This window comes from Athene noctua, chromosome 2 (assembly GCF_965140245.1).
Source record: "Athene noctua chromosome 2, bAthNoc1.hap1.1, whole genome shotgun sequence".
NCBI classification, from domain to species: domain Eukaryota; kingdom Metazoa; phylum Chordata; class Aves; order Strigiformes; family Strigidae; genus Athene; species Athene noctua.
Genome location: NC_134038.1, coordinates 159974234 through 160550949, shown reverse-complemented (window position 1 = coordinate 160550949; position 576716 = coordinate 159974234). Strand labels below are relative to the sequence as shown.

Genomic DNA, 576716 nt, shown 5'->3' with positions numbered 1-576716 from the left:
ACAGACCAGGTTGTGTTGCCCCAAGCAGGCACTTGGGAGAACGATGTGGTCCTGAATCTGGAGCATTGTTCCTTCCCCAGGCAATGTAGAATCACCAAAAGGGTCACATTTTTGTAGCCCACACCTCTTGCCACTTCCTGAACAGATAAGCCTGTTAAAGAGAAATACATATTTATCATCAGAGCAATGCAAGCACGCATCTAAAAGGTCAGAGGGTAGATCTGTTGACAAAAATCAAGTTATCATTACTAACTAAATTTTCAAAGCAGAACCACAAAGATTCTGTATCGTACAGCTAACCTTCCCATATCATGGAGGGTAGGGGATGGTGGGAAGAGAGAAAAATATTTTCCAGTCTTGAAATTAATGCTACTGCATATTGCTTCTTATAGTTTCCCCCAGCTGAAGAGGCATAAACCAATCCATATACACTTGGATTCATGCAGAGAAACATCAGAGAAGGGGAAAGAAAAAATTCCCATGCTCCCGTTGCCTGATTTTCACTATGCAGAACACAGATCTGCAATTGTGATATTACATATTCCTCAAATAGGGGTAGGTCTGAAAACATCTGGCCTGGTCACATCACACTTGGCATGTATGAAAATTCATATATAAACTCTAATAACCAAGATTTACTGATAAGCAAAAAATGCTGAGATTTTGTTGTGTATACTTTGGAAGAAGTAATTACATTTAGTTATATAATCAGTTAAACAACACAGATTCTGCTCAAAGTAAATGGTAGCTCCATCCATGAAGACTTTTGATGTGTGTTCCAAGAATTTATAATAAATGAAGGCATAAATGGGCTTTTCGGTGGCACAGGTTGGAAATCTTGAAAGCAAACAAAGTTTCTTTTAAAAAAAAATTGCTTTTAAACAAACACTTTGTTTTTACCGAACTTTTACTGAATCCAATACTTTGGGCTGCACATGGGTCCTTGAAGAGTTTGTCTGAGGCCAATGGTCCTCAGATCCTGGAAGCCCTTGGCCTCAGAGCAGCTCACACGTGCATCTGCTCCACAGCCGCATCCCCAGCCCGAGAGCAGACAGGCCTGAGGGTTACCATCCCTCTGCCAGAGCTGTTAAAACCTGAGTGCTCCTGACTCCAAGGCTCATGCGCTCAACAGCTCTGCCTTAAGAAAGGGGGCTCTGGAAGCTGCTTGCAACCACCCTGAGAAATTAACGTTTTTGAATACTGGTGAAGCCAGGAGAGCTTCCAGCTTGACTGCAGAAAATTAAATAAAAGTTGGTTTCTCATCAGAATCCAAACAAGCTGAATTAAAATAAATTATCCTGCAAGATTCTCCCTGGTGTGTGGCACTTTCAGTATCAAATATCTTGGTTTCCTCCAGAGCTGGAACAGGGCATGACTATCACCTGGTGCCCATTCAAGTCAGAGGGGACTATGGCTAAGGAAATCACTCAAGGGTATAACAGAAAACTCATTTTTGGGTCAATTAGTGTCATGTAACTTTCCCCTGTCACCTCTGAGAAGTTTTGACATATTTACCATGGTCGACACTCAAGATCTCATGTTCCAGAGCTACAATGCAAAAACAAGCACCGTAAGAAAGAGATACCAAATCCTCCTGTTTCAATCAAAAAAATCTTGTGTTTTACCTAAAACAAAATTATAAATAATGAATGACAAAAGTTGAACTATTCAAAAGAGAGTGTGAAGAAGGAAAAGAAAGGGGGGGCCACGTCTAAACTCTTGTACAAGTAGCTCCAGTATTAACAGAAAGACTGTGAGGGACAAAAAGTACCACAGATCCGTCTTGTGCTATGTGTCTGCAGGAGCTGGCCTGCAATAGTATTAATACTTGGTCCTGAAGGCCGTCAGCCAGTCAGTAGCTTGTAACATTATGCAGAGCAATTGGTGGGGAGATTTCAGCCCTCTGACATGATCCCTCAAACTCATGCACAAGATTTTAATTATTTTTATTTGGGTTATCCTGAAATTCTGTTTCTTTCATTACGATGGCCTGAAGTCAGTAATACACTTGAAAGTACATATCTTTAACATAACTTTGAACACTTGAGTAGCCCCATTATCTTCAGTGAACACGTGCAAGTATATTCCTGGGGCCTGGGTGCTTTCTTACTCACTGACTCAGCAGCGCTGGCCAAAAGAAGAGCCTCACTTTCTTTTTTTTTTTTTTTTTTTAATTAAGTAGAGCATGACAATAAAGATTCTCTAAGTTATGTCCCTCATTAACCAATAGAGGCATTCATTTTGATGCAGTCATTATTTCTACTTCATGGCTCCAAATTGAAACAATGCTGTTCCTGCAAGAAAGGTTTAAAAACACTGTCAGTGTTTTACATACCTCCTCGTGGTGACCCAATATATCTGGAGCTGTAATGCAGAGATGTATGTAAGAAATTGCCTTGTTTTGGTTATTTAATACATCATTGCATAAGTCCAGAAGGCCTTCTATCAGGACATCTTCCTGCACAGGCTAAGGTCCATGGTAGTCTGTCAGGACTTGGTAGGACTGAAAATTTTGCTTGCGGTTATCATGCAGATTTCTCCTGGTGCCTTTCATGTTTCTTTCTTAGGCCACGTTTTATGAGCTATCTCCCGCAGTTTGGCCACCTTCAGATAAATGTATGAAAACCCTATTGTCAGCTCAAAGTTTGGAGCCTTATAAATTAATGCAGCAATCCCAAATGATGTGAAAATACCTAATTCAGGAGACACATTTGTAAACAGGACGTTCTTCTTTCCTACCAATTAATAACAAATGCATTTTATTGCTGAATGACCACCACAAGATGGGCTGCATCTATTTATGCAAAGTTAGTTAGGTCTTAACATTTACTTCTCCTGTTCACAGATGAACAACTTCTTATAAATCAATATTGAAGCTTTTTCTCATTTCCAGTATGTGATTTCTGAAATACTTCTGGTGAATATCATACTTCTTTTTTATTCTGAGATTTTATTTTTAAGACAGTATTGGCAACAGGAAATTTAATCAATTAAATCAGCTTGTAGCTCTTTAGGCATCACACTTTTCCTCATGGCAGGTCTCCACTCCTTATCATGCTGAAACACAAACTTGAATTTTTATTGAACATACGTTAGAGCTTTTTGAAGGACCAAACTCACCAATTTCTAAGTACGCATAATGAAGGTAATTTCATATTATTGACTTTCATTCGAATGTAAATATATTCAGTCATTCAGTGGATTTGAAGTCCACAATGAAAGGACACTTCAACGGTCAGAGATGAATTCCCTGTTTCTGTAAAAATAGTATAGTATAATCTTATATATAAAATTATCCAGCCTTGTTATAAATATGTTTGTTCTAACTACTGGAAGCCTATGCAAGAAAATAAATACTTTCTAATTTATGTGTTAAATGTATTCACAGATATGTACATATTTATATATATATGCATGTACATGCATGTATATGCATGTATGTATATAGCACTGAATAACATTTGAAAAAGTGCCAGTTTATATGGCGCTGCTCTTGGTGCCAAGAAAATAATTAATGGACAGTTGTAATAATTTTCTCAATTATACTTATAATAATAATATATGGGCTTAAAAAGGGGCCACGGTAATATTTTTTTGACACGGTGTGAACCTATTCTTTTCTCTTTATAGCTCTGTAACAAAGTTATTAAGCACATGCATAAATCCCCAATAACCTGAATTAAACTTCAAAATATGTTTAAAGGCTTCGCGTAATGGGCCTGGGACTTCAGAGGTCAGAAAAGGCACACTTCTACTCCCCAGAAAATAGTGATATTTTGACATTTTTCCAATGTGAAGGGGAGAAAAAAGATGAAAGTATTTTGCAAAATGAACACTCCAGAATTAATTCTTATAGGCAAAGCTATCAATTTCAAAGACACTTGACAGATAGACCTCTATGAAGTACTAATATGTAAATTAAAATTAATCTCTGTAAGATCAATAGAAATAGAAAGAACAGAACTAAATATATTGATGCCATCCAAGTAAAAAAAAAATAAAAATTCTCCTTTTAAACATTTTCTCTTCTCAACCGTATAAAATTAAGATAATCCCCACAAACACTTTCACTTTCAAAAAAGTACAGATTCCAATGACATTTCTTCTTGAGCTTTTTTTAAACCAGCCAGGCAGTATTATTTGTAGGTTTAATCATGCAAAACAAATCTTGACATCTATCCTACCTTCAACATTCCCACTGAGTTTCTACAATGCTGTGGAAGTTGATCTGTGTGTTTCCTTACACAATAACTAGAACCCGGGATGCACTTTTCATGGCTGCAGGTTATGAATCAGTGGCTGGGTATCCTTTACAATGTAGTTCAGGTGAAACCATGCCTAGAAATAAATACTGCATATCATTTTGGGAGTAACTGAATACTTGAAATGTATCAACACTTTGCAGAGAAAAACAAGGAAAAGATGCACTGTTTGAAGTTGGGGAACTACATGCACTGAAACTTATGTATTAAAAAAATATGATTCACCTAACTCCTATAAAAGACCTAATATAAAACAAACCAGGCTTGCTCACACCAAGGTACTCATCCTCCTGTTATTATTTATGCTGCAGCAGTCCCTAGAAGCCCTGGGTCCTCATTGTGCCACATGCTGCACAAATATGGAGTGATCATACATTTATTTATTTATAGGGCATTAGATTTCCCCTGCTCCTGAGTGAACAGGTAAAGCAGTGATTACCCAGGACGCCACATATACCAAGGCAGCCAGCCACAGAAAGTAATTTCAGCCTCAGCCTTTGTTTTAAATAAACACCTGCATTTTCATATGGAGAAATGCATTTGTTTCACAATGAGCTGTCACAGCATGTTTGCCTGCTAATGAACCAAATTCTCTTTGAATTCTGTCTCCCATCCTTCCCACACTGCAATTTTGCCAGCCCTGACTATCCCTTTTAATGCTTTTTCTGGTTTTTTTTTTTTTTTGGTTGTTTTTTTTTTTTTTTTGGTGTTGGGGTTTTGTTTTTGTTGTGTTTTCTTTTTTTTTTTTTTTAACAAAATATTCTTACTTAGCCCTGCAGTTACTTTGTAATTTCCGTATCATTTACTGCAGTGAGAGGCCATGTCTCCATCCACAGGAGAAAGCAGCTGATCGCTATCACTGCTATGTGCCTACAGGTAAGTCCTTATTTTATGGTATTTCAGTGGGAAAATATATTTGATGTCCAGGACAGGGAGCTCGAGACATGGCTGCTCATCTCACCCAGGAACATGGCATAGGATACCATGCTCCCGAGAGTCCACATACAACCCAGTCTCGTGCTGCCAGTGCCTGTACACTCCAGACTATTAAATCCCCAAAGACGCCCATGGATGAGGCCCTCCTCTGATGTAAGAGACTCTGGCACACAGCAAAGCACTCCCTGCTCCCCAGGCCAGCCAACCCTTGCTTTTAGCATCGTAAAGCACAGAGTCAGCCTTTGCCTTTCTGTATCGTCTTCAGCAGCACTCCAGAGGAGTTTTACACACGAAAGTCTGTTTTCTTTGGGCTACTCAATCAAGGCAAGTCCTTTGCCAATTGTGGCATTTAACCTTTCTGCTCCCTGGGTTGCTCACTGGGGAGAAGCACATATTGCAAAAGTGATGTTATGCAAGCGCAAGGTTTTGTTAACCTAGGAAATTTCTCATGGGGCCTATTATATCCTATGAGGAAGAACAACTGAGTCATTCTTAAGTATAGGAATTAAAGCATAAAAATAGCCAAGAAATCCTTAACTTGAGTGCCTGCCCCAAACTCATCCCTCCTCCCTTCCCTTCTGCCTTCCCATCATGCGTGGGCTTTCCCTGTGCTCATTAAGAGTGTTTTCTTTGCCTACATTGTACTACTGCACGTATCTCACCTAAACCTTGCTTCGTGGCAATGTGAAAGGGACTCCACTGGCTCGTCCTTCTTCCTCCAGCTTAACAGAGGAGCTGGGTCTGCCTGGCCCCCAGCAGAGCGCTGGGGGTGTGGGGATGAAGGGGGCCTCTTGTAGCCAGGGCTGGGGTATGGGGGTGAGTGACCAGCCTGGGGTGGGGTGGAGCTGCTGTGGAGGCTCTCTGCTGCCTAATGTGTGGGCACACGTGGGCACAGGGGTGTCAGTGCCATCATGGGGCATCATCACAGGGCACCCCCAGTCATGTTAAGCACTTTGCAATAGGAAAAGTCTCTTTTAAGCTCCTGTTTGCCTTCCAAATCCTCCTTCCCTGATCATCAGACTCCACAAACCACACATTTTTTGGCGGTACATGCAATGGGGAAATAAAAAGTTCAACAACAGCATGGCACCTTTTCCAAAACAGGTTCTGAGAGCAGGTAAAGGCGGGAGATGGGATGGCTCACCAGCCTCCCCGCTCTCCCTCTTCCTGCTCTTTGGAGGAGCCAGCCAGGCTGTCCTTGGGGGTCTGGCATGCACGTCCTGGGTACATTAGCACCCAGAAAAACTCCCCCAGAGATTGTGCAGGGTCGCAGCCCTGCCCTACCTTGCAGGGCTAGACCGGGCAGGCAAAGGGCATGCTACCTGCTGCCAAAATCCTCGTGCTGGCATGGTGGTGCTTCCCGAGGCAGCACGTCTGCCTCCAGCGTAGGGCTGCCACAGCATCACCTCTCCAGAGCATCGCTCCCCAAGCAGCCCTCCATGGGTCAGCTCACAAAGTCAAATGTGTTTAAGCTGACACTGTAGTAAGCATGGGATTTGCTCCTGTAGCAAAGGATTCCTTTCAGCAGTTACCCTCCATGCTGTCAGCTGCTCCTTGAAAAGAAAAGCACTTCATAAAAAAAATAGTATGGAAGAACATAGCAAGCAAGAAACGCCTAAGTGCTGCACATCACGTTCCCTCTGAGGCTGGACTGCTGTTCTACTGTGCTGACTGAGGGATCAGAAAAAAATCCCACATTAATGTTAAAAAGAGGGGGAGAGAAGTACTGTGGGCTGGGAGGCAGAGGATGGCAGGGCTGTGACTCAGTCCTCCCACTGCCCTGCTGCCAGCCTGGCCAACGATTTACCCCTGGCCCGCACTCCTCAGGGTCCGCTCTCTGCCTTCCCTTCCAAGTCTTTCAGACAGACCCAACACACGGGGATGCCAAGTGCCGCTGAGGCTTTGAAACTCCTCCTCTGCATAGGTAAGAAATTAAGTGGAACATTTCCCTTAATCCTCACCATAACCCAAACAGAATTATGCCAGTTTACAACAGACTACTTTTAACATGGAAGAAAATAAAACAAAACAGAGATATATCTGATGAAAGTTCTCAGCTGGAGGTCTTTTAGACACTTACTGCCATTTTTACTCTACCACACACCCAGTTTTACACTTCCAGGGATACCACACAGCTGATACTAACAGCAAATATTGTACCATTCCCACAGCAGAGTTTAACCAAGAAATTGAAAAAGAACCTGTCTTGCTTTGACTTGTGGCTGAATTTAACTCTTGGATGTCCATGTCAGATTAAATTTTAAAAAAAGGAAAATTCTTCATTTGCAACTAGATATACTGAGGCTCACTGGGATTGAAAGGACTGAGATGGTTTTCTTGCTACTGGATGAAAGAGAATCAGTAGGCCAAAAGACCATTTTTAAGCTGTTTTGAAAGACAAACTTAAAAGAAATACTCTATAACCAGAGGGGAAAGTGGTAGGGTGGGATAGGATTTTCTTCTCCTGTTTATTAAAAACACACCTTGGGCACCGTTCTAATCTGATTTAAGCATCACGTGAGGTGTATTTATTACATGGGAAAATTGCCTCAGTGCTTTCACTGACACAGCTTGGTCCCAGGCTGCAGAAGTTACTCTGCATGCAGAGTACTCTCCGGAACAGAGAGATGAAGTGCAAGGGAGGGAAGAGCAGCCAAGAAGTAAAAAAAGACAAGCTCAGGGAAAGCCATCCAAAAAACAGCAGAAGGTGGCTTGAGGCTTAGTGAGCAAGGATGTCCTGCTCCTGAAAGCTGCAGAGCCGTGGCAGCCAAGAAGGGTGGGACACTAGTAGAGAGGAAGGGAGAGGATGAGGAGAAACCAGTGGGGTCTGAACTGAGGAAATCATAGTCGGCAAAATAATGTGTGAAACATCCAGCCATTCCTGAACGTGCCGAATTGTGCTACTGCAGCCTTTCAAGGCTTATAGCCTGGGGGCACAGAAACCCCAGAACAAGGGATAGGCAGCAAGACTCTGGTCTCCCAGCTAGAGCAAGCAGCATCTGGGGGTCCCCAGAGCTACAGAACATCCACCTCACGATAAAGGCAACTGGAAAACAAGTCACGGGAGCAGACAGTGAATAAAAGCACCTGGCAATGTCAGCAATGGGGAGTAGCCAGCTGAAGCACCTCACGGAGGGTGCAGCGAGCGGAGGAGAGCAGCCTCATGCCACAGGGTCAAGAGTCACTTGGCGAGGGCTCCCTCCACACAGCTGAGTCCAGGCTGCACCATGATAGAGCTATGGGACTTGATATGAACACACTGTATGTGTGGGATGGGGGAGGCAGTGCGAGAGAAATAGCCAGGGTCTCATGTAATCAGTAATCTCTGCTTCAAAAGGAGGACTTATTATTTAAAAATAGCCAGTTTTCTGGGCAACAGCCCAGGGCAGTACTTTGCTAGAGGTCTGTAGAAACCAAATCCAGCCTTTTCCCTTTGCTGCCAGCCAAAGCCATTGCAATAGGCTCCCCATAGCACAGTTACTTCTCTCTCCAACTAACCAGTTTGTGAAATCATCCCAGATGTCTCTAGAGGTTAAATCCCAAACTCTCAGAATAGATCAGTCTTCTGTGGGTCCAGGATAGCACTACAGCCTTAGCAAGTCTAGAATTACTGTCTTGAAATCGAAGTGTACTCCAGGTCCTTATAAAGAGACATTTCCTCTGGAAAACTCTCACTACAAACATCTGTGCTGCACGCAAAAGCATGTTTAGCCCAGTCTCATCCTTACTTGTAGCTGGAATGAGCCTTCCACAGTTTCAGAGACCCATTGTATGGAAGCTAGAGGTGGAGAGGCTGTGGTTATGCCTACAGCAGACAATGAAGGAGGGGCATGATACATGTGTGGGGAAAAAAAATATCACAGAAGTGTCATTAATTATTAATATTCACCAGAACTCCTGGGGGGCCAGTGGGAGTCTGGACCCCAGAGTGCTGAGCATCACACAAGGCTTTGTCCTTGCAAGGCGATAGGGCGCTATGTAGAAATCCCTGAGGCAACAGAAACCAGACATGCTTTCAAAGCAGCATCATCCTCTCAGTCAATCACTGAACAGCTTAATTACCTTCATCAAGGTACACTGCTAATTCAGGATCCTGCAGCTCTCTCTGCCACACCACCTCCTGAAGCCCTTGCCAGGGTGCCCAGCCTGGAAAACAGCTGGCAGGAGCAATGTCTTAGACTGCAACATTTGGATTTTTCTCCAGGTTCACTCCTTCTGCCCAAGCCTAGAGTCCTGTAGCACAGCTGTCAAAGAAGGACCTGGATAGCCTGAGCTAGAACTGCTCAGGTGAGGACACAATTTCTGCTCTCTGCTGTTGTATTATACCACAGAATTAAGATCAGACAAGGTGCAATGAGGCCCCTTTTGACATGACATCTATAAGAATTCATACTAAAATTGGCCAAGTCATTATGGTTATGAACTATAGACTGTGTTGGATTGATTATTAGGCTTGCTACACCATTATTGTAAATTTTTCTGGGTCAAAATGGATAATCTACAATATGGTACAGAAATCCCTCATCCCGGACCATGGAAAGCAATTTCAGTAGGTGCGAGTATAATGGTAGCAGTATTTTATGTCAGTCACTGTCATAAAAAAAACAACTGCTCCCTACTACCTCCTCAAAGCGATCCTCTGTTTTCCTTAAATTACATGTAAAATGTTTAGTCCATGCCACATTTGGACCTGTGGGCTTCCTACTTCAGGGATAGAAATGTACAGTCAAGTCTACAGATGACCAAAGAACCACCTAAACATTGGCAAGCAGCTGCATATGCAGAAGATACCAATGATTGTATCTGTTGACAAGTTCTAGTCCTGTAGATACCTTCTAAAGGTGAATTCAGGGCAATTATTTATGTTAAAAAAATTGTTCTCACTTCAGAAGTCATATATAGACAGAGGAAATCACAGAAAAAACAGTTAGAAATGGGCTGCAAGAAGATTTCTGCGTTTCCTCCTATGCTGAGGAAGAAATATATATACCTAGCTCTCCTGGTTGTTGGCTCTGTGACCAAGACAAATGTATATTAGTGTGAAAGAAACCACATATTTACTTTTTATGTTTCCAGTTTATTTCATATAAAGCTACATGGCCCAGAAGGGTAGATTGTGGTTGCAGCAGCTGGGTTTATTATTAATTAGATCTTTGGCTGCAGCTTAAAGGGTGCATTGTATCTCACAGGTCAGACTTTCCTGCTGCCAGTGCCATCAAAGAATTTGCAATTGACTCCATAATTCACTTAAATTTTTCTGGCAAAACACTGCATTGAGAACTACCTGACACTTCTTCCTACATAAATTCCTTACAGTGTACATGGTAATAATGACTTATAATCCTTGCATACATGTATTTTTCTTTTCTGTACATAGAACATCCATTGAAATCCAGACTAGTTTTTTATCCATAGAAAACAACTTATATTTCACATGGACTTCACTGTGACTGTGAAAAGATCCTGGAAGAAAGCAGCAATGCAGAGACACTTGCAATTCAACGTTCCTTCTTTCTTGCAACATGAAATTAATGATTTTATTATGAAACTGGTTCTGGCTCAGCTAATCTGACTGTCAAGGGAAGAACAGTGCCTTCCAGTCTGCCCCATTCCATCCCTGTTTAGGTACTCCAAATAGATGAATTTCACAGGGAAGGACTTACGGTTTCAGCAGCCACTGTAGAAAACTCGCTCATGACCTGTTTACTGCTCCACCAGGCAGCTGGTGGTATGCATTGTGGTACAAATTCTATGAATTAATGTCTGAACACTTAATGGCAACTGCATGAAAAAAGAAATTTAAGAAAAATAAATACAAGAAATAATAATTTAAAAAATCCATACATGGTAGTCCAAACACATATTACTGTTCTTTTCAAAGGCAAATAGATTTTCTTCTGATTCTTCTCAGACGAAAACGAGTATTCCCCTTCTGATCAGAATCCCAATAGCAGGGCTTTACTTTTTTTCAGAGAAGGTTACATGACTATATAAATAGAAAATATGGCTCCACTATGGAAGTGCTCATTCTCAAGGCTACCGTCGCCTCTTCAAAACATTGCAGTGGTCATGCAGGGGAAGATAAACTTGCAAACACTATGTCAGATATGGCTCTGACAAAACATTAACCCATTTCTGCCAATTTCATTCACTATCTTAGCCTCAGCTACTCTATCAGCTTCTGGAATGACAACATGGATCATGAAGAATTGTCAGTCACCATTATCTCTAATATAAGGAATATTTAGGAGAGATCTATGGTTCATCCCACTCTGTGGGATAAGTGCTTCATAAGACTGGTTTCCTGAGCTGGAGGATGAAAGAAGTCTGTTTTGAGGTGACCCTGCTCCACAATATCTCTACGTATTATTTCTGTTTTATAGGGAAGAAATCAAAGCTTGTTAAAAGAAGGTGACTTGCCTGAAATTACACAGTGATAAAAATAAAATCCAGGTGTACCAAATCCTGGTCCAGCAGGAGCCTTTGCATAGGACCAACTCATTTCATCTCCATTTCAACAATTCCAGCAGCAAGACACTGTACTTGGGCTTTATGAGATACTGGCTCCTTACATTTACTTTAGAAGAGAAAAAATGCCATGGTCTATCACTGAAAAAACTCGACCCTCCCCACCACCTGCTACCCTCCTACAAACGTACATTAGCACAGAATATACTAGGTTAACGATTTTCAGCTAAATTGATTTGCAGCCTCCTAACATTTTTTTGGTGGTGGTTTAGCCTTCTGAAGAGTGAAATTTCACTTTATTGACAGTACGTTACTTTCTTCTCTACCTGTCATCGATCTCTTCAGCAGTAGGCTCATGGGCCGTGAGGGGTCTGCCAAATGAAGACTGAAAACACTTCTCTGGAGAACTGTCTGTTGAGTGATTTTATGCCCCAGTCTTTTACACTGCAACATAAATCCTACAAAAAATGTAAACAAAATTTTATATACAAGCAGACCAGCTTACTTCCAGAATTTATTACTTCCTATCTTATCATATCTTCACTACCTTTGATTTATGTAGGTCTTGTCATCAATAAGGTTTTTAGGCTCTAATTCCACAATGCTTTGGGTCTGCTGCAGATGTGCCTGTTCACTCAGGACAAAAACCAGAACAATCCTCTCAACTCAAACCCTACCACACAGAGAAAAAGAATATTGCTCTCTACTAAGGTCATTGATTACAAAACTGTACATCAGAATCACAAACACTATAGCCAAATTGTATCTGTTAAAGGCTCATATGAACTACAAAGTAGTAGCCAGCAAGCAAGTTTTCTGTGCTAATACCTTAAACGTCTTAAACAAAGGCCTTTCTCTCCCTAACAAAGACTGCTCAGAAGGATGTCTCTGCAGGACTTTCCTCAGAGAGGCAGCAAATCTCCTCTGCTTTCTCCCACTGCTGAAACACAGCAGCCACTTTTGGGAAGAACTGAACTCCTGGACATGGTTTACATGACCATCATTCTCAGTCCTGCACAAACTCCTTGAGCAACCCCGAGCGAAAAAAAAACAAACAACAAAACCCAACAAAAATAGACCCTTCTTGTGCCACTGTCTGTATTTCCTCTGGAAGATGAAGAAAACAGTAACTTTTTATCAGTATAAAATATCTGAAAGTCAACAAGGAGACCTGCAACACTACAGATGTTACCACAGGATGCTGAACAGACATCACTGGGTACCGACAGTAAAGCATAATTACTCTGGGAGAAGCAGCAAAAATAACAGTAACAATTAAAAGCATATATATCAGTATAAATATACTATGTATGCATGAATTTTATAAAATATAATTTAAATGAAAGCAAATTGTAACTATTTGATGTTTGGATTTTGCTCAAGAAATGAGGAAAAATTCATTTTGTTGGTTTTCCTCCTCTAAAAACACGTATATTTTGGAAAAGAACAATAAAACTGAGAAATTACCGAGTGCTGATCACGAGTCTCATCCCTTTGACATTTCATCTTCTATAGTGGCACTTCTTCTTGTGATAAAATATCATAGTGTCTCTCCAGCTTTGAGATCCTACGTGTCACGTCTGGCGGAGCAGCTGCCAGTTTCCCAGACACCCCTGGCACGTGGTGACCTCCAGTGAGGGCATGGAACTTCCCATAACGGAATAGCACGTGCCTTCGAGCAAGGCTCCTCCTAGGGCAAAGCACTGCGAGGAGGCCCGTGCTCCCAATGGCAGGTCCAGCTGGTGGCCCTTCCACCACAGCAGGGCCTTGGGAGCTCCTCCCACGGGCAGACAGGGAGAGGTGCCTTCCCTCCCTCTCAGAAGTCACTTGTGACATCTGGCATGGAAGAGGAAAAAAGAAAACAAGTCTTAAAAACGTAACTCAAGTCTGAAGTGCAACTGAATGCCTAGGTCTACCCAAACTATCCAGATCTCTTGGGTTTGTGGCAAATGGGCTGTGAACTTTCCAAGACAGTTGCCTGTTATGAGGTTATCCTACTACAGGGAGCGTAAGAAGCAACCCAAAGTTGTTTTTTCCTGAATCCCTACATGCATAGAAGTTCAGGAGGCAGTTACTATTTGGAACACTGACTGCCATTAAAAAAATAAAAAAAGTCTGCCTCTTTTCTTTTTCCCCCTCCTTCCACTTTTTTTTTTTTTTTTTCTACCCTCAGTTTGGTGCCTTATGTTGACATTTGAACTCCTGTGCTGTGAGCGTAAATGTGCCCCTGCAATCTGGTAGCACTGTATATCCACTTCACACAGCATAAATTATTTAACAGGGTTCCAGGCAGCAGCAATCAGGCCAAACCATCCACCCTCTCACAAAGATGTTGCTTTTTGCTCTTGTCTTGTTCGCTTAATCTGAAAGGTCACTGCAACTGGAAGCATATGTTTATTCTTTTATATGGAAAACATAATAGCACTTATTTCCTTCCTGGGAAGCCAGAAATGCTGGAACAACCATTTCTTTCACAGAATTACTGCACTTCTGTTTCTCGTCCTGTATGGAACCTAGAATTTCAAAAGGATATAAAAGAATGGAAAAGTTATGATGAACATTTCTGGAAATTGAAAAAAGAAAATATCGATTTGATTTGTCTCTAAAAGTAAAAATTATTATATATTTAAAATCAGTTCATCCACCTTCCCTGACTTTGAGGTCCCAGAGGCTCTTATTCAGAGCAATCTCCAGGGCTTCATAATCAGCTCTTTTGAAAGGATGTATTTTTTTGATCAGCTTTGACTTATCACTGAGAAGCGGTGAAGAAATAAATACATATTAATGGTATATACCAATACAGCTAATCCATCCTTTTCATTTAAGCTGTCAGAGCTTTGTGGCAGAGCTGTAATCAGTTCTATAAATTCTGTATTTCTGCAGCTCTTCCCTGTGGATCCATCTAGTTCCTTTGCCAGAACTGAAACCAAGCTCAGCTGCTAAGGGAGCAATTGCATAGGTCTGTGGAGCAAAATTTCCTGGTGTGTGACAAGAAAACAATGTTTGATTCATTAGTGAGGTGAAAAAGCAGAAAAAACAGACTTTGTCCCAGAACTGCAGTTCTGCAAACTCTGATGTGAATTTCTGGAATCTGTTCTGCATAGTTTGAGCTTTAACTTATTTTAGCTCCAAGTCTCCCATGGGCCATTTCTGGTTATTTTTAGGATTCCTGATGGGTAACAGCCTTGGCATTACCCTGATTTCTATATTACTCTGTGAACAAGAGCCTCACTATTGGAAGGTTTTTTGCTTCCACAAAAACAGAAGAAGTATTTGATGCATGTGATACCTGGAGACCAAGGGTGAAACTCAGCACTCGTTGGTCTTCATGGAGTTTTGCTCTCGGTCTTATCCATGCGATCAACAACATTCCGATCAGAAGTGATGGGTGAAAAGAATGAAAGGCATGAGGAAAAGTCTTTATAAAGACTAAAACAAATAGGCCAAGTTTTGCTCTTGCATGTGACTTCTAGCATGCCAGAAAAAAAAAAAAAAAAAAAGGCTTCTCCAGACAAACTCAGACTAGTGTAATGAAGATAAATGAAAAAGCTTTATTTAGCCTTTCATCTTTGGGTTTTTTGTTTTGGTTTTTTTTTTTTTTTTCAATTGAAAGCTTAAAAAGATAAATTCTTCCAGACAAAAAAATAAAGATTCCTCATTAAAATGTGATAGATTTCTTGCAGTAGTACCTCAGGTATGCCTGATGTATTCTCACAAAACAGATTCCTCTCTTTTTCTTGTAAGCATTTTATTCCACAAGCTACGCACTGAAAATGAGCATGAAATGAAGAGCTGGATGCTAGCTGGGTGAATGGCAATACCAGAACTAGAACAAGAAGCTCAGGCAACTACATGTGCATTGTAAGCAGGATTTTTTTTTAACCTATGGCAAGAGCTTGCAGAGCTAGTACCTAAATTCAGTCTGAAGAGGAGTGGCAATGTAGTTAACCACCAAGTCAGAAACCACTAGATAGATCAGTATATTGTAAAGATATTGTCAGTGGTGACTGAGGCTTTCTTATTCCTTTTTTTTTTTAAAAAAAAAAAAACAACTGTGGATGCCATTATGGGAGAAAGGTTTTTTCCTCCACTGGAATCATATAAAAAATAAAATCTGTCTTCAGTCATTATTTTTACATTTTTCTTAATAAAGAGGTAATCTACAATTTCTTCTTTTATATTCTTCATCCAAAGAAAATCACTTACAAGCCACGAAGAAATGACCTTCGAGCTCCATAAATCAATATGACAGGTGATTCAATCAGCCACATGCCTTCTCTGATTTAAGCAGCTGCTGACTCCCATAGAGCACGCTGAGTGCAGGTCCCAGTGGCCCTGCAAGTGATGAAGAAAGCAGCAGGTTTGCACTTTTAAAACCACTGAAGCCTGGCTGAGGAAATCACTGACACAAGTGAAATAAAAGGGACTGAATATTTAATTTGCATGAGCCGCTGGCACCGCGCACACCTCCGCATCACATTTTCTCACCCTGCATGTCGCCCGAGAAGCTGCAAGCTCAATGTGGATTTTGTTCCTATGAAGTGACACTCGAGTCCATGCCTGCAATTTTTGTGTACTTTCCAGGCATGCACTTCATGAACTTTAAAAGAAGAACTACAACGAGGGTAGGGGAAATACGGTTTAATCTCAAGTGGGAGAAGTAAAACTGGACAGGCTGCTGAATGCCAAAAGGAGACCATCACCTGGTGTTTCTCCTTAAATTCAGAGTGATTCATTATATCAGAATGAACCTGCTGAATTTTTATGGCATTGCTTTGGATTTATTCAGATATAACAACAGAATTGCTGGGACAAGATACAGTTTATACCTGCAACCAAAGATATGTACTTCATCTGCTCAGATAGTCCATATTTTCTTCCCCATTTAAACTTTATTTGCACATTGCTATCTCAAAATACCCTGCAAATCCAACAGTTCACAGTGCTTTCCCGGGACTGAAACCTGGCTTCTTAACTTTAATGCTTCTGGCCACCAAATGAAGCACAAAGAAAAATTCGTGAAGATTTCCTATGAAAGATGAAAAGTCCCATCTTTGATAGCAACTTACCAGTATGCTCCTAACTTTGCAAAGACTACTTTGAACAAGTGTTTAACAAGCCTTGGGGATTGACAGGTTTCATGCAATTACTTAGAATCAAGTCTCTGAGCCTCAGTACTGCTTTTTTAATAAAGGATGTTCCGCAGATTAATTCACTGAAAGGAAACAAAAAAGTGGAAGAAAAAACAGAAGACTGTCAGCTTTAATTTCATAAAACTAGTAAAATTCTCTGTCTTTCTTGGGGGAAAAGTAGTGGAAAGGCTCTGAAACGCATATGGAGTAATTCCCCTAGATCCTGGATCATAAATTCTGGCATACTGCCTCAGCCAAAAGACCAGCCTGGCCCAGTGTCCTCTTTTAAAAGCACAAACAGGGGAAACTCAGGGTAAAAGATTCATGAAATATAACAGATATTTATATAAAGTATTTACCACAAATTAATTGTGATCACAATGCCCTCCTAGCTACTAGCAAATTAGTTCTTCAGGGGGCATCTGTAGATTGTATTCTGGTCCACAACATTTGGTAATCACTAATAAGCCTACCCTTCATAGGCTTGTTAAATAATTTTTAAAAAAAAAACATTCACAGTTCTAGACTCCAATACATTCTACAGTAATAAGTTACAGGAATGCTATCATAAGTTTTGTGGAAGAAAAAAAAATTTTAATTATTCACTTTTGTCTAAAGCTGCTGCACCATAATTTCACTACAAGCTTTTTAGTTTAATACAGAAATACTAAACTATGTAAATGCTCGAGGTATCCACCATTTGTTCTCTCTGCACCATACACGAGTTCACAGACCTCCTTCCTCACATCATCCCTTTTATCAAGTCTGGGAAGTCCTAGTCTATTTATCTTCTTGCGCTGAAGACATCTCATACCTGGGATAACCCTTGTTATGCTTGGTGATACTTATTCCAGTTCTGGTGCCTGTTTGAGTTGGGTTGGCCCAGAACCTACAGCCTCCAAGATTTAAACACAGCATGGTTTTATCTATACAATGACATAATTTTATGCCTTCCTCTTGTTAACAGAAAGTAAACAGACCTATGCACACACACACAGAAGAAGGGGCAACCCTGACTCAGGTGGCTGCAGCCCAGCCAACCCTCCCTTACCTTGCCACGTCCCATCTCACTGCCTCAGCACACAGCCACCATCCTCACTGAGAGGTAGCTCCCCTGCCAGAGCTCTGCAGTTGCACCAAATTAAAGAAGAAAAATCTAGAAGAAACAGCTGATTTTTCACTGTATGGCTCCTTTTGCCCTCTCCTCCACACATGGTTTTGATCAAGGCTTAATTAGGGGAAGTTTTGCGTCTAATGCTACAAAGGAAATCAGACTGATTTACTGCAATGGTCCTTTTTGGCCTTGAAATGGAAAAAACCTGTGCTGCACAGAAAATTTGAGGGACACACTCCTGCACCCTCAGGGGGGAAAAAGAGAAAAGAAAGGAAAGGTCTCTAATACCTTTCTCTTGCGAATTGCTTTCCTTTCACTCACCATGTTTTCCATCATCATGATTTTTCCATGGATCTGCTCTTTCTTATAGTCACCTTTCCTCCCTCAAATAAGCCCATTAGGCGTGTATAACTTCAGAAGTTAACTGCTAGAGGTGCAAAAAAACCCACCACTGACATAGACATGATCATTAATAATGAGCAATGGTGAGCATGGTTTTATGTTTTTCCTCTTCAATGCTGGTGCATCAGCTGTAGTAATATATGTTGTTCAAACTCTATCCCACAAAATGATCCAGACTTTAGAGGAACAGCAAGACAGCCCTGATGGGTTTAGGCAAACTTCTGGTCTCCTACAAAGTTGTGGCTTTCTACTGAATCCTCAACAGGCAATGGGGAACATGCAGGTATGAAGAGCAAAATATTGAAATGAAGATTGGTCCTTCATTTGGGATAAAAGATTCTCACCTGCAGTACATGGTTTGCCCAATAAATCCCCGAAAGTATTTTAACCTCAGACAGGTTGCACAATTACATTGTTTCATGTTATTTTCACTTGGACAAAATGAGTATAAAGCACACACCAAAAAACATGGAAAATGTTTAAGAAGAGAACATGGAACATGCCTCCCAGCTGAAAAGCCAGCTTCCTTGTCAACCCTAATCTGCAAAGACAAGGTGAGTTTAAAGCTTGAAAGGATAGAGACTGCTCACTGGTTTGTTGTGGTTTGGTGGTGTTTTTTTGTTTTTTGGATTTGTTTTTTTTTTTTGTTAAAAAAAAAAAAGAGAAAGGGTTTATGGTACATTTGCACTTAAGTCTATCTGAAACTAAGGCAATAAATAATTCTTGATTTTTCCATTTCAGTAGTTGGACAATGGATTAAATGCTACATTCTTAGTTGGAGCAAATTAGTTTAGTTTTATGAATGTGAATAGAGGCTTGCATAAGGCAAGGGCTGGAGCTTTATATTTTCCTAGGTGCATAGTGGATTTGCTTATTTTCATTTTAAGCCAAAGAATGGAATAACTGGGGGGGTGGTGGAGGAGGGGATGGATCATGAATGGATTAAAGGAAAAATAACACAGGAGCTTGTGCCAATGCTCCAGCTGCTTTGAAATGACAAGTTCTCTAGGCTGAAGCTACAGTGAAACTTTTCTGTCTATCACTTCATCTGCTTCAAGGATTCGCAAAGAAATACATTGCTACATTCCAAAAACTCAGTCATTTGTCCTGTATTGCTTCATTTCTTGGAATATTTTTGAAAACTCTCTCTCTCATAAAGGAAGACTGAGGAAATGAGCAGATGAAAAAGATATTGCCAAGGGCTTAAATCACTAAATTATTCTTAGAGCCACGGAGTTGACAAAGACTTTGGTTTTTCCATAAAATCTGTAAAATGTTAGTCACACAAAAATTCTAGTAACTTTAATGGCATAATGAACTGTCCAGGCATGGTACTTTCTCTTTCTCTCTCTTCTTTCTCTCTTTTTTTCTTTTTTTTTTTTTTTTTTTTTAAACTAGCAAGATCCCCAGTAAGGAAGTAGATACACACAAAAGGACATAAGCTTGTGTCTCCAAGACCTCTGCTATGCATTGTATTCAGATGCCTCTTCCTTATACAATAATTAGGTGTTTCATAACTTATCACAGATTTGCAATTCATTTGAGTGTTGCAAATGGGAAGCTGAGACACAGCTAAAGCCTGGAAAAGGTATTTAGGAGCTTAAATCCCCTTGAAATGAGTTATTTCATTGTGAAATCTTTCTGTTGATCCCTGACTGGCAGTAGCAGGAGACAAATTCAAAAGTTAGGAGTCACTAATAACCGTTGGCTCCAGCATCTTCCTACAAACCTGGGAAAAATAAACCGTTCAGTGTGCAGACAAGGTAATCTTTCTTACTTGCAAAGGATATATTGGGCAGCTGTACAAAGGATGCTTTAAGAAACAACAGAAAAGGACAAGAGGAAGATAAACAGATAACGTGCAATACCAGCTGCTCCTTTTCCAAAGTATAGCAATAAACATGTGAACATCCCTCTCTGATTTTCTGCTGAGGACTGGTTAGGACAGCTGGCTATTTGCCCTCATGCAGGAACATCTCACTCACAGCTGCAGGGTGTTAAGCCCCAGGGCACTGTCATGTCACATCATGGGACCTCAGCCCCAGCCCACCCTATAAGCTGCTCCTCCTTTACTGATCCCTCAAGCTAATCTCCCGCTCCTCTTCTCTTCTTGCTCTTCAGGAGATGTAGAACAAAGACTAACGATAACCATTTTGAAGAAGTAATATTTTTCAAAAACCTTCTCCCCTTTTCTTAGGCTCTGATTTTTGCACTCCAAAGGTGCAAATTATTACCCTTCTTTAAGATGACTTCAGCACTTGACTCTCATTTTTACACTTGATAAAATTGCTCTACTTCAGAATGTGCTATTTATAACCGAAATGCTCCCAAATATGATAACACAAATACAAACCAGACATTTAAGGCCTATCCATTACCTTTATTCATGCCCACTCCTTTTGACAAGACATCACTGAACTGCTTCCCCACTCCAGGGCCAAACATTGGACTACTTACCTGAAACGTGTCTTTCACCAAAGCAAAGGCAGCAGATGGAAGTGTGAGATGTGAGCTACATATTCCCTTCCTCTGCAAGTGTAAACAGCTTGTTCTGCTGCCTGGTAAGTCAGGTAGATCTTTTTTCTGCTAAGCAAAAAAAAGAATTCTCTCTTTCATTATTTGAAAGAAAAATATCTTTGTTTCATTGTGAAAAGTAAATACTTCCAGAGACTTGATCATGAGTGTTATGTGCATTTGTGCAGAAAACAGGAATGATCTTGCAGTCTTATATTTCTCGGGCACCTTGAGGGTTATGTTTTCCATTCTTGGTCTCAGCCCACAAGTACAAGCACAGCTTAATCAGCTGATAAACAGTGTAATAAGGACGAAAAAGAGAAAATAGTCTCACAAATTAATCCAACCACACATTGATAAGAAGAAACAACTGAGGTTCTAACCTGACTTGGATTTAATCTTCATTAATATCTTTATTTGGCTTGGACGCAGTAAGAAGCAGGAGCATGGGAACAAGAAGAGTGCTGGGGCAATTCTGATCAGTATTCTCATTAGAAAACGAAAAGTTCTCTATTGAAGGTGGATATTTTGGGCATCAATAGATAGCATATACAAAGCATGCTTTTCAGAGTTGGATGAAAGGTGTTAACAGTAATTACACTCCTTTGCATGGCATGCCAACATCTTTGTATCTCTCTGAAATTTTAAATACATTATGCTAATCCACTTTAAGGAGGCTTATATTTCTCTGTTTAAAAGCTTTTCTTTCACCTCTTCAAACACGGGACAAACAGTGGCAGTAAATACCATCCGTGAAAGCTCATATGGTCAGGAAATGTAGGGTTTTCCAATCATGTCCAGGCTTCTGAAAGTGAACATAAATCCATTTATTTCAATACAATTACTGTCAAACATGCTACACTTCTAAAATTCTGAGTCTTATTTTGGGACTCTTTAGACCCAAGTCAATTTTTAAAGCCTAGCATCAGTTTGAGAAATCATGGCCTGAAGCAGTATTAGCTATTTAATCCTCCACACATCTCTAAGAGATGGATGGTCACGTGCAAGGTCTTCTGGATTTAGGGAGGGGGTAAGTAGGGACAGAACATAAGACGACCTGCCCACAACTAGGTGGTAATTCAGAGTACCAGTCCATGGGCCTTGTCCTGTGGAGTTGGTGCCAGCTAAGGAAGTTCCCAGCCTTGCTCCATACTGTCATTCTTCCCAACTCAAGTATGCATGGGTTGGGATCAGGAACCACATGCAAAAGAATAAAAGGGGTTTATTCTAGCCTCTGAATTGCAAGTGGTTTATAACTGAGAAAACAAATGCGTGCATGTTAGGGAAGTAAGGTTAATATGGGAAGAAGGAGCTGGGATCAACAATGACAGAAGGCAACAGTTTAGATTGACAAACAAAAGGTTTGAGCTGGCAGAGCTGAGAGAAGAACATGTAACTTCCTGACATTTAATCCCAGAGGCTTGGACGATGTAAGTCACTTCTTGTTTCTCCCAGTTTATCACCTGGATTTCCTACTTAGTTCTTAAGAGCACCCTCAAACATTAAAATTTCTCTTCTAGCTTTCCTGCACACAATTCTCCTCATTTTCCTCAATGACAACCAGAGGAGGTCTAAAAAAAAAAAAGCAGCCCAGAGCTCAGGAAAGAACAACTTCATGGAGGGAAGAAAAAAATTGCCCTTTCATGTGGCAACTTATACGTGGATAATAGTACACAGTGTTTGCCAGCCACAATTTGAACCAGGTCTCCAGAATTGGTGAACCAACCAAGTAAACTGGGGCTGGGACCTGACCAAATCTGAGCTGAATTTCCAATGGTCTCACTCCCTTTCCATGGGCTCCTCAACAAGGTTTATGCATTATTTCAGTATGGTCTGGCTAGATACAGTGAAGTTAGAAGTAAGTAGTGTCAGCAGATGGATTTTATTTTGGTTTTAAGTTAGGGAATATCTTAAGGCATTAAAATTACAAATTTTCCAAGGTGCCTGCCACCCCATGAGCCTCAAACTCAGGTTTTTACATAAGAAATTCTGCAACATGAATTACTACGATATGTGGATGGCCTGTTTTCTCATGCTATAACACAAAATTATCAGATGGGTGTGCAGTATTGCTTGGGGGGGGGGGGGGGAAGGTGTATATATATGTATATAACTCAGCTAAATGATGCGTAAGAAAGTAATTGGTCTATAGGAAGAGTCAGAAAACATTAAAAAATAGGCTACAAATAACAGCAGATAAAGATAAAATGTTGCCTAAAAGGAGGAAGGAATAACACGTCTCAGATCATAAGAGTCTCTGGAAGATGACAGTGGATGGTCTTCCATACTACTAAGGTGGTAATCACTAAAAGGTCCATGTTTACTAATGGTCATAAGGGTTACCACGAGTGCTTTCTACCTGAATAAATACAAGATGATGACATGTAAGATACACATACCTTGTAACTGCCATAGGCAGACTGGACTGCTTGGGCAAGAACCCAGCTAGATAATATAGCATAATAACGTTTTCACTTTTCTAATAGTTTCAAGAGCAGAAACTGCAATAATGCATCAAATGCATTCCAAGGGAGGACACAGTACAGCTATCTTCAGATGGCACACATCTCCTATAACCCCAACTTAACACAGCCTAACTACTGATAATTAACACAGGGTGTGAACCTAGGACAGGGCCAAAAATTGTTCATCTGCTGGGCATCAGTCAGTGTCTTCTCAACTAATCCTGTGACTGAATGTGAAGGGAATGGTGACTATTTTCATATTGTTTTGAATCCATCTATTTTTATCCTTTAGCTTAAAAAGCTCCCAAACCTAAACACTCTGCAAGCCTGTCATCTGAAAGATGGCATGCCTATCTACTGAGGTTTTTGGATATCTAACACATCAGTAGTCCTACTGCAAAACTACATCACTGCATTCTTCTTCTTGTTTTTCTCCATTTTCTTTGGTCCAATAAATGTTTAACCTTCCAGTAGGGACAGGACCAGTTGCGGGATCCGAGAGAAATGAGGGGAGGGTGCAACAGGGAGTGTAACAATGTGCCTGGGATTTTTCTGGCTGAGCTATTTGGACACTGCAGAGATGGGGCCACTGACACGAGTGAGACAAGCTGCAAATCCTACCCATGCAAAAAAGATTCACGGTGCTGCTCTCGATTCTCCGGATAAACAAACAACTCTGCTTCCTAGGACTACCAGGCTGCAGTTGCCAAGCTTGCTGTTTCTGCAAGGGCAGCCATGGTTTGGGGGACTCCCTCTGACCCTGTATGCTTTGGCAAATCTCCTAGTTTTCTTGGAGGCTTTTGTGGGCTCAACAAGTGAGGCAGAGAAGATACACCAAACCTCAAAACAGCCTTCAAGTAACAGCTGGGAAATTGGAGCAGGGACCCAAATCAAACACATTGAGAGATCTGGGAATGAAAGCCACTCCTTCAACAGCTGACAAGGAGAAAGTAGAGGAGACCACAACACGGAGAGGAAGTGAACCTGCAAATTTCCCATTCAAAAAATCATCCAGAATGCACTTAAGCCCTTCGAACTGCACTCCTTTGATGGTCACAAACACACTGCTGCACCTCAGTTTTCTATCACATCCCGCAAGGTTTTTGAAAAAATTATTTGTATAGAAAACCATTTATTTAATCCTTTTAAGCTCTTCAAGTATATTTTCTGTGTTTGTTAGGTCTAGTCTTTAGATCTATGGGATTAAATTTGTATCGTAGGAGTCTGGAGTGTTACTTTTCAGTTGTATTTGGCAGGGGAGGGGCAGGGGGAACCCCAGGTTTAAATACTAAAATAAATATCAAATGACCAAAGCAGCAGTTCATCAAGTTCACACCACTACAAGTTAGAACAAGCTATGGATTTAAAAAGCATGAACACTGAGAACAATTGCAACATAGATCTAGCGAAAACTCCACCAAGTCCCTAAAGAATTGCACAGCTGTTTTAGGCGGTTTACATCTCTCTTCCCTGGGTGCATGCTTTGATCATTTTCCCACAATGACATTTCATTTCAGATTTTGTGACCTCCTCCCTAATTCTTTGTTGCCTCACTCCTTGAATGCCTGGTTTCTTCTTCTGCTCTATGCAAAGTGAAGCTGGGGTGGTTGTAAAAAGTCACTGGATTGAAACAACTCTACTGCCCATGGGACTTTCACTTTGTATAGGAGTATTGAAGTCTCCCTGTAGTCCCAGGAGGCAAAAAATTAGTGAATTTTGCTAGGTGATTTTCTGCTCTCCCCCACCCCACTCTCCTGTCTTTTATAAAAATCAATTTATAATATGGTCATGGCCCAGCCTCACAAATATCTTCACTATTGCAACTCAGGGAGCAGCATGGGGGAAGCTGTGGCCTTAGCAGTTAAAGTACAGAGCAGAGGAAGCTGGGATCTGCTGTGGCACATGAAATTCCTTTTTAAACTATGGGAAATAAAAAAATCACTGTCCTACTTTAGCATGAGTATATTCTGTAGGTTCAGATTTATAGACTGTATATATTATATTGGCAAGAATTTTAAAAAAATCCCAAATTCAAAAAATTAATTCCTTAACCTGAGAGAAGAGTAATTTCTCTGTACAAAACATCAATTTTCATGAAGCTACATGGAAGTGAGACTCATTTCTGTATTCATCTGTGAGAAAGTTTAGAATAACCCACAGAAAGTGTGAGAGGAAAAATGCTTGGTGAAATTTATTCTCAGTTTTCTGTCTTGGCAGTGGGCACTTCCCTCTTGGCAAAGCGAAGAGATACAAGGTCATCCATTTTACCCCGTATTTCTCAGGTAATCAGTTACCAGCCCAGCTGACACAAGGTAACTCATTTAACCACGAAAACCACCTCAGCTGCCTCACCCCAGTGCCTGATGTCACCAACTAACACCTTGCTCACATCCCATCAAGACCTAACACCCTCACATCCCTCCCTCTCATGACTAAGCAGAGCTAGAGGCAAAAGAGGGCATGGTGGGAGTGGTAGTGATGTTCCCAGTCCCTTCTCAAGCAGTAATTCAAGAATCAGAGAATTTGCCTGTCCTGTGAGAGAACCATGTTCAGTTCCTTCTTCATCAGAAAAGTTGTGAGGCTGTACCTCCCTTGACACAGGGAAATATTTTAAATAAGATCAGAAGGCTGGGGGGGGGGGGGCGATGTCCCTCACTCCTCTTTGCTGGAGAGAAAGATGGACAGATGAAATAACTATTGCAATTATTAAGAAAAATATAACCAAATATATCTGAAACCACAATTACTGCAGTTCTTAGGAAGAAATACACAACTCTCAGCCTCACAATGAAATAACACAAGGATACCTGCTGTAACTGGAACAGTGGGCTCCAAGGCATGCACTTGTTCAGCAATCATGCTGCTTTTTGCTGTAAGGGCTTAGCTATTTGCTCTGAAGCTCAGCATGGAGCTGAGGGGAACAGTTACCACTAACCACTGCATGGTCATGTACTCTTTTCTCATTTTCTCTAGATCCTTCTTATAAAATATTCCATCCTCTTGTAAGCTGCTCCTCCAGTAAGCTGCAGCAAGGTTTTGTGTGAATGTGTGCTGCGCTTTGAATACAGAATCAGCAGTTAGGCTACTGTGTCAATGTTTGCCTCATGTGAGACAGCTCTTACTGCATTTTTAGAGTTTGCTTGATTTATTTTCAAAACCCTAATAACTATGCTAACAAGTTGGTTTTTTTTTTTTTTTTTTTTTTTTTTAAGATGCCATGAGTAAACAACAAAGTAGTAGTGTCATGAAAAGGAACTTCTGAGCTGTACAAAGTTTAGTCTAACTACTCAGTTTAACTTGTTATCCATCACAGGCTCTGTGAGGGGCATTATTAATCAGCAGTGTTTTCATCTAGGAGTCTGAATGTGTGTTGAAATTATCCCTGGCAGCTTGACTTGAAGAAGAGGCCTTTTAAAAACTGCACTAAAGACATAAGATACTCAGTAAACACAGATGTGTGTTTTGACAATTGTAGAGTTACATGATTTAACTTCAAACACTAACATTACTTCAACGAGCTCCCCCTTTCTCTTTTCCCCTCAAAAGTACAAGGATGTTCAGCAGCAATTATTAAAATCACAGCGCCTCAAGACACAGTAAAACAGCCCTGGTCTTCTTAAAATCCAGCCATTCCAGATAACACAGAACAAAACTCATCCTCATCAACAGTAAGGATAGATGGAGAGTAAGTCAGAAGCAGGGGAGAGCAGAAACAGCTTTCAGCTGAATTTAAGCCTCACACTTAAAGTCTGAAAGCCCCACCAGTGCTAACAGCCTCCCTGGGAAGGAAACGAGGCTGGCAGCAGCAGAGGACACCTCACAAATGCCAAAATGGGCAGCTTCAGCAGTGGCAGGCTGAGCACAGTCTTTCAGATGGATCCCAGCTCACAGCCAGCCTGAAAGTCCTGAAATGATGCCTGCAGAGATGGGCAGTGTGAGAACAAGGATATTTGCCTCTGAAAGATACAGCCTCTTTCTTGACCCAGCTGCCATTTACCAAGAGATACAGGGAGCTGCTACTGCTGTCTTGGCTGCCCAGGAAGGAGAGAGAGAAATAGCAGGACACTGAGATTAGGAACCATCCTGGAAAATGGTAAAGAGCTTATATTTTGGGTGACAAACCCTCTGCTGCACCACCCCCCCTCCCGAAACATCTCTCAGCCTCACAAGGCAATACCTTTCAGAGTGGGATCTGTGCTGTCTTCCAGCTCCTGTGTCCTTGACAGCACTATTTGCCCAGCTGGTGACAGTTACACCTGGGGATATTCAGGGCCACTCCAGCTGGAAGCTTGTCTGCTGCCCTCTCTTATCACTGCACAAGCCCTTGAAGGACAGTGAAGCCAGTCATCACATTGACAGCAGTTCAGAAGAGGTTGGGAAACCACTGCCCCCAACGCTGCTGCTGCAAGCACACAGGAGGCCACCAGAGAACCTGGCTTTCTATTAAATGCACGTGGCTCCATAAACCCAACAACAAGCCAAGACTTCATGATGCATCTGTCAATCCCCTAAACAGGCCTAAGTAGATATTCTCTGTCTTTAGGCACAGGGCAGGGAGCTGGAGCAGGAATGGTGGAAGAGATGCAAAACTTGCAAACCTGGAAGAGCGTGTAAGTGCAGGGAGAAACACAGATCCTCAAACACCACTGACTTGCTATATACTGTCCATCCTCAGTGAAGCTCTCTCTAGAAACCAGTAATGCTATGGTGAAATGAGATGCAGTAGAAAAAATTATGTTTTAGAGATTTTATATATTTTTTAGAGTGGATTGAAGAAGCAACCATAGTTCCCAGAGAAATTGTTCAGTCTTCTTTTGGTCAGAACGTGACTTGGAGATGTTTAGTTGAATTAGGGCTGTGGGATCTGCCTTTCAGTGCTGCTCTGAAAAAAGCTTATCAAGAACCGAACCTTAGCATTTGTACTGGCCCAGCTCCTCCTGCTTTTCAGAAAGCAGTAATTACACACAGCTTGTTTAACTTAGCTTCAGATCTCCCCCCTGGGAACCAATACTTCTCGTTTCAGTGAGCAGAGCTGAAGCTGAGAAAATGAAGCCTATTGTTACTTAAGCTCAAGAGGCAAAAGATGTTTGGAAGTTTTGAAAGTTTGGCTTAGAAAATGAGAATTTTTCCTACCCTCACCATCCACTGGGACCAGCTGAGCTACAGGCTTATACTTTGATAATATAGAGAAATATTTCCTTCACAACTGTGAGGGCATCACCCTTCTTCAAACGCCTCTGTCCATTGAGCAGAGCTCCTTGGCAGCTCCATCGGTGCAATTACAGTCCATCTCAAGCATTGAACATACCACGTGTCCTGAATTTCCCCTAGATGTTCAGTTCAGACTGAGTCTAAATGAGCCATAGCTACATCTCATCTGGGAAATAAGGTTTCCAACCAGCTGAGCAGAGAGGACCTGAAACAGTCATGCCACTGGGAGGAGTGAATGCAAAAGGTTTAATTATTTTTGAGACTGAGCTTGATCTAGCATTCCCTAGGATTAGAGAGAATAGCTGCCCACACAACCATGAGGTTGCTGTTCGTGACATCACATCTAGCCCCATGATATGCTAAAGAATTTGCACAAAGCTAGGGACAAATGTAAGCCCCTAGGCTAATAGAACAGGCTAATACACAGAACTAATTTGCACTCACTACAGCTATATCTTCATTTCTTAACAACCAGCTTTGCACTTATTGAAGAGTTGGAATATATAAACCTTCTTAATCCAGTGGGAAGATCACATGCATCTCAGGGAGTGCAGGATTCCACAAGATATATTGCTCAAGTCCATCTTCTGTTTGCCAGAGAGGCATCAGACATCTTTTGCTGCAGACCTTTTAATAAGCTGAGCTACTATGAAACTGTGGGACACCCTCCATAGCTCAGGGACCTGCCTGGAGGAAGTAGTGGTGATGGAGCAGCACTCCTTCATTGCCAGATTCTTCCTCCTGTTCCTATGTTATCATGCCTCTTTTCTTCCTCTTTAAAAGGTATCGGCCAAGCCTTTTACAACAAAACTACTCTTTTTACAAAGGTACTCTTTGTAGTCCCTGCTCTGGTCTGCATACAGCTGGTTGCGATCCTGTGAGACTTATGTCAGGTGAAGGGAAGCGTGGGTTAACCATCTTCAGAGACCAGGTCTGGCCACACTGTATCTAAGTGCAGGTTTGGGGTGGGCTGGAACTTCTTAAATCCAGTCTCTCTCTTCCACAACCCTCCCCTACTTGGGAAACTGCCATAAGGAGTTCAGAAAAAGCACAATCAGACCAAAGGTGTTTGTCATTCATGTTCTGGATTCAGTTAAAGCAAGTCTCTAATCAGCAGTTGATTTAAGACACAGGGTTGGGTTTGAAGTATTCTTAGTGCTTGATACTTATCTTCCTGGCTTGAGCTGAACCTACCACACAAATAAATTGTATTAGCAAAACCTGAAGGTGTCTTCGATATGCTTGAATATAGAGCCTTGAAACCTGTAACTGTTTTCTCACACCAGTGTATGTCAGTCACCACTCCCGTTAGCCTACTATACTGAATAACTAGCACTGGTGATCCACCTCTTTAGCAATCAGTCTAGCATGGCCTTCCACCAAAGGTTTCAGGTGTTATATACTACCTTCTAAATACTCATTATTTTTGACACACAAAAGTGTTTAGGAGTTCACATACTGTAGTTGAACCAAAAGGATACATGCCTTTATTAGCTCTAGAAATGGCAATGAAATAGTGATTATACCAGCGCAAGAAAAATGTTGAAAATAAGCCCTAGCATGGCATTTCACAGAATCACAGAATGATCTCAGTTGGAAAAGACCTTGAAGATCATCCAGTCCAACCATTAACCTCACACTGACAGTTCCCAACTCCACCAGATCCCTCAGCGCTGGGTCAACCCGACTCTTCAACCCCTCCAGGGATGGGGACTCCACCCCTGCCCTGGGCAGCCCATTCCAACCCCCAACAACCCCTTCTGCAAAGAAATGCTTCCTAATATCCAGTCTAAACCTTCCCTGGTACAATTTGAGGCCATTCCCTCTTGTCCTATCGCCTGTTCCTTGGTTCAAGAGACTCATCCCCAGCTCTCTGCACCCTCCTTTCAGGGAGCTGTAGAGGGCGATGAGGTCTCCCCTCAGCCTCCTCTTCTCCAGACTAAACCCCCCCAGTTCCCTCAGCCGCTCCCCATCAGACCTGTGCTCCAGACCCTGCCCCAGCTCCGTTGCCCTTCTCTGGACATGCTCGAGTCATTCAATGTCCTTTTTGTAGTAAGGGGCCCAAAACTGAACCCAGTCATCGAGGGGCGGCCTCACCAGTGCCGAGTACAGGGGTCAGATCCCTTCCCTGTCCCTGCTGGCCACGCTATTGCTGACACAAGCCAGGATGCCATTGGCCTTCTTGGCCACCTGGGCACACTGCTGGCTCCTGTTCAGCCGGCTGTCAATCAACACCCCCAGGTCCCTCTCTGACTGGCAGCTCTCCAGCCACTCCTCCCCAAGCCTGTAGCGCTGCTGGGGGTTGTTGTGGCCCAAGGGCAGCCCCCGGCATTTGGCCTTATTGAAACTCCTCCAGTTGGCCTCAGCCCATGGCTCCAGCCTGTCCAGGTCTCTCTGCAGAGCCTCCCTACCCTCAAGCAGGTCAACACTCCAACCCAACTTGGTGCCATCTGCAAACTGACTGAGGGTGCACTCGATCCCCTCGTCTAGATCATCAATAAAGATGTTAAACAGGAGTGGCCCCAACACCCAGCCCTGGGGGACACCACTCATGACCGGCTGCCAACTGGATTTAACTCCGTTCACCACAATCCTTTGGGCCTGGCCATCCAGCCAGGTTTTTACCCAGTGAAGCATGTGCCCATCCAAGCCACGAGAAGCCAGTTTCACCAGGAGAATGCTGTGGGAAACGGTGTCAAAGGCCTTACTAAAGTCAAGTTAGACAACATCCACAGCCTTTTCCTCACCTAGTAAGCAGGTCATCCTGTCATAGAAGGAGATCAGGTTTGTTAGGAAGGACCTGCCTTTCATAAACCCATGCTGACTGGGCCTGATCCCCTGGTTGTCCATTATATGACTTTTAATGGCACCCGAGATGACCTGCTCTATGACCTTCCCTGGGCACCAAGGTCAGACTGACAGGTCTATAGTTTCCTGGACCTTCCTTTCTGCCTTTCTTGTAAATGGGTGTCACATTTGCCACCCTCCAGTCCAATGTGACCTCCCCAGTTAGCCATGATTTCAGGTAAATCATAGACAGCGGCTTGGTGAGCACATCTGCCAACTCGCTCAGCACCCTTGGGTGTAACCCATCCGGTCCCACAGATTTGTGTGCATCCAAGTGGTGCAGCAGGTCTCTGACCACCTCCTCTTCAACTGTGCTGACCTCAGTCTGCTTCCCCTCCCCATCTCCCAGCTCCTGAGGCTGGGTGTCCAGGGAACAGCCAGTTCCACTGCTAAAGGCTGAGGCAAAGCAGGCGTTGAGCACCTCGGCCTTTTCCTCATCCTTAGTTACCATGTTTCCCTCTGCATCCAGTAAAGGAGGGAGATCTTCCCTAATCCTCCTTTTGCTGTTAACGAATTTGTAGAAACGTTTTTTGTTATCCTTAACAGCTGTAGCCAAGCTGAGGTCTAGCTGTGCTTTGGCTCTCCTAACATTCTCCCTGCATAACTTCACTACATCTTTATAGTCTTCATGAGAGACCCGGCCCCTCTTCTAAAGGCAATAGATTCTCCTTTTGTTCTTGAGATCCAGCCAAAGGTCCCTGTTTAGCCAGGCCGGTCTCCTTCCCCTGCTTGGTTTTTGGCACACAGGAACAGCCTGCTCCTGTGCCTTAAAGACTTCACTCTCGAAGTATGTCCAGCCTTCCTGGACTCCCATTTCCTTCAAGGCAGCCTCCCAAGAGATTTTGTTAATCAGTCTTTTAAACAGGTCAAAGTTAGCCCTGCGGCAGTCTAAGGTGGCAGTTTACTAACCCCTCTCTTTGTTTCTCCAAGGATCAAAAATTCGATCATCTCATGATCACTCCACCCTAGACGGCCTCCAACCTTCACCTCCCTGTTCGCAAGCAGCAGGTCCAGGAGGCACCTTCCCTGGTCGGCTCACTCACCAGCTGTGTGAGGAAGTTATCCTCCACTCATTCCAGGAACCTCCTAGATTGCTCCCTCTCTGCTGTGTTGTGCTCCCAGCAGATATCTGGGAGGTTAAAGTCCCCCACAAGAACAACGGCAAGTGACCGCGAGATTTCTCCCAACTGTTTATAGAAAGCTTCATCCACCTCACCGCTTTGGCTGGGGGGTCTATAGCAGACTCCCACAGCAAGATCTGCTTTATTGGCCCTTAACCTACTCCAAACACTCTCAGCCCCGTTATCACTATACTGATTTCTGAGCTCTCATGGCATTCTCTAACATACAGGGCCACTCCACCACCTCTCCTTCCCTGTCTGTCCCTCCTGAAGAGCTTGTAGCCATCGACTGCAGCACTCCAGTCGTGTGAGGCATCCCACCACGTTTCTGGGATAGCTACTATGTCACAGTTCTCGTGCTGCATCACGGCCTCAAGCTCCCCCTGTTTGTTGCTCACACTGCGTGCATTGCTATAGATGCACTTGAGATGAGCTACTGAATCCAACACCTTTGTGTGAGTGTGGGCCCCATTCCCTACCAGACCCTTCTCAGGTGCTTCCACAATTCCTAAACATCTTTCCCTTCTCTCAAATGAGTGGCAGAGGGAGACCCCTCACCAGTCCACCATCCTTCAAGCTTTGGCACCCTTCCCTTTAAGCTTGTTCCTAACATGCCCAGTTATCTCCCTTTTCCCTTTTTACCTCTACTATTTCTACTTCGACTGCAGAAAGGCACAATTTTGAAAGCTTTTTACAATTGTAAGCAATGAAAATTTTCAAAATGCTGCTCAGGAAATACATCCTGCCAAGAAAGCCCTAACTTAGGGAATTTGCAAAACATTTCTCTGCACATGGTGAGCTTTGGATTTCTGACAGCTCATACATCAGGCAATTCAAAGCTTAGAGGTCCACCTTGTAAGAACTGGTTTTGTTCCCTTTTTTGGCTTTATTATCTGGCTTCTCATATGAGATTTGTGATTTTAAACAAGCCTTTCTTTCAAAACAAGATATTTTTCCTGCTGGAATTCAAACAACAGTCTTACAGCACTACATGAATTATCCCCTTAGACAAACGTCAAAATTTATAGCAACACAAAACCAAATAGTGTCTACTGTATTCAGTTCAGGCTTACAAGCAATAAAAATCAAGGAGCTTATGTAAAAAAACTTGATTCTCTATTTTATATGGGATAATAGAAACACTTACGTACCAGAACACTATTGTACAGCATAAAAGTGTATTTTATAGAGATCAGGCAAATGGGGACATGTGAATGAGAGCATAATGTTCGTTTGCTATGAAGAATTCAGCAAAATTAGAATAATTTTCTTTTAGAGCTTTTAAAATTAAATATCTTTAAAACATATATATGTTTTTTGTCAAAAGGTAAAATGTTTAGGTTTTTGAAAGGAAGGTCCTTCCCGAAGAAACAAGAAGTAAATCCTTAGCAAAACAATCACTCACTAAACTTTTTGTTTTCTTCTTTTTTATCGTTTTTTCTGAGGACACCCATGAGAAAAGTCAAACTTCAGTATTTGGTGTTTTGCATTGTTTTTCAAGGTTTCCCATAGCTTCAAGAGGAGCAGGAGCTACAGGATTAGAATTATCTGTCACCGAGCAAGCACATGCCCCCTGAAACCACTGAGATTTAAGTTGAAGTTGAGGAAAATGTCTTTCAGTATATAAATCAGAGGTGTGTACACGAAGAAGCAAAAGTACTAAACTCCTTCACCGACTTCAGTGAGTGGCTCAGCATTTTTGTAAGTCTGGCTTCTGTTTTATGATCCTGATTTTTGATATCCAGTTTTGAATACCCACTCTTTAATTTCCATGGCTATATAATGTAAGTTTGTACATTTGATTTTTGTTGTGAAGGTTTTGTATAGCTTTATGTATGCATCCAGAAAAGGATATCTTCAATGTGACCACAGAGTATTGTAGAAATTGGAGTTACATTTACCTTTTTCAGACAGTGTAACCTCAGAGTATCATCACTGAAGATAAAGCTCTTCACAGTTCATTTCAGTGTAGCTACAAGCACAGCTTGGCCCACTCTCTCTTAAGGGGTTTGCAAAATGGCCCTGTGCTACATCTTCCCTGTAACACACTTGTAATTACTTTCTGGCCCTGATTTGGTCCTTTGAAACCAAGCAGATGGTCCTGCCACCCCACTGTCCCCTTTTCCATGAAACACTTGTGTTGGCAAGCGAATCCTTTGTAGATGGAGCCCAGGGCAGGGCACTCACAGTGACAGCTGTGGGACCAGCTAACCCTTGACTAATGGGGCATTTGTGATGGCTCTGGTTTCTAAAGACATTGACAGGCTTGGAACCATGCTGACAACCCTAGAGGGAGGTCTGGTATTTCACACACACTGTCCAGTACATCATTTTTACATTTGAGGGATATGCATGGATACACATGAGCTGGGCTCTTCCCAACCATATTTTGAGCCTTCCTAGTGCTTGGCAGTGCAGGTGCATTCTCTCTCTACGCCTTAAAAAGAAACAAAACCACAACACCAGGCTTGGTAATGGAGGCCAGAAGCAACAAAGCCACAGTGTTGAAAAGCGACTGTTAAAATAATGTTCTGGGATACTGTAATTCTGAGACAACAAAGTTTGCAAGCAGAACTCTTTCTTCGTGCTGCCAGGGCTCTGAACTGCCATCCAAGAGCCAGGTCCTTCTGTCTGGCCACCTGTCACGAGGTGCTGCAGACTGAGTGTTGGCCTCAGAAGAACTTGTGCACCACCACTGGTTTTACAGATTTGCCACATGGAGCTGGTTAGAGTTTGGTTGTCAGTGGTTTGTAAGAGAGCTGCCGACTGTCAGTAGCAGGAAAAATGCATTTCTCATCAGCAGAGTCAGCAGATAGGACAGAAAGCAGCTCTGTCAAATTGTAAGATACTATTTTAAAATAGGCAATATCCATTCTCTAGGCCTTTTTTTAAACGTCGCTTTGACAAATGTGGTGGAGAGACAACCTGGAGGTCTCTCACCTTTAAGTAACCTGTTCCAGCTGAGCCTCATTTCCTGATCTCAGGTACCTAACATTTGACATCTACTAGACCATTTGCTTTAAGCATTGTACTAGAAATTGAGATAATGGCCTCCTTCTAATGCGGAGTATGACCTCTGAAATTCTGCCCATTTGTAGACACCCATCTTGATCAAGTTTCTACAGTTGAAAAGGCACATCTGTGCACAGCAGCCAAATAAAACGTTGTCCATTTCAAATACTATTACTGTGCAGAGTCACTCTGTAGTTGAGGGCAGGCCTGTCTCATCTCTCTCACCTGCCAGCCACTTGTCTTGGGATGTTAGTCAAGTGAGCTCTCCTAATTCATCAGATGTCAAATCATCTAATTAATCCCTTTCTTAACATGGGCTAAACTTAAATTCATATTTTGCAAGTTATTCATCAATGCATTATGTCAGTTATTTATCAAATGTTTTTCTGTTGTTTTTGGTTTTTTTTTTTCATCTTTTTCTGCTGCCCACCCATAACTTTTTGGCACTTCTAAAATTAGCACCTCCCACACTTCTCAAAAAAAAAAAAGAGTGAGTTTTCTAAACGAGTGTCCAGTTAATCATCTTTCCAGTGCTGTTCTTTCATTTTCTACCCTTCCACACAGACCAGTATGAAGCCTATCCAACTACTATGTAACGTTCATGTGAGCAGGGGTAGGGAATTGAAGGGTTTTACTCAGACTTACTGGAAAATAAGAGAGACATTTTTTTGGCTTATGTGATGCAATTTTCTGGCAATTATAATAAGTCCTAGTTTGGTGATATTCAGAGGTGCTTTTCTAACAGCTCTGAAAACTAGTTATCCAGAGTGTCCTGAAACCTCCTTTACCTTCTAGGGTGATAGGGATGAGAGGTGTATGCTGAGTGATTTGTTTTTGTGGTCTTTGAGCCAAATATGCATATAGCTTCCCTCTCCCCAAAACAAAGAGATTTCTTTAAGGTTTTTAGATTTGAACTGACCTTTCTGAGATCAAACCACAGCTCTGAACTTGTTCAGACAGTTCTAATGGCTTGACACCCCTTCCCAAACTTGCCACGTGCTTTCCTTTTGGTGAAACAAAGCTGATAAGGACAATTAACTGAAGAGTTTATAATAAAGAACCCAGAGCATAGCTCCCTAAACAGGTATCTGCTCAACACTCACAAAACAGATGGATTACCTGACACAGGCACAAACTGCACTGTTAATGTTTATCCTGCCAGTTTTGCACATGAGCTGGTACTTCAAGGGGACACGTACAACCTCCTGAACCCGACCTACACCCAACTTGTATTGCTCCAGATCTCACTCTTTTCAGGAAGTAGAACAAACAAACAAATTTAAAAAGCACAGTGTTGTCACCTGCTTAATTTTATTTGGAAAAATATGGTCTGACTGACACAAAAGCCAGAAGTTTTTCAAGCCATTAAAAGATAAATAAAGTAGATATATGGATATTTGCTGGAAGGGGCAGGAGATCCAAGTACATGGGAGTCAAGAAAGGATTTGGGAGAGCAGATGAGTGAAGAAGACAGAATGGGTGAGATGATCAAGTCAGGGGTACAGATTATGAGAGATGAGGTTTTTCCTGAATATTAACACGCTGAGTAACAAGGCCACTGAGGTCCCCAGATGGACAAGGGCCATGGCCCAGTAGCTCAGAGCATAGCAGGGGACAGATGCCTAGGCCTGGAAAACTGCTCATTTTGGGCTACCTATAAAAAGATGTGTCATCGCTTGGGCTTGCAGTAAAGACACTAAGACATCAAGAAGACATCAACAGCATCTCACTTGTGAACAACTTAGATGGGTCAAGAGGAGGGTAACTGGAAATGGTAGCTGATGGAGAAGGAAAGACACATATCTCCCATGTTTTTGGTTTCTGTAACCTAGAAACTCTAGACTAATTTTAGACTAAAACTGCCAGGGCTTCAGGACACAGCCTAGGACTGTAGTTCATCTTGGTTGATGAGTTACGAGGGACACACACTGAATGCTTCAAAGCACAACTGTAATCTCCATTTGATGTGGAAGAGCAGGGGGTAGAGAAGGAGAAGCAGATGAAGGAAGCAATGCAATTTCTAACTATAGTAGTGTCTTAGCCAGGTACACTCATTTCTTATCTTGCTGCAACCATTTCCCCATGGCAAGAAGTTTGCTGTCAGCTGCCACAGCCACCACCACCACCACCTCTGTTCTGCAGAACAGTGAGGAGGCATGCCGGCGCTTCTTCACAGGCACCCAGGGCTATTTATTTATTCATACATGGCCAGGTGAGACAGCAGGGCTCTCCCATCTGGCACAGAAACATGGCCCAGTCACATATTTTCTTACTGTATCTAAACTGTGCTTCCTTAGAAGTACAGCTCTCTTCTGACTAATCCCATGGCTACCAGCTAGTCCAATGAATGTAGCCAGAAAGCTGTCACTGGCTACTGCTGGCTCCAGGGAAAGGGCAGCCATAGACTTCAAAATAATGGACATGTGCTACAGTTTTGTTATCTCGGGTTTTAAAAGATTTCAGATTCTGAAATACCTAACTCTTCCACCCCTCCAGAGGTGAGAGGTTTCCTGAACGGGCTGTTTCAGAAGGCAGAGAGACACCATAGGATAACTTTCACTCACTGGTAATGAAGTTAACTGCTAAGGAGAAAAGCTCTGAGCTTGCAAGCCCAAGTCGCAATGGCAGCTGTACTCCTCGAGCCCCCAGAGGAGATACTGCCCCTGCCAGCTCTTCCCTGGCTTCTACTATTCCAGAGGCCTCACTTTATTAGCAGAAAATCACATCTACTTTGCCAGTTTCCAGAGTCAGAGAGCCAGTTGGTTATTTTTCTCTACTGCAGCAGCCATATCCTCCATGACAAGTGAAAGTTAGCTTCTATTTTTCCTGACGTTTATAGATGGTGTATAAATACAATGCAAAAATAAGCACTGTATAGGGGAGCATTGATTGAACCCCAAAATGGTGTCTCATTTGCATGCGCATGTGACTGCAGATTGGCTCATACTGAAGGCTGCTCGTGGTAATTCGTTCCATCGTATTGTTTACAGCTCCGTTTCTGCATTTTGCGTAATAGGCTGCATTAGCAACTACTGCTTGGGATTCTCAACATGTGTCTGATTTAAGGAGACAGATACCAACACAAAAGAAGCCAGAAGTGGCAACAGAAACTGTTGGCACTACTTATATGTACTGAGAGTGAGAACCACTGTTGCTGCTTCTGCTGCGTGGAAGAAAATTCACATAGGTAAACCAAGTGTTAATCAAAGAACAAGGAGAAACTGGATTTTCTTCTGGTCTGATCAGGAACTATTGGCCAAAACTAAAACTTCCCACTCCCTTTCCCCCTACAGCTGTAATAGTCCAATCGGCCCATTAAAAACATTTTATGGGAATGCTCAGAGCTTGGCCACATTCAAGTGCTACATGAAGTCTTAGACCAGTTTATCATTTGCCCATATGTTCTTTATTAGGGGGCTGGCACTGAAATGCTTGTGCTCCCCGGTTTCTCATTTCTACTCCACTTCAAAGCTTCTTAATTACAAAATTCTCCTGGTCTGAAGATTTGAATTTTGCTGCATTTTAAAATAATGAAAAATAATTATGTATGAAGTAATGAAGGATTGCTCCTTAGATTCTTGCCCCCTACAGAAGTACATGGTATTCATTCTGTCATTGAGTCTAAAGTATTTTATATTGTTTTGAGCTTGGTGTGTCTATCTTAGAAATCCCAGTGGGAAGAACTAATAAGTGAGGCAGTCAGCACGAGATGCTGTCGATGAAACCAGCATTACCAGAGGAGCCCCTGAAGCTGAAGATCAGAACTATGCACTGTCAGCTTGGTCCCACTGCCTTCTGGCCAGCTGACCCCAAACCCACAGGAGGTAAAAATGTTTGCAGAAGGGGGCTTCTCTATAGATTGGGCTTCTCCTGCTTGGTTCCTGCTAGGGGCATGCCTCATAGCCATTTTCATCAGCTGTGGCTCCCGTCTGCTGTCAGTGCAAAGAAAGAGACATCTCCCAGGTGGGTAATACATAGATGAAGATTGCAATTTCTTTCTTATACATCCACATATTTCTGGTGACAAAGGCAGAAGGCAGCAATGATTCGAAGAGGGAGGTTCATTAACAGTCAGTAGACAAAAGACAAAACTAATTGTTCCTACTTTAACGGCTGTGTTAGAAAAATTAGACCCACCGAATAATTGCTTGTTCCAGAGTGGAAAGCTGAGAAACCTCTTGGATGACCATTTTTTCCCCCCTCAAACAAAAGGTAGGATTTGAAACCCAAAACTGTGATATGCTTACATTTACTGTAAAGACTTTTCTGGGCTTTTCAGAGAGCTCTGTCTTGCAATTGTCTCCTTCACAGTAAGAAATTTAACAATTCCCAGGATTATGAAAACAGAAGGAATTTACTGAGTTATATCATATCCAAATGATAATGGAATAATTTCAAATCAAGGGCGTATATTTTTCCATTTTAGCGTCCTCCCCCATAAGAGACCCCACCCTTTTCTACAGACTTGCCAAAATCTCATTCCTTCCGTCTGAGCTGCTCCAAGAAAAAAATGGAAGTAACTAATTCCCTCTGTAAAAGCTGACTCGGGAGAAAACATTATCCTTTTGAACACAGCATGCAGCACGCTATCTTATCAGGACCCAGACAAAAAAAAAAAAAAAAAAGGTCTTGGACACATTTCCTTTGTTCAGTAGCGTCACAGGGAGCTTTAAGACAGCTCAAATCCAATCACTAACAGACTGTTTTTTTTCAGAGGGGTCTCACTGTCTGCCTTCCATTTGATCCCACACTACTTGATACACAAGTATTTCTGCACATCCAATCAACAGAGCGAGATATAGAAGGCCCTGTCTCTAGGAGCTGTGGTAGTGAGGAGATGAAGGACTGCTCATGAATTTTGTTACAACCGTGTGTGCAATTCAATGCATAAAGCAGGACCCTCTGTGAAAGTACTCTTAAAACTGCAGTTAGTTCTAGCATCTTCTTAAGAAACATATCTGGCTATTAAGCCTCAGGTCTCTTCCTTCCAGGGAAGCTGATGTGGCCACTACAAGGAAAGATACACATTTCTGGAGGAAGTAATTTCCTTATCATTATGTATAACCAGATCTCTGGAAACAAATTTTATATGTGGGGCCTTTCCCTCCCCTTCTGTCTTCTGCAGGCCCTGCAGAAGCAACACAGGCAGAGCCTGGCTGTGAACACTTGTGCAGTCCAAGGCACGGTGCCTCCATCTCCATCTTCTCCTCCAAGATGGATATCAAATTATGGAGCCTCGCTGTCTGCACAGTCACCTTGCTTTTCACACATTGCCATAACAGCCTTTATTGTCTTTCCAAGGACAAAGTTGGTGGTGGCCAGGCAGCTAGGTCACCAGCTGCCTTGGATGTCTAAAATGTGTTAAACAAATTAGCTCATCTGATATCTGCTGCTGTAGAAATGGGTGCCTGAATGTTATATTTCTCAGAATTACAAAGCATTGCACACCTGCTCTCAGCATCGGCTGGAGCCTTGGGGCGTAGGGGCCTCAGAAAATTAGGGCATTTATGGGGACTTAGAAGGCAGCAATAAAATACTTGTGAACAGTAGCCAAGACTCTAACGCTTACCCAGTATATGGGCAATGTTGAGGCTTGCTCAGCTTCCTATAAACATAACACTGCTGAAAAATGCCTAGAAGGGCTTTTGACTTGGTTTGTTTTCAGAAAAAAGGAGAAAGAGAGAAGAAGGAGGAGTGAAGAGCATGAATACTTGCTGTAGCTTGTTTTCAGAGTACTAACTGAACCAAATTTAGTGAAATTCCTTGTTATCTCAGAACAAGTGAGGCTAGAGACACTGGCAACTCACACAATTTGTCAGGACCCAACTTAAAAATGGCGAGTGTTCGATTAAGCCTATTACTGAAGTGCCTTAAACGTATATTCTGCAGTTTGTGAATATTTATTAATCTAAATATATGTACCATTCTGAAATGGAACATGTTTATTCAAATTTCATTGATAGCTAAAGAGAGATTACTGTTTCTATGCAAGATGTTTGTACCCAGGTATGGGAACATGTCTGCCTTGGATTGCCACTCTGTCCCCCACTGCGGCATGTGATCAGAGTCACTCACACATTAAATGTTTCTCGAGCCAGCCCTTACCCACATAAATACACAAACACTTTATAATGCTACAATATCAAGCCACACTCTACATAAAAACAATAGGAAAATTGATTAGTCACAGTATTGCCACATTAGCTCTTGAGCTTCCACTTCCATGAATCTCAGTAAAACAGACTAATAAGACCTTAACTTGGCCAGGTTGTCTTCAATCATTCCTGCCTGCCCCTCTGCTCCTCTGTTGCAGTTTGGCGACCATCTCCGTCCCCTAGCCAAAACCAGTAATACAGATTCCTTTTGGGAGTGACGGTCATCTGTTCTTCTTCTCCCAGCTTCTGAAATCTCCTCTCAGTTCTAAAGCCATGACAAATTCAGGCTGCCCTACATGGTCTGTGATTTTGTGATTTACATATCGTATGGCTGCTCTTCACACATGGATGACTTTCATTTTACATTCAGCAAAATTCATAGGCTAAAACTTTGCCCTTTTCTTCCATGAAGGGGGAAAGCAGATCGAAGTACTCTGCAACTGGGGGAAACAGGGAAAGGGGGCAGAGAGGATGGAGAGAGGAGGGGGAAAGGAAGGGGAAAGAGGAAAGGCTTTACCCTTCTTCAGTCACACTGAGGTATCTGTCTGATGTGGGGAAGTATCCAGCCATGTAAAAAATTATGAGAGAGTTAATGAACTTTATTCCATTTTTGAAAATTGTGTATGCAATTTAACTAATGCATAAAGCAGGGCTCACTATGGAAATTACTCTTAAAACTGTCATTAGATCTCGTATCTTATTTAGAAACATGTCTGGCTATTAAGCTTCAGGCCTGTTCCTTTCAGGGAAGCCAAGGTAGCCACTACAAGGAAGAATGCACATTTTTGGAAGGAGGCGTTTTCTTGGCCATAGTCTGATGACTGCGGTTATCTGGTCTTGTCATTCACTGGGCATCAGAAGTGCTTAGAATGGGTATAAAAAACCCTTTTTCATTTTTCAATAAAGTAGGTGACTATCTTGTGGTCATTAGCACAGCCTAAAGGCAGAAAAGGACGTTTTACAGCCTGGTACCTTCCTTTCAGTCAGTGCGGGCTGAAGTCGGGCATCCCTTTGGGATTTTCCCAGCTGATGATGTACACATTTTGACAAGCCCTGCTCTTCCAGCTCCCCTCAGCCATCTCCAGTTACCCTGCTCACAGGCCTTCCCAAGTCTGAAGTAGAAACATTAGATGTGCACTTGGTTTACTTCTGCTGGTGTTTGGAAGAGGAAAGAAAAAACATGGCATGAACTAGCCACAAGCCAGAATTCATTCGGTTATTTCAGCTATTTATTTGTTTTTAATCAAAGCTGGTGCTTCATTTCAGAAAAGCATCTGGAAACATTTGTTTTCAAATAAATTGCTTTTAGACTAAACTTTGAATGACAAGCTTCTGAATGAAGAGAGATTTTCTAGAAATTTGTGAGAGAACTGCCAGCAGATGTTAAAATACATTGTTCTGCTATAATTAGAGCAACATAGACTCAAACAATGAAGTTAGAGGCCTTTGGGCTGTACCTTGTTTTAGTCTGGAAGGACCCTCGTATCTGAAAAAGCTGTGGGGCTGAGTGAGGGAGTACTGATAAACCCGCACTACCTTCAGAGTCTGACAGTATCTACACAGTTTTGCTAAACAGAAAATTCAACCCAAAATGGAAATATATTAGGAACCTGCAGACTACTAGGGACTGTCTTAGTGCTAGTGAGGTTAAACCAGACAGACAGACGCTAAAGAGATGAGCAGCAGTATCTAAAACCCCAAGGTACAGTTGGAAACAGCCTTGAGTCAATCTGATCCACACAGCTATTTCTAAAACGCCATCAACTCAGTATTGGGATACCAGTGCCATCTTGATGCACAACAAAGAGAACCATTATAAAAAATTCATAGACCAAAGTAAAATCGATAATGTATAAAAGGAATATAGTTACTAATGTTGCTGTGGAGGTTAATCTAAGTCTTGCGTGTGGTAAGGCTCTGCATCTTTCTAAATCAAGATGCTACTCATGACTTTTCTTTCCAAGTAGTTCATCTTTATGCACCATCTCTGATGAGTGTGCTCGCTTGCTCACTCATGTGCTCTCTCTCCTACAGTGACTTTTGCTGACTGATTTTAAAAGGAAATGCTTTTCAGGGACGCAGCGTTCAGTGTTTTGGGGCTGCCCGGGCCTGCCAGCTCTGTGCAACCCTCGATCCCCACTGTCTGTTTCGTTGGCTGGAGGCAGACGGTGGCGGGGCTCTTGGGCAGCCAGCGAGCAGATGACACACTGTCTGCCCCAGCATGCCGCACAGGAGCCAAACTGAGTTCCTCAGAGTCAATCCTCCCGTGGCATTTTGAGGCTTGCTCTAAATCTGGGAAGGAGGTAATTGGACCATAGCTGGCTGTGATGTGTCTGTAGCCTTAGAAAGCTGATTAATATCTTCTTCAGGAGTAAGACCTTGATGTAGTTACTCTCAGCAACCTAAGGAGCATCCAGCTCTTTTCAAAATGCTCCAGCGTAAGATATCAACATCATCCAATCTTATGTTAACAAAATGATGTTATCAGGTCTTTTAATATTCACAGAAGCACTGAAATTCAAAGCTACCATCTGCACATCAAATTGTAAAAGGCACCAAGCCATGAACTGTATTTTGTGCTGGTTAATATCCCAAACTATGTGAAATCACAAGACCTTTAGATATGCAAGAGCAGGGATGACCCCACTCTGGAGAGGCATGGGAGCTGGTTGCAACAGAGAAATTTTAAATTTGAGTTTCCCAGAAGTCTGGGGGTTGTGAAGATTAAATTTTGCTTTGGAGCCATGCTTCCCCTGTCTGAGGCGTTCAGTCCAACGCCCTGCCCAGACACCGCATGCTGTTCATTCCCTGTGGCAGACCTTTCACACTCAGCTAGTTCGGAGAAAAATCAGAATGTATTTGCTGGAACTTTCCACATACATTAATTCTTGGCCAGAGTTAAAGCAGGAGGAACAGTATAATCAAAACAGTCCTTTCAGGGAAAAACCTTAAACCACTGAAAAGGGGGACTTCTAATAAAAATGATGATTTAATCCGTAACAGCAAGTTGCCTATAGCTGGGCTGTAAAAGTGTCACGGCAAATAGCCCAGTGTGAACATTTTAGTCTCTGGGTCAAAAACATGGGTGTTTTACATCACCTTCAGAATCATAATGCATAGTTCAGAGTCCATGTCAATAGAAGGATCTCTCACTTTCAGGTGAGGGCATAAAGCATCCTCAGCCTGTCTTCCAGAGGGGAAAGGGAGCCAGAGCCCACTCAAAAACGACTGCCAGTGAAGAATGCAGTCTAGGATGCCCTGCTGTGAAAGTGGTTTGTTTTGCACAATAGTCTTATGAAAGATGGCATACTATATAGCTGTTGGGATTTCATCCTGGTCTTCTACTGCCAGTGGGAGATTTAACCTTTAGGTCCTCAGCTGCTCCTTGGTGCAGCAATCTTTGTCCTCAGTAACCTCACCAACCATCGCTCTTCATCCCACAAACATTTGGAAATTCCAGCCTGATTTCTTAAGATCTGCTAAAAAGTGACAGAAGCAATATCCCCAAGTTAGAGATAATCACAAACGCCTTTCTGCCTGCAGAAGGGATTTTTTAAACTTAGTCACACAATAGTTCATGTAACTTGGCTACTGGTGGAAGCAACAGGAAGGATAAACCAACCTATGTAGCAGTTTAACATGGAAAGGAGGAGAAGCTGTTGGAGAAACTGCTGGAATCTATCCCAGAACGACTACGCTGCCTGAGAGGGGTCCTATGCACAAACACAGCTCTGGAACAACATGCACTTTAACCCTGGGCAGACAGGTGAGAAGTGCAAGACTGGCCCTATCTGCCTGTTGGTCTCTTCAGTGAGAAGCTACACTATGCTAGCTGAGGAATGTGTCCAGCTTGGCTCCCCTGGAATATATCGAGCAGAGATGAATCTGCACTGTAAACCTTAGTTCATCCCAGCCAAGATGATTTAATTCCTTTAGAGCTTGTTGATGTTTCTGGTTTTTGTCTACCAGAGAACGTCACCTTTTCAAGTCCCAAGCAGAAGCTTCCCAGAATCTTAGCAACATTTCCTCCCTCTCACTGGTAAATTCAAACAAAAATATCTTCCCATATGTCTGGTGCAAAAACCAAGATTAGGTTGCTCATCCTTTCAGCTCTGCTCTTACACAGCTGAACATGTGTTGTCATTGCAAATCCAAACACTGCTTCAACACATACTGCTTCCCAGATTCAAAAGCCATTCATAGTGGGGCTCAGGACAGGTCCGTGGATGCTTGCCAATGCTCAGGTAAAAGTTAAATGAATTGAATAATGTTTCTTTCGGGTGCTTTGACTGGTTTTGATTAGAACTGCTTAAGCTAAAAGGATCTTTCCTTTACCTCTTGGGCACTGCTACTTCCTCAGCAGAGATTTAGAACATATTTTCCACATATACATGCCTGTGCTTAAATTGGAGAGTTACATATCTTCCGTGTGTCTAAGAGAAGCAGATGTAGCTGGCATTGTCTTCATTCTCCAAGCTGTCAAATACATCAGGCTCTAGACAAACAAAGATTGGTACTTTGCAACACGTGTGTAAAATTAATCAGACGTCATATTCATGAGAAAGAAGTCAAGGTCACATCCAAGTTTGGATTCATGCTGCAAATTATACCTGAAACTTAATGGTGTTGAGATCCCCATGATGAGTTAATTACTGCTAGGCAAATGGCTGACTGCAAAGGTCATTTGTGCCAGGATTTGACAAAACTCCCAAATGGCTTTGCCGAGCAGCTTGGAGGAACAAAACTACACTGAGTGAAAAGTGGGGGAGACAGGGAAGGATAGCTGGTGTGGGGGAGCAGCTAAGCAGCAAACCACAAAACTGCCAAATCCAAACAGCCAAAGTGGCAGAATCTGTGCAAAATGACATTGATTTAGGGCTGTGAAGGGAGGTAAGTGCAATGTCATTCTCCTCTTCACAATTTGGGGGTTCTTAATTCTGTGTTTCCTAGTGCTGTGCTTAACAACATTTTGTGTTTTAGACACTGTTAAATGAATTATTACTTTTTGCTAAGTACTTACTTTTGTCTAAGTAACATGTACGTAAGGCCCACTAATTTATGGAAAAGCTTTATCTGTGCATCCAGTCTATAATTCAGATATCATTTTAAGATGTAAAAAGAGGTGTCTTCTCACCATCCAGAAATATTTTGCCCAGTCCAGGAAATCCCATTACACAACACTTAGGAGATGGATGTCAGCTTGACCTTTTGGAAGCAGATTTAACATAAGTCATATCAGTAGAGGCATTTTAAAGCAAAATTAGTATCATAGAATCCTGTGGAATGACCTCACAGAGCAACATGTGTTTTATTTTACAGCCTGACCTTCCGCCACGGGAAGTTTAAACAAGTTCAGACATTTTCACTGGCCTTGGTACTCAGCTTCTCTTATCTTATGCCACTTCTCTACAAACTGTGCAAAATATTTTCATACAATGGAAAATTGCAATTTTTCTTCCCTGTGACTTTTTCCCATAATATAAATCTGCTATTTGTCTAAAAACCAATAGGGAGCAAAAGTTATTTAAATTCTAGGGTTTTTTTTTCTGTTCAGAACAAATTAATCATCAAACAGAAATAAAAGCTTATTAAGTGAGCTTCTCCTGAACTTGTTTTTACTGTAATCACACATGGGATGGTAGGGAATTGCTGAAACTAGACAGGGTAAGTAAATGCACAGAGCTTTCAGAAGACAGCACAAAGCTGAGGCATTGAGACAGCCCAATTGTGAGACAGCACAAAGAAAGAGGAGGACAGGGACACTGTACCCAACAGCTCTCCCAGGAGAGGATCACTAATGAAGGAGAAAGGATTAGAAAGGAGAAGACCAAGTGTCTTGAAGTTTATTTTCCACCCTCCCTCTCCCCCAGACTTCCCCAGACAGAGGTTTCTGAAAGTCTGAACACACTCAGACCTAAGGGGACAGGATTAGGAATCTGAGTTGGCATCCTGTTCCAGGGACTATCTATGATCTATGGAGCTGACATGAGTGGTCCCACACATTACAACTTACAGTAATGTTATTGCAGCTGTGAAGAAATCTCAGCATCTGTATTTGTGTATGACTACAGATGGACATCATGCCCTGGATATAACCTTCTGGTATGGTATGTAGTAAACTGTAAATCTACCACGACACTTAGGAACAGAATTTCAAATCAAGAAGTGTTGGTTTTAATTGCTCAACACCCATTGATACTGATAGGAATGTGGCATTTAAAGCAGAATATAAAACACTGAAAACATGCCAGTCCTCAAGTCCTCACCATGTCAAAATCATCACATTAGATTGAATTTGTTATTGGCATGGATGACCAAAGCCATTTGGGCACACACGCTTAACTGCAATCTAATCTGAGCGATGACTGCAGTCTAACCCATAGGCTTTCCATTAAAACATATTCAATAGATACAGATGTTATCTCTTCGTCTGACATGTCTAGCAGCAAAGCTAGACCTGGCAATTGAAAATATGCATTTGTTTCACTAAAATATTCCTAGATACAGTTATAACTCAGTTTCCTAGACTATACAATGAGCTGGAAGAAAATTGTCTTTATTTTTACCATTATCTTTGGACCTTCTCTGGACACCACATTTATCACAAAAGCTATTCTAAATGAGGCAGAGAGACTGTTAGCATACTTCTGATGAATAGTTAATAGCATACCAAGAACTCGCAGTCACAGGTTGTTTTTTTTTTTCCGCCCGTTACCTCACAGATTGATTTTCTTGTGCTGCTTTTCTTTCTTCCGTTAATAAACATTAACAATTTTGAGCCACTGGAAAAGCTGATTGGAAAAAAAAAATAATCAGTATCCCCTAATGACTGTTTTGTTAGAACTGATAACCTGTTGGAGATCAATTAGGCAAACTGCAGACATGTAATGAATAACCAGGAAAACTGAGAAGACATTTTTTCCCTCAAACTGTTCACACACACACACAAACACACACACATAGAGTAGAAAGCTCATTGCTTGTCCCTGCTGCATTTCTCAGAAACTAATTAAATTTTTCCCTCATTTGTCCCTGAGAATGATTACCTACTCAGGCAAGAACAGCACAGAAGAAAAGCACGGCTGCACTCTTATCTCTTTTAAATGCCTGTCATGAGAGCAGCTTAAAAAGTACTATCTAGAAAGGTTTGGGGTTTTTTTATCATACTTCTGGCACCATCACCCTGGTGCGTCATTTCCACTCATCTGCTGAAACAGAAACACGGTGTGCTGTGTCTGAAACGGAGGGGTTCACAAGGCAACCAGGACACAGGACAGCCATCACATCTATCCCACACTCTCACTTTCTCCCAGGAGAGGACAAATGATACAACTAATTTTCTAGACTTGGAGATCTAATTTCATCACTCACTAGTGACAATGCAGAGTTACTCCCTATTGTGTCTAGTATCATTGAATTACAGTAATAGTTCCCAATCCTACCCTCCATGCCTTTTTTTTTTTTTTTTTTTTTTTTTACAATTAAAGAGTCTACCTATCAGAAGTTCCAGGTTTCATTATTATTCAAAGTGAAGCTTGGCACATAAGATAGAAGGCTATTTTTCTTTTTTGCACTAAACCTGGCTGACATTTGCTTAGCCGTTTCTCAGCTCTACAAGTAAAACAAGAGAAGTAGCTTTGTTATTTCAGTCTGGTTTTATCATTTTTCAAGGCCAGCTTGAATTAAAAAACAAAACAGGGAGCCCATATGCTGGGCTTCACAAAAAAGAAGCCCTTTGAAGAGCTGAAACGGTAGGCCAAATTCAGAGGTTATATGTCAAATGGTTCAAGGTTTTCATCAGAAATAGTTAATGAACGTCTAAAGCTAAAATCCCAGCTCTGCTTAAATCAAAATCAAAGCCTCCCAATGACTTCAGCACAAAATCATGTAAACCAGTTAGCAGGAAGGAGGAGCTCAGCTGAAAGTTAAGTGGGAAGGAGTTGAAATTAAACATCCTTGCATGACCCTTCATTGTGAAAGACTGCTCCAGAAGGTGGCAAACAACCTCAAATGAAGCTAGGGCATTAGAGACATCAAATGTCTACAAATTAAATAGATAACAATACTTTTTCTATAAAATCCTAAATGTATTTCTAGGGCACACTGACAATTGCACCCTGTTACAATAACCTACAGATGGATTTAAAATTAATGGAAAGATGGAATTTTCTATTACATGTCGTAATTCTTCCACAACACTGTTGCTGTTATCTAAGTCTGAGTGACTCACAAACACTGGGAGTGACTCATGCCTTCCGCTGAGATCACCATTAGGACAGGTAAGTCCTGAAGAAAGGTGCTGCCAGCAGTTATGCAGAGACAGTGATTCACACATGAAGCCAGGAGACAGACATTTTCCTAGCTGAATGCTTCTGATCATTTTGGCTACATCAAAACAAGGTAATTGCAGCAATCACAGTACAGAGACCATACAGGCAAGGCTCAAATCTGGTAGAGGAGGGCAGGGGAGAGGAAGGGTTCCTCATTTTTGCTGTTGTGAAATAGCATCCAACATCACTTTTACTGTTTTGTACCTACACAGAATCAATGGCCACTAATGATCTTGCTCTAGGCATCAAAATTTTTTACTAGAGAAAAATGGTTGGGATTGCCTCCTGAGGACAGTAGTAGTCACAGAAAGAAGAAGGAGACTTTCCACTACCACACTGCTTGCCCAGGCATCATACTGAAAACTCACTGAGGCTAGCTCACAGTGAGAAAGATGCCCTCCTTTCTCCTTCTCCCGGAAGCTAACACAGAAGGAGGAAAATCATGACATGGATCATGATGAGTCCTAATGAGTTAAAATATGGACTTTATGGACTTTATGGCACAGTGTAGATGATCAATAAATTGAGACACCTGTCCCAGCCAGAAAAAAACCCTGCCATCTATGTTAGGTGGCAAAAAAAAAAACAACTGTAAAACTATGTTGGTTGCTGGAACATGTATGAGAAGTTAGGTACTTTCCTATGGTGTTAAACAGGTACTGCCAGCACCTATCTTGGATTCCCAAACTGTAGTAACTTGATTGAGTTGCACCAGTGGTACACCACATACAGACTTGGCATGGGAAACCATATAGTTTTCTTACTCTACCACTGGCTCATGGGCAGTAGAATGCAGTTAAAATATGTTAAAACCACAGTGAAAATATGCTCATATAGCAACTGAGAAAGGGATTCAGGGGAGAAAGAGCAAGACACATGGAAAACATATTTCCTGCATGAAGTAACTGTTCTCACTGCTTAAAAAAGTCTTTGGGGTTCAGTGAGGAATTTCAATAGAAATCCCAAATGTTTGATTTCCCTTGAGCATGTTCATTAAGCATGTACAGGCAGATTTTCAAATATATTCGTTTCTCAACAACTCCTATTAAGAATAATGAGACTTGCTGTATGCTAAACAAATTAAAGATGTAGCAAGAACTGGATAAGGAAGGAAAGTCTTCATAAACATAGCAGTGCCAGGGATCTGCCAGTGAGCTCAGTGCTGCCACTTCTCTGCCCGTTCTCTTATGTCGATGCTACTGGAAACATTTGTTAGAGATGAGGCAGACAATGTGAGCTGGTTTCTCATCGCAGTCATCCAGCACCTAATCCTGAGAAACTGCAGAAAACCATGTCATTAGTTGGCTTCATCATATTTATATTGATCTGACATGTACATAGAGAAATGGGAACCTGGCCCTGAAATTCCACATGCCATGTCGAAGGAAAGTCACTTGTTCAGCACCAACAGCATGTTCAGAAAGTGCCAAGAATCACAATATATTAATAATATTTTCTTTGTGGCGTGAAGAAGCTTGGAACTAGATCCAAAACAGCAAAGAAGTGGCTTGGAAAAAATGTCTTGCACTTTCACTGCCATCGTATGTCACCCTGCCAGCATGATTGATCCTACAGAAGGTGAGCCAAAATAAACAGAGTGGGTGATTTCCTTTGCAATGAGGACAATAAAATATATTTGCTATTAGAAGCAAGCAATAAAGATGGAAAGAAATGGTGAAATTAAAAAAAAAATTTAAAAAAATGTGTATTTCTTGCAAAGACTTGAAAACAGAATGAAATAATTAATCTCTATGATTAAGATTATCTCAATAAATGGTGGGTAAGGTAATCTGCTGACAGCAACTGTTGTTCCTAACTGACAGAGCTAAATCAATAGATGCCTCATTTAAGTCAAGACAGTGCCCACCAAAAATTTTGCATTATCTTAATTAAGCCTGGTATAAGGGGTGAAGGGAGGAGAAGAAAAAAAAGAAGAAAGATAATCACAGTTTAATTAAATTGACACAATTATGCTTTTAGAAACCCCCTGAGGTCCTGGATTTAACAATCATGCCTTTTGTCCCTGTTTAGAAGAATACCTCCATTTATCCCACCCAATACACAGGCACAGGTGTTGCTGAAGTGCTTTAACAGGCAATCTCTCCCTCAGAGCATTACTCAGTACATGCTCCAAAGAGTACTTCAGCTGAAGCCAAGTTTAAACTGGGTAATAAAACCTGGAAATAGGAAAAGGAGGAAGAGAGTAAACAATAGGAATACACGATTAAAGGGAACAACCAAGAAGATTTCAGATTAAATACAGATGTAAATAAGTAACAGAGGGTCCAACAGTGACAATGAATGGCAGCAATAAGATCTTCTCTGTGACTCTAGTCAGTGTGTCATATCTCCTTGTCGTTAGGGAGATGGGAATATAAAAATCTCTTCACATCACAAGGTGGCTGTGAAGAGAAGAATACTGCAAACTGCAAGGCACTTGAGTACAAGGATGATGGAGGCCATATTAACCTGTAACACAGGTAGATAGGACAAAAACTCATACAAAGGACAAAGTGTGGTAACCTAGAAAAAAACCCAAAACAATAAAAGACAACAGATTTTTGGTTACAGCTGGTATGGAGCCTCCTCTGTAGCTACAACTTTCCATACAAATCATATGTCTGATAGTGCCATCAGCTAATGCTTGCAGATGTCTGCTCTGTCCTTTAGAGATACAGATGATTATGAGAAACCAAGTTACAGCAGTATTACCAGTTACCATTTGTTCTTAGCTAGGCTCTACAGCTAACATAAAACATGTTAGTGCAGAGCTGCTTCAACAGACCGTGATACGTGTGGTAGAAATCCTTTTGCCCCTGGTGTTACAGGTACTGTTATTTTCCTGCTGGTTTAAGTTCCTGGATCCCACCTTGCAGTGGTAAACTGAGGGTGGTTTAACAGAAGCACTGAATCCATCTTATTGACTGAGCTGTTGAATGTGCACAAACTTCCTGCCAGGTTTTCCTGGAATCATATAGGCTTATAAAGGCCGGTATATACACCATATATATGTAAATGTATATATGTATACCCACAGAAGGATCCATTTATGGGATTTGAATTTAACCTGCAGATCCAATCAGCTAGGAGAGGTTCTTTGGTTTTGCCATTGTCCTTTTTTTATTGCTTGTTTGTGAGGGACATCCAGGGTTATATATTGGTTTCAGCCTTCCTCTATTAATTCTTATTTTTTATCTCAGTCGTCCTCCCTGCTGCATAATAAATGAAGTACAAACATGTTAATAGCATCAGGAGTTACTGAACGGATATTTAAAATGATTAACAGTCATGCACACCTGGGCCCTCACATTAACCTATATCAGTGTGTTCCATAAGGTTCCATTATACGACGTGCTATAAAATAAGGTTACCAGGCCAGAAACTAAATTACTAAGTATTTAGATCAGATACCCAGCTGTAATTCATATCAAGTCAAAACTCATTGTAGTAAGTTGAAGCAGGGGAAGGAAAAAGGAAAGACAAACAATTCAGAAGAGGCACTAATTACCGTTTGCACTTCAAGAAGGGGAGATGCATAAGAAGGGAACTATCTCAGGTTACATTCAGATAGAGTTTGAACTACAACCTTTTAATAAAAGGCCATAAGCTACTGCGCAGAAAAATCAAGAAAAGCAAAGCTCCATAATGAAGCCATAGTGCTATTCTGGTTTAACTTGGGCAGGGAAAGGGGAAGAAATTGTTCACGGGAAGTTTTGGCATTTGGCACAAAAAATGTATTTAAAACCAAGATGAGTTTCAGCTGCAAACATGAACCTGGAGTTCCCCAAAGCTCACAGATGTTTTATTCCAAGGTTTGGTTCAAGCTCATCTATATGTAAAGAGTTGAATTAACCCATTAAGATTCATTCTAGCTGTTATTTTAAACCTGTTTAGAAAAGTAAAAGGGAAAAAAAAAAAGAATTTGAGCATCTACAGTTTGAGACAAAAGGTTGATCTCTAAATCTAATTGAGATGCCTCCAGTCAGGCCTAAATATTCACAAAAAATTCCACCCCTACCTCCTACAAGTCCCTTCTGGTCAAATAATTTAGTATAGAGTCACGGATTATTTTACTTTACACCTTAAGCTTTCCACAGTTGCTTTGCACAGTGACAGTTCCCACGGAGTTTGATTCTCTTTCCACGCTATACTCTTCATGCTTTTGTTTCCTGTATCCAGTCTTCTGCATGTATTCAGCCCACTATCCGATTCGTCTTATTTATACCTTTCTTTGATGCAAAGCAGGAGGAAAAAGCAAGCTACCACAAACATGGTTGATATACTGAAGAACAGAAGGTTACACCTAGAAATAATTGGACAGGAATAAGAAGAGGATGCAGCAGGAAATAATCAGATCAGTATTTCTTTTCACCATATACTCAACCAAGCAGTTGTCAGAGGGAGTCACAAGATCAGGAGGTTGTAAGCAGTTGATGGTGACCAAAACCAAAGCCATTCAGAATCGCAGGTCCATCCAAGCTGCTACAGAGGTGAGTGGGATTGCTTGCTGCTGCCCTCAGCAAAAACACTGTGTACTCTGTATTCAGAGACAAGAAATATTTTGAATAAAGCAACTGCTGCTTGTTCAGTGATGTGGAATTAAAATCTCTGTTCAGGTTACCATATAAACAGCCTATGGTTTATCCTTCAAGCAATGGAGCACAGGTCCATTTATGCTCTGAGCTGGTTTGAGTCACAAAGGCCTAGAGCCAAGGATTTCTTTTCCATTAGCCATATCATAGACATAGGTCAAAAGCCCTGCTCCAAACATGAGGCACACATGTGAGTCAGACAATGCTTCCACATCCTCCCATGGTATGAGTAGAAGATTTTTCTGTAGCTGACATCAGTTAATAGTCAGCTGTGGTTTGCCATTCCTTTCTCATCTTGCGATTTTTTGCCTTTATTTTGACCCAGTTCTGACCTTAGATATTCCCAGGGCTGTCATATGTAGCAAAGCATGTGGCCTAGTCCTCCTGCTGCTACCTACATGCTGTGAAAACCCCATGATGGCATTTCACTCCTGCACCTGGTGCCATATGTTCCTATGAATATCAGAACTGAACACCTGTGGCCCATCTGCTGGTGGCCTTTGACTCTGCAGATTTCTAAACCCAGAAAATATCACCTAAACAACTTGCTACTTAAAGAGTTATTAAGAAAACATCATGGCCTTTGTGGCCACAACTGCTCAAGTTCAAGAGAGATGATAAGATCATTGAATAAATGAAGTTAGAAGGAGCATGGCAGCCTATCATTCAGTTTTCAGTGGACTAATCCCATCTCAGCATTGGAATACTCAACATCTCTTATCAGGAACTGGCACAAAGTATTCAGGTAGCACACCAGTGCATATATACCAGCTCCTGCAGATAAAAGCTTTTCTCTTGCACTCAGGCTCTGGTGAGTATTGTAAGGATCTTGTGTATTACCCCATACCTTCTCCTATGTGACAACAGGGGTAGGTCTCAGTCCTAGCACTGTAAGCCATACTAAGAAGTCAATGAAACAGAAAATGAAGTCCTGGACACTGATACAACCCTGGTGGCATGCTGAAAGCCATACAGGCACTTAACCTCATTACCAAAGAGGATGGCGCTGAAGCTGTTAGCTCATACTTCTCTCACACCACCAGTCTCAGTGCAGTAGCTTTGATTTGTCACAAGCAAATAAGCTTTGGAGAACTGGGGTATGGCCAGATATGAGGCTGCAATTCCTACTTGTTCAAGGCTACAGTTGGCTAATAACCTCACCAAGGTGTGCATGGCAGCTTTTTCTGCACAGCACTGCTCTGCTTGATGACTATTTGCTATTTTCTCACCCCAGCCCTCAAGGTCTGCCTAAGTTACTTCCACTAGCAAGGGACATTATCTTGACACCTGACTGATTTTTTCAGTTTCTTTATCCAATACTAGGCAGTCAGAGGTATTTAGGAACAGCACTCAATCAGTAGAACTGTGTCAAGCTCAATTTTTTCATAAAAGCCTTTATAACTCACCTCTTGCTAATAATGAGCATGGCATACTGCCTGAAGTACTCTGGAGAATGAATAGAGATGTGGATCATCTCCTGGAGGTAGAAAAGATGGCTAGTTACCAGTAACTTGAATTCTTGGAGGTATGATATCTACACGTTTGTTCATTTTCCGCCACCCTCACCTTACTCTTGACTATTTCTGCTTAGATCACACGTTCAGAAGAGCTGAAGCTTGCCTTTCTTTCCTGGCCACACACATACACATAAGGGGGACAGAGCCTCAATCCACAACCACTATTGCTAAGGAACATGAACAACTAAAGTGCTACGTCCTCTTGACTTACAATCACACAAACACCAGACACAGACCGCAGATCTTAAAGAACTCTGATTATAGAAAAGTGGCACAACTTGAGCGCATTCAGTGGACTTTTTTTGTGATTTACTACACACAAGGTTGCTTAGATATTCTCAAGTTTAATTAAATACATTGATTCCTATCCTACAAGAAGGAGAAGCTATGTAAGGTTGCCATATCACCAGTCTTTCTAACTTTGTCCAGTGTTGCTCAAAATTACAGAGATGTTTGGTAAGATAGCTAAGCTCCACTAGATATTCCTGGCTTACATACCTATGTAAGTACAGATTTTGAAGTGAGTGAGTTACATTTGAAGTCACTTCAAGACTTTTTTGCAATGGACCAGTAATTTCTGGGAGAAGGAAGTAAAACAGAAGAGTACAAAGCTGGCAGCATTGCTGCCCTGTGATAAATATGCTTTCAATTCTTGCACCTTTACATTACAAATATTTTTAAGTGCTCCTGTTGAAATCCTGTGTTTTGGAAACATCAGGAAATCTTTAAATTTTGAGTGAAAACAGAATCCCACTTTTTGATTACTGAATAAATAATGGAATTACAGGAAAACAATCCTCCATATGTCTCCTTCACCTTACTAGAGCATTGGTCTGTCATTTGTCAGACTTCCAACTTCTCCTACTGACATGAATTACACTTTGGGAAGTATAATTAGGAACATGCTCCTGTGGAATCACCTTGGGGTATAGCAGCCTACTGAAAAACCACCTCGAGTTTCTAAAATATCAGAACAAAATGGCATTTTTGAACATGAACAACATGGTGAGACAGGCCCTTATGATTACCTTTACTTAGGTATTATCTAGCCATGCTTTCCTCCTTTCCAACTGTCCTTGGCAAGATAGCACAGTTAATCCAGGCCTACAGCAAATCTTGAGAACCTCAGACATTTTCCCAGAGGAACGACACTGCAATCTGGCTGAGGCACATAAAATTTTGGGTACTTTTAGGGTTTCTGCATTCCAAGATAAATAAAGCAGCGAACTCGTACACACACCTGCTGCACTCAAGTGCTGGCAAATTATCAGGTCCCTCTTTCTGCAGGGAGACTTGGATAAATAGCAGTCTTCCTTGGGCTCCGGTTCTTCTGCAGGGAGAGGGTAAAGACCTCTTCAACTGCTGTACCCAGCTGCCAGCCCAGGAGCTGCAACCTCCAGCTCCATCCTGGAAGCCTGCATAGATAGGTTTTACTGCCTGGGTAAAGTTTAGTCAGCATCTTATTTATACCGTTGATAAGTAAATGGATTTTGTTTATATCAGAGATATCTCCCTTGCTATAAGCAGTAACAACACACACCTATTGGAAAATATGGACATACATTTCCTCGGGAGGAAAAAAAATAGCTTGCTGTTGACACCTCCTTATAATGTTGGTTACTTCATTGTAAATACCACACCCAATAATATTTGCAACAGATTTTGCCAGTTGCTGATCTTCAGGTTCTTGTAGGGTATAATCTCTACTCAGAAGGCAACTCCAGCTAAAGCTATGTAAATAAATGGAGTCTTCATTTTCATGCCTACTTTCAGTGCTTTGCCTCATGCTAAAATTATAAAAGAAATTCCTGCATTAGGGTGTGAGTTAGAAGGAAATATTTTGTTTCTTTTCTGGGTAACTTTTAGATCTCCTTTCTGAAATTGCTTTCTTTGAAACAAATGATTCAACATTTTAATTTTGAAAATAACTGAAAACGCATTTTGACATTTCAGATTTTAATTTTCTTTCTTTTTTTAGTAACAAGTTGGGGTTTCTTTAATGAATAGCAAGAATCCTGTCTGAAACAGCAAATTTGTTTTGAAATATAATTAATTGGAGAACAGTTGCCTCTGTGTAAACTTGCTCAGTGCAGGCTTTTATGCAATAGCAGCCTCCCAGCGGACCATACTGATTGATTCTTCCCAGTTCACATGGTGCTCACTGACTCAGGAGCCTTTTAGTCTTTTGTTCTGGAAGGTTGTTTAATTCCTTTGCTGATCATGTGGTTACTTTTGATGCATTCAGCAGGGTTCTGGCATTTTCTTCCTCTCAATCTTCTAGACCAAACATAACCAAACAACTCGCTGCTGAGTAGTGCCCAATACTCTCTGTACACTTCAGACAAGTCTCCTTGCTAAAGAAGTTAAATTCTGTTTTCTCCCCTTACAATAAATATAATCACCTCTTGCGAACTACAGCTTTTACTTCTTTCCACCCTCATGGGCTTGTACACAAAGTCAAAGAGGGGCCTACACTTCAGGGTATCCAACCAAGAGGGGCCAACCTTCTGATCTGAAGTTAACTCACTGCTGGTAAAATCAAACACACGCCACAAAGTATGAATTGATCATCCTTTAAAACTAATTACACCAGAAACATGCCAATTTTTGTAAAGGACAAGAACAGTTGTTAAGAACCATCGGCAAGCTAGTGTAGACACTTCACCATATTTCTTTCTTATGAAGAAATAGATATACCATAAAATCTTCTGTATGCTTCACTGGAAAGTTTCTTGGCAGAATAAGTAACAAACATGAGTTATGAGATTAAATAGAGACTGGCACCATCATCTACTTTCCTTTACAGCACAGCCAAATTAAATTTTGTGCTGTTGACCCTTGCAGCCAAAATAAATGTACAGCTGGGCCAAAGTTGGCTCCAGTTTGCTTAGCTTTGCTGGGGTTAAGGATGCTTGGAGTACTGCAGAGGCGTTGCCTTCAAGTCTCCAGGGCAAATGCCTTTTGCAGAGGCATGCTTGAGTGACACAGTACACTGAGCATCAAAGTAAACAATGCAAAATAACTATAAAAGAGACATCTAGAAGAAGGGGAACAGATCTGGATCTGAGAAGAGACACCCTTTTCTCCTGTTGTCTTCCAGTGTCTGTGGTGTTCTCTTCCTCCAGTGACCCAAAGCTAGTGTAGTAAAGTTAAAATTATAGATAGTACAATATCTGATAACGTCCTCAGTGAGCTTTTTGCTTTTCTTAGACCACCTTCTACATTAAAGGAAAGAAGCTACCTGACAGAACCTGATGCTTGCCTATAGTCTCCTGATTTCAACTCTACAACAGAGCTTGTGTCCCCACAGCACTGCCTCTTACTTCTTGGGAATATATGCCCCACCTTGGTCCATGCAGCTTTCATGTATCATATTGCATCGCTTTCATGTGCCTCTTCTCTGAAGGCAGATGGGCATGAGCCCCAAACCAAACTCAATTTTCAAGCAAGCCATTTAAATTCACGAGAAGCAGCTTGCTTAATTGTTCTGCCTCATGCATATTCCAACCATTTCTGGAGAGCATCAAAAAGCTGGAGCCACCTGTGTTTTAGGTAGCCAAATAATAAAAACTCTCTATTACTTTTCAGTGTTGAGAGTGCCAAAAAGAGAATCAGACAAAGACCAGGCAGATTTCATGATGCTGTGTCCCTCTGTGGGCTAGTTTAATTCCTCACTTCCACTCCAGCCCATGAGCTAACCTGTCCTCTTAGGTTATAATGCTCTGCCAGTCTGATACTGCAGTCACAGATACAGCATTCTTCCTCCTTCTCCCCAGCAATTTTACAATGGTAATTCCCATTCAGCTGTGAGTATGGTGAGTATATGAAAAATACTTGATGCTACAGGTTCTTTAGGGTGGGTGATTAGAAGTACAGTTGAGGCTATTGGGGTGCCCTGAGAATCACTGTCTTATTTTCTTTTCTTCTGTGCAATTACAAGATAGGCAAAACACATAATGGGCAGCGGTACTGCACACAGCTATAACTCATTTAGAGAGCACTCTTCCTTTCCCTGGAGCTAACGTTGTGGAGAAGCTGTTCCATCACTCTTTTGGATTGGTTTATTGTAATGCCTTTTTCTGTTTTGATCAGGTTTATTGCCATAAAGGTAAATTATTGTCTGAGTTATTTCACTAATGCCTAGTTTATACAGCACATGTTGAACCACGTCTTTGTTAGTGCTCCAGCATGCAGAAGCTTAGATACAGCCCTGAGTGTTACATCAGTTGTCCCTAGGAGTTCTTTTGATCAAAAAGAGCTCACATCTTGTCTTGTACACGTGTGTTTATCTTGAATAACCATGTTGCTGAAATTGGATAAAGAAGGGTAATGTGTGTTGCTCTTCCTCCCTCTTTTCTCTGCTTGGTGCTTTATTTTGAAGGGGTACAGTTATTCCTTTATATGGCCCTCGGTAGAGACTGAAATGTGTCATTATTCCACCTGCTCCTCCTGATGATAGAAATCAAACTCCCTACACCCAACAAACCCAGTGGAGAAGCAGAGCTCTCAAATATCTGTTTTTGTTAGAAAGCATGGGGTAGAATGGGGCAGATTTGGCTTTGAACAGGTCAGTTAGTAACAATGAAATCAGATCTAGTTGTCTTCTTCCCCCTTCCTATGACACCTATCTATTCCCCTTGCTCTGGCAGGGCGCGTGGGAGAGCCAGGATGCTATTTCCTGAGCACGTTACTTTTGGCCTCCCTACCATCACTGGCAATGGCACAGCAAGATTTTCTACTAGTTCTGAACACAAAAAGTGAGCATCCAGCACAGGACCAAAAGGATTTTTAGCCCTATAAATGTAGCAACATTATGAATGTCTTCATAAGGTCTATGTACCGTTGGTGAATATTCACACCAGGTTTAAGCTGGTTGTAGACTGAAGCAAGTAATCATGCATGCAGGTACAGGAGTTCCTGGAGCCTTTGCAGTGAAGAACATGCATTTCCCTTTTGCAGCCAGCAAAGCTCCCCTGAATAATTGTATTCACATTATCACTGTACCTATTACTGAGTTATTAGAGTCACTGAGTTTAACAGTCATCTGCAAGGAAAGACAAGCTGTTAAGGCAAGGAGCTCAATATTAAGCACCTTACAGCAATCCTTTGAAGGCTGTCATTGGACAAGGCAGAGCCTGGCTTAAGGTCCTGCTGAACTGGTTTCAAGGAGCAGGGCAAAAATCCAAGAAAGCACAAAAACAAAGGACTCTATTGCTTCACTGAGGACATCAGGCTTTTGGCCAAGTGCAGGGACTGTGCTTATGCTTTGTACTATGCTAACTTAGACACAAGCCCTCGCCCCTGTTTTTCTTGACCAGAAACACTGCAGCAAGAAGACATCAGTAGGAGGTCTGACAGATGGAGAGGAAAGGACATGCCCCAACATAAAATACAAGAGCAGATGATGGAGACTGAGCTCGACAGAGAGGTTAGCAGCATAGGATTCTGGAGAAGAGGACCTGGACTCAATTTCTTGGTCCTCTCTTTGGTCCCTGTGTGATCTTGGACTAGTCAGACATTCTGCCTCCCCTTTGAAAGAGGCAGCAGGCAGTGCTTCCCTGCCTCACTACACGTTTGTGGGGATGTTCTCAGGCACGACACTACGTAAGACCACACGGACGGATGCCAGCTTGTGGGGAAAAGGTATCCGTAGCGCAGTGGACCTGAGTATCGCACAGCACCAGCAAGCTGCAGCTCCAATGCTCCCTTCTCCTTCTCCACTCTCCAAGGTACTTATTAAACTGAAGATACAAATACCCCCTCTCTTGTAGGTAGAGGTGTACTGATTGCTTTAGGAGCTTACAAAGGATTCAGCCAGCAGACCTTTAAAACTAGAACATAAAACTCTATTATCTGTCACCCACTAAAAATCAATAAATGAAGTTTTAAGACACATTTTTTAATTAGCTAGAAAAACCAAGTCATTTGGTGGCAATCACAATATAGCTTATGGTAAATAAATGTCTTTTAACAACTGATGTCTCTTTACATTGGAACTTGGTATATTAGTGGGACAATAATTCTGGAAATAGCCAGATACAGGATAATCACAAAAGGCCACTGTGACACACGAGATTTAAGCAAGTACCAAGAGTTGTGCCTCACTCCTAGATTACATGTGCACTTGCTGATTTCAATAGTGAAAGTGTCACCAAGTGTAACGGCAACGGACTGGATTCCCATGAAGGCCTGACAATCATTTGCTAGTTAGTTGTGAGTCAGTTCCCTGAGGGCCACAGCTACAGAAATCCCAGCTTTCTGTGGAGTTCTTGCTCTTCATTCTGAACATGGCACAACAGGAATGGTAAAAAACCACACACCCTAATTTTGCTGCCAAAGATCACTGGTGGAGACCAAGAGCACTGTACTCATCAAGTAATGAAAGCAACTTGCCAGGTAGAATCCATGGAGTATGTTTGTGTAGGCAACATTTTTAATGCAGATTAAAATGGATACATGTCACTCAGATCTGAAATTAAAAAGCAACACAGAAATCCAGTCTATCATTATATTGGTTTGTTACTTCTGATAATGTATTCCTATTCATAAAAAGTTCTTCAGCATGCATAAATATCGTGTAAGACTCTCAAGAGGAAGATCCTGTCTTCTCAGAAACTGGTTGAAGTACTTAAAGATGCAGAAAAGGAATAACTTCACAATAAAAATCTCTTTCCGCAGTTGTCTATGTATTAGCCTGCAGTAAAGAAGCAGGCATTGGATATTTGAAGCAATTCATTCTGGTGAGGCAGAAAGAATTAACTCATGCTGAGCATGTGTTCACATGTCAGTCACTTTCAGAAGTACATGATGGTCAACCCCCTCAGCAAGGTCTTCTGTACACTGAGGAAGATATCAGGAGTGCAAATGTGAGGTATATAGATCAAAAAATACAGCCATTATAGTACCTGAGGAAGTCTTGAAAACAAGTCTTTGCTTGGACATAATTTTTTTCCTACGTATTTGTTTCAACCACAGTTGGTCACTGGCTGGCCAACTTTGCCTGCATGTCATCTGGGCCCTCAAATTAGATGTTGTGGTCCTTGGCAATATGACTGGGTAGGGAAATAAATTCACCAAAGGGGAGACTCTCATCTTTACCATCTGAGAAATACCCAAACTTCAATGCTGGGGTTGTCTGGATGCAGGACATGGGCACAGGCAGCGACAGACTATCGAGTACCTTAGCTGAGCAACCATGGCCAGCTTTCAGAAAAGAAACAGCAAGGCAATTTGCAGCTGGGGGGCTGATTTATTGGGGGTACAAAAGCCATATGCCCTCTGTTTCACAGGCATGGCTGTCCTCTGCCCTTCTCTTTCAGTGACCCCTTGCACACATCTGCATCTTGTACGTCCTCTGCCAAGCAGCAGGGCTGCAGGGGGGGAGGGAGCCAGCTCTCCCACCCCCTTGCAGCTTTGGTCCAGAGATGCCAGTACAGAAACTCCTATGCAGCTTGGGCTATTCACAGCCCTCTAAGACTGCTTTTATATACAAAGCTGTATGTTGGAAACTGGTTAGCCAGCTTTAACTATGAATCAGTTTTATGTTGTTGTGTTTCCTCCAGAGCATTCACCTTTGGGGCAAGAGTGCCGAACAGGTGTTTCGACTTTCAATCCACACATTTGATAAGAGATGTAGTATGAAAGCAGGCTTCCCTTGGGATAATACCACCTTTTCACCCCTTCCCCAGGGCAGCTAGGCTCATGGTGAAAGCTAATGCTCATCCTGCAAGTGTATCAGCATTCTGCGATGAAAGAGAAAACATAACTTTAGTTTTCTCATTTCACAAACACAGAAGCTCTCATCTGCACACACCAAAGGAAGACAAGAATAATTTTCTCCCAGCCTGCACCACACAAGATTTGTTATCTCCTAACAAATATTTGGGCCCAAGCAATTCAACCACAGCTGATTTCCAGAGCCGCAGGTGCAGCACCAGTCTGCCAGTACAACTAAAACAGGGCAGTAGAAGACTCTTAAACATACAATTAATGTCGCTAAGCTCTTCCAAATAGCAACGTGTTGTTTAAGTAACTTCTGGCTAAGCCCTTGGCTGCTACCTTGTGTGAAACATTAAACGAACCTTTTATTAAAGAAGAAAAAAATCTTTTGGTCTAAATTGCTTTTTTTTTTTTTTTTTTTTTTTTTTTTTTTCCCCAAGACGCTTCAGTTCATTGTGTTTGACCTAGCTACTCAACAAATCCTTGTATTTTAACTTTAATAGTCTGACCTTTCTTACTGTCAGTTGCTTGCTTGTTAACACTGACTGCACTACCCAAAAGTCTCTCAGGAAACATAATATCAAATTAAACTCTGAAGGACTACAGGGAAGAGATACTTTGGCTTACATTGTATGAATCTCTATCATACCGTCAAAGGGTGCAACACATTAGTTCCCTCACCTCTCCTCAGTTTTTCTGCATCAAAATCCATAGGTAGAAACCATTTATCCCTGCCTACATCTGTCATATTGTTTCTTCATGTCAAAGCAGTTCTTGCATGAAATAAACTTGATATTTATCCTGTGCAAGAAGAAAGGAAAGATTGGGAAGTCTGCTATTGATTGTTGGGCTTCATGGGGACAGCATGATCTCCTGCCTGGGCCAGAACACTTGGATTTTATTTATTTATTTATCTGTCTATCTATTTATTTATTTATGTAGGACGCATTCTTATTATCCTATCTAATATGTGACTGCACAGACGGGAAATAATTTTGCTCAGTACGCATCATATTGGAGTACCGAGTAGGATTCATCTGATCTCTTGCCCTTTATAGTCAGTGGAGAGAAACAGGCACTTCTAGGGCACAACTTGCCTCATCTTAAGGTATATATCTGCAACAGGTCAGAAGAATTGCTTTTTAACGGACCCATTTTTCTCCAGTGAATACAAAAGGAGTTCAGACTGGCTTAGATGCAGATGCCTACACTGATATCACAACACAAATGAAGAAATTATTTGAAGAACAAAAAATGTGAATGGATGCAAGATGATAGACACAAATCAAGGAACATCCCTTAGAGGGATGAGCAAAGTTATTTTCACACCCTTTTGGAGTTCCAGTACTATCTGTACTATATAGTGTGCAAGTCTATGGCCTGGAAGGTAATTTGGATTTATGCAGTCTGCTAAAATCTTGCAGTGGGCGTCACCCCTACATTTAAACTACACTCATATGTTCTTACCTCTTAAGTAAGGGCTGAATCTGTTGTGTTGCTCACCCAGTGCCTGCCTCTGTCTGTAGCCAGAAACAAATCGCTGGTGGCTTTAGTGTAGAGGCATGCAGAGGCTGTGCTTCAGTTTTTGAGAGAAACAGTTGGGAAAAGACAGTATCTGTTACCCAAGCAAATACAGCTATTTCAATATAATACATAAAGAATAGTCACTTACAATACTGTGGGCACTTTGGAATCCATAACATAAAAAGAGGAAAGAAAGTGCTTGCTGGTTAGGAGTAGTACGCACCATTTGACTTTCTGACACTCTTGTAGGTACAACTGAATCTTTTAGTATAAATACATGCAAATGTATACAAGCAAACACTGCTAGATTTTTTTCCTGAAATACTCTATTGGCTCACTAAAAAGAGTTTGAGAGCAAAGAGATAGGGAGGAAATAATTTTCCAGCAAATTAAAGTGGGAGTAATATGAAATATTGATCTGAAATCATAAGCCCATGAGAGTCTTATTTAAAATCTTCCTGAACTAGACAGCACATCCTTTCACATAAAGCAGCAGCATCTTCTATATGATACCTGGTCTCATCAGCTCCAGACTGGTTTTATCATCAATTAGTTCTTGCAGCAGTAGCTGGGAAAGCTAAATGGGGTGGTATATCTGGTAGATTTTTCCTTCATATTAATCCCTTTTATGTCTCAATTAAAGCCAGAGGCTATGGAAGTTAATTCTATGCTGGCCATGCTAGAACTATAATAACCTGTGAAAACTGCAACCTTGACAGAGAGAATTAATCACTTCTTGCATGTATGGGCTTGTGAAACCAAGCAAAGGTTTACATCAGTAGGAAATGCATTTTTCTCATGCTGATTGAAGGACGTGAATCTACGTGCTCACTCGTCCTCTTGGCACCATGAAATAGGGATAAAAAAAAATAAACCTTTTTATCACCTTTCCAGAAGAAATTAGGCTTGCCAAGCCATTTGAAATACAAAGTTGAAAGATTTATTTGTGGAAGATTAAATTAAGGAAGGGAATTTCATAAAGTTAGGCTGTTACTGAGGCACTGCAGAGAAAGTGAAGGCTGGCATCAAGGCCGGCAGTGTAGTTACCTCCAACATGCAGCTACGTTCCTGCCCGAAACAGTGCCATTAAATTCAACGCAGAGACAGAGTCAGAGAAGCTTGGTGGTGGTCCAGGAAGATCACAGTATGTCCTGTGAGCTGGTTATTAAATACCTCTTCAGCTAGGTCAGGATTGACATCTCTCTGGCACGTAGGGTCCTCCCTACAATCCCAGCACGAAGCCCATCTTGGTAAGCACCTGTCTGAGCAACAAAAGAGCCACTCAGCATTACTTATAGATCCTGGTGGTTAGAGTACCCAGCAGGGCACCCGCATTCAGCTCTTTCTGCTACAGATTCAAACGACTCTCCCATTTCCTAGGCAGATGCATTCATCCACCTACCCACTGAACAATCCCTTTTTAGGCTGCGGGATGAAATCAGGTTGTTGTGTAGCTGGCAGGAGCCCCAGGGCAAAGGAAGCTGAACAAAAAAGGACACTGGTGCTAGCCCGGCAGGGACAGCACTTAGCTGGAGCAAAGTCCTAGGGAGTCTGATCTGAGATGTCATTCCTCATACAGGTATATGTGTTTCACTTGTTTTATCCTAGACAAACATTGTAGGAGAACAGTTCCAGGCAGCAAGCACCACATTGCTTTGCACCTATGGTCTTTGCTTGTGTCCCTCTCCTTCCAGCACACTGTTTACATCCCTCACTCTACGCTGGCAAAAAGCAATCTGGAGGTTGCGGTGCTCTTTCAGGATCCATGGGATGCAGGACTAAATATATCCCTTTGCCCTGAGATAGGAAGTGATGCAGATCACTCCGTTCTTACGTAAATACTCCACTATTTGACAATTATACAAAAGGAAATAGAGCTCCCAGCCATTTTGTAGTCAAGCAGCTGTGGTTGCCCAGCTTTGCTCTCAATTACTTTCTGCCTGCAAACACATGAAGTGTATTCAGAGACTTCAGCATTAGACCAGACCCCATTCTGTCTCATTTCTAAACTGCCGTTGTGCTACCTAAGGTGCTAATCAGGCAGACCCTAAATTCTTGAGAGTGAGGGTTGCCTGTTGCTCTGTATTTGGGCTGCATCCACACAGAGATATTTAAATACCCTTGAGGATCTGGATCTAAGTGCCTATTCAATATCACAGAATAATTCTCCAGTAGAGGAAAGAACCAAGCAGAGGAATTTCCAGTCTTCAGTCAATTAATAATCTGTAAGAACATCTACACCTAAAAGTACTGGTCTCATACTACACCCAGGTTCATATCTTTAATAATTTACTTTGGACTAAAGAACCCTAAATTATTAAGATGAGACCCACTTCTAGTTCTCTGTGTATCTATTGAGAGTTGATTATTTTCACTATGTCTTTTAATTACTTTCCACTTGTTTTCCTTTAGCAATGCAATAAGTTAAATGGTTTATATAACCTTGACCTTTACACTTACATTTCCATTCAAATTCTGCCAAACATTCCCCAGACTCAAAAAACAAGCAAGTACATGTTTTGAGTTGGGTTTTTTTGTGTTTGGTTTGTTGGTTTTGTTGTTGTGGTGGTGGTTTTTTTGTGTTTGGTTTTTTTTTTTTTTTTTTTTAACTAGGAACACAGGAAGAAATACAGTCTCTACAAGAAATTATTTTTCTATGACAGCACTTCATAGATCTTCTTTTTACTCATTACAGACAGTGTAAAACCTATGTTGGTTATTCCTGCAGCGAGAGATCCATATTCTTAGCTATCTAGAAGAAGAGACAGAAAACATGATAGCTCAAATCCTCAGCGACAGGCCTGTAAATTGCCACAATATACACCAAGATCCACGAGTTGAGACCCTATTTATTTTAAAGAAAAATAAAGGAAAAAGAAAAGTGACAAAACTCCTCTTTCAGGGAACATCCCTCACAGCTCTCCTGCTGCCTCTGGGTTTTACTGACAGCAGGCTTTCCCTGTTCTCTTGTGGTGCATTAGATTGCACAAGAATTTGCCTACGGGTCGTGAGAGCATGTGCCATTCTGCAACACGATGATCATTACAGTCAGGTCTCAGTACGAGCAACACAGGGAGGAGGACTGCAGTTCCTCTCAGGTTATACTGGCAAACGCCTGTCTGTGGGCTCAGACTCAAGGTAAGTAAAGCAGCTCAGACCTCAGCAACTTTGATTCATAGGCACTTTCATGAGCTATTTTTTTGTGTTGTTGTTATGCCTGTGGCTTCCAATGCCAGCCCACAAACACACACCATACCAGTCACAAGGGAGAAAGTTCAGTGGAGGGGGTTTACTCATCCTCCCAGGGCTGTCTGCCCTTTCCACAGCCCCCGGAATAGCTTCATTTCTGGACAAGTGACTGAGGTGTGAGTCACAGGTAAAGCACTGCCAGCTTGTGAGTAGCCACTAAATGTTCAGGATGAGTAACGGTGTGGACAACGAGATTAAAGATGGAGAGGGGTTGAAATGAACAGACCTGCTCCCAGACTGAACTAAGTGGGCAATTATATGAGACACCAAAAATTCCCAAGATTTTTACAGCCTTTTCGATAAATTAACACTTAGCTTCCTTTGCAACTCAGAGTAAGGCATAGAAATCACAGAACTGCAAAGCAGAGAGGGTCTTCTAATGTAGTCTTCAGGCACGAAGTGGCCAATGCCACATCATTCAGAGAAAGACGCAACAAAATCTCTTTTCACATTCTTATGGGAACGCCCACATTAAAAAAATAAAAACAAACAAAACCAGTTCCTTTTCAATCTCTAAGTGATGGCAGCTGCCTCATGCCACAACAAATGAGAGCTTATCCTCTTTCTATAAATAAGGAGTAAAATGATGGGTACTCTCATTATCCATATAAACACCCCATCCTCTTCTGATTCCCACTACAGCCTTTGCTTTGCTTCAGGCTCAAGGCTTCCACTGTTTAGCTAAGCTCCACGTTGCACTTCACCTGTAACACGTTCGTGCCCTACCAGGGAGATTTTATATGGGATGGGCACGTTGTGGCCATGCCGAGGCAACATTGAGGCTTTGCATACACTGAATGATAATACCCACATTCAGGCACAGCAGCAGGTGTCAAACCTGACAAAATGCAGAGATGATGCTGCATGACCACATCTCTTACTGTAACTACACATTCAGTTTTGCTGAGTGTTGAAAACCTTCATTAGATTCTCTAGGGTCTGTTTACACAGTGTCTGTAACTTAAGAACAACCAGACTCATAAAAACCAGACCTTTGATGTGACAAGTCAATCAAATAACAAAAGTTATCTGAGGGATTACTAAGGAGGATCACAAAGCATTTTTCAAATACTCAGCACTTATTTGGAGAGGGTGATTTACTGGAACTACCCTTTCTTTACCTCTCCTGCAATGGAGCCACGGCTTTTCTGATTTAATAATTTATACATTTGTAGGTCTTTCCTAATGCTTATTCTCTGCAGGCTGATCTAGCAGAAGAGGATGAGTCAGTGGTTAGAATGCTGCCTGAGACTCAAGACTCACAGGGTGCCCACTTTGTGATGGATTTGCTCCGGGTTTTAAGCAAATCACTGAATCTCTATATTTTCCTTCAATGCATCATGATGACAATGTGCCTAGTTGACAGGGGTGTTACAAAGACATATTCTCTGGATCAGTGTAGCAGCTGCAGTCAAGTAAACCTGTAAATTACACTGAGGGTAGAGAAGGAAAGAGGTAGTCAGTACTGCAGAGAAACCCTTCAGTTTTTCCGACCCTGGTGGGGTGTGCTGCTTACGGGATATTCAGAAGAAGCCTCAAGAGAAAAGTCCTATCCATCTGAAATCCACAATGCAACTGAGCTCGCTGGGATTAGGATTTACTTTTCTGTATTTAAAATAGGAGCAGAACAGTCTGAAGCAGATTTTGAAATCTCATCCTGGGGACACGGCTATCAACTGGTGTAGGATAAACCTGTCCAGTCCCGAATGATCTTACACCACTACAAACATTATAAAACATATTTGCCTTTCCACTCCAGAGCACAGAGTTAAACAAGAACCCTTCCCCCATTGCCAAGGCATTGCATAGCCCTGCCTGCAGTTATTAACTGGGATCATCTTTCTGTTATGTGTCCAGGCTTTTCCTTTCTGATGTGGACTGGTTTGATTCCCACAAACGAGCCTGCAAGCAAATGATTACACTCTTTGCTTTTTGTGCAGAGGTATGGAAACCAGCCTGCTCTGTCCAAAAGGCTGGATGCTGCCTGGGGAGACTGTGGGAACTGAGCAAAGGGGACTCTTTTCATCCTTTACAAAAGTTTGGTGCTGGGTACAGTATTAAACCCCTGGAGGAAATATGCCAGTAAAAACCTCCCAGGCCTGAGCTTGATTAGAGTCTGTTTTTTTAACATCTTTATCATCTTTTAAACCAAAGAGAATGGATTTATTTACCTTTTTTAATTTTTTTTTTTTTTTTTTATAAACAAAGCTTTATGGCACTTGGGAGAAAGCTAGAGCTTGAGTAATGACCACAGAAAATTAACTTTCAAAAATGTCAGAGCACAGCGCAGAAGTGCACTCCATGACATTATCTCTGACCAGAAGTGCTAGTTAGTTGGGGTTTTATTTAAGGAGTATGGGGTCCAGCCTTCCCAGATTTCTGATGATTTACATATACTTGGATCATCTTTATCCAAAGATGGGAGATATGCACTCCCTTTACCCTAAATATCCCACCTGCATAACCTCCTGATAACCTTCCAGATATTTCACTAGCCCCAAGGCCTTTCTTGGAAGAGAAAACTATATCACTATCAAAAGAAAGAGCTGACCAATGCTTTGTTAGGTATAGCAGCACTAACTGCTTAGCTCTCCAGTTGCAGAGCTAATTCCTTTCCCAGATCCTGTTATCAAAATATGGAGTGAAAAGTGCAGAATGAGTGGAGTAATTTCCTTCCTACAGAAAGGTTGAAGCTGGGAAAACATTGGCTACAGTGATGTGCAAAGGTAATTGTTACAAACACAGCTTGCTAATTAGAGATGTGGGGCTTCTCATCACATCTAGGGAACAACTCCATTGACACTGGGAGGAGTCAGGTTCATAAGACAATCTCTCTATTAATGGGCAAGCAGTCCTAGGAAAAAAATAAACAGTAAAGGGAAGCCTTACTGTACAGAAGATGAAAGTAGTGTAGAAAGCTTGTAGGTCTCTAGACTTAAAGGTGGAAGTGGGAGACCTCTACCCTACCCCAAGGCAGTACCAATGTCTGTGCTGATCTTCTTGAAATATGCCGTAAGGAATTCAGTCTTTTGGATATAAGAATATTGACATTTTTTGCAGGCTTTTTTTTTTTTTTTTTTTTCCCCAGGAGCGCATGGACTTTTAATGTTTCTCTTAAAGCCTCAGCTCCAGGAAGCAAGTGATTATGATTATGTGACAAGCTTGGCCTTCATTTGAAATGACAGTGTTTCATAGCTATGGAGAGAAAAAAACGGGAAGGAAAAAAAGAATCCCTAAGCTTCAAAATCAGTAGGGCAAAAAGGTCCAATCCCAAAACTAAGCCTGACACTTCAGTTCTTTACATCTGGGAGCAACAAACACTAGTGACATAAAATTACAGTAAGCCAGCTAACAATCAAGAACTGTATGATACTTTTGTCAAGACAAAGGTATTAACACAGCTGCCCTGGCACATTTTCCAGCTTTCATCCTCCCAGTCCTTCAGCATTTAAATGCTTTCCATTAGAAGCAGGCTTTGTCTTCCTTCTGCCAACAGAGACTGGAAGCTGACTTGGCAGAGCACAGCACCCACCATGTTCTCCCTTTTGGCTATAGGTGAAGAGAGCTCTTTATAAGCAGAGCCATTCACTTGATTCTCCGCGGGTTTAAGTTACCCTGCACTCTTCCTGGTGAAAGAGCAGATATTGGCACGCGGCTGTGAAATACTTTGCAACTCTTCAACATAAAAGATACTGCTAAAGAGGAGGTGTAATTATTAACCCGTGAGCTAGAAGAGACTGTCTGAGAACTTGGAAGCAAACCTAAAACTTGTAAACAAGATCAAACTAGTCACCTGAGGGAGGGTGGAGGGGGACAATAAAACTGTATTTCACAGGGCAGAAAGTCAACAGCAGTCTTGTTAGTGCATGCTAGCAAATGTACCCATTTCTCTCATTTTCCATCAGAAAATTAAGGTTATTATGAGGCACGTATTTCCTTTGTCATACTCCATGAAAACATCTGGAGCCAGGCTCCACTAAATGATACTCAGCATCTCACAGCTTGTGCTTGTAGGTATCCTGTTAAAATTGGTCTCACATTCATTGGTTTACACTCGTTGCGGTGTGAACAGCATGTTCGCACACATCTGACTAACAACTGATAAACAATGTGAACAGAGCAAGCCTTTGTGGAGGAAGACGATTTGTTATTTATCAGGTACATTTATCTCCTGCCTTTGCTAGAGCTCAGTCGTTCTCCCCCAGGGCTCAGAAACAGTGGTTGGGTGCTTCAAGGCTGGACCAGTCCCTCTCCGAAGCCGCTGTCCTGCACACGAGTTTCTCCATCTGCCTCATGTGTTTCAGCAACATCCCAGTGTCCCAAAACAGGATCAGCATCAGCTTGCACCTTACATAAATTAAAAGGTATTCTCCAGCTTGAATAACTGAGAAACAAGTACACATTTTCCTCTTCCTCTGCTGCCATTTATCTGCCTCACAGCTCTCCACCCTCCCTCGAGCTCCGGGAAGCAGAGCAGTGGGCTTTCCCGTGTCTACTGGTCCCAGCTGCATTCGTACGCCTCCTCCCCTGTATTTCTGCTACTTGACTGCACACACCCCTGCTGCTTCTCTGACGGAGAAAAATGGCCACACCACTAGAAAACCACAGGCTCTACGTGACTGATGACCTGTCCAGCCTCCTTGCCGTAACCCACGGGGAAGGATGCATATTCCCAGCAGGGCTATGTGGGACAATGAAACAGGGATTTGTAAACAGCCCCCCCACCCTTTTTTTAGAGCTTAATTTCTGACATCCAAAAGGAATATTTCATTTCCCATCAGACCGATGCTCGCCTGTGCCTGCATGGTGACCTGTGGGACCTGCAGCAGGGACGCCACATCCCTTGATGCAGCATAATCAGCACCAGGACCGCAGCTACTGGGAAAGGCCACGGTCATCCAGGTTGATGCAGACTAACTTCAAGTAAAAGCATGTCAAAAGCCAAATAAAAGGAGTATATACTTTGAATCAGAACATAAATAAATGTCAGAACAGGAGAATTTTTTGTCATTTAACCTGCTGTAGTAACATGGCAGACTGGCTACATCTTCTAAAGTAGCTGCATGGGTGAGTCAGAAGAAAAAAAAAAAAAAAAAAGGTGAAGTAAACCACAAGTCACATTGTTCAAATTTTACCTCAGGCAAAACCGTACAGGAATCTGACCTGTTTCATCCCCTAGTGTTTATCCCATGCTTCCTAACAAATGGGAACCAGACCCATTTCTTTTGCAACAAGGCTCTGATCTAGGATGAATTATACTTTCAGCTCTGTCACCGGCCTCATCAACTACACTGGTGGCAAATTATTCAGCCACTGTGTGCTTCAGTCTCATGGTCTGGCCACTGATGGCAGTTTTGCCAATGTCCTTTGAACAAGCTCCCCATGATATCTGTACAAGAAGGCTCGTTTCAACATGAAGTAGAACCTTCTCCTGCAGTTGCAAGTGGCGTGCTGAAAGTTCCACATGCTGGTTGGGTAGCATCGTTGTAAAAGGGCACTGCAGACCTCTGAGGTTAACCTATTTTAGACCTGCCATTATAGGGAAAACAGGCAGTTGAGTGTGGTACAAGTATCAAACAACAGCGAGATCTCCCTTTCCAGCAGCAGAGATCTGCCCTTTCTGCCCTGCACCCGGGAGCAGGAATATCTCCTACCGTTACACTGACACAGACCAAATTAAATAGTAGCCCTCACTGTTCTCCATAATTAATATTCTTTCCTCACACTGCCTCTGCCTCCTTTGATGACTTAAACACCAGCTGTAATGAGCTGTCTTCTGTGCTTAAGCTTCTTTCTTAGTCATAGCTTAAAAAAACCCCAAACATTTAGTTTGTTCCATAACTTTCAACCATATTTTCCCCCTTCCACAAAGTACAAATCAGTCAGCAACCATGACCTACTCCCTTTTGAACAGAAATCCTGCATCTTGACACAGTTACAACACACTTGAATGTCTTTTTTTACTCACTCATTGGATTTAAATAACATTTAAATGTGGCACATAAGGGAGCAGATCACCAAAGGTGATGCTTCAGCTGTGTTTTCAGTTATCATCCACCGCAATGAAAGTACAGTCAACAACACACAGGCACAGGGAGGGAGGGGGGGGGGAGATGTTAAACTTTTATCCCCACCAGATATGCTTTCTCCAGCAGGGTGTTTTGGAATGAAGTCACTGTTGTGTCCCTACCACCAATGCAGCGTTATTAAAAAATTAAAATAAAAATCCCACCCACCGGATGAACTCCCTTAATGGGAACCTCTGTCCATCTGGATGAAAATGCCTCCCAGCACAAGCGGCTTTTGTTTCATGGAGGCTGCCAGGTATTGTAAAGCTGAAATTCCTGTTTGGACTTATTTGGACCACAAGTTGCAGGACAGCAGGGCAAAGAAAAAAAAAATAACAAAAAAATAAATACTCTGAGGGGAAAGTAACAACTACCTCATCATTATAGCATAACCATGCACTTCTTTGATTACTGCTTATTAATAAACAAACAAATAAAAATAAAAAATTACTTCAATTGTTTTTCTTCAGATAAAAAATGCTATTCCATTGCTTAAGGCAAGATATTATTGCTAAGTCTTCTTCTATTGTAAGACGCTGTTAGCTTTCTATATCTCTTATTTGTTTACACCTTTTGAAAATTGTTTCATGAATACTTATTGAAAAATCTTACAACGGCTGTAAAGTGAAAGAAGAAAACAGGCAGGAAATATGCATTAAAAGGGTGTTTTGATAAGTAGAGGTGATTTGCTGAAAAATAAATGAGGTTGGGTATTAGCAACGTGGTATTCTGATGCTCAGATAAAAGGGGTGCAAACATCTTGGCATAGGAAAAGGTACAATTCCTAGGAGCTGTACAGGACAGGGGAAAAGCATAAAAAGAAATTCCAGGCCAAAAAGAAGTTAATCTCACTTGCCTTTCCAGACTAGCTTCCTGCCTCACCAGAAGTCTTCTGCTTTTTTTTTATCCCTGTTTTCATTAACTTTATCTGCCCTCTTACTATCCAACACCTATGTTGCCCTTCACACTTTCACACCTGTTGAGTCTGTCTGTAAAAGCATAGATTAACTGGTCAAAGAGAACAGGAGATTGAGGACATTTTTCTCTGCTACAAAAGATACTTACATTTTTTAAAAATTAATTGTTCAGGAACATAATTTTATCTTTTTTTTTTTTTTTTCCTTCCCCTGAAGTAAAGAAGGGGTAGCTTCTTGTCAGATAGGTACCTATGTCCAAATGTCACAGAAACAATGAAAACACCATCAACATGTGTTCAATGTGTTCAATGTTTCAAAACATCATCAACATCTGTTCACCCAGACATGAAAAAGGGTACACTGGCACGTTCTACAGGTTTGCAGTGGGGAAGAACGCTGTTCTGTTTATCATAGAATGGTTTGAGTTGGAAGGACCTTAAAGACCATCTAGTTCCAACCCCCTGCCATGGGCAGGGACACCTTCCACCAGCCCAGGTTGCCCAAAGCCCCGTCCAACCTGGCCTTGAACCCTGCCAGGGAGGGGGCAGCCACAGCTGCTCTGGACAACTGTGCCATTGTCTCACCACCCTCACAGGGAAGAATTTTTTCCTTATATCTCACCAAAATCTCCCCTCTTTCTGTTGAAAACCATTACCTTGCATCCTATCCCTACACCCCCTGATCAAGTGTCCCTCCCCATCTTTCCTGTAGCCTCTTTAAGTCCTGGGAGGCCCCTATAAGGTCTCCCCGGAGCCTTCTCTTCTCCAGGCTGAACACCCCCAACTCTCTCAGCCTGTCCTCACAGGGGGGTGCTCCAGCCCCTGATCATCTTTGTGGCCTCCTCTGGACCCGCTCAAGCAGGTCCTTGTCCTTCTGATGTTGGTGCCCCCAGAGCTGGACACAGCACTGCAGGGGGGGTCTCATGAGAACAAAGTAGATGTGGAGAATCCCCTCCCTCGACCTGCTGCCCATACTGCTCTTGATGCAGCCCAGGGTACTGTCAACTTTCTGGGCTGCAAGTGCACATTGCCAGGTCATACTGAGCTTCCCGTCAACGAACATCCCCAAGTCCTTCTCCGCAGGGCTGCTCTCAATCCATTCTCAGCCCAGCCTGTATTTGTGTTTGGGATTGCCCCAATCCAGGTGCAGGACCTGGAACCTCCTCTAGTTTTTCCAGACAAAGAGCTTTTCCCCACTCATGAATGCCTAAAATACTTCTCTCCCTTTTCCTACAAGCAAAGGTAGATTTAATATAGACAGCTGTCATGAAAACATGCGTTTCCTTTGACCTTTCCTAAAAGTGAAGGAAGAAATATTTTCAGGTGTTGCATACAATAACACCTAATTAAGTAGTAGTACCTCTTTTGTTTGGAATACCAGTAAATGGTATGTATGTTTTAAAAAAAATTTTAAGGCGGTCAAGTGTGCTTTTCATTAACAAAGTGATAGAAAAAAAAAATTGTAATTGGACATTTTTTTTTCTTAAAACATGCCATTCCTCTCATGTGCTACTCAAATCTGATTGCTTAATGACATATCTTGTCATATATCATTTAGTATCTACAGTTACATGCCCAAACCATGTGGCAGATACTGTCTGTATATCTATTACAGAGATCATCACATCCTGACATAGCTGCCTTTAATATTCCAAATTTGTCAAGACTGCCATTAAAAATTAACAAAGCCCTCAGCAACAGTTAGGAGAAACAAACAGATCAACAACGGTGTTATCTAACATTTTTCAGAGCTGGAATTTCTTCTCTCTAACTTATGCTTGTACATCAAGAAAAGGTTTATCCCAGATCAGTAAAGAGGTATATTGCTCCGTGTCTTGCAAACCGCACTCAGGGCTACTCAAGAGGTGAGATGGTTTTCAGATTTCAAAACCAGGCTGTTCCCAAACAGTGTTTTGGAACATCTTTCCAATGGTATTCTTTTAATGAAAGATGTATTTCTCAAATCAAAATATCTTGCTGGAAGAGTTTAGTGGAGACAAACCACAGTCCATTTCTACCTCAGTGAAGGTAGACACCTCCAGCTGTACATCTTCAGGAGGGAAGTTCTCCAGAGCTGCAGTGCAGCAAAAATGGGCCAGGGTTTATCTCTGCTGAGGCTGTGTATCGAGGTGGCCATCTTCAGCATGTTATTCTCATATCAAAGTGGACTCGTAGCACATATAGGCTGAGAAAAGCACCTCAGATCTTGCCGACATGGTGTTTCTCCCAAGAATTTCTGTTCCATGAGATGATGAAAATGAAGCTTGAGCTGTGCCCATATCCTTCACTTTGATGACAAATAAAATAACGTGCTGCCAACCATATGCCTGCTGCCCTGCCAGAAAAATCCACACACAGCAGTGAACTGGATTTGAGGAAACTCTGTGCATCTAGATGGACACAAAACTAGAGGAACAGTGGAGAAAGCAAAGAGGGATGTTACCCAGAAATCTGATGCCATTAGAAGGATGGGACACAATATATGCCAGTTGCCTTGGTAGGATCTGGCCATCAGATATTAAAAATCACTGTTCTGTACATAAGCAAAGAATGATTTCTGGGATTGTTAAAACCTTCAAATATGCATTGCTGCTCATTTTTTCTTACTTCAGGGTTCAGGTAATAGTCCCATCCTGGCAGTTCTCTACAGTTCAACAAGTCTAAATTAATTTTTATTTGTTTGGTAAATGACCCTTAATAAAAGGGCTATAAACAAGATGAATGAATATGGCTGAGGAAACTGCAAATCACACACAATGCACTGTCAAACAAATGCACCATAACAGACTTAGCAAAGCAAAGCAAGCCTAGAACAGCCTGTATGTTTTGTGCAGGACACTTAGCATGGGGTCACTTGTACTGGACTAAAGAAATGTGCTAAAATACCTTAATCTGTGGACTGCTCACTTGCTCAACGTGAGCATAGTAAAAAGTTGTTGTTATCAAAGAGGGGCCAAAGACACACAGGCTGTTTTCTATTAGCATTTCAAAAAGAAACTTACTGCACTTCCTGTCCTGCAGGCTGACATAGGATCTGTAGTCACAGCTCACAGAAATTACTACAGAATTTCTCTGTCGTCGTCTCCAGAGACAGATCCTCTGCCAGCATTACCTGGAAAGATGAGGTCATAGCTGGTGGTACTGAACTCAGAGAGTTATCTAGCATCATGAATCATGCTCAAATAAATCCTTTTTGTCTGGTCTTTAGCTGAGGTAAGACGTTCAATGGGGGCACGAATCAAAGTTAACGTCCGCAGTACAGTAGTAAAACAGAGTTAGAAATCCTTACCGGCCTCTGGGCAGAGTAAGGATTCGTTTTCCCAACACCATCCACGGGCAGCTAAGGCAGAGCTGAGTTTTGTTAGCTATGGCTGCATTTGATTCTGCTTACACGCTCTGAATCAAGATGGTGTTTTGAATATCACACCTCCCCTTCACCCCACCGCTCACTTCTGGGGTATGTTTATTGCAGCAGTAGGTGTTTTGCTGCCACTGTAATTACAGGCGCTGTGTGAAGGGCAGCAGTCCTCTCAGAGGCAAGTAGATCAGCACTTCAGACTGCTTGAAGATCATCACTTCAGGGTATAAACAGAGGGTGACTGCTGAATCGCTTCAAATGATATTGCCCTGCAGATGGAGGTGACCGTGTCAATCTTTTCCTTGGCACCTGCAGCCACGATCCAACAAGTGAGAGAGAAGCAGCAGCCAGATCTGTCCTGGTAGCACAGAAAGTGGGGGACTTGGTGTGCCAACAGGACAAATCTCAAAGCCTGATGCAGAAACCCACGTTTTGTTTTATGTTGTCTGCTGAAGCACATGGAAAGGTATTTGTTGCATTAATCAGGAATTCCTGGATGATTTTTTCACTTTGTCAATAAAAACTAATTTAGCTTCTTCAACAGACTGCGGTCTGGTAATTTTTTTTATTGAGAATTAGTAACTCACTCTGTTGATAGAAGGATGAAAACACAGAAACCTAGTTTGACTGAAAACTTGATCTTTATAATTTTTATAACTGTATCCAGTAGCATGAATCAGCACTGCTCAGCCACCCTATGAAGTGAGGGAAGGAAAACCCCCCCCAAACAAACCAACAGACACTAACACTTCCCCCATCTCCCTTACCCCCCCCTCAACACATTAACCTTTGACAGAACCTCAGTCTAGGCATCAAAACAGCTCTCAGTTGTGGAAGCATTCACACTGCTATGCTATATATATAGTATAAAATATTAATATATTAATAATGCAACAAAATATTAATATATTAATAGAATATATTAAATTATATATATAAATTAAATACATATATAGCATTAACACTGCAGTACCTTCGGTTATGTGCCATATATATATAAAAAAATTAAAATCATGTCTGTGTGTATATATATAAATAAATTTTAAAAAATATACAACTTTGCCAGGGGAATTTCACAACTTGCAATTTGATCTGTAGGTCTCACACTGGACTGAGCTTTTCCAAGTGCCTAGGGCCATGCAGTTATGTGTGTAGCCTGGGGATCTACTCCAGCAACACATAAAGGCAAATCTCTATGTCACCAGAAACCAACGGACGTAGCTCAATCCTGATTTGCCTAAAGCTCATGAATGAATGCTGGAAAAGATGCCTTTAGAAAAGGCTTCTGTGCCTGTGGCCTGTTATCATGGCCAGTAAAATACTTAATTTTATTCAAAACTATGTGAAAACTAGAAGCCCACATTTCCCAACTTTGGACACACAGATTATAGCAGCACTTCTGGAAAAATCCCAGAACTGGGGAACTCAGTGTTCCTTTCCCATTTCAGCTTAAATTTTTGTTTTATGTTTCGGGAAAGTTAGGAGCCTTCTTACTGATAGCTGGCAAGTGCTGGTACCAAACAGCAGTACCAGTGGTGGAGAGGAGGGAAATAAAAATAACTGGGGAAGCCTTCCTGGATCTATTCAAAATCATTTCAGAATGAACAACAGATGTCTTGAGAAAGAAAAAAAATGAAAATCAAATTTCAAACTCTGGTAAATTCTTAAAGGAAAATTAAACTTCCTCAATATTAGTTATTCTTTTCACTATATACAACTTCCCATTTGCAATTTTTATTTTAATAATCTTCACAGGGTCAATGGAAGGGGAGAGTTACGTAAAACCCCCAACTCTTTGTTGTCATACTGAGGGTATGACATTTTTATATTTAAGGATCAGGAGGAAAGGGTTGTGTCCTCATGCTAAAGAAGCTAATGAGGCCCATGGGAATACAGCTCTGCTAACTTTCAGTGCTATTTACATTGGAGTCACTCTTAATTTCCTGGTCTTAGCAAGGTTTGAAAAGAAAAACATTGCTGATCAACAAAATTTTATCTGCACTCAGAGATAACATACACATTAGGACATATTAGAATTTGACACACAACATAGTAAAACCACACATGTTCATGTATATATATTTTCTTACAGCATTTGATAAATAACTTTGTTGTTTCACAGAATGCTAAACAGCTACATGCTTTTGACAAATCTCCATAAATATTTTTAGATATTTTTGTATTTAACACTGGTTACATAAAACTGAGATTAAACAAAGAAGTAGTTTGCAGAGGGTTTGATTTTTCCTTGTTAGAAGGCAACTGAGCAGGATTTCTGTTTTTTAAATACTAACATTAAGCTAGGCATGGATAAACTTTCCACTGAGATAAGAGGAGCCTGAAGTCTAATTTCCATAGGGGAGTGAAAACAACAAAAAACCCCTATGAACCTCAGTAAATAATGATTGATGAGAACAATCCTGTTTGGGCAGAAAAAGCTGGGTGTGTGTGTGGGGGTATTAGGACCTCAAAAGTGACCAAATGTGAGACATAACAGGTTTGAGGGAAACTCCTGACTACACAGACAAGAATGGACGACACAGTAGGGACTGCTGGTTTTAAAACTTTTTATAAAGAGCACCTCTTCTAGGGAAGAACAATACAGCAATAAAACACTCGCTGTAGCCAAGGACAACCTTGTATTATACATGCACCTCACAACACAGACACACCGTCTCAGAACCTGCTCCACCTGATCTTTATGACTCTGAACAACAGCCTGTCTTATCATAGTTTTTACTCTGCCAGACACGTATCTTCATCTGACCTTTTTTGGGAAATTCATGCTAAGGCTATGTACCGCAAAAATGGGATTTCACAGTTTGAGATCTGCTTGTCTCATCACTCAAAGAAAGACATGGAGCAGGTAGGTGTGGGACAACAGCCGCCTGATCTCCAAGGTTGGGTGGCTTTGGCTTTAGGTGGAACATGGGACCAAAATGAAGCCAAGATACACATCTTAAAGGCACGAGTGAGCATATTCTGGGCTCAAAACCCAAAGGCTGATCCACATATCGGAATCTAGGTACGCACCAAGTTTGCAGAGGTTTAGAATAACATAGGACATTGCTGAAATACTTCAAAGGGCTCTGCAGTGCTTGAGCAGAATATCAATGGCATGACACAGCTGTGACCACAGGGACTTTTCCAGACACTAATATGAGACTTGCTCTTTAAAAAACATAAAACAGAAGGCAGACAATATTTGGCAGGGATTCATATGCTCTCAGAAGAAGAAATACTTATTGGTGCACAGGCTTTAGAGAAAGGTAAAATTTAAACATTTAGTAATGTTTGTCATTTACAAAATGGTTTGTTTAGGTATTAGCATGAAAATTATATATATATATATATATATAATGAATACGTTACCATGAGCCTAGGGTTTGGACTTCAATATAATTTAATATCATGCCGTGATTTACAGTAGGAGACAAACAGTCAGAGAAATGGTTAAGCAAAACAGATCAATGCTTTTTATGAGGCCTGGGAATTTAATAAGCCACAGGATAAATATTGACAAGCTGCAGACAGGTGGAACAGGTTTGTAAAAAGACATAAAGTGACTGTTCTAAGGTTCAAGAAACCTTGAAGCTTACTAACGGGTTGTACAAGATAAGTTCTTGGCACGTTCCCCTCCTGCTAAGTAAGGTCAATCAGGCTCAATCCGTGCAGAACTGGGATGACTTTTAATATTCTTCTGAAGTAATACTGCCATCTAGATGTAACCTCCTTGCCTATGCCCACTGCTGCTGATCACTCCTGATTTAGGAGCTGCTGCCAATCTGATTAGAGCATAACAAAAGCAAAGCATTAAATATATCTGTAACTGAAGGTCTGAGTCCAGCCTCAGGCATGTGCTATACTTCAGAGGGGAACCAGATTGACGTAAACTCCTCAGTCTGGTGAGGCAGGGGAAGGATGAGGTACCAAACTGCAGTGGATATCAGAGGGGAGTTTCAAGGCAATTATATCAGTGGACTGAATCCCATTTCATACTACATATATGTGAGGAAAGATTAGACGCTGCTATGTGGCCACCATGAGTGGTTGTAGGCCCCCACCTCGGTCTATATGCGTAGAGACTGACATGCTTAGAGTGTTGGGATCAGCAAGCTTTTTTGTGAATCAGGCAAGTACTGCTGCTCCTGCGGCCCAGCTGGGAAACTGAGGGCAAGGCGGTCTGTGGTGCAGCTTGTGGAAAAAACATTCAGACAAAAAAACCTCCTATACAGCTATGTGAGAATTAGACACCAACACATTTCTAAAGATTTGGGACCAATTTGACTCACAGGGTCTGTACAAGAGCAGAGATTATGCATATCCACTTGGGAGCTGAAACACCTGCCAATGGGACATTTTCCTATTTACATAAGCTGTCGTGCTTTTACTGGCAAGCTGCAAGTTTGGTGGATCCTGGGAAACTGCAGATTTGATTCAAGTCTGAATTTTTAAGATTTCTTAGAGTCTTTCTAACATCACAGTTTTAACAACATGCTCTTCTAGAAGTAAACTGTTTTCATTCCAGGCACGCGCACGCTCCCTAAATAGTCACAGATCTAGATCTATATGGGAGGAGGAAAAGGTTACGTTGATTTTTATAGCCCTTACCCTTTATCTAAAGGGCACGTAAGATGACAGAGCAAACCACCAAGAACTTCTATTATGAAGCTCTGACACTGAATCTCTTAATGCATGTTTGCATTTTCTCACTTGTAATATGGAAATAGCATTTAATCTTTTAATGCCTGCAGAAGCAGTTCCAATTTGCATTGCCTAGCAGAGGGAATAGGGCGCTGGCCCATCTACAGAGTCCCACGCTGCTTGCGTGCAGAAGACAGACTGGAAATGGGGCACCCTTTTCACATAACACTTCTGATTCATGTACATAAATAAGCAACATAACTGGCTATTCAATTATGTTTATTCATTGTAGCTCATAAAAGTAGGGCTGAACCAATACAGCTACAAAATAGTCTGCTAGACTTTAGAAAATTAGCTAATCGAGCTCCAAATGTATGACTTGCACTGCCCTAAACCAGCAACAAAGTGTATCAATCAGCAAATCCCAGACTTAGCTTGAGTGGGTAACAGTCAGGAAAACCATCCTGGTATGGGTTTGACGTGGAAATTAAATCAAAAGCATAACCGGGTAGATAGACTCTCCACAGAAAGCAAGATCTTTCTTAAACTCTGTTTGGAGGCATACCCCTTTGGATGCACAGCACAGTACAAAGTTGGAAAAAAGGTAGGAAATACAAAAGCAGAGTTTCACTAACGTTGAAAAAAACACAAAAAAAGGGATGTTAGTCTTTTACAGAGCCTGGGTCTTCAGTACTTCACAGCACTGTTGAAAATATGAATGCGAAAATGTTATAGCCACCCTGAGTGAATTATTCAGGATCCTACAGAACCTGCAAATAACATCGGAGCTGTTGGATGAAGCGGAATAAACACACAGGGCACCAGGAAATCAAAGAAATTGTTGAATCTATTTTTTAGTGCCTGCAGCACTGTGTAGTTCCATGAATAAAAAAGAAATCCCCTGTTCCCAAGAAAAGGCCAGTCAGCTTTGCTACAATTATTTTTGGCATTCAGTAGAAAGAGCCCACCAAAGGGCACGATCCCTTTGGAGAGCCAACGTGTAATGTTTGCCCCCTCTGCTGCGAATAGGGCTGTGCCTCCCTCCCCGTTCAGGCACTGGGTTTATTCCTCAGCCGCGGCAGGAGCAGCCTCACAAGCAGATTTCCTGCCAGTGTGGTCACACTCAGTGTGGGAACATCAGACGCAGACAATGAGTGTTTAATAAAAGCTAACAAGGTTGGGTTGTTTTTTTTTTTTGAACTTGGGCTCGTTTCATTGCTAATGCAAGAATTGATTACAGTTCAAGTCAAATGCGGTCAAAATTCAAATAAACCTATAAAAGCCCTTTCTGGGAAGTTAAAAGGCATCGGAGCAGCCAAAAATTGAAAGAAATAATCCCCTGTGTTTCTTAAGACAAACAAGTGGCTAGCCCAAGGGTTGCTAAAGAATTCAGGACAAGGCAGAGCAGAGCAGAAGCGTCTCAGGGCTGTGTTGAAACAGCGAGTGGTTGTCTGTCTGCTCCTGAACAATACTCTGCCCCCAGCCAGCTCATTGCTGTTATCTCCCATCTGCTGTGACTACCTCCGGTAGAGTAAAGCATCTAGAGGACAGTCTTCCATATTTCAGGATCGAGAGGTTAGGGAGCGAATTAACGATAGCACAGGAATAGCATCCATCGTCTCTCAGCGTTCACTGAGGCAAGTGCCACGTGGAATATCCCAAGCATGGCACCACATGAGGCAGTTTGGACAAAGGACATGGGCAAAGGCAGTTTTCATGGTTTATTGGGATTTCTTTCTCAAACTCTCTGGATGGTTTCAGTGGAACTTTCAAGATTTTTCTCCTTATTTGTGATCATTTCTCTCTTCTGTTTTAATTGCACCCAGCAAAGTCATGTAATAATCTAGTTTCCACCCCACACATAGAAATATGAAATCATGCTGGACACAGTAAATACGCATCTTTTTCACAGGTTTTAAAATGAACAAATTTCCCATAAAGAGCGAGGGAGTATCAGTATAAATCTTGCAATGCTCTTTCTTGTGGTTATTTGAATGTATTCAGCTATTTTAAGAATGTGTCTTCTGAGAGAGCTCGTCTCCCAGGTTTTCCTGTCACCACTTCTTGTTTTGGCAGCTTATATTTTTCCTCAAGTAAGTTCAGTGACCACTGTTAAATGAACTAAGGATTGCAATTCCCCACGGGCAAACGTCAGCATGACTCAAGCCACTGCTCTGACTGGTATTGACCGATCAGCTGGAAACTCTGCACATAAAACAAGTAGTAATGCATGACAGAAAAAACAACATGGTCTGTCCAGAAAATGGTTAAAAAAAACAAGGCAGTGTAGAGAAGCCTGTATTTTTACTGTCATGATGCATCTCTTCTTTGGATAAATAAAAAGGACAAAAACTCTAAGCCCAGCAGCCCCTAGGTAAACTGACTTCCATTGACAAAAACATAATACAAGTATGGAAAAATCTTGTATGAAATGGTACGTGTGTGGCAGGAGGGTATATTTTCCATCAGTTGATTTGCCAGATACATTCTTTACCTTAATATGAAGGTAATGCTGCTCAAGGCAGCAAGTCCCTGCTAGTTCCCGATGCAAACCTCCTGAGCCCTAACAAAGGCTTTGTTTCCGTTTATGGCAATGGGGTTATTTTCCCACCTGCCCATCTGCATGATGAGATGTTTTCTTAATTTTCACCTCCCTTACATTTTCTGTTAGCTCCTGTGGTGAGGTCAAATTCCTGTGACTTGTGACCAGTTACCGAGGGCTGGATCTGCAGGCAGCATCCTATTGAACCTGACACAGTGCCAGTGTCAGGGGGGGTTCACACATCCAGTAAGGATTTAATTTATATACTCTTACCAAAGATTCAAGTATTAGGCAAAGGTGAACCAGGGCAAACGGCCAAACCAGAAAATTTCTTTGTGAAAGAAATTTTCACAATAGAATCAGAACTGAAGCCAGTAATTTTGTCCTTTGATTGCCTTCTCTTTTGAAAGACCATGAAGAAATCTTTTGCTGGCATTCACCTACACACTCCACACCACTGAAACTACCTGCTGCTACCTCTCCTCAAGCAGGATTCTCTCAAATTCCACCCTTCTGGATGTTCCTGTGTTCTGCAACACCCGCCTCTTTCATCAGGATTTTGTCATGGACTCATGAATTTCTAGCAAAATGATACTCAGTGTAGAAAGCTTAGTAGATGCCCAGAATCTATCTAAACATTCATTTATCTCCAATTAAGAGTATCTCAAGTGCTGCTGTGGTATAACCAGCACACTCTTTGAGGGGGTTTGCAACAAAGCCACCACAGTCATTGCTGGTTTCCTCAGAAGCCACCAGTGCCTCGAGCACAGTTTCCACATCACTAGCTGGTCATGTTGGCACAGGAGGTGCTGGAGTTTCTGCACTTCCCAGCCATAGGAGGGAAGGCACCAGTGTAACCCCACAGCCTCTTGTCCCCAGTAGCAGGGCAGGATCCCCGGGGAACCCCTGCAACTTGCCTGTGGGTATCTCCCAGCTGATCTTTTCCTTCAGCTCGACGAGGGATGCTGTGTACCAGGGCAACTGGTGTCTCACCCTCAGGGCTGTAAAGGCTTGCTGTTGCAAAGGCCGTGCAAGACGATGCACACACATTTTACATAATAGATTGTCCTTGCCTGTGACATTTTTGCTATACCCAAACCGCCAAACAACAGATGGTAATGATAAAACCTTGTGCAAAATGAAGAAATCAGCTGATGTGGTAAAAGCACTGGTCCATAAGAGGACCTGGGATAATGAGACCATGAAGAGAGAGCGCTTGGGTCACCCCATCGGATTACATCATACTCGGTGCATCATTACACCTGACACTTCATTTAACCTGTTTAATACTTCTACCAATAGCATGTAGGCCACACTGTTCAGGATCAATTTCTCCTATTATTAAGCATTTTTTCCCCTTATAGTTTAATCCAAAGCCTGTCTCACTCTGGTCACTACAATGATTAAAAACCTCACCGCTATTGGAACACCAATTCCTTTGTCCTACTTCAGTTATAGTTTAGAAATTAGAATGTTCTACCTACATAACGTTCCCTTCTGCTTTCAAGAGAATACAGCAGTTTTGTCCTAGGTTGTGACACAGACTTGTATCGTGTTGCTTGATACAGAGATGCTGCCTTCTAAAGTTAAATAGAGCTATATAAATAATTCAGCATGAAGAATCATATAGAATCATAGAACGGTTTGGGTTGGAAGGGACCTTAAAGCTCATCCAGTTCCCACCCCCCTGCCACGGGCAGGGACACCTTCCACTACCCAGGTTGCCCAAAGCCCCGTCCAACCTGTCCTGAACCCTGCCAGGGAGGGGGCAGCCACAGCTGCTCTGGGCAACATGTGCCAGGGCCTCACCACCCTCACAGGGAAGAATTTATCCCTTATACATAATCTGAATCTACCTTATTTCAGTTTAAAACTGTTACCCCTCATCCTATCCCTACACCCCCTGATCAGGAGTCCCTCCCCATCTTTCCTGTATCCCCTTTAAGTACTGGGAGGCTGCTCTAAGGTCTCCCCGGAGCCTTCTCTTCTCCAGGCTGAACACCCCCAACTCTCTCAGCCTGTCCTCACAGGGGGGTGCTCCAGCCCCTGATCATCTTTGTGGCCTCCTCTGGACCTGCTCAAGCAGGTCTGTGTCCTTCTGATGTTGGGGGTCCCAGAACTGAACGCAGTACTCCAGGTGGGGTCTCAGGAGAGCAGAGCAGAGGTGGAGAATCCCCTCCCTCGACATGGTGCCCACACTTCTGCAGCCCAGGACATAGTTGGCTCTCTGGGCTGCAAGCATGTTGCTGGGTCACAAGTCAGTTTTCCATCCACTACTACTCCCAAGTCCTTCTCCACAAAATGCCCTGAAATCTTTCATATATTATAGTTATCACTGTCTGGAACAAAAATTTAAAAATCTGCAGAACAACTGCTAGCTGGGAAACACATGCCATGATCCACCAACCTTAACACAGAAATTTCCAAAGAATTATATGGTCTGAATTAAAAATCAATTAATTTTTCTTCACATAAAATCCTTTAGATTTAAGAAAACTTTCCTTTTTCATTATCTAGAGGAACCCCCAAGTTAGACATGGGCTCTACTCAATTTTCCTTTAATGTGGCACTCTAGTCCTCCATCCTCCCTGGTACAAATGGATGGGGAGTGGGCTGAAAGCCCAGAAAAAGAGGAAGGGGAAAACAAGTTTCTCCAAGAAGTAGCAGGAAACTGCTGTCTGATGATCCTGCAAAGAAGCATGAAGAGTCTTTCCTTCTGCTCAGTTTTTCATAGATTCTCCACTTAAAATAATATTCTTACTTACAGCACATGGAATAGGTACTAGGAGGGAAGAGGTACTAGGAGGGAAGGACAAGCATTTGGCATGTCAAGAGTCTCTGCATAAAATCTGAGATACCTCATGGAAGAAAAACCCACCTGGTGTGCTCTTTCTCTTGGACTCTCATCCTCGTGTGAGTAAATAACTCAAATGTCTGTGGCTGAAGAAACTGGCTCAATAATTCGTTTGTGCCCAAGTCAAAAAGTCAGAAGCATTCTAGATTTGTTCTAAACTGAGTAGAATTAAAATTCATTATTGTTTATATTTTAATCTACCCCAGTTTTTATGGTCTTGGTACAGAAAGGTGATAGAAGACATCAAATCACATGGACAAGAACATCAGAAGAAATGATACTTTGGAATCTGAAAGTTATTTCCCCTCTCTTGTGGTAAGGAAAGATTATTTGCATTCAGTATTTCAACTGCTGAGAGTGTTGACAGAGAGAGTCAATAATTCAGATTTACTTCAACGGTGTGTACAAGTCATGACTTCTTGGTGATGTCCTACTTCTTATATTGACAGTATCTGTTTATATTTTCAGTGGTCAGTTGGTTTCTGATGCAGCTTTCTCACTCATAATATGAGCTATTATCCAGCAAGGCAGACAAAATTGAATTGTTTCCATGATAAATCCCGCCCACATCTGAGATTATACATCACAGCTGGAACCCTGATTTTATAACTACTAAACAGCAGAGTCAGCCAAAACGGTTAGAAGTTCAGCAGTGTGGTTTCTGTTCTCACAGTACTATCTGTGCTGAGCCCCAGGCTTTGCAGTGGCATGGGAGAGATGCTGGCCAGGCATCCTGCAGACCATCCACAAAAGTCGACCCTGCCAAGGAGCGCAGCTGGTTTAAAAGAGCCCCTCCACCACCTTAGCAAGATTAGGGGATAATCCTTTTCCTCAGGGGTCACAGTTCATTTTTCCATCACAGACACATTACTGTCAGCCTAAGATGTTGGATTACTGACTGCCTGCATCATGCAGCCCACAAGACTGGACAAAGCATGTATCAGAAATCATAACAACCCCCAGAACAAAGCCATAACATAAAAAGGGGCAGTTTATCCAGATCACCTTCCTGGCAGTTCAGTTTAACAGCCCCCAGGCTTGCAAAACCACTACTCCATTGGTAAGATTGGCTGCAGCTGGTTTATTTGACCCTGAAAGGCTGGAGAAATAAATTCCATTTGATTCACTGCAAATCCACACATGTGGAAAGCTGTGGTCTTTATCAATGAGGGGTTTTCCCCAAGATGAACTGTTAGCAATGGCAGGAGTTAGATAGAAGCAGAAACGGGAGTGAAGAAAGGAGAAACTTTCTTAGTAAGCCTCAGGTGTAAGCTGTACGAGAGTATGGCTAATATTACCAGGTCTATGAAAGTAACAGTAGTCTTTAAAACATGCTCTGGCTAACTTGTTCCTCAGATTTTGCCCTCAGTTAGGCAGGGCATTCTGGTTCACTGATTGTGCAGGGTGTGGTGGGATCCTACAGGCCACTTGATAAAATGAACACACTGCAGCCTCCCAAGATGTGCATCTCCAAGAGAATTGGGGTTTTTTTCCCCCTAAAGGAAGAAGCAGCCAGAGAGACCATTCTCTCCACTCTTCACACCAGTGTAACAGCAATCCAGATTGAAGCCAAAGAACCTCATACAGTCTGACAAATTCCTGTGATCATCATAACTATTCTATTATTAGTCTAAATAATAATTCTAAATTACTGTCCTCTATGCAACAGCTACTACTGCAGTATTACTCCCATAGCCATCTTGCTTTTCCCTTTCCTTCCATACAAAATGTCTAACTCCACACTGCTCCAGCCCTTCTAATTTCCTCTCCCGAGAGAGGCGTAGTATCAGAACGACCAAAAGCAAAATCAAAAGTGGTGCCTTACTGTGTTAGTAATGATGACTTGGCAGTGAATATTACACACTCTTCCTTCTCCTTTTTAGTCAGACCACAACAGGTTTCATCACAGGATGCCAGTAATCCAAATTTCTACCCAAACCCAAAAAGTACTTTTGAGTTTTTCTCTCTGAAGGTGGTCTTTCTTGGGGGCTAAGTCCATCTGTGTGTCCCACACAGCCACATCACTGAATTTGGCATCCTGACTAACAATGAGTAACATAAAGGCACCCACAGTATTTTTTGGAACAACTCTACGATACCGTCGCCTCACAGCCACCTTGGCAGCAGCACATCACTGTGCTGCAGTGACACTCCAGAGCATCACCCCACATGCCCTGCCCTGGCCTCTGCTCCCATGCATGGGCACATCTGTACCCTTGCCCTGGCTGCAGGCAAAGCTGCTTCTGCTGCTCATGGTCTCCCTCCTCCCACCGAGCCAGCACCTAAGCTTCAGTATGCAAAATGTTAACCCTCACACTGGGAGTAGGCAGCAAGGAAGATAACTCTCCTTCACGATACATGTCCTTAGCCAGGTATCTGCTTTCTCCAGTCCTTTTTAAATTATAAAATGTCAGCCAGCATCTATTACTAAATACAAGGAGAAAAATAAACAGCTTCTGCTACATACTAGACTGATTATAGACCACAGGCTGTTAAGAGATGATGATTCATTGCCTTGAAATCATTGTCTAGGAAATCCAAACATGGGGGGTTACTCTGTGGCCCTGAGCACCAAACTTGTTCGTCTTGCTTTCCACTAAATTGCCCAGGCTAAACCCTAGGCACCTCATCCAAACCCCAAAACCCAGTACCCTCAGCTAAAAGGTGCTTTCAAAATGTATATTGCCTTACAAGGTACTGGCACATTTAACAGCAACAAGGAATGCGGAGGAGAGAGTGCATCAGTTGCCTTGGAGGCAGGATACGGGAAAGATGTCCCCTTCTGAGAGCAGGTACCAAAACTCCTGGCAGATGTTACTAAAATCAGCTACTTCCAGCATGTTGTGGTGTTGTGGAGGATCCTCTTTTGCCTTCTTATTCAAAAGAGTATCTAGGGAGCTGAGCCCAAGGTTTATAAAATACCTCAGTACTCGGAATACCTTTGTCTCCCTCTTTGCCTTTTTCCCCCTCTCTCACACATATGTGCACAGATTTTTCAGTACATGCCCCCTGTGCTAAGACAAACTCCTGTTTCCATTTTCTTCTCCTGACCATATAACTCTTTATTCCTTTCTTGACATCACCTCACCTCAAAAAAAAAAAAAAAAAAGAGAGGAGAAAGCACACTTACAAAAATAGCCTGACACTAGGTCCTTCCTCACTGTAAATAGCCCCGAGCTACTCCGTAAAAGGAGATCAACCCCCCTTTTGAAAAGATGAGACCACAAAGGCAACAACAGTTACAGCCAAGCCACATTACAGTTATTATTTCTTTTAAACCCTAGCCTTTATTCTAAATTGATTTTTGCCTCTGCCCAGGAAGTGCCCGATCTCCCCACCTCTGAACGAGGACCAGCTCTAACCTCTACCATTATAATGGGCACATGATGGGCAGGAGAGAGACAGTACCCAACAACACCCATTTCCTAACATGGTTTTCCTCAGCGCTGGTTTTGAAATGCCATTATAACACCAAACAACTAACACATTCAAAACACAAGAGCAGACCATGCTCAAGAACTCATAGGAGTAATTTATCAGGCACAAGGGTGAGACAGAAACAAGCCTGCTTAGCATTATTCTTATGCATTTTATATGTCTCCATATTTTTAGGAAACCCTCCACCCCCTTTCTTACTGAGGCATAAAAAGATATAAAAAGGGTAGCTTTATGTACAAACACAAGACCCACTCTAAATAAGCTACTTACCACTCATAAATACAGATGAAAACAACTCAGGTGAGAGTTCCTCCAACATTACCCCTGAATAAAAGCAACAGTAGTACTTTACCCAATTACTCCAGTAGCTCCTATCCACTCCTTCAGCAAAGAGCTTCAGAAACGTCACTCCAGCCCAAGTCCCTCTAATTCCTCTCTCCACTTGGAAACACCCAGCAGTTCCTCTCTCTTCAAAGCCCCCTCCTGCTAATAAACACCACCTGAACAAGCCTCCTGCCACAATGAAGCAGCAACTGTAGCAGATACACCAGGGCTTCTGCTCTCATATGTCCATTTTTGGGTCTGAATATTTCCTTTTTACTTTGGGCTGCTGCATATAATATGCACCCCAAATTATTTTCAGCCAACTTTTACAATATTTGGAGTTTATCATATACTTTTAATCCCTTGAATCAAGTGATTAAAAAAATAATCCTCCAAATAAATTAAGGTAGATGCTTCCAGAACTCACAGTTGCAAAGTTTGAAAACAAGAGGCATTTTGACTAAAAGCTCAGAATTTAAATAAATGAAGACAGCCAAAAAGTTCAAAACACTTGCAATTTAATTATTTTACAACTATCCCACGATTTTATTTTATTTTACTCTAAAGGCTCAAATCCTGTTGTTTAGTTTTTTTAATGGCTGCGGGCCTCAACAACTGATTACACAACAGACATTTTAAGAAACAAATCTAGAGTTTGAGTGGCAAGCCTCCGACATAATATGCATACCCCAGGTGGCTGAAAGCCAGTGCTTGTAAAGGGACTTGGTGACATCAGGATGTCTCCCCCTGCGGTGAGCGGCTTGGACAGGCGGGATTCCTTTTGAGACCTCAAGCAATTCAGATGTTGATCCCGTCAAGCTACCATATGTCAGGAGCAATACACCATTTAATTTTGTCTCCATGCCACGAATTCACTCTGTCATTTTCAACTCCCTGTTAAATGCCCGCTCCTTCTCCTCAGCAGTGATTCCCACCATTTGTTTAACCCCTATGTCCCTCATTCTCCTGGGTAAGGAATCATTAAGAGCGTCAAATACGTACACAGATAGAAAGAAATTGAACCTCTACGAGAATTGAACCTCAACAACTGGGACTCTTTCTGGAGGGCCATGTGAGCTTGTATGTGGGTTAAAACACGGTATGGGAAACACTTCAAATATTTACTTAAAAAAATACAGCTAAAAGAAGTACTAATTCTGTGTGTCTGCTTTTGAAATTTTACTTTAAAGGAAAGAGCACTCGCAGATGGCTCCAAATTGAGCTCAGCTCTCCAGCATACGTTTTTCCCTTGGTTTGTCATTGGGTCACACAACAAATCACACCTCTGAGAACCACTGTGATTCAGAGGAGTCCCAAATGGGCTTTGCGGGTGGCCTCAGTGAACTTTCTGGTTGGTCTGTACTTCCTCCAGAACAGTTTTCAGACACACACTCTGTTCTGCTTTTTTCTCCCAGTTTTTCCTCTGTTGCAAAGAAGACATTGCTTGTTCTTTCAAGTCATTCCTCTGAGTTATTTCCAGTTCTCCAGAAAATATTTTGCAGACTAGCCCAGAATCTTCAGCATTCTTCTGAAATCGCACCTCTTCCTCAGGAAGATATTTTTCATCTCTTTCCCACTGCACAAGGACTTTCTCCTTGAAGTTCCCTCGCTTCCCAACACACTGCTCCTAAGATCTCTCCAGGGTTTTCTGAGCCCTCCCCTCTTCCTCCAGAGCTTTCTTCTGAGCTTTCTTTTGCTCACACAGGAGTTCTTTCCGAGCTCCCTTAAGTTCTTCTAGGGCCTTTTTTTGTTTGTTTTGTTTTCACTGGTTCTTCCAAGATTTTATTAGCTTTGTGTTGTTCATTCTTAGCCCTCTCCTGCTCCTCTAAGGCTTGTTCTTTCAGGATTTCCTGCGCTCTCTCTTGTTCTCTGACAGCCCTTATTTGAGCTGCCCCCTGCTCCTCCACAGCTTTTCTTGTGATAGCTAGACAGCTCCTCTGGAGCTTTCTGAGCTCTCTTCTGTTCTTCTAATGCAGGCCTCTGAGCTCTTTCTTGCTCTCATAGTGCCTTTCTATGAGCTTTCTCTAGTTCCTCCAGAGCATTTTTCTGAGCCATCTCAATTTCTTCCAGGGTCTTTTTCTGAGCCTTTGCTAGTTCCTCTAGGGCATTTTCAGCTGCTTCCTTTTCTTCTAGGAGTTTCTTCTGAGCTCTCTCATGTTCTTCCTTGGCTTCCTTCTGGTTTATTATCAGTCCTACCAAAGCCTGCTGTTGAGCTTCCTCTAGTTCCTGTAGAGTCTTCAACTGGTTTCTCTCTTCATCTCCCGACAACTTCTGTGCATTCTCCTGTTTCTCCAGAACTTTCCCTGGGTTTTCCCCTGTTCCTCAAGCCCCATTTGTTGAGTATTAAATGGCTCTTCTGACTCCATCTGCAAAGCAATCAACTGTTGCTCAAGTTCCAGGTACCACACAGCCTCCTGCAATGCTTTGTGTTCTAGACTCTCCTGTTGCTCTGTCACCTCCTGTGGTGTGTTCTCCTGCTCAGCTAACATCTTCTGCTTGACTTGTATCTGTTCTTTCTTCATGGCCTCTTCCCAAGATTTGTCCCTCTCCTGGGAGCTGTCTTGTTCCTGCAAAGTTTCTTTCTTAATCTTTCCATATCATTGGGGGCTTTGTTAGTTCTTAATCCTGGCTCCTTTGGTTTCTTCCTCATTCTCTCTGCTACATCCACAAAGTCATCTTCCCTTTGCTTTCTTTCCTGGACTATTCTCTGAATTTCTGCTAACATGGAATTGGTATCTTCATCATAATCCAGCTGGCAGACTGGTGCAAGGTCCTTGGCCGCCTGCTGGCAGTGACCCAGGAGCCTAAATTCTGCACCTGTATGGCTGTGCAGAATTCAGGTCGATTTTCATGGCTTTGTTGCAGTCTCTTGGCTTTTGCAACTCCACAAAGACACTGGCTCGGTTGACATACAAATTACTAAGCTGTGGGTTCAGTTTGATGGCATCAGTGAAGAGCTGAACAGATTCACCTCTTCCCACTGCATCAAAAGCCACCTTTTTTTTTTTTTTCTTTTCTTTTTTTTTTTTTTTTTTTTAATCAGCCTGCTTCATCGGATTGCTGGTTACCTCCAAATTCTCAAGTCCCATCTCTGGGGGCTCATCCTCTTCTTGCTCAATCTCTCCTTTGTTGTCTGTCTCCATCTCACTCTCATCCCTCCCCAGCTCTTCACTGGACTTTTTCTCCCTCTCAAACTTTGCCTGAGCCTCAGAATCTAATTTATAAGCCAAGGAAATGTTACAGGTAGCCTCTTTTGAAAGCCCCAAAAGCTGGAGAGACTTTCCTCAGAATTTATAGGCCTGTACTGAACTAGGATTGAGTTTAATAGCTCTGTCACAGTCACTAATGACCATAGTTGGCTCTTAGAGCTGCAGAAAACCTGGTTCTGTTAATGCATGAGCTGGCAAGGTGTGGATTCAGCTTGATGACACTGGACAGCATATCAACTGCTTTCTGATTTTCACCTTTAGTTAGGAAATCAAAGCCATCTCTTGTCTTTTCAATAATCTGCTTCACCACCTCCTCTGATAACCCTAAATTTTGTCACTCTTTTTTTGGTGGATTATCTGTTTGTGGATCAGTTGTCTTTAGCATTTTCCAAACCATGCTGCAAAGGTCACTGGAGAGAATATTTACCTGCATCCAGAAAAGCCAAGAAATCTTGACACACAGGAAAATCTTAGACTTACTGAAAAGATCCTCCTTGACCATCTTTCCTTAATTTTCATACTAATTGGGGCTGATGAGCCTCTTTTTCAGTTGGAGTCCCTGGTCAATGTTTGCTCTTAGAGTAGATTTGGCTCTAAGGCATCCAACAGGTTCTATCAGGCTGGGCTGACACTGCAGCAGCCTGCAAAGGCAGGCAACTACTCTGCTCTCATATAGCTCACAAAGTTTTTGAATGCTTCTTTTCAGATAAAAACTTTGGGGTTTTTTGCTTCACATTGTTCCTAAAACCCACCGTTTTATTAACTTCAGTAGCTTATTATCTTGTCCATGCTATGAACACCCAGGTCTCAATTGTTGTTTATATCCTTTCACCATTGTTTCTGATCTTCTTGATGTGCTTCTTCCCTTTTCTGAAACACCAAGTTCTGGAATCCTATTTCTTAACCCATGCTTTTCTTCACACACAACTGGCTTGTATATTAAGTCCATATATCTTACAGACTTGAAAAAAAAACCACGTGGATTTGAGGCTACATTGCTTTTGTGTATTCCAGTCCTTGAACTACTGTTTCTAATTTTGCTAACAAGTCAGTTTAGGATTATGTTTGCGGAATCTCTGCATTATTGATCAGTGTATGGATAGCAAAAACGAGCAACCCCAGAGCAAAAATGAACACTCCAGACAGGCTCAAGAATTAACACTGATGCAACAGAAATTTCTTTAACCTTCCACATCTGCAGAAGCCAGACAAAATACAGTTAACATAAATAATCTAAATCTACTCTTCTGTACATCTCTTTTGCTGAAAAAAGCAGTCTGTGGCTGTCACTGTTTTGAGGATAATAATGCCATCTAGTGAGAGGAAAGGCTCACTGTACTATTTACATTCTCTTACAGGTACAATATGGAATATTTTAGATTAATCTATTGAAATGGCTGCATGAAAAGTGCACTACAGGAAATAAAGTGTCGCCTCACAAGGCCTCTTTTTTAATTTTTTTGTTTTATTTTAAAGGCAAGACATTAAGAGATTTTTCAGTAACACTTGAATATTCATTTGTATGGAAAGATTTGATTATCTCTTCTGGACTTGCCTACTATACATATATGCTAAAAAATTAATTTTTTTTTTTTTTGTATGAAGTATTTTTCCATAAACACTAATTTTGTCACTGGTTTGTCTTAAAAAAGCTATCTGACAACTGATTACAATGACAACTGATCAGATAAAAACAGGTTTCACAGTTGATTTTGTTTCTGTTGTTTTGTTGACTCCAAGAAAGCCTGGCAGACACTCTGTCTGCCTGCTAAGTAGTTTTTTTTTTAAACTCACCTCATGATCTAAGAAATATAAGAAAATATGAAATACACATTTACGTATGTAGCAAACATTCCTGGACTGACACATCCAAAGAAATCTGAGACCATGGTTGAAAGTCCTCAACTTCCACACAAACAAAAATGTCCAGGCAAAAGAAGAGAATATGTCTGCAAGAAGAATGGATGTAGAAATGTCTTAATTATCTGTAAAGACCTCAAATAAGTCAGATGCTTCTCTTATATATAACCCCTTTGTGATGCTGCATCTTGTAGCACAAGGAGCACAACCGTCCGTGCAGGGAGGAGAGGAGCTGGCACCTTGCTAACGCATAGGGCCAGTACAGTTGCGACACAGGTGTGTTCCTTTGCTTTTTTCACTTTTGAAACCCAGTCTTCTCCAAAAGCTCAGACTGGTAAGCTTATGCCTACGTTAGGCTGAAAAAAATCCAAATTACTGTAAGTGGAGTACTCACAGAGGAGGGATGTAAACATGAGAGGTTAAAGATGTGTTGAGACTCTGTCTCTGACCCCAGTGGCAGCGAAACACAGTTTGAGGCTCACCTCCCTCCTCAGCCCTGGGGGAGCCTGCACACATCCCTCTGGGCAACATGGCCCAGGTAACAACAGTGATAAGGCAGGAATGTGAATATAAACCATGGGGGGAAATAAAATGCCTGTAACTTTCTGGGAGAAAACTGGTAATACTAAGAGCAAGTTAACAGTGCCAAAACTTGACTAAGAAAATCATCAGGCGGATTAAAAACTAACTGGGAAACTTTAGGAAAAAGGCGTCGGCTTGAAAAGAAGCATAAAAAAAGCTTGGCTGTTTGGCAGCTGTGAGAATCGGGGTGGGAGCAGCAGTTCAGGGGTGTTGGCACAGCCAGAAGCTGTCCCGTGTAGGCACCGCCACCCCCACGAGCTGCCCCCACAGCACCGTGAGCATCCCGCCTCCAGCACCCATCCCGCCGGGGATGCAGGGTGCGCACCCGCAACCCACACTGCCACAGGGGGGTGTGGAACCACCCATATATGTTCATGTATGTGTTTGGGATGAGCTGCAGAAAAGCACTTAGAAATCCATAGGCATTTATTAGCGTCTTGTGTCTGGTATTAGGGTTTACCTATTGCCTTGCTCATCCTGATCCCAAACGTTTAGTTCATTGATTGCTGGTTACTTGTCCTTAACAAATCAATAGACCCCTCTGAGTCTGATTTAAAACTTGTGAGTTGACCAGTATTTCTCTGAGACAGCAGTACCCTGTTCACCACGATAGATCTGTGAAGTTCATTCGAACACTTGACTCTTCTCACGCAAGGCCTGATGCATTTTCTCAGATGTATGAATTGCTCTGGGTGTTAGGACACCTTCAAGTTCATTGTGGCAGCATCTACACCCCATGATACTTAGCTCCATGAAAGCAGTGGGTACCCAGCAAAGTCTGGAATAAACTCCTGACAAATACATATATATTTGTCACTCAAGATTTGCTCTTTTAGTTCAACAAACTGTAAGAAGGATCCCCTGACAGAATTCTGACTTCACAACTCACAGCTGTTATTTAAGCTTGCAAAATGTCATCAACATCTGCTACCACAGCTAAATGCAGTGTACAAATGCAATTGTAAGCTCAGATGTAAACAAACAAAAATTGTTTCCAAACAATGGCATAAAAGGCAATAAAGCTGAAATAACCCTGAGTATTTTAAAATCTAAAAGGGTTGAATCAGTTGACTTTCTAAAGGATGAGATGCATACAAGACCAGAAAATTTCAGTTTTCCAAGTGTAATTATTTTGTGTCTGAACAAATTCAAGGTTTTCAAGTGTTGTTTGTATTTTTCATCTATTTCTGTCATGTCGGCATTCCTGGTCTTCATGTTTAATATCAACAGAAAGACAGGTGCCCCTTCACACAGTGCCTTAGGATCTGTCATCTCTGTCACTTCAGAAGTGCCACAGGCACAATGACAGGCACATCCAGAAAGGGATGTCCTGGGACCCCAAGACAGACCTGCAGGCATCTCCTCTGCAGGCTCATGTCACATAGCACTCAGGCTAGCAGCCACCCTGCCCTGGCTGGCAAGAGGAACATACACACTTGCCTTGGGGCAGCCAGATGACTCCAACTGTTCTTTCCAGAAAGAGTTTTGATCAGTGAAAAAAAATCAGTTCTTGCAACGCAAACACTTAAAACTTAGAAACTCCTTGTGAAACACTTTGAGAAATGTAATCACTGCCACAAGGGATGCTAACTCAAATGTGCATTTCCAAATACACAGTCTGATTCTTACAGCCTGCAGTGGATCTCCACTCCTCACCTTTTGTTTCCTTCTGTACCAAGAAGTAACTCCTCTAACAAGGCTCACCTAGAGCAAAAGAACTGCCCTGGTGTCCTAAATTCCAGTAAGAACTTCAATTCTTGTTTTTTTCTGAAAAGAGTTTCCTGAAAAAAACAAAAAACGAAAACCAGAAAGGGACACTGGAGAAAGCACTGGAAGGCCAAAAACTGGATGGTCAAACCCTGGGCCACTGTATCCACTCATTGGGGCATACTGACAGCCAGTTTTCTAGAAGGAAACTTTACAGGGACAGGCAATGATGAGAACTTTTTCCAAATGTGCTGTTCTATCCATATACCTCGAAGGTGTGGGCTGGTGCTAGAAAACCCAGGGTCCAGAGGTCAGTAGCTGTCAGAATAGCCCTGTTAGTTCTGGTGTCATGTGAACACTGAGTTATATAGGATGGAGATGGTGCCAAATGTCATTGAGATATTGCTAGTGCTAAATAAGATCAATGAGAAGGTTTTCTCCACCTCTGGCAGATGGAAAAACTCCTGAGTGGAGGGTAGCCAGGGAACCTTGCATAGAATATGAATGCTAATTAACTTTCTACTCCAAAACAGACCCTCCTCCACTGATATTTGGAGATGCCAAAAGACTGCAACTACAAAACTTCCCCAGCACCACAGTTTTAGTTTGGCACAGGCAACCTACCAGCAGAATCAAGGAAGTCACCATTGCTAGATGACCTTTAAAAAGCAATGTCTTGTAAACTCTAAATTTTTGGAGAAAAATCCTCAGAGAAAGATAGCTACAGATGGCTTACTACCCTGAGGACCCATTTGGAGAAGCACAATCTGAAAGTGCCCAGGAGCTGATAAATTAACCTCTAGATAGCCTATGTGTTCACAAACCTTGGAGCTGTCAGATACTCTTAGACTGTCTGTCCCTTTCCCAGGCCAGTACTGTACCAAACAGTTCTCACTGAAGATAGCCAGAAGAAGATGGATTTTGTCAAAAGGCAGTAGCTGTGGCTAGCAGGGTGGCATTTTTAAGTAAAGTTTGGGATTAAGGAATGAAATAATGTATCTTCCATTCCATGAACCGTCCTGAGGACTTGAGGGGGATGTTTCATGAGGGTGAGAGCATTTCAAACAGCTCCAAGAAATCTCAGGAGTCTAAGGATGGGCAAGTAAAGATGATCCTGCAAAACAACTTGCGGAGGTAATTAAGAGCCAGAGAAGACAGAAGAACCTCTACATTCAAGTGTTGGCAGAGAGTTTGAAACTAATACAGATAATACTAACAATATCTATCTGATAAGCAAAATCTACAGATACACAATGCAGCACTTGAGGACTACAAGTAAGGCAGGCCAAAGCCACATGAGGAATTGACTGCAGACATGACTGCAGACAAGAGAGTGAGCCAAGATCTAATGCCTAGAAACAAGGTAGAGTCCTGGGAGCTCCAAGAAAAGAAAGTAAAAATGCTCCAAAAAGCAGAGGAACTGACAGAGAAGTGCAACGCCATTGCCCTCCATTTTAGCTGCATGGAGGGTGGGTGGGTGCACGTTTCAGACCTAAAGGACTGACCTCATTAGTACGGCCAAAAAAAAGATTACCTGGCTTCAATGCTTGTACATAGATACCCCTATAGTGCAACTGTACTTTTAGACAAAGCACTTGAAGTAGAATTATGAATGTTTTAAAATTACATAAAGGAGATTCGCCTCACAAAAAAGGTGGGAGTTATGTATAAAACCTTTTACAATCCGAAAGAAATCCCGGACCAACTCATATTACAATTTGTCAGTGGTTGCTTCTTAACAGTTGTAAGACTGCAGCAAACAGGTGTTTGCCATTTATTTCCAGAGTAGATCCTTACCCATGTGAAATCTGGAAGTGACTCCAGCTGTGGTTCCTTATCCCTCCCGTAAGAGAGGACTTGAAGCCTAAGACTTCTATAGGAGATCCCATATTACCCAAGTCCTCTCAAGCCCTCAGGACCTATTCAAGTCTTGCCCATCTCAAAAACCTTCACGGAGATTATTTATTTGATAATTCATATCCACTGGCCCCCCTCTCAGCCTGCAATCCTGGGAAGTGAGGCACTCACTACTCTAGGTGAAAGAACAGAAAAAAAGTATCTTGGATACTTTTGTGTACCATATTTTGCAATTATAGTAAAACTCAGAAGTCTTTTTAGCACCACTTCTCTCAGTCCATGACAAGCTACAGACTGCCTGTAAGATTAGAATTAAAAAGCTGTTGATGTGATAAAAGATCCTAATTTATGTAATTGAAGCTGTATATTTTAAAGGGCAAGGGTATCAATAATGCTGAACTGACAATAACAAAGATTTGTCAGCCCTTAAAAGCCTTAAATCTACACAGCAGACAGCAGCCTTAGATTTCGCAGCATTTAATATCTTTTTAATAGCTAATGACAATTCACAATTAATTACATTATGTTTGGTGGCCATTATGTTTGTTGGGTTCATGTCTATAAACAATTTGTAGGAGTCTAAATACTGGTCTATCTACACTTCAAGCCCAAAGGCATAATGAGAACCTCCACAAACAGACAGACCAGTCACCACAGATACCGAAGTCAAAGCTGGGATCCTAACCACCGGGCATCTTTATCCTGCACCCAGGGAAGACTAGGCTCCCGTGAGGATCTACCACTTCCTTCAGCTGAGCTGTCCAAATAACCCGGAGAGATAGTTTGATAGAGACAAATCACACTGCTGCACCTTGAGTCAAAGGATGTTTTGCTTTGCAATTTAATTGCCAAATGGACTTAACACAGAAGTACAGCAAGAAGAACTGTTAGAAGAAGATGAAACAAAGAGAGTTTCTGTACTTCTGTAACCAGTCCTTCACTGCTTTACCTTGCATTTTCTCTGGCTCCTCAGCATATAATTTCCCCCAGCTGAGACCTCTCACGTCACAAGGTCACATAAAATTTCATTTTTTCTGCTTACATGACATGCCATATCTGAATGTTCCCTGGCCCCATCACTACAGGGAAACAGAGAGTAACACCTCCTTATTTCACTCCTACAGGTGGGATATACTAAGTAAGTTTTTTTCTGTAAGAACTTGACATCTTCCCAGAAGCTAACTAAGAGTAGTTAAGGGCAGGCTATTTTTTTATAATGAAAATCAGACTTAGGGGTGAGTGGGGACTGAGCAGGCTAAAGGAATGGTTGCAGAAAGGACGCTTGAAGTGAGCTGAAGTTGAACAGTCACGACCATAGTGTGTTTGTGCCTGGCGTGGGTAAAAATGTGAAGAAACTACACATAGCCTCCTTAGCCCAGGAAAATCTCTCTGGCAGTGTTTATCAGCGACACTGTTATAGTACATATGGATTATTATTTTACAGTATTAGGTCCTTACATATATATTTTTAAGCAAGAAGAGTGAAATATTAAATTCAACATAGAACTCCAAAGACAAGGACAATAATACTTTGTGATATCAATTTCACAGCTTGACTGAGCATTAGGTTCTAATCAGGATTACAGCTCTTACAGGCCCAGAGCAGGTATCTTTACTCCAGCTGTATAAACCCAGAATAATGAAAATTAACGATTTATACTTATGAAACACATATGAGATCAAGTTCTCTGTTGCAGGTAATAAGGAAAAGTGCTGTTGACTACACTTGAGAACTGTAATATAAATGCCAGTACCAAACAGCTGCCAAGCGCTTTTAAAATGAATTTTATAAAGATACGCCAGTTTTCTTTCAGATTATGCACCATGAATTCGCTAGAAGCAAGATACACAATCCAGTTAATAGCGTTATCAGGATAGCAGTGTGTCCACACATTAAGACAGATGCAAGGTTCAAAGTGCAATTTGCAGATAATCATTTGGGCAAGATTATTTCATACTTCACTAATTTAGCTAACAATTTCAAAAAGGTGCTAATTAAAAAACGCCTAGGGCCGTCACTTGCTGCCAAAATTGCAGAGATGCTGCCATTGAAATGTTTCCATCTAATTATTAAAGAAAGCATTTGGACCAGTTCAGGAGTTGGAGAACAGACACAAACTTACCAAAGTGTTAGCAAAACTCACTTTTGAAACTTCCGAAAACTGATTACTCCAACATTTTGGACAGTTTTACAACACTAACTCCATGATTAAGAGGAAATGACATCTGGGTAATAAAGGCATTGGAAAGTGCTAGATCTCAGGTATTCATTTTTAAAATCAACACCACCTTGCAGACTTCTGTTCTTTTCTCCAGTGATGCAAGTAATTGATTTTTATCTTACTGGGAAAGGGAGTGAGAGAAATGAGATTTGCAAATATTTCATTGCCTGCTTCAATTGCAACTATTACTGATGGGGCTAAGGAACTACTGGCAGTTTTGTGCTGTAAAACTGCTGCATACATTTGTACCAGTTGAACAGAAGATTCCCCAAATCCTTAGCAATAAAGACTTGGAGCATTACTGGTGACATGAATAAGCAGAGTAATCCAGTGAACCATATTATTTCCAGTGCAGGATCAAATAAAACTCACCAAGAATGCTGCAGATCTGGACAACAGTGAAAAAAGTCTACAGCTTCTTCATGCTGTGAAAAGCAGCTTCTCCCTCAGTGCTCCTGTTTGCATGTGAGGAGGATCATGCACTCAACTACTAATCGCAAAACTGCTTCTCTAATGACCGACATTTTCAGGTTGTTCTCAAGGCATCTTTAAAGGGCTTACAGTTCAGAGACACTCTATCTCTGCTCCCTGAACCATAGGTCCCATCAAGGTTCCTCAGACTGAGCACCTAGAAACTGAAACAGTCAAAAATCCCAGACCCATCCAAATTTCTTTTTAGGTAACACATGGAGTGAAGATTTGTGAAGGTGGAAAGGGAGGCATTTAAAAATAGCTTCAAAAGAGTAGAAAAAAAAAGAAACTTTGCAATTCTAGTTTTCTTAAGTTTAAGAACAATCCCCACCTCTGTAAAACCCTCCAAAGCTGATTTTCAGTTCTGACATATCCAAACTTCTCTGGATCCTTTCATACCCAAGTTATTACATATTTAGTGTGTTTCCAAGGTGCCGTTTGTGAAAGCCCATGCTGCAAGCGTGCCTGAAGCACACAGATCCTGCGCAAATCAGTGACATGTCTGCTTTGGCACAGGCACTTGGCAAAATTCAAGAGGCCTCAACAGTATTGCAAACGCTTAATCTGAGCCAAGGGCAAATGTCCTGTTTAATCTGAAAGCAGGAACAAAGACAGGCAGCCAACCAACTTTATATAGATCAGCAGGAAAAAAGATGTTAAAAAACCCTAGGGGCAAGTAAGTTATTGCTCTTTTCAGTCGTAAGAAGTATTATTTTTCTGTTTGTCCACCTCTGTCCTTTCAGTTGCTCACTCCGCCCTACCCATCAGATGGTTCCCACCCTCATAAAGTGGTGGCTCTCAACTTCTTTCATATTTTTACAGTTCTACAGCAGGAAAAAGCTGAAGGAACACCTTTTACCTCCAGAGAACGAGATGGCATTCTGGCCCACGCTCCTAGCCAGCGTGCTTTTGGGGCTTTTGGACCTCACCAGAGCTGACATGTAATGAAATAACTTTTATACCAAAACACATATCATGACAGCAGAACTGGGGTCCAGCTCAGCTGACCCTGTTACCAGGATGGAACAGACATCCTGAGCAGCTACTCCTGAGCCATGAACTGAGTAAAAGGTGCACTGAAACATCACAGAAAGAAAATTTGGTTTACTACATGTATAAAATAACAGAAAGGAGCATGGGGCATGCTTCACGAATTGAAATCAGTACAGGTTTGCCTAAACACAGTAAAACAAGATCTCATCTTAAAAGTGGGACTTTTAATTAATGTTTTGACACTATAGCCATGCAACAATGAACGGCTTGTTTATGGTTACTGAAGGCATTGGTTGCTCTGTCATTTTGGTTTGAAGCAGATGGGGGCCATGTTCAATATACCTGAAAATATGCTTTGCTTGCACTTTTTGCTGCTACTTCTGTATCCACTATATGATTGAGTCTTATGTATAATACATGCAACCACTGCATCTTTTTGAAAGCCATTTTTAAATGTCTGAACACACACAAAGCACTTGAAAAATGTTTCTGCTGACATAAAATACTCTTCTGCTACAAAAAAAACCCCTATCACTTCATTTTTAATCCCTTTGTCCTCAGGAGAAAAAAAAAAAATCACCTTACATTTAAGAATATTTGCAATTTTAATTTAGCTTTTTTTTAATCTGAGGTGGCAATTAGTATTTCCGCAACTACTATTAGTGTTATGAAGGATTGAGCAATTTGTTTCTTATTATACATAAAAATCTTCAGGTGGAAATTGCAAAGACAGGGACAAAGCCTGCATAATCAGCTGCTATTTACCAGAGACCAAGACTTAAAGGAAGCATTTTCTGGCCCATTGTTTCTCAAAGTAACTTTTCTTTACATTTTATTTTTGTTGGATGAGCCCAGAAACAATGTGAGAGTGACACTGACTGGTACAAAAAAACAAACCATAAACTTTAAAAGTGGCACACCTCAAGGAAAGAATTGACAAGTGGCTAAAAAGAAAGAGAAATTACAGCCATCAGTGGCGGCTGTGCTAAAACAAAACTATTACAAGCATTCCATCAGAGAAGCTAATATTTGATTTTTCTTTACCTCTCAGACCTGAACAGCTGATGGAGGCACACCTATTCCTCTGCTAACTTCCTTGTATTGTTTTTGCTATCTGGAAACCTTACCTTCAGATCTTTTTAGTCTGAAGTATTTTAGTGATGCCATTTTAGTATACTACCCTTGTTTCTCTCACATTGCGTCTATCATTAATACAGACACAAATCTTCCAAGTGCTCTCACTCTTCAGGTCTTTCAAATGAAATTGAACACAGACTTTATTTAAAAGGTCATCTTTAAAATTATACACAATAAATCTAACACTGGTAGAAATCTATTTTAACAGCACTCCTCCCTCATCCCCACATTTCATCTCCACTGAATATTAAGCAGCACAAATCAAAGGATGGGGCTTGTTGACTGCTTCAGACTAGCGACATTCCCTTTCACAGCCGTGGCATTAAATCCTGATCTAGTGGCATTTCTATAATTAATGAGGCTAACCCAAAGACACGGACCACAAGCACTTCATCATCTCCTTCTGAACCCCAAATCGGAGCTATCATTTCCTCCCTAACATTAATTCCTCATTTATGCTCTGCCCCTGCATCTGTACAGCTACTGAGGAGGGAAATCATCTTTCTTCCCATCGTAAATCATGCAGATGTGCTTATCAAGTCCAAACAGAGACTCAGTATCGTTTAGGAGAATAAAAAGCTAAAAATAATTTTTAAATGTCAGAAGCACATAGATATTCCAAAGGTTCCTCGAGATATAAATTAATCAAACATATTTACGATAATGTAAAATTAAGAAATAAAAGGTCCCATATATCTTAGCAATTTCTAAAGACTGAATTTAATAGTCATTTAGTCATCCAACAACACTGACTGTCAAGTGATGGATCATTAGCATGACTTCAGTCAATGGGGCTACTGTGCTGCTGCCTTTGATATTCTGAGGAGGCATCTACCCGCAGCGCTGTTTGTGGGCTGCTCTGTCCACGGAGGTCCCTTTACACCTTTCCCACACCACCACCTTGCCTTCTCTCTCTCTTCCTTGTCTGCACTTTTACCCTGTTGGGGCTGTAAATCTTACGTTGCTGTGTGGTCACTGTTTTCTGTCCCAGAGTATACTCCGACCTTCACTTTCCTCATTAGCCTGTATTCCTTGCATATGCAAGTCCACAAGCTTCCACCTTCCCAGTTTTCTTAGTCTTTTCCTTGACATTCACTACCTCGCAGGATAACCATTTTCCCCTCAAATCCATGAAAGCAAGTCACATTCTGTCCCCAAAGGCTACTCTGCTCAAAAAATCCATCCCTCTCAAAAACTCTGCCAGGGAAGTGACCAGTTTTTTGCCTTTCCTCCTTCCAGTTCAGATGCTGCCTCATGCCTTGCCACAAGGAAGGCCTGTGGAGACCTTGGCCACAGCGTTGGTTGTGCCTCCTGCCCACCTGCTCACCCCTCTGGCCCTTCCTACTGGGGAGCAGCTCGATTCCTGCTGCCCATCATGGGATGGGTTGGGATGGGAAGGAGATAGCTCAGCAAGACCCCAAATCCCAAATCTATTGCTTTTTCTGCAGCCACAGGAGACCTGCTGGGTTCACTGCATCCAAGTATTTTCTTCCAGGACATGGGCATCACTCCTTAAAACAAGAAAACCAGGCTGCCAGGCCTCTCCCGTGTGCCCCTACCACCTTGCTGCCATGGAGACCCAACAGCACCCGCCTCACAGAAGCCTGAGCAGGACCAGGCACTTTGCTCTTCCCATCTGCAAGGAAACAGGGAAGCTGGGAGGCCCACCCTGACAGAGCTACTGCTCTATATCCCCCACGCCACTCTGAGATTACACACGTGCTGCGTAGAGGCTGAGCTTCCTCTCATACACAAGATGGTGTCTGCCCCTCTCCAGCTGATCCCCCACCACATTCACCACAAGTGCCAGCAGCTCTCTGGCTCCCAGCCACCCTGCCGTGCTCATGGGCTGCAAGTGGGAGCTGTCACGGGGCAGGCTGGCAGCGTGGAAATGGGAGAAGAGGAAGCTCTCGCTCTCCCTTCTAAGCATGGGCTTAAGCATCCAGGTCTGGGGGAGGGGGGGGGGGGAATGGATGTCATACAAAAGTCTAATGTGCCAATGGTTAAAAGCAGATATTTTTCTTTCACGCCCTCCAAAGGACAAGAAACAAACGTGTAAAAATGGAGAGTAAAACTATCATCAAAAGAATTCTCTCATCCTTGGAGCACACATAGGATGAAAAAAAAATGACATGGCTCCAGTTTATGCAAAATGAATACCCAGAAGCAAATCAGCATTAGCACACAGTCTAGGATAACAACTGTTTTTTGTTTTTTTTTTTTTTTTTTTGTGTGTGTGTGTGTTTTTTTTTTTTCTGTTGAGAGAATGGTTATTTACTGCTAAGATATTCTCATAAAAGCTGACTTGTAAAACTGGCCTGAAAATTCACATGTGCAAGCACACCACTTTCTTCCCCAAGCTTGCAAGAACCATAGAGAAGTAGAAACAAAACACCCTAGTCATAGTCTAGTTTTCAATGAAAAAAATACACATGCCTGGGAGATGTAAACTTTTTCCTATCTTCTGTAAATGCAGATGACTCTTTGTAAATATTTAGAGAACAGTAACATAGTTACCCTGAAGACCAATTCTAAGTAACAATATATTAGTTCAAGAACACTAAAAAAAAAGAAAAATGTTGGAAAAGAGTTTCAGGAAGAACTAAAAATACACTCTGTGCACAAACCAGGACTTTGCATCTCCTCTGAGCTGCTGACGCCCAGACTCGCAGCCTGGCAGGGAAAGGACAACTCATCATGGGAGAGCGAGGGACAGCTGAGAGAGAGGGCAATCCTCTTTCTACCCCATCACAGAGAACCCCTGGTAACAAACCCATGGTTGTTAAGCTAGGCAGGATCAGCTCTGACTCTCCAGAACCCCATGAATATCAGTATAAAAGAGAGAATTGCCGAGGGTACCAAGGCTTTATTTTCAGCAAATGCATTTTAAAATCAAAATCTAATCCCACCAGAAGTTTATGTCATTAATTGTTTCAAACATATGTGTCTTCTCGTTTCAGGTTGATTTTTTTTTTTTTCCCCCCCTCCCAATCACTGCTGTTTGGTTACAGGAACCTAGTGCTGTGGAAACCATTCTTCTGCAACTATGGTTTACAACAAGGCTCATCACGCAGCACAGCTGGAAATGTGAGTTTCCTCTGCTGGTAAAGCCTCTAGCATTTACCTGTGACACTGAAGGGAAAAACCAAACAAAAACCCACCAAAGTTCTGACTCCTCATGCAGAGGACCAGCAGCCTGCTCTGCCCCACCAGGCCCTCCCCTGCTTTCCTTACGGACCTTTCTCCCCTTGAAAGGTGAGACTGCTTATCCTTTCAGATCGCAAACCGGCCTCAAAAACAAGACACAAATAATACATGGATCTGTTGTGGAGGCCTAACTGGCTCTGTGATCTTTCCATGCTGTTGTGCCAATGGAAAAGGTCCAGCAGAATTTGGCCATCAAAATCACAGCCCCATCTGAGCCATAGAATCAAAGCAAAATCCAATTCAAAGCCTGGCTTTTGGAGGAAAGTTGTAGAGAAGCCCAAGGCAGTAACTCTCCAAAGGAAAAGAGAAAGCTCATTTTTGAAGGAGATCAGTAGTACTGGGGGACCTGACCTGTGAGCAAAGACAAGGAAGGCACCTGCCAAAAAATCCACAAAATATCCAACAACCCCCTGCTGTGATGTGATGTTATTTATCTGTCATGAAGGCCGTCAGCAAAAAGTTAAAAGATTTTGTACACGCTTAAATCCAATAGTGAGTTAAGATCAACAGAGCATTTGCCTCATCTGGCTGCAAAAGCCCTGTAGCCTGACTGAATAATTAATAAGCTTTGGGTACTCAGTATGGCAGCCAACTAGGAAGAGTTCTAGACCAAAATTAGTAATATCAAAAGCAAATTAAGGATAAAAATCAATAAATGTTATCTTTGTTCTTCCTTTACCTGTTACACGATCTGATTTTCCTTTCTGAAACAGCAAAGATGGACTCACTTTAGGCAGTGAAAGCCTCTTTTACCCCCTCCTGAAAGGAAGTGTTTTGCACTGAATCTGAGGTGCCAAAATGTAAAAAGCTTTCCCATTTTTAAGTGCTGTGCTGCACACTCCTCTACAAAAAAAAGCCACAGGAGTTGATGCTTTCATAGGTGATGAACTCCTACCTCACAACAGTTTCAGCACTGGTACAAATCAATAGATGTCTGACTTACGGGCAATCACTGTCTGAACAAGTTTTTCATGTTTTTTTCCCCACCCTTCATCGAACAGCATTTGTCACTGGTGTATCGGCACCATCTTCCCTTTGTTTCCCACCACAGGGCTCATGGATCCTATGGCTACAACCGCCACAGCCTGTGCTCGCCCCCGGGCCGGGGCCTACCGACAGCCTCCCCCCCCTCCCCAATCCCGCTGGCTACCCGCCCCGAGGTGCCGGCGACTCGCCCCCGTGGGGCTGGGGGGGCTCCCCTGCCCCTGGCAACAGGCCCTGGCCAGCCACGGGGCCGTGTGGCTGCCTCGCCAGTGAGGAGGGGGGTGCCTGGGAACCAGAAAGGAAGGGGAAAAAAAGGGAGAAAGAAAACAACAAACCACCCCACCACCAACATCCCCCTTTTTCTTAAAACAAGGCCGCTCCGCCCCACCCCGCCCGGAAGCGGCGCGGCTGCGCGTACGCCGTGCGTGGTGACGTCACCTCCCCCAGCCGCTGTGCGACGTGGCCTTCGCCCGGCGGCGCAACTGGTAAGAGCCGTGCGGGCACCCCCGGCCTGTCCCCTGCCCTGCCCTGTCGTGCCCTGCCCTGCCCAGGGGCGCCCCGCGGCCGGAGAGCCCCGTCAGGGAGCCGTTGGGGGCGCTGGGCCGGCCTCCCCCGGCGGGCTGCGGGAGTCCCTTGGAGCGAGGCCGGCGGGATTTGGGGAGCTGGGTCAGGCGGGGCGGCCCGGCCTCGGCCGCAGTGGTGAGGCGGGGGGAGTGGCAGGGAGACCTGAGGGGGCTGATGTTGGGGACGCTCTTCTCAGAGAGCCCCTGCTGATAAACGGCGGCAGGTCCCGCAGGCCGCATGTCCCGCGTGGGGTGGGCGCGCTGGCAGGGGCTGCTTTTGAGGGAGATTAGGCCGTGGTATTTTTGGAAGGCTGCCAGTCAGAGAGGGACCTGGGGGGGTTGATTGACAGCCGGCTGAACAGGAGCCAGCAGTGTGCCCAGGTGGCCAAGGAGGCCAACGGCATCCTGGCTTGTGTCAGCAATAGCGTGGCCAGCAGGGACAGGGAAGGGATCTGACCCCTGTACTCGGCACTGGTGAGGCCGCCCCTCGATGACTGGGTTCAGTTTTGGGCCCCTCACTCCAAAAAGGCCATTGAATGACTCGAGCGTGTCCAGAGAAGGGCAACGGAGCTGGTGCAGGGTCTGGAGCACAGGTCTGATGGGGAGTGGCTGAGGGAACTGGGGGGTTTAGTCTGGAGAAGAGGAGGCTGAGGGGAGACCTCATCGCCCTCTGCAGCTCCCTGAGAGGAGGGTGCAGAGAGGGGGGATGAGTCTCTTGAACCAAGGAACAGGCGATAGGACAAGAGGGAATGGCCTCAAGTTGCACCAGGGAAGATTTAGACTGACTATTAGGAAGTATTTCTTTCCAGAAGGGGTTGTTGGGTGTTGGAATGGGCTGCCCAGGGCAGGGGTGGAGTCCCCATCCCTGGAGGGGTTGAAGAGTCGGGTTGACCCAGCGCTGAGGGATCTGGTGGAGTTGGGAACTGTCAGTGTGAGGTTAATGGTTGGACTGGGTGATCTTCAAGGTCCTTTCCAACCTAGACAATTCAGTGATTTCCCTTGGTGCTCGCCAGCCCTCCAGCAGCCTCTGGCTTGGGGTTTCTTGAAACGGGTGACTTTTGCCTGTTCAGATGCTTTCAGTAGCGCTCTCAGAAACACAGTGTAGGACAGAAGCTGAAAGCAGGCTGTGTTGGAGGTGTTGCTTTCCTCTTCTGTGCTGAAAGGCAAAACTTCATATTTTTTGCAGGCAGTGGTGGGCCTTCATGTTCATGTATTGATACAGTGTCTTTATTTTCTGCAAAGTGGAAGTATCCTCTAAAGTCTACTTATGTTGGAACATTATATTTTAATTTATATTAAGTCTTTACAAATTCTGTAAGTAACTGCTCCTTATGCTTCTATAATTAAAAATTTCTCCTTTTCGGTATATATGTGGCACCACTAATACTAAATCCATTCATCTTCACAGGTAGTCATGGATCAGGTAATGCAATTTGTGGAACCCAGCCGTCAGTTTGTAAAAGACTCTATACGACTTGTTAAAAGATGCACCAAGCCTGACAGGAAAGGTAAAACACACAATAAACCAGAACACAATCCTTATTTCATCTTATATCTTACCATGTATCTTTCCATGTGTCACTTCTGTTGTTTTGTTTGTTGTCAAGGTTTCTCAGCTTCCAATGTGAGGTCTTAACTTGAGCAATTGTCCAAATGTTATTTGGTTTATGGTTCTGGATATAATAAACTTGAATGCATCCTTTTATGGTGTGTACGGAGGTGTGTGAGTGGAACTAAAACACATGAAACAGGCAAAGTAGTTAAAATTAGCAATTTTAAGACAGGCAAGTAATAATTTTCACGTGTTAGGTAAACTAATCTCTGAAAAACTTGGGTGCACTTTTCAAAGACATGCAGCAGTCAAAGTTTGACTGATTGCAGTTAACCTGAGGGAAATTCTGGAGAAAACTTTTTGTTATGTGACCTTGGAGGAAATGCATCATTTTTGGAGACTGGAAAGGAGCTTGGATTGCTTTTTGCAGTGCCTGTTCAGTACTTTGTAGCTGTCAGTGACTGCCTGATTGGGACAGGAAGAACTTTGTTGCTGAAAGTATAGAAGAGGTTTCTGAACTGTCTCAAAGACATTAGAGAGAAGCTATAACTACAACCAGGGTCCAACTGGTTGTCCTTAATGGTAGTAGTTACGATGCTTTATTCACATGTGCAGGGTGAAGTTCACTGACGTCTTTTGAGATCAGTAAGGAACTTCATTCACTGACTGGCAGGGTTATGAGGGGTTGTTGACTTAGTCCACTTCAGGTTGCTTCTTAACATAATTGAGACTATCACTTAAGTGCTTGACTTTTGAGGGAACTTAAGATGATGTCTTCCTGTGACAAACATTAATTCAGCTTTTCAGTTTCTGATATTGTATTGGTGATTATTTTCAGGGCTTGTAGGGATATGAAGGAAAGCTAATGGAATACATGTTCCATGAATTGTTATGGACTGTGGGTATTTTTGATTCTGCTTATTATTTAAAAAACCTTAGATCTGCCATGCTTTGTGGAAAACAGCATCTTCTCTCTTAGTCTCATCTGTTTTCTGAAAAGGTGGATTTGTTTCTCAGTGTCAATGCAGTTTGCTTTTGAACTTCTTCCTGTGTTAACATTACCATTTTCTAAAGAGAGCTCTCTCCTATGGTCACTGTAGTGCACATCTCCTGTATGGCATACATGAGGCTTCCTAGACTAAATTTTTTTTTCTTTTTGCAGAGTTCCAGAAGATAGCCATGGCAACAGCAATAGGCTTTGCGATAATGGGATTTATTGGTTTCTTTGTCAAATTGATCCATATCCCAATCAACAATATCATTGTGTAAGTAAATACGACCTTCAATTTCATTAAATTCTACATTCATTTTTACCTGCTCAGTTTGAGACAGAGGATGTTAGTGAGCCCTGTGGGATCCATGTTGCTTCTGTATCTGTGCATTTCACATGTTAGTGTAATATGGCAGGTATTGCTTGATTCAGAGGACTTGATCGAGAAGTAGGTTATTAATTTAGCATGCCACAAAATATTAGGAGCGTACTTCAGGGTTTTTTTGCGTATTCTGCTTCAAAACTGAATGTCAAAGACTTTGATTTCCAGTTCTGCGGTGTGTGTTTGACCACAGAACACTTAAGTTATTTGCATCTTACTTACTGTTTCCAGTTTATCATTGGTTATCCAAAGTAAATGCATGGGTGGTAAGGTAGAGAAAAGTGAGTGATTGTGCTGGAAGATGACAGGGCTCAGAACAAAGTTGGTCTCGTTTCATTTATGGAGTGCTAGATATGCTTGAAACTTTATGTGTAAAGTTTCTGTAAAATACCTATTGGAGTGGACGTTGCAGCTTGAAAAACTTGCCCATTAAGTTGACTGGCAGCCATGGTACTGTCCGATTAACACTACCAATTAAAACTCTTGATTGCCCAGAGCTGATGCAATCCCTGTCCTAGCACTTGAGCAGGTTAAATACTGTCCCATGACTGTGACATGTGGCTTGCTTATACCTCTAAGAGTGGTCCTCTAGGACCTAGAGAAATGTTTGAAAATAGGGGATAAGCTGTAACTGTAGTAATGTTTGTCCTAACAAGGCACTGGTGGGAGGATGAATTAGACTTCAGATGGGATCTGATCACACTTGATTAGCTGAAACTGATTACTTTGCTCTCTCAACAGAGGCGGCTGAATATTCATCATGAAGAACAAGACGTTGTGACACTTGCTGCAAAGACTTCACAGCTTTAACTTGTTTGCTATTAAACAAGCTCAGTTTGGGTTTTCAGACATTCTTGTCATCTGATTCCTTTTTATTCCTCTGTATGTGATCATACTTGTCTACATGACAGGCTTTTTTTTTTTTAGTAGTAGTAGAGTGGGTGTTTTGTTTTGTTTTGTTACTACTTTCAACTGTAACAGAATTGGGTAGGATGGGACCTTGGGAGGAGGTCTCTAGTCCAGCCTCCAAGGGTAACAACTGTACAGCCTCTCCAGAAGCTGTTCCAATGCTTAATTTACTGCTAGTAAATTAATTCACTGCTTGGTAAACAGCATTGTTCCAGCAAAAGTAGGCAGCAAGAAAACAGCATTACTGTGTCCTCCACAGTGGTAATTTAAAAGTCTATCAACTGGAATTCTTGTCATGAATTTCCAGAATCACTGTTATTATCCCAAAATCCTTTCTGCATTTGGAAGTCCTGTTAGGTTATTTTATGTAAATGACTGGAAAAACAACTCCATTAAATGAAGAACTTGCATTGCCTGTCCTGATCCCGATGGCATAGTTAAGAAAGCCAAACTTAGTTAGTTACTAAGATGTACAGTTTGAGGTTAATTTAGTTGCCAGAGATAGTAAGCAGTCCTTCAGTGAATCAACAACTTGCTCCCACTGTTGAACAGGGTATACAACTGATTTGGATACTGGTTCTGTAAGACAACTGCACATTGAATTATGAAGGGCTCTGAATTTGTTGACCTGGAAGCTTCCATTATTAAATGACTGAATGTTTTAATTTTAAAAAATAAGCTTGCAAAAACTGGTAGGTGCAATGCTCTTCCTCAGATAGAGATTAAGAAATTTATATTTCACTCCAAAAAGCTTGCAGAAGTTACAGTGCTACTTCTATTACAGACTTAAAAGCACTGGGAAATCTGATATTGGTATTACAGCAAAACTGAAGCTTCTTCAGCATACAAACTTGCTTTGTAAGTAGAAAAGTTCAATTATTACTCTTTTGAGAAACCTTCACCAGCACCTACATATGCTACAAACTAGGACAGAAAAATGAGATTAACTGCTCTTAGTGCTATCACCTTTTAATGTAGTTATGCTATGTGCAACTGTGTACTGTATTTCCTTCTGGCAAAAGGAGAAAAAATAGTTCAGTATTGGAATAAAATGCTTCTGAAAAATAGTCTGAACTAACCAGATAAGCAGTAGCAGTTTCTTTATATTCACTTCTGTTGTGATTGTATTGGGTGGTAGCTCATGTGTCTTCTGATTAAGTAGAGTGAGGTACTAGAATGAAGTACTCAGTTATTGCTACTAATCTTGATTTGATCTCAACCAACTTTTTATTTCAGACCTGTTTTCCATTCAGTACATAAAATCAATGCCTGCTTATATCTTTTGGAACAGCTTTACTGTCTGAATTCAGCAGATTGGAGTTGAGTCAGATCAGAATGGCAGCTGTAGCTGATGTTATCTTTTGATAGCCATTGTCCACAGCAAAGGCTTGTCTGTCTCAATGGTCACAATGCCAGAGCCATCATAGGTGTTGGAGGTACTGACGAGTGCCCCAAACTTCAGCAGCTGGTTACCTAGGAAAAATAAGTAAAGAGATTTAGTGGTACTCTTGAAACAAATGCAGTGATGTACATTTATTGTTGTAAGGACTGCTGCTCCTGCAAAGAGGAAAAAACCCAGCTGAGTAAATCTAACCCAGATAAACAATATCTAAAATAGCTATGCTAAATATTAATTAGAAGGCTTGTATGAGACTATACAATGACCTGTAGAGGGAATAAATTAATACATAATCCCCAATTAGCATTTTGAGTTTACAGCAGATTATTACAAAAGCAGATTGTCAAATGTTACCCAGAGTGAGTTTCACATCTGGAATCTTGTATTTTTTAGCATCAGCTTAAGTACCAGTGCTACATGAGGTACTAAAAGTAAAACGAAGCAGAGGATCTTGCTGTGGTTCCAAATGTGGGATTTGCTTTAGCTCAGCAACAAGCCTATAATCTCTTTAAATGTGAACAGTTCTGGAGCAAAGGCCAGCGCTTAAAAGTGATGATATTTAACAACTTCCGAAATAAGTGACTTTTCTTCTATTGCATACCTAGTGAGGTAGGTGTCCATGTGCCTTAGAAACCAAGTGCCATTACTCTAACAAACAGCTAATGTCAATTTTATGAGAGTTTAACACAGCTAACAGCGCAATTGTAATGACAATTTTGAAATATTCTTGGAAGTTTTAAACAACCATTCTGTATTGGTTTAGCTGACATGTTTTAAGGGTTACAAAGACTTCCTACAAGCTGAGACCAAAGATACAAGCTGCCCTTAAACCAAAAAATGCAGTTTCTAACTTATTTTCCATTTTCTCCCTTTTGGAGATAGCATTGCTTCTATTTTGCAAACATATAAACTTCCCCAAAGGTGCTTTAACACTAGTCAGTTCTGTGTCAGTCCTTACTCATATAAAGGTCCTGAGTAAGAACTCTAAGACTATCCTTTGTTTTAGTCCGTAAAACCAGCCAACTGACAGCTCTTATTCACTGGTGCCAGGGAGTTACATTCCCATGGAGGATACAAGGAAAGCTGCAGCTGGGGAGAACTGTTCAGGCAGATTTGCAAGTGTGCGGCCTGTCAGAATTTCCAAATAGTGCAATAATAGTGAAGGAAGAATCGTCTGGATTTTCTATCAAGCAGCCCACTGCAAATGGAGGTCTCCCTGTGATCAGGAAGTGTGCAAAACAACATACTAAACTCTTAATTTTTGTGATTTGCACAGGACGCAAATACTCAGATCATGGATGTGAACACGGGCTACAGTAAACGGGTATGGTAATATATTATTACAATGCATGTTACACTGTCCACCCATTGTTGAAGGCTGCACAGGAGGAATTGATCTTGCCAGGCTGTATGGCTTGAAAGTGAGAGATGAGAGTCTGACAAAAGGCAAGACATACACTGTGGTTCAGTGTCTTTTCTGCCAAATCTGTACTTGCTGCTACTTGTTCCTGCTCCCACTCTTGTTAGCCTGCAATGAACTGAAGAGAAGGTTTTAGCTGCTATCTGGTTGAAGTAACTGCCGAGTTTCACTACTGCTTTAAACTGAAGAGTCCTGCCACTTGAATCTCTCAGGGGGTTGGAGCATAACTGCAATGCAGTACAGAAGTTCAGAAAAGAGGAAGAAAAATTACTGTACTAAATCAATTATGTACCTAAAATAAGGATGCTAGATTCTATCAGGATGATTTTTAGACACACAGCAGTGCTAGGCAGGCTCCTAGACAAATGCCAGGAGGGAGTTTTGTGTTTGCCTTTGGAAGAGACTGCAGAGGCTGATGCACTGGACTGAGTTGCCAGAGAACGCAGATTTCACCCTTTGCAGGTAAACAGGTCATTTAATGAAGATGAGGTAAAACACAGGCAGAGCTCCCTTTGTAAAAATACTCCCAAAATACTGTGTTAAGTGTTGTGGTCAAGTTACGAATGTTTCCAGTCAGTTTTAAGCAGGAAAGAACCTTAAATTGTTTAAATTATTTGTTGACACAAAAATGATCCATTTTTGGTTACTATATATTGAAGCTTGAAGGTGGAGGGAGGAAGAGCTTTGTGGATCGACTCTTCTGTATAAACCCACTCATTTAGTATCATTTATTGCTTCTTGTGAAGACTGTCAGAATAATTCTTAATGTTTCAGCTTTGCATATGAAAAAACGGCTCTGTAGAAGGCAAGAATTAACAACAACATGGCAGCTTAATGAAACAAAATCTAAAGCAGTATTTCTTCATGCATAAAACTAAGTGAAAATCTTGCCTTTTTTTTTTTACATAAAAAGTTCTTGCCCACTAGATGGAGCCTTTTATCTTTACCAGATTTTCTGCTGCACAAGGATCACAGTTTGAAATGTTGAAGTGAAAAAACAAAAAAAAATCCCTATAAAACAGTACTGCTGATTCACGTGGCTCAAATGGACCAATTCCAAGTACTTGGTTTCACAACCAGCCAACATTTCAACTAAATTAAAAATGCATGCTATCCATTCAATAAGTGAACAGTAATAAATGTGAAAAACTAGGTTTAAGACAGTAAAGGAAGTAAGAGGATGTATATACCTACTGCTTCTAGGAAAACATCTGCTGTGTCATGCATTATGATGTGAAGTTTACAAGGTCAAAGAAGTGGGAAGTTTTATCAATTCACACCTGATCCATTCCCTTTTTTTAAATGGCTCTTATTCTTGTTAACAAGAGCTTATGTCTTGGGAAAAAACACTTATAAAAAAAATCCCCGTTCTTGCTGTTGAGATTTCTTTTATGAAGTGCATTCCTTTTTATTTTCTAATATTTAGCATGTATAGTTTTGATGGATACCAAAAATTATTTTAATAAAGGATTTCACATTGTGATTTTTTTTAAAAAAATCTAAATTACAAAAACCCTAGGATTTCTAGAATGCTCTAATTAAATTTTATTTTGAATCACTGAAATAATTCTTTTAGACAAATCTTTTGTTTTTAATGAGAACCTTCAAGAGCTGATTTATCTGGTTGGATAAAACCAGAAGTGATTCATTGAAAACAACCCCCCTCTTCCAGCAGTGCTAGACATTTTTTATCCCTGAAGTTTTTCTTAGTGCTTTGGTTCCAGTCAAACTGTGTTTAGTGATAATAGGCTGTTGATGAGAAAACTACCCAGCTCCTCCAATGTAGCTATTTCATTATTCCTCATCTGTAAAGTCATCCTGTCTCAGGGGCCCTGAGCCTAGGTGGCCATGCCTTCAAGAAAACCCATGGGGGCCATGAGTGATTACATGAGAAGGCTGCAAAGTAGTAGTTCTATGGTGTCGTTTTGAAGTCTGACAACTGTGGACTTCAAATGCTACTCTTGCCTTTTTTTGGGAAAAAAACCCCCAAACCCAACAAAATAAATAAATCTATTATGAGACAGGTTTTTATGGTGTGCTCAGCGTTCTGATCAGTAACGAAAGATTGTCATTTCTGTCTGATGAATTGCAACATATCACTAACTCAGACATAAACATGGTCATGGGCAGGGCTTATTTTGATGTGGTAGTGGAATCTTCTCCTAGTTTTTATTTTGTTTAGCAGGTGGTTGAATCTGTCAGGGTTTGAGAGTGTTGGAAATAATTTAGAGAAGATATCTGAGGGCTCACATGTGAGCTTCCCAAAGGAGCATAATCACAGAGATCATTATTTCTTAGACATCTCTTTTGCTGAACAAATTATATGATAAAGGAGGTCTCATTAATGCCAAGACTGCCCATTTCCACTATTTTATTGCTTTTATTGCTCATCTTTTGATACTTTTTTTTTTTTAAACACACAATTGTAAGGATGCCATGTGGAAAATTTTAATCTCAGATGTAAGCTTTTGAAAACTGATGAATCTTATGGCTGCCAGAACACTTGGAAATGCTAACAAAATGCACCCTTGTAAGTAATCAAGCTATATAAAAAACCAAACAAAACCCCCCAAATCTGAAAATGTATTTTAAAAATTGTTATCATATTTATACCTCTACTGTGGTTGGGAGTTTTATTTTTTACTTAATGGTACAGAAAATGAGACCTCAGCTTTGCTTGCAATGTGTTCACTGTCGTGCTGCAGGCTTTCAGCCTGGAAACGGAGAAATAGTGTGGAGTAATTGTAACTAGATTGGGTCTCATCATGTTAGGTGCTGCAAAAACATTAACTCTCAGTATCAGGTTATTCCTCTTAATAACGGTATTCATGATCTAGTAGACTTACAAACATTATTTCTATGACTTCATTGTACTATTTAGGATACTTAAAGTTCAGTCCAGCAGAAGAGAGCTTATATCAAGGTCTCATGCACATCTTGTAAACTGCACTTAAGCAGGACTTGAGGGAGGCACATACAGAGAAAAAGCTGCTTCTTAAACATATCATATATGGCAAAAGCAAATTATGCCATTAATTTGAAAGGCTTAATTGAACAAGCAGGCCCTCTGGTTATTCCTACATCTGTCCCAAAGCCACAGCGAAATCTGGACAGCTGAGAGAGAGGCTTTTAACCACAGTATCTAATGGTCATGCTGGAAGAGGAGTTCACGAGGTGCAAGTCCTTCCTTAGCAAGGCGCAGATTTAGTGAAGGAAGTGATTTTGGTGTGAGAATGGCCCAACGCTCACGCCTCATGTCTGTTATCCGAAGACACGGAGGCAAATGGAAACATTTTGGAAAGCCCATGAATGCAGCGGTGTAGCACAAATGTCCCCACCTCATGGGATTTCACCAGCAAGTCAGGGTCTTACTAGTATTACCAGCAATGACTGAGAACAAAACACTGTCACGATAAGTATGTCCTACATAGATACTGTGATGTCTATACTATGATTACTTTTCTCAGCTGTGTGTCTCAATTACTTCCTGAAATAGGTAAAGTTACACCTTGCTGGTTTCCACCACTGAAAATAGAAATAGCTACAGGAATACAAGCTGATTGCCACTGCTGGCATGGATGTTTGGAATATCAAAATAATTAATTATTAATTAAAAGCCTTATTATAGTGAATGTAATCCTCTTCCCCCTAGGCAAATGCTGCATCAAAATGATAGAAAATTAAGATCAATAAGCTGAAACACAAGTTAAAGTGAAATATTGAATTACCATTTGGTATCCTATTACGGTTTATCTGGAGAGGATTTCCCTGAAGTTCTGTGTTAGGAGCAAAATCTGCATTTAAATGGAGATGCATTAGTAACGCATGAGCTAGTACTTTGCAGGTCACCCTGTGTCTGCAGAACAGCAGCATTAATTTTGCTATTTAAAAATAAAAACCAAATGGTTTATAGACTGATTTTCCTTTCCTTCTTCCTAGTTTTACACTTGTGGTTAGACTGACTTCACTGGAGTTAATCTTGATTTACACTGATGGATACAAAGGAAAAATTGGGTCCTTGATCTCTGTGCAGTGGGAACTGCAAAACTGGAAGTCGCAAATAACAGTAATTTACAATAAAACACGCACTATTTTCAATACTGACACAACACAGAAGTACCATAAAGACTTGCCGAGTCTGCTGGGAGGGGACAGGCTAGCCTATCATGGCACAGATCCCCTCAGGGCCGAAAGAAGTTTTGAATAAGCAGAGACTGCACTGAGCAATTTTCATTGTAAACTATTGTAACTTTTAATATCTGTTTTTGTAGCACAGAACAATGGTTTTGTAATCTCAACAGATTCGTATGAACGGGCTCACAAAAGCATTGAGAGGATACGGGGTGAAGGGGGCCCAGCAGGCAGGACCAAGTTGTTATTCCACTGGATCAGATGCTGGCAAAGACTCCGGGCAGGGGCTCTGCAGCACAGGCTGCCTGGCCTCACATCGGTGGGAACGCAGGAGGTGACAACAAAAGCACTGGCTGGCAAGGTTTAATGATTTAGTTTAAAAAGAGAGAAAAATATGTTAACAGAACTGTGTGTTCTACCCTGGCTAGAAACCACCCATGTTGGGTGAGCCTTCAGAAATGCAAATGGCTGTCAGAAGTTTACACATTTATTTCCAGTACACATATTTTTTCTACATATTTTTTCCAGCTTTGTAATCATGGTAGTACTGTAAGAATAGCTTGAACTCCTCCTGTCATATCACCTGCTTGGTGGCAATTTAAAATGATAAGCCGATAAAAATGATGCCAAGAAGTTGAGCACTTCCTACACTAATGTCTCTGCTGCTACTGCTCCTTCACCAAAACCAACAAGAAACATTAACTGCAGGAAGTTCTACGGCTATTAGCAGCATTTTAGTACTACTAACAAGATACGCTCCAGTGTCTGTTCAAAATCACTTTAGCCTCTTAATTAAAGTGGCCTGGAAAGTCTGACACGGAAACTGTATATACTATTTTCAGTAGTGCCTCTCCCATCTAGGTATGATAAAGCTGTACTAATACTACAATAGTAGAAGTGATTTACCAAAAATGTAAGTATAAAAAAAGAAAGTCAGTGAACTAGCTGGTCTGGAAGATTTTTTCACTAAGCTAAAGGCAAAGCCAGGCCATGAAGCAATTTAGAGAATTTAGTTTAGCCAGTAAGAAGCAGTGTGTTTACTTCATTTTTGATGCTTTCCAGTAAGTTTGTATAATGTTTATCAAACTACCTACAACTCTGAGGGGATGTACAAGTGACAGGTACTATTAATAATAGTGGTAGGGCACTGAAGAAACAGCTGCAGAAATAAAATACAGCTTCAGTTTGACAGTCACTACTGTAGAGATCTTGCATATAATCTAGACAAAATAACTTGTTGCTATTTTGGTCTATCTCTGCTTTGTGTTGTGAGATAGAGAACGTTATTCTCATGGGAAAAAGGGGCAAGAGTAATGCTGAGCTGCATCAGCTAATGAATTGTCTTAGTTATAAACATCCATAAGACACCTCATAGTGCACATCATCCTATTACGCTGCCATGCTTTAGAGACATCAGCTAGTCACACAAAGCTGAGAATGCCAATCTGTTACAACACAGAAACCCAAGATTAGCTAAAAACAATGGCGTTCTGTCTTGGTATGTAGGTCTGAAGCTCTGGTTTGACATGACGGCAAATAACCTAAAAGTACTTGCTATTTTGAAAGCCGCTACACCGCCAAGTTGATATGATTCATCTAATGGTGAAAACCACTGAATTTGTTAAAGGAAGATAGCCGAATGATCCTAGCAAATAACCACACGCAGGGCTGCAGAAAGGAGTGAAATTCCCCCTACATTCCTCATGACTGGGTCGTTGGAGACAGGGAAGAGAGATGGGAGAAGATGGAAGAGAGGCAATCTTTTTCTGACACAAACCTCAGGGCTAGTAGACTATGTCCATGTGCTCAGGCTTTGAACAGCTTGGCACCAGAAAGCTTTTCAACGCAACCAGATCCAGGACTGACCTTGATCAACATCTTGCCTCTAGCTACAGTCATTTTCCCACACTTCATATGAAGATGAAAAAAACCGCCCTCCCACAGAAACCTATCTATCCTTCAATGAGTTTTTGAGTGCGATATTAGTTAACCAGAACACATAGTTAATTATTTTTCTCTTCTGTTCTTTGGAATTCTGATAAATCCTGTCACATTTAGATTCATAAACTCACAAGAGGCGGCAGTAAGAGAGGATTTTTAAAACACATGCATAATATAAGTCTTACAGCTTCTGTGTGGTACCATTGTTCCCATTGTTTGCAAAAATGTGCAGATAAAATGATTATTCTTGTAACGTCCAAACAGGGCCTGTAGCTGAAAATATGGGTATATGGATATTTGCTCATTTGGGTTAAAGGATTTTGTTCATCTGCTCCACGGAGAAGAAGAGCAGCACTGCCATAAACACTGCACAACGGTCTCAGCCAACCTCTTCTACTGCCTACCAGTGCGTAGGAAGAGTCCCCAATGTCAAGTCTGCCATCAAATTTAGCACTGCTCTGCTTTCCTTTCTCTGTGGTGGGGATGTGATTTTCCTAAGGGAGTTGATCTAAAGCCAGTCCCTAGCCAGCCCTGGAAAACAACTTTAAGCAGGCTAGATTCTTCTCATCACTGCTGCCAGCACTAGCTCAGTTCCATATCCAGAGTCCTGTTCTGCTGCACAAGTTGCTCTGTCACTGGGCTACAGTGCCAAAATTAAATTAAATATAATTTGACAAAGCTCCGTAAAGGCTCAGTCCTTAACTCCAGCTTCTGCCGTGTTTTGTAGGGGCGGGAAGCAGAGCAGCCGGACGGGAGCGGCCTGGAAGCAGTGTCTGCGGCAGAACAAAGGTGGCTGTACACAACGTGCAATGTTAGGATAGTGAAGATCAAAGCAGATCTTCTGAACTCTGGGATGGTTTCAACATATTGCAGATTTAAAACCTTCCCCCCCAAGTCCAGCCCCCACCAGATCTGACCCAGACCATGGCTGCTCCGTTCCGACTCGTAGGTGGCCCCAGGAGCCAAACATGTGCCGCAGACTCCCTCCACCACCAGCTGCAGAGCTTCCTGCCCCCAGACCTCATGGCAATGAAGCTGCCAGACCAGACAGGCCATTAAACTGTGCCAGAACAGTGGATCTGGTGCTCGCAGAGCTCCTCCGACCACAAGGAAGCAAACAGTTGCCTCCACCGCTGAGCGCTGGTCAGGGTGCAAAGCAAGCTGATCCCTTCCGTGTGCCCTGCCACACCGCACCCCAGGGCAGCTGGCTGCACAGGCCTGCAGAGGGCAAGGGCATCACCAGGCTGGAATCCAAGCAGCAGCCCCTCTTAGCTATTAGCACTTTATTACAAATAAGTGACTTTGATCAAATTAAATCCCTGGCAAATAATTTTACTATGCAAGCTTTAATAGCGAACGGCACCATTTCCTAAGAGTTTTATGGAAATAGGATATTACATTTACATGGAAAATGAAAAGAACAAACTAGAATATTCATCCTTATGCACAAAAGGCATCATCAATAAAGCAGCTGTGCTTTTGTCTAAAACGTTTCTCTGGAAGTGGGTAATTATTATTTAAAAAACCCACACTGATCTGCTCCTGACAGCTCACAAGGTACATGTTCATCTACTTGCTCTCCCTGACAGCTGATCTATTCTGAGCACAGGTGACTAACTAATAAAATCTATTATACTTCTAATAGAAAAGTAATTCCATTTATCTTCACCCTTCCTAGCAGCACTGCTTCCTTTCACTGTGTTGGGGTGGGATGCTGTAAGAAATTTCTAAAATGTGGTTATTTTCACCCCTACAATTGCTATGCATTACTTATAATTTTAGATTGCTTTGCTTTCTTCAGGAAAAACAATTAGACACAGATAATATCACCCTGAGGATGAAGCAAAAGCAATTATTTCTGTTACAAAATGTCCCCCTAGATCTGCATGTGAACAACTAAGCTTTTTGATTTTTAATTTTATTACTTTGTCTTTCTGTTAACAAATAATTAATATGATTACTAGCACCCTATGTACCTCTAATGTCTATACTATTTCAATTATAAAGCTATTACTGATACTTACTAATTCTATTCCATTTATCTTCAAACTTGCATGGTAAACTTACAACATTTGTTGACACTCATGGAGCTATAGCTCCTCCAAACTCGCTTACAGGAATCAAGCAAAGTTTATCTGCTGCCACCCGTGAGACAGAACATGAAATTCAACAGGAGGCTGCAAACCACACTGGTTTTAGTTCAAAGTCATTCAATTGGATTAGATGTCTCTCCATGTACTCCAACAAATAAAGGATTTTTTTGAAATAGCGTTGCCCACTGTGTCTTTGCAATCTTCCTTCTTTCTAAGCTATAAAGTCAGCTTATTCTTTTTTTTTTTTTTTAAATTTCCAACAAAAATATAACTGATGACATAGCAAAGTCTGTTTTAGCCAGTAATACCGTTTGTTCCACTTCATCCACCATGAGAGCACTTTGCTTCAGAAAGAACATGGGAGTGATATCTGCCTCATACATAAATCAGTAAGTCAGTGAATATGGCTCATTTAAAGTTTTTCTCTGTTTGCTTTTACAGTCTTTTTTTTTTTGGATGCAAGATTCAGATTGGTTGTCGATGCTGCTGAATACAAACAGCTTCTATATAGTGTTTGTCCCCAAAATTAAAAAAGGGAGATTCATCATTAAAGACAAGTCCTATCTCATTGACTGTCAAAAGACTTTATTCGAGTGGAAAACTAGCTACTGAGGATCCTTTAGTTACTGATGCACTCTGGAAAAGTCTGATTGATTTCAAGTAATGATTTCCAATACGAACAATGCTCTTTGTGTTGGTGTGCTTCCTCCTCCTGACCTTTGAAAAGCCTTACCCTCCACACACACACACTTTTTGCAAACTGGCTAGCGATTCATCCTCCACATTCAGAAAGATGCCATGCACTTCCAGGCCCTGTGATTGTTAAGGATTCAATGGTTTGGGGGATATTTTCTCCTACTGCTTCTCCTCTAGTGAATACTGCCTTAGCAGGGCTATACCATGCTTTCTGCCCGGGCTCTGTGGAATTCAAGGCTTCTGCATTAATCATGCAGTGCCATGCCAGGTACTGCCCAGGCCAGGTGATGTAAGCTCTTGACCCTCAAATGCAGGGGCCGAATGCACTGCTAAATTAATGTAGTGCTACACAGTGCAGTCAAAGACATTAAAGTTTTAAGAGTGCAATTGATTATATGTAGTTCAACTTTCAAACACATTGGTCAAGATGGATTGCAACAGTCATGCTGTGGCACAGTGATGCATGTCAGCAGGCTCTCAGTTTTACAGTATGGAATGCTTGACATTGGCTTTTAACCTACCAATAAACCACCCCTAACACACTGCAAGAAGTAGGAAGAAAAAGGAATTACAAATCCAGAAGTCACATGTAAAATGAAAGACTAAGCCAAGTACATTACAGCTTGTCTACTTCTGCCAACACCAACTAATTTCTAGCACTTGGAGTTGAAAGACCATGATGGCTGCAATTACCAAGTAAGGAAAAACATCCTCAAACAGCACCTTTTTTTAGGCTGTAGGGAGCTTCCATAAAGTAAATCCAATTTATAGCCTGGGATGTTCCTTATCTCACCTGAAATTACTGTCATCTTCAAACACTTGTCATACCTCGCTAATTATCAGTGTCTGAACGGTATTGTAGGAGAAACTTTCCTATCAACAGCTAAGGAAGCCACCTTTCTGAATTGTATTTTGAACTCAAACTTATTAAATATGATTGGAACTTATTTGACATTGCTTTGCCCATCCTGGCCATTTGGCGTACCCAATGTTGTCTACTCTTCCTGGTTTGTAGTCACTTCACAAAACGTATGATACCTAGCAGAATTTCACAGACATTAACTATCTGACCTATTGTTTAAGATCATGCGATGTGAAATACTTTTTTATTTTGCAAACAGGGAAAATTTTACTGAAAATAAAATTATCTCAGAGGAAAAGCAAACTTTGCTAAAAATTACTATTAAAACATTTCTGTTAGTTCTAGAAACAATGATAGCAGCTAAAACTCCAATCTTTCTTAAAAGTATCTGAAGGATAAAAAATAGCACTGTAAAAGGTTTCTGATTAACCTGCCATCTACAGCAGACTAATATAACTTTTTAGAGGTGTGATGTAAGTTTTAGAAAAGGAAACAAGTACAGTTAAAAAAGATACGAGTGTGAGTATCTCTTAATTATTTCCTTTGTTGCTTCTAAATTTATTTTAACTAGGTATATTTGCTTAAAACTGTTGAAAATCCCAACAACATGAGTTTCTACTTTCAATAAGGCAGATCAATAATAAAACGCACAGTATTTCCAAATTTTAAATATTCCTTTAACTACTGCTATGGGGTTTCCTACCAGCAGTTTCAAGAAATCTGCTGCATAGTGCATTAAAAGATGGATGTATCTATGACTAATGCTCATAGGAAAAAATTAATATAGCTATGATGCTTTCATTTGAATTCTTCTATGCTCTACTATGTTCTACAACATCCAAGTGAAAAAAAAAAAAATAAATCTGTGATTACTATGTGCTTACAAAACAAGCAAAAGTACCTGAAAATATATTGACACATCTAAGGATTAGTCCTGGGATATTCCGATCAGAGTAGACACTTCTCATAATTAACCAAATGCAGAAGTCTCAAAGCAAGCGAAAGCTACAACTCTATTTCACCTCTTGGAGGAATGTGGAAATAGGCTCATATTCCTCCTACTATGCTAATTTTAGGAGTCTCTTGCTACGTATCACTACAAGACATCCAGTGATATGGAAGAGGCCAGTGTATCTCTGAGGTAATGCTCACAACCTAGAGATGTCTCATGCAAGCTTTGGACTCAACACTGAGCTTGGTGATCACTGAACTATTGTATCTATTTTATAATTTAAGGCATAGTCACCTATTAAAAGGTGTGTCTGTTATGGAATAGCAGCACTGCTCTTCTAGAAACTGGCAGTCTTGTTTTATGACCAGCAGAATAATATCATGTGCATGCCCACCACAATGCAGACTTCATGAGACCAAGGGGAAGTACTTTGCAGTGATCCTCAAAATTAGCCAGGAAGAAGGTCTGTAAGAGCTTAAACCTTACTGGAAGGTGGGTTTAGAAGACACCAAGTAAAACATGCACACTTCCAGGAAGAGCTGAAGAACTTTGCAAGGTCTTTACAGAACTGATATAGATGAGCCCTGCAGCAATGAGGTCAGTACATGGCAAGAGGTTTGTCATGTCATGTGCAAGAGTGAAACCTGGATGATACAGATTTCGAAGTACAGGGCTCATTTACAGGTACATAAGCAGAAAAGAGAGCAATAAAGTGTCAAGCCTAAAAGCCATGAGCCAAAATGTAGTTCTGTGACTTCTAACATCATTGTCAGCCAGGCAGATAAATCTCTGCATGCTGCTTTGAAAGGGTACCCATAAATAGTCATAGGATTCTCTGGCAAAGCCCAGGACCTTTAAGGAAGGCCAGAATACTGAAGAAGCTCTTACTCAAATATACCTGAAGTCAGTCAGCCATAAAGGATGCCTCACAGATGTCACACACACAAACCATACTAGAATTGGACTCAGGGGCTTGAAAACAATGCTGCAGAACAGAAAAAGTCCCTCAAATCTATCATTTCGGGAGAGGGAAAGAACACTACCGAAGATTTAACAGTAGGAAAAAAAAAACATTCCTTGGGAAGCTTGCCTTGCTACAGTACTCTAAGCTCACTAAATGCCGTTTTCTGGCTAACCTCTGTTGCCCACAGGTAAACACCCCTGTTAAGAAGTTTTGTTCCCTCTCTTGGGTCATGGACTTCAAAAGTCAGGGGATGCTGAACGCAACACTGAGACAACTCCTGTAATTTGTAGAAGACAGAATGGACAATATCATTGATGTAGTGTAATGAGCCGGCTCCCTTCTCCCTACTGTGATTAATGGTGTGGATAGGAGGTCTGCTCGCGGAGCTGATAGACGTGATTCTGGCCCTGGAGGCATGCCCTATATATAGCGCTATGTGAATACATGCATGAGAGATTGGCAGGCAGAAGCAGCTCTGGAAGCCTTTGTTATTGTCCAGTTTACTCTTTCCTGAGCTCCTCCAGCTTGCACAATCTGTGTAGCCTCTGGGAAGGCAGCTTTAGAATTGGCTTACTTGATGGAAAAAGCAGGTCTTCTTGATGCATATGATGCAAAGTAATGTGACAGTGATTGACAGCTAGTGGGGAAGAGGAAAAGAAAAATTAGTTAAGTCAGGGTATTGTGTGAAGGAGCAGAAGGGAGAAGGAAAAAAAAAAGGAAAACTCCTCATTACCACAGCACGTGTGCAGCGGTAGAGATAAGAGTTGCTGGTTTTTATAATAATAATCATTATTAAAATCAGCTAAGTTGACACAAGTTTATGATGATATAAATAGCACCCCAGTGATTACTGGATGTTTTTCTTCAAAACTTAATCTTCCCCAAATAGAAAATAGTTAATAAGTTTAGGAGTCTGCTAGTCTACCCCCCCTTCACATTTTGTGAACAGGTAAAGTAATGAGAATATAACCCCCAGGGCCTAGTCCTACCTACACTTCCATTGATACACTGCACACCTCATGCATACATTTAAGGTGAGCCAGAACTTGCCTGCCAGCTTCTCATTCTCTTCTCCCTTAGACTGCAAAGCCAATTGTAATTTTTATCGAACGATGCAATTACATTGCAATGTACTAGGCAAAAGTGCACTGCTGCTTTTGTGCTTTCTTAGTTCAGGTCTGAAAACAGAAGAAAAAGCAGTAATTGATTCCACCAGCCTTTTTTGCATTGAAAGAAAAGGTAACAGCCAGAGAAACTTCCACTAGAAATACAAGGAACTCAAATTTTGGAGTCTCTCATGTTTTTACTTCAGGAGATGGTACATGCCCAACAGAGACGTTCCCTTTTAGTTTATCTTCAGCAGACTGTTAGGTTCTGGACCACTAGCATGGAAAGCTGGTCTTGAAAAAAAAAACCCAACGACCAACCCAAACCAAAAGGGGAAATGACACCAACTTGAAGACACTTGTGGTAAAACCAGAGATATTAAAATACATCAAGGAGGAAAGAGCATATTTGAACAAATACTGACCAGCTCTTATTCTTAGTGCTGAGTAAAATGCCCCTTTCCAGAGCTCCAGAAGACATGCTGGAAACCACTACTCATTGCTGCTATTTGGAAGTAAAGTTTTACAAGCATCTCATAAGAATATGAGATTCTTGCATTCAGCCTAAAGGAACTACCATCATTAGTAAAAAGGTTATGCTGTAGTTTTCCTTCTGTTGCATATGTGCATGCAGCTCTGTATAACAAAGTCACAGGAGACAAGGTTAGGAAATGACATGCACATTAGTCGTCTGTCGGTACAGAAACTTTTCCTTCCAGAACAGGCACCAAATGTTGGATAATTTTAATTAAATTCTGATTTTCTACAGGTACTAATATCAGACCATACATGACAGCACGCTCAGTTTAACGTAGAATTAACACCTTAACAAGTCCTGCATGGAAACATGATGGTCTAAAACACCAAACTCTCCCCTCAAACCCCCTTAATTGCTAATGGGACTAATTTCAGTGTATGCCCCTCTGAAAATCCTGGAACTCAAACCCCTCACACTTTATGGAAGGCTGTAATCCAGTTGTCTTTGCAAAGCATCTGCAAGTCAAGATGGGTCATGACGGGTTAAACTTTGAATATATTTCCCACTCTGAAAACACCTAGTAGGTCTTACTATCATTCCTTAGGGAGATTGGGTTCAAACAGTACAAACCTTCGGGCCATTTGAGTATTTTGACTATCATCTTTAGTGACAACTGCAATTCCAAGACATACGCATGCTCATGTTTAGGGTAAATTCATACCTCATTTGGTCCTTATCTGGTCGGTCTAGTTCACTTCATTTTTCTACAGGCTACAGTTCAAAGAGGTACTAAATCACGTGCTTAAGCTAAGTCCACACAGACATGTCACTGATATCATAAAAACCTCAGTACCCAGCCTGTGTCGTGCTGAACTGAAATCCAAAGGATTCCTTTTAAAACCTCTGACCATGTAACATGATGGAAAAAGGTCAGAGAAATTTGTGACCTCTCACAACAACATCTAGACTCACCAGTCTTTAATTTTTGATTTAAAAAGCAAGCAAAACAAGACAAAACTTAGCCTAGCAAAGCCCTTCTACTTTAAAATTAATCTCTTTATTTATAACCTTAATGACAGTAAGTCACATCAACAACAACATGGTATGAAAACTCCTCTCTTTTCCCCTCGAAGCAGTTTTTCTTACAACTATTATGGTAATTGCAGCTTGCTTCACTTGGATATGCCTTGCCTGAGCCAAGCTGGCTTTACATTTTGGCACACACACAGAACTCCAAAACTATAAAAAACTTTGCTAAGAAAGATCTAGCATTCAAAAACTACTCAGTCTTGACACGGTGTAGTCTCTTCCATTTTCATTGCAGTTTGGTTATGGATGAGGAACGTTTTTTAACTTGTCACATTAAACCAAAATTGGGTTAATGTGACCCTAGTGACAATGAACTGATTTCAGGAACATGCCAAAGTCCTGCACTACTTTTCAAGAAATGGTACACGTAGGAGTCCTCTTCCCCCAATCTCTCACGTACCCCTTTCCCACCCCCCACTACCAAAACTAGAGATGTATGTTAAGAAATTCATCCTATGAAGTGATCTAGACATTCTGACGGCTGCAATTTATCAACATAAATTACTGCACTTCACAGCAAAGCTTCTGTCATAAGAAAACACTGTGTGCCCTAAATTGCCTGCTGCCCTCTTCAATAATCAGCCTAGTTTTTAAGATCTAGAGATCTGATAAAGGACACCTCGGTGCATACAGCGACAAAAAAAATTGAGTTTCATACACATCACTGGAAACGTCCCCGCACTGCTCTATTAATCTTTAGATTGGGGTCATTTTTCTCTTGAGATGTGGTAATAGATTATTTTGAGAGAAAATGGGGAAGAGCACCCAGACAGGGGCCCGCTTAATACCAAGCAAGCTTGCCTCCTTCCTTCTTGGTTTAATCTGAAAAAGTATCTAATGGCCAAAGCTGCTGTTAACGCTGTGCTGACCAACACTGATGAAGAAGGAGAGCACAATAAGTTATGTTATGTTACAATACAATATTTTTATAATATATTGTAATAATAATGTTAGTAACATCAGTCTGCCCCTACGTTTTCTCATGCACTCTACACTGTAAGACCCACACTGGCACTGCTCCTCTTCTTTCCCTGAAGCCTCTCCGCCATCATCACACACCTGCCCAAGAGCTCCTCAAATCTCCTGCCCAACCTCCTTTGCATTTCTCTTTTTGTTTTCTCTGGGAATCAAAATCTACTCACTTCTGGAAAGGCACAGGAGAAAGTGGGCAGGCTCTGACCCTTTGTCTTTTCTCCCATGGAGATTCAGACTCTAGGTTACCACAGATATACAAGACCTTCTCTCCACTCATTCCTCAGTCCCTCTGGATGAGCCTCAGCATGGTCCCAGACCTTCAGTTCCATATTTTAAGTTTCTTTTGGTTGAGGACCTTTAAAACTACATGAGGGAAAACATACCTGAAAGTGCCTTGGAGGGACTTATGGAGGGAAGCAGCTTCACATTCTTCAGTACCTTTGCCAGTCCTGATTTTTATAGTATTTCTTCCCATGTGGACTCTCACAACTGCGATTACCAGCAGCACAGGGAATGCCCACCACTGCGTTTAGGGGAACACTTCTTCACCCACAGAGCAGGAATCAGGACTAGGAACTGAAATCAGTGGAGTTCCCTTGCTGTAAATGACCAAGAACAAGGCAGTGCCCTGCCTTTGCTCATTAGGCTACAGTCCCTTGTCTTTGGAGGATCCCTGCTGGGTTCCTCCTCTTTCACCATATGTCTTTCATTCTGCAGCCAAGGAGATGGTCTGTCAGGGTGGAAGAAAAGCACACTCTGCTTCACCACTCCTACCTCAGCTGAACTGCCTGTGAGGGCCACATCTAGAGGCATAAACTAAAGTAGTTCCAAGCTGCTGCATGGTATGCCAGCATCCAACCTGCCTCCTGGATGCCTTAGGAACACCAGCACATAGAAGGACAATTCAGTGGTTTAATGACATCGCTGCATTGCATCTCTGCAGCTCTCTGGTGCTCTTACACCTCTGGCGAGCCTCAAAATTATGCTTTTCAGATGTACTTCTCTCTGTTCACAGTAACCTCAAAACACCTCTTCCCGTACAACACAGTACACACTGCAATGCTGAGGTTAAAGGGTTCTGTTAGGATTTTCACTGCATCTTCCTCCTTCCAAGATATCAGTGTAAGCTTTTTCCATATTATTTCCCATACAAGTTTCTCAGGACACACTCAACTTTTAAATGATGATTTAATGTCTTCAAAGTTGTAGGCTTTTCATTATCAGTTAGGAAAATCTATGAAGAGGGTGGCCGCATTTTGAATTTTTTGGGACAACACAGACTGGACTTGACTGAGAGAGAAGAAAGGTATTTATATGAGGAATAAAGTATTACCAGATAGTCCCATATATAATGGGACAGTATAATACTAACCAATTCTAATATATTCTCTAATGGTCCTGTTCTATTTCTCATTTATTTCAGCCTTGAATCCCTAAATGTCACTTGTCCTGTGGGAGACTATTACAGACCCTCATTGATATTAATGGCATCTGCTTCACAGAGCCAGCAACAGCCAGCCTGCCCACCCCCCTGCCCCAGCATCAGATATTTGGAGCTTTAGAACGGGAGGCTCTTCCATTATACTTTATCATAGACAATGTGAAATTCTGCCTCTCCACACTGAGAACATCACCTCAGTTTCACAGCAGGGATGACTGGCTCATTGTGCTGTTTCTTGCCATTTAGATGATACCTTGTTTTGCAGAACCTTCCTCCTCCTTTTCAGGGCTTGTGTCAGTCTCACAATTTCATGGAGGGAAAAGAACTTACTCTGCTTCTTGGGAGAAGCTGCACAAATGAATGATAAAAGTCTGTACTGGAAGCACCTTGCAAAAAAAGACACTGAGAAAGAGCTGCCACCTGGACACTAAACCATAGACAAAGCAGTTTTTGACTGCCAGCAATGGTGTTGAGTATCTGCACACAACCCTTTGAGCACCAACTTTGAAAGTTTTTCTTACGCTAACCAGGTAATAATTTTTTTCCCAGTGTTTGCCCGGAGAGGAAGAAAAAGCAGCTGGGGCACCCAGTGACATTATAGGGGATGGGATGAAGGTAAGATGACAGTGTTTACTTCTTCATTAAAGCAAAGCATCAGCCACTTTGTTAACACTTCAGTATGCCCTGCTCTCAGAGAACCGTGAAGGTGGCAACGATTAAAGCCAGTTCTGACTGGGGAAAATGCATGTTACACTGACCTCAAAAGTGTAATTCAAAATTTATGCTGCTACACCCGCCAGCCGAGTGGTCCACGCTCTAATCTGAGGAACCATCTGTGTAGATGTACGTACAGCACATACACAGTCTCAGGAGAGGCAAGACTTATCATCAGCACAACAAGGAACGGAAGATGGTCTGCTGTCAATCACCCCTGCCTAAAAAAAAATAATTTCAAGTGAAGCTTATGACCTAGGAGGTACAAAGTTACTGAACCTAGTCCTTAGAGAGGCCCCTGCACTGACCCAATCAGCTGTAATAGCTCAAAGAAGCCACCACAGGCTGCTCAGGGCAGTTTTCCTGTAAATAGACAGCTGTGAACATAGGAGACTACAGTGGCTTCCTGCCAAAAATCTGCATTTTAATAACTTTGTAATTGCATATTTTTGCAATCTGTTGACTCTGACTTATTTTAAGAACATCCAAGGAGTAAAACAGTATCACCACCAGATTTTCTGGTACTTTAAATTTCATAATGAAGTTTGCAAAAACTCAGTAATTACTGTGAATAATTCATAATAAGGGTTATAATGATGTGACACATTTTAGTGAATCCCTGAAATTTAGGATGTTTAAGTGATAAAAACAAAATCAAATTCAATAGTAAATATTAGAAGAAAATTAATTAAATTCCATAATTAAAAAAACAGATCGCAAATCCAGTCTGGGTGGTGGTGTTGCTATCAAGCTCATGTAATTTCATTAGAAGTGATTTGCTCTAAAGAAGAAGCATAATTTTAATAAAAACGGCTCCGCAAATGCCAGCATCCATAGGCAAAGACATGCATATGAGTAGCCTCACTGCACAGTGGGACAACTTACGTGCAACTATTTGCAAGACTGTGCCCCAATCACAGTTTGCACAACAAAACAATTCACTTCCATAAAAATAATAAGGAATTAAATCCAGTTTTACTTGGTCATTCTTTTTACATCAGTGCTATGAACAATATATTGGGTGAGGGATGCAGACCAAGTTTCAAATGATCAAAGTCCCTTTGCTTAAAGAAATGGAGTCAGGCATGCCTTGGCTCACTGTACCCTTTTCATTGTCCAATTATTCTGAAACTGTGATCCCTAAAGCACGTTTCCAGGGACAGCCACAAGACACCTAACTGCAGTATTTCTTTCATGTACTAATATGGTTTGGGATATCTTGAAAATATTGTTTCACTTGAAATTGAAATAATAGGCTTTTTACATCTTCACTCTACACAGATACACCCACTGACCATTCAAAGTCATCCACTTGAATTCCAGTGCTTCATTTGAATTTCAGAATTCATTTGAATTCCAGAAGTTCAGTTTTGTATTCGTAATGCCTTTTTACAATTTTAAGTCAAAATTTTAACATGGAAAGGCTTGTTGTTGCATTTCATCAGTGGAAGAATGAAAGCCCAGTTCTCTTACCCCTTTTTCCAAGGAGGCAGCAGGCTGAAGTGAAAATCAAGTCTCTAGCTTCCAAGCCTGACGTCTAAGGAATTGGCTCATAATAAAGCAGATAAATGCTTATAACCTAAAATGTACGTGTCCAAAGGTTGACCAGTCTGAACGGGCAGTGAGTGACTGCTTTTCTTTCCCCTTTCTGAAGAGCAATGACGAAAGCCCTTTGTGGGCAGGTGAATTCGCCAGCCCCAGTATACACTGGGAGGGACAGTGAAACACTACCATAGGTATGCTTTAACGTACAGCTGTACAAGAGGGGAAGGGATTTCTGTCACACACACTCCCCTGCTGCTGAGTTGTCATTCCTTGCCATTAGAGTTTGTTTTCTCAGTAAGGCATATGTGTTTGCTAGCAAGAGAGGGAAAGTACTGTGTGACAGGTCCTGGTGACACATATAACAATACACAGATGTGATTTTCATTTTGCTTTGCAAAAGAAAACAGTGTTTTCACCTAATTCTGAAGAATGTAAAAAATGCAAGGAGGGTGAGGTTTTCCTTCTTTTTTTTTTTTTTTTTTAAACCTGAAGATTTAGCAATGACCTTCTTGACAGCTTTTTGCAATTATTTTTTTGCTATCTCTTTTTTTTTTTTTTTTTTTTTTTTGCTATCTCATTAATCTCTTAATTGTTCTCCTCAGTAGCCCTCCAGTTTGAAACAGTATCACTTGGCCCCAGTGAAGCCTCTAATGTACCAATTTTTACCAACAATGAATGAAATATTGAGAGAAAATAAACTAGAGTTGCAACTATTTAATACCGGTCACTAAATACAAAAGAAATATAAATATAAGATGCTAGAAGGATGGCAGCCATGGCAGATAAGATAGATTTGTGATATATGTGGAATGCAAACTCCCACCATCTTCCTAATGCCACAACTTTTCTAGTGGCAAGGGAAACATAGCAGTCTTTTCATCTCCTTGTCAGCTCCAAGAAGCAAACTGAAAAGTTTTATTCACTAACAAATGTAAAGTAATAGACAGTGAAAGACCATTCTTGAAAGGTTCTCCATCACTCATCCACTAAGAAACCTTCATTGCTACGGCAGCAACTGCAACACTTTCTAGCAGGGTCTTCCGGCAGCTGCTTCAAGGCTCAGCGATGCCATAGGAGGAAAGTAACATTTAATTTTACTTCTTTATTGGTGGGTGGGAGGGATGAGAATGTAACAAATGACCCCTGACATAAGGCATTTCATGGAGAATTGACCAGTCGGGATTAATGGCCCTTGGCTGCATTTGGGCTATAAAAATTTTTCAGCCAGCCATTAATTTTCAAGAAATGCTGTATGCCTCAGTCATTATTACTTAAATAAAAACATATATTGTATATATGGTCAAATCAAATTATGGCTAGAATTTTGTCAAGCACAGATAAGGGTGTAAATTTACTGTGTTATTAAAGCTTTTCCTTTTACATTCAGATAACTGTAGTTTGGTAGTGGAAATGACTGTTATATATGCCTGAGGAAAACACCCTTGCTTTGCCCTTGTGTAGAGCAATCACAGGATTAGAAACCAGGATAACTATTTTCAAAAAAAATCATCATCAATTACCTTAATTTTTCTGTTATGATCATAAGGAAAGTAGTGCATATATATGCACAGGTGTTCACTCTAATTATACCTAACAATATGTATACATATCACACAAAAATATATACAGTGTATTAAACACAGAGAGTGTTGTGACTTATTTGCAATGAATTTGGGCTGACTGTATTAATTATGTGCGCCAAAGCTGTAAGTGCATAGTGCAGATCATCCTAAAGAAAGGCTAATAAAACTTTCCTATCACACTTACGTTCCCTGGTTTTTGCTGCACACTGCAGGAGCACCGATTTATAAAAGGTGTTTAACAAAATTTTATTGAAGCTATGGCTTGCGAGCCTGAGTCTGTAAAGCCTGGTACTTCAGCTGCCATGAGTGAGACCATACAGTGATTTGAGAAAGAGAAAGACTATAACCAATAAAATTTTAGAAGCCTCTATAAATGACTTAAAATAGATTTTCTATACAAGTGCCTTGACTTGAAAATCTAATGGTAAGGTCTGGACCCATGATAGGTATATGGTCCAGTATAGTTAGTATTAATGTAAGCTTTTTACCAGTAGAGAGAGGGAGTTTATAAGCTTACCAGAGAGCATGTACGTAGAGCCAAGGATGATCCACAGATATCTGACTTCAAAATCTTGAACACTTTCCATGTATACCTTTGTGAGACACACTGTTTTTCTCCCACCCAGCCCCACAGCACAACAACTCCTTAGTGCAGTCCCACTGGGGATGCAGCAGAGCATACACTGGTTTTGAGGTGACAAAGCTAAGAAAGGCATGGTGAAGCTTCACCTCACCCCTGCAGCAGCCTGGTCCCCAGCAGCAACAGGGCACTAATGCCTTTCCCTATCTCTGAAGGGAGGCAGGGCTGGAGATCAAGCTCCATGCTGCCCCTCAGCACTTGAGGCTGACAGAACATCTGCAGTGTGTGCCAGGTCACCCTAGCACCCCTGAGGGGTGATACTGGGTTTTACGCTATTTTTACAATACCACTTGTAGAAAACGAAGGACATTCTAAATCCGTGTCAACACCACCCATTTATTGCAGGGCAAATACCAACGTTATTTGTGTTTCAATGCACTTCATTTCAATTCATCTCTCTTTCACCTCCCTGTGTCGGTCCTGGACTCCCTCGAATCCTCACTGTGGTGCCCCCGGTGATGCTCTGACCACTCCTTCTCCCTCTCATATCCACCTTTTGGTCTTCCCCTCATCTCCAGCATGGGCAGGATGCTCCTTCATCCAGTTTTGCATTCATTCCTCTCACACTCCCTCCCCCACACCAAAAAGAACCTTCTCCCATAGCGAAATAACAACCTGAGTTTTCCAAGCTACTCAGCACCTGCAGTTTGTCAAGTGAGAAGGGAGTTTGCCCCAAACACGTGAAAGGAGACCTGTTTTAGAAAGAGTTTCAGTTTCCCAAATCATTGGCCTTTCCTAACATCTTTGACAACAGTCAACCTCATGCCTTAGCTCTGTAGATCACACACAGACTTTAAAGCAGCGTGATATTAAATGTTCTAAAAGATGACAAAACCAGGACAGGGCCCAGTGTTATGTGAGTTTTATACTAATACAAACCAGTGAATAATGACTTCCTACCGCCACACTTCACAGACACAACTGAAATAAAGGAATTAAGATTGAATGTTCTGATTCACCTTGGACTTGTACTTAATGTAGTCACCGGTATGCAGACCAATTATATCAAGTCTTGAGATAATTTTGGCTGGTACTAATGACTGAACAAAAAAACCCAGGTTTGATCATGCTCTGATGCTGAATAGCTGCCTATTCAGCTCTAAATGTGCCTTTCCTGTCAACTGCCCTTTTACTTTGGGCACACAGAGCTGGCAAGAAAGTGTTTTGTAAGGACACAACACTAGACAAAATTTATTCTCAAATCTTAGCCCATGTCCACTTCAGGAATTCAATGCACCACAACTGAGAAAGCAGCCAAAATTTTCTTTCCTTTTTCATTCTTTGTACAGAAATGCATCTCTTTCTATGAAGTGTGTTAAACCATAAAAGAATCAGAAAGCAAATATTAATTTCTGCCATAAAAACGATGAGCAAACGTAGCAAATATTTTATATTGCAATTTCTGTAATTGGTACTGTAAAAGTTGGTGAAAAATGCATATCCACCTTAAAAGGCAGTGAAACCCTGTAATGAAGGTTAATAGTAATTATTACATTTAATTCACCAAACAGATGGAGCATAAGAGATCATATAGTGTGAAAGATACAATTCAAACAGGCTTACTGTCCTGGAAACATACCAAAACAATAGAGAATAAAGATATATTCCTATGCCATGGACTGAAATTCTTTTCTGAGTAGAGAAAAGGCAGGAAGACACCATTAGGTGATATTGCCATTTACCTTATGCGCACAAACATGCTTGAGAAACAGGTAAGAAGAATCATACTGTAGGTATACAGATGCATCTAATGCTCAAAACCACAGTCATCACAAACCAGTATGTCTTACCAACATTTCAAAGAAATGTATCAGCTGGCAGATGGAAAAAACAGCAGTATTGTTAAAAAATTAAAATTGATTTAAAAAAAGTTTTTAAAATTAATTTTGATTTTTTTTTTTTAAAAAGAAGGAAGATGCTTTCCCTAACAGCATGGTTATAGGGAGATAATGGCACTAGCTGTGGCCACCGGTTAATGCAAATACACTTGCCTCTATTGCAACATCCTCCTTGCTTTATTTTCCTCTGTTCATCAAGGTATTCAATTATTTTTGTAACCATTTTTGCAAGATTGAGACCCTTTTGAGACAGGGATTGTATGTATACTATATGTTCATACACTGCTTCTTTAAGCCTTGGCTATATCTTCTAGACATCACAATAATGACTGAAAAATGAAATTTCATCAGGTTAGAAAAATAACTGTGGTGGGCTGACCCTGGCTGGACACCGGGTGCCCACTAAAGCTGCTCTATCACTCCCCTCCTCAGCTGGACGGGGAAGAGAAAATATAACAAGGCTTGTGGGTCAGGATAAGGACAGGGAGAGATCACTCACCAGTGACTGTTATGGGCAAAACCGACTTGACTTGGGGAAATTAGTTTAATTCATTACCAATCAAATCAGAGTAGGATAATGAGAAATAAACTCAAATCTTAAAAACATGTTTTCCCCACCCCTCCCTTCTTCCCGGGCTTAACTTTACTCTTGATTTCTCCACGTCCTCCCGGCCAGCAGCAGGGGGACGGGGAATGGGGGTTGTGGTCAGTTCATCAGACGTTGTCCCTGCTGCTCCTGCCTCCTCAGGGGAGGACTCCTCACACTCGTCCCCTGCCCCAGCGTGGGGTCCCTCCCACAGGAGACAGTTCTCCATCATCTTCTTCCCTTGGGCTGCAGCTGTTCACGGCCTGCTCCAGCGTGGGTCCCCGCCGCGGGGTGCAGCCCCTCAGGCACAGCCTGCTCCAGCGTGGGTGCCCCACGGGGTCACAAGTCCTGACAGAAACCTGCCCCAGCGGGGGCTCCTCTCTCCGCGGGGCCACAGCTCCTGCCAGGAGCCTGCTCCAGCGCGGGCTGCCCACGGGGGCGCAGCCTCCTTCGGGCGCCCGCCTGCTCCGGCGTGGGGCCCTCCCCGGGCTGCAGGTGGGTCTCTGCCCCCCCGTGGGCCCCCCTGGGTGCAGGGCACCGCTGCCTCCCCATGGGCTGCCCCACGGGCTGCGGGGGAACCTCTGCTCCGGGCCTGGAGCACCCCCTGCCCCTCCTGCGGCACCGACCCTGGGCTCTGCAGAGCGGTTTCTCTCACATGTTCTCACCCATCTCCTGGATGCTGTTCCACAGTGGGGTTTTTCCCCCTTTCTTAAATACATTATCCCAGAGGCGCTCCCACTGTCGCTGATGGGCTCGGCCCTGGCCAGCGGTGGGTCCCTCTTGGGGCGGGCTGGCTTTGGGCTTTGGCTCTGTCGGACATGGGGGAAGCTGCTGGCAGCTTCTCACAGAAGCCACCCCGTAGCCCCCCACTACCAAAACCTTGCCACGCAAACCCGATACAACAACCCATGAGATGTAACATGGATAGATACATAAGTATATAGCTTGATTTTAGAAGTATGAATCCAAATAATTCCAAAAACATTAGCAGTGCTACACCTAAGAAAACTAAGGATGGATTGATGTGTGAAAGAAGTAGTCTTTATTTCCAAGACTTCTGGAGATTTTTATCTGTAATAGCTATTAAACATGGTTATCAGAGGGAATTCGTTCAATATCTCTGAAAAATGAGGTTGCTTAATAGAGGGGTTAATTTTTGGGTGTAAACATTTTGGTCATAGTAGCATGAAAAGTGCATAGTCAGAGAAAAATACCTAATACCTTTTGCAGCTTAAAACTGTACTGTACTATCATTTTCCACATCAGATAAAACTCCTTCAACTTCTTTTTGCACATGAAAAATCTGTCAGATATGAGAAGCAATTATCAGTTCCTGTGTAATGAATCCCTTATGCTTGTAATTAATGAATTTTAGCTTTAAAACAAAACAAATATGAAATTAGTAAGTATTTCACTACACTTTGTTTGTTCTACAAAAAAACCATGACCAGGCAGCCAAAGAAGAGCTGTATCAGTATATCTTCTGATAGTTTTCAAAGTTTTTTGGCCTTGGTTATAAAATAATTGAGGATGGTGGAGGAAAAAAATTTGCTCAGACAGCTTTGAATGATATCATGATGTTACCAGCTTGAAACAATTAGCTACTCATAATTCTGAAGTATTTTTTTCTACATGTCAGTCCTCATATACATGGATTTTGCATACATACGTAGAATATATGCATGTATTTCACAAAAAAACCCAAAACCAAAAGCACTGTCAACAGCATCATGTACTCACTTTCAACTGATGCTGACAATGAACATGAGAATTATTTGCCTTCTTTGTGCTCAACCGCTAAGATAATTTTAAACACTTGTTCGGCAGATCTTTTTTCCTCTGCTTCATGCCTCTTTGATACTGAGGTATTTTGAATCAGACTCTTGAATTACGATTCTGTGAGTGGTTTTGCCAGTGGAATATTCTGAACTTGACTTGGCACTGTGTTTATTCCAGCAGTGCTGAAAGGTTTCTGTCCAATGCACAGAAGTTGTGGCAATGTTGAATTCAGCCCTGATATCTGAGAAGCTCTGAAATTTCACAAGGTGAGAAACAGCGTGAGCTTGCTTGATCTTGCTATTCAGGCCTTTTGTTCACTCCTGACTGAACAGGCACTATGGGTGAGGACTTTGATTGGGAAAGAGAAATTTCAGACGAAAACCCTACAGTGAGATGTGGTCTCCAAAAAGGTTAACACGTTCTTCAGAACAGCAAAGACAGATTGCTGCTTGCAAGTAGCACTGTGATCCACTTAGCTGAGGCATACAAAAAAATTTTGCTCCTTCTGCTTTCTGATGCCTTTCATCACTCTTTATGTAGGAAAGTAAATAGTTGATGCTGGCCCAGCACCTGGCCAGTCATTGCCCTGTTCATAAATCAGAATAAAGCAAACATCACTTTCTCCACAGTGTAATCAGGACACAAGTTCCCAGCTGATGGTGTTTTCAGCTGTCAGGTTTCCATATTTATCTTGTCTTTTGGAAATCAATCCTATACAATGTGAATGTGGAGAGGGTGGAAATGAAGACGAGAGAGATTTGCACAATATCACTCCTCAAGTTTACTTATCTTGTAAATCCATAAGGCACCTCTCAAGCTCATGTAATGAGCATGTTATAAATAAAAAAAGAGACAGAAATCATCCCTGCAAAATAAAATCAACAAATCTAACCCTTTCACCCTACTAGATGCTAAAAAAATGCATGGAAAAGAGATCCCCTGTCTTAAATAATTTAAGGCAATATCTTTATATCAGTATAACATATCTGATATGCTTTCAGCATTAAAGGGAAAAAAGTTTTCCTTAAGACTCAAGCTATACTGGAAAAGAAACAATAAAAAAGCCATTTATAGTTGAACAAAGGCTCTCTCACATGGAATCTGACCTGTATACATAGTGTTTACAGATGTGAATAAATAAGTCTATTATATGAGGCCAGCATTAACTCACTTGCAACTTCTGCTGTTATTGACATATAATTGATAGAGCAATCTATTTTCAAAGATGGTTTGCATCGGTCATGACAGGCTACTTAGCCGAGACTCATGATTCAGGTTCCTTTTAAGTGACCCAAGGAAGATTTGGAGATAAGCAAAGTAAGGGCCTCAGTACTTCAATCAGTGTCAACAGACAAAGATCAATATACTTTTTTTAAAAGTTTGATAAACTCTTTAATACTGCTTTAGCTGTCTTATTTGCATTACCTGTTATCACCCCACAAAAAAGCACAATGCAAACATATTTGAATCACGAAACTTCCTCTAATAGTCCCAAAAGTATTAATAAAATCTTCTTTAGATATTTAATTTGATGTCTAAATAAGATTAACTCCAGAATTGCACAGAATAACCCCACCATTGCCTTCCACCACAGAGGAACTGAGTTGCCTGACTCTGAGCCTTTATATCATACCTAAACTAGAAGCATGAAGTGATCCAAAATAGGTGGTGGAGATGCTCCTAAGAGGTTTCTGGAGGACACTTCTAAGCCACTTCTGATTCATTCCTGATGATCTTCTTGGAGATTGTGGATCATGAGCCTATGGAAGTGGAAGGCCCAACAGCAGTGACACAAAGAGGTGTAAATAATTGTAGTGTTCACCTCAAAAGTAATTCTCTTCATGTCCTGGATGCACTGAGTCCTAGCAAGCCTTTTAAACAGACCTGAAACCAGTATTCCCCAGAAAGTGAGGCCAAGAGAGAAGAGGGGGATATTTTCTTCTCTATTGCAGGTCACTCTTATCATGTTCAAGAGAATTCAGTTTGGTGTCATCTACAGAGGCAAATTTCTAGGGGAAACAGACGACTAAATAGCTTTTGGTAAGAAATACAAGCCGATAGTCATTCTTGCTACCTCACTTGCAGATGCTGTGGAGTGGAAAAATCAAGAGACAGCCAAAACACAAGCGAAGTTTAAATGAGACTGGTGTGAATCATGACTGTAATAACCAGTTCACCTGGGGCATGTCTCCTATGTGTAGACAGGAGCTCAATCAAAGCAGTCTGGTATAAATGGTGTGATTTTATAGGGAATGACTTAAGCTAACTCAGCCTGGTATGTGAACATTTTGTGTTGATCAAAACCTGAAAAAAAAATCAATACAAAAAGAAAATTCAGCTGGTCAGGCTTTGAGTAGTGGCAGACCCTGACATTTAGATCTGAGCTCCACAGGCTGACATCTCCTTTCAGGTACAGGCATGTCTCCGAATCAGACCACTTATTTCACCTGCTTGGCACAGCAGGTCTTTATATTGACTGTCCCTTACTTCCTTCGGACACAAAAGTGAACCAGGTTAGTTCAGCCCAGCAACTGAAACTGTTAAAGCTAACCTGGCCTGAAGGAAATCAGGAACCGTACAGGTGCTCTGCTCCGATAGCAGACTGAGTAGCAAGTCTGGCAGAGGATGAGGTAGTGGTGATGCACCTTGCTCATCAGGCTCAATCAGGACCACACACAGGCCACGGTCTCAGGGGAAGATGCAAGGGTTTACATTAAGGACCTGCCATGCTAATCCGCTATGCTGGGACAGCCACAAGACTCCTCCTTCCTTGTCTGCATTTGGTGCCTTTGTAAAACAGATCAGGCTCAATTCCCATGCACGCATTCCAGTTAATGTAAGTGCTTAAAGCATATATGTAGCCCTTAGTGAAAACCTTTTCTTTTTCAACAAAGCACAGAAGTACATAAGCAAGAAGCTGCAACTCAAATCAGTAGACTGCTCCATATGATGTGTAATAGACAAGCCCCACGTTATGTATGTGAATCTCTTAACTAACTCTAGTATGTATGGTACTAATTAAGTACAGACGATTTTAGGCAATAAAGCTCAAGAGATAAAAAAAGTCCTTGTTGACAAGATGACTAGCATACTTCCAACAATAAAGGGGGTCTTTCAAGACTCTTCAGGTTCACATCAGGCTATCCTTGCTGCTCACAGTCTTTCCATCTGCTTTTCTCTCTCACCCTCACCTACAGTGCACAGAGCATTGGCTCTGCTTGGGTTAATGGGCTCCATTTTAGCCATCTTCTCACTTGTTTGCAGGACTGAGCTACATCTTGGGGACAACTATAAAATGCAAATGAAGTGAACAAAAACTGAACAGCTTTCCTTTGCTTGCAAAAACCTTACATAGGATGGTACAACAGATATTATATTAAAACCCAAAATAAATAAACGTAAGCTGTTCCTAGCGTAGTAAATATGACATTACCCTCAGTGTAACCCAAGGATCCAAAAGAGAAGAAAAAACGCCCCCAAACATAAAAAAGGTGATAGAAGAAAATGGTCACCACCTGGTAAAAATGAAGGTACTTGCACTAAGAACCTAAAGCAATATTTGTACCCTTTCTCCTGGGTGATCAACAAGCAGTAATTATTTGTTCATTAGTTGCTCAGATCACTGTAAGTTGGTGATGGGCTCAGAAATGGCTGGGGAGTAGACAAAGAAATATTTCTCCCAAGAAATCAATTCGGCTGCTTCAGGGAAACATGATTAATGTTTTCTTGGGATGCTGCCTGCACTGGAAGGGCAGCTATGTCTTTAGACATTATTAATATAGAGTGCACTCCTGCTATAAAACTCTCTCAAGTAAAGCCACCTATGACAGAATTACCGACCTGTCAAACCTCACCAATTTCCCTTCTAATACCACGACCATCCAAACCATGCGAGTGCTTACCAAAGCTGCTATTTCTCACTACTCCTGCCTTGCAAGGCCACGTGCCCACTAGTAGGCATCAGGTGGTGGATGTGACTTTTCTTCCTTCTGCATATGTGCATAAATGTGTGGAAACTTGGAGAACAATGTAACAAACCAGAGTCAATTAGGTGGTGAACACTCTCACATTAAACACTTAAACTGCTCCAGGCTGGGGGAGCTGCTTCAGTCTTCCTCTTCAAGGTGAGAAACATGGATCACTGCTTTTTCATATAGATTTACTACTTTGGAAATGGGCTGTTGAATAGTCTTCTATGTTTTTTTGCACATTATTACAGGCCTCATCTCACTGAATGTCTACCTGATGGCACGATGACGGTGGCTAAGAATGTGTAAACATACACTAAGACTTACATGTACACTATACCTAGAGATGTGTACACCTGAATGTGCATTTCTATGTATGCAAATATCCACTTATATAATGTAAATGATCCTAAAACATAGCATTGTGCAAGTGCTTTTTGTTGTTAAACCAGAAAAAAACCCCAAAATATAGACCTCACAGCTTTTAACTTTTTCCCCATGAGAAAAGACATTGCAGATTCATATGGAAAAGTTTCTTATTACTACAAAATAAGACAATTTATTCTCAAGATGTCAATTGAGCAATAAAGCACAAGTAACCATTAAGTATTTGGCAACTTTTCTGCAGTTTGCTGTATTTCGTATCCAAGATATTTTTATGTGTGTGCGAATGAGCACATATATTATTTGACTTGTCATTAGCTTATCTAAAACTTGTCATGGAGTATAAATTGTTAATGATGTGCAAATAATATTGCAAGCACTGAGAACTGTCAAAAGTATATAGTAGGACCAAAAGTCAGCATAAAAACGTAAACGTAGGAACTTTCAGTGGCATCTTCTTTCCTGCTATGAAAGTGTAGTTCACTTTAATACCAGTCGAACAATCTTTACATGGCACTGAACAGGTGAAAGAGTAGAAAAATTCTTCTTTCACGACAGTACTGACAGGGAAATAACTAAGATTCCTCGAATGAATCCTGGAATAGTCAGTCCTAGCCCCTCCTTCATGACAGAAATTTTCAGATTCCCATGTCTTTGAGCACTACTGTAGACAACTGATCTCTAAGCAGGATATTGTACTCCAGCGTCATCCTTGATTTCACACTGCATTTACAGTTGCATACACTGGCTCATGTAAACAACAGGTTTCTACAGTGTTTTTCTTTAGTTAACTGCATGAGGAAGGGTCTAATTCATAAGCACCATTATATATTTGCATGTCAAGATTTGAAGAACAGCTGTTATAGGCCTAGAGTTTGACAAGGATTACACCTCTAATGAGAGAGTAAGAAAACTGCACTCTATAATGAAAAGTTATATCCCAGGGAAGAAGGAGGGAGGGCGGGAGGGATATTGCTTAGTTGCTTCCTTGTAACCCGTTCAGATGTCACAGTTTCCGAGATAAACAGGAAGATGTTGGTTTTCACTTTGTATAATGATGTATAAGCAGGAGAGTGTTGTTCTTTCCATCTAAAGAAGAGAAGGAACAGCAAACATCTCCCCACATCAGACTCACATGGGTATACAAGACAGCACGACTACTCTTGAGATGTTGCAGTTTAAACACTACCTCTTGCTCAAAAGCGCATAAAATCAATGTCAAGCTCATCCTGGTTTCTTATAGTTACAACATAAATCAGAAGGTAACCTACTGAAGCTAATTGACTAATTTATACCAGTTTAAAGCAAAGTAAATCAAAATACATTAACCTCTGTAGCCCATAGCTTGCATACTCCTTGAGAATATGTGTGACTGAAAGTTTATCCAGCCTCCTTGTCTGAGGAAATATTTACTTTGTAAATGGCATGTTTCAAAGTCACTTTTCACATCCAGCACATGTTCATACTGAAGTACATCGTATTAGCAACTCTTGGCACACCGGTCGTCTCCTACATGCAGGATCGATTCTCCAGCTAGCAAAGCTGACCGGCTTCCTTGAGACTTTTAGGCTTTGCATCAATTTTATATCCCAGTGCTCTTTGACTAATGTTTAACATACTCTAGAAGCTCATGCAGAACATAGCTACTTTTCAACCAAGAAAGACATATATAGTTCACATGAATAATTTTTATTCAGGTTGCAGGAATGCTGATTTGTAAACTGCACTGAAAATTCAGTGTTCTTACGTGTTGTCTCCTAAACTATGGGCCATTATTATTACTAATTGAAGAAGTTGTTCATGAATACTTTTTGAAAAAAACTCTTTTACTTGTACGCGGTTTCATGAGTACCAGAGCACTCTATTGGAGAAGCATGAAAGTGAAAACAGAGAATGGGGAGGAACAGCTATACTAGGTGGCTTCAGGCCATGATAAGTATATGTGGAAAATTAAAATAGTAACAGAAACAGAGACTTTCAAGTGTCAAAGCTTGATGTCCTGCAGGTTAAATTAATTTTAAACTAAATTTCTGCATTAAGGGAAACCAAGTCATCGAGAAATTTGTCCAAAATGCTGTCTTTTGGAAAACTGCTGCTTCAGCAAGTTAGGATCTGTCAAGTAATTGCTACACATAAAGTTAGCAATTAACCTCTGAATTCTAAACTTTCTTTTTGTATTTGCTGCCATTCATATGCAGAAACACACAGTGCATTGTTTCTATTGCCTCCATGGAAGTGGACACGCTCAAGAAACTAGATTTAGTCAAGAGACAGGTGTAGGGCACAACATTAAATTTTTGTTTAAAACTAGACACGTGGATCTTGAAATCTTAAGGACCTAGATTTGTCAATTAAGCATTTAAGGAAAGGAACCTTCCAAGGTATCATGTAATGAACAGAGAAAAAAGTTACATGTTGAAAATACCATGACATCTATTAATCCTGACTAGAAATCACAACCATCCTATCACACATCCTATCCAAGGCTCCTGAAGATCTTAAGGATGTGCCAAGGCATGGAATGCAACAGGACTCAAATACTTTTCTGTCATGCCTTTAAAATCTCTCCAAAATACTCCAGTTAATACAAGTGATCTTTCCAAAACGTGACTGAGACTAGGTTGCTCTCAGGAGGGAGAGGAGCTGACACTATCAGGACTACAGATAGTTTGGAAATAGGGAGGTTTGTTTAATATCCAGGATATGATGCCTTACATCAGCTTTTACATTTTGAATAATAAAGTTGCTAGAGACCAAGTTTCAGGGAAGAAGAACAAATTACTTCCTTTAACTTTTAACTAACATTGAGGACCATTCCTCACCTCCCTAAGGAGGTGAAGCAGGACACCAAATGATGTCATTATTTTCCAGCAAAGCTGAAAATGAGGAAGGTGCTATCAGTCAGATACTGAGTTAATTCTTAATTCCCTGATCTAGTGCTCATTCTTGTTATGCCCTGTATTAAAACAACACAACAAAAGAACCTACCAAAAATAGATGAAAAATTACAACAAAGAGCAGCAATACACAGTAAAGAAGAAAAGGGGGGTTAAAAGAACTTGGGAAAAACAATGACCACTACCCTCCACACTTTTAATGTAAGTTGTATTTTTTCAACATTTATCACAGATTTCACGGTGTGCAAGTCTCCTGAATTCAGAAATGGATTTCACAAAGATTGACAGCTTTACTAACTATTCAAAACAACAAACCGCAGCGCTGATTTTGGAACAGAGGGGAGTCCAAGCAGGGCTGCTATTAAGCTTGGGCAATTAATTGGCCTTCTGTTCCAGAAAAAAAAACACAAAACAACAAACAAAACAACAAAACCAGAGGAATAAAGTCCACATTATCTTGTTGGCTATTTTTTTGCTTTTGCAAAAGTGACCTTTAAAATTTACTATAAAGGCTATTGAATAAATCTTCTGATTTATAGCCAGTAAAAAAGAAAAGTAAAAAAGAAAAGTAAGTGCTGTATCTTCGCTAGTATGAAAATGCCACAACTGCCCTCATTTTTTCAGTTTTCTGAGTTGCACCAATTATTAATAAAACACTTCAGAAAAAAAAAAAAAAGTCAATCGCATTAAGAAAACATTAAGGAAGTGTTTGTCAGCACAGAAATGGTCATTTTTAGAGATCATCAGAGGTGTGAGATGGCAACCATTCCCCACACAGCCAATTTCAAATTCTGCAGGGGACACGAGGATGAAGCATTTTGCCCTTAGAGGTTTTTCCTCTCTAACATACAAGTAAAGTATGGACTTACAAACGCACTCATTTGTTCCCACAGTGAAAATCCTCTGAAAATATACAGAACTAAGAATGATGCTAATTCATAGAGTACTACTTCTGAAAAATATTTCACTTGGGAGAGGAGACGGGAGTGAGATTCACTGAGTAAATGCAAACACCTACAATGCCCTAAGGCTGTAGCTGTATAGAGGGTGTGACTCATCTTAAGGTAAACATCTGAAGTAAATCAAGTAAACGATACTCTCAAACTGCCCACTCATCTAACTGAGCATAAAAGGTGCAACTGTGAATAGCTAGCTGTAGACCTCTAACGTTTGGCAAGATGAATCACAGCACGGTTACCTACGTTTTCCTAACAGCACTACTGCGGACAGGCAATTTATCCCTTAATCCCTTGTCCCTTCACTCCTTGTAAGTGTTATATTTTCCTAGTTATAATTTGAGAGAAATACTATAACTGTTTATAAGTCTGAAGTACCTACATCAAAGCGGTCTGTAATGAATTATGTGTGCATGTATGGATCCTGGGATCCCTTGCTGCGAAGGCAAGGATGCAGTGGTATTCCATCTGATTACACTCACATCATGAAAATGTCTAAAATATTGTCAAAACCAGCCTGCAATACTCTGAGTAACATAAACTACAGCTGCTGATTTACATCCATCCAAAGAGCTTCTGATGGTTTATGAGCTGTATATTGATGGACTCCTAATAAAGAGTGACCTTAGTTCCCAGAGAGCCCTTTGGTTTCTTCTGCACTAGGAATCACAGGCTTCTCCAGTGGAACCATCATTTCCATTTGCTCACTCCATTGCCCACCTTGAACAAGTCCACAAGAAGTGATGTGAGATCAGTGCTAGGCAAAGGAAGATGTAAATCAAACCCCCAACTCTGGTGTTGCACTGGCAATTCATCTAAAGTGCAACAGGAGGAGGAGTTAAAAGTCAGATTAACATCACACAAGTGAAAGGAGAGTTATTACACTAAATGTGACATTTGACAAATTGTACGCTAAACAAATAGAGAAGGAAACAGAAGGCAACCCAAGCTGTTTTGCTGACTCTCACATGCACATATATTAAACACTCAACAAAACATTTTAATCATAATTCTGCAGTAAAACTGGCAAGCAATTCTCAGACTCCCTCCCCTCCCTTTCCCAACCTTCTCTGGTGGCACAAGCACTTCTGCAGCTGGCCAGCTGTTCACCGCTTTGTGTTGTCGTCAGGAAAGAAGTACAATAAAATGCACAGATCAATAAAAAACAGTGTCAGTGATGCTGAACATGTTGGAAAAGAGCAAGTTCCCCTGCTTCTGTCCAGGAGGGCAATAATAATTACTTGAGAAAATGATAATAGTATAAGTAGAAAAAGGCTAGTGCAATGACCACTGAGTTGCCAAACTGCTGGTTGGTGTTTCTCACGGTGATATGGAGTCCCATCTCTCATTAAGCTGGGGCATTAGCTTCACAGAACGTCACAGTGCTACACAGGATGGTGTGTACTTCTGTGGTCAAAACCTGCATCAGGAACTTATGGCAGGACTTTCTGCATTTGCCAGGATGCACCCACAGCTGCACAATCCTTTCCTCTTCCTTGCTCCCCTCTCTAGTCATCACAGTTATGAAGACAGCCTTGAAGAAGTCCATGGAGTGAGACAAAGTAAATGCTACCTGAACAGCTTTGAGATTCAACAGCCATCTCATCTGTCACAGTGACTTGTTAAAGTATTGAACCTAAAAGGTGACAATTAAATATCAGCACAATCATTTACCTGCTGATCATTTAGCAGAAATATCAAGCCTGTCCCACAATCCAAACTGCCTCCCACACAGTGCCAGGCAGAGAATTGAATATTGCAATAACACGAAGGGTAGGATGGCCTTTTCTAGTCTGTACTCTCACCTTCCCCCTTTTAAAAGATTAAATTAAAAACTTCCTTTCTTTAATGACTTGTTAATGTGAAAAAAGTATACAGATTTAAATAGAATATGAATTTAAACTGGGACAGTTATTCTTGTGTAATTCCCTGTATTAGCTGAGAGTACCTTCTCATAGTGCAAGTCTACCTGGGCAAGGATGTAAGATTAGCTTAAAAAGCTGCAGCTTCTAGGAATAAAAGCACCCAAAGCAGTGTTACAGGAGCAGTTTGACTGCAGTGATGTGAGCAGGGAACATGAAGGTTGGAGGGATATGAAGTGAGAAGCTATGTTTTACAGAAAGTGGACAGCAACACAAGCAAGAGAGATGATGTATCTCCTCTCTATGGTATATTATATGAAATGGGCAGCTGGAGATACAAAAGGGCAGGATGATTCTTTTAAAAATGTGAGGCTGGGTTTTCTCCTCAGGAGTAAACTGAAGACAAGCAACAGTCAGGGCCTTTCAGGACCACTCACCTGGCAGTCAGAAGGCAGGAGTTCCCCCAGTGTCTCCCCTCTCCCACCTCCAACGACCCTGATCTCCACAGCACAGGTCCTTGCCAGCTCTGCACAGACCATCATCTTTCTCCCAAACTTTTGTCAAGACCATACTCTCTACCCTGTCCATACTGGCAGCTTATCACCCCTTCTTTCGCTGACTGCATTTTCTCCTTGTGAGAAGCTGGGACCCATGTCAGGAGCTGCGCTAGGACCAACTTCTCTTGGGGGCAGGAGTGACAAGGATGGGTGGGAACAAAGCATAGACTACAAAGGCTTCGGTATGATGAGGACTAAAACATAAGATCTATTCTTTTTTTAATATGATTTAACAGTTATCAAACGTTTCACATTCTTTGATATTAAAAACAAATTTGATGCCTGGAGAGCTGATAACAGTCAGGCACAACAAACTCCCAATACAGAAACCTAGGACTGTCCTCTGAGATTATTAATAGTGCTTTTTCTATCATGCTCACTAAGAATACAGTGTCTTTGATGCTTTGGCAAGGCTTCTGTAAGTACCAGACACCTTATTTAATAACAATGATGGAGCAGTCTTAAGAAGTGTTCAACAGAAGGAAAACCAGGGCTGTATTGTTTGTATCTGCAGCTGCAAATGAAGATCCACCTGTGATCTGAGACAGCTGAGAGAATAAACAACCCTGAAAAGTCAGGTTCGTAACCTTGCAACCTTCATAACTCTGTTAAAGTCCTTTATGTTTCTTTTTTAATGACATTTTTCCTATGTATTTTTTGACTTTCAAATGAAACAACACCCTCTGCACCACCATGTTCAGAGTTGTCATTGAAAAACTGTGTTACAGCTGTTGCATCTCACTGAATTCAAAACAGTCTGGGTAGAAGCAGTGAGAAAGAATTTCTTTTTTTAATGCTCTGATACAACCCACTGATTGTGCCATCTGTCCAACACATGATGAAGAATCTCTAAACAGAGAATAGCTGTAGGGGACATAGTACAGTATTTGTAGATCTATGCTCGGTAAGAGATAAGAGCTTGTATTAAAAAAAGCAAATTCGGCTTCTTTGTACACAACATATTAGATATGCAGTATGTTTCTGGCACGAAGTGAGGAAAAAAACCCAGCAGATCTGCCCAGATGGAGGGGGGAAGTACCGCCAAAGGCAGGACAAGAAGAAGGTGCTTGCTCCTGTGTGAAGACCATGTCAACGCAATCTGCCTATCATGAGCATAAAGGAAGATGCTGGGAGTTTTAAAGATGTCTTTCTGCAATGCAGGAAGTCACACAAAGGATAAAAAATACACAGCTCAAATTACCATGGAAAGAGTGTGCAAAACTGTGCTAATAAAAGTGACAGAGCTAAGTGCTTCAGCTAAGTATTTAATAGGATTGTAACAGTTACCTCCATAAATCTGTCCATACCAAATATCAATTATGCAGGGATCTATCTCACTGCAATAATTTCTCTAAATTGGCTCCTCACTGGCGCCTCTCCAATTATTTTTAGTAGTAAGGATAGTATGTCTTTATCCTTTTGACTGACGTAGGACAACATATCTTCAAAGAGTCTGATATATTTATAGCTCATTTCACCTCAGAAAAACCTATGGGTATTGCAGGAATTTTAAAGACTCGGGGAAAAACAGCAGAGAGAGGCAACGCCTCTACCCGTTCAGCAGCTCTGTTTGGATCCCTCTTTGAAATACCTCAGGTTGCCCTCAGCACTGACTGCTGCTGCAGTGAAATGGCCAGGGCAGTGCCTGAGCACCAAGACTCCCTGGGCAGGCAGGGCCAGGCGAGAACTGCCTAGCTGGCTCCTTCACATGCCCTGTAGGTGTGAAGCTGGCCAAAGGCCAGAGAGGTAGCTTTTAGGCTGTGGACACTGATGGTCTGAACAGATATTTACTGCCTGCAGATCTCATGGGCTTAATCTTCTCCCCTCTAAAAAAGCATTGCTGAAATTCCAATCCCTAGAGCTAGCAAGAGCCTTTCAGCAGCACTACCGTTAAATCTGATGAGAACTGAGGCATTTTAAAGTCATTATATGTTTAAGTACTTGCTTAAACAGAGTGAACAGAAACATTCTTTCCTATACATCTAAAGCCGAAACTACAACCTAAAATATTCATTGGCATTTTTTTTCCCCCACAGAATTTAAATTATACAGAATTGGAAGTATAGCCCATGCAAACACTATAGATTATATAAAGAACAAGTTAGCTGTCTGCGGTTTGATTACAAGACATTAAGACTTTCACTTGAAAAGAGTTTCGCTTGTAAATTTAGCAAGACAGAGAAACAAGTACCTAAAACCAGCTTTGTGAAACTAATGGAGCCAATATACTTCAAAAAATGACCAATGGCTACTGTGTTTTCTCTCAAAGTATCCCAACTTGCCTAAAAATCAAGTTTGCATTCTACATAGTGAGAAAACTTGCAAGATGAAAATGCTGCAAGTACAAGAATTCAACAAGTTAAGAATGATCCAGTGCAGGAGGGATTTACAGACTATTAATGTTACCATCCCATCAACTTACTAAGTTGACTTTTAATTACCAGTGCAATAGCAGTCACTGCCTTTAGACTTCACTGTGCTAGGCACGTGATGTCCCAGTCCTGAAAAAAATACCAGTCAAAGGAACTAAGAGAGTGAGAAGACGGGAAGAGAAGCAAACCAATGGAGGGTGCAGCCTTCTGCTGCAGTTACACAACGCATGCAGGGGCCCGGTCAAGAATAACTCTATCACTATCAGCTTCTGTACAGAAATTTTCATCAGTAGATCTCACAGCACTTAAAGGATGTCAGTGGCATTACTTCTATTTTTGGAGCAGGGAAAATGAAGTGCAGAGAAGTGTTGGGAGTAGGTCTGGGTTACTCACCAAAACCTGAGAAAATGCCCAAGTCTAACAATTCCTAGCACAGTTCCCCATCAGCTGCACTATGATGTTTCCAATCTAAAAGATAATTGAAACCTTTAATGGAGTATAATAAAAACCCCTTTTTCTTATGAGGTCAAATCCAGAACGAATAACAGAACAACTATCCAGAACATAGGCAGTGGATACTCACGGCAATAGATATTCATGTTGACTTCAGACCATAAAAATCACAGAAGTGCTAAACACTTTGTACATAATGAAGCCCGTGTCTTCCTCCATTTCATAACTCTGCAAGAGGCCTGGGAAAAAGCCAGTGTTGAAGAGAGTGCTGCTTAAAAGCGAAGGGCCCACCATAATTTGTAATAAGTATTAAGAATCATTAGAGCTTTTCCTGAGGTGACAGAGCCACCCAGCAAGTCCCAAGCCTTCAGTTGGCTAATTCTGAAGATAAGCCCTTCCTCCTACCTTGGACTGTAGATCTGTGACATAAATTACTCATCAATATCATTAGTTATGGGAGTTATTTCTTTGAAGATGCGTACATGAAACTGTGTAGTGGCAATAATAATAAATCCAGATTAAAAGGTAGAGATGTCAGTTTAAAAAGAAAAGTAGGGCTGATTTAATTTACGAAATAACCTTCAATATAACCTAATCCAGATACTGACTTTTTTCCAGTGTAGCTATAAAGAAGGGAGAAATAAAAATACATTTAGATACCTTAAAAAGGTTTTTCTGGGTTTAAAAATATTTTGCCACAAATGCGTACCCAAAGAAAAATGAGCATCTATCCAACACAAGTGAAAATACACTTGTCTACTTGTGGGCCAGCCTGTCTGATATCTCTGCTCCTCTCCCCTACATACAGAAAAAGGCTTTAGATTCTCTAGTTAACTAAAGATGTGGTCTAATTTCAGAACGGATTCGTAACTTTATCTTTAAAACACTTAAGGAACCAGTTGTGAGGTCATCCTTTCCGGAGACCCTTCTCAGTCCCCAAATCTCCATTCGCACTGAAGACTGAGGCTCAGCAGCTGTTTGTTTGCTTATTTTTCCTGTAAAACTTCCTTTCGAAAAACAACATGCTGATGAACTCATTTGCTGTAATGAGGAAATATAAACTACTGAGACCTATCACAAGACTTTTAACAGTCTTCCCACTAGTTAAGAAGTTGCCCTGAATACTATACTGCATAGTTTGAGTTTATGTAATACTGTCACTGAGATTGGCTATAAGTTATTTAAGCACTTCTGACTTATGACTGACGATTCTGAAGGAAATTAAAACCAAAAAAGTTTAAAGAAGAAATGGTATTTACCTAACATTAAAAGTTGCTTTAAATACATATTTTGGGTTTTAGGCGAACAACAGCCCTAAGTGTTGATTCTAGGAGGAGTAAAATCTTAGGAGAACAACGAGAAGCTAACTTAATGTGAACGTAAAATTATGATGGAATGCTAAAGCGCATTCTGGATCTCTGGAAGTACCAGGTTTTTCTCAAAATTGCTCATAAAACAACAGCAACAATACAATGTACTTGGAGTTTATTCTCATTTTAGGATTTCAGTGTGCTTTTATAAATGCTAATTAATTAAACTTCAAAAGGCTCCTGTGAGATACAGTAGGTAAGTATTATTATACCTATTAAACACATATAAACCAGAGTTACGATGTTTAATTATATTCAGAGTTGTTTCTTTTAAAATTGATTTTCCTCTATAAAAGAAGATGCTGATTGTCTATTACTTTTAGAACAGGTTTTTACGAGTTCAGTTTTTAATAGGCAACATTTCACTACACCTATGTTTTCACACGCATTTACTCATTTAGGGCTTAAAAATACACAGCCAACCAAAAGCTGGTAACATTCTGTACAAACGGTTTGAGAGACAAACCAGCTTTAAACCAGAAGTAGGAGTAATAACAGGATAGGGGACACCAATCTCACCAGAAGTCTCTTTTTCCTGGTTTGTAATTTTGGTAACTTCCCAACTTCAAAGGTAAGAACTAATCTAGGCATTTCTGACATAGCTAGAATATTTCCCCAGGGAAATGCTGTCCTAACCCCCTAAAGACTGACTGCATGCATGGAAACACCAAATAAGTTCCGAGAAGCATTTGTGTCTTTTCTATTTGAACTATGGATGGTTCATTACTCAAATAAATTATCCACTCTTACGGATCTTCCACCGTCCTCACATCAGGAGCATTCGTGATGGTTTGCATCTGTTGTGGAGATTGTATGCTGTATTTTATTATGTTATAAGCAGCCAAGGACAAGGCAATCAGATAGAATTACATGCTGCTGCCCAGACACTCTCATCGAAGGAACACAGCGTCATCACACACAACCAGTGCTGAACAAAACCCCACACCATCTCAGCTCAGTGTTCTCCAAAGTGAAATTGTGCATTGCAGAAAGCAGTACTTTCTCATCAGTTTTTGATTTAGCACAGTTCAGTTTTGCTGAGTATTCCCTGCTGGCTCCCAAGCCTGCATTTCATCCAAGTTCAGCAGAACAGGATGTATTTAGTAATTATCTAACTGTAATAACCAATTGCTAAGTCTTTCAAGAGCAGACAGAATAATGAATATGTATGTGTTCCAAAACTAAAACATGCAGGGCAATACAATTCTACTAATAATTAGCTTTGCTTTGATACAAAATGTCATCCAATTGTATCAGGCGACCTGCATCAGTTAGACACAGGAGGATTTGATTTGTCGCTTTTAGTTGTTGAAGAAGCACATTCTCTGTGGAGAAGAATCTGCTTTGTTTTGCCTCTGAGACTCTGGAGTTCCCATGTAATTATCACTGTGATTGTCATTCCCAGCCAGATTAGCGACAGTAGAGACTAAAATGTCATCTCCGGGCTACAGCAGAAACTATATATTTGAATCAGCCTCCATGAGCTCCAGCAAACCTTGATCTGACAAGGCAGAAGGTCTAAAATACTAAGTACCATAATTTAATGCATTTTTCTTTCCAAGACAAAACACTGCATTTTCAAGCAATGGGATGATTTTTCTTCTGAAGCAATACAATCAGCAGCTTGGAAATTTCCTACTAGTCCCGTATGTTAGCTGAACCACTGATTAGAGGGCAGGAGCTTCTGCATCATCTCTTACCATCAGTTTCTTTTCAATTTATCACATGGGAAAATTCACTTATTTCATGTCACTCATTACATATCATTCTTCTAACAGGGGCTCAATTCCTGAAATTCAAGACTTTTCACTATCCTGCTGAGCACAGCACTGCTACTCCTTGCCACAAAGGACCACCCCCTGTTTCCCTACCTTTCTGTAAGGTCCAGGACACGAGACTGAGAACCATTCACCTTTGTAACTTTCAAGTCATGGGCTATTTCTCTTCCAATATTTGATTATACCTAAATAGTGAGGAGACAGAGTAATTTAGGCTACAGAAGCATAAAGCACGGTCAGATATGGGATGTGGATGGTTCAACTCATGCAACATGCAATAACACTGCAAAAAGGCAAAGTTACATCAGAAGCACCACTTTTGGATTAGAGACCGTACCTGCTCAAGGTCAATCACTGCTCTGCTGGTCACCTGGGATGATTAGGTATTTACCCTCAGGGGCTTAGTTTTAGGGAATAAGCTTTCTACCAGTTAGGCGGTATGAGGAAAAAGAAAGGCATGAGCTACTTCAAAACAAAATTTTATTGATTCCCTGAAGGTAGATTCCTCTGATTACTATATAATGAAGTGCCCCTGATAATCTGCATCTTCTACCCCATGTATTACGTATATATACACACAAACACATATATAAGTCCTGTCTACATTTACAGACATGCCTCCATCCACAGGAGACCTTTGTTTGTTTCTTTTCCTTTTTCTTTTTGTCTTTTCCTGTAGAGAACAGGCTGCACAGGTTTAGACCCAAGGGAAAAAAAAAAAAAAAAGTGCAAAACTAATGTCCATAATACTTCTTTTTTGCATATGGAAAAAATTCACAACACTTTGCTGGACATTACCTCAATTACTTTATACATTAGTTCTGTAATGCTTTAGTCAAAGCATCTGATTGAAGAATCAGACTGAAGAGAGGAGGTTTTCTTTTGCATGGTAATGACTAAATATATGGGTGTGAAGGATATCATCCACCTGATGTTCCTTGGAAGCAAGGTGCTAAAATACCAGGATCTTTTGCAAAGATGTGAAAAATAACACATTTCGCTTCTTATTGCATACTTCAATTACCTTTCTAAATTTGAAATAGAAATATTTTAGATGTAAACTCATGACAAGACAGCTCAAGACAAACAGGTTATTGAAATTTTAGTTATTACACAACAGGCCAATGATCACAAGAACGACCAATCAAGCTGCAAATTATGACATCAGATGAAACCCCAAAGTGGCATTTCTTCCAGAATAAAATATAACTTGTCAATGTTGGATTTTGTTACTACAACGTGCAAATACATTTCACTCACCTTCCTTTCCCAGCATCCAGTATATAAATGTTATGTAGTAGCATAAAAGCCACAGAATTATAAAGGCTGCGGTAAGAATTCTGCAACCTTATGCTCCTGCCAGCTGCTTCTATATCTGCAGCAAAATAAAGAGACATTACAGTCTTTAGAAAGCACCATCAAGTGGCTATTATACTGTAGTTTTACCTTTCAAGTCAGTGATGTAACATGCCAAGAAGGTACCCATGGAACATCTAATCTGCAGTTTCAGTCCTAAAACTGATTTACATAAAAACTACAGCTCTAAAAGCAACACGAGCTAGACAGAAGCCTTGTTCAAGTCTATATTCTGCCCAAAGTGTTCCCTCTAAGCAAGTAAAGATTATATACATCAGAGAAGATGCAAACAGGATGAATTTGAAGAGAACTCAAAGTCAATTCAATTATTTCTCAAAGAGGGCTTAAGGAAAGTAGTAAAGAGTTTCCACCTGTCAGGTCAGCTGTTAGGAATGCACTTGTGGTCAGCAACCACAGCTTAAAGAGAGTATTTAATGAAAGATCACCTTCCTAAGGCATAATACGGCTATTGCTTTCAGTTACCTGTACCTCTACTCTTACAGCTCAAGATTTTAGGCACTCGTAGCTGCATACCCTGTTGCACCATGTGTATTTACTTCACAGCCTCTGGAAGGGAAACTACAATAACACCAGCTTTCTGTTATAACAAACCAACCAACCCAAACTGCCTTCTCTGTTAAAAATTCTGACAACTCAAGAAGGTAAGAAGGGAAGTCAACTCCTTCTCTGCTTGAGACTCCACGCTTTAGGCCCATAAACTCACTTCCATTGACGACTCCTCATCTACAATGCCAACTTCAGAAACCCCAATTAGAAAGCAGGTTTTCAGGTAAATGAGCAAAAGTCCTCCTCTAAAACCTTTGCAGACCAAGACCATTAAAATGCTGAGGCAGACTCTCAATTGTCAATCGAGTTTGACAATTTAGCAACCAAAGGCTGCAATTTTATGCCCAATACTAGCAGAAAGAGCCTAGAGATGTTTAAAAAAATGTGGCAGGTTAGAGGTTTTCAACAGAGATAAATGCATATTATTGCCACAGTACAGGCAGTCCCTTGTACGAGGGAATGATTTCTGAAGAAGGGTATATAATTCTAGTCCTCTGTCCAAGAAAGGGCAAATAAAACTGAAACGAGTCCCTAATCTGGACAGAGGACAAAACAGCTTGCAAGACAAGCCCAAAGGAAGACTATAACTGCTTTCTCAGGAGGAAAAAGAGCTATAGACTCACTCTAAGGGTCAAAAGACCACTAAAGCAGCCACTGCTGTCCTTGCAAGGATTCCTGTAGGGCACTGACACAGGAGCCTCAGTGCAATGGTCCATAATGGGTATTTAGGAAAGAACTTCAAAGGCAGGACAATATGGAGAGCTATTTCCCCTCTGCATTCCCCTCCTCAAAGGACCTGTAAATTTATGGATTTCTTGAGGTGGAGACTGTATCACTGTGTTTATTAGATCGTTCTTCATTATTTTGTTTTGTCCTGAATCTATTTAAATCTGTGGTCCACACAGTATCCCGTGGCAATGAGTTCCACAGCCCAGCTCTGCCTTGCATGATGGAGTCTGGCTGCGCACTGTATGGCATGCTTGTCTGGGGGAGTAAAGACCTGAATCAAACGAGTCATATCACTAAAATTACCTCTAGTAATCTCCAACACGAGATAATATCAGTTCTTGAGCAATGAGTAATCTCAAAGGTTACCTGAGTATACACAGGCTCTTTTTTCACACTGACAACTGATGGTTAAAGGGCTGTTAAAACAGAGACCAAATGTTACTCTTGAGTTTTTAAGAAACTGAATTTAACTCCATTTTCACACTGACACAACTCCTTTTCATTCAGGGCTGGACACACATAAAATGTCCAGTGGTTGACCATATGTTCTAAGAGAAAGGCAGTATTTCTAAATACGATTTCATTAGATACACTTTGGAAAGAGTAATTATGCATGATAATATTAAATACAGCCTAATACTAAATATCAAACAATGTCCTCTGGCCTAATTTGATTCTATCAGGATAAAAAACAATCCCAAAGCCCAGGATACTAGAATTCCTACCTTTTGATTAGCTGCACTTACAGTCTCAGGCCAGACAAGTTCTCTGTGTGACTCAGTTTCCTCAATGAAGAGATTGAGAATAAAGCAGTTTCTCACAACAAAAATGTTTTCTAGATAAGGTAATGCTCTTACTTTTTGTAAAGTGCCTGTGTAGATTGCTGATGGCAGGTGCTATGTAAGTGCAATGAATTATTTCCTTATGTTTCTCCACTTCCTCCTCTGCAAAGGAGGGAACTTGTCATTCTTCCTTTTATTAGCAAATGCAGCTGGGAGCTAAATACGCTGGTGGCTCCGACTGACTGATTTGGTAGTGTTTATGCAAGTAAGCAGCAAGAAACAGTAAATCAGAGCATAAACAAATCTTAGGCTAAATGTGCAGATGAAAACCTAACATATACTAAAGATTGTAAGTTCCTGAAATTAGTATTCAGTTGGTAAAGATTCCAATTTTATTTTCCGGTTTAATTTTCAAATAATTTCAGTACTAAAGCATAACTGCAGACAGCACAGGGAAAAAATACTGAAATGGTTATTTTCCCCAAATTTAGAAACCATCTGTTTTGAAGTTTTGTTTGGCTAAGCAAATTACAGGACTCACAGACCAGCTAAGTAGTTAAACACATACAGAATACCTTTTCTTCAGTGCAGTTGAAAAATGTCTTCAGCTGAGCTGTTTTGCATGGTCCCTCCAATTTATCCCTTCTCAATTCTCTCTGGCATCTGTGTTGCTGGTGAGGGTAACAATCACATCAGGGTGCTCCACAAAGGTTAATGCAGACAATAGCCTGGCAGCATTTGAAGAGTAAGCAAAGAGGACTACCATTTCCCTTGCATCTAAAAGGTCAACAGCACAGAACCTAATTCACTTCTTTTATACAAGCCCATGGGCAGGTACACGCCAGAAAAGCTGGCAAGTTCATCGTCAGTTCTATAGTGCCATAGAAAAAATAACAGACAGATTTCAGCACTGCAGGTGAAGTAAACAGAGCACAGAGCAGAGGCTGCTAATAATCTGGGGCTTTTCTTTGGTAATATCCTGCTTATTTTTTCCTCAGTGAATAGAAAAATTTATGTAGAATGAAGACTTAGCCTGTAATTTAATTACCATGGGTTACTTTTTGCTTTGTATGATACACAAAGGGCTGATATTAAAATCAAGCTGCTTCAATAAAAATCCCTTTAAATTAATCTAACTACAAAATGTTGTTACTGTGATTAATGATTAGCAAATGGTAGGTGACAAATCAAACAGAATTATACTGTCATTCAGATTATACAACCTCTTATCCGACCCTGATTTTCTAGGGACATGCTTGTTTGTCTCCTTGTTCCCATCAATTTCCAATTATCCAAACATACCTGTTCTGTCCCAAATGGGTCTTACAATGAGGGTGTACACATTAACTCCTGTGGCTGTCAAATACTGCACTATAAATATCTTATAGACCTTAATGATCTGCAGGGCACACAAAATTCACAAAGGTTGACTTTAACTTGAGGTAACAGGACACTGGAAAGTTGAGAAGGCAGGAGCTGTGAGAAGCAATGGAAGAATGAAGAGAAATGGCATCTCATCTTCTTTTGATCAGTAGATCTTCCCCACCCAAAACCATCATTCAACAGTGCTCAACTTCCTCATTTGCACTTCCAAGCTCTCTCCTATTAACACACCTTCCCAGCTGCATTTGTATTCAGGCCCTGAACATCAGCTGGAAGAAGTTTGGTGTTCAGCCTGTTGATATCAATAGCAAAGTTCACCAGCTGCTCAGGTAACAGCTTTGTGGTTATCCTACCCTACAATATTGGCCCTGTATATTCTTTAAAATATTACAGTTTAAATTCATATTTGATACATCGTCATTTTGTCTACAGGGTCCATCCTTGCTGAGGAGGAAAGTGTTTACAATGGTATATAATGATAAACATATAAAGCCATCATCAATCATTCATCAGTTACAATTACCATTTGCATCCATTTATCTAATCACAGTCTGCAGTAACTGCTGCACTTAAGCAGTTCAAAACCACTTTAAAGATGGAAATGTTGAGGATAACTACTACATAATTACCTTCACATTTTGTAGCACTCTGCTAAGTCATATTTCTGTCTCTTTTCATGTTTAATGTATATTAAATAAAGAGGAATTATTATTTACATACACCCCCACTCACCTACACACTCACATGTACTGATTGTGACAGTGCAGGTGAGAAATGGCAGAGGAGTCTCATAAACTCTATTTAATGCACAACTTCAGCTGTCTCAGACACTCAGCCTCCTAGTCTATCTCTCCTGCTACCTTAAATACATTGAATTTCACATTGAACTATAAAAAAAAACTCACACAAAACCCCCTCTCTTTTCCTTCCTCCTTCTCCTCTGCATGATCCCCTGCCAGAAAATTTTTTTGTATCTGCCCTGGATGTCAGAATTCATTCTCAGCCCTTCCTTCCCATTTCTCTTTTCCAACCCCACTAATTTGAAGATGCCGAACAGTGGGTCCTGAGCTAGTAACTGCTTAAAGATCAGATAACTTCTAATGTTCAGAAGCTAGACAAAAGAAGACAGACAACAGTTTTGTTCTGCAGTGACTACAATAACTTAATTTGCTATATTACACAGATTTCTGAGAGCGAAAAGAGTGATATCTGTTCTTTCATCTCTTCTGTCTTTTAAAAACATATTATCATATTCAGCTTTCTGCACTAAAATTAACGTTTGTCTGAAGAGCACTCTAAAGATTTGGGGGATATAATTCAGGTCTCTCTTCAATGCCAGTACTGCCATTCCAACCAGTGAACCATGCAAACACAACCACTACTAAACAGTTTTCTCTAAAGATTGTGCTCAGGTAACTACAGGAGGACGCCTTCCTCTTCTCCCTCACATTTAAACAGAGGGGACAGCTGACAGGGTGGTTTACCGTACCTAATGTTCACAACACGATCCCAGATGGACTTTTTCGGTTTTGGTCCCTTCCCTCCTTTTTCCACCTCTGTGCCTGTCAGGCTGCTGTAGTAGGTCATGTGCTTGCTAGGAAAGTTAGCTGCAGTTGCATTTCTAGAAATAGTTATATTAAAAAAACAAACTCAGCAACCCCCAAATATTTAGGTTGCTAAGAGAAAGTTAATAATGGATGTTGTTGATGAAGCCTGGCCTATGGACATTGCAGATTACAGCTGAAGTGGGTGAGCACACAGCCCACCTTCCATTTGGGTATCCTGAGTGACAGAATCAAGTTTCCAAGCAGCAGTAGCTGAGAGTGAGAACTGCAGACCAGCACTTCAGCAAGAGCTCAGCCACGACCCAGGGCCCTTGAACTCTCATCCGTATCCTCCAGTTCTGCACGCATCCAGTAAAAACTTCTAATACATTCTCTAGCCATGAATGTCAACTGTGCTGTGACAAAAAAGAAACAAACCAACCAAAACACCCCATAAAATGTAGGCACTGCAGGCTGCACAACCTATTCTCTAGATGGCACTGTATGTTAAACAATGATTTTCTTCTCTTCCCACAGTGCAATTTCTGAAGATAATAATCCAGATGCAGACTCTAACACACACAGAATATGCATTTATGTAAAATCAGGAATCATTCCATAGTATTAACTTTCACCTGTAACTCCAGAAGTCATCTCCCAGTTGCATTTAATTATGTTTATCCCCGTAGGACGTGACTACCAGGCAGGACAGGGTGCATTGTACAGATGCAGTGTAGCAGACAGTCCCTGCCTTAAAGAGTTAAGGAGGAGAAGAGAGAAAGTATACTTCTGAGAGCTAATGATGTGTTCCAGCCCTACTGCTGGATTCCCAGCCTGGTGTGCTACCCACTGAGCCAGCAAGTGGTGCTGTGCCATGATGACTATTAAGTTTTTTTGTTGGTGTTTTTTATTTAAAGACTGTCTTCATTATTAGTAACTTCTGAAGGTTTTGTTGTAAATGGCATCAGAGGCAGTAGACTGCAAAATTGGAAGAGAAATTCAGGAAACACGGGTGCAAAACCAAGACTGACAAACATCTAGGGAATCATTACCGTGGGAAGTTAGGGAATGGCATAAACTGGAAAAAGTGAATTTCACAACATGGAGTGAAATTCTTCTGAGGTGATTTCAGCTGGGACAGTGATGTAATTGTGAAGGCATTAAAAGGAACACAAGCTAATCTAAAGATTCACTGACAACAATATTTGCTTGAGATATTTGGGATGTAAAATTAATTACCAGCAGGAGTAATTAATCCCACAAATCCAAAACAAATCTTAAACGGTCCAGGTCTGTTCTAGAACTACACTAACATAAACACACAGGGTAACAAAAGGCAGCAGCAAAGAGAAAGTGGCATGCACAAGCTCTGAAGAACCAACCAACCTTCCTACCGTACATTGCAAATGAGCAATATAAATCTCTACATAAGCTCACAACAGAAAGCTGTCTTGCAGAGTATTGCCAGCATTTGTTGATATGCACTTGCCAAAAATCAGTTTGCAGGCTTTTGGAATGTTAAAAAGTAAACACAGCAACCCTTCATATTTTAAAATAAAAGCCAAACAATACTTAATTATTCTAGTACAGAGAAGATTTATGTTGATGTTAGTATTTCACACATTCCAGCCCATAATATGATGTGGAAAATTTTCCCTGTTCCCTAGTGAATGCCTTGCATTGGCTGCATGCACGGTTTTAATGTCGATTGAAAATCTTACTTTACATATGGCAGACAAAGCCACAAAAGTGTGTCAAATTTTTAGCACTATAAAAAAAAAAAATAAATCAGATCCACTGTGGTTGATTCACTCTATCCAGGGTATTTTGTTCTCTTACAACTATGCAGATATGTACCATATTCTACTGCTTTTGGCTATTTTAATGAAAGCTTTATGATTGTTTAAAAATTCTGGTAGGTATCCAGAAGCCTTTTTTCCAGAATCCTCATATGAAAAATTTACTTGATGCATGGACCTGACAGCTGTATTGGTAGGAAACCACATCTGTTGAACTACAGGTAAGGAAGCCAGATGCGAGAAATATTTGAAAGTCATTTGTCTTACCATCTCTTCATACTTTGCCCAGACATTCAACAGTAAAATCAGGAGGAATTTATGTAAATTATTACAGCCAACCAGCAATACATAAAAAAAGTGCAGAGCTAGAAAAGGGAACTTTATAGCGTTGGTGAGTGAGAAGAGATATTCTAACAGGAACCAGCACTGACAGCTAACCCCGGAGACTGAGATTAAAGTCACTACCACCTTATTTTACATACAGAAAAGCCATTTCAGGCATTTTTGAAGGTTATATCCCCCACTGCAAAGTTTGACTTGCAGCAAGTACTTCTGCACGTGTTTAACTTTACCCACTGAATAATCCCTTTATATTCCATGGAACTAGTCACATGTATGAAAATACGTGGATGCCTACATGTTCTGATGATTTGGGGGCTTAAGTTACCCTAGTTCAGTGAAGGAAGGGACAGAGGCACCTCCAGATTAACATACTAATCTGAAAGTCAATCTGCAATTACCCATTAACTCCACGACTTTTGTATTAAGCTCTTACGCTTTCATAAAGCATGAATTCTTAAACATACATTGAATATTCAGACCACAGGATGGCAAGGTGTGTCTACAAGTGTTTTACAATAAATATTTGGGGATAAATTTGGAATAGGTACTTTATTTGTGTGTACCAAAGCTATTTATAAATTGTGCAGGTCACCTGAAGCTCATCTTGTTAAATCATCTTAAGTCATATAATGAATGTTTCCATGCCGGACATGCTTGACCCAGTTTACATGTGTTTTAGATGACATTTTTAAAATTAAAGCTATTCTGTCCGTTACAGAACAAAAGAATGACATAGATAGGAAAAAGGGAAGGAAAAATGAATTATGCTTTGAGTGGGAGAGGGGGTGGGCTAAATTTATTGGGATGAAAATTGAGGTTTGACATGTGAAATGAATGGAAGACTGACCATGCTTCAGCTTCAACTGACTAGAGCCAACAGACTACAATAGCAAATCACAGAATTATTATTAAACGATGATTGGAAATATAATACCTGATAAACCCCAGAATGTTAACATTTAAGCTATCATCATCCAGTTTCAAAATACACAAAGGAAATACCCTGAACAATACTGACTCATTCATGCCACAGCTTTTAATTTTACATTGAGCTTTTAAATCCAGATTCATGATATCAAAGCTTTCTATAACTGTGTTTTGCCTTTTTAATTTTTTTTTTTTTTTAACTGCTTCAGTGCTTTATAAAATGGAAAAAAACCCCGGACATTTCTCTTTATAACTTGCTTTTTTGCCTGGTTTGTTTTTATAAGCAAAACAAACCCTATCTTTCTCTCCAACTCCTCTGCTTTAAATCAAGAAGCAAGCTCCTGATGAGTGTTCACGCAGCTGATTAGAAAATTGTCTTATAAACAGCATCATTAAGTGGCATGCCAATCAGTGGTGATACAGTGGTATTGCTGGTGCCTGTGTAAATTATAGAGTTATGCCCTGCGCTTGGGAAACCTAAATGTACAATTCTGAGATTTCTTATTGGCAATTAGATTATAAATGCCGTGTTCTGATGCTTAACAGCATGAGAATATATTATCACATACTGTATGTGCAGAATACTGAAAGGAAAAAAAAAAATCTCTAATTGGAGCAGACCCTGTGAAGAAGCTGTTATGAAGGAACCCCCAACACCGAAAGCTTATAAAAGAGGAACCTTTTTTAGGTTCTTCAGGAGTGATGCCATAGGAAAGCTATATGGATTGTAAGATCTCTTGATACCCCTTCCACCCCATTTGTTTGGATTTATTATTTGTTTTACGACATGTATTACCACCCACTTAAAATATACTAAAAATATTTGGACTTGTGTGAAAGCTTTCATTAGTTTTATCAATATTTTCTTATTAAATACAAGGAAAAGCTTCGAAATGTAGGCAACACAGGAAACTCAGCTAACACATACAGACCTAGACTTGTATTGACACAATGTGACATGCTACGTACAGTTTACCTGTTAATAGCACATGGACCCACGTTCACTTGGATACAACACACACGGAAGATGACTCTTAAGAAACGCTAAGGATGCAGAGTCATGGACTTGAGACTTATGGGTTGCCAGAATTAAAGTTTGCTTGTGAAATTTTAATTCAGGTTTTTTAGGTTTCATCCTTTAACGATAGTCACATTAACCAAGCAGGCCAGACTCTTTCAGTAAATAGTATTTTCTTAACCGACACACTTTGAGCCCTGATTCATCATAGGGCTTTCGGCCTTATTTACTGCATAGATTTAAACTGCACTGTATGCATGCATATTGAATTCCTCATGGGCTTCTGTATGTTGCTCACTGCAACAGAATTGATAATGCCATTGCACCTGTTAAACTGTTCCAGAACACAGACACATTAATGTCAGAAGTGGGTATCTTAAAGATGGTACCACAGCTTTCATTTTGGAGTATCCTGTGCTTTACAAGACCAAGGCAGAACTCTCAGGAATGTCAGGATGCTGATAGCTCAGCTCAAGTGCTAAGAGAAACGAACAGCTAACCAACCTGCACGTAGCTAAAGTACTTGTATAGATGAAAAACTCCAGACAATCAACTGCCTGAAGCACAAGAAAATCCCACGTTTCAGCAGTACTTTATTCCTCCCAGTTTCTGCAGTGGGAGGGGCAAACCTGCACCTCCAACTACGGCTCCAGATTCATTCCTAGAGAATACACCTGGGACACTGAATGATGCCTGTGTCCTGAATCTATAAGCACAATTACATCCAAAAACACAACTTAATTTTATTTATCTGTTTCTGATATTCCCTGATTTCAGAGTCTTGAATTGGTAGCCATAATAGTGCAAGTCTTCCTTCTTGTTTTGAAATCAAATGTCTAATACCATTTTTTGCTGTTGGATCAATACCCAGGCAGATCCTGGGGACAGGCCGTATCACTTGAGCTGACCCATTTACTGACAGTGGAAGTAGGTTATTACGCCTGGACAGCAGCGGAAAATGAGGGAGATTGCAGAGAAATAACAAAACCAAGAATTTTTGGTCTCAGTTCAGTGCTTCAAAAGGGAAGATGACAACTGTCTACTTAAACCACCTCTGTTATCCTTTTCTCAATCTCTGTATTCATATCTTCCCATATTTTGATTTTATCTGTCCTTTCTTCTCTCCAACACATGTTTCTAATCCCAAATGTAATCTCCTCACATCCCAGTTTTGCCACTCTCCGTCTTTTTCTTCCCATTCCTGCTGTTGCCCTGACTCCCCCATATGTATTTACTGCCCAAAAGACACCACAGTTGCTTCTGCAGCAAGACATAAATTAATCTATCAGAAATTTGTATTTTCCAACTCACCTGAAAACAACAGATTTGCTTAGTGGTCTGTAATTAGTATGTATATCTAAAATTAATAGTTCCAGAGCACACTCACTACAGTCAGTCATTAACGGCTTATTAATTACACATCAGGATGCCATAAACAACTTACAGTCAAAACATAACTTTTTAGAAGCATGCAACAAAAGTCAGTGACAACATCCACCAGACTTTCATCCTCTCCAGAACTTCATATAACAGAAAGTAAAAATCCACCTCTTCTTTTCCACAAACATCTAGAGGCAAAAACTGGGAGAGACCAGGGCCCCCTCAGATACAACGTGCAAAATGTTTACAAAGGGAGCAGCAAATGAAGAATTGAGACACTGTAGAGGGAATAGACAGAACTGTGTGCCATTAAGGTACAGGAATAGATCACTGCAGAGGAAATAATTTCCCTCAGTTGTCATGTTTTTGGGGAGAAGAGATCAATCATATACACCAGTATATACTTAAAAATAAACAGAACTAAAAGGTCCATAAACAAATTGGAAAGGAGGAGTCAATTCTTAACGGTAACACCTACCTACTTGAGCACACACACCACACCAATACCCCACACCCCCCTAAATCCAAATAGCACACTTGTTCATTAACTGAGTCACCACAGGCAAACGCATCTCATTTTTTAACTGGGAGACTCTAGACAGACATGATTGATTTGTCCTCCTACTGGTCCTTGCCCTTTTGTGGTTCTGCAGAGACGTTGGGAACTGGCAATAACTCACCACATGCCTCAGAGAGCTTTCTTGTTTTTGGAAATCTCTCGGCAGTGTGACATTTACATTTATTATGGCTGATTCTGGGCATTTAAATATGAAAACAATTAAAGTATATTTGCAAGGGATATGACAAATGAGCATTTGTACTCTGGCCAATTTTTCACTGACTTTCATTCAAGTACACCATTATGTTTCAGCTTTGCCTCTGCCACTGTCTAAATGAGATGATTTCCCAGTATCCATATGGGCAGGTTGACGGATGAGAATGCCTTTAGGGTTAAATGTCTTTAGTATAAACTCAAAGGTCTCTTTCTTGGTCAAATTCTGTCCCCGCACTCACCGATAAAAATTCAGAGGCACTGCTGAAATCCACAGAATTACCCTGGACCTCCACCAATCTAAATGGTAGCTCTCTGTCTCTCTGCAGATCCTTCTCTTCCCCAGAAAGGTGCTTCGTCTTTACAACTCATATCCTTCAGTAGCAGAAGGTTGCTTTTGATTTTCATGTGACTTTAGTATTCTCACCAATCTACTGCCACCAGAGAGATGATGATTATTTGCACCAAAGCCGAGCACCGAAGCAGAGCACCTATTTCCTCATACCTCCAGGTTACATTTCCATTAGCAGGAGGGACTGAAGTAATATAGGATGCAAGGGAAAGAACAGCATTTTACTCTCTTGACAACTCTCTCACCTCTATATTAATAATGAAATTAGTTTCTATAGTTGCAGTGTGCCATGGCAATGTGGCTAGACATAAATAAGTGTCTCCAGTTTACTTTAGGATGGTACTACTTCGGTTGTGGAGAGCCATGTGCTCTGTTCAGAGCTCTGCTGGAGAAGTCTCTCTGAGATTTTTTTATTCTACCCCTTCCTGGCAATTACTGCCTATTACTGCAGTATGGAATATACACTCCCTTTGTCCCATTAAAGACAACCATCCAGCTGGGCTAAACTTACCACTGGAAGTGGTTTGAGCTAGTTCAGAACCAAGATATACTCACATGAATCTTTCCGTAAGTGGAGTCCTACAGCAGTAATGTTGCCCCAACAGTGTGATCTGGAAGAGCGTATCTGTTTATCACCTTAAAGCAGCCTTTCCAAACTGAATGCCAGGACCCTGCTACCTTGCTAAAGAAGAGCTGGAACCAAATCTCCCTCCCACTAATTCCAAACATTCATTGAAATATGTGGAAATGGACTGAACATGTGACCTCAAATCCCCATTTTGAGCCCCTTCACAAAGTTTGACTGAGTTTTCAAGATGCTGTTCAGGAAAAAAAGCAAATACAGCTTTAGGGGCCCAGCACAACTGAGCTCTGTGTTCAACAGTCCTTTAATGTACGCCAAATGGTCTTTTTGGTTCGAAATAATTTCATGCAATGCTAAGCAATGCCCTCATTGTTGCTTTAGCTGACTTGCAGTAAACCAGTGGGATGCCAGGCTGCCACCATCAGAACATCTGCTTTATTGGAAAAGTATTTCAGCAGGCCTCGCCTTGTAATAAATGATGTGACCCTGGAAGGCAGACAGCAGCACTCCTGCAGGCAAATAGCTCACAAAAGGTCAAAACCACCTGAAGCTTTGGGAGAAGCAGCATCCACCCTACCCAGGGTTTTAGAGCTGTAATGAATAAGGGAAAAAATACATCACTGAAGCTCTCAAGATAGATCCCAGTTGATGGACTGGGAGTCTTCTACCACTGAAGAACATGGGAAGGGAGGGAAGGAGAGAAAAGCAGAAGAAAGGGGAATCCAGCTGTGAAGCTTCTCACTTTGCTACTGAAAATAGAGCTAGTCCTGGGAGCGCTGTTTAGTTTGCCTCAGTCAGAATGAAACGGGGCAGCAAAATGTGCCATATAAACTACTTCAGCTATGAAACAGGTTACAGAGTGCTTATACAAACAGCTTCACTAGCACACAGATACCTCACCTTCTTATTTTACAGCCTTTTCCAGAAGAGTCCCTTACCCTCTGATGTTTTTTAAGGAGTTACTAATTTTCTTTTGTCTTTTAGACTCTGAATTCTCATAAAACATAAACCCCCCTTGCTTTTGTGATCTTTTTGTTCCATTCACAAGTCAATGTCAACAAAACCCCAATGAAGTAAAACAGTGAAAAAAGCAGTGCAAAAATTTCAATTTTACCAGCAATGTAAACATAATCAAAAAGATTTTGGATCCTCTTTATCTACCTGTGAAGTTAGTAGTCAGTGGATGCTCTGTTGCTACAGTTAGATAAAGGTCCTGCTCCCATTGTTATTGCTATTGCCTTTTGAAGTGAAATGACAGTGGCTCTCTTTTGAATGGTAGCATTTTACAGCAATTTAACTTTCTGCCTAAAGATGCAAATTTGCATGAAAATTATCTGGAAAACACAATCACATACATACTCAGTTTTACATATATATATATATATATATATATATATATGCTGGCATTTTCAATACAGGTATGACATACAGCATATCAAAGGCCATAGGGATGAAGAGTAAACTAGTTGGCGAGATTATTTTCTACAGTAATTTCCTAGAAAAGTAACCATTTCCTAGAAAAGCCTACCTTACCCTCCCACATGTTCTTCAATGAGTGGTGCAGCTGATTTCTACCTTCATTCTTATTCACCTTTCATGAAAGCACCACTGAGAACCTAATGAAGAATGCTGGGTAATTCTGGCATTATTGGATTTTTTGTTATTTATTTATTAGACATGAGAGTTGTTATCAGCAAGCAGCCAGGTAAGTCAAATCAGATAAAGCATTATCTGATTCCTGAGCTGTAAATCAGATTTTAACAGAGCAAAGATGTGTACCCCTTTGGGAGTGGAAAGAATATGTTTATAATGTGTTCTGAATGTGTGCTACACAATAGCAAGTATGGATAAAAAATATTTCCTCTAATCAATTTTCCACTTTCTTCCTCAAGTTCTTTCACCCATAAGATGAGAACTAAAATAAAGTTCTGTTTGTGCCAAGTGCAAGCAAATAACTGAGATAAGCATGCATAAAAGTATGTATACACATTCCATCCTCACACAAACACACAAAAAATACTGAATTCTGCAATATTAATAATATAATCAAGACCTCATTGTTTCTCTGCTGGCAGAATAATTTACAGATTTCAGGTTTATCCAATTCAGCCACTGAAATGAGACCTTTTGTAGCCTACTCTCAACTCCAATACAGCTTCTGTCTTAGGTATTTATCCTTGTCTTTTTCTATTCAGAAACTATGAACTCTCATGACAGCACCTGTAGATTAGACACAGATAACATCTGACTACCCCTTGAAGGCTTTACAAATTTTAATCAGCAGAGTAATTTAGATATGCTCAGACAGAAATTGGTGTTAGACATTAAAAATCTTGATGCAAAGCCAGCTCTTTCTTGTACTGCAGTGTTAGTTGAGTTCTGAGTTGCTGGAAATTACTGTTTGTAAAAGAGGGCTCTCCTCTCACCTAACACATCATTTTTGACTGCTCAGACAGAACTGAAATTCTGGAATTAGTTTACCACTCAGATACTTAAAACAAATATTTTGAGGACTCAAAAATTACTTTTGAAAATCAAAGTTGCTAGGTCATATTCAATTAATCCCATAACAAACTGGAGAAAAAGGCCTTTCATGTCATGTTTGGCTTAAAAATTCAATTTCTTTCATGATTTACACATGAAAATGAATTTATAACTAAACCACTTTATTCACTGATGTTTATGAAGGTGTGAGCTCAGAGTGCCATTAACGAATAAACAGGGAAAGCTCTGACACTGACAGCCATCAGCAGCAATCCTGACATCCATGTCACACTTCAGTATCTTCTTATTCCTTTTTCTTCCCAGTTGAGCCTTTGCTTCTCCATCACAATTTACAGGAGGGCTAACATTTTTAAAAGTAACTGCAAAACTACAGGCAGCACAAAAGTTATTAAAACAAAAGCTAATATCAAACTAGGTTACCTGAATGTAAGGGCTTTTTATTAGGGAAAAAAATCCGACCAAGTCACAACTAACCACATGCTGTATTTGAGATACTGGTTTCCCTTTTGGGGGATGCAACTAATACAATGTAATTTGTTTTACCAGTATCTGAACAATAACCTGTTTCAAAATCTGTATCTGAATGAGTAAAGGTTAGCTCTAGTCATCTGGGCACAAGAGCAATTTCAGGTTGTAATGACTTTGGTGTCTCAGATAGATTAAACATCTTCAAGGAAGACCAGATCATTTTTGGGTTTTTATATATCTGTGATGGTAATGCAAAAAAATAAATGTAGGAACTACAGCCTGTGAGAAACATGAATAGTGGGACTGAAAGTATAGCTGTAATGGGGTGCAGTGTACACATCTCTAAGGGAAACACTAAAAGGGCTGAGGTTTCCCCTTGGAAACAGACATCAACAAAGACTGGGAGAAGTAGATATGGTGGTGTCATGTTAACATGAAACAAGTAGGAAACAGTCACTTAAATACCTTTTTGTCCCCCAGAAAAAGAAAAAAAAAGACTGAATTAAGTGTAATAAAAATTCCCATAGTTCCATATCTAGCTATGCCTCTAAGTAACCTGAAGAAGTTTATTACAGCACAACTAGAATAATAACAATAAACATTGAAGAAACTGGTATCTCAACCCAATCCTAGATATAAATTTACTATTTGTTACCATAGCACCTCCCACTGCGTCCCCCTCCAGCTGGCACAGTTAGACTTGCAAGCCCTTTCTCCTTACCTTCTGCAGATCAGGCAATCATAATTTAGTAGTAACAAAGCCATGTCATTTATGGGAGCAGACAGACCATCTTTAAAATTACCATCTTTCTAAAGAGCACTTTGTAAATCTGATGAAATTTATGTCATTAAAGTAAAAAAAATTCTGATGTATCTGAAAAATAACTTTATAAACTAAGCATCAAAACCACAAGAAAGGACTGCAACCTCACAACATCTACCACATTTTCATCCACACAGTAGCCTCTTGCCAAGTGACCCAGGCATCAGAGATGCTCCCTTCGTTAACATGAGGCTGGTTTTAAGCTTCTTTCACTTCACTCTGGAGGGTAGAACAGTTACTGAGAAATGGGTAGTCCCTCAGTGCAATGAGCCACAAAATTCACTGCACAACAGGAGATGAGCAGATAAGATTCACTACCTTGTCAACTGTACTTATCAGTAGAAATGAAAATATTTGACTCTTTTTTCAAATTGAGAACATCCCTTATACAATACATTCAGCTCTTACAATTCAGTTTAAAAGGACAAAGACATCACTAGCCAGACAGCACTTTACCTGGAAAATCTCTCACATCCTGAAATTAATGCCACATTTATATCTTTTATCATCAGTGCCTACCACCTCCTTAACTGCACATGTTCAAACTCTCAGTGGAACAAGACCCTCCCTAGACTAGCACATGTGCTGCTGGCTGGCACAGCAGGACAACCTCAGATTAATTATTAGCCAACGAAGGCACTACACTGCAAACTGTGAGAACCATGTGCCCTTTCTATGTGGGATGGTGCTAAAGTCTGGCAGTGTAAATCAGACTGCAAGACCAGAGCCTCTCAATTACTGCTTTGCTTCCCTTAAGTTTTAATGAATCATTAACTAAAATACCCTGCCATTTTCCTGAGTGAATACATCCTGCAGGACTCAGTGCGAGAGGAGGGGGCAGAAGGATGAAGATTGTTTCAATTTTTGGGGGTCAAGAAACCTTTCTCTACAGACAAATGTCCTTGTTCTAGATCAAATGCACCTTTTCCCACTTTAAAATAAGAAAAATATCTATTCATTCAGAGTTGACAAACAGACAATAAATGCAAAGCAGTTCAGGAGAAGTGAGGATACCTTTAATAATCTGTATCACATTATTATTTGTCTGTTCTAACTTTATGGCTTATAACTAGGAGTTTAGGCACTCGCAGCTTCCCCTCCCTGGAGGCCAATGTATCAAGATGGTAATGTATCATGACCTCAACAAATGTTCTATTTAAACAGCACAATGACTCCCAAATGCAAAACACGTTTCTGCCTGCGATATCTAAGGTTTAAATATATTTATCTTCTTTTTTTTAAAAAAAAACAACAAACCAAACACTTCATTTCTAGCAAAAAATGGCTGGCAGGGATTCAATGCCATGTTCCATCTTCGAACAGGTAAGGCCTTTCAACACTGGTGAGGCTGGTGTAAATGTGCAGCTAGGATAACGTCAAACCCACCACCCCAGAGGCGCCTGACTTACTGAGGTTCCACCTGAGGCCCGTGGTGGTCACGCTCTCGCAGGAGTTCCCGATGGGGATGAGGCCACACCAGGCGCCTTCCAGTCCTGTGTCCACACGCAGCTTATGCTTGCCCTGCAAGACAGAAGGGCCTCTGGAGTCAGTGCTCGCCAGGGACCCCAACGGCATTTGCCAACAGACCTTGCAAATGAAATAGAAAGTTCTTAGATGGAGACAGGTCCAGAATGTTCCCCAAAGGCTCAGGAATATTTGGCTGTAGGAATTCAGGCCATTGATGTGTACAGAGGGAAGAGAGATGTGTGCTTAGGTTCCAGACCACAGAGCTTTCAAAAAGTTTGTTTCTGGGCTTTTCTCAGCAGAAACTGGCTTTCCTCATTTTTCCTGGTGTTTTTTGAAGAGGCAGTTCTGTCAAAGCTAGGCTGTTTCTTCCTGTGAAATGAAGGCATCCTGACCCATTCATTCATTTTTTTTCCTCATCTAAACAGCTGTGTTTCACTCCCTAAACAATGCTAGTCAAAGCACCACTGAAACTCCTTCATTATTTTGACAACATCTGTAAAATTTCATGTACTTCTCCAGGCATGTACTCTTCCCAGAAGGAAGAATATGTGCAGAAACTTAACTAAGTCCTAGAGAAATTAACTTAAATATTTAGAGTAACATGCTTACTAAGAACAACAAAGTGAAATTAAAACATTTTTTGTACATCTAAGATAAATTAATTTTGTAACTATCAAGTTCATGGGATGCAGGAGAAGCAGCAGCTATTAAAGATGATGGTTTTGTGACCAAGCTCTTAATTAGTACTTATAGACCCTGTGTGAATACCTTGCCAGGTATCAGCATATCAACACTTGCAAGGAAGTGTAAATCATGGAAATCCTTTACAGAATGAAAAAATTTTAAAAAGCTGAATGTTAAGAGTTCTGGTATAATTTGTGTTCTAAGAAACTAAGGAAGTGTTTCCGAAAACTAGCTAAAAGAAAACAGCAAATGCAAACCAGGGACAAGATCAGTGGAGAAATCATCCTCTGGTCTCTTCCACATAGGTAATTTATTCTTTCAAACAATCATGGGCTTTATCTGGGGAAAGGTTGGGATTCTTTGAAATAGAGGTTTCTTTGGGGTTTGATTTTATTCTCTTGTGGATGCACAGGCAAGTTAAACCCTTGAGCATGTCTTTTACACACAAATTCTTCATCACTATAAAAATCAAATCAGTTATGCCTACTTACTAATCTACGAAAATAAAATAACTCCCTGAAACCAATGAGTATTCAGCGAGTACTTCATTAAACAAGAAACCAAGGTTTTATAACAAAAGAAAAAAGAACAGCTGAACCATAAAACCCATGTAAATGTCCTGAGCAGCAAAAATATTCTCATAAATTTTCTTTTGGGGAACGTATTTCTCCTTTTTTCTTATGTCCTGTCCTCTCATATGCTTATTTCAAATGCCCTTGCAAATACAAAGTGCCTAGTTAGAAAGCCAAAACTGGAGGCAGAGTATCTTATTGTTGAGATGTTGATGTCTGAGGCATTCGACAGCTTCTCCTGTTAATGCCAAATGCGTTATGAAGAAACAACTTCAATACATGTCATGCTCTCAGTTAACAAATGAACCTTGGAAAAGCTGTCAATTAGAGAATATCAGATTGCATAGTTTAAGCCTGTTTGATTGTTTGCAGAGCAACAAGAAAACCAATCCAATATCATCTATCTTCTCAGGGTGTCCAGCTTCATGTGGTGATGAGCCGTGTATTTCTACAGTGGTTGTGAACGCTTGCCTGCCAAATTCAGAGGTGTAACAAATTCAGGCTTCATAACCTTTTAGCTATGCAATATGCCATTCTACTTCTCTCTCACAGTACAGGAGAAGGAGGAAAGGGAGAAGGGAGGTACAAGCACAGGCTCTCTCGTTATGCAATGGCAGATATTGTCTACAATTAAGCTGATGATGAAGGAGAGAACGAAGGGGTGAGACTGTCTATTCCCAATAAATGTACATATTGCTGCTCAGAGCTACTTGAGGAGAGGAGCAAACTCACTACGTTTATCTAATAGAAAAAGAATATGAAAAAGTGAGGTAAAAGTAGCTGGCCTGACAGAGAACATGATTAAGTCCTGTATTCTCAAAACCCATGTCTACTTACTATTAGGTTTCCATTCTCATTTTATGACATTCTGGCCCAGCTTACAGATAGGGTTCCAATTCAATAGAAATGTATGCAGAAAGCTGTCTATCTGTGCTCATGAAATAAACCAAAGAAACAAAAGATGCCATAACCAGAGACTTGCCAATATCCAGGATTTTATCAGGATGCTTTCAATGTCTGATACTTCCCTGAAATCCTAGTTCACATGTCCCAGTGATTATGTGAGAATCTCGACTTTCTTCCTTAAAATAACATTTTCTAGCCCTCAGCTGTTAAGAGAAAATTCAAACTAGGAGCTTGAAGGGCTAAACCCAAGGCACCAAGTAAACAGGAATAGAAATATTAAAATGCAAATTATTTTTTAGGAAACCTCTCAACTGTTAAGCCCAACTCATGGCTTAGGGATTCGTTCTTTGATATTACACAAGACAGTTTTTAAGACTTTAAATAAATCAGTAAGGCATCTTAATATTATTGGGGGCAGAAAAGGGAAATGATTGTTAGGAAAAAACAAACAAACAAAACCCTCCAAATAACACACTAATTTTTGCCAAAAAATATTAATCAGCCAATGCATTTGTACAGTAAGTGTCTAAATTCAAAGCACCGTGAATCTGTCATGGGGGGAATTAGGTGTCCAAGTTTATCTCAAAATTTTGAGTACAGATCTTTCAACCAAGCAAGACGGAACTGCTATTTGCAGGAGGAAGGGAGGATCAGAGCTCATAATTTGCAAATACAAGTAATAATTTGTTCTATTTAAGTCTCTGTGATTAAAGCAACAATTATATCCTGGCACTTAAAATACTAACTGCTTTCAGTTTCTGCAGAACTCAAAGTTCCAAAATCAGGATTAAAAAGAAAACCAAAGTCTGACTAAATAAATCCCTCCTTCTTAAGTTTTTTGTCTCTCTAAGAGGTAAGTGAAATATTTTCACACTTAAGAATCAAATATTACCACGTTTGAATGATACTGGTGATAAAATAATGGCAAATAATACAGCTGCATTGATTTTTATCTTATTAAGTCAGTTTTGAAAAACATTGATCAATCTTCAGCATTGATTTTTTTTCTTCATTTTGTCTCTGATGCTGGGAAATAAGATCAATTTCTAAGTTCAGCAATAAGAAGAAAATGTCAGAAGATATTTTTAAGAACACTTCATCCATATAGGTTAAACTTTCCCTTTTGATTCTAATGTCTTGTGTTATAAGAAAGCATTTAAGCAGTAGTAGGTAAATATAAACCCATTCCAACACCGTTTTTCCTGAGGAAAGACCTGAAGACATAGTTGTTCTCTATCACATCTCCTAACTCAAAGGTACAGCAGTCTGATTGCCAGGAACTCATATACCTAACCGTATTCAAGGCTGTAAGATGCTAAAATCCTTAGTCAAAAATTTGCAAGCTGAAAAGCATTATGAACAAGACAAAAGCTGATATGCCTGCACAGGCAATTCATAAAAGTATAGAGTAATTTACTTCTCCAGGTGCTTTCTAGACCAACTTGAATAAATGTATTGCAGCAAATGTATACTCTAAAATAGATATCAAGCGTCAAAATGTTACGAAAGAGAGAGAGAGAATGGGGACTGATCTTCAGCACTGCATTCTGACGGGATCTTGGAGGAGTGAAACCTGGACACAGAGGAGAGGCACAAAGCCAATTAACAAGATGCTGGGAAAGAATAAGGAATTAAAATTAAGCTTTAAAAAAACAAATGAAGAAAGATATAATAAACAGATCTTGGAAACTGCTGAAGCACTAGGATGTATGAAAGGTAGATGGGGAGGGAAAAGGAAAGAGTTACATGATTAGAGGACAAAGCAACCTCATTCTAATTTTCAGGCTGCCCTGACAGTTTGTCTATTATAAATAAATCTACTGAATTACTTAACTCCTAGAAGCCGCTGATTTTCTAAACGGTATACTTTCACCTGTGCTTGCTGTGAGATCTGGGACTACAAAGAAATAGGATTTCTTGAGATCTGGCCAACTGCTCTACAATACCTCCTCTACTAGCTAGATCTTGATTTCCATAATCTTTTACTAAAACATCTTTTTCTATCAGCTTTATTTCAATGATTACTCCATAGATGGCAGCACACACTTGAAAACAACAACAGCAGCAAAAAACTAAATACAGATGTCATAGTGTTACCCAAGGAAAAGGCAAAAACCACAATCTGTTTTAGTACATAAACATCTGGGTGCAGAAAATGGCACATAGATAAAAAAGACTCGTGGAATGGGTGGAAGTCAATATGATCACCAAAGACTGCAGCAGAGAGAAGGAGAAAAGGAGCAAGAATGAAACCAAGGTGAGAACATTTATGTTTAAAATCAAATATGACTGGCAATAAAGTAAAGCAGAGTTCCAGAAATATTTCTACTAATCATTAGCTGTGTAAGAGCTTGACTTAACAATAACAAAAGCTTTTAGGCTGAGATTCTGAGCGTGATAAATACAGTCAAATTTTTTAAAAGGATGTATTTAAGAAGAGGTTTTTGTTATAACCCTAAAATATCATCAATTGTCTTTCCAAGCAAATATACATAGTGCCAAGTGGCTGTTACATGAATGTTATTCAAAGAACATTATCTGAGCCAACCAGGCTTTTTGTTGCTGTTGAAAATAAAAGTATCCACAGTTCCAGTGAAAACTCAGAAGTCTCGAAGCTCTTGTATATCATATCAATGACTGCTTAAATTCATACGGAAAAAACAGAAAATTTATTATATTCAAAACTGTTGGACCCAATCCTGCCGATCCTTCTTATCAAATGTTAGTGCTCCTGTACTGAAATGGATAGACTTCTGTATATCAGTTACTTGCCAGTCAGAGCTTCACCAAGTCTACCCTTCAAGAGGAGCACTTCATAAAATGACTACTCTATAGTGAATAAAATCCCAGGCAGTAGAGAGAGAATAAATTATAATCATTATTAGACCCAATTAATGAACACATCTGCTTCAAACCAATTTATGACAAGGGTATAGAAAGAAATCCCTGTGGAGGTAAGTGCCACTAAAATGCAAAGATTTACTACAGCCTGAGGTTATACATTTAAGCGGTTGCTACTGTATATCTAACACACAAATTATCCACAAAGAGTAAATGATCCCAGAGTTTTTCACACATTCACTCATGAACTTTTTCTACAGGCCTAGTAAAACCTGTCTGTTAGTACACTTCTCATGGAATATCGATGACATGTTTTACTGAGCACAGTAGGTACGTCCCTTGTTTGCCCATCACCTGTTGCAGCATGAGCAAGTAAAACAACTTTTAATCATCTTCTGCAGTCAAGCCTATACGACTGACAAGAAAATAGTGATCATAGGTGAAAAAATGTCAAAGAATTTCTCTCCGGAGACTGCAAGCAGTTAAAACTGCCAGCAGTGTCGACACTGCTAACATGCATACAAATGAAATGAAGAAAACATTTTATCAAGCAAATAAGATATCTGGAAATACAAAAGCTACTTAAAAAGTAAGTAGGGGTGGTTTAATTTCTTTTCACAGACATACCTTAAAGATTGACAAATGCCATACATACTAATTCTTCTTCTACTTTGAATATTACCCTAAAGAAAAACTCATCTGTTGAAACTTCCCTCTTGCAAATGAAATTCCACAACATTTTCTTCAGCCTACCATAAATCAATCTAAAATACATCACAAATGCAGCATGAAGCTATGATAATCAAGAACTGGCTAGTCTTTCTCTAAATTCAAGCAAGTCTCACACTGGCCCAGCATGACATTTTATCCTTGAACTTGTGCATTTGATGCCCTATCCTCAGCAGGCCCATCACTATAGGTTTAATTAGCATTTTTAGTGATGCCTTAAAAAAATCAGAACCATTTTCTTTATATCCATTTATGGGACTACAGGGTATAATAGATCGCAGATAAGAGTGAGAAGTAGGCAAGCTGCTGAAGATTTCATATTTCCTATATAATTATTATGCAATGTTGCAGTTAAACTGTCAATCTAGAGGGGCCTTTATTAGGGGCACTAATATTCTATAATTCCTAAGTGATGAAAATCACAGCATAATCTTCCTCACCATCCACCAGTTCTTCATAATACATTTATTGTCACTGCTCGTTCTTTTTTGTGCATTTCTACAGGGGAAGAGTGCAGAGGATCTCTTCTACCTAGACCACATTCTCATTTTCCTTAGTATTAGAGAAGCATGGGACTTAATTTAAAAGACAGGATATTGTTCACCTAACTTGTGGCAAGAAACAATTCCTTCTTCATAGCACTGAATTACTAAGTATTGCTGGAAGGCACCTTTATGTTATGTAAGAATACACTGAAGTTTTGTGCAAGTATATAGTGCTAGAGGCTTTTTTGTTTTGTTGTTTGAAAGTGCTTAGGCTCTGTTTCTATACAAGGAAAGAAGTACGGTTACCATGCGCAACACATATCAGTGTTTACTTACATATGCTATACAACAGTATTTCATATTTTCCTTTCTTGTCGCAGCTGCTCTGATCATGCTGCTTTCTCTATACACCTTGCCTTCTCTTCCCTATTACAGCTGATCTGTCTTCCCTTTCGCATAGTTCTTCACAGTCCACTCAGTGATGGAGCCTAGCATGTCCTATTTAGTGGGTAGAGATTAATTGCTTTTTTAATGTGTTATACGATGAAGCAAATCATGAGTCCACAAATTCTCTTCTATACCACCATCCTTTTAGCAGAACTGGCTTCATATTCGGGGATGTCATGCTAGGACTAGGGGCTTTATAAAAGCCTGGCCTCTATAATTTCTTCAGTACAAACAAACTGATGGACAGACTTCTTTGTACTGAGTGGGGGAATCTCACAGTCTTTTCTCCCTTCCATTTCTGTTACTTTCACAGAATCACAGAATCACACAGAATCATCTTGGTTAGAAAAGACCTTGAAGATCATCTTGTCCAACCATTAACCTCACACTGACCATTCTCAACTCCACCAGATCCCTCAGCGCTGGGTCAGCCCGACTCTTCAACCCCTCCAGGGATGGGGACTCCACCCCTGCCCTGGGCAGCCCATTCCAACCCCCAACAACCCCTGCTGCAAAGAAATGCTTCCTAAGAGCCAGTCTAACCCTGCCCTGGTGCAGCTTGAGGCCATTCCCTCTTGTCCTGTCGCTTGTTCCTTGGTTCAAGAGACTCATCCCCCCTCTCTGCACCCTCCTTTCAGGGAGCTGTAGAGGGCGATGAGGTCTCCCCTCAGCCTCCTCTTCTCCAGACTAAACCCCCCCAGTTCCCTCAGCCGCTCCCCATCAGACCTGTGCTCCAGACCCTGCACCAGCTCCGTTGCCCTTCTCTGGACACGCTCGAGTCATTCAATGGCCTTTTTGTAGTGAGGGGCCCAAAACTGAACCCAGTCATCGAGGTGCGGCCTCACCAGTGCCAAGTACAGGGGTGAGATCCCTTCCCTGTCCCTGCTGGCCACGCTATTGCTGACACAAGCCAGGATGCCATTGGCCTTCTTGGCCACCTGGGCACACTGCTGGCTCCTGTTCAGCCGGCTGTCAATCAACACCCCCAGGTCCCTCTCTGACTGGCAGCTCTCCAGCCACTCCTCCCACATACCTCTAGTTAAGAGAGGCTTGAAGTAGTGAAAAATGAACTTCTGAGACAATTTTCAGCACCTTGTTCTCTGTTACAGGAAGGAATAATTTGTTGTTATTATAAAGATATTAATTGACCTAGGATAAGACACTATATCTGTTTTCAGCAGACAGGGAATTAGTTTCTGCTTTATAACAGTAGGCTTTGAAGAAGTGTTATGTCCGAGACCTTGTGCTAGCAATGACTGACTGCTTCTCTCTACACCTGTAAAAACCTGTTGCTCACGTCAGGAAGAACAAATATAATTAAAGTAACTTCAAGCTGGCCATTTAAACATAATTTTTTCTCCTATTTTTTTCCACCTCCTTCCCATTTTCTTCTATAGCTAAGTAGTCATTGGAGATTACAGTCCACATAAACTAGAGTACTGAACTCCATTTTCCCTCCTTTATGAACCACACTTGGATAGGCACGTGATGTTTATTTGCAACAGCCTTTTTATAATGGATATAGCTTCAGTTCTCTTGCATTTCAGTGGGAACTGCTCCCACATCATCAGTGTCATCAGTGACAGATCTGGTCCTCGGAATGCAGAGGAATATTCACAAGCACACTAAAATAATTCAAAGCAGGCCAACCTGAGTCCTAAATATTTGACAGTGATTTCTTACCATAAACATAACATAAATACAGTCAGCCTGGCATCTTTTCCCACAAGCCTTTGAAACTCTGAAAGTTGAAAGCATCTTTCCAGTATCCCATTTCTCTTCACAGTGATAATTGTGAGGAAACATCCCAAAAGAATTACACCAGTATATTTAAAATACCACCAAAAGGTAGAAGAAAATGTATTGTGTAGCAGACAATGAAAGAACACAATCCCCATGTGGCATTTACCTTCTGTCTTCCTCAGACCTATGTGGAAGACCTCTTATATTCCCCAAATGGGTATACAAAATTATGAACATGCTGATAGCATATTCAGCATTAGCATGACATGGTTGATTTTAAAATTTTTGCTGTAATGAGTGTCCTGGTTTTGGTTGCCATAATCTTCTTTACACAGCTGGTACAATGCTGGTTTTTGGATTTAGTGTGTGGGGGGGTAATGCTGGTAACACACTGATGTTTTAGTTGTTGCTAAGTAGCCCTTATCCTAAGTTAAGGATTTTTCTGTTTCCCATGCTTTGCCAGTGAGGAGGTGTACCAGAAGCTGGGAGGGAGCATGGCCAGGAGAGCTGACCCCAACTAGCCAAAGGGCTATTCCATACCACAGAGCGTCATACTCAGTGTAGAACCTGGGGGAGTTGGCTGGATGGGGTGGATCGCTGTGGGGACTGTCTGGGTATCAGTCAGTGGGTGCTGAGCAATTGCATTGTGTATCATTTGGGTTTTTTTCCTCCATTTTTATTTCTCCCTCTTTTTGTTATATCCCTTTTCATTACAATTATTATTATTAATTCATATTGTCAATTTATTTTGGATATTAAACTGTCCTTATCTCAACCTATGAGTTTTATTTGTCTTTCAGATTCTCCTCCCCATCCCACTGGGCTGGACGCATGAGGGAATGGCAGCATGTTGCTTAGCTGCTGGCTGTGCCTAAACCATGACAATGAGAAATAAGGGCAGCAGAGTTGCTACCCTGGATTTAAAGGGAGAAAACTTTAAGCTACTCAGGGAGCTAGTTAGCAGCATCTCCTGCAAATCTGCTTTTGAAGGCACAGGCATCCACAAGTGCTGGCCAGTCTTTCAGAACCACCTTTTAAAAGCACAGGAGCAGGCAATCCCTTTGTGTTGGAAGTCAAGCAAGCAGGGCAGAAGACCAGCTTGGCTAAACAGGGAACTCTGCTTGGAACTCAGGAGGAAAAAGAAATCGTATGATCTCTGGAAGCGAGGTCAGGCTTTGCAGAAAGGTTACAGAGCTGTGGTTTGCTTATGCAGGGAGAAGACACACAGGGTCAAAGTTCAGCTAGAGCTCAAACTGGCCAGTGTTGAGTCAGACAAGATGACAGGCTTTTTTAAGTATCTTAACAGCAAGAAGAGGTCCAAAGAAAACACTGGACAAATACTCACTGAAAATGATCACCTGACAAATAGAGATGCAAAAAACCAAGCAGAGCCATTAAATTTTTTTTGGCCTCAGTCTTTAATATTGATAGACCTTGGGCTGCCTGGGCATCTGAGTTGGAGGATCATGACTGCAGGAACAATGATTTTCCATTCATGGACACTGACACGCACCAGCTGTATCAGCTGAATGCTCATAAGTCCATGATTCATCCCAGAGTACTGAAGGAGCTGGTGGAGGTTACAGCAGAATCCCTCTCAATCATCTACCAAAGATCTTGGGACCCTTGGGAGGTCCCCGCTGACAGAAAGACAGCCAGTGCTGTTCCAATTTACATGAAAGGCTTGAATGAAGCCTCAGGAAAGTACAGACCTGTTGGTCTGGAAAACCTGTTAGACCTGGAACAATTATCATCATGCTGGGTGCTATGCAAATGAAAGGCATTTGAAGGACAATGCAATCATCAGGCACAGTCAACATGCATTCACAGACGGCAAGTCCTGTTTGATTAATTTGATATGCTATGATACAGTCACCTGCCTGGGTGGGTGAAAGGAAGTAGGGGGATGTAGTTTTTCTGGATTTTAGTATGGCTTTTGATACTGTCCCTCCCCGCATCCTTCTGGACAAGTTGTCCAGCTGTGAGATGAGCAGGGTCATGGTGAGCTGGGTGAAGAACTGGCTGAAGGGCAGGGATCAAAGGGTTGAAGTGAACAGGGCTACATCTGGCTGGTGACCAGTCACCAGCACTGTTCTTCAGGGCTCAATTCTAGGCCAGTTCTGTTCAATATTTGTATCAATGACCTGGAGGCAGGAACTGAATGCATGATTAGTGAGTTTGCTGGTGATACTAAACTGGGAGGTGCTGTTGACTGTCTCGAGGGACAAGAGGCCTTGCAGAGGGGTCTCAATAAACTGGAGCATTGAGCAATCATCAGTGTCATGAATCTGAACAAGAACAAATGCCAGATTCTGCACCTGGGACAGAGTAACACCCAAGTCTAAATTGGGAGAGTGGCTGGAGAGCAGCCCCACAGGAAGGGTGGTACTAGTTGGGTGCTGGTTGACAGGAGGCTCGTAGGAGTCAGCAGTGTGTGCCCTGGCAGCCAAGAGGGCAAACCACATCCTGGGGTGCATCAAACACAGGGTAACCAGCCCGGCAAAAGAGGGGATTATCTCACTGCATTTAGTACTGGTGCAGCCTCACCTTCAGTATTGTGTGCGATTCAACCTAAAAAGGATGTGAAGGTACTTGAGCGTATCCCGAGGAGGGCACCAGAGCTGGTGAAGGCTCTGGAGACATGTCCTGTGAGGAGCGGCTGAGGGCTCTGGGTTTGTCTGGTTTGGAGAGGAGGAGGCTGAGGGGCGACCTCACTGCTCTCTGCAGCTTCCTGGGGAGGGGAAGGGCAGAGGGAGGTGCTGAGCTCTGCTCCCTGGTACCCAGCGCCAGGACGCGTGGGAACGGCTCAGAGCTGTGTTGCCAGGGGAGGTTTAGACTTGACATGAGGAAACTTTACCGGGAGGGTGGTCAAACCCTGGAACAGGCTTCCTGGAGAGGTGGTTGACACCCCAGGCCTGTCAGTGTTTGAGAAGCATTCTGAGAAGGCTCTTAATAACCATGCTTTAACTTTGGTCAGCCCTGAAGTGCTCACACAGTAGGACTAGATAGTAATTGTAGGTCTCCTCTCCATGCCTCACGTCGCCTTGCCGCTCCACGTGTAGCCAGGAGCAGGCTGATGCATTCTTCAGTTTAGCTCAAAAAAACACCCTCTGCAGTCTGGCAAAGAAAAGCCACAGAGCCACGGAAAGCAGCAGCAGGAATACAGGCCAAGCACTCCTTGTTTCCTGAAGAGTGAGAACTTCAAGAATGAGCATCGGTACCAACCACAGATAAAAGGAGGTCTGTGGTACTGTGGGGTGTTTCCCAAAGCATGACATGTATTGGTGAAAAACACAGTTTTTGCCTTCCCAGACTTGCTCCGCCGCTGTGCCTCCTGGCCAGTGACACACAGAAGCGCTCTCGTGCCTGCCCGGCGCTTGTGTTGCAGGCAGGAGGGATGGAAAGGGGCAGCTCCGGATGGGGCAGCGAGCCTGGAGCCCTTCCAGGCACAGGCTGCTGGGCACGAGCAAGAACCCCCGGGGAAATGGAGCCAAGGGGGAGCAGAGTCGCTCCTGCTACAAGCTTGCGATGGGCAAGAGAGCCAGGGAGAGCCAGGGCACGAGGGGGGCCTTGGAGGGGCGAGAGCCGCAGGCAAGAACCCAGCGAAAGGGCTCAGAGGAGCCCTGGCCAGGGGCTGTGCTCAGTGCTACAGAGGACAAGCAGCAACCCCGGGGGGCACCCTTGGGGCCCACCCTGGGAGTCTAGAGAGCTTCCTCCCCCCGGATGCGGGGCACGAGGGCCATCTTGGTGGAGCAGGAGCAGCAGGCACCTGGCCAGCATGGCCCAAAGGAGCCCTGGCCAGGGGCCGTGCTCAGCGCTGCAGAGGAAGGCAAAAAACTCCCGGGGACACTGGCTAGCCCACCGTGGGGGAAAAAAAGCCTTCCTCCCCCCAGCTGCAGGGCATGAGGGGCTGCCTTCGTGGTGCACGAGCAGCAGGCAGTGACCCGGCCAAAAGGGACCGGAGGAGCCCTGGCAAGTGGTCATGCTCAGTGCTGCAGAGGAAGGCAAAAAACCCCCGGGGGCCAGCGCCAATGTGCCCCGGGGGAAAATTCCTTCCTGACCCCAGCAATGGTGATCGGCTACTCCCTGAGCAGGTGAGCAAGACCTGCCTCCGCGTCCCACAGGCTGGTCACGCCTCCCAGGAGATGCCCAAGCCCTGTTCTCCCTCAGCCTGGAGCCATCTCAGGGGCTCCCAAGAGTGCCCAAAGGCCCCCGGCCAGATCGACCTTGGGGGCAAGAATCCTTCCCGCGCCTGGCAGAGCACCAGTGGGTGCTCCATAGCACTGGGACCCCTGGCAACATCCCTGCATCCCATTTCTTACGGCTGCTGCCCCTGGCTCCGCAGGGGATGAGGCTGGTGAGCTCTGCAGTGCTCCTCAAGAAGGCATTCCCTGGGGCTGGCCACGGCTACCCAGATGGAAAGGCCTGAGAGCCTCGGGCACCTCCAGGGGTTGGTGGTTCTTCTCATCTCCTGAGGGTTTGTGTCTGTTCCCCGAAGGCTGAAGCAGGATTTCCATCCATCCCATGGGCTTTGAACGTGGCCATGCTGGGAGCTGGCCTTGCAGCGGAGAACCTCCAGGCACCTCCTCCAGCCGCTGGTCTTCCTCCCTCAGCCCCCTGCCAGTAATCCCACCCTACCCTCAGGGATCTCCTCTGGGATGTCTTCCGGCTACCCCTGGGGCAGCTCTGGCAGTGGGACAGTGGCCGCGGGGGCACGGTGACTGCTGCGTTGCCAGGGGTGGCACTGTGACATGGGCGTGGCACTGTGACATGGGGGTGACTGACAGGGCCCCCCATGCTCAGCCCCCCCACCGGAGGAAGCCTTTGGGGTGCTGGCCCCGAGGCAGTCGCTGTGCCAGGAGGCCCCGGGGCTGTCCCTGCCCTTGGTGGCCACGCTCTGGGCCCAGCTGCTGGGCGTCCCTGACGCGTCCTCTGCCACTCGGCTCCAGGGACAAACCCAGGGCTGTGACTGTTCTCTCAGGCCCTGGCAGAAACCAGCCCTGCAGCCCAGAGGCCTCCCCTATTCGCCGTCCCCTCTCTGCGCCAGAGCTGACGGCCATGAGGCCCTGCAGCGAGGAGGAGCAGGGACTTGACCCGGCTGGACGCAAACCCTGCGAGTGTGAGGGGGGATGATTTTGGCAGCCACAGCCTGCAGGAAAGCCAAAGTGTGGCCAGAGCCAGAGCTTGGGACGGGCGGTACCAACAGACCACCGTGGAAATAAGACAGGATTTGAAAAACAAGGGAGCAGAGGTTACACTGGTGTGGTGGAAACGTGGGGCATTTTCAGACCTAGAACACTGGGGTTCGTGCCCAAAGCACAGCCAGGCAAAGTGACAACTCCTCCAACCTGGGAAAATAGAGCGCTGATGCTATCGCCATCACAGCCCCTTTTCCCACTGAAACCAAGCTGCATGGCTCCCGTGTTAAACAAACCCATGGCCCGTGGTTATACGGGATACAAAACAGCTTCAGGGTGAAGCTTTCACAGCTCATTTGTGATTTTAACCTTTCTGAGAGTTACTTGCCTACCTCCCTTTGTGAGAAGATGTTCAGAACTTATCTAAACATCTGGGAAGTCTCTTTTCCCTTTAGGATTTAGTATTTTGAGTCCTTAATGGCAGCAGGGTTGGAAGTAGATGATCTTTAAGATCCCTTCCAACCCATTCTATGATTCTGTGATTCTATGAATATGCTTTAGCTTTTCCTCAGCCCTGAAGTGCTCAGGCAGTTGGACTAGATGATCATTGTAGGTCCCTTCTAACTGATCTCCCCTCCCCTCCCCTCCCCTCCCCTCCCCTCCCCTCCTCTCTCCTTTCCATTTAGTGGTTGGCAATAAAAAAGAATTTGAACCCATGAAACAGAGGACCAATGTAGAACAAGTAATGCTATACCAAATAGAGTAGAAGCAAGGAGAAAAACCCTGACATAAAAGCATAAAATAAAGGTCAACAGAATGACAGATTGTGGTAAAAACAATACACAGCTCATACACAGCTCACCCTGCCAAATGCAGAAAGGCTGGAACAAGTAATACTGTCTATTTAGGCCCTTTGACTCACACATATTGCATTTTCTATATATAAGAATTTTCAGTCCATCTCATACAATAGCAAGTCACAACCCATCTTCTGGAAGAGGAGATGAATGCTCCTATAAAACAGAAACTTGCTACATCAAATCTATTTGCAGCCTGTATTAATGAGATAGAAGAATCAAATTAGGTTCTTCCATCACAAAAGCATCAAAAAAGAAACATAAAGACAAACTAGAAAGAAAACATATGGCAAAATCCTTGAAAAATCTAAAAGCTAAACAATTAATTTCAAGCTATTTGAAGTAGTAATAAACTTCAGGAAAACTACAATTTGATGGCTCTCATTAAATAATACATAACCAGCAATCGTTTATGGAATTAGGTGCACTACTCTTGAATGCTACATTTCCTGCTTTCCTAACCTTCTCTACCTACATGTCCCTCTTGGAAAGCATTCGCATGTTTTCACAGCTGCTTCTGTTCCATGAAGTGAGATGCCTTTGGGCTAGTACTAGGAGAGAATTACATTCAAGCCATCTAAGATTTCAAAATGAAAATTCTATTGCTTACCTCAGAACATTACCAGCAGCAAAGCCATGGAAGTCTGCTGACTGGGAGAACTTTACAGCCCTGTCCAACCTGACTTTGAATACGTCCAGGGATGGGGCATCCACAACTTCTCAGAGCAACCTGTTCTAATGTTTCATCACCCCATTGCAAAAAATTTCTTCCATACTACATCCAATCTAAATCTACCCCCTTTTAGTTTAAAACTATTGCCCTTGTTCTGTCACTATAGGCCCTGGTAAGAAGTCTCTCTCTGTCTTTCTTATAAGACCCCTTATATATTGCCACAACAAAGTCTCTCTCTGGAGCATTCTGTTCTCCAGGCTGAACAACCCCAACTTGCTCAGCCTTTCTTCATATGTGAGGCATCCAGAAAACCATTTAGTTCAAAATAATCTGAAAATGTCTAATGAGGAAGAAAGTCTTCAAGTAGAACTTTTCTCCCAAAAACATTTGATCCTTTTTTTTTTTTTTTTTTTTTTTTTAAAGATTAATAGAGAACTAAATCAGAACTGATTTTGAGGGCTGTGTGAAATAACAGCACTGAGAAAGAACAGAAAAGGTTCATTACTCCTAAGTTTCTTCTGGCTTGTCATTTCAGAAGAACAAGTTTAAAACTATGTGGAATGTACTGCAACCTCAATTTGATTGACTAAGTTCCAACACAGGGACTTCCAAAAAAACCCCAAAACTTAAACACATTATCTGAGACTTTGAAACAGGCAGCAATAAATATTTCTGGCTCAAAATAAGCAGCTCATGTGCAGACACTCATGAACACACACAGGATTTGCAGAGAAACCTTTTCCAGAATCAGGGAAAAATGAGATTACTACTCTGCAGTGTTTCTTGCAAATGAGAAGCTCGGAAGATGATGTTCTTTTGAAAGACTTTTCTCATATGGGTCTCAGTCCCTTCCCTCACCTCCACAGCTCTGTTCTACCCAGTGAAGACTTAGGAATTTGGTTCTTAACAACCATGACTTGAGACAAACTGTAGAGAAGCCTGCAATGGTTCACTGGGACAGAGCCATTTCAACCTCCAGATTAAAAATCAACCACTTTCATGGTTGTTTTTGAAGGAGGTTTTTGGAAAATGTTCATACTCTTTCCTGACAGACTACTGGAGCAGGAGACATTCCTGTACGGGTTCAGGGGCCGCTGCTGGCTGTGTTACAGCACTGGGAAAGTTGGGGACATGGAACCACCATCAGGAAGCCCTTGCACTGCGGCACCCAAGAGGAGCTCCAACAGCTCCTGTCACAGGCCGGATTCTGACTCTGCACAAACACAGAGCAACAAGGCAATTTCTCATTTAAAACAAAAATTAAAACCCTACAATAGAGATATATGACAGGAACTGACATGTGACAGGCAGCTGACAATCACCGTAGCAGTTTACAGCCTTTCAGTGGACATCTCTCCAAAGAGTTGTTAATAGCCAACAATCCCTGCATGGCCCTTTAGGAGGACTGAACACATAATTAGCCACATGTGTTCTGACTACAGGGCTAAGCATGGTGGCAGGATAAAACCAAACAGCTTAATGTATTAACAGAATCTCTGGAGACAATTATTTCTTCTGGGGTTTTCTGGAGGTTTTTAGAAAGAAACCAAATGGAAGGCGAATACGGAGTTTCAAACTATGGTCAAGAGTATGTTGGTTAGTCAATATGTCCAAGAAATATTAAGCATATCAGATTTTAAAAATACCCTCAAGAGAAAAACATACACTGTTTCAAAACATAATTCACCTTGACTACTGTGGGAAAATAGTGTTTTTTTGTTACCAGACAATAAAATGGGGGCTCCAGATTTCTTCTGGAAGGGAACAGAAGTCCCCTCTCTAATCTGGTATCACTCTAATGAAACACTCATCCACAATAACATGTATTTAATTTATAGATTTTATTTAAAATAGTTACAACAGCGTCGTTAGCTACTTGAGAAGCACCTGCTTAGATAATAAGTGCATATCTAGAGTGGCTGAAAAGTACCAGGAGACTTTACTATGGTCACTTAAGGGAAGAATATTTAAGTAATAAATAAGGTAAATTAATTTGGTTATGCTTTAGCATGGATAATGCAAAAAAATTGACTAATATGTTCATTCAGCTAGTGCTGCAGACTTCTATTATTCTATAGTATGTTACTAATCTAAATTACTTTTGATATTTAATCTTAATTTAGAAAGTGTATCTTGTTAGGACACCCAAATTGTGTCATTTCAACTAATTAACACAAGATTAATGTGTCAGTATTTTTTTTTGTCACATGAAGTTCATCAGAAGTTAAATATGAGATGACATATAAGATGAAATATATTATTATTAATTTCTCCTGTGTCTGGACAATAAAATAGTATGTGCTTGTCTTAGCTCTCAGATAGAATGAAATTTGGAAAAGAATTATTTGTGACTACATTCAAATGTGAACAACTTGTACATAATGTAATGAGTATTCTTGGCCTCCATCTCTACTTTAGAGCAAAGGATTATATTGTCTTTCTGGAATACAAGGAACAAAAAAAATTTAGGTCTGTCTTCTAATTTTGTCCAGCCTGATCTCTCATTCTGTTGCTTTCCTTAGGAAAGTTTCAGGACAGCATCAAAGAACCAATAAATTCTTGAGATGAGTGTTTTCTGTTAGCGTCAAGAAAACATTACTTCTGATGAAAGTGAGTCATCACTGTCTTATCACTAGTGGTTGGTAAGGAAACCATTTCATCTGTTTGCTTGCTCTCAGCCACTAGCCTAGGATTCCCCACAGGTCCTGAAAATGCCGAGAGGGTGTCAAAAACTGGTGGAATTTTAATTTTCTGTCATCAAAATCCCTCTCTTGTCTGTCGGCAAAGACACTGTAAAAAGCCCATCAAAATACATGTTGAACTGCCCCAGGATTCATGTTGTCACATCTGGGTCTTAAGTGCCATGATAAAATTTAAGTAAAATCCACAAATCTTTCAGTTTTAGATAAATTATATTTCAGTGGTCAAACTGGAGATGCAACTGTTTTCCCCATCTGCTTCATGTCCATCTACCTGGATGCTTTCACTTATATTTCAAGCAGAAAAACAGTCAAGAATGAAGAATTCAGATCTCTAGAATGCTTCCCATTGCAAACACAAACCTAGCTAGACCACAGAAATGTCAAATTTGACTGTGTTAAGGAAGATTAGAGAATTAAAAGCGAAGTTTATTGGGGCTTCAAAATTTTGGGGGCAGCAGAATTTTTATCAAACTGAAGTGAAACTGCTGGCAAACAAAAATGAAAAAGCTTTTGAGAATTTAAATAAGAGTGAGAAGGAAAGCTGACAGGTGCTAAGGAGCACTCAGGTCAGACAGACATCTGCCAGGGACATCAGCAACATAAAGGTAACTTTGAATCTGCTAGTGGAGGACAAGACAAAAAATTAGAGTTGAAATGAAGGAGGTGCAAGCTGAAATCACAGAACTAATTTCCATAGAGGAATAGAATCCACCCAGGGGTGATTTAAATGTAAGTATGCCTATGTATAAAATGAGGGAAAATTTAAAGGGCTTAAAGCTGTAAGATAGAAACACATATACTAGTAGGCTTTTACTACTGGCAATTCATAGGGTGTTCACAGTGACATTTAGATCAGGGAGGGTGAGTTGTTTGAGTGGGTTGGTTTGTTTGTTTGTTTTAAATACTGTGACTGTCTCCACATACTGTGCTTTGATTTGCAGTGAGCTCAAGCAAGCGCAGCAAACTCCTCCTGGACAAAGCTAAACTGGAAGATGCTCTTCAGAAGAGCATCTAAAGCACTCCACCCACTAACGACCATTCACAGAATCACAGACTCATACTAGAACTAGTCTGACATAAAACACCCTGAAATGTGGGCAGTGTGGGACATCCGCCACCACAAAGAATTTCAGCCCTAAGCCTAAGAACCTCCTTTTGATCTGCACTGCTTGCTAATGTAGACACAGAATCTGGAGGTGAAGGAGGTCTAAGACAAATGTGATAATAGTTAGAGGGCAACATCATCGGCTTCCACAGAAAGTGGCAAATGATTACATTCAGCAAGATTTAGGAAAGCAAAATCTTGATGTCTTGAAACAATTTATGTGATGTCCTTTGCAACAATTTGTAAATGCTGTACAGGGGTATGATACTGTCTATGAATACTGTGCTGTATCTTAGATAGTACATTTTATAGAAAACAAGCAGGCAACAAAACAGCAACTCAGAATAAATTCTGCTTGAATAGTTAATTTGGTACTGTTGCAATGTCATGGAGAGATGAATGACTGTGAAGATTTTACTTTTTAACTCTAGATGAAAAATACTGCCTCAGAGAATGCCAGATAAAATTCTGGATCCAAAAAGTTTGGTTCTGGTTGTATGGAAGGACCTGTCACTCCTTGGCAAGGAGGACAGGAACACTGGAGAAGCTGTTGGTTAAGAAACTTGCTGAGGGTATATGAACAGATCGGTCTGCCATCACCAGCGAAGACTAAGGCTAACCATTTGACAGAAACAGAGGCAACAAACAGCCTGCATATCAACTTCCATTTGGATTTAATGTTAAAATACACAGCAGGTTGATTTAAGGAGAGTGTCTGATTATTATACTGACTGCTGCTCACAGACTCCTGAGCGGCGGAATCACAGGTGCACAGCAGCACCAGATCTGCTAGCCCTGAACTGACCCAGCTGCTGCTTGGATCTGCTGACTCTACAGTACACAAGACAAGAAGCAAGTCCTAACTTATTTCCAGGAATCTTACACCGGGTTTAAGGAGTAACTGCAACCGAGCTGCTACCCTCTGCCCCACAACTCTCAAAACTGAAATTTAACCTTCTCAACATCAAATTTATAAAATGAAACATTCTGTGACCTGCTTACAAATTAATGAACACAATCCACACGTATTTCTGCTCCATTTGATATTTTCTCATCCTCTCTATGTAAATTTCTTTCTTGCTATAAACTAAAAAATGAAAAAAAAAATACTGACACAGGGAAAAATCAACAGTGGCACATTGTTAGATCTGGAATCTCTATACTGCATGAGCTGGTTCCTCTCAAAACTATTACTAAAGCTGGGCACAGCTACTAGGACATATTGCTAAAAATAACCATTTTAGTCATACCTACAAGTGTGTACATGGATTTAAATAATAAAACTACTATTGTTTTACACTGCCTCACATGTCAACTTATAACTAAGGAACTAAAAAATAATCAGGTCAAAAAATAAACAACTTCTTGCTTACTAAACCTCTCCCCTTCCCTTTCCTCCTGAATTATAATCATACATGTTTCTTCATTTCAAACATAGTATACATGGTACTGACTTGCATTGTTCTGGAAAGAAATGCATTTTTCTCTTAGGAAATGGTTACAGCCATATGCAAGGGAAGACAAATTCAGATCCAGAACAATCAGAAAGTTCAGGTCTAACCTTAAATACAAGCTTTCCCCAAACTTTCAATGCTAAAATACAGAGTTTTGATTTTCTGCTACTGCATACTACCACAAAATGTGACTCACAACAGAAATATACTTTCAGACCAGCACAGGAGAAATATCTATGGAAGATATGTATATCTATTTTAGTTCTAGAGTAAATGAATATAATGAAGTCAGAAAAGTCACTATTCCAGATTCTTGTGTACAAAAATAAAATATACATCTGTCTTACTGCTTCTGTACAGCCTCTTTGCCTACCTGCTGGATGTATGAATATTCCTTTCATTTTTTTAAACTCCTGCAGTTGCTGAAACTGAAAAAAAGACCTGTATTACACAGACTGCCCTGCAATTTCCTGAGGTGCTGGATTGTCTTCAGTTTAGATGTCACTCGTAACAGAGAGCTCTGTCTCTGAGGGCCCAGTGGAATCTGGGAATTCCTGCTATACTTCGTGGTGGTTCTGTTTTGCAAAGGGGTTAATTTTCCATGTGTCTTTTCTTAATGTCAAAATTACTAGCTGCTTCATTGCTTTTGCCCTTTTCTTTTTCCACCTGCTGTCTTTGCAGCTATCAACTGTGTAATCCTTAAATTTTGCTTCTCAATGTGTAATCGGCAGGCAGGTTTCATCAGAGAAGCTAGTGATTTTCTAAAAGAATTTTTAAAACTCCAGAGATTTTTCATTTTTTCATCCTGGAAAATAGAGAAAGAGCAAGACCTAACAAATCTTAAACTTGAGTTATTACCCCTAACCTAGAGTTACCGCAGCTACGTCCAAAAGAAATGTGTCAGCTGTTAAAGTTTCATGCTCAGAGTAGCAGGCTGGCTTTCAGGATATTGCATCTTAAACTACTAATGGGTAAAGTTAAAAATGCTATGGTGTGTCTTGACATCTGCAGCTGACGTAGCCTTAAATCCACTATAAGTTTGGAGGTTTGTTTTAAATACCAAAGCACTCTGGGGCACAGCTTTGATGCTTAGTCTTTTTTTCTTTTTTGTACTTGTGTACTTTGTGTCAGTAGACATAATGTGTATGGTAAGATTTAAATATTTTCAGACTTCACATCTCATTTGCATGTTCAATGAAATGTCTAAGCAGTCAAAACGTATGTTTTTAAGATCAGAAGAATCAGAAAGAGCTCCAAGTAAACATTTGCCTACCATATATTCTTATCAGCTATCCCAACTATCACTGAAATTAATGCAAGTCTAGAAGTCCACTTACATATAAAATCTCGTTCAACTAGTAATGTGTTTTCTACTGGAAAGTTTGTGTACACAACCAATCACGCACTACACAAGTCTTTTGCCTCTGCCCAAAAGCAGAAACATTTTGTGAACAATTACCTTCTTTCCCCATATTCCAGGATCAGAGGTAAAAACATCTAGTGCAATGTATTACCTGAAATTATATTGCATTTTTGCTGAATCACTTATCTCTCCACAGTCTACGCAGAGATGACATACAGAACTGTTACCATATATGATGTTTACTAGCATAAATCTCTAGAACCCATTGAATTAAGGTGGTTTTTAAATGGGATTCTACAGTTCTATAGATTCAACAGCCCGTTCTATAACCTGGCTGTAGCTGAACCTGGGAAGAAAAATCTCTCTAAAACCAAAGGTGAACTTCTCTAGCACAACTTTTCCACACCATGGAGTCAGACTGAATTTTTGTCTGTATTCAGAAAAGGACACGTGTGATAAATGGTGCACTACCTACACATACATTTTGATTTTTTTTTTTTAAATTGCAAATACTTTTAACCTGCAATTTGAAAGATTTAAAGATATCTAGAATGTGATTTTAGATTCTTATGAAATGTAAAGCCCTTAATCCTCTGACTGTACGACAAAGATCCCTATCCAGCTATATATCTGTAATTCCATTCATACCACGCACATTTTTAAATACTATTCCCATGATGAAAAGTAAAAAAATCCTTGCTTAGAAAGATAAATTCCAATGTGTTCTAAGTCAGAGATAAGTTGCTATGCTGTATAAGAAAGGAAATTCTGGTTACATCTTGAACTAGTTCACTGTACATTGAAGCTTAACCTGAACACAGATGTGGGCTGTACTGTAAACACAGGATATATATGAGGGATATGTAAGGTGAAGTACGGGAGAATAATACTGTTCCTAAATCAGGCCACTAACAGATCACATTTACACAGCTGAGAGATGAAAAGCTATTTGCTGTAGGCACCTATTCATTCAGCAAGAGAGAAATAAGGGTCCATTTCTTTTGCTTCCATAACAAAAGCTTCTGACTTTCATTTAAAAAAAAATGGGAGACTGTAAGACTAATAGGCTGGACAGCAGCCAGAGGTAGAGTTCACCACGGGGATTTATTAAAGATAAGCATGCCCAAAATTTTAAAGTACTTTTTGCTTTACGGGTAAACAGAATCTTCATATTGCATCTCAAAAATTTCTTCTTCACTGCTGTCTTCATATCATCATGCAAAAATATTTCAAGACATTTCCAAAAATGCATAATCTCTTAACACTGCCATCTGCAGAGCCAGAACAAAATGAACAAATCTGTTCTGACTTTGTGAATGAAAGATCCTATGTTTCAGTGACTAGACTGTATGCAGTAAATGCCCATTAACCAGCCAGCTGATAATGTTTAATTTTCACCATCTCCCCAAAAACCTTGTTAATGACTTCTGCAAATTACTGGCACGCAGTCAGTCTCTGTTTGCGTGAACAGTACTGCATGTAATTATGCGGCACAACTAAAACCCAGCAGGCTACAGGCCAAATCTTAGTTTCATTGCAAGGCAATGCTTTACCATAAATTTCAGTGGCTGGAAGATGGGATTTTTTTAAAAATTTTTTTTTTTTACCTCCACAGATTCATCCAACAATCATGGTTTTGAATCACTACAGAAATACGCTGCAAACGCTTCAGCAAACTTGAGATTTGAAAGGAGAATGAGGAAATCGATGCATCCTAGATCCTTAAAAGGCATTTACATTTTTACTTCTGGCACTCCCTACCTAGCCCAAAGGAATGTTGCTTATTGTTTTTAATTTAAAACACAAATTTCCCCCTGCTTGGAAAATTCTCACAGGGATCACTGTATAAATAAGAAAGTCAGCTGGCAAGCGTGACAGGTATGGGGGTAACCCATTCCATCCGTTCCTGCTTTATGATTAGCTATTATTAACCAGAGGCAGAGAAAGGCACCACAGGATGCTTCTTCTGTAGCTGTCTAAAGATCAGCTCCACAATACCTGCCTGATGGGGAGAGCTCCCTCACCTACTGGAAAATGAAAAAGAAAAAACCCAAACCTATCCTGAGCAACATGAATAACTCTATTCATTTTCATATTCAAACAAGATTATGGGTAATTGCCTCTGCATGCCATGAACATGCTGCTGCTGCTGAACCTTATGCTTCCATGCAGAGCATGGGTCTGCTCAGTTTTTCTTCCTCGTGTAAATAACTCTTTTGACCTAGGGCTCACATTTCTCAGGAAATCTCTTTCCATTGTCTGAAAACCAGCAGGTTTCACAAAACTGTAAGCAAGGGAAGTAAGTAAAATGTCAATCAGCAGACTTAAAATGTATTTGTTGTCAAGGCAATGCAACATCTCTCACCAGCAGTCATGTAACTTTTGCATACTGCATCTGCCTCTCATGCAACACTTTGTCTGTCCTCCCGTGCCCAGAAAGGCTGAGTAAAGGAGCCAACCATAATTTTATCAGCACGTAGCAGTAACAAACAGATCCTAGAATCATAGAGTACCAGGTTGGAAGGGACCTCAATGATCATCTGGTCCAACCCTTCCTGGCAAAAGCCCAGTCTAGATGAGGTGGCCCAGCACTATGTCCATCTGAATCTTAAAAGTGCCCAATGTTGGGGAATCCACCACTTCCCTGGGGGGACTATTTTAGTGGCTGATTGTTCTCATTGTGAGAAAATTTTCCTGTTGTATCCAGTCAGAATCTAGGATGGGAGTCTTTATGGAAAAGCTGTGTATGCAGAGGGGAGGGCCTAACTCACACAGTAACTAAAAGTACCTGGAACTCCCTCTCAGGTGAACTCACTGATCAAGACATCACTGATTTTAAACACCAAACCCCCTTCCCATCACCCTATTGGAGCCCTAAAGTGCTGCCAGCCCTGACTGTCCCTGCCCAGCCCCCTGGGGCTCCTCCCACCCTGCCTGCAGCCCAAGACCCCATGTCAGGATGGCCCAGTGTCACCAGGTCCCCACAGCCCTGACCTGCCCTCCCAGGACCATCCCTGGGCCCAGGTCCTGTCCTGTTCCATCCGTCCCTGCGCCCAGGTGGGTGCCCAGTGCTGGAGGTTGGGGCTGGCACCTGGCTGGGGTGCTGGGACAGGTTGGGCCGCATGGACAGGGCCCCCAGCCTCCATCACACCCCAGATGTCTCTGCTTTCGTGTTACTCCTAATGAAAAAAAAATGAAGGCTCAGAAAATTGTGATATATCGGGGGAAAAAAAATAGTTTGCAATTAGAACTCCTGTATCTTTCTGAGCAAGATCTAATATTTCTAAAGCAGAGACAGAAATAATAAAAAAATTCAGATTCTCTTATAAGTCGAAGAGAAATAAAAGGTCACAAAAACCGATTTGCTTTTCCCACCAAAAAATTAGACCAGCTATCAGTGACTAATGGATCACCAAACAAAATATTATTTTACTGAAAAAGGACATCCTCTGAACCATCTTTTATTCATTCTTTTGCAGAAGTTGTTTCATTTTGCCTAATTCTGTGATATTAAAATGAAGGTCAAAAAGGACCATCTCTTGTCAGTTACAAAGTTATTCAACCGAGTCCACTGCATTAATTGCAGACTGTATAGTGCTGTACAAATTATGCTTGAAATAAGAAATGAATGAGAAAAGTATTTCACACATTAGTTTGACTTATCTGAAACTAAGATTTCTGCATGCCTTTCTAAGAAAATCGATTTCCAAAATCCAATTGTTTTTCCTTACAGTGACAAGTAGCCAGCCAGCAGTATATTGGTATTTTCTTGATAGGTACAGTAAAAAAACAACATTAAAATATTTTCTGTGGCCTTATTTACAGGTTTTTCTCCATGTTTCTTCATGTGATAGCTCTTCAATTGATGTCTGTTTCACTTAAACTTTCTAAAAATAATCTTGGTCTTGAAAGATATGCTTTGATTAAGACCTCCTTCCTTGACACTGCAAAAGTTAGGAAACGACTTCACCATACCACAGTTTTTTTCTGCTCCAAACACTAGAACCATCTAAATTAAAAAGACACACTTTTCCTAAGCTCAAGTCCTTGGAAGTACATCTGCAGGTGCCTCAGTTTTACTAACTACTGCAGATGCTCTGAAACGTAGAAATTAGCTTTCAAGTCAACATATACATACCTCCTTCCTCACGGACCATACATTGTAAAAATATCTGACAACAGTTTTATTTTAGGACGGTTAACCATCCATGAGTATTTACTTATAAAAGCCTGTTTTCAAGAGAACCTAACTAGACCATAAAAATTTGCTTTAGGCAGAAACAAGCACAAAATAAAGTTAATGCTTTTAGTTTGTTTCCAGAATAATAAACATTCATTTGAGCACATCTAAATCATTGACACCAGTGGGTCCAGTAAAAATAGCTTTCATTTTTAAATTACGTTTTACTAACCAGAGTGTAAAGATACCCAACTGCTCTGATGTTTATTTTAGGTCTAAGATGCTTCAGAGAACAGGAAAAATCTGTCAGAGAAGACTCTTCTTGAGGAAGGAGGGGCTTTTATTACCAAAGGCTCCCTTTTCCGTATCTCACGGACCAGAGCTGCCACAGGAAAGAAAGTCTGCTGTAGGTCACGCTCCTGTAGCATTTCTCCTGCACGTCAATGAAATTTCAGAGGAGTGTTTTCAAGTGCACTCTGTACTCATCTGCCTCTCCTTTCACTAACATCACCATCACATTCCCCAGCACCCAGCGGGAGCTCATGTAAGTCACACCGGATATTTTCTGAAAAAATGCTAACAATGACTTACACATACAGCATTGTTTAGAAATAGAAGCGTTCATTTTTCCAGTGCCACCATCCTCACCTTTCTCCCATGCTTTTTTCTTTTTTTCAGATGTATTGACCAACTGCCTAAACCATTAGTTTCCCACTTGGTGTGATACAATTATTTGTAAACAGCTATAAGAACAGTGATCTTTAGAATCAAACAGAATTTTTGTACTGTAATGCTGTACATACAGGATATTTATATAAAGGCATGATACACTATCCTGTCTGTAAACCACTTTCCCCATCCACTTCTACCCCAGACTCAAGCCTATTGAAACTGCTTTAAGAGCTTCTTTATATTTTTTAGAAACAAAGAAACCGTCACAATCGAATTGTTCATTTGCTAGAAGCAGGTGCTTACTTACAATGTACTGTATGTATAAAGCATCCCAGATTCCTAAGCACTGCTGTCAAATCCTACTGGGCATATAATTTATACATAAGCACACAAAGCATTGATTTCCTACGCCTTTTTTTCCTCTCTTTCCTGCCTTCATTTCTTCTTCCTTTCTTCTTTTTTAAATTTTTTTACTCTGTTCACACCCCACTCTATTTTTACTTTCTTTATCCTCTGAATATTTTTCTCCTTGTCTCCTACATCAAACAGAACGTCCTGAGAGCAACATGAGTTAAACCATGTTTGAATTTACCTATTCATAGTGCAGTAAGCATATGGATTCAAGCCTACACAAAGTCCTCTTATTCATAAATAAAAAAATAGTAGGGATGGCCTTGGACTAAGCCTCCAATCTTAACCTCCCAGAACTTGGAGAAAGTTCAGATCTAACTTGACCTTCCTTAATCAGGTCCATATATATGTACAAGTAAAATCCATCACATTTTAGACCAGAGTTACATAAGAAAGGTATAAAATTCTGAAAAAAAAAAAAAATGAAGAAAAAAGAGAAGTGCATATTGGGGACAAACATACAAGTGACTTGAAAAGCATAGGGGTTTTTTTTGACTACTCGGAGTACTAGCAATGCCTAACTAAGGCACATCAAGGCAACGTTTCTCAGCTTGGCATAACATTTTGAGAAGTCTTTCAAAGCCTTAATCTTTAATGAATATGGAAGCAATAATAAGAATGCACAACATATACAGTGCGTTGGCTGCCTAATAGGATGTTTTTCTAACAGAATGTGTTCTCCATGTAGCCTCCCAAAATGTGGCTGGGTAATCTAATGAACTCACAAATGCTCTTAAACTCAATTTTTTATTATAAAAGTCCATGTGCTTTTATTACCTATCTACACAAATACACCCATATTTCCTACCTATCATAAATACCAATTGGGAGAGAAATAAGGAGTCAAACTTTGTCTTCATCCATTCTCAAAAATAGCAGTGATCTCATTTTCACCATTCAATACTCACATGTACAGAAATGTAGGTGCTTATTTCTAGCATTTCTAATATAGTAAATTAAACCAAAGAGGGGTCAGGAGCCATGTGAGATAGGAAGGTTCAGGTAGCCTTTTTAAAAAATTAACTCTTGCAGATGAGGTCTCGTCCCTCTGCAGAGAACTGCATTCTTCTGGACAGGACAATTCCGCAAGTGTCTTAGAGAAGTGTAAGATTTCTCATCCACATGGACACAAAAGCTCGGATAGTGCTAAATATTCTCATTCCTCTTTCCAATTAGCTTTCTCAAAAACACATGCACATTCCTACTGATGCATAAAACATGTCTGTTAGTGAGAGCAATGCCTTAGGTCCCAAAAGTGTTAAACATGGCACAACTAAATCTTTTTAAAATTCTACACACAATCACGATGTTGTGCATGTATTTCTAGGACAGATGTCTTTGGGACATTCCTGTTGTAAAGCAAATATTATATTCATTTTTCCTTTTAAAAAACACATACAGGTAGACGTTTGGAGAAGACTCGGAGAGTGTTTTAGCTTTGATACTTTACAGTTTACAAGAACAGGCCCATCTCTGCACTTCTCTCTAGATGAAAGCTGCATTTTAAAACACTTAGTTTTTATCTAATTTGTCTCAATACCATAAAATAGAAACACCATTTTTAACCAGCAGAAACATCACTCAGTTCAAATGGAGTAGCCTTCAAGTAATTTCCAATAGATATCATTATATTGCCTTTTCTTCCCTGTAATAATCAAAAAAGTGGCACAAAACACTGTCCCCAAACGACTTATAAGCATATTCTTTCCATCCATCCATCATATTTCTGGGAGCATAACGGTTATAACACCATGTTTAATAACTTCCTTTTCAAAAATCATGTTCTATTTTTGAGAACATATTGTGAGTTTATAATGAAACTGAGCAAAATGTTCTTTATTGGAAAACACTCAATTTTTTAGAACTATATAATTTTCTCCAGGTATGTAAGAACACACCCACACAGCAGAAAAAAACTTGAGAAGCTTTGGAAGGGGAAAGGTCGAACAGTCAGCAAATCTTACTTTTTCATACACGACTAATTTTATCATTGTGATATATTATAGTTACACACACACAGACCTATAATCTTTAAAACACACTATCCTCATTATGTACTACTTAATATATCATGTTTTCTGTGAAGAAGTATCGCTTAATCACATCAGCTACTCAGATATGAAATTACTTCCAAGAACCTGTATCCTCTACCCTGGCTTTTTTTGGCCCTCACTTATTTTGACCAGGGCCATTCAATTGTAAGGAACAGACTGGAAGCAATTCTTTTATTTCCTTGGAATATTTCTTAGGATAGAGAAAAATCATCAGATTTTTGAGTGCCACTCAATTGCAGGTAATAACTACACTAAGTCTCTGGCTAGTGTCATAGTTCATTTTGAAAAGACAGGCATGCTTTGCATGACCTCCTCTGTTCCTGGAAATGGAAGAATTTGTTTTTGTCCAATTTGGGAAACTCATTGCTTTGTGACACAGCAATGGGGACCAGGTAGGAAAAATGCTCATCCTGCCAGCATCCCTCCCTCTGTTTCTGACTCCCTTCCAAGTCTTTTTGTGGCTTTCTCTTCAGCTAAATATGTCTCCACCTCCCACACTAGACTTTTACTTGCCACATTGCCTGGTCTCCAGAGCACCCTTTGTGATAACTTATGTATGAAGGTCTAATAAGAAAGTGATTATCCTTTCATCCACAGTTTGCAATGAGAAGCCCAGATGATTCTGTTTGTCTCCAACAAGTATTTCTATTAATCTGACTGGGACTAGGCAGGTGAAGAGAGATAAGCCCATATACAAGCATTCACTCAGTGCAAACCTGTACAATCAATGAGAAAAGGAGACACAAATATAACAAGTGTCTTCTTCTGAAGACAGGTTACCCATGTAACCCATACAAGGTGCTAAGGAATAATTTACTACATACAAGCATATGCTACCTGTGATTTTTCAAATGCTGGATTAGAAAGTGTCAGCGACAGGACAGTTTTTATACAGGGTGGTGCATGATCCATGCACTGACATTTTACCAGAATGTAGTGCACTGTAAGTGTACTGGTGAATATTTGCATTGGCTTAACATAAAATCAAAGCCAAACAACCAAGCAACAAATCTCCAAGAATCACTCACTTCTTCCCCAATAAATCAAGCAGAGAAGAAACTCTCCCCTAATCCTGTTCCCTACATGAATAAACACTGCCTGGGAAAGCACTCAACACCATAAGCAGAGTGAATGTGATTGTGTGTGTGTGTGTGTGTGCGTAGGGAGAAGCACTTGCAGTAACTTTATGTAACGTGCACCCAACATGCCCATACAACTTGCAGAGACTTTCACAGGAAACCCACTGCACTCAGACACTGATTGGGCAGCATTTCTCTGAAGTTAATGACTGGGGTGGCTGAGACCCTGGTGGTCACCATGGGATTCCTGCAGCTTCTGCTTAAGTCCACAACTGTAGAGTGCAAGGAACAAATTGGAGCCTATGAAGATCAAGCACAGATGAGATTTTCAAGAGATACTTCTGCTATGACCTTAGAATTTACTTCAGTCTCCTTTTCAATCTACCATGGATCCAGACTATGAGCTTCTCTTAACATTTTTCCTAAACAATACAATAAGATAACGAATGCTTCACATTTTTATCCCAGTAGATAATTACTATATCTATCCTTTGTTAGTTCTTCATGTTATTTATTTCATCCTCTCCTTCTCCAGCATGTCTAAAGTCCGTAGCAGTCTCCTCTCTGGTCCATATACAGTATGCAAGATCTGCATTGCCTCTCTCTTCACATCTTTTCACCAATTTGACACCTGTAGAGCAAATGTTTTCCCCCCACTTCCAAAGTTATTGCCTCACTTGGCCTAGATTACAGACCTAACTCAACACTTAGAAACCTCCTCTGCCTTCCCTCTATAAAAGGACAGATGTGATTCTGATTTTCTTGTAGTGTATTCAGTCTCCTCCTCCCTGCTGAACAGTACACTTCAAATACCTTGACATATTTTGTGAAGTATCTTAATTTCAGGGAAAAAAAAAAAAAAAGTATGGTGGTTCTATACAACTGTGGTGAATGAACATTCAAATTCTGTATTTTTAAAATAATTTCAAGAAATTTGGCCTCTCAAAATATAAGTCAGCAGCTCTTCTGAGAAAGGAAAGAATCAATTACTTGCTTAGGGATTTATACAACATCTACAGTTAGAGATTAGTTCAGATAGGAAAGGGGGAAAATGTGCCTGTCCATCCAACCACAAAAGTTGATCTGACTACACACTAAAGGAGCAGCAACATACTGCTATGCTTGAGTAGGCTGTGCTCATGCCAGCTCAGTGGACTGGGACATGAGATATGAATTTACCAGAAACCTCACAGAATGAGAACGAATCTTGCTGTAAGCTCTGTTATGTGATATCCTAGGATTTTCTTCTGGTCAGTCACCTATGAAAGACTGTGATAGCTGTAGTCATTTTGCCTTCTGCATTTCTAACCTACACATCTCTAAGGCATTAGAAAAAGCAGGAGGGAACATCCATAGTCTAATGTCTCCTGTGAGCTGCTTTTTATTATGATAATCAGAACAGAACTTGTAATATTCTGATGAGATGAAAAATGTTTTATTGGATGGCACAACGCTCACTGATCACGCACAGGGGCAGAAAGCTAAAAGAAGTAAAAATGTAGAAATGATTATTTCTAATAATTGTCTCCCATACTCTGATTAGCTCTTCTTTTCTTTTTGTTCCTGGATATATTGTTTATTAGAAATAATCAGCTGTTGTTACAATTGGCATATATATATTTGGCCAATCTAAGCCATGACATTCTCAGACATAAGATTTTTTTCTCATGCTTCTTAAGAACTACAATTAATTAATTTATACATATCCACCTTCTTCATAATTTCTCCTAAGGTATTTAGGATGAATTTTCAACTACTATAAAAAAGTGAGCTTGTGTGATTTTTTCTGAGAGGATTAAGTGCTTTCAGGAAAAACCTCCATCATCTCTAAAGGTCACTCCTAATCAAGTCACAACACCAAGAAGTGGGACAAATGGTCCCAGTTGACAGGTCACTGGAGATAGAAACCCAGAAAACTGGATTCAATTTTCAATATGGTATTGACTCCCTGGGTCCTGGGCAAATCATTTTACTTCCTCATGCCTTTGTCTCTCTCTCTCTCTGTAATAGAAGAGTAATATACCTTGAGATCTAGCTCAAGACTGTGACATGAGATATAGTCTGAGATTCACTAATCAAAGATCAGAGTCTATATGAAAAGCTCGTCATATGGATTCTTCTAAAATTAACTATTTTCACCAAAGACTTTGTATGCCAGCTGTCCCTCACGATAAAAATTTCTGAGAATACACACAGCCCTAATAATCCGATTTTAGGTATGTAATCTGAAGAAATCATGTTACCACAGTAACACATTTAGTATAAAAGTACAGACTAGTATCAAGTATGTCTAAATACCAGGCTTATTTTCAGATTTCATCCACCATGATTTCCCTCTCTCCAAGATTACTATGAATCAGGAATTATCATAACAATCAGTGAAGAGAAAGCATCTTCAGGTAAGCTCTAGCTGACTCACCACTGGATTTTTATCCCTCAAATGGGAAAAACTGTCCAATTATAAAACAGAGGCATTAAAAATCACCCTGCATTTCCAGAGTCCCATGGAGAAACACTGCCAGACAGAAGATCTTGCTCTCAATTCCCTCTGCTGAAAGTGAAGTTTGCATGGGAGGAACCAGATGCAGGCTCTGGGCAAGAGCTGCCTCTGGGCTTCCAGGAGGAGAGATCAGCAGGGTATCAGTTTCACTGAACTGCAGAGGTTGTCTCAGCCTGTCTCAGAAACATGAGCTCCTACCATCTTTCAAGATGAGAATTTGAACATCATTATGCATGGGTTTCCAAGTGCTACAGAAATGAGTAATTACATTCACTTCATCATCTGAAGACCACAGCTTAGGCTGATGCTTGTGAACTTTGCTGTCCTTGCCACAAAAGAGCATAAATTAGGAGGGACATCTCAGCTGCACATTTGAAATGTATTACCAATGTCAGTCAGCCGTAGTGCTTACAGTTATATCTGACCATGTAGTGCCTTTTAACAGACTACACTAAATAGCTAAAACTGATTCACTTTCCCAGGTGACTTGGAAAAAAAAAAAAAAAAAAAAAGTTTAAGTATTTTAGCTCCTTAAGAGTATTCTAGGAATATATTTGACACTTCAATGTGCTACCAGTATGGAAAATTATTAAAAAGTTACAGAAAATATAAAAAACTTCCTAGACTCTTGTTGGAAAACCTGTTTTCTAAATCAACAGCTTCATAATACCTCCCTAAGGAGGCACAGAATGCATTTAGCACAGTAATGTGGATTAGGTTTGAGTACAAGAGAGAATTAAAAAAAGAGAGACATTCATGAAGGATGTTACTATTCATAAATTATAACAGAGATTACACACTGCCCTGGTGCTTCTGCAGTATCACTGATTGCTTGTGAACAGGCAAGAAAGGAGATCCATAAGTCAGACACATGAAAGACCACGAAGTGACACAGGCTGAATGGCATTATTAATTCAGTTGATATCACTGAGTTTACAAAAAATTCATAAACTACATGTAGTAGAGATGATGAGCTACTTCCTTTAACTGCACAGGTCCTGAAGCACGCTTTTATTTGTGCACGCATCATCTGGCACAACAGAGTAGCTGGATTTGTTTATAACTCAGGCTGCTGCTCAAGAGTTCTTGCCTGTGGCCACCCATCTTGCACAAGGGAATATACTAGACTCCCCCCATTCCTCATGTGATTTCAAGAACCAGCGAGCACAGGTGGGTTAAGGCTGCATGCAGCAGCTTGCACACCTACAACGCATAGAAATAACTCCCACGCAATCCTGAATGCACAGGAGGGTCTGGGACTTCACGCAGAGACATACTGGCTCCACAGAGACCTACCGAGTCTTCCCTTGGTGCTCTTTTAATTGCTTTAAAGTTTCAGCTGATGCCCTAGGTACAATGAATATCTTATCAATTTTACTCCCAGTTCCTCTAACACAAAGGAGATAGGCAGCTCCTCCTTAAAGAAATTCACCAAGCTCGCAGCTAATGAGACTCTGCCTGTGGCATCATTGCCACAGAAGACTAATTCGAGATCTTCAGCTGCTCTCACTTCACTCTGAAGTACACACACACACACACCCCCACCCCCCCCCAGTTAAGGAAAAACTGCTGGTGGTTACAAAGAGGAGAAAAATGTCCCTTTTTTTTTTTTTTTTTTTTTTTTTTTTTTTTTTTCACCAGAGAGACTTTCTCTTTTCCCTGCCCCAAAAGGAAAGTGATAGCCAAGAAAGGACTGAACAAGGTGACCTCATTATTAAGAGCCTAAGGAGAGATACCTGCTGCAATGCAGCTTTTAGATGCATGTATCTTAAAATCTTTAAGTTGCTGTGAGGTAGGAAGACCTCAGACTCATAATGCAAGGGCATATTTCACTGCCAATGCTGTAGTTACTAGTAGATGATTCTGCAAGCTAATTATTATTCAATCTGATAATTTATTCTTTCATCAGAATAAAAGGATTCCCCCCTGGGTCTAGCTCCTTTTTCTCCCTCAGGTACCTGACATTGCTGAAATTGAAGGCCATAATTCAATTAACAACAGATAGAAACTTTTAATGAAAATTAACCATTCAGAAACAGATGTTGATGCCACAGAAATGCAGATACTCCCTATGAAGCATCACTGGCTGTCATGTGGATGGGAAAATGCAGAGACATCTTAACTTTGAATTATACACCAGATGAGATACTATACTTACATCTGCAGTCCACAGTTCAATGGAGTGCTTAAGCACAAGCTTAGATTTCATTAATCTGCTTTGCCATATGCTTAAATTTAATCTGCACTGCTAACATTCATTAGTAACCAAAAGGTATACACTTTCACACTTGTAACACTCCCCTGACTGCTAAACCACCTTTGGATATCTGTGATTTCATATGGCACACACAAAAGCGATGCCTAGATTTCCAGATACCGTAAATAAAATATGAAAGGGAACTACATTTGTGAAACAGACTCCACGGCTGGGGCTGGAACTAATGCTAACCGTTTGTAAACCAGCACGGCTGAAAGGCTGGCCACAGACCACCACGGCTCCTGTGACTCGTGGCTCAAAATGACTAACGCAACCGCCAGGCTTCAGGTTTAAAAAGCAGGAAATGAAGGACAGTTGGAAACACAATGCTTACCTAAGGTCGTATGTTGGCAACTTCTGACAGTTTTATGTTCACTTTTTTTTGGGAATACAGTTGAGAATATAAAATCAACATAGCAAGCTCTGTTTCTAACTGTCCCGCTCCTCCCCATTATTCCCTTTTGGAAAGTTGTAGTGGATTCTCATCAGACCAGTGATTAAGGACTATTTTCTAATTTATGTTGGAAATTTATCTATCACTGGTTTAAAGCAATTTACTCTTGTTCTAACCTTGGCCTTGATCTTAAACAGACTGTTTAAGCATTTACTCAGGTGCATTTAGAGACAGCAATCATTTCTCCTTACAGCATTTTTTTCTGAGAAATTACACAAGACTAAAACAAATCACCACTTGTAAGGTAACAGAAACATGAACACAGATCAGAGTGGACTGAACTACTATTTCTGAACACAGTCACATAGTTTTCTGTATCAGGAAATTCCAGATTCTTCTCCACAGATACTTGCACAATGGCTCTAACACACCTGTTCAATCTATCTGTTTCTCCACAAGTGTCCCAGAATCACTTAGGTGGGAATGGGTCTCAAGAGGTCACTGAACACAGCCTTCCAGTCGGGTTTTGAACATTGCCAGCGCTGGAGATTCTCTGGGTAATCTATTCCTGTATGTAATTATCTTTACAGTAGAAATCTTTCCTTACAGTTACTCAGAATCTCATGCTTCAGTTTAGGATTACTGTCTCTCATTCTTATGCTGTGCACATCAGGAATAAGCCTGGCTTCATCGTTTTGATAACCTTCTCACAGATTCTACAAGATTGCTATTTAGGACTCCCCAAAGCCTTCTGTTTTCCAGACTGAAGAAGCCTGATATCCTCAGCCTCTTCTCAATGGGAATGTGCTCCAGCCCCCAGCCATCTTGGTGACCCTCCACTGAATCTGCTATTTTGACATTCAGAGCTGCCTCCCACAGGATCCCATCTACCATGAACTGCTCCTTCCCAAAAAGAGCCACCACTCTCATCTTCTTCCTTGCCTGTGTTCCCCAAAGAGCTATTATCTCCCTATGAGATCTCCAGCCATATGAGCTACCCCACTGCTTCCCAGCTATTCCAGTGATTTCACAGTTCTGTGTCCATACATGGGGCTCTAATTCCACCTGTTTTTTTCCTGGGGTGCATCCATTTGTGTATGGGCACTTGAGATGGGTTCTCTTCTGAGTTGTTTTGTTTTTCCTGAGGGCTCTCTCACTCTATTTCTCTGTCCCTTGAACTTATCACCCCTAACTGCTACTCCCTCACTTAACTATAATCTGTCATCACCACCCTCTGATATAACTCGGTTTAAAACAGTTGTCATCAGTCTGGCCAGCCTGTTAGCAAAGATGTTCTTTCCTTGCTTTGTCAAATGGATCCTCTCTCACTCACGTCTCATTCCTCAGAGGAACCCACGATCACAAAAACCAAAGCACTTCTCATGACACAAGTTACACAACCAGCTGTTAACCCACAGGTTGTGTCTGCACCTACCTGAGCAGTTCCCCCCTTCATCTGCAGAACTGAGCAAAACACTACCTAGGGTTGCATGTAGGCTTACCTTTGCCTAAAGAGCTCTGCAGTCTGTCTTGATTTACGTCAGATTTCCCTTGACAGTGTCACTGGTGTCCACACAGAAGAGCAGCAAGAGGTAACAGTCCAAGAGCCTCAGCAGGCTTTTTACAACACCCTGGATCGAGGCCCTTGCCAAGCAATACCAGCCCTGTGAAAGCATGTCTGGTCAGCAGGTGGGTGCCTTCCTCTCCTACAGAAGAGTATCTCTCACCACTGTTACCTGCTGCTTACACTCAGATGGTTCTCCCAGAAGGAGCTTGTTCCCCTTCGTTAGCTATTAGGGCACTGTACCAGTTATGTAAATTTAGATCTGAGGATGAAGAACAAATCTTTGCTGCCAAGTCACATCTTCCAGGTTTCTTTTCTTGCTTTTAACAGGAACACATTCATTCCAATTATCTTGATTTTAGGATTAGAGTAGGAAGACCATGGGCCCAACTACACCGTTGGCAGGTATTGTTGATAGCAGTTGACACGAGAGTGACAGACACATTACATTCTTAAAAGATATCGAAGAACTGATCACCATCTCCTTTTGGGATGTTCTGTTACAGCAGAGAGAGAGTGCTGAAGGAATGCAACCAGTTGTTACCAGCATGAAGAAAATTCGGATTGCAAAGTAAATCACTTCCTGTAGCAAAGCTGAATAGTTCTAGCTAAATCTAGTTTATCAGGGTAGTGTAGCATTTTCCCTAGAACCTCAGATATTACTAAATATTATCATTCTTCTGCACTGATCCTTTGTTAACAATAAGTGTAAATGTAGAAAATCCCTACATTTGGCATCACTGCCCTGGCAGATACAGAATTAACAGTGATACTGTAAGGGACTGGAAAAGCCTAAGCGATTTCATAATGGGATTGAGTTTAAGAGATAAAATATTTTCAAATATTACTGAGGACAGAATATGGATGCTCACCTTCTGCAACTTCAACTAATGCCAGTACTCAGATGTGAGCAGAAATCACCATTCTTAAGTTTTCCCCTAAAGAAATCTATAAACCCTTCAGACTTGGCCAGCTTTAAGTATTCAGCATTCCAATTTTTTTTATTATTTTATTTTGTAGTAAATAATAATTTATCAACTACTATCTTTTCAATTTTTACTGTCATTTACATTCAGTCTAGGAACAATTATATTGATTTTCCCTGCTATATCTTTAATTGTACGCAACAAAATATTTTCTGTTCATTTTCTTTCCAGAGGAGGCTCTGTCACAGACTTATTTGTTAGTTTCTCTACAGAACTTGCTGTAATGCCATGGAGGGAGTGAAAAAATGCCATAACCCCAAACTATCACTGAAATCAGCTTAATACTCAAAGAGGAAAGCTTTTACTACAAAACTTTGATGAAATTCACCTCAAGCAAGGCAGTAAGATGCCTCCGGAGAGACAGTGTCACTTAGCGAGTAGCACAGAATCTTAGGACTTGAGAAACCTGAGCTAACAATAAATTGGAACAAAGAGTTATAGCTCAGCAAATTTAAGGGTAATGTGTAGGCATGCTGCAGTAGACATCACCCCAGCAATTTCTAATACTACACAGATGATGTCACTTTCGTCATTGGTACAACAGAATCAAGAGGAAATACTGTGAAACCCAAGAGGAACGGATGAAGCCAGACTGACAAAAGAGCATTGATGAATTAATGTTTCATAGCACAGAATTGTAACTGCTGGGAAGAGATGAATCCCAGGAAAAATCTTCAGAGCAGCAGTGGCTGCTTAAATTAAAGCAAGAATATTTTTTATAAAACATAACTAAACTAAATTATACTGCTGAGAAGAGGCAGCTGATGGGATCCAAGAAAAATCCAGAGGGTAAAAAAAAAAAAAAAAAGGAGAAGAAGAAGATGAGTAATAGAGTATAAGATCTTGATGATCAATTAGCAAGGGGATTGGCCTCTGATCAGGCAAGTCACAGAAAGTGTTCATAATTGTCCCTCTAAGTGCCCTTAGTCCTTTATGTCTAACAGTTAACCTTGAAACTTCAAAACATTGCATTACTCCCTCTAGGTGTCAGGTGGTAGACAAATATTTTAAGCTGCATCAATAATAATAAAAATATTACAAAATCAATCTGTGAAGTACCAGTCTATGAGACCTTAATACAGACAAGCATTTGAAAAGTTTTTCTTCTTTAAAGTACAAAAACATGGCACCTTGTAGGATGCTTATTAAATTATGTACAAAGTATTTAATTCTGTTGATCAAATCTGAAATCCATATTAAAGATTGGGAACTCTTTAGCTTGCTACAAAATCCCCATATAGGATCAAAGTCTTACGTGGAAAAAGACCCAAACAAAACTAGAATGAACTCACATACGTATGCACACTCCAGGTTTGTCCTGCTTAGTTACAGAAAAAAGATTAAATGAACTCACAGCAAGTGAAAATACTGCCGCAGCCTTCATGAGTTTACTGCTATCACCAAAACAGGAGAAAGTTTTATCAGCTTCCCATTGACCTCAGTTTAAGCACCAGCTCCTACTGATAAGTAAATGTCAAAGACAATCATTATACGTTTTGTGGCTGATCATCTAACGTAAAGCGGGCAACTTGTGCAGCAGAACTGTATTACAGTACAGAAAAAGATTAATACTACATTGCACACAAAATACAAAGTATCAGAGCCCTGTAGAACAAGTTTGTTAAAGGTGAGAATGAAAACAAGGGTTAAGACTTCAAAGGAATTACAAATAATTGACAAGTTTGGAAAAATCCCAACCCTAAGAAAATTAGCTTTGTAACAAAACTTCTTGTGCTTTCCATAAAGCAGCAAAACAGATATGATCATATTAACAAGATCATATTACAACAGCTAGGGGCAACAACAGAGAGCAGGAACCTCATTGGAAGAGCTTTATTCAGGGTCAAGATTCTCCTAGATGATCATCCATCACCTGCTGTAGTAACTAATTAAAAATCTGGACAAAGACTGAAAAATTTTGAGAGCAGAACTGTTGAAACTTACCAAACACCAGTTATTGATTCAGAATCAATACAACTCCAGAATTTAGAAGTACATAAGCTATCTAATTAGATTCCTTACATCATCTTCTCCTGCAGACAACTATTAAGATGTGAATTTAAAAACAGCTGTGTGATTAACATATCCTGCTATAGAGTATTACTTGTTTCTTAAGAATTATGAGCAGATGAAAATCTCATTTAGTAAAGACTATTCTTTCTCACTTGGTAATGATGCTTTGGTATTTTCCTTTCCTCTCTGAAAGATAAATATTTTTCCTAAACTTTAAGGATTTGGTTACAACTCCATTTACCTGCAAGGTAACAAATTGACTTAGAAATTTATTGTAATCTGTTTGACTAAGCAAAGGCTGTAGGACGAGGCTTATAAAAAAAAAATATTTTGCATATGTCTTCATTATACAGAAGTAGTCCATAACTATGTCATCCTCTGAAAAGAAAATCCATGAAAAATCCACATAATTCCAAATATTTCATACAGTTGATGCAAATTGCACTTTTAACTGTTGCTAAATAAACTGTTTGAAAGGATATGAGTTTGTCAAGAGGCAATTATTATTTCTAAGGTACTATATAATCTTTGTATATTTCACACTACACATTTGCTAATGCTGGAATGGAACTAAGTTATAAAGAACTTAGCTGTTAAGAGAAAATCCCACTAAAATTTCCCTTTTTTAACAGTGAGAAACAAGACGGAAAGTAAATCTTCCCCAGGTCAAGATGTGATTGACAAAAATGAACTAAATTTGGATCACTGATATCCAGTAAAACACAGAAATTCTGTGGTAAACATGAAGCAACACCATTTCATACCCATAAATTACCATGAAATAAACCTGAGTCACTTGGACCTGGAGCCTTTTGAAGGTCACATTTACACAGGCACACTACAAAAGCACATAAGAATGACTGAATGATCATTAGCCCAGCTGGATTTTCCCAGGGAAGAAGAAAATCACAGGCTCTAACTCTAAGAGTCTTATTTTAAGAACAGAAGTAAAGCTGTAACCAAATCCTCAAAGTTTCTTACCAAAGAAGGAAACTAAACTACCAAAATAGCAACTTTTTTTCTGACAAAACATTTAAATGTGCTACTGAAGCTCCGGGAGCACAAAAACTGTTTCTGCAAGGGTTTCTGTGAAGGAGTCAGGCTCACAGAGGAGAGTAAGACTTTTTTACTCTGGCAGTGTAAAAGTAAAGACTAATATTTTTACACTGTCAGTGTTTCTGTCCAGCTGAATGGCTGGCTTTCTCACAGAACTAGTCACAAAAAGATGTATTTATCAACAAACAAGAAGCTGTACATTTGCCAGTTCCACAGACGCCCATTCAAGTGACCTACAAGGAGCTCAAGGCACAGAGACTCACTGCTTTGTCAACTAGATTATGTTCCAACAGTGCCCTCTGAGAGCAGATACCAAACAGGAAAGACAGCCTTTCAGGACAATAAATATTTTAAGTACTAAATATCTGTTTAAATATTTTGTTTAAATATTAAATGTATGCTTAAATATTAAATATATGTTTAAACCCCTTCCTTCGCAACTGAAGGTCCCTTCCTTGGACTTTTTTGCAACTGAATCTACCCACAAAATGTACTAATGATATAGGAAAAGGAGACATTAAAGGTTATCCCCAAATTTCCAAATTCCAAAGTTATCCCCAGAAGAGGCACACTCGCTAACGATTTTCTCCACTGAGTGTCAGAGCAAGCCAGATCTGCCTCTTACATATATGAGTTGGTACAGAACTGATCTGGTATCTCATTCTTGAAGCTCCTGCGAAATACAAGGAACTGGCTGCCAGAAGAAAACTCAGAAGTTGAAGGTATATACCCTGAACTTTCCATTAAACTTCCACAAGCATGGACACAACCCAATCCAAACAATGCTGGCATACAGAACTGCAGCAACAAACTCCAGTAAAGTTTCCAGTCCTGTACCTTCCCTCACTTCCATCTGTCGCAGTGTCCCCAGCTCAGAGAGATCTCCATGCCTAGTCACTCTGTCTGCATCTGTAAGAGAGTTCAGGTGACGCTCTCTGGACTTCGAGCCAACTGGCACAGCACTGCTCATACGCATATGGCTGTTGCCTCTTGCCCCCAAGACAAGGCAGTACCCTCCAAGTGCTTAGTAAGCAGTCAGTAGCCTGTGCTAACCCCAAATCGTGCCCAGGCACTGTCTGCGAGAATGATAGCTGGCTCCCACTAAAACTGTGCTTGGGACCATGCTAACTAATTAGCTGCACAGCCTACTGTAGGGCAATATTTATGTTAATTAAGGGCCTTATTAATACCGTTGTTACTATTACCATAATACTATGTTCCACCTCGGTGCAGAGCTGAGGATGTAATGGTGTTTTGTAAAAAACTAAATGAGCCTCACAGTACCCATTCAGAGAAGGACGTGGGTTTTATCCAATTTACAAACTAAGAGACTGTAAGATCAAAAGACTATACAATTTACTTCTCTCCAATGAAATGGTAGTAAAGAGCCAAGAATAAGGGACGGGACTCTTGGTTCTTATTGCTCATATTTAGCTGCTGGACTACTATCTATGATGTTAAATTATTCATCTTTTCTCACAGGGAAGGCAAGCATGCACTCACAAGAAAAGCTGTGCAAGAAAAAGGGTTATCAAAGTATTCATACACTCTTTCAAAAGAGTTAGCTAACTGACAAAAATATGCTGCTGTAACACATTTTCATGTGTAGGTAGCAATTCTTCTCTACATCCCAGGGCTGGAATCCTGCGTGGGGAAAACTGTACTGCTCAGTATAATGTAAAAGACAGGCCTCATTAACTCTTGGACATCTTCTCATTTCTTGGTCATAAATCCTATTACCTTGTATTACAAACTGCCATAAAACTCACAGATAAAAGATAATTTATGCTCAGTGTACAGAAGCTAATGTTTCTGCACTCCTGAGAAGCACACAACCAGAAAATGAGAAAGTATGTATGTGAAACCTTAAGCCATTCATATTGAGCATGGCTAGCATGATAAACATGACTCTGAGGGCCTAATGCTCTTCAGCCAGGGTATATTCTAATGGTAATTGATATTACCAAAATTTCAAGCATAAAATGTATGGACTATTGTATAAAATGTGCTGCTCATAAAGAGTTATTACTCATTAAGAATTCAGACTTTCCTCCCTCCCCCCACTACAGAAAGAAATATGATGGCTATTCAGTATAGAGATACTCTTTTTTTCTTTCTTTTTTTAGGAATTCCAGCTATCACATTAGAAGATGCTTCAGAGCAAGCATCACCTCCTGGAATTTTTAGAGTCTCCCTGTTTCTGACTCCTGTCCTATTAGTGTTGCATGGAACACAAAAACTAACAACCCTTGGAGTTGGCAAAAATCAAAGGCAGCTCAATCTCTTATTTGTTTTTGTTTTTTTTTCTCTGAAGCAATTTAAAGTCTTCAGACTTTGGCACTGATTTTAACTGTGTTGGTTATCTGCTTAAAGGAATATTTTGCATTAGTGAAGACTGAGCAAAACATGCATTAAATTTAGGCTGTTTGTCATTAGTTTCCCTTTCCCATTCAGAGGAGAGAAAACCTTTCACTGTCAACTTCCAACTTCTGTAGTTATGAACTATGTTCTCATTGCTTGGACCCTTCCATAAATGCACCTCATTTCATACCTGCTTTCTTGTTTAGTTCCATCACTCTTCGGAAAAGATTAACTTTGCTCACAGGGTAGAAGGTGGTGGTGCAGACTCCCTGGGCCAGGTTGTGATGTCAGGACCAGCTAGCATTGTGTTCTTGTTTTGGCTACGAGTGCAGTGAGTTGGGATAATCTGGTACTGGTTATGGTACAGTGAGTTAGGACAATTAGGCACTCCCTAACCCTACTGGACACTCCTGTTGCCTGGACTGTGGCCAAACCAGGAAGGTGCCAGAATTACCTGTCAAGAATTGTGGCCAGAATGGAGATATACTGACTAAAGTCCAACATCTTGTGATCCTATAAATAGCAATCCTAAGTGAGACCCTGTGAGCTCTCTGGAATCGCAGCAGGCTCTGACCCAGCATCCCCTGAGTTGGGATGACTTTCAGGGTAGATCTCACAAAGATTTCCAAAATCCTACACTGATAGATGAGGACAAAGAAAAAGGGGTCAAAGATTGTCTACTGCCAAATGCTGACAAAGGAGAGTAGTGAGTAATTCACTACAGTTAGATTTCACAAGGTTTCAAAGATCATTTGGTACCATTAATTTTCTACAATTGGCAAAGAGAGAAATATCTTGATCAATAGGTTAACCTCCATATCTCTCTGTGTGTGTGATGTGATTTAGATATCTTCGTAGTCTTGATTACAGCAAATTTTCTTAATTCACCCTGATAATTGGCTGCTGATTAAGTATTGATAAAAATCATATAACCTAATCTTGTGATTTACCATAATAATGTTAATAAATCTTAAATCGCTCCTACCTCAGAGTTGTGTAGGATCCATAATCACTCATTCCTTGACAAATTGGGGCAGTAACTCAATGGCAGGTTTTCCTTACCCTTTACATGAATTCCATTAAACACAAACCATTGACCAAGTCTGAGACTGTCTGGATCCAGCCTCACCTAGACTCCCCTTTGAGAAGGAGTTTAAAAATTAAGGGGATCCATTCTGAACCTTGTGACTCAACAGGAGAGTCTCCCTGACAGTTTTGCATCTCTGCTCTCTATGAAAGTAATCCTAAATGGATTCTAACTTGATTTTCCTTTGTAAGTTTCTTCCATGTAATAAGTAACAGAGTTAACTTTGCCATCAAACTTTGTTAAGTTTCACTTTTACAACATCATATTAAAATCACTTTTGCTAACACCTTTGATGGTGTTTCTTTAAGCTATCTAAAACACCCACAACACCTATATTGAAATTAATTTATCTAAAGGTAGATACCTACGGTGTATACCTAGATCTCAGCCTACCACCCAACTTCTCCATAGAGTCCATGGAGACAGGTATTTATGGGGTGTAATTCTTCCTATCTTTTTTTAATTCTCCATCTCTCAGCATAGTTCATTCTTGAATGTCAGAAATTAATATAAAATATCTTACTTCCTTGCAGTTTTCTTCATTTTCCATGCCAAAACATTTTTATCAATATATTAAAAAAAACTTGCACTGTCTGTCCATCTATTTCCCAAGAGACACCAATTACCTTTACATTCATTACTAAGATAATTTTACTGGCTGATGAAAAAAGGCTTTGTTTACCTGGTCCTCCTTGCTTGGTAGTCTGCAGTGGATCCCAAATCAGGCACCGTTCTTGCTGTCTTCCTCTATCACCCTGAAGACTTTTAGCAAGTCTATCAGCCCTTTTCCTACAATACTGTGGACCCTTTACAGGTCTGTTAAATATTGACATATTTCTTCTGCCTGTACCCCTCTATATCAACATTGCAATATTGTGAAATAACTCTCTTTCAAAGCAATTACTTAATAGATTTTACAGTGTACTGGGCAATCTACTCACACCATTTCCCCCTTAGTTTCTGCATTAGTAACTAAAAATTCAGCAGCTTGACTTGTTATTCCCCTTTTTGTCCTTCCTAGGGTTGATATTGGATTACCAGTTTATCTGTTCCATCAAAATATTTTAGCCTCTGCCTAGGTACACATGATAGAGAACCAATACTAGTCTCCCACTATAGTGAACAGAAGGCTAATGTTATTTTGAATCAAAACCATGGTTATGTTTTGCTCATATATTTTATCCAGAGAATCCAATAAAGATCAGATTCTTCTTCCTCAAGAGAGAAAGGTTTCAGATCTACATTTTATAGAAAAAGCAACATGCTCTTAACTTTATGATTTGCATTAGCATTTGAATCTCAAAACCTTGCTTCATTTGTTGCACAGTTTCCAGACTTGCATTTCAAAAAGTCAGTGGGTCTCCCACTGTGTTCAACTCCCTCCTACCTTGATTTTAAATTACAAAGGGGAGAGGGGAAAAAGAGAGAATGTCATGATTGTGGCTGTTTACAAGAGAAAAATATCACGCTGAACTCCATACAAAAAAAAAAAAAAAGAAGAATACTTGCAAGCTTCAGATGTTTCTTGCAGTATATAAACTACTCACTTGATTTCCATCTAAACTATGCAGGATTAATGTTATTATCTGGAGGTGCCATGACAGTTGACTGAAGATGGTGACAGTGACAATTTTAAGCCAACAATGAAAAGCAATTTTGTGTCAAAGTCAGCATTAAGATTGTTTAAACGGCCTGCCCCCTATATCTGCCCTTTATTTCTGAACGCTAGAAACAGCCTGAAGTTACAGAAGTCAGTTACTGGCAATGCAGACTGACAGCCAGGAATGGCAGAAAAAAATAACATCCTGTGGAACTCTCCCCATCAACAAAAAAGTGTTAAATGCTTTTCATACAGCATCACTAAAAACAGAACTTAAAGAAGTTTCCAGCAAGCCACAACAATTAGCAACCTCCCTGTTCTATTTAAATGCACAGATCATATTTTTTTTTTTCAAGTTGCAAAGGGTTTAATTATTCATTGAAGACTCTTCTGAAAGCAACCTTAGGCATGGCATTTTAAAGCCACATGGAAAAGATGAATGAAAACAATTAAAAGTCTTTCCAGTCCAAGTAAACGTTTTGCAAGCTAAACTGGGAATTCTCCACATTATTTCAGCTTTTCGATATGTTCTTAAAAATATCCTAAAATTAGGTTACAGTGGTCAGTGAAGTACTGCACCCACAGACCAATCGGAAGTGAGTTACTCCTCACGTTCAGATTTTAACCACAGTTATCCTTTAGCCCTCTTTCCCCCTCACTCTGCTGCCTCTATCCATTTAGCTGTGCAACTAATGATCAGTCATTCATCGTCATACTGGCAAATGAGCTCCTGTGCCTACTATCTTTCCTGCAGACACAGCGCTTCAAAGTTGTTAATGTAGCATCTGCCCCTGTGGATTTAAATCTATAATCTCATAGAACCTTATTATTGCTTTTCTCAAATACAATGAAGCATGTGTGGTACAGGGTTTTGTCAAATTTATCTGTGAATGTCTTTTATTTTAAGGAAATAAGCTTTCCAAGATAAAATGGGAAAGGTAGTTAAGCTTCTAGAAACCCTGACATCAGGAAAAGATATTTCCAAACGAATAAATGAATCACTGTTAGAGAAGACTCTTTGATGCTTAAATTTACTTCTAATTTAAATCTTAGAAGCAGAAGACCAGCAAGATCTTTTGTGTGTGTTTTTTAATGAATCAATAAATGGCATAACAGACCTGAAAAACCACCAGAATAACACATTTCAAATAAATTCCCTTGTTGATGCTAGCTGGATTCCCATCATAATGAACTGCACCACTCAGACCACATAAGAGCTCTGCCTGATGTGTTTGTCAGGAAGTCCCTAATATCCTCGCCTTACATCTTTCTTTTGCTTCTCTTACTGCAGACACCCTTACTGCTACTCAACATGCAAAAGGATGGTGTCCTAAATTGAAACTTACCAGAATATAATTAAAAAGTTGTTTTATTTTTTTTCATTTATAATCAAAATCCTCTATTTACCCAAATTCAGTTTTCATACCTTCTGGATTTCTATGTTCCTCACCTTTTAAACAAATCTATCCTAAACAAATCAAACACGATCTTTTCCAAGACATCATTTACTGTCTATTTCCCTGCCATATATTTTATATTTAGGCTCTGACTCTACAGGTCACAATTAAGAAAATGAACATTTAATGGTGCAAGACCTACAGGGTCAGGGTGGGTGGAATATCAGTTTTATTATGAAGTAACTTCTCACAACACTTACAGGTTGAAGCAGGTAAATCAGCGAGCACTCCTGGATAACTATCACTGGAAAAGGAGTGATATTCGTTGCATGAAAAAGCGTCTCCACTGATGCCATCGTTTGGTCAAAGCGTCCTCCAAGTCCACCCAAAGTCACAATCACATCGATCTGAAAGATAAAACAAAAAGAGTCACCAAAAAAACTTTCAGGCATGATCTTTAGACCCTGAAAATCATCAATAAAATCACTTGGGGAAAAAAAAAAAAAAAAAGAAGAAGGAAAAAACAACTACTGACGATACAAAAGCAAATGTCAAATACAGTTATTTACTTCCATTACCGATAAATACCATTATGTGATTTTTGAGGCCGAGTATTAAATCTCAGTAAATTCATGGCCAACATGTGGTACTTTTAAAAAGGACATAACTGTTCTCCCTAAAATACAGGCCACTCTTTGCAGGTAGTTATCTGTCTGTCCTGAATATATAAAGCCTAAGATATATCACTCCACATCTAAGCTCCTCAGCTAAGAGTGGTATATCTGAGCCTTAGTATCCCCAGATCTTACAATCATTTCAGTATTACCCTCACAGTTTACAGAGCGAATAAAGGAAATTTCAGGTTAGGGCCATTATATGTCATTCTCGTTCCTGCCACAAAGCGTTTTAACGTACAAACGAACCCGCTCACGGGCTGGCTCTATTCACGCTTCAAAGCACTACTGAAGTAGGAGGTTCCATCCCAAGCGACTGGGACATCACGTCCCAGCTGTCAGGGACAGGAGCTCTCTCCAGTCCCAGTCCCAGGCCGGCAGAGAGCACCGCCCGACTGCTTGTAATAGGCCACGAAGTCCGACTGCTGCTGCTCAATTCTCTCACACTCCATCAAGACTCTGAACACTTCATTTCCTACGAGCAGAAAGGGAGCATTTAAAAGCCCTGGTTAAGAGCTTTTGGGTCCTCAGATAAAAGGTCACTGAGTGCAAAGTATTATTATTATTACTTCTATAATGTGGATCAGTTACATTCAGTAATTGTATTTTAAAAAGATACCACTGAGTAAGTCCTATCTAGAGCCTTAACACATTGCAGCTCTAAAGTCTTTAGAAGCTGCCTTGACAATGGCCATCTGGTGAAGTTTCCAACTTTATAGGGCTTAAGTCTATGGCTACTGTGATTACATGAAATTTTACTCAACCCAGGAGCCATATAATGGTGCTCTGTGTCTCTGGAATGATGTATTAATAGCATCAGCTTCTATTTTTATTACCAGGGCTAAGGCTTTATGATTCTGTTGAATATTGGTTCGCATGAAAATTAAACTCTCTTCCTTTTGGTGAAGAATTATACTGTCTTTCTCGTCACCACCAGGAAAACACTTGAGAAGCCAGAACGGATCAATATAACATATTACATATTAGCAGCAAACACTGAAGCAAAAAACCTGTTCTTGTACTGCAGACAGCATGTATTTTCTGTGCAGATTACAGATCACACAGACCTAACATACAAACAATACAGTATGAATGGTAGGAAAACCTATCCATAAACAGGAGTTAAAACAGCAAAAGGTGAAAAACTTGTTCCCAGCTAAGCCATAATACATTTTTTATTGATTCCAGTGTAGAAACAAACTGCTTTTGTTTGACTGGCGATGACTGATTTAAAAGGGTGGATCAATTAGCTGAAAATAATACTACTAAAAAGAGCCACCACCACCAGTTCCTTACCAGACAACCAGCAGTAAAAATGCCCCCCACCCCAACAGAGGCCATGGGAAAAATCTGTTACTGGACCCACAGTGAAGCTAAGGTGGCTTTGCAAAGCATCAGGATTCTCATGTATGTTGTTCTTCTTGTGAGCAATGAGAACGAAGCTTAAATATTAGCCTAACCTAGCCCAGCCTTCAAAAATCTGTGCAACTACTGTACAGTTTCTTGGTATATACGTCTTACCATACGTGAACTTGTCTGTTTTGGCATTGATGTTTTCTACAGTTTAAAAGGTAAGAATGAAGGAAACACAGAGTTTCCTCTGACTTGTAATTAAAATGATGCAATAACATTCTGAATGTGTCTCCTTTCCCATGTAAAACTGTCAGTATGTCAGAAAAATCCTGCTCTGTTATTCACACGTGTGTATTTACTGTGAAGCACAGGACCTATCTCAAACAACGAAGTGCTCAGTGACTGCAGCTTTTTGTGACAGAGATTGCCAGAGTACTGCAAGTTGAAGGAAAACATACCAAAAAAAACCCCAAAAAACCCCTTCTGTATTTTAAAGTATGACAGAAGTGATCCCGACATCCTACTCCTTATTCACTAGCAACAGCACAGTGATCTTGTGGGCTGGTTGCCAAAAAGTAAGAAAATAAAACCAGTCTAGCATGGAGTAGATCTGTTGAAAAGGCATTCACAAAACAGAGGCTTGGGGTTGTGGTGTGTTGGGAGAAGGCTAATAAAGATACCTGAAAAGTGAATGTAGCTATTCTTTAGGGTTTGCATCAACTGTGAAAATGAAAAACAGAAGTATGTGACAGGTACACAAACAAACCCAGCTGGAGTATGAGAGGAGCAGACAGAGAGAAAAGCCAAACTTCTGCACTTCTGTGATGGTTGACAGTCCTGCCTTTCACGGAACAGTCTTGGCAGCAGTGACAGGCATCCAGACATTGTAGGACTTTTAGAGACACTTTGAAGTTCTAGGTATACACACTTTGTTTATTTAACAAAACCACAGAGGTGCTAAGTCCAACAAAAACCTGAAGACCCTTTTCATCTCAAAGCTATCAACTTCATTAAAAAAAAACCCAACAAAAAACACAAAACAACACAGCCCAGAAATCACAAACTAACAAAACATTCAGTTCCTTCCCTGCAATCACTGCTCCTCTTGCTCTGCCAAGCACTTAAGAAAATGGATGTGCCATGAAAGCACATACACGACTCTTGGTCATTCCAGAACCTAAGACAAAGTGAATACCAAAGCACAGGACATTTATATATTCCCACACTACAGCCTGGAAAGGCCGTTTATTTTTCTACTATGATTTCCTGTGTAACACAGGCTACAGAATTATACTGTTGCTGCTAATCAGCCCAGCAGGTAGCATTTGACTAACACACTGTACTTCAATTGAAATGTCCATGCTTCACTTAAATGTCCTGTCACCGCTCCCCTTACACAATTTGTTTTCACACAGTGTCATTCATTTCCTGAAAAAAAGGGTATAAAATCCTAAATAACTACAAAGAATAGCTTAGATATTTGCAGGCACAGTGTAGAGGGCACCATATTCTCTTAGTCTATCTATAACCTGACTTAAACATACAGGCTATCGAGCTTTAATTTAGAAAAAGCTGAAGATCTAAAGGTGGGATTCAGTCATCTCTGAATGATACACTTACACACTATTATCTCTTGAAAGAGTTTTAGGCGTCACTGCCAAATAGCAGGGCAGTTAAAGAAGAAGGGAAGCATAAAGAAAGACTATTGGCAATTCAGGGATGTATTTCTTGTATTTCTTCCTTCTCCCCTAAGATGTAATTTGGAGGGTGCGAGGGTCCAAGGGGAGCTGAAGCTGTCACCACATTAGAATGAAGTTGCTCAGGTTCCTGCTTCCACTCTCGGAGACTACCGAAATGGACAACTTGCTGTCAACTGTTTGCTGGCTTGCTAAACACTATTTTTCTGTGAAAACTGGTACAGCTGACATTCCCCTTTCTGGTATGGATGGGTTAAATACAAATATTTTCACTATATGATTGATGACTACGTTTTTAAGGAGAAGGGTGAAAGGACACAGGAGGTTGGGAACTGCCTGGGGTGGGTGAAAAGAGTGCACTATCTAGCTTTGTAGTGTCACCATCACCATGACATCTAAAAGCAAAGTCCAAGGCTTGAACTGACACCAAAGGATGCCCATTCTTTTCAGAACTGTGCTTGATAGCTCTGATAAGAAATCCTCTCCCCTGGGTACAGGTAGGGCTCTGGAGAGACAACTCAAAGGACTTTCTTCGACGTGAGCTGAGTTTCAGCCAGACAACTCGCAAACAAACATGCCAAAGTCTCAGAGAGGTGGGTAGGTGAAAGGGAACACATCTACCGACAACAACCAGCAGCACTGAATGAACCGTGAACAAGCCCTCCCCTAAAGGAAAAGGGGAAGGCAACAGGATGCTGTAAAAGCGCTGGAGCCATGACTAAACCATCCACTGCCAATACCCAAAATTTCTATGCCAATTACAGGTCAGATATTGTACCTGATTCGAACACAGCTTCCTTTTACCACCTCCTCACTTCCTGGATATCTTTTCACCTTTCACAGCGTTTCCTAATTTCCTACCATTCATAATACTATTCCTTTAATTTAAGATTCTGGAGTAAAATGACACAGAGAGTAAAATCAGTGTAGTAACCTGCATAGTATGTTGAAGTACTTTATATGCTGAGATACATGTATATTGAAGTGTATTATATGCTGAAAAGCAAACAAGTAGTAATGTGTTATTATTGCTTTATCGCTTTGACGCTTTATCAATTTTGACTAGTTTACAAGAAAAGCATTTTTTTCTTCATAAGGCAATTTTGCCAGCTCAGGATGTGGTTTGAAAATCTGGGTATATCCTTTCTGGTCTCTGCATCAGCTTCAGTAGTGAAGACTAAAACACAGCAAGCACTTTCCTTAAGAACAAATGAGCCAGAGTAGATTTCATCTCATTCTCCCATAGCTGTATTAGAGCTCTTGCACTGGCCAGATCACAGTAATTTTTTTATATCATCCACAAAATTGCAATGTAAATTTAATGAACTACTAAAATCCCACAACCCAATGCTGAATATATAGCAAGATATTGTCCATTCTAGTTGATTATACTGGCTCTCTAGTTCAGTGTTTTACATAAAAGATATGGCACTTATTTCCTACGGGAATCATATGCCCAGCCACGCAGCAGCATCTGAACTTTGCTCAGGTAGAATCCCCTCTTTACTCTAGCTGGAATTTGCTCATTGCTTCAGCCATCTGACTCTTCATAGGAACAAGAGCTCTCAGCCGAAGGCTGCCATCCTGTCTGTGTACCTGAGATGACAACCTTCAATCAGCTTCATCGTCACCTCACTGATTTCACTCATCTTATATTACACAGCTTATACTATACAGCTCCTTCACAAAGCATTTCTTACTTCTTATGATAATTTTCTTACATTTTTACCCAAGTGCTTTCTGTATTTGCAACACTTTTTTTTTTTTTTTTCCCAAATAAGAGGTTAATTTTTTCTGTTAATGACAATAAGCATGCAGATTGGATATGTCTGCTTCAAACAAGCAACATGTATGACAGCAAGATGGAAAGGGAAAGATAAAATCCAGGCACAGATATGAGTAGCTGGAAACATTTTAATCTCGGTTCTACTGTTGACCTGTGTTTACATCTCTGGTCAAATGTCTTGATTTCATTTCAGTGATTTGGCTTTGCTCTCTCCTGCAGGTAAATGGAATGCTTGAGAATGTGTATAACATCATCTGGCATAAATTTTGTGGAACATAAAGTTCATAACCATTGACTTCATTATTTCTTACTTACAGAAACCTAATCTACAAAATCCACGTGAACTGCTGGACCCCAAGTAATCTGAATTCAACTGCTTGCTCTGGTGCTGAGTATTCCTGTATGACCTTGATCAAAGAGCACTCCTTGTGACTCGGGTAGAGTAGGGACAGCAATAACTCCTGCTCTGCTACTGCTGGTCAGCTGCAGCACGGCTCTACGACTCGTGCTGCGTGTGAGATCAGGGTCACTGGAATTCCTTATTGCCTCAGATTTTCTGGGTGAAGGGCTTGTCCCTACTCCAGACTGTTACCATGCTGCTGTGAGCAGGCAAAAGCGCACTCTTAAAGCAATCCGTTCACTGAGGCTTTGGAGGAAAATGTGTGCAGGTTTTGAGCCTGACACATTTATTCTGTACATGAACCAGGATTCCAGGACTATCAACCACGTGTCTTCTGAAAAATCACAAAATCTCCTTGTCTTTTAAACCAGTATGAAAAGACATTCACAAGCATGAGGCTGGTCTTTTTGTTCCCACAGCTGAATCCCTGTAATCCATGGTGCATACTCTGGTATCACCCCCATGGAAATAAATGTAAAACCTATCACTGTAAACTATCATATCCCTGAGAAAGCAAACCCTGGATTTCTATTAGCAGCAATGCAAGAGGCCCTCAAAAAATTATGCTAAAATGGTCCAGAAAATCTCTTTAATGATCTCATATCCACTCACATCTAGTGCCAAAAGCTGTGTTTGGCACATGCTGTGTTTATTCTCTTCGTACTCTGCCTCCAGGAGTAAAAAAAAGGGAAAAACAAACTAACTAAAAACTCCCATCAATGAACAACTCAAGGGAGGAAAAAACGTGATTCTATCTTCTTCAAGAGAATCTGTTCATTGTGAGCTTTGTATTTCACATTTCACTTAACTCCAGCTGTCAGCCTTTACTGAAGTAGCTTTCCTTCCCCTCCATCCAGAATGTTTCCTATGTTGTCACAAGATCAGGACAACACAGCTACAACTTCCCCGCTAGCAGGTCCCCCCACTGCATGCTGACCCCTGTTGCCCCACACTCCTCGACTAGAGCCAGCCTGCAGCCTGTGCCGAGGGTTAAGCCAGTCCTGCAGGGGCAGCAGGTGGGAAGGGCACTGCACAGGGAAGAGGTTCTTTGCTGCGAAGACTTTCCCTAAAAGCCTCTGTTATTCCCCCAAAGGGATACAGATCACGATCCAGATCAGGGAGCTTTGCCTGGACCGTGGCTCCTGCTGCAGCATGCTGGCAGAGACACAGTCCTGTACAGGGAGCTCCCTGGGTATTCAGGACCTGATGGATCAGAGACACTGCAAGGTCTGCCTGCTAGCCCACAAACAGGATATATATCCCAGGACACATATAAATGGGCGTGTGTGTGCCTTTGCACACCTCCGTGAGTTCTGACAACTTATTTTTGACTTCCTTTACAGTCTTGTGGTAGGTTAATCTTGGCTGGCAACAAGGCACCCACCCCAGCCACTGACTCCCTTTCCTCAACAGAACAGGGTGAAAAAATAAGATGAAAAAGCTCGTGGGTCAAGACAAGGACAGGGAGATCATTAATTACCAACTACCGTCACAGGCAAATGAGACACAATTTTGGAAAAATTAATGTATTGCCAAATAAAAATCAAGTTAGAGAGAAAAAGACAAAAACAAAACCACCTTTCCACCACCCCACTTTTTCCCAGGCCCAACTTGACTCCTTCATTCCTGACTCCTCTATCTTACCCTCCTGTGAGTGGCACAGGGGAATAGGGGGCGGTGGTCAGTCCATACCAGCTCCTCTCTGCCTCTCCTTCCTTCTCATGTTGTTCCCTTTCTTATAGCAGGAGTCTTCTTCATGGGGTACAGTCTCCAGGAACAAACTGCTCTGGCATGGGCTCCCCACAGCCCGCAGCTCCCTCAGGAGATACCCCCCGGCTCCAGGGGGGCTCCCCACAGCCCACAGCTCCCTCAGGAGATACCCCCCGGCTCCAGGGGGGCTCCCCACAGCCCGCAGCTCCCTCAGGAGATAACCCCCAGCTCCAGGGGGGCTCCCCACAGCCCGCAGCTCCCTCAGGACATACCCACCCCCCGGCTCCAGGGGGGCTCCCCACAGCCCGCAGCTCCCTCAGGAGATAACCCCCAGCTCCAGGGGGGCTCCCCACAGCCCGCAGCTCCCTCAGGAGATACCCCCCGGCTCCAGGGGGGCTCCCCACAGCCCGCAGCTCCCTCAGGACATACCCACCCCCCGGCTCCAGGGGGGCTCCCCACAGCCCGCAGCTCCCACAGGAGATACCCCCCGGCTCCAGGGGGGCTCCCCACAGCCCGCAGCTCCCTCAGGACATACCCACCCCCCGGCTCCAGGGGGGCTCTCCAGGGCAATGTCGGGGGTGCTGCTGGAGCCCCTCCCGCCCTCTCCCACTCTCCCCTTGGGGCTCGCAGGGCTGTTTCTCCCCCTTTCCCCTCAGCCCTCGCTGCCGGGCAGCGTTTTGCCCTTTCTCAGCTGCGCTCTCCGCGAGGCCAGCCCTGGCCTCCCCTCTCCTCACAGAGACCCCCAGCACCCCTCACCAACACTTGGGCACACAAACTCCGTACAAGTTCCTACTTCAACCTAACAAATAACCCTCATTGCTTAACTCATTATTTCTGCTTCTCTAGAAGGCTGAGGAGATGTGACTCTCTCATCCACAATCTCCCTTTCCTCCCACATCTTCCTGTGGTTCTGTTACAGCTCCTACCCAGATGCTGTCTGGGACCCTTGGAAAGTCTACAGAAGAGGCTTAAACAAATCTGTGTCATTTCAAGACAACAGAGTAGATTTTCTGTAGACAAGGGTTGCTCCACCAGCAGCCCACGGGCACTTATATCTACATAAACAGAAAAAGCCGACTTCAACACTATGAGAGATGATCTTTTCTAGTGGCTTCCTAAAGCGAACGTGTCTTTTCTTTAAAACTAATTTTCTGTCTATTTTTATTTCCATTCTGTCACATTAAACTTAGATATCAAATTTTAAGGAAAGAATCACAGGTTTTTGAAGGGAAACATTCCATGCAAAATACAGAAAAGGAAATTAAAAAAAAATCTACATTTCCATTAAAGGGTGATGCTATTTCTTTTTACTTCATCTGAGTAAGAGTTAATGGCTCAGACGCTTTCCCTGCATATCTTAACATTTAGCAATGAAGTCTGCATAAAAGATGCCCCAAATAATGCAGGGCTGTAGGGCATCCTCACTCTCTTGCAACAGCATCGCAGAGGAGATAATGGCGAAAGAGGCATTTGTGCCTAACTGAGACGAGACGTTAGCTCTGCTATTTAAAAAGTTTAAACTCGGGTTCACATAGGTCTGAAGATCTCCTGATAGGTCCCAACAGAACAGTAATATTTTCAGCTGGTCTGAACATTAATCTTCATGATGAACAAGGGGATAATAGCCTGTCCTATTATACTCAAGGGACAGATATAAGACCTGAAACTAAAGACAGAAAATTTTTCCCGTGTCTCTCAGGCCCTATTCTGCAAATGGTCCCTCTTTTGAGTGATTTCACTGAATACTTGGGCAGTACAGATTTTTTTTTTTTTTCCATGTGAATGCAGATTTGCAGAAAGAAGTCTTGAATTCACACATGTGTTTCTAAGAGGCTGGAGATATTCTTATATTGAAGTAGGTTAGGATCTCTGATACCTATTTTCTTTTTCAGAGTAGGTTCAGTATTTATAGCAGGTAGGCTATACATAGCCTGAATAATGTCAGCTTACACCCATTACAGAATCTATTTTATTTTTCTACACTGTCCTCTAGACCATATAAATTTAGCCATGCACTTAAAAAGAAATGAAGCATGATTTCTTAAACTGGAGGCGCTTGTGAAGCTGTAAACATTTTATGCCCACATTTAATTTGCACAAAATATTGAGCTTTAATTGTTCGGTGCTTAGTTGCTCAGTTGTTTAAAAGGGGAGCTCAATAGCGTCTTTAAGCAAGTTGTAGAGACCATCTCCCGAGTCTCCTCCACAGCAGTGACAAAGTCAAATTAAAAGCTTAAAAGAATAAAAAAGAACAGCGTGAGCATCAGAACCAGCAAAGCCTGGTTGCCACTGCTATGCTCTGCTGTGAAGACCCTTCAATCCCTAACTCTGTTGAGCTTGTGCTACTACCTATTTTACAGTGGAAATACTGTTGGGGCCTTTCAAGTGTAACCAGGTTGCCTCATTTTCACGTTTATGAAGAGTTATATTACTGTAAGCCCCTTGGCCCCTTCTTGAACACTGCTGGTGTCAGCCAAGAGGTCCAGAGTTAAAGGTCAGGGAACACCAAAGGATTGCAGAGACAGTGAAGCCTCAGGACTATAGGCTAAACCATTCCTATGTAGCAGTAGCCACATGCTTTTACTTTGCAACAGTCTTAACAGCTTCCTCTCCTCTCCACCCCCAATACTCCTTTCCAGGCAAAAAAAGGAAAAAAGAAAAAAAAGAGAAAGACCCACCAACAGCTTCAAGAGAATTGACCAATATTACAATTTCACTGTTTCTCTTGACCGTTCAAAGGCCATACAATATTACAAAAAGGGGGAAAATGTCATGGGAAAAAAAAAAAAACAAACCAAACAGGTAAGGAAGTGTTCTTATATGCACTACTTAGGTGGGGTGATGCCCACAGCTATAGGGTAGACAGCCTGCTCCCTTCGCATGAAATTGGGGTTTTTCTCTTTGGGAATGGGCAAGTTCTGATATTCTGTATTATAAGAAAAGCACTTTGTCATGCCTTTACAGTGGGAAACCTTAAAATAAATCAACATTAGGAGAGATGGGTTAGATGTTGCATTCCTAGAAGGTGGATTTGATTGGACCTTAGAGTCAAAATAGTCAGTGCTCAAGGATACGTCTGTACACCCCATAGGGGGGATTTACTCCTGTTGAAAGGTATTATGAAATTCTACATTTTAGAAGTGGGAATTAACAGGAAACATTTTATAATAGATCCATTTGTTTCTTCCTGACAGGACAGGTTTATGAAGAGGATTACTATTAATAACTCACGAAAATCTTTTGATACAGCACTTGACAGTGTAGAAACCTTTTCATTACACATATTTAACTTCCTCTAAAATATATCTCATTTGCATTTTCTATTCTCCTCCTGTGAGGCATTAAGAAGAAAATACTCAACAGTGCCCCCAAAACTGAACAGGTTCATTCTTAGCCCTGCCTCTTATACGAAATTTGGAGATAGAGCCACAAAATTCAGGGTCCTTGTAAAAGCTTCACACTCCAGCTCCATGCCAGCTTTGGTATCTTCCAGGTCACCTCTCCCCCTATTTCCCAAATCCTGGTAACGGCCTGCCCTTAAAAAACATTCCCGTTACTGTTCTGGGTCCCCAAATGTTTTCAGAAATGCATGAAATTACCAACTACTAATGTGAGCAGCAAAATTACAATTCTTCCAGGAACTGAAGCCGATATATTTACTGTTACAAAAATGTCGTGTCAACAGGAATAACCTCAACTGATAGCCAAAACCAAAGCTAAGCCAAACAGAGCCCAATACTTGCAATAATTATAACCTTTCTAAATGGGACTGCTCTTTATGTAAAAAATTATACTCTTTTAAAATATTTTCTGATTTTTGTTTCAGTGTATTTTCTGTTTACCTTCAGGGTCTTTTTCTTTGTGTAAAGACAAACCAGAGAGTGCTTAATAAGCTGTTTGAACACTGCATAGCTGAAGGTGGTACATGAACATCACTTCATTGCCTTCTCTTCAGCACTTTATGAACACAGGACTTCACTAACATTATGTTTAGTTTAGCCTCCCTCAACAGAAAAGTAAGTGGACTGATTTGACACTTTAAAAGGGCAAAGAGAAGAATGCTTGCATTCACTTAAAAGAAGTAATATGCTAGACTGCTGACAGATTGAACCTTTAAAGTGTAATTTTAAAATGCAAATGTTAGTATAGTATCCCTTTACTGCAAAAGGTTTTTAGGAAGAATTGGTTTGGATTTTTTCAGTTTTTCATATTGACACTGATGCTTTTATCAATTTAAACACACTAACATTAAACCACTAGAAGGCATGTAGGTTTCAATAAAATTCATTTTTTATATCTTCAGCCCATATAACCAAATGAGCTGCTTAAACTTTTTTTAAGAAGAAAAGATAATAAAGTGAAATGAAAAGTCCCAGAGCTTAGTTTTAAGACTAAATGGTATTTTAGATGAAACAGTTAAAGAAAGCAGAGTTTGTAACTCTGAGTTAAAGATAATGGTTTAAATCTATCTTTACATTATGAGGATTCTTCTTGGAGCTGCATAATTGATAAACACACTTCCACTTCTCAGTGGCATGAGCTGCTATGAGCTGCCCGTGAGTTAGATCGGGGACAATGTTACAGAAAGGGCACTTGATGAAGATTGGGAATTGGAGGATCAGCCCCAACCATACCACTAGCATGCTGGGAGACTGAACAAGTTGCTTCTGTACTTCTGCCTTCTGATCTGCAAATCAAAGATAATGTCGTCCACTTTTAATGCAAGATCTGTTGCATAAGAGATATTGTAAGCATGCCTATCATTTTGCCAGTTCAGTTGGTTTCTTGAAATAGCTTGTGTTACATGAGAGAAAATTAAGAAGAGAAAGTAGCACCAGACAGAAATTACTGTAAATACGTTTACTTGAAGGTCTTGTAATGAAGAAAGGAAAGTACTCACATAAGCACAGAATTGATAAAACAGTGATTAAAGCAGTAAAGCAAAATGTGCACACCTAAGTGTTCAACAGACCATAAACAACGTAGAAGAAACACATGGCAGAAACAAAGACAGAGTTACTAAGACACTAAAAAAGCAGCACATAGGGCCAGAAAAGCATACAGCCAGAAAATTTGTGCCTTGACATACATACATGCACGCATACTCACAGTCATGCAGAAAGAGAAAGAGAAATACCTAACAGTGTTTAGGTTGGAAAGAAACTTCAGGAGTCAGATTCTGTTGATGGTACTTCACTGCTTCACCCATCCAATACAGCGCAATTCACAAATGAATTAGGGCTGTGGAGAGGGAAAATTAAGACTGATTCTAGCTTGCACATATAAAGGGTACTGCTTGTTCTAACATCCACTGCAGTATGTAATTATAAATACATATAATTAGTTGACATAGATATCACAAAATGACCCCAATGCTTCTTTCTGCATGACTGGGCTATGCAACCAAAATAAGCAATGTAAACCAGAAATTAATGACCCTGAGGATTCAGAAGCTATTCTAAGAGTTTTTGAGACATAAGGAAAAAGCAGTTATGGATTTGGCTAATTATTCTAGAAGACTAAATTACTGCTGTTTATATTGAACAAGGCATTCGAGAAGTCACAAGGTGTTTTTTCTCCCAGATGTGTATCTCAGTTGACTGTCAACTGTAACTGCATCCTTCCTTGTGGTAAAGGCTTTTCTAAAGACTCTTCTCAAACTGAATTCTCCAACAACCAGTAAATCCTAAACTAACTTTACAGCCTTCTCTCCAGCGGGGGCACTGGGTGTCCATCTCACCTTCACTGTCACTCAGGTGACCTCTAAGAAAGCTGTTCGACATGATTATCTTTTAGTACTCTTGTTCCTCTGTTCATATTATTTGTTCAAAAGCTATTTGAGTGAGCAGAAAGGAACAGGAGGATGATGATGGAAATGCAGAGAAATGGGAAGTAAACTGCACAAACTTAATTCCTTTGGAACAAAATATTGTCCCCATGTGTTCATGTGATCTCAAAAACGTCCTTAACATAGAACTTCCGTAGAAGTGATTGACAGATCAGAGTAGAAATTTTAGCCATTCAGTACAGCAGATAAATCATAGCTTATTCTCTAACCCATGGAGGAACATATGTTTCAAATACCTCAGCTCCTCAAAGTTGAATTTGATTCAGATAAACTATGTCACAGGATTGTAGATCCATGTGTTGTGGTTTGAACCCAGAGGGCAACTGAGCACCATGCAACCATTCACTCCTCCCCAGTGCTGGAAAGGAGAAAAACGAATCAAAAATCTCAGGAATCGAGATAAGGGCAGAGAGAGGTCGCTCAGCCATTTAACAGTCACAGGCAAAAGACAGGCTTGTTAGGGGAAGAAAAGGATATCACTTTAATTCAAAACACTAACTACAACACCACTTAACAGACAGAACAGGACAGGAGTATCTTAAAAACACCTCCTCCTATCCCTCCCTTCTTCCTAGGCTCAGTTTTGTTCCCGATATCTGTACCTCCTCCCCGCAGTGGCACAGGGGCAGAGGATGAGGGGTGCAGTCAGTCTGCTGCTTCTTCCTTCTTCTGCGGACCTCGGCATTCTTCTCCCTGCTCCACGCGGCGCCCCTCTCACGGGAGACAGTCCTCCACTAACTCTCCCCACTGTGAGTCCTCCTCACAGGATGCATTCTTCTCGAGATGCTCCGGCGTAGGTCACCTCCACGTGTTGCAGTCCTCCCAGTGCTGAACTACAACAGCCAGGGCTGCTTCTCCCCTCAGAGTCCCGGGGGTCCTTCCCAGGCCGCAGGCAAATCTCTGCTCCCCTGGTGACTTCCATGTGAGGCAGGGGGGTGGCCCTGCCTCCTCACCACAGGATACAGGGGGTCTCTGCTCTCGCGCATCTCCTCCCTTACCCTTCTTTCTTCCACTGACCTCGGTGTTCGCATAGGTGTCCTTCTCATAAGTCACCACTTTCTCTCAGGTTCCCCTTCTTAAATATGTTATCGCAGAGGTGCAGCCACCATCACTAATTGGCTCGGCCTTGGCCAGAGGTGAGTCTGACTTGGAGCTGGGGAAGCTTCGAGAAGCTTCTCAAAGGAGGCCACAGCTGTAACCCCCTCCCCCTCTACCAAAAAACCCCACCACACAAGCCCAGCACACCACGGTATACACTGAATGTAATTAATTTCCTAGCTTAACATATTGCTACCCAGAAAGAGCAAGCAAACACAGCATGAATGTGGAATCATTTTTTTTTTTTTTCTTTTTTAAGATACTGAAGAGATACTTTCCTTTTTTTGTAACTTCAACTATAAATCATGGGGAAACATATTTGTAGTGTCGCTTTGTCATATTCCTCTTTGACAAGTGCTCTGGATAAGCCAGAGAGTGGGTAAAAATCAAAGCTGGAGACATACATATTTTTCCTGGAGCCAGGAAGACATATTCCACCTAGTTAATACTCTCAGTTAAAAGGAAAGCTTTTATGATACGTTTTTCAGAGGGTAAAAACCCCACATTGTGACATGCAAGTTTGTACTTCAGGCCCAAAATGCAAATGCAGATGAAGAACCCCTTCTCTATCCACTTCTAGTTTTCAGACCCTGGACATTCCTTTCTTCTCAGCTGCATGTACTTCCCAGGCGACCACAGAATTCAATGGCAGCTTTCTTCTGAAGAAGAAATTTGCATTCTCCCCAAGCATTTTAGATCTATGGCTTGAGCAGTCTGTTTTCTTACTACTTGACATTTTTTATGCCAGAATGTTACCCATAAAGACACCTAAATTAAGTGCAAATTTAGGTATTTAAAAAGGCTAGATTTTCAGAGGAGCCAAGTGGTTGCACCCATGAACTGAGGCCAGTATATGTTGCAAGTGCTCAGAATCTCTGTGTTATTGGGACACGAAGCATCAAGCTAAATACTGCATTATCAGGACATCCAGAAGAATTGCCAAGCCTCCTACTAATGAATTATACCTAATGCTTCTGAACAAAAGGCAAAGTGGAATCCAAACTAGTAATTTATACAGTTGTGATACAGTTTTGGGGTCTGTTTGCTTATGTTTCACATATTATTTGCCTAAGTTGAATCAATGACTTCTTGAAACTCCTTATGTCAGAAAATGCAGAAGACCAGAAATAGAAATGTATACTTTAGCTAGTGTGTGTCAATCAGCTGATAGCCGTCTTACTATGTTTTATGGAACAGACACTGCAAGCAAGAAGCAGCTAGGATTTGACGAACATGGTAGTTTTAGAAAACATATCTGTTACTTCTTGCACCTCTGAAAAACTCAGGTTGTACTTAAAGGACATCTTACATGTAAGAGCGTGAAAACATAACTGAACTAAAATCTTAGGTTTAGTGGATTGCCATGAACTCTGCACAATTACTGTAATTACGTTCTGGCTTGTACTTTACAAAATATCATCAAGGATTATAATACAGTATCCTTTAGCCAAATTAACAGGGCTTTACCTAGGAGAGTGATCAAAGAATTCAGTTTTACAAATAGGCTACTTATTATTGAAACACATCTGTAGCTGTCATGTTCCCATTGCTCTTATTTTAACCACACATTGATTATTCATTATAATACCCCTCGTGATACCTTGAAAAAAAACCCTCTGTAGCAATAGCTGGGATTTGATAATGAACGGAATCCAGGAAACGCTCAAGTTCGCCTTCATTCTAAGGGTGATTCTGTTCAGAAGGAAGCATCTTATTTGCCAAAGTCAAAACAAATCCTAGGCGTAGGTGGATCATCTGTTCTGACAGCACTCTTTATCATTCGTGTCCTAGATGGCAAGACACCCCTCTGTGCTCTTGTGATGATAAATTATAGGGGGAAAAAAATAAACTATTATATTAAGAGTTTCCTCGCTCACAGCCAGACAGATAAGAGCAGTGTATGGACAAACCCTCCCATCTCTGTCTATACTGATGGGGAAAAAAATCTGATGAACAACAGTATGTACTGAGGGCGGCAAGAGGAGACACAATTGCAGATGGGCATTGTGCAACAGCACTCTGAAATGTCCAAGGGATATATATTCCCTTTAGAAGATCAAGACACTTCAAATAGCTTAAGCAAAAACTGGTTAATTATTTAACAGCTTGGAGTGAGGAGAGAAGAAAGAGGGAGTAGTACTGGCATTTCCATCTCTCGCTGCTTTTTTGGAGTACAGGGATCTCAGGAAGTCAGGCCACTTTCCTAACCTGCTACAATGAAAATGGAAAAAGATGAGGTTTATACATCTCCTTCCATCTTGTGCTGTTGTTTTCACTTTCTTACATTACTATTGCCCTCACTGTTGGTAAGAGGATGCAGCAGCTGTTTCTCTCAATTCCTTTCGCCCTTAGGTACAGAGCAGAAGAGCGAGCTCAGCCCTTACGAATGGCTGTTCCATGGGGAGGAAAGGGCAGCAATCCCAAGAGAACATCTGCCATCAACTCATCATGCTGGAAATCCCCAAGGAATTTAGCTTCACATCTCAGAGAGATGAAAAAGATGGCCTCTGAAACCAAACTGTGGGAGGGGAGGGGGAACATTGCCTCCTTCGCCTTTCCAATGAAATGAGCAGCTGACAACCCCATATGGCTCCTTTTAAGTTGCGTGCAGTGCTTGCTCTGCAAAGGTTCCCTTTGATTCCAGGGGAACCTTTTGCAGAAGGAGATATTGCGTACCATATGTAATGTTGGCAGGGTAAGATTACCTCCCCCATCTCACCTTTGGGAGGGGAGAGAAAAGAGATGAACATCAAGGCTCAGTGTGCCAAGACTTGAAAATATATTTACATGCTGAAGTGGGACTCTTGCTTTGAACACCAGCCACAACAGCTCTTCTGCACTTTGGGTAGTTCATTAACAGAAATCAATACAAGCTGCCTTTTAAGAAAGCCAGGGCTTGTTCATTGACACGCTGTGTAATTCCTTTCTGCAGAAGCATCAATTCTTAAAAGGTATGCAGTAAATGATGGCAAACCCACAGAACGGCAAGGCTACAGAAAACATTGTTTCATTTCAGTGCAAACTTAAAGCATAAACCATTGAGAGGAAGCGTAATTACTAAGAACCAGAGACAAAAGATGTGTCGCCTTTACCTGGAGGCCCTTCTTCTCTATCTTTTTCTGGAGTATCTGAAGGCACTTGGTGAAATCTGTGAGGTCCTGATCCATGGTCTCAATTAACTCACATCCCTAGTGAAGAAGCAGCAAAATGGAGAGAAAAAAAAATGTCACTCATCTTTCAATTTCAAGAACTACAGCTGTCTTTGGTGAAATTAACTGCAGTCAGCAACTCTTAAAGTCTCTGCATGGAGATGCAGAATTCAGTAAAAGACTATTACCCTTACAGAGCCCAAAGACTGTAGGTCCCAGCTGAACAAATTATTATGAAACAGCAGTTTGATAGGCACAGGAGGAAATATTCAAAACCCATTGAGTATATTTGTGAGTTTGGATAAGCGTGTTCTGTGATGCTCTGGCGGATGGACAAGTTTCAGTGCAGTGAGCCCTGGGTGATCAGTAACTTCCAGGGTCAGGTTCCAGGAAAATGACTGTCCTCTCTGGTGCTACAGTTATGATGTTTCTGTTACATATATTGAAGTGTGTATAAATGCAAGCATACAAAAGTATTCAAGCTTCCAGGAACCAGTGCAGTTGTACTAGTTAACATGCAGTGATAGAACAATTTCCTTGCAGTGGGGTAATATGGATGAGAGCATGTTAGAATGGAGAAGAGCAGGAGTTCAGATTTCTTAATTGAGAGGTAAAGCAATTCCTAAGCCTCGGATAAAAAGCTGAGTAAGGAAAAGTGGAGTATATCTACCACATAAAGTCACTATTCAAAGAGGTTTCAAGGATACAAAATACCCAATACAGCATCGTAAATTAAAATAAGAACCATACACGCTGGATTTAGAGGTTCCCTCTCCTACTGCTTCAAGGTCCCCTTAAAAGTCTCCTAGCTTTGTCTTTATCTGACAGATTTTATGTTTCTGCTATACACAATAACAACTGATAAGAGAAAACCATTCAGACTACCGTGTGTCTGTGCCTGTGTGTATGAAGTACATGATTTTGCTACATCAGAAGGAAAACCAAAACAGAATGTTAAAGCTGCCTCTACCTTAGTGGTAAGGTACAGAAGACAGAATTTCCCAGATCAGTGTATGGATGGAATTTAGTGGATTGCATGCAACAAAATAATGAGCCTCCAATAGGAAGACATACACTATCACTGAAATGCTTCCCTGCACAGCCGGAATACACATAAACCAAACAAAAGCAGCATGAAGTAGGGGATTTGGATGAAGTGGAAAAGAGATAAGGGAGGAGATAAAGGCATGCTTTTTATTATGCCTCTTCCCTTCCCTCCATAAAAGGAAAGCTGGTCAAAGGCAGTAGCCTTTCTGATCCTGACGTTGCTCTAAATACCTTTTCAAGGAGTAATAACAGGCCTGCTGAGGCGAAGCATCATATAGCTGCAATAGCACATGTAATCAAAGGCCTCTCTTGCAGAAGCGATGCTGCTGCCACCACAAAGAGACCAGGGGAAATACAGCTGGAGCCTGGACTCGGTGCTAAGTGTCAAACAATCTGAAGAGCTGCCATGTCTCCACTCTTCACCAGGAAAGGCTGAAACGTAACACTGGCAGGGGGTGAAGTGACACAAGCCATCTGGAGTCTGTAATGAACCTGTGAGTTGTGCGATGCCAGCCAGAGACACCAAGGGAGCCCAAGAAAGGTATAGGGATGTTCAGGCCCACCCAGAAAGCTCACAGCTGGATCTGAAAACTACTGATGGGAATTTGTTAATTAAAGCCACTCTAAATGAAAAGACGTCTCATTCACTAAGAACAGGGTGCTCCCAGACAGTCTCATTATCGGCATTGATAGTGGCAAGAGAGACCAAGCTGTGAGAAACTGTGAACAGACAGAATATCCCCAGTCTTTCACAATCAGCTTTTGAACAGCACGAGAACGTGACAGATAAAGGCTAAATCAATGGCAGGGACAGCTACTGCTGGGCATGGGAGAAGAGACGGAAGTTGAGTTACCTGCTCTTAAATTAAGAGTAGAGAAGGAAGGTCTTTTATCTTTTGCCAGGGCCATTCCTTGGTTTCAGAGTGCTGGCAGAAGTAAGTAGTTTATAGGTACTAATTTATAAATAAAAGATTTAACCCCCACTCTCCCCCAGCACTTTGAAATACTCCTTCCTGCAGTCACTAACAAAACTGATCACCTTGGGCAGTCAGGTTTTGGCAGCTGCAGGTAGGCTGCAAGGGAAGACAAAATTATCGTGGTTTTTCTTTTTTTTTAAAGTGATGATCTATGACAGCTTAAGTCATTCTATTACTTATTATTTTATGCTTCCTACTATTAAAAACATTTCACTTGAGGTTAGTTCTTGCCTAGCTTCTCTGGATGTTCTTTGATAAGAAAAGTATTTCAGAGCAACTACAAGGTACTACCAAGGCAAGATAATGCCAGCATGGTTTCTGGAGAGCACCGTAGGTCACTTACTGCAGCTCCAGAAGAAAGCAGTGATGCACCACACATAGACATCCTATGTTCAGCCCCGCTACTGCCGTTTGCACATGTTCACAACAGAAGCCCTCAAAAAACTATCACAGAAATGCAATCTAAGTGTGTAAATGGGATGTCAAATGCACAATTCATTAAAGGCAGGTTACTGCACCTGTGATACTGATACCAAGAGGGTACTGTGGCAGCAGTAACTAAAAACAAAACCTGCCTTAACAGTGGCATCCTGAAACGGTTTACTCACTGTTTGCACCTTTGACACTTTACACAAATACTTCTGTAGATCGTACCGAAAAATACTGACAGAGTGCCACCATTAAAGCCACCACTTCCTTCATTTAAACTGTGATTTCTCATTCTCTTTTCACATCAAGCAGATATTCTGTTCTGGAATTAGCACATATTTCAGAACTCCTCCTTTTGCCACAATAGCAAAGAAACTGTTGTGGTCAGACCGTAGTGGGGAAGAGGACAGGCAGCAGCATTCGCATCTTCCTGCATCCTCTTTACGGCCTCGCTGGAACTAATGTCTGTGCAGTTCATGTTCACTAATGATAAGAGAGTTTTAGATAAATCTGTTGCTCCTGACATATCAAACCCAATATTTTATACCACAGAATTGGATGACAATTCAAATGCAGTTCTTGTCAACCTTCACTGTATTATTCCCGAATGACGAAAATCTTCAAGACAGAGCTTTCCGAGGCAGCCAGGGTTTAATGAAAGGACAGTGTAACAATAGCAAGATAGGCAATAACACTTGTAGTTTTATAGATACCTGCTCAACTTAATAACATTAACCTTTGGTAAGAAAGTTAAAAAGCCAAACAAATTCAACATTAGGAAAGGTTAGAAAAATCAATACTACACAGCAGGAAAGAAAACAATAGATTGCATCTGATGACGATAGAACTTTGGTGAATGATAGGATGAGGCACACAGAATTAGGCTTTGGCTGTTCTGTCTTATTATAGCAGTTATGGGAGGCACATTGCTGAAGGAGGAGTATGCCAGACACACATAATAGGATTATTGAACCCTATATTTCAGACAGGCACAGAAATCAGATAGGCACTGAAATGTCAATCTGAACATGTCAGCATTTCTCCCGTTTTTAGAAATATTATGCATCGCATGTTGAATGTTTGAAGAAAGCAGTGTGTAGGTGTCCATTCCCCCATGTCCTTATTAATCTCTTATTAAAAGCAAAGTCATGTTTGTTCTTTCTCTAATCTTTCTGAGCATGAGAAGATAATTAGGACAGAATACATAAACCACTCTAATTTGTACTCTATCTCCAAGACCCTCCTACACAAGTCATTCGAGTCTGTCTTTTTGAAGCCTGTGTCTGGCTGTGCTCACTGAGTGCACTAGTGACGTCCAGCTCAGTCTTTTAACAACTCCTGTTGCACTGAGGCTCAATTTTGAGGCATCAATCTCAACACAGCTGCACTTATGTATAGTGTTAATGGCAAACACAAGAAAACCATATATCCTTAAGTTAAAAAAGAAGGGAGACAGCTTTTAAAGCCTCACAAAACCACAGCACAGGCGATTAAAGTTTAAGGAACCTATATAAACTAAATGGTATTTCTAAACTCTCTCATTCCCCTAGACCTCACCTGCCCAAACAGTAATGCACGCAGTCAATCCGCATACCTCACAGACCAACTCAGTAAGAGCTATAGATTCACAGAACTATTTCAGTTAGAAGGGACTTTTCAAAGTCATTTGGTCCAGCCTCTCGCTTAGAAGTAGGTTAGACTTGCTCAGGTTGCTCAAGGCCCTTTCCAGTCTAGGTTGAGCATCTCTCAGGATGGAAACTCCACAAATTCTCTGGGCAACCTCAGTGCTTGAACACTCTTGTGGTGAAATGTTCTTTCCCAGTGTCAAACTGGGATCTCCTGTATTGAAAATTGTTGTTATTGGTTCTTTTCCTATCCCTGCTTACTTTAAAGAAGAGTCTGGTTCTGTCTCCAGTCTGCCTTCCCATGAGGAAGTTGAAGACAGCAATATGATCTCTCATTCACCTTTTCTTCTGAAGGCTGAACAAAGCAGTTTTCCTCAGCCTTTTCTCACACATCACGTGCCCTAGACTTCCCTAACGTACATTTCCCTTGCATGCAATGTTTCCACCTCAGAGAACCAGAAGAGGTCAATTAGCAGCAAGGAGGTAGAGGGTTTCTAGTTCTCTCTTCTTTTCAATGTAAATTTTTGGGCCCAGGGAATTTCAGTCATTTTGCCCCTCTGGTATCCTCTTCCACTTTTGCCCACTCAGAGAATAACCCAAACTTCCACATTCTTCATATGCTAGCTGCAGTCACCTGAATGTGTGGAACCCTCAAACATTTTCATACCCAAGTATGCAGACGAGTATTTACATTCTGAATTGGACTCAGTGCAGTTGATACTGAAAAACAACTGTAGGAAAAACCATACATGGATCCAAGCAAAGTGCTGCTCTAGACCAGGCATCAATGAACAGAAAGGGACCACAGGGTCTGACTGCAGGTCTTGGACCAAGCCTAGCAAAGAAGATAAACGTGTGGATGCATAATCAAAAAAGTTTAACAGATGACAGACTATTCTACCATCTTGACTATAATAGGAAGGTGGTGGTGTGAGACCAGAGCATTTGATCAGTATTAGAAAGAAACAACTAGTTTGGGAAACATTTCTTGCAGAAATGGCAGTCACCCAGACAGTGGTCATCTTAATTGTGGCCCCAGTGTTTCACAGCTGATCCAAAACAACCCTCCCAGAATGGAAACCAAGTCTAGCATGGGATAAAGACAGAGCTGGCTGCAATGTCACATGTTTCTGAAAACACATAAAGAGACAGGATTAGAGAAAGACAGAACAAGAACATCTAGTTTGAGCTACTGATAGACATAAAAGCTGCATAGATTTCCTACAGGCTGTAAGTTACTGGAGACTGATGTAGTAAGATGGCACCAAAGCCACAGAGCAGGTTTATCTCTATGAATTGCAAACCAGGGGGAAATTAGTGAATCGAATCCTTTTGAATTTTGGGAGTAGGATGCAAGTATGGAAGGCAAAGCAGGTAAGTTCAGTGATTTCTTCTGGGAGTTTCAAATACTGTTAAACAACAAGTATTGAACAGCTTGTCTTTTGATCATCTTAATTGTATGAATTGCCTTTTGATTTTTGTAGTAGAGAACAAAATAAATATGTATAATTGGTGACAATGATTCTGGATATTTAAATAGCCAAAAATACATAATTAAGTGAAATGTATTTTCTTTCAGTTTTTGGACTCAAATTTGGCTGACTGCTTGGCATCAGCACAAAGCTAATACTGTACAGATTGCTTGGCCCTCAGTTCTGGGGTAGATGATGTTTCGACTCGTCCAATTGCACATTAAGTGGCACTGCCATTCAGATTAACTAAAAGAATTTATTAATCATGTTGAAGCATATGCACTGGAAGCCAAATAGCTAAAATCCACACTCGAGTGAAAGTCCCGTTAGTGAAAAATAAACTAAGAATATTTGGGTTTGACCATCACTTCTAAACTTATATAACACCACTTGATTTATTAAACAAGTACTATCTGGTGGCAGGAAACAAACCCAGTAAATATATGTAAACATATGCACACCTCCGCAAACCAAAAGCTGCATGAACTTGTCAAATTTGACAAGCGTTAAAAAAAAAAAAAAGAAGAGCTCTGTAGTTGAAACTTTGACTGCAACAGCTGCAGCCTCTCCTCCCTTCCCCTATTTCTATTTTGATATGGTCTTTTTCAAAGTAAATAAAATGTTTCCTGTTTTTGTTTTTAATGAGGCAGCATGTGGCTTCTGGTAGAGGATAGCTTTTTATACCATACATTTGATGTTGAGATAGCAGCAATGAAAGAGTTCTTCTGCATTAATTAGGCTGCCCCCTTTCAAAAGAAAAGTCTATTGTTCATGAAATCATGGCAATTACTTAAAATGAACAAAATACGAGTCTGTTTAGTTGGTATTTGACCAATATCAGAGAAAGCCAACATGCCTTCTTTGCCACCTATAACAAACTAAAAAGCAGAAAACCAAAGTTTTCTAAATCTAAGAAACCAAACCCAAGCAAAAAAATCCACACAAGTTTAAAAGAAAGAAAGAAACAAAAACCAAACAGCACCATTAACACTCCATTTGCTGGGTAAATTCCCAGTACTCATCCGTACTGGAGCAAATTCTTCTGATTTATAGTTTGGTAAATGAAAGCAAACATCTTAAATACCCACAGGTCAAAAAGTGCAATAAAATATATGTCATTGCAAAACCTTTATCAGAAGACCACTAACGTCTTTTAAAACTTTTAAATAACCAGGAGTAAAGGTAAGAGTGTTGCATGAGAGGACTGAGGTGGAAAGGTCTGTCAGGAGCCGCAGTCTCATACATACATACAACCCGTATCTCTCCATACCCATTTCTGGCATTTAAACAGGAGACCTACATTTGTACATCCCTATGCAACCCAGACACATTGTTTCTCCAATCTGATGATTAAAACTGAGCACAACGCAGCAGTGACAGCCACCTGCTATTTTTGGATCTTCTCTGAAATTTCCCTTATGTGCCCTTCCTTGTCTGAAAAACAAAAGTTCAGAGAGAGGAGTTTTAATTGATGGTCAGGCTCCCTCTATAATCAGTGCTGTGAAAAGCTTTTGTCTACCAAGCTGATTAGGCCCTCTGGATTCTAACCTATTGATAGGACTGATTATGGTACCTCGCTTTTCTTGGAAAGGAACTTGGAAGCAGGAATTGCCACTCTATCTGTGTGCATTTATGTATGAAGATATGAGGTGGCTCATGTAAGAGAAATCAGCGCGCTGGAATAGCACCAATCTCTGACAGAAGGGAAGCACATGCCACTGATCATAGACAGCACAAGCCACTACCCAGTCGTGCCAAGGAGAGTCTTTTTGTTGCCTTGGATGCACTCTGAACCAAAATCAAGAACTGTCTTCTTTCTAAAATGCTGGAACTACACTTAAACACATATTAAAACTAATACTGTATTTGGTGCTTTCATGAATGACAATGCAAATCAAAGTCAAGCAGTCTCCTGAAATAAAGCAGGAAACAGAAAAGCTGCCCCAACTGCAAATCTATGCCCCACAGAGCTGACAAAATAGGGCATGCAGCATTCTTTGCAGTTCAACCATCTGAGGTAGCATTCATGAGGTGGGAGGGAGAGAGGCTGTCTGCATCTCAAATCCCACAACACTTTATGTACAACCAAACATGTTTTTTTTTTTTTTTTTTTTTTTTTTTTTTTTTTTTTTTTAATTAAAAGGGCTTAAGGTTTACAGCTTTTGCTTTATATCACGTGGATGATGGACACTCTACAGAACTAAAGTTAATAAGCAGATACAGTATATTTGAATAGACTTCAGTTTCCAGACTTACTGCCAATTCTCGAGATTCATCTCACAGTAAGAAAAACAAGGAGAAAATAGCAAGGCTTGTACTGGGGTGTTTTCAAGGATTTAGGCTGGCAAAATTTATCCTTCCTAAACACTATCTTAATATGATTTGCTAGCAACCTAGAGACTCAAGAGCACTGTGACTGTGAAAAAAGCATAGAATATAGCAAAAGAGATGTTAACCTGGATGGCATAAAATCCCCTGCAAGGCATTTCTAATCAGCAAGCTTATTTAAATATATATGACCAGTTCAGCTAGTCTCTCTCCCTCTCTTGCACTCAGACAGGCTTTATGTGAGAGAATTCTGGTTCCTTGGCTATTATCTACCCTATTATCTATATTATCTATATCCTTCGTTTCAGAGATGTTATTCATATGAAAAGAATTTGGATTGTGAGAGTGGAGCTGCATCTCAGATATTGATCACTGGATAGAATTAATTAAGACCGGGCCCCAAATGTGTGCTATGCTCACAAAAAAAGGTACATTCTTACACAACTCTGTCTACATGTACAAGACGAAGGGATTCAATGATTTTGATTGCCTAAAGATAGCAAATTGAAAAGATAAATATCCTCCTATTGTGGATAAAACTCAAAAATGTGTGCTATCAATACAATTCAGTAGCTCATCTCTCTTTTTGGTATTGGGGTATTAGTGAAAATAGCAAGATTACTCCCAAGACTGATCCTTCTGCAAAGTCAATGATTACATCCCACTGCTTGTTAGTTTTCTTATAAACAGCTGGCTGCATTTAATTTGTGTATTAGATTCTAACTTGACTAGGTATGTGACTAAATAATACTCTTTATTTTTTTCCTTGATATTATTCTGACAGATTCTAAAACCTCTCAGCCTCTATATAAGAGTTATATGTCACAAAAAAAGAAGGGACATTCAGTAGGGGGAGTTTATTCATTGTCCAGAATACCCCATTGTTTCAGGATCATTTGATATAGATCTCACAATCACAGAATGGTTTGGGTTGGAAGGGACCTTAAAGCCCATCCAGTCCAACCCCCTGCCATGGGCAGGGACACCTTCCACTACCCAGGTTGCCCAAAGCCCCGTCAACCTGGCCTTGAACCCTGCCAGGGAGGGGGCAGCCACAGCTGCTCTGGGAAACCTGTGCCAGGGTCTCACCATCCTCACAGGAAAGAATTTCTTCCTTATCTCTAATCTAAATCTCCCCTCTTTCAGTTTAGAACTGTTACCCCTCGTCCTATCACTACAGTCCCTGATCAAGAGTCCCTCCCCATCTTTCCTGTAGCCCCTTTAAGTACTGGGAGGCTCCTCTAAGGTCTCCCCAGAGCCTTCTCTTCTCCAGGCTGAACACCCCCAACTCTCTCAGCCTGTCCTCACAGGGGGGTGCTCCAGCCCCCTGATCATCTTCATGGCCTCCTCTGGCCCCGCTCGAGCAGGTCTGTGTCCTTCTGATGTTGGTGCCCCCAGGGCTGGACACAGCACTGCAGGGGGGGTCTCACAAGAGCAAAGTAGGAGGATCGTCTCCCATACTTCGCTCTGGCCACACTTCTCTTGATGCAGCCCAGGACACGGTTGGCTTTCAGGGCTGCGAGTGCACGTTGCTGGCTCACAGTCAGTTTTCCATCCACTAATACCCCCAAGTCCTTCTCCTTGGGGCTGCTCTTAACCCACCCCTCGCCCAGCCTGTATTTGTGCTTGGGATTGCCCCGACCCATGTGCAGGACCTTGCCCTTGGCCTTGTTGAACTCCATGAGGTTTGCACGTCCCACCTCTCCAGCCTGTCCAGGTCCCTCTGGATGGCACATCCCTTCCCTCCAGCGTGTCGGCCGCACCACACAGCTTGGTGTCGTTGGTGAACTTGCTGAGGGTGCGCTCAGTCCCACTGTCCATGTCACTGACAGAGATGTTAAATGCTGACCCCTGAGGAACGCCACTTGTCACTGCTCTCCACTAGGACATTGAGCTGTTGACCACAACTCTTTGAGTGCGAACACCCAGCCAATTCCTTATCCACCGAGTGGTCCATCCATCAAACCCATGTCTCTCCAATTCAGAGACCAGGATGTTGTGTCGGACAGTGTCAAATGCTTTGCACAAGTCCAGGTAGATGACGTCAGTTGCTCTTCCCTTATCCCCCAGTGCTGTAGAAGGCCACCAAATTTGTCAGGCACAATTTGCCCTTAGTGAAGCCACACTGGCTGTCACCAATAACTTCCTTATTTTCCATGTGCCCTAGCACAGTTTCCAGGAGGATGCACTCCATGATCTTGCTGGGCACAGAGGTGGGACTGTCTGGTCTGTATTTCCCCAGGTCTTCCTTTTCACCCCTTTTAAAAATGGTTGTTATGTTTCCCCTTTTCCAGTCAGAGGGAACTTCACCAGACTGCCATGACTTCTCAAATATAGTGGCTGAGTCCCTTTATCCGCCAGTTCCCTCAGGATCCAAAGATGCATCTCATCAGGTCCCATGAAGCTTCAGGTTTCTGAGATGGTCTTGAACCTGACCTTCTCCTAGGGTGGGCAGTTCTTCACTCTCCCGGTCCCTGCCTTTGCCTTCTGTGTCTGGTGTGGCTGGGGCACTTGTTGGTGAAGACTGAGGCAAAAAAGTCACTGAGTACCTCAGCCTTCCCCATGTCCCAGGTAAACAGGTCTCCTGTTTCCTTCTGGAGAGGGCCCACATTTTCCTGAGCCTTCCTTTTATCACCAATGTACCTATAGAAGCTTTTCTTGTTGCCCTTGACATCCCTGGCCAGATTTAATTCTGTCAGAGCTTTGGCCTTCCTAACCTGATCCCTGTCTGCATGGACAATTTCTTCCCAGGCTACCTGTCCTTGCTTCGACCTTCTGCAGGCTTTCTTTCTGCGTTTGAGCTTGTCCAGGACCTCCTTGTTCATCCCTGCAGGTGTCCTTACCCAACTTCCTCTTTTTTGGGATGCATCGCTCCTAAGCTTGGAGGAGGTGATCCTTGAATGTTACTCAGTTCTCTTGGGCTCTTCTTCCCTCCAGGGCTTTATCCCACACTACTCTGCCATGCAGATCCCTGAAGAGGCCAAAGTCTGCTCTCCTGGACTCCAGGGTAGTGAGCTTGCTGTGCACCCTCCTCACTGCCCCAAGGATCTTGAACTCCACCATTAACATGGTCACTGCAGCCAAGGCTGCCCTTGAGCTTCACACTCCCCACCAGACCCTCGTTGGTGAGAACAAGGTTCATCATAGCACCTCTCCTCGTTGGCTCCTCTATCACTTGGAGAAGGAAGTTATCATCCGTGCGTTCCATGAACCTCCTGGATTGTTCGTGCCCTGCTGTGTTGTCCCTCCAACAGATATCAGGGTGGTTGAAGTCTCCCGTGAGGACCAGGGCTTGTGAACGTGAGATTGCTCCTATCTGTCTGTAGAGGGCCTCAGTTGCTCAGTCTTCATGGTCAGGGGGCCTGTAGCAGACCCCCACTATAATGTCACATGTCTCTGCCCTCCCTTTAATCCTGACCTCTCATCCAAAAGGAGAATGCTAGACTATACGTATCCCTAGCACAATTCAGGTCAGATTCTGTGCTCAACATTTTAAATGATATGCCTGGCCCCTCTCCTTCCTCTTTCAGTTTTACAACCTTCCTTCCAGTCATATTTCTTTTCTCTGTGAAGGGAACGGCTGATTTAAATTTATGGATGTCTCCTTTGCTTTCGCTAGGCAGATCATCTGGGACAGGCAGATTATATAACACTTCCAGTATGTGCTGGTGCCTGAGAAAGGCAGCAGGTTTACATCACTGAAAACTGGGTATCTCCCAGCACTGCTACACCAGGTATACATTCGGCTTATATATTTTTAGGATATCAGAAACAGTAATGCAGAATGAAGTTATTATTTGTTGTTAACCATACATAATCCACACTAACTACAGGCAGAAAACTAACACATAAAAGAGATGTTGCTTTTGGGAAGTAATTGGAGGAAAATTCCTGTCCCATCCTTCATCAGATTCTCACGTCAGAAGTATCAATGTTGTAAAGGGTACCAAAGTCAAAGGGCACATTGCTATTTATTTTCTATAGTGTTGTGTACTGAACTGAACTTTATGGGTCCAAGAATTATAAAGACTGGATAGATTTTGCAAACGCCTAATATTCATGTACACCAGTGGAAACAGGTTTCTCAAATTAAAAAGAAAATTAAATATTTTTTGTATTTCAACAAGTGATATTGCAAAGCTAAAATAATAATAATAATAATGACAATAACAACAGCAGCAACAACAACCACCACCTAGCTTTACAATCCTCTTCCATCAAAGAGCATGAAACCATCTGGGAACAATGAACACAAGTAATTGACACACTGACATTTTGACAGACATAAGGGAAAGCTCAGGAAAATTAAACCACTGCCCAGCAGAGCAGTTCTGACTTCATGACTAGCAAGTGTTCCACTGAGTATGAACACATTTCAAAGTGAAGTTCAGGATATTTGCTATATTGCCACATAACTGAGGTAGATTCTTGAATAACAAAAGGTCACACATATTCACACGGTTGCTGCATTTTCGTTTTGTGGAGGGCTTCAACTACTCTCAGCTGAAATGTGAGGTTGCTGAACAAACGTTCAGTGTTTAGGTTTGAGAACACTCGAGTACTTGGTAAGCTGGAAACCAGAGTCATCTTTCCAGGTGTACTTCAAGGACCTGCTTTTTCCACAGGCAGAGGTTGCAGGTTTAGAATCAGAGAACACCTTGCAATTGGGCTGTACATCTTTCTCCTCATCTCTCTTTTCCACATGATATATAAACAACTAATCAGAGGACTGTTCAATTAGATATCAGAGTATCCAGCTTACTGTACTGAAAAATCTTTCCACTGCACATGTGAAACGCTTCACGCTTTGGACAGGTGACAAACGTTACATCAAACAAAATAAATAATGTGTAGCCAACTAACAGCAGTGACCGCAAGCAATACAGAGCTTCGCAATACAAGATTTTGCATCGCTATATCCTAGGTCTCTCCTAATAACACATTCCTTTGCTTTATATAGTGACAGTGATTTCTGAAATCTACTGGTGTCACTTCTAGCTCCCCTTGCAGATAGCTATGGTCCCTGGCAAAGCCAAGCCAACACAATATAATAGATACAAAAGGCACTACACAGTCATCATCTTGTACTAACGGGGGTCTGTTCAGAACTAACCATCCTGTGAGCTGTGATCAGTCACAGTCCACTAGATAGGTTCTATTTTAAGGTTCTATTTTAAGGTCCATCTCCAGAAAGCAGGGTTCCCAGTCTGCTGTCTATTAATGCTGTAGTGAATACCTGAAGTGAATTGCCCATGATCTTCCCCAACATGACTGAGAGCAGAATTTGGCCTTGTGCATCTGTTGTTGACAAAGGGCAACGGAACAGTCAGGGCACATTCATAATTCAAAACACACACCACAGCCATTTGTGCAGAGAGCTGTAACTGGTTTGCAGGAACTGAATGCAGCAAAAAGCAGAGTTTCATACTGCACTAAAATATGAATGCAAGTGTCAGAAGGAGCTGGGTGCACACACGAGGGCAGACTGGCCTAACAAACTATGTGGAACATGCAAGGAGGCAAGACAAGTCATTTCCTTGACTGCTGCCTAGACAAAGCATAAGGCTCAGGGACATCCTGCTGTGCTTTGAGGTCCCCATCAGTCATACAGGCTGACAAGATTGTTGTATGAACCTGACCTAACATTCATTGATACCGATACTCAGGACAGCAAGGCACAATATAAAATTTCCATAACACCCTATTCAAACACATAATCACATCTGGGAGCTTCTCCCTTTCTGCTTTCCTTCATTCTATCCATCCTCTGTTTTAAACTACTGCTGTTAGAAAGAAAAGAAGATATCAAGACCTGCTTGTGCATTTTGATCAGAGATCTAAAAAAAGCTTACAGCTTCCAAAAGCTGTGAGAAGAGACATCAGAAGCTCAGCAGGGCTGTATGTGCATATTTTGAAGGGGCATTTAAAATTTTTTTTAGCTCCTGCAAGTCTTCCACACATATGATTATTCTGACTGCAACTTGCCTGAGTTGTAAGTCTGAAGTAGATCCACGTGGAGACAGCAAGATATGCAGATACATACTCCCCCAAATTCTGAAGTTTTCAGAATATTTGGCTCTTTTACAGCTGGGGTTTGCAGACAAAGGTTATGTCTCTACTGTAGTCGATGCTGTGATTGCAAAATAGAGTGGACCTTACCAAGCCTTAGTAGGCAACAAAGCTCAGCTTAGGCTCCACCTGAAAGAATCTTTCTCTGGTGGGTTTTACAGTCTAAACAGATCTAAATACTGCCACTGCTCCTGGGAGGCGAGCTAGATAGTTCATATCTAAGTAGGTTTTCCCCAACAACCTAGTTCACAGCAAGGCAGGTTATGTCTGCACTGAGCAGGCACAGAACAGCCCTATCAGCAAATCAGTGCCAGACCTTACTCTACCACTCAAAAGCCTCTCCCTGCAAAGAAGTTTCAATCAACCACGAACAGTAGTGACTGCCCTTTAACCCGTTCTATTAAATATTTGTCAGACATTTCTGAAGGTATGAGGACACTTGCAAAAAAAACACTTTGTCAATGTTTTCCAGGGCTGGATTTGCTGTGAGAGGCAATTAATACACTAACTGGATGATAAAACATGGAGATTAAACTAATAATTTCAGTCATCCTGTCCATCTTTCAAAGTGAAGGTTTTTCTCCCGCACACTCTCAAGTGTTGTGTTGAGTTTAATTCCAAGATTTTTCAAGCCTCAGAGGTTTTGCTTCTTTCCAGCAGAAAACCGCATCACACCGCAAAAGACCCTGCTAGGTGTTTCTCCTGATATTTACTAGCCTTTTTTATGCAGCCATAATCTCCCTTGCACATAGGAGTTACGTAAGTACACATCCCCAGTCCACGTGATACCCAGTAACACTCACTCTCCCCACCGTGCTTTAAACTCTCGTTTCAAAATCCCTAGCATCCAGAGAGAGTAAACATAAAAGTAAAGCCTACAGACAAGCAATATCTGTGGTATATACAAAGCAAACTTTCTCTACTGACAGAAGGCATTAGAGCTGCTCTCCTTTTTTGCAGGAACTCATTGTGCTTTTCCTTACATAATGGGATGACGATCCTGTGCCTGAATTGGACCACAAAAATTATTTGTGTTGAGAGGCTTTGCTTTTCAAGCTGCAGATCATATTCTAAATATCAACAGATTCCAGGACATTCAGACACTTAACAGTTTTCCCTTAAACAAGCAAAAACTCCCCCTAAACCTTTCATTCCATGTCTGCCTAATTACAAGTTCTCCACCCATGGCATCTGGAGACAATGCCTTACTTCTACTATTGATTGCAAATTAGTAATCACTTTGCCAGTCTTCAATTTCATAATCCACATCCAAAAGAATCGTATGGAAACTGTGTTGTGTTCAAGGCACTGAGACAGCGTTCACCAGCTAAGGGTTCAGCCAGTGATGCTGTCATGGGAATCTTGCATGATTCTGGGCAAGCTGTCAGTGCACAACCCCACAGTCATGTTCAGGCATTAAATGGTTCCCAGCTTCTGTGGGTCTTAGGCTTTGATTCTGGCCTCTCTCCATCTCAGTCCTGTAAATTTTGGTCTCTCTCTCTATTGCAAGTGTGCAATAAATTAGTATTTCTAGCATGTACTGTGAAAATAAGTGAATAAGCATTCAAGAGGTAGTCTGTATGGCAAGGAGAATCATCATGACACAGACATGTAAGGTAGACATAATCCTAATCAGAGAAACAACTGCTTAAGGCAAATGCCTGCCTCTCCTCCACAATTTTTGAAGACATAGCTATGTATGAACATCTGTGCTTTTCCTATATTAAAATTCTTTAAATACTTAATTTCTTCACCTTGGCTTTTACAAAAAAACCCCAACTTAGTATAAAAAGGTAGCAATCGTCATCTATTCTGCATCGCCATTTTAGCCATCATAGAAGCTTTCCCTTCCTTTGGAAATTCAGAAACGCAGCACTCCAGAATTACATGCTGCATCAAGTAAAAATAAAAATACCACACAGAGGAAGTATGCGATTTGCTTATTTTTTCATTTGAATGAATCACATTGGAGACCCACAGTGGAAATGGGGTTGCAGCAGATTTAAAGCAAAAACTGTTTTTCCAATCAAATTATATCATTACTAACTGAAAGAAGATAAGTTATTTAATGTTTTCTTCATGTAAACTTGAAGAACCACTGTAAGACTTCTAGATATTTTATGTGAAGTCAGTACTTTTGTTCCCTAGATACTTTAACTCTTTCCAACTTTTTTGTGAACGTAATGCAAATGAAATTCAAAACTACAGCTTTCAATCAGATAGTTTTTTGAATCTGACAGTCTAACACTAAAGTTGGTAACTGAATGCAGTCTAGTGGAATGGAAAGTCCTTCGTTTTTAAGCAAGTAAAGGATTTGACTAGAATGGAAGTAGAAAAGAACTACCACAGACTTAAGTAAGAATATACCATTAAGGAAAAACTTTGCATTTGGTAAGTTTTGCGGAAGACCATAACACATCTTTTCTGCCAGTAGGAGCATTTTCCTTCATTCCTACCAAGCTCAGCCAAAATTTCACTAATATTAAACTTCAAATAGTGCTATAGCACCAGACATTTTAATTAACTACTTATTTGTTCCAAATAATTTAGCAGAGAGTGAACAGAGCTAAGTTTATCATGTGCAAGAAGAAATACAGTCCCTCATTCAAGAAGAATTAGTAGGTCACTGTAAATAACATCTGCACACTTACTGTAAATCATTTTGGTGACAGAAGGTACTGCCATGCATTCTGATCAACATTACCAATGAAGCACAGCCAATTATTTTGATATGTTTGTATGACAGATTGCTGTTATTATTCAACATTAGAATGTTTGATGCATAGGGCTGCCATCAGCCAAACTTCTTGGTTTGTACTCTCAAAAAAGCCTCTCTGCAAATACTAAACTGAGGTGAGAAAGAGGCATGAGGATTTTCTTTCACTTGCATCACGTAAAGTTCAACTTCAAGCCACATCTTCTCTTCTAGCAATCTGTAACTCATCTTGAAATCTGTACAAATTATCTTGAGCCATACCTTCAGCACCTTCCATGATCACCACTGTCCACAACCAGAACTCAACCAAACACCTATACTTTGCATGATGCAACACTGAACCTAGCTTCCTCCTCCTGCTGAGCTGGAATAACTAAGAACAAGAAATAAAACATGCCATTTTCTCCAAGTTTTTTGAGCTGACAAAGCACAGTTGCTTTATCTACATCTCATTACAAAGAGGCCACACTAATTCTGGTCACGTTCTGTTATTGCTATTAGGCCAACACTGGTGTAAGGTGCAGACGTTCTAGTCTGGGGGACAGGAGATTTCCACAATCCTTGAAAGACCCTCTTAGACTTGAGGACCAAACAGCTATACTTCCAGAGATTAAGCCGTTTCTTTCTGAAGACAAGGAAGACTAGAAACAATGTATATAAATAAAGAATTTGGGCTGCAATAAGCAGATGACAGAAACATAGGCCAAAAGACGTTGCTGCACAGACTGTCCTAGGGCTGGCAAAGCAGAGGACATACCTGTGAAAGTGTGAAGACAGGAAGAGAATCCCAAACACTACAGCTGGATTTGCTACTGACATTTGCGTCATTCCATGTTCTTCCATTTCATTTTTCATGTTATCTCGTAAGCTTTGAGTAATTAATGAATTATTGTTCTCAGATACTTATTTTTACATACCATGTTCATCTCAAATGGAGTCCTGCAAGCACTGACAATCCCTGCCAATCACCCTGTTGCGAACAGTCCATCTCTGAGAAGGCTGATATTCTGCCTGCTTCTCTTATCCAATTTTCTTGTCTTTAAAAGCAGTGTACCTAATAGCTATTTAATACTGAACCCCCCTATCACCTTGAAAATCTCAAGTGACTCTAACAGAAGTTAATGATCTGAGAGGATATTCCTGCTGCACCACCCAGCTCTCATTTTTTCATCTTCCATTCCAAATATTCAGTTATTTGATTTCCCATGTTTCAACTCACTAACCACTTTCCTAGAATTCTAGCTCAGAAGCAGAAATAAAGACTGCATAAAATGCAAATTGTGAGGAAAGTAGCAACCCAGTGCTCCCAACAGCGGCTTTTCCCTATTCACTACTGACCCACTCCTGCTCTTCATAACTTAGTTTCTCTGCCCAAAAACCTTTTTATCAAAAAGCTGTTTCAGACAGGATCTACTGTGTCGGTACCTCAGCCCCCCAGCCAAGCCATGGCAAAGGCCAGCCCCTTTGCAGGACAACCACATGCCAAAGCAAGACAAAACATCCCCACAGTGAAAGCCCTACTCTGCCCCAGCTTGTAGGTGAACATGATCCCTCCATTTACTTTTCCGAGTTCCCCACTTTGGCCCCTCCTGGCCTGACAAGCAGCCAGGGTAACTGGGGTTCACACTGCCAGCTTGCTCTGTCACCAACAGCAGGAGAGCCACTCACCCTCCCAGGCAGGTCTGAAACAAGCCCAGGTTTTTAACTCTTGGAAGATGTCTCCAACCCCTGGCTTGACATTATCAGGAGAAACAACTGGATGGAGCAGAGCCAGATGCTGATTAGTGCAGTACTGAATCTGTACAACATGCCACAAGGAGGGGGAAATGGAAGAACACATATATCCTACCTAACCCCTGATGATTGCCTTCACTCAGTTTTTCCTAGTGACTGTGAAAGGAGATGAATGCGTGAACCAACTCTCAAGAAATACTGAATTATGCAAGCCCACAACCTGAGGAAACAAAACAGGGAAGGCAAGAGTCCTCGACCAGTTTCTGAAAACCTACGACAAGGCATCTTGTGTTGGAGGGAAAACAGAGCCTCCACCTAAATGGGGAGCACAGTCCCACTCCGGAATTGCTCTTTTCAAAACAGAGTGCGGGATGGAGGGAGAGGCAGGGAAGAAAATGACCTAAACATATGGAGCTCACAGGCACTGTGGTACCACAAATTATAAAAACATCATGCATTTGACTTCTAGATTAAGTGCAGGGATGTACAATGAAATCAATAAAGCAAAAGGGACAAAGGAAACAGTATTCAGAATTACATGGGCATGGATTAATGAGTTAATAAATCGGCCTAGCAATGGTGGACAAAGGTTCCTTGCAAGGCATCCCTGATAAACCAAAATTGCTAGTGATAATCTGTATTATCCCATTTCCTGTAACTGTGCCTTATCCCTAAACTAACATCATACCTTCCTCTGTTATTGATTTATCTTAGGCCATCCTTCTTCTGTACAGAGATGCAAAACAGCGCTGACAGGATTAAAGCAAGCACCTGCGTTTAAGTAAGCTGTTAGTAAAACTTGAGGGAGGCAGGGGGGCGGGGAGAATAAACGCTGTCTATTTGATTATACCACAACAGTAACTTTTCTTGCTCAGTAGTATGCTTACAGAGATGGCTTTTTCATCTGACAAATGAATCACAGCAGACTTTATTACTTCCCATACTACAGGATGATAAAGATGACTAGTGGAATAATTACATTATGCTATAATTACACATAGTAACCAAATGTCAAGAGCATGGCAATGCTCTGGAAGTACTTTGACTTCTAAACATTCCATTGTTAACGGCTTTCCTGTATTGATGATTGCCAGCCTATGACCTAGAAGCACACAAGTGAAACCCAAGTCCCCCAGCAGTGCTCCATGCCAGCTCTGTGCAGAATTGTTGCAGACACCTTTCGTCATGATTTCAGGCTCGGAAACACCACAGGTCACGCTGCAGATGCACTCGGGTCAATTGGGATAAAGACGTCCCAGGGAACACCTAATCAAGTTGGCCTCAGAGATGGAAACAAAGCCCCTGCTGGCAGGGGAGGCTGGGAAGAAGAGAAAGGAGAAGAGACAAGGAACATTACTAGTAACTTTGAGGGAATTGAGCCAGACACACTAAGCTTGACAGCCTGCAGTACAACCAGAAATCAGAGATGTCAGACAGACAATTGGTTCTGGAACCAGCATGGCAAGGAAACATTATATTTGATTAGGCAGAAATTAAAAAAAATAAATAAAATAAAATTTCTTTCATTCTCTCTCTTATCCTCCCTATGACTCTGTAACCATGTCCTGTCTTAGCTGAGGAAAATGCATTCTCTCTTTTTGCTCTGTATTTCTACAGTACCTGGCAAAAGGGTAACATAAATAATAAATAGCAATAAAATATCAAGCACAACTACAGGCTTGTAATCCACTTCCTAACCACAAACTGGATACTTGATGTGGAAGCTGCTTGATATAAAAGGACACAAGAAAGAGCAGATAAAAATCTGTATCTGTCTACAGCAAAGATGCATCTCTACTTCACTTAATTTCGAGTGCAGTCCTTTCAGGATACTCATACACACTAATCAGATTAACGTATCTGTAGACTGTCCTGTATGATGGATTGTCTGAATTTCTTACCCAAAATTTGCATGAAATATGGTGGCTGGTTTGTTTGGAGGTCAAACAGGAGATTTGATCTGAAAATTTTGTTTGCACTTTTTGTAGTTCAAAGGCACAAAGGTTTGGAGCTCTACTGAAAAGCACACGTTCACTGTAGCAGTTGTTCACCTGGATTAGTAAATTTTAAATATTTACTAATGCAAAATCCAGTGTTATACCTTACAATGCACATACCAACAGTTAGAAAAATGCAGGTCAATTAATTAAAACAAATGAATACACTTTAACATTGTTAGTTTATTGAATATTTAAAAAAACACAGTGCCTAAGATCTGAATCTATGAATCAGATATATGTTGACGTAAAAATTTAAGATATACACTTTTGCTCTATTAATTCCAGCTTTTGCTGTATTCTTCAGAAATCACCAAGAAGTCTATCAGATTTGGAGGAAAAAAACCTGGAATGGTTTTTGTGGCAATAATCAACTTCGTTTTCCAATACTGAAAAAGGAACGGTGGTATCAACATTCAAATTACGCGCATTCTCATCCTACAGTATTTAACAAGATTTAATCTGTCAATTGCCAAATTATCCAATAAAGTCATTAAAATGAAATACACACTCTCCACAACAGATGCAAATCACATCAGGTCATATTAAAGTGGCTCTTATAAACATGCAGAAGAAAAATAACCCAATGATTGTAAAATCCAGTTGTGTTTCTAGACTATTTATCACTGAAGATAAACAGGTTTAAAAACCAAACAAAAAAACAATCACCCGCACTGGTTATGTTTCATGATTAGAACTGCAACTTGAAAACCATAGCCCTGAATTCTGTTCTTTAGAGTCAAGCTGGTTTCACCAAGTCACAGACGCATCTAAACTGATGATGCAAAAAAGCAAATAAAAAATTGTCTTCTAAAAGAAAGGCTCTTTCTCAGTAGTTTGTCACGATCAGCTCAAGCCAGAAAACAGTTTTGTTGTTATTCTTAAATTATATGACACACCCTCCCAGACATCTCTGTCTAAACATGCTTTCAGTCAGATTATTAATTTTATACATCTTTTTATCTTTCTAGAAAATAGTGAATGCCACCTCTCATTCAGTGTTTTTCCTTTTTTAAAATCAAGTTGCTTTCAGGTGGAAATTGAAATAAAATTAAATGCACACAACCACCATCTCACATTTTTAAAAGCAATGAAAGATTTTCACTAAAATCTAGGACAGGTAGGATTGTCCTGGTTCATCAAATTCAATCCCATGCTGCCACAGAAAATGTAATGAAATACTTCCCGTAAACTTTCTAGCATCCATTTAAAAAACACTCAGGCTTCTTCTCCCCAACTACAATCTTCTGGAAGGCTCATTCCTCCAATGGATAACAGCACACTTCTAATTTGCAGCTTGATGTTATTTGAACAGATCTTAAATCAATATTATTTTTTATCTTTTCCAACCATAGTGTTTAGCCCCTTTATATATTTATTTTACTTTAATTTCATTAGGCTAAACAAGACAAGCTCTTTTAGTCTTTTCTCATTAAACAGGCTGTTGAGCCCCTGGCTCATTTTAGCAGGCATTTTTTGAGCCTGCTTCAGACTCAGGTTCATGTTTTTGGAGATGTGTTATCCGAGTTGCATGTGGTGTTCCAGGGGCAGCATCAAAACCTTCTACAGTAGCACTAAAAGAGATCCTACAGCTGGCTGTGAATCCTTCCTTCATCAGGGGATCATATTGTCTCTGGTGTCATTAAGACTGTATCCAAAGACGAAGTTAAGCAGGAGTGTCGATCTGCATGAGGATAGGGAGGCTCTACAGAGAGACCTGGATAGATTGAATCGATGGGCCAACGTTAACGGGATGAGCTTCAAGAAGGCCAAGTGCCAGGTCCTGCCCTTGGGCCACAACAACCCCCTGCATCACTACAGGCTTGGGGAGGTGGTGCTGGAGAGCTGTCTGGAAGAGAAGGATCTGGGGGTTCTCATTGACACGCAGCTGAACATGAGCCGGCAGTGTGCCCAGGTGGCCAAGAAAGCCAACGGCATCCTGGCTTGTATTAGAAACTGTGACCAGCAGAAGTAGGGAGATGATAGTCCCCCTGTGCTCTGCACTGGTGAGGACACACCTGGAATGTAGTGTCCAGTTTGGGCACTTCAACATGAGAGAGATATGGAGGTGCTGGAGCGAGTGCAGAGGAGGGCAATGAAGTGGTGAAGGGCCTGGAGAATAAATCCTGTGAGGAGCCATTGAAGGAGCTGGGACTGTTCAGTGTGAGGAAGAGAAGGCTGAGGGCAGACCTCATCACTCTCTACAGCTACCTGAAAGGACTCTGTAGAGAGGTTGGTGCTGGGCTCTTCTCACAGGTAACTGGTGACAGAACAAGAGGGAATGGCTTCAAACTGCAACAAGGGAGGTTTAGGCTGGACACTAGGGAAAAAAAATTCCCAGAAGGAGTGGTCAGACAGTGGAATAGGCTGCCCAGGGAGGGGCTGGAGTCACCATCCCTGGAGGGGTTTAAGGGTCGTTTGGATGAGATGTTGGGGGATACGGTGTAGGGGAGAACTTTGTAGAGTAGGGCTGAGGGTTGGACTCGATGATCCACCACAAGGGTCTTTTCCAGCCTGAACGATTCTGTGATTCTCCTGCACACACGATTGTGAGCCCAAGCTGTGGTATTTGGCAATGAGTCTCCCAACCGTGCTTTTATATCCAAACTAGGATGCTAAACAGGAGAGTTTAGCAGGCTTGTCATCCAGTGTGTAGCCGTCACCTTCTGATAACAACAGTGATTTTCACTCCATGTGTTCCTTCCTATTAGTCAGTGTGGTTTCCCCCAACTTCTACTCTGTCCTCCTTCCCAAAAATATGAGACAGGTATTGTTCTGCCATGGAGTGTAGTGAGATGCTGATCATCAATAACTGTTATCCTCATGGCTCAGTTTGACCATTTCACCTTTTTGCATTTTCTAGGTAACTAAAGTATCCATCACATGGAGCTCACAGAAGGGAGCTCTAACTCATGTGCACCTTTTGACATTCAAATCAGTATTTTTGCTGATCAGACCTCTTTCCTCGCCCTGCCCTCCTCCTCTGGCACACTTCACACTTAATCTCCTTTCCGTGTTCACATGGTTATATTTGAAGTCTTTCTCGTCTATCCTTTCGCCTTTTGTATACAAACGAGTTACAGGAAGAAGTTTAAGACAAAAGGGGTGGAAATCTGTCTTCTCTTCATTTAGTGCATGAGCTCCTATACAGATGGCCTTCTGTTCTCAATTTCTCGAGGCCTTTCCCACTTGTAATAAAATTATATAAGATTTATAAAAAAACCCAAAACTTAAGTAGAGCACACACCTCACAGACTTTCTGTTCATTTCCACAGTTCACAAGTCAACTTGTGATCATTCTACCCAAAGTTATTTTTGGCCCTCAAATCTACCAGATGTTTTACTGTCTACCAGAACTACACTGAAAATACCACAACTTATTATTTTTTCAGAGACTGTACACTGAAAAATTATCTGCCATCCACCAGTCACATAACTGGATTTTACCGTTTAAACAGCACTTTTTCTCCCTCATGCCCCAAAACATGAACCCAAATCAGCTGGTTTTGTTCACAGTTTCATGATAAGCATAGAAAGTTATTTCACATTAGGCTTTATTTTTTATTCCTACTGTTCCTGATCAGTGCATGGCTTGTAATATTTCTATTCCAACCTTGCCTGCTGCTTTGCCACAATTCCGGTGAAACTGTAAAAATCTATTTGCATACCAATAACAATTGGTTTAGTTCTTCTGTTTCCCTGCAGAGGTTCTTGTACATTAGTCAACAAAGCATTTCAGTTACTCCTCGCTGACCTTATCCAATTTTCTAGCTGGGTTACGTATGTCATCCAACTACCACTTCAGTCCACATTAAATCGTACTTCCCTCTGTTTCACGCTCTAACCCCCAGTTGTGTCTTTATCCTCTACTAAATAAAGCAATTTTATATGCTATGGAGACATAAATAAGCTCATCTAGCCACATTTTGCATTTAAAAGTGAACTGATTTACTGGACGCACATGGCTGAACTCAGTAGCTAGAGATAATATTGATCATTTCTCATCACCAAGCCCTTCCGCACTTTATGAATAGTACTTCTCATCATCTCATGCCTCATTTTTATTCATACACTGAAAGAGAAAATAAACCATTCTACTTTTTTTCAAACCTAAGCACTGAACTGAAGTCAAATGACTACAATAAAATAATAATAATTTTAAAAATCTCTGATTCTACAGTAGACCCCTATCAAAAGCTTCTTTAGCTTACTCTATAGCTCCAAATGCTCAGCTAGTAATGTGGCCAGTTCTGTCTGTTCCCCTTAAACATTCAGCCATTCATATTTTAAAAAATCTTCTTTATTTAGTTTGAGTTATTTTAAACTAAACTGAGGAATTTAACAAAGTGTCTCAGTCTTCATTTTAATTAGGTGTACTTTTAAAATGTATCTTTCAAAACAGGTTTTTGTTTTTATTTCTAAATTTGTGCTTGTAATACCAAAAGTAGCTGCTAAATCCTTATTATCCACTAAGAGGTATGTAGAGGACACTATATGTTTCTAAAATGGATACTCACAGCAGTGCCTGACAAGCAAACTCCAGAAACTATGTCTGCCAACGCAGCAGCTGGAAGAAACCTCCTGTCTGATCACACTTGCTGCTTGCAGTCCTAGGTAACTACATCCTAAACACCCTTCCACTGAACCATCAAAGACCAAAGATGAGCTCCCTGCCCTCAGGCACATAATTTGGGGTTAAAATGACGGTTATAGTGTGGCCTCATCAATAATATCACTTTCAAGGACAGGCAGCCATTCAGAAAAAATATCTGTGTACTGTTCCATGACCGCACAACCCGTATCACATGAATACATTTAATCAATGTACTTTTGAAGATGCAATTTCAAAGCCTGGCTCTCCTGTCATGTTTTAATTCGTATATTTGGGTCCAAATCTAATGCTCTATTATTTTTTCACAACTTGGACAAAACTCCCAGCAAGAAAGGCTGAGGCACAGTCATTTTAAACTAGAGAATTGTTTGGAAATGGGGGGGAAAGATATAAGAAAGTAGTATGGCCTGCTGTGGGAAGAAATAAATGATGTATTGACAGATAACAGGATAGCAAGGTATTGTCCCTTTTATTACCTTCTGTGCAACTTCTTTGGAAGTGAATTTAACTAAAGGAGAGACAGTGTAAACACCAGTTAGATGATTTAGGGACAGTTCATCTTTATAAAATTTTCTGATATTTATCAAGCCATATCAGATTTACCCTAACCCTTCAAAGCATCTTGAGTTTACCACAAAAAGTATATCACATAAGCAATAAATAGTGCTCTCTAAGGAACCTTAAACATTTTATACTATTTCCTTCCCAAATCTAACCACTCATTGTACATTGGCCTCTCTCTCCTGCTCCGCTACTCTCCTTTTGCCGCAGGGAATTCTGAGCTATTCCACAGCATCTATAAGCTGTCAACCCATACCTACATTTTTCATGCTATATAGAACCAAGTTCAAGAAGAAATGTCAAATGCCATTATTCTCTTTCTCGTATCACTTTATTTCTCTACCTATGCATCTACTTCCAGTTCAGGTCTGCGAGGCATTTAGGGATAGCATTTACACAAAAAAACATTACAAAGTATTCTGTACAGGAGGGCACAATCACAGGAGAATCACCAACTTTCACTCTCAACACCTTGCAATCTCTGCTTCCTCTGATGAGATGCTCCTGTTCAATATGCTGAAAGCCTCACCATTGTCATCATCTTAAATAAGCTGAAAAGTTTGCCAATTCACCGACAATTATGTCACTTTATTAACTCTAAGAGATGAACTGAGCTATTGTCATGGGTTTGGGGCCTCTCTCTGAGGCCCCATCCTGAACACCCTGTTGCAATCAGCAGATCTGCCATTGCCTTGGACGGGGAGAACACTTCCCAGCAGGACAGGGGCCGGCCGTGCCCCCCGCGGCACGGCATTATGCTTTCTTTGGGAGCCTGATGCCAAGGGCTACAATCAACGCTTCATCACAGCCTCCAGTCAATTGGAACAAACCAGTTATTTTTGATGAAAAAGTGTTCAGAAAGACCTTGCAGTGAAGCAAGAAGCTTGTCTTACATTTAAGGCACATATTTGGCTCATAATTTAAGGCACTGAACCTCTCAAGGTTCACAGCTAGGAGGGTGCTCTTCTACAGGAGGGGAGCAAAGCAGAAAGAAAGGGAGTCTGGCCACAGCTATTTGCATTGCTGAAGGCACATTCATTCAGACCACATGAAAATCCATAGAAATGGTAAAAATGGAGGGGAGGGCTGTCTCCCTTGGCTGAAGTGTTTCTAACTCTTCCTGGACTGTGGGAATGGCTCTGTGGCAGCTGCTCGCAACCCATCAGCCCAAGGCTGCAATCCGGGCAGTACGCTGAGGGTGGCACAAGGACTGAAGCATGTAGAGCAGTTAAAACTTGGTAATTAAAGACAGGATATGTGCTTGAATCCATAACTGTCTGGGGTGAGGAGGAGTTGGCTTGTCCAAACAATCAACAAACTACAAAAATTGTTCGAAAACTTCTTGACTCCCCTCTCCAAGATCAAGCCAAACATTATAACTACAACCACTGAAGCATATGTGAGTTGATTCCATTGTTGTTGACAAAAGAAATCCCTTGCAAAGCCCTGCCCTTCAGACCAAACTACACCTGCTCAAGGTCTGGTGGGTGCAGAGCTCTTTTGGAACAGTAATGGAGTTTTTAACATGAAAAATCACTTTAAGGACTTTCAGACCCCATACATCCTCCCTCCTGTTTTATACCATCAGTGGGAGTATAAAATGAGAGTTTGAACTGTGATATTCCCAGTTTCCTCTTAGCATGTGCCCAACTTTCAGTCTGGGATGAGCTCAAGATATTGAGAACATAACCTTATCAAAGAAAAAAATTTTCTGAATCACTCTAGAGACCTTCCCCCATATTCAGCTGAGTAAGCAACTGTCAGTGCCACCCCAGACATGCACCTCTGCAGGTAAATTAGGTATTGATGAGTACATTTATTTGCTACACAAAACTGTGATAAAAACAGCATACAGAGCACATTCTGATGCCTGAACATTCTCCACTACTATCCCTGTTAAAATTTCCACTAGGAAATTTATCTTAAAGCCCTAAGAAATACACCCATGTTTGATTTGAACACAGAACTGACACAGTCCCCCACTGTGAGCACTATTATCCTGTCAAATTGTCCAGGCAAAGGCTGACATTTTACCTCTCAGAAGTATTTTTGAGGCGGGATCCGAATAAGTCACCAGTGGATGCAAGGAAAGGGGACAGGACCACAAAGACCATTACAAGGCATTATTCCTTCCCTCTGCCCACAGCAAATTGCTTAGTGCAAACCCAACGCTAGAAGTACAGGAGTCCCAGCCAGGACAGTAACATCCAGCACAATTGTTGAAAACCCTAAGATGGCTCTATAGACAGGTCTTCAATTTTTGAGTTCTTCCTACAAATACAACTTCAGTAGTCATTAAAATATGAAGTATCTAGACCACTAAAGTATAACAGCTATATTTTATTATATGTTGAAGCAGTAGATGGTGAACAAAACTAATGGAAGACTTTATCAAAAGAGTCTGGCTTTTAAATGCCTGAAAAAAATGGGGCTGGGTCACAATAAGTAATTATATCCCATGTTTAATCCCTACTCTGTTCCCTAAAGGTGTTCTCCTGATGCTGAGCTTAAAAGCAGGAAGGTCTTTTCAGCTCTCAAAAGAAGGCTCCTCTTGAAGGCCACATTTTTATCAATTAAATGGAAGTCTGGTAATGTTAGCTAGCAATTTATGTTAAATTACCAACTCCTTACTTGAAGGGTTATTATCAATTAAGTGCAAAGTAAATACTTACTAAATTAGTTGTTTCAACTGGATTAACAGTTGCTTGGACACATTATATATTACAGAAGCAACTGCTGCAGAATTTGGACAAAACAGTCTTAACACCTGTAAATTTACTGTAAATACATTCCAATTTTCATTGCAGTCATTTAAGTTTTAAGCTCCTTGTATGATTTTCTATTCTTCACCTGATGAAACTCCCATCAAAGCTTGGTCAAGGATGGAATAAATATAGGTCCTCCTATGTTAACTTCAAACAAAACCCTTTGAAAACAATAAAAAACCCCAACAAACAAAGCAACCACCCTGCATTCATTCCTAATAAACTGAAAAATCTTACTTTTAGATTAGAAAAATATGTTTTTCATGCATTAGTGCTTATCACACTCCTTCATGTCTAAAAAAATGACAAGAGAATTAATTTGCTGATGTGTCAGGGAAATTTTTCTATTTCTGTACAGTTCTGTTTCCTACCCTCTGCTGATTTTACCTTTATTTTTTGCTGGTGAAATTCTTAGCTTTTTCTCACTTTTTACAGTCTGTGCCTTTTTCTCAGTTTCTATTCCTCATTTTCCTCTCCCCTTTCATTTTTCTCTCTTAACTCACTTAATCACATAGGGGACTGTTTCCATTTCTAATTATACCTCCAAATCTATTTGACTTAAGGAACTTTTATTATTTTTTAATCAAAGACCATCACAGGTTCTTCAAATGAAGGAATCCAACGGCACACTGAACACAGACTAACTCACACTGGTCCTGAGACTCTCCAGATTTCAGCTGAGCTTCCTGAATAGTCATTTTATCAAACCTTCATCCAACTCCTCTTTGCTGGGCTCCACTGAGCACTCAAGGAAAACAGCAGGATTGAAACAGAAAAACAGAGCTTCAAATGCTTACTGATGACAGTGAAAACAGCAAGAGCCCAGAAGAATATTACAGTCAGAAAATAGAGAACAGAAGAATAAAAAGAGATGGTACCAAGAAAGGTAAATATGAGAAATATTCCAATTTGTAGAGCTTTCCCCATCCAGCTATAGTTAAAGCTGCCAGAACCCGACTACTTTCATTCCTCTCCATTCCACCCAGTAATGGTATTTCTCTGCCACTAATGGTCTTTCCATTTTTTCCATAATTTTCTTTCCAAAATTGCATCTTAAGTTAAAGTTCCTCCTGGTATATGTGAATGCAACTTTTATAATTTTGCACTATTTCTAAGTGCAGCTATAAAAACAAACCTTGTATTTTGCACGGTTTTAACCAGATCAAATTTCAGTATGGAAAAGTAATCATCTGTGCTCCAGAAGCTGCACTTGAATTTTCTTGTTAGACTCCACCTCTGTTTTGGTTCATATCAAAACTCCAAAAAGCCTTACACTTCCATGACAAAGTTAATTAATACACTCAAGTTCAAATTTGGCAGCTTTAGTTCATCCTTTGTTTCACTGAAAAGCTTCAAAAGCATTTAGCTTTTCGACCTGAACAACACACATAATTTTCTCGTTTTCTGTTTGGAGGCCTGTAGAGCACTCATCCGTCTGCATGAACACAAACAGAGCAAGTCAACCTTCTTTCATCTGGATTGTCATCCTCGAGGTTTTGTAATTGTACTGCTCTAAGTGAAGTGTAAACACTGTGAGGGCAACATGATGGTAAGTAAAGATGTGGTAGCCCTGGATCATATATCCCAATTTATTGTGCCTTTTTAAGTTGATAGTTGTGTCAAAGATGAAGAAGCAAAGTTTATGGTGTCCTTGGTGAATCTGCCTCTGGAGTCTGGAGGTTAGGGAGAATGATCCTGAGTAGTGAACATGCTCCTTTTAAAGCAAGGGAACGCACTCACCAAAATGCTTGCTACAGGTCCCTGAAAGCATGTCAGAGGCTTTCCTCCTCCTCCTCTCCAGCCGGCCAGCAAACCTTCTTACTTTGAAATGAGCAACAGACTACATCTTTTCACTCTGCTTCTGAAAGGAGAGCTGTCTGCTCTTTGACAGGATGCTCAGCAGAATCATTTGCAGAGGCTGCCAAGCCTCTTAAAATACTTTAAAATTGCAGTATCAGGATTCTGAGGATCTTTTTCTTGGTTCATGGTAAGGTTTGTGTTCCTGTTGTTGGCCAGAGTTGGGCCTTGGCTAGTTAGTGGGCTCCCCTACAACAGAATCAAATTTACAAATCCCAGAGAGCATTTAAGCTGAACTTGAGTTTGTAGCAACATTTGATGTGCTGCGAGGCTGTAGGTTCTGCAGCTTCATTGGAAACTGTTCTAATTAGTAGTCCATAGGCACGGGCACTGAGCCTTGTGCTCCAGTAACAATTCTCTCTTAAATTCTCTAAAAAGAAAAGACGGATGTAAAAATCCCACTTACATCTAAAAAGACCCATCATCTGAGTCTTCAACCACTAGAACCATATTAAAGCTGTCTCTTTTGTGTGAAGAGGCTTAATCACAAAATAACTCTGTTCAATTTCCTTCTGCAGATTAAGCTGTCATTGTTTAAAACACCTTTTTTGTTCCTTGCACTGGAAATGAAGTTAATTCAACACATTTCTATTTTTTAAACTTTTCTCTTATTTTCTCCATCACAGGCTGACAGACCAGAGTAATGACTTCTTTCAGAGATTAACACCAGACTAAATTTTTTAAAACTCTTGGAAGTAACTCAAACGTCTATTGCAATATAGATTCTACCCTTTCGCCTCCTCGGGCCATAACCAGTGAAAGGGAGAAATAAATCTCATACTGCAACATAATATTAAACTGAAATTGGATGCAAGACTAAAATACCACCAGCATCATTTTTGTTATATGGTGCACCATTTTCTTGCATATTCTACTGTCAGGCAGTTGAGCTTCAGCTAAGGCACTTGTGAGAAGAAAGAAAACAACTCGTAACCTGCAAACTGAACCTAAGCAAAAGAAAGACAAACCACATTTAATAAAAGTTTGATCTCTTAATTTCTACATACTGTCTCCCAAAGCTACATAATGAACAGCCAAATACTGTAAAGGAACACAGAGTAGCACTTTTTTTAAGGAATGAAAACTTGGTCAAATTGCATTCTCTATCCTAACTAGATAAATTAGGGCCTGACTCAGGTCCTAATAAATGTACACAGTGACTCTCGATGACCTCAAAACTTGCTGAATCTTACAACGAATATATTATATCGGTCTTACAACACAAGTAGGACTTAACTGTTTCTTCAGGTTCGAAAGGAGTAATGTGTAACTCCAGGAGGTAACACAAAGAACACACATTACTTAAAAATACGCAAGGCTGTATAGCTGAATTTGTTTTTTTTTTTCCACAAATCTCATCTGCATTTAAACAGATATAATGTTTTCTGGAAACTGCTACCTTGGTGGAAGCATAAAGAGTGATATTAAGAACTGGACAGATTTGTCTTGGTTTTGTGTTTCACCGGCATTTAAGAAGAGCACCACGCAAGCCCAGAGTCCTGACATCCTTCGCTTTTACAGAAGACTCTGTTCAACAGAACTTTGCAGCCATTACACATATATTAACCCAGCAGGACACAAAACATCTGTACAGGCTGTACATAATTTTAGCCCAGAAGTTTGATGGCATACGCAATATTCCATTGGTCACACACATACCCCTTTATGTACCTACAGGAATCCTAGGCACAATCATACTACTACAACCAGAACAGGAGTGAAAAGGCAGTTAAAGTATGTTCATCCACTCTTTATCGCAACACAAAAAGTCAGCAGAATTAAACGTGACTAACAAAAGTCAAGTTCAAAACCAAAATAACATCCAAAAGACAGATTATCTCCACTGTAAACACTTAAACTGAGGAACATATCGCCAAGGTTTTTTGTGGATACTTGAAGTCTCATCTACATAGTTTGAAAAGAAGCGTGTAGACTAATTTTGAGAAAAATTAAATAAATCTATGGAGGAAGCAATTAAACACAAATATACCACCTCAGACTTAGGAAATCTTTAAGCCATGTATTAGCAGGAGATGAAAAGTGTATCAAAGAAGCATCACTGTGCATATATATGCTTTCAAAGGTACCCTGTACCCAGCTGAGACCAGACACTGGCAGACCTCTGGTCTGACCTAGAGTGACTGTCTGTCACATCACCCTTACAGAAGTGCCACCAAGCACAGTATATCTTACAAATTTATAACATTTCTGGAACATTATGATATTACTTCCATTTGGCATGAATAAGAAATCCACATAACCCAAATTACCTATACAACTCACTTAGAAACACGATCTTGATAAGACCTCTGACATACTATTCAAGAACTGAACCGCTTTATAAAAGCTCCTGTTGAATAATTACATGACTAAGACATACAGACAGCTTCCAATCCAAAATCCTAAATTGCGTATGCAGTCATATGCAGTTGAAAATATTAATAACAGGACCGTCCCAGCCCTATAAATCTTTTTAACTTGATGAATCTCTGTCTCTATTAAGACACTGAGGCTCTTTCAAAGAATGTACATCAGTAGAAAAAAATCACAACTTACAACTTGGTTGTAAGTCCAGGTGGCCCAGGCACTTAACACATCAGAAGCTGAACTGAGGTAGGCACAGCACTTTTCAGAGTTGTCAAAGATGTCTTCAGCAGGACACATAAAACAAGGGATTACTTGAAAGCTTAAGTGGGTATTGTCGGTAGGAGTAGCCTGTTCAACAGCAAAACTGAATTGTTTCAGATCCACCCACACAACTTTTACAGCTCCTTCTGAAACCTTAAAACCTCTCACAAAGGAATCAGGTCCTAAAATGAACGGTGGTTTTCTTAGAAAACTGTGCATTCTAAATGAGTCAAACTTCTTAATATTTAAAGTCCCATCCTGTTATTAAAAATGTTTAGAAAAAATACTAACATTTAGGGATAAAAGGTAAATTAAAATAGTCACAGAAAAACTTAATGGGTTTGTATGTATTTAAATTATAATAATATAACTGAGGGAAATCAATTAACATTGTGATTTCCCCAAATTAATAAAAATTTTGGCCTCAGAAAGCAAGCAGGAAATATGACACTAAAAAATTCACTTTAGCATGCATTTTAGCAGAAATTGTAGAAGTTACAGATCTACAAGCATTACTTTGCTGCTACTAATACATTTTGTAAATCTAATTATAGGTGCATCATCGTAGAACAAAAAGACAATATCCACACCATACTTATTAAGCATTTCTACAGCCCTGATAACCATTAAACCCTGGAAATGTAATAGAAAAAAGGAAAGGGAAAGTGCTACAGCTGCAGAACTGCCTGCAAAAATAAGCAGCTCTATGGGGCTTAAAAAGAAAAGAGAATAGGAGAAACAGCGGACTTGTAAATATGTTCACAGCATTTAATTACAGATCTGAAGCAGAGCCTACTAAGTCTAGAGAAGCCTTTCAAGGCTTGAAGTTTGCTTAGCAGAAAAGCCAAACTGGATTTTTAATAAACAGCATAATCTGGATTTCAAAGGGCACCGGATTCAACCTTCTGCTTCTAGGCATAAATACAGATTTGGTATAATTTTAAGTCTTTGGTCTCAAAACTTCAGAAACTGAGCCTTGTTTGAGGCATAACAATACAAATGGCTGTTTTAACTTCAAAGTAATGTTGAAAAGGTTTCAATAATAGAAACATCCAGCTAAAGCAAGAAACAGATGAAACTGCAATGACAGAAATATCACCACAAGTCCTCGCTGCTTTGTGCAGTGTCATTTCCAATGTACTTCAGACTATACGGAGAAAGACTGCCAGAGCATCTATTACGGGATCGTATGAACATGCATATTTATCATGAAAGTACAAAACACTTTTCATATTCTGTTTTAACAATGACAGGAAATATACAGAATAAAGAATATTGAACTGATATTTCATCGTTATTTACAGTGTAATATGATTTATAATGGAAAATTTAAATATGGTCATCCTTCTCCAGTTGTGGTGCGGTTTCATTCATCCTGTTTTAACATTATTTAACTCTTTAAGAAATGAGGGAAATCATCAATAATTTTTTAATCTAAAGAATAAAAGACTATAAGAACCTACTTGACAAGCCAATGAGGTAAAACCAAGACTGCAGAAAATAAACAATGAACAACCTTATTCTCTCCCCAAACCATAATATGCTTAGCCCATCACTTAACACATACCACTCGTAAGTCTATTATACGTCTATTTCCCAACACAACTGAAAAAACAGCATTTTTGCCTTTAGATCTCTTCACTAACTATGGCATGCCACACCCAACAGAGATAAAATAGATTAACTTCCTGTTTATGAACTTTATTTAAATAAGCTCCCCAACACAATGGTGATAATCCTCCTTAAGGGACAAATGGAAACACCTGTCATGTAATTCTTGCTCAGCTAAAAACACCAGAGGAACTGGCTTAAAGATATCCATCCCAGTAAAACCCTTTGGCTTCAGGAATCTGCATGTCATGTTTCCTGTAAGTGGCCTGTATCTGCTCTTGCCTTCATCACTTAAATGATGTAGAAAACCTTCTAGCAGCAACATCCTGGTACGAAGGTGGTGTGACGGAGGAGTCAGGCTTGTCCTTGTTTTGTGATGATGATACAACTGCTTATAGACAACGCTTTACAGAACCATAATTAGTTTCACACACTGAGTTTAATACTCCCCCTTCTTACACAGCACTACACTAGGTTGTCATTTGGCACAAACGCTTGTAAATTACTATGTTTTATAACTCCATAATTAACGTCCATAAGCTGTACTGTGAAAAAGTAACTCTTCTTAACCAGTGGCATGCTGTCTTTGGATAGATAACAGAAGTCATGATGCATTAATTTCTGTCAATATGGGTAGCGTTTTAAAAATAAGAGGTCACTGGCACTCCGTTGTAAATGTAAAACTTAACGGAACTATAAAGCATGTTTATAAAAAAACATAATGAAACACCTTCGGTTTCACAAACACAAAGAAAAAAAATCACTTTAATTCCTGGTAAAAATTAAAGCATTGCAATTGAAATATTGAAGGAACCTCCATCTCCTTCAACACCACTTGCCCTTCACCTGGCAGATGAATCTACAGCAATCAAATCAAACTTAATGAACGTTGGCATGACTTTTCCCTGTACATCATACGTCAAGACAGATAGGAGTGCAGAGGGCAAATACCTCTCTGCACTTTCTGCTAGCTTGTTTCCTTCATATTCATGCCATACATGTGATAGCTCCTCCCTTCTGCTGGCCATAATGAATTCCTTGGTTACACGTGTACAGAAGAGTACACACTCCCACCCCCACCCCCCCCACTTCCTTGCAGGTCACAGTAATGTTACAGACAGACAGCAGAGCTCTTGATTTACCCCAAGCAGGTGCCTTCAGAAAGTGTCGCCTTGCCTTTGTGCAACATTTTGGTGTTGGCACCATTTCTGTTTAACATCTTTATTGATGATCTTGATAAGGACAGAGTGTATCATCAGTAAGTTTGCAGATGACACCAAGTTAAGCGGGAGTGTCGATCTGCATGAGGATAGGGAGGCTCTACAGAGAGACCTGGATAGATTGGATCGGTGGGCCAACGTCAATGGCTTCAACAAGGCCAAGTGCCAGGTCCTGCCCTTGGGCCACAACAACCCCCTGCATCACTACAGGCTTGGGGAGGTGGTGCTGGAGAGCTGTCTGGAAGAGAAGGATCTGGGGGTTCTCATTGACACGCAGCTGAACATGAGCTGGCAGTGTGCCCAGGTGGCCAAGAAAGCCAACGGCATCCTGGCTTGTATTAGAAATAGTGTGACCAGCAGAAGTAGGGAGGTGATAGTCCCCCTGTGCTCTGCACTGGTGAGGACACACCTGGAATGTAGTGTCCAGTTTGGGCACTTCAACATGAGAGAGATCTCGAGGTGCTGGAGCGAGTGCAGAGGAGGGCAATGAAGTGGTGAAGGGCCTGGAGAATAAATCCTGTGAGGAGCCATTGAAGGAGCTGGGACTGTTCAGTGTGAGGAAGAGAAGGCTGAGGGCAGACCTCATCACTCTCTACAGCTACCTGAAAGGACTCTGTAGAGAGGTTGGTGCTGGGCTCTTCTCACAGGTAATTAGCGATAGAACAAGAGGGAATGGCTTCAAACTGCAACCAGGGAAGTTCAGACTGGACATTAGGAAAAAATTTTTCCCAGAAAGAGTGGTCAGACAGTGGAATAGGCTGCCCAGGGAGGGGCTGGAGTCACCATCCCTGGAGGGGTTTAAGGGTCATTTGGATGAGATGTTGGGGGCTGTGGTGTAGGGGAGAACTTTGTAGAGTAAGGCTGATGGTTTGACTCGATGATCCATCACAAGGGTCTTTTCTAACCTGAATGGTTCTGTGATTTGGAAATGTTACATCTGGCATATATGGAAAAAGGCAAGGGGCACCAAGAGATGAAAATCTACAGTACAGTATAAAATACCCTACACAGAAAGTTTGACTTTGGAAGAAGCTAAAGCTATAGCTACAGTGCAAGTCACTACTATTGCTGGTCTGACAGGAGCTCAAGACAGGTGCGTGTGATGGGGAAAATTCAGGTAAGACAATCTGCTGCCTGGTGGAACAGGAAAGGTGGCTTGGCAGTAAATGGGAGAAAAAAATATTAGTAATGGCAATAGAATATTCTTGTTATTTGGTGCTGAAGATTTAATGCTTATCTAGACACACATTTCAAATGAAAAATAAATATTCTGTTGTCTGATTGTAACATGCTCAGCTTCAGAGAAGCCCAGATAACTAATGACATTCTTGGTACTAACCTGGGCAAATTAAACTGGAGCAATTTCACATGATGAATGTGTGTGCTTTCATGTAATTCTGGGTGATAAGAATGGTTCAGGCTTTCCATTCTAGAAGGAGTGACTTTTTGGAAGCAAGACTGAGGAAGGTGAAGGCTGTAGGAGCAAGCCTATGTCAAAATACTTAATGATGAATATCAAAAGCTAGCTTTATTTTGTACAGGAAAATACTGATCCGTTAGTTAGCAGGTGGGTTTTCTGTGGATTCTCATCCACATGCTCACTGAAAATGGCAACATCACATCAGTCTAAGATTTGCTACAACAATTCTTCCATTTTCTCTTTCATAATCACCAGCAACTGATAAAAGAGAATGCTTGAAACTACAGTAATACTATCTAACATTAATGGCTTATCTTTCTCTGGATGTAATATGCGTGTGGGTGAGGGAGTGCTTTGGTGTGTGAGGAAGGGCAGCATGGGAAGCAACCCCAGCTCACAACGTGACCCTCTACTTCTCTGAAGTCAATGGCACTACATCGACCTACTCACCTGAAGGTCTCTCACAGCCTGTTTTAAGCAGTCCTAAGCTATTTTGGGTCATCAACACATCTAACATTTCCAAATGACAGTGACTCTGGAAATTGCCTGGACTACAGAGGGTGCTTTACTGGACAAGAGACTTTACAAGAAAAAAAGCATACACCACTCTCCAAATTCTGTGGTTTATTATATATTTTTTCTTGAGACCTCCTTAGACACTCAACCATATTTACTATTCTATTTTTTCTGACTATGGAAGTTCAATTTAAAAATGCAAAAAAAAAAATTTTCCCACCATGTACACCCAGACTTAAACTTCTAAAGTCAAACTACTTTTTCTTCAGTCATGTATGAGGACTCAAGGCAAGGATTCTGTAGGCCAGATTATGCTCTTCATTACACCTTTGCAATCCTGATGAAATACAGCTTCCTTTACAGCCTATCAGCCCGGCACTTGCATGGGTATATCAGCTTTGTGTGAAGCAGAACGTTTCACTGGGCATTCACAGAGAAGATGCGATGCACATCAACAGTCAACTAACGATTGAGCTGACAAAAGGGATGCTACGGCCAGAAAAGTAATCCCTGTGAAAAAGCGTAATGCCAGTTTAGCTTATCTTATTCCTTTTCATATCCTACTGTATTCTTCCCCCTCCTACCTATTCCATCTCCCCTCTCTCTGCTGAACAATCCTTAACCCGCATTCTTTGGCAGGATTTACCTACCTACCAACATGCATTTATATAAGCCTTTATATACCAACATCCATGCCAAACAGAGCAGTGCATTTTGAGGTTTCCCCATTTACTCACAGATCATGAATTTCCACTCTATAGCGAACAGCATTAATCCAAAGCTTGCTATTTTTATTTCCCAAGCTGTAGCCTAAAGATTCCTTAGAATTTTTCTTGAGCTGTTCTCCCCGGATGGACAGCCATCATGCACTTCTCCCTTCTAACCAGTGAGGTAGAACATGTTAAAAACCCCACACAGTGCTCAGAGAGGGACTCAACCCCTGTCTTACGCACTCTTCCAGCCCTCCTCTCACAGTTTGAAACTTTTTGTTCCAATCATTTGAACCTGAGTCCATCAGGGAAGATTTTAGGCAAATTTCAACCGCACACATTTCACAGACCTCTAAGTCCACTAGCTCACACGATCAAGCACTGCTCTTGAAAGTGCAGCCTGCTGCAAAGCCAAGCTGGCACACTGAGGAAAACTCTGAATTTACAGAAATCTGCTGTCCAAAGTGTGAGGGGAAAGCACTGTGCTCAGCACAAAAGCCTATACAAGTAGGCAGGTGAAGCATTAAGTATCAAATAGTCAGCTAAAGGCAGAACTTTGAGCCCAAAGACCTAAGAAATGCAACTTTACATTTATGCAGCTCACTAGAAATGCAGTGGCTACACTGGGAATAAATTAATATATGCAGGAATTTGTCCAAAAACCCATTAAGGAGGGCACTCCACTAGTGAAGCAGAAGTAGTTGGGGTGTAATTCAGTGCTTCAGTGGGTGATGAAAGAGACAGATGTCTCCATCTGCAGCTTCCTGCTAAAAAGGTAAAGTCATAGCATGCAAAAATCACACAGAGAAACTCTCTAGAAAGTCCGTGGGTGCCAGCCATGTGGGAATCATGGGAAGTTAATCTTTATTGCTTTGTATCTCACTGAGCAAAACAAGTCACAGATTTTTCAGGAGGTTTTATCCTAGTTTCTAGTTGCTATAACTTCCAGCAAAGTACGACCTAATTCTTGAGCTGGTGCTATGCACCACACCCAGGACTCGGGCAGAACCACACCTCCCGTGTTTACTTTAAGCATTAGTACAGTGCCAGGCAGAGTGCAACATCTGAGCTTGTAAGGTGCTTCACAACTGAAGCCTCAAAGAAACCAATGGAGCCAGAATCATTTAATGACTAATGGGGGCACTAATGGCTTGGATCCTACAATGCTCTAACACACACAAACTCATCAAAGAGATTTAATTTACCTTAACCTTGTAGTACTCCTTGACTTCAGGCTGAATGGAATCAAAATCACCACTGATGTAATCAGGCAAGAAGCTGAAAGGAAAGCAATGAGCAGTGAAATGAAAAATTAATCCATCTTACTAGATTTAATATTTATTTTCTCAAGAGCACTAAGGGGTACAAGCATTAAACTCTCAAGGGAATAGAAGTTAGTTAAAAGCATGTTAAAACAAGAGTTGATATGAGGTGATACAAAACAAGGTAACAGATGAACTGTAGAACTGGTAAATCTAGTGTCCCTTCTTTGCTGAGGGAGCTACATGTCACTTAGACACTTATTCATCTTCCCGGGTCAGTAAGGCAAGATTGTATCTGCATGGTTCTAGAAAGACAACTCTCAAATTTCTTTCAGATGTACCATTCAGTCAGCAAAGTATTTGAAAAAGCGTATCTGAGTGTTGTACATCAAGCCTCAGAGGATATTGTTTGTCAGAAGATGATGATGATGCTTCTTGGAGAGCTGGTATGCCACAAATGTTCCAAAGATTTGTATTTTATTTGTTACTGATGTCATCTTGTTTCTGCTCTTCCCCTAGATTATTAAAAATACTCCCCGCAAAGTATGGAAGCCAAATGCTCAGTGATTTTTAAGTCATATATTGGATGTACAAAATCCCTATGAACTTGATTTCAAATCCTAACCACCTTTTGTACAGTAATATTGCTGCAAAGCACATGGAAATAACGTTGTGATATTTATCTCAACTTGCTTCTTGTCCTTTTTTAATTGCAGAATGCTTAAAACTATTTACTGTATTCTTATAAAATTCATAATGAAGTTTCAACTGTGCTACAGAAAGAACAGTTTAAGAATATTTTTTGGAAAAAAAACCACAAAAACATAACAAAACACTTTCCATCTTGCACAGTTCCCGGACTTTTAAGCTTCAGCTAAGAAGACAGGTGAAAGTGCTGTCACTGTTTCAAAAGATAAGGCTGAACTGAGTTTTGAAATTAAAGCTGCGATTTCAGTGTTTTCTAACAAATTGAATACATAACTCCTCTTCTACAAGGTTACTAAACTTTACAAGAGGTATGAGAGTTCATCAGCAAATTAGTTTACAGCTCAAGCTGAGTTACAAGGAACTGGGCAAAGCATGGGGACGTTTTTATTTCACATGATTTCAGATGAAAGCTGCAGGGTCTACAAACTCCCCACATCAGTAAAACTTTAAAAAATCTCATTTTCTGGTGCCGTTCAAAGATTTCAAAAGAGATGCATGGTCACTAGCCAGCATTTTCTCTGAAAACTGAAAGCTGCTCCAGCAGAAGCTGCTAAGTACAATTGTTGTGAGTTAGTTCACGTGCAACTACAGCATTTCAAATTCATTGCTCTCTGCTATTACTAAGGCTAGTATAAAAGGATATGTTCTAAAAATAATCTCTCCAAAAACAAACACTCATGGTGAGGGGAAGGGCAGTCCCTTCTGCATCAGATTTTATCAGGGACACAGAAACCAACTAGAAGAAATGCAAATGCCTCAGTGCTCTATTTCTTATGACCAAGACAGTATCGTCCACAACCAGCAAAAACTAAACAGAAAATTAGATTTGCTCCTTCATTGTGAGGCTGACCTTTTCAACATACAAAAAATACGTTTTCAAAATTTAAATTGCTGCCTTTTTACCTTTCCACAAGTTTCCCAAGGAAAACCTGTAGGTATTCTCATTCAATTTGTTATTTTTCTTTCTTCCTGACTGAAACAAAACCATTAAAAGTAACCTCACTCTAGGCATTACAGTGGTGCCCCCAAGTGCAAGCATCCCAGCAGTTTGAGCAGGAAGAACAACAGCCCGTTGTCACAGAAAGCCAACTTGGTACGACACACACACCCGCTCTGATGAAAGAGCTGATGCCTTAAGGTTGTTTATCTTACTGAGATGTGGTACATAAATCCAAAAGTGTCTTTGTCATTTTTTATCTACAGTAACTACAGACTGCAGTGCTTTTAAATAATCAACCATCTCTCCTGAGTGCTTCAAAAGGCAGGACTAAGAGCAGAATTAGCCAGAAAAGTACCTTCTCAGAATCAAATGCTCCTGCACAGCTTTTGCTCTCATCCAAAGTAAAACCATTCCCATGACAAAAGCTAGCTGAAGTTCTGTCTGAATTTTTACAAGCAAAAGAAACAAGAATCTCAATTGCACCTCCCATGTGCTCCACCAGGGCTCCTGGCTACACTGCCTGAACGTGTCTCCCCTGCCAGGGAGCGCTACATCTATTTTCAAGACATCCGCTCTAAATAGTTCACTTGTAGCTACCATAAAGCCAGAAGTGACTAACAGAGAATAAGGAATTGTGGCTGGGAACTTTAAAATTTCAAGAAGTCTAAGCCTCACATGAATGAACATGAAGAGAAGAACTCTTTCTTCTTTTCTCCTTCCCTTTCAGAAACACCAGAAACAAGGAAAATGCAGAAAGCCACTCCTGATCAATTTAAAAATATCCATCACAAGTAAATCTCAACACGCACTGTCTGCCTCACAAACATCATAAAATGTTTCAGCTTTATCTTCAGAAGATGGCTGCTCTTTGTAGCTCATTGACTATGCAAAACAACAAAAAAGCAAGCTAATTCTCCGACAAGAGTCAGAAGCTAGATTTGACTTGGTCTTTTTGAGTTCTGCAGTACAAATTGCCTGATCCAGGTGAGAAGAATGGAGTCAAAGCTCTTCTCCAGTTAACACAAGTGAAGAAGAGTCATTGTGTGAAAACCTGTCCTAGACTGACTAACCTTGGAGAAGATTAGCACTAGTTGACAGAGAAAAAGGGGAAATAGTTGAGAGAGAGAGACATATGGAAAAGCCCCTCATACTAAAGTAACGTAATTGGTTTTCACTTGTTTGCTCTGGTAGTTTTATATTTACTCCTGAGCACATACTGGAGGAGAACAGGCTATGGGGAATCACATATCAAGCTTACTACTATGTGAGTGGATAAAATTATGTCAGAAAAAAAGTAACAAAAAAGGCCCCTCCATAAAATTTAAAACAACTGCCCTTATTTAAAGTATGGATTAAAATCAGGTATTACATTAGTCTAACCCATGCTCTTCTACCCTCTGACCTCAAATTAATGAATAATTCTTATTCTGTAGCATGACTGTACTGAAGACGACATATATCCCAGTGACATATATGGCACATATCCTTTAGTGAAGGAAGTTATCTTTTTGCCCATGATGGCAAAAGATGTCTTTAATTCCTTTTCAAAGTGCAATTAAAAATTTTAATTTCTGAACAGTCCAGATGATGCAGTCTACTGCATTTCAGAACCATGTTTTACCAGTCTCATTAGCTATTAATTATCACTTATAATTGTGATCACACATAAGGTCATGACTAGCTCAGCTGGCTTGATTCTCTGCTGCTTTAAATTGACATTTATCAAGAGTGAGCCAACTCCATAATCCTAATGGGACCAAAAGTATAAAATTCATGTGAGAACAGCCTAGTCTACCAAGCCTTTTCTAGAGCTGTCAAGCAGCATAACACCAGGCACTGAACAACAAAAAAATCCTCAGAGTCTTCAGGCCAGCCAGAGTTTTTCTTTCCTTTTTTGGGGTTTGAGGGTGTTTTTTTCTGTTTGACTTTAGGTTGTTACTTTTTGTTGTTGTTGTTGTTTTGGTTTTTATTCTCATCTGGGCATTTTAGAACCATACAGCATCCATCTAAAATGAGTATGGAGTCAGGAGGGACAGGATTGCTTTCAGATAAGGACCTGAAGGCACTTCCATAGCAGACTGCTTATGTTTTGTGCACTAACTTCTTTTTTAAAAAACCCCAGTTTCAATATGAAACTTTTAAAGGTTCAGCTAGCTTACCAAGAAAAAACATCACTATTTCTCAGAAGTTTTGAGATGGATTCCAGCTAGGGATTTATCCAAATTGGATAAAGGCTGCATGTTGACTGAACAGTTTTATGAACTCCCAGGATGCTGGACTGGAAAGCAGGGAAAAAAAGGAGATTCCAGCAAGTTTGTCATAGTTTCAAGATACACAACAGAAGTTTTAGTCACCAGTACCATAAACCAGTAATTGACTCTTACAACAGACACAGATTACAAAATAAATAAAAGCTATTTAACTGAGGTTCTCATGCTAAGTTAGCACAACTGTGCCTTTTGCCTTCAAGAAAGCCATCTAATGCACACAGCTTAATTCAAGAAGCAGTTTTATTTTTAAATATTCAACACTAATGAACAGCATGTTAAATTTAAAACATCAGAATACTTGGTTCTTTATTCACTCTAAGAATCCAATGTGGAATGGTATGCCTTTTTATACAGTTATGAAAAATAAGAAAAACCTCAACACTTCACACTTTAGCTGTTTATTATAAAAAACTGTGCTGCCTCCTTAAATAAATTGCTCTGGCATAACTGTTCAGTTCTATCATTAATTCAAAGTTACAGTTTCCTAGTACTATTGACTTTTCTTGTGATGTAGCTCCTTTAGCACATAATTGCCTGCAATTAACCTTTTTTTAAACAAATGTTAACATCAGAGACATGAACATTTAAAGGCAGTATCTGCAGTACCTTTTGCTTCCTTCAGTTACAACACAGAAAACAATCCCACGCAGACAAGCCGTACATGTCCCAGTGGTATTGTTTGAGGGCACAGAGTGGGATCCCTATGCTTTTTTTTCACTACTAAAAATAAATTTTGAAACTGATGCCTTTTACCCCAGACTAACAGACACACACAAGGTACTTCCCAGTAGAAAAAATACAGTGAAGATAAAACGCTGCAGACTTAACATGAAGCAGTCACCAAAGTCAGCTTTGACTTTTGTAAGCATCTAATACGTGGGAATGCAGAAGATAAAAGTTCTCTAGCATTACTTCAGGATAAATATTAACATCACAGTTTAAGAAAGAACCCCTGACAAACAAAAATTAATTCCCCCAAATCTACATTTGCTAACTGTTAAGATGACCTACAGCTTGCCCTCTGATTGTTGGTCTTGACTAGAAGGGTGAGGGAGGGCAAGGTGTTAAGATCAGGAAGGTGTTAAGTCTGTTTAAATCTGTCAAAAGCATACTTGTAATTGCTGTGAAGATTTAAGTGTCTATTTACCTCCCAGAGACAGGTACAGCACAAGTAGATGCCATGTATATTTTGTCTCAAAGCAGCACACTTAAATGCCCCACCTAGCTGTACAGAGATGAGTTCCTGGGGAAAGGAGAAATGTCAGACAGCAAGATATATTCAGAGTTAATGTTTAGTCAGCCTATAAATACCTTCCCGGTATTACCTGCAAGGTTACCACAAGTAATAGCCACACCTGAAGCTCAGAAGCCAAACACTAAATACCAATAAAATTAATGAACTTCAAATGCATCATAAAAAAGCATTATTTTTTTTGTTTATCTTGAACAGATCACACTGAGGATTCCATAACTTATTATCATTAGGCCTTTAAAAAACAGATAAAGCACAGTTCTTACCTCCTCCACCCTCTACTTCCCAATCAAGACTCTCTTGAAGTCATCTAGCTCGCTTTTCCTGACTCCATGGTTCACATCACTGTTATTTCAATCCACAAAGCCTCTCTTATCATTACATAACATTTGTATCAGGGTGGCACTGACAATGATGTTTTGCTAGTTGCTCTATGAATTCAGAAAGAAACAAATAAACAAAAAACCCCAATTGCCCATGCCTTCTTCAAAGACCTTCATAAACCCTAAAGTTGATTATGCAATATCTTACACAGAACATAATTCCCACACAACATTTTTTATATTACAATAAATCCAGATGAGATCTAACAAGATTTAAAAAAAGAAAATGGGGGGGGGGACACGGGACGGACATGACACCAAGAAGGGTACTGCAGACCGCAATTTAATAAAGAAAGCAAGTATATGCACACATTAGGCCACACAGAGATAGGAGATACGTGTGACCCTACCAGAATTCTTTGCACAGACTGTTACTAACTCTGTAGATTACAGTCACATAGCTCTGTGGATAAAAGTATTCGGTAATATTTGGCAGCCTTGGAGAACAGCCTCTTTTCTCTTTACTTTTTAGAGCTTAGTGTTAAAGAGCATAAAAAGTATTATTTTATTTGCAAACGCTATGATTTAAAGAAAAAGATAAAAGTGTGTGAAGATATGAGGGCAATAATGCATTCATTTATGCTTGCCTGGTATGCAGTGTCACCTTGCAAATAATAAAAAAATATCTGAAATAAATTGGAGAACATATTACTCAGCTCAAACTGCTATGCAAAGCACACATCAGGGGAACATCTTCTGGAAGGGACAGCCAGCTCACTCCCATTATCATTAACAAAAATGAAGCAGCTAACGCCCCGCCTCAAAACCTTATCCCTCAGTGACAAAGAAAAGTGTTAATGATGATAGCTACAACTGTTGCATTTTTCTTTTTAATTGTCAATATTTGAAACTGTTCTCCAGTTACAATCAATACAGTACAAAATAAAGCAATGTTCCAAGATTTAAGAACTCCTAACTTGTTTTCCACAGTGCTGAACATCCTCCTGTGTTCCGGCAAGTACAAGTACTTTGGGAAAAAGCCAGCATGCACAGGACAAACAATTCCCAGAGACTGCTGCTAAGTACCTGTGGCTTCTTTTTTATTACTTACAGACTGATGTGTGGCTTAAAATAAAGGATACATGAATGCAATGTTGTCACCATCACCTTAGAGCCAATTAAAATTGAAACTGTTCAGCACTGCTCAGAAGAAACTCAGCATCTCACAAGCACTATGTCTTGCTGTTGGATTCTTGGCAAAAGGAATATAAAAAAAAAGGGGGGCGGGGGGGCGTCGAGCTGTGAGTTTTCATCCTTGCTCACGGCAGCACATTAATTCAGTGGCAGAATAAGCACCAGTGCCTCAGCATGAGTCCCTCACAAGCACGTGATTTTGAAAGCTGGTGAAGCATGAGGACTCATCCAGAAGTGCCAGACTCTAGTCTTCTACGACACAGTCCAGAGGAGAGGGGAGAGAAGATGTAACCAGGACTCCCTCCAACAGGTGAGGGTATCTAGCTGAGAAGACAGAGGCTGGCAAGACACCCAAAACTGTTTTCCCTCTTTTTATGTCAAAACAACAGATGGCAGAATTTGCTCTAAAAATTGAGGAAAACCAGCCATTACATTAGAGACAGGTAAACTGTTCATTATCAAAATTTTAGACAGCACATGAAGAATCAAAGAGGTGTGATCTCAAACCTAGTAAACTTAGATCAAATCAGTCACTAACTACACAAACTGAGAGTTAGATACTAGTCTCAAAAAGGCAGCACTAGTACCCAGAGCCTGCTCAGGGCTTCTTCATGGAGTGCCACCAAAGTTGGATTTTGCTGCTCCAAGGCGAGAACCAACTTTTCCAAGACAAGATAAACAATTTCTCTTCCTTCCCACAAGAGCTAGAAACATGCATATTATATTTTCTCCTCCTAACTAGATAGTTACTAAAAACCACTACAATGCGGCATGGAAACTTGCTATACAATTTTAAAAGTCAGTTTTGATGACTAGTATTTATCTCTACGTGTCCTTTCTGTGACCTTTCATATCCGTCAGAATGATTAAAAGTCAAGCACAATCAAACAGTAAGAAGCTACAAGTGAGAGTTCACTGGTATTTCCTTGCTTCCATAATTTACTTACTCTCCCCTGAGTACCTTAAGTACCTGCCCTGAGTTTAGCATCTGTTTACCTACTTCCAAAAACAGGGAAGACTACCTATGTAGGAGAGGTTGAGTTTGAAGAAGCCCTTTGCTTCTTCAGGGCTTGAAATTGCAATAAGAACCTTTCAGCAGAAATCCTTTAGAGCCCTTTCTACACAATGACTCATGAGTGCAGTGAGATTCATCCCCTTACTGAGTAACCTGTTCCAAGCATGCAAGGAGAAATCTGCAGGTTTTCCAGTCTTATTTATGTTTTTCCTGTTTGGGCCTGCATTTTCTTTTCTGATATCCACATATACATCATTTTATAGATTAATTTTCTGATTCATGGCCAGAAAAGAGACATCTTGACGTTTATCCGTAAGGAGGAAGACCAGACATAAAAGGTGAATTGCCACACAAAAAAATTATTAAAAAACACTTACTCAGAAGACATTAAGTCTTAAGGAGGAAACCACCAGAACATCTGATGACAATACACCTACCAGAAGGCAAAGTTGACTCCCATATGGTTAACAAAAACATCTTCTGGCCTGGCCTGCAATTGCCTGTAGGGCAGCCACTGAGCAAACTTTTGACCCTTTTTTTTGTTTTTTTTTTTTGTGAAGATGCGCTTTAATACCTTAAACATATTAATAAAATTTCTTCAGGTTTTGAGCCCTTACACTGATAAGGTACATAGCATTTTGCAGAGAAACAATGCTCTGAGGATCCTGAAAACACTTGGGCTACACAGAGGAACAAAACATATCACAATGTTTTTAGGGAATGGGATCCCACATGGCAGGGAATGGAGAAAAGACACATAACGGCAGACAGCTGTTTGAAGTCTGTTGTCTCTGTGTGGCTGAATTTTGGTAAGTCACTGTGAGGCCGATGTTTTATTAAACCTTTCTCTGCTCACATCTGCTGTAGCTTCTCCAGAGCTAACAAAGAACCTGCTCACCTCTGCTGTAGCTTCTCCAGAGCTAACAAAGAACCAGAATATTCCACCAAAGCATTAGCATTTCAAAAGGTATCTGCACCTCCTGCCCAGCACAGCTCAGAAGCATTAATTAGTGAGATAGCAGAAGATAAATGCGCATACAAAATGAGAGTTGGGCTCTATTTGATGCTGAGTAACCTTTACCAAAAAAGCATCCTCGCTTTCATCAAATTAACTCAAGGGAATATTCTCCCATTTCTGCACAATTTAGCTGTAGAATATATGATCCTATTTCATTTTCTGGAACTTGTGATGTGGACAACAACTTATTGCAAAGTTTAATGGAAATTCTTTTAAGTTTAGTACTAAAGGCAAAGCTGAAAGGCAGGACTCAAGACCTCTAAAGGAACTGGTGGAAAAGTGTTTAATATACCACTCTTCAGTGGGCTAGAGCACCACACCTGGGTAAGGCTTCTGCAGCTGGCAGAAAGATGCTACTCTAATCCTTGTCTTACCCTTCACACACTGCCACCACCTCTACAGAGTTAAAGTACCAGCATGGAGATTTTAGTTATTACGTTTCCAGTTATGAATACACACAGGCAATTCTCTGTTGCTCAAGTAAAAATTAGAAGTATTTCAAACAATCATTTTTGTGAGCATAGATGCAATTAAAATGCCTCTAATAAAGCTCTAATTAAAGAATAAAAACCTCTTTTATAGTTACCTGACATATGGATGAAATTAAGAAAAAAAATAAAGCTGCAGCTCTCCTGTACAAATAAATCTGCCTTCTGATCACAACCTGATGTACTCAGATGAAATAGTTTTTCTATCAAGGTTTTATTTGTTCTATGTTTTTTAAAGGATAAAGACTGAGAGACTGACAAAATGTGTTCATCTAATGAAAAATCAGCTATCACTTGGTGTTTTCTTCTGTAACGTTTAAATCCGCAGCTAATCAAGCCAAGATAACTTACAGAAGCTGAGGATCCAGTTTTTATTAAATATTTCATAATTCAGCCCACAGCTGTTAAATATTAAAACCAGGAAGCAGGCCATCTCTTCTCATATGTTATCTTGTACCTGTGTAGTGGCTACCTAAGCCACACTCTACACATTTGACCTACTAATATTTCACCTGTAGCTTATTAAATTTTACCAAAGAGATACTGATCCTAAGCACAACATACAACAGCTATCATAACAATCACAGGAGTCTGCCCTGGGTTGTATCTCTGGTGCAGACCTAGAAGTCTTAATTCTTGAGAAAGAACTAACAGCAAATACATCAAGGCAGCAAATTTCCGCAAGACGTCAAGGTCTGCAAATAACACTTCCTTCAGATCACTTTAGAAGACATCTGCCACTGTGAAGTCTTAACTACAGAAATCCCTAACAAGCACCAAGAATCTGCAGCCGTGTGCTAAAATCATCACTAGGTCCCAATCCTTCCAACCCGCACACGTTGCCAGAGTACCTCGCTCAGCACACGTAACCAGCAGCTCACCCCTCTGGGGAGAGGGCTGCTCTGCATCAGCTCCATCTGAAACCAGGCAACACAGCTGGCGAGTCGGAACCCACACGGAGTTCCACACAAACTGATGCTCAGAAGCAAATTTATGCTTGTAAGTACGCAAGTCAGACTTTGCAGATGAGAAGAGGATGTCAAATTAATGTTTTAGATTTTACTACATTTAAAACTGATCAATTTTCCAAATTACCGATTCTACTAAAAAAGAAAACCACAAGAAAAATCTCCAAGAAAGTGCAAGCACGACCAAGAGAATTGAAAAGGGCACTGTGAAAGGTCCCAAAGGCTACATTGAGAACTTGGTCGACTGAAGTGTACATAAATCTGAGCTAGCTTTAAAGTAGCTCAGAGACTGGTAGTAGAGTAGTTAGAATGGCAGTGGTTGCCGTGCTTGCTTCCTGTACAATACCAGCTTCAGACGTAACACTCTGTGTTCAAGAAACAAGTGTGTGTGTGTGGTGGGTTGATCCTGGCTGGACACCGGGTGCCCACCAAAGCTGCCCTATCACTCCCCTCCTCAGCTGGACAGGGAAGAGAAAAAATAACGAAAGGTGTGTGGGTTGAGATAAGGACAGGGAGAGATCACTCACCCATTACTGTCACGGGCAAAGCAGACTTGACTTGGGGAAATTGGTTTAATTTATTACCAATCAAATCAGGGTAGCATAATGAGAAATAAAACCATATTTTAAAAACACCTTCTTCCTCAGGTTTCTAGTCCCAATTTCTCCACCTCCTCCCCGCCAGCAGCAGGGGGACGGGGAATGGGGGTTGTGGTCAGTTCATCAGACGTTGTCCCTGCTGCTCCTGCCTCCTCAGGGGAGGACTCCTCACACTCGTCCCCTGCCCCAGCGTGGGGTCCCTCCCACAGGAGACAGTTCTCCATCATCTTCTTCCCTTGGGCTGCAGCTGTTCACGGCCTGCTCCAGCGTGGGTCCCCGCCGCGGGGTGCAGCCCCTCAGGCACAGCCTGCTCCAGCGTGGGTGCCCCACGGGGTCACAAGTCCCGACAGAAACCTGCCCCAGCGGGGGCTCCTCTCTCCGCGGGGCCACAGCTCCTGCCAGGAGCCTGCTCCAGCGCGGGCTGCCCACGGGGGCGCAGCCTCCTTCGGGCGCCCGCCTGCTCCGGCGTGGGGCCCTCCCCGGGCTGCAGGTGGGTCTCTGCCCCCCCGTGGGCCCCCCTGGGTGCAGGGCACCGCTGCCTCCCCATGGGCTGCCCCACGGGCTGCGGGGGAACCTCTGCTCCGGGCCTGGAGCACCCCCTGCCCCTCCTGCGGCACCGACCCTGGGCTCTGCAGAGCGGTTTCTCTCACATGTTCTCACCCATCTCCTGGATGCTGTTCCACAGTGGGGTTTTTCCCCCTTTCTTAAATACATTATCCCAGAGGCGCTCCCACTGTCGCTGATGGGCTCGGCCCTGGCCAGCGGTGGGTCCCTCTTGGGGCGGGCTGGCTTTGGGCTTTGGCTCTGTCGGACATGGGGGAAGCTGCTGGCAGCTTCTCACAGAAGCCACCCCGTAGCTCCCCACTACCAAAACCTTGCCACACAAACCCAATACATTGTGTGTGTCCACCTCCCCAAATCCATTAATCAGACTAGGGTGCTATAGTGAGTTTGCATGAATGCAAGTAGATATGTGCTACTACAGCTGTTAAGTCTTTAATACCCAGACTGTGGCTGGGACATATCGACCAAACTCCAACTATCTGTGGCTTAAGCTGGCTGTTGTCATTAATGTTTCATCCAAGGCAAGGAAACATTACTGTGGAGGGAAGGTTTGAAAAGAACCTGAGCCAGCCCTCCAGTTTGTATCTGCAGTATTTAGCTTACTGTCACTTCCTAATATAGTATTTAGGGCACAAATGATAGCATTTAGATAACTACCTAGCTGACAGATATCAAATCCAGGCAGGTAAATGTATAAATATAGTGCTTATTCATAAATGGCAATCACAGAAAAAACTGCACACATGACTGAAGCATTAGAATCATAACAAACGTGCACATGATAATATAGAGTTCTCTGTTCTCAGTCTCTCCTCTCCCCAGTCCTCCTCCTTGTCCTCTTTTTGTCTATGTGGGTTAAAAACACCCTCAGACAGAAAATCCCTCATTTCAGATAAATAACACATAGTCCAAAGAGCTCTCATCTTGGACTCTGTGCAAATAATTTTCTATCTGGTAGAGTAGCTGAAAAAAAAATTAATACAAATTCTAGTGCTGTTGGTGGCCTGCTTATCATAAAGAATTTTTAACAATACCTCCTGTATCAACTTCCTGATTTATTATGATTTAAAAAATATTTATAAACCCCTTAACTGCTATCCTACTAAGTTCTATTATTGTCACTACCACTTTCATTTAATGTTTTATTAAATTCCAACACACTAATTAACTTTTTTTACAGGATCAGAAATAGATCTTAAGGACACAGATCTACCTATAAATAATACAAATGCCATCATGAGCTCTTATTAAAAGCTATTCCCGTTATATATAGTGATAGTAGTTGTCCCTTAGGGAAGACATTCCAAGGTCTGATACCCCTGCAGCCATTTATGCTATAAGAAGGGAGAGGAGAACTCTGAGTGGATGCAGCACTGGAAGTGCTTTGGGAAAGTCTGGACACAGATGAGTTACGAATCAGACACTCTGAATTAGTGAGTACTGGGATGCTCTAGGAGTAGCCTGAAGACCACCACAGGTGACAGTGTAATGTAACCATCATTAGAGGTGTCACTTAGCAGAAGAGTGAGGTTCTGGATGATAGCATGGCCCATTCCTTCAGTGTAAAATTCACAACTAGATTTTTCCATTTTAATCGCAGTCCTCCTGAAGATTAAAAGAGAACTCTATTTCATTGTAAGCAAAACCATCAGCTAATTCCTAGACAGTTAAATACCTTGTTAAGCTCAGATGCAAAACAAGCCTGCACCAGCCAGTTACAGCCAGCTAGTAACAAACACGAATTTGTATATACATGCTGATAAAAAGGCACAAAGGTTCTGGACAATTCCCACCTTCAAATTCAGCTCGGTGCACTCGAGGAGGTGTGGCACACCTACTCTCTTTCTAGGGAGTGATGGCTGGCATCCTTCACACTGCAGCAGCTTTTGGGGATCCCATCACCAGTGTTTCTGGCAACATGGCTCCCTAACTTTCTAAGACACCACCTCCGTTACCTAGGTCCATTATAGAGAGTGAGACGGTGAACACAAACTCCCCTCTCAGAGCCCTGGGACCACAGCCAGGTCCAAGGCCCAAGAAGACAAGCTGCAGCATCAATGAGCCAATGAAGCATTTCTAGAGGCTGGGCTATGGAATTAAAAAGCAATTTCTTTTCAATTGTACTTCTGGCTGATGTCAGTGCATGGAAGGGCTGATGTAAGGTAGAAGGATGCTCAACATTTACAGAATTTTGTAAATGCAGGTTCCTAGATTCATACCTATGCTTTATCTAGCCCAAGAACGAGTAGTCACAAGCTGTTTTCCCCATCCCTTTCTTTCACAAAGTGGGAAAACCAGTCTATAAACACATCTTTCAGATGAAACAAAAAATTAAAATAATTAAATTCTTTTAAAACACAGAAGTAAGGAATTAAAACTAAAACGTACTGGTAACCCATGCTTATGTCCTCTAGATTCCTATAATAGATTCAGAGATTAAAATCATTCACTCTTCAGAGATAACAGAGTGAAGCAAGACAGTGTCTGAATCAGCTGATTTACAGTGATGGTTGAGGGAAAAAAATAAAGAAAAATAAAGAAAAATCTACATTTGTATTGACAACTTGTCTGTGGCCCTGTGCCAAGATCCTGCCTAATATACTTGAACATACTGAAACATTAAACCCCAGAAGCACAAGAACAAAAAGGGAAATTTTGATGAGCTCTTAAACAGGGTCGTGAACATGACTGTATTTCTGCTGGTGCTACAGAAAGAAGTCAAAACTTGCAACGGCTTTTCCAGTGTGAACGTGGCAAAGAAAGCACTTTCCACTCTGATTAAAAATAAGATCCTGCAGACCGGGGAAGGCATCACCCTCCTGATGAAAGCCCTCTTCAGCATGTCAGGAATGCTATTAGAGTTCTCGAAACCACTCCCGAGGTGTATTATGATCACATATATGCATGACAGCGCTGACCACTTAATCCCCCTTCTGTCATAGGCAAGTTGGAGAATAAAAATTACACTGACACCCAAGGGTATTTTATAATAGAATACAAAATAAAATAATAAATTTGCAGATGATTTTGGCTTTGCCTCATGGTACTGAATTATATACCAAATATTCCTGGCCTCTCATTCATTACTATTTAATTACAACAGAACACCTTTCTTTCAGAATTAATTAACCTCTGAAAGCAGTCTATGACCTTGGGACCCTCCTGCACACTTGCAACACGCTGTTAGAATATTGCTCTGCCAGTAAACACTTCCTTTAATGCTGAGATCTAATGAAATGCACAGGTTTTTATGGGGAACACACGAAATATGAGAACCCTGCATGCGGTCACTTAATGAACAGGAGCTAGAGCATTATCAATTAGAAACATAAATCGATCCTAGATTAAGGTTAGAAGATGCCACAAGTGTTTCTCTGGAGGACAGGCTCATTACAGTAAACCTGATCATGGATGTTCATCCCTATTACTTTCCCTGTGGGGCAGAGAAGAGGGAGTAAGGAAACAAGAAGGGATTTGCCCATGTAGTTCCTATTTGTTTAAGCCAGCAGAACCTTAAGCGTCCCACCAAGCCCAATGACAGCAGTGCAGCATGGTTCCAGCTCCTGTCTTTGTCAGAAATTGCTGTTCAATCTGAAACACTTTGACTCTAAAAGGAAATCAGAGAGCAATAACCTTTTCACAAGATGAGAGGCAGAACCACAGCCCATGCAGTCGCTTTCATTGCTTTGCTGAAAAGCTTCAAATGATGGATCAATGTTGGCCCCTTGGTGCCAATCAGAGTAGATGCTTGCAGAGTGGGTGCGGGTTCAGTAATTCACTTGCTAGCAATGTTAACTCTTCAAAACGGATTCTTCATCATGCTGAGAATTCCCTCTGAGAGCTAAAACCTCCATCAATCCATGCATGCTCCTCACACGATTCCCTCCTGTACAAAACCACCCCAAAATCACCTTATGCACGGTTTTCTTTTTTCCTAAAATTAAAAGCATCAGAAAGATGAGACATTGACACCCGCATCTGTCACTTTCTTAATTAAAAGTATTTGTTGTCAACCCTTGCAGATGATGTTTTAACAAAAAAAAAAAAAAAAAAAAAAGGCACTGAATTGTTTACTGACACTTTTTCAGTTGTATTTTTGGGACAGTCTGTCTTTCTCTCACCACTCAAAACACATTAATGCGCACAATTCCAATCTGATCTGTCATCAGCATTTAACATGCCTGCTGCAGCTTATAAAATTAGAAAACATCAATCCTCCCACAGATACTGCTGGAACTTGCAGAGGCAAATCAAATTTTTGTCTTTACTACTATAGAGCCTTCCTTTCTTTCTTTCTTGTGACAGAATAAAGGTGGCTCCACTGGAGCTATTAGCTTGGTTTATTCCAGAGACGACTCTTCAGCTTTACTAGCAAAAACATTTTTACTCCCTTCCCATCCTTTTCCTTGTACCTTGTTTTTCTCCCTCCCTTACAGTTTTTGCATTTTTTAGATTATGCCTGTGCCAACTGTCACCTAATCCGTTTAGCTCTCCTAAACACTGAGGCAAAAACCCTGCTGACAGAGAAACAGAAGTATTCAGAGTTCTGTTGCATCAGTGCATAAAGACCACATAATTTCAAGCCCTTGCAGAGTGAGTTCACTTCTGCACAGAGGAGATGACAACCGCAGGCACTTTATTCACTGCCATTGCTACCTACTGTGTCATTGTTTTGTACATCAAGCACTCTAAAAAGATACCTTTTCTAGCCCTCTGATCCTTATCAATCCTCTTCACTGCCATCCTAGTAGCTCTCTCCACACTAACGGGATAATCCAGTACCATGATGCAAATCCCTAATACTGCCTTCATTTAGACATTCACTTTTCTTTATCCATAATGCTTATAATGAATAAATGAAGGGGAACACCTACATGATTATTTACTGCTTCTATTATTTTATATATGCCAGACACCTTTTACACAGAGATCAAATCACTGAAAGACACACTGATGGAAATACAGAGCAAACTGCATGCACATGTGTACTCTGATCCAAAACATCTTACCTAAACATCCCCGTTTACCACATGAGGTGTGTACCTAGAATGGGCCACTCAGATTCAGTTTCAGAAGAAACAACTTGTTCTAGCTGGAGTTTCTTAATAACCAGGGAAAGCCAGGCAGTTTGAGAGTCAAGCAGCTTGTGTAAGTGGCATATCCCTCAAGAGTTACTAGACCAAGAACACTTTATTGCTATAGGATGAATTTCATTCCTTGTGTTACTGCTTCCAAAGACTATTCTGAATATTCTGATCACTGCGTGGGCACCACAAAGTAATTCCAAATACAGTAAGCAGTAGTAATTTCTAACTATTGCCAATGCTGGCTTCAAATATGAAATCAGAATAATAGATGCTCAAACACACAGCTAAAAGTTGTTTGTTTGTTCTTTTAAAGCACAAGGGATAAAAATGAATTATGTCCCGGGTTCTGGAAGACCTGGTGTCATGGTTTACCCCAGCTGGTGACTAAGCACCACACAGCCTCTCACTTGCTTTCCTCTAGTGGGATGGGGGACAGAATCATAAGGATAAAAGTGAGAAAACTCATGGGTTGAGGTAAAGACAGTTTAGTAGGCAAAGCAAAATCCACATGGGAAAGCAAAACAAAATAAGGAATTCATTCACTACTTCCCATCAGCGGGCAGGTTCAGCCATCTCCAGGAAAGCTGGGCTCCTTCACATGTAACTCTTACTTGGGAAGACAAAACACCATCACTCTGAATGTCCCTCCCTCCTTCCTTCTTCTTCCCCCGGCTCTGTGTGAGCACTGCTCAGCAGTAACTAAAACATCCCTGAGTAATCAACACCGTTTCCAGTACAAATCCAAAACATAGCCCCATATCAGCTGCTATGAAGAAAATTAACTCTGACAAATTTGGTGCCCTCTACAATGGGGTTACAGCACTGGGGGTAAGGGAAGAACAGCTGACAACATCTACCTGGACTTGTGCAAAGCATTTGACACTGTCCCACACAACATCCTGGTCTCTAAATTGAAGAGACATGGGTTTGAAGGATGGACCACTTGGTGGATAAGGAATTGGCTGGATGGTCGCACTCAAAGAGTTGTGGTCAATGGCTCAACGTTCTAGTGGAGAACAGTGACAAGTGGCGTTCCTCAGGAGTCGGTGCTGGGACCGGCGCTGTTTAACATCTCTGTCAGTGACATGGACAGTGGGACTGAGCGCACCCTCAGCAAATTCACCAACACCACCAAGCTGTGTGGTGCGGCCGACACACTGGAGAGAAGGGATGTGCCATCCAGGGGGACCTGGACAGGCTGGAGAGGTGGGCTGGAGCAGCTCCCCTGTGAGGACAGGCTGAGAGAGTTGGGGGTGTTCAGCCTGGAGAAGAGAAGGCTCCGGGGAGACCTTAGAGTGGCCTCCCAGTAATTAAAGGGGCTACGGGAAAGATGGGGAGGGACTCGGGATCAGGGGCTGTAGGGATAGGATGAGGGGTGATTGTTTTAAACTGAAAGAGGGGAGATTTAGATTAGATATAAGGAAGAAATTCTTTCCTGTGAGGGTGGTGAGACACTGGCACAGGTTTCCCAGAGCAGCTGTGGCTGCCCCCTCCCTGGCAGGGTTCAAGGCCAGGTTGGACGGGGCTTTGGGCAACCTGGGCTAGTGGAAGGTGTCCCTGTCCATGGCAGGGGGGTTGGAACTGGATAGGCTTTAAGGTCCCTTCCAACCCGAACCATTCTATGGTTCTATGCCAGCCAAAACCAGCACACCTGATTACTGACAAAGTAGCAGCGAGATTCTCACTCTCACTCCATCCTTTTCACAGGCTGTTGGAAAAGGACCAGGCTGCTGAAAACATTAGATCCAGCTGTGGCAGTTTCCCTGCTTGCAATCACCATGGAGAAGTGATGCATCACATAAAGCATTAATTACAGTGCAAGAATTCAGGGCAATGTATGGGAAGTGTGTAATTCCTTAGACATCTAGAGCTTAATCCCTTCACAATTATGTTAACACAAGAGCCTGAATCTGTACAAAAGGTGATCTGTGTCCCTATTTGGCAACTACAGGCCTTATCTATTCCTGTGTTTTGATGTTAAAGAAGAAAAAAATAAGGAACACTAAAAAAAACCCAAAACCAAACCTGTGTTAAAAGCTCAGCTGAAGCTGCACAGAATCTTAGTTTCCCCTCATTCACCAAGTGCATTTCAAGATCCCAGAGAAAACCAAAACTTAATTTTTAACAGAATCTGCATGTTGTATGCCCACAGAAATAGTCACTGCTTAGTTTTGGTTTGTTTTTTCTCTCTAGAATAAAACATACATTTCAACCATGGTGAGGAGCTGTATGCATTCTCAAGTAATATTTGTTTGACCTTTTTATTTTTCAGTCAATTTAGTCCAATATTAATTGTTACTCAGAGGAATAAACCAGAACATCAGTCCAAACCCAATAAAAGCTGTGAGCTTTCTTCCTGAACATGTCTCTTCCTTAATCCATTTCAATACTTTCTTTATGCAGTACATGCATATGTATCTATTTGAGATAAAAGGAATTAATGCCAGACAGATATATATTTATTCTGAATGTGTTTATGATCTGATTGTCTCACACCAGATAGGTATTGTGGTGGTATTCTGAAATTGTCATCTAGACCTTCATCTACTGCTCTCTTCTCTCGCTTCTCTAAAGTTCACTCTTCTAGGCATATTTCTGCAGTGCTAATCTGTTCTTGAGTTGCTTATATGCAAACAAGAGCTTACAAAAAGGTGAGATGAAAAATATTTGCAAGCAAAGGCATTGTCTATGGCATACACAACGAGCTCGCTGTGATATCAGAAACCATCCTACCACCTTAGTGCATGTTTTGGCCCAAACACTCAATTTCTCAGGCTAATAACCCAGATCTGACTGATGTGCTGATACTGGTCCAGAATTCTGCAGAGATCATTCTGCTCATTTAGATGGGATCTGTAGGTAAGCTACTTTCGTTCAGCTTATGCCATTTCCAACTGCCTTTTGACTATCTTTTAACACCACTGCGCCCTGTATTTTAACTTGTTAGCCAAAATGATCTTTCATCCCTTGCTCAAAACTCAGAATTCTCTACATTTCTCTGTAATGGACATTCACTATGGTTTTCAGGTACATTGCCTAAAAGTTTCAAATAATAAAGTCTGTATGCAAGACAGAGACAACAAATTATCTCATTTTTTAAAAATACAACTGAATCAAAGCATTAGAATACTTTTTCTCCTCCATTTTGCAAAAATAAAGCCCAGATTGATACCTAAATAAGGCATGTAGTATGTTGCTTGCCTCTAGAGGAGTGTGCACACTCAGAAGTGTGACCTTTATATGAACTATGAGTTGGGGGAGAAAATTTGAGTTTCTCTAAATATAAATGTACGCAAGAGCAGCTTTGAAGGTACCACTGTACACATTATCCACACGCTTGAGCAAATTATTTTCGGTAGCAGAACAAGACTGGCTCTATGATGTCTCAGGGCTTTTTTACTGAGGATTAATCCACATGTCTTCAGTTATGGAATTTGTAGAGCTGCCTGGCAACCTTACCTAGTCCATCTGATTAATCAGTGCTCGACCCTTCATGTGGACGGCTTTGCAACTGGTTCTGCAGTTTTTGCTCCATGGCTTGTCCTCATCAGAAAAGGCACAGAGTACTCATCACTTGGCCCTAGTTAATTTGTAAACTATTCTCACTTATCAACTGTAATAAGTAGCCTTGATCATAGTTTGAGAACACAGTTCCTTGCTCTTGGTAGCATTTTCTAATGAAAGAAAACAACTGTAGCACAAAACATTTTAAAATTAAAAGATGAGTCTGTTTGCAAAATGGAAACACTCGGAATACAATTAGATTTAAAAACAAGTCTTAGAAGAAGAACTAGGAAAAATAGTTTAAAGATAAATGGATTTATATTTTTGAAGTTTTACTTCTTATTATATTCTATAATGCATAAAGTCCGCCATTCACAAGATACTGGCTTCACTAACACTAATTTTAAACAGATTTTAAGTATACAATCATCTGTTCTCAAAATAAAGGTGCCCATTTGAATGCAAATTGTTAGAAGTCAGAACTTCTGACTTCCACATATTTATAAAAAGAGAGCAGTCTACTAAAGAAAGAGAATAGCAAAGAAAAACCAAGAAATAAACATCCAGAATATGTTTACGCTTCAACAATCACTAATAAGTTTACTGAAAGAGAATTTTAGAGACAGCAAAAACCAATCTGAATAATTTATCTATGGGTGTTATTTGTGTTCAGTCTCATTATGTAATATTCTGTAATTTGAAGTCACCTGGAAGGGACTATACCTTCTGTCTCTAGGAATTTTCTAGACTTTGAAAAAAACCAGCCATAAAAGTGAACATATGCTATAGCACTACCAATCCTTCCCTAAATCTCTGAAAGGCAACAGTGCAGATCAGTCAACTTCAAGGTCATTTATTAACATTTTAAGGCATGGATAGCACACGCATTTCTCTGCTCCCAGACTGAATGCCGATCTTGGCATTCTTCTCAGTCTTAACACAGTTTCTTTCAAATCTAAGATCCCTCTTGCCATGCGCAATATAAAGTTCGTATTTTAAATTTTAAATGACAAGTACTATTGCAGCAAAGACCCAGACTGGTTTGAAGCTTGTAAGAACTTTCTAGTTTTGCTTTGTTTCAAACAGAGGAAAACTCCTGCCCCCCCAGCCCGCCCCAAACACTTGTAAAAAGTATTGCTCTATAAAAGCAAGCATTGCCTGCCTAATACTTCATTTCTATTGATGTTCAGAGATTCAAAAGAAACACGGGCATACATTTCAACCTAACGCTACACACAGAGCCCACTTTCCCTGGATCTTGAGAATTACTCCTTAGGCACAGTGAACCGAAACACTATAAAGTGCAGAGTGCTCTTAGGCCAGCTCAGGACTCTTTTCCGAGCTGCTTTTTCCAGTGTGACTCAATGCACAGATATTTTATCACTACAAAGTCCTAACTTCTAGCATCGGGGTGGCGATAAATGATTTTTACCATGTCATAAAGCCAGAAATCACCCAGATGGCGGTGACATTCCTCTACTTACAGTACACTAGGGGCACAGATACAGCTATTTGAAGAAGAAGCTGAAGCAATAGAAACCCTCTGATTGAGAGACCTGGGATTAACTGGAAGTGTCCCTATATTCTCCTTCCCTCAGCCACTTTTTTCTCTTGTTTTTTCCAGAATTACTGTTCTGGACAAATCGTGACCCTTTGTTTTCCTGGTTGGCAATCATAACTTGGCTTATGGTGCTCCTACTGGGACAGCACAGTTTTATGGGCAGAGCACCTTGCTAGCAGCCAGAAGACCTGGTTTCGATGTCAAACTATCTGTTTTGTATTTGCTCAGCACTCCATTTTCCCAGACTTTTGTCCTGGTCCTTCCCATGTACTTCTTAACAAGATTAGGATCATTCCAGAAAAGCAGAGTCTCACACTTTAGTGTGTTGACATGGCCAAAAACAACAGAGTCCTAATGCTATCTGTGAATGTCTCAAGGTATCAAAAAACACCCCAAAACAAAACTGTGGATTTATGCCAAAACGTGCAGGTACCTTGAGTGCTAATGGAGATCACGTCTGCCTCCACCTAGGACCTACTATTCCTTATTAAAAACTGATTTCAGGAGGAATGACACCTGGCCCTTTAATAGGCTCAAGTTATAACAAGGAAATAGCAGAAACTGATGAGACCATGTGAACCAGGACAGAATTTTAGCCCTTTTTGATGGCTATTTGCCCACATTTTAAAGGTGACTGACTAAGAATCTGAGAGGATTTGGTAACGCACTGGATGAGCAAACTGGGAACAAAAGAAAGGTCTTGATTCCCAGTTCTCCATTTTAATCAGTAGACAATACTCTCACTATTACTCTAGATGAAACCTCGTATATCACCTCTGCTACTTGTGATTCATATTCAGAAGTTCTACCTATGAGCGCTTTTCTTTTTTAGTCTTCTGTAAAGAAAGCATGGTCCTGTACTAAGGCAGTAACTTACTTTTGTTGTCTCCTGAAATAAAAGAAACAAGGCATGCACTCATCTGTGTACATGCATGTACATCAGGGATGAAGAGCTAGCCATTTCACAGCCTCTGTAAGAGTATGATGAAACTAAGCCTTCTTTCTGACAGAGGTTTAACTTTCAGGAGTCACAACAATGGGCAACACTGTCACCTCCCATCATTATTAGCTATCAATATTACCATTATTCTACAATTTCCATCTCGACTAGAAAAAGCAACAGAAATTCAACATACAGAGTAACTTAATCTCAACGAGATTCTGCTAATAGTTAGAAGCCCATTTGCTTTTTTTTTTTTTTAACCAGATGATAATCTGCTGTTTGATTTTTCAGGTGAGAGGATGGTGGAAAAACCTGTGTCTGTTTTCTGTTATGGTTTATGTATATAGTAGTAACAACAATTAGAGCACCTCCAAGTAAATCTAGCTGTAAAACAGCTCTTACAGATAGTTGCTGGTGTCTCCCTCAAAATAGATCTCCACTTCGTGTGATCTGCAAAACATAGTACTTCTGCCTGTCCTAAAATTCCTATCTCAACTATGGCTATGTAACTCCCGGATTTTTCCTTTATAGTATCTGATGACTAACTGAAGAGAAATAAAGCACTATAGTGTCTTAGTCAATAACTCGAGAAGAATACATACTCCTGGTCTGGCTTTATACTGCTGTTTAATATCAAGATGAACCCAGCAGTAAAATAAGCACCAATGATTTTCACCTCTCATCATTTCAGTGAACATTTGATTCAGAAACCCGATAAGCCTGATATGCCTAGTGATGTTATTGCACTCGTACTTTCAGGAAACACCTCCCAGTACAGGAAGCTAATCCTGGTTTAAGTTGGACGACCGAATCTATGAGTATCTCTCGATACGTCAATCCTTCATCGTTTCTGAAACAAACTTTGAATTATATTTAAGCGTGTGGCTACTGGAATGAAAATGTATTTGAAAATGTAATTGAGTGTAAGTAATTAAATTGAAGATATAAATGAAAAAAGCCAAAAACTAGATGATCTTAATGTATCTCGAGAATTTCTCATCTGCATTACCTGAAACAAACACATTATGTAACTCCAAATGGCTTCATCTTTCCAAACACTGAGATATAAGTTGCTTTGGGTTTTTTGAAATTTGTTGGTACTTGGATGTTTTTTAAAGTAAGCTAGGGTTTAAAAATTGATCCCAAGTCAGGTATTTCCCTAAAGGAGCAGACTGTGAATAAGGATGGGTTTTCTGAACACTCCTGCAGAATTTATTAGGATAAACTCAAGATCCTGATTTTGATCTTTAAACACTGCTACAGTTTTTAGGTCAGGCAAAAATGCCTGATGAAAAAGATTTCCTTAAACCATTTGACAAATAAAGCAGTGCTTCAGCTTTCAAATTTCTTGGTCTTCAGACTGTAATCCCTCATTTCAAAGAACTCTTCACCGCCAGCAGCAACAGGAAAGCCATTTCAAATAGTTTTGACCTCGCAGATTCAGAGGCCATTTTTTAAAAAAACGTTACTGAAACATATCCTTATATCAACATTAATAAAACAAAAAACTTCACATGTGTAATCCTTTCACATCCTCCCCAAAACATACAATGAATAGATTTTAAGAACAAGAAAAGACCATTGTACTCTTGTAGTATAATTCTACACTCAGAAAATCTCATTCAATGTTTTCTGCATCAGTGCCCTAAATTTTGCCTGAATATAAGATAGCTTAAAAACAATATCCAGTTTAATTTGAAGAGTTCAAGCAAAGAATTCCTCTCAACCCTACATTAAGCTACATCAATGGCTAATTACCTTCATAAGTACTGTATTTCTAATCCAATATGGAACACAATGAAGTATATATGAATTTCTCACTCTATAATACTATTAGGGACCCATATTTCCATGAGTAGAAGGTTATTCAGGAAACCAGACAAAAGATCTCATTTTACATTTTGCTAGGTGTTGCCCCGCTGTTTCTTTTTTGTTGATCTTGACAATGGAGACAGTGGTTTCCAAGATCAGGCAAATTCAGTGTAAGTTATAAATAGCCAGTTGAACTATCCAACAAAAGTAAGACAGGATGGCTGGTGAATTTGCACTACTGGCCCTCAATAATGGCCAAAACTCACACATGAAGCCATCAAAATATACAGACAATTCCAGTATGAGTTATCTTTCCACCTTTCACACAAGCAAACATATGATGACTTTTCCTCATGAAAGTTACACTAGCTTAGTCTTCCTATGCAAAGGTTAGACCTATAGTTTCCTTTTCAAGCTTCTGAAGCAAAATAAAGCCCTGAGAAATACTTGCAGCATGTGGAAAACCATGATGAGTTAGAGATCCGTGTGCAGCTGCAGAGCTACAATCTTCCCGGGATCATGGAAACATGGATGGAGTGTTGCAATGAGGTGATGCAGGCTCTTTAGGAGGGACAGAATGGGAAGATGAGGAGGAGAAGTTGTTCTCTATGTGAGAGAGCATCTGGAGTGCATGGAGGTCTGCCTGGGGATGGATGAAGTTAGGCAAGCTAAAGCCCAAATGGAATTGAATCTGGCCAGGGATGTCAAAGACAACAGAAGGGCTCCTATAAGTAAGGTGACAAAAGGAAGACTAAGAAAAATGTGGGCCAACTGCTTAACGAAATGGGAAAAGGCTGACATCATGAATGCCTTCTTTGCCTTAGTCTTTGCTAGCAAGACCAGCCTTCAGGAATCCCAGAATCAGAAACCAGGGGGAAAGACTGGAGCAAGGAAAATGTACTCTTGGTGAAAAATAGTGAAGCAAAATGGATGCATATAAGTAAGATGGGATGCACACATGAGTGCTGAAGTCATTGCAAAGCCACCCATTACAATCTTCAATCAATCGTGATGACTGGCAGAAGTGCTCAAAGACAGCAAGAAAGCAAATGTCATTCCTGTCTTCAAGAAGGGCAAGAAGGACTCTGAACTACAGGCTGGTCAGCCTCATCTCAGTCCCTGGGAAGGTGACAGAGCAGCTAACCCTGGAAACCATTTCCAGGCATGTGAAGGACAAGAAACTGCTCAGGAGTAGTCAGCTTTGAAAAATCTGATATGTCTAAATTTATTCATTGATATTTACAAATAGAAAGTCAGTAATTGTAAACTGTAAAATTAAGATTTCTATTTTCCACTTTAGTTTTTCAACACAAAGCCTAGGACACAGAAGAGTTTATTAAATGCAAGTTAAAGAAGTAACATCACCTTGTACAACCAATACTCTTGATTGATTCTGAGTGAATCTTTGGAGGTAGAGAGAGGTGTCACTGGAAGACAAACTTTATATAGCAATCTGTATTCTTGATTATGCTTCTAAAAAGATTTTTGAGGTCAATGTTTGAAATTTAGCAGCTACATCAACTGGAAACGTTTACAGAACTTGTTCCTAATGTTCAAACACACATGTAGAGCTTCTTGGAGCTGCCTCCCTGCACACCCAGTTCAGAGAATAATTATGTAGTAGCAACTGCATTTTCGTGCATCACCTAAGTTGACCTCATGTACGGTTTTTTATGTAGAAAATGCTACAACAAAATACACAACCATTTTTCAGTTTCACTGTGTTTTGCCAATTATTAAGCCTAGCATAAAAGACACAGCCAGCATAAAGATGAACCAATAACCAAATTGTATTTGATACAAAAGGGTCAGTACATGGGTGAGCGCTGGGGGTACAAACAAGTCAGTCAGATTATACATAATTGACATCAATTCCACTGACCCCAACAACGACACCACACGACCAACAATGGGTGGAATAAATGGTGAAATGCAGTCTCCCATAGAAGGGACGGGAGACAACCAAGTCAAGAAGCCAAATATGTAATACCAAGGAAGCCACATACTGAATCTCTACACAGCCTGCGTTTACAAAAGCCAGGCCTGACTGGAGCCCAGTCCCAGGGAGGCAGGAGGTCCTTCCCCAACAGGGAACTCTGCAGAGGGCATCCACCTCACAGACAGACACTGCCCCTCCTGCAAGTGGTCCCAGCTTTTATCCCTCAGTGGGACACCTGACCCTTGGTTACTGAATGCAGACCCCTGGGGCTCTTTTACCCAATGGCTCTGTCTGCCAGGCCGGCCCCACCCTGGAGGGAAGCCTAAAGGCAAACTCACCCCCCTTTGTGAAGGGCTGTGGGAATCACCCATATGTCAACCTTAATTTGGGGCTTGGGGTTGAAACCCCAGCATTTCACACTGCTATTCTTATACTTTATGCCGTTCACAGAAAGAAACTGGAAGGGTAGCAAAAGTGATTTTGTAGATCTGATATACTGAAATAGTAACCAGAGCCCCGAAAAGCTAGTATTTTTTAGGATAAGAGAAAGAATAATCTTATAGACCCCACCACTCCCCTCTTTAACCTGAAGCTCTTAATGTTGCAAAACTTGAGTACACAATGGATTTGACATCTCTCTGGAAAACAGCATTTGAGACACAAGTACTAATGATTGTTTTTACAGGTGCCGATATGATGGTAGTTTTGAATACATCTTCACCTTCATATAACCCAAAGCCAGTGAAACACAGGTTAATCGATGCCTTAAGATTTAACCAGAAAGCGTTGAGTAAGAAGTTGCTACAGTAGTAGTGTGTTAGTAGTAGTGTGTTATACTGTAGTGTGATACAGATAAGCAAAAACCTAACTCTGAAGTGGCTAACAGTGCTTCATAGCGATTCAAGGAAATAACAGGATAGGCAAGGCAGACAGAATAAGGTAGAGCAAAAAACCCATAAAGATCAGTAACTCACCTTTAACTCTGATTGGCTGCAAATGTTTAGCAATCAACCATGGTTTAGCAGCAATCTTTGTTTCTAAGTGAGAACTGATGTTAACAAAGGAAAATACAGTCTAAGGAAAATAACCTTTCTGGGCTGTAGAGCCAGAGAAAGAAAAGGAACAGAGTGCAGGTATCTGTCCCTTCTTCCCTCCTGCCTTTCTTTTGTCCCCAATACTGACAGCTCACAAGGATGGGCCTCTTTAAGGAAAAGTTATCTTGCCCTTTTGGTTACTCTTCCTACGTGTCCTGCTCTAGAACGAAATTTGTTTTAACACATCATCGAAAAAACAGCATGATTTCTCCTCAGTAGTAGTTACAAAAATGAAGGTTTTCTTGGGTTGGTTGGTTTGTTTTTAAACAAGAACTGGAATTCAGATTCGTTGAGCTAGTTTTTACAGAAACTTATGGGAAAACCAACCAAACACATAAAAATGACACCACAAACACAGATGAAGACATATAACACCTTCTATATGTTAATCTCTGAAGTCAGCCTGCACAGTGCTATAGTGAGGGAGGTGAGAGCTTCCTTTGCTTGATGGGAATAGGTGAACCACTCAAGTACAGAAATAAGTCAAGACACCAATGGAAAAAGTAGAAAAACAGCTGGAGGCAGGAAATTGGGGGCCTGCTGTTGAAGCTACTCTTGCTGCTTTTCACTCAACAGCATAGGCTGACTTAACATGAGAAGCAGGTTCAGGAACTGTCAAGTCTCCCATTGAGCATCTTGCCTAGTTTCAGCGACAGCACCTTAAGATAATTATGAACTAAGTGAAGAGAGGTCAGTAAGAGCAGTAAGAGAAGATGACCAATAAAGAAAGACCAAACAAGCTGGGCATATTTTAGCCAAAAGCAGAGGAAGATGGAGGGGGGGGGCTCCCACTTGACGATTTTTAAGGACCCCTAACTAGTATGCATCAGGAATGGAACACAGGTTTGTCTTCATAATAAAGCAGAGGGAGAGAAGGATCTCTTGAGGCCATTGCTGGGAGCTCATACTTCAGCTGAAGGTTCTGAGGCTGTTGTTCCTCCCTGTGCCCTGGTCACACCCGGCTGGGAGGCACAGAGCCGTCTGGATGGGTTCAGCATCATCCAGGCCCTATATTTTTCTAGGATTTGAAAATGGACTCTTCAAAATAGCAACAAATACTTCACTTATCTCCAAAGGAAGACACCCCTATTACAGTCCCATACTGCAAGCTGTCCTTTTCCCAGAATGTTATCATTTATTCCCATTCTAAAAGATTCTTCACACATTTTGGTGTCACTGAGAATCAAGCCCAAAATATCAATCAAATTCGTTATTATTATATCTCTTGGATATAATAATCTCTCAAGAATTAAAAGACTATAGTTTCTAGGTTTTGATATAACACAATTAGATATCAGGGCTTTGAATAAAATAGAGTTTTAAACAGAAGGTTAAGACAGCATTAAAAAATGATTAGCCTGTTGGTAGAATCTGAGCAGACAGCTCTTTAATAAGACTGGACAGGGAATTTAAAAGAAAATACTTCAGAGAAGTAAATGAATATTCTTTCCAGCAGAATGATTTCTTTAAAGACAAAAATCAAAATTATGCAGGTCTTTTTTTTTGTTTCAGAAGAATCACTTTGAAGGTAAAATATACCTACCCAAAGCAATTAAGATGAGAAGAAGAAAGATAGAGAAAAGGAATACTCCAAGGGCCAAGTATGTAAGACTGAAAGAACTATTCAGTCAAGGTATAATCATCCATTTTCCCCCGAATTATATTTATTTAATATGAACATAAAGGTTTGCAGAAGAGATGAATGGGTTACAGGCGAAGGTAAAATGAGAGCTCTAAAATGTTATTTGGAAAGCATCACCATTATCAAAGAGAACTGCTTGCTGCAAGCCAAACAGATTTCCATTTGAATTCAAGATTAAATTGTGCACAGCTCTGTGTGCAACTGCTAGGAGAAGAGAAATAGGAGATTACAGAAGAAATACTCCTACAACAGTTAGTAGTGCTTGACGGACTCCAGTCTTGGTGTTAGCAGTTGTAGATCTCAGCCATTGAACAGCTGATAAAGAAATATAAAGTTAACTTTCACTTTAAGACTACAGTCTTCCTCTCCAGCTCTGGTCTTTAGTCTGAAGGACAGGAGGAAACCAAGCTTCCCCTGGCCACCATCATACACTTGCCATGAGATGAAACACAAACTATGTGTCAGATTTTGCAGTATGAACAGAATTGTTCACAAGTTTGTAAGTTCTACCCAATACCTGTCCCATTCCTTTGCCCTGACAGTCAGCTTTATTAATTTATTTGCTTATATTACACTATTTATCTATGAATTCTTACTCAAAACAACTAAAAATCCTAAAGACAAGCAAAAAAGACCCTTAGTAACCTCAGATTAAAGAGTGTTCCACTACAAAAATGAGAAAGCACTTGAATGCAGTATTTTGCATCATAATCCCAGCTCAACAATTCTGGGGCAGTAACATGGAATATTTTACAATTTTAAATGCTGCTACAGAAAACAGTAACATATTCTCCTTTCAGTCATATTTCCAACCTGGCATATACGCTTATAGATAACCTCTGTACTTGCCTTTGGTCACGTATGATGTCCTAATGCTAATTTAAAAATAATTAAAAAAGAAAAGTAGATTTCCTATTTTATTACCCATCTCACTTCCCAAAGCAAACAGATTTCCTCTAAGGCCTCACGAGAAGAATGAAGTGGACATATTTTGTTTCCACTCCTGGTGAAAGGCATCAGATGTTCCTCTAGTCAACCCTTGCTAGGGGCACAGCAAGCTCTTTCAGAGGCTGCATCGAAGTCCTAGCTCTGATAGATGCATAAAATAAGACAGACTGAGAGCAGAGCTTTAAAGAGCAAAAAAGACCAATCGGCTTAAGGACAAAAGGTGTTTCAGGCTATCTGTGTGGTTTTAAAAATTGTAGCTGGGAATAAAAATTAAAGATAATGCGAAGAAAATATTATACTACCTGTCACAGTTCATTAAAGTACTGTGCACAGAGCAGGCAGCTACTTCAGTAACTGAACAGATCCTCCATATTTTACTTTCACTGAGAAGAGATGACTTCAATGACTTCAAGTTTACTGTTAAACATACCTGTCCTGGCTTCCTTCTGTGATGTGATAGAGACGATTGGCACCTCCATCAGCACAAGCTCTCAGTGCAGCTGCAAGTGAAGAAAGAGAACATTGATGTATTGGCATTATAAACAAAAACACAAAACCAGTTAGTCCATTACTGACATTTCTGTGTAAACTCAATTGTTCATTGCAGCATAGGGAATAAACTTGAGATTCTCATGTAACTTTTACCTTCCTACACTTGACTACTTCCCTTGTTTCTCTAAACAGACATTTGAACTGGTTTTATTAGACTAGTGCCAATCTTCATCTGACTGTGCCACTCCAAATAGCTTATTTCTATCTATCCTAACCTATTGCCCAGTCAGCTTAAACTACAGGGTGGGGGACAAGTATTCAAAACCTGAGAAGGGCCCATCCATCATGTATGGGCATATGCTTGTCTGAACCCTAAACCTAACAGTCTTCTCACCCAGGCAAAAAGTTCACAATGGTGGCTTTATAATGACTTGCATGAAAACTGTGAAAAACAACAACAACAACAAAAAAGTTAGGCAAGACAATACTTGTTTTCTCTTTTTTTCCCTTCCTATGACACAAACCCGATAACTCTACTACAGTTTCTATACTGTTCCAAAGACTGTTTGAATCATCTGATATAAAGAAGATGGGTTAGGTCTTGGCTTCAAATCTTGAACTATCCTGGTACAAAAGGAACACAACCACAACAATTTTCAGTGCTTCCACATAACTTGGGCACTGAAATGGGCACGTGCCACTAATTCCAATTGTTTCAAACAAGCACAGACATGCAGTTCTCTTGTGACCCCTTTGTTTATACAGGCTTAAGTCAGAGAAAATAGAAAAGTCTAAGACCATTATTACAAAATCAGACATAAATTGGTATATTTTATTCATAAGCATCCCTTTTAATCATCTTTTAACTAACACACAGTTTTTTTCACAAGATTTTAAAAATATGATAAGCTATTAAAGATTGAAAATTAGTGTCTTGTCTTAGCAGTTTTTATCAGTTTTGCTCTGAGATGCACAAGTCAGATAACTGCAGCTCTTGAGATAAAAGAAGCTGCCACTTCCTCACTAGAGCAGAACGTTCCTTTCAGGTCTCAGGGCAGAGAGATCAACTGGTAGACCTGAGGGGGCTGAAAGTCGAGGATGGAGGTGGAGGAGGGGAAGAGAAAAAGAGGAGAGACAAAGAAAAGGAACAGCCTGCCCAAGTTTATGAAAAAAAAAAAAAAAAAAAAAAAGGTGTGAACAATCAGATCAGACACTTCCTGCTGCTGAGAATCCAATTTTCAGCTAAAGCTGCTTTGCTTTGGTGTTTATTTCTCAGTCAGAACCACCTCTCAGCAGTGATAGAAACCTACATTTTTCCTTTTGGCACTCATTAGGTGGGCAATCCACCTCTTCCCCTAGCTTAGCCATCAACAGCCAACCTATACAAACTGGGACAACAAAGTTAATCTCTGCATCAGCTCTCATCTTTAAACCATTCTTTCTTATTTGGCTGCTGAACTCCCACAACAGGGAATGTTCTGTATGGGTATATCCACTACCCAGTACCATGTGACCTTGGCTCAGGTTTTTGGAAAAAAATAAGAAAGCAGGGCAGCACAAAAGCTACCCGTTCATCATAGGTAGCTTTGGGTGCAGCAGCTTCCTTTCCTGCAGGCTGCCAGAATGTGCAGGGCAGGAGAACTAGCACCGCACTCCTCAGTATCTCTCCTAGAACTGCTCCTGCTCCAGTGGCTCCTCTTCTGTCTTGTCCATAGTATTACAGTAATATAAATAAAGCAATATGGCAAGCACCACGTTTCTCAGCCTTCTTGCACAGACCATGCTCTGCTCTGCCTCCTTATCCTACTTTGCCCACTCCTTCCAGCCACTATCCAAACCCATATTAACATGCCAAGGTCAAACAGGTTTGATGCTGACAAATCTTATTAGCTGAGGTCATTTCTAAATTATGGATGGATGGCCAGCCACCTACCATGGTGAGTCACTGCTTCCAGCTCTTGCAGGTTCCTCACCCACCCTGAAGAATATAAGCATCGCAAGACAAAAAGAAAAACATTTTTTTGCCCGCTGTGTTTGACTGGAAGCTTTTAACTTCTCCTTTCACTTGAGGTTACAATTGAAACTGGATTAATGCAATTCCTTTCCCCGGGGCATATTTGTTAACTTCTCGAAGGGAGTTCAGCTCACACAGAACGTAGGAATGGTCCACTGCAAGAACAGCATGTAATACCTGTCCTTAAATTCACCATCCAGGCCACCAGTTTATTTAGCAGATATAAGGCATCTAAGCAAGGCCTAGGACCTAAGCAATTACAGAATCTTTTCTCTCCCCTTGAACTACAAAAGCAATTCATCAGCTGAGACACTTTTTATAACCAAAACCATAAGAACGTTGCAGAAAAATTATTTCTAACTTCATGTACAGAACCTGCCTAAAGGATGGTTCTCGGGCCAAAGACAGACCCAGCTTTTTCCTTCTGAAAACAGTGGTTTTTACATCTATTCTCCCACATTTTAAACAAATAAGTGGCTTATGACTTCTGGGGAAAAAAAAAAAAAAAAGAAGTGATGAGATAAAGAGAGGTGAAAAAGTCTCTTAACTGTTTCAATTACTCTAAGACAGCCAGAGCTTAACTGTTGTAAATTATCTCAGTGGACTTACCACAAGTGAAACCTGGCCTAAGACCTCTTCGCCTGATCTTTTTATTTTAAAACAGTAAGACCAAAAAACCAAAACAAACTAAGTTTTACAAAACAACTCAGTCTTCAACCAGTCCGGTACATGCAAAACTACTGAGATTCTCCCAAAGACCTGAAGGTGCTGAAGTAACAGGTCTATGACACTTGTATGCTGTTCACATCGATATGGACCTACTATTTGATATCTCAAATGAAAATAGTTGCCTTATGTAACTATAACTGCAATTTAAGGCTTTGCCCCACATATTTATTCTTATTTATAAGAATAAATAATACAAGAAAATAAATTCAACTTTGGCAGCATAGTAAAGTTGTTTAGAGAAACTATTTATGAGGTACTGATCCTTTACCAGGAAGTTAATAACCTACACTGGAATGAACCAAAGCCCCAGGTGCTTTAAGTAACTATAGCAGGTAATTAACTGATTGGCTAGAAGCCAGTAAATCATATTATTTCTATAGCTATGAACCAAGCCTTGCTTGATAAAAAGTAATGATATATATTAGCTGGAAGAAATGTATCATTATTATCTGGAAGTGTTTAAGGAGATAGTCAGCAATTCTAAGCTTACAATTCAGACTGAAAATTCTCTATGAAAAGATAATAGGAACTGATTTTATACAGTGTCTTTTATATTAGAGACAAAATTGCTTTACAAACAACAATCTGGCCAAGGTGCACTACGGCAACTGCATAGGCAAATCTAGCAGTCTCTAGGCACTTTGCAACAGCTCACACAAAACCACATTAATTATTTCAGCAGAAGCTGAAGAACCTGAACAAGATCGGGGCTTTGTTTTGCTAGGCATCATGAAAACAGAAACACCTTCTTCCAAGAAGTTTACAATTTAAACAGATTAAAAAAAACAAATGAAAAGGTGGGAAGTGCCACAGAGGGATGAAATGCTAATGGCAACACATGGGTCAAAGACAAATTATCTTCCAGGGTGACCAAAATGGATGGTGGGGCTTATAGGGGGAAAAATAATTTAAGCGGTCAGCTAGAACACAGAAGGTCTTGCACACCCCTTCTCTTCTGACCCAAAGGTTACTATCCCATTATTGGAGACTCCCCAAATTTGTCAGGTGCTCTGCACATGGAACTACTCTCTAGTTTACGTATGTTAGAAAGAACTAAGTAAAGACATTATCTCAAGGCTTTTGGTTAATCCTGCCCTTGTGAACTGAGCCAGACTAAGGAATGGTCATCTAAGTAGCTCACTGAGCTCTGATGGGTCAGGGGGACCAAAACCTCCAGTGAAGATGCTGTGATGTGCAATTGGGAGAAGTAGCTTTTTCAGAATAACTGAAAGCAGAGGAGACCTGTGCCCTTGGCCACCGTGCTCAGCTGAAGAGCCCCATGGTGCCATTTCATGGTTTTGGTATTAGAAGAGACGACACTAAGAGTGCTAGTGCAGTGCTAGCTCAGTGTGCAAATCTGCACTCCTTGGCATTACCACAAATTACAGCCTTTCCAACCTGAATATTCTGTGTTAAGCTCCACTCCTCAGAAATAGCTCTGTCTGATAAAATTCCAGTATCATTCAGTGAACTAGGGAATGGAGACATAGCTGAAAAATCAACCGTTTCATTGTTCTGCTTAGTGGAAGAGTACAGAAGGGGGAACTCAATAACACTGACAATAATTGCTACCCAAGTTATTGGGAGCAGCATATATTCAGTCCAGTAGTATTTGAAATTATGACAAGAGCCATACCCCTTCAGCTCCACCTATGCTGAAGAAGAGTTATGTCAAGATCATATTATCAGCCCATGTTATCTCTGAAAGAGTTTCTCATAGGCAATGTAGATGAAGAAACCAAAGTCCTTCTGGGTAATGTCCTTAATTTTAAATTGCATTTCTTCTGCTAGGAACCAGTGACCTACTTCCCTTTAATGACCAAAGCTGAGAGGCCAATTTTAGGGCTAATTATTACTGAATATGTTTTAACAAAAATTGTTCTAACACCACAATAATCATAGAAACAATTTATATTATATTTACATTTACTCTTTTGGTAAATATAAATAACTTCCTGTCACTGTGAGACAGGGTGTGAACAGTATCTCAAACATAAAAAGGAAGGTCTTGGCTCTGAGCTAACTAATCCTGAAGCTTTTTGCAGAATACAAGCGAGTATTTTATCACAATTTCAATAGCCCTGCAAATTCAGGTGGGGCAAAAGACTCTACAGAAGAGATGTCATTCTTGCAGACTGAGTAAGACAAGGATATAAAAAGGGATTACATTTATACACATTACCAATACCTGTGGGAGAAAAGCCTAAATTTATAATTCTTACATGTTGCTGAGAGGCCATTCTCCATAATCTTTGAGAAGTCATGCAGATCAGGGGATGTCCCAGAAAACTGGAAGAAGGTTAATGTCACCTCCATCTATAAGAAGGGCTTAAAGAAGTATCCAGGAAATTATAGGCTGATCAGTCTTACTCCAGTTCCAGGAAAAGTTATGGAATGAATCCTCCTGGGGGTCTGTCACAAGTCAAATGAAGCATGTGATTGGGAAAAGGCAGCCTGGATTCACCAAGGGCAAATCGTGTTTGACAAACCCAATCGCCTTCTACAACAAAGTGACCTGCTTGGCTGCTGTGGGGTGAGTGGTGGACACTGACTACCTGGATTTCTCCAAGGCTTTCGATACAGTTCCCCACAGCCTCCTTCTAGAGAAACTGATGTGTTATGGTCTAGACAAGTGGTCTGTGGGTAGTGGGGAACCGGCTCAGAGGCTGCACCCAGGGGGTGGTGGGAAACAGCTCCTTTTCAAACTGGCCACCTGTCACAAGTGGGGTCCCCCAGGGATCGATCTTGGGCCCAACGCCGTGTAAGATCTTCACAAGTGATCTGGATGATGGGAGCAAGTGTACCCTGATGATACCAAACTGAGTGGGGAAGTGGACACTTCGGAAGGGAGAGCCACCCTGCAGGAAGAACTGGACAGGCTGGAAGAGTGGGCTAACAAGAACCTTATGACATTCAACAAGGACAAGTATAAAGTCTGGCACCTGGGAAAACATAATCCGGGAGTGCAGCACAGGCTGGGATCTACCTGGCTTGAGAGCAGCTCTGCGGAAAGGGACCTGGGGGTCCTGGGGGACAATGAGCTCAGTATGAGTGAAGAGTGTGCTGCAGAGGCAAAGAGAGGCCACAGGGTGCTGGGCTGCATCAACAAGGGCAACAAGTAGAGATAAAAAAGTCATTGTCTCACTCTATTCAGCACTTGTCAGGCCACACCTGGAATACTGTGTTCAGTTTTGGTCTCTGCTATGCAAAAAAGATGTGGACAGGCTGGAGAGGGTCCAGAGGAGGGCCACAAAGATGATCAAGGGGCTGGGAAGCCTGTCATGTGAGGAGAGGCTGAGAGACCTGGGTTTCTTCAGCCTTGAGAAGAGAAGGCTTAGGGGAGACCTTATTGCCATGGTCCAGTATTTAAAGGGTGGCTACTAAAAGATGGGGATTCCCTTTTTACAAGGAGTCACATGGAAAAGATGAGGGGTAATAGGCACAAATCACTCCTGGAGGGATTCCAGTTGGGCACAAGAGGAATTTCTTTCACAATGAGAACAATCAGCCCCTGAAATAATCTCCCCAGGGAAGTGGTGGATTCCTCAACATTTGACACTTTTAAGATTCAGCTGGACAGGATGCTGGCCCATCTTGTGTAGACTGTGCTTTTGCCAGGAAAGGTTGGACCAGATGATCCTTGAGGTCCCTTCCAACCTGGTATTCTAGGATTCTATTATTATTCCTATTCTATTATTCCTTGCAATTAGCATTTAAAATATTTTTTCTTTTTTCAAAAAGATCTTGAAATTTATTCATGATTTAGCCTAAATTCAAATTTATGACTTCTCCCCTTAAACAGACTTAGTATATCCCCTCTGTTCCTTTTCTAATCTTACACTTCTTCTAGGCACGCAATCCATTTCCCCCATTCATTTATTGATTCAGTAACCTGGTAACCATAATTAACCTGCCAGCATAATCTACACATAAGAGAAGCCTGCTTAATTAATGATTTGGAGAACTGGTAGTAATATATATGTGATAATATATGGTAGATATGCAGAGAATTGCTTAGTTTGCTTGATACATTTGACTAACACATTTTTGTCTCAGCATTAATTAAAAAAAAACAGTTACCAGCAACAAAATGCATAATCTGTATTTATGTGCTTTCTCTTTTTCTCCTTTGTCCTGCAGAAACCATAAAAAAATATTTAACAAATCCGTGGCTTTGTATGGCTGCAGATTGCTAGCCAGGGGATCTATTTGCATCTCAAACAATTCCCTCCCACCCGTGTGTTTCCACCTGTGTTACCAGGACTGTATGCAACTGTTATTATATACCAAGTACAGTGCACTGCAGACATCCCTCTCCTGGTCATCTGCAGCTCCATTTAGGAAATCACCTGTCAGTCCATAATAGTTTTCTGCTTTGCACTTGGACACTGGTCTTGCTAAAAGGCTTTATAACTATTTAAAATAGGTCTATCCTTAATTTGAAACTGAAATGGCTTAGCTCCTGTCACCGGTATTTTAAATTTGCAGCAGCGCACAGGGCTTTAAATAAGCAGGATGAAGAATGTCACCTGCTCTCAGGATATTCTGTGGTTCCAAATGAAATTAGAGAAATATCCAGGTGCTTTCTAAGCTGCTGTTACAGGTGCACGTTCGTGCTACTAGATTCAGCAGTAGCAAGAGCAGTCAGCCTTCTGTAGTAGTACTCGGCACTTTCTAGGATTGAGCCTGTTCTTAGGAATTTCATCCCAAATCCCTCTTTGTTTTGATAATTCTTCTGCTGTTGGTGATTCGCAATTTTTCACGCATACTTCCGGCCCAGGAACAAACTTCAGTTTTACAAACGCCTCAAAGAAAACAATGGTTGTTATTCTTAAATTGTGTACCAAAGAAAGGCCCATCTGGTACAAATGTCTCATATGTGACTTCTCCACCATCTGTACCACACAAAGAACATAGAAGCCCCCATAGTTCTCAAGTCAGTGGACCACTGACACTGGAGCCAGCAGCCTGCTTCTATATGGACTGGATTATGGATCTTAGATGAAAAATTACTGTATATCTAGGAAGGTAATTATATGTTTCCTACCGAAGTGCTGTGCTTCTTTAATCACTCTGCTTTGAGCTGTAAATGTCATAGAGATCTCAGCTAAGTAGAGGCAGGATTCATTAAGCAATTAAATATGAGACTATAGGGACGGAACCAATGTGCTGATGAATTAGGAAACACTATTCTTTTCTCAGTGCATTGATTCAATATTGAGCAAAAGCCACATAGATAACGGGTCTCTCTAAAAAGTTCACACAGAAGTGAAACACAGGGAAAATGAAATAATTTCTCCCACCAACAAAAACCTCCTCTGAATTACAGCCAAAAAACAAGTTACACAGTCATCAAAACAAAATCTAACTTTAAAAAAATAAAAAAATTGTAAACAATTTAAAATCTTAATGGTCACTTTGGGGAAAAAAAAAAAAAAAAAGAAAATAAAAGAATTGACCAACCCTTTTAAAAACAAATTCTTAAGCACCGAAAAACACAACCACAAGCAAAAAACCTGAGTATCAGTAAATATAGCAGGAGTAATGTGCTGTCAGAGACAGAGGCAGGAGAGCAACTGTGTTTTCACTAGACTGAGTTTCTGGACTGTCTTCAGGTACACTTCCATGCAGAGTTCATTACAATGATTCATATTCAAGGCTGCCGGGTTTGGAGTAATCTCTTGTCAGGTGTTAGATTTAATATTCCTACAACCCTCACTTAGGATATGATTTTCTCTTCTCTTTGCTGTCATTCTTCTTCCATTCTGTCAAAGCTGGGAGCTCTGGTACTCGCCGTGCTGCCTTATGCCCATTGCTGTAACAGTCTCCGCAAGCAGGAGCAGCCCCATGCTGTGTCACAGCGAAAATCAGGAGGAAAGAGCCCAAACATAAAACAAAGTACTTGCTGCCATCATTTTGTCTAAAATCTAAGTGACCTTTTCATGACAAGGCTACAAGGCTTGATGCCACCGGGGGAAGAATCAGAAAGAAGTTTATTCTTTTAATTTTCTCCTTTTTTTTTTTTTTTCTGTTTGAAAAATGACACCTAAAGCAATAATGTAGCATTTAATCAGGCTTATTTTTTGCCCTGAGTGTACATCTATTATTACTAGGTAACAGTGGAGAAACATAGATTAGAGCACATACAAAAAAAAAAAAAAAAAAAAGGGGGGGAAGTGAGGGGAATGCGCTGAAGTGAGTAATGTTAATCCTGACTTTTTTCCCAATAAACTATTTGTTTTGAATGTCTTTAAAGAATAATTTGTCACATCAAAGATCCTCACAAATCAAACAAGCTGCTGAAACACAGGCAGGAGATCCTACTTGTGTCTTAAATCCTGTCTTTTCCAGAGTGAGAAGGAATCCAGTCTCTCTACAATCATATATTTGCATCTTATTGACATCTGGTCTCTAACACAGGGAACTCCCCAGAGGTTTGCAAGCCCTTCTTTGCAGTGCCACGCTCCACCTCCCGCTCTGGGTTGGATCCTGGTTTGCAGATTCATGTGCAAGTGCCCTGGAGCTTGTTCTGGACTGTGGTTCCGCCCCAGAGGACGTGCAGTTGGTAATTGAAATCTCTCATCCAAACATTGCCTATGTAACCCCTGATCGCTGATGAAGGATCTGCCAATTCTCAAACATCAAACCCCTACAGACACCATGCTGCTGTCCTTCGTAATCCATCCCATCAGGTTGCCTTTCAAATACCATCTTCTTTCACTGCTTCATAAGTACAATGTGCCTCACTAGCTAAACTTTACTGTAGCCTGTCTACTGGTGTCCTACACCTACAACAAACACATACATCAAAATACAACTGAAGGTAAAGTAACTGAAAGAATGTGCACCTAGCTTTTCTTCTGTATCAATTACCTGATTATCAAGTGAAATGGAGAGACTTCAACATCAATTTTATTTCTGAAGTTTTTAAATTATATTGTTTAATAATTCAGTGTAACGTGCACTGACTTCAAGCTTAGAATGCAACTTTTTATTTCTTCATTTCATATTTTCCATTGCTGCAACATTGATTTCTGACACAAGGAAGATAAACAGCTACAAACATGATGGAATACCCCAACTGCCTGCAATTTTAATTGCCACTCAGCATTGTTATCAGGCAAACTTTAGTAGCACACTGACTCTATTCCTACATGGAAAAAAACTGACAAAAAGAAAATCACCTTTATTAGCATTAAAACATATACATTTTCACAAAGGACTGATCCTTTGTGAACACACTCTAAAGAGAAAAAAAATCTCTTTTTTTCATCTGCCATTGCTGATCCAATGCCAGCAGCAGCAGCCTGCATGTAATCACTGCTCCCTACACCACAGGGAGCAGGATGGGGGGCAGGCAGGGAGGCAATACACAAAAAAGGGTGGTCAGCTGTGCCAAGACAGCAAAGAAGGAGAAACAATCTCCTACTGCTACTGGCCACCAGCAAGACTATGTTCCTCATCACAGTCACAGACAGTGCTACTGACTCTTCCGCTTCTACTGAAAAATATTCATTAATCATAGAATCATAGAATGGTTTGGGTTGGAAGAGACCTTAAAGATCACTTTAGTTCTAATTGAACTATCTAATTAATAATTCAAGCCAACCTGCAAGTGTAAAGCAATGAGCATGATAAGTTCATATTCATGTCTATGATTAAATATTTTCAGTTAACACATTTATATTTCAAATTTTGTTTGCCTAAATTGGATTTGCAGTAGCCTGCAACTCATCAAAAAATTAATCACACACTTATTTCAAATAGCACAAAATATATTAATTCTCATGCTACTAAACCACACACTGTTCCTTAGCAGCACAGAATAGATTTCCACAAAACCATTTTATATCATAGTCTAACAAAAATTTTTGTGCGTCAAGGAAATTTCAGAACCCATAAAAGTCAGAAAATCCAATTTTGTTAAAAGACAACTAGAATATTACAATGCATAAATTTCTGAACCAGTCAAACTTGCACCAACACCTTGAAAAATTATTTCAACTATTGAAAAGAATAATCGTGGTCTAAAAGTTGTTTGGAAATAAGTCTCAAAATAGGGACAAACAAGAAACCAGAGAAGGAAAAATTGAGATGGTAAATACAATTTCCTAATGCACATGGAACTGCTCTTTATAATGCATTTTCTAACATCTCGATAATATATGTTCATGCTACAAACTCGTGTATAGATCATTTCCCCTACTCTGTAACAGGTAAACCGTTCAATAGATATTCAAGAAAACAGTAATAGTTAAATATTAAAACAACGTCAGAAGAATTTATTTATTTTTTTTTAAAAAAGTATTCTATCTGAACAAAAAAAAAAGGGGGGGGGTTTATGGGGCATTCTTTAAATACACCATAAGCCAATTTAATTTTAGAAATGGGTGCATCTTCTGAAACTAGCCCAAATTAAGTGAATACTTTAAAACACTGAAATTAAAACAGTATCTTAGAATTACTTGTCTAAAACATTGGGAGCAGATAGTATCACTACTTCATTTATCTCCGTTTTACCCCTTTGTATCGGACCGAACCCCACATCTTTTCCATTCTTTTAACTCTCAGATTTGGGCAGTGTTAAGCTACAGTTGAAGTTTCCTCAAGAAACTGGAAATATAAAATTAGCTACGAAGTAGATTTGATCTTACCTGCTTTATTTCATATTTGGAATAGCTACAAGTACATACGCACCGTCATTTGCACCAATTTAAACCAGAACAGTTTCATGGAAGCAGTAGATTTGCATTGCTATAACTCTGGTACTGGCACCTAAATACAGATTAAGGATGAACCTGAATTCAATTTTGATATTACAACGTATTGCTCCTTCTAGGAGAAGGAGTTTTATCTACCTGCATCAAGACTAATCTTGATTCCCTAAAATCTTCCTACACAAAACAAATCTGAAATTGAAGCAATATTCTTGCTAAGCACTTTGTTTTTGCTGAATTTTCCGACACTCAAGAAGGAAGGTCAGATAGTATAAGCTACCATACAGACATAAAAGATCAGATCTACAGTATAATTTTGTCAAACATGTTTCTTTTGTTATTCACATTTGAAAAAAAAAAAAAAGAGTGGAAAAACCCATAAGGAAGGACAAAATATGATATTTGCATTCTTAATGTGTGAGTTAACATTTTCAAAAGAAATAATCACCAACGAGAATAATTTTGGGGATGTTTTTAGTTATCTTGATGAAATGATATATTAAATCATCACAAGACATAAAGAAAGCTTATTTGGACAGGTAGAATCAGCTACAAACCAGAGTAGAAGCTGTAATTCTGAGTACAAAATAGTATTTCTCATCTGAATTCTCTTACATAATGCAAATGCAAACCCAATACTGTTCTCCCTAAAAAAAAAGTAAAATCAACATCTATATGCAAACAGTTTCGTTATGAATGAAGATGGCATAGCAGTAGTTTCCCAGTTCATAAGTGACAAAACCTCTCTTTAATGAAGCTATAGGAGAACCTTAAGATGAAATTTCCAAGTGAAAATATTTGTAGGAGGCAATCTAGAGTTTACTGAGCAAAAACGAGTGTATGTTCTCCAGGGGAATAAACTTCTGTACGACAACTCTCCTCACAGCAAGACTGCAAACGGAATCAGCGGCTGCGCTTATGATGCACAACCTGTGGATCATCCACGACATGCCCATGGGAAAAACACCAGGCTGTATCAATGTCCTCTATTCCTCCCTCTGTGATAAGAAAAAAATCACCACCATCTGCCTTTTGCTGAGGATTTTCACTGAAAATTTTATATTCTGGTCCTCCTGAGGATAGGCACTTAGGGCACAGCTTTCCAGACAACAGTGCAGCTGAGGAATATAATGCCATTAGTTCACCAAAGTCCTGAGATGATCCGTATTGAAGTCACCCCTAAAACAGGAAAAGTAAATGCAAAACCAAAAGTTTTGTGTGCATGCTATATGAGGTTCCAGTTCAATGTCTACATGTTTGGCAGCTTTCTGCAAAGCTAATGAGGGGTGAAAGGCTTAAAGTGAAATGAAAAAACAAGAGTCTCAGTGGGGACTTCAGCCCCCAAATTTGTGACTGCTCAGCATCTTAGTAAAACCTGCAAGCTTCTGGATTATTCAAAAACTAGTTTTAGCAGCAGATCTAATTTCCAAAGATGATCACTACATTGAAGATGCACAGAATTACTGCTTCAAACCTTAAATTGCAACGTTACAAAGATAAATAGCCCTAGAAGTGCAAAATGCAAGAACTTTTTGGTCCATATTTTTGATTTTGAAGAAGAGAGACTGGACTTAAGCATATATTAAAGTCTGAAGTTCAGAAGTAAATTCATGGAAACTGGGTAGGAATTCTTTGTTTTGTTTAAATTACCTCCTATCTAACTGTATTATATCCCCTTTTAAATTAATACTAATAAGGAAGCATTTTGCCATCCCTTGATCATAAGCCAAACAATTTAATCTTTACTGAACAAAAATATTGGCCGCATCTGTGGGGCCATTTTCTCCTTGTAATTGAAACCTGTGCATTCGATAAATAAAACTGTAGATTTAGCACACCTGAGCTCTTTCTGAAAGTCTGCTTTAAGAACATGTTCCTAGTGAAACAAACAAGCAAAACCCCAAGACACAGTCTTGTTCAAATGGTAATACGTTACACATTGTATCTGTTGCTTTTTGTTCCAAAATGGTTCAATGAAAAAAACCCCAAAGAACTATACAGTAGCTGTGAATCTTAGCATATCAAGTGTCCCTTTTCAATGTTGCTAATTAATCGGAAATTATCATCCTTTTAAATTTTCCATAGAAACATGACTTATGAGGGTGGGAGAAAAAATTATCCTAAGTGTATCTAATATATTTCTATTTAAATCAGCCAACTGTTGGCCAAAAAGAATATCAATATTCTATTTAATTTACAAGCTCTGTTCATAATAAACACTTCATTATCAGCAAGAGAAAATATTAGAAGAGAGGATGTTCAAATGTGATTTGAGTCACTGCACCAATCCCATGCTACCCTATCTACCAGATGTGCTGAAGATTCCAGATTAGTACATGACATTTTCATTTAAAGTAGTGTGTTCCTGCACTTGGCCTGGTTTAAATCAGTACTGTTAGCGAAGAGCTGCTAAAATGTAAAAAAATCCCAGCCTTTTACTTGTTTAATCTGGATTTCAACTTTCAGAAGCCCTTGGAGCCTACAGTATTATTACCTACTGGGCTTTGAAGCACAAGAATTATACAGAAGTCAGTCTTTTCACCTGGCTCTTATCTCCCTGTTAAAACAGGGAAGAGAACACCTGTCTTCCCCTGATACTCAGTTCTCTCTCCTTCTGCTCATCCATTTTTGACCAAGTCCTCTGCTAGCTCCCCTTGGAGCCTTACATTTTGAAGATTAAAGACAGTTTAAAAAAACTCACACAAAACAAACAGAAAAACATAAAAAAAAACACAAAACAAAAGAAAAAAAAAAACCAAACAAAAAAACACAACAAGCACATATTAGTGTGTGTAAGGAAGGACTTTCCTCAGTTCACCTATTATTTACTATATTTATTTCCTCACTGCTTTTTACTAGTTTACTTACAAAAACATGCCTGGTCATGTATTAAGACACTCAAGGTCAAGTTCAACCAGCCCACTTCAGCAACATTTCTTTAGAGCAGGAAGCAGGATCCTCCCTCTTAAGAGATGAAAGAAAAACAATTTCTCTTACTCTTGATTTGATAATACATGCCCAAGCCAGCAGATAGCCATCCTTCTGCAGTGTGAAACACGCAATGCTGGGGGACTGTTCTCCCTAGCAAGGGACAGGAATTGTGATGCCCTGATTTCACACATGACACTCACTGTCACAAATGACCTGGAAAGACATTTCTGAATCCTCGATTCACAAAATGCTACATGGTACATCTGTTCCATAAAGGCAACAAGCATAGTTCCGCTGATGAAGAAAAAGATCTGCTGCTTAACCTGCACGAGGCCTCGCCACCTGCTTGAAACAGTCACCAGAGCTTCTAATGGATTCAGTAATTTGGAGGATTGTTTTGCTTAAAGATGCAATGATTTCTCTGTGAAGGCTGAAAACATGATCAAACTGCCATCTTTATAAACTAAACTAAGGTTAAAGAAAAGAAAGAACGAGAGACCCTGGTGCTTTCATTTATCTTGTCCACAGGTAAAATCTGAGTATTATCAAGTCACAATTCAACCTATCAATAGTTCCCCAGCAGGGAAAAAGAGTTTCAGAAATTTGGTTTAACAGCTAGCTTTGCCATCTCAGAAATATTTGATGTTGCTGCTCTTTTAGCAAACCAAAATCAATAGCTGTGAACAACAGAAGTAGGTTAAACTTTCATTTATGCAATGAATCCTTCCTGTAGCCAACCCCACTCTTAACTCTTACAGTTTTAAAAGTCTTATCTGGAGGGGCATAAAACGATATTTGCTTTAAGTCACATTGTGAGACGTTCCTGCACACAGCTGTTCCTCACACCCTGGAGAAGGTTCCTGATTTCAGTGAAGCCACCCGTGCTGAGCAGAGCTCTACTCCTCAAATATCAGAATTCAAATCATACTTATCACTCTGTCTGAATACAAAGTGCCCATAACAGTTCAAGCCCTAATGCTATATATATCTTTACTCTTCCTCTCTTCACTGTCTTGATCCCTAATAGCTCCGTCTTTGCCATTTCATCTATTCCAGTTTCCAGATGCACACATCGTCTCATCAATTCATGGCGACACAAATACCTTTTGTCAGCCTCCACTCCTCCTCCTATATGCATCAAAAAATTCATCGCCACTTCTTCACCTATTGTTTCACTTCTCCCCATTACTGCTCCCCACTCCTGTTGCCTCCTATTTCAGGGTCTGATTTACAAACTGTACAATTATTTTACTTTACTTAAAATGTAGCATTTGTGAGAGCAAAGTGGAAAATGTAACCAGAAGAGAACGGACTTTCTGGGATTTTGTACAAGCATATTCAGAAAAGAGGACATGTTCTCATAAAATAAGCAAGAATAAAAGGGGAGCGGTCATTCTATTTCCCTCGATATGCAATAACCTCTTACACTGTCCTATCACTCTACCAAGGATGAGAGCGCCGAGCCAAGGGGTCCCATTCCATCAGTTTCTCAAAGCCCCGGTTACACTCTGGGCAGGCATGGGATGGAGGCAAACAGGCCCTGGGGAGAGTGGTCTGCGCACAGAGAGCTGCAGAGACAGCACTGCAATTGCTCTCTACCTCTGAAGGGCTCTCAAGACACTTGAGAGCAGGGAATTGTGTGCTACCTTATGCCTAGCGCAGAGATGCTGCCTCCTTCTAAGAGCAGACAAGGGTCACAGTGAGAAGTCACCGCTGAGCCGACACACTCCGTCACCACAAATGGAAGAGAAAGCCTTTGCAGGAGGAGGAGACACCCACCTGCCCCCACGGAGGTACCCATCTGGTTCCAAGAGTACAGAATAAGGATGGACGGGAAAACGAATTATCTCCTTGCTTCCCAGGCATGAGTGATGCATTTCCTCACATATAATGAAAAAAAGAAGCAGGATTTCAAAGAAACATTTACTTCCTGACACAGTTTAATACACCAGGGCATTCCCAGTCTCTCTTCTTCTAAAGAGGAATGGCACCACCCATTCAATGATAAAATGATGTAATATGGGTTTGGGAAAAAAATAAAACTAAAAAAGAGAACTACCAAACCATGTTCTATTAAGAATACTAAGAAAGAAATGTTTGTATAAGAGGAGGTAATTAAAAGCAACTGTACAGAAAAATAAAAGTAACAAATAATTAAAGTTAACATTTAAATTATTGCAGTTTGTAAGAGACCTGCAAACTTTAATAACATTGTTTAGAACATCAGTCATTTTGCTCTTGCTGAAATTCATTTTTGATAATGCAATAGTAACATCTCAGGAATGATATTAAGTTTCTACTTTGTATTAAAGTAGAATTGTATTAGCATGGTACACTATGTGTATCCCTGCTGGGATTACTTTCATGCTGGAAAAAACAATGTTATTTTTCTATTACTGAAATAAGTTATCTATTTTGACAGTGGAAAACACATTTCACTGAACTATAAACTAACAAAATCTCTCATCTAAAAGGGTATCACTAAAGTTTCTCTTCTGGTGTATATGCAATTCCTAGCCAGCAGCAATTCTGCTAATTTTTTTTTGCACAAACTCATTTGATTTGTGGCATACCAGTGAGCCCAGATACTAAAGTTACCATGTCCAGTCCAATTACTCTTGCTTAATCCTTGACCAAACTATTGGGAAATCTGCCTGAGGAAAGAACAAAAGATTTCAACTAACAGATCTATGTCTTTCTGAACAAAACCCAAGCATCCCACTTCCAGGATTTCTCTTGACTCGGTCTTTGCATTTGGCTACCTGCACCCCAAGAGAGTGAAGCCCAAAGTGGCTTGGAAGGAGGGAGAAATGGGGAATCAGAGTTATGTTTATATTCAGACACTTCTGTACTTTACTGACATAATTTTCCATAGCACTCAGCCTCATTCTAGATTTTTTTTTTTTTTTTTTTTTTTTCAATTTAAGCAGTGGGATCACTGGTTTCCATTCACCTTTCACACTGGTGCATTACCTTGAACCTCCTCCAGCTGGCCCCAACTTATCCATTTCTTGTCAGGGCATGGAAGAAATTAACAGGGATCTACAAGGTGAAGAAGGCAAGAGAGGGGAGTCGCCTTATCCAACAAAATCTGCCTGGTACAAGCTGTAAACAGTTCCAGATGTGAATTAGGGAGGTTATCAAAGACAGGCCTGGCATCAAGCCCCTTACTAATGGATCAAGCCCCCTGCTAATGAATCAACACCATGGTTAGCAAATACTGGTACTTCAGCAAAGCCTAGGTTTTAGACACATAATTACTTCAGTTCAAACCCAAGTGTAGGTATTTCCAAGCATACATCCTAATTTGCCATTGCTGCCTGATGTGTAATTTACAGTGCATTTTGTGTTGGTTCTGAAGCTGGCCTGTACACATCCTCACGCTGAAGTCACGCATCACACTGCACCTGCAGAGTAAAGGAGCTTTGATAAAAAGAGATTAAATTATCACATAGGTGGTGCAAAAAGCGGCATGGGTATCAAGTTTGGGACTGGCTCATCTACACCACGTCAGTTCCAACTGCTGGCCTGAGGGGCATTTTTTTTTTTCTTTAGCGATAACACTAGATTCAGGAAGAAGATAGGGAACTTGAATATATTCTAGAAAAGCTACTAGCAATCAGTTGGGGTGCAGAAAATGACACCTTTGAGCTAAGAACTAACTTTCTGTCAAGTCTGCCCGTGGCAGCAGGTGTCGCTGTAAGGCAGAGGTATGGCAATTAGCAAATTATTGGGACACAGATAAGAACAGAAGCAGGCAAAGATGCTTTGTGGTACGTGGTAAGAACACGGAAATTCTTGACAGCTGGTAGCTATGCACACTTTTTGTGCTAAGTGTTTTGTTTGCAAACATGATCAAACAGCAGATTGCTAGTATACACCTGCTTAAAAAAAAAAAGTATGGAAACTCTTACTATTGAGGTAACAGCTTGCATAACGGCATTCATTATGTGCAGTTTTCCATCTACTTACTGAGCGCTCAGTCCTCTTCCACACATTAAGGAGTTTACTGCTATTCAGTGCAAACAGAACTCCATGAAGCACCTGGTTAAGCACCTCTGGAGCAAGGCTCATTGGTGATTCCTCTAAGAACAGCTGGGAACTACCCAAATGGTGCCTTGCAGTGGGCCTTTTAGGGCTAAATTCATACTTAAATTTCTGTCACTCTAGTATCCAGTCATCCCAGGTTATGAACATTGCATCTTCTAGGGTTACAGCCAGCACAAAACAAGGGCTGGAGAGCCTCTTTGTTCTGTTCTTCACTTGTGTGTCATTTCAGCCAGAGGCTGGGATTAAGGAGCACCATTTCTGACCTTGGTACTTGAGGTTTCTATAACGTCTTTCCTTCCACACTGCTGGAAATTGCACAGGCTGATGCCTCCCTGAGAGGAGAAGGTTTTTTTCAGGAGGGTTTTCAGCCTGCTGTCAAGGAGTCTCTCCCTTCTACTCCTTCATGCCTGAAATATTAGCCCTCAGGTACTGCTGACACAAAAGAGCCATTTTCTGCTACAGCATTGAGCCATTTTACAAAGAAACTGCCAGAGAAATTAAGAACTGGTCTCCTATTACAAAGGCTGACAAGGCAAGGGGAGTAGTTTAAATAATGACAAGGCTAGAAAAATGCTAACTCATAGTTCAGAGACTGCTAGAACAATGGTGCCACGATTTACTTAGATGGAAGAGGGCTGCTCTTACTTAAGAACAGATCCTACAGGGTCTTACTTTGCCCTAATGGCTATAAGCCAGGTTAGAAAAGTCAGTGCACATACCACCACTACCAAAAACTACTCGTTTTGAGTACCAAAAGTGCTCGTTTTGTTTAAAAAGTAAAAAGAACACTTACAAAGCAGATTTACATTATAGTAAGAAAAGACTGCAGAGACTTGAAATGGGCACTGGGGCAAACTCTGAATGTGCTGAGTACCTGCACTGCCCGCAGCCAGACAGAAGATGCAGATCAGCAGAACCACTGAGCAAACTCTGAGCAATGAGGGTTTCTCCTGGACAGTGTCCAACCATTGCCTAGAAGGAGCAAAGTAAAATATTCTCTCCCTTAAAGCTGCAGGTAGACCATAGTTGGGGGGGTTTTGTGTGTTTTTTTAACCAACAGAAACTATTTCTACAGCAAAGGTTTTATGCCAGCCTCTCTGAAGCACAATCATAGTTTTTTCTGGGGGGAGAAGTGTAAGAACCTGGAAAGTGAACACACAGAGTCACTCCTCCAGAGGCACTGAGCTATTATTTCACACCACCACCAGAGTTGATACCACCATGCCATGGTGGTAGTTAATGATTGCTAACACATAACAAACTGTCAACTAAGGGTAGTTGTGTTTTCCCTGCTTCCTTTTCCCATTTTTTAAGCATCTAACTGAGCTGAACCTGCTTTCTTCTTCCAGCCTCAAAACTCCAATCTCTCCTCAGTACGCTTGTAGCAGCCCATTTGCCCTTGCACAGGGACTTCCCAGAAGCCACAGAAGATCTGGCGTCTGAAAAAGCAGGGCAGTTAAACAAGTGCATCACAGAATCACAGAATGATCTCGGTTGGAAAAGACTTTGAAGATCACCCGGTCCAACCGTTAACCTCACACTGACCATTCACAACTCCACCAGATCCCTCAGCGTTGGGTCAACCCGACTCTTCAACCCCTCCAGGGATGGGGACTCCACCCCTGCCCTGGGCAGCCCATTCCAACACCCAACAACCCCTTCTGGAAAGAAATGCTTCCTAAGAGCCAGTCTAACCCTGCCCTAGGGCAGCTTGAGGCCATTCCCTCTTGTCCTGTTACTTGTTCCTTGGTTCAAGAGGCTCATCCCCAGCTCTCTGCACCCTCCTTTCAGGGAGCTGTAGAGGGCGATGAGGTCTCCCCTCAGCCTCCTCTTCTCCAGATGAAACCCCCCAGTTCCCTCAGCTGCTCCTCATAAGATGTGCTCCAGGAGCATGTGCATCAGAGCACTGCAGGGCATCAAGCAAACAAGGTACCTTACTACATAATTTCCTCTTGTAATTTGTCAGTCTTTTTTCGGTTTGTTTTTTTTTTTTTGTTTTTTTTTTTTAAGTTTAATATGAACGGGGTTAGACCTAAGAGGTTTTGCACCTACAGTGACCGGCACAATGCAGACCCTCTTCAGGAACTACCATAATAAAATCAAAACTGACAAAGCAGAGAGAAAATGGATAACATTGTATCTACAAAACACACAATACCCACTGAAAGAAACCTGTAGGTTGTTAATGTCAGTTCATAATGCAACACCCCTCTCTTATGTCTATACAATACCTAACAGAACACAACCTCTGGGGAAGAAACACATCTCCTTCTGCACCTCTATGCATGCAAGACCTCTCCTCCTTTACCAGCTCATCAAAGCTCCTGAGCTATGATTTGCTGTGATCAAAAAAAAAGTGCCAAGATTATGTAATTTGCTGTGGACTGGACCCAGCTTCCCATGACTGTGACGGATCAGCTAGCCAGGAGGTGACGGCTCAGTGGTCTACTCCTGCGAGAGTTTTTTCCCCAGGAGTACTTGGTCCATGACCTGAGGAGGGCGTGCAGCCACACCAGGGGTGGGCTTGGCCAAAGCAGCACAGCTGGAGCCCTGCAGACAATGCTCAGGCTTGCGGAATGGGACATGTCACTGCTACATCCACCTTAGGAGGGAGAAGTCAAGCCCAGACTCTGAAAATAGAGCCCAAACCAGGGTAGACACAACAGCAGCTTACATACCTGCACAGTGAAGCAGCTTTAGAGGAAGAAAGAAAATCCTGCAGACCACAGTCAGGGAAGAATAAGGTTGTAAAAGGTTTTACTTCACATGAAGCATAACATCAAGTTAGTGATTATAGTCCAAACAGGCACCAGTTTTATTTAAAACTTGGATTTTGACTGTCTTCATAAGTTTTGAAAAAGATGATAGAATTGCATGGCCTGTTAAAATTTGATTTTCCTTAGATTTAAGCAATGGGCTTTTGTATGCATAACAGGAAGATAATGCTTGCAATATCCCTCTGACAGACAAGTTTCAGGGAAATCTGTTTTGAAAACATATTTAGTAGTAAAATCTGAAACCATTTTCAAACTGAACGCTTCTGTTTTAAAAGGCATGACTTTTCTTAAATAAATGTTTGTGGTAATGTAGGCAAATGCAATCACAATGTAAGAAAAAAAGGAGAGTATAATGTGAGCAATAAGAAAGGATCACCACTCAAAATGTTCAGTATATTCAATACACTTGAAATATTTCTGTTGCTTGGAATGTTAAAGCATGTTAAATTTCTACCTAGGTTTTTTTCCTGTATTTACTACTGCATGGCAACATTAAACCAGCCTTTTTAGTAGTTTTGTCATTTTAAAATATTTTTATTCTCCTTTTTTGTCTAGCTGCATGGACTGTTTTAAAAACAGTTAAAGTTTTAAGCTATCAAACAGAAAAGCAGCCCTAAAAGCAAAACTAGATTTTGTTATCACAACTGCTGTAATAGTAGAAGTGTGCCTTGTGGGTGACCGACAGACTTTTAACGTTCCTGTGATGTGGTTCGTAGTAGCTTGGCCCATGCACATCCAGACTGGAGCTCCATAGTGAAGTGAGCAGTGCTATGTTAAATGTAATTCTCCTATTAGTAAGTTGCGTCAAGTTTCCAAGGTGTCCTACCATTAGAACAGAAAAGTTTCAGCTTCAGCTGATGTTAATCCATATAGTTACAACTACTTAAAATCCCACTGCAGAGAGGTACACATGCACTGTTCGTTCATACTGTGTGTCAGCTGTCAATTTTGAGCCATCTGTTAACACATTGAAATCCAAAGTTTTATCCAAGACAGAACACTCAAACCATCAGTGAAAAGACAGCTGAAAAGTCCCATAAACGTGTATTTCCAAGATACCTGCAAAGACTGAAAAAACATGTTAACAACATTCAGAAGGGCAAGCAAGGTATAAGAGGCTACTGAACCATAATTTCTCTGTTTTTACCAAATCATCTTAAAATATACATTAAAAAAAATCTTTCATCTCAACTATTTGTAGAAGTATATTATCCGTATCAAAAAGCTGCTATGCCCTTGACGATATGAAGATCCAAGTGTGGTCTTTAGCATCATCCATTGTATCTTCTTTAGTGAAGTTTTTACATTATTCATGTTCAATTGAGATCAGTTATTTCAGCTGCACCTTCTGCACAATTCACTAGACTTCCCAGCAAGCATATACTCCGTTTACTCAATATTAACTCAAATCAATTGCTTCTCTCACAGAACTGTTAAATCTGTGTCATAACTAGGCCACATAAATGACCCCATGAGTCAGAAGTCAAGCAGCACCAGGAATCACTGCTTCAGAACAAGCATTTTTTGAGATATTACAGATTAAGCCATTTCTTTTTAGTCTTTAAACCACATTATAGTGATACTGCACCTCAGGGTCAGGAGAGTTGGGCAAGTAAAATACTTTAATATAATCAAGAAAATTATTATAACATTGAAAGTGATTATAAAACAAAAACATCTGTTCTGAATTTTCTTAGAGAAACTTTCCTCTACTTTTCAACTTAAACTGAGCAATGAAAAATAGACTAAAGGATACACTTAGTGTCTTTTCAGTGCAAAGCTAAACAGTGCATCTCAGCAAATGCCAGAATCAAACTTTAACCAAAATTTCCAATTCCTTCTGATAAACTAAGCTACAGAGTTTGTTATTGGGACCAAGTCACAGGAGATGACTGGATAGAGGAGGAATCGAATGAAATTGTACTAGTTTTCATGAGGCTGCCTCTGAATCTCACTTTCTACTCCCTAATATTCATCTCACATTGAACCTCTCTTGCCAAGCTACTGTTAATGTAGTAGAAAAATATGTATTTAAATCCTTCTCCTACTAATCAAATCTGAATAAATAAAAAGGTATCATTTAATCATTAGTCTGAACCAAGAATGACAGTAATACACACACCGAGGAAGTCTAAGTGAATAATCTTAATTTTGTTTGTGTTTTTTTTTCCCCTCTAACTTACGGGTGACCATTAAACTTCACTTTCCTCTGCTATTTGAGAGTTATGTGATAATCCCAAAGACATGAAAATAAATTGTTTACTCCACCTCCTCCTCCATGCTCTCTGCATTTATGGTGGCTGTAACTTTGCTACTCATAAAGAGCGATGAAGAATGAAGTCCAAATGCTGCAAAGTCAGCATTAACTAATAAAAGGAAATCTCATCACAGAAGGGAAAAGTTATCAGCAAACTTAAAACCCAGCTGCAATTAACACACAAATCCACTTCCCAGCAGCCCTGCAATACTTTCAAAGCAATTTCCCTCAAGGAGTGCCCAACTAAGAAAAGGGGATGAGGGAAAAAGCGAGGAGAAATAAGTGTGAGAATCTCTGTGTGCACATTTATATACATAAATTTTTCTTATTAGCATAGTCACTGGGCAAGCCTATTTCCTACAAATTTAAATATATAGTTTTAACATGTTATTTCTTGTGGTTTTTAAATATATCTACCACAGCCTCCAAGTCATTAAAATTAAGACAAGCATCTGAGAGAAGAAAATTTTAAAAAACATTAATTAAATAATTTTAACAGAACTAGATCAAGTAGAACTTTACTTAAGAGCCTTTCCAAGAGAAATAGGATAATTCAGACAGGTTTAGCAGTCAGAAATTACTTTCAAAGAGAAAGAAATGGAAATTATTCTTTCACAGCTCATGTAGATCTACCAGCATATTGTATTTTACTATCATCTATACTGGGATCCTCTACCTTCATTCTAATATCCCCTTTTTAGCAGAATAAATCTTTTGAATCTACTAGAATCTCGAGGGACTGCCTTTAAAAAAAACAAGCCAAACCAAAACAAACAAAACCTCACCAATCCAAGTTCTGCGCTTTTTATTTATATATGTACATAAAAATTGATTCTATGCATATCAATAATGTATATACACTAGCAAGTTAAAGCAAAAGATTTTTAACATTTTAGCATTTGTTGTAACAAGAGAGAAACTTTTTAAATTTATGTAAACTTTCATTGGAAGCAGAAAAACAGTACTGTCAACACAGTATCTTTTCAATGGCAAGTGCTGTTTTTGAAAATATTTTTATTAATATTTTAGATATATGAAAAGATATTAACGCTGGTAAAATTCAAGGTAATAGTTTACACTAAACTATTTGAAGAACATCCGTATAGCAATATTTATTTATGAGGCAGTAAAACAAGGAAAAAAAAACTGTCTCAAGTGAAAGTTTTACTCTTTCAACAACATTTCTAACAATTATTTTTGAATCATATGTATTCAGTAGGGTGATTAAATTCATAGAGCTTCTTTCAACATTCTTAAAAAGTACTTTAATCCATCAGTCCAAAGAGCATCTCACACAGAGCAGCCACAATCGGGGTGCTGTGGCTTCACCAAAAGAACAGACATTTCTGCATGATGCAACGTAGCAGGAAGCATTAACAATATGCCACCACCACCAAGCCAAATTCAGGTCAGATCTTGAAAATCATTCACACCAGTAACACCTGCACAGATGCAGAGCCTCACGGGAGCTGCCTCAGGAGGACATAAGTAGACAGGAGAAGTCCTAAATCAATGAAGAGAGGTTTCAGGGCCTTGGGGAAACTGGTTAAGGGGTCAGAGGCACAAACAGTATTCTCCTCCATCCCTTCGGTTGCAGGGATGGATGAAGAAGATGACAGGAGAACTCAACAGATGAACTTGTGGCTTTGAGACTGGTGTTACCGTCAGGGCTCTGGATTTTTCAATCATGGGTTAGCATACAGGACGCCAGACCTTTTGGCATCAGATGGGATGCCCCCGTCCCAGAGGGGGGGAAAAGGATCTTGGGGCAGGAGTTAGCTGGGCTCATTGAGAGAGCTTTAAACTAGATTTGAAGGGGGAAGGGGACAAAACTGGAACTCCCAGACATAAGCCCCAGGGTAGATTACCACAGTTTGTGGGCTGTTGTGCCAGCGATGACCCTCACCCTGCTATCCCAGTGGAGGCAAGGGATGGAGACATGCAGCACAACAAAGATGCAAGGGATACTGATGGATCAGTAACCATGGCAACACCTGTGAAAGGTCAGGCTGGAATTAGGACCTCTAAATGCCAAAAGGTGCTGAGGACATCAGCCCATCTGTAGTGCACACATAGCAGTGCACACAGCATGGGTAACAAACAGGAGGAGCTTGAAGCCACAATGAAACAGGAAAATTATGATGCTGTGGCTATCACAGAAATGTGGGATGTCTCCCATGACTGGAGTGCACCAGTTGATGGCTACAAGCTCTTTAGGAGGGACAGACAGGGAAGGAGAGGTGGTGGGGTGGCACTGTATGTTAAGGACTGTTATGATTGCTTTGAGTGCAAGTGTAGGGAAGGCAGGATGGAGTGTTTTTGTGTTAGAATCAGGGGGAAGGCCAACAGGGCAGATGTTGTAGAAAGAATCTACGATAGACCACCCACCCAGGACAGAGAGGTAGATGAGATATTTTATAGGCATTTAGGAGAAATCTCACAATCGCTTGCCCTTGTTCTTGTGGGAGACTTTAACTTCCCAGACATCTCCTGGAAATACAACACAGCAGAACGAGACCAGTCCCGGAGATTCCTGGAATGTGTGGGAGACAACTTCCTGATGCAGCTGGTGAGAGAACCAACCAGTGAAGGTGCCCTGCTGGATCTCCTCTTTGTGAACAGAGAAGGACTGGTGGATGAAGTGGCGGTTGGAGGCCAGCTAGGGCACAGCGATCATGAAATAAGAGAGTTCTCTATTCTTAGAGAGGCCAGGAGAGGGGGCAGCAGAACTGCCATCCTGGACTTCCAAAGGGCTGACTTTGTCTTGTTTAGGCACCTGCTCGACAGGATCCAATGGGACACGATTCTGAAGGGTATAGTGGTCCAGGAAGGCTGGGTGATCTTTAAGAAGGAAGTCTTAATGGCACAGGAGCAGGCTGTCCCCAGGTGCTGTAAGAGAAGCTGGTGTCAGAGAAGACCACCCTGGCTAAACAGGGAGCTTTGGCTCTAACTCAGGGAGAAAAGGAGAGTTTACAGCCTTTGGAAGAAGAGGCTAGGCACTCACAATGATTACAAAGATGCTGTGAGGCTATGCAGGGCAGAAATCAGGAGGTCTAAAGCCCAGCTAGAAATTAATCTGGCTTCAGCAATCAAGGATAACAAGAAATATTTCTGTAAGTATGTCAAGAGCAAAAGAAAGTCCAGGGAGAGCCTCCATCCCCTGCTAGATGCAGGAGGAAACATGGTAGCAAGTGACGAGGAGAAGGCTGAGGTGCTTAATGCCTTCTTTGACTCAGTCTTTAATAACAAGACTAGTTGTACTGAGGGAATCCAGCCTCCTCAGCCAGAAGACAGAGACTGGGAGAACGACCCCCCTTCAATCCAGGAGGAGATAGTCAGTGACCTGCTGCATCACACGGACAAACACAAGTCTATGGGACCGGATGGGATACACCCGAGGGTGCTGAAGGAGCTGGCTGGGGTGCTTGCCAAGCCACTTTCCATCATTTACCATCAGTCCTGGCTAACCGGGGAGGTCCTGACTGACTGGAAATTGTCCAATGTGACGGCCATCTATAAGAAAGGTCAGAAGGATTATCTGGGAAATTACAGGCCTGTCAGCTTGACTTTGGTGCCTGGGGAGCTGATGGAGCAGCTCATCCTCTACACCATCATGCAACACATAAGGGACAACCAGCTGCTCAGACCCAGTCAGCATAGGTTTATGAAAGTCAGGTCCTGCCTGACAAACCTGATCTCCTTCTATGACAAGGTGACCTGCTTACTAGGTGAGGGAAAGGCTGTGGATGTTGTCTACCTTGACTTTAGTAAGGCCTTTGACACCGTTTCCCACAGCATTCTCCTGGAAAAAATGGCTGCTCGAGGTTTGGATTGGCACACGCTTTGCCAGGTAAAACCTGGCTGGATGGCCAGGCCCAAAGGATTGTGGTGAACAGAGTTAAATCCAGTTGGCAGCCGGTCACGAGTGGTGTCCCCCAGGGCTGGGTGTTGGGGCCACTCCTGTTTAACATCTTTATTGATGATCTAGACGAGGGGATCGAGTGCACCCTCAGTCAGTTTGCAGATGGCACCAAGTTGGGTGGGAGTGTTGACCTGCTCGAGGGTAGGGAGGCTCTGCAGAGAGACCTGGACAGGCTGGAGCCATGGGCTGAAGCCAACTGCATGAGCTTCAATAAGGGCAAATGCCGGGGGCTGCCCTTGGGCCACAACAACCCCCAGCAGCGCTACAGGCTTGGGGAGGAGTGGCTGGAGAGCTGCCAGTCAGAGAGGGACCTGGGGGTGCTGATTGACAGCCGGCTGAACAGGAGCCAGCAGTGTGCCCAGGGGGCCAAGAAGGCCAATGGCATCCTGGCTTGTGTCAGCAATAGCGTGGCCAGCAGGGACAGGGAAGGGATCTGACCCCTGTACTCGGCACTGGTGAGGCCGCACCTCGATGACTGGGTTCAGTTTGGGGCCCCTCACTCCAAAAAGGACATTGAATGACTCGAGCGTGTCCAGAGAAGGGCAACGGAGCTGGTGCAGGGTCTGGAGCACAGGTCTGATGGGGAGCGGCTGAGGGAACTTGGGGGGTTTAGTCTGGAGAAGAGGAGGCTGAGGGGAGACCTCATCGCCCTCTACAGCTCCCTGAAAGGAGGGTGCAGAGAGCTGGGGATGAGTCTCTTGAACAAGTAACAGTGATAGGACAAGAGGAAATGGCCAGAGCTGCGCCAGGGCAGGGTTAGACTGGCTCTTAGGAAGCATTTCTTTCCAGAAGGGGTTGTTGGGTGTTGGAATGGGCTGCCCAGGGCAGGGGTGGAGTCCCCATCCCTGGAGGGGTTGAAGAGTCGGGTTGACCCAGCGCTGAGGGATCTGGTGGAGTTGAGAATGGTCAGTGTGAGGTTAATGGTTGGACTGGATGATCTTCAAAGGCTTTTCCAACCGAGATCATTCTGTGATTCTGTGAAGTACAGACTTCTTCCTCTGTGACCTGTAACCTGACACACTGCCCTGAGCACACAGGCACAAAGGCCAAGTACCTGACACAAGTTCCTGGATGAGGGCAGAAAATACTCCAGTACCTGAGCAAGCACAACTAATTTCACACTTCACCGTATACATCAAACAAGTGTCATCTTAAATTAAGATCATGGCAGAGAAGCAACATGAAGTAATTCTCATGCTCTCCAGCAAGCTTAGATAAACTACACTCTTCACTCTGTGATTTGGAAGCAAAGAAGAATGATAAAAACAGAACATCTATTATTAAGTTCAATAAAAACACATGAATGAACATAGCTCCAAGAGCCTCTTGCTGACTTAAAAGCACGTGTTTTTTTATGAGCTATAATGCCAGTTTAAGAAACTGGGGTTTTTTTTTGTTGTTAAAAAAATTAAAGTATACTGTTACCACCAAAACCCACAAACAAACCCAAGTAAGCTGAAACTTTTGCCACCCAGACCCTCAGGAAATTTTTACTGAATGCCAGGGGTGAGGGAAGCACCGTGAGAGGGAAGCATCACCTATCCTTTCCCTATTCTGCTGCTGCAACCACACAGTTAACATTTTGCTGATGGTACTCTGTGATGGAGATGATGTGTTTGCATGTCTCTTCCATTCTTTTCCTCGCTTTCCCTCTTCGCCCTCCCCCTCATTCAATTTTGTGTCATGTTTATTTTGTTTGTTTGTATGAACACAGAGCAAGTGAACTGAGCCCACATCGTCAATTAAACCAAAGTCAATTTGGAGAAAAGTACAGAAGGTTAATTAACTGCTAATGATTTTGGCATTTGTTTAGGTTAGTCCCTTAATTTATTGATGTGACAGTATATCAACGTGCCATGATTTATAAAAGACACACGAAAAGCAAAAATGTTGGTCATGCAACATTCAGAGTTGCATACTATAAGTATGTACAGGTGTACTAAAAACTGTTTTAAAGGAACACTCTCAGATTATAAATATTAATTTCACAGCTGAAACAACATATCAGAGGAGAACTTCTCTGAGAACCAGCCAAAGCCTAACAGAGCCACGGAGTATTCTCCACTTTTAGGAAACCGTAAGTACTTGAGTTGCTAAATATGGGCTTAGAACCTTAGTGCCAGGCTGCCCTTTTCCAAAGCCCTCTCCAAGGTCATTTCACGGCATACCCTGATGCATTGTCTTTTTCATAGCTGCAAGTAACACTGAAAATCAGGAGCATGCAACGTCAATGCAGATTTAAATGAAGGCTGCTCTTATGATGAGTACAACGTAAGCTATGGCACAGACAATACGACCCCATAAATTTACTTCAAGTTAACTTCTATACAAGAAATTAAAGCAAACTGTGACAACAGCATGAGAGGATAAAAAAATACATGATTTTCAACCACTTTCAGTCACGGGTCAGCCTTTCAGGCTGAAGCACTCAAGCGCAGCCAGGTCAGGCTCCTCAGAAGCACAAGTACAAATCACGGCATGAGACAAGGATGCCACTTCTTCCTGCTGAGGTGGGAAGGCAAAGCGGCATGACTTAGATGAAAACGTGAAAGCTGGCTTTGCGTAGCATTTAGGATTTTGAACAAAAGCAAAACTCAAGATCAGTGGGGTTTTTTTCCACAAAGGATCAGAGGTACCTTCTTACCATCTTGAGAGTATGTGCACTTTCTGCCCACAGAGGTCAAAGCTGAGATGAACAGGTAACACGCTGGTGATCAACACCACGGGGTGAGAAAGAATCATGCTGCCATTCATCTCTGCACCAAAATCTTTATTAAGCTTCTAAACAAGAGCCTTTTGGGATTCCAGCAGAAAATGATGGTACATTGAAAAGTCTCCTATGCTAAAGGTCATGTACGAGGAGTACAGGAGGTAGGGAACCTCAGATAGAAATATCCGTCCAACTGCAGGCCTTTTCTCAATAATATGAATATTGCAACTCCACACTGTAACTTCTAAATGACCGACAGTCAATCATGAATCCCATAGTCAGGATATTTAGAACAAACCAAAAAAACCATGGCACATTTTTAGCAGACAATCTGTGGTGCAAACGAAGAACCTGGGGTAAGAAAAAGACTGAGACAGCATTCAGAAATTATTGCAGTAATCCAGTGGACCTGAATAAAAGACAATTAAGTTAATAGCGAACTTTCACCCAAATCAGCTCTCTTCATCATTAACAGTCGGTAACCAAGAGAAAGGTAAATGGAAGAAGATGATAGGAAGTCATTCAGGAAAGCATTTTAAAAATATCCCTATTGGTACAGAACATCATATGGCTATACTGCCATTATATATAGTATATAAATTCCAAGACAGATATATTTAAAGAAGTATGGATGCTTAGCCAATGCCCTGAATCAAGAGGTACAATAAATAAAAGATTAATGACATTTGTTATTGGGAGAAGACCCTCGGAGAAGAGGGAGTTTTGCCGTGTGGAAAACAATGATGTGAAAATGCAGACATTCGTTTTCACTGTCTCCAGTGAACTTCTGCAAAATAAAAGTACTTGCAGACCTTGATGATCACAGCAAACATAAGAGCAGCACCTATCTAATAATAAAACAGTCAAGATGTAAACCAAAGCCACTATTTTCATTCTCACCATTTCACCAGAATAAGGATCACAGGGAATCTAATATATTACAAACAAGACAGGTGCAAACAAAGCCTGGTGAGAGCTGGGTTGTGTGTTTGTGCACAACCTGTCATAAGAAGGAATAGACACATTTCTCTCAAAGCCCTACTAGATAGACCATACTTGTTAAGAAATATCTGAAGATGAAGAATGATGAGCTCGCCTTTGCAGCGAGAGTACTGAGATACTCTTCTACAGCTGTGTTGCCTGCATGACTCCGAGGAAGTCATTTCACACCTTGACCTTCTCTTCTCCACACAATTCAAGGTACTTAAATTGCTTTCCTAAATTGTAATAGCAGATGAAAGATTGTTATTTGCAATGCACTGTTACGTAGTAATATTATCCCTGAAATGACATGTATGCAAAAGTCTGATATATACCATGCCATAAACAAGTCTTTTTTGGCCAGAAACTCTTGAAGGATTAGCACTGCACCAAACACAGCACAGAAAGATGTTGAACAGATTCTAGTTCTCATTTCGTTGTTGTATCCCGAGGCAGCTGTCAAGAAGAAATTCACCTGCTTCTTTCACGCTTTAGGTTTCTACCTGTCAGCCACAGCAGCTTCAGCATTGCTCCTGTGTTAAAGTGGTGTCGTACTACACATACACTGACAGTGCTGCCAGAGTCATACACTCCCTCCAGCTGCAAAAGAAAGCAGTTGTGGCTGCTTAAACCAAATTGCCAGGTCACCCTAAAAACAAGCTGCACACCTGCTTAGTCCTGTCTTCAAAGAGAGAGGCAGAGCCACCGAGGGACCACTGCCATATCCACTCTCATCATCCCTTAGCTCCCTCAGATAGGCAGAGACTATACAGCTGGTGCATGGAGAACTTGTGGTTTGGTTTGTCGGATGAATGCATGAAGATTCAGCAGGATTTTGCCTGAGACAATCAGGAACAGACCTCAGGCATTATCACTCTCCCATCGTCTGAATGACAAATGGCTGCAAAACTTTATTTCCCCTCCTTAGTGTCTCTGAACCCATAGCCAGTTCTGGCTGTTTTGTGACACCTTCCTTCGGATCTTGTGCAGGACATGTGAGAGTGAAACAGAGCTGCAAACCCAGAGAACTGCAACTGTTGTCTTGTCTTCTGGAATGTAGGAATGTGGGAGTGAAAACAATGACAAAAAGATAAAAGGTTGCTTTTGTAACTCCCATGCCCTCCTATGCCAGTCATACCTGGTCAATTCTCTCCTTCAGAGAAATCCCAGAGGTTTTCACATCAGGCTTTTACACGTTGTTATAACATAGTCTAACTTAGCCTCTCAACACCCCCCTGCGTGCTCCCAAGTTTCGTGACATGCTGCAGCAGTGGACAATAACATGTCTGGAAAGAAAGCACGATATAGAAGAGGTGAAAGTGCTTTGCTTTCAGGTTTCAGACACTATTGGATATGCCTTATTGATTCAGCCATGCACAGCTCTGAGCGGTTATCAGGCAGCTCCAGGAATGAAGCTGCTCAAGGCCAGCACCATAGAAATGGCAAAAAGAGAAGCTAGAAGATCTTTTTGCCATTTTGAAAAGCCTTCAATTCAAAACCCTATCCTCCTATTTGCCACAAGCTTATTTTGAAATCCAAAAGTAATTTTTCACTTGCTGCTGCTCCTGCTTTTGCCTCTCTCCCCCTTTTGATCGTTGCACAGCAATAGCACTGCAGATCCACTGTTCTCAAAGGAGCAAAGGTGGTGCCTCTTTCTTCTCAGACCTACAGCAACAGTCAAGCTGCTTTCTAGCTTCACTTTAAAAACAAACAAACAAAACCCCAAAAGAAAATCCCCACAAATCCTGGGGAGATAAAGTAGAAGCAGTTTGATTTGTCTTCCTCAGTAAAATGCATACTGCTTTGATTACTAATAAAACTACCTCACTGCAAAGTGCTGAAAAGTATGGAAGAAGGCTGTGGCAGAAATGTGCAACCTCCTTTTGACGTTTAGTCAATTGAGGAAAAACTGGAAGCCAAGCTTCAAAACTGATACAGCTTGTCTCCTCACACTCCATGCATATTTACTTTCACCTTAAAAACTTAAATCTCAAATGTTTAAGGAAAAAAAAAAAAAAAAAAGCCCAACAAATTCATCCTTAGCTGTCAGTGAAAGCAAAACTTCAGACATGGCCAGCTAGCTCCACAGCAGTATGAAGCTCTGCTGGAGGAAGGAAAACAGATACATGAGACTGCCTCAGCAATTAATATCTTTACCTCACACAATGATGAGAAGGAAAACACAACACCCTCAAGGCACATCCCTTGACAGCATAAAATTTACATATACCACTTACTACAAATTAGTCATATTATACTTCTGTGCTACCATGCCCTCAGGATTTCGGACACCTGTGCCTTCACCAGATCCGCAACAGAAATCCTGAGCAGAAATCAGGAGTCATCAGACTGCCATCAGTGTTGCAGAATAGGCATAATGAAGGAAAAGGAGGAGCCTGCAGAGAGGTGTGTGAGACTACAGCCCAAGAAGGTTCGTTAACAGCCAAAACTATGCTTACTCTCTTGCACGAAAGCATCACATACAACTACAGTCTTCCCACCTCACCAAAAGGTTTAATCAATCAGCATTCAGCTCTGCCAGTTAATTTAAAAAACAATATTAGCATACCCACCGCAATTACCATCTGATTTACTAACAATTTCCATGGATTAGGATTTCCGTGGGTCCTTGAGAAGTAGTTTAATATAGGGAAAAACATTTTAAAAGCATACATTCCTTCTGTGATATATATCAGCAGCAACAAAAGCATACGCAGAACGTTTCAGGAAGGGCTTTGATAAGGGAACAGACATAAACGGGGAACTAGAAACCATAGTCTGATTATGGAAGAGGCTGAGGCACTGCTGTTAAACAAAGCTCTTTTTCTCAAAACTGGCTGCTTATAATCTCTTATTGCTAATGAAACTTTTCCCTTGCCCCATATTATTTTTTTTTAAATGAGTCTCAACCCAAAGCTTGCTATTAATAATTTCTTAATAGGTACTAATCTTCCCTAATCAACACTAACATAAACCAGCTGTTTCCTAAGTGAAAGCCAACTCTTGGTGCTTAAAGCCAGGGCTCTTCCGTCCCAGTTGTCAAAGCACCCAGTATCCACCAATAATCTTCAAGATATTATCCACCTAAATTATTGATCAAGACACTGGCCTTTTTTTCGACTCTCCCACTCTTCATATCTGAAGTAAAAGTATCCATTAGGCATGTTGCAGATTTGTTTTCTTACTTTTTATGAAACACAGGGGGCCTTTTTTTCGGCATGAGGTATTAACCCAAACTGCTGACTGACATGGATTTTGAGCCAGGCTGAGAGGACAGGGGAAGAGAAGGAAAAGACTGCTGACATCCAAAGCTGAAGAAGTTCTTACAGAACAGGGTAGGCAGCCTCCTTATTGCTCAAAATTGAAAAACACGATAATGAACTATCGATTTTTATACTATGTCCAGCTAAAAAAATTGGTTTATATGGTAACAGATATACAAAAAATCATGAACAGAATATTATCTGTGGGACTTGCACCTTCAGTATATGCTTTACTGTCTTTAGTTCTTTCAAGTGCAGAAATTCAGGGATAGATACACAGGGGAGTAGCTGGGGAAAACAGTTACCTCTCAAACCTTCATAGCAGGTACTGTCATTCAAGGATTCTTACTGATGGTGGGGAAAGAAAGAATTTGAAGAAAAAGCTTCCAACAGTTTATATATATATTTTACATCTGAAGGCACTGGTCACGCTTGAAATGTCTCCTGACCCACCATGGGAAGTCAACATGTTTGCACTCTGGATAGATTTTTCTTTTCAGTAAGGCTACGTAACAACCAGTAAGACAACTAATGCAGAGGCTGATAATTTAGAAACAACATATATGTGAGCTGGATAAAACAAGACAAGATGTCCACTAAAGATTCAGCTATTACCATTAACTAGTGGTACCAATACATGCTAATTATATACGGATTCAACCTCTTGCTAAGGCTACAGCATTTCAAGTTCTCAAGGCATCTCCTGGTGGAAGGTCTGTGGGTGCTTAGCAAGACAAAGGCAGCTTTGCATTTGCTCCAGCACTCTTCAAATGCAGTGAATTCCCTCAGGCTCACGTTTGAATCTCAGACCCAGTTTCTTTTCTGCAGACAGTCTCCTACCATTAAATATGTTTCTCTGTATCCAAGGACAGGCAGCCTGTAAGATGCAAGCTTTTCCAGAAGAGTGTTTCTTCCATTTTTGGCCCTATTTTTGTCCTTGAGGCCAGAAAGTGTTGATGAGGACTTGGGGAGGGTGTGAGGTACTGTGTGTACTAGCAGAAACACTTGGGTTCTGCTTATGTCCTCAGTCCTGTGAGAAAAACATCCAAATCCTCAAAGACAGGCATTTTTGTTCATTGGAGCTGCCTTAGAGACAGATGCTGGCTTGAATAACAGTTTCCATAACTTCCCTGATTTCACTGCTGACATTTTCTACCTTTTACCTCACCCCTATCTCTGATAATTTTATACACCCATTTTGTCCCTCAAAAGACATTAGAGACTAAGAAACCAAGTTTTAGGTTCCCTCAGTATCATACACCTGCTCAGATCTTAGAAACAGTCAGAGATGATACATGTCCAATGCCAACATCTGCAACAGCAAGCAGACTGTACTGCTTGTTGCCAACCAGCCTCTACACGTTGGCAACACTTGCACCCAAAAGATGAATGGCAAAGTCAACTCCAAGAAATGTGTATGTCCTTAAGCGTTCCTGACATTAGGCAGTAAGGAGTTACCCCAATATGCTCCCACATTTCAATCCTATGTAGTTTCAGGTAAGAAACTGCCAGTCATCTTCGCTATGATGGAACCACGGGTTCCTTTGCAATTAACTCTTCATTGAGAGCACTGGACATGTTGGTTACTGGGCATGTAGAAAACATACTATTCATAGATTAAACTCTCTTTAGGAATAGAGCTCAGCTAAAGCACGAGCCCCCAAACCCAGACACACTGTTCTCTGTGTGCTCTGAAACATCTTCCCAGCATTGCCAAATTTAAACTCTCCTCATACCAGAAATTCCTAGAACATTGCCATTTGGGAACAAAAAGGAATATATTAGATATAAGGAAGAAATTCTTTCCTGTGAGGGTGGTGAGGCACTGGCACAGGTTTCCCAGAGCAGCTGTGGCTGCCCCCTCCCTGGCAGGGTTCAGGCCAGGTTGGACGGGGCTTTGGGCAACCTGGGCTAGTGGAAGGTGTCCCTGCCCATGGCAGGGGGGTTGGAACTGGATGAGCTTTAAGGTCCCTTCCAACCCAAACCATTCTGTGATTCTGTGATCTAATCCTGGAAATAGACATTAACGAATGCACTGTCCTAGTCTGAGTATAAATGTTTGCTTTAATTTTGCCATGCTGTCTATTTACACTATGAATATTCATATGTTGTTATAATTAAAATGTAGCGCTTGGCATAAATTAGGAGGTTTGAATTGATTTGAGTATTCCTTATATCATTGCACTTATTATTTTATTACATTTTATTACATAGCTGGGTAGGATTGATTTATTTAGTGTCTAGCTGAAAACCTTTGGCACTAGCTCTAGAAGAGAAAGGCTCTCCTTTTTGCTTGCTGCTGGAGGCTGCATTACATAGGTTTCCCACGGATGCTCATATTTCCTCATGTTACTATTCTTTATGCCTATAAACTGAGATCATATGGATGGTATCAATGAAGCATCAGGTAACCAATTTGGCCTGTCCATATACTTAAGCTGGGAGTGGGCGTCTCTATTTGTTTTCTTCTGTTACAGTGAGAATCTACATACTTGTCTCTTGTAAGTGAGAAGCATTAAAAAATATTCTCACTCCCTCTCTTCTATGTTGCATTTGCTGTAGAATAGACTGTTGGAGTTAACACACATCTGGAAGCCAGAAATATTTTATCCCAGATCCATTAAACTTGCTTCCTAGACAAATCAGATTGGCTGAGTCACTCACTATATTTCTATTCAAATCTACTTACTCACTTATTCATCATTGGCTTTTCATATAGATAGTTGTGATTTAGTCCTTTTGCACAGCCATTAAGATGTTCCCATGAAGAGTACAACATAGGCAGAAGCAATAGGATATTAGCATACTCTATAACTCGCTCCATCAATTTATGTGCTGAAGATGAGTTTGGAAACTCCCATGAACTTTAATAGGCACTATGTACACAAATATCCACTGCACTGCTGAGATATTCAGCCTCCTTAAACCACAAAGGCATAAATCACCTCTTTAAGCCACAGAAAACTCAGTATTACTGCAATTAGTGGAATTTGTATTTCCTAGTCAACTTTATGTGATAGTCCACAAAAAATGACGGTAGATAAAAACAACTAGAAGTGGTGAGATTTATGTATGTTCAGTAGACTAGTTCAGTAGAGCAGACTCTAGTCCCACCTTTGGCACAAAATATGATTAATTTATGTATGAATGCATATTTTAATATTCTACATATTAAGCATCCATTTCCAAGGTCTGGTTTCTCTTTGTGTTTTTAGGAAGACTAAGAGCCCCCAACACTCAATAACATTAGTGAAGAATTACTAAGATGTTTCGCACTGCTACCAAAATTGTGTGATAATACAGCTACCAAGAAATCACATTAAATTAGATCAGCACAACAGACATGTTCTGTTAACCACCTAAGTTGCTAGAATAAGCAGGAAGAATTAGCATTAGTCATTCTTGAACTACTACACTTTCGCCTTTTTAACAGACACACAACTTCCCTCCCCTCCCTCATTTCCATCCTTTAATTCATGGGTTTTTTTTCAAAAGTGATTATTCATTGCAGATTTAGGTCTTGTCATTCTTGTGAGTCTGAGTGTGTTCACTGATAACAACATACATTCAATATTCACTTATGTACATAAAATATTTGTAAGCTAAGCCAAGGTATTTAAAAGCAATCGCATTTACACAAACAGCCTCCTCACTGCTCTGGTTAAGGTCTCTTCTACGCTGCCAGAGAAAAGGGGCATTTGATTGATTTATTCCCCACTTTCACATCTCTTTTCACTCTAGGCAAAATGCTGTAGATGAGTCTTAGTGCAAAAAAAAAAAAAAAAAGTTCTTGACTGAAAATTTAGAGTGCTGAAGCAACTCCTATTTATTCTGTATGGAGAAAGGTTTCAAACTAGTTTTTCCTTCATGAGTTCTCCTATGGTTCTGAGTCTGAAAGCTGTGATAATACCTTGATAACTTTGATAAAATTACTATATTGCAAAGTTGTAACTTTGCAGACATCAAGTCAGTGAGTTTGAGAAGAACCTCCCACAAAGCATACAACTACTACAGCCTCCTGGACAGTTTCTCTATCACCATATATACCGCCACTATAAGCAGATGATTTCCTCCAACGGTTAGGTAATGTGTCTAGTACTTCGTGGCACATACCACCTTTTTGAGAACTAGTAGGCTAATGCAATGCTCCTTCAGTCATGGCATCAACTAGACACTGCTTAATTCTGGCCTCATCCCTGCCTGGCTTACACCACTGAGAAAATTTTGCTCAGTGTGCATCCACCATGGAGGCCAGATCCGTGTGCACCCACCACCGAACAACTGAAGGCTGAGGACCAACGGGATGCCGCTGGATCCATGGTGGTGACTATTCTTGCAGCCCTATCCCGCATCCTTGCTTTATTTCTGTCTTTTCCTTCCACTCTGTCCTATCGCTACCCCTCTTCACTTTTTTAATAATAAAAACCTGGTTTGGGTATACGGCATTTGACCTCGTTTGTGTCTTAATCTTGCTCTTGGGATCATATCGAAACCTCCCCCGACACTGGATCGGGACAACCGTTCTGTCAGGAAAAGGTAGACACATTAAAGGGATTATTCTTTTCTCAGACTCCTTAAAGAAGAAAAACTCCCTCAGGAGCTGCAGCCTTACTACTGCACACATACTGGTCTATGATACCTGTTAGTGACGCGCAGCTTTGCCAACCCCATGGGAATCAAGACTCCTTTAGAGGATAAATTTCCAGCTGTAGCTGCCTTCAATAGATTCAAAACCCAGTCCTCAACAGGGGAGTGAGATCTATTATCATTTTAAGTGGGGAAGACTCAGAATGAAGGCTGAAGAAGTAGAAGGAAAGAGAAGAGCTCTCTCTAGGTTTGGCTGCCGGCAAGGTCAGAGTAAAGAGAGGTACACAGCATTAGCAATGCAGAACACTCAGCTCCAGAAGTCACTTCCCTCACTGAATTGCACTTGACAATCTTCGGAAATCATCCCAGAAAATCATTCACTGCCTTTCCCAAGATCCCGGGAAATCATTCACTGCCTTGTCTGGAGTCTACATCTTGAGGGGATGGCTTTTTATAAGCAGAGTGGAGTGAATTAGTAAAGAGCGATTTCCTGCTACCTTTTGGTTTTGTTATCTGCGGTTTTATACAAGAACACACAAAGCCTTTTTCATTCAAAGCAAGAACATTGAGAAATCCACGCAGAGTCCTGTTTCCTCTTGCTCTATAGCTCTGAGGGTCCAAGTGAGCACATTCGCTTGCTTTTGCAAGTGCAATGTAACTACCTGATGGCACACTGATACAGGTTCTGCCAAATTCAGCCACTGATTGGAACTGCAAGAACACATTTAAAATAATAGAGGACAGTGAAAGTGAGCCAAGAGGTGTTATTAAAGAAGTCTCATCTGTGACACTCCAGTGAGCAATAGCAAATTTTAAGGCCTTGCCCATCAAACAGCCACCAAAGGAGTGATCTCCACTATGTATAGAATCATATTATGCTGGCTTGATTTTTATATATACGTGCAATTAATAAATCTTTGAACAGAGTTCTTCAGGTATCACACAAGCATTCTTATCTTTCATAGCCAAACCCCTAATGATTCCTGGAATCTCATCTGGATCCTCAGAAGAAAATTTCACCCTCAGACTGAACGCTAGTGCAAAAGACTGAGACAGGGTAAGCACTTCCCATACTTTCTGCTATGCTTTCTATAGTTCTCTAGTAGAAGAAATTAAAACACTTCAAGATTTCACAGGACGAAAATTTTTTTCATAATAAAAAGAAAAGCAAAATCCCCTCCTAGGAAGGCATACTTAGTTTTAGTTAAATTACAGAAGCACAGCAGTGCACACCACATCAGGGTATTTTCTATGGTAGGACTGGGTTCAGCCCTTCATTCTTTGCACCCTAACTAATTCTCACTTTTGTTCATAGAATTAGAATTAAAAGTACTAAGTCATCAGGGATATCATCGCTTTTCTTCTTTTGTACTACATGGCTCAGTTTTGTTAAGGAAGCCATTTGTACAGTGGAAAAGAGTAAGTCAGAAAACTCACAAAAATATGCAACAGTATCTAAAAGCCTACATTATTGTACTCAATTATATTATTTTGTCCTACCTTCCATTATGATCTGCTGCTATGGGTTTTAATCATTTCCAGCAACCACTAATGAGTTCAGAGACCAAAAAATATCTGTGTGTACAAGACTCACTAAAAGATGGGTCAGCCTTCTTTTAGATTAGAAAGGTTTTAAAAGGGAGCTTTCCACTCCATCTCTGTAACATAAGTATCTTCCTTCTTCTTCTAAAGAGAACATGCACATAATTGTTAGAGTTTTTTCTTGCCATTAGTCAGGTTACACAAAACTTCATTATGAAAAGAAAGATATTATGTTCTACCTTTGCACTGAGAGCAACACTTCTTGGTAGATAAAACCCCCAATCCCTTTCTTCTGCCACTCTCTCCATCCACTTGCACTTAGTACACATTGATTTTTATCCCATCTTTTTAAAGGACTGTCAGCCATCACAGCTCTGTTTTGTTTACTTTAATCAATACTGGTGTGAATATGTATCACGTTTGAGGAAAAAAAAAAAAAAAAAGGGGTGTGTGTATTGTTGGTAGTTAACTGTTAGAGAGGATAGTGGGGAAAGAAAATGGCAACAATGCAACACTGGTAGATCTCTTAAGTAAGAAAACTTCCAAAATCTCTTTTCTGCTGCTAGCAATCTTAGTGGTTTGCACTATGTGGGTTTTCTGATGTCTAGTTGTAAGCTTCTGCTATAATTTCAGTGAGAATCTAGGTAAGGAACTAGCAGGAACATCAGTCTCTCTTCTTCAACCAGCTACCTATAATCACAAAGCTTACTGCACTTTATTATTTTTGATACTTCTATCCCTCTCTCAAACTTGTATAAATTGGTCAGCCAATTCAAAACTTATTTTGGAAGAAAAACAGACAGCACAATCACATATCCCTTACGTGATATAACTTTACATGGATGTAGAAGCAACAGACAGGCTATTCTATTAATTCTCAGTTGTTAATACGAGCTGGCATGAAGAATTGCAACATCCCTCCCACATATGGGTAACGCTGCACCTTCGCTTGTGCGCATATACGGTGTCGTGACTAACCTCAGGGCACAAGGGTGTAGTTTATGCAAAAGCATGAACTGTGATGTGGCCAGGGGGAGCTTGTAGTTAATGCTCTGCACTGTGCCATGACCAGAACAATCCAATGCTTTCCTGTTCACCCTAGCAGCAATGTTTCTGGACAGCCAGCTTTGTGAGGGTATCTTCTTTTATGTTCTTTAACAGACATATATCACAGACATACATCACTCCCAACCCCAAAAATGCCCACGCTGCCGGGCTTCCTTTTAATTTTGTACTGGTATCACTAGTATGATCAACTAAGGGAAAAGCCCTGTACCTGTAAATCAGCTAAGTTCCTTAATAGCCTGCTAATCAATCATTGGCTTGATTTCTGTTATCTTCAGCTTGTCCAGATTGCAACTTTCATTTGATGTTAAGAATCTTTTAATGTATTCTCTAGTGACTTTTCCCTACTTAAATCTATTTTTGGCATTAAGAAACCATTAGCCAAAATACAACAGGTATCTAAATTATTAGCACTTCCAGGGAGGAGGAACTCAGCATCATTAAAAGTGGAGCATGTTGTAATTCTTGTCTTATTTGTGAGTTTTGCCTGTTTTCTTATTTGTTGATGGCTTAAATACATATATGCAGAAATCTCCTATGGCTGTAAGCTGCTTAGTAATGGAAATGTCTTGAGCCCACTGAATAAGCACTTTAGAAATTTGTTCAACAACAGAATATCCCACACATGTGCATACGGTAAGGATTGCTAGATACAGAGAGCCCCCCCATGCTCCCCTGCCACAATACTGACTTAAGAGAAAACGTAGATGGAGGCTGTACATTTCTACACATTGAAATACATAGTTTTGTTACTACTGGATAGCTCAGAGCACCACTGACTTTATAAGCAGACAAATAATTTAAATTAGAAAACTGCTAGAAAATTCTTGCACTCCTTATTACGCTCTATGGAAAAGCATTTGGGCTGTCCAGTGAATACCCTTAACTAAGACATTTGTTACAAATGCAGTAATATGAGGTGCTTTGTTAAATACCTGCACTGGCTTCAACTTGCTTGTGTTCCCATAAAAGCGTTCCCGCTCACAACCTGGTGAAGCCACCCAAGCAGCTGCCAAAGAAGCTGCAACTGATTCTTTAACTGAAACACTGGTGCAACGGGCAACTGAAGTGTAAATTTGATCTGTTAACTCACAGCAGTTTTAGTGCACGATCAGCCCTCAACTCAACCAGCCCGTCTTTCATAATCGCCAGCACTGCCTTCCCATGTAAAATAACTTTCATCTATCAGCACCAGACAAGTTCATTTAATATTTTACTGAGTTAGTCCAGGTGCAGAAATAATCTCCTACACACACTTCCTTCATCATGGAGGCAAGGCAGACACAAATTTGTGAATAATTATGGTTGCATAAATTATGGTTGCATATACTGCAATTAGATAACTATAGAAGCCAAATTAGTCCACTCATGATTTCCCGGTGGGAAACCTTTTAATTTTTGGAAGCAAGACTGTGCTTCTTTCCGCAGGGTGTAAGCATTATCTTAAAGATGGAACTAAAACACACACCTATTGCAATAAATACCCCTCGCGTTGGCATAGTGATTTAGAAGCTACTAGCTAACTGAACAGCTGACTACATTCCTGATAAGTGCCCTTAAATAAGAATCACATCTTGTTCTCCAATTATTAATTAAGATATGGATTTCTGACCTTAAGCAGAAGTCACAGCCACCCCTGGTGTAAGCATCCCTTGATTGTTCAGGCATGATACCAATTTGTGAGTAAATTCTTGGTGAGCGAACGCAAGGTTCTCCAGGAAGAAGCCTGAACTATCCAGATATTAGCTATTTATGAAGTAGGATGTGAAGAAAAGGGTGGCCCTGTGCAAGGAAGAGCTGTATTGTCAGAAACCAGGCTGAGGACAAGTAGGGGATGTCAGAAAATGGATGGTCTGGCAAGCCTCTATGTGCCAGATGAAAGGCAAGAAGAAAAAAAAACTGGTCTTAGAAGTATCAAGGGGACTAAAGGTTCAAATAGGCCTGCAGACCCTGATCCATCCTGCCTAACTGATCCTAAAAACCTCTGTATAGCAATCAGAGGGACAAGATGGGAGACTACTCAAGAGGGCAAGTTGGGTCAGGATGTTAGCCTAAGCACTCCAAGTCACCTTCTGGAGGTGCCTCTGACTCTCCCTTCACTGTGAAGGACCCTAGGCAGCTAATGCAGGTGCCTCAAATCAGATGGTGTTGAAAAGTGGCATTTTCAAGAACAGCTAGATCAGTGCTTCTGTCGCAGTAATGTGCTTTGTGATTGCCATCATCACAAATGATCCTACTGCAACATTGAAGGGATAGATCAGTAACCCCACATTACAGTAATTGCAACAGTAAATTGGAAAAGACAAAGGGAATCACACTTGTGTTTAGTGTAGCTATGCTGTGACAAAGCTGGATCAGCAATGGAAAAATTTTGTATTTTTAAAAACCTTTTTAAAAAGGTTATTTTCACCCAATTTCTTTTAATCCATAGCAGAGCCACTTTATCCTACATGTCCTATAGCCCCCTTCCCCAGGGTTGGTTTTTTTTCCATAATAAAAGTCCTTTCACCTCACACCATAAGTTTGCTACACATGAAAACACTAAACTAGGTACTTAATGTACTACTACTCCCACAATCCCACCTGAGAAAGGATAGGAAGAATGACATCAGTGCAGCATTAGAACCAGCAGAAATAATGATTTAAAAGATCACAGCATCCCTGTAAGTTAGTTCAACTTACCAAACAATGAATCAAAAAGCTCCTGCTTAAAAGGCATTCTCCTGTCAAAGAGTGAATGTTTTTCTTCCTCACACAACAGTTAATACTAACATTGGATTATTCCTTCCCTCTACAGATAACCTGTTCCCTCAGTGTCAAACTTCCTTATTCCTGCAAAAGGCAATTTCTAGCATTTTCAGCATATTTTCTATTAAACTGCATTTATTAAACCAGCAGCCTTGAGGATAAATAAAACCTCCCATTGTCTCATCTCTTTTCCCAGAAGGTGTATCACCAGTTTCTACCACAGAACTAACCTGGTACCCAAGGAAATCAGCTAGCACTAACACTCTTAAAGAGGCAATTTATTCCATCGCAGACCGAATTCCTATTGATGTCCCATGTTATAAGCTTGTGCTGGTGGCAGAACAGGGGACCCAAGAGGTCCCTTGAGCACACAGGATCCATTTGGTAGGATGGAGCAGACTTCAGAGGGTTTAAGCCAGACTTCCCAGGTTTGTGTCAATAAAACCACAGAGAGAAGTTCCAGCCCTGCCTCTGTCCGCCTTCATTCAAGGGAGCTGATGTTTCCCTACTGTTTAAAATTCTTGATCCAGCTGACCTTTCATTACTACTTTTGGACTGTGATCTGTAAATTATGTTAGCTGCTTGTTTATTCAAAATACCCACCATCTCTCTAAGCCTCCCTTTGTAACAAGCTGCCAGCTTGCCTCTCTGTTCAGCTGATTCCCATTATCTGGGCTCCCCATCATCTGATTATATTTAGTCTCACCCAAGTAGTTTTGATTATCAAGATTCTACTACAGTCTAATTAGTGACATTTTTATTACTAATTTGTCACTCAGACACTTTCAGTCACATTAAAAATTCCTGCCAGCTTCTCTGAAATTGCTGTGTGTTTGCAGTCTTTTTCTCTTCACACAAGATCAGCTAAGCATTTTTATTTTGCTAGATCCTTGGGAGACTTTTAAAGAAACAGGAAAATAGTCTCAAGGAGAAGGTGACTTCTGAACACTGCAAAGAGGATCCAGCCCAAGGAATTGATATGTGGTATTTTACCTCTTAGACATCAGTCTGAATACCACTGAGAGAGACATACAACACACTCGGAACATTTACATCGTGTCCAGTTTGTTTCTAAAGGTGTGGAAGTAGCTGAATCAGGACACAGCATGACACTTCCTCACACTCAACTTACCAGTCAGTGGCAACTCTGTGGTAGCTCCTACTAGTACTATATTTGTGGCTGGCTGTGCAGTGCGAGTCTCTGAGGAGCTACAAGAATGCGCCAAAACAAGCAAGAGCTGTGAAGCTGGACTTTGTGAAAGTCTGCCAAACTCTACCTGAAACTCAGCCCCACACATCTGGAGTCAATACAGACATCAGAACAAAATGCTGCATGTTTGTATCTCTCTCTTGATCTCTCCATAGTATGTCTGTCCTTTCAATCAAATGGAAGATGAGGTTTACACCATATGTTCTGGAAAGGAACACATTGCTCAGGCTGACAAAACTCAGGCCCTATCACCGCACCTTGCCTTCACCAAGCTCTGAATTTAAGATACAATATCAACCACGAGTTTAAAGACAAGGTATAAGTCTTCCAGCACAGTGCAAACTGGTGAAAGGAGACAATTTTTTGAGACACAGTACAGCTAAAAATGGTAATTAAAATTGCTAACTCAGTATTACAGTTTCTTCAAACAAAAGCTGCCATGGACTTTAGAATGCAGACACACATCCCTTACAAAGGGTTAATAAACAATGGTAACATGTATCTTATAGGCACAAGCAGTATGTTTTATAACTGTTAATTACATAGATAGCTGCTATTATAAATAGTTCTGAAGCAATCCATTAACCAGATGGCTTTTAGCAAATCAGAATTTATTACTCTTTTATGAGCTACTTATAAAAATGTAACTTTCAGATAAAGAATGTGAAATAGCTGAAGCAGTTGTCCATATCTGTTTTCCATTATAGCATCTCTGAGGGTAGGGGGGGGAAAGGAAGAAAGTGTCTTATTAACTCCGTACAGACAGCTCATCCTATTGGGAATGTCTCTCTTCTTTTCCTGGGGAAGGGCAACCCTCACTTAGATTTCCACTGCACTGGAGTGAGATGAGGTCTATTAGCGAGGGCAGTGAAGGCAGTAGAGGATAACACTTCCTCTTTCTGAAAGTCTGACCCAAGTCAAAGAAACAGCTACTGTTGACATGAGTAGGATCAAGACTTCTGTCTTAAGTGCCTTAAGGCTTCACATAAAAGATAACGATATAAAACATCGGAATAACTGTCTTGGTATTATACATGAGTTTATTACTTACTTCCTCATAAATCTACTGAAAAGCATTAAGATTCTGAGCGAGACAAATGAAATTTATTTGCAGTCCAAGACATCAATATTTGTTCACATTTCTAAAGATTTTACATTAGAGATTTTGACAGGGTAATTGTGGCAATCTGCGCTCTCAATGGCTATCCTCTGCGCAGGAGCACAGGAGAGGGTTAACTTTCAAACATGTCAATAAAATCCATTTCACAAGTCTTATGGCCTAAATAATATCAGTGGGCAATGAACTGGAATTCACATTCATTTGGAACTTTAATAGATTAAACTCTAACAGAAAGTTGGCAGATAAAAAAAGTTGAGATTGAAAAATGGCTCCTAACATTCAGGATTCATTTTACTGCATTCCTCCAAAGAATACTTATCCAAGGAAAGCATTAGTTGGGAAAGCATTACTGTTTGGGGTTTGTCAGCCTGAGCTTTTTTGTTAAAACCTATTATTCTCCTACGCAAACTGACATCCAGAATGGTATGCCAGCTCATCACCCACAGTCCATCATACTTTAAGGAGATAAGCATTCAGCCAGGATTTAATGAAGTCACAGAAAAGCTAACCAGTGGTTTCAACACTTTACAGTGTTTTGCCAACAAGAACTCTAAGAAGATTTATCCGTCTTTACCCTCTAAACATTAATAAATCATACAAAAAAAGACAACAGCAGCATTCGGTGTGCTTTGTCACATAACCATACACAACCTTCACAGCTGATGAAGGTATTTGGCCCCGTGTTTTATCATACCCAAAGTCTCCACCTAACTCTTGAAAGCATAAACTGCGATGAGCGTTACTGCTTGAATGGTTCCATGCACAAAAAGACAACTTGCTCTGTGTGGATACTCACATCTTAGCATAACAGGATCTTCTCCCAACCTCCATTTGTAAATGAGGAAAAGAGAGTCTGGGAATCTCAGTTAGATGAACATATCTTTTCATATGTTTTGGGTAGGATTATTCAAGAACCAAAGGTTATGAAACTTGCCAATTTTAAATGGCACAACTTCTTCAGGCTAATTTGAAAAAGTATTCCTTACACTTTACTCATGTTTAGGTAGAATACTACTTCAATGTTTCTCCTGGAATGCCCAAATATGCCAATTCCCCATAAAAATACAGTACGTTGATCTCCCCACTGAGCTTCTCTTTCAGCTGCTTCTAGCATGGATGTAGAATGTCTTTTCTGAACAAAATAAACCCTGTGCTACAGCACTACCAATAGACTGAAACAACATTCTGAAAAAACATTTGGTTTGCTACAAGTAAATGAATGGTTGTTTCTCAGCTGCTAGTGAACCCAGGGACAATTCATTTATTTCATCATTATATTTCAAATATTGAGTAAACTGGAAGACATCCCAGAAAAGGTTTAATATTCATGTCATCTCACTAGTGGTTACTGAGAACATGTAAGTCTGAAATTTGGCTGTGATGCCAGATGTTCCTTCTACTGTTTCCCTCTGTGTCTGGAAACATTTAGCACTTCAGAAAGATCACAGACAGGGGATGTACCTGCAGTATGATTTCAAACACAATTCTGATTCTGGTAGTGGTTCCCAAACAGAAAAAAAGGAAATATGATGCAAGAACCAGAAACATCTCTAGACCTAGAAAAATCTCTTAAAGTGACCTTCTATAGAAACATGTGGCCAGACAATCACTCATCCATATTTGGACTGAGAGGAAAAGTTCTTCCAGAGAGACATCAGGGAAAGACTCAGTGCCCTGATGCAAATCTGTCTACATTCCACTTTCATATCCTACTTTTTCTAGGTTCCCTCCTAAGTGATTGTAGAAAAAGAAATTGCTGCAACTCCCAAGGGAGCAGAGACTGAAATGACTTCTGACCTCTCTACACAGAGGAAAAGTAAAAAGGTGATATGCATTTGGTTTCCCAAACTGAAGCTCAAAAATCTTCAGCCTGTATCAGAGTGGTTTTGTCTCTAATCAGAGCATTATTTCTTACCATTTTCTGCAATTCTGAAGACTTCAGCATGAAATCAGCAAATCCACTGATATCCACTATCTACTAGTGAATAACACACACTTCTACCTCCCATCTGAACATCTACAGTGGTCTTTCAGTCTCAGTAAAAGAAAAAAAGAAAAAAAAAAACAAAAAACCATCCATACAAGTTCCTCTTTTACAGGCTCAACAACTGTGTCTGTGAATGAAGAAAAACACGTAATTAAGCCCAAATTGCTTCAAACAAGCACACTAATTCACAGGAAATACTGATATTATATTATAATACAATGTTAGGTAAATTATCACAAATACACTAGGAATAAGAAGATTAGCAGGCTTTAAAACATCCCCAAACTATTCCAAACAAAATCTTTTATAGTTTCTTTTTAGCAGTGCCTTCAGTTTGCAGGCAATGATTGTGTCATTCTTCTGGAGCTGGGAATGAGTTGGATACTTCTTTACTACAGTCAAAAGCAACACGTAAAATGTAAATCATATTTGTTGTCCTGAAGTGTCTTCAAGATCCTTTTTCCCAACCTTTTATGGCTAGTGAGATGGGTTATCAACTACAGCATCCTGCTCTGTCTTGATATAGAAATGCCCTAAACAATGTGATGCTACTGCATCAGCAGGGACAAAGGTTCAATATGCAGTTATTCATGTTATTTTAAGCAGTCCCAGAAAGTATAAGACAGCACACTTACCAAAAGGAAAAATAATTTTTAAAATTGCTAAGAGTTGCAGCAAACTTCAACAAAACTTTGCACACCTCTAAATTTAATGTCTAAATGGGAACAACAGTGGTGTCCACTTGCAATATAAGAGAAACCTCTTTTAGTAAAGATTTATTATGCTAATAACACTAGAGCCTACCTACTGTCCTGCACATTTTGAAAAAGGACACTGCATATGTATATTTAAATTGCCAGAATGAACAGTGGGTCACAAACAAAACCTAAAATTTGAACTGCATCAACCAAATTGATAGTGCATCTATTATTTCTACCCTTTCTTGTACATTTTTGCATAGTCAGTTCTGCTGCCAAAGCATTTCTAGAAGGTGAATACAAAGGATATCAAGTACTATAATCACTGAATGAAATACGACTGATGCATTAATGCTCACTCAAATCTATAGATCTAAAGAAAAACCAGTAAAATTAAATGCATGATTTAGAAGTAAGCTTAAATACTGAACTGATCCTAAATTCACTGAGGAAAGCAAACTTCACAAATCACTACCAAGCACATTAGCAATCTCCCTCCCAGACAAAAGGTCAACTTCAGATGCCTTGTTAATATGTATCTGGGTTTTACAATGTTCTAGTGAGAGTGATGCTCTGTGACAAAGGTACACAGGCCTAGTAAAAAGAGGTGGTCAAGGAAAATGACAACCAAGGCAAGTTCAAAGTTAGATTTGCAGTCTTCAGGGTCTTAACCTCACTGTCCTTCTCCTGTTGCTAAATAGAAAAAGAAGGTTTGAGAAAGCTAGTGGGAAAGACTTGAGGTAGAACACAGATAACACTGAGATTAAATAAAGCAGATTAACTAGCTGCCACAAAATTCACTTGCTTCTTGTTCTTGCAGTAAACTGGCCAAGGAAACAGAAGAGAAAATAACCTTGTGTCTGGGCTGCTATTCAGCCCTCCCCACCTTCTCAATTTTAGGTACTTAGTATGTATATCTAAATTTCTGTGGAGAGCCAGAAGACAACTCAGATCTCTGTCCATTGACTAAGAGGAAAACACTGGCACCAACCCAAGAAACTAAGAAACGCCAGCTAGATGTCCCAAGTGAGATATAACTGGGGGACCCACTGAACTACTACTTCAGCAAAATGGGAAGTACAACTTTAAACCTTGTCAGTGTGACATTTAGTGGACATTTGCTATGCCTCATTCACCCTCTTATGCTTTCTCTTCTCTTTCAGGAAGCAGAGGCAAGGCAGATTCACCAAAAAAAAAAAAAAAAAAGTGGGGGGAGACCATGACTGTGGCTTTTGCCAAACAGTTGCTATTAATATCACGGTTATTCATATTACAGCCACACCAAGGACAATGTACAGAAAAACTGGAAGAACTAGTTTACTTACGTAATATGTTGATAACCCCAGAGATTAAAACTGGTTGTAATCCCTCTTTGCTTGACATAATCTTGTTTCCTAAAAAGTATGGATTGTACAGTAATGCTTTATGTACTTGGGCATATTCCTCTCCCTCTCTCTCTGCCCATGTCTTTGCCAGGTCACTCTCCATTCCCTCTGTAACCTTTAAACAGTTATCCAACTTCAAAAAAACAAACCAAGAACAGTCTCCAAGATACAAACTTCCTTTGATGATGAAAAACAGGCAGGTAAGTAGAGTGAACAAAAGCAGACTGTTCTGTGAGATATTCAGAGGGTTTGACAGGCTCAAAGTTCTTGGTGAGACTACTATTCCCGGAAGAAGCTTCTTCTGATGGTCTAAAGCCCTTCCTGCAATTTAAATATGTCTTTTGATATTACATAACAGCCTAGCATGCATTTGTCAAAATGCTTACATAGCTCAACTAAACTAAGATGACACATGAACTATGTCACACTTGAGCTAACTCATTCGGTAATGACCAAATGTTGTGACTTCTTGAGGACATTTTGCTGATACTAATCACTTTCTCTAGAAACCTCATAAAAAATCACATTCCAGATCAGTAATCACTTCACATCTTTTTAGCAGTGAAAAGGTCTAAGCCTGAATGACCACAGAGGCTCCTTCAAATGTTGCATCTGTCACAGAGAACATGATTTTCCACATCTTATGAAATTAATACCAATTCCATCATTCACCTCATTATCATCTGGAAACAAGAGAAGCAACATTTACGTAATATGGGATAGGGAAAAATAACTGAAAATTAGAGAGAAATCATTACAATACTTCTGTGATATAGGCCTACCTAGAAAATTCTTCTCCCGACTTCTAAAATTCTTCAACTTGTAGATTTAAAGATTGAGAGAGTATACCACACTGCTGCTTTGTAAGGGTTTGTTTGCAGTCATGCTCTGCTTGAGGAGTAAGGGACTTAGTATTTGTCCTCCTAGGAACAGAAGCTGTAATTCTCATTTCCTTTATCTTGGATTAGCTGTCAAGACAGTAAGTGGAGTGTTCAAACATTTAGTGTTTTCAGTGGTTTTAAATCAAGATGAAACATAGGCTAAAATGTGCTGCATGACTGCATGCCTCAGTTGCTCAGTGCTCAGCTTCCCTCCCAGTCCTGGGTGGGTAAAAGTGGAGGTTGGGATGTATTTTAGAGGGAAGATCAGTGACCCCTTAAAGCCAGAGCCCATTTAAGACATCAGTTTGGGCATCCAAAATCAAAAGATTATAGAAGTCTCTTTCTTTTGGAATGATCTGGGACAGATACTGCACTTATAGCACTTTTGCTTTGTACCTCAATGGACTTCAAAGCAGTTTTACCCACCTTAATCCTGTATCAAACGTGAGTTGTGTTATTTTGTTGAACCGTATCTTTTCATAGGCTAAATAATTTACTTAAAATTCTTTGTAAAAATGTCAAGATTATTACAGTGCAGAATAAGCATAGCCCCAGATTAATTTTATGTCACTATGACATCATGTAACAAATGCATGCTCTTTCTTAGGCCATGCATGTTGCCCAATAGCACAGTCAAGATGCAGTCTGAGCCTCTCAATTTCTTTCACTTCAGAATATCTGGGGCCTCTGCACAGATTTGCAAAGTCAAATTGGTCCCTCTTTCTCTGTTCCTCCTCAAATGAAACACTTTTCAAGAGTGAAGTTCTAAACTTACTAGCCAGTCTAACCCAACTATTGATTATTCTTATCTTATTATACCTCACAAACACCAAGCTAACACTATGGACTATTCAAAGTTAGAAGCTAATGCAAAGTGCTTGTTGCAGGTCACATCACAAAGGTTGAAAGACAACTGCATGTTCAGACGTAAGCAAAACCTTAGTCACCTGCTGAACAACTCATATTGCCAAAAACAGCAATCCCAAGGAGCCAGACCCTGGGCTCTGAAAATAAGCAGCAAGGGTTTGAAGTTAGAAGCAGCTGGGATTTTTCAAAAGAAATTCCAACAGAGTAATATTCATACTTTATAGCACTGAATTACCTCAGTGCTAATGCAGCTTACACTGAACCAACATTCATTCTCGTGGTAACACCTTATCCAGGACATACAAGTTAATGTTAAACTTTATTTCAGTGAAAGCAGGAGCAGCCCTTTCTGAATAAAGAATTTTATGAAGGTCTGAACCAAATTAATTCAAAGTAACTGAAAGAATATTGATAACAAGGGCCTCTACACTAGGCTCCTAGTCATAAAATTTCTAACAATGGAAGATGATAGTAAAACACTTCTAAAAATTATAGGTTGTCCCTGCTATTTCTGAGGTCAATGGAATTTTCCAGAATGAGAAACCTATGAAATTTTTTTTCCTTCTGCTCCAATGTGATTCATTGTGAATGAAACAGAAGTCAGGCTGCTGTATGTCACCCTTGTCTCCTCAGTGTATTAGGTAAAGAACTGTTAACTTGAGAGAAAAAAAAAAAAAAGTGTTAACAGCCGCCATACTCATTACATTTTTATGTGCTAAGTTTTTGGCTGGTGTAAGTATGTGAAACTGAATCAAAGTCAACAGAGCTTCATCCATTTAGGTAAACGAACCTTTGGTATCAGAAATAAACAAGATGAAAACCCCAACCAATACTCCAAAGTTCTAATATGGAACTCTTCAGCTAATAGGGAAATATAACAGCTGAACATTGTTGCTCTATTTTATGTATTAACATGTTTATGGCAGAGGAAACAAACTAAAATAAATTCAGAAAATCCTCAAATCATTTTTTGTCAATTTGTCATGCTCAGATAATATCATTAAAATCATACATAGCTCCTTTGGCTCACCGCAACAAGATGCAGTTCACACCAAATCCAGCAAAGTACCTGGTCACTCACTCACAGTATGTAAAGCATAAGAATGATCCCTCTATCTGGTATCAGTAAGAACTATTTTCTTCTGACTCAAACTTGGTGTCTCCAACCAGGTACATAAAGTAAGGTGCCCAAACCTCCATTAATCCTTGAACAACTCTGATCTTCACCTAGGAATAAACACCACTCATGATCCCAAACTCAAACAAAAAACATGTGCACGAGTCTTACACAGATAACATTCCAAATAACATAACACAAAAATACATTCAAGAGGCTTAGAAGTAGTGATGCTATAGAAAGTAGTTCACAAAACCAGAAAGGATGACAGAGAAAGCTGTCTTTGACAGAAGCCCATCAATCATTTTAGAACTTACATGGTATGTTGTGTGGGAAGCTATCTAACCAATTACCCATTAAAAAAACCCAAAATTCACTATGCTGTTTTCAAAATGTAAATGCACATACTATTTTTAGTAACACATTTATGTAATGCTAAAATCTAACAAAACAGCCTACCTGTACAAAAGAGCAGAGATAATGAGTAGAGCAGAAAAGTTAGTTATTTTCTCTGACTTACATGAATTTAAAGTTCAATTTTAATACTTGATAATATGGGTGAGCACAAGACTATGTAAACCATTTAGATGAAAAAAAAAGCAATGTAACATCCATATTCTCAAACTACTGATATCCCTTCAAGCACTGACTGAATGCAGTGATGGATGCACACTTCATCAGCCAAGTAACGAATAAATACTAGCATAGTGTCAACACATTACAGAAGAGTTAAAATGTTCACTGGCTGAGTTACTCATTATTATAATCATGGTAACAAAGTAATCAAAACTTAAAATTCAAAGGCTGGAAACATAACTAGATTTAGGTAAATTAAAAAGAGGAGATCCACTTTTAAAAAGCAATCATCATTTGAAATAACCACTGGTCCAAGATTAATTTACCAGTATGGGTATTTACCTGTTTGTACCAGTATTTTTGTCTGTCTTAAGCAACCCTGGAGTAACAGAAAATGGAAGATTATAACCCAGTGATTTGATCCAAAGGCCGCCACAGCCAGCAAGAAGATCCTGACGCCAGCAACCCTAGATAACATCCATCTTTCACAAAACCTTAATCTTCACCCTAGTAGTGGATTCATGCTAAGATCTAGCTATGAAAAGAATACTATGCCCTGCAGTGACTCCCAGAGAAACAATCTTTTTAAACACTTCTCACTGTGTAGCTCAAGGCAGTGAAAATCCAAGTGTTCCTTTTACGGGATTAAGAACCTGCACTTTTCTGTCACAGGTCTTACTTATGCTAACCTCACGCATTCGCCCCTGCTTCCTGGGTTCATTCCCAGGACCATTTCTCTTGTTGAATCACTAACAAAACAAGCTATTAATCATATTTTTTTTCTATTGCCTTATGCTTCCCTTTCTGCTTGGGGTGCTCTAAAGCATCCTCCTGACAATATTTTCCAAAGCTCCTTCTTTCAACTGTCCTCTGGGAAACATCATGGTAACCAGATATATAGTACAATGCTATCAAAGGCTTCTATATAGCAAATCTTGTGATGATAGAACTCCCCTAATGGGATTTGCATCCCAGCTCAATAGAAAAAAAGCACTGTAATAACCTCCCATTTTTTTTCTTGTGCTGTAATCATCTGGTATGCATTTCACTAGTACTTCAAAGTAATTCTCTATTGTTCTGTTACTCTGAACTTAGCTCAGCGGGGCTTAGCTTTTCAAAGCATCACAGAGGGGGATCTTAATTACTCATTTTATTTCATTTTTCAAACAAAATCTCAAATCTACTAAACAAACAACAATTTCTTTTAGATCTCAGAATTTCCTGTTGCTGGATTTGCAGAGAATTAAAATCAACAAAAAGAAGTGCAGCCTAGTATGTCTCAAATTTTATCTAAAGACCTCATTCTATCACAGCTACTACTACAGGGAGAGAACTGTGCAAAAGGCAGCCTGGAAGACCAGCTCTGTTCTCACCTTTATCAACAACAATCTAAAAATGTGCAAAAATCCATGAGACCTACTTTTCAAAATGTCCATGCACCTAGGCTACCTCTCAAGAGCCCTGATTCTGAACCAGAAAGGCACTAACAATATACCTGTCACAAATGGGAGAATTTGGTCATACCTCTGGAGTTTTCAGCTTAGTTTATGAAGATAAATGTAAACCTCCAGTTCACCACTGAAAATCTGGTAAAAATCAAGCTTATACACTGAGTCATGGGAAAAGCTTGGTCTAGAAAAACTCTTCCCAAAAATCCCTGCTAGGGCAAACTCCTGCATGTCCTAAGAGACAGATACTACTTTGTTTCAAGCTTAAAGCATGGTACTAGACAGCACTAATCAGGGCCAGATTTTCTTGTTCCTAAACTATACTGTAGATTCCCTACCCTCAAGAACACCTGAAATAACTTCTCTCAGACTCCTGTAGTTGAAGGACGTTAACTCCTTGCATGCAGTCCAACAACAAGCACTCTCTGTAAGAAAATGTTTAAATCTAAATTGAGTTGCACAGAACGGCAAATTTAAGTTACTAAATACAAACTAGAAATTCTATTCCTGTTTTGATGCAAATGGAGAAAAACGAACTTCATTGTTGACTTGTCAGGAGTCTAATATTCCTCAGGGGAGAGCAGAGTAGTTTAGCTGAGGCCAGCGGTAAGAGTTACTGCTAGTCTGGATGCCTGCTGGAAAGTGCAATAAAGCATACAAGTCCATGCGACATCCCAATCACCATTTTTATGAACATTTTCCTATTTATTAATAGTACCTGCTCTAAATTCACTCAAGTTTTATGCCAGCTGCCAATTCTAGGTCTAGTACAAATTTGAGATATACTACAAGTATGTTCAGCTAGAAATGAAAATAAAAGGTGAGAAAAAAGCACACCATATGCTAACAAGGCAAGTTCATTGCTGACAGGTGAGAGGGCAAGTGAATGGCTATACATACCAGTAATTCCAGAAGAACAGGTGAATTCAACCACTAAGACAATGGAGGAAAAGTTTATCAAGCATGGAGAAGAAAAAATGGCACCAGGGAAAGTTAGGTTATTTTCCTTCTGTTAATAAACTACAATGCCCTTTTCTCTGCTCTGAGACATTCAAACTGTTCCAACGAATCTGTTACCTTCCCCTCAGTATATTCACCTGAGCTTTGCATCACCACTTGTATTTATTTTTATACACAGCTCTTGGACCACAACAGAAGACAAAATATCAAAATATCAATCACACAAAGCATATGGAACATAAAATGCATGGGAGCATGTAGCTTTCAAAGACAGATGACTCAGAAATTCATGATACAAATGAGCACCTTTCCATACTTGATTACTCAGGAAGAGGAGATCTTTTGTAATTGGCAGTCACCTTCAGCTGCTAACAATCCATTCATTAGCAGCATTTTCACCGAACAGTAGGCTGAGCTTGACAGGGAAGTTGCCTCACATCCAGGACACTATTTAAAATCCAATAGCCACTTTGACTGTTGTAAAATGGATATTGATAGAGATGAAAACTTGAAAAAATTCAATTTAAGGATAAGCATTTGCAACAGATGTGCTGTAAGAAAACACTGTTTACATGAAGACAATCTAACACAGTATGGATTTGAGTTATTACACCGCTGCTGTGGAAGTATGCTTCTTTCTATCTCAGTAGATAGATCCCCCCCAAAATATAGAGCTGAAATCTCTAGGGTGAGCAATGTTCCTCCTTCTGGTGTTCCTTCACGTTCATGATCTACAAAGTGTCATAAAATGCCTATATATTATGCATATAGAAAAGTGGCTGGTAGGGCAGTATAATAAGGAGACACAGCTAGATGTCAAATTCCTTCACTGAAAAAAACAGTCCATGAAAGAGACTATTTAGGGAAGTACTCCTGAAGGACAGACCTTTTTGCAGCCTGGTTTCAAAGATATCTCCTTCCCATCTGCTTGTCCAACATTAAATACACATACCACAAGTCAGGATTCAGTCAGCCCCTTCCAAAAGGATATTGGTAGTTTATTCTAGTACATCAGCCAAGGACATTTTGTAGCATGAATGGCTAACATTTAAAGTAATTCAATATGTTCCATTTGATTAAAAGCTTTCATGGAAAGCCTTTATTTGCAGAAAAAGATCACAATTCTTTTGAGGAAGACACAGTGGCTGATGTATCACAACCATCATAAGAACTGAAAAATACCTGTGGATATGTTTTCTTACCATAAAGCACAAGTGTAATGGTGTTTCTCTTCAGCCAAGCAGAACTATATTAACCAATATTTTAATTCTGCAACTGTATTTATCAGTTAAACCCATGGATATAAGAACACCCAACCAAAGGTTAAATGGAACCTACAAAAAGATCTGTTGTAATACGTCATTCTCCACAAACAAATCCAAAAATGCTATTTAACAACAAACTTTCCATTCCCAGCACAGATGGGAACTTCATCAGATTGCTGTTGAATGTTGCCATTTCACTTTGATTCTTGAAATAATAATCATCTCATTTTTCAGAGTATAACTTCATGCTCTTTACACCTGTGGTTAACATTTAAGAATGGGAAGTACTCTACCATGCACAGCCATTCAGCATACTACCACCAAGCAAGGACATGAAGACAATTCTGGATCATTTGAGTAGTAAAGCTTGTAAGGGCAATGTTTTCAGAAACAAGAAACAATTTTCGGATCCTGAGCTTGAGACAATTTTACAGAGGTGATTTCTTAGCACTGCAATAATTCTGCCCCTCTCCTGGTACTTCACTAGGGAGACATCAAAAAAACCAGAAGCACTTGTGACCACTAGATCTTGCTGAAATTCTTGGCATAAATAAGTCATTGAATTTGTGATTGAAGAGATTTTAAAGAGCTGAATCAAAATCTCAAGAACTTTCATTTACTCTCCAGAAAGCCCCTTCTGTTTTCAGCCACTAAAACCCGGGCCTCTGTACTTTTGAAACTTAATGTAGAGACAGCTTCCAACTTCCAAGTCACAGTCATTTCTGTTAAAGATATATTTACATCTGAAACCACTTGCTAAGTAGCCCTAGACACTAATGTAAACTAGATTTTTTTTTTTCCCTACCAATTATTTTTGTGAAACAGGATTCCAACCAGGAGCTAGAAACATCGCTGAAATATAAGAAAGAATTTAGGATGTATGACAGGGTTATTAAGATAAGGCCCCACTGGATCCAGTCCTTCTTAGAGGAACCTACTGGACACAAAAATGTGCAGCTCTGAGAAAAGCAGGACCTGTCACTTCTACGTTTTCCACCATTAGAATAAGGACTGCAACAGAAGCCATACAACTTCCACTGGTAAAAATGGTTGCATTAAGAGCTACAGTCAAAGCACTTTTGATGGATTTGATTGACGTTCCTAGCCTTGTGTTCACTCATCATCTATTCTCAACCCTCTGCATCCACTTCATCTTCTCACATTCGGTCTCCTTTTATCAGCTTCACTTTCTGTGAGACCTTTTTTCCTTATCCCCCTTTACTGACCTATTCTCTTGCCATTTGTTTTTTCCCCTCTCCACTATATCCAACCCAATAAATCCTTCAGTGAACTACCAGTGTTTTCTGCCATATTAACCTTCATTCTGCTTTTGCAAACTATCCCTTCTCCAGCATTTCATTCATCCCACCTTTAGGGCAGCACTAATGCTGTATGACTGTACCTAATGCACAGAGAACATGTTCTAGAGTGGTTTCCTACAGCAATAGATATAATAGACTAAAATCATGGTAGTCTTTAGCTTATACTACCTCACTATTGTCACTGTCCAGCTTGTACGGAGTGGTAAAAGCTGGAGCCTGGAAGTGAAGAAATCAGATTTCAGTGTCCTTCACAAAGCACAGGGAAGGAACTTCATGCAAACTTGTACAGATTGAAATAGTTCTTTCTAAAGTATGTCAGTAAAAATAGATTTCATACAAGTCTGTAATAAGACAAAGGCTAATTAGCTGCAACGACTTTTTCCTGAGGTCGAGAGGAGTTACACCTGGGATGATTTTAGCCTAGAATAGCCACACTTATTGATGTGATTTATTTTATTTTATTTTTTACACTCAGGACATAGCACATCACACCTTCATTTTTATGAGATGCTAAAGTTAACAGGGCTAATGAAACAAGTTATTTTGATAGGACAGAACTTGAAAATAACTTATGTCTCAGCATTCTGTACTCAGTATAACACCCATGACTGCTATAACTTCTCTAAGTTGTCAATATTTTATCTTTTTTTTTTTTTCCTCTGCAATTTTTCTTTCCCCTTTTCCCCCAATCTGTGTAGCTGGCAGTACTCAGTGGATCACCAGGCCCACTGTTTCCTTCTCATCACTCCTTTATGAGATTTCAAGCATATATAGCTGGTCATCAAGCACTGTTTCTAAGGATGCTTCATTCTTTCAGAACTTCTTCCAACTCACATACCAAACCCCGCAGATTCTCTTAGTCCTGTAACAGTCTCTCTGCTGAGACTCCTTCAGAAGCAGGATCCAGGAGGCACAAGATTGCTGACACCTACAGTAGTCCACTAGGACTGTCAGTAAAGCATTGCCAAAACCTTGTCCTGGATACACTGAGGTTTACTGAAGCTGAGATGTTTCGAAGAAAAACATTTCAGGTCCACTATATCACCACCTTCCTCCATCATTTTACTTAGAAAATATCCACCTATTTCTGGAAGTTACCTTCTAGCTAAAGTCTTATTAGCTAACAGGACTTCTGCTCCTAACTTCACAGACTCTGAAAAATTATTCACAGTATTAGCAATTACTTTCAACACTTTCAACACAGTTATGCTCAGAGGACAGGCACCCACTGAGGTAGTCTCAATCAAGACAGTCTGTGGTCTACTCAATTTTATTCAGCTTCTTATGCCAACCCTTCACTGAAGCACTACAGTTAAGGGCCCACTAGTGTTACAGTAAGAACTCCACACCCCAAGGGTCACCCTACACAGGTTTGATTGAAAGAAGACAACTTAAAATTCCAAAGGACAGATGCAAAATGTCTGATTAACAGAACACAGCATAAAAGCAAGACATGCAAGGTACTACAAGATGCTAAATACTGCCATTCAGTAACTGTGCACATCTGCTTTGCTGTCTCTTTTTTAACCACAACCCTCAAAACACAGGAAAGGTAGGACAAAAAAATAAGATCAAAATACTTACCCTTCTTTCCTTCTTTATTTAATACAGAATATGTCTTTCAGTGTACCCTTTTAAATAAAAAAATATGCAGTATATCACATCTAGAAAATACATTTGACAGCCCTTTCACTGAGCACTTCTTGATGCCATTTCTTGCTGATATTGCAAGTGAAAGAGAGCCCCTTTGGGGTACAGTACTTGTTCAGATGCTTTGAACCATCCTGTGCAAGTCTCTCCCTTCTTTTCTCCCTCCTCTGCCTATATAGGCACCTAATTTAGGTTTACTGGAATTAAGTATTATGAATACATCCTGCCCGCTTCATCCCTTACACCAACAACTTTTAACTGTAGAGGTACCCCCTGCCAGCCCTTATGCCTCTGGTGAAATCAAATAGCTCTATCTGCCCCAGTCAGTTAAGAGGAATCTCTCTGCAAGGTTCCCAGCCTAGTAACAAGTTAGAGACAGTTCCCGCGGTTTGTCAGAAAGCTTCTGAAGGACTACATTTGTGCAGTGAAAGAATTAATAGCTCCAAGCTTGTAAAGATTTACGTATCTCCACAAAATGTCAGTAAATCTGCAGCTATCGTACCAGAGATGATGATTAGCACTGTGCATATTAAACAAAGCGGTAGTGAAATACGATTTGCATATTTCTGACATGCACGCAAATTCCCACGGCTTTCACAATGTAATATCTACATGGTTCATTTTATTTTGATTAAAATTAATACATTTCACTGATGACCTTTAAAGGAATACTTGCTTCCAGACTCTTAAATGCACCACTGGTCTATTACACTTTGTCTTCAAAACAATGATCATTCCTAAGATGCCTCTGAAAAGCTACAGTCTTACACAGATCAGTCCATAAAGTTCCCAGTAACGTAAGCAATGCAGAGATGCAAAATTTGCATAATCAGCTCATTTGCTGCATTCAGCAACAAGGGACATATTCTGATGATTCCTACCCTCACCAGAAGGTTGCTCTAGTTAAAAGAAAATTACCACATTGTAATTCAACAGACACGAAGTACATTAGCTGGGCATCAGACAAGTAAATACAGAAATGAAGATGTAAGTAAGTTATTATTACCTTTGCTCCACAGACAATGAAAATGACCTTTGTCGAAAGGCTGGTTCAGAATCAGAAGGCAAAACTTCAGGTTTCCTGTAAGATAAATGTTGATTCTTATTACCAAGAATATTGAGTTTTTCACCCTTTTTTAATTTTGCTTTTGCCATATTAATTTTATTCCAACCACCTCAGAGCAACTCCACTAATTCCCTTGCTTCTTAGTTTCATCATTTTCAGATAGAGAAGCTGCCAGAACTTCATTAGACACCTTTTACTTGGTAGGGTTTTGCTAAACATTTAATTTATAAGTGACTTTTACCCACTGAAGGCCATCCTCAGCAGGACCCCACGTTTATACCGCACTCTCATTTAATCTCCCACTTGCTGCTGCTGCCTGGATGTAGCATTTACTGAAATGAGCTTCGCCCTGGTCTCTATTAACAGAGAAGGCTGTAGCTGACTCCGTACGAAGCGGTCCCTAATCTAGGTCCAACATTCCACTCTTCTGGTGGATGCAGAACTCTTGCTGCCATCAGTGGCTTCTGTGCCTATGTTTTCTCTAATTGTGGTAGCTCTAATTGTGGTAGATCCACTCCAGCAGATATTTTACAAATACAGAATGAAAGGCCATGCCCAAGGAGCTTAAAAAGCTAGTAAAAGCAAAGCAAACTTCAGCCTGTGTTATACTGCAGACTAAAAATCTCAGTAGATTTAACAGCAACCTGAACTGATTCAACTTGATTGGGCTCCTAAAGCCTCTTGCCCTAGCAATATGTCCGTTGTGAAGGTCGATAATAAACCTACAACTCTAAAAGCCTTAAAAGAATTGAATATATGACACACTTTGGTTTCAAAGAGTAAATACATAAATCTTATGACGGTTGCCTGTGGTGGGATTTGCATTATTTCACTTCCTAATTATCTTGCCAATCATATAGGAATACAAGTTTCCTCAGGAGCTTGATATCCTTAGGCAATCAGGTTAATGAAGTATTATTTGGTCATGTGAAGCCACTGTAATTGAAAAAAGAAAACCTCTATCACTAGAAAATTTTTTGGAGTTTTGAGCAGATCCAGTATAGCAGAAGGCTACAGGTAAAGCTGTGGCTTAAGCCATATGATGTTACCAGGGAAAATACAGGTGGTGAAAGTCCTGAAGGTGCAGGAACACCTTGGGGTTGGGACAGTCTTCAAAATAACGAGTGAAATGCATGGTTAGGAGACTGGGACACCACTATTCTGCATCTTGCCTTTCAAGTGATTTAGGGTTTCTCCACTGATCCATTCTAACCTTCAATTCCCTAATAACAGTATTGTCCTGAAGACCTAGATATTTTTATGCCATTAATAAGTCTACATGTTTATCACAGCTTCTGCGCGCTGCCTTCCAATACCTTCCATCACGTCTTCCACTGGAATCTTTGCTGACATGGTCCACACTTCTATTTAATTCATGTATATACAAGAGAATAAATTTACTTAGGAAATAGATTTACTCAGAAAATAATGGAGATGTCAGAGGACCAAGTAAACAAAGGAAAGTGAGAAAAACCTTTTTCTTTGCACTATCTGAACAGTTTTGCCTTGTCCTTGAACTTTAAGCGAAAGGTAGAAAACAATACATTCAAACTAAATGCCAATTTCTAGCTGCCTCACAACACAGGACCTCAGCAGCAGATCTCCTAATGATGGTTAAGTGAGAAAGGCTGCCAACTCCTTATATTAAACATAATCATTTAGTGGTGCCCTCCACTGAAGAGAGCCAGCAAACATCAGAGGTTCTTTTACTGATATGATAATACAAATAGACACGGGTGCTGTAAACCTACTCCTGCTGGTGAATCACAAAAGGCATTTCTGTGCTGTTTTAAACCCTTAAGCCATATCAACATATGAAAACACACTCGAGATTTTTAGCTTTTTTTTTTTTTTCACATCAGAAGGACTCTTATTAATATATAATAAGAAGGACTCTTATTATATATTAAGATATGTTTTTGAAACCAAGGCTTGGCAGTGGTTGTCCATACTGAGACTTCAGAGGCTGATCTTCAGAGATGACACTTCAAGAGGTTCCAGTGAGGCCTGTAAGAGCTGCTTGCTCTTACTTGCTCAGTTGCAAAGAACCAGAGAGGTAGATGCCCCCAGCACACACACGCAGGAGATTTTTGTGGTTTGGGTTGGTTCGTTGTGTTTTGGTGGGGTTTTTTTTAAGCACAGTTATGTGTTGACAAAGTGGAGAAATCAAAATTATTGTTTCTCCCGCTTTTAGAAAAGTGAACATTTCAGTCATTTCAAACCACTGCAATTAATGCATGATCAAATGCTATGATTAATGCTATCAAAATGAGCCTAAATGTCAATATTTTAATGGTGCTCGCTGAGTTAATATAAAGCTGCACAAAGGGCTCAGTCCTTGGTAGATGTAAAACAGTAATAAAATTGGGCTGCAATAATTTACAACCATTGCCCTAAAAACTATTAAGAAATTGGAGCTTCTGATGGGAAAGACCACGTCAATGGACAGCATATGCAACATCCAGCACTCGAGAAAAAATGATGAGACCTGACAGTGCCACTGCTCTGAGCACTCTACTGGTTATTTGTTTGAAAACAAATCTACTTCAAGGCCATTTATCTTTAAAAGCCCTTAACAAATTAGGAAGCATCTTTCTCCTGGCCTGTCTGCCCATCCATTTTTCATAAAGATAATTAGCACTCTGACCCAACCATTAACAAAATAGTGCTCTATTTGGACTAACGGGAAAGAGAATTCTGTAAGCAAGAAGTCATCAGCAAAAATAACCCGTCCCCAGATATGGATATCTCCACTGAAGAAGCTTTTGCTGGTCTTTTGTTAGAAGCAGAACAAGTTGGTCTCTTGCATAGCTTCTTCCATTTTTAGTATAATTTCCTCTTTCATTATGTACTTTTCTTGCAGCTTTTGCAGACTGAGCAAACTCAGCCATCTGCAGCACAAGCAGAAAAAATTCCTCCATACAAAACCTCCAGTTTCTATTTGATGTTTACATCAACACAGAGAATAAATGGACCCAAGTCCCACAATGTAAGTCCTCTTGTGGAGGAATTAGCCAAGCAGTAAAGCCTAACTTCTCAGGACAGGAGGACAGAAGCATGACTATAGGAAATTTTTACTTGCATTTAGGGAACCAAATTTGTTCATCTCCAGCCTTACCCACATGTTTTCCTATTTGCTGCTGCTAAACATTGCAGTCTTACAGGCATAACTTACAGATGTACGTATTAACAGGTGTATGACTAAATCAACAGCCAGTTATACGCAAAAATATATTATAAAAAATATTTTAGCTGACTTGGAAAATTTCTAGTCTTTGGATAAAGATGGATTGTTTTAATCCTGCCAGAAACCCAGAGAACCATTTCTTTACTGCAAATAAACGATCCTTACAAGTCCCACTGGGATCATCAGTGAATAACCTCATCCTTTCTGAAACCTTTTTTCCTTCTCTGCCTTCCAACTTTTACTTAGCTGCACTTCTTTGATGAAGCTTTTCTCATGGTTGCTTAGAAAGGACTTTGATTAAAGGTGTTGTGAACATCTTTGACAGCCCATGCAATGCCTTTTTACCCCATTTTAACTCACTCAGAAGAATTCCAATATATTTTAGAGCACACATTCGCTATTCTAAAAGACTTCTTGCCTTCTCCCTGTCATATTATAATCATCTAGCTATTCTATAAATATTTATGTCATTATGCATTTTTTATTGATTTCTCCTTGTCACGTGCCAGTCTTCAGGCTGTATGTCTGTCACAAAGCATATGCAAAAGGCATATATATTTTTAAAGACTTTTTCTCTGGTAGCAAATAAAATAAAATATGCCCCTTCTTTGTTTCCTTTCAGCGTTAGAATAGTATCACTAGAAGTTACTCCATATACTGTGAGGTTGGTGGCTCCTGAATTTTCCAAGGGGGAAGAAGCTTTCATTGCTTCAAATAAGAGGGCCTTTGGGAAAGACCACTGCTATTCCCAGTCTTTGTGAAATGATGGAAGTGGTAACACACAACGGGGAAATACTCTGTGCTAAGATACCAGCATGCCTCAAAGTGCTAACAAAGTATGACTCCAAAGTCAGAGCTTCAACCACAGAAAGGGGATTCCGCTATCAATTCATGTTTTGGTTTGTTGTTTGTATTTGTGTTTTACTGCTTGCCTGCAGAGAGTCAATTCCTTTCCTTTACAATGATCTATCACACATCTTCTACAAAGAGGCAGGTTTAGTACAGAAGAAGGAGGAAAGAGACAGGTAGTACAGGGGCACAGGGATTTTATCACTAGTAAAGTATTTCATTAATTTAATCTAGAAATTGAAAGTTGGAAGATGGTCATAAATTTTCAGAAAATTTCTGTACTGGTAGAAATACCTCCAGATAACCAAGATACTAATCAAGATCCTTTGAAAAGATACTACAGAGATTTGGGTTACACATATTCTTCATCACATAGCTGGGAGTCCAAATATACAATGGGCTTCTGAGAGAGACAAACTCTGAATCATCCCTCTGAAAATTTCCTATTGCTCATTTCTCAGGGTTTGGTTTTCCAGTACCATCATTCAGGAAATTTCTGCCCCACAGATTCATTTTTCAAACGAACAGTCACTGCCTACTTAAATGTCAGAGTATGTGGGAAGGGACAAGGCATTTTTTCACAATTCCAAAACAGTGGCACTGATAAAAGACAGCAGAGCAACAGGCTGAGGCAGCTTGTCTCCTGTGTCGTGCTAAGCATTACTAAGTCAAACAAAAGGTAAAATGGGAAATTCTGCTATCGTATCAATAATACGAGATAATTAATAAGTGGGCTTATAAAGGTATGAATTATGACATCACAGAAAAAAATAATTCATTGTAATGAATTGGATTGGACAACAATTACAGAAAAAAGTTTTTAATACTGATATTCCTTAAATTAGGAACACAGCTATTTAAATACTACTTAATTAAAGTAGCCCACATTCTTGTTTACATGAAGGTTCATGTAGGAAAATGCCACTGACTACACTTAAAGTATTCTGGTTTTACAGGAGTGTAAGAGAAAGGACCCTAAAATGGTATATTTTGCTGCCTCCAATGGCAGAAAATTATTGTAGCGTTGAATACACAGAAAGGAAAAGTATTCCAAGTGCTCACTATAACCTCAAAAAGCTTCTTGGTAAAACTTTTTTCGTTTTGCTGTATTAACTGTAGCACCACAATTAGCTTTTTATTTGACATTCATCAGTATTTTTAGTGGAGTCTTAATGGGCTATTTGTTCCACCTATCACTTGGAAAAAAAAAAAAAATCCAAAACACTGAATCAGAGTTTCCACTAAACAAATAGCAATATATTGCCTTTTTTTTTAACCTTGTCATTATGAAAAAGTAAATACATGCTCAGCACTTAGACAGATGTTACCTAAACACAGAGAATATGGGATTTTAAAACTAAAATAGAGGAGTTTGTGGGATCAGCACCAAATCAACATCACTTTCTGTCAGGTAAGTACCTGTCCCCAAGTATTAAGTCCAAAACTGATATTCTGGGAAGAACTACTTGCCAGCTTATTGAAATGGACCGTTTCATTCAGGGCTTGTTTCAAGAGCTACCATCCCAAACACCCTCACCTGGAACAGCCTCCCCATCAGAAATAAGTAAATGTTTGATTATATAAAAACTAAGGAGAATGAGTCCATCAGACTAAGGAGCATCCCCTGTTTCCTGAAAGGATTTCTTTGTTGTGGTTCTTTGGTTCTTGTTTTTTAGACATTGAAACAACACCACCTGTAGTTTCCTACCTGATATGCATACGCATTTCCTAACAGGCAATTTACTTGCTGATGTAGCAATTATTCTTGAAAGTTGACTTCTGCCTCACAAGACAAAATTCTGATTTTATCAATTAACGTCCTTGGCAACTCATTGACTATGAGCACTACCTCTGTCTACCTTAGCAAGCAGCATGGCACAATAAAATCAGGTCTATAGGGCAAAATTGATGCTGAAGTTATGATACTGACACTATACATGTTTTGGGGAAAAAAGGGAGGGAGGGAGGGACGGATGGACGGAGGGACTGACGGACGGAGGGAGGGAGGGAGGCTACTTCAGGTTAGGTCTAGTCTGGTCGTGCAGACTAAATACCCATTAGCAGCAGGAGAGCATTATGTGCACTCCTGGAGCACATAATCATCCAAAAGGACGTTTATGTGTTTATTTAGTTTCATCCAAAAGGAAATTAGCTTACATGTTCCAAAACCACTCTGCAATGTAAAGCAAAGCACAGTAAATAGGCAGGATCAGGAGACTCGTTTCAAAACAATATTCTTGATCCAAAATAAAATGCTAATATAAACATACCAAAAATGTAAAGTGAAATGTAAATTTACCAAACTAAGACAACTAATGCCACACGATCAGCTTAATTTAAATAAGCAACAGATTCTTCTCATCTTACACTCACCAAAGTTTGGCTGTAACTTTAGATTCTTATACTTAAGAGGCAATCTGACACTTGTATCTGTCATGTAGGGAAGGTGGTGGGGAGTGTTAACCCAAAACTTGGGCTTATCTGCACTATAAAGTCCCAGAAACGCACTTAACATCGAATTCCAAGATACTACTTTTTAAGGTTACCTTTCAAAATAAAACCTCACTTTCTACTGAACAAAAAGTGGACCTTATACAAAACCACTCCTCATTCTGTTGCTCTCTTTCTTGAATGAAGCTTTCCCCCAGCAGTGCTTCCCTTCACCAGGAAATCCAGTGCTCTGCTATGATACCAGGGAATCTAAAAAGGATAATTTCAAACTTATGCAGCCCAAATCAATACTCCGAAATGTAAATGCTTCACATTTTTAAAGTTTCACAATTCCTGCAGAACTGCTACTTTGAAAATGGAAAAATTTCTTTCAAGTTCATAAAATCCACTCCCTATGTCTGTGCTCTTGCTAACAAGGTAGTTGTCAGCTTTAATTCAGAGAAACAGTTAAGTTCAGACTATGGTATTAATTATAGAAACTACTTATAAAACATTGTGTAGCTGCATTTTACCATACTGAATCCCAAGCCTCCAAACAAGACATTTAATTTTCATCCTAAGAGTGACAACTCCAATAATAAACCGGCACAAATTATGCAAAAGGATCACAGACCTTACAAACATGTTCTCAAACTTATTGAATGAATAAATCAAATATGCATACCCAGCTGCTTTTCGCGCAAAGGCAGCGTTATCCCTGTCAATGCATTTTAGTGTTAATTTTTTCATGTAAATTCTATTGATTTTTAAATATTTTACAGCTCTTAATTCTCCAGACAAATTCCAGGAAGAGTAGTAGGAAGAAAAGGGGATTTGTGTGAGCACTCTCATTGAAAAGCTTCAATGTGGTACTCTCAGGAGAGCCCTCTACAAGAATTTATGTGGATGAATTCAAAACAACTAATTTTTCACAGTAAGTCACACAGCCATACACACGAGATAACCCACCTACATTATTGACCACTGCTCCTCCTAGAACGATGCTACACCTTCCAATGAAAACTTGTCAATTAATTCTGGCACTCCTCTGGAGACTGCGAGGGGTGTGTTTTTCATCTCAGTATGTGATGGGGCACACATAGGATACAAACTCCTACAGTCTGTAGCTGTATTTCTGAGTGCTTGGGACTCCTACTCTTTATGTGTCAAACACCTCAGTCTGGTCAAGGAGAATAAGATTACACAGTTCCCAGTAGTGAATCTTCAGTTTTAGGTAACTTGTCCAGCATCACAAAGAAACTTCATGGCAGATTTCAACTCTTCAGGGCAACATTCAACTGAACTGAATCTTGAGAACTGTCTGTTTAAATATAAATCATAACAATCACGCTTCTTACTATTATATACCTGGAAATGATGCTTGTGCCCCATTACCAACTCTCATTTGAAAATAAACCCACTGGAGTAAACAATCACTTCGGGGAGGTAGTAAGGTACATAAACTCTAACAGTCTCAGAGAGACACCCTGACACATGCACCATTTGCTACTGGAAAGCCTTTGGCTTGGTTTACCTCATACCCTTGCTGCTTGTCTCCAGAAATGTTGCTGGACCATCCATCCAGCATTCTGCACTTTGAACAAATAAGACATTTCAAGCTAAGCACAACAAAGTTCAGAATTAGCTAGAAGCATCAGGGGGTTTTTTTTAGCTGTGATGTTATCACCTAATTGTTACACTCTTCCAGTTTTCAAGACTGCTGGTTGGACTCAAATTGCGCAATGATCCAAAAAAGGAAGAGATTTCTGATATAGGCACAGACAAGTAAGGGTCTAGGAGATTAGTTGCATATATTTCATCCTGTGGCATGTAAGAAATAGCTAGTTGAGGTGGAATAGAAGAGATGAATAGGGAGTAAAATAGCAGGAGGCGGGACAGTTTTTTGCAGAATGGGAAGTCTATTCCCCAAGGTTCCAGTATCTGACATGACCCTTCATATTTCAGATAAACTTCAAAAGTGCATGAATTTCACTGCAACTACCTTCAAAAAAAACAACCCAAATACACTAAATGCTTTGCTTCATTATTCACAGGAAAATCATCTTCTGAGACAATACGCATTTTAAACTTTCTAAGTTCGATACCACTTGGAAGCTCCTCAAAGACAAGAAATAGACATACAGGCTTGCTATAAAACACTGATAGTGTTATGGTAAATTTGACTTCCCTGTTTAAAATTTCTAGGCACAGACATTAGGATTGGAGCTTAAATCTACATCAAAGAGAAAATGAAAGCAGATGCAGAGAGAATCTATGAAATTTCCATTTTATCTTCAGGCTGAAAAATAAACAGAAATTACTATAAAACATTAACTTCTAGTTTTAACCTTTTTTCCTCAAAAAGATATTTTAATACCTTCACTTTACAGAAACTTTAGGAACCATCAACTGACCTCTTCAGTGCCCCAAAAACTACTATTACTATACAAGTGAGTTTCAACCTTAAAAGAAAACCCAAGACAGTTGCTGATTTTCTAACTGTTTAATAGCCAGGTTTAATATAATGTCCTCTTTGCATCGTAAGAACGCAACATCACATTGCCCAAACGCACCATGCTAACAATACTTCTTATGTGGGATGTCTCTATTTCTAGGCATACAACTCAGCATAAAAACTCTGCAGCTGACTTGAGCCACTATCATCAGCTCAATCTGCATGCAGCAAGAATAAGGTGACTTCAAGGAATCACAAGGCAGAGCTGGCAGAGGTCAGCAGTCTCTTCATGCAAATTGGTATAAAGCACAATACCCCTGGCAAACATTCAGCTCTGCAAACACAGAATCGGTTGGAAAAGACCTTGAAGATCCTCCAGTCCAACCATTAACTTCACACGGACCATTCCCAACTCCACCAGATCCCTCAGTGCTGGGTCAACCTGACTCTTCAACCCCTCCAGGGATGGGGACTCCACCCCTGCCCTGGGCAGCCCATTCCAACCCCCAACAACCCCTGCTGCAAAGAAATGCTTCCTAAGAGCCAGTCTAAACCTTCCCTGGGGTAGCTTGAGGCCATTCCCTCTTGTCCTGTTGCTTATTACTTGGTTAAAGAGGCTCATCCCCCCTCTCTGTAACATCCTTCCAGGGAGCTGTAGAGAGCGATGAGGTCTCCCCTCAGCCTTCTCTTCTCCAGACTAAACCCCCCAGTTCCCTCAGCCGCTCCCCATCAGACCTGTGCTCCAGACCCTGCACCAGCTCCGTTGCCCTTCTCTGGACACGCTCGAGTCATTCAATGGCCTTTTTGTAGTGAGGGGCCCAAAACTGAACCCAGTCATCGAGGGGCGGCCTCACCCGTGCCGAGTACAGGGGTCAGATCCCTTCCCTGTCCCTGCTGGCCACGCTATTGCTGACACAAGCCAGGATGCCATTGGCCTTCTTGGCCACCTGGGCACACTGCTGGCTCCTGTTCAGCCGGCTGTCAATCAACACCCCCAGGTCCCTCTCTGACTGGCAGCTCTCCAGCCACTCCTCCCCAAGCCTGTAGCACTGCTGGGATTTGTTGTAAACAGTAAACTGTAAACAGTATAATGCCATCTTATTTCACCTATCTATGGTCAACAGGTATCTTCGGGTATTTTCTACAGGATTAACAAAATTTAATAGATATCTAATGATTTACATATTAGGGTACTGACCAAAGAGTAAGATTCACATGAACATCCAAGTGCCTGACTGCTCAGCACTCAAGACCCCTGCTCTGCTGCCACCAAACACTTCACTGACACTTCAGTTATTGGCATTATTGTTTCCTATGCACATAAAAATCTGATTTCTATCTGCACTGAGATGCACCTGGAGTTTAAAAGGCTGATAGAACCTGATGCTTCCTTTGATCTGAAAACACCACAGCTATCCACCAACTAGACATTTCTCTACTGATCTCATTTGAAGGGCACGTTTGAAGTAGCAGTTCTCAGAGCATACCTAATAGATCCGGCTTCACAGTGTCAGCCATCTCCTTTTTAAAAGCTGGGAAGAAGCTATACCTTTTATCAGCATGGATTAATAGATGGAGCGCTCCCTCAGGAGGCTGATGACCCACATTCAGGTTCCTTCTCTGTCAGAGGGAATTCACATCCAAATCCCACTTCAGTCAAAAGAGCACTCTCCTCCCAGACATGACGTTATTCTCAGGGAAGCAGATCCTTCCCTCCCCGCTCCAGAAGTTAAATAAATGAATTGAATTATTCATAAAACAGTTAAACAGGAGGAGCATGTGAAGTTTGTCTTTGCAGTCCACAGACCTGGATACAGTTTGTTCTCCAACATTTACTTATCCAAATCTCTCCTTCACACCTTGAATAAACCCTCCAATTACTTAACCACGTATTACATTATACCCACTGTTGCCTCCCTCCTAACGTGTGACATGCTTTCAGAAAAAAAACATAACCTCTGCCTTTGTAGGATAGTTTTTCAGATGAGAAGAGTGGTTCTTTCACTATCTTCAGAAGATCTGGCACTTGGAGTCACAAATGGAGGAAATAACTTTCTGCAGCACAGCATAAGATGTCTAAATCCAACAGAGCAGGATTTTAAATGCTTCGTTCTTCCTGCTGCTCATGGTATTTCCACTGACAAGCTCAGCCTGATTCCTTCTTAGTACAATTATTCTGATGGATTGTACTCTTCATATACACCAAATTCTCCCTCTGCGCCATATACACAGTCTAACTACCATGCTCAAGATGAATACACCGCGGCTGAAAGTCATACGTGCCTTTGCTGAATAGCCCAAGAACTAAGCTCCGGTATAATAGTGTGAGTGCAGATTGTAACATCCCATTTTCAGAAATGGGAAAATAGGCAGTATGTGACTGCAGGAAGATCATGCTCCTATTCAGCAAATGAGCAAATGCTGAAAAATGAAAGTTCCTTTCTGCTTCTCAGTCTGATGTTATAACAAACATTACAAATCACAGATGGTTTCTGACTAAATTCTAGTTCGGACAACTTTACAAACTTCTGTTTCCCTATTTCCCTTCTGCCAATGAAATACAATATCTCTTACTGTGCTGAACTCTTGTGTACTAATTAAGCTCTTATTTAACTGCACACAGCATTCAACCAGGCTACCATGGTCTTTGGCGTCGGTTGTTTTTTGTATTTAGGAGGTTCACTGAGTTTAAGAGTCTTGTAAGTTATAAGCAATTTTTGCAACCGTCAATTATTTACTCCTCAGATATAATGCGTGAGATTGATGAGAAAACTCCCATTGACTCCCTGGATTTCACCTCATACGCTTTGATGAAAATGCGTCCTGAGACAGTAGGTTCTCCAAAACCTCCTGCCTCTTTGGTCTGGGTGCCCAAGAGGACGTTCATGCCCATACCACCTTTCCAGGCTTGTGGTTTTTGCAACACTGATTCTTCCGTACTTTGAAGGGAGTGGATCTGATGCAAGGTCAAGAGTGTTTCAAAATCCGGAATTTTCAAAAGGGCAACAGGGGCTTTCACAGTGGTGAGAACAACAGCCCACGTAAGTGGTGGTGGCAATGGGAGGGTGTTCAAGCCCCCAAAGTGAGGTTCGGGTAAAGAGTGATGAGGAGGAGAATGTCTTCCACTATTATCATGAGAATCCTTTTAACAGATGTAGGAAGGAAAGGCAATGACTGCAATTTACCAACAACCTTCACAAACATTTCACTTCTAAAATAATGTCTTTTATTTTCATGAGCTTCATTTTATTATTTCCAGAGTTAATTTTTTACTTAATGCAGGCAGCTCAGTTCTGCTGCCTGTTTTAGGACATTCTATAACTTTACATCCACTACTGGCTTCTTTTTTAACAAAACATTTTTAAGACCTACTTCTATATATTTTATAAATAGATAAATCTACATCTGGAGAAAACAAGCTAAAATAAACAAAAAGAAAGCTAAAAAACCACAAAGGCAATGAAAATTGCATTACATTGTCAGCCACGTAAGGAATTTTTATGTAACCTGGACAAAGATCCTCTTCAGATTTTATTCTGCAATATGTCATTGTGTTGCATCTGGTGGAAAGACCTAAAATCAAAGTTCCATAGACTGAATAGCTCCGATAAGCTATTTGGTGGGCTTACTAAAACCAGGAACTGGCTAGTATTTGCATTATGGAATAAAACTACTGGGCGGCAAAGAAACAAATGTAGAACACTGCCAGAATACTGATGCTTCTTCCAGAGGTATAAAAAATCACTTAACATTGAAATTTTTGGAATGAGTGCTGTTTAACCTTCATTTAACTTTTAAACAAGACTGAAAAAGCCAAGTAAAGCAAGTAAATAGTCTGATAGTATTACTGAGATCACTTTGTAATCTGGTAGAACAGGATACCATATCCAGCAAACAAAGGCTCACAAGAAATCAGGTCCCACACAGCATGCCTGTAAGTAGATTACTTACACCCAAGTAGACCCACCAAATCATTACAACAATCTGTTCCCATAAGATACTTGTCACACAAATAAGGCTTGGTAGGTTTAGTCACTACAGAAGGTCTGTGATAACTGCTTTTATTATAAGCCACTTGTGCTTGTTTATAGTCCCTTGTTTTGACATGCTGCAGATCATGTATAATTAAAGATAACTGTTACTTTCTTCCTTCCTCCACAATATAGTAAAGCCTGTAAACAAAGGCAAGCTCTGGGACCATTAAGAGAGGCCCTTGTTTGCAGACTGTCTTTCCAACCAGCTCCTTCAATTTCAATACTAAAACTGTCAAGCTTAATTAAGAGTTATAGGGCATAACCATTTCAAAACCATAAATCCATACAGCAGAAAAGTAACATGACTGCCTTAGTGAACATCTCTTTTTAAATAAGCAATATCTCTTTCTGAGACCTAATTTAGGTTCCTTATACACAACTTTGTATTGTAAATATCTTTATTGCTTCTCCTGCAGTGAATATAAAGACTGTCATAAAATAATTTCATCCTGATGTCTTCTGGTTTATTTGACTATTTAAAGTGGACCTCAATGCATATTCTAGTGCTTACACTGCTATTCTGCCCAAATTCACCATAGATTTTTGTGATCCTTCAAAAACTCTGCAGAGAACTGCATTTCTCTCCAGCCTCTTTTAGTATTTTCTTTCTAAAGTTGCTTCACCTTTTGAGTGTGCACAGCTGTCCTCACATCCTCAAGCAGAATGATACTAAGAAGTAGGAAGAGCTCACCGATTAACCGCTGCCCTTCAAAAAATATCTTTTAACATTCAGCACACCCAGTCTGAGACACCAATGACCCACTCCAAAAAAATCCACGAAAACGACACCGTAACATAGGCTTAGATTTAAACCTTAAAGCCACCTTACTCATTCCAGGGGAACTACACATTTGCTTCCATTTTAAACAGTACTTAGGTTTAGGTCTTCCACCAGAACCTCTGCTGAATCAGTGTCCTTGGGAGCACAAGTCCAACTCACAAAATCCAGTGCAACCTGAACCATATTGGTATTTTCAACAGGAAAATGAAATTTAACACATAACTGCTTACAGCACTTCAAAGGCTTGAACATCACATTATTTGGTAGATTTTAAAATCAATAGAATCTTGCCATTTTCAGTGAAAGAAGTTCTATGTACAGTCTTACCATTAACTTTCATTTATTTAAAGCAATTTTCTGGCCTTTACAGCAAAGAAGCTACACTTGAAAATGCAAATCCTAAAGGCTTAAAAACAGAAGGGTGATTAAAACAGTATCACATTCATTACTATTTCTTCATCTAATGATTTTTGTAATATGATTGCACGAGGAAACCTTTGGCTTTCTTCATCTGCTTCATGGACTAACAGTAGTTCAATTTATAGAACTGCTGATCTTCTAATCGTCTACAGACACCCCCTTAAAATAAAAGTTTCCTTAAAAACTTAAATGGCTTCTATCTTGATGAGGACTTTTTTAATGTGTTAAGCAACATTTGGGTCAGCTTATAGAGGAAATTATAGCTGAATATCTAAAAGCATAATTTATGCAGACTAAACACCAGCTGTAAAAGACTTTTATCAGCTGTTTATCAGATTCAGAGAGGCACAGAAAATACACCCTGACCAGTAAGTTAATACATTTTAGGAAAAAGATACTAAGAAAGGGAGCTAAGACTCTCTCTTCTTCATTACCCTATCTGGAAAATGTGTTTAATAATAATGCTTTGAACTTAAATTTCCATTTGCGGATTTGAAATCACTTTACAAAGGTGCATAAGCATTATTATTCTCATTTCACAGTTGGCCTCACTAAGTACGGAGATTTGTAGCAATTTGTATGAGAAGCAGTGTTCTCCAGTGAATAAGTTAAGAGTCTGAAATTATCTCCCCAGGGTTTTCTTCCCATCTAAGCCGTAAACTTCAGCCTACACTGAAACCCACCGGGGCAAAACCAGACACAGTCCATCTAAAATTGGTGGGTTTTTGCATGGAACTAGGAGTCCAGGCCAGGAACTCATGACAAATCTGAAGAATTTCTGCCTAATATTGACCTAGTCAGTTAAAATTCACTTTTCTGGACCACTGAGGATATGGTCATCACAGAATTCAGACACAAATGTACACAAAGAAATGAAATGGCACCTTTTCAGAAGAAAAAGGAAATAAGAGGATACATAGCAGTGAACAGTCTGAAGTTTGATCAGGAGAACTCATTAATGACCATCATCACACGTTTTACTCCCTTTTGCGGCAAAAATCTTTCACCCCAATTTCCTGTAACACTGTTTTTCTTACTACATATAATGCTTCCTCTGGACAACAGCTTCTGAACATGGCAGCAACCTTACCTATAGGATTCAAATTTTATGATGAAAAGCACTTCTGTTTTATAACTCCAAGGATTCAAGAAAATATTAAGAGTACATCTTCTTTGTTATCTGGAACCCATTTTAGAATCTTTTGTTCTCAAATATCACTTGGTCACTTAGGTTAAACTTCAACACACATTTCCAATTTCACACTGGATTAGAGGCTAAAAATGAGTAAGTAGTATAATATTTTTCTTTTTTAGAATTATGGGAATGATAAAAATCAGGCCTATAAGGCTAAAAAGATTTTTGAGGTTGCAACCTTTAAACTATTATTATCTGTTCTTCAAAAACCTGCTTACTTCAAGGGTCAGGCCTAAACTACGATAGCCCATAAAGTTAAAAGAATCTCTCATTCTTATCAGCTTCAAAACTACTTGAATTTTTTCCTCAAATGCCAGTTGGCTAAGAAAGGACACCAGTGCAGCCACAGTTAGGAGATTAAGCCAAAAACACATTTGCAGACTTGTAACTTTAAATAAACAGAGACCTCAAGTATTTGCAGAACCACTATGTTTTTAAAAATGGCAATATTTGCCACTAAAATCAATCTGCTTACTTGTATTTTTCTCAGCTGTAGCAGCCTGTACATGTAAAAATACTATTGACAACCAATTTTGTACATAAATGAGAAAAGCATAAAAGTGAACTGTCAAAACAAACAAACAAAAAATCTTAAATGTTTTAAATTCAGTAACAGTTTAGTAAATTTTATATAGAATATGAGTATGAAATAGACAGATCAAACTACTTTTCCAAGACCAATCTGTCAGACAGAGAACAGAAGATGCCAAACTGGAGTTCTAATAATTCAAGATTTTGCTACAGAGAGGTTGACACCCCTGCAAAATTTTGTATTTCATAATGCATAAGCAAAAGCTCAAAAGGACTGTTATGTAATTTAATTTGTATAACAGAGGAATTTCTTTCATTCTCTTACGCTTCTCGTAAGCACAGAAAAGCTTGTTCAAATTAGTCAGAAAAAAATCAGCAGCTGAAAAACCTGTCGTGGTTTTTTGTAGTTTATTTCAGGACACCATCACCTCTCTCTTTGTGTTACAGTTTTGTGCTGAGCCACAAATCCATAATGGATTCATGCTAATTTGTGCCCAGGGCAATAACTGCTATGCTGTGCCTTTGGATATTTTAACAATGCTTCTTTACACAGTTATCTCTCTTTGACACTCCTTGACTACAACCACAGTTAGTTGAACTTCAACACGCAAACGTGTGTTGATGATGGTGACAACAGGCAAGAACAAAAACTTTGGGTCATACGCATTAACCAAACACGTTTAACTTGACCACCAGCATCAAGATCTCTTGCTCACCGCTGCAACACACCATGGCGAGCAGATACTTAAAAGAAGGATACCTTGCTGATAGCTTCTTTCCCTCCCCAGCCAGGGCATTACAGGGTCCCCCACCTGGGAGCATCTCCTCTACACAGGACTTAAGGTTAGGGAAGATGTTGCAGGGGAGCCTCGCACTCTGCGTAGAAGTTCACCAGAAAAGAGGAGTTGTAATCTACTTTTAGTGTGCTTTTGTGGTTAAGAACTTCTGCGTCTGCTCCACTACAACCAAATCAAAGTCTCCTGTCAGCAAGATCTACTGGGAATACACGTTACCTTCAGCTTAACAGCTTTCAGGCTTCTTGTGCCACCTCCCACTTCCTCCCTAAAGCCACAACTGAGATCGTTATCGACTAATATGACAACGCCTAACAAGGGTACAGCTGATAAATTGTAGGTTTGATCCTATCTACAACGCTCATATGCCTCCAGCAGATGGTTCATCTGTCTGATTTTGAAACAGGAGGTAGCACTGCGACTAAATGTAGATGAACTGAGGAAAACATATCAAATACGAGTTTTTATTTTAGAAAGCACATTCAAAGAACATCTCTAATTATGGGCAGAATTAAAGAAAAGAAGGATGAACACTAGTCCCTTCAGGACTGCAGTGATTTTCCAGTTCTGCATGTGAATATAAATAAATCTTTAATCAACGTTCACAATTTCTGCACCCAGACAAATTTAGAGGAAGCAGAGGAAGTCAAAGAAAAATAAAGAACTATGGAAGCATAAAAATATCAATGCACATACACACATGTGCACACACCCACACACAGAGCAAGGCATACTTTGCCATATGGGATTAGAGCTCTGTATTTAGCTGATGGATTAAGCACCAATAAAGTAAAAAAAAAAAAAAAAAGAAAAATGAAAAGCTGAATATTACTTTTCTAATAAAAATAAGTCAAGGATTTAAAACAGAAAAGCCTTTTTAATGAAAAACAAATGGCATTTAAAACTTAATAGCCTGTAGGTCTAATCAAAAAGTCAAATTTTTTTTTTAAAGAAACTTTCTTTAATAATCACAGACACTGCTACACAAAAAAAGGAACCACTTGCAATGCAAAGGGTCCTATTTAGGTCCGTCTGACTATGGCAAACAGCAATAGTACTAATGGAAGAAAACACATATGCCTAGAAGCAAAATGATACACAGTTTAAATTAGATTAAACTGAGGGGCCATTAACTTCTTTTAAGAAGAAGAAGAAAAAAAAAATCTAACTGGTGTAAAACCTCTTAACTCCAGTGATGAATAAATAACCAAATACAAACAGATCTTAGGGACCCTTACTAAGCAACAAAAAGGGTTACAAAATTAGGGGCAACTTTTCAAGATTAAGCACACATTGAGCTGGCACATGACATCTGCTGGTACCGATACCGACTTTGATGCCTGTGCCATCCCCAGCGTGACTCATGGAGACTCAGGAAGCACTGGGACATGTGCGAGCTGGCAGTCGTGACTGGTGAAACAGCCCCATAACCAGACAAATATTTCACTGACACTATCATGTACTGTCAAACCTAAATTCAGTGGGCACAATCCCAGCCCCATCCCAGGGACTGTCACAGTGTCGAAATAACTTGCTAAATTTGAGCTCTCTGGAGATCCTGCACCCACAGGAAGGAGTTCTGTGTTGGCTTTCTAAGGGGCAACCATTTCACCCCATATGTCAACTGGGAAAGTCTGTGTAACTAACTGCCCTCCACCCTCGTGCCATTGTTCCCAGTGCACAGTAAAAGTTTTGATTGTTAGGAGAAAATCTAGTCAAAGAAATTCTAGATATGAAGTGTGCACACAAGTGTTTCACCTTCAATGAGGCAAAACCAGAAGGTAAAGATTCATCAAAATAGCTCTTACGTTGCAGTCCCTCTTCCAGCTTTTCCTTCAAACCTAGTATGTTGACTTTTAGGCTTATCCTATCCCAAAACTCCCTCCTACACGCAGTCTCACTATCTTTGAACTTACTGGAATAATCAATACCAACAAGAGTGCTCACATGCCACAGTTACCTTCAATAGCTGCATTTGATGGGCTTATAAGAATTGCCTAATACCAAATAATGGAAAGGTCTTTTTTTCCCTCAGTCTCCCTAAATATTACTTTTTTTAAAAGATGCATCAAATTCTTATATTTCATATTTTAAGAGAATGCCTTTCCTTATTTCCTTTTTTGCTATAATGATACTTAGATAAAACAGGTCAGCAACGCTTTAGGTTTTTTTTTTTTTTCATTTTCCAGAGAGAAGATAATGGTTTAGATGGATTTGCCCTATCAACTGTAGTATGCAATTTAATGAGGAAAGTTTCACACCTGTAGTTTTTAAATCAATGAAGTTTCAATGATGAAAAAACAAAACAGCAGAGTGCAGATGTGAGTTTACTTCTAACTCTGTATTCCTTAGAAAGCTAAATTCACCACCACATACAATACAATAAAACTACATATGGTGCTTGCCCTGCAAAAAATTTCTTGCTGAGGCTTTTGTTTTGTTTTAAATAAATACAAACCTGTACTTCCCAAAGCATTTTGAAATTCAAACGACAATTCAGTGGACTGCTAAGTATACCTCTATAGACACAGAAATGAATCTTTTTTTCTAATTACTTTACTTCTCTGATGTGGAATGTTAAAAAAAAAAAATCACGTAATTTCAGTATTAAAAAAGTGATTAAAATGCCCCATTTGGCACCAAATGCTACCATCATAAAAACAAATGAAGGAACCTGAAATGCATTTCCACTTTTTAAATATCCAGTTCAAATCTAAAAGCCATGAATTTCAAAATAATGTGAATTTGAACTGAGTAGCTATCCAAACATTCTTGAGTGACAACATAAAAATTGCTTATAACTTGGTGTGACCTCTAAAAATTGGAAAACATTAACATGATAGTGCTCCTTTAAAGCATAGTTTTCAAAAGCTCTAATACTTTTTTGTTGCATCTGAAAACCAGGGTTGAAAACACACTGACTGGAAATGTGACACTAGGCAGCTATCTGGAAGAGGGAGCATTTCTGAAGTCACCACTGAACCAAGCAGCAAGCCTGCTGCAACACTTAAACAGTGAATTAAGCTAGATAAGTTAAATGAATACAACATAAAGGGTGGTGATTTCCCATAACGGGTAGGTCAGGGTATTTCTGAGTGTGGCAGAGTATTGACAATAGTCAGTGTGAGGTTAATGGTTGGACTAGATGATCTTCAATGTCTTTTCCAACCTAAATTATTCTGTGATCACTTAAAATGCTCTGCATCTTCAAACCAAACCCCACCAAACACAAAAAAATCACCCACTAGAGTAACTAAATGCACAATGGCACTAAGGTTACTTGGCTGAGATGGCTCTTTTTACACAAGAAATAGTTCTGAGCAGAGATAAAGTAAGGGCTGCACTTGGCTTTCAGGTAACTTTTTAAAGTCCCAAACGAACAACAGCTGAGCCTCATAACTTTACATCTCTATTCACAGCAGCATTCCTAATGTTTAAGCTAAGACAGAGCTGCTACGCAAATACACCCAGGCACTCATTCTGCTCTCCAGCCCCTCCAACCACACGGCACAGTGATGACCACAGACAAGGACAGAAGTAAACCTGCCCCTCTCCACTTAACGCATGGAAATGGCTGAAGCATTTTTGTGGCTTCAGCTTCTCTCCTTCCAAGTGCCACGTGGCACTGCCTGTGCTTCCACATCTGGCCCTATCCATTACACCTCCAGGAGCATCCCCTGCCCCTTCCCCAGCTGCCTCCCACCCCTGGCCTCACTTCAGCTACTGTCCAGAGCTCCTCACCGTGTACAGCCCTCCAGAGCAGAGCCCCTGGTGCTCAACACCTCACCCTGCCCCGGCAGCCTCCAACCACCACCCAATTAGTAGGTTCCACTTCTGAAAAGACACAGCACTGACACGGAGACTGTAACTAGAAGGGGAAACAGGCAGGAATTCAGCATACAGAAGAAAGAAGGAGCGGAAAGATAACTTCACGTGGGTCCTGATGGTAGAGATGGCAAGATGAATATTATATCATACACAAAGAATGGGGCCTCTACAGTCTAGCAGCCTAATGTAACTCTCAGTAATAATATTAGATATTGTCATCTTAATAAAAGCAGACTATCCACCAAAAGTCAATATTAAAAGGCATATAGGTGAGTGATTTTCAGTACAGTTTGCTATTTAGAACATTCTATGAGACATTAACAGGAAATTCTGGTAATCAGGAGTGTTACTTACAGTAAGATAGTTTAGAACTGTGACTAAAAGGGTGATGGGTTTGGCAGGTCTCTGTCTTGAAAAATGGGATGGGTTTGGCAGGTCTCTGTCTTGAAAAAACGGTTCAATCTACAAATCACATTGTTAAACTTTATTTTCCAAAATTCCCTAAATAAAGACCTGTTCATACTTCTGCAAAGGTCACGGTAGTTTATTGCAGCTCACCATACCAAAGTTTACCTTTTGCTAAGCAGCTGTCAAGAAGAGAAAATATAATAATCTTTGAGAGAGGAAGTGCAAAAGAAAATATTTGCGCGAGGAAGTACTAAACTTGGCCTATGAACTACCTCCACATCCTCTTCCTAAACCACCTTCCAAGTATGTACACCTGCAACTCTGTGGAGTTTGGTTTAGAGAATGCAACAATTCTTGGTGAGGGTTCTGGACAGAAATTTTGTCTTCAGTTAACTCATTTCACTGCTGGGGCCAAATGCAATCTCCAGCTATTCAAAGAAACAAAAGAGATGTCTGTTAAGTAAACAAAACCAAAAAAACCCTTAGAAAATTGTAGTTGCAATTCCGTTTGTCTACTAGAGGCCCTTATATCCTGTCTATCAATATATTATGGACATACTGTATATGTCTGAAAACATAAAAGCAGCCCAGTTGGAGAAACAATAAACAGTATCTACTTATTAGCCTCTGGTTTTGTATGTATAAAACAGATTGATAAAAAATTAAAAATAAAAGAACAAAATGTAAAAAAAAAATATATTGACACATCTTAAATAATGTTCTTACAAATCAGTGGAAGTACTGTGGGCTTGTACAGAGCCAGACTGTGAGAGATTGAGATAAATGTGAGTTGCTGATCTTTTCAGTGAATGCAGAAGGAACAGCCTCTTTTAACCTCAACTCTCCATCACACATGCGTTTAATATGTCTGATATTCCAGTGAAAATGTAATTTGACGTCTTTTGAAAACAACACTTCACTATGACTTTAAATTATTCCCCATGGGGGACCATTTTACTCCAACATGCTTTGTTTACTAGCTCTGCTGCTTCCAGCGAGTTGTTTGATAGATGCCAAAGATGAAGATGAGCTCTGTAATACACATTTTTGGATGACTGAAGACAAAATTCTCTGCTTCTTGGCACAGTTTCCCAAATGATCATGATTCTTAAGGCATTCATTACTGGGTAGTAAGACAATCTATATTTCTGTCAAATCATGTTATTTACGATTTATGGAGAATAAAGATTATAAAGGCGAGATACTTCAGTGAGCAAAACAACATACACAAGGAACACTTTCTGCTCTAATTTTTATTCTCCCCAGTGACCTTGTTATCCTTGCCCTTAAGTGACAGAGAGATCATTAACAAGTCACCCTTTTTGAAGCAGGAACAGCAATTCTACAATAAAGTACTTGGATATCAAAAATAAAAGCATTCTAAGATTATAGGAAAGGACAGCCTTTTGACAACATGATAAACAGTTAGTATATTTTTATTCTTTCTTCGCACATTTATACTGTATTATTACTGTTTTAAAGTAACAGCTGTGGGCTCCAGTGAAGATGAGAGTTTCGCTGTAATGGTACTGTGCCAAGAACATAAGAAGAGGTGCTCTGGATTTAAAGAGCTGATTACTAACTAGATCTAATTGCCACAAGGAAAGAGGAGAAATACAGATCAAGTCACTGAAACAAAGGGCCACTGGCCACGTACTCTGAATCATGCTAGCAGCATATACAGATATGAAACAAATAGTAATTGCTTGATCCTTTTAAAAAATCCACCCTTGAAACTCTGTCAAGACAAACTCACGTCACACTTCTCAAGCAGCTAGTCAGGCACATAGGGAAATTATAAGAAAGCCATAATAATGATCTGAGCAGTGCATGTTGATCCTAGTTTGTAAAAGCACCAAAACATCATCCTTCAGCTATATCTGTAACTACTGTTAATGGTCACCATTCTCATCCTGGATTCTTCCTTTTGAAGCAAAACCTTTTGTTTGCACTTTCTTTATCTCAGCAAGGCAATAGTAAGCTTTGTGATGGAACCAAAAATCTATTTATCAGAATAAACCATTTTTTAAAATAATAATGACAGACGTAACCTTTACAAAGACCAACATTTTCCTACCACTTGTTTTTCTACTGGGACTCCTAACTAAAAATAAATAATCTTTTACAGTTATTTTAATAAACTACTGCAGTTTTTCTTACTGTTTTAAGATGTATTGAAGACCATGACTATTTTCCCTCAATGCAGGCATGCCAGCTGCACCAGATGAAATTTAGATGGTCAGCATTCATCTGTAAACAGACCATACAATTATTTGCCTTTCCAGTTATGTGAAACTTTCCAAATGTGTAACTTGTCAGTGACAAAGGCACAGACCACAAAGTCGATCTGCAAAGAACTGTGCTAAGAAACAATACTCCCCTCACCTGCCTGATGAGTTCATGCCCAACACACAAATACTGGCAGAAGGTTTATACAATGGTTCTCAAATCTTTTTAAGGGAAAAAAAAAAAAAAAAAAATCAGCTGGAGAAGTTCAGCCTACTATGAACCAAGCTATAGGGAAATAATCTCCAACCAGTTGTCTGGTAACAACCAGATTCAAAAGAAAAACATCTGTGATCTAGTCTTCCATTTCCATTTAGGATTATAAACTGACTTTAGAAGATATTGCGGCACTTATCACATTTTTTCTCACAATACAGGTCAACAGAGCTATGCCGACATGCAGATTTAGACACATTGTGAACTTCTGGAACTAACACCTGAAGTGCTGGTGACAAACTGATTTATTTTTGACTACAATAAATACACTGTACACTTGTGTACTAAATCCCCAATCAATGCAAGAATTTCAAGCCTGTTTTGTCAAAACAAAACACTTGTTCTTTTACTTCCAGACCACTCCTGACTTACTCATGAGCCACCTGTATTTATAGGCAAAGGTCCAATACTGAGTCCAATAACCCTTCTTCATCACATGCATCTTAAAAATAGAACTACAATGACAAAGATAATTTGATCTCACACACCACTTCAGGCAGCCAATTCTGTCATCTGTAATTTACTAGCCATTCCCAATCCACTGTGGTCCTTCTCATTCCCTACAGTCCTCAAGCATCTCTCTTCTATAAATCTTGGGAACTATTACACATCTGGCAACAGATTGCTCTCTCTTCAGCAACAGGCTCTTTGGAGATTCAAGGATGACTTTACACCTTTCTCAGTCATTTTTGCTTACATAAAATCTGTGATAAAATGAGATGCAATCATTACTATTGAGTAATGTTCAAAATCAAGATTTGTGTCAATGTCTGCACTGGTGAATGATTTGAAAGTAAGAGTTTTCTGACTTAAAATTGCTCCTATCTCATCATTAAAAGATTATAGAAACAATTTGTTACAATTATTTTCCATATGGTTTTATTTATAAGTACGCAATGGATACGCAATGAACTAAAAATCAATATGCAGTGCTGCATTAACCAGAAGCAACAAATGGGTTTAAACCAGTGTAACCATGAGTAAAGTAAGCTCGAGTGCACAGAAGAATGGATGGTGTTTTCCCCTGAAGAAGTTTCATTGCTTTATTCCACACTAATTTACAATTGATATTGTTGTGTGTCCCCATGCAACAACCTGCGTTTGAAGGGAAAAAATGGGCAAAGCGAGAGCTTAGGCAAGGGCGGATATTCCAAGCATGAAAAAGGATTAGACAAATGCAAAAATGTTCCCTGATTTGGGAGAGTCCTTAGGAAACCAATGGCACATGAGTTGAGTCACAAAAGGTCACGGAGGCACTGACAGGAATCTCAAGCTTGGTGCGAGGTAAAGGCACTTGGAAGTTTCAAGATGAAATATGACACCAGCTGGGAGGGAAGGAACCCTTTTATCACCCACACACTGTCCTTAATATCCTTCCCACAGACATGATATCTTGGTATACCTTTGTTAGACTGAAGTGCTCTCTAGAATTGAATTGCCGTCGTACCCTGCAGTCAAGTTGTCTTACAAATGTCTCTTACAAAGCTTAACAAACACAGCTTTTAGTCTTCCTTTATAAGTATGCTTCTTACCTCTCATACCATACTTTATTTGCCAGTGCTCTTCTCAATTAGTATAACACCAGAACTGGACATGGTATTTAGTACAAGTTCTATTGGAAGACAAAAACAGAGGTAGCATGAAGTTCCTTTGCCCAGAAATAGGCTCTGCCACAGCACTTAGCTGTGAATTCATATGCACTTTCTTTCAGAACCATTTCTTCTCACTTCAAAGTCTTCCTTCTCTGAACTCAAACACTTTGTTTCTGACTTTTACGCCAGACTGTATTTAATTTCAGTCACTTAACCCTGTCTGTCTATCAGCAGTTCATCCAGAAGTCCAGATGACATTGTATGCCATCCTCTTCCTTACTTAGTTCTCACTCCAATCTTTGTGTCCATAATCACTACCAGTAATGATTTGGCACTTTCTTCCATTGCAAACAAAGTATGACCTGCAAGACTTCTTAAAAAGCACTCGTATCCTGCTGTACTTTGAGACCTGTCACACAGTCACTCTATTACCTATACAGATACACCATGCAAATTTTGTGCCATTACAGTTGCTAAATCAGAAGTACCTTGGCACGTGTCTTATAGAATCCTAAGAACATTACTCTGCTCGTATAAACGTTCTATCCAAGCTCCAGCTTACTTGACAATACCTTTGTCCAGAATCCCTAATGACTGGCATTTTCTTAATAGCACTCGGTTAAACTCTAGATTTAAGGCTGTAACTATTACCAAGATATGGGTTTTTTTATATATATATATATATATATGTATATATATAAAACACCTTACACTGGTTTTGTTCACCTTACAGATCTATAAATACTTTTGGAACTTAGTTTTATAAGACCCTAAAAATGCCCCAAAAGTATGTCTGAAGAGGTGCAAATTGCATCGCTAATGCAAATAAAAATGTACTCGTAGGAGATTAGTTCAACAGAATTGTTACCTGCTTTTTCTACTGCAAAAGAGATCTTTAATTTACAGAGGAAAAAAGTTGAAATCGGGAAAATTATAAAATGGACAGGAGACTGCTTTTTAAATTTCTGTTGCAAAAACAATATAATCTGAAAGAGGTTTTTTAGGCCAAGCACCAAAGGGCTCCACTATGATCAGCATTACCAAGACACACAAGTTTTCTACAGAAGCAATTGTCCTGCTCATCAGAATAATAATAAGACAGGTTTACTAAATCCTCTTAAACAGCATGGAGGCCTTGAAAACCACTATTTTTTTATTCTGTCTGCAGTAACAGAATTTGCCAGAACTATATTCAGAATTTTCTGGTGCCCGTTGACAGGACCATGGGCACACACTGAAACAAGGAGGTTCCCTCTAAGCATCAGGAAACACTTTTTCACCATGAGGGTAACCAAGTGCTGGCACAGGTTGCCCAGGGATGCTGTGGAATCTCCAACCTTGGAGACACTCAGAAACCACCTGGACATTGTCCTGTGCCACTGGCTGCTTGAGCAGCCAGAGGACCTCCACTGATCCTTTCCAGGCTCAACCCTTCTGTGGTTCTGTGATGTAAATGTCTTATCTACACTGAAAAAGAAAGTATTATTAAAATTAAAAATGTTAAGAGTAATTTCTTTTCTGTACACAGAAACTTCGTATTTGCAAGAGCAGCTGACGGGTTTTATAAGAGATTGACAGTGTAAATTGGAGTATGTGATTAAGAATTGCTAGTGTTACACTGTTTTATTCTGGTTGAACATCTGTTCTGTTATTGGTTTATATATTTTGTTCAATTCCCAACCAGAATGTAAAAAGAATAGAGTTTAAAAGATTGTTCTGAAAAACAGTATGAACAGAGCCATGGTCTGTACATAAGGAAATATTACAATCACAGAATAAAACAGCAATTCCAAGGGGCTACCAACAAAGTATGGTTTTTATCTCAAGGTTTCACAGTCATTTCCTACAGCAAAGAATCCCTTAGCTTGATGTTATACACTACCAGTTCGGCAATATTTTGAAATCAGTCACAAAAGAATGTAAGTTTATTGACTCTGCACTGTTAGGTAGAGGATGTCATATAACTCTTCTAAAGAAGTGATGAGTGCAGAGTTATATAAATTCAGAAAATTAATGGAAGTACATTGCAAAGGAAACTCATGAGATTCTTTTAGTTTATCTTATAAGGTTGGCAAACTTTCTTTAGCTTTAGTTTTAAGCAAACACTACCAGGCTGAACAGGTCAAAGAAGCCTGGATAAAGTAATTGAGTACAGTATAAGAACATGAGCAGTTTGTTCTTGCTGATAAATTAGACAGCTGCTCTGAATTATATTTCATGCTGTTTTCACACAACAGCTAATTTCCTCTTGCTAGTTCTAAAGCTACTTGGAACTGTAAGCAATTAACTCCACCACCTTTCCTTTATCCTTCAAAAAGCATCAATTTTGTTTGCTTACAGTTAGTTCTCTACATATTTTTCTTTCCTCCTCTAGCCTATAATATGAAAAATAATACACCTTTATAATAGAAGAAATGCATTAGCAGCATAATGCAAGTTCTAAAATGACTGACATGATATTTTTAATGATAAAAAAATCCACATTCTCGTACTACAGAATACGTCATTGCAAGCTCCAATGAACTGCATTTTTTTCTCATTTTCAATATATTTTACACCTCAATGTATTTTTTTCTCCCCTGTATTTGGAAAAATAGTACTAAATGTCAACTTTTTTGTTTTCTGAATACAATTTACACTTTGTCATCAACCTACTTTCAATTATTATGCAAATTGTATTATAAGTGGATGCAACATGAAGCTACAGTCTATTTTACTGAAAAAAAAAATTATAAAAAAAAGAACAGGAAAGTCATTGTAATAAAGAAAATTTATAAAGAATAAGGTTGGACAACTGCAGTTTAATACAAAGATACAAATGAAACATGCTTTTAGAAAAAAGTATCTCTTTAAAATGGTACGATTAATACCTACCACAGTAGATACATGGCACGAGTAAAATACTTCTTTGGTGAATGACTTAAGGTCCTTGAAAAGGGAAAGCAGTTTTTGTGGGGAACAACAGTTAAGGCACATGCTTAATTTTAAACACAGGCTTATGTTCTCCCTCCTTTCCTAAGCGTGAGTGGGACAGGTGCATGTACTGCACAGCATAGGCTTCTTCTAAAAGAGACCTCTAAGAACTTTAAGCCTAATTCACAGAAGTCAGCTGTAATCCTTCCACTGACTTCAGTGGACTGTATTTAGTTGTCAGGTATTTAAAAAATTGCATTAAAGAACTATATTTAAACTGTAAATACATTCATCCAATATAAAGCTTTACACTTACACATACTTCTCACCTACAGGAGTCAAAACCAGCATCAACAGCAAGCTCATTTAACATGTTATGTGAAATCATCAATCTTCTTACTGTGATATTTTTTAATGATGACAAAAATATGTATAATTTTGGTTTATAAGAGATCTTTCATGGCAATAAAATTCTCATGGTTAATAAAAAAAGAGGAATTTCTGTTATTGTAGTTAGGATGAAACTAAAATAATGTATTATCTTGCAATTTAAATTTCATTTTGACATTCCTCTAGCTAATTGTGTAGGCAAATGTTAAATCAGTTTCAAACACACTAGATTCTGAAGGCTCAAAATAGATATTCCTATAACAATTGTAAATTGCTCCTTTTCCTGCTCTCTTTACTGTTCTATTTAAGTCATTTTTTAGTTTGCCTCAATAAATTTTTGATACTAAAAAATAAAAATAGGGAAGAAGAAACAGAGCCTCATTTTAGATTCTGTTACATCATTAAAACCTGGAACATTTGAGTTGAAAACACTTGCACCGATTCATTAACCATATCCTCACATTTCAACCAATTTTTCCAGGAGCAAGTAGCGTCTGAATAACGTCTGTTCACAGCAGTACTGATCCATACTGATATGTACAGAGGTCTGGGTTTTTTTTTACTTGCTCAAAATGCAAAAAGATCATTTCTAAGTTATTTTTTCAGTTGGGGAAAAGATTTTGCCCCAAAGACACAGGCAAGTATCCAGGTAAAGTTATTAGGAACTACATTCCCTTAACTCAGGCTGAATTTTGACCTTAAGTATAACCATTTTCTCCCAGTAAAAGTATGTACCAAATTAATTTTATGGTAGAATGAGTTTCACAGTTTGTTTTCCTATAGTCCCTGAGACATCTATTTTCTTATGACAGTTCTCAGGCCACACACAGTTGATGTACAAACATTTTTTTGCTGGAGCCATCTGAGGGCTTTGGCATAAAATCTAGGTATAGTGGATTTCTACAGCGTTGGTTAAAAAAAACCCCAACACCACACTTCCCATCTACTTTGCTGAAGTGACTGCGTGGATACTCTTGGACACATTGTAAAGTAAGATTACTCATCTTAAGTCTCTTATATATTTATTTCAAATCAACCAACTTTCAGCTTTAAATTGCTATCCCTCTTACATTCAGCATATATTCTTCCTGTTGATTTCAAAAACCAGTCATATAAACTTTTAACCCTAACCACAGCAGAGACATTTTAAGGAAATAAAAGACTTTTGAAAATAATGCACATATACGATATTATTATGTATTATTCGATACGTATTAGATTGAAATATCAGGCCCCAAATTACCACCATCCTGTTGGCATATGAGACTCTTTTTACATCTTTTCTTATTTTGCACTGGCTGTTTCTTACCACAGGTGGCATCCACTTCCCCAAGCAGAGCTACTGTTTATGATTTACATCAGGAAAGCAGAAGTAATTCACGTTTTTTGGTGTTGTTGCTCTTTCAAGGAAGAAGCAGTGTCAGTGAAAACTGCACTGCCATCAGTGGTCATGTGTGTAAGGATAGGGGTCTGCACTCAGTTATTTTAAATGGTGCCGGTGAAGAGAGAAAGAAAAGAAAAAAAATTAAAAGGAAATATCTGAAAACAGTGACAGATCCAGTCGTGTTTAGTACCTTCCAGCATTTGCTTGGGAGACTTCTAAAGCAGTCTCACAAAAGGAATATTACTGCCATGCAATAGCTATACAGGACAATGCAATCAGCATGGCCATTTGTGCCAGAGGAACTTTACAGCAAAAGAGAATAAAATGCTACAGATGGATGACACACATTAAAAGATCTTCAGTCAGTGAACTAAAAAAAAAAAAAAAGTGTGGACAATTTCAGAGGCTGTAATCCAAAGCACTGAGTAATATTCTGGATGAAGACACCATTAGATACCTATGCAACAAATACAGAAAAAGACTCCTTTTTTAATATCAAAAATCTGTGATTTATTGATCCCTCACAGAATTTGGTGGCGAAGCTTTTAATTAAAAGAAGTGATTAAGTGCAAATCCTTCCCAAGCCTTTCATAAAAACCCTGCTTCAGAGAGTGATTTGAAGAGCCACAGCAAGGCTGAGTCGGTACCATAGAAAGAAAAGGTGTATTCATAACGTGATTAGTTGCACTGAGTTAAGATACTACTGAAGATAAAGGCAGTTCCTAGTTCTCAGTAGGAAAGAGCTGACAAAACTACCACTGAAGAATACTTTTTCCTCTTGCAAAATCAGCAAAGCTGCTACTATTACGTCTTTCAGAGAATTTTAGTGGATTCAAAATTACTGTAACACTTCCCTTTGTTTTATTCATTCTAATGACAAAGAATTGAATCTTGTTTAAATGGAGCTATGTTTCCAAAGCTCTAACAGGGGAATACAAATAGAAACTGATGATAGTGAATACTGTGTCTCACTAAAAGGTGACACCCTGGCACTACAGAGAAGCTTTCTGTTAGAGGCAGTTCAGCCTAGTCAGTTGAATAGATCACTGATGTAACTTCCTTAAATTCAAGGAATGAGCTGGAAATGCCTTTTTTCAAGTTCCATTTTCTCAGAAGTGAATCAACAGGGAAATAATCTAGCTTCATAATTTCTCATTCCTCTTAAAACAGCTGTTACACGTTGGGACCTATAATTTTCTTACTGAACTTTTCCTAAGTGTCCTTTTTCCTCAATATGCAAAAGTCTGATATTTTACTTTAAACATATTTCTATACGTCTGTACACACTTTTTCAATTTTATTGCTATTTATAGAGCAATTGTCTTAAAACACTAAAGCCAAAAATATAATCCCAGACAGAAATTTCTTCTCGTAAAAAATCAAGCATGAAGAAACAAAAAATCCCACCAGAAAATTAAGGCAGAAGGGATCTTGAGAAATCATTTAATAAGTCTGCTTAATCAAAGCCAGAAACAAATATAACCAATATGAAAACACAGAGGGTAAAAAGCAGAAGCTACGTCATAAATAGTAAACTGACTGAAACAACAGTGACGTTCCAAAGTCATATGAAGGAAATTATCTTACTGTCTATACTGGGAAGGAGACTTTCACGTGTATGCAACTACATGGAAAAGCATATGAAACTGGAGAGACTGAAATAAAAATCAGTAGTAAAGAAAGTGACTTTTAGAGGAAAAACTGGGTAAAAGTCAGATCTAAAAGGAAATGAGTAGAAATCTACGGGTTTCACATCAGTCAGAAATATATAGCAGATATCCATTCGTAAATGGATGAGCTGGCTTCCCCAGCGCTTCCCAGCAAACTGCTTTTAGATCAAAACATGCCGATAGGAAATGAAGGTTCAGGAACTGAAGTTCAGAAGAACCAGAAAAAGTAGGTTGCCTTAGTAACGCAGTAAGCAACATGATGATAAAGAGCACATGGAATAAATGGTTTCCTTCAGTATCTCTAAGACACCGTGCCGCTATCAGTACCCAGGCTAGGGAAAGCTGAATCAAAGTCATGTTTAATACCTCACGTGTTCAGCTGCCTCCCAAGCAGCAGGCAGGCTCACGCTAGGAACACAGCTAAAGCACATTTTAAGACGCGTTTCAGTAACCACACCATTCACAACCTTGTGCAATCCTGTGGCGTGGGTCTCTTGGGAGCTGTTCTGTGTGGTATAAATAAATAAAAAGCTCTTGGAGCAATATTGCAAATTAATGACTGGATTACTCATCTATGTGTTATTCAGGAATCTCACTTCTCTTGTTCTGACATGACTTTTGACCTTCAACCCATGAGTACTCTTCCAGCAAACATGTTTTATATATTCCCACACTCCCATAAAAATTGTTTCCACGTAAAAATTCTCCACTATCTCTAGCTAATACCCACTCTGCTGTGTATAATGAAATGTAACACATCTGTTTGTAAAAATTCCAGTATTCCAGTAGGAAGAACTCTAGAAAAAGTACCGTGCATTATTGCTGATAATTGCATTTTATAGCAATTCCAGAATACTACTCAACTTGAATTCTGTCTGAACAAGACAATAATAAATTTAAAACTCTCCTCTCTTTTGCATACAACTTACAACAGAGTGACTTCATGGATTTTTATTGGACCAGTCCCAATTTCCTTGTTAAGAAAAAAAATTACATTTGTCTGGCTGTAAATCACCCTGTGAGAACCTGTTCAGTTGCACAGCTGATCAGAAAGAAGACTTTAAAGCATCTACGAGTGATGTCTGCAGTTATTCTGCAAAATACAGCATTATGAAGTAAAGAACTCAAGCACATTTTGGTGAATATGAAGCAAAATCATGTCAGATTGAATATTTCAGATGGGTTTTATTTCTTTCTTTACTGATTTTTCAGGAGAAGAGATATGCAATAAAATCTGGAACTGCAAGGGATTATGTCATGAAGTTGCACAGGATCTTATCACTTACACTAAAGAGAACAGGGATCAGTAGAACAGGACTAAATAGGGCAAGAAATTGGCTAATGGACAAACAATACTGATTTGTTTCAAAAGGAAATGTACCAAATTGAAGAAGAGGTTACTAGCATAGATCCTCAGGGATCAGTGCTAAGACTAAGCTTAGTATTTTAATAACTGTGGCATAAGACAAAATTTACTAATGACAAAGTCAGAAGGCACCATCAACACAAAGAAAGAGATGGATACCTCATGGAATTTAGTGCATAGCTTTGAGGCCTGAAATAACAAAAATAGGATGAAACTCGATAGTATTACAAGAAGCATGAGAAATGTGTTGGGGTGGGGGGGTGTCTAATAAAAAACCATGATATTTACCGGGAGCTCATGAACTGCCAAAGCATAATAAATACATAAGTATGCCAGCTGGTCACAAGATCACTACAAGTCACACAAAGTTGTGTGAAAGATAAATGCAATCCAAATACTGCATTCAGTACACAGAGAACCACAAAATTCTGTGTAAAAGATACAGAACCTCCTATGGAAGATTCCATGCAGAAAAATGGGATTGAAAGGAGAATATTTACACATGAACAAATACTCATAAGTTGCCCATGAAGAGAGAATTTAGAAGACAGTTCCTAGATATTAGAACGACGACAGTTTGTAGTATCAGACAAATAGGAGTCGCACTCACTATGTATCCAGAAAAATACATTATTAATATTATTGGTAGTATTTTTGTTCCCAAAGCAGACTGCATTCTCAAAGTACAAAACTGTCTGACCCATATCTAGTTATAACATTACATAACCTAATACAGGATAATATAAAACAGCTTATCAACTCCCTTTTCTCACATTTGGGAATATATTCACTCTATTGACAACTATCAGGAGAGAATCTGAATCCAAACTAAACAGTCCGTTCAGCAACAATCCTGTGCTCTAGCACTGCAGACTGGGCTCTGTGAGGTGCTAAACTTCAGTGACCCATCTGCTTTCTGATACAAGGTCAAGAGACTTTCTAAAGTTGAGAGCATTTACTCGCTATCTAGTGGCACTCCCTCTACAGGGACACAAAACAAAAGTCAGTTTTCTTTCAAGGCCCAATATTGCATTTCATGGTTCAGGTGACCTCTTTATTAGCTGTCATTTCAGTAAGTTCTGAGTAATAATTAAACCAAAGAGGACATATTGCTCTGTCATTAATTTTCTCAAGATCTGTACTCAGTAGGGCTTTTTCCATAGTCAGTGCATAGTGCAGATGCATATCTATGTGTATATTTACTTGTTTTTTACTGGAAGACTGGTTAGCAGACAAGTTTTTTTCACTCTGTTCTGATGGGAAATTTATACTACAAACTGTGGTGTTCTATGGCTCAAAATAAGCTTGTAATTTTTTACAATGTCTGTAATTACAGCTTTTTTTAAAAAAAGATACGGCTAGAACACTGTGTACTTCAGCTAGGTTTTTTAATTTATTTTTTCTGAGCTCAGGTAATAAAGTAGGTACTCTGCAAATATACTGAAATCCTGGAAGTCAAGTATCTACACTACAAGCCAGATTTGCTTTGATTTTACACAGCTTTCATCTCTCAAGTAATAAAACCCAGAACTATTCAGGCATTGGGTTTTCATTTTGGTGTGGGTTTTTTTGTTGGTGGGGTTTTTTTGTTTTTTTTTTTTTTCTTGTAAGGGAGAGAAGGTTCTAATCACTTTCCTGCAACGTTTTCCTCAGCACTTTGCCATAATCATCATCAATACAACTGTATTGCATTTATATAGTTTTCCATGCAAGGAGCTCAAGCACTTCACAAAGCATCAAAGAGAAAAATCTCTTCTATCCTTTAGCTTGCTATGAGATGTGCTTTAGTTCCATAAGGAATAGTTAACATGTGAAATCAGGTCCAGATGAAACACTGTACTAGTCAAATGCCCTTTAAGATCTCACATACTATTTATTCACTTACTGACAGCCAAGCCTCCTGAAAAATCATGCACAATATTATGTTTCATGCTCGCTACCTGAACTTCAGGAGAGCAGACTTTGGCCTCTTCAGGGATCTGCATGGCAGAGTAGCGTGGGATAAAGCCCTGAAGGGAAGAGGGGGCCAAGAGAGCTGGTTAATATTCAAGGATCACCTCCTCCATGCCCAGGAGCAACGCATCCTGACAAAGAGAAAGTTGGGTAAGAGCACTAAGAGGCCTGCAGGGATGAACAGTGAGTTCCTGGACAAGCTCAAACACACAAAAGGAAGACTGCAGCTGGAGAAAGCAAAGACAGGTAGCCTGGGAGGAATACAGAGAAACTGTCCAAGCAGCCAGAGATCAGGTTAGGAAGGGCAATTAAGTCTGGCCAGGGACATCAAGGGCAATAAGAAAATCTTCTATAGGTACGTCGATGATAAAAGGAAGACTCTGGAGAATGTGGGCCCTCTCTGGAAGGGAACAGGAGACCTGTTTACCTGGGACATGGAGAAGGCTGAGGTACTCAGCAACTTTTTTTGCCTCACTCTTCACTAACAAGTGCCCCAGCCACGCCACCCAAGATGCAGAAGGCAAATGCAAGGACTGGGAGAGTGAAGAACCTCCCACTGTAGGAGAAGATCAGGTTCAAGACCATCTAAGGAACCTGAATGTGCACAAGTCCATGAAACCTGATGAGAATCATCTGTGGGTCCTGAGGGAACTGGTGGATGAAGTGGCTCAGCCACTATCCATCATATTTGAGAAGTCATGGCAGTCTGGTGAAGTTCCTGCTGGTTGGAAAAGGGGAAACATAACTCCCATTTTTAAAAAGGGAAAAAAGGAAAACCTGGGAAAATACAGACCAGTCAGTCTCGCCTCTGTGCCCAGCAAGATCATGGAACATATCCTCCTGGAAACTATGCTAGGGTACATGGAAAATGAGGAGGTTTGGTGACAGACAGTGTGGCTTCACTAAGGGCAATTTGTGCCTGATGAATTTGGTGGCCTTCTATAATGGGGTTACAGCACTGGAGAATAAGGGAAGAGCAACTCACATCATCTACCTGGACTTGTGCAAAGCATTTGACACTGTCCCACACAACATCCTGGTCTCTAAATTGGAGAGACATGGGTTTGATGGATGGACCACTCAGTGGATAAGGAATTGGCTGGGTGTTCACACGCAAAGAATTGTCAAACAGCTCGATGTCTGAGTAGAGACCAGTGATGAGTGGTGTTCCTCAGGGGTCGGTGCTGGGACCGGCGCTGTTTAACATCTCTCGGTGACATGGACAGTGGGACTGAGCGCACCCTCAGCAAGTTCACCGACAACACCAAGCTGTGTGGTGCGGTCAACACGCTGGAGGGAAGGGATGTGCCATCCAGAGGGACCTGGACAGGCTGGAGAGGTGGGCTGGAGCAGCTCCCCTGTGAGGACAGGCTGAGAGAGTTGGGGGTGTTCAGCCTGGAGAAGAGAAGGCTCCGGGGAGACCTTAGAGTGGCCTTTCAGTACTTAAAGGGGCTACAGGAAAGATGGGGAGGGACTCCTGATCAGGGGGTGTAGGGATAGGATGCAAGGTAATGGTTCTAAACTGAAAGAGGGGAGATTTAGGTTAGATATAAGGAAGAATTTTTTCCCTGTGAGGGTGGTGAGGCACTGGAACAGGTTTCCCAGAGCAGCTGTGGCTGTCCCCTCCCTGACAGGGTTCAGGCCAGGTTGGACGGGGCTTTGGGCAACCTGGGCTAGTGGAAGGTGTCCCTGCCCAGGGCAGGGGGGTTGGAACTAGATGGTCTTTAAGGTCCCTTCCAAACCCAAACCATTTTATGATTTTATGTTACTCCATACCAATTATTAATAGCCTAAGAACCTTTATGCAGGATGAAGTAGCAGAAAATTCAACTCTGGATAAGACTATTTTCTGCAATTATGTTTTCACAACGTAAAGTTTCTCTGCATACAGATTTGTACCCATTTAACTAATTCCATGCTGTAAAACCTGCTGTGCTTTTACTCAGAGAGCTCTGCCACTTATTTCAAAGGGTACAGGATTTATCCTCCTATTTTGAAAAATTAATCTAAACGTAATGTAGATGCATTTATCTTGATCATGTCACTTCCCCTCAGCTTTAAGTTGAATTAACTGACTCGCATTGTGGTCAGACAATCACTGCGAAAACAGTGACATAACGTTCGTATTTCTGGGGCATTCTGAACTAACCTGCCCCCTTGTCCTGGTTCAGCTAGGATAGGGTTAAGTTTCCCCAGCAGAGAGGGGGAAGGGATCTCCAGCCGGGTTATTCATACCATGCTGATGTCAAGTCTGGGCGCGGGAGCGCGGGAACTTTCTCCTGTGTTGCTTTGGTGAAGGGGAGCACACAGTGGGCTGTCCGTAACCACTGCGGTATTTCTCTGTATATCTTTTGTCTTGTTTACAGTTATTGCTGTTTATTGTTGTTATCATTGCTACTGTTGTTGTTCAGATTGTTTATCACACTGTTGTATTAAATTTCTTCTTATTTTAACCCGGGGTTTGTGCCCTACTTGTGTCCAAGGGTGGGGGAGGGACAACGGCTACGTGGTCTCCGGTCCTGGCAGGGCTTAAACCAATACACCCCTGTACACCAAACCAGATCAGAAGCAATCTTGGCAACCTTCTACTGGCGTGGGGTAACCTCCAACAGTTACAAACTGAAGATCTGACTGGGAAAGCAGCATATAGTCTTAATCCCGATCAGTTATTTTTCCAGTTAACAGCAGCCTGTTCTTTAGAAACTAAGTACTAGGTACTGGGGAAAAAAAAGAAAAAAAATTTAAAAAGGTCTCTCTACTCCTTTATTCTGACTGACAATAACAAGCATTAAACACTTTTGGAAGAGTACAGAAACTGGGCACGCATGAAACGAGGCTTCCCTTATTGTATCATTCAGCACCCAGTGGTTAGGAACTGAACCAGAGGCTGCATCCAGACCTTTAATAGCCACTGCTATTTATTTCTCCATCAATTTCTCTATTCCCTCTGAAACTCTTAATACTTTTTATTTCCCTCATATCTGTGGCAGTGAGCTTGTACAATTTAATTGCACTCTGCACAAAAATTACTTCTTTTGCTCCAAACCTTCTATGCAACCATTTCATTTTACACCCTCAGTTCTGGCACTGGAAAAAAAGCCAGAAAACAATTGTTCCCGGTTTGCCTTTTTTTTAAAATAATTATGATTTTATAGCCTTCTACTCTATTTTCTCTCAGTCATCTCTTTTCCAAGATGAAGTTCCAGTCCATTTAGTCTCTTTGCATGGAAACGCTCCATACCACTGATAGTCCTTGTTACCCATCTCCGTACTTTTTTTTAGTTTCAGCTGTACCAAACCAACTGTGTTTCCCCTATACATTCAGTTTGGTCTAATCCCCCTTTCATCTAGCCCAGTAGCAAACAAAACTTAACAACTGATTAAATGACTTCAAAAAAATCTAGGAAATACGCACTTGTATTGAAAGGCTATCAGGAATGGGCACAACAATTTCAAAATCAGTAGGGAAATGCCAAGGTCTATCAGGTGACAGTCTGTCACTAGATGCATCTTACTTGAATAAAAATGTACAGGGCTTAATTATGCATAGTTTGAAAGAATTACTTTCATCTTATAATTTAGCATGAAGTTTTTAGAGTACACAACAATCTTCTGCGTGCCAGGATTTTTCAGCAAACATAGGAAGATTAACAGAAGAAGTATACCTATCCAATTTACTTTACATTGTCTTACCTTCCTGCTTGAAATACAGGTATAAACAAACTACTGCTGGTTTGGATTTTACGTAAGGGTTATATTATTTATAGAAGTAGTCTTTCCTTGACTGTCAGGTTCTTTGTTGTCTTACAAAGAAATACAAGCAGACATTAAATTTAAAGCACATTGGAATGAAAATATTTCTATAAGAAGTACATATATTTTATCACGAGACACCAAGTTCTGAGTTTACAGAAGAAAAAAAATGCAGCAGATAGGGCAAACTGGGAAATTTTTGATGAAACATCTTTCTGTCTCAAAATAAATACTCATTAGTAACACAAATTGTTCATAGGAAAAATTAGGTTTGATAAACATGTTTGTTTCTAAAATCTCTCAAGCTGTTAAACCATCCCACCTCATCACTCTCCAAGTAAAATATTTCACTGTGCAAGAATTTTCCCTATTAAAGCATGAACTGCAGCAGTCACCTTTGAAATAACACATTTTAAGATATTTTAAGACAGCAGCAGCTCTCTTTTAGGAGTGGGGGAGAGCTGATCTTCCAGAGCTCCACAGGAGTAGACAGTCTGCTTTTTTGGATCTACTGGGTGACAGGAAACCACTGTTTTGGGGGAGTTGTTTGGGGGTTTTCTGCAACATGTTATATTTTTAGCACCAGAATTCCATTAAGTTCTACTTTAGATAGGAATTTTTTTAAAAAAATTTTTTTTTCTTTTTACATTCATCTTCATCGTCAGCACTCTGTCCCTCCCAGAATAACCTGACTTGCAACAAAGACCTAAAGATGTAGTGAATAAATGCCATCTCAACATAACTTTCCTGGCAGAACTAGATTGCCTGCAGTAGCACTGCATCTCCCAAAAAAGGTCTCCGGTCTTCCAATATCCACTAGTGACCTTGGCAGGATACTGCTAAAATAAATGGCTGGAATCTGAAAACCAAGAAGCATGTCACGATCTAAGATACATCTTGAACACACACGCATGTACAAAAAAGAAAGCAATACTCACACTAAAGATATCAAAGAATGATAGCTGAAGGTGATGTAGCAGTCTATCATGATTACTTCATTATATTTCTGCTATATAATTCCAATGAAAGGAAGGGAAGGGAATACTGAAGAGTATTCCAAGAGCTAAAATATACCTGCTTACAGCCTTGGTTTGCTGTCTACAAGGCCTAATTCTTTCTGATGAATGTAACCAACAGAAAATGGAAATGAAATACTTACTAAGGGGAACAATCACTACATGCACCTCTTCTATAAACCCACCAACCACACCTGTTGTTAGCACATCAAAAGTTATTGACAATTTTCATTTGGATTTAGAAAACAGCACTCAGTTACTGTGCAGTAGTTGGGTTTTTTTAATAAGACCTATATCACCTCTAAACTCCTAAGCTGTTGCACCAATAGCAAATACACAGATTTTTAGTGATGTCTGAAAAGATCACCAAGTAAAAATATTAATTTTTATCAACTGTCTTCACAGCTTAATTCTTACAGAAAAAAATCCAATACAACAATAAAAATGCTAATTGAGAAAGTTTTGGGAAAGATGCTGCAGACAATACAACCACATGCACAGGAAATTAATTCTGTAGATGATGTGGAAAAGATGGCTTATAAAGTTAACGAGATGTTACTTAAGGCAAGAGAAACAATTAGACTATTAACAGTGAAGATAAAGCAAACATTTTGCTATCAAATATAATGAAACTAATTAAAAGTGAAATGAAAATCAAGATACTAATATGAAACCAAAATCCAACAAGATAGTCAGAGTTCACAGACTCAAAGTCCAAACCAATGTGTGCAAACATGCAGCACCTATAAGAGCCTGAATGGACTGTAATTTATCATTACTTATTTTTGGCACATGTGAAAACTGAAAGATCCACCCTCCTTCAGGCATGGAATGTTCTGCTTTTTTTGAGCATAAAAAGATTTTAGAGGCACCAGAAACAAAACTAAAAGGCAAGGCTGTAACGGCAGAGAGTTAGTGCTGAAAAAGCAGTAAGTTGTGTCACGCATTTAGCTAATCATTCTGAAAAATCTGTAATGTTTACAAGGGAAGATTCTTCTCTAAGGCATGTTGCAGACACATGCAACAATAGAGCGAGTGAATCTAGAGCTATTAGCTTGTATTGCTTTACAAAATACTTTTGTGACATTACAGAAGCATGGCAGGTGCCAGATCTAATTCTGCTGACACCACTAGTCTAATTCACATAACCTCATGAAACTTTGGGGGATTTATACTCAGCAAGACATTTTATGCTATAACCAGTCTTTGCTACTCAATGCCAGCACCAGTTGGGACTGCACACAAACACTTCAGGCCCCTTGGTTCAGACCAGCTTTTTAAGACAACCAGAGTACTGAATGGTCTCAAGACTCTGGGTAAGAATGCCAACACGATCTTGGCATGCAGTTATGTGTCAGCTTTCATGAGTCTGTCCTCACTTTTTATTTTCATTTTCCGAGTATTTCTTTCCTCCTTATCTTCTTCCAAAACTCTGAAGATCTTCTGATTACCCCCTCATCACCATTTCTGAACAATCCCAGCCATTACTAGCCTATCAGATGATGCTGTCCTTACCCTTTTCTGCTCTCCCCTCTGTCAATATTGGTATCTCAGACAATTTTTTAAATGTTTTGCTCACAGATGTCCTCCAGCAGTTTCACTCCAAAGGATCTATGAGAGCCATTTGAATTTTCAAAGCTTTCTGTTAAACCATCCTACATTTGTGAAAACTTCAAGCTCACTACATATTATCCTTGGAAATCTCTTAAAATTTGTGTGGTGTCACAAAACCACAGACACAAATTGGCAGTTATGTGGCTTACATGCTGTGATTAATACTCACAGTACTAATTGCTACCATCTCACCTTTACTTGGTGCTTCCCTTCTCTCTTCATTCATATTACAAAGATCTTACTGTTGTCTTAAACAAGTATGTGAATAGTTTTGAATAAAAACCAGTCTACATGTTAATTTACACTATTCTAGAGGCCTCAACTTTCAGGGAATATTTCAATGCAAATAAAAGTTTTAGTTTTAATAGCCATCAAGCCATTCATATAAGGGTTAGTGTTCCTCATACTCAGAAAAATATGAGATAATGTGGAATGTCTTAGGAAAAGTTATGTAAATGAAGAGAGAGAAAAAGAAGAACAGAGCATCCTAAAAGCAAAGTTCTCTAATAGCAGAACGTGCAATGAAAGGAAATAATAACACCCTCCCTCTCCTGTTATTTAAAAGCATCCCTGGACAATTTACCCTTTGAGCAACTTGGGGCATTGTCTGCTTAACACCAAGCAAGCCTGAAATGTATAAAATATAATTGCTATAATGAATTGTTGAACAGCAGTTCTGAAGAGAAAAGGAATAAGCATATTCCTAGTAATTAGCATTTTAATTCTGATTAACCAGCCTATACACTTATTCTGTATATTATAACGACCAAGTCTGCATAGGATAAAGCCTCAGCCTTCCGAAGTGTCACAATGACCTTGCTAATCTGAATCACGTACAAAGCCCAACAATTCCCTTAACGTTGACAGGACGCTAACCAGTACGTGCAGAACCCTGAGCCAGTTGATAATGCCTACCCAATACAGAGCAGTGATAGACAAAGGCACAATATGAGGTCCTCAAAGGAGCAGTGCTATATTAGCACACCACTCTGTACCAAGAGCACTGCCACAATAGAACAATCCTCCACCTGCTCATTCTGGGGCTATCTGCAGCACAGCATTGTAGAGAACATTTCCAAAGACAGAATTTAAGGTGACTCAAATGCTAACAACTAAAAAACAACAATTGTAAAGATAATAATGTTACAACACGTAATGTTTTTAAGCATATATCCCATTACATTTAATTGGCGTTACGCATACCCTTTAAAACCCAGCAAACGTAATAACCCATGAACAGCTTGAGTAGCTCCAGCAAACACTCTGGAAGAAGTACTTCCAAAGAAACCCCTTAAAGGACAATGTCTGTTTTACTGCAATGTAACAGGAGATTCTACTGTCTCTTGCTTCCATAAGGAGTAATTAAAATATTGAAGAAGTTGTTACAGTTACAACAAGTTAATCAAAAAGACTATTTGATTTTTTTTTTTTTAATTCACTTTGAAAGAAAATAAGGCTAAAATTGAGCAAACTTATAATAAACTCTAAGAGCAGAAGGCCATTCTGTGGAAGAATCTCCAGGGCCATCTGGTGCTACGTGCACTGACCACATCTTTGTTGAATCACATGCACTTTTTTGAGCATTGCAAGGCACAAAACATATTTCAAGGGATCTCTTGACACACTGAAAGGAGGAAGTCAGTTTCTCAAATCTTAAGTCTGCTAGTGACAAGTCATGGTTGTGAACAGTTTCCAAAATGTCACTCCATTATTCCAATCAGGGTCAAAACAAAACTTTACATGATTTTGTCCACTGATTTCAATATTACAAATGCTAGCATTGGAAGCTGAAAGTCTTGCCTTTCATCCCTCCCCTGCCAGTAAGGGACTGTGTCCAAGAAAATGCTGAAGATGTCTGGAAGGTATAATTTTCGACCAACTTAATTATATTTGTACAAAAAGCTGCACGGATGCTTGTTTCAGCTCCCACTAGGTTTACCTTAGTTTTATTTAAGTTCTTTTTTTTAGGAACGCATTTAAGTTGAACTGAGTAAGCTGCTTTCACATCACAAAAGGAGTCCATAAAGGGATTTGTAAAAGTTTACTTACACAGTGCAGCTCATGCCTTTAAATAAACTTTCTCATGTGAACAATATCAAACTGCCACTTGTCTCCAAATTCCCCAAACAAATTTAAAAGCAAGGTGCATTCTTTCCTCTCCAGCACAATCAGTCAGCTCTACTGACTCAGTTATGCTACTTCTAGACAATACCCTTTTTATTCCTAGTATGCTCGTAAGGGATCCCCAGGGAAACTTAGCCATTTCTAACAAACTACAAGAGCACACAGCTGGAATTTTAGAAATATTTCTAAAGAAGCCACCCAGAGAAACGATTTGAAAGACAGTACATTTCATGACGGCCCTGCAAAGCCAGCAGTACATCACTTACCAAGAAAGAAGATAAGAGTATGCACAATATGTGTACCCAAATGTAACAAAGCAGGAAAGATCCTTTTACATATAATCGTGGTTGAAAACAGATACACATTTCAAACTTCCAATAGGATTTGATAGTCATAGCTATAGAATAAAAAATAGATTAGACAAGGCACTGGAGGGGTCACCAAGTTTCCAACAAATGAAATAAATTGAGGTCCATGATCTAACCGATTAAACTCTATAAACCACTGGTGCTTTACTGGTTAAAATAACCACCATTTTCATTAAATGTTCTGAATTAGTTAAATTACATCTGCTCTACTGGACACATTAGCTAAGCAAGCACTGGAGTGGCAATGCCTAGTTTCCAGCTCTTTGACTTTGTTTTCAAAAAAAAAAAAAAAAAAAAAAAAAAAAAAAAAAAAAATCAAATGCCATACATCACAAGGGACAGACCTAAAAGACATAAGATAGAAAGAAAGGAAAAGCAGGCTGTATGCTCACTGGACCCCATTCACAATCTCAAAAGTAGCTGGATGCATTTGGTAAAAAGCGACTGACATTTATGTTTTCCTCAGTAGACCTAATTAGGTCTGACATACATCCATTCACACTCAAATAGGCACAGAAACCTTCAAGCTTCTTCTCCAATTATTTCCACATATACTGCCTCATTCTGAAAGGACTGGGAATCTGAACCTTCAAAAGATGCTACAGGTGCTGCTCATGCATCTTCTCTCAGCACCCGGACTCTTAATCAGAAAAACACTTATTATTTAAAACTCATGGCTTTCAATACAGGAATTCTAATCGCAGTCTCTTTGATCCCATTTTTATTTACGATCGACAGAATTTTTAATCACACATGGTATAAGCACTGTTTTAATATTGTAAAGTTGGTTTAAATGCCCCAAAAGCCAGGCCTGTTCATAACACTATTAATGTAATAACATTAATAACCATCAGAAAAGGGTGCTAAAAGTGCTAAAACGTGCTAAAGGATAGTAAATTTTCACCCATGGAAGATATTCAGATAATACAAGTTCCCCAAAGAGGTTAAAAAAGATTAAAGTGAAGATAAAGGTCACTTGAAAAGACACATCGCATTTAGCACAGTATCATGAGGGTGGTGGTAGAATTGCCAAACCAAAGAAGTCTCCTCTCTTCTCTTTCCTCATAAAAGCAGAGCTCACTCTAGGTTTACATAAACATTCTTAAGAAATGTCAGCAGCCCATCAGTAGTCAGCTACATTTCCACAATGGTCAGTTTACGTCTGAAAACAGACCGAATTCTTCTAAATACCGTAACATTCTGAATCCTGTCTCCTAAAAAATACTTTATTCCTGTGATTTTTGTCACAGATTTTGCAGCCTGCTGTATCATATACCAAGAACAGCAGTCAAAACAATGAAGCGATCAACAGATTATCTCAGAAAAAGAAACCAAAAAGAAAACCTTGGTGGGACCTGTATTTTTTTTCCATACTACATCTGTTCAACATTTGCTTTGCTTCCGATGGTGGCATTCAAACTGCCAGAAGCAGAGGCAACGGTCTAAGAAACAGCAATGACATTTTTTCCGAAAGGGTTCAGGGACTGTTCTTTAGGTTCTGACAAAGCAAACAGTGTTATCTTGAAATCAGCATCTAACAGGAACATTAAAAGAAAAAAGAAACAAACAATACCATTACTACTAGTTAAACTCCAGAGCTCTTCAACAGGTTATTTCAAAATGTATCACTGTCTGTAGTTTATTGATGCAGAACTCGGGCACAACAAAGTTAAAGGCTTTCCCAACATTATGAAGCACAGGACTCAGGAAAAGAATCCAGTTACCTTCAGGCTCATAATAGCTGGAAATTAGTAGACTGACAAAATGCTACTGTTTGTACTTCACTGCCCACAAAAGCCTTTCCCAGACACACCTGCATAAAAGTGGAATAACCAGCAATATTAATGTTTAAGGCAAAAAAACAATTTTAGTGGCTATGAACAAAAAAGTGACAACTTTATACATAACAGCTGAAAAACAATGAACTTGAATGAACATCTGGAGCGTCAGGACAAAATCTCCCTAATACATACAAAATGTTGTAAAGTACTAGGATGTCAAAAAACTAAAATAAATTAACAGGTTTGTAGAACATCATGAGAACAGAATCAGAGTGTTTTCTAAACAACACTGTCATGGTTTAACTCCAGCCAGCACCTAAGTACCACCCAGCTGCTCACTCACTCCTCCCAGACCAGTGGGATGGGGAGGAGAACTGGAAAAAAGTAAACCTCACAGGTTGAGATGACAGCTTAATAACTAAACCAATAACAACAAAATTTAATAATAATAGTCATGAAAAGGAACGTAACAAAGGGAGAGAAATAAACCCCAAGAAAAGAGAAGTGATGCACAGTGCAGTTGCTCGCCACCCACTGACTGATGCCCGAGCAGCGATCCGCCCCTCCCGGCCAACTCCCCCAGGTTCTACACTGAGTATGACGCTCTGTGGTACAGAATAGCCCTTTGGCTAGTTGGGGTCAGCTCTCCTGGCCATGCTCCCTCCCAGCTTCTTGTGCACCTCCTTGCTTGGCAGAGCATGAGAAACTGAACAATCCTTCAGATGAGCACTGCTTAACAACAGCTAAAACATCAGTGTGTTATCAGCATTACTCTCACACTAAATCCCAAAACCAACACCGTACCAGCTACTAGGAAGGAAATTAGCTCAGCCAAAATCAGGACAAACGTGTGTTTAGCTGTCTTTCAATTCCCACATAAATGCAATGATCTGCAAAATACCTCTTTGGCAAATGCCCATGCTTTTTTAGCTGCTGGGGTTTTTTGGCTGCCAGTGCTGTAAGCTGTACCTCTGCACAGGCTCTGAGCAACTCCATGCTGAGTAGTACTCCATGGAAGCGTTAGGCTCAGCAGGGGGGCTTCTCTGTGCAAGATGAGACTTTGAAGTGTTCAAGACAGGAATAGCATTTTGTCATCTACCTCCTCTACCACAGATGGTCCTGCAAGGATTTAAGGGTGCTAAAATAATACAGCAATAATACATTCAAAGTTCATCCTTCTACTTAAACCTGAACTTCAGAAGTATAAAGCTGCATATAAATGCCTTCATAATTCACACTTTTCTGTATTATATTCAGAGAAGCTTACTGTGTCCACCTCTGTAACATACCCTAGGTATCTTACGCTGCTCCCCATTGTCTTATTCTGGAACTCTGACAACATCATTTTAGGATTAGGTGCCGAAGCTAGCACATTTCAAACCTTAAACTCATTCAGTTCATGTTTCACTGTCACAAGAGACTGGCTATTTACTTTTATCCTCTAAGGAAGCTCATAGCATAAATGACAAAATGTCAGGAATAATTAGGAAAACTAGTTTTATGCCCTAAAGAACAAAATGTCGTCTTTGTCCTCTCAGACGGGGTGTTGTCTTCTCTAAGCAAAAAAGAATGGCTTCTGTCATTCATCAAGTAAATTCAAGCCAGCATATCATTTAGAGTCTGCTTGTATTTATTCCTGAATCTTGCTCCATTTGTTTCCTCTGTTTTATGACATTACCTTCTGTACCTTCTACAGTCATAGCCTACTGAGAAAGCGGTAGCAGAAAAAACTACTAGATTCAAAACTCTATTCCCTTCCTTAGGGGAATCACCAGTAGGTTTTGCTACTCTAGACTATTCAGCAACTTACAGTATAGCAGTCTAGAAAATACTCTTTCCAGCCACCTCCTCCTCCTCCTCCTCTCCTCCCCATAATATCTCAATGTATTTTATTTCTATAAAGCAGTTGGTATGGACTACCAAGCACTGGCATTTACCATGCCTATCCAGGACCGTTAAAATAAATTAAACTTCCAGGCAGAGAATTAAGTATAGTTCACAAGGTAAGCACAGCTGCTTCCTGATGCAAGATATTAAGGAAGACATCTCAGTACCATACCCTTAAGTACCACAGTCTTCTAGGTTAGTAGCTCAAACTTGAAGCATGTAGCAACTAAAAAAACCCAACCAAACAAAAAAACAGTTGTATAGTAAGAATATTATTTGTTTCAAAGCCCCAATTTGTGTGCCAAGATGTGTTGCTGAGCCAGTGGTTTGTTGCACGACACCCTTGAAGTGCTGACCTGTTTTGACAATGCTGCCACTGATTCTGATTTTTAAAGCTCAAAAGAGCGGATGTTCAACTCAACCATCTGCCAAACCAACGTATGAACATGTTGCACACAGCTTCCATAACTGTTGTACTTCAAATTTCCAGGAATCCTGTAATTTGAGGCGTGCTTTCTCATTGGAGATTATGACTGTATAAATTGCACTGACAACAGGGTTTGTCTCTATAGTGACATGTACAAAAACTGATATAAATTAATTGTGTCAGTATAAAGTGGGTTAAACTATAGATTAAGTCCTTGTAGGTGCATTCAGTTGCTGATTTTTACCTTCAGAAACACATACTCTGAATTTGTGAAAAACAGTTGGGAGGCATTTTCTGAAAGAAGATTTCTTTTTGATAATCTAAAGTCCCTTTTGGACATCAACAGAAAGCAGACTCCTAGAAAACTTCTGTCACAGAATCTAGAAGACACTTCTCTTATCAACACAAAAGATCATCTGCAAACCCTAACAGAATAAGAGAACTTGTAAATGCCCAGATTTTTTTCAAGGTAATCTCTCTTAAATCTCTAGAAATTCAAATGCTGATTAGCAGCAGTAGGAAAACTGATGAAATGAAATGACAGATTTCACTGCCCGGTGAATTCATAGCAATTGCTACATGCAGTTTTCACTCCTTATTTCAGAACTTAAAGCTTCACTCATACTTCTTTTCACATATTTGTGTGCTTTCAATGTCATCTGTGATTTTGCTAAAAAATCATGTTTGGCTAAATATCATTAGTGTACTGCAGCAGAAAGCATTAGTAATTTACAGACTGAAAACTTCAAAACACAAGAGTAAGTCCTGCTTGTCTGAGTAGCCCAGTTGAAGCTAGTATAATTACCTGAGTGAGAAAGTCTGCAGAAACAGCCTGTCCTTCAGGCTGTTATGCACATAGAAAGCGCTCTCTGATGAGGTATAGGATTCTTAAATACACATTTTAATCTCCTGCGCTTTTATACCTCAGAAGATGATCTAGTCCATTCCTCTGTCCCTAAGTAGAATCACCTCTCTAGACAATTCCTCTGTCTACCACTGAAAAAGGAAAGGCTCCCAGTGACAGGGTGTACATCATTTTCTCACACAACATACTTCTGCCTTCCTATAGTGCTTCCTCCTGCCACCTATACTTTTCTCTCCTAGTATCTAACTTGAGCCTTCTTTGCTGCAGTTGAAATTCATTTTTTATCCAATTGTAATAGAACCAGCGCATATTTCCAAGGTCTGTTCTGTACATTCTCAGGGAAGCTGCGAGTGGGACAATTCTGTGCAGATAACCTTCACCACTGACAATCTCTTCCACTGAATAGAGCCGCAGGCTTTCCTTGCCACATTCTTCTCTTTCGATAGGCTCCTCCACTCAAAAAGTAACAAAACTCCTTTTACCTACTGTTGTAATCATAAGATGTGTATTTTCCATATGTATTTGCCACTGGGGGAAAAGAAGAAAAGGGAAGATTAAACAGCAAAGAATCAGGCTACAAAACTAGAAGTTTATAAATTCTCACAAAACATTATTAGCTCTTCCTATATATTCCTAAATTTAGATTGCCTCTCTGCCGTTCTAATTTACATTATTTGGGCTGTAAAACTGCATTATTTTAGAGTTCAGTCCCTTTGTTAATACCCTGAAATCTTACATTTATTCAAGTTCCAACTTTGTTCTCAAAGGAAAGTGGCTATTTATTTCAGCAAATATATTCAGAAAATGTAAATCTGGGTGAGAATCTGGGCATAATGTTGTATAAGTTCAGCATAACTATTTGCTCCGCTGTCTGAATTCAAGCCTTTTCTTCCTCCTTGTGGGATTCACAATTATAATATTTATAGATAAATAAGGGCAGACTCTGTGGAAATAATTTCAAGAATTTTGATAGCTCACAGTAACTAGCAGTAAATTCAGCACACTGTATAGTATAGTCTTACTGCAGTAAGTTCTTCTTGAGGCCTAGAAACCATAGCCAAGTGCTACAGGGGTTTTTGAAGGTGGGTTTTTTGTTTGTTTTTTTAAACATACAACTTACTCAAAATATAAGGAGGAAGTACAGTCCTCAATTTCTGAACCACATCGCAAGTGTTCTGCAATCTACTGCCAGTTCTCAAAGACCTCCTTTGCGACATGACACTCCATGCTGCAGTACCCCAGGATATGCCAGTTCCCTTCTTTTGCTGTAAGACTGTCCTGATGACTTAAATAGTAAGGAAATCTCTCCTTTGGTGGACTAAGTGTTTCAGATTTATACCTTCAGAAGCCAGAAAGGATCGCTGTGACAATTTAGTTTAGCCTTTTGAATAAAGAAACAAGAATGAATTTCAGGCTATCCAAGTGAAGTATGACTTGCAACTGATTGACACTGATGAAGAACCCACCTTTCTCTAGGTACAATGTTCAAATGGCTCGTTATTCTTCTCCATCTGTATTTAATTTAACTATGAATTTGGCTCCAGTGTCCAGCCTCTGGGTCTTGATATGCCTTTGTCTGCCTGACAAAACATAGCCACTGCAATACGAATGCAAATAATAAATTACACTATGTGTTATCTAAACAGCATTCCTCCTTAACTGCACCCCTGGGACAGCTCTAACAGTACCTGACTGGAGCTAGCTGATGCTTAAAGCTTTTGGCAACAAGTATGCTATCAAACATCTGTTGTGACACCCCTTTTAAGCACCCTCTCTGACACCATATGGCCATCTCCACTGCGTGGTATCACAAGGCCACAACCCAGCTCTCATCACTCCCCATCCTCTCTGGGGAAGCCAGACACTGACTGATAATTTCACACAGACTTCACACTCCATCAGCAGGAAAAACAGACCACTGCAGTGAAAGGAGACATGCAGACCATGTCCGTGTTGCAACACACTCTGCCCGTGTCCCTGCCAGAAAACTCTCCTCGTGGAGGTGTAGCATACTCCAAAATAAGGGTTTGTTGTTGTTTTTTTTTTTTCTTCCAGAATTGCTGTTGCTCCTCCTAAGTGACAGCTGCTATGTTCTCTGTGCATCCAGGCTTATGCTTGGGGCTTTGTCAACACAACTATGGCAGCTGCAGGTATGAGGGGAAAAAAAACACCAAAGAACGGATACAGAAGACAAAGCAGAACATAGCAGCAGAACTAGTTTCCTACTGACTTAAAGGTTTGTTGGCACAAAAAATTAATTTATGACCTTATGACAGGATGGCTGACTAAGATGAAATTCTTTCACAGGCTCAAGTGGCAAAAGTCCTTACCATGAGTCAGGTTAATACAGCAGCAGCATTACAACCGACCAATACATAAGAACAGTAGTCTAAATAGAGACACAGGGAACTAGGAGATTGAGTTTCCAAACAAAAACCCTATAAATCTGTTCAAGGAAGAACATCTGATATCAGTGATTTTATTTCCCACAGTTACAAAATGACCATTTAAATCCTCTGTTCACAATTACCAAAGTCATTAGAAAGGCTCAAAGCTTGGGCGTGCAGTACTAAAGGTCACCCCCAGAGTGGATTCTGGGCAAAGAAAGAAGAGCTAATAGGAAAGCACTCTCAATAACAGCAGGAATATGCCAGGACCCTAAAAAGATAGGATTGAAGGTAACACCCTTCATTCTACTTGGAACCCAATGAATGTCATTATACCTGTTTGAAGCAAAGTCTTGCAGCAGTGACCTTTCAAGACCACTGCTGTCAAAAGTCCAGAAAGTCAAACTCTAAGTTGCCCTTCACAAAATTTTCCTAAACATTGCTTTTTTTTTAAAAAAAAAAAAAAAAAAAAAAAAAGTGAGTAAACAAATGAAGCTCTTCTTTAAGGAACTTGAAAGGTAGATTTCCCATTTGAAGCAAGAATTGGCAACATGGAGACAGACGCTTTTATAGCAGAGCTCAATCATCTCCAGTGTACCAAGGTCAACTCATTATGAAATGAGGTGGTCACACACAGCCCAAGAGCTATTCTTGTCGCATCTGCAGCAGCTAAGTCACTGCACCACTTCCTCTGGCAGTCCAAGTGTCCAAGCTGTAGATCTTTAGCTGCTTGACTGTCAAGCTGCCCTACTTAACTTTTTTTTCTCTTTTGGATATATAGTATGGAAAAACGCTGCTTAGATGGTTATTAAATATAACTGTAAACTGGGCAGGGAAAGTGCTCCATCTGGGAACACAGAATACAATCACAAGGCTGTGCTTTAGCCCAAACAGCCTGCAGAGCACTCATTTCCAGAAGTGAAAGTGTTGTTTGTGTTAAAGTATCTGCATTAGAGGCTTTCAATTATGTAGTTAAAGCTGACTAAGATCTCGATACTTGTAACCATTACCAATACACAGGTCCAGCTCTGCAGTACAAACCTTGCCTCACCCTTCAGGATTTCCGCTCATTAAACTCTCATCAAGAGTTCAAAGTCTCGGAATGGAGCACCTGGAAACTGACTCAGTATTTGCAGAGTCTGTGACACAAGTCAGCCTCAGGAAAGTTTCAAGCGATGCAAGTCACACCATCTGCTGAACAACTGCCTAGGTGTGGTTTCAACCCAGCATCCTTTTAACTCATCCTGAGCATCTGGAGCTTTGGCCTGTGCTTAGGTCTGGTCTATAATGTCAATGCTTTGCTTGCCACAGCTAAATCAGCTATAAGCACAACAGCAAGTAAATCTCAAACATACGTACACAGAGATTTCATTGACATACCAGTGCCCTTCTGCTATGGAAGCAGAATAGTGCTCTTCTTTCATATATGCTTATATAGTTGACATAATTGTGAATTATATTGGTGGGAAACAAAATGAAAAAAATAAGAAGGAATGCCTCTCCCGACAGCCTTGGCTGTGCCTCCACCAAGCAGGGCCACAGACACTGCCACCGTAGTCAAAGCTTTTCTAGACCAGGAACTCATGAGGCCCCGATACTTTGTAGCATAGATGTGTTTTCCTTTTGTGGCAAAACTAACTTCTTTGTATCTGACACACAGACAACTTTTACCACCAAAGTCACTGAACAATTTGGTCAAAAGCGTACATACAAACATTTTCAAACTACTCTCTTATTGCTCTGTTGCCCAGGAACAATGCTGACCAGATAATTTTAGGGAAAGAATAGACAGGAAAAGAGGAGCTACAGCAAAAGAAAGAAATAAAACAGAACCCACAGCAGCAGTCACAACTACAAAATAAATTAATTGAGAGGGGACAGGTTCTGCTCCTACTGAATTCACTGGCCAGCTTCCCATTTCATTCAATTGGCCTGATAAACACGTGCGTCCCTCCAGCTTCTGTCCTGCCAGAGAGGAAGGCTGGCAGACAATCCATCAACACAAGCTACAAAGAATCAGCACTAGTGCTGAGAAAATTCGACTGCCATTCAAAATAAAAAGCTAGGAAATGACAGGAAAAGCCTTCCAGCAGCTTCAACTGCAACTGGATGTACAGCACTAGCTTTAATTTAAAAAGCAATCCAAAAGCTACTGTGTTCTCTCTATGTAAAATTTAACTAACAGAATGTTCCTGTAGCAACTTTAAATTCTCAATTCTCTTTTTAATTATGCAAAGGCAGTACTACACAAGCACTGTTAATCATATTTCTCATGTTTAAGGTCAGAGTTGGATGGAAAGGAGAACCTATTTCCATAAATTAATTACACGTAATCCAGCACAGCTATAATTTACAGAAAGATGTAAACCAAATATCTTAAGAACTGGTTATCCGTCATTGTGATCAAGTATAGATACTTTGGTGGAAGGGACAACTGACAGTGAGTTATTTTCAGTCTTTAAATTATCTGGAAACAGATCAGATTAATTGATCTTGCTGGACATTGCAAATTCCCCTCCCTCTGTAAAGACCAGAGATGGGGAATATTCTATTACACACCAACAAGCAGGTGTATATACCAGAGGTCTCTCCTGTTGATTTACTGTATTTTGTACTGAGTAAGATTTACTACTGGGTTGCTGTTTTTTCTGTTTGTTTGTAGGTTGTTTTTTGGTTGGGATTTGGGGGGTGGGGAGGATGGGGGGGGAGACACACAACACTACTGTCTCCCCTCCTCTCCTTTTATCCATATTTGTCAATAGCATTTTGAGACTAGCATAGATTACTGTGTCGTATGGAAACAAATTTGTAAAATTTGTAGCTAGTAATTTTCCTGGATAAAGCACTAGTTAACAGCACTGCTCTTAAAGGTCCTAAACTGTTAGGTTATATCCAAACCTAAAACTCCCTTCTTAGAAGTGACAGCTGCTGAGAACTGACTTATGAAGAGAAGCTGCTAGCCCTTTTACTTGTTTTCAGATGGTTTGTTTGCTTGAGGTTTTTCTAGGTTATTTGATTTTTTCCTTTTTAAGACTTTGATTTTAGGTTTTACTCTTGGTGCTGCTATTTTCCGCATAGATTAAGCTTTGATTAATGTCTCTGGGTGTTCAAATCTAAAACAAATCCACAAGTATACCTGGGATTTGTTATTTTGAATCTCGAAAAATCTGAAACCTATATGTATTATGTTTTCTCCTGTGTAAACAAACTGCCTCATTTCTTTGCTTCATATTCAATTTCTCCATAAATCAGACTTGGATGAGCTTTGCAAACAGGAAAAATAAGTCTCTTCTGTTTTCCACTTCCAGAAAGTAAAACTAGTTTATATATATATATATATATATGTGTGTGTGTGTGTATATATATATATATACACACACACACACATATATATACACACACACAGATTTGAGATAACATAATGTTAAAGCTGCTATGAAGCTGCTAAAATATCTTCAGAGCTGACTGGAGACATGCAAGTGAAATGCAGTAAAAAAACCCAAAACCTCGAAGTCCGCTATTTTCCCTGACTTGTTGTACCTTCTTAAGATTAATATTTTGCACTTTCAAGACTAACAAGTTTAAATGGTTTCCAGCAGTTCTGCACACATTTAATTGGATACAAACAACATGAACATTGTGATCTCTGTAATAAGTGTATTTCCCACCTTCTTATCTGATGTTAAATCACAAGAAAAAAAAAGGAAAAAAGAGACTACAGGATGCATTAAGAAGAAGCTACTGTATTTCCTAGCTTTAAGGCTCAATCTGCTACATCTAAGTGATTCCTCACAGAACTCTGTGTAAGCTGCTCTTGAAAGCCTCAACTGATGGAAAATAACAAGACCTTCCAAAAGGAATTTATCTGAGTGCTTTACTATCTGTGCAAGAAGTAATGAACGCAAGGTTTTGTCTCAGAAGCTCCAAGTGACATCATTACTGCTCTTATACTCTGGTGGGGTTTTTTTGTGGGTTTTGATTTTTTGGGTTGTTTGTCGGTTTGTTTTGTTGTGGGTTTTTTGTTTGTTTTTTTTTTTTAAGACCCCCCTCAATTCCCTCCACCATTATATTCCCATTAAACAGAAAGCCAGCTATGCCCTGTTAGTGACCGTGAGATACTGAACTATCAGTGCACTGACACTGCACAAGATGACAATCTATCATCCACATGAACAAACAGCAAGCAGCTTCAATGTCAACTTTTTTTTTTTTCAAAAGGGGGCTCTGCGTGCGCGTACCAAAGTCAACGTATATTCATCTTCCTATTAGCTCACACAGTTAAACATGGCTTGCTGCCCCATTTCAAACAACACACCTGTATATAAATAATTTCTAAAAAATTAAAAAATAAGGAACTCCTAAAGCTATCAATGTGTGAAAGCAAATATCTAACAGGAAGTGGTGAGGCTAATGATGATTATGTCTGCTACGAGCCGTCTGTAACACTTCACTCCTAAGTGCACCTGTAAGTAATCTATAGAATAATACTTACAGAACAACTGCTGACCCAGCACAGCAAATTAGTGAGCAGCAGGGTCCAAGACTCAGTATTTACAGCTACCTCAAAAACAAGCTGAGGCATCCCAGGTAACTTGACTAAATTAATGGTGTTACTACTTAGATGAAATGAAAAGCAGGAACAGGTCAGCAACATTCAGTAAAACAAAGTGGTTTAAATGTGCTTCAATTAAAAGGTATAACAACCATATGCAGGTGCTTGCTAATTTCACTGACGAACTCCTGAAATAGTCTTAACCAACTGACACACTTGCTGATGTTTTTCAGCTTCGGTGAACTCCATCACAGCTTTTGAATGATTCATTTCACCTAAGAACTTCACTACTCTGACCCAACAGCAGTGGCACAAAACCTGTAAAATTACAGAGCAATCCCATATTCTGGGACTCCATTTTCCCTATGCCTTTAATGTTGAACAGCTAACAGAGACCAACAGGTTGATTTCCGCCACAGAATTTTGTATATTAGACTGCAAGATGATGCATCATAGAGACCATGCAGAGCTCTACCGAAGGGGCATTTAGATGGTTATTCATGCTTAGGCTAGGCTGGAGGTCATTCACTGAATGGCAAACATCACTGTTTTACAAATAACTTTCAATTCTTGGTGTTAGAGAAAAGGAAACATTATAAAGAAGGAGTTTAAGCCCCAGGCACTTAAGAAGGAATATGGTGATATAATCCTTTCAGAAGTAACTTGTTTAGAGTCAGTAGCATTTCCAGGAGAAGACATATAGTGAAGCAAGAGACAATCAAGCTTGCAGAATGATGGAAGAGCCTTCACAGCGTATTGTTGCTTCCTCTTGTTCTCTTTGCTTTAAATTCAATGCAGAAGTTTATAGTCCCTTTGCACAAAGAGACAACTATATATTTCCACATAATTCTGAAGCAGTCTTTGTCCTATTTGTTGCGGCTGTCTCTCTCCTGACATATAGATGACCTTGTTTCCCTAAGATGAAGCTAGCGCACCCTCTTCTCAGCAGATCAAGTCTTAACCACTAGCTCTCAATGCAGCATAGTTCACAAGTACATTTGGTCACAGAACTTGGGGCATGGAGGAGTGGGGACAGGGGGGAACCAACATCACTGGTTGCACAGGCCCCTGTCAGTCATAGGAAACTCAGCTCCAACAAACCCTCTGCAAGCCACAGAAGAGAACAGAAGGACTAGATTTGCTTCTGCTTTGCAGTCCCTCTACCTCAACAACACAAGACACTCCTACTAGTGGGAGGTGCTGGATTATAAACAGAGGAAAATATCCTCCTTCTGCATCATCCCACTTGATAAAACCAATAATGAGCTGCATTTTAAGGACTGTGCAAGGCAAAAAATCATTAATCACATCTGGAGATGAGTGAGAATCCAGGCCACATTATGGCACGCAACATAAAACATTCCCTGTAAGAAAACACAGCTTAGTAAACTGGCACCCTGCCCTTCTACAAATCTCAACTGGTATTCAGGGGCAACCTTACTAGAGGATGCTACATTACTTCCACTGTTTAGCAATCACAAGCATAGCACATTCAGATCCTAAAGTTCATGGTATCAAAAAAAATAAATTAGAAACCCTTTCTCTGCAGAAGCGGCTGCAGCACAGTCTGGGAAAAGCAGCAGGAGGCAATGATAGTGCAAGAAAAGGGTATAAACAACAGGAGGGAAATGTCCAGCTTATCAAAGAATGCTCCAGAAGAAACGGAGCTACTCTCATCATGATTCAGAGGCCATAGTGTGACATCACTGGTTATGAGCTTTCTGCAACAGCTGCATCACAGCTTCACCCTGTGAAGCTTCTGCCTGACACTTTCACGGCAGCATACGGAACTTCAGGGTGGACTTCTACGAGCTTTTTTAACAGCTTCATTTCATGAGGAAATAAAAATATGTTTCACTATGCAGTACTCAAATTCAGAGCTCAATCTCATTTTTAAATTCTACCTCGTTACCCATTCTGAACTACATTAAGCAAATCAACACAGTTCTGAAGTACATGGCACAGCTTTCTGACTGTCACACGGTCGTTTTCAGCAGTGCTCCAGCTGTTTGGCTGAATAATGTTCAACATCTCTGAGCACATTAGTCTAGCACCACAGTTGTCAAATATCTGCTACATGGACCTCAGTCGGGTACTATACAGAGAGACATATAGTCCACCATCTAAATAAGAACTCACTCTAACTACACCAACTAAAAGGCACACATGGCCCTGAAATTCCAATTCAGGTACCTAATATTAGGTTCCAGAATCTGTGTTTTATTCTATTCTATATAAACATCAGCATAATTTCTGAACACCTTCAAAAAAACTCCAAAACTAATAACCTCCAAACATAGCTAATAAATCTTTCACATTCTCACCACCATGTGTCACTGTATTTGTACAAGGCTTTAGAAAGCAACCAGAAACATACACATGGCTATACATTTATATTATTGAAGGCAAGGGGACATGGTCCATAGTACTTCAGTGTTCTCGCAAGGGTTTATTTTGTAACCTCCTGTCTAGCTTCCAAGAAGCGTCATGTTCTACACAGATTAGCTTTATATTATTTGGACACTTAAATACATATCTCATTGAAGCAGATGGAGAAACTACTAGCACTTCTTCAAGAATAATTCAGGAGCCTCATTTCACCTACCCAATTTTGAGAACTTTATTTCTGAGTTCCCTAACTGGGATACCAGATTTTAAACCATGCAATTGCCAAAAAAATCTGCTCGGCCTTGCACACTTTGAGCTGGCTAAACCAGTCTGAAATGCTGGTAACAAATGTTTGTAACAACGACAAGGATCCAGATGCAGTACCACTGTGTATTTTCTAGGCATGTTATCCCGCATAACCAAGTCGATCTGTACACTTGTAGCAGCCATTTCTTTGGAAGGAGCAGGCTTCTTGTCACCCAGCTGAAGCCTCTGGTCTGACAAGGCTGTGGGTCATCTGAAAAATGTGAACAAATGCCAAATCTTCAACTCCAACCAGACACAACCAAAGGAAGAAAAAAAAAAAACCAACCCACACATCAAAACAAATCCTGGAAGTGGGAACATAGGCTAATCCTAACATCATACAAATGCCTATCAAAAGCAACTGGTTTAGAATATAAGTAGTGATGCTCGTTCTTCCCCAGGGATAAATTCTTAAGGTACATTTCTGTATCACCTTACTATGTACCCTTAGTAAGTAGTTACCCCTCATTTCATATAAAGGACATCACAACAAAGCTAACCCATTAAAATTTCACCTCCATGACCGTTCCCTCTTTCTACCAAAAGCAATGATGCATCTCAAGACACATGCACAGCGTCAAATACACATTTCTGCAGGAATACCTTGAGTACAGCTTCACCCATTACAAGCTTTGAACATACCCTGAAGAAGTTTTTAAAAATTAGAGAAAAATGGGATTAAAAAAAAAACCCAAAACAATAACGAACGGGAAAGAATGTAAACATGCTCTTAAACTGCTAGCCGCAAAAATGTACTGAATTGTTAAAAGGGTACATTCTGTTAAATTCTTCCCTCTCTCCACATCTTCCTGGTAAATAAATAACAACATAGACCTCACCGTGGTGTCTTAAGTCTCAGTGCCAGATCAGAGCAGAAAAGAGCAGTGTTAAGTTAGAATTCAGCTGCTACGCCAAAATGATTTTTATGCAGCTTTAAAATCACGCTACAGAAAGATAAAAATATTTACTGTTTATAATGGTATCATTGACTAGCAAATTGGGCCCTACTGAATTAGATCCTGCAAACACACAGTGAAGAAGGGGTGCCTGTTCCGTACAAGCTACATCGGTGAGTCAGTGCTTATTACCGGTGCTCCATCCTTTACAGAGATGATGAGGTTAATGACACACATTAACAACGCTCGCCCCTCAGGCCTCAAAAATAACAAACAGAAACAGAACACTCAAGAACAGCTTGGGAAAACAGCAACAGCAACAAAAGGCCAAGCCCCAGAGCTTTGCTTTGCAGAACTGAAGAGGCAAGCGGGGTGCAGGCGGCGGCTCCCGGGAAGCCCGCAACGGGCAGGAGGCTGCAGGACCTCCGACGCCGAAGGCAGACGGAGGAACCCGAGCCCGCGGGTCCCCGCGACGAGATTTTTACGCTTCACGGGAGCGCTCGGCCCCGCCAGCCCGGGAGAACTGCGGCACAGGACCTGAAGGCACCGCTTAAGCCCAAAGGGGGTAAAGTTTTAAAGCCGAAGGGGTTAAAATCTGAACTCCCAAGGCGGTTAAATGGCAGCAAAGGGGTAGATTTAAAAAAGAAACCGCCCGCGGCGCGGCACCCCAGTGCCCTGCCGGCCTGGAAAGCGGGCAGCACCGCTGAGGGACACGGGCAGCCCCCCCGCGGCGGCCACGCACACGCCGGTTTTACGCTCTTTATACCGGGGGGGGTCTCGGAACCAACCGCGCACGGCGGCGAGGGGTGGGGGTGTCGCTGCCGTGGCGGGGGACACACCCGCCCCGCTCCCACGGCGCAGCTCGGCAGCGGAGCTGCCCCGGGAAGCGCCGCCCACCGCCGGGGCTGCCCCGCCGCACCCCCCCTCCCCGCGGCGGGCCGGGAGGGGTACCGGGCCGGGGGGTACCGTACCGGCGGGCAGGAGGCAGTCCAGCGGCGTGAACGCGCGCTCCATGGCCCCGGGCCGCCCTGCTCGGGGGGAAGGGGGCGGGGAGGGGGCACAGGCACACTGAAACAGCGCGGCGGGACCGGGCGGGGGAACAAGGCGGGGATTAGCGGTGCCCCCTGCCTCCTCCCCGAGGAACGCCCCCCGCTGCCCCGCCGCGGCGGCTGCGCTCGCCCGGGCCGGCGGGGAGGAGGCGGCGGCGCTGCCCGGGTACCTGCAGCCACGCGTCCTCCGGCGCCCGCCCCCGGGGCGGCGCCTCTGACCGGGCGGGGGGGGGCGGAAAGCCGAGAGAATCGATCACCGCCGCTATCCGCTGCTCGGCGGTGGATTCAGCAGCGGGAGGGCGGGCCGGGTGGGGTAACGGGGAAAGCCGCGCCGGCCTGGCAGCCTGGGGGGGTCCCGAGGGCAGGGAGGAAGGGGACCGGGGGGGGAAGCGGGTGTGCCGGCCCTCTCTCCCTCCCGCCCGCTGTGCGGGGTTTCAGCTCCGCTCCCGGCCCCGCTGGGGCTGGGCCCAGCGGCTCCCGCCGCCCCCCGCGGGTGCTTCCGGCACCTGAGCAGCGCCGACCGTGTTAGGGCTGCGTCTGGGGAGGGCGGGGAGAGCACCGGGAGTGGAGGAAACGTGGTGGCAGCGCTCGCTTTTTGATCTTCTAAAAAAGCGGCCGCAGAGGCCTTTCTTTTATTAAACATTATCTAGTGTACAGAGAGGTTCCTTAGGGCAAAGAGTGATAGACGCCATCATTAAGAAGAAAACGAAGTCCACAAGTCACTGTGCTGGAAGTGTCCTGCTTTGAGCTCCCGTAATGAACAGTTCACTCAGAAGAGAAGTCGCTAATGGCTTTCAGCCCATCGAAACTGAAAAAAAACCAAAATCGCGGCTGCAACCCTGCAGCGAGACCTCAGCCCCCTGCGTGCAGGCGCCGTCCTACGGCTCCCGCTGCGCTCGGATCCGGCAGGACACGGGTGCGGAGCTGCCGGCCTGGCTTCGCCCCCCGGCCCTGCACAAAGCCCGGCGGGGAAAACACCCGGCGAGCCGTGTCAGGCGTTCAGGGCCACGCGGAATAATGCGGCATTTGTAGTTGCAGCTCGAGTTTCACTTAAAATTATTTTAACATCATCACAAAACCTGTTGTAGTTTCTAACCGCTCACAGACTCTTCACTGGGGAATGAATCATCTTCAGGCATAAAATGCGTAACATCTTGTTAAATTTAAGTTTGCGCTGGCAACACCGGAGTCAAATTTAACCCCCCAAACCATGGCGCTCTGTGTTCCACCTTCCCGACCAGACAGCTCTTACTGGTACCGGCCCCCCCCCGACGCCCCGCCGGGCACAGGGGCGGCCATTTCCTCTCGCCGAACACAGCCGGCGCCGTTCCCCGGGGCCGCGACGGCCGGAGCGTGGCTTGCGCCGCCGCGGGCCGTTCCCGGCGGGCGGCGGCTGAGGGGAGCTGCGCGGGGCCCCGCAGCAGAGGGCAGCAGAGGAGCACAGCCCGCGGCGGCGGGCCCAGGCCGGGCCGCGGACCCCCCCCAGCCACCCGGCAAACGGGGGGCCGCCGGGTCCCTGACATGGCCGCGGGGTCGCCTTCTCCAGCGCGCCCCCCGCTGAGGCGCCCTGCGGCGGGATAGGGCGGGAGGGTGAGGGCTCGTTGCGGAGGTGTTCGGAGAAAGGCAGCGCGGCAGTCGACTCAGTTTTCCGGTCAAACGGCAGGGAAGCGGGACCAAAACCTCAGCCCGTACTGTTAGTCTGAGATTCACGCTCAGATTAACAGGATTTAAGTGATTTAAGCGTTTGGGCGAGGCTGGGCCACGTTTATTCACAGAATCACAGAATTATAGAATCATCTAGGTTGGAAAAGGCCTTCAAAAGCCTCCAGTCCAACCATTAACCTCACACTGACCGTTCCCAACTCCACCAGATCCCTCAGCGCTGGGTCAACCCGACTCTTCAACCCCTCCAGGGATGGGGACTCCACCCCTGCCCTGGGCAGCCCATTCCAACGCCCAACAACCTCTGCTGCAAAGAAATACTTCCTAACAGCCAGTCCAACCCTGCCCTGGTGCAACTTGTGGCCATTCCCTCTTGTCCTGTTGCTTGTTCCTTGGTTCAAGAGGCTCATCCCCAGCTCTCTGCACCCTCCTCTCAGGGAGCTGCAGAGGGCGATGAGGTCTCCCCTCAGCCTCCTCTTCTCCAGACTAAACCCCCCCAGTTCCCTCAGCCGCTCCCCATCAGACCTGTGCTCCAGACCCTGCACCAGCTCCGTTGCCCTTCTCTGGACACGCTCGAGTCATTCAATGGCCTTTTTGTAGTGAGGGGCCCAAAACTGAACCCAGTCATCGAGGTGCGGCCTCACCAGTGCCGAGTACAGGGGTATTCTGCATGATGACACAAGTCTGCAATGGCTGTAGGTTCACCTTCGGTCCTAATGGTGCAAGCACTAAGCCCTTGCTTTAGACCTTGCAGGTAAACTGCCCTGCACCTATAAGAGATTACACTCTACAGGCAATTTTAGTCTAGAAAGATTGATAGAAATTCAGAAGCGTTGGAAGCGTTCTTGTCTTGACAATGAGAGAAACAAGAGGTTATTGGGAAACAAGAAGATAATGAAGGACATCAAGAGATTATTGTTGTTTACACTATAGAAATAGAAAATGTTTTGTGTTTCACATCTGTGTCATTTGAAACTTCTTCCCTCTCCACTGAGAACTTGAATTTCAAAGGCTATTAGGACTTTGGTATCATCTCAGGATCATTCTTTAAACAGGTTAAGAACAACCAGCATTGGGAAGAAGCTTGCCCTTGCTCCCAAGAAAGGAGACCATGTGTGGGCTGCCATGGCCTGTTCTCCCCTCTTCTTAATTAACTGTATTCCACTCGGTCTTTTTTCAGTTTTGCCAGGCACTTTCCTACTGCTGGATAAAATTATTAAACCTCCATTATAGCTTATTTTTCTTCAGTATCTGTCGGTGTCTCTAGTTGTTGGGGTTTTTTTGTTTGTTCTTGCGGAGTACCATCTGGTACAAGTAGTTGCTGATAAGCAGCAGTGGCTTCTTGTGCATGAGAACAGCCATACATTGCTCAGAGGGAAGGTCTATCTCAGCCAGGGTCCCATTCTTGGTAGTGTTCACTTACAAGCCTTCCTCCTCCTGTTCTCCTTCAGTCCTTTTCAACACTTTTTTTTTTTTTCTGTAAATGCAACAATTTCCATCTCTCTGCCCTCTTCATATCTGACAAGATACTTTTTCCACTTTGGTCAAGCCTGGGGTTCCAGGCAATCCTTTACCAGCCACTGCTGCAAAAAAGTAATTGTACCTCTCTCTGTTAATCATAGTAATGCATGATTCATCACAACAATAGCATTACAAAGAGAAATCAGTCTTGAGAGAGCAGGCTGGCACTGGTACCCTTTAAATCCTTTCAAGATGCACAAGGGTCTGTCAAAATAAGGCAAACTGCCAGCCCACTGTAACTAGGCAAGGGGCAAACAAGTCGGATGCACCTTCTCTCCCTGAACTCTGTCTCTCTCTGCCCTTCCTTTCAGGTATGAACCTCCCATCTACAGTGTAAAGCTCTCTTAAAGAGTCAACTCCACAGGAATAGCTTCAGTCGATGCTGAAACGCACTGATCTCTAAGGCAGGACATGGTATCTGTTTAATACTGTTTAGCAGCCTAACAGGTATCTAGGAGAGGAACTTTCAGAGAGGCAAAATGAGTAAATCCACCCAGCCCGGCATGTTCTCTTATGGATAGTCCCTTAAGGACAACGAGCAGCCAGGAAGATGATTTGCTTCTTTGAAAAATAAGCGCTTTCGCCTACCTTTTGCACTTTACCGCTGTGCTAGGACATCAGCTGAATTTTCCCATTAAGGGCTACCATTTATGAACTAGCAACAGTTTTTTTTCTGTCACACATGGGAAATTCCTCAGTAAATATTATGCCTTTTTTTCCAGGTAGTATGTAAGATTCAGCAATATTTCTTTCCTCTAGCTGTATCTCAAACCAGACCAAAGCCTTCTCCCCTGTTCTTTGCCTCTGGTTGTATATGCCTACATTACTTTGCAAGGTTTGCAGAACAACATACAGAGAGGCTATTCAAGAAAGACATCCCCGGAGCACTCATCTTGTGCTTTGATTACTGCTGTCTCCTCTGATTAGCTAAAAGGAGGGCAGGTGACCTCAACCCTAAGTGAGAAAATAAACAGGCAGGCAGATGTAGTTCCTGAGTGACAGATGAGGCTGTCTGACAGAGGAAGTTTCTCAGTGATTGGCAGGAAAGGTTGAGGGAGTGTTCAGACCTTTTAAACCTCCTCTGGTAACTAGCCAGCGGGTCATGCTTCTCACCTGATGCATTTACCATTAATTTTGTATGGACTGGATGACTGGTCTGTGTATGGAGAAACTGCAATTTATATATATTATTATAATATATATTTATATGTGTAAAAATTATTCACATCAAACTTCAGATAACTTCCTTTTCTTTAGGAAAACTATTCAGAGAAGCAGTTGGTTGGGCCACTTCTATAGAGCACAGTTATGACATGACCAGCACTGCACTTCAGCATGCATAAAACTGATCAGCTGGGAAGAGCTGAAGGGTGATTAGGAGGACAGCAGCTTTTATTTACTCAGAACAACTCCTGGGACTTAGCAAGGAAAGAATAGGAAAGTCAACACGAATTCAAGGGGATTTAAGTGGGATTTATACAACAGGGCTAAAGCCTGCAGGGTTTGCTGTGCTTCCTTAGGATGATCAGTCTCTGCATATCCCAGTACAGATATATGGCCTAGGCTAACTTACAGTAGCATTAGTTGCTTTCAGATTTTTTTTTCTTTCTTTCAAATAGCCCAATCTAGTTGAGACTGAAAGGTCTAGAGGTATTCAAGGACTTTGTCCAACAAAATGATAGGACCTGGCTCTAGCATTCACAGCATAACACCCCCCACACACCCCCCCGACCAAAGTCAAATTGGTGTGCTAATGCCAGACACCAGGTAATACTTTATTTTTTGCCCCTTCCCTTCTGGCATGCTTCACCAGAACAGGAATCATATCTCTGTGCTTGACTGAAAAGTACTTTGGGTGTTGTTCAAAAGCTATGGCAGATTTCAGTAATTGGCAACGTGTATCTGATGCCTTTTGATTGGAAAGTGCGTAGAATCAAAACTGAGTACCTTCAGAGGTCCCTCTTAGTGATGTCTGAAACAAGCTGCTTATAAAGTAGGGGGCCTTTGTTCCTCCTGCTACTCCAATTTTATCGCCAAACCAGAACAGTCTCTACAAGGCTAGCTATCAAGATTCATACAAAGTATAAATGCTAATAATATTTTCTCCTTCTCTCCACGACTTTATATTAAAATGAACCCAGAGTTAAAACTAGCAGGCTGGGATGGTTCATTCTGGTACCTATTCCAGTATTTATGCAGAATAATAAGGTTGGGAATGTTTAGCTAGCTCAGCTGTCTGATTGTCTGAACATCCTTAAGTGCTTTATAATTCAAAAAATGCAGGCATCAGTAGATAAATGGGATGCTTTATTATAGACATTATATCCTTGCAATTCTCCTGTGCCAACAGTTTAAGTCCCCACAACCTCCTTAAAACTCAAACACCAATTTGAAAGGTACAATCATTCAGGAGAAAAAAAAACCCCTTGCAAATAGACACCAGCGTATGCAGGCAGACAGAATCTAACACACATACTCTTCAAGTCCAGGTCCTGGAACAGTTAATAGAGCCAACTTCACAGTTGTTTCAAGTCCTGAAGAGATTATAATGCAGTAAAAAAAATATAATATTAAAGTGCAATCTGTTTCTGTAGTGGTTTAGAGCAGGCTGGAGATAAACCCTATGAATTAGATTTGGTCACACAATAAAGCAGAAGAAAATAGTGGTATAATAATGCTGTGGCTCACCAGGCAGGACACTGCATTCGGAAGACCTGAGTTTTAATCCATGCCTTACTACTGACGTGTAGAGAGAATCAAACCCCATGGATCCATACCCCCGAGTATGTGACAACTCAGGAATTAACATACCTTTGAGAGATCTGTTTTGTAGCATTCTATGCCTTTGTTTCCTCACCTGTGTAATGGCATCGGTGAGGTATACCTGTACTTTTAAACCAACCTGAGATCAACTGCCAAATACAAATAAACTGCATTACTAATGAACAGACAGATGGCATTTGTTTATCAGTCAATTCTATACAAATTGAGAAGAAGATTTATTATGATCATCAACAATATTCTGTCATGAAGATGGATGAAAGATAAACTTTGGAAAGAGGCTTGTGTACTGAAGTGGTAACCTTTAGAAATAAGGAACTTTCATCAAATTGGCTGCTATCAAGGCACTATGGACAATGGTAAACAGAGATTGTGCAGTCTAATGGCTGTGACTATATTCTTGACTTTGTGGAGTCAGGAGGCTGTGCAGACTGCCAAAATGTTAGGCAAGCTGTTTAATCAACCTGTCCAGGAGTTTGAGAGGCCTTTGCTGTGGTGTCCTGGCAGCACAAGAAGAGTTAAGAAGTAGGAACAATCCAGTGAGATGCTGCACTCTATTCTGCTTGGAAGGACTGTCTTATTTTGTCTGGCACATACAGGAACTCCTATTGTCTTCTCAGTGTGAGACAGACAATGTGGAGAATCACTCCACGTTTTCCTCTCAGCACCATGTCTCCAGCACGCTCTGATTTCCCATGTAATCGCATTCCACAGCACCAAAAAATTCATACACTTTTAGTTCTCGATGTCTTTGCCCTGAGCCTTGCTAACTGCACTACTCCTGCAGGCATAGCTATCTCAAGGAGGTGGCACAAGGAGGCAGCACTTGGGAAAGCAGTATCGGCATTTGGACTGATGGGAGAGCAGATGGGATGCCCAGGTGTGATGAATACTTTCCTGCATCTTTGGCCATGTCCCATGTGCCACTGCATTCGGAGTGAGAGGAAGTACCTTGCAGTAGCTTCACGTGGTGGTCTATCAGGTTCTCATCCCTGTCCTGTGGAAACGAAGTTGTCACCAAAACGGGATAAAAGAACTTATCGACACCAATTTGATGTAGATAAGCAGACAGTCCTTTATTAACGGCCGGGTGTGCAGGGGAGTCATCTCACCAACAATGCATGCCTAACTTGTGTAGCATGCTGATTATATAGGATGCAGTCATACATACTAATCAAGTTCTTACACATAAACATGTTAACTCCCATAACTCATTTTCTTATTCCCACCTCTTTCCGGTCATGTGCACTTGAGTCCTGAAATGAGTCGGGGGGGGCTGCTTTTGTGACCACCACAGACTACTGACCTAGAAGACAGACCCTCCAATGCCCTTGACCCAAGGATTTTTGGTTCACACTGCAATTTTAACATGCTTTGAGGCCCTTTCATAGTGTAACTTTTACAGTACTAATACAGCAATAATTCATCCTTACTGGAGAGTCTAACAATGGTACCTCATCATGAGTCTTATTCTTGGTATAGAAATCTAGTTAATGATTATCGCTAGTCTACATGGCCTCAGCCTGGGACGTAAAAAAAGAACTTTGTAGCAGTATATAACTGGTTATATAGTTACTCTAAATCATTCCTTATTTAAATCCAAATCATCAAAAATCATTAAAATCAGCTGAAATTAATAACAAATCAGTAATGAAGTGGTCTTGGGAAACTGCAGAGGGCAACCTTTACTGCAGTCGTTTGAGCACACAGGGCAGTCGGCACGAACCTTAAGGCCATCAGGATCCAAAAGTGAGTAGTGTCTCAGGAGATCAGGGCTAGCTCCTGCTCAGGAATCATTAGTGTCGCTCTGTCTCGGCTGGGCTGAGTTTGGCCAAGGCCCGTGTGGTGTTCTCTGTGGTGCCAGGGTGGTGGAAAGTGGGGCTACTGATAGCTGACATTTACAGCTGTATTGACCTCTCCAAGCCACTGCTCTCACTCAAAGAAAGGGAAGAACTGTTGAGTCCTGCAAGGACCTAAACTTGTCAAGGATAGTGTCATTGTGAGGGGTGGCCTTTGTGAGGGATCTCTGGGATGGAAATGACGGGAGGCACCCAGCTGCTTCAGTGTCTTTGTTAGGTTCCATAAAAGTGGCAGCACCGCTGTCTGATGAGCAGTTTAAAAGGCAGCAATAGAGAAAAGATAATGTCTGCTGTTCTGTCCCATTAGTCCGAACAAAGCTGCCCGAGCCTGCCTGCAACTCAAATGCCAAATATGTTATGACTTGCTTGCTAATTCTGGTTGTGTCCCAGGTGAAGAGAAAAGAAGGTCCTGCTGGGACAGAGGGCAGCCCACAGATATATCTGCTGGAGATGTTACATGAGGAAAAAAAGCTTCCCTCACTTGTACAACCTTTTTTCAGTTAGTGCATGCAAAGACACTCGCTAGCTGGAGATGCCTGCCATTAATGCTCCTTTAATTGAGAGAAAGAAAAATTCCTGAGAGATCCTATGGAAGAGTGAAACACCTACAGTGAAGAGCATCACGCAGGACACAGTACATCATTTCTTCATGTGCATTAGATACTACTACTTGTGGACATACATACAAACATGCACGTAGATAAATATATCGCATCTTCTTTTAGTTTAGTTGCTTAAGTTAGCTGCAGGCTGACATATGATGGAGTTCGCGTTTAAATCTTCAGAGTAAAACACTTTGAAAGCAAACCTATTAAGGTTAATAGAATGAACTTACAATGCCTATGGTTAAGAAGGAGGGGGAAGCGAGACACTCAGTAAATTGTTCACCAAATAGCCTGTCACCTCTAGGTCTGCAGCTGAAGGCCTGCCAATGGATCATTCTATTATCTTTAATGAGCTTAATTTTAAAGTGGTATGCACATCAAATGTAAAATATCAACATCAGTTTTGTCATCTGTGATCCTGAATCTACCTTAAATATGTTAATAAAGAATATGTGTGGTCTAAGGAAGTACGAGGGCATTATACTGAAAGTGTTCACTTAAAAATGTCTATAATTTAAAACAAAAAGTATTTATGTTCATTAAACTACTCCATGCACCAAAAAAAAAAAAAAAAAAAAAAATCTCCAGTACAGTGTGTACAAATGTACAAAGTAATTTCTAGAAAATACCTTCAGAATTGAACAAATTTACCAAGTTAGTCGTTTGGGGTTTTTTCACCTTCATGAGAAAACAGCCATTTACTTAAGACCAAATTTTTGAAGTGCCTAAGTGCATATTAGCACCCTATGAGGTTTTTGCTGTAGTTCACTGCAATCATCCTCGGGCACCTGTCACCTGAGAAAATCATCTCCTACCTTTTAAGACAGACCACCACATCCAGCTGGGCTGCTCGTATATGTGATGAAACATGCAACAGATTTCTAATCCTGCAGAAGCTGTTTTCCCTTGCCTCCTCTTTTAGATATCGTGTTGAGTATGCCACAATGCCAATCACATTTGCTTGCTGCCATTTCAGATGTTTTATGTCCCTCAGCCATCGCTGAAGTTACTCCCTCCCCAACACTGCCACGTCATGCCCAGGCTTCTATTGCAGGAATACTCCGAGTGTATCAGGGACATTGCTAAGAGGTTTCTCACCATGATATCCAAATACTGAGGAGGAAGATGTTTCAAATAGAGATTCAATATGTATCAGCCCAGTCGTGGGGGTTTAATCACAAAAGAGTACTAAGGCAACATTCTTATTCACATTCCAATGTTCTGCCTATGAACCATAGAGGACACACAGGAGGTTGACCGCACAGCTGGAAAAAAAGAAGAGATGGGTAAAGTTACTAGTGTAGAGCTCAAGGGTGTTCTCGCCCTCTGTATAGCAAAAGTGGCAAGAGAGACAGAAGCGAGATGGGGAAGCCAAGGCTAATGGCAAGCTTTGGCAGCCTTGCAGCGGCAGAAGTACCAAAGGATAGTGTAATACCAGTGATGTTAGTTGTAGGTTGATGTGAGCACATGCTCATTCATAAACCAAAGTTTGTCACATGCAAAGCACTCTTTGTGGAAACGGGACAGGTGCTTATGCCCACCTTACTAACTACCTGTGAAATCTGTTTTGTAGATTGGGATAAATTCACAACCACCACCATAAATTCAGAAACATGACATAACCAAGGTCTTAAATCATCATATTTTGAAACACCAGATTGTACTGGTTTAATTAGCATTGGGCCATGCTACCTGACAGTTCTTATTTAAACTGGTGCAACTCTGTATTTAGGCAATTCCTTTAGCCCAATGTTCCAAAATATTTAAGCTTTAAAAGGCTTAAAATTAATATTTTTTCTGATTATCACTACTGATCGGGAACTCTGTAACTTTGTGTGTTTCCTTCATTCTTGTTTTCTCTCATTTTAATACTTGTTTCCTCATTCCTTTCTTTTCCTCCTTGCTGCTCCCTAAGTTTTTCTTTCCTTCTGCTGAGTTCTAACCTTGTCTTCCCATGAGCCCTCCTACCTGAAATAATGTAGCAGAGTGACTTTAGCAAAGCTGATTAATATTGTTTCCTGCCTTGGCAAGAATTGGAGAAGGGAATACTCTTGCAAATATCACCTACTTAAGATGCTAAGCCAAAGAAATCTGTGTTACTCTTGAGGCTATACACTGCAAATGGTGTATCCCAAGAAAAGCTAAACTTCTTTGTGGGAAGGAGGAACTTGCTGACTCTCAATGAAACTCTGTCCTGAAGATTTTTAATCTGGGATGTGACTCCTGGCCCAGTTCGGTATCATTTTAATGCAGGCCACAATTATAAAAGGTGCAGTTCTTTTCTTTCTGTCCTCTTGTACCCCATTTCCCTTATCTAGTTATACTCAGGCTTTTACTCATTTTTTTATTTGTTTTTTTTTATTTTAGGGCAAATCTATCAATGGAGCAATAACCTTAAACCTGCTTTAAAGAATGAGTTGAGGGGCTGTTAAAACATTCTCAAATTGTTGCAGGCTGTGAATTATGTTTTTGTTTTTGCCAGCTGCATCATTAGAGAAACTGATTTCATAATCTAGTAGATTTGCATACCCCAAGTAGAAGAATTGCTTATACAATAATATTTTATAAGGAAAAAGAGAAGGCTTGTAGGCCAATTTGAATTAGAGGTGAATTTTACTTCAGCACTGATGCTCTAAGATTTAAGACCTAAACAAAAAACCCCTCATTTCTGTAGAAACTAGAGAGTAAAGGTCTAGTATTGGGTGATTTCATTCTCACTATGGGGTATGCTTTACCACTCATACTATAATGTAAAATATTTACTCTGACCATTAAGGCAATGAAAGCATGGCAGATGTGAGGAAGAAGTAAATATCATGAGTACAGTAAATAATACATACACTACCAAAAGGAGGACAACAGACCGTAATAAGTCTTTACACACTTTAGTGCCTATGATAATTTAAAAGCATCCTATATACTGGAATACAAGCTTGCCATCAGAGTATATGTTGAGTCAATATCAAATGACGTTAAGAGAACAATATGAAAACACTTTAGAAAGTTTCTGTTGTTATTCAGAAACCCTATTTGTAGAATACGTGAACAAGAAACAAGTTATTTCTTGAATGGCTAAAATGATGTTTTAGTCTCTTTTGCAAAGGAAAAGGTGCTTTTTAAGATTCCTTTAAGTAAATCATGAGGATCTGTACACATGAAACCATACAGAAAGGTGAGAAAGAAAAATAATTTGGGTATCCCTAGTAATTTCTGAATTTACGGCTCAGTTTCCACCAGTGTTGACAGAGAAACGGGTAAGTTTCTTCCAGTTTCATGGTAAAAGCCATGATGAAGGAAGGCAAATCTAGGCTCACATGTTAGGAGACATTGGCAAATTCACCTGGGACAGCTCACTTTCTAAATTTCACAATATGGGAGAAAAGATTTATTAAGAATTTACCGTCAGTCTCACCACACAAGTTGCCTGTACACGAGGATTTTAGCGCTCCACACAAGTAAGGGAGATTGGAGTTTGGGCTTGGAAAGCAGAGGCCTAGTAAATTAAAGTTTGATGAGGAATATCAAGGAATAGGGAAAGACCCATTTACCCTTGACATGGACAATGTCTGTCTTCTGCTAATTGGAGAGCAAGGCACTAAGCTTTGTCGTGCATCAGTTTGTTAGAATCAGAACATGTTTAACTAACTGGAAGGAATTAAAATCACTTCAGCACTTAGACAGGTAAGGTATGTGGCAAGACTCATCTCTTACTGTAGTATATTTGATATGTTTGTACAGTCAAAGTGACTTACAGTTTTGGTACTGTAAGTGCAAATGCAACTATATTAGTTCAGCAGAATATAGTGCACCAAATTTACTGTTAGGTTATTTTGTTATCATCAAAATCCTGTTCTGGGCAAAAGTTAACACACTATCGATCTATTGAGCTAAGAATTCATGGGTACTCCAGTTACTGTTTTAGCAGTCCAATAGTCCAGAATGATCTCATTAACACAGAAAAACTTCACTGATGGAGCAGTTACATTTTTTTATACAGAACAGCTTAACACCAATCCTGTTCTCTGGTTTTGTGTAACCTGTTTAGGCGTACCTCTTTGTCCTAAGGTTGACCCATTTCTGTCTCCATCATCTCACCGTGATGGAGGTGAGTTACAACACATCATTAGCATTCTGAAGTCCTTGCTGGAAGGGCCTTAATGGTGAGATTTTCTTCCTCTTCAGTCTGGGGTCTGCTTGGGACTAATTTTGTTAATTTTCTCATCTCAATCTCTTAATCAGATCCCAGACAAAGTTGGAAAGTTGCACAAGAGCCTCATTTAATTAAAGGGCTGTCATGTACACAGGGGCAATGGGGTCTGTCAGTTCGCTGTCTAGGTCAGGCACTAGTCAGGTGGCTGCTGGCAAGCATTAGCCAAGCTACAGCCAGTATAGGCCAAGGCAAACCCACTCATGTCCCAAGACTCTATACTGTCAGGTTGACGTAAAGCTGTAGCCTTTTATTAGTGGTTGCGAAAAATCATATTTCCCATCCTAAAATGGCCCAAATCATTTTTACTGGGCTACAATTTATGCCATATATAATTAATTAATATATAAATCACCCAGTCTGAAGATAAGATGTCTGTTAAAGAATGGCTGTTTGGAGCTGTTCCCCAAGGTGACATCACAATGGCTGTCATTCACATTATCTCTGCAATGCAGTGGGTGTGATGCTCAGGAAGCGTGTCTCTTGTTACAACTGACTTTGATTTTAAAAACAAAGAAAGTAGCTCATAATTTGCTTTTTTCTTTTCTGTTGCAAACACAGCTCCCTTCAGTAACTTCATCTGCAACTCTGTAGAGGGATGGACATAACAATTCTAACAAACTAACTTAAAAAATGAACAATAGTAATGAGAACTTCACTAAACTGTAAATTTAATGAAGTAGGAAATCTGGCTTCATTAGTTCTAGGGTTCACAAGACTGTTTAATGTGTAACGCCTCAGGTTGGATAAAATTTGCTCAGAGCCTTTCCGAGAATGGTTACACAAATTAAGATCCTCAGTAGAGCTCTGATGATGGAAGGGAGCTCATAGAGGGCTGCAACGTGTAAAATCCAAGGTTATTCGGAAATCCACTGGATTTGGGGAAGATTTGGAGAGCTGAAACTCTTCCCTTACAATGCCAATTAAAACAGGGGGAAGAACACTCCTACTGGAAGATTTTCCTACCCTCACAAGGGATACTTCCACTTATAATAAATGTGATGCTTATTTTTCTAAGCTTTTTTGGTCGTTAAAAAGAAATCAAGCCTCCAAATGAGTCCACCTCAACTGACAAAAATGGGTGCAACAGCTGTCAATCCAATGGGACTGCAGTCCTTCCCAAAGAGCTGAATTTTCAGTGTGTTCACTTCCAGTCTTCCAGCTGAGAGCACAGTATTACTTTTCCTTTCGGGTGCCTGATGATGGGAAGAAAATTCAGAAACTTATGTAGAGCAGGTGTTAACAGTACCACCTAGCAGGAACTCTACCCGGGCTGCAGGATCAGAAAACATTTCTTTGCCTATCTAGTGGGAGCTTCAAGACAACTTCCAAGTATCAATCCCTTCAGATAAAGTGAACAGGTAGGTTAACAAGAGAGAAAGGTGACTAAGCATAAAACCCCTGGATTAAAGCATTTCATATTCTTACACAATCCTTCGTGCTTTAACCACTACTTTAGAAATGAGATAAGAGCAGGGCATGATCAGTGAACAGATCTCCCGTTTAGCCCAGGAACAGGGGTCTTTGGTTCATATGGAGAAAAGGCTGGAAAGTACTGTGTAATCCTCCCAAGTATAGAAAAAGTGGATATAAGAGAAAGACTATTTCTGTTTGTGTTTTAAAGATACTTGCACTGGGAAGTCTGATCTCACAGCTATTCATCTTCTCGAATGACAGCATTAGAACATCTTTTCCCCCTCTGCTCTCCATCCCATCCATTCACTTCAGATTTTTCCGCCGTCAGAAGCTATACAACTATCGATATCTGTAAAACGCCATGCATTGCTCTTACCTTTGCTTTGCAACACTGGACAGAGCCATTCATACCACCATTGCTCCTGACAGAATAAATGATAATCACTGCTCGTTTGTCTCCCACTACTGAAGCTGTGTACCATGGCACCATTCAAGTGAAGACAAATTTTGGCAATTCCTGCTTATTATTCATTTCCACAGCGACTTCTCATCAGCAAGCTGTGTCCACACAGTGAATAAAAAGTGGGCTTAAAGTTGGAATTTTATTAGGGTTTACTTACAGATGCTAATGCCACTTGCAAAAGACTACTGGTAAGGTATTAATCCTCCTCACAATATCTTTTAAAACCTGTTTCTGTTGTGAGAAGATCATGAACCAGATTCTAATCTCAGCAATTATTTAACACGGGCTCAGTTTAGTCAACTCTTAAATTTCCAACAGTAACCAACCAGAATGTGACCCCTTAAATAAATCTGCAATCCAAGTTTGATTCACAAGAGGGTCTGGGTAGCACTAACACCGAAGCCTCCTACTAGGGTACTCAGCTGGAGACCCAGCTTCCTGTGCCTGTGCTCCAATGGACTGATGAATTGTTAAGTGCTTTAGACAAAATGCTAACAGCTTAAGAAAAACAAACAAAGAAAAAAAAAAACAACACAAACAAACAGATCTGTTAAAGGATTTTCTATAATTCAGTAAGGGTTTCTTGAAAAGTAGAAGGTTAAGGTCCCCACTCTTCATCAAGAAGAAAGAATCTTAATAGTCCTGTACACATAATTTGAAATTACTTCATAACTTCTGCAAAGAATAACCTTTGGTGTAAAAATCTATTTGGTATAAGAACTTATCTCAGTCCTCCACTTTACCTTTCAATCTTTTCTATCTCGTCTCCATGCTTAACTGTATTACATCACTTCTTCTGTCAGCAACCACCATAGCTCCCCCCTTCTCCTCACCAAGGATGAGGACAAACCAATAAATTGTTTCAAAAAAAGCTTTGTGTATGTTTTTCCTTTCCTCATAAAAACTTTGAAGTTACTTATCCAGTATTTTCAAAACCATGTTTCCTGGGTTTCAAAACCTAGGGAGATTCCGATGAAGGAAAAGGTGGTGCAAGTGGAATTTCTGGAAGAATGATTACTTTTGAGAGAAATTAAGGCAAGTACTTCAAGGGGAAAGAAGCTGCATAAATGGACATAGAGAAAAAATTGCAACATTTGCAGGAGAAGGAGAAAAATGAAAAAGTAGTAGATCTAGTCCTTTGTTTTGCATTTAAAATAATTGGCAGGCCCTCAGATCAGCATAATGAGTCAGAGTTCTCTGTTACCATGAGAATAGTGGGAGCAAGAAAACATGAGGCAATTTCATATTTGTTAAAACCGGCAAACCTCCTCATCCAAATCAATGTAAATAGGTTCCACCAAGTCCCCAGTCAACTACCTCTCTTCAAAATGCATCTCCCTTGTCACAGAAGTCAAGAACAGCGAGCATTGAAAGTTTTGCTAAGCACCAGCTGAACTTTAGTGAATAATGATCTCTCACACTTCATGAATGTTCTAGATGCAAAAGATTTCAATACCTTGTGAAAACTGATAAATTGCCTATGCGTTACAGTATTTACCATTAAAATAAAGCCACCCCGGAACAATCTGCAGAATTACTTTGCTACCTGATATTAGATGCAAAGAAACAAAAGCAACAAACCAAAGGATTAGGTAAAAATAGGTAAAAATTAGCTTAACTGCATGCAGAATAAAGTTATTAGATCTGAAGTCCCTGGTCACAAGGAAGAATAATCTTGCATTTTTCAAAAGTGACATTAGAAGTACCTAACAACAGTCAATCCCTCATTTATATCTTATCAAAGAGCTGGTGCCTACAACAATATATTTTCTCTACCATGTTCTGTAGTTCTCATCCCTGCCTCAGAATGAGGAGCACCCTTATAGTTCTGAACCACTATCATCACCTAAATCTCAAGTACGCATCGAGGCAGAGTGTTAATTCTGTTGCAGAGCGTAAATGGAGATAGATGCAGATGGCAGATTATGTATTGCTAAATAAGCAATGCCTAAATGGTCTCTGAAATGAAGACTTTCCCATACTTCAAAAAATAACCCATTTTTACCACTTCCACTGCTAAACTAAACAGCAAATTAATGCAATGCTACCACTTCAGAAAAAGAAAATGCACTCTGATGGATTTAGCTGGATATTAACAATCACAGCACCAGACCTCTTTTATCCATAGTTCTCACCTAAAGCCACATAAAAATTCTGGGCAAAGATTCTTACCTCTATTTACAAAAAACCCAAACACACACACACACCCCCCATCCCTCCCCCAAAAAAAAGGACATCCAAAGAGTTTAAGGAAGTTTAAGAGTAACACTTTGGAGAATCATATTGGAAGGTGTGGTGTTCTGTAAGGATTTGTTATATTCTGATTAGTCTTTGGAGAAATTAGACCTCTAATTATATTAGTCATGATGCACAATGCTGCATCTATGTGATCATAATTTCCTTCAACTCTACCTTTTAAAGCCACTTGAGATTTTAAATCCAGGATACTTGCCTAACAGATCTTTGTTATAAGGTGCTATCAAAAGATGTATGCTTTAATAGACTTCTAGGCATTTTTCTTCTGAACTGTTCTCAATAACATTTTTGCAATATATTTTCTGAGAGAAGTTACTTTATTCCAGGGTGGGAGCAGGCACAGAGAGCCACATCTGACATCACAAGCAGAAGCTTTTAGTCCAGCCAGCAATCTGAAACAATGCACTCTGAAGGCCCACAGAGTTTGTATAGGAAAGGATGTGAAGTTGTCCTGTGAGAGCTCTCTGCTGCCTTTTCTATCCAAATAAAGGTGGCTGTGCAGAAAATCTTATTCTAGAAAAGCCACTTCTCCCTATTTTTCCTTCTGTCATGCATCAGTAAAGAGATTTTAAAAAACCAAACAAACCATAAACCCAGAACATGATATGAGTGAGAGACATCTTTTATAGTGAGTGAGTAGCAGCTATACTCATTAGTGTTGTCTTCTTGCCTTTGAAATTTGTTCTTTGTTCTTCAGAGTACAGACAGAGAGTTCATGAAATCTTCGCCAAGCTACAAAAGCTTGTCAGTTAAAGCCCACATGGAAATATTATGACGAGAGGAACAGTTATCATAATGACAGATGGACTGTACCTAACAGATAACAATTTACTTCTTCAAGGGTAATTACAAAAGTTGTTGGAAAATAATCAGGCCTTTAGTCAGCCAACCAGGAAGATAGAAGGCAGCTGCACAAATACCAATGTTCATTATCAAGTGCAGCCAGAAATGAAAGATGAGGCTGAACTGGGCATCCTGGAAAAAGTTATGCAAGATGCATCATTGCTTTCTGATGGATTTACTCGAAGGTGGGCACACAAGTATTTGGAAAAGGATAGTCAGAGTGTAATTACAGTGGCTGGCTATTGATATAGATGTATCAAGGGGTGTTACAAGGGTTTGTCCTGCGCCCAGCCAGAGTTTGCAAAGGTGCCAAGAATGATGAGATAGAGAATATGTTTATTACATTTTCTAATGAGCACAAGGTGAATGCAACTGCAAGCACACTAGAGACTGGGAACAGAGTTAGAAAAAACTTACAGCAATTACATGACAAGAAGTACAAGATAGTTTATTAGGAACAGTCAGTTTCACCCATAAGACAGAAAGTTATATGCTTAACTGTGGAAAAAAATCTGGATATTAGAGTAGATTTTAAAGAGGTGAATCAATAAAGGTCTCCTATTACAAGTAAGGTGGGCATCACCCTGGGACATGCAAATGAGACTGCTGCCTGTCAGCATAAGGACATACTTACACATCACTCAGAAATCAATATAGATGGTCTCGAGTGGAGTTTTCCAGGCAGTTTTGAGCACATTTGTTAATAAAGACAGAAGACATCTGGGCCTAACAGTGGCCTAGGAAATATATCTGAGTGTGTGCTGTAAAGACTAGAGAGAAGAATGCTTAGAGTTAGCATGATAACTATTCAAATATGTATCAGACTGTTCCAAAGAGGGGAAGCACATCCTGCTTCTACTTCTCCACAATGAATAGGACAAGAAAGAATGGTTTTAAACTGCAGCAAGTAAGATTTATACTAGCTATTGAGAAAACAAATAATGATAGTTAAACTGTGTGATACACTGCCAGGCAAGACTGGGGGTCTTTCATTAATGGGAGTTTTTCATATCAGGTTATCTCACTAAAAAAGGTTTATGCACAACTAATAAAGCCTTGGGAGGTGACAGATTTTATTTTCCTTGATTTCATCCCTTTTCTGTGCATACACATATCATGCATCCTATGCATATTCATGTTTAAAAAGCAAATTAACTTGATCAAATTTGATCAAATTAATTGGATCACTTCACAATTCTCCTTTGCTCTTTCAACTCTTCCTCTACCACTCCTCACTTTCCATATCTGTTGGAATGTGCAGTATTTTTGGCTTCATCTTCTTCATTCCCCACTTCCCTTTTCCTTCTTTACAAACCATCAGTTTGTCCTGTGAAAATGTCAGCTACCAGGACAATGCAGTAATTTGTGACCTGGAAGAATGAAGGGTAGAACATAAAATATAGTTGTCCTATTTGTTCTGTCCTTCAAGAATTGTTTTTTAATGTTCACTGAAGATTTTTTAAAAAATCATTTCCAGCTGTGAACTCCCTTCCTTTCCCGTCCTTTAACACTCAGAACAACTCAACTGCCCATTACTTCATGACAAGTCTGATCAGAGGCTGCTGCCCCTCTGCTGCCCCCCTCCTTGCGGCTCTCCTGCCAAACTAAACCTTTTTGGTTTCTTCACTTCTCTTCTCCTCTGCTGTAACTTTGATCATCTTAAGCTCCTACTACAGTCAGCAGAAACATAGAGGCATTTCCAGAGGACAAGTAAGCATAGCTGAGGCTCAGATCTGCCCTCTGAAAATCCCTCTCTCTCCGCTGACTACAGAGCAGGCCTAGGGCTTAGACTGTGAACTTGCCTCTGGGAAGTACCATACCCTGAAGGAAAATACATTGAATTGCCCTCAGAAATCTTTTTTTCCAAGACAAAAGGTTTTCCCCTGAGATAGGGACATCCTCACGCTGTCAGTTAGATGACACATGATCCACGCTACAGGGAGAAAGGGGACATGTAGATTTTTAGTCTGTCTACCCTTATGTGCAGAGCTTCTACAAACAACTTAGATACTGAAAATAATGTAGCCCCCTAATGAAGGCCTTCTAATCAGAAATTTGTCCTCACAGGTGACAAGGCCCCCATGTGGGAACTGGAGAGCTGCTGACAGACGGCACTGCCTGGAGGACAGCAGAAACTAAATGGGGCTACTAGGCTATGGAGCGTGGAGCCCTGAAAAAAGCCCACAGCGATGCAAAATGTTAAGTACATTCTCAGTAGAGAGCAAGCACTTAATGAAATGGGAACATTTGATAGCCCAATAAACAGATAAATAAAAGACAGGCAGCTACAGATTACATGGGTTTCTGGTGACATGATTAATCATGAGAGCACAGCTCATCTGGATAAGGACACTACTCGAATATTTTTGTTTATTTCCTTGTAATTTATAGTGTCTGCATTATAAAACACAATTCTCAACATCACATACTAACAGGTTTAGGGTTTTTTTAAATTTTTTGGGCAGAGCTGCCTCAAACAAAAAATTGCAACTGTCAATAATTTTTCCTCTGCAAGAAGAAGAACCTCTAATCATTCAGATTCTGTCTTCTGGCTGCCTGAGTTGAATAGTTTACCTTTTTGGATGAAAAAAATATACATAAATTTCGGATCTCATTGTGATGCCGCATTTCTGAATGACACTTTTCATACACAAACAATAAATAATTCTTGGGGCTTTTCTTACTTTCTATTAAAAGAAGAACTGAAAGCACATTCAGCAGGATATTTCCATTTCTCATGGAGCAGCACACATTCAAGCTGCACTTGTAGGAAAACTTTCTGAAAATTTCCCATCTACAGTTGCTCTACCATTCGCGATGACTGCAAAAGTAGACATGTTAGTGGGTTTTTATGATGCGTCACCTCTTCAGAGTAACTGTGGCAATATATTGATAACAAATAACGGCAACCAGAATTATCTGATTGTGTTAAAACTGGTTGCAGTGTCTACATAAACATGAATATAAATGCTAGTTAAAGTTGAGGCAGGAATTATTCAGTTTAACAGGAGCTTTGAAGTTTTATTTTTTAAATTCTCTTTAAAATCACCTATAAAAATGAAATGTAATTTTTGAGTCATAAAAGTTTCATGTCGTCAATGAAAATTAGGTTGGCACGAAAAGACTTACAAATTAAACCATCAATAATTTTGACAGCTAGAAAAATGCAACCAGATCTTTCTTCAAAAGAAACCTAAACCACCCTAATCTCCCTGACATGTTTCAGCTATTGTTTCTCATCTGGTCATCGGTTTTCTTTTGAAGATGTTTGCCTCAATTTGTCATTTTTTCATGACAAATAACATAAATAAATCAAAGAGCCAAGCCCAAGTTCCTACCTTTGGCAATGATTACATTTTATGTCCAGAAAAGAAAGCTCTCTTGCCACCAAGTGTGACAGATGACACACTATCTTTTCAAATACATCTGCTCTGCCAAGAGAGGAGACTGCCCTGCTTTCATATAAGGTTCTGTGCTTGCTAGACAGAAGTGGCTCCATGAACTGACAGCCTATCAGCATACTTAAATTCTTATTTTGTGTATTTTCCTCTTTATTTACAGCAGCTTATACCCACAAAAATGGGGTTTTATCAGAACATACCCCGGCATCCCAAATTTTGAAACATGGAAATAAAAATAAAAAAAAAAAAGAAGAAAAGTCTCTTGCTACCAACATGGCTATCCCCAAAAGGTATCAAGAACCATTCTATACCTGAGACTCACAAAGTGTTATTGACCCACTTCCCCCACTCTCCTAGCTACCGGTCATCACATCTGAATGCCTCACTTCACGTCCACTGATGTGAAGTCCTGTCACCCCAAAACTGCTGCGAGTCCTTGGAAAGTTTTGCAGTGGACTACGTATCACATGGCATTTTGATATACATTGCTTTGGACACTGAATCTGTTGAAGAGATAGGTAGCTGATTATTTTATGTATATATATATTTTTGCTGGGTACACACACACATATGTACTACAGTATAAAGACTGAAGAAAAGTGAGCTGCTGATTTAATTTGAGTGGAGCTGGTTTTGTGCTATAGGAAGACATATCTGCAGACTCAAGAACTAAAAATTCAGCGTTTACACAGTTTTCGACACTCAGGTTCATGGGTAATTTTTTTCTTATTTTATGACCTGCACTCATTCATGTATTTTGCAGCAGTTTCAATGTCAGGAATTACATAGATCTTTGCATTTTGTAGCTGTCTTGTTCTCCCAGGGAACTGAAGAGAACATGGAAGTGATTAGAAATACTCATCTCTTATATTTTCTGTAGATCCTTTTTAGCTGTAGCATTCTTCAAATGTGCAAACCCAGAATTCATGAATTGTGTATTGATATAAATTATTGAAATCACAAATGATTACAGTTGTACCTTCGTCTGCTGCAATATTAATAAATGGGATTTGTGTGCTATAGCAAGTGCAATAAGAGTATTCATTTCTCTGGCAAGTTCTCTGCTACCTCTGAATTTTAGGCAAGGCCAATAAACCGTTCTTCCCTTTCCTATCCACAGGTTTTTGTTTGGTATTCTTTTTTCCCCTCTTTACAAATTCTGATTAAAGTGCATCATACCTGAGCACAACAGCTCTAAAGGAAATTCATTGTTTGAAAACATCCACTTCAGGTCACTCCTGATTCAAGTGCTATCTAGGCTGTGTTTCATTGTCTTTCAGATAGTCTCCATGGTCACTATTCAGTGTCTGCTGTACACATTAAAAAGCACACAAACATGCACCTCACTACCCTTTTGTGAATCCCAGGAGAGGGGCAAATACCTGAATGGAATTTGCTGACGATTATTCCTTCAGTGGATATCCAGGGGATAGCAACAGTAGCCAGCAGGAGAAAGCTGCTGTTGTAATTGTGCCACAGACAAGCTTGGCAGGGCTTTAATTACTCACCCTTGAAAATCTGGCCAGGTTCTTGTGGAGTTAGTGCCTTTCTATGTTATACTGTCTGGACGGTAAGGTAATATTTGTTTTGTGCTATGCACAAAGCTAATGGGAAATTTAAAGTGCCATCAGGCTATTGTGCTGTACATACCGGATGAGAGTGGGTACATACTACAAACATCTAAGCTTCATAGTATTTGTTCCATGACATTTTAGCAAGAGACATTAGGCATTTCAAGACACAACTGTTCAGCTGGCCAGTGGGTAGTGGAGTCAATATGGCTACATTAGTTTTTCTCTGAAGTCCTACTAAGCTCATAAGAATGATAACAATAACTCAAAGTAAGGGAAAAAAAAAAAAAAAAGAGAGAGAAAACAACTGAAGGCAAAAGGGACAAAAAAGTATAATTAAAAAAATAATGACAAAAGTAGAAAATGGATTCTCTACTACCATGTGTAGATTGCCTGTTGGCATCTCTTCAAGGTAACTAATGCATGCATGAATTGGGATTTTAGTTCAGAGTTCACAAAACACCTCATCACTGACTGAAGCTTTGCAGCCCTTACCAGAACAGTAACACTTCCATTTGCCAGTGGTATGAGCCACAATAAAGCAAGCTTGATCTTTTATTAAAAATATTTGTTATATTTCTTCCTTAATCTGTGGTAGATATGCGCATGTCACACAAATTTCTTCCAGCTCTGGGTACTTTCTTATTTCTGCTCAGTGGAAATAGTCCTCTCATTTAGCTATATTTGGTAACACCTTTCCCCTGTGCTATGCTGCAGCAGCCGACTGCTGAGATGTAAGTTGGTGATGTACCAGGCTCTGATGTTCTTAAGGGCAGGCAAAGTTCACTGAATTGGGGGGGGGGGGGGGGGGAGATAAAAAAAAGAAAGTAGTGTTCTGAAGGAAATTAACTTTCTTCAACTTAACAAAACTGATAAATTCAAGCAACTTTACTCAGCCATACAAAGAGCATTCAGGAAGCTTAAAAAGAAGTATCTGTCCCTTCAGACTGTCTTTGGGTAGGCCTACATTAGCAATTTGATTTGGATCAGGAGAGCACTCCTGAGGTGCATCTCCCAGTCATCACCACGTACTAGCCTGTGATGCACCTCGTAGAGTTGCCTCAGCGTGCATCACATGAACTCCTTCAGGACAAAACTACATCAGAAGATACACTGAGAGCACCAAAAGCACCCAGCCACTCAAGTGGTCCAGGCTACAGGCCCAGACTAAATCTAGTCCAAAGAACAACCCTTCTTGCCCCCCACAACCTCACACCCTGAACCAGGCACAGTGGATGTGACATGCTCAACACCAACTCTTTCATCCTGCAGATCTATTGGCTTTATGCTGCATTACCTGTTGACTTCTGTTGAACTATCATTTTATTGAAAACACCATTCTGTGGCTTTGTGCTCAATGCAAAAAAAGTTAGTGTCCTCTCCAGATAGCAATTTGAATACAAAATTCTTGTCCACAGTGTGGCACGTTGTTTTTTCCTCACTCTCTACCCTGCGTACCTACTCAAGATCAGTCCTGCACTCTGGTTATAGCCCCTGTGACCATATCCTCTTTCTATCCCTTACCAGTTGGTTAATAGAGATTCATCTTCTGGATCCCATGTGCTTTAAAATCCATTGGGTCTAAGCATCCAGGCCCTTCAAGTCTGACCTCTGAAATGCATTCCCTTGTGTGCACTGGAGTGCTGGCAGCCCTCAGGAAGAAACATCACATGGTCCAGTTACTCAGGGCTCTTTCCTCAGAGCAGAACTGCTGAGGAAGCTGGAGAAAAGAGAAGGAAGTATTCACACCATCTATCTTTAAGCCCAAATTTAGATGTCCTCTATAGTCAATGGAGAGAGGTAGAGATTCTCCAGAGACCCATTCTGCACAACTAAATTAGGCTCCTTTTCTGAATTGCCCTCCGGAGAAGTATTTTCTTTCTACTGACGACGGAGGGAGTCCAAGGAAAGCAGCTGGCAACACAAAATCACCACAGTCACGTTGTGTGAATATCCCTCCATGTCAGGGTTAAAGACAGAACCATGCTAACATCCACACAGCCACTGAAAAGTGACACAAACATGGGTGCCATCCTCTCCCTTTATTGCCCTGTCTCTATTAAAGGGTGTCTCTCTTTCCCAAAGCAGCTCAAACCATCATCCCTCCTCGATTTAATTTGAGAATCCCCCTCTCCTCCCTCCCCCCTGGCCCCAATCCTTTGTGCAGTTGCTGGGGGACAATCACTGACAGTTACTGTCTGACCACTTATCTCATCCTGCTCAAAATTGTTCAGCACAAAATTCTTAAGCGCTGCCTCTTTTACTAAATAATAAGGATGCAACACAGCACAATGGTAACACTTCCAGCTGGAAAAAAGATTTCAAGCATATTTTTTTTTTCTCTCTGAGAAATGCACACCTTGGACTGAATCTACCAGCAAATCTGTAGTTGATTTGCTCAACTGTTTTCATTGAAAAATCAGTGGAGAACAAAAGCCTAAACTTTTCAACAACGATAGCACAAAAGCCTCTGCATATTTTTCTACTAAAGGGAAGCTCTGACATTTTTTTTTATGTAGCTTTTTTCTCTTAGCTGGAAACACATAAGAGTTTGGCTTCACAGCCAGCCTGAAACAATTCCCACTTATGTGTTTCACAGGTCTAGCAAGCCACCAGTAAAAGACATTAATCAAGCTTCCATTCAAAACTGGGAAAGATATATAATAGGGATTTCAAAAAAACCTGATTTTTAATACAGACAAATATACGCAAAATATCATAAGCACCCACCTGCATAAGTAACAATCAGAGGGAAAAGGACTTATGTCTTGATTTTATTAGAACTGCGATCTGTTAGATGATAGTCTCAATATAAAATGACAACTTTGCAGAGAAGTCAAAACTCTGGTTTAATATCACTGTTTCATGAAAAAATGAAACCACAGATCATTTTGAAATTATTTCACTTGTTCTTATACTTTGCCATTAGTAGAAAGGGCTGTCAAATATTACAACAAAGACAGAAGTGACACAAGTACTGTGACTTCAAGGACAGATTATTTCAGGTGTTGAATGCTGTGCTTTGGAGCAAGGACTTTCAGCAATTCTAGTAAACTGACAAGGCTGGTTGAGCTTTTGGTTTTCAACACTAAAAATAAATAAACAGCATGCTTAAAACTGACCTATGGCAAAGTTCATTTAATTGTATATGCAGCACTTCAACATCCCCAGATGAAAGATACGGTACGATCTAAGACAGTGCTGACCCTTTCACCCAGGAGCCATATGCCCATGCCTACCTGGGGCTCTGCAGGAACATCCTCTGTATTGTTAAATCAGTACAAAGAGCCCAGCACTAGGCACAGAAATCTTGCAGAAATCAGCACCCAACTTTCCTTTTGAATTCCTCTGGATGTAGGTTATTACACAACTCATTAAAATCTGTTTCTAATAGGAATTCATAACTGTAGATTTTGAACAGTAGAATTTAGGTATAGTCTGCATATTGCTCTGTTTTCCTTGTGAAGTTTTTTTAGAGTTAGTTCAGTACCAGATCTGGTGAAACTTCAGGTGATGTTCAATAAACTCCTCTAATTTTATCCTTCCTTCCACAAAGTGGAATTTAGGACTAAATTCATTCTACATTTCTGCAGGGTTATAGCAGAGATAAATTTGGCCAATATGTATTCATTGCTCTGCTAAACACATTACAGTAGCTTTCTTGTGATACTACATAGAAGAGCCAAAAATAACTTGTTTTTCCAGTGTCCTTATCTACTTTTATAACAAATATAGTTGGTGAATGTAAATTAATGGTTATTACAGCATCTGCTCTGCATTTCACTTATTTTTATAGTGAAAGGCTGACTAGACTTTTTATTTTGATATTGCAATAGTAACACACCTGCTGGAGCCTGCTATATTACTACTCCAGGGAAAGACAGTTAATTGCATTTTCTGCCTATTAGAAATAGAGGGATTAAGATTTAATATTGTCTTCCATGACGTTCTTTAAACATCTTATCAAAGCCATAAAAAAACCCTCAGTCCTCCTTACTGCCCACCAAAAAAAAGCTCTGCCAAAATAAAATTTTCAGGGAGTGAATCCAGTTACAAGAATGTATTTTATCTCTAGAATAACAAACATTCCATCAACTATAGTAATAATAATATCAATAAAGACTTCCTTACATGTACTAAAATGACACTTTGGAGGAGGACTAATGCAGTGTGAGCTGTAAGACTTAAATCTAGCTCACAAACTAGAATGCAGTTTTACAGAGATAAAACTGCAGGCGCTAATTATTGGCAAAATCAGAGGAAAGGTCAATTTCTCTTCATTTTAACAAGGAAGGAAAAAAAGATAATTAAGGGCCAAAAAGTTCAATTTACATTTGGTTTAGGAGTACAAACCTTTTGCACATACTTGATAAAGAAGCAGGTACTAAGCATGCTGTTAACTTGCTGAAGGGTGAGTGGCTAATGGGTTGGTAAGGGAGGACACTATTAGTAACAGCTGACAGATGATCTGAAAAAGGGGCCAGGAATTCTGTCTTCCCACACGGAAAGGGCAGGAAAAGTAAAAAAAAAAAAGAAAAAAAAAAAAGAGAGAGAAAGAGAGGTATAAGGGAAGATAAAAGACTTAGAGCCTTAGGGGTTTTTTTGTTTGTCTTGGCAATAGGCAGTTCTGTTCTGTGGATGACATGGAAGGATCTGGTTAATGTGCCTTTTAGTCACCACTGGAAAGAATAAGAAACAGGTGTTGATGACATGAGAGTCCTGGAGGGACTGTGGCAAATGAGAAGCAGCAGTGATCAGGCGCCCACACTAGGAACAGCTGCTTGATGAGGACCATAAAAAAAAAAAAAAAAAGAAAAAAAGAAAGAAAGAAAACAAACCAAAAAAAAAACCAACCCCAACCCTGAGTAAGAAAAAGAATAATAAAAGAGCAAGAGCAAAATAAAGTCAAAATCTGGAAATTAGGAGGCAAAACCAAAGCCAGTTTTTATTGGCCAATGCTACAATTATCAGTGGAGCCATTAACAAAACCCGCAGTACTAGCCATAAAAGCTTTGCACCATTTTCCCAGGTTTGTGGGACGCCCTCCTCTTGCAGAGATGGAGTGCTACTGTGCAGGCTACAGCATCGGGTCCCTTTTCCAGCACGCCTCCTACCACCCTGTGTGAATTAGAAGCCTCATTTAACTGCCTCCACCTAGACGAGAGGGAGGATGTTTATGTTCTGCATGTAGGAGACTGGTTTTGAAATCCAAATTCAATTGCATAAAATTGACTTCTATATAGTTTCAGGCAAGTGTTTCCTTCTACTGAAGTAAATTGCGTCACATAATCTATTTTAGAGTAACAGACCCACCAAGCATCTTGTGTACTTTGGCTAAATTGAGGGGAATAAAAAAAACCTAACAAACCCAAACACCTTACAATCTTTTTCAGCATCTGAAGCATACAATTTGCATTCTAGTGTATCCTCTAATGGCCGTATCCTGTAGTGTTTACCTGTATAATGTGTTGTTTGCATTTTTTTCTCTTATTGTTAATGCTAGCATGAGACATAATTCATTTTCTCAAAGTATATGGAATTACATGCCTATAAAAAGAAAGTAAATAAAAGAGATGTAGGACTGAGTATGAAAGTTTGTTTTCACGGTGAAACTAATATAAAACTAGCCTATCTCTACTGTCTTCATATTCAGGCACAATTCTCTCTTTAAATAAACCCACCCAGAAGCAAGCCTGTATCTTAAACTGTAAGTATTTCAGGTTGGGACTGTGATATTTGTGCAGTGCCAGGATAACGTAACTGCTGTTTTTACACACTACCATGGTAGGGATGAATCCTATGAGTAAAAATAGCTAAATAGAAAGAATAAACTGCATATGGATGAGAAGAAAAAAAGAAAAAGTAATGAGCATAGGAGTCAGGCAACTAACAAGAAGGTTGAAGGCTCTTCAGGGATAGGAATGGTAAATGGCATCTTACTGTTTGTCTAGAATATCTGTGTGTAATATGAAGGCCAGTGCAAGATCTCTTAAGAGACCTGAGGGTGTTACAGTAATGCAAATAAGAACAGCTTCTAGTTAGAGGCTCTAACCATTAATGACAACTCTTTTTCTGGGTAAATAAGTCTGTAACAATGGGTGTGATGTTAAAATAGCTGTATTGTAAAATTACAGAAAGAAAAATAAAATAGTTTTATCAGCAGAAGGAAAGGTTGGTGTTTTGGTTTTTTTTTTTTTTTTCAGACGCGTGTAGTGGAATTAGATTGTAAAATAAAGGGTAGAGAAATACCAAAGAAAAAAATCCAGGTTGAGTGTTCATTATAAAATATCTGAGCCATGATCAAAATAAGACACCACAAATGCCTAGCAACAAGGAACTTTGGATAATAGAACAGTTATTTGCCACAGGAATAGTCTTTTTCAAAGGCTTCCTCATCACCAGTCCAGAGTAGACAACTCGTTTTAACAGTGTGGCAATGCTAAACATTCGGCTTTCTTACAGAGCATGAGTAAGGCATTCGGCCCTGCATTGTCACCAGAATGTTCCCAAGGTCACTGTCCAAGGGAAAAATAGTGAGTTCAGAGAGGCAGTCTCCAAGGACAAAAAGATTAATCTAACATTTGCTTGTTAGGTGATGAGAGTGAAACATCCACTCAAATGATGTAGTTTAAAGAAAGTTGATCTGATGAGGAGTAATTGTAAAAATTGCAGCTGGAAGAGGACATGCTATGTTGTGACAGAAAAGCAGTCAGAAATGAATCCAGTCTTCTGGCTCTCCAGGGGGCTACCGGCTACTACTTTGCTTTGTTTCCATTCAGACATCTGTTAAATGGGTATAATTATTCTTACGTACTTCACAGTAATGCTTAATTACTTTCTTTAAAAATGACCGTAGACTGTAAGGTACATCGTGCTAGAAAAGCACATCCTATAACTGAAAACTTAGTCTATGGCTCTTCTGAGTTCTGTTCCATCCAGGTCTTGCAGTTCATCTACAAAGAGCTGTATTGTTATGAGTAGTACCTGGAAATGGAAAACATACAGGTGTTTCATGAAAATGATAATTTCTGCTCTGTTAAGCTACATGGGAGTTGTAGCTCTAGTGTCCTCTTTCAGCTGCAGGCTAGATCTTCTACCTGGGCTATTCCATCCACGAAGTATTGTGATGAATCACCAAGAGGTGACACAATGGCCCTTCACATAAGCCCCAGTTTGGACAGGGAGCCTGTTTCAAAGAGAAGACAGACCTTGGGAAGCATCTGCTTGAATTTCCAGACAAAACATTTGGGATAGTGAAAGACTGCTTTTGTTCCTTCGAGGAAAGAAGCAAAATTTCCCACTTGGACTACACATATCCTATAAAGCAAAGTTTTTCTGTGTGCATGCTACATGTTAAATTTATATATATGTATGTATACACATAATCAAATAGGCAGGGTTTTGAAAAAGAGAGCAGTTCGGACAGTCGTTACGTTAGACACAGCAATGAGTAATACATCATATAAGGAATGACTGTGTCAGCAGATTTCTGCTGTTGAACTCCAGTCTGGCAGACTTGCACCTTAGAGTGGTGTCTTTGAATTAGCTACCTCTGCAAGTTCCAGTGGAGCCATCCTTCTGGAGACATAGCTCTTAGCTCAGGAAGTAAGAAGTCACATCAATTACCTAGGAAAAGTCTTATCAGTCTAACTGGGGAAGCAGTTAAGGCCTTTTTCCTTCTTTGGTACTTCAGGTATACAATAAAAAATGAAATTGTGCTAAAGCCAAGTTCTACTTGGGGTTCAATACTGATCAGCTTTCAGTAGCTGAGCTATGGTAACTGTCAATGTCCCATGACTGAGACAATGAAGTAGTCTGAGAGGTGTGATTTCCATAGGTGGGATAGGGTAAATGTATGCCCACAGACTTATCTCAGCTGATGGATGACAGCTTCCTTGGCCATTATAAATCAGTTGAGTGATAATGTCTGTGAACCTAGATTTTTACAGTGGCATGCTGTAATGTATGGTAAATGCACAGGAACGGATTTGCCGTGTTTTTAGCTTTATTGAGAATCTCTTTTCCCACTGTCCCAACTGGGACATGCAGCTGAGGATCTTACCTTTTCCTAAATTCCAATTGCTGACAATATCAATGCTTAAGTCTTAAGCTTTATATGCCCCAAAAGTGATGGGATGTTGAGACTTCTTAAGCACTCAGGAGTCCTACTGTTTTTAAATAAACAGAAGGAAAACAAAAATCAAATAAAAGTCAGTCTACTAGGTTAGTGCTTGGACAGTGCTTTAAATGTCTAATTGCAGACAACCAGATTGGGCTGTTTGGCCTCAGTAGCCTAAGACAGGCTAAGAAGAGCAGTTAAAACTGAAAAGGAGGTAGCTGAACTGCAACAAACCAACCATATGCTCAAGGTGCTTCACTGGGGAAAGAGAGAGTCTCAGTTGTGCAGGCTGGGGCTGTGATCCAACATAGCACACCTGAAGTGTTTCACCATACCAAAGCTCAGTCAAAGGATCTCAATACCAGCTGAGCCTGTTAACTCCAGATGAGCATGAAGTGTAAAGCTACTGCTGCAAAAAGAGGTGACTGCTGTTTTGAAATGCATAAACAGTAGCATTACCAAGTGAGGAATCAAGGGAGTAATAACAGCGCTATTTTATATCAACTCTGCGAGGCCAGGTCTGCAGCTGTACACACCACTCCAGTGCTGCTGTTACCGTAGTTTCTGTTATGCCAAGATTTATTTTCTAAGTCAGGCTGGTGTTGGTGGAAAAGCACTGGCTTCAACCCAAAATATGAAATAAATCCTAAAGAATCCAATGAGGGCAACTAAAGCGATAAAAGACTGAAGAAATACGTTCGGTGCAAACTGCTAGAAGAACTGAGCATGCACTGCATAAAGACAGCAAGCCAATTTGATAACATATATGTACCCAGAAAGGATTAACTGTGAGGGCAGATTATTCTCAGTTGTGAATGTGGACACAAGAAAAGAAAAATCCTTACTAGTCTCTGAACATCAGAAACAGTAAACACCTGTTTTCTATGGATTCATGAATAAGCTTCTATGTGGACTCGCTGTTAGTAGAAAATCAGACAATTATCTCATTTCTCCTCCCCAGTGTCCTCTCACCACAAAGTTTGCAGGGACTTGGAATTTTTAAGGGGTCTACCCATCCAAAAAAGTGCAGCTGAAATTGGCAAATAGGCTCAAAAATATTAGGTGTGAAGTGAAAGACTACAGAAAACCAGCCTACTAAACACAAGATTAACAATAAAAGTATTTGACTAAATATCATAAAGCTTTTTTCAGAATTAAGACAGTCCTATATTAACTACCTAAAACACGTCAGGACAGGAAATGGATAATGGATTCTGGCCATCTCCTTATGCCATCCTTGTATTATTACAGGAGGATCATCTAAGAAAAAATGTTAAATGGTTCTGTCAATCCTGTTTACCTCTGATTCTAGATCTCTGACACTTGAAAAGACAATTTTTGAGTAAGGCAAATTTGAAGGCTTGCCAGATTGAAGTTATGAGACCTGAACTAACACTGAACTAAGCATCTAACACTGAAAGGAAGGTTGAAAAGATAAAGGCATACGGCCTGAATTTTGAAAAAGATATGGGTAGCTTAAAGCACAAAGCCTTAAAGTAATCGTGCATCCAAAGCCACCAAACAAGACTTAAGAGTGTCAAAGCACAGCGGGTCTTTTTTCTCTTTGGCAAAGCAGTTTTGTAGCACCAGCACACTTTATTGAAATACGTTGCAGGGAACCATCTGTTGTCCGTGACATTTTCCATGGGAAATAGTAATAAATGGATAGTTTCAACTTAAGTAGAGAAACGCTTTATTTGGACATATATTATAAAACTAAACGAAAGATATTTAACATTATTAGATAATGTCCAGCCCTTGTTGAAACCAAGGAAGTTGTCTATACCTTGATTTAAGCAACACTTTGACCTGCAGTGTCTTTATAGCCAAACTGAAATGCACATTAGTTTCCATGTAGAGAAATCATTGCCTGCAGTAGGTTACCCTGCTCTCTGTACACTTACTGCTTGGCCTTACATGCAATTTCTGGTGGGATATGGCTGACACCAGGTTCCCAGGGTCCTATCATTGCCTCAGTCCATGTGAGCCAATCCACAGGTCAGCCCAGAACTCCTATAATTTTCTTGGGTTTTGTGCTTTGTGTATTTCTTTGCTGTAGAAGAGTTCATGGACTTCCACCATGTAGCAGGCTGCAGATATAAGCATGGAAAAAAAAATAATCAAAACATATAAAGTATGCAGAATGTAGCGTAGAGCACTATGCCAATGCACGCTTGGTTAAAAGGCTTTAAGAGAGTGTTTCAGAAGGAGTGTTCTTTCCCAATTATTTTCCATCCCTTGGGAGTTTATTTTGAGCTTCTCCTTTCCCATGTAAAGAAGAGAAATGGAAGAAGGCACTCACCTGGAACTTCACAGGCATTTGTTTATAAGATAGACCCTGAACAAAAGCGACGCTGATGAATTGCAGGCTGGCCAACTCTTTAAATGCAGACAGATGAACAGCAGGTCTTGTTATCTGCCAAATGAATGTAGAATTTGACCCACTCCATCCAGTCTTTTTTGCCAGTTGCTGTTTGCCAGCAGAGCACGTGGAGATCTGAATCAGGCTGTCTGATTTTAAGAGCACACGGTGTATCAGATTAACATGGTGGGGCTGCTTGATCTAAGCCAAGTGTTCGAGAGCTGATGGTCATGTATATTGTTCGCTGGCACTTACTAATTTAGTAGCAGTGTGTTTACTACAAATGCACTCCTTCAAATTATCCTTAATTATATTACTTGGATTGAATCTTTTAAATTCTGCTGCTAGTATCCCTGGTGCAAAACCAATACATCACAATGTGATGACATATTTTAAATTTGGCTCCTTTTCCTATTTAGAGTGCACAGGCTCAAAGGACTTTAATCTAAGGTTCTGAATACCTATTCTATATAGCCATTGTATGTGTGTCTGTATATATGTACACACTTATGAAAGTATATACATATGTGAATGTATATTCATAAATAGATATGAATAATTGTGTGCATGAGTGCATAATTCAGGGGTCCAAACCCCAAGTCACAAAGGTGAATTGTGAATAACCAAACATTTGTTTCTCAGACACTGGGCTGGTCCTTCATCCTCCTTACAAACATGACAGTTGTTCACTCCAGCACACAGTTTAATCTAGCAGTACTCCAGTAACTTGGGGAGCTACTGTAGAAAACCAAAACCATTTCAAAAAATATTTTAGTTTACAGGGAAAAAGCAACACCTTTTGGTGTTGGAATTAAGGAATGTTAATGCACAAAGAGGGTGGATTTTTATTTTTTTTTAATAAATGCAAGTGTAACCTGAAAGAAGTTTTAGTAACTGATCACTGTTTTCAAACACTGTGAATGTTTACCAGACCCAACAAGGCATCATAGCAGAGATGCTGTAGAGTAGTTTCTCTGTGATCAAGTGCAGGGATTTGTAAACATTTGCAAGGAAGAACTATTACCCCACAACATTTCTTGTGGGTTCCTATGCACTTTTCTTATCAAGCTTTTAATTAAAGATGCAACAAAGCCAATGCAAATGATAGACCACTATTTAATAACTTCTGGCTTTGTTATCTGTGATAAAAGAATTTTACTTGGTTACACTCACCTTGCATTTGGGAATAAGAAGGCATGGAAAAAGAAGCAGGGAGCTTATAACATAAATCATCAACAAAACATTTTTGTTTGAATACAAAATATACAAAGCATTAAACACTAGGTGTTAAAGAGTAATTAGGGATTGTTTGATAAATTTAGAAGATTTTTTTTTAAATTGAAAGCAGCTGGGGAAGGAATTGCAAAACCATAACAAGGTCATGACTTAGCTAAGTGTAATTGGGGCCTTTTTGCTTTATCTGGCCAATGAGCCGCTTTCTTAAATTCGGAGAAAGTCTTTGGAGACTGCAGGAATATCAGAGGGAAAAACATACAGCCAATAGCAAATTAGATGAAGCCAAAAAACCGATGTTTTTATCCAAAAGAATGGTAAACAATGCAAATTTAGGGGTCTGCAAGGGCAACTTTATTTTTTCAAATCAGTCTTCTGTTACTGTCTTCTTCTGACAGTAGGAGTAGTGCAGTAGCTGTAATTTTCTAATATATAATGAAGCCAAGGCTAGAAGGAAGAGGCTAGAGAGATGGATAAATAACAGGGAGAAACTTTCAGGCACAAATCCCCTTTCTCTGAGTATGAAATGGAAGAAGTAAACTTCAAACTCAAATTCAAACTGAAAACAGCTCCTCTGAATTTTTCTCAGATTGTATCAGATTAGGACACTGTGCCTGTGGAACAGAGAAAGACAGGCATAAGATTGTCTCTGCAGGATGGAAGCAGAGAGGTAATTTTTTACGGAATACAGATGAGACCTCGGAAGTAAGGAAAATTCTAAAATGCCATAAAACCAGTATCCTAATGAATCCATGTTTTTAATGCCTAATAGAGTCAGGAGGTTTCGATCTGTGCTTATCTTTAGAAGGTATTTTGCATGACGTGTTTTTGAACATTTATTGTAGCAAATTATAAAAAGATATGCAATAGAAGATATCTATTCTGAATCTGACAACAGTTCATTTCTCCAGAAGAAAAAACTGTCTTAATCTCTGTAATACTGTTTCTGGCTAAGCCCTTAAAGAGGCAGAAAAAGGACATGTTCCAGGTAGCTGGACAATTGTGTTACCAGTAAAAATAGGCAAATCTATTGCATATGCTAGGCATCTATTACCAAATTTAAGACGTGGCTCCAGTTCCTATTAAAGGTGTTGAAGCAGCTACTTTTCCCACATTGCCGTGCAGCTAAACAAGAAGGAGCCAAGAAGAAAACGTGGGATTCAGTTTCAGACCCTGTATCTAGATTAATAGCCAGTACTGACTCCTTTTGTGCCTGTAAGAGGTTAATTTCACCCAATCCAAATACTTTTGAGGAAGATTCTAATGGGATTTATTATAAAGAGTGCTAATAAATAGGGATTAGCATTTACTAATCCAGTTTTTAAAGAACTTTAAAGGCAGGCATTAGGGAGATTCAGGTAATTATTTTACCCCTTCAATCCTCCTGAAATTATAGGTGTCTGTGACCATAAATTAGAAGAGAAAAAGTGTTAGTTAAATTTATTTTATAAATATATATATTTTTTTATATATTATAAAATATATTAATATTTATATATATTATAAAATATATATATTTATAATAAGTGAACAACTTATTTCTCATAATAATAAATGCAAATTATTATTTAATTGACAGTCACCTGAGGACAATATATTTACAACAGATGTCATGGAAGCATACAAAAATATTTAACACAAACTGAAGGCATGTGATTTAGTGTCCAAGGAAAAATGATTGAAAACCTGCCAAGCTGACATTGAGAGCTATAGATTTATCTGAGAGATTTGGAACTTTTTGATCAAATGAAGATTCAAAGCACCCCCCAACTCTGCTGTATTTATGGAATTACTACACAACAGGATTTACTGTTTTGGAGGTGGAGATCGATAACAGTTTGTGAAAAACCCAAGTTAGAAGAAATATCTTGAACTAAGACAAGCGTTCAATATAGAGTTCATCGTTATAAACTTTAAATTGTCCGGTATAAAAAGAGGGACTGACGTTTGACCTTTACCAATTCCTATGTGAGAAGGGGAGAAAAAGGTATATTTACAGAAAAAAAAAAAGGATGAAAAAAGGCTTTAGAATTGAAGTGGGAGATTAGGCACACCAGTTAAAGGCGATTGATGGGCATTTCCAAGCTGGCCTTGGCAAGGCAACACAAGGCCTGATGCTCCTTTATAAATAATTTGTAATGTTCAACTGCATTAGCCTTTCTCCATACTCCATGATCCTTTGTCAGATAGCAAATCTATGTGTTAGGTACTAGCTAAAATATTAATGTATGTATAGGTGTAGATCTTGAATGAAATTACAGCCTTAGGACTTCATCTGACAAATGAAAAGGCTGCTAAGGGCTGTTGACCTTTGTCTGTTCTTACGGGATGAGATCTTAACCTGACTTGTCCTCCCTCAGGGGAGTTTTATGCATTAATTTCAGTGAGGCCAGGATTTCACACACAGTCTTTGGTGAAACTTATGCAAGCTTAACTGGGTATCACCAAGTGGTACCTCAGCCTTAAGAGCTGTTTTTCATTAGTGAAGATCCTCCACATCTGAAAGCAAATTAAAAAACTAAAATTCAGATAACATCTCTGGGATGTGACAGTTCAGCCTCAGCTGAATTGGGGTGGATGGGCCAGGAGCTTGGCACAGGATTGAAGTTCAAGGACAGTGTGATGTACACCCAACACCCATCCAATGGGAAGTTGTGTTTAGAGAACCTTTGGGAGTGGTTCCTCAGCATTTTCCAAATTCTGTCTCTCTCCACCAAGGAGCAGGTGCTTTACTGAGCACACAGCAATATTCTGGAGTCACAGTTCACCAGCTTTTCCTCCTTTGTTCTCTTCTTCTGGGAGGGAAAAAGCAACTCTCATAAAAGCACAATAGGTTACTGAAAACCTCAACAAGGGCATAGGGTCCCATAAACAAATAAAAAAGGCAAAGCTCCAGGTTTTGCAGAGGTTAAAATCTTCCCAGACTTGCTGTGGACACTGTAAAGTCATTGTGTTGGATGTTTCCTTAACTGGAGAATAAAGTGAATACAGAGGAGAGGCGGACTGGCTTGCGGCAGGAGAGACTCTGACAACAGGAGCTTGCTCTGGCATCTCATGCCCAGTTCAAGCATGGGCATGGGCAAACCACTCAATCTTTGAGTTAATAAAGAGAGAAGAGCAGAAGAAGATGGAAGTTAGCTTTTAATGATGCACTAAGACATGTGAAAGCTTCTCCTTTAATAGGTCTTTGACTTTTCCCCTCCATGAAATAAGGCCCACATCAATTATTTTGCTATCTTGTCTAATTTTAAACTATTAGCTTTTGGAGGTAGGTCTGTAACCCCTAAAGAGAATAAATTAGAGGAGAGTTTTCAGAACACCTAAATGATTCAGAAATCTGAGGCTTACTGGACTTAAATGAGATTTAAGGGATTCAAAAAAAGCAATTTAGCATTTGGGGAAAATTTTGTGTACAGTTCTTGATCCAAATTCTCATTCTTATAAAAAATTCAAAGTACAGTATGACAAAAAATATTAAATCAAGAACTAGGTAATGAGTTATTTAAGGCAAAATCTGAACACATTAAAATAGCCTCTTCCCTAAAGTTATAATTATTGTGGTTTTGCTCATTTATTCATTTTCTTCACTACAGAACTAAAACAAATTTCTAACATAGTCTAAAACTGGCCTGCCATACAGAATACTTAGTCTCAGAAAGTAAACTCCTACTTTCTTAGATAGGTATTTTAGAGTAGTTTTCATACTCCTTTAGAGCAATCAGAAAGCAGCTACATGAATAGAAAGTTACCTTCCTCCTTTTACCTACAATAAACTTACCTCTAAAATCACCATTAAATCATGAGATATGTTGAAAAACGAAAGAAAATAAGATTAAAAACACAGTCATGAGAGTACACACTTCCCTGAGTAAAATCTGGATTTTGGGTGATTTGTTGGTGAGACCAGTGTTGGTGGAATGCCCCTCCACTACTGAGAAAGTCACTGCTTTTCTCAGAGGGAATGTGAGAACAGGCTTGGAGAGAAAGGAGGAAGCAGGGAAAGGAGAACGCAGTGGAAGGTATGAGCAAACAGAGAAGATAAAGTAAAAACCATGCTAACTTCTGGCACAAAAATGTTCCAATAACACCAGATTATATTGCTTCATTTTACTAACACTTTCTTCTTCTTCATCTTGAAAATAACACAAATGAGATACTTCCAAGTAGTCAAAAATGCAAAGGTTTACTTTATCTTCTAACAGAGAAGATAAAGTAAAACCAGTCCTAATTTCTGACGCAAAATTGTTCTAACACTAAATTATATTGCTTCCCTTTACTAATACTTTTTTTTTTTTATTCCTCTTGAAAATAACACAGATGAGATATTTCCAAGTAGTCAAAAGTGCAAAGGTTAATGAAGCATCTCATTAATCTTTCATAATTGTAGCATGCCCTTGTGACCTTTGATCCATAGTACAACAACAGTATTCAGGTTATAATTCAGAGGAGCCTAAAATAAGAACAAAATCCTGTAAATAAAACCCCAGCATACCTCAAAATACTAGGTGTAGAGTACCATGCAATTAATGGCTGGAAGAGTAGTTGGCTTTTAGGAATATGTTATACCAGCTGTTAGGCTGTATGGCTCAATGCCGAGAAGGCAAGTGCTGTAGCCCTTCCCATTCTGCTTTATTTGCCATTGTGTTTGTGATTCAGTATCAGCCGCACACCTGGTTGACAGTACCGCAGAGCAGAGCAGGGAAGGACAAGGGGCAGCCTCGGCAAGCTGTCACACAAGTTGCTGAACCAGCATCAGGTTGTCTCACTTAAAGTACATCCTTCAGAACAAGCTAAGAGTCACTGCAGGCCGGGAAAAAGAGATAGAAGGAACCTTAGAGTGGAGAAAGCACTCAGTCGGCAAGCTGGAGGCAGAACTCACTGAGAAGGCAATGCAGCCTGTTTTCTTCTCTTGTAAGAAATGTAAGCCTGCGGAGGCTCTTTGGGCTCACGCCTGGCAGAGCCACTGGCTCCTGCTGCGTCTTGTGACTGCTAACGGGAAGACTCATAGGCCAGCCAGGTGCTCTAGCAAAGGAGAACTATAACCAGTGGGGTTTGACTTGTTGATGGTCACCGTTATGCAGTCTAAGTGATATTCTGTCTGGTTTCCCTCCTTGTTCTTTTGTCTTTAATCTATCTCACTACAGGAACAAGACGGTTCATCCAGACCACTTCAGATGCCTGATAGGTGATACAGATTCTGCTATCCTTCTTGAAAGATTAATCCCATCTACAATCTTATCATGCTACCTGCAGGCTTACCTATGTTTTCACTCTGAAGGGTGTAAAATTGGCTTGCTATCTCTGGCTGATAGAGCAGTACAAGCAAATAATAGCGAATCACTCCTTCTGTTTATTTGTATCACACTGTTGGCTAGAGATTATGACATCCATTGTTAGGTGCCATCCAAACGTAGCATAAGAAACAGCACCTCTCCCTGCAGTTCATCAAAAAACGTGTGAACAGGAAAGAAGGATTTCATAGAGAAAGGCTGAAGCATGGAGAACCTCAGGGGATGTTTACAAATGAAGTGCAACACTGAGGAGATACTCCAGTCTGGAAGATACCCTGCTTCTCAGTTAGAGATAAATAACCTAAATAGAGCACTGTGTGACTAGCAGCTCTCTTCTTGGTACCTAACTAGCTTGGGAGCATTTCCACAGCATTACAAGATCTCTGGTAGGCATAGCTAAAGCCAATTGTAAAAGGTCATGAAGATTTGTAGCATACCTGGGACTTGAACCTAAGTCTCAGGCCTCTCAGCTTTGCACAGACCACCTGTTATCTTCTCCAGCTCTTCCCTCCCTCACTCCCTAACCAAACTTACATTTAGAAAGCACTGAAGAATAACAAATTATATCTAGCAGATCCCAGACCCTCCCTCAGAGACACCTCTGGTGCATGAGAGCTGTGGGTCCATGCCTAGATGAAGACAAAGCAGCCAAGCGTGACTAACAGAATGTAAACTACAACTCCTAATATCATGCAAGACACTCAGACAACGTAATGTGAATATTAAGATCTGAATCACATACAAAAACCATCAGAAAGCAAAGCTTGATCTCAGGCTAAAAATAGAACTGCATGAATTAATATTTGAAATTTATAGGACTTCAGATAATAAGGTGACAGCCCTTATTATTAAATGTAGCTCTGGCTGCAGAAAATAAAAAAAAAAAAAAAACCACCTCCAGGATAGATAGGAAAACACTTTCCTGTACTATACCTGTAATGTTTCATTTATTTTTATAGTAAAGTCTTTGGCATGGAGAATGTTGTTTTCTACTCACAGGTGTAAACAGGGCTGCTAGGTAAGATCACCAGTCAGTATACCAACAGAATTTCCAGCAGCAGCTTCCCCCTCAACCAAACCAACCAAAAGCCATCAGCTCCACACCAAAATGCACACAAACCCCCAAACCTAATCCATCCTGAAGTTAATTACACAACAAGGAAATCAGATGTCACAGCTGATCCACTTCCAAGTCCACTCTCATGACCTAGGATTCCTGGTATGAGCTTACCTACTTGCTACGATAGAATAAAATAGAATAGAACAAAACAGAACTCACCTGTACCACTAGGGACATTTCCCATACCTCGGGGTCAAGAAAGACTAAGTTCCATCTGGGATGAAGGCAGACAAAGACTAAGAGGTTGATCAGGGTCATGGAGAGCCTATAGAAGACAATGACTAGCAGGACTGAGATGAAGGCTGAGAGACCTGCCACCACTTTCAAGAAAGATATCAAGGATGAAGGCCAAAGGAGAAAAAGAGCTGCTGAAGTGTAAGGGAAAAGATGTTCAGGAACAGAAAACAATTCAGGATTTCTTTCCAAGAGGAAGACCTCACCATAAGCAGGGTAGCAGCAAATATCACTTGTTGGTGTATTGGAAGAAATGGTGAGGAAATCCTGCATGCTTTTTATATCTCTGCAAAATTCATGCAGAGGAAATCAAATCCTTTCCTTCACCTCAGGCATACCCACAACCAAATGAATGTCTATGATATAAATGCCCTTATTTACACAGTCTGAACATAGAGATAAATTTTGGCACCAGTGTAGAAAATGACAGGAACAATACATCCCTTACTCTTCCAGGACTCAAAATACTCTCAGAAAGAGACATCCCAGGTGTTTAGATAAGATCTGAACATCTTCCCACAAAGGGATGTAAGCAAATAACTCTCAGAAATACTAAAATAATAAATGAGTTGTGAAAGCTTTACCCCGTGGCTGAAGCGTGGTTTGTATCCCGTATAACCACGGGCCATGGGTGTGTTTAACACGGGAGCCATGCAGCTTGGTTTCAGTGGGAAAAGGGGCTGTGATGGCGATAGCGTCAGCGCTCTGTTTTCCCAGGTTGGAGGAGTTGTCACTTTGCCTGGCTGTGCTTTGGGCACGAACCCCAGTGTTCTAGGTCTGAAAATGCCCCACGTTTCCACCACACCAGTGTAACCTCTGCTCTCTTGTTTTTCAAATCCTGTCTTATTTCCACGGTGGTCTGTTGGTACCGCCCGTCCCAAGCTCTGGCTCTGGCCACACTTTGGCTTTCCTGCAGGCTGTGGCTGCCAAAATCATCCCCCCTCACACTCGCAGGGTTTGCGTCCAGCCGGGTCAAGTCCCTGCTCCTCCTCGCTGCAGGGCCTCATGGCCGTCAGCTCTGGCGCAGAGAGGGGACGGCGAATAGGGGAGGCCTCTGGGCTGCAGGGCTGGTTTCTGCCAGGGCCTGAGAGAACAGTCACAGCCCTGGGTTTGTCCCTGGAGCCGAGTGGCAGAGGACGCGTCAGGGACGCCCAGCAGCTGGGCCCAGAGCGTGGCCACCAAGGGCAGGGACAGCCCCGGGGCCTCCTGGCACAGCGACTGCCTCCGGGCCAGCACCCCAAAGGCTTCCTCCGGGGGGGCTGGGCGGGGGGCGGGGCTGCGCATGGGGGGCCCTGTCAGTCACCCCCATGTCACAGTGCCTCCCCCATGTCACCATGCCACCCCCATGGCACCGTGCCACCCCCATGTCACAATGCCACCACCCCCATGTCACAGTGCCGCCCACTGGCAACGCAGCCGTCGCACGAACGGGGCACCCACCAGGGTCCAGCTGCCAGAGCTTCCCCGGGGGCAGCCTGAAGACATCCAGGCTCCAAGAGGAGATCCTTGAGGGGAGGGTGGGATTACTGGGAAGGGACTTAAGAAGACCAGCGGCTGGAGGAGGCACCTGGAGCTTCTCCACTGCAAAGCCAGCTCCCAGAGGGGCCACCTTCAAAGATCATCTAAGAATGGAAATCCTTTCCATCTGGGGAGCCGTGGCCAGCCCCAGGGAATGCCTTCTTGAGGAGCACTGCAGAGCTCGCTGGCCTCATCCCCTGCGGAGCCAGGGGCAGCAGCCGTAAGAAATGGGATGCAGGGATGTCGCCAGAGGTCCTGGTGATTTGGAGGACCCACTGGTGCTCTGCCAGGCATGGGAAGGATTCTTGCCCCCAAGGTCGATCTGGCCAGGGGCCTTTGGGCACTCTCAGGAGCCCCTGAGATGGCTCCAGGCTGAGGGAGAACAGGGCTTGGGCATCTCCTGGGAGGCGTGACCAGCCTGTGGGACCCGGAGGCAGGTCTTGCTCACCTGCTCAGGGAGTAGCCGATCGCCATTGCTGGGGTCAGGAAGGAATTTTCCCCCGGGGTACATTGGCGCTGCCCCCCGGGGGTTTTTTGCCTTCCTCTGCAGCACTGAGCATGACCACTTGCCAGGGCTCCTCCAGTCCCTTTTGGCCGGGTCACTGCCTGCTGCTCATGCACCACGAAGGCGGCCTCTCGTGCCCTGCAGCTGGGGGGAGGAAGGCTTTTTTTCCCCCACGGTGGGCTAGCCAGTGTCCCCGGGAGTTTTTTGCCTTCCTCTGCAGCGCTGAGCACGGCCCCTGGCCAGGGCTCCTTTGGGCCATGCTGGCCAGGTGCCTGCTGCTCCTGCTCCACCAAGATGGCCCTCGTGCCCCGCATCCGGGGGGAGGAAGCTCTCTAGACTCCCAGGGTGGGCCCCAAGGGTGCCCCCCGGGGTTGCTGCTTGTCCTCTGTGGCACTGAGCACAGCCCCTTGCCAGGGCTCCTCTGAGCCCTTTCGCTGGGTTCTTGCCTGCGGCTCTCGCCCCTCCAAGGCCCCCCCCGTGCCCTGGCTCTCCCTGGCTCTCTCGCCCATCGCAAGCTTGTAGCGGGAGCGACTCTGCTCCCCCTTGGCTCCATTTCCCCGGGGGTTCTTGCTCGTGCCCAGCAGCCTGTGCTTGGAAGGGCTCCAGGCTCGCTGCCCCATCCGGAGCTGCCCCTTTCCATCCCTCCTGCCTGCAACACAAGCGCCGGGCAGGCACGAGAGCGCTTCTGTGTGTCACTGGCCAGGAGGCACAGCGGCGGAGCAAGTCTGGGAAGGCAAAAACTGTGTCATCGACACGTGTCATACTTGGGAAATACGCCATGGTACTGCACACCTCTTCTTACAGTGGAACAAGTTTGGGAAGGCAAAAACTGTGTTTGTCATCGATAAGTGTCATATTGGGAAATACATCGTCGTACCGCACACCTCTTCTTCTTCCTCTTCTTTTGTGTGTGGTCAGTCCAGATCCTCATTCTTCACGTTCTCACTCTTCAGGAAACTGGGAGTGCTTGGCCTGTATTCCTGCTGCTGCTTTCTGCAGCTCTGACTTCCCTTTGCCAGACTGCAAAGGATGTTTTTTTGAGCTAAGCTGAAGAACACATCAGCCTGCTCCTGGCTACACATGTGCGTTCTGTTAATGCTCGTGAGCACTGGCTCTGAAAGAGGTTCAGAAAAATAAAATATAAAATAAAATAAAATAATAAAAAATAAAACCAGTTAAATTAATTTAATTTAAAATAAAATAAAATAAAATAACCAAAATAAAACGAAGTAAAATAAAACAAAATAAAATAAAACAAACCAAAACAAAATTAAAAAAATAAAACAAACCAAACCAAAATAAAATAAAATAAAAATATAAAATATAAAAGAGAAAACATAAAATATAAAATATAAACTATAAAACATAAAATATAAAATAAATATAAACTATAAAATAAAGATAAAAGATAAAAGATAAAAGAAAATATAAAATATAAAATACAAAATATAAAATATAAAATCTATAATATATAATATAAAGTAAAATGAAATAAAATAAAAATGAAAATTAAAATTCTGTTTCTGCTTGTAATCTTTGTCATATGCGTCTTCTCATTACTGGAGTCATGGTGCGCGCAGGGAATAGAACAGCAGAGTTACCCCGCGTTATGCCGAGCGCTCTGCAGGAGCAGCTCTGAGGCGGGTCTGAGGGGTCCCCCCAGGAGAGCAGCTCTCTGCAGAGCAGGTCCCAGCCCCCCGGGAGACAGGGGCAGAGACGGGCACAGCTACAGCATCGCTCGGGCAGGGACTGAAGGCCCCGGGCTGAGCTCAGACACGTCCCCTGGGCCCTTGGCAGGAGAAGGGGGGGGCCGGGGGTCCCGGGGAGGCCGGTCCCGGCCACTGAGGCCTGTGAGCACCCCCAGGACCCTGACAGAAGCAGACGTGCACTGCTCATGTGCTCTCCCGTGGGCACTGATGGCTGGCCACTTTGGGGACAGAGTGTTGGTCCAGATGGCCCCCCACTCTGAGGGGGTGCTGCTGCTCTCAGGCTCTTCCCTTTTAGCATGTTTTTCCAAGGGAAACAGCTCAGGCATTTCTAAAAATGAGTACAGGGAGAAAAAAGTACCCACGGGGAAATGAACAGGCATTGCTCACCTCAAAAGGATTTGCAACCATTTAGTTGAGGAGCACGTCCTGCTTCAGACTGAGGGCTTCATCTTTGAGCCTCGCTAGGGTCAGAGATGTGGGGTTTTACCGTCCTGAGGAAACCCAGTGAAACTGGATGAACACAGAAGACTTTCCAAAGTGACACTTCACACTTTTGCAAATTTGTGCCGATGGTCCGATTATCTCGAGACGATCCACAGCTCTCACCCCCATCAGAAGGTGCAGGCCTCCCTCCCACAGCGTGACAGAGCCAGTGCCTAGGGTGGGACATGGTTACGGGGATTCAGGGCTTTCTGCTAGTGCAGGGCTGGGGAGAAATGTCATCGGGGTGTTCCTCAGCATGTAATGGCAGGGCAAGGAGGAGGTAGGAAGAAGAATACACTAGAATAGACTAGAATAGTTCAGCTGGAAGGGACTTACAACTTCTATCCAGTACAATTGCCTGACCGCTTCAGCGCTATCCAAAGTTACAGCATGGTGTTAAGGGCATTGTCCAAATGCCTCTCAAACACTGACAGACATGGAACATCAATCACCTCTCCAGGAAGCCTGTTCCAGGGTTTGACCACCCTCCCGGTAAAGAAAAGTTTCCTCATGTCAAGTCTGAAGCTCCCCCGGCAACACAGCTCTGAGCCATTCCCACACGTCCTGGCGCTGGGTACCAGGGAGCAGAGCTCAGCACCTCCCTCTGCCCTTCCCCTCCCCAGGAAGCTGCAGAGAGCAGTGAGGTCGCCCCTCAGCCTCCTCCTCTCTAAACCAGACAAACAAGCCCTCAGCCGCTCCTCACAGGACATGTCTCCAGAGCCTTCACCAGCTCTGGTGCCCTCCTGGGGATACGCTCAAGTACCTTCACATCCTTTTTAAATAGTAGGACCCAGAGGCGCACACGTTACTCAAGGTGAGGCCCCAGCAGGACTTAACACAGCAGAATAATCATCTATTTTAAGCAGCTGTTTTGTTGTGTTTGATGCACCCAAGATGTGGTTTGCCCTCTTGGCTGCCAGGGCACACACTGCTGACTCCTATGAGCCTGTCAACCAGCACCCCCAAACACCTTTCTGCAGGGCTGCTCTCCAGCCACTCCTCTCCCAGTTTAAACTTGGGTCCAGCATTACTCCTTCCCAGGTGCAGAATCCAGCATTTTGATTTGTTCAATTTCATACCATTGATGATTGCTTCAATCTATTCAGATCCATTTAGCATAATCAGCAAACTCACTAACCGTGCATTCAGTTCCTGCCTCCAGGTCATTGATACAAATATTGAACAGAACTGGCCTAGAATTGAGCCCTGAAGAACAGTGCTGGTGACTGGTCACCAGCCAGATGTAGCCCTGTTCACTTCAACCCTTTGATCCCTGCCCTTCAGCCAGTTCTTCACCCAGCTCACCATGACTCTGCTCATCTCACAGCTGGACAACTTGTCCAGAAGGATGCAGGGAGGGACAGTAAACCACCTTTCAATCAGATTTGGTCCTTACATAGAGATATATGCAGAAATTGTTGCCTGCTCCCCTCTCTGTTGTGCTTGCTCACGTCTTTCCACACCTCTTATTTCTCATCTACACTCTGAAACCAGTTGGCTGGGGTACAACTAATTAACCGCTGGGGATCAAGCGCTGACCTCAAAATTCTCTAAATAATAATAGATGTAGAAAAGTTAATTATTATAATAATAATATAATGTTATGGGACAAAAATATTCATAATTTCTAAACACATTTGCAACATTTTCTTGGGGCCATTAGGAATCCTGGGGAACTCAGCATAACATATGTTCTTGCCACGCTTCTGCATGCTCAAAGGCTGGTGAATAAATAAAAATGGTCTTTTGCACCAGAGACCAGTTGCAAAATCATTTGGTAGTTCAGAAGCCTTTCTAATGAAAAACCCATGTAATACACTGAATGCAGCATTTTTAATTAGCCAAATAACATCATGTCAGAGCAGCAGTAGGGCCATCTCATTTGGTGATAAAACCAGACATACAACACAACAGCGTACGTAGCCCTTGGGGGTACCAGGCAGTAACCCATTTTATCAGGAAAAGCAGAAGGTGACATCACATTCAGAAACAAAGGCCTTAATTTAGAAGTTACTGATTTTACACATTCTCAATAGAGAAAACACAGTAGAAAAAGACAGCAGTAAAATAAAAATTGTATTCTTCTGTAAATTTAACTCATACATTTCACAGATTCATTTCAAAACATCCAAGTCACACATATATAAGAGATATTAGCTGCTGGATTTTCTAAAAAGCTCTTATTACTTCAGGTCTATAAGAAAATTCTTCAATCACTTCGGGACTCATGGAGCTATTACAATTCAGCTTTGTTCTAAAATCTTCTGGCTAGTTTAATTCAATGTATTCATCATTCTGTTACATATAAAAGCTTCTGAGAGTCTTTGTCAATAAATGTCTTTCACAGATGTACAGCCTAAGTATTTAGAATAACTAAAAGTAACCAAAAGGTAGCCAAATCTTTCCCCATGTATACTGTTGTGTAGATGTTTTAAAACTTGTATAGGTCTAGAACTGGTTACAAAAGCTGAATGTGCTGGATTTGGGTTGTTTTTTACAACACCTTTGTAACATTGGTTTCAAGAGAATGTACATGTGCTTTGTTTTCTACATGTAACTTAATTAATACACTGTAGTTCCGCAAGTCAAGCAAGGCATCTGTGCTGAATAAATTATTCTACCATGAATCAAGAAACATGTCTTGTGTCCCTTTTATCAGAAAGCTTTTGAAGCAAGCTGTCATCCTATCATAATGAATGAACAAATTCCTTGACATTTAACATCATCCTGATCATAGTGTTTGCACAACGGAGGGTTAGGAAACACAGCAAGGTTTTACGTGGCTCATCATCTAAATAGCTAGATTAGATGCATCTGAGAACTTACTATCCCATTCCTATTTGTCATTACAGTTTCATTTGTTACTGTACGACAATCTGTTCAGACACACAGCTCAGTGCAGACACAGTGCCCTCATGTTCCCTTTTCTTCATGTTTCATTTTACACGTTTATTTGAGCTCTCTGCAATCTCAACCGATTGTGAAAAAGCTCTTCTTGATCTTGCTCATATTTGCTTGGGCACTGGTGATCTGTCCTCTGAGACTCTCAGGGTTTGTTTGCTTATTTGTAGAGCAAAGGATCAGCTGCTTCCAATTTCACTTTTATGCTAGCAGGAACCATATCTTAACCCATGGTCTGACAGATGAAGCGTATCTAATATTTTCCCCAAGTGGGAATGGTGAAGTAGCAGCAGAGACCTTGCAAGGGCCAAGATCAGACAATGACTTGACATGGACATGACATGATATTTTTTTTCTCGATAAGACAAAAGCTGGGGTGAAGTAATTTCATCTATTTCAAGCAACTTCTTTGAAATGCCAGATGGAAATGTGGTCATGAGAGATACAGATCCTAATAATGCTGTTTCAGAAATAATAAACACCATTGAGGTGACTGGCACTGCTCCTTTGTGCTTTATGTTAAAACACTGAGTTCATTCTGTCCAGCTGCAGTTTTTGCAAGGCACAAGAGCATTGCTTTATCTTAATACTGCTTTTAAAATAAGAACTGGGAATTACATGTTTCTCCTGAATGTAGAAAGTGTCAATAAAAATTAATTTTATGGTTTTATCTGAGTTTCTGTGGAGACGCTCAGTGCTTGCAGCTGTAATTTTAAGGTGGGAAATAGGCTACAAGGGAAATAGGATGCCTGTGTGGATGTGGCATTTGCCTACCTGTTCATCTTTTCTCCCTCACTCCCCCAAGGGACTTTTGCCATTGACTGATTTCTGGCCGATCCGACAGCAAGGCAGCTTCTCCCCTCACCCACGCCAGTACCGCATCTTCACCAGTTTTGGGAAAAATCAAAGGCTGGGTGGAGAAAACAACCCCAGATCAGAGCTCAGTTGATGGGCAGAAGCATCATGAACGTGATGCTACCTCTGCACTGGTACAGGCTGGGGATACTGGTTGGGAGCAACCCTATCAGGCGGCAAGGTAATACAAGAGGCCTACAACACGTCCTAACAGCAAAGATGGCCAGCAGCACCCTGGGCTCTCCTAACAGGAGCATGGTCAGGTAAAATCATTTCCCCCCTTTACTCAGAGCTAGTTAGACCACATCTAGGTACTGTGTCCAGTTTTGGACCCTCCAGTACTGCAGCAAGTTCAGAGGAGGGCCCCCAGGATAGTCAGGGCTGGAGCACCTACCCTGTGAAGGGACATTGAGGGACCAGGGTAGGTTCAGCTGGGGAAAGAGTCAGCTTCAGGCAGGCCTGACAGCAGTCTCCTTGTGCCTGTGGCCTGTGTGGAGGGCTATCATCAAGGAGATAGGGTCAATCTCTTCGAAGTGATACAGGGCAAGAGGACAAGGGCCAGCAGACTTGAAAGAGAGGTTCAGAATGGATATAAGGGAATTACAGCTCCAGGCAGTGAAGCAGATTGCCTAGAGAGGCTGTACAGTCTCCATCCTTGTTGGTTTGCAAGACCCAGCAGGAAGAAGCTCTGAACAAACTGGTCTGATGACTTAGTTAACTCTGTTTTGAGCAGGAAGTTGGATTAGACACCTCCTGGGGTCCCTTCCAACCTGGGTTGTCCTATCACCTCAGTCAGCCAGCAGTGGTTGAGAACTGATGATGCCTAATATCAGCTAGCAGAGGGGACAGACTCCTAAAGAAGTTTTAAATGAAAATCTAAAATTATGATGGTGGTGCAGGTACACAAATGTAGGGCACAAATCCAGAGGAAAACAGACTTCATTAGTTTTGATGTCCTCTCAAAACTGCCTTTATCTTATATTTCCAGGGGCAAAATTGCCTTAATCTCTTTCAGAATTTTAAATACGGGGGTGTGTTGACAGTGAAACTTGTAACTTAGGAAGAAAACGAGCTAACTCTCCATTTCTACTTTTATGCAAAGAGTGACATAAAACCAGCAATAACCTGACATTTTATTTGATAAACTTTTTTCTTAAATATTTCAAAGAAACTTGACTTGCAGTGGTACACAACCTGAAATTAGTTCCCTGACAGTCCCTCATGGTATCAGTTTCACTTGGGAAAAACTAATTAAATGTGAGTTCTCTGTGATGCAGGAAATAAATGTATTATAATCGCTCACCCTACAGGCAGACTAAGTTCTTAATTATACACAGAGTATGCACGGCACGACCAGAATCCATCGGCTCTTCCATGGGTGAGCAGTAGCGAGCAGGCCTGCCACCAAACAGACCAAAGAAGAACTGGTGATCAAGACCTTTTGGGTGCATACTCCATTTTTAATGATGTTTAGGCACTGAATATTTCCCTAAATATGTAGGAGGGGCAAAGTTAAGAATATGGTCACCAGAGGCAGTTTCTGTACTCGGTGTAGATGGAATTCGTGTCACTTTCTCCACTGAGCAGAGAAAGTAGCTTGGCCAACACTTAACTCCATAATAGAAAACCTGAGTTGAGTTCCTTAGATGGGCTGATATGAGCATGGGCTATAGTTCCCAGGCAAAGTCAAGAGGGCTGGTTTCCTTCACGTTTCATTTGAAACATGCCACACAGCAAAACAGCATGCAATTCAATTTATCTGCTTTAGAAGGGCAAAGGGCTGAGTCAACTCCACTGGATTGCTTCCTTGCTGCTCCTGCTTAGGATATTGCCTGATAAGCTGATCTTTGCTTACTGTGATTCAGCTTTAGACAAATCCTGAAATTACCTCCTGTGATAAAATATATGCATCTGCCATTGAATGTAACTGATCTATGACACCAATTTGAAAATTTCAGAGTCATTTCAGGTACAAACATAAATAGCAAATAATGATTTTTTTATTCTCATTTTTTACCTTATTTGTAAATCCTTGATATAGCCTTTGCTAATGATGCATCTATCCTTTTTACTACCCACTTGATGTGTGAGTAAACACAGCACTGACTGAAGCAATAAATTATTCCTAATCCCTTATTAAGAAACTAGCTAGGCCAGTACAGAATGGGCCCAACTACTTCATTCACAGCCAGTTCTTAACTCTTTTCACACCACCACAGTCAGATTTAGACAATGTCCATTTCCAGCCAGCCTGCCAGAGCCCTTTTTAGTGGATTATACCTTTCTTCAATCCAAGAAACTGGCACAGATTTTTTTGAGCAATCTGCGACATGCAAATGCCCAAACAAATTCCTTCTACAAAAGGGCAGAGACAAAGACTGAAAGGTAAGCACCTCAGCTCATTAACACAGACAAGGGGGAAATGCCAACATGTTTAGATTCAAGGATTTGGTTCCGTTAATAACTAGCCCAGAGTTCCTAGAAGAAACTAAGAATTGCGTCAGTAGCTTTCAAATTCTGTGTGTTGTGAAGACAGTGATTAAGAAAAAAGCACTCCATTAAAAACTGCAGAGAGGAGAGGAGAGGAAAGAAGAGTACAATCCTTCCCCCATCAGGAGAAAGTCAGGTGGGGGGAAGCAAGTCCAGATCTTTCGCAAGCTACAATAAATTCCAGCCAGCAAAGTGCAGAATCATATTTTGCTCATCACCTTCATTGCTTCTCTTGTTATCCTGCCTGTTACCTCAGACTACCTGCTCATCACCTCTCCCCTCCCCAGTCTATTACTGGCATGAACTGGCTTGCCACTTGCACTTCTTTTTGCTCCTTTCCTCCATCTTGCTATGCCAGTCCAGCCCACTGCCTGTGACACCCCATCATCCCATTTGCAGCCCCTGTCATTGCTGCCCTGATAGCTACCATATCATTTTCTGCTATCTCTTACCATATCTTCTGTTTCAATTCTGTCTGCCCTTGCTGGGCTCATACCCCCACCACCATCATCTTCTTTCTGTCCTCTATTCCTGCTTATCCTTTCACTGCTGCCACATCACCTCTCTTGCTGCTTACCTTACTGCCTCATCAGTCCCTGCCTTGCCCTACATCTCCTAGTCTGGCACCTGCCCTCACCTAATTCCCTTCACTGCCTCACCCCATCTCATTTTACTGCTTCATTTGCTGTATTCCTATCCCACTGTCACCTTCCCCTGTGGTCCCACAGCTTTGTCCTCTTTATCACCCATCCTCAACGCCCCTCTGCTTGCCTCTGCTTTCCCTTCTCCTAGCTGCTCTTTCCCACCCTGTATGTGCCTTGCTGCTTTCATTCATTGCCTGTTCTGGTCATCCCCATTTGCTGCCTGCCTCCTCCTCCTCTTCTTCCATCAGCCATGTTTGCTCTCCACACACAGTATCTCTGTTTACTACCCCATTTACTGCTTGCTCTTGCTCCCCAAATGCCCAGGACCTTTCTCAGATCTCTTTGCTTGTCATGGTCTGCCATTGCTTATTGCCCTGTTTGCCATTCTCCCTGCTCCTGCTGCCTCATTTGCCTCCTCCCATTAGGATCTTCCCTGTTTGCTCTCACAACTTCTCCCCATTTCCCATCTGCTGCCCATGCTTGTTCACTTGCTGCCTGTCACTCTCTTCTCTCATCACCTGATTTCTGCTCCACTTACTGCTTCCTTCTGCCACTCTGTGTCCCCTGCACCTCCCACCTCTCCTCACCGACTCAGTCCCATGCCACTAGCATGTATTGCTGCCCATTGCCACCTTTCCTCACACAGCACAAGCCCCTTGTTTGCTGCTTGCCTTCATGGCCTCTCTTAGTTACCTGCTCTCATCGCTTCTCTTGCCAGCTTGCCACCGCTTTCTTCCTATGCTTGTAAACATGTCCTTCCTACGTCTTCTGTGTTTCTGGATTGCACTCTCAACCTTTTCTTGCTGCCCATCACCATTTGTCTACACTGCTCCCTCCAGCCCTCATCACCTCCTTTCAATACCTGACTTGCTGACCACTCTTAACTTTCAGGCTGGACCACGTTTGTCATCTCTTTACCAGCCTGTTTGCTGCCTCCTGGTGTTGCCAGTCCCCTGCCTCTGGGCTCATTTGCACCCTGTGCTCAGCATGTCTTTTCAAGCCTCTGTCTGCTGCCTAACTTCAGCCTTAGCTTGTTTCTCCCATATGCTCCCTGCTTTCTCTGCGTTGCCCAGAAGCTGCATCTGCTGTCCATTCGCTCTTCTTCCCCTTCCTCTCTCACTTGTTGCCCTGCTTGTCCACCTCCTCTTCCCAGCCTGTCAGACATGGATCTCTCCCAATGCCTCATAGCCTGCAGCCTGCTCTTGCTACATCACCAGCACTTTGTGCCTGGGATTGCTACTTCATTTGCTGACGAGTCTCCTCATCCTTCTTACTGGCTGCTCTCAAAACTTCCCTTGCCTGTAGGCTTACAGCTCTAATGCAGCTACCTTTTGCCACTTCCCATAGCTGCCTCTCCTCCCCGATGCCTTAGCTGCCTGCCTTCAATGCCTTTCCAGGCAGCAGTATTCCTCTCCATGGTGGGTTGATCCCAGCCAGCAGCAAAACTCCCACTCAGCTGCCTGCTCCCGGTGGGACAGAGGAGAGAACAGGAAGAGCAAAAGCTAGAAAACTTGAGATAAGGACAGTTTAATGCAGTTAATAAGTGAATACAGTTTAATAGGCAAGGGAAAGTGAGGGGGGGGAAAAAAAAAAAAACAATGCAAAGGCAATCACTCACCATCTCCCACAAGCACACTGATGCCCAGCCAATCTCTAAGCAATGGCAACCTTGGAGGACACTCCATCCTCTTCTGTTTTATTGCCGAGCATGATGTTGTATGGTGGGGTATCTCTTTATCCAGTTTGGGGCAACTGTCCTGGCTGTGTCTTCTCCCAGTCTTTTTCTCACCCTCACTGGGGGGGGGGCAGGGAGGTAGAATGGGAAACAGACAAAACCTTGAGGCTCTGCAAACACTGCTCAGCGATAGCCAGAACACGGGTGTGTTATAAAAACTGCTTTAGTCACAGATCCAAAACATAGTACCATACAGACTGTTATGGAGAAAGTTAGATCCATCCCAGCCAGACCCAGTACAATTTGTTGCCAAAACAGCTGCCCTTTAGTGGCCCATACTTGTCATCACTCCTACTTTTAATCACCATACACTCCTCTCCCTTTCAGCATGACTATATCTATTTGTCTTTTTATATGCACTTGCCCTCATAACCTCCTCATCTGCACAACTATGCAGCTTCTGTCACAGCTCTGTTCTTGTTGATTCACTTGTGTATTGTTTCTATTACCTGTTTCTCCCTCATTTTCTGCCCTATTTTCTACCCTGTAAGCATAGCAGTGGGGGGATTGCTGCCTTTCCACCTCAGTTTGCTCACCATTAGACCCTCCACCAGTCATTTCTGCTTCTTTCTGGCAGTGTATTTTCGCTCTCCTGCTGCCTGCTCCCAGTCTAACAGGACTTTTTGTTGCATCTTTTGGAAACCTTTCCTTTCACACTCCTTCCGATCATCTGTGTGTTTGTTATCGTCCCCGCCTCTCACTGCTGAGGCAGTTTTGCTGTCCCGCTAGCCAGCTTTTCCATGGGGTCCCTTTGCCACCTCTATTGTACCCTCTTGCATCACCTCATTTTCTCTCTGACTTGCTTCACAGCTTTGTCTTTACCAGATAGTCGTGCCTCAGTCATTGCTCCAGCCTGCACTTATTGCCTCTCCCCACAGCCACGTTTACAGCCGGCTTTCTTGCCTTATTGTTACCTGTGCTGCTCGTCAGAACCTTTTCTCCTCACAGACATGCCTGTTTCCACCTATTCAAGATGCCAAAAATAACCACTTCTCTTTCTGCACTGTTGTTTTTTTTACCCTTTTGTCCCTATTTCTTCATCTCCTCCTTTCACCTCCTCTCAAAGCTTCATTTCTTCTCCCTCCCCTTGCTGTCCCTGGTCCCTGCCTCAGCTACACTTTCCCTTTGATCTCTCCTGATGCACTATCACATATCTGTTTTGCAGTCCCAGCCTATCTTTTCACAGCTCCGTTTCCTCCGAGTGCTCCCTTACTGCCCCATCACCCAAACACCGCCAAGCCTCTCGATGTTACTCTTCTTGCTGTACTGCTGTCCCCTCCCCTCGCAGACCTGTTAGCCAGCCATCCCCACGCTGCTGCTCCCTTTCCCTTGTAGCTACCTGTCTAGAGCTCTTCTTCATTTTACTCCTGTTCGCTGACTCCTCATCTCCAGTTTCCAGCTGTTTTTCTCTATTGCTTTTTTCCATTTCTAGTTCTTCCACTAGCCACGGCTGTGACTCCTCTTCAGCCTATTGCCACCCCATTTATGACCTGCTCTTGCTGTCCCCCTTCCTTTACTGATCTCTCTGCTGTACTTACCTCTGCCTCTCAATCCTCCCACCCCATCGGCTGCCTGCCATCACCATCTCTCCTTGTAGCTGGCTTTACTTCTTGCCCAGCACATTTCTCCTCAACAGCCTCTTGGTGTTTCCTCACCCTAGCCATTGCTTGGCTCCCTCCTAATCTGCTGCTTCATCTCCTGCTCTGACTTTCTCCTCTGGTGGTCCAGCTCTTGAAGTCTCCATCACAGCCTGCTTCATTTGCCTTTCCCAGCTCCATCGTGCCCTGCCTACTCTTGCCATATTCTCTCACAGACTCCTTTCTTCCTTTGAGCCTTACAGCCTCACCAGCAGTCCTCACAGCTCAGCTCCGCTCCTGTCCAAATCACCTTGCTTGTCTATACTACCTGCGGCATGCCAGCACCTCTCAGGCTGTGGGAGCTCTCACAGTCCCTTATCAACACTACATTAGTACCTTGTTTTTATAAGCTCCCCAGCTGCCTAACCTTCCTGCCTGTGCAGGACATCACCTGTCTTGTTTTCATCCTTCCTTGCCAAACAATTCACTCTCTACCTGCAGTGTCTCCCCTCACACCCCACTCTTTCACCACCTGCCCGTGATGACCGCTGATTTTCTCAGCTGCTTCATTTACAGGTTTCCTATGATACCCTCCAAACCCTTTCTTCACTGTCTCCTTTGCTACCACCATGTCCCTTAACTGACACATCCCTCTCCTACACAGTTATCTGCCATTTACTACACACCCCTCAACTACAGCTCCTTACTGCTGTCCCATTTACTACCAGTAGTTCTCTCATCTTCCCCATACACTGCTTCTTCTCACTGTGGGGAAGGAATCTTTTCTGTACATGTTAATCTCCAGGTTTGATTCTTCCTTCACTCTTCTCCACCACCTCATTTCCCACTTTTTCTCACTGCTATTCTTTCTGACTCCATGCTGTGCCTGTCTCCATCACTCTCTTTTTGCCTTTCCTGCTTCTGCTTTCTATTTGTCTATTTATCATCTGGTATCACATCTGCTTGTGGCTTCATGTACCTGCTCATAACCTTGGCCTCTTGCAAGATTATTCAGCCCATTAGGCTTTGCTGCCAGGGATGCTGGCACTTCACGCTTTACCTTTTCACCCCACTTTCTAGTCCCTCTTTGAGACATCATCTCCTGCACCTCCTTCCTCCTCCTGCTCCTCTCTCCATCAGTCCTGCACTGCTCCCCGCCATCATCCCTTCACTATGCTTATTCCGTACCTCCAAAGGAAAATCACAGCCAAGCCAAAAATCTGCTCACTCCTGGCTGTGTTACCATCCCCTCCTTCACGACCCAAGGTCATTGTGACCTGGTACTGCTCCCTTCCCAGCCCCTGGGCATGGCTATTTCTGTCTGTAGCAGCACCCCTACCCTGCTATCCATCGTAACCCTACATGCATAAAGTACAATTTCCAAACGTACCCATAAGATTTATTTTCTCAAATTCCTCATTTTGGAAAAAGGATCTTTGGCTCTTAGCAGCTTCAGTTTCATTGCAAGTTGATGAAAAATGAACTACAAAATACCCCGTGGCTGGATTTTCAAAGCTATTCAAGCATGCACAAAATGGCCTCAGGGGTCCAGCTCAATTTTCAACCATATGTGGGCCAGCTAAGTTGGCTTCTTGAAATTTCTCTAGGCTGGTCTTGTTAAAGATCTAAATACATGTGAAAATTTGGCCACAAGTTCCCTTTGAGGCTGAGGGAAGAAGAGGAAAATATTCCGAGTTTCTAAAAAAACTTGCATGCTTTAGTAAAATGTACTGCTGGCTTCTTAATCCTAAAAATAACTAACTTCTCTGTATTCACAGTGGCTACACTAAAAGCCTATTGGTACCCCTTTGGGTCCTTGAAATACCCTCTCCTGAGATAGTCTATGCCAAGGATAAAAGGAGCCTCTGGGCCGGTCACTATGGCATGCTTTTCCCACTTTCCTCCTGTTAAGCTCACCTCAGCCTCCCATAAAGACAATTCTTGGCCTCTCCCCATCACTCCAGAGATCCAGGTGGGATCTGTGCCCCCGTACCCTGATGGCACCAGCATACACCGTGCACCAGTGTCTACCAAAGCCTTATACTTTTGTGGGTCTGATGTGCCAGGCCACTGAATCCACACAGTACAGTATATCTGGTCATCCCTTTCCTCCTCCTGGCTGATGATAGAGACCTATTCCTTTTCCTCATCGGAATATTCAATGTCTGACCCTTGCAGCGCCAGACCAGAAGTTCCATCACCAGGATGAAGGGAGGTGATCTCAGTTCTTCTATGTCTGGGAGACTGCTGATTGCCTTCTTGTGTCTCTGCAGCAACTAAACTGACAGCCTTCTTGGGTGACCCTTTTTTAACAGCCATCTTCCCTCTCAGTTCATGTACATGGGCTTCCAGCTTAAAGGTGGGTTCGTCATCTCACTTCCTCATGTCCTCCCCCAGTCACACAAGAAGAACCAGAGTGTGCCACACGGCATGTGCCTGGAGCTCCCTTGCCCTCTTTCCCTCTGACCAGGGCAAGAGAGATTTCTTGGGGTGCCCCTGACAGCCAAGGTTCAGGCCCTTAGGGATGAGGAGGGACAGAGATTTTCTTCAAAGTTTTGGAGCCAAGAAGATGCTTTTTCCACCGTTGATATATCCATATCCAGGTAATACAGCACTGCCAAGCTCTTAGAATAGACGCTGTGGCACTTTGAATCACCTTCCTCCACATGGCCCATGTTCATAGGACATCCTCTGGATCTTTGAGACCTCATCATTGTCTAGATCATTGTAGATGACTTCCAGCATTGCTAATTCTCTCAGGTACTGGATGTTGTCATCTGTGGTAGTCCACTCTCTCAGGAAGTACATGAGATCTACCTTGAATGGATATCTTGCCCTCACACTTGAGAGGGGTTGTATTGAGAGACTGCCAATTGCTGTCTCTTTTCCAATTCCCTTCTCAATTCCCCAGTTTCTAGCAAGGGATCCCAGCTGTTGGGCTTCCTTTCCTTCCAATTGCTGACTGTTGGCTCCATTATCCCAGCATTAGAGCAGCCAGGCAGCAATCCTCTCACCTGGCTGGCAGCTGTAATCTTTCCACATGTCTCAAAGTTCTGATGAGGTCAGGGACTGTGTAGTTTCCCCTTCCTGTGTAAATTCTCTCACTCCTTCTTCCAATTTCTTTGTCTGAGGACTGGCTTCTTGATTAAACCTTTCTTCTTCTTTCTTTTCCCTTACTAATCAATGATATGGACCCTTTTTTTTCCCTTGTCCGCTCTTTCTTTTTGACTACTGGGGCAATTACTGTAGTTGTTGTTTGGGTCCCTGCCTCAATCACAGTCCTCAGAGTACTGAACCGTGGCTTGGTAGGCTCAGGCCAGGCCCCAGTACAGTGCTAGAGGCTGCTGGTTTTCATTGGGGTAGGCAAGGCACCCTTCTATCAGGTGGCACATCAGTTTTCCAAGGTTACTTGCCTCTTCAGGTGTAAAGTCCCAGGTTATGGGAAGTGATAACTGCCCTAGGAACCTGCCCCAATCCTTCCACACACCCTGCCACCCAGGGACAGGCCACCTCAGAGCACATTTCAGTATTGCCTCACCCAAAAGTTGTCTTGTTTTACACCAGGATGACACCAGATTTCATAAAACCCATAATATGCCAACAGTATTAATTAGTAGTATTAAACAGTAAGGATGATCAAGGACCTCAGGAATCTGCATAATGAAATCATCTGCATCAATCCTGGGTAGGGAGGGGTAGATGTATTCCCTCAGCCTCCCCAGAAGACACCTCCCCTGGCACAGGGAGGCCATCAATGCCAGGGCAAAGCACATAGTTGTTATTTATATTAACATGTTCCCAAGCTCAGCAAAATAAGAAATAAGGAGCACAGCCAACAAACTCTGTGACCCACACAAGAGTCTGTGACTTAAAAACTACTATAGCTATAGCATGCTTAATACAAAACTGCCGTTGTCTCAAGCCCCATGCTGGGCACCAAAAAGGACTGTGTGGGTTGATCTTGGCTGAACGCTAGGTGCCCTGATCGCAGAAAACCTTGTGGGTCAAGATAAAGGCAGTTTAATAAAGCAAAAGCAAAGGCTGTGCACAGAAACAAAGGAAAATAACTACTTCCCATCAGCAGGTGATGTCTGGCCACTTCTTTGCAAGCAGGGCTTCAGTACGCATAGCAGCTGCTCCCGAGGATGAAGGTAATAACAAATGTCCCCCCTCCCTTCCTTTCTCTTAGCTTTTATCACTGAGCAGACGTCATAGGGTGCGGAATAATCCTTTGGCCAGCTTGGGTCAGTTGTCCTGGCCATGTCCCCTCCCAAGAGCTTGCTGACCCCCAGCCTGCTGGTGAAGGGGGAATGTTGGAGAGACAGCCTTGATGCTGTGCCAGCACTGCTCAGCTGTAGCCAAAACACTGGTGTGTTACCAACACCAAGCACAGACTATGAGGGCTGCTATGGGGAAAACTAACTCCATCACAGCCACACCCAATATATCCTCTCAATGGGACCACGCTATAAAAGAACGCTGATATTAAAAGAAGAAAAAAGCTCTAGGGCCTTCCTCAGCCATACGGTGCGTAACAACAGTGAGGTAATCTTACACAGGTAGGAAGAGACAGAAAATAATTCTCAGTCGGCTGTATTTATTGAAGTCCATCTGGTGGGTTTAGTTTAGGTATCTCTAGAGCAAATAGTATAATTTGAGGATGACTCGTTTGGGAGTCTACTTAATAGGCAGAGCTGGATTGCCCTCTGGATGTTCTGACACGTTCTCCAGAGACTGGTACTTGTACTTCTCACCTTTATTAGCAATATTCATGTAAAGAAGACTGAATAATAGAAGGCAATAGAATCTGAGAGGGCAAATTCCGACAGTAAGCAGTGACCAAAAGCAATTGTAGCTCTTCCTCCAGCTAGTTCTACTTAGGGATTGCCATTTCCTCTGTCTCTCCTGGCTGCTAAGCTATTACAGAAATATAACGATCTGCAAATGAGGAGGAAAAGTGTGAAGGAGAAAAAAATGCAGACACAAACCTGTATTAGCAGAATCTTGCTTTGACTGTTAACACACCACTCCTAGCTCTGTCAAATTCCAACGCAGTGGTCTCATCTCTTCATGGTACCTGAAATAGCACCAAATTAATTAATTGTCTCTCTCACATTGGATGACTGAAAGAATTGAGCATACTTTTTTTAACAAGCCTGATTTTACTGGGTTATGCAGCTTATATTTTATCTTAGTGCTACCTTTATCAGCAAGATATGCATCTAAATAAACCTTCACAATTTTAACCTAAAATGGAAAATGCTGGTGCTTTTTATATTGATTGTTTCTCCAATTTTAAATATGCATAATTGACATAATTGGCATAAATAGAAATAATTTATAGAAGCAGCTGTCACTTTGCAAACACTGTTTGTATATCGCCTTTGTATACAACCTAATAATAAGCAAGGCTCCAGAAGTGTGCACAGAACTGAAAATGGATCAACTGTGCCATAAAAATAATAGGTCATTGCCCCAAGTGGCTAATCTTTGGAAGGATCATGATGGTGCAGACAAGCAAACAGAATTACTGAGCCACTAAGTTATTGTGCAGTTTCAAAGGCATTCTATACACTTTGAGTGTACAGCCGTGGTCTCCTCAGCAAGAAGCATGCAATTCTGAAAACCAAAATGCTCTCAGACCAATTGAGAAGGATGGTTTTTTTCTTCTGAGCTTTTCCGCTCAACAGAAATTTTGTGCTGAGTTTACGTTCTATATAATATTAGCACCATCTTGAATTTTTCCATTAAATCCTTATCAGCAGAAACAATTGTAAGAAATACCACAAGTCCTGTATTAAAAATAAGCAAATCTCTGTTTCTCCCTTCTGTTATTAAGTTCTTATGACTTGAACTTAATATATTATTTTAAAAACAACCTGATGCTCATCCAGCCATCTGGCATAAACAATAAACTGGAGTTAGAAAGGTCATGGAGACTCTGGGGCTTGAGCACAAAACTTTCAGAATTTCAAATATGTAAAAAATGAAAAGCATCTGTGCAATGCAAAATTCTTTCAAGCTGTGTACCAAGATGTAAGATTTTACCATCTACAAAAAAGTATACACTGCTCCCCTATACCACCACTACACTGCTGGACTTAATCTGGCTATTGTAGTTCAAGGTATTTTTCTCTGTAACGGCAGAGATAGTATTTGGGACCAAAATCTGAAAAACTTCTCTTACATCTGTAAATGTAAGAAAACTTTTTGTTAACATTTCACCCTCATGTTTGTAATAACGTATTATTAATAATCATATCTATTGGTATAGCCAGCAGATTACTTCAACCATTCAGACATTGTGTAAAATAGATCAGTATCTTTCAAAGATAGGAAGTACCCTAACTTCAGTATAGTAATCCTGAAACAAGCTGTTTCAGACAGTGATGAACCAGACCTGAGACCTTGCTAAATACAATTTAGTAGTATTACATTTTTATTTTATAGGCAATAAACATTTTGTGTGTATGTATTTATGTGAAATACAATTTGAACTCTGTCTTCAGAATCATCTGCTGTCCCATGTAAGAAAGACATTTTCAATTTTTGAAGTTCTTTAATGTCCTTTAGGAAAAGATAAATCCTCAAGTCTACTTTCGCCCCATGCCATGCACTACAAAGTGAGCACTTCTTCTTGATCAAATTTAATCACGTGAAAGAGATCTAAACCCTAAGCCCTATTTAACATCAGTTTTGAGGGCTCTGCTTCCTTCAAACAGGATCACTTGTGCTGATCCCCTTCTGTGCAGACCTTGCTTTATGGGGCTGAGAATAAGCCAAATGTCACTTGATTAAAGTCAGTGATGCTGGTGGAATTGTGTCTGTTTATATCAGTTGAAAAGCTGCATCTCAGGAGTCTGACCTTTTACAAAGGAAAGTTGTTCCTTAAAATACTGCGGGTCTGTATTAGAATATTTTAAGAAGCTGTTTGGCTCTTAGCAGGTTTTGCATTTGCCATTTCAGTATTCTCTACTCTATGGGTTCCTGGAAAGAACGTAATATTTCTTATATGAATAGTTGTTTCCATAATTGGAACTACCAGTAATTCTATGCTTTCAGGAAACAGTAACGATCTGCCTCCAGCCAGTTTCCCATTTCATGACATCTCCATCACTGCATCTCCTCTGGCTCCTGTTTTGTGAATCACAGCCTTGGCTGCATAGAATAGAGTCTGTCATAGCTTGCCAAAAAATGAGTGTGTTTTCTATTAATAATATAAGATGAAATAACATATTTATTGCTTTTCTTGACACTTTCAGGGGAACACTTTGTTTTGAACTAGACAAGATTCTCACTTTTCCTTCTCTTATTATTCCCACTGTAAGAAAATGGGAGAGAAGCAAGAATTTACATTTTTGACTTTTTATAAAAACAATCTTTTGTTGGAGTTTACTTCTCCTTTCCCTCCAATAAAAGCAAAATAAATATTTTTATGCAGATGGAGAAATTACATGAAAAACTGTGTTAGTTATGAAAATGTCAATCTTAACCAAAATTTGGAAATATTTTCAGAAAGTTTGCTCAGTTGATATCAAACTTGAGGAATTCCATTGATTTGAATGTGGATTCAGCCTTTGTTGTGCCTACTTCCTCTTTCAATTTGAAATGTGAAAAAGTTTTGGTTTTTCTTGTAATTTGGTTTGCTATTTTTGTACATTTGACATTTTAATATGTTCTCACCCTTATCTCTGGCTATCCAGGAATAAGACTGATTCTAAGCCACTTGTAGAAATTTAAATATTTTTAATTATAGAACAATATAATTTGAAGATTTGAGAGGAGAGTGTCATAACTCCTTCCTGCTGCCTTGGTTTGTATATGGTCATTTTTTAAAGTAGGTTATTAATATTTTATGCCTTTTTATACTGAACTAATTTCTCAACTATTTAAAATGTTTTGAAGCTAGAATTTTAAATGCAGTGACAGGAATTGCTGTAGTTTTATTTTCTTTCTAAAAGAAGTTCCAAATCCTTAGGGTTTCCTAATTAAGAAAAGCTGTTGGAAGGGTAAATTTCTCATTAACAACAAATACAGTACATTAAGGCCAAACCTTCAATATTCCACCAGTCTTAGCACAAGGAAAGTTTGGTGACATGTTGTAGTTGAAGTCAGCTATCCAATAATATTGTTTAAAGCCTAGAAAGCCAATTATAGTCTTTGCTTGGTGTAATTAGTGAAAATTTTGGGTGTTTTTTTAGCCAGGGCTTTAAAAAGTCCAGAAGAGAAACTATTGTCTTTCTCTTTTTCTGTCTTTCCCTTTAAAAGATTCTGAGATAGTCAAAGGCAAGATCCAGTTCATACATGGGCAGATAGCAGACTAAAGGGGAAAAGTGTCTTACTGATGACTTTCATTCCCCACTGTTTTAACAAGAGGAAGAACAAGTGAGACTGTGCAAGAGTTTTTGCAACACTGTTCCTTGTCACCAAAACCTGAGTTACCAGCAGATGCTGGTGTGCATCACACCTCCCGAGGGCTGGCCATAGTCTCAGTTTAGTAGTAGAGCTTCAGGCAAAGTAATCATCAGCAAGGCGGGACACTTACGGTGTTAAACATCCTGTGATCAATTTTTTTAAGCAACCAGAACTATCATGGATTGGATTTAAAGTCCTCCTGTGTCTTGTGGCAGACCTGCATCCTGCTTCTCATACACAGGCCCTGGGGACTGTCCTGCACTTAAACTCAACACTAAACTGGACATCTTATACTACTCTCCTGACCACAGTAGCACAGAGCCTTGAATAAGCAGTTCCTTGACTGGTCGCAGTTTCTGCGAGTCCTTCACTGCACGACACTTCAGCGCAGGCCGTGCTCCCTGTACACTCAAGCCCACAAAGCTGCACAGGGATGCTCCTGCAAGCTCCAGGGGAGAAGCTCCTTCACAAGGGCTGCACCAGTGAGTTCTGCACAGGACTGGCATAAGGGTTTATATTTATGCTGCCATTTATACACAGATGGAAATAGTTTTGTAGAGATGTATGAAAAATGACATGTAGAGTTTGTTCTCTGCTGATACAGGCAGTAGTCAGGAGAACTGGAGATAATATGCAAAGTAAGAAGAGCTGTATGGAATATAATATCATGTCACCTATTAACAGGTCTTTTGCTCAGTGTTTTCAGATGAGACTGCTAACATGAATTAAATTTTAAAGCGAAGGACATCTAGACATCTAGTCTAATATTCTGTTGAGTCACAGACTGTAGATTCTGGTCCAGTAATTCCTACGCCAAACCCACAATATTTCCTTGCACTAAGGTATACTTGCTTAATATTCCAAGTAGCGCCTGTATAGCTACAGAAAATGATCCAGCAAGAAGAACAGGAAGCTAAACAACATTTACTTTGCCATTTTTCTGTCTCTTATCATCATCATATCTCACCTTTTTTGAAACCACTGATAGATTGTGTTCTCAAAAATGCACTTAAAATTGAGAATTACTATTTATAAAATGGACAATAGAGTTAGAGGGTAGATTAAGTGATTTTTCTGAAGGTCACAGTATTTATGAATAAACCACAAAGTGAGCCAATGTTTTCTGCAATTTGTCTTGACACACAATGCTATTTCTTGGAATAAATACAAGGCAGATTTTTGTCTGTGCTTTAAGATCAAGCAGAATTCATATCATTCAAAATAGCTCAAAACAGTAACAATAGCCACTCAACATAGTCAAAGTCCTTTTACGAGTCATGATGACAAAACAAGTACCTTTGTGAGCAGCATGGGCAGACTCCATTCATCACAGATAACAGATTATCTGAATCTTCCACCCTTACGATACAGGCTGGCTCATTTTTAGTAGCAGACCGCACATTAATCTTCATTCCTTCAGGCAGCATATATTTTAATAACTCTTAAAGGGAAATCTGACAATAGAAGTCCCAGCTATACATACATCTATCTCCATCTACAACAACTGATTAGAAATTAGAATCTTCATTCTGACAACTGAACAATTATTTTCAGTTTTCGGTTGGGGCTTCTTGCATGATTTCTGGATGACTATCCTTTCATGAATTGAAAACTTTGTTGTGAGATAGGCATTGTAAATAATATATATATATATATACACAATAGCTAAAAACCCATTTCCTTTTTACAGTGGTAAAACACTGTATAACATAATTGCAGTGACAAAATAAGGTTGCCATAAAAATTAGAATTGTTCAAGCAAGTAAATGTGATTTAATTTGGGGTCAGGGCTTCCAAAATTCACCCATTGCAAACATGCATTTTTCTTTCAACAAAACGGTGTGTTGTGATGGCAAACAGTACCAGTGACGTTTTTTTATCCAACTTGAAAGCAGTAGCTGTAGGTCTGAAAACAAACCAACTGCTCAGGCACTGGCACTTCCACAGGCTTTTCAAAGTCCTTCCCGTTTCTAAAATGTTAGCAAACTTCCTAAAAGTTTTATTAAACCTTAAATATTTTCAGTCTCCATTTGAGACTGCTTCCTCTAATGTAATTGCATCTTTTGATATAAATGGCAGTTTCACATTTTAAAGTATGATTTTATTCACTCTGTATTGTGAGATGATATGACACAATAGGTATGGAAATCCTAAAAGACAGATTTAATAGATCTAGGATCTCTTATCACATCCCTTTTCAGTTCTTATTTGACAAATGGCTTTCAGATGAGCTCTCCTGAGGAGATAAGCCAGAATCTTTTTATCAGTTCCATTGCCCTTTTCATAAAGGTTCTTTTAGCTAATTTTCTTTGCTATGTGCCTTTTTCCTGCTCAACAGTTTATTAAGCCTTAGCTTTACATTAATAAGCATTCTGTATCACTTCAGATTTCAGGTAGTCTGAAAAGCCTCAATTTTTTTTTTTTTTTTTTTTTTTTAAGAGAAGTCATTATTTCCGAATATTTTTTATTTAATTTAGTAGGTATATTAAGCAACTTTTTTTCAAATTATCTCACTGGCTATATTACATGAGACACAATTATTGACATCCACTACACCACATTCTACATCATCAATATATTTTTAGTGACTATTTTCATCTTTTTAATGAGGGAAACGCATCACATGCTTTCTTACACAGTCTCCAGGACATCTCAAGGAAGAACAGGAAGTGTTACTGTTAACGTTAACTTCATGCACCCTTCAGGGATTTATTTTAACACAGTTTCTGCTTCTATGTCATGCACTGTTTCTCACATATCTGTTTATCACATTTGGTTTGGGAATCCCTACTAATGCTTTTTCTCCTGCTATATATGTTTGCTGGGTGCTGGTGGGGGGGCTGCAGGGGTCCCTGTGAGGGGAGGCAGGGGTAGCCCTAAGCCAGACACAGCCAGCTCCAGCAGCCCCACAGCTGAGCCTGGAAGAGGGCAGAGGAGAGGAAAGCTGTTGTTTTAGTGCCTGTCTTCGTATTTCTCAATACCCAAATCTATTTTAAGTTGCAATAGAATTCGGTTTCTCCAAGTCAAGTCTCTTTTGCCCATCACTGTAATCAGTATGTGAGCTCCCTCACCTTACCTCAATGCACAAACCTTTTTTCTCCCCCACCCAACTGAGGGTGAGTGAGCGAGCGGCTGGGTGGGTGTTTGGCCCTTAGCTGTGGAGACCCCACCACAACATGCTCTTGAATATTTCTGCCCACAGGTGCGACTGAGGCAGCAGCAGCAGACCTGAGAGAGATGGTTAAAGGTGGCTCTAATGCACAGCATGCATTTGGGAAATTGCTTTCCACGTGGTGCAAAGTTTATTCCCAACACATAAGCTGATGGTACCCCTGGGCCATAAGTCTCTTGTTCTGCTGTGGTGAAGCCCCATGGGATATCTGTTTTTCTAGAAAGGCTGGTTTTAACCACCACAAAACAGTCCCTTCGCCCTCCCCTTTCTCAGCACTCCATAGGACACAGGCTTGGCAGCCTATGCTCTATATTTAGCATCTGGCTCTAGGGAGACAGCTAAGACCCCATCCACCCCCATCACAGACATACTTGCTATATGCAATAAAAGATCATTAATAAAACACTGACCATTCACCTTTGAAGACAGCAATTTCTTACCCTGCAGATACATATATATCTCACTTTCCAAGAAAAAAAAGTCACACATACACACATACACCCTTTCACTGGTATGTAGAGATAGCAATACAAAAAGGCTGGTCATTTCTGTTTCTTCTTAAGAAAGGCAGTTACCTCCAGTTTTTAGTTCAGTTAAAAAAATCTGATTGTGTTTAGCAGTAAAGTTTGGAAGCAACTTTGTAAGCTTATTAATTAAACAGAGTTGGTGTGGCTGAAGGAAGTAGGTTGAGATAGTCTGAGAAAACGTGAACAGCATCCTTTCAAAACTTTACATAAATATTACAAAATTGGAAGCATCACTGTTTATCCCTGAAGGGAAAAAGAGAAAATTCATACCTCCATCCAAACTGAGTTCCTTGCTCTATCTACAGAATTTTATTCCATTACTTTTGACTGTATATACAGCACACAGGGAAAAAAAGACAGGAACTAATTAAAATAAATTGAACTATCTGAGCAAGAACCAAGAAACAAACACCCAAAGGGGTACCTGAACTGTCTATTAAAGAAGAACTATTCATAATACAACTGTCTGGACAGGTTCTTCCATCTACCATATGTCCTTTTCAAAAAAAAACAAACCAACCAACCAACCAACCACGAAGAGAAAATATAAATTGTTTCTTACCACATCCAAGGAATCCTTGCTTTTTTCCCATTTCCCGGTAAATACATATGCAATGACTTTTAATATTACTTTATTAAAATATGTAGCTTAGATTATTTTAACTAAGGTAGGGAAACTGTTTGCATTGCCCTCTTATCCCAACACTGCATAATTCTACATTTAAACACAATTTTTTAGACTAACTTCCTTCATCATTCACTGCCTATCTATAATTTAAAAAAAAAAAAAAAAAAACAAAGCTGCAGCAAAATGTTATCAACAGGCCTGAGCTTTTAAAGTGCTCTTTTTCCAACTCAGGCTGCTCTTTATAAGAACAATCTGTTAGACATATATTAATTTTTTAAGCACCATTTAGATTATGCATGCAGTCCAGAAATTACATTGCTTCACAAGAACTTTAATTTGTAGGTTTGGGGTTTCTTTGGTAAATAAAAGTCTTTCAAGACTTCAAAGAACAAAGGATATACAGATTTCTTTTTTTTTTTTTTCTCTGATTTATTCAAGAGAAAAAAAATCATGGATTAGAGACCAGGTAATGGGGGAGTGTGAATGACTGAACTTTACAGATCCCATCTGCCCTGTATGGAAATTCAACTTCCACACTCCTTGCAGTTTTGCTCCCCAGAATAAAGTAGATTCATTATTAATCTGAAGGAGCTCTTGAGCAGTTTCTTTACTAGTTTTGGTATCTTGGATCAAGAATTTAAATAAAATATATCAAGGGCCTTTATGACCAAAACAGTATTCTCAGGGCTATTTGTATCCTATAAAATAATTGTAATTTAAAAATGTGTTTCAGCAAAGACAGCTGCTCTTTTCAAGAGAGGCACTTAAACTACTAGTTCCACTGAGATTAAACTGCACTTTTTATGAATAAATGCTGTTTCATATCAGGCTTACCAGCAATGATCTCAACTTGAGGCCAGTTAGCCACGTGAGCAGCCTTGCACCAGTCTGAGTTGTTTTTGTGTCAAAATCTGACTTCATAGTTGTGAGCACTCTTGGATTAAGAATTTCAAGTACATGTAAGGAGTTAAAACCTAATCCAGGAAAAGCATTCAGGTGCATGAGTGCTCTGTTCAGCTGCATCTTCTTTGCCAAATTAGGGTCATACCTTCTGGTCTTGAAGAGCACTAAATATCATTTTGCAGGTTCTGATCATTAAATATTAGGCATTCTTAAAGACGTGTCGGAAATGCCAACTACACTGGGAGACAATTACATTATCATTCCTAGCAGTGGGCTGTGCAAGGTAATGTGCTGGGACTAAGGGAAGAGCTAGCCTTGTTTTGCACATAGCTTTAGCCTCACAGGTAGTTAGTTAATCAGGTACTTACCCAGGTACTACATCCCTCTACCTTTTTTAAAAAAAATATTGAAAGTATTACTTTCCTCGGTAATAATGCACAGAGAGAACTTATTTAGTACAAGTCACTTATTTCAGAAGGGCCTCAAGCTAGCACTCCTTTCAGTAAAACTACAAACATGAGATATGTAGCAAGTAAACTTCATGCCTACATTTTCTTACCAGTAGGTTACATTAATGGTAGAAGGCGATTAATCCTATATGAAATAAAGAACAATCATTGAATCTACTCATAAATATTCCTGTCAGAGTTCTCATTTACATTAATCTCCTTCTATTCCAGCAGTGAAAAGACATCTTCCAGTAAGCAGTTCCTGATCACTAGCTTGCTTGCTTTCTGTCAAGTAGTTTGTAGTTAAAAATGATCTCATAAGGCCACTCACACCATATAGAAGCCTGTGGGTTAGCAATAAATGCCAGCAGCTAATCTGGCCCTAGGAAAGCATCTTTGCATGACAGAGGAGAGCTTTACTTACAGGACCCATCACATCAAGAATTTCACAGAGGTACAAAACCCAAAACTATAACTGAATTTTAAAAAATTAAATAACCTACAAGAGCATGATGTACAAGTGAAAGACTCCTCTAGACAACAGAATGCAAAAGAGACTGAAGAGAAAGCCCATGTCAGTGGGGAGAATTTGCAGAAGAGCTTGCTGAGCACAATTTTATAAACACAACAAAGCCAGTCCTACTGAGAGCTTTCACCATATATCCAAACAGCAACGTAATTAGCCTACAGTAACACCTACTCTGACATCTGGATTCATTAGGACTTCATCAGGACTCACTTCTGGCTTAGGGCAGATTTCAGTGGAATACGACATGTACATATGTTATCCCTGCAACGCAGAATTCAGGTGCTGGGTTATGTGTGACATCAGCTGCACAAAAATGTAACATTTGATAAAGAAACTGCTTGAGAAGTTTTATGGATATGAAATTAAGTAGGCAAACAATGCCAATTCAAGACTCCCTTATTTTGGACAAAGAAGTTAACTGCTGGATCCTCAAAAAGCAGTCCTGGATTTTTATTTAGCATCATCAAAATGTTGGTGTTAAGAGAGGGCAAAATAGATAGCTGATGTGGCTGCAGAAATATGTTCAGCCTGTGCCCTGAATGCTGAGACTTTTAGATTCTCACCTCCCAACTCTTCTCCACAACAGAAATATTATTTATTTATTTCTAAGAAAACCCAGGTTCTCAGCAAGCTGGTATTTTAATAATAATATTACATGTCATGACACTCACAGATTATATATGAGAGTTGGCAACTCTTCAAACTGTGGAACTGCATGAAGCTTCGCATAAGCATGTACATATTAATTGAACATTTGGGCTGTAGGTTTCTCCTATTACCACAGTTTTCAAGCATCGTGCTGTAAAGGAAAGGTTATAGTTCCATGCATTCAGCTTTCATTAGAATTCAGATACGCTGTAGGTTGCACTTGATTTCTTTGAAAAACACCAGAAATACCACATTTTTCGTCTTCTTGTCAAGAATTCTGTGCTCATGTCAAAATCAGATCTTTTTAAGGTTATTGTTTAGAGGAGTAACATCAATGGAAGTCAGAGGAATGTTCAATTATCCTTACATTCTTCATTTTTTTATTTTCCTAAGGAAAAAAAAAGGAATTCTGACTTACTTCTCAGCATAATAATTTTATTTCAGCATAGTTTATTGCTGCCTCTGTGTAAAATTGTGTAAGTTTATATCAAACAATAAAATACATATAAACATTTCAAGATCAAAAGGTTAAGCTATCCCTTACTGTGGATTTATCATCACTGTTTTTATGTCTCTTGTCACAGATTTCTGAACTGATAGTTGTCAGAAATGTTTAAACTCTCCAAATTCCTACACTGACACTGTATTCCCCAAGTGAAAAGCTTATATCCTACTGTGGCACAAACTCTGAGGAGAAAAAATATTTACCATTTATACTCACTATGATTATTATGAGTCACAATGTAGAACACATTAATCCTAGTGCCTCCCGGATGGCATGGCGCTCTATCCCACACAATACTGCATCTCTCTTCCCAAAGATCTGACCTTTTAAAAAGCAAGTCCCTTGTCGTCATTTTCTGTGGAAAAGATGGGTTTTTATAAGGCAGCTTAAGGCCTTTCTGAACCTTCACTGCCAAGTTTAACTTAAAAAAATAAATTATTTCTTACACATCTCCTCAAGGAGTTTATGCTTCTCCTGGGCTTCGAATGACTGTGTCATTTAAAATGAAAAATGAGGCCAAGAGAAAAAGCAGGCTCCAGTCTGCCAGTGCTACTGTTTGAGACAAGAATGGCACAAGGATATCGAGGAGTAAATTTTTAAAAGACTAGATCTTGAAACAAATCAACAGGTAGGGAAGTGGGTGAGGAAGTTCTGACCCCTAACAATAAACTTTTTGTTCAGGGATGCTCAATGGAAATCCATGAGAACCAGCAGGTGGAGAGGAGAAAGAAGAGTGGCAAGTCCAGTGGCAGGAGATCTAAACCACCTGGACCTCTTGGTGATGGCCAAGAAGGATGAGGAATAAAATCTGAGGAGATTAAGCCTGATTTCTCCCCTGATTAGAGCTGCTGATGAAATTGTGTAGGTCTCTGGATTTCCAGCAGGCAGGCTGCTGGCTCCCAGGTGTTCAGAGGCTGCAGGAAAATAGTCAGTACTGGTCACTTTGAACATCAGCATCGAGTCCGGCACTTCTCACTGAGAAGGCTGTTGGAATGTTTTCTGGTGGACAGACCAACAGAGGCATCCTCGTTAAGAATAAGGAAATCACCTTAGTTAAGATATTCCCACATACAAGATAAAGGTGGCCTTGACAGAGTTTGGAAAAAAGCTAACAAATGGGGTTTACATGTTCCTACAGCCTCAAGTTCAATCATTACAACCACAATGTATCCACATATATGCACAAAAGCACATGTGGGTGCCCATGCATTCACTGTATTTTCCAAGATCTCAGCTCTTGATGGGTCACAAGATACAACTTGTTGTTTCCTAGCAGATATTTAAAACCCACAGAAGAGGAAAAAAAAACCCTAAGAAACCAGAATGAAAAAGTCTTGTTACAGATTTTACTTGGTTGTGAACAAGGTTTAAGATTTAAATGAAACATAATTCATACCTTGGGAGATCATCCTGGAGATGAAGCCCTCTGAATCTGTGTTGTTGAAACAGAAGCTTGTTTTCCCTCCAGGAATTATGAATTGCTTTGTCTGTTTGAGTCTAATTGAGCCAAATGGTAGAGTTATGCCCACCAAGTGAAATTGTTCCCACTATACGAAGTTGAAATTAGCCACAAATTTGTTCTTTTTATGACACGCAAGCAATGACATTAGTATTTGTCAGCAGCTAGTAAAAGAAAAAAAAACAACAAGAAAAGTAACCTCAGTACTAAGATACAAACTTTTTTTTAAAATCAAGCCATTTTAAAATTAAAACTAAACTAAAGGTTAAATTATTTTGCTGCTGCACTCCTTTTTATAAACATATAAAGTTATAGAGTATTTAAGTACATGAAACCTAGGCACTTGGTACAGAAACTCTTTATTAACTATAAAGACAATGCCTCAGCACTAAAGTTTACACTCAGTTTTTTTATTTTGGCTTTTTTTTTTTTTCTTTTAAAATAAAATTTAGTCAGTAGGCTTTTGGTTTTTGCTTATTGTACTAGTGCTGAAAGAAGGTAGGCAGAAGAATATTTCCACATAAAAAACAATCAAATTTAAGGGCTAGGTTGTAAATGTAAGCAACTAAAATCAGGAAATCTGCACAAATGTGCACACTGCCTCTCCAGTCCTAATGCAACCACTGAGATCCGTACCCATGCTCCCACTAGCCTTTAACTGGAAGCTTAGAGGATGAGTACTGCAAATGATGAGCAAAACAGGACTCTGCTGCGAATAGTGGTGTTGCCCGCAGAATTCCTGGGAGCACATTGCATGCCTACATTTGTTTTGTTTGTAATCTTCGTGGGTGCATTTCATCCATAGCGCAGCTGGTTGCAGCATTAGAGGTTGCCAGACTGAAAGTCAGGCCAATACTTTCTCACCTATAAGCTCCTCAAAGCCTCAGCACTCTCCATTTCAATAGCCATTGAGCAAACATGTAGTGAACACTTGTGCCAAAAATGGGTTCGATAACGGTTTGTGTTTCCATCCTTTGACTCTCAGGGCACTGTCCTATCCCTCACAGGGGCAGGAAGGTGCCTGCAAGGGAGATCTAGTTTGACTTTCCGTCCCCTAGCCATGAACCTCCATTGACCGGCTTCAACATCCTGAACTTTTGGGAAGCAAGAATTAAGTCTGGCAAAGTATTTCCACTTCTGGCTCCAGTGCTGCTATAATTTCAGGATTTCTCATCTGAGCTAGATGAGCTAGACACCAGATGAGGAGGTGCCATTGCGGGAGAGCTGAGCACGCACACAACCAATGTGATCAAGCAATGCCTGTTTATTACAACTAAGAAAGCCCTTTTATAATGTTCTCCTGCACACATGAGTAACCTGTAGTACAAGTCCTCAAGATTGGACAGTTAACTTAGCCCGCGCTTTAAACCTTCTTACGATTGGATAAAAGGTGCCACATCAGCCTTGCCAGGCTTCCTGCCTTGTGGAACTTCCTCTTCCGTCCCAGCTCCTTCTGGGGGTTGTTTGTCTCTTCGAGTTTCTCCCCCCTCACTCAGGGTAACATCCTTATCGCATTCTTATCAGGCTCTTATCAGTCTTGTTCTCATGCAGGATGGCTCACATGGCCATTCTCTCACAGAAAGCCCTCTAGAATCCCAACAGTGCCATCTCAGTCCTAGAATCCAACTCTACTCAATTAATGTGGGGACCATGTAATTTAATCCCCTTCAATATGTTATCAAATAGGTGATTATATTTCTTTCTTATCATTCTCTGCTCCTACTTTTTGAGAAGGAACTTAACTAAGGGAAACATAACAGGATATGGCAATGAAAACATTATGTGGCTAGAGGAATCTGGCTGACACATGGCAGACTATATTGGTGTGAAGGACAGAAGTAGAAGAGGAGAATGATACAGCAGTCACATACTATCCTCCTGAACTACCAGAAGACCTGCACGTTTCATTTTTTTCTGATGGTTGCTCAGTGAACTAGGAACATACATTTCTAATTTAACTAAGGCAAAACAGGTTTCCCAAAGAGGCTGTGGATGCCCCATCCCTAGAAAGATTCAAGGTCAGGTTGGGAGGGGGGCCTCTGAGCAACCTGATCTAGTTGAAGATGTCCCCACTCATTGCAGGAGGGTTGGAGTTGGAGGGTTGAACTTTACAGGTCCCTTCCAAGCCAAACCATTCTATGATTCTATAAAAAGAAGGCAACTGAATATATTTTCTGATTTAAAGAACATGAGCATTTTTCACAAACACAGAAGAAAACAATTTATCAATATTTACATTACATCAAGGCCAGACAGCAACAATCACAATATTAAGGATGTAATCTTAAGTGGAAGAAAATAAAGGCTTTTCACAAGAGTGCTGTAGCATTGCTAACAATTCTATAGGTATGTTTGTCAAACAAAACCTCTAGTGACAGAATTTTATCAAAGTATATGCTAGACCTGCTTAAAGCTTCTCATGGTTCCCCTTACTAGATTTGTAAGGATTTCCAATGAAAAGATAACATAGAGGAAAACACCTTTCACGTAAAAAATAAGTGTGAAACTTAAAAAAGAAATTAAAATTTTTTTTTTCTAGTAGAATCTTCCTGAAAAATGGGCCTTTCCACTTCAGCCACTTGTGCACAAACATCTGTACATAAGACTTATTTGAAGACAAATTGCATGGGAAGGGACAAATTTGGGATATCAGATTTTTAGTTCAATATGTAAACATCATAATAGTTTGGTTTACTGTTTCCAGAACTGTTCCCCAATTTCATCTGGAGGCAAAACACAATGCAGCCTTATTTTATAAAGCTGTAAACTTTATAGTGGTGATAATTTTACCCAGGACAACTCCAAATAATGATCTAGATTAGCTAAGCTAAAATTTTATGATCGCCTCCTGAAATAAACCTGACTATCAAATAGCAGTAGCTTGAATTTATAAGTGTGCTTTGTTCTGTTTACTTCACAACATCAATTGACTGAGAAGAGGCCTTCCTGGGTTTCTAGCCCCAGATATTTCAGGCTGCTCCACCTGTTTCAGGAATATCACACACATTTTACAGATCCACATGCCTCCTCATCATGTGAAGCTTGTTAGCAAAGATATTTCTCTGAAACCTTGTTGGTTATTTAAGGTCAGTGTTTAAGACTTTTGGAAGTGTGGGAAAAGCAAATAAGAAAAAAAATCCCTGCAAAACACACTTTTCCCTAACACATGGTGCCCAGAACAAACACAGGATGGGATGGAGATCCAGTGACTTGTGTTGCCATGGCACCAAGGAGGAATGTGAAGCAAGGTGAAGGCCTCACAGTCCGGTTCTTCCACTTTTCTCAAAGAATATTTGACGTGACTATACAGATTTATCTCCTGCTCTTCCTCTTCTCTCAAGGACTCTTTTGCAGAACTCTGCAGTCCTTATCTCTCATTTTTCCTCGTTTCCCACAAAAACAGTGCACACCTTCCACCAGGAATGTTCTGTGTTGTTACTCAAGAAACAATGGTTTGACACAGTCCCACCCATTCACACATATATACTTAGATAAATACTACCCCGAGTTTGTATCTAACTTGAATATATGAACAATACCAAATCAGAGGGACAGATTGACAGGTTTGTGCTCCTCGCTCCCTCCAGAAGGGACACAAGGGCCCTCCGTAGGATTCGGGCCCTCAGCTACAAGAAGTGATTACCTGGGAATTAAATGTGTGTGATTGAAATTGTTTTTCTTTTGTGAAGTGCTATATAGCCAACCTGTAGTTTGTGCATTTATTGTAGGCAATCTCAAAGAATCTGTAGATGTTGCATAGGAATAAACCATACTATTCGTGAACCTGACTAGTTCTCTTGAATGCAACTGGACCTACAGTGTATGGAATGGTATGTTCATGCCTCTGGTGTCAGGCCTATAGTCATGGCCATAATTAGCATACCTACTAAGAGGTAAATCCAGCCACCCCTAGCCCCTCTAATCTCTGAGGACCAGTTAGAACACAAGGGGATTCATCTCTTACCAAACTAATTTGTTACCTTAAATGCAACAAAGACCAAATATGATACTGAGTGTTGACATTAGAGATTATAGCAAGTCTGTTTCCTTAATAATGCCCACTTGAAAATGGGACACACATTGCACAAAACTAGCCAAAAGCAGCCATCAAACTGAGAAAAAAATAGTTTGCATTAGCCAATGTACTTTCACTGGGAATCCTAGGTGGCAAAGAAGCACAAAAACAAGGTTAAAATGCTTGACTTGAATGGAAAGGTGCATAAGCAAGCTCAGACTGTAGCTGACTACAGACTCAAAAATGCTGTATAGAAGAACCAAGATAGCAGGAGATTTTGCTTGGCTAAAGGCCCTAGGAGGCAACACAGATAGAATTATTCTTTTCTTTGTAAAAGAGCCAAGGAACAAGCATATGCCAGGTGAAAAATAAACCCCAACTAAGGAATGCTTAGAGTGGCCCTAATGAGCAATTAAAGAAGTTGACAGAAGAATAATATATGCAAATAAATAATGCTGACAGTCCCTAATATGGGAGGAATGCATACACAAACTTGGATTCAATGGGAAGAACAACCTTACAAAAGTAGCAGAAACGCATGGGAAAGATAATATAGTAGGGAAGTAGTCTGTACAGCAAGAAAAGACATGGGGGTCTTTTGCAGTCTAATAAAAAAATAAATGTACATCCATTTAAAGCCAAGAAGGAAACAGAACTTTTGGCATGAAATTAGAAATTTACTTGCGGTTGATTCAATGAAAAATTCCTAGCTGATGCCACAGTATGAAGGAAGCTAAACTATCCCCAGCATGTCGGCTGTTATGTTCAGAATACTTGCTTTCTACTGTCTCGGATAGAGCAGCAGAGTTCAAAATATTCTACCAGTGACATGATTCTGGCTGAGCTTATCCTCCGAGGAATGGGAGTGTTAGGTGACTGAGAGAAGTGTTGCTCTGTTGCTACAAAAAGGAGAAAACTGGAGAAGTTCTCAACAGGCTGAAACTACCTCCTATATTTATTGGGGTGGGAGATGAATAAGAGGCTGATAATGTGTAAAACAAGTGCTCAGGATACCATGTTTTAACGATCATTAAAGTGAGAAGAAAAAGTAGAAACATATAGTTGAAATTACTTAGAAAATCTCAGCTTGGTCTTCCCTTCCCTATGCAGTGGGCATCTAATTCATGCCATCTTGTCTCTATAATCACCCCACTCTTCTCTTTTTATCTCCAGTTCCCAGTGTCTTCACCCTAGACAGCTCTCTGCCCTAGTTCCCTCGTCTGTTCTTAATTACACCTGCCTCCACAACTTTCCTGTAAACTGAACTCATACCTCCTCTGCATCTCAATTGAATCGCTTCCTCCTTAGGGCTAATTGGTGGAAAACATAGGAGAGGTGAAATCTTAGCCCACAATTCCCAAAGCTTCTTCCACCTCACTTCAGGCAGAATTTTGGGGTAAAATCTGGTTCAGTCACCAAGGCTCAAACGTGGACTATGCTTAGTCAGGCAAGAGCAGATAGTTTAGGGCAGTATGATCATAAGGGCAAACACTGTCAGGTGGGCCAAGGTGTAATGAGGGCAGATCATGTCTGGAGAAATCTGGTACCATGTTGGAAAAAGTGGTTGATCATACTCTGAGAGCCTTTTCCAAAGGTTTTTGACATGGCTAAAAGTGGGTCGCTTTTCCATGGAAACAAAGACAACATTTGCAGGTAACTATACACCACCTCAGGTGTTGGCACTAAAACATGGGGTTTGGTGGGTTTTGAGAAGGAGAAAACACTGCTGGTGGTCTTTCAAGTGAGTTAAACATTATATTTCCCCCTAATCATCATCTTATGCTGTGTTGATCTGAAGCTTTCACAAAGAATTGCTGGATACAAGGAGCTGGAGGAGCACACACAGCGTGGAAAGCTCTAACCTGAGGAGTTTACCGTTGATAAAATCCTTCCACACTAAAAGCAAGGTTATGGGAGACAAACCAGGCTGTTCTAACTGTTAGTTAAGGCTAGGCTGTGCCACCCACAGCCACACAGATTATGCAGAGGACACCCACAACATGTTCTCTCTCAGAGTCTGACTGATGCTTTCCTGTTCTGTTATTCTCTGAAACAGAATTAAAATTCAGTCAGGCTGAAAGGAGCCTTTCACTTTGTGTATGAGGGGAAATAACAATAACTGTGCAATTCATAAAAACCTTCTAGCGTGTATATACACATGCATGCCTTCACTGATAAATCCAAACGGGAGGTAAACATAGATGAGGCATTAAGCTGTCTTTTCCAGGAGGGAGAGAAATCTGTGTGACAAGTTTATTGAAGCATTTTGCAGAAATTCAGGATACTGTTCAACATACACACTAAGTTCTTATTAAAGGCCACATTTCACCATAAACAACAATTTTGGATGACAATGTTGTGTATTCATCATCAAACATTATTGTTTGCAAACACTGAGAGGGATCCATCTGCCAATATTTTTTTAAAATTATACAAATAATAATATTTAAGTAGATGCACATTTTATCTATAAAAATTTATCCTTTTGAAAATGTAAGCCAGAGAATCAAGATAAGGTGAAATAGAAATTTAAGTCAGAAAATATAACATTTTTAAGTGAAGTTTAAGGCAAACAGTAAATTACTTTCTGAATAAAGTCAATTCTGATAACAAATTTAACATACTTCTCACTTCCTAATAAAGACACGGAAAGTGTTCTGCGGAAATTGCTTTGTATCAAAATTGAAAGCAGCTTCTTTCCAAAGGAGTCTGCCAAGAAACAGAGCATCCAAACTGATAGCAGTTTGATGTGAATAAGTTGCCATTGTGCTACAGAGTTGTTTTAGGACAACTGTTTCAGCACCCAATCTCTTCTGCAGAACAGAGTCTCTGGCCCTGAGACACTGGAAAGAGGAGAGAGGACGATACATCATGGGAAATACCTGGGGAAGCTGGCTCCCAGTGGAAGCAGATACAGATTCCAAGGTGCAGCTTCCGCAGAGCACCCTTGCAATATTACAAGACCATCAGTGTTTACTTTCTTTGCTGAAGCTGGTGTTTTTTATGAGAATACCTCTACATAATTTCCCACTCTGACACTTTCTTTGAGAAAAAAGCCATTCTCTGGCTTTTCTTAAATCTTGCTCTCTATTCATAAGGCTTGACACTAAAAGCAGCTAAACACTTTCAAAGTCACTCTATCTTTCTTGCAATCAGTGAAAATCAAGTATTGTTCACGGATCACTTTATTGCAAAGATCAGTCAATAGATCATTAGCATGTACATATTGGTAATAAAAGTTTCAGCTGACATGGAGAAATAAGTTTCTCTGTTAGTCTGCTGCTGTGGAGTATCAGGTACTTAACACGTAGTCGGCTTTACAAAATAGCTACTTAACTGTTGTGTGGGTGATGATTCAGCATTTCAAGTGATGCCCTGAAAACTGGAGACAGTGGATCCTTTCATCCCTTCTATTTTTCAAGAAACCTACTGCACAGATTCCTCAGCTTTACCCCATATTCTCTCCCACGATAGGAATAAAAAATTATAATTGAGACAAAGCAGTCTACACGTACAAAGCCGGTTCACCTACTCCCCAAAAGCACAACTGTGTGAAGGTGAAAATGAAAAAAAAGATACTTTCAAGTCAGTGAGGATGTACTCTGTGATTATGTGTTTTGGGGCCTTCATTACAGCAGTAGCTCTTCCTCTAAGCGTGAGAGGGATTACAAATTCACTTCCTATGGCAGCACGTGTTTGCCAATTAACTGCATCTAGCTGTTCCAGAAGAAATTAACTGCCAAAATACTCAGAATATCCTTGATTTAGCTTAAGGTTTCTTACTCCAGAGACTGTAAAAACTGTAATTTTCAATACAATTAAAAAACATCATCTTCCATACACACACAAAAAAGTAATGACCTGTTGTTTGTACATATTATTCTATTAGGTTCTAAGCTATGTCCATTATCCAGCCTGTGTATTTTATCTTCCTGAGGTGACAGTGGTATTTGGACATTCTACACACTGGAAAAGTATCCCACTGTCTGAGTGCAGCAGTATCCATGAAGCTTGCCCTCTGAATGGTCAGAAAAGTCAGAGTATGGTTTCCCCCAGAGAAACAGTTACAGTTAGAATTCAGTTAGCTATAAAGGAATCTGCTATTCCCCCACTGATAGTACAGAGCAAGAAATACTGCAGAATTAAGGCCCTGAAACAAGTTGCTCCCCTAATAGTGGAAGGATCGCTGTTACCTTCAAAGTCTAACTCTGTCTCGTCTTTATAAAAAAATTACATTTTTTCTATCCTCAGAAGCATCAACTGTAATATTATACTTTTTATGTCTAATTTTAGATGAGAGCTGGAAGGAATAAGACTTGATCAAGCCAACTTCTCTACGGTTTCTAAAAAAAAAAAAAAAGACATTACAGATAGGGAAGACTTACTGTTAACCTAATTGTATCTTGTTCAGTCCTTTGCCAAAGTAACATTGTTCTCCAAAATACAATCTGAGGTACTTGACTCAATCTGATTTTAAAAGGTTTAAAAAAGTGCTATAAACTTTACTTGGGAGTTGCTCCCAAAGTCAGTAAGGCTTTTAACTGTAACTTTTCCTCAAGGTTTGATTTCTATACAGTCAGGAAAGGAATCTTTTTCTTGATAGGTGAAAGATGCTGCCTTCAAGATGCTGATTTTTTTAGCACACAAGTCACAATACCCAGTTTGGGCAGTAGATTATGAGCCACAATCAACCTGCTTTTATGTAAGGGCAGGTAAAAATCACTTCCAAAACTTACTTTCAGTTCTAGCATGGCAACACAGGATGGAAATAAAGTCCTTTCATCCAATTTCTAGTTGCATGTGGAAGAATTAGACAGAAGTGAAGTGTTTTTCTTTTGACAGCTCTTAAAAAATTGATATTCAGAATGATATTTCAAGATAATTTTATTTTACCTAGACCAATAGGTAATCTACAACATCCTTGTTATGTGAGCCAGGTTGTTTTCCTGTATAGATGCACTGGTATTCCAAGAACTTCTTTCCAAGATGTCAAAGGTTCCCAGTTTATTTCATCCAGTCAAATCCCTTGACTGAAATTATAATTTATTCCTTTTTCGTTCAAAGGATGCTGCCATAGTGGCACGTGCTGTGCTTAACAGAACAGCCACCATAGCACAGTAGATTGACCAGGGATAAATGGAGGGAAGAACAATGAAATGCAGGCACAATCAAAATTGTTATTTTACTGAGACACTTGATGACATATTCAGCCCTAGACAACAAACATGCTTAGACCACCATGTTTACAGGTACCTGAACAACATGAATATGACTCAGTGGATGACTCGGTCTGGCAGCAGGAACTCAACTTTTTTTAAAGAATATTTATGAGCTTTAAGGAAACAAAAAACTTACCCATAAACATATTTCTTCCTAGTTCTGGAAAAATGAGCTGTGAACAATGAAATGGAAAAATTAACCAGAAGATGTGATTTCTGTAGAAAAAAATTCTGCTAAATCATTACATTTTAATCCATATCTTTTTCTTAAGCCTGCAAGTGTCATTTATTCCTGGAAAAAAATGTTCCATATCAGCTTTGTCTGATGTGGGAAAATCAGAAAAAATCCCCAAGAAGCCCTTTTTCCGAAGTCAGAGTATACATACAGCTACATTACCATACAAACCTTCTGCCTAAAGAATCCCAAATTTGGTTAATGTAAGGAGAGAAAAGAAACATCTCTTTAATCTCCTCTTGCTCCACTACCTGTCTGGTTTTTGAACTCTGCTGTATTACCACAGTACCAGGAAACGAGCTCTTTAGTGCTTTCTCCGTGCTTCCTACAACGTGCTCCTGCTGTATCCATTACCTGGATCATTCTGCATCCTAAATCATGCTACCTTTTACTTCCAAGTCTGTTCTCAGCTGAGATCTTTTTCTGACATGTAAACTATTATCAATGGCACATCTCAGGGATCAAGGGAGATGAAGACTTGCAAATTAAAGCTGTACTGTTCTTGACAATATAAATTGATCATGTGGGGCTGTATATTGCATTTATTCACTGTTAGTGTGCAATGTTTTTGGCAGTCAGTACACTCATGTTTTTAATGTAGTTTCCAGCATTTAGCATAAAGACTGCAAACCAATACAGGCTCAAATCTTTAAAATAGTTTTCTGGGTTTTCCCCAATAAAGTCAATGGAGAAGCATTTGTAAGCCAAAAGTTGAGCTTCCAGCTCTTTCCTTCACTTCCCAAAATCTAGAGGGTTTGGCTGCTAGCTTTGGGATTAAAGAACTGATTAGAACTTTTTAGCACTGAAAAAATATCCATGTGTAGCCTTTTATCCTCTGAAATATCCCTGCTGAGGTACTGAGTATGTTTGTCAAAATTTGTTCCTTCATTGTTCTTCTTAAGTTGCAAAGGTAGTTGCAAATCAGCTTTTTTTTTTTTTTTTTTTTTTTTTTTTGTACAAATGAAGGTGTTCTGGTGCAATTCTACTCAGGCAGGCCAAAAGTGGCTTCGTTTCTAAAAGCACTTTATCTAGACTTATTAACAATTATGTCCTTTCTAAGAAAAAAAAAATTGGTAGCTTTTACTCTTGTGGCAATTGCATCCTGCGTTAGCTATGGACAGTCTCTGTAGGTTTTTACTTACATCAACCACAATATGATTAAAATTTCACCCTAGGTGTAAGCTACATGCAGCCCCTTCCCTCTTTGTCTTGCCTGTATCCTCTTTCTTGGTTCACTTGACCTCTTAGTGCATTACAGTTTTACACACTCATTCTTTATTCCCCATTTACTTGTATTTCACTTTCAGAGGATGACACGAAGATCCTGCAGCTCAGCCCTGCCTGCTCAAACCACACCAGATCCCACAAAACCACTTCCCCCACCCCGCTTGAGGTCTGCCATGGTGAAGCCTGAACAAAACATGCTAGCTCCATACTGAGGCACTTCAAATGGGGCAAGAAACAATACAGAGCTGTCTGAAGGGATCTTTCCCCTTTTTGTTGTAAGAATCCTGAGAAGAAGAATAGAAAAACAACAGGGAATAGGTACAGGAGAATCCCAAGTAGAGTAGGCATATAAAAGAGCAGAAGGTAGATGGGAGAGACTTTCAGTCGTATCTTCTACGGGGATGGGACTGTTTTCCTTTGTAACATGTTTGTACAGCACTTGCTATGGAGGCAGGCAATCTGATGATCTGCAGATACTATTGTGTATGCAGTATACATCCCTCACTGCCAGTTCATAGGTGATGCAGTCTTGCTTCAATGACCCTCCACAGCTTTGCTTCCTCAGATTGAGATGTTCTTTTTTCTCAACATTGACAGAGTTCACACAGAAAAAGACAAGAAAAACAGCCAGAAAGGGAAAAAGGAAAAGTACAAGGATCCTAAGTGGTCCAGTTAGCATCAGCCATGGATTATTGTGGCCATTTGACTGAGGGGTGGGAAGAATGTAAGATTAATCTCTTCTCTAGGGTTTTTTATAAATTATTAGTTTAGGTGCTATGACTTTGATGAACAGATTTATACCAGTAAAGGTAATTTTCAGACTGCAATGAGTATGCCAACCATCACAGTCGTATCTGCGTGAAGCCAGTCATTCCTAATGATGCAGTCTTATTCCCACTCATCTGAACTAGTATTGATACTAAACTGTAAAGATAATGTCTCTACCAAAAAGTAGAGAGAAAAAAAAAAGAGAAAGAGTGAAAGACATTGTCATGAGAAAGTTATTTCTTAATTAGGCAGACAGGTGTAAGTGAAAGGTGGTAGGATATCACTGATTCCTGACAGAGGAGAAGAGGGGCCCAAAAGACTTCAATATATGTTACGTTTATTTTCTTCTGCACACTTAATATCTGATTAATTTCTAGCTTGTGAGGAGATGTCAGAGGAACCCATCGGAACTCCAGAGAGGAATCATTTTTGACTTCTGAATCGTGCAAGCTTGCTGCCTTTGTTGTAATACACTAGTTAATTTCCCTGTAAGGTATGTATTTGTTGTTCACTTAGGGATCAGAAAGTTATTCTTCCACTTAAGAGTTTAGTGGGTTTACTTTCTTTAGCTGGTTTGTTCAATCTAATCTCCACATCCAAGGCAGGCTAAATGCTACTGAAGAAGCCACTACTGAGAACATGCACGCCTCTACTTTTTCCGCTCTCCCTCCATTCTCCTACATCACTTGTTCTTTTTGCTGAACAGCATAAAAAATCAAGAAACATTTTTCCATGTTGTATTTTTTAGCTTGAAAATCACTCACCTGTAGCTGTGACAAATAGGTGATCCTTATTTACAACTGAGACTTGTTTTTTTTCAACACAACAGTAAAAATCTACCTTTAACCCCATTTTCTGCTCAAGTTTTTATGAAATCTGTTACCAGCAAACAGTCTAAGGAGTCTTAGACAAGTTGCTTTTGAGACATGGTACTACAAAGATCTGGATAAAAGAAGTAAAGGCATTTTCTTTTTTTTCTAGGCTATCCCTACCCTGCATAGGATTGTACCTTTTTTTCCCCCCATGTTTCACATTTGGTTTTCACCTCTCAATGTCTTCTATTTCTGTAGATAAACCATCTTTCAAATACAAGCCTGTGTTTGAAAGTTTTTAATCTATCTAGTCTCATCTTCATTTTCGTACATTCTGACTAAATCACAAAGCAATGAAATAATCTTATTCACAAGTCACAGTTAAACTGTTAATGTAAAATTACCTGTTTTTTAGACTTAAGTTTTAGGAGCGTCAAAGAAGCCATGGTGAAGAACAAGCTAACAGGCAAATCAAAGTTACCACAAATGCATCAGAGAAGCATGAAAATAATTTTAACTATAGTCTTGTTAAGTATTTGAACAGTACCTTCTTAAACGTATGCTTCACAGCCAACAACTTTATACCTTTAAAATATCAACTGACATCAGTTATATCAAAATTTTGCCTTTTCCACACACCACCTACAGAGCTAAAGAATCCAAGCAGTAGTACAATGAAAGGAGCCTTCAATCCAAGGCATTAAAATCCAACACACAAGTGCAGGGTGATGAGATCCTTGCAAATCAACCACTAAACATTTAATATTGCTTTCCAGCTTCCTGAGGGGTTTAGAGTAGACACAGTTTAGGATTTCTGAAGCCTCCAGTGGGTTGTGCAAATGAGGGATTTATATCCATGTTATCCATTTAAAAAACCTCTCAGGGGCATCAAGATGTAGGATTAGGAGAGGTGTTTCAATATAAGCTTTATATGCAAAATGGTGAGAAAGACATAGTACAAAGAATATATACATAATAAAAACTACTGAAACAAGCTTGAAAAAAGTACACTTCATGATGGAGAAAGTAGGAGACAAGGGGAAAAAGTATAAGGAAGACTAATGCCCTTAGACACTCAATATAGAAAAGATATTGTCCTCATATACATTCTTATTTATCTTCCAGCTCCTACAGTCTGTGTATTACCTCCTTACATACAGTAGTTTCGTTCTGTCATGGAAGCAATTCATTCCTGTCCTGTCATGCTCACTTTTTCTTTTCTAGTGCCTCAAGACACTAGTTGCTGTCAAAGCAGTAACAAAAATAACCCAAGAGATTTTCTTCTGACAGCTCCTGAAGTGTAGAATCACCACATCAGACATATACTTGGGGTCAGAAAGCCCAGCTTCTGTTATATGACCTCATCCAGCCAGAGATTTCTCTAAAACCTTGTCAAAAACACATTTATGATCCCCAGCCAGCCAGGAAAAAGACTATTTGTTCTCTCAAGCCCACCTAACTTGTTTTCAATTATATCCTTATTAAAGAAAAAAAATTGTGCTTCATAAAGCAGTCCTAGATGTTGCAGAATTACTGCTTGAAATATAGCATTTGGAACAGCACATTTTTATTTCAGTATTGGTATCTCATGCCTTACGAGTCCTTGTAATGATTCCCTGTTGCCTTCTGCATTGAGCTTAAATAGGTTAGGCATTTTCAAAGCTCTTAACTAAATTCACATTGTAATTAAAAACCCTTCCACAGAAAAGCACATAATATAGCTAAGGAAGACCCTTAGCTGGCCTATACTAATCTCTCTTACACCACATTTTGTTCTCCCACCCTGTTCTGTGACCTCCATCCCAAACCGTGTTGCTTCATAAATTTTGCTTCTAAGAAAAAGGAGGAGGGAAATTACACCCAGAGCAACAAACAACTCTGCAACCATCAAGAACTGTAGCAGCATTTCTGACCCAAGAATCTTGCACTATTAAATCGGTCCACCTGTCCTTTTTCTTTTTAAAATACATTCACACCTTTGTTATTAAGGCATACCAATTCGAGGCTACTATCCTGCTATAATAGTTGCATGGGTGAACAGTTCCACTGACCAGTGGAGACAGGGGAAGTTCCAGTTTCCAGGACCTGGGGGAAGGAAGTACCCCCACAACAAAACAAACAAAAAAATCCCAAACCACCACATTTGCCTTCGTTTTCATTTACCCTGTCTCAACTATGTGTTGTTTTATCCCAGTTGCTTTTTCCATGCATAGACACTGACTGGGGAAGGATGGATACAACAGGTATTTTTTTTTCCCCCTCTCAAAGCAAGAGAGTTTAAACCTAGTGAGCTCAAGGTATGTCAGGTTGGGTTGTTGTGGGGTTTTTTAAACACATTAAGCAAGAAATGTGAAGTCCATACATTGCTCTAATGCATGGATATTTATAAGTGAACATCTGCAGTGAAATCTGCTTTTGAAAACAGAACACCAGGGACTAACCCAAACCAGCATAATTGGAACCAGGCTGATTTCTGGTTACGTGTTACCCAGACTACATGCATGCACTTTGTAGTTTGCAAATAAAATTCACTGCAGTCGTCAAACAAATCAATCTGAAAATAGATACATACAGTACAATGCTCATTTAATTTTACCAGTGAGAAACATAGACATCTCAAAAGACTTAAAAACTCTGAGTCAAGGTCAATTCAAGCAGTTTCAATATTTGAAATTTACTCGATTTTATTCAAAAAATTCCTTCTAATATTATTTGGCACTGTGTGTCTGTATCTGTCACTATGCATACGCATGCATATGTACAAAAATATCTATACAAAATAACATTTTTAGATGTTTAACTTGTAAGAGAAGCACAATTTGCATAAGCAACACAGAATGAAAAATAAATACAGGCAATGAATTATAATACTTTACTAAACATAGTTATCAACATTTTGAGATATAAATGGACATATGTTTATTTAGTTTGTTATATACTGCTCAGAATAGCAGTGAACGTGTGCCTTTTTGTGGGAGTTCAGGACTCCATGTGGTCCAAAAACCTGGCATCCTCTTTTTCCAGTTGGCATTTTTCAGGCCCTGCTGCCTGGCACGTCCCTCATTTCAAGTTGCCAAGAGAGTGTGGAAGAATGACACCCCCTGGCATCACCTATTTTCTAAAGCAATAGAAAAGAATGGCCTTGGGGGATTTACAAGTTGCTATTCCATCACACAATAGGTTTTTGCATTTTACATGTTAACCAGTTTACCTCCTTCAAATCTGCTTTATTATGTTCTAGTCACAGAGTTGAAAATGGAACAATAAATACATTGCATGCACTTGTTTTATTGTGCCAGTATTAATGGATGACTTTACAATTTATGTCAGAAAGTAAAAATGTTGTCCAGCAAGCTGTTTATATACAGAGAGAAAGAATACTGCATTTTGATAAGAGGACTGCATTAAGGAATAGAGCGCTTATGTGAGAATTCCTCTATTCCAGAGACACGTGTCAAATCTGCACGTAAGGCAATAATTGTAAACAGGGTTTTCTGGCACTGTGCACTCGTTGTAGAGCTGTACAGGGCGAACCATGCAGCTACCAAATGTATTAGTGCGCTGCAACAGTTCAGCAGTCCATGACAGAGCCGCTTACAGGGGAGAAGCCAGAGCCCTCACTGCAAACGCACCACAGGCAAAGTGTGACAAAAAAGTGAAGGAGGCCACAAAACTCCCATGGTTTGTTTAACGTATTGCTAAGCCTCAAGCCTTCTCTGCCTTTCACATCATTCCCTTGTTGCAAATCTTCTATGGCATATATGTATCTGCTTCTGAGACAGGCAATGCAAAGATTTCAGGCTGAATTTTTTTTACGGACATCACATCTGCTGACTAAACTACAGGTCTGATTCTCCTCTTGCTTTTACCTTCACTAACCCTCAGCTGCAGCACGAGATGTAGAGTAGTACTTCAGAGATTACAAACTGCACTCCAGCTGTTGCATGCTTTTCCTTTCCAAGAACATCCATTTGTTGTCCATCAGATTCCCCACACAGTAAATAATTTAGATGAAGTTAGAGTGACTTTTCAAAACACTGTTCTAAATATCATCCAACGGTATTACTCAAAGTTTTCTATAAAAAGTAAAACATTTTGATTCTGAAGATTAGTTTTGATTTGGGAGACCCCACTTTTTTTTTTTTTTTTTAATGTTGGACCTTATTTCACCAAGCATTGCAGAACTGAGCCACTTCTGAGAAAGTCAAGTTGATGAGAATTCTGACAGTGACCTGAATCTGAAAACAATTCTGAGGAAATGAATTCAAAAGAAATTTCATTTTGATACAAATGCAGCTCATGGTTTTACATCACAATGAACAAGTTCATGATTTTCTGTCATTGCTTAAGGTTTCATATTAGTTGCCTAGTCTTTGGTTACTTAAATGGCCTTGAATATTCTAAGAAACACTGAATGACTAAAGAAATTTCTATGACAGAAATACAAATAGATTAAACAATTAGACATTTTACATAAAACACAAATTTTTGCTGATTTAGGGTGTCTCATCTATTATCTTATTCAGACAGGAAAGGATGTAATATCAACAACATATTCCTGACAACTTTAATCTTCTTATTGTATTTGGTCTGCATGGCAACATTGTGATAGTGGAGGGCGGGGGGCTACGGGGTGGCTTCTGTGAGAAGCTGCCAGCAGCTTCCCCCATGTCCGACAGAGCCAAAGCCCAAAGCCAGCCCGCCCCAAGAGGGACCCACCGCTGGCCAGGGCCGAGCCCATCAGCGACAGTGGGAGCGCCTCTGGGATAATGTATTTAAGAAAGGGGGAAAAACCCCACTGTGGAACAGCATCCAGGAGATGGGTGAGAACATGTGAGAGAAACCGCTCTGCAGAGCCCAGGGTCGGTGCCGCAGGAGGGGCAGGGGGCGCTCCAGGCCCGGAGCAGAGGTTCCCCCGCAGCCCGTGGGGCAGCCCATGGGGAGGCAGCGGTGCCCTGCACCCAGGGGGGCCCACGGGGGGGCAGAGACCCACCTGCAGCCCGGGGAGGGCCCCACGCCGGAGCAGGCGGGTGCCCGAAGGAGGCTGCGCCCCCGTGGGCAGCCCGCGCTGGAGCAGGCTCCTGGCAGGAGCTGTGGCCCCGCGGAGAGAGGAGCCCCCGCTGGGGCAGGTTTCTGTCGGGACTTGTGACCCCGTGGGGCACCCACGCTGGAGCAGGCTGTGCCTGAGGGGCTGCACCCCGTGGCGGGGACCCACGCTGGAGCAGGCCGTGAACAGCTGCAGGACTCATGTTGTAAGATTTCATGGAGAACTGTCTTGCACGGGAGGAACTCCACAGAAGGCAATGAGGGTGAGGAGGAAGGAGCAGCAGAAACAATGGGTGAGGAACTGACTGTAAGCCCCATTTCCTATTCCCCTGCTCCTCTTGGGAGAGGGAGGAGGTAGAGAAAGTGGGAGTGAAGTTGAGCTCAGGAAGAAGGGATGAGTGGGGGGAAGATGTTTTAAAATTTGTTTTCATTTTCTCATTACTCTACTCTGATTTGATTGGTAATAAATTAAATTAATTTTTGAGTCAAGTCTGTTTTGCCCATGATGGTAATTGCTCAATGATCTCTCCCTGTCCTTGTTTTGATCCACAAGCCTTTTGTTCTATTTTCTCTGCTCTGTCTAGCTGAGGAGGGGAGTGACAGAGCAGCTTGGAGGACACCTGGCATCCAGCCAAAGTCAACCCTACCACACTTATTTTTAAAAATTTTAGTCTTACCTATAGTCTATTTGCCAAAATGGAGGTTTATTCAGTGGTGAGGCTCCCCACACTGACATTAACTTTTCCCCCAAAGGTATTTGACTGTAGTGACTATTCTGGAGTTTTGGATTCACCCAGTTAGCCTAGAAGCCACAACAACTGTTTATGAGTTGGGGACAGCGAGAAGTTATTCCCACAAGAACAAAGCAATATAGAAGAAAATGAACTTGCTCTCTCCTGCTATTCACCTCTAAAACCCTCTGCATTTCCCTGCCCTAGTCTTTCTGAACATAAGAAGAAAATTTGGCATCATCAGCAAGAAAACTGTGATGGATCCACATTTTTGAATTTAGAGGTGCTGACTCATGTCTTGAAGGCCTGCCAACAGCTACCTAAATTAAAGATCCTGAGTAATCAAGCAGAAGCACTTCAAACTGTTTTTACTCTTGTTTCATTGAAGTGACAACTTTTACCTTTTGTTATTCTATCTTAAGAGCCAACAAATTCTTGTGTGTGTTTGTAGAAGTCTCACTTCCACAAAGTCTCTTTCAATAAAGAGTGATTCAGTTGAAAGCCTGATTTACTGTATAAACCAACCTTCAGCCTAAATTAAGGCTTTGGGAAAGCTCTTTTGTTACTGTGACAGGAACAGGCATTTTGCCTGCATCAAGTAGCTTCCCTTAGCAAAGAATTAAAACTTGATACAGTGATCAAATTAAAGACAATGGATTGTAATTTGATCACCATATTGTTTAATCTTTAACTACCTTAATAACATTGTAATAAATTAACTCCATAACATGCTTACTCAACCTTTTCTACTCAAAATATCTGTAGATATATATGAAATTTGTTTACTCTGCTAAATCGTAAGGTGGGTCATGAAGTCTGAAGATGTATGTAATGTCAGGTGAGAGCTCTGCAAACTCCTTGACTCTGCTTCCAAAAGAATATCCAAGTCCTCACACTGGGGAATTTCTGTATATGACTGAGGGAAAGACTGGACAGCCGAAAGGTTTGCTAGAGATCATACATATTCTGCTCATCCCTCAAGTTTGTGAGCATGATGCTTTTAGGCAGGGAGAAAGACAGAGCTCTAGCCCAGAAGCCAGACATCCTCAACTGCCAGTAGGGTATCGTGGTCTCATTTAACAGGTTTAAAAGAAAAATAGCACTGGCTGTAAAGCCTCAAGTTCTTTCTCCACTTTAATGCAACACATTTTACAGGTGCATCTAAGCAGTTTAGTAGCAGCAAGTTTCAAGTAATGCTGTTAGAGTTTAGGGCTTACCAAGGACTTGCTAGATACCTGTTTGTGAGCCATGCAGTTTGTGCCCTGCACCACGGAGGTCTAGGTGTGGGGCAGCTGCAGTCAGCAAGCACATAAAGGACGGGCATCCTGGGGGATACAGCTTCGATGCGCTGCTTTTCTGCAGGAAATGAGTGGCCAAGCAGTAGGATTGTTGCCACATGGTTTATGGCTCTCATGTAAATTCAAGAATGTGTACAGGCATGGTGGGTTGAAACAGTATAACTGAGGCTCAGACACATTTATAAACATGTTATACATAGGACAGCCTGGTATTATATTCAGTTTGAAACAGCTTGTTCTAGATAACGGAACCAAGTGTACTGGATAGACACAACTAAACAGCAGTACCTATAGAAAACTTTGGAAGACCTTTATCCCACAGGGTTCTTTTACATAAAGATTTTTCAGTTACCACAGACTGTATTTTAGGAGTTGATTTACAGCAAAGCAATATGTTTGTCATTGTCAATAGACAAAGCAATCTGGGCTGAGCATCAGAACCTTTCCTGTTGATTTTATATTTCTAATCTGGAATTTTTAAAAAAGATGCTATAGCTATTAAATGCCAGTGTAGTTCCCTAATAGTCAGGCTGTGGGAATAGAAATAATATTAATGTTTAACAAAATGGTCATCCAGATCTGTTTTGATGGAACAGGGACTACATACGACTTCTGGGTGAGCACTTAAATCCTATTTCTTACTATAAGTGCAATAAAATGTAATTATTTTAATGTCATATCTCGTGAACAAAAAAATGTTGTCCAGTTAACTGTGAAAGTGTGAAAAAGAACCAAATTTTCTGATCAGCTATGAAAATAAAAGGGATGGTTCACGAAGAGAAAAATAAGTAAAGTTCATCTAAAAAGGCTTCACATGCTCTTCATAAAAAATGAGGAACACTGTAATTGGCTGCATCTTGGGCCTGGAACAGTTTTCTCATACAGCCAAAAATGGATTAGTGTATTGTCCAGTATGCTTTGCATACTTATTGTCACTAAATTACATGCGTGCTTTTCTGTACATTCCTGTATTCACTTTGAGTTGGAAACAGCTGGTTCATAACAATCCAAATCGTACAGTGCTTCCTTTACCCATGCCACCCTACCTCACTGCATTAACAGTGTTGATGCTAGCTCAGTTTTAGTAGTAGTCACCCATTGCTTTACACTTACACGCTGGGTTGGGAAAGAAGTTTTTACCCATAGCCAAGATGACAGCTACTCCTATATTCACCTATCAGGAAGGGAGCTAGGTGTTTCCAGACCAGAAAATAATCATAAGAACTTCACCTGAGTAACCTACATCATTAGCCAGGCAAACAAGCATTAAAAGACCTTCAAGCAAAGCAAACTAGCGTGAAGAAAACAGTACTAAGCACCAATGTGTCTACCCAGGAAAAAAAGTCATTTGTGTGCTGTCACTGTTTTGGCTACAGAAACATTAGTTGCTCTCTAAATCCACAGAATATCATTTCATAAAGGTCAGTTTATTTTTCTGAAAGTCACAGTTCTCCATGAAGTTACCCTTTATCTAACTCTTGGTCAACATGTCTCACTAATTTTTAATGTGTTTCCTCAGTTGTGCTGCTGGTAGCATGAAAAAATGGAGTACAGTTTGAGATTAAAAAGTTCCAAACCAACTATAAATTTTCAAAAATATTGTTGTTCTAAACATTGCCACTGCAATACTTAAAGTATCTCAATCATCTGAAGCTGTTCTTGGATAGGACTGCTGAAACATGCAGCTATTATACCCTAACCATAAGGTAAGACTGACTGAAACAAACACTTCTTATTTCTGTTCAGACTTTGATAAGAGCATGAAAAGGTTTTGTTTTTTTTTTTTTTTCTTTGAGAACAGAGAAAAGACATAGAATGTTGGCATATGCTCAGAAGGAACCGGGGAGGAGGCAGGCACAAGGGAAGAAATCAACAATTTGTATAAACAAAAGACACATAAAATCATCATGCTGAAATATTATAAACTAACAGCAGGCTTGAGTGAAACATCCATATTGCCAGAGCTAATTTATTTCTTTTAACATTACCTTTATAATCCTTCACCAGGAAGGAATCTTTTCTTTTAAGCATGACAAATATGCATTCTAATCAGTTGAGTTAGATTAGTTTTTCTTTTTTTAGTTATATTTTCTCATCCTGAACCTTCAGCTGTGACTGCAACGAGTTTCTTCAGAAAGAGAGATTACAAGAGAAAGAGATTACAAAAGAGAATTTGCCATCTTCCATTATTAAGCCATACAATGAAAGAGAAATACTCTTTCAAAAAAATAAGTAAAATAAGAATCTTAGGAGAAAACTGTCCCCTGAGCTGATGGAAGAAGTGACAAGGTTTTTAAGACTTGATGTATCCTTATCAGATAATGCCATGCACTGAGGGGGACAAGAAACAATTTGGATGAAAAGGAATAAAACTGAATAGTCTTTAGGGGAATTAGACAAGGCAGTCTACTAACAACCAGGCTTTAAAATCCTGCAGATTAATTTAAGGGTGAAAACCAGTAATATGTATGAAGAAACCTGTTAAGTAGGATCTTGTGAAAGACAGCTCATTAGGACACATGAGCTCAAGTGAACTGACAGGTCTCTTAGGACAATCTCTTCCCAGTGTAAGAGAGGTCCATCCAGTGCAAACTGACTATATACAGGAGTTGGAATCAAGGACAGGAAGCAAAGAAATGTAGAGGAATATTCTAGTCATGCTGGGATGGTATTAGAAAAAACAAAGCTCATCTAGAATTGAAATCTATGAGAAACAAGGGCAACAAGAAGCACTTCTATCACTATTTTAATGGCAGACTACACAAGGAAAACATGGACTTATTGTTCAATGGGGCAGGTGATTTCAGAACAGCAGATATATTTAAAGCTGAGATACTCAATTCTCTTTGTATTGGTCTTCAGGATCTCTTAGGACTTTATGCCTAGAGACAGAGTTCAAGAAAGGGAGCTACCAGTAGTGTAAATAATCAAGTTCTTTTAGAAATTCTTGATTCATACGTGCTCCCCAGTAGCAGAAGGACATTGATAAGCTGGGGCAAGTGCTGACTTCAAAGACAGTCAGGGGGCTGAATCACATGCCCTGGGAGCAGAAACTGGGGAAGCGGTGCTTTTCTGGGGAGACCTGACAGCAGCCTCCCATCGCCTGCAGGGAGATTAAGATGGCAGAGCCAAGATCTTTACAGTGGTGCACTGTGGGATGCCGGGAAACAATGAACCTGAACTGAAACAAGGGAAGTTTCAACTAGATAAAAGGGGAAAAAAATCACTGAAAGACAGCTGAGCATTGGAGCAGGTTGCACAGAGATGTCGTAGTCTCTTCCTTGGAGTTTTTCAAGACCCAACTGCGCAACGTTCTGAGAAAGCCAGCCTGAAATCAGCATTGACTCTGCTTTGAGTGGGAAGTTGGGTGGAATGATGCTTCAGGCCCCTGCCAGGCTGAATTTTGTGATTTTTAAGACTTGGTCCCAGACACATGTGAAGAATGAGGAAATGTACACCCTGTGTGAACTCACCACTGGTATATACTGACAACTAAGTCCTGCAAACTGTGATATAAGTTGTAGTTATCTGACTTTATATGGATATTTAGGTCCATAAATACACGGTTTTATGTTCAGCAGTAAGTTGCTTTTGAAGTTCTGGGTGTTGCCTAATATAAGTAACCAGAATTATGCATTTTACTGTCAGTATATTATATAATATTTTATTATAGTTAGATGGATTACTTTTTATATCTTCCTACAAATACATTAAAATTAACTCAAGATTTACTGTGGAATAGGTAACCAATGCTTCTAATAGTGGTGTAAAACTGCTAAAGAGAAAAACACCAAACAAAGAGATCTTATTTTTAACTTCCCTTTTAAGATTTCATTAAGCACACTAGCACTTGAATTACACAAGATGCCCAAGGCTTTAAGAGCTACAAGTCTCATTTTGAGCCCTTGGGTTGGACATTGATCCAAATTTATTAACATACCCAGGCAAATCACAGCATCTCTTTTCCAAACACACAATGAAAGTAACTATGTGAATAAACATTAAAAAAATGTTGTCTTGGAGATTTAGGCCCAGGAGAGTGCATCTTCTTTCTTAAGAAATGAAAAGAAAAAATTAACTGACTGACAACTAAAAACCAAGCATGTTTAGACACAAATCAGAAGAAAATACATATCAACACTGGTGTTGAGTTTGAGATTTAGACTACATAAAGCCTCACTGAAATTATAATTTTCTAACTGTGACTACACTATGTATAAATCCAGGAGGAAAGCATGTTTGCCAAGCACAGTACACACTGACAAAAAATCTTTATAGAAGTAAACAAATGGAGCAATAGCACATAAATCTAAACCAATTAGAATACTGGCAATTATGAATAATTTAAAGGTAGTGATGGTCCAGGGACTGCATACTTTATCATGATCTCTAACTAACTGCACAAAAAAGATCAAGGAGTTTGCCAGGCAGGGATGTACATTTAAATGGTAGGAACAATCTGTGAAGGAACCAAAGTGGACAGCAGGGAAGAAGGACCAGTTTAAGGTAAGGATAAGCAATATGTCTAGGCCGTGTTCCTATTTTTGCTGAAGCTCTTTGCAAGAGTTAAAGTGATATCTAATAACTTTCTATCCTACAGAATTGAAGGTCTGGGACAGATCACTAGTCTCAAATTGAGACATTGACCTTAGCTTTGAGGTTCAAAGTCTAGTTCAGGCTTTGGGATTCAGTGTGCCACAGAAGAACAGTGCCACAGGCAGACGTGGAAGAAGGCTGTTTCATGAAACCTCTCTTAATTCAGATTTCTGTAGTGGGCACAGTACATTACATTACATACGCCAGGGCTATGCAGAAGGGCTTTTCCAAAAGGAAAAATTACAACTGCATTCAAAACTGCCATTCTTACACAGCAATCTAAAAACATGGGTGCAAAACACAGCTGGCATGTGCAGTTTATATAACAGCTCTCACTACAAACCAAGCTGTACATCTAGTAAAAATGGGAATCTGTACATGTCTGCATCTCATTGCTTACTACATTTTTTTAGGAGCAATTTGTCTCCTGTGGATTTAAGCATCTTCTGGCTCCCCCTCATCATACATTCTCAGTTAGCTGAAGAATATGAACATGTGCTAAGAACTGCAAGTAATTTTGTGAAAGGATGGAAAAATTCAACATGTATATTTTGCATTGATTTTTAAGACAGCCAAGAATTTTCGTAAAGAATTTATTTAAAAAAAATAAATGAAAGTTTCAGAAATTGTCTACTTTCACAGAACTTTAAAAAATTTGAATATTCCAGAAATAAAAATGATTTACTACATGTGCATTTTTTAAACTGTAAGACTATAAACCAGAAAGTGGTACGCACAACATTTTAAAACTATCTGGATGTTAAGGAGCCTAAGGCTTGTTTCTGTGCTATAAATTTACTGTAACTTAGGGTGTCAACTCACAGAGCACCAGCGTCCCATGTAGACAGACATAGACATTAAGAACACTAACTTATGAAAATTTTGCTTGAATAAAGCCTTCTGTGTTGGAATGCCTTGGCATACATATGGGAGGGAAAGAAACCAGAGATGGACCACAATGGGAAGAAAAAGAGATTGTGGAGGACAGTAGAATTCAGAAAAAAAGAGATGATGAAAGTTAAGGTGGGAGAGAAACAGTGCAAATGAGACTCAGCACAAGAAGCAGAAAGATGTGAAAGGTACAGAAATAAAAAAGACAAATGCCCTTAATATCAGGGAAGAGTAAGTGCAATGGCAAAACCAAACACAACTGTGCTAAAGAGTGCAAAAGAAAAAAGAAAATCCAGATAAAGCATGTCTGCAAATTTCCAAACACAAGGCAATAAATCCATTATTATTTTTAATGTAAGGTGAGTGGGTCGGCATATATTTTTATGGACCCCAACAGGGACTCAGGAGCCCAGACTGCATTTCTCTGATGCACTGAGGTCCTTTCTCAAGGTGGGCCGCATGCAGCCCTGAAGATCCTGTTGGGGGCTTGAGTGTATCAGACAGGACAGGGAGCGTGTCCTAGCTGCAGCTCAAACGAGACCGCAGCAGCGCAACACACCGCAGGTTATTATCTAACTGCCTTTAATGCAAATATCTTCCTTCAATCTGATACACTGGCATTTTCACAACAAAGCTTTTTGTGACACTGAAAAGCTGCTCTAGCTTGAATTATCATTCCAACACAGGAAGAAAAACAAATATCCCGGAAATTCCCCTGGCACAGACATGCAGTTCCCATTAGCTCCCAGGGGACTGAACCATCACCCAGCCTGAATGCAAATGTACTCTCCCACCTGCTCTACCAGCATTGTTTATTTCCCAGCTCTGGTAACACTTGCTTTTTTCACCTCCCTGGATATTTTTTTTTTTTTTTGGTCTCCTCAGTCTGACACGTACCCTGTTGTCTCTTCTATTCCTCACCTTGTTTTATTTAATCCACTTCCTTGAAGTTCTTCCTCGTCCTCTTGATACTCCCTGCCTCTTGGGGCTGTATTACCCAGCTCCTACCTGCCAATGAGTCCCAGGTGAGCAACACCTTCAAGGCACAGAAACCTACAATTATTTTACTTGTGGGCTGATAACTGCAAGCCTTGGCACAAACACCTGATTTAGGAAAATAGACGTTTGCAACTCCTGAACTGGATTTATTATAACTCAAAGAATTGGTGTGCCAAGTATTTTGTCAGGGGTTACTGCCTGTCTAAGCTTTTATAAAAGTCCTAGGGTTTATTTTATTTTTTAAAAAGTTCACTTCTCTCGGTGTCCAAGCAGTACCTCTTCTTAATGAAGCTAGTAGCAACAAATTCAAGATTGTTGGTACTCAAATATACATAGGTATATATAAAACCCTAAATCTAGAAGTACAGTTATAAAAGTCAGGTAGGTATACATTTAGAAGGCTTTATTGATCCCATCTGCTTGGCGAACACACAGCACATGCCAATAACTGAAGTCCTAAAATCTTGTCCTGACATAAAACTTTGAGGGCAGGCTCTTTTGTCATTGTTTTTAACAGGACATCTTTTTCAGATTCCTCAGTGCTCAGCATGTTTCAATGGCTTTCCACCTGCAGCTGAGAAAGAATGAATCTGTGCCACGAGAGGAATAAATGGATGCCAGATCTCAGTTACTGGGAAGTTCTGCCCAAATTTTTCCATTGCTAAGAGAGCTTCTGGACCAAAAATCTATTGTTAGGTTTCCTCACAGACTGCATAGTGCTGCTAGCTCTTCAAGTTGAAAAATCAGTGAAGGTGATCTGAATTTAAACAAATTGAAGAATGTAATCTGTAAAAAAATATATGTACTCTCGATAACAACCTAGAATACTTAAAAAACCAGGCTGGAGCTAGAGATACTATGTAGCTAGTATACATACAATACTAGAGAAAGTATTGTGTTTCTTTGCTGACTTTTTGTGTTGTATAGATCTGAAACGAAAGACAAATCCTGATATCCTGGAAGGGAACAGTCTCCAGTTGTATGATTTTCTAATAACAAACTTGGCTGAGCATCTTTATGCCAGTAAGTATAAACATATACCAGGTGACTTTGGCTGTGTAAGGTCTAAGGGCAAAGCAGGGCATATCCCTCAGTGACACCTTCAGTTGCAGACCAAGCAGCAGACCAAGTCTTCCTGTGATGTTGTCCAGATCAGCAGATGCCCAGGCTGGATGTGGCCTACTTCAGACTTCATCTAGAAGGTCTGTGTGATTTGCCACAGCCCAGGGTCTTCCAGACAAAGCATCTGGCATCACAATTCATGGTGTAGGGCTTTTTCATCATCAAGTTAATCATGACAGCACTGCAGCAAGGAGCAGCATCTCTGGAATAAAACTTTAGTCTCCTTGATGATGAGCCTTCCACCTCAGGTAGCTGTGCCTTTTTTCCCCCCACCTTCACTCAGTCTTGAGCTCTGCTTCAGCCAGGGTATGTGGTTTAATCATAGGATGAGAATAAACCATTGTCAGGCAGCTGTGGAAAAGACAGACACTGCCAGAGGCAGTTCCTAACACTCTACAAAAGGCAATAGAAAGACCTGATGAGATATACAGTTCTGGTCAGCTGTGTTCACATTTTTATTAGTGTTTGAGGGAGCAAAAACATCCACTAGGGATATAGATACTCTGTTTTATAGAAGAGAATGAGAAGTATTTAAGCCAGAGTGACTTGAAACCGAAGGCTAGTAATGGCAAAAGAACAAATGGCTGTGAGCTAGTTTTTTTTTGTGAATTAAGTTTCTAACTATGGGAGCAGTGAAGATCTTGTACAAGATCCTAACCAGTATAGTATGTACAGGCCATCTGACAAACAGTAAAATGGAGGTTCATCTAGGTAGGACAAGAATTTATGTTCTGTCATTCAGTGGCTCAAAAGCTCCACTGCAGTTGCTTTTGTAAGTCTTCCAGTGTTCATCTGTTGGTCTTTGCTGCTTGCTAAATTCTTTCATTGACCACCTCCTTCTGCCACTATTCAGCAAGCCCCTCTTTTTACCCTACCCTTCTGCTCATCAATCTAACCCTGCTGACTCCAGCTCAGCTGCATTGATGAGCTGGCATCTGCTTTCCATGCGCTTTCTTTTGTGAAGAGAGCTATTCAATCTCCCCAAGCTTTGGCATTTGCTGATGACAAGAGTAGCACCAGTTCAGTTTTTTCAGCAACACTCTCTGTTGCCAAATCATCTTCTCTATTCATGATATGCTGCAGTGTTTGAGGAAACCCCATAAATAGGCTGACTTACTCCATTATAAAAAACATCTTTCTGAGCAAATGTCTGCAATTTGTTCAACTTAACTGAATCCTAGCTGCTGAATCCTTTTTGCATTTCTGGTTACTTTTTCTGTTCATTTCCCTCCCTATACAGAAAAGTGACAAAACTATCTTTTCCTTTACCCTCTTTTACCTCTTTCCCATTTCTGTCCTATAACACTCCTTTCCCCTGAAACAAATATTTCTCAGCTGCTCTCTTCCCCCTTTCTATCTTATTTGTTCCCATCTTTACGATGTCTCTTATCTGTTTCCTTACCTTTTTTTTTTCTGTTTAATCTCTCATTCTCTTTTGTTTAAGAAGTGAGTGTGATTTAATAACTCATTTCTAGTTCTGCCCTACTGTCTCTCCTGTGATTCTGCCCATCTCTGACAATTACTGCTGTATCACCTTGTTCATTTTTATGAAATACGCACTTTATAATCCCCCCCCTCAATTCGAGGTTAGATTGAATTCTGTCTTCTGTCTCTTGCACTCCACTGAAACAGCCATTGGCAAGGACTTCCATCAAGCCTAAATCTGCAAGGGTGTAATCTTTCTTATTCCACCATTTAACAGCACTCTCAACACCAGTGGTATTCCTTTTTCTTGAAGGTTTGTTTGGTTTTTTTAGCATTGGCTTCCACTTTAATAAGATTAATAAGTAACAGCTAATAGAACATTTTCTTGGTAAAATGAATTAAAATTCGCTTGGATTTCCTTAAGTAACTATCAGGGGCACTTTCTCCTTTGCCAGTTATACAACCAAATGCATTATACTTCAGCATGCTTCTCTGAAGCACACCTCCACCCTAGCCACAGACAGAATATTGGTCTAAAAGGAAAAAGAAATGAGGGCTGATCTGTGCTTATATTCTTATCTCTAGGAAAGTCAAGGGATTCATTCATAATATTTTCCCCTCTTTATGAATTCTCTAAGCGGTATGAAGAATTCTCTTATCTATACTTCATTAAAAGTATTCTCAAATTGCTTCAGTAAATAATTTTGGTCATGTATATACTTTCAGCCTTCTCTATTAAAACCAAATACATACGCTGCAATGTAAGCTGCAACCTTCTAAATTAACTTGTAGAACTAGTGCAACTTTTAAAGCACACTGTACAGCTGATTGTAATACACACTATCAGTGATGTAAGTTGTGTTAAGCATTCAAGCAGGATCCAAAAGTAATACCTTTTAAATTACATAATTGACCAAATGCAAGCCATTAAATGGAGATTCCCAATTCAAATACTCAGTTATTAATTTTTCTATGAATACACATGGATTTAAAATGAATGTTAAGATTTTTCACGAACATATTCATGACTAAGATTGAGTTTAGTTTTGAATAAACTGTAAAAAAACACTCATTGGCTGTTCAAACCCACTTCTTGGGCCCAGCACAATCTTTTTCTTTTAGCTTTTGTATTGTAGAACTCCATATGTCTAGTGATTAAAAAAAAATTATACGTTCTGCAGTGTAAAAGAAAACAATACAATGTGCTGGCAGAACACTTAGCACAGTGTAGTTGCTATCTTTTGTGGTCTGTGAGCGCTGCCCTAGGAAACATGATTAACAAATTGGAGTTCCACTGTAGAACACATGTTGCTGTTCTTTGTTTAGCATGTCAGGGAGTGAAAAGGGAGGAAGATCCTCATTTATCACTGGTATATGATCATACCCTATTTGCTTGAACTAAGAGAGAGGTAGAACTATCATATTTAAACTCATTTTTATTTGTGACAATTTAAAAATTGAATCAGGAGCAACCTCACTACACTTTGGATGGAAAGAGTGTTGCAACCAAGGGTTTTTTTCACTCATAAGATTATGGCCATCTCTTCCCATTCTGGAAGAACAGAAAAGATATCCATTGTACCAAAGTTCTGGTCAGGCTTTGTATGAAATTTTAAAACAATTTTTCACAGAGTAATTCAGATTGGAAATGACTTCCAAAGGTCATTTAATCCCACTCTCTGCTCAAAGTAAGGCTGACTGCAAGGTCAGGTAAAGCCACTCAGGGCCCTATCCAGCCAAGTGCTGAAGAATTCCAAAGCCTCTCCTGATGACTTGTTCCTGTTTGACCACCATCATTGTAAAAGTTCTCTTTTATAACCCATGATTTTCCTTGCAACAATTTGCAATGAATGACTATTGTTCTTTCAATGTGCACCTCAGACAAGAGCCCATCTTCCATATTCTCTTGAAAGACTCCTACAGGTAGCTGAAGATCCCCTCAAATACCTTATTTTCTCCAGGCTAAACAGTCCCAGTGCCACATCCTCCAGCCCCTTCACCACCCTGGCAGCCCTTCACTGACCTGTCTCCAGTTTGTTAGTCTCTTGTACTGTGGAGGGCCACAACCAGGATTAGTACTTTCAACACTCATATGCTGGAGAGAAGGGAACGGTCTCTTCCCTCCAACCCATGGCTACGTCCTGGCTAATTATAGCCCCCTGTGTGTTTAACTCTGACTGCAGCAAGAGCATGCAATATGCAGCAACTTAGCCTCCTCCAGATCCATCCACACAGGCGCCTGCACTGTTGCACATAGTTATTCTCTCCCAGTCAGGTGCAGAACTTCCCACTTGTTTTTGCTGGACTTTTTTTGCTAACCCAGTCCTCTAGACTTTTGAGGTCCCTCTGGATGGCAGGCCTCTGCAAGTGTCATGAGGAAGCATTTTGCCCTGCTATTCATTAATCATTTGGGACGTTTTTTTATTTAGCATGATTATACCACATTATAACTTTATACAGAAGTCAGAGCAAAACAATTTTTCCATACCTAAAAAACCTGATTTTGTTATTAATCATCTTGACAGAGCTATTAAGAATGTTTTTAATATTACTGAAAATCAGCATTCTCTGACAAAATTATTCTGACAGGAAAACATCAGCTCTTCTTTGGATTGAGTTTACGCTTACTACATGCATCGTGAATTACACCCTGGTCTGGTCAAGCAGCAGTCCAAGTCCTATTTTTAATATGTAAATTTTTGGCAGGATTTGGGATTTTGAGACAAGCATCTGTCAGGAAGCAGATGTGTATCAGAAGGGCAACTGTGAAGCCTGAAGAAATTTCCAAAGTATCTCTGCTTGAGGATCTAGTGCTTACTTTTCCCCGTATGAACTGCAGATTCCTCTTCCCCACTCCTTCACCAGTAGGACTAGGGAAGGTGTTACAGCTTCCTTAAAATAGGACAGAGCAAAACAAGCTTTAAGGCATCATCCTAAAGAGAAGCCCCCTCTACTAAATGCACAATAATATGTTCCATGTTTGTTAAGATCTTGAAAGTGAGTTTATAACTTTATTCTATTATGCCAACGAACATGAAAGCTGATTTTTTTTTTACAGGCTCATTCAGTTTAAGCAAACATCTTCAATTTTATATGGAAACTAAAAAGAAATGAGAGATTTCTGATTTTCTATTTGAAAGCATTCAATTATACAGGTATGACTTAGGTGAAATAAGCTTTCTCTTATGGTGAGTTCAGTAGGATTTAACATATGCTGCTCTTACAAATACCTTTACATAAATGAGCTGCAGTTAGACATATGATGAAGTAGCTAAGCCAGGGTCTATACTGCCTCTCACTGCAGTGGAAGGAATTGTGTTATGAAGTGTAAATCGAGTTTCCTATTTAGTTTGACGGATACAGACAGTAATTGGTATTCTCTGTTTTTTCAAGTTTCCATACTCTCTGAATAGGGGTGGTTACCTGCTCTGCACCCACAGCTCTATAGAGCCCTTGCTATGTTACACAAAGGCAAAGAAGGGACCCCAGAAGAACATCTCTTTAAATCAGTCTGGCAGAGAACAGAGAATTTTCATGAGAAGTGTGGGATATGCATCAGCACTTTGTTATAGCAGGGGTGTGTCACACACTTCAAATGTGGATCTGCATATCCAAAATACAGAAGCATGTGGTCTTCCTTTTGAGGCACTGGAGTGGCACTCTAAAGAACTGTCACTCACAGAGCAATCAATAAAATGCCTAATGTCTTTAATAATCACTAACTTTTGCTACCAAGCTAAACTGGCAGCATGTTTCTTTCCAGTTAGAGGTGTAGCCTAATAAAACCAAACACCCAAATTGCAAGGCAATGTTAAAATAAAATAAAGGTCTTTTCACATACAGTCTCACTTGACAGACCATAAAACAGAAAATTGGTCCACTAAAAAATGATAGTAGGGAATTGGCACCAAGGATGAAGATGGTAGATTTGTTAAACAATTATTTTGCTCCAAACTTTCCAGAGGACAAGGAAGACAGAACTTTGTTTTCTAGTCACAGGACAGACTCCAGAGGATTGGAAAACAGGAAACCTACAACTGCTATCGAATGAAAAAAGCCACAGAATGTATTGTGGCAAACAAATTATAGCCTGTTTAGTATAGTTAAGGGAGAAGGGGGATAGGTGAATAAATGTTTTGAAGGACATATTACAGAGACCTTCATGTGAATAATTCAATTCTATATACTCAGTGTGGACCTGTAAGAGTCCTGCTTTAACTAACTTGCTTTCATTCTTAAGAGATAATACTGCTGCAGCAGGAGCAAGGGAACTGCAGTGTTTCATACACTTATATTTTCAAAGAGTAATAAGGTTCCACACTGAGGATAATTGAATAAGGCAGAGAGTTATGGTACCTAGGTTAAAATAATAGCTTTAGGATAGAAAATTAGCTCAAAACCAGGAAACAGTGAAGAGGTAATAAGAGGTGTAAAAGAAAAGAGTTTACTAGTGAGGTACCTCAGAGGTCAGGTGGCTTTAAACTAATGCATGCAAACAATTTAGATAAGAGGAAATTTCACCTCTTCTGTGCCTGCTGCAGTTGTTTTACCCACAGGGACGGAACAAGCACAGAATATGCAATGGAGACCCAGGATGCACAGAGAAGAGGTGAAGGTTGGTCTTAGTTTGTTGACAAAATAAAAATAGTAAATGCCACACAACCTTAATTATACAAATATATGCGAGGATATCACATGGCTCCAGACAACTGGGAGTGCAGATAACAGGAGAGCCTGCTTGAGACAAGCCTGCTTGTGACCCTTCAGTAAGCAGCAGCAAGTAAAGTCCTGTGGCAGTGTATTCAAGGCAAGTTTTATTACAGCTCTACTATAAGATAACACCTGTCAGATTTCTCTTCAGTAGATGGATATGAGCAGTCATAACTTCAGATCAAAGTCATGGTCCCCAAAACCTGTGCTGAGGTTGAAGGGAGAGAGAAGACAATGAGCTGCAGGTGGAGTCCCTGGGAGCTCATGTGCTCTTTATATAAAATATGTCTGCAGCAGCAATGAGGGTAGAACAAGGCTGGGTAGCCCAGCCTCCCCCAGCTTTATAACGTCTGTCTTCAGGAGACTCCTGATTGTTCTGCTCAGAAAAAGCTCTCTCCTACTTCCCTGTACAAGCCAATTCAGCCACAGAAGCCTTGGAAAAACACAGGAAAAAAAGCCCAGGAACCCACTGAATCAACATAACTCACTTCAAACCTTTTCTATAGACAATAGGGTGGGAGGTGGGAAGTATGAGCACTGGGGAGGAAATGCTGTCGCTTTCTCGCTTTCTGAACGTTTATACTGCAAGCTTCAGGTGTGCCAGGAGCTCCACATCGGTGGGGTTTTTTTTTTTTTTTTTTTGAAGCTAAGCTCCAGCAGGAATAATTAGCTTTTACATTTCTATTGACCCACTGGTCAACAGTGCTACCTGCATTGATAATTCAGGGGTTCAGGGGCAGCTTGCATTCTTCTCCAAAAATAATAGAGGATCAGAAATTAATTCACTCTTCTTATTAAGTATGAAGGCAAAGTGGCTTTGAAGAAACATCAGTTCATATGGAGACGAGATGAAGCTGCCTCTGCACATTCAGTTAGCTGTAACTCATACTGAGGGAGGAACTGAGAAGCACCCAGCCCAGAGAACTGCTGGATCTTGTATTCCTTCTCTCTACATTAACTTGCTAATTTAAAGAAGCAGCCTGAGGGTTTCTTTAAGCAAGGCACAGAAAAATGTGAAGTCCACTTAAGCTCTTTTCCAGACTCTTAAAAACAGGGAGCAAGTAATTCAGTGTTTCAGCAGTGTGGATCTGACACAATCCTTGTATAAGGACAAGGAATCTGACCTGCATCAGAAACAGTGGAAGCAAGGAAACACTTCAGCATGTATATAAAGCTGACTGAGCTGTGTAAGCAGGTATTTTACAGGTGGAATTTGCACAGGGTAGTTACAGACGAGAGATGACATACAATGATTTATTAGGGAAGCATTCATGCCTTCAGTTTCCTCCCTCACCAATAAAGGTATCAAAAAGCCATCTAGTCTGCCAGCTAGTGTTAGATCTTCAGTGTATTTACACTTTAATTCAGAATACCCCAGCCTACATATTAAAGTACTTATTCAGACACACACTGACTTCCACAGAAAGTTCATCTAGGTGAGGACAGCAATTTTCACCAGAATATGGTCCTTCGTATGAAGTAGTTAAACATTTTATTCAGTGTCATACTTCAGTAGATTAATGTAATTGGCTTGCTAATAGTGTTTTCTATAAAAAGAAAATAATAAACAAGTTCTATTTCCCCATGTGACAGACAAGATTTTATTGTCTCTTATTTAGCTGTGCTGAAAGGCCACATAATACTTCAAGAGCCATAAAAATATAGTTCTCTTAGTCTGTTCTTCAAGAAGGCAAGAAGTGACCTACCTCCTACACTCTGATAATTTCCACTCTTTGAGCCAATGACATTTTTGATGACTTTGATGAAGCATTCCTTAGTTTAATAACAGCAAGTAGCACTTCCTATTTTCAAGCATTATGGATTCAAACTAATGTTCAAACTAATTAAAAACATTGTTTTATCCTCAGAACCTGTTCTAATCAATTGTCAGAAGAGGAGTTAGAAATAATTACTATGCTGACGCAAATTTTGAAAGGAGTTATATGTCATAGTGACAGAAACAGCAGCAGTTTCATAGCACTATGGGACTAAGTAAAAATATCTTAACATGACTAATTCTACTATAACTTTTTGTGGTAGAAATAGCTTATTGGAGAGAAAACGTCTTCTCCAAATTGGACAGTAATTGCAGGTATGGATTAGAATACTTTTCTCTCAAGTCACATTTAATTGATTTCTTCTAACAGAAACAAGAATATTTGAGTATTTTTTCCAAGAGGTTTGTGGACAGTTCCAAACAGGTAAGAGTGGCAGTAAATAATTGGCACTGCTGTCTTCTGCTGATAAACATTGTTATTAATGTATATATGAATGAATCAAAGAAACACGGGTGCGTAATATGTTCATGACATATTGCTAGGGCAAGTCTGAATTGTAGAGATTTGTGATGGAAATATTAAGATTTTGTGGTGGTTTAGGCCCTGCCGGGACCGGAGATCACATTGCCATTGACCCTCCCCCACCCTCAGCTGGTCGGGCTGGCAGTGAGGCACAAACCCCGGGTTAAAATAAGAAGAAATTTAATACAAAAGTGTGATAAACAACCTGAACAACAACAGTAGCAATGATGACAACAATAAACAGCAATAACAGTGAACAAGACAAAAGACAGAGAAATACCGCAATGGTTATGGACAGCCCCGTGCTTCCTGCGACCAAAGCTACAAAGGAAAAAGTTCCCGTGCTCCCACACCCGGACCTGATGTCAGCATGGTATGAATAACCCACCTGGAGATCCCTTCCCCATCTCTGCTGGGGAAACTTAACGCTATCCTAGCTGAACCAGGACAGATTTGTACAAATGAAATATGAATGGCAATGCACCAAAAGAAACAGCAGGACAAGGGTTAAAAGAATAACCTGTTTTGGTAAAGAGAACACCATTCCCAAGACACTAGTCTCAGCAGTAAGACTGAGGAATGTTAGTTAATATGAATATCAGAATACAGGTCTTCTGGTCAAACCACAGTAGAGATGTGTCATCAGCAGAAGATCCTGCATCATAATAGAACAGCAACAAGGCTGTAGCATTTAATATGCCCTTCCTCTTCCTGCTAGTCCCTCAGGAACAGACATATTCCTACCAGACAAGGGGGAAAAAAAAAAAATCAGACAAGATTACACTTTGTCCAAGTTTCATGAAGGCCCAAGCAAGCAAGATCCTTAAGCAAATGATCATTCTCTAACAACTGCTGCTTTCTAAAATAGGAAAGCTTGGTTCAAAAAATTAGTTTTATATCAATCAAGATCAACAGCAATGAGTTGAGACTGGACATCTGGCACCTTTGTCCCATCTAAAACAAATTATCTTGGCTATAATATTTATAACAGGCATTTTTGTGATTTTGTATGTCATGTATGGCAATGTGAATCAATGAAGTCTACGAGAAAATTAGTATGTAAAATCAGTTTACTTGCAGATTTTGTAAGCCAGTATCACAATTTGTCTCGGAGACAGTTCTGAAACTTATACCTGGGAACAGGCTGCCCAAAGAAGTGGAGTCTCCCTCACTGAAAATATTTAGGACACAGCTTGATGGGGCTCTGGATTAAATAATCTAAGACCCTGCTTTTAAGAGAGGGTTAGACTACACAATCTCTATAGATGTCCTTCAACCTAGACTTTATATTTATTATGATTCTCCTTTCATGTGATCTCATTTTGAACCTTTTTTACACAAGTTTCCAAGTGTGTTTAGATAGTTTTAACCAAATGCTACGCACCTTAGATTGGATAAAATCCTTGGAATTAGAAGAATGAAATATGGATGGATTTTGGGATGGAAGTTTTAATGAGATACTGGATTCTGTTGAAGAACATGGTTTTGTTCTGTAGAATTCATGGGTTTATTTGAATAGCAAGGAAATTTGTTAGTTTAAGTCTTCTGAGACAGAGTCACATGAGAATATTCTGATTCCATCTCACAGATTCAGCATAAGCACTGGGCTCAGATTTGGCCACATGGAAAACTCTTACAGGCCCTAGGTCTTCACTAGGAGATGCCTGTGTACTTCAATACATCTTATCTAATATATTTTCTGAGCATGGAAGGAGATGACTGATAGCAAAACATTCACATGAGAGTGATCAGGTTGTCAGTGGTGTCACAGGAGAAGTTACAAACACTGCAAGCCTACAACTCTGTGCTAAATGGAAGCACCCGGAGAAAGTAGTGCAATCAATGTAAAACCTTGATGAACTTAGATAAAGGAAAAAAAAAAAAAACAAAACACCACCAAAAACCAACCCCAAATCATTTGCTGGGCTCACTTATTCTCAAAAACTAGTTTCTGTTTATTTTCCCTTCACGATCCTTTCCTGCTACTATCTAAAAATATGTATTTTTAAAATACAACCAAATGAAGGACTCTTAGGGATTGGAAGTCTAGCTACGAAGCCTGCAAATGCCAATTTTCCACATGAATCATATTTAAAAATTACTTCAGAAAAAATTACACACTTCTCAAAAGCAATAACTATCACCCCATGCTATGTTCTGTAAACAGCACGAATGACATTACACATAATTACGTCTGTCAGGAAATTCTATGCAAGCCCATTCTACCAGAGTCGTTCAGACAGAAGGTACAGTAGCCTCATTGCAATATGCATTGGCCAAAGCTCCTAAAGATCTGGCTTGTAATTAAAGGAGAGTAACATAGACACAAATCTTGTTTACCCCAGTGTACCCCAGCAAGGGGGATAGGAGAATTATATTTACCAGATATGAAAAGATTAACTGCTATGTCATGTCCACCACCTCCCAAGTAAGCTGCTGTAAAATCATGATGGATGACTATTCAAGAGTTCTCACAACACAAAGGCAGTTTGTACCAAGAACCTAACAAAAACAAGACAAGTTTGGGTCGAGCTGTGCTGATCCATGATCAAGTTGAATAACTTTGAAGAAAATACCATCGAATGGAGAGTATGTTACATTCCCTCTGTGAAGCTCCCTCTGCTTTGCAACCAGCATAGGCTCTGAGGCAGCCTCTCATACAATCCGAAGGCCCCTAATCACAATCAAGGGGGCTTTGGGTACAGCAAGAGCCAGTGATTTATAGGGCATCCTACATGGTGTGATGATCTCCATGCACACACAGGTGACATTGCAGGTATCAAAAACATGCAGCACTGCTGTGTTACACCACACTAAAGTTGATATTTGCATCCACTTCCAGGAATAGCCTGGCCACAAATGCAGCTTTTTTGCCTCCTGCTCCTTTGAGCATTAAAGATTATTTTGCGCAGGAACATAAAAAGAGGCATCAACAAGTTCAGATGAAGTGTGTTCAAAGGTGCGAATAAATCTGTCAACACAGCACAGCACTGCACTCTGTAGAGATACCTGCACTAACTCTGAAGGAATGTCATGTTATTGTAGCCCTAGTCTTACAGAGAAATACTTCCAACTTGCAATGCTGTCCAAGACATAACTAGAAAGCACTTACAAACTATCCCAGGATTGTCTTCAATCATTCTTAGCTCACTCTTGTAGTGCAGAAGACTAATCTTGTTACTCTGTAGAATCTGAGCTTTAAAATAAGATGCTACAATGAAATAAGAAATTGAAAGGGGTCAAACCTGCAATACCTCAACATGACTAAAGCATATTGCAAAGACTTCAAAGAAAAAATAAAGCAAACCACACCAGCTATAACTGATCAAAACAGTATTGATGTCTACCCCTTTCTTTTTCTCATCCATATAGAAATAATCTATTTTACACATACAAAAATATACTTTATAAAACACTAGAATTTGAGCTTCCTACAACCCTAGAATTTGAGCTTTCTACTTCTTGTACCAAAAGGGAGCCTGTTATTTAAACTAATCTCTACTTTTTCTTGAGCCATAAGAATCACCTTGAACATGGGATAATTAGGTGCAATAGTTTCTTCTATTCATTCACACCATTCAAAAACAGATCTGCATGAGGGACATATCTGTGCATATATTAATGAATCCACTTTTAGTTAAGTCTTGTTGTATGAATCCTGTTTATCAGATTTTTTTTTTTTTTTCTCAGAAATAGCACCAGCAAAGTCTTCAATACTCAAGACAAAGAGATTAAGCAAGGCATTCTAGAACTGGGGATCTGCCATAGTATACTTTATATCTAATTGTTTCTCCAATAACTGTTCTTACATACAATTGCCAATCTCTAGCTATTTTATTTCATTAGTGTCATTGTACAACAATATAATGGCTGATCTCCTCTATTTCCATTACAAATTTATCAATACAACTCATAAATAAAGAGGTCCAAACCCCTTTCCATTTACTGTTTAACAAGAGTCTGCACTTAAATCTAGCTAGTTACCTATTGGAGTTTCTTGGGCTGTCTTTGGGTATCATAAACAGCAGTTCTGGCTTCTGAAACTTATTTCCAAAGGCTTTGACCTACCTACATATGGACACTGGAATGTACTAAGTGCACTATATCTTATTAGCAGTAAGCTCCACCATTTTTCTCAACTGTTTCTGCATGGGACAGCACAAAATATCTATCAACTTCATAACTGTATGTTTATTTGCAGTGCCATTGCTCAGATTTGACTAGAGAATGGTTTTTATTACATAGCAACTCAGACTAATGCCTTTGAATGCTTAGGAATATTACAGTGAAGTTTCTAAACAGCTGACCTAGTTTTAGTTTGTTTTTTGTTGTAAGTCGGGGTTTTTTTGTTTAAAACTAAGATGCTACTATTTGTGGGTACCAGTAAGCCCAGAAATGGAAGCAGCAATTGGGATGTAGCTGTGCTGATCAACAGAAAGCTGAGGAAAGGACTAGTGAGAACTGGGTCTCCGAACAATCTGCCATGCCTAGCACCTGTGATAGAGCCTCATACTTCACAGGACTTCAACATGTTTTATAACCCTAGCAGACACTAGAAGTTTTATAGGTTTTAGAACAGAAGCAAACACTTCATGCACTCCTGGAAAGTTTGTGAGTTCTGCATGGCTTTACACTGAATAGATGAGCTTTGCATAGAGTCCTGTAGGGGTTATTTGTACATGTCACACTCCTTTTCACTCTTACAGGGACTCACATGAGATTTGTGGCCCTAATATGTTGATACTAAAAGCACTGGATCACTCAAAATTCCTATTCAGAGTGAAAACCACAGAATTGTTTAGGTTGGGAAAGACCTTGAAGATCATCCAGTTCAACCATTAACCTAACACTGACTGTTCCCAACTACACCAGATCCCTAAGTGCTATGTTGACCCGACTCTTCAACCCCTCCAGGGATGGGGACTCCACCCCTGCCCTGGGCAGCACATTCCAACGCCCAGCAACCCCTTCTGCAAAGAAATGCTTCTTAATATTTAGTCTAAACCTTCCCTGGCTCAATTTGAGGCCATTAACCAAAATGAGGTTATACAGAGGTTTATAACATATTATTGTTTTATAGTTACAGGAAGTATACCCCTTTCAAAAATCTGCTGTCCATTAAGGTGTCACAGAACAACTGAGGCTACTCCGTAGTAACTGCACCAGATTAGGAAAGTCCAGTTAATACTTATGAAAGTCATTATTAACTACACTGCAACATGTTATTCAGTGTCAACTATTCTGTTCTACTTTAAAAAAAAAAAAATCAAAACACCAACCAGTTACTGGTTGATCCAGGAATTGAGTCTTCCCTGCTTTCTAGGACCTGACCCGAGTAACAGCAGTCACCAGAAGATGCTTCACCTTTATTGAGCCCTAAAATTTCCAGTTCCTACATCAGCCTATGCATTACAGCAAAATTATGCTTTATACTCTTTCAGTAATTGGGGCTGTAGGCCTGAAAAGTCGTTACCTCTGTTTCAAATTGTCACAGATGTGCAGATGAGTTTTCTGTTAGCCAGATATTTTGTAATAAGCTTCATCTCTATCTAGGTTAGGGTATTAATTTAAAAACGTAAGAGAGAGAACATGTTTATGAAGAGAGTCAAAAAGACATAGGAGACAAGGTTGTGTCTCCTCCCAGCCTCTTGCTCACTCACAGTATCTTCACTTGGGGGAGGGAGGGCAGAGTAAGAAGCAGAGGCGGCCTCGATACTGTGCAAACACTGTTCAGCAATACCTAGAACAGTGTTATCAGCATTGCTTTGGTCACAAATCTGAAACACAGAACCGTTCAAACTACTATAAAGAAAATTAACTCCATCACAGCCACACTTGGAATGTAAGGAAAACCACTCAAATCACTATTCACATCAAAATCCCAAACCCTCTCTTGCACTATGTGTAGCTGAGAAGCTGTTCATTGTATAATCTAACACAAGCCTAAGGTCTCAGGACAGGTGCCTATTCTACAACCTTACACTTCAACCATGTGAAAGAACAGCAGCTGGAAAAAGCTGTCATTTGCTGTCCTGACTGTTATTTCTGGTTCATCTTGTTCCTCACCAGAAAGGGGCAAGATTTTGTGCTTGTTGGTTTGGTTTTCCCTCCTTTCCACCCTCCCTTTAAGAACTGAAAAATCCTCAAAGTGCTTTAATCAGTGGAAAAAAGCAATGTGCAATTGTCAGCATGAAGCCTGTCGTACCCTGAAACTTTCCATTTTATGTGAAGGCATTTTGTACAAGCATCAAACAGATCAATGCATGGAAATGCAAGACCACTGTCAGATGTTGAAACCAGCCCCGATGTCAACCAACCATGTGATGATAATGGGTTTGGGTATCACCTGATCATCTCTTTGAAGTGTGCTATGCTATCGCCCACATGTACAAACTTGTGGTTTTGCTGCATAGTCCAGTGCTCAGGTAAGAATGAAGGATGATGTTTTATAGGCTACAAATTTATCGTCTTCCTATATTTGTTTTACCTTTAAAAAAAATTATTCTAAGTGCTTTAATGGATGTTAAAGCCAATTGTCTCCTTCCCCAAATACCCAGCTAATGTCTGATATCTTTCACCTGATGCACACCTGTTGCTGTTATTTTCTATGTTCCAAGGTGTCCAATCTGTTATCAAGTTTTTGGTTTTTTTCTCTCTGAATAGCCCAAAACTTGGCCTATTAGAGAATAATCTCAATTTGGCCTAGTGTTCAGCATAGTCTTTCAAATAGATAGCACCTAAGAACAGTCATCTATGTCTCATACCAACAGAGGAGAGAAATTGCAGGAATGCCTAGGTCAGTGTGAACCCCAGAGAAAAGTTCTCCTTTATCCAGGGACAGCTGGACAGTACAGGCAACTAAGTACCTGTGGTCCTGAAAATGATTTTAACGTATTTTCAGAGTTGAAGTAGGTAACAGTTGTCTCTACTGATCCTAATCTTCCTCCTTGCTCTAAAGCCCAGCTTTTGCCAATCAGCCATGCATCAGTGGCAGAAATACACCACTTGGCAAAAGGGAACTGCTGATTGATTGCTGTACAAACCGTGCTGATTTACATGATTTTACCTTTGAGACTAAAGGTAATTTATTTTAGGTGGCTGGGAGGATATCAGATCCTTGTAGCATGCTCTGAAGTTTGTTTTACCTGTCCTCAAAAGAGATTGAAATTATTCCATTTACATAGTTATTTTAAAATTGGGCCTCGGTTTGTTAAATCTCTCATTCTGAGAAACTGCTGAGTGATTTCTGAAAATAGGTCATTTTGATGACATACTTTTCTTTCAGTCCACCCCATACAAAGGCTTTCTCTAAACCAGAGATTCATATTTGCTACATTATCAGAAGTACAAAAAGGTCATTAAACAAAATCAATTTCTTTAAGGAACATCTTTAAAAATGTATGAAGTCTACTGGTTTGGGCTTTCAATTAAAACTAACTAAAATCTACAAAGGCTATGTTTACAAGTGTGACAGATTCAAGTGAGAAGGGCAAGTTGTGCACAAGTGAGATTAAACAAAATTCATAATAATTCAGACTGAATGCTGCCTTCCTTAATATTTTTTCTGCTGTGCTCTTTTGGAACTTTCCTTTATGCTTAATAGGATTCTTAAGGGATATATGTTTAAAGGATTGTGGGCATTCTCACAGAGATTACCTGAACATTACAGAGAGACCCAAGACACAAGAGAAATCTCTGGAAGTACATCAGGTTATGCAACATTTTAGGGTGTTGTTACCTGGAGCTTGTTTTCCAGTTGTACATTCCTAAAGCATTCAAACCTAGAAACTAGAAACAACACTTTCAAAAGATTAACTGAAACAAGATCATATGGGCACGTGGTACACTGGCCACGATTTTGCCCTAAAAAACCACTACACCCATAAAAGATAGACTAGTCTTGTCAGAGTTGGAGACATTAAATGGCAAAGAACGGGGTCCAGGGTGGTGTGTTATCAATAGGAGCAAGACAGAACGTCTCTACAGCTGTCCAAGGCAGGCAACTCCAAAGAGAGAGGACAGCAGCCATGCCTAGCAAGACCCTGCTTCCAGACATCCTGAGCTGTTTCTCTGTTGTTTTACTAAGCAGAGATTCAAGAAAAATTATTAGCTCTTAATGGGTGCCAGGCAGACAGCAGCAAGGACAGGTGAACAAGACCAGCAGAATGGTAGCTGCCTGTCTCACCTCAGGAACAGGAAATTGGAGGAAGCAGAATTACCAAAACCCTTAAGATAAAAAAAAAAAAAGGAAATATGGAATGCATTGACTATAAACTGCAGTAAAAGGTGCTACATTTGGATCAGTCTGTAAGCGTGACACTACCCTTCAATTTCATGTGTCCAGTACTATTCTCCGGAGTCAATTAGTCCTGTCCAGGTGGTCAAACATGACATGACATCTCACATGCATTTAAGTTTAAGAACAAAAATGCATTCTGACAGGGGAATTGCCAGAATCATCATTATGCACTCATCATAGTCTAATATTTAATTACAACAGAGATCCTGCATGTTTAATGGGAGTTCATAAAATCTTTTACCTTATATTCATCTGGAATATTCTTTCCTTCAGTGATGTAGGCAAAGAATGTAAGGCAAGGGACCCTGAACTGCTTTTAGTAGCAGTCACAAAGCAGCACTGAAAGTTCCCTTGTTGCTCTATTAAGTGCAGGCTGCTGCAGCTGCTCAGGTGAGCTGCACCAAGTGTGGATAATCATGTCTGTCAACAGGACAAAAGAGAGAGGTGTAGAGTTAACACCAAGAGAGCTCTGCATAGGGGAACAAACACTGCAGCAGCTGGAAGAGCAGCAGCAGCTGCTGAACTCCAGGAGGAGGAACACTCCCAGAAAACCTTCCCCCACATAAGAGGGAAATACAGGACACTAGTGCAGCACCACAGACTGTTCAGCCAGACACGCTTGTAAGGGCAGACAACAAGCTAACTGGGAAATACACCTGCAGAAAGCCACATACTGCTGGTTTTTTACTGGTTTTTATAGTTTCAGCCCTGCATAAGCTGGATTCACACCACCAAAGAGTATAAACCTTCTCAACTACACTTCGAGTCACACTGCTCACATTTGCCTCCCACCTTCCCAGAGTCACAAGAGCAGGAGACTTTTAAACCACAGAGCTGACTTTGACTGTCAGCATGCTGTGCATTTTCTCAAAGACTTAAAAGTGCTATTGCACTCCAGTTTATTGAGATTCTATGACACTATTCAATTTTAAGATCAACTGCAAGTTTCTTCTCACAGATTTAAATGTCTATAGGAAGCTTAAGGTGAAATCATTTGGTTTGTAAAAGAATCAGGCTTTCTACCATACAGTCGTCAAAGCTAATACAAAAGTCATCTCTCTCACCTTTACGTACACACATCATTAGGTGGCAGATCTCCCTGTCCAAAGCTCTGAAGTCTTCTCCTGTAGCATGTTCTAGAAAGCGTAGAGGCTGGCTAGGTGTTAAAATTACACTTTTTGTCCTTGGAGGCCCAGCACAGCTGCATGAGTCCAACTTGTATCTTCAATCTAGCACAGTTTTCTCTGCTTCCATATGAAAAGGTACATCTGTAGCACACAGGGACCACTAGCATCTTGCCGACCACATTGGCAGTCAGGCACTGCAGAGGCAGACCTCGATACAGGCCTAGATACAATACTACCTACAATGTAAGCCCAGAGTACATCCAAAAAACCCAGGTGGTAAGCTAGAACATCAGAAGATCAATCCAGACATGTTTACAGCATAGCTTCAAAAAAAACCCTCTGAACACCCAGGTCTGACTTAAATAGAAGCCACAGTCCTCATGGGCAGGTGTGGGTGGTGGCCCCATATGAAGACTGGTAAAGGCAATTAGGGCTTATTAGCACCCTCAGGGCCCTATCCGCAGATTTAGCAATGTCTGTTCTTTCTAGCGAACTCCACAATATTTACTAAAAAGAGTTTAAATCTAAGTAATCTTGTCTTGAGAAAGCTAACAATGGTAATACCATTAGGAACTTACTCCCTATATGTTTGTAAGCAGGCCCTTTCTGTAGGGTTCATTTCAGTCTACGCAGTAGCTTTCTGAGTTGCTGCAAACCCTCTGTAACTCCCCTTGACCCAAAGCTTCTCTGGATTGAGGCTGTTTACTCCTTGCTTTCTGTCCAGCAATCCTGTGCTCTTCCTACAAGCTCTTTGTCACGTGTCCTGGTGCACCCCATTGCCCTTCATCTCCAATAGATAATTTTTGTTACGATTTGCTTCCCCAGGTATACACCTTTCCTATCTCTTTTTCTGTGAGCATATGAGAAGCTTTACCTGTAAGTACTTTCTACCTGCATTTCTGGGAAGGTCCTCCTGGCTCTCTCTGTTGGGCTTTTTAGTTTACTTCCTGCAGGGATTCTGCTCTGTGGCCTCCACAAAAATCGTGAATTATCTTTTCTCTGTGTCATATAGGAAAGCTTCTCTCACCTATTATCTCTGCTAGTTCTGTCCTGGCTGTTTCCATCTGGATTGAGACTCTGCAGCCTTTGGCTAAATGCCATGGTTGCAGAAAGAGAAATGTTCACAGGCCTTGTTCCCCTCTGGGGAATGGCACAGCCTGTACTCCATCACCCACTTGGCTGCCTCAGGCACAGTGACAGGGTGCCTGCCCCCTACTTACAGTTTTACTGTTTACAGTCTTACTGCCAAAGGTTAATGAACACATTGTTGTTCCAGGTCTAGAAAATACATGACTCCTTCTGCAGTTTCAGCCCTTTCTCCCTTAAACAATTTCCCCAGGAATTCCAAAACTAGTAGCCACTTGACAGGTGCTATACTCTTTCATTTTCGTTTGCGTAAATCTTGGGCCACAATACTTCAGCATTGTTTCAGACTGTACAGAAAGACTTTCTTCGCTGTGCTATAAACTTTGAAGTCTTCTAAAATGTGTTTTAATCAACTTTTAGAGACTTTCTCTGCAGTAGATGGTAGGTACTTAGCCTTTTCCAACTCCTCAGCTACGTGCATCTGTCAAAACTTTTCATTGATATTTAAAAAAGGTATTGATAAATTATTTTTCTTAATACTTTGGAATATAGGTTGCAATGTCCATCTCGGTATTCAAGATGCTTACATGAATGCTTCTTTCACCTTGATGCCAGCAGACTGACCCTGAGGCGAGGCTGCTGGTCACCAACTTGGCAAGGCTCACTGTGAGTGGTGGCAGCAGTGTCTCAGCTCAGCCTCACACCTACTGAGGTGGTCACAGCACTCCCATAAAGCTGCCATACGTTGGGAATGGCAAACACTGCAGGAGAGGGCAAGGCACTGAGACTTTCAGGAGGCTGGGAAACACAATGTCTTTTCTGCTGAAGAACAAGGCTTTGGCGCACTTTGTAACACAGACCTGACTAAGAGTTATCCTGTGTAGTCAACTATTGCAACCAAAGGTAGTATAGATCTAGGCATGGAGAAGCAGCACTGGAGGAACGACAGCCTTTTACTACCAGGAGTGACTGAGCATGAAATACTATTGGTATGTGAACATGCCAAATGACTGGGTTCTGACCTAACCATGAGCTACCCTCTTTTCTAGGAGATTTTCTTGTGTGAACAGGTAACACAAAGAGATTATGAACAAGATCTTCTTCCTCTCAAATATGAAAGCTACAGTTCCAGTTTTTTGTTCAAACCTACTGCTGTTAAGCTTGGCTTTTCTTAAACCTTGACAGCATTTTGGTGAGCTCCACACTGTCCCCGATATTATATCAAAGTTAATGATTTCAGCCAATATTTTAGGGATGTACACACAAGTCAGACATAAGAAGACACCGAGCTGCTGGCTCAGCTTAGTCTAGCCAGGAGTTTGGTATGCCTGGGCACATACAAAACAGATTATTAGGAACCTAAGTAACTACTGCTAAAAATAGGTGAGTACTTGTGCTGATGTTATCTCAGTGTAAGAGGTTACAGCCTTCTTCAGCTGGAAATGACTGTCTCCTCAACAGAGAGTAGCTGATGGTTGGCATGGTCTTCTGTTCTGCAGAGTAATGAAGTTCACTTTAAAACTTTGCAGGGTTTATTTTACATTGTAATAGAAAAGGAACTGTTGTTATGTCTCAGCTGGGAGGACATAACTTCCATTAACTGTGTAATAAGTTGTATATGTTCTCTTGTCTGAGAGGTCAGGGAAATGGTCAGACATTTGATGAGTTGAATAAAAGTGGTGTGGATTTTTTGATTTTGGACTGGGAAATGTAAATTCCTCTTCTCTTGAGTGTTAGGCACCAAAGTGCTTTTTTTGGACCTGTTTGTTGTTCTATAATCCCCAGATATCAGAACCCCACTGGGGAAAAGTGACAGCTTTGAAAGATGTAAGAATCTTATGTCCTCTCAATGCATTGTGTTATATACAAACCATCAAATTCATTTCTTTGTGGAAGGTATTAATCAGACTTACATGCTGTTAAAGTTGCTATTAAGCCTGAACTGAAAAGGCCACTACATATATTTTATTTATCCCTTCTCACAGGAATTAGTTTTGTTCATAAACTTGCATGCTTTGTATATACTAAAACGTGCATAAATTACTTCATGAGTCATCTTCACCTTCATCCCTCCCAATAATTTCTGATTAAGAGACATATTCGATGCCAAAGAACCAAGCGAATTTTCTTTAATATTCTCTCTTTCTAATTAGCAAGAATGTTGCATGAACTTGGAGGCATATCTAATGATCACATGTAAGCAAGTGTAGGTAAACTCACTCATTTTTAAAAACAATTAGAAGTCAGGCAATCTTGTTAGACAGCAGTCTAACAGTATTCCAAGATGGTTTGTTTAGTCTCAGCACAAGACTGGGTGTTTTGAGCACAAGCTGAATTAATGTCCATATTGAAAATATTGAAACAGCATGTAGAAATGTCCCAAAAGTGACTGTACAATAGAAATATCAGAATTGGTTCCAGACAGGAGAATAATATGAAAGTTTCACTTTATTGCAGTAAACACAACTGATAAAGGCAGAACAACATTTATTACATGAAAGAAATGGGATGCACTGAAAACCATATGTAAAAGGGGAAGGGGACCAGCTAAGGACATCTATTCCAGAAGGCTAGCCCAGAGTCACAGATAATATTTCTAAACTGACAAGAGTGCACAAAAGTGTCTTCAACAGTCACATCCGCATCACAGAAGTCTCCAGGTTCTTCTGTAGTCACCTTGACATGTCTTCCACGATATGATGTTGGGATTTACAAATTCTCCCATGCTCCTTTGCATCTGTGACTGTGACACATTTAAGCAGCAAGTTCTGCTTCAAACTCATTTCCTTGAGACACAACCCAGTATGATTCCATTGATGGACCTTGCCTCCTACAGATCTTGAATCTCCTCTCTGGATTTGCTGCATAGTCACATTGCTGTTCACTATTTCCACCAGTGAGCTACATAAAGTCCACAGCCCGAAATCTGTGAGTGATGTACATCCTCTGATGGGTCATATAACTGAACCAGGAAGTGGAGAAATGAGTACCCTGTGACCTCCACACACTAATAAGGCAGAGGATGGTGGTAGCTATCCTAGGCAGGAGCCAGCTTCCTCCCTCCCCAGTTGGTTCCTCCTCCATCATGAGTCATCCTTGCCTTTGCAATCAATGTCTGAGATAATCACAGGCTGAGGAGGACGTGAGCATCCGATTTCTGGAGTCACATGCACTGGGGAAACCTCTAGTGCCCCTCAAGACAAAGTTTTTCCTTCATAAAGACGCTCCTAGGAGAAGAGTGAGTATCCTCCTCTGCAGGTCTCTCTCCACCTGCTATTCAGACACAGCTCTAATCCTGTCTGTGCTGTCTCTGTGATGGAGATTGTGGATTTGGGTGGTCTTTTCCCACTTGGCTCAGCTATGGGCCAAGAGTAGAACTGAAGCAACACAAAGCCAGTGCTGTTCATCAACCTGCTATCAGTCGCACCTCACCTGCAGAGGTGAGGGCACTACCTCGGCCAGAGCTGTCTCAGTGCATTGCCTATGGAAACAAAGCCGTAATTCATACCTGACAGGATGTGTGGTCCTGCAACACATGGGAGCAAAATAACTCACATACACATAGAGGAGGCACGTAGGTTAAGCAGCAGAAAGAAAGAACCCAAATATAATTAAAACTATTTATTTGGAGGACAAACCATGCCCTCCATGAATGCTTTCATGAACATCATTCCTGGTCATCTGTTCTGCTTCATCTTTTCCCCCTCTCCTGGCAGCAAAATGCTGCCAGCTGCAGCATCAAAGCTGACAACCTTAAGTGATGGTTTTCCAAAAGAGGTCCACCTTTTTCCAGGAATGGTTGGTTTTTTTTTTTCTTTGCTTTTCTGAGGAACCACCAAAGTTGGCAGGAGAGCTGTGCCTGTGTGGCTGTTGCAATAACCACTACTGTCACTCCTTCATTAGAGGAGTGATTGCTCCTGAAGCCCTTGATTGTGAAAATAGTGCCTTGAGGTCCAGAGCCCGCAACAGCTGGAGTCAGCCAGCACCTCCAAGGGATGAGGGCCATAGGCCATTGGGGACTATGGAGAGGAATCACTTACGTAGCTCTTTTGAGCTTTTCACCGCTGGGACAGGGGCAGCAAATGCCCTTCAGTAAGCAGTGTTAGAGTTGTTTGCTTGGCTCAAGTTCACAGGACTGGATCACAAAATTTGCTACAGCTACAGGTAGCCTGCATTTCACAGCTGTTGCTGACACACATCTTGTGTTGGAATACTGCTTTCACACTTAACCGTGAAGTGACCAGTATATCTACACATGGCTGTATCATGCAGGTCTATGTATTGCTTCTCTGTGCCCTTTACTTTGTTGATAATTAGATTCCCTTAAGTGGAAAATTCAATGGAACTCCTAGAAAGAACTATTTGTGTCGTAGGGAAAGATAAAAAGGGAACTTCAGTTCACATAAATATTCTTAAATCCTGCTTATACCTCCATGAACATCTTTCTCTTCATATTTAAACTTTATAGTGGAGTACAAGGTACAGAGTTTCTTTTCATATTCAAAGTTTACAGCAGAGCTTCAAATACATATTAATATAGAAGCTGTAATGTATTCTCAGTTAAGCTGTCATAAAATCTAGGGCTTTTCACATCATCACTTTTGAAGGTCGCTGCCACAGAGAAAAAGAAGCTTCTGTACTGGATCACCATGAAGGTTTGTAATACATTGCAATAAATACTGCAATATATTTCATTTTTATACGTTTTTGATGAAGAGGCAAAAGTGCATCTTCAACAGTTGCTTTTCAAAAATTGCTCATTTGTTTGGAACGGCTGTAAAAGAGATTGAAGCTAAACATTATTCATGGATACATTACAGCTCTTCACTGAGACCACAGCTGAAATGAGAAGAGGGTTCCAATGATATTTCATTTGGAGCATTGATTTTTCTGAGCTTGTCCCACAAAGCTATTGCATATGCATTCCAGGCAAGTAGATTATCCTAGCTGGCTTTCTTTCCTAAGTTTATTTTTCTTACCCCAACTTGATTAGAAACACTTTGTTAATTTTGTGCTTTGATTCTCCTAGAACCCCTAACAATGGCAAGGATTGCCCCTTTGCAGACTTTTGCAAATAAAACTAATGCTTGTTGTTCAGTGAGTGCCTAAATCAATTCAGAAATGATATGTGGAATACTTTTGCCCCTCACTGCACAATTAAAAGTAACAGTTGTATAACTGTGAAACAACACTTGTCAACAATTTAGGTTGCTGGGTGCAGAAACCTGGAAAAGTCCCAGTCTAAAGCATGAGCATAAGAAATGGCTGCAGTTCCCTGCCTCTACCTGGAGTCTCATACAGACTGGAAAGGCACAGAAGAATCATTACAGAATCATTTAGGTTGGAAAAGACCTATAAGATCATTGAGTCCAACCATAAAGCTAACACTGCCAAGTCCACCACTAAACCATGTCCCTAAGTGCCACATCTACACATCTTTTAAATACTCTGGGGATGGTGACTTAACCACTTCCCTGGGCAGCCTGTTTCATTGCTTGATAATGCTTTCAGTGAAGCAAATTCATTCTAATATACAATCTAAACCACCCCCTGGCACAACTTGGGGCTGTTTCCTCTCATCCTATCAGTTGTTACTTGGGAAAAGAGACCAACATCCACCTTGCTACAACTTCCCTTCAAGTAGTTGTAGAGGGTGGTAAGGCCTCCTTTTCTTCAGACTAAACAACCCAGTTACTTCAGCTGCTCCTCATAAGACTTGTTCTCTAGACCCTGCACCAGCTCCGTTGCCCTTCTCTGGACACGCTCGAGTCATTCAATGGCCTTTTTGTAGTGAGGGGCCCAAAACTGAACCCAGTCATCAAGGGGTGCGGCCTCACCAGTGCCGAGTACAGGGGTCAGATCCCTTCCCTGTCCCTGCTGGCCACGCTATTGCTGACACAAGCCAGGATGCCATTGGCCTTCTTGGCCACCTGGGCACACTGCTGGCTCCTGTTCAGCCGGCTGTCAATCAACACCCCCAGGTCCTTTTCTGCCAGCCACTCCTCCCCAAACCGGTAATATTGCGTGGGGTTGTTGTGAACCAAATTCAGGGCCTGGCACTCAGCCTTGCTGAACTTCATAGAGTTGGCCTTGGCCCATCACTCCAGCCTGTCCAGAATCCTCTGTAGAGCCTTTCTACCCTCAAGCAGATCAACTCCCACCCAACTTGGTGTCATCTGTAAGCTTACTAAGTGTGCACTTGATCACCTTCTCCAGATCACTGATAAAGATAGTAAACAGAACTGGCCCCAAGACTGAGCCCTGGGGGACACCACTCGTGACCGGCTGCCAGCTGGGTTTAACTCCATTCATCACAAACCTTTGGGCCCGGCCATCCAGCCAGTTTTTTTACCCAGCAAAGAGTACACCCATCCAAGCCATGAGCAGCCAGTTTTGCCAGGAGAATGCTGTGGGAAACAGTGTCAAAGACTTTACTAAAGTCCAGGTAAACAACATCCAGAGCCTTTCCCTCATCCACAGTGGGTTACTTTGTTATAGAAGGAGATCAGATTAGTCAAGCAGGACCTGCCTTTCTGTCATAGTTTGAGCCCAGAGGTCAACTGAGCACCACACAGTCACTCACTCACCCCTCCTCACTCAGGAATGGAAAGGAGAAAATAAAGCAAAAGGCTCAGGGATCGAGACAAGGACAGGGAACGATGACTCACCCATTATAGTCATGCACAAAAGACAGACTTAATGAAGAGACAGCAAGAAATGTTACTGCATCTTAAAAACATCTTCCCCCCACCCCTCACTCCTTCCAAGGCTCAGCTTTGCTCCCGATTTCTCTACCTCCTCCCCTGCAGTGGTGAAGGGGGCAGGGGATGGGGGGTCCTGTCAGTCCTGCTGCTCCTTCCTCCTCAAGGGGGAGGACTCCTTGCATTCTTCCCCTGGGAGTCCCTCTCATGGGAGACAGTCTTCCATGAACTTTCTCCAATGTGAGTCTTTCCCACAGGTCACAGCCCTTCCTGAGTTGCTCTCTGTGGGTCCCTCCCATGTGTTGCCATCCTCCCAGCACCAAACTACACGGCCCAGCCTTCTTCAGGTACAGTCACCTGCTCCAGCGTGGGGTCCTCCATGGGCTGCAGGTCAGCATCTGCTCCACTGCAGGCCTCCATGGGTGCAGGAGCACAGCCTGACCTCTCACCATGGGCTGCAGGGGAGTCTCTGCTCCAGCACACCTTCCCACCTCCTCCTTTCTTCCACTGAGCTCTGTGTTTGCAGAGGTGTTCTCCTCACAGCTCCTCCTCACGTCTCCAACTTCTCCTCCCACATTCCCCTTCTTAAATACATTATTGCAGAGGTGTGGCCACCATTGCCAATTGGCTCAGCCTTGGCCAGTGCTGGGTCTGACTTGGAGCCGGAGGAGCTTTGAGAAGATTTTCACAGGAGCCATTGCTGTTGTCCCCTTCCCCACTACCAAAGATCCCTGCCACTCTCACAAACCCAAGCAGGCCCTGCCTTTCATAAACTTATGTTGTCTGGGCCTGATCGCCCGGTTGTCTTGTAGTTGCCTTGTGATGGCACTCAAGATGATCTGCTCCATAACCTTTCCTGTCACTGAGGTCAGGCTGACAGGCCTGTAGTTCTTCAGATCCTCCTTCTGGCCCTTCCTGTAGATGGGTGACACATTTGCCAACCTCCAGTCAACTGGAACCTCCCTGGTTAGCCAGGACTGCTGATAAGTGATTGAAAGTGGCTTGGTGAGCACTTCCACCCGCTCCCTCAGTACCCTTCTGAAACCATAGACTTGTGTATGTGTGCAAGGATGGGATGCAAAGCTGGGATCGGTTAGAGAAATGGTAAGATAAAGACTCCAGATTACAGCCTTTACATCACATTTATTTAGGCACCCTGGAGCCTACCAATATACATTTATATATTGAGTGACACTTGAAACCAATGCCCCAGAGAATATGTTAGCATAGTAAAATGCACAGTATCATGGACATACCAGCAACATCCCTGAAGGAGTGAAAAGTAGGGAAGAGGTTGCAGACATGGTAGTAGAATGTAGTCAAATTTGGTCTGTCAAGAAGTCTGGTCCTGATTTTTTATTTGCAGCATATTCTTCAGTAGTTAAGTCACAGAATTTACTATAGGGTTGACTGAGGACCGGACTGTCTCTGAAGCTCCCTTATCATCTGGTCAAATGGTCTCATCAGGTCACCATGAGGCACAGTGACAAAGGAGCAAGGGGGTTGTACTGCAGTTACTATTCGTGATAGTTTGGCCTTGAGGAACTGAAGTCAGTCTGACTCCTGGCAGTGTAGTTGGCTCCTGGAGCAATGGAAATTCCTGCCTATTCTGCATTCCCATGTGCCTGGTGGCTGCTGGTAAGAAGACAGCTGCAAGTTTTCAGCACTTTTTAAAACAAAAAATCCCAGGGAATGAGGAAAAAATTTAAGAAGATATAGTAGTGACTTCAAGTTATGCTTCTGTCTGCAGGGCACCAGGATGCTTGGAGGCCAATCTGGGTGCTAGCATGCTGCATGGGCATCTTCTGTGAGCTGTTACCTATCTTGGTGCATCTCAGTATGTCCTGCCAACAAGGACTAAGGGATTCCCTGCTGACTTGTGCCACCCCACTCTCTGTGCTGCCTTAGAAGGGTTTGCAGAGAGTTGCCAAGGACAACTTTGCTTATAGACTGCATTCCTTGGGGGCGTTCATCCCCTCCTGCTGCAGGACACTGGCATGTGAAGTTTCAATCAATTCACAAGAAAGTGAATGGTCTTCATGGGAGACTTCTCCTTCACAGCAGCTGCAAGCCTGACACAAGAAAAAGCATGCAACGGTCCTTTTCCTTTTTGGATAAGCAGACCAGAGTCAGTTGAGTTTTTCCCCTATAAGAAATACTGGTTTTTCCATTCCATGATGGCTTATTTATGTCACTATGCATTGAATTCTTCTAGAATGGCCTATTAACTACAGAATATCAATACATAGTGCATGTTCCAGAAGAAACTGCATTAGCAATAACACAAAATAGTTATGATTTTGTGAACTCATGATCCGTATGATCCTTTATTAAAATGTTGCAGGTGAACACCGAATTTTATGTTTGGATCTAGCTTAGCTGAATTAAGTGAAAACATCAAAAAAGCAGGGCTATTATAGTTCAGTGGCGTACTGGGGTGGTTTCTCAAACATTTCACATTATGATGTAAAAATCACACACACACACCCCCAACCAGTGTCATATTGTGAATATATAGAGACTGACCAAGATCTGCAAGTATCACAGATTTGGGGTGCCTCTATCACTATTAGAACAACTGGATAATATTAAAAAAATAAAAAAATCCTTTGGAAAAGTGGTTTTGTGAAAAAAATTCTCTGTGGAAACATGGGATTTTTAGTTAACTTCTCTGGCCCAAAATGATCATTTACAGGATACACTTAATTGCCAAAATTGGGTGAAGTGGTAAAATAGTCCACCGACCCAGAACTTAACTTTTGCAACTACCATATTATTTGTGATGAATAAGATCAAGGTTTGAGACTTGATCTTTTTATATCTAAGGCTACTACATTTAAGGTACGTCAGTCACCAAATTAATATCTTGCCTTCTGTGGCTTTCTGCAAAAACTTTGAAAGACATAGACCATGTAAGAAAGTGAAAAATCTTTTAAATCCAATTAAAAAATTGTCAGAAAACAGAAAAAATAATTAAGAGGAATTTTTCTGTTTTGTTTTCATAAAAAGCTTGTTTGAAATTGCATAGAAAGCATAGGCATAAGATGAGACAATCAGCAGGTGAGTATTGAGCAGATTTATTTGAACGTATCTTCTCCCATTGATAGCAACAATAAAGCTTTCAGTAGTGTAAAAGGCTAGAAAAAGATTCCCTGAAACTATGACCAAATGGATCTATTTTTCACTCAAACTGTATACCATATAGGGGCCATAAAGTGCCAGAGGGTCACATTTAACAGGGGAGCCAAACTAAATAAAATAAGAACCAAGCATGTAACTTCAACTCCAACTCCCCACCCCCACCCCCCCCCCCTGAATCTTAGTGATTTGAAAACTGAGTTGCTTTTGCTTTATAAATAAATAAATCACTTGCTTTGACACTCCACGATTTTAGCTGGAGGCAAAATGAGATCTTTTGAATACTGTTTGTTCTTGCACTGTTTCTGACAGAAGACCGAAATCCAGCAATAACCAAGTTTAAAAGAGCCACTTTCTTCTAAGATCTTTAAAGAACAGATAGGTAGAGTGTATCTCGAGTTAAAAAAAAAACCAAAGAAAACATTCAAACCCATACAGATGGGGTAGATGTTAGGCGGGAGCTTTTAATCTGTTAACGTCTCTTGACACATTCTCATTGCAGTTACACAATGGTGGATAGACTTGCCACTTACGTCACTAAGATATTATATATATTGGTTTTTTTCCATGCAGTGACCACAGATGTCTAATGACCTCTGAAATAGATTTATTAATGTTTTGCACTCGTTTCTGTTACTCTGTGTGTTTGGACAGAAGAAACAGTACCCACAGGTTTTGTGTTTGGTTTTATTTTTTCTTTTCATCTTGACATCCTTACTAGTGAAAAATAAATAAAATTTTTTCATGACCAAGAAAAAGGCTTCTGCGGTGCCTTAAGAAATGACATTCAAGACATCATTTATCTAGTTTTACTGAACACATCTTTTCAAAGTTTATAGTGCAAATTTAATGCAACATTTTTATGCAAGTTTTAGAAAAACGTAACACTCTGGAGTAGCAATTTTCTACGTGTCTACACATCTATTAGGGCCATAATTATTTAATTAAGCTGACCTGCTTCAAAGTGGCAAATTCTAGCGCTGGACATTTTTTTCTGAGAAGTCTGTGACTGGCAAATCCTTCAGTTCTCTCACTGCTTTGCCAACCCTCCCTCCTGCTAAAAGTCATTATCTGAAATGATCACAAATAACCAAGCCCTTGTTCTCAAGGAACTAAAACAATCCTGTCCCTTCACATTGCTCCAAAAATAAACGAAAAATCTTGTGAAACATAGAAAACTTGCCCGATTTCATTGCCTAGTAATGAAGATTTTTGTTATAATATCTTGTGTTCCTCATCCAAACAGGTTTATTGCAACCATTACACAGCACTAGCATCAGTATCAGCACAGCCTGAATGACGATGCTTCTGCAGAGGTTGTTAGTTAAAGAGACATTAAAATATACCAGGAGCAACCATTTCTTTGTCTTTCTTACAGAATATTTAAAATCCATTTTCACATCATCCTGAAGATTTTTCTTAGATGAAGCTCCAATTAAAAGCTGTAGTTTCATTTCAGGAGAATTCAAGAACCACCAACAGGCCCAAAAGAATAAGTGTTGTGCAATGTGAATGGAGAACAGGAAAGACAGATCATGCCAGGTACAGATGATACTTTTCTCTGAGAATATACTGGCCTGACTTTATGTAGACAAGGGAAATATGCTAGATCCAATTTGCCTGGATTACAGCAAGGCATTCAGGGGAATTGCTAGAGTAGAAAAATTGGGAATTAGGAAAGTGATTGTAAAATGGGTTAGGAAGTAAAGGGAGATGACTGGCACTGTGGTAAATAAGGAACTTTCAAACTAGAGGGAAGCTGTTACGAGAACATCTTAGGTCTCAGAACATGCTGTGTTCAGATTTTCTTTAATGGCCTTTACGCAAGGAAAAGACTTGTAACTCTACTAATAAAACGTGCAGATGTTGCAAACCTGGAAGACACCACCAGAAAGAAGAAATGGATTATCATGTGGAGAGAACCAAATGACCTTAGGGTACGAAGTGAGGAATGAGAGACAACACAGCAGTACTATCGGCTGTAATGCTGCTATCAAAGAAAATCCTCTTATGTGCTGGAAGTTAATCAGCTAGAATTAATATAGAAGGAGGAAAATCTCCTTACAGATAGTCAGCTTGGAAGAACAAAAGACACTGACGTGATGTGGTCATTAAAGAAACAACTAATATTTATCAGGCAAAGTCACTCTAGCATAGTTGGAGGGTATTAATGCTTCCCTATAAAACCCTGTTAAGAGTTTATCTAGAATTCAAAACACAACTCTAATCACAAAGGCCCAAGAGAGATGAATTCAAAAGGAAGAGCTACGCAGTCTGGTTACTAGAGTGGCAGGTGAATGAAGTACCCATCCTGCAGAGTGAGAACAGAGCTGTCTGCCTTGCCGAGGGAACGAAAATCTGTCTTGGAAGAGAAGACCGTTTGGGTACCTGAGTTTTGACAATTTGGGCTACTCTGTTTCAGATGGATGTACATTGCCTTTTTTCCTCCAGAGTGATCCTATCTTAGTCTCCAAAAATATATCTTAAAAAAAAAAAAAAGAAAACCTAATCAACTCCTCCCTATGATTTTTCTGAGACCCAGGCAAGAACGTCATTCTGCCTGGTTAGTCCTTCAGTAAGCATTTCAGTAAGGCTGATCTGTAAAGCCCATTTTAACAGAGTACATGTGTTTACAGTGCAGAACCTCGTAGCACAGACTTGCTACAAGCAGAATGCATTGGAAAAATACTCATTCCATATGCTCCTTAATCAGTGTTTTTCCTTCCTTTTCAAATACAAGGAAATGTCACTTCTTTGCAACTTGCTGTCCAACACTGTTGTGACAAAAGTTTGTATTAATCGATTCCTTTTTATGGTAAGAATACCTTGAAGTCTTCATGCATTTAGTTCCTAAGCTAAGAACAAGGTTTCTTTTTAATGAGCAGCAAAGGTTTATGATTCCTTAAAGTTCCTAGTTATGTGTAATGAAAATGTGTTTACTGTTAGAATCCAACCACTCTGACAGTATATATCCAATAAAATATTTAACTTAATTTGCTGCAAAATTTACTTGATAATATATCAGAAAACCAAAATCAAACAATTTTCATCTGTCACTTCAGAAAGAGTATCATATTTAAAGGTGTGTATACATACACATGTTCAAATACAACGGTACAAAGGAGGACAGGGTTATTTAAGGAAATACTTTCCCCATCACCTCTCCCCACTTCTTTCTTCCATTGCATATATGCAGTCTTTCTTCGTTCTCATTTCTTGCCTTTAATCCACAGGGTTGCAGACACTTCGCACAAAAAGAGCCAAGAATGGTCTCCCTGCTATTAATTTCCTGTACCCACTATATCTTGAGAAAATTTTCCTTGTGTCTGAAAGAGACAGTCTTCCAAAGCAGCCTTGTGGAGTACCAAATGACAATGACACACAGCAAACATTCCTCAAGATTAATTATAGATTGATGGAAATGAAGGGAGAAAAGTAGAAGCCATAAAATCCACAGAATGCTTTTGAAAGAATCAGTGGAATAAATACACCTGCTTTCAAGACAACTCAATGCATCATCTTGCCTTCTGATAGTATGCAAAACCATTTTCATCCCCCAGTCTTGAATTTCCCTAATGGTTAACAAGGAGCTCTAGTAAATGAGATCCTATTATACAAGCTAAAGACCTAAATAACATTTGTTTTTAAATGATTCACTATCCATCATCTTACTATTCAAAATTCAGCTTTAGAAAACATTCACTCAAAAAGGAAAATTCTCAGTACTTACTTTGCTCCTCTCATTACTACTTTTAATGTGTCATCCATTCTGCCAACCAAGTGAAACACATTCAGGCATACACAGAGATGATGACTAACTGAATGCTGAATTATCCATATCTTTTGCCCAGTCTAGTCCCATGCAACATCTATTCCCAAAGTGTGGAATAAGATCTAATGGCCTCTGGTAGGCTTAGTTTTGGGTCATCTGGATCTGCAGTCAACAGCAGGTGGTTTTAAATGACTGCAGGTTTTCATCTAATACTATATCAAACTCTACTAAAAAAAGGACTCTTATTCATGTGGGAAAGACAACAAGGCATAATAGAGACCTTAAAAATTGCATCTTAATTTCTTACATCATAGAGACATGCAAAGCTCTTAACAAAAGAAAGGATGTTATAACGGAAGGTCCTGAATTAGTCCTTACATGACCTCATGTTATATGATTTTTGTGTGACCCCCAACAAGGAGTCTCTCCATGCTCTTTTTGTAAAACATGACTAAAAATACTTCTTACTCGCCTTTTGTCTGTCTTCCCTGGAGTGTGAGCTAGTAGGGTATGATTTGTTGCCTTTGAGAATATATAGAGCCTTGCGCAGCAGGACCTTTCTGCCCTGTGCCATCTGAATAAAATGCTTGCTAACATTTAATGAACACTGACATTTTCGGAGTATACCTGATACTTTCAACAGGCTTCTGCTACATTCTCATTCCTAAGCAATAGCATGATCCCAGTCATTCTAACACTTGAAACTAATTCTGGAGAGGATGTGCAAGATTAAAGTTTATGAAGATATATCTCCAGGATTACAGACACTTATGTGTGCCTTATGTATGTAACAAATCACTCTTGTGTATTTCCCTGAGTTACTGGTTAGTACAGTAGCCCTGGGATCCAGCAAAGAATATTAGCTGCCACTTATTGATGCTTATACAGCAGGGATCCTTTGGCAATTGTCTTCTATAAAGTCCTTTCGTATCCTCCCTCTGGTCTCCTGAAAGAACTTCTGCAATTCTTCTTCTATTCAGCTCTTCAAATTGCTACAATACTGTGATTTCTTTTACAAACTTCTCCACAGCTGCTTTTGTTTCTACACTCAGATTTTCCAGAATTCACCTCTTATTGCTTGAGTTTCTTTCTAAGAGAAGGAGTTATCTCCAATTTCTCCTGTATGTTCAATAATAAGCTTATTACAAAAACTTCACTAAAGAGTAATGTCTTGTTTGCTCATGTTTGTCCATCATGTATATTGTCTTGCAGATGTACAGGCTGCATGATAGTTTCCATTCCCCAAGTACTATTTCCGTTTCATTTTTTCCTTTTTCAAACTTATGTTACCTCTAAGTTAAAAGAAGAGGTTATACAATCAAGTGGTCTGGGTCTAAGTTTTCTGTCAATCTGTTTCAGCTGGTGACAGGTGAAATTTAAAGGACGCTGCCCTGAAATTCAGGAATGCCAAATAGGAATCTGATTTTTCAGCTTTTTAAAGCTTTCTTCTGTCAATTTCTACAGCACTTTCCATAACACTAGCAAGCTTGAACATCGTGGACCCAAAGTAACATTCTTAAAACCATATTCCTCTGAGAATCATTTCATAACAATTGAATTGTGGTCTTCTACATATCATAACAACATTTAATATGTCCCATTTAGTAAACACAGACATTAGTGCTGAAATTTCATCTACGAAAGCCATAGTTTTCTACTGATGCTACTTCTAGGTAACAAAAATAATTGTTTTGAAGTCTGTCACTCTTGTTTCATCAAACTTCTGATACAGGTTAGGTTTGGGGATTTTTTACCTTCCTTCATACACATTTATACTAGGAATTATTCTCTTGCTCTCTTCTTCAAACATTCCCTATTTTATCACAACTAACTTTTCTCCAAAGCCTTTGTTGCTGTTAGCACACAACCTTGTGCACCAGGGTTCACTTTATAAATTATAAAGATTTCACTAACATTTAAGATAAAATTCCAGTTCCTACATATAATTATTTTGATTAATTTCTTAAAACCCCTCCTTTTACTTGTCCAAGACTGCATCATTAACTTAGATGCATTCAGTCTTTCTCTACTGACTTTTCTAGAAGATGGTTTTTCTTCTTCCAAATATAGTCTGTCTAAACACTGGACACTGCATAAATCTGATTTTTTTTTTTCCTTATCCTGCAGTGTTTCATCATGTTTCTTCTGAACTCCATTATTTAGACTTTCCTTTAAGTGTTTGATCTTGCTCCATTTCTTTATGCTCATAGGAGTTTCAAGACTTACTTATTGAATGCACTGACATTTCTTATTCCCTCCCCTCAAAACATATGCCCTTCCTTAGCCTGACAAATCTTCATTTGTTTTTTATGTACAAAAAAAGTCTCTGCTAATCTTTTTCTCAGGTTGGGGCCCTTGACTGATGTTATAATTTGATCTCAAACTAGAAATTGCACAAGATGTCTGGTCTTGCATGTTTGGCATCTGTTTCAAATGTGTTAGGATTCATAAAAAGCTTTCCCCCTTTTTCTGAACTCCTCTATCAAATAGATAGCTTTCAGAAAATTCATTCTTAGGATGGTATATGCTTTACCTCTCCTTAGCACACTTCAGTAATTACTCTGCTCCTGTTATCCAACCTGTTATTCATTACCTTCCTGGACAGCCCCAGTTGCTCTGGGCCACCTGACTTGTTTCCACTTTACTGTGTTTCTTCTACTTTCAGTTTGAATAGCACAATTTAGTGCTTGCTAGTCAAAAAGAATGCTAAGTCCAGAAGTCTCTAAATATGAGGTATTAAATAACATAAACCAATCTATAGATGAGCAAACCTATTTTGAGAAAGGGATGGTGTGTGTCATCATCATTGGTTGAATTAAGACCAACCAAATCCATCTACAATGCTAAACTGGATCAGTAACATTGAGCTTCTATGTCACACTGTTAAGACAGGATGGGCACTGTGCCAATAACTCAAGGCTGCGAGATGCAGTGGGTGGCTACTGCATGCAGAGTGGGATGTGAGTATGCCGGAGGCTCCTCAACAGCGCAGACAAACATCAACACATTGCATAACTAAGGAACACATACGAACACACAGTAGACGTACTGCACAACTCTACTCACTCATCCCAGAGCTGCTTTGCCAGGGCACCTATCTCACAAGAAGTATCCCTTGCCATTTCTAGTTTTTTGCCACAGGATTCCTGTGAGAACAATATGAAAAGTATTGCTGATTTATAGGCTTCACTCATGCTACCTCACAGTTCAATTGTGATCTTCTCGACTCCCACTCACATGAACACTGGCTCCACAAGGTCATGCAGAGATAGAGCTATGCAAGGCACGTGCCAGTTTAATGCCATACAATATAACACTTTCAGAACAGACAAAACCAAACACAATGCCCAACACCCCACTGCTGCCCACCGCCCCAGGCCCACTATCTGCCCCCAGAATTAACAAAACCTAAATAGCCCTCCCACCAACCCTGATGTCATACCCCTGTTTTGCTATATTAAGGGTACCAATTAGACTCAGACACCAGAGTGAAAAGAGTAGGCATATTTACTGGTGATAACCAAATAATGTAACAGTGTAATACAGAAAACATGCAGTAAGAAAAGGCATAACAGCGCAACTAAAGCAGCAAACAGGAAAATATAGGGTAATGCATCAAATCATTATTACATGAGAGAGATAATAGTGATTAAGAAAGATACATCACCACTTGCACATGTTATCATCCAGACCTGCAGTGGCTGGGCAGCCCCGGTTACAGCGAGGGTTTGGAGAGCCTGTCCCGGCAAGGGGCAAATCCTACACGGTGCGTCCACCCATAGATGAGGCTGCCAAAGTCCCTGTGAGCAGGTCCAGCCCTACATGCCCAAAAATCAGCAAGCCAGAATAGCTGGCACCTTTGTTTTGAGCAGAAAATTTCTGGTATCATTCTCGTGTTGGATTCCACCCAAAGCCTGGCCAGGGCTCAGGGGGGGAAACCAAGGGAGTTTCTAACAAGGCCAAATGCATAGGTTCTCAGCCTTGAACAAGGCTAAACAAGGCTAAACAAGGGAAGCTGGATACATTCTCTCAGCATTTTGTCCTCACTACTGATTATATTCTAAGCTGCATCTTCCACTAGTGAGCTCACATACTTTGTTAATGATTACATAACAAGTTAGCAGCTTCGGCTTGGGGCCTTTTGTTCAGGCTTCAGTATTTCAATGCTTTAGCACTTTTTACATCAACATAAGTGGGTTGTTATAACTTAGTACAATACCTATTATCACAGTGGTTATCACTTTTAAAATATACAGGATTCATCTATACGTCAACTCCGGCTTGGGCTGGTTGTCCAAGCCTTAGCACTTCAACCCCCTCTGCTGGCCCCACCCCACCCACTGCTTTGGCCCCTTGACTTATTTTTCAGAGAGCACAGTCTAGAATTCATCCTCATCAGGAGCACATCATCCAACTGGGGTTTTACTGGATTCACCAGGTTTCTCTTAATCACCTCAAAACAGAATGCCACCAGTCATTGACATGCCAACCCATACCAACCTCTACCACAGTGACAGCCTGCTCAGAAGATCTGCACAATTCCTGATAACCATATGTTGTGTCCCCCCATCTCCCATGGAAGCCGAAAAACTGGAGAAATGCAGCAACCATACTGCTCAGAAATGATCGCCTACTTGGCAGCTCCCAGCCTGCCACTCCTCTCTTCCACTGGTTCACCTCAAATCCTCTGCTGTTTGAGCAGAGACTTCACAATGCCTGCAAAAGCAAAGAGAAGTGGTTGCTTGAATTTCCACATGATCCTCAACAATTCAGGTTTGAGCAGACTGCTTAATGACTCTCACCTTTTCTCAAACTGCTTGTGGCTGTGTAGCATCAACCCTCATGGAAGGAGTGAGGCACTTGCAAAAAAAAAAAAAAAAACAAAACAGAGGAAAAAACATGGGGTGAGATGCCACCCCAATTCTCAGCTTGTGCACAGTGCCTCCTCTCCCCTGCTCATTTACCTCAATTGCTCAGAGCCGGATTCTTCCATCTGCTGTGCCAAGGCTCTGTCGCCATCTGTAGAACTCAAAGCAATATTATGACACCTCAAAAACCTGCTGCTTCAGCTGACTGGTCACCACTCACCTTGCCATAGTCCAAGGCTGTAGATATCCCACTTCACACATCAATTCACACCTAGAAAATAAAACCAAAAGAGCATAAGCCTATCAGAACCACTAGTCACACAGACCCTCTGACATCTTCTGTCACCCTTTGGGAAGCAGCTTCTCACTTTGCATCTTAACAACCCAAACCACGTAAGGCAAGTCACCTCGTGGTTAACCTAGAGTTTTACGAGACTGAAGGTTTGTCTTCCATTTCCATCTCCCTTCTAACTACTGCTAAAATGCCCCAAACCCTAAATGTTGAGCCCCACATACAAGATAAGACTCATTCAAGGTTCAACTCACTCAACTACCACACAAACTTCCACTCCTAGCAAGCCAGAGTCCAGCCTCCAGCATCTGCCAAACAGAAGAAAAATAACTCTGTGGCAGCTGTCTACAGGTACTTGCCCGGAGATGGACTGTATGGTCTTTGCCAAAAGCATCTGTGCAGATCAATGTATTATTACACAACTACAAAACTATGCTCCCATTGTCTTTACTATGGCTACACCCCTGGGCAGGACAAGACCAACCCTGACACAGACCCACAGACAGACACCACAAGTGATGTGACCGTAAAACACGAGAAGACCACGAGTGAGAAGAACAACGATTGTAGGGAAGATGCTGCCAGCAGAGAAGCCTTACGGTACCACAATGGCACAGATGCATCAGAGCGGCCCCGAAATGAGAGACAACCGCTGCAGACGGTGGGACAATGTTACCATTGAAACCAGAACGACTGATCCATGAGAAGCCAGGCTTTAAGACCTAAGACATGGGGATTAAACCGCAGGAGATAACCACATGCCAAAACAAGTCTCAACAGCAGAGCTGCAGGTGTCACCTAGCTCAGCCCTGCAAGACATGACTGCTCAAGAACATCCTTGATGCAACATGCACCAGATGGATCCATGCTTCAGGTTATAATTGCTAGAGAAGGGCTTAACAGGCACCATGCCAATGAGACAATGTACTCAAGACCCTTGGGAGGGCTACTGAGGTGCCTGATGATCACAAAGAGCTATGGAGACATCAAGACCTGAGGACAGCACGCTATAAGATACAGAAGACAGAAGACACAAACTACACAATGACACAGACACAGGCTGGAACTGCCCTGCCTGCCACATGCTAGTCAGCGCTGTAAAGTAACTCACTCCCTTTATGGCCACAAAAGGCACTGCTCCTGGACAGTCCTCTCCCCTACACTACCTTGAAAAGTCCTCCCTGAAATTCCCAACCCTGTCCCTTCCTCCCAGCCCCTTCCCAGCCCTGCTCCTTCAACTTAGCTTTTAGAGATCTGGGGGCTCTGAATCCATCTTACATAACAACCACATTGGCTAACTGGGATGTTCCTGAGTCACCAGGTTCCTCTGCATCATCTGCAAAACATCCACAAACAGCACAAGCGGCCAGCTTCATGGCAGCCAATGCCACCCTCTTCCATGACACCCCCTTCAGAAGCGCCGCTCACCTCCTCGTTCCACAGTCGGACACTGCGGCTGTTATCACTTGCTGGTACCTAAGAAACCAAGAGATACAAAATCACTGTTGCACTTCTGACAAGTCACCTGACCCTGCTCCTCCTTGCTACCTCCCCAGCTCACCTCAAACACTCATCCAACTCCAAAGGCTGCCTGCACAGCACCCACAAAACCAAAGAGAAACACTTCGCTTAGATGCCATGGGATACTTTTCTCTTAAACACAGACCCTGCCGACACTGTCTTACCTTCTTGGACCCCTCATCAAGCATGTGACTTCATCCTTCTAAGGCTACGTGTGTCTCCTGCAACAACCACAGTAGCACTTGGTGGGATACTGCCCAAAACTAAAGCCTGCCCACACCAATAACCCCCTCCCACTCCTTTACCTTGTGTGCTCACCCACCCCACCTCTGCTGGTCACGGGTTCTCCTGTGGAGGCTTGGGTACCACCCGTAAGACACCAAACACCAAGGGATGCTTCTAACTTCACCAACAATACAACACCTGAAAAGTAACTGCTACTTCAGCACAGTAGGTGTGATTTCTTCATTGATGTTATGGCAACAGTTGCAATCCATCTTTTTTGAGAGTAGCTATACAGTCATCTTTAATGGCTCTGGTTAGGCTCAGGTACCGAGCAATAGCACAGCACTCTTTGTACCACATGGCTCAGGCACCGAAGAACAGCACTGCAAGCCCTTCACCATATAGTCAGTAGTCAGGAGAACAGCACAGCACTCATTGTGCCACACAGTTCTGTATTCAGGAGCCCTTGCACCACATTCCTCTTGGGATCTGCAACTGTGTTCCAAACAGGCCGTTGTCAGGTACCTTACTGTCCATGTCCCTGATGACAATGTTGAGACAATGCTGATCTTCTGGCCAACTCTTACACCACCCCGTGGCTCAACATGGTCATCAGGACATCAGGGTGTCAGGACTGCATGGTGGTAGCATAATAAAGAAGAAGAAGAAACGGAAAAGAAGGAGAGAGAGAGGGGGAGAGGGAGAGAAGAAAGAAAGGAAACAACAGTGATCACACAATTTACAAAAGTTAAATTGTTGAAACAAATACGATCAAAGCTGTTTATATTTAAAAAAAAATAGAAAGGTCTTTAAAACATCAATTGATCTGGGAATATCCACGTAGGATGGGACGTCAAGCATATTATATAAGTTCAATACAGACATCAAATGCATTAACTGATTCATCATTCTCTAGGTTATGATATACAATACTGCCGACAAAACCAAATTGATCAAAACTAATATCAAGAGAACCACGATGGGATGATACAACTTGTTAAGGATGCTTGCAGTAGCAGGCGACCATCCGAAAAATGTGTTCCACTGAAGGGCTCAAACCAATGAATTTCTGATTACGACTAAACTGTGATCCATGAAAATTTTGCTTGTGTTTGTTTCACAAGGAATCAGCTGTGTTCCCTGGGCCTCTTTGTCTGTCTAGACAGAAGTAGAATGCTCCCTGTATAACTCACTGATAATGGATTCAAAGCCTTCAATGGGCATTTGGGCAAACTAAGATAAGGGGAACTCAAACAAAAGGACACAGAGATCCTATCTAGGGAGGATGATCTAGCCGATTTAGGAAGAAGACATCTGGACTCTACTTCAGAGCACATGGTCTGGAAAGAGCAGACACCGTGAAGAAGACCACTTACTCCTCCTCTTGACCACCGAAGACCCTCACCCTATTCTCACTAGGCATGCTCAGACTATGTAAACAAATTCTGTGAACTCATTGTCATAAGACAGCCCTTTCCAGGTAATCTAATGCATATGTATGATTTGTGTGTATGTAAACTGATGTCCCTTGCTAGTTCTTGGGAGCCCTTATGGTGGAGAATCCCCAGGGCAACCCCAGTGCTGCTAATAAATAGTACCGGCTTAACAATTATATTGGTTTCTGACTGTTGATTTCGTTTCACCACCATTTATATTCTGCATTCTTTTGCACTCTTTCCAAAACTTGGTGTATTTCTTTCACATTATGATGAACAGTTTTTAAGGTTTTCTGCCCATTTTCCCTATTTTTTTTCCAAAATCTCAATCAAATCCTTGTGTTGTAGTAATTGTTTTACCAAAGTGAGATTCATCCCAATGGGTGCAGGCAGCAGTTCATAAATCATCGTGT

The 576716-nt window shown here is 40.7% G+C and overlaps 2 protein-coding genes across 8 annotated transcripts; one reads left to right on the top strand and one right to left on the bottom strand.

Moving 5' to 3' along the window:
• Positions 1-111360: 111360 nt before the first annotated feature.
• SEC61G (SEC61 translocon subunit gamma) lies at positions 111361-115282 on the top strand. 4 transcript variants are annotated; one of them, XM_074900886.1, is made up of 5 exons: positions 111411-111428; positions 112693-112820; positions 112915-113014; positions 114221-114323; positions 115173-115282. In XM_074900886.1, exons 3-5 carry the CDS (start codon positions 112921-112923, stop codon positions 115180-115182), a joined length of 207 nt encoding a protein of 68 aa, XP_074756987.1. In that variant the 5' UTR covers positions 111411-111428; positions 112693-112820; positions 112915-112920; the 3' UTR covers positions 115183-115282. The 4 variants fall into 4 exon arrangements, with proteins under 4 accessions (XP_074756985.1, XP_074756987.1, XP_074756988.1 ...); XM_074900885.1 differs by lacking the exon at positions 111411-111428 and adding an exon at positions 111499-111642; XM_074900884.1 differs by lacking the exon at positions 112693-112820 and having other exon boundaries at positions 111361-111428.
• Positions 115283-115420: 138 nt separating this feature from the next.
• On the bottom strand, positions 115421-436043 carry TPK1 (thiamin pyrophosphokinase 1). Of its 4 annotated transcripts, XM_074900881.1 has the most exons (10): positions 435771-436043; positions 375694-375768; positions 374263-374265; positions 334402-334434; positions 313847-313916; positions 283491-283563; positions 243935-244030; positions 226537-226683; positions 178909-179020; positions 115421-116813 (listed from the first exon to the last, which is right to left on the bottom strand). In XM_074900881.1, exons 1-10 carry the CDS (start codon positions 435811-435813, stop codon positions 116695-116697), a joined length of 771 nt encoding a protein of 256 aa, XP_074756982.1. In that variant the 5' UTR covers positions 435814-436043; the 3' UTR covers positions 115421-116694. The 4 variants fall into 4 exon arrangements, with proteins under 4 accessions (XP_074756982.1, XP_074756981.1, XP_074756984.1 ...); XM_074900880.1 differs by lacking the exons at positions 334402-334434; positions 374263-374265; XM_074900883.1 differs by lacking the exons at positions 243935-244030; positions 334402-334434; positions 374263-374265.
• Between the last annotated feature and the right edge of the window lie 140673 nt (positions 436044-576716).

Coding starts and splice junctions, on each gene's coding strand:
- SEC61G (XM_074900884.1), top strand. CDS start 112,921: ATGGATCAGGTAATGCAATTTGTGGAACCCAGCCGTCAGTTTGTAAAA. Junction 113,015..114,220: donor CACCAAGCCTGACAGGAAAG/GTAAAACACACA, acceptor TTCTTTTTGCAG/AGTTCCAGAAGATAGCCATG.
- TPK1 (XM_074900881.1), bottom strand. CDS start 435,813: ATGGAGCGCGCGTTCACGCCGCTGGACTGCCTCCTGCCCGCCG. Junction 244,031..283,490: donor AGGAGTACTACAAGGTTAAG/GTAAATTAAATC, acceptor CTTCTTCACTAG/GGATGTGAGTTAATTGAGAC. Junction 179,021..226,536: donor TGATTTACCTGCTTCAACCT/GTAAGTGTTGTG, acceptor TCTGTCTTGCAG/GGCAAGCATAAGCTGCGTGT.